This window comes from Simochromis diagramma, unplaced genomic scaffold, assembly GCF_900408965.1.
Source record: "Simochromis diagramma unplaced genomic scaffold, fSimDia1.1 OVJJ01000216.1, whole genome shotgun sequence".
NCBI classification, from domain to species: domain Eukaryota; kingdom Metazoa; phylum Chordata; class Actinopteri; order Cichliformes; family Cichlidae; genus Simochromis; species Simochromis diagramma.
The window spans coordinates 13,658,544-14,175,611 of NW_024386883.1; the positions used below are offsets into that span (position 1 = coordinate 13,658,544).

Sequence of the window (517,068 nt, forward strand, 5' to 3'; positions counted from 1 at the left end):
AATCGTAACAGAGAAAAACACCTTTTCATAGAATTTATCACAAAAAGAATCATAATCAAGCCACTGAAGCTGTAACGTGCCTTGCAAATGAACCCACAGATATTAGACAAACACACTCACACACAGTACAGTACGTGTCACATGTGATATGCAGTTTATAACAAAATAGACTTTTTAGCTTTTTTTTCTGCCTGCAGTCCACCACAGCTGCCAGAGGATGGCACCATGTACAATAACATCAGTTTCCCTCAATAGCAGTGAGTCACTGAAGGTCTGATGTGCATATTATCAGTGGCCCGCATGAATGCTTCTTATCAGTTTTAGTGCACCCAGAGAATTTTTAGAGTAATAGCAGAGGGGGAATACATTTGCGATATTCACTGCCATCTTTTTCTCTAGTATGATTAAATGATTGTGTAAGTTAGACTAAATGCATTTTGTGGATTTTTTCCCCCCACTTTCATGTTGCACAATTTGGACAATGTCACGTTAAAGGTTAATTAAATCAGTTTACACGACCTATCAGTCTGTTCAACTTGTAGCTCTTTGTGCAAAAACGCAATGCAAATGAGATGAATGACACTATATAAGGTCTCCTCCCTAGCCCCATCACAATTGCATGCTAAAAGAAGAATAATCATTTTAAAGTATAGCTCTTCCTTAGTTTTGTTTTTCTCTCATGGGAGAAAATGGGAAATAGGTACAGCAACATACAAACATACATGGAAATAAAGTACACAAAAAGAGTTTGTACAATTCCAATAACCTCGACTGTTAATATTGGTAATGACTACTTTTATTCTTCAGTACATGCCTGAACTTTCTGAGAAAAGCTTTCTCGCAATTTCCTTAAGTAGTCCTCAGGAATAGTTAACCGGGCTTCTTGAAGGACATTTAAAGCTCTGCTTCGGGTGTTGGCTGTCTTTTGTTCTGTTCGCTGTCAAGATGATCCCACACTGCTTCAGTAATGTTGACATCTAGTTACTGGGGAGGCCAATCTATGACTGGCAGTGTTCTGTTGTGTGTTTTTCTCTCCGGGTATGCTTTTTCTGCACTGGCAGTTTTAGGAACCTTTTTTTTTTAGGTCAGTGTTAAGTGGCTTAAAAAACAAACAAAGCATTGCTCTGGTCAGGTACAAGGACTGGACTGAAAGTGACTGAAAAAGCAATCAGAAAGCCTGAAGAACTATTGCTCATGACCACTTAAAAATGAAAAGGAAGTGTGTCTCTTTGGAAGCAAAATTTAAAGGAATAAGGGATCTCTTAAGTCTTAAGACTCGCTTAAGCTTCTGTTTTATCTCTGAGCAATAAGCTGTGCAACTTAAGGTATGTGCTATGTAAAATGCACTGTGATGATAACATCATATCTGAAAAGCTCTAACATATATCAACTTAGCTTCCTCTTAAATCATTGACCGATGACTGGGGTTATGTCTGAACTGTTTACGTCTTTGCTGACAAGATTTCAGATTCAGATTTCAATGGCGTAGTTCATGTGGTTGATTTAAAAACAGTCTGGTTGAGTAAGCGATTAATAGTTGGAATTAAACCATCATTAATCCTCCCTTCACCACCAAACAGGGAACCTTGGAGTCATCACTCTAATAATCCACTCTTTACATATGTGGGTCAAAGATCAGCACTCAAACCTGATTCTGTAAAACAAAGCCCCTACACTGTTCCTTCTACCATCCTGACAAACCATTCACTTACCACTGCCCTTTCCTTTCCCATGCCCCAAAATAACATGAAAGTCACATCAAAGTCCAACAAATCTGCTCACAGTTAGTTTTTGGCCTCATTTCCTGTTTTTGTTTTCTCCCAAAAAAACAAGAAAAGAAGAAAAAATCAAACGGGAAAAACTACACTAATCTGCAATGTGTTTTGGATGTAATACTTTGGAGTGTTCTGCATAAATGAAACAGGGAAACTGGAGAGCTGCCTCATTAGTTTCCAATACGCTGAAGTCAAGATCTGATCTCGTGTGCCAGAGAGAGGAAATGAGCAAATATAGGAGGATTATTGGGAAATATTGGAGACACTTTTGATGTGACACTGTATTTATTTGTTGGACACACACAGCCGGGCTTGCCTTCTCTAGTTTTATTGGGCATAAAATTCTGGGAACCACACAGAACTGACAATGGATGTTTATTACCCCAGATATGAGCGGCGATGACATTAACTACAAACACACAACACTGCAAGCATTTACAAAATATACTCCATATATATTATGCGCTGCGCAGTAATGCACACCCAGGCAGGATGATTATACTGATGTCAGAACACCTCATTGTTAGTACATTTAATTGCTGACTGTAGCAATGAAAGGACAGTTGGAGGGATGTCTTTTGTTTTTTCCTATCCTGCCTGTGTGATGTGAATGCAACATTTAAGCCTCACCAGCACTGAGGATGAAATTTCAAAGCTTGCTCTAAGTATCATGGTAACAGAAAAGACCCTCAAATCAGTGAAGTCAAAGGATTTTCTTCTCAGGAAACATACATTTTCTCAGCAAATGTTGTACAATCCACCTATTCAGTGCTGTCTTTTGTTTGGAAAGGGTAGCATGTGGAGATTTTAGCCTGATGATGGCACTGGGAAAAAAAAAATAAGGCCTTGTTAAAGCATTCATACAAAAAAACATGTCCAATGCACCAGAGGAGACAAATAAATCCTGCTCCCTCGCCAAATTATGAACATGATTATGTTCATAATACTATTTAATGTAAGCATAAGTAAGTAAAATGATGAATAATAATTACCATATTTGTTTTTTTTAAGTTTTCTCAATTGTTTTGATACAATTCAGCAATCAAAGCTTGTTTCACATGAGTTAGAATATGCAGTCGAGCACTTCACTTAAACACTGTGACCACTGAGTAAAAGCCTTTACTCACTGCTGTTTTAGGACTTTGACATCAAAATGTTTTTCTACTTTTTATCAAAAAATACCAACTATTTTTTTACTGGCCCTAAAAAATTAGTGTTCAGACCCAAAAATGAAATGTGGGATCCAAACCAGTACTAGACAGATCTATCTAAAGGTGTACCTAATAAATTGTCCAGTGATACTGCTATTGTTACACTACTAACAATAGTAGTGGGCAGGGATAGCTCAGTAAGTAGAGTGGTGGCCCCATGATCAGGAGGTCGGGGGTTCGATTCCCCTGAACAACTACCCTGAGGTACCCCTGAGCAAGGTATCGTCCCTACACACTGCTCCAATGGCTGCCCACTGCTTCACTGAGTGAATGGGTTAAATGCAGAGAGGAATTTCCCCACAGGGATCAATAAAGTACTTTCTTTCTTTCTAAAGATATTTGTTACTGTCTTGATGAACTTCAGAATCAGAATACTTTAATAATCCCTACGGAAATTATGTCATTTGAATATGAAAACACCCTTTTTCTACTAATACTGTCCAGCATTGCATTAATGTTTCCAGTCCAGTGACTTCAAGCTTGTACAGGGAGTGCAGAATTATTAGGCAAATGAGTATTTTGTCCACATCATCCTCTTCATGCATGTTGTCTTACTCCAAGCTGTATAGGCTCGAAAGCCTACTACCAATTAAGCATATTAGGTGATGTGCATCTCTGTAATGAGAAGGGGTGTGGTCTAATGACATCAACACCCTATATCAGGTGTGCATAATTATTAGGCAACGTCCTTTCCTTTGGCAAAATGGGTCAAAAGAAGGACTTGACAGGCTCAGAAAAGTCAAAAATAGTGAGATATCTTGCAGAGGGGTGCAGCAGTCTCAAAATTGCAAAGCTTCTGAAGCGTGATCATCGAACAATCAAGCGTTTCATTCAAAATAGTCAACAGGGTCGCAAGAAGCGTGTGGAAAAACCAAGGCGCAAAATAACTGCCCATGAACTGAGAAAAGTCAAGCGTGCAGCTGCCAAGATGCCACTTGCCACCAGTTTGGCCATATTTCAGAGCTGCAACATCACTGGAGTGCCCAAAAGCACAAGGTGTGCAATACTCAGAGACATGGCCAAGGTAAGAAAGGCTGAAAGACGACCACCACTGAACAAGACACACAAGCTGAAACGTCAAGACTGGGCCAAGAAATATCTCAAGACTGATTTTTCTAAGGTTCTATGGACTGATGAAATGAGAGTGAGTCTTGATGGGCCAGATGGATGGGCCCGTGGCTGGATTGGTAAAGGGCAGAGAGCTCCAGTCCGACTGGAGCTCTCTGCCCTTTACCAATCGCCAGCAAGGTGGAGGTGGAGTACTGGTTTGGGCTGGTATCATCAAAGATGAGCTTGTGGGGCCTTTTCGGGTTGAGGATGGAGTCAAGCTCAACTCCCAGTCCTACTGCCAGTTTCTGGAAGACACCTTCTTCAAGCAGTGGTACAGGAAGAAGTCTGCATCCTTCAAGAAAAACATGATTTTCATGCAGGACAATGCTCCATCACACGCGTCCAAGTACTCCACAGCGTGGCTGGCAAGAAAGTGTATAAAAGAAGAAAAACTAATGACATGGCCACCTTGTTCACCTGATCTGAACCCCATTGAGAACCTGTGGTCCATCATCAAATGTGAGATTTACAAGGAGGGAAAACAGTACACCTCTCTGAACAGTGTCTGGGAGGCTGTGGTTGCTGCTGCACGCAATGTTGATGGTGAACAGATCAAAACTCTGACAGAATCCATGGATGGCAGGCTTTTGAGTGTCCTTGCAAAGAAAGGTGGCTATATTGGTCGCTGATTTGTTTTTGTTTTGTTTTTGAATGTCAGAAATGTATATTTGTGAATGTGGAGATGTTATATTGGTTTCACTGGTAAAAATAAATAATTGAAATGGGTATATATTTGTTTTTTGTTAAGTTGCCTAATAATTATGCACAGTAATAGTCACCTGCACACACAGATATCCCCCTAAAATAGCTAAAACTAAAAACAAACTAAAAACTACTTCCAAAAACATTCAGCTTTGATATTAATGAGTTTTTTGGGTTCATTGAGAACATGGTTGTTGTTCAATAATAAAATTATTCCTCAAAAATACAACTTGTCTAATAATTCTGCACTCCCTGTATGAAAGAGCAAATACGGTAACGCCCATTCAGAGGTTTACTTGCAACAAATAGAAATGCATACTTTCAGTTTACTGTCAGCTGCTAATCCAAATTTCCCTTTTAAGCAGCCCCAAGGATGCTCTACTGGACTGAAATCTGTTGACTGAAGGCCATTGGAGTACAGTTTTTTCAGTCTTCTGTATTTTGGTGAGACTGTGTGACTCACCAATGTAGCCTTAGGTATTTCTGTTATTAGCTGATGGGTGTAGCCCCCAGTGTGGTCTTCTGTACCCATCTGATGTACAGATCTCCTTCAAGGCCAGACATGTTGTACTTTCAGGGATGCTCTTCTGCCTAGCCTGTTTCTAATGAGTGGTTATTTAAGTTAATCATGTCTACATGCCTAAATACTTTGAGTTGCTGCTGATGTTAAAGGCTGATTAGATATTTGGATTACTGTAACAAGCATTGGATCAAGCATATCTAATAAAGTGGTTGCTAAATGTATGTAGCGTGACTTTACTGGCCCACACAGTAGTTGGTGTTCAGGTCTCAGATTATATATATTTTACTTGTCCATTTTCTGATGCATAGAATTTAATGGGTATTATTTAGCTTTTCTCAATTTCAGCAATTTTGTAAAGTGTCAAAAAATCCTTCACATTTTTGCAGAAATCTCTCAAAGTCACTAAGGGTTTAACAAAAAGAAACAACTAAACATTTCAATGACTAATTCTTTAAAGAGTGGTGAAAGGGTTTGATTCTTTCATCACAGAGTTGAAGTGATTGACTCACTATTCGTGTTTTGATAAATGTGAAAAGGGTATTTTGAATCTTTCAGTGTCTTTTGCACAGCTGATTCTGCGTTATGAAAAATGTCTGAAGTGTTGTGAGAACTGCATTAAGAGAGACTTTTCTGCTGCATCAAACCAGTTGAGGAAAAACTGTGACTCAAATGTTACAGCCAATCACATGGCATTATCTCAAAAACACTTAGGCACACAGACATGATCAAGATGAGCTGCTGAAATTCAAGCCAAGTATCAGAATTAGGAAGAAAGGTGACTCAGTGTGGCATGGTTGTTGATGCCAGATGGGCTGGTCAGAACTGCTGATCTACTGGAATTTTCCTACACAATTATCTCTTACGTTTACAATGAACGGTCAGAAAAGAGAAAACAAAAAGCCTTGTTGATAGCGGAGGTTAAAGGAGAAGACTACTTTGAGCTGATAGGAAGGTCACAGCAACTCAAATAATGATTCATTACAACGAAGGTATGCAGAACACTCACAACACACTGGAACTTGATGCAGATGAGCTGCAGCACCAGAACACCATACAGGATGCCACTCCTGTCAGCGAAGGTCAGAAAACCGAGGCTACATTTCAAACTAGATATCAGAAGACTGGAAAAATGCTGTACTGGAAAAAAAGCATGAAGGGGTGAATGAAGCATGTTGTATAAAGCACTTTGAGTGCTCCAGTAAAATAGAAAGTGCTTTCTTTACTCTTTCATACATATTTGATTTGACTAAAAATAAAAACCAAAAACCAAAAAACGTCATGCTGGACAATATTAAGGAGAGAATCTGTAAGTCTGACTGACAAAAGTAGTAACTGTTTTAATTGGCTGTCGAATTCAGATGAGATATGCATCAGTGACGAAGTGACAAAATGTTATTAGTGAAGCATGTGTAGAAACAATAGCAGTGTAGGTTCTCAGTTATCCAGCTCATGGTAATCTAAGGAGATTCGAAGGAAAACTGATGGGACTTCTTTAAGTTTCTTGAAGTTGAAGGTTACAAATCCAATGAGCAATGCAAAGGTGATTTCTGGCTTGTTATATTTGGTCAAACTAGGGTTCACAAAATAACCAAAGCACAGATTTCTGTGTTCATTTTCCTCTATTTCTCCTGTCAGTGTCTGCAAATTGCTAAATAAGTAATGAGATACCTCATTTGTTTAATTACGGTGAACAGTTTCAGAAAACTTGGAATTAAAAAAAAGGAAAATTTCACTGTGTTATCTCTTAATAAAAACCTTTAATAGTGGACAGTTAAATATAGTTTATGACTACTAGAAATACTAAAATATGGCTCATGTGCAGAATCGAACTTCCAAATTTGTCTTAAAGTTGTCTTAAGTGATCAAAAGTTTCATTGTGATCCTTTTGTTAAAAGTTCTCCCAATTAAAGAAGACTTCGCTGCACTGAAACAGATATTGGACTCATAGACTGATCTTCTCTTTTTACTTTTAAAGACAGGGATTAAGCCTCTCTAAATACTGGCTGTTTCTTTAGCTTCACAATGATCTACTGCTCTATAACCATGGAACACTTATTCAATACCTGCTGTATAAATTTAAATGCTATATCAAAATATTTGATGTTTTGATGTGAGCTTGAGCAACGATGCAAAATGATAACAGGTGATAAACATCAGCTATAACTTGCCACAGAAAAAACCCCTGTTTGGGGTCGTCTATCTTTGTGCAAAATCGGAACATTTTTTGTCTTGCTTCGCTTCCTCTCTAATGACAATCATGCCTGTGTGAGAGCACAGGTGCGCAGATAAACATGCCCCTGCATATCTAATGATAGCATTTATGACCTCTATGGCATTAGCGACTGAACAGACAAAAGGCAGTCAGGCTTGAAGTGGTGCAACAGTTACCGTTAGTACATTATGAGTGAGAACTGGTGGCAAACAGCCAGATGCTGAGTGCAAAGCTAGACAACTGAATGCACTTCAGCTCTGAGCATTTGTTGAAAAATAAAGCAGATTCACAGAAAACTGATGGTGGCATCAGTCAGATACTTTGAAATGGTTATAAAACGTTGATTCCGGTTACTTAATGTGGATATTTATTTTTTGCTTTAAGTATGTCTTGCTGCTCGTAAACATGACCCTGCCCACATTACAATAAAGTAAAGCAAGAGTGGACGAAATCTTAGTTTTAAAAATGAGTAAAAATAATGTCTTTTCACCAGATTAGATGCTAGTTATACAATAATATTATTGATATAGTCATTCTGAAAATAAAAGTACAGCATATAGTGAGTTGTGTTGAAATAAAATGAGATAAAGATAAAATCTCTCATATTCACTGGTCCTTTAAATGTAACCGGTCGTCTTTGGCTTTTATTTATTTGGCATTTTCATATCTGCAGTATAATAGTTATTTTCTTTGAGATATATAATACCCTGCTCTTTTATTTAATGCCTTTAGGTTTTAGGATAATACTGAATGTGGAAGTACTGTCCATCTACCCTGATAGATGTCTGCAGCTATTCCACGCAGACTTTTTCCTACTTTTGCCAAAGTTTGTATGTAACTTTAACAACGATTCAAAAGTTGTGAGTCTTTGTCTCTTGTGAAACAGGGTTTCCACTACTGTAAATAAAATAGTGAGCCAGAAAGAGGGCTAACACAGACAACATGAAGTCCATTTTTTATTTTTTTTTCTAACTGCAGTTTGAAAGTATACAACTGAACATCATGATTTGATTTCTGTTATGAGACTCATAAATAAAATTACAAAAAAATTTCACTACAAAAAACCAATCTACTGTTAGTAGGATGTAAAAAAAAAACAAAACAAAAATTCGTTATATTTTCACTATCAAAGGCACAACATTGACTTTATCGACAACATGGAGAAGAAAACCTGCAGCATAATTCTTTTATTTTTCCTTTTTATTTTTTTCACACTCCATCAGAGAACACTGAAATGTTACAAAGAGATGTGTCTGATTCTACATGGAAAGAAACGAAAAAGAACAACTTCTATATCAACAGACAGTGGCTATAGATTGGTGGCACAGCTCAACAGGAAACGTACTGCCACAGAAAGAAATAGCACGTTGCCGCTGGAAAAGACAAAGGACCTTTGCAAAGCTCTAATGCCAATTTTAAAAAAAAAAAAAAAAAAAAAAAATTTATACACCTGACAACAATAAGAGAACAAAATAAAGAAAATAAAAAATAATAATTGGGCACCTTCTAAGATTAGGCTAAGATTAGGTGCTGAGGTAGACAAAAACTATAACCATTCAAATCATAATAAAAACACTATTTTCTTAATATAGAGCAACTTGACTGGCACTTGTGCTGTCACAACAATGGAGGAAAGAAGTAGCACAGACAAGCCAGGGAAAGACAGAGAGAGAAAAGCTTTGTTACATAAAAAGCTTTGTTATGCTTGGTCCGACAGGGCAATTGGTCCTCAGTGCTAATATAAAAAAATACAATGTCTTGGTGCTTTGTTACTCAAACAAGTTTAGTCTAGACCTCGATGACACATGCATTGCAACACTGCATGAAATGGCTACTTTGTTCTAGAAACACCACACCCAAACACAGAGTGCCAGCTCCAGGGATGCCATGATTCCTCTCTGACGAATTGAACATCCCCTCTTAAATGCTTTTTTGTAGCAAAGAAAAAGTACTTAAAAAACAAACAAAACTGAAGCAACAGAAGGGTAATACCCCGGTGCTAACCTACCCAAATGGAGGTTTCTTTATCATTTTTTTTTTTTTTACATTTTTTCCAGAACAATAAAATGTTCTGCTCAGCAAACCTGTTGCTGACAAAAAGAGAAAATTAGAATTAGAGAAGCAGACTCTGGGCCTCGTTTGCTCGCAAGAAAACAGAAAAATAAATCACAAAGCAGATCTCGTCCCCAAAAGTCTCTAATAGTTTCACGACTGCAGCACAAATTTCAGTAAATTTTCCCCATGTTTTGTTTTGTGTTGCTAAATAAATGCTTCTGGGAGCCAATCATAGAGCAGAGCCAAAGAACAGAAGCGAATGCACAATCCTAGTTGCTATTTCAATAGCATTAAGGGTTTATTGCAGTCCTTGAAAAAAAAAAAAACAAGAAAAGAAGAGGCACTGCTCTATTCAGGATTAAAAAGGAAAAAAAAGAAAGAAAATCAGGTCATTTTAGAGCGTCATGACATCCCTAGGGCGCTGGAGACACCATTTTTATTTTCTTCTGAAAATACAGAAACTAAGCAGATATAGATGGATATTTTTGTTGAACAATTTCCATTTTTAGGCACAAAGATAGTACAGAAACATCGGAGAAACACTGAGGGAAGAACTATATCAATGCCAATGTATATATATATTTTTCCCACAGAAAAAAAGTGGCATAGAATATCATTTATTTTGTATCTGATCTGTTTAGTGCATTTTTCCACTAATACACACCCACACGCACACACACAGTTACACACTCTTTCATGCACTCTTTCACCTGCACAAGAAAGTAGAAAACATTCAGAGGACGATGATAGGAATAATGTGACTGAACAGGTCTTGCATTGTGGTGTTCAGACTGAACCGTGACTGGGTATATTATAGTGGGTGGATATTATGCGAGGGTGAAAAAAAGCTCCCTCAAATCACAGTGTTAGAGAATAAAATGGCAAGACACCACGGGACATGCCATCCCTTCTTTTTTCTTTTTTTTCAAGTACAAAAACAAAACAAAAAAACATGTCGACAGTCAAGTTTGATTGAAAAATCGTGAATGACAAGTACTAATTGGTCGGTTTGGCAGCGTCCCCCTGCCGCCCCGCATATTATCATCTTTTTTTTTTTCTTCTTTTTTTTTTCTCTTAACTTTGTCACATACACACACACACACACACACTCGTAAAATTTGTGGCGGATAGATTTAGTCCTTCACCTACAATGCAATTGACATCCAGAAAGCAACACTTATTATTACAATATGTTCACACACATGTTTTTTTGTTCAACAATATCAAAGAGGAGCAAGGCAAATAAAATGATTCACACCCAAAAAGAGAAAAAAAAACAGGTTTAAAAAAAAAAAAAAAGAAATACAAATATTTGTGCCCTGCTATAACCCTCCACAAATGGAAAAAGGACTGACACTGAATACAAAAATATCACAATTTTTATATATCAAATTGCCTCTATTGGCTCTTGTTCAGGAATACACTCATTTCTCAAGAGAGCTTGTCTGCTGAGAGAATCTCTATTTTTAACCTTTTGTTTTATGTGTGGTTTTTTCTCCCTCCTTTTTTGATTACCATTTCCAGTTCCAATTGTCCAACGCACTCTGCATCACTGCAAAAATGACCTGTCCTGGGTGGTTCAGCGTTTTTTAGACGAACTTTCTGGGTTTTTTTTTGTTTTTTTCACATTACAAAACTACAATTCTATTCACATATGTTCAAGTTTAGATTCTTGTTTTTAAACCCTCTTAAAAGCAATAGTACTTCCTCTTATCTGCTGTATCCCTCATCACTTAAGGCTTCAAAATTGCTTTTTTTCCCCTCCATTCTCTCTGCTCTTCTGTGGTTGGAGGTGCAGGTTTGGGGGGACTATAAGAGAAGAATAAACATCCATTTGGCATTTCTCATCCTATCAGCCTCTACTTTGTTATCTCTCACCCTTTTATATACATTTTGCTTAAAAAAAAACAGACAATCATAAATCAACTTAAAAAAAAAAAAAAGCATGAGATGAAACAATGCAAAACACAAATGCAAAAAATGTGCTTTTACCAAGAAAAAAAAACAAGAAAAAGAAAAAAAACAACACGACAACTTAGAGGTAGCTTTTATAACAAATGACCAAACCTTCCAGCTCTTTAACAAGCAGGGTTAATAATACCAAGTTTGGTAACGAGTAATGCACAAAGAAATACGCAACATAAGAAAAAAACAAACAAATCTCTTCGCCGTGGCACTTATTTTTTTTTTCCGCGTACGCATTGCTTCAATCATGTTCGCAATGCACCTTTCCAACACACGCTAACTAACAAATAAAAACAAAAGAAAAACTCCCCAAAAAACAACAAAACAAAACGAATGAAACAAAAGGGAAAATTAAAATACACAAAAGGAACATGAGGTCACAAAAACGAGGTAATTCAAGTACAATGTGTTGAGATCAAACTCAAGGTAAATCATAAGAAAAAAAACAAAACCCACAACAACAAAACAAGACGAGAGAGAGAGAGAGAGACGAAGTGCAGGGACAAAAACCACAGAGAAAGAGTTGATTTATTCTGTCATCTTACTGGTCGCCCCCTAAGCTGCTGGGCTGTGTCTCGTCCAATCAGTGATCTCCCCCTTCTTGGATATGTGATCAACCAGATACAACGCTGTGACGTGCAGTGATATTCATCAAAACTCCCAAGGTTCAACCATAATACCTGACTGCGTATACCGTAAAGGTCTAATGCTGCATTTCAAAGGTGTAAGAAAAGACTTTGCCGACTTGTAGTCAGAGAAAATGTTGGAGCAGGAGTTTCTCAGGTTATGTGTTTTTTCCCCCCCCCAAGAGAACCAAGGTCAGTGTTACAGCTTAGCATGAAATATCACGCCTGCTTTACAGCTGTTACCCTTTTCCCTATGCTGTGTTGTAAACAGGTATCCAACACACATCCTTTTAGCTATATCTTTGCCAAAAGCCCCAGTGGTAATTCAAATCAGTGCAACTACATTTGGGAATATGCATCATCTGAATACAATATCTGTAACATAACGCAGGACCTGCCAGTACTCAAGTGGTGCACATTCCAAAATAAACCTCACTTCCACACAATGACCTGGGGCTCGTGGATGAAAAGGTGCGCAGCCCAGCAAGTCTTGCCTGCTGGAACGTAAGCATGCATGCTGTTAATGTTGGATGGAGAAAGTCTTCCAGTGTGACCCACTGGAAACTAATCATAACCTGGGAATTACTGACTGAAAGGCAGCATTAACCTGCTACAGTATGTATGCTTACATGGTAGTAGAAGCCGGGCTTACAAGCGTTCACATTCATGTCACTATGCCATATAACAGTCTTCAAACTGCCACACCACCTATGACAAACATTAAGGTGTGCAGCTAAGGCATCCTCAACATTTACAACTAGCAGGTAAAGTCACAGGACTCTCACAGACAGCAACCTTTTCCCAAGTCACTTTCCGCTGCTTGGATTTCAAATCACTCCGGTGAACTGACAGATCTCTTGCAGTTGAAGTGTTTGCGTGTCAGTCAGTTTATGTACTTTCTTGTTAGTGTGAGAAAAATGATAGTCATCTGGTTAAACGTACATGGATACAAGCAGTCCAGTTATCTATTGCTCAATAGGTGAATAGGCAGGGTTTAATGTGAAATATTGTAGCGAGTTATGAGCGGATGAAAAAAAAAAGTATATACCTTGCTGACGTCAAACAGAGACTGTTGTCGTAGTTTGTTTTACTTGTGCAATCAAGCCGTAATAAACTACGATGCAGAGCAAAAAAGATAAAAAATAAAAATATATATATATGTATGTATATATATGATGAAAAAGTAACACAAGTTAGCCTGTGGCTCTCTGGGGAGAACCGTGAGTGGCCAGTTGTGACTCAACCTTCTCCAGCCCTCATCTGAAAGAGATGCAGAACGAGGAAGACTACTGAGAACACTTTCGACACTTCCGACAAAGAGCAGCGCTAGCATTTTCCCCACTCACAATCAAATGGGTGCTTGGTTTGCAGCATTAAATTAATGCTTCCACTCGTCCAGTTCAACTGTTTTCATCTACTGCATAAGCCTACCGGCTCTGCTGCTGATTCTCAGGGGCTATCTCACTGCCACCATTGGGATCTGAAGGTTTTTCAGACATGGACAGGATAACAGGCAGATTTCTGTGAAAACTGCTCATGCATAAAACAAAAAAGGTGACAAAACCTATACATCCTCTACTGGAAAAGGAGAAGGTTGCGTGTATGTCCCCCCAAAGCTGTTCATTTACTCCACAGTATTAGTTTCTTCAGGATGCATGCATGTTAAAAAACATGTCTCAGTCTTCTTCTGAGATATTTTTTTATGTAGTTCGTAACCAGAAAGATGTAGGTTTGCAGTGATACTTTGAGCATGAAAGCACAATGTACCACTGCAGAACAAACCCCCCCCAAAAAGTTTTCCATTTTTTGGGCAAAACAAGACCTCAAAACGCAGCGAAGGCTCCCGACAGCATGGATGTAGAGGTTCAGATAGCCCTTGAGAATCTGCTTTCTCAACTCAGCAGCATCCAAGAAGTCACTTCCTTGCAGCTTGCTCACTTTATGGCGCTGCATGAAATGACCTGAAACAATAACACAGTTGCAGATGTAGTGAATGACCCGGTGAATCCGAACAATGGTGGAGAATTGATCTCCGTGTCCAAGACTTCCTCTTCTTAGCACGTTTGCCCCACCATCACCACCCTTTCCCCCCACCCCGCCCTCATCGCTTGCCTTTGCATGAAAACAAAAAACAGAAAACAAACCCTCTTGCTTTCCAGTCACTTCTCGTTGACATTCCTCGATCGTCAACACTCATGCCTCCTATCCGCTTTGTTACATTCCCCTTACCTCTCAACCCATCCCCTACCCTCTTCATTCACTTTCCTAGACTCAGACATAGCAGAGGTACAGGTAGGTCTTCTCTATACGCCAGTCTGGGGGGATGTCTTCGGGCTTGTGGCCTTTCATGTGCTTCTGCATGGCTGACAGGCTGGGGCAGTACTCCAGGCAGATGGTGCATTGGTAGGGCGAGGCGCCATTGTGGGTGCGCAGGTGCTTGATCATGGCCGAGTAGTCCCTGGATCGCTGGTGGCACAGCTTGCACTCGAATGGCTTCTCACCTAAAGATGATAGGGTGGGGTGGAAGACAACAGTGTTAGCCTAAGTGTGACGTTAAACAGCAAATAAAGGAATTCAGTACTGAAATCCATTAGAGGGATGGAAAAGCTGTACTAGTCTGTAAGATGTTACTGATAAGTGCATGAGCTTCTGCTTCTTTGCCTTAAAACTTATTAACTTTATTTAATGCAATGAGAAAAATCCTTGCTGTTCAAAATGCAGTAAAAAATGTGTGTATTTTTACAGCCAACGATTTTAAATTACATTTGAGTTATATTTTTTTCTAGTTTTGATGCTTGATTTATCAAGAAACAACATACGTCAGATAAACACACAAACAGCAAATGGACCAACAGGTTAGCAACTGTCTGAGCTGCTTCTGAGGATTCAGCTATTGTTCTGTGTCTTCAATCACCAAGGCCGCAGCAGTCAGAGGTATACTAGGTTATTTTGAATATCTGGATGTCAGTAAAATCTTACAGATTTTCAAGTTAAACATTGCCTCAAAAGAGGAGCTAAGGTGAAGGTGGGTTGCAAAGTGGTTTGTAGAGGGGTTCATCCCTGTCAGTTAGGTTTCACTACATGGCGGTCTGTTTTGACCTTGTGTTGCCATCTTTATGTCTTTGGACCCAAGATGTAATCGACCCAAATCTACCGACAGTTAAAACATGGTGTCTTTTGCACCAAAGAAGTAAAAGTTGTGGGAGAGAAAAAAAATCCCATCACCACTTAATAAGAGATTTTTTTCTCTGTGTGGCTCACAAGAAACATTGACGCTATTATGATAATTGAACGATGCATCTAAAAAGTGACAAGTCAAAACCCAGAGGTGAAATCCCAAATGTCTTCCAGACGACACTGTGTACCAGTAAAAGATAATGGTAACTCTTTAAAGTCATTCTCAACAGCCTTCGATAATTGATACAAATCAGAAGTGAGAGGAGAATAAAAAGCTCCAAGTACATTAGTGCAGTTTTCTCACCTCTGAGAAATAAATAGAATAGCCGTCAGGTCCAGTCAAAGTATCCCCTCACAGCAGCAGCGCACATGATGATTTGTTTACTAATTATTCTTACTTTAAAGAGATAGAACTGTTTGCATGTCATTATTTTATTAAAATACCCCTGTGTAAAGAGATTTTGGAAGGATCAAGGTTTTAGTTACATCAGGCTGTGCAACAGAAGAAAAAGGAGATGTTCTGCTATTAAAACTAATATACATGGAATATTATGCCAGCAGTTTTAAAGTACATGCAGAGGATAATTTAACATATACTTTATTTGTTATTACTTGTAAAAACTGTGAAATCCAAAATTCAGCTCTTAGTACTTATTAGAGTGAGTATAAATTTCTTTTAGCCGGTAGAAATATGCTCAAAATGACCCAAATTAGAGAATACGAGAGTTATAAGAGACTCTCTAAATCATATCGCCTGTTTACCTGTGATAAGAACCAGTCAGTACAATCAGAAGAAGAAAAAAATTCCAGGCGTATTTACTTTTATAGAATATGATCTAATCAACTAATCTACAGCACATTACAAGAAAATACAGCTGACGACACCGAGAACTCCTGCAAGTGTCATAAATCATAGTGCAACACTGCTTTCTTGCTGTGGGGGCTGCTATATTCCAGAGGCACATTTCAATTCAGCAACAGCGGCCAGCCTAAATGTGCTAATGATTTGAGTGATGGCACGGAATAATCCACCAGCGCTCAAGCCGGCAGACGCAAATTAGACATGTAAATGCTGACCTTTACCAATGGCATTTGAAATGAGCTGTCGGAAGTGATCTGGCCCAGCGCTCGCTGTCACCTTTCAGCTAGATCTTTGCGCATGTGTGCTGCGAAACGTCCGACTTTGTGCCTCTGCTGCCCAGCCCGTCTGCTCCTTTGAATCCCCGGTTAACCTTGACCTCCACAGGGGCCGGGTTACGCTTCCATTGAGCCAATAAGCATAAATACAGTGTTGCAGGCCCCGCGCTTCTTTGTAGCAGTGTGGACACCTGCATGATGTTGATATTGATAACCAGACTGTAAACAGGGTCGCTTCAAATAACCAGCTAATAATGAATTGCAAATAGGGCCCAGGTATTGATCCGCCATTGGCATTTGGAATGTGTGGAGAGGACGGGTCGGGGAGGGGTTGGGTTGCCAATGTCGATGATTCATCAAGCAGCTCCCTTTTGTGCGAGGTGGCCTTTGACTGTGAGCTTGTCACTTGCTCTTGTTATCTGCTGTTGCTCTCCAGCTTAACGCAAAGCCCCCCTCCCCAACACAAAAGGCGAAAGGGTGGATGGGGGGGGAAGCCAATTATTGGACAGGCTGCCTTGATAGTGTGGCTTAACAGCTGGTTTATTGAATGGGAGATGGGAGGGTGCTGCTATGTGTGTGTTTGAGAAAAAGGGATGGTGAGGAAGCATAAACCTTTGGCTGTGTGCCATCCTGGTGAGCACTTGTGGTATCCTCGCTCACTCTGCTACGTAGCACGCACTCATTCTCCAGGGCACCTAGCTTATCACTGTGTCAACATCTTTATGGGGCTCTAAATATACTAAGATCAATACAAAGTCTTCTGAGACATTCATCTACTGTATCTCAGCAACAAAGATATTCATCTGGTTTGGTCTGCGCCTTGCAACTTGGATTTTCTAGAAGAGAGTCCTTTAACAGGCTCCCCCATCATGCACCATATGTTTTAGAACATCTCATTACTGCAGTTTATGCTCTTTCTGCAAGTGAGGTGAGAAGAACTTAGTACAGTAAAAGACTCAAAAGCAAGTGTAAAACACTAGTCTGGCCTTTTTCACATAGCTGCTATCACCTGCAAAATTAATTTGTTAACATATTGTATCTGAAATGATGTGGCATTTTTGTCCTGCCCAAGTTTGGGGGTCACTGGGCCTCTACAGACACCAAAACATTTGTTAACTGAGTATATATGAAAAATGTTGAACAGGAAGTTCTACAGTTTTTTGCTCTGAAACAAAAAGCTAAAGTTGTTGTGATGCTACACTGCGTTGCGCACTATAGATTTTCATTTTCTACCGCAAACAAAACAGAATCAAGTGAGAATAAATAGTTCCGAATGCTTTGATTGTTATCCATTATCGCTAAAGCCTTTACTTATTTTGGTCACAGTACCTGTGTGCACACGGTAGTGGGTTTCCAGCTGGTGCTTGAGGCTGAACTTCTTCCCACACCCGTTACATTCATAGGGCTTCTCTCCGGTGTGGATGCGCTTGTGGCCCTTCAGCGTGCTCTCATCTCGGAAGCAGCTCCCGCAGAACTCACACTCAAATGGGTGGTCCCCGGCTAAAACGTGGAAAGAAAAAATAGGACACATTCACACAAACTGCTGATGACATTGTATCATAAAAAGGCTAAAGACTGCACTGGTTGAGCTCGTGAAAAGATAGCTCGAAGGGTTAATGACAACTGAGTGCAAATGACAGCACCAAGAAGCTTAGGTTTTGTCTTTATTTACATGTACAATTCAAGTGTTACTCCAGTAATTGTGACAAAGAAGAACGTCAAATGTCTGAAAATAGCTTCCACCTTCAAAAAAAATTAGAAAGCTACTGTGAAGGAAGCCGCATTGCAAAATGTTTTACTTTATCTGATTATTTTGTCGGGGTTGTGCACAATGTAAGAGCAGCATGCAGTATCTTCCAATGCGTAGCTACATAAAGGCTTTAATAACAGCAGACAAATATAACCCATCTTTTGTCTTTGTCTACAAATCACCTGCGCTGTTGTTTTGCTTTGTCCAAACCCTTAAATAATTGTAGCCTGTCATGGCTGCTCACCAGCCTCGAGATGTATTATTGACCATGCAGACCCAGTGTCACAATGCACTAATGGATCACCTAACTAATGTGCAAACCTAGGATAAAGAAGTGAGTTTGTCATCACAGAATCTATTATCCTTGGATATATATGTGTTTAAGCAGACCCAAATTCAGGCATTTGTCTTTAACTGGTCTAGTCGTAGAGTCCAAATTACTCTGCATCCTCGATCACTGCCATGTAGCCGGTCCTAAAACACAATATTTGTATTTTAGACAGTGTGTCATCATCACGGTTAAATGACAATGCCTAAAAATGTAAATGAAGATAAATGTACCATGTCTTGACATTCACTGGCAGCATGTTGACTGGCTTATATTAGCCTCCTTACGCCCCGTCTCCACCCTTCCTTAATTTTTCCTTAGATAGCATCATATTTCCTTCCTGAGACATCGCAGTTATTGTAGGCATCAGACTGCTGGCGGTTGTATAGCATGCATGCTTTCAGAAATGAAAATGATAACATTCTCCCCCTCATGCTGCCACTGCACAGGTCCCCACAGGGCTGCTGTAATGCATATTCAGATGTCAGTGATCAGGGATATTATGATTTGCAGGAGCCTCTCACCAGCAGTCCAAAGACTAATTGTATTTCCGTGTTTGATGAGGGGCTGCTTCTTGCGTCATTTGCTTCCCCCCAGTGTTACACTCTCCATCCAAGTAATGTTGTGGATATTTATTAATGTATTTCACTCTACCGCTGCAGGTTTAAGTCACCATCAGTGACCTATGCCTTTCATTATCTGCCTGTCCAAGTAGCAACGTGCCAGAGAATAAATTGCATTTCTCGTTATGTGCTGCTACCACTGCCCCGCTGTTAAGAGACTATTTCACTTCCATCCTGCATATTTTATTTGAGATTTTATGTATGCACATAGAGTATGCACACATGTAACTGGTTTATTTAGAAGGAGAGACAAAGAAAGGATGGGAAAGGAATGTAAACCGGATATTCTTTAAATGTTGATCACGTGTCGGCTATGTTATACTTTTGGGGAGGGAAATGTTTTCAAAGCCTTCTGATGCTGGATGCATTCCCATTAAAGGGAATGCTGGGGATTGGAGGGGGTAAAGGGGGAGGGATAAAACTGAGACAGGGATGGAGCAGGGGATGTGGGTGTATATGGTGGCAGTGGTGGGGGCTGGGCAAAAATCAATAAAAGTGACAGTCTTTATTTGTCTGCATGAAGTTATCAGTGGCTCCCGCTGTAAGACATTGTGCTCTTTCTAGCGTTTCAACCACAGCAGAGATCACAATCCATCACAGAGCTCGGTGGGCTTGCACGACGCTGCAAGAATAATAATTGAGCTCAGATTCACCTGCCTTTAATTAAGGCCTCCGATCAAACCAGCAAGTGGGATGCTAATACTCGAAGAATGTCTGTGGAGGGCTATTTACGTTTAGATGCGTGTTTCTGTGCTAAGGTCTGCTGTTGGCAAACATCAAAAATCTTCCATTAGTAGGAAAGAACTTGATTCATTTGATAATATAATAAAGGATTTCTGCACAATACAGATTTCTACACAATATGTATTCTGTATGTTTGTGATGGTGAGTTAGTGCTATTTAAATTAAATTGGAAAACACAATAAAGAGTTTTGGAGAGTGTCCATGATCTCTCTTATAGCTTTGTAAATGATCTGAAGCTTAGATTTGGTTTATAAATCACTTCAATTTAACCCATTTACACTGACTTTATCTCAAGTTACTGTAGACATTTATGCAAATCTTACAAGAAATAACAGCAATAAACAAAAAGCAAGAAGAAAACAACCTCAAAATCATATTTGACAACAATGCAAAACAAAAAAAATAGTTTTCCTATACCCAAACACACAAATCAATGCTACAGTTACTGCGCTAAAGTAAGGGTGCTTCTGTTAGTCTGTGCTGGCTACAACTGCTTTAGCTATATATAATGAATAGACAACAAATATATAATATTCAGGCTTAGAGACCCAGTGTAAATCTAATTAAGGAGCTTCTGGTATCAGCAGAAGCTAAAAAATAACCGTGGTATAACATACAGAGGGGGTTCGGTCTCACTCAAGCACCCTGTTGCTGGATGCTCATCACGCATGTTATCTCCCATTGCCACTCGGGGACGCCAAAGTGCAAAGTTGCACTGCAGAGTTTTATATAAGTCGGACACAATTCTGTAATCACATTGTGAGAATGTAAAGGAGCAGACAAGGCTTCATTTTGTCAGGATATATTCTCATGGGAGGCGGAGAATAATAGGAACACGTCCTCCGTCCATCCCAAATCTGCTACTATTACTTCCCCCATCTCTCCATCCTTCCATTCTTGCTTTCCTCTTTATTTTCTCTCCATTTCTCCATCCCTCTGTGGTGTGACCACATGGCAGGGACGCGACAGATGAGGACCCGGCAAAGTGAGGTGGAACCACAGCATGGTGACTGAACCCAAGGGTGCCCCCGAGCATCACCACCTGCGTCTCCTGACCCCTCCTCATCACCTCCTTTGACACCCCAAAGGACTGCTGAGGGTTCCTGTGCCCATGGGCACACGGTGCGTGTTCATTATATACGGTAAGAGGCTGTAAATCACCAGGCTCCATCACTGCCAGGACCAGAAACTGCCTCATTCTCTCTCTCTCTAAATTCAATTCAGCCCTCTCTCGCTCTCTCTCTCTTTCTGGCTGTAGCACTATCAAATACAGCTGCGAACACAAAACACCCCGCCACAGCAGACAGCAAATTGGCCCAGAGTTAAAAAAAAAAAAAAGGAAAAAAAAACAGACACTTACACACAGACAGTGCACAACAACAGAATATTAATGAAGGTCTGGTCTGTAAAGAGAGAGTGTGTATGTCTGTGTGCATGTGGTGCCGGGGAAGAAAAATAACACAGCTGCTATGACTGCCACTTTTTATGAGCCAACATTGTGCATTTGTGCGTGAGTGCTCGAACCTATACTGTACTACATGCGCGAAATAAAGACAAAAATAAATTAAACAGATAGGCAACATCGCAGTAAGAATGTGCAATAGGATGTTAAGGGGAGGTAATGAAACCGCAGGTGGAAGGAGGAAAATGAAAACACAGTGATGGAGGCGAAAGAGAGATGGCAAGATTAAGATGCTGAAATAAACACCATTAAATCAGGTTGTTTTTTTTTTTCCTGCTTCCTCGTCCTAAACGGTGATCCAGTGTCAAAGCCCGCACCAGCAAGGCTGCGTTCAAAAGATAAAGCTGCAGACAGGTAAAATGAAGCACGCGTAATGAATGTCCATAAAAGTGCTTTTGCTGCTTTCTGCTGTCAGCTGATACAACCGAATAGTGAGTCAACCAATAACCAAGCAATATCTAGAATGCTTTGTATGGAAGATGAGCTGCCATTGTCTGTCCATAAAAATTAAGGTTGAATACCAGGAATTGAGGTTTTGGTATTTACTGGGGATTTTTTGTCAAAACTGAGCCGTGCTTCTGGGAAAATACCTGCCAGGAACCAGTGCATCCATGATACATTTGTGTGCTGGAAACAACTGCGCGCACTGGAACAAAGACACCTCATCCAAACCTCATTTACCACACAACTGTCACACCTAAACGCCAAAGTCTGCCACTGAAAAGCCATTATTACGGTAATATAATATGGATCAGCGTTTCTCCTGCAGTGTTTTGTTTTCAATTACTTTCCATGTTTCAGTGTCTGCCTTAAGTCCAGATGAGAGGAAATACAATTTTTCCAGGTCTGAATGAAGCGGAAGGCTAAATCTGTAAGAACAGCACACCCTCCGAAAACAACAAAAACAGATCAACCATCACTAAATCAGAATAAGAGAACAGACAAGAAGAATGAATTAATTTTGTGATTTAACTTGGCATATAACTAACTGCTTTTCCCAAAATTAGAAAAACAAAGAGAAAAAAATGGCGGCATGTGAAAGGTTTTTCTCCTCCCTTTGCAAAGCAGGTTTTGTCAACAGGGACACTGTTGTGCTGCTTTAATATATAATGCAAGTGTAATATAATATAATATAATATAATACTTACATGAAAATATACAATGATGTCACAATTATTATAATATATGCTTTTTTAGATTTAAATTTTGGAGTTTACATTTTTATTTTAAAGCACAGGTTTTTAAGGAATCATTTTTAAATCGAGAGAAAACCTATAGAGCTGAACCTTCATTCAAAAAGTAATTTACACATATCTCAGATCTTAAATCCAAATGTGTTCAGTGATGAGTCTTTATTAATCCAGACAAAATATGACACCAAATGGAAACATCTCTTAGTCACTACTTCCATTTATCAAAGTAATTAGTTAGCAATTACTAAGCACTGTTAGCTTTTGCAATATGGATAAACTGTCTTTGATAGCGTATGCCATTAATCAGCATTAATGACAACGGTTTTGATGTTTTTAGGACCAGAACTAAAACTATAGAAGGAAGAGCCAGTGGTTCCCATTTTATCTGCTTTTTGGCGCTTGCATAAAGCTAACTTGAAGTAAATAAATAAAGCAAATGCACATTACTGCAGAAACTTTGGTTGGTTTAAAGATTTCCTTTCCAATACATGGCAGCTTTCTTTATGCAATTTGCTTTTAATCACTCAAATGTCTTGAGCTGAGCTGTCTTACAGAATCCAGACGAGAAAAGATCCTAGCTGATAAGAACATACAGATGGACATAATTTATTTACATTTACAGACTTACATTACTGCAGCTTTGCCTCTAGGGCTACATTCAGACAGGCTTAACGTCTAATTTATCTTTACAGATACACCCCTTTGCATGCTCACTTAATCTATATTTCTTTTTGAATGGAATATTCTCCTAGAAAATACATGCACAAAACAAGCGAGGATGGCACTTTAGTTAAGGTGTAGATCTAACGTTTGATACAAGTGAAAATAAGTTAATTAGGGCGTTATTAATTGAATCGTTTCCACATCTTAACCCAACCAACCCTTTTATGGGTTCTGCATGTTTGATGCATCCGATAAAACTTGAAAACACAACATTGATACATTAAGGAACAAATAACAAAACACAAAGAAAAGAATTAGACAAAAATCCGAACTTGAACTTTGCTAGGTGAGAGTGCACGTGTCTCTGCATCACATGAAGGTAAAGTTATAAGGCTGATTCTCTAAGGTGGATACGCTGTCTAGCTGTCTGTTTTTAAGCACTATTTTTGCCTCGTTACCAAGCAAAGTGTGAATGAGATTATTAACATCAAAGTGTAAATGCAGAGGAGCACCATGCCTCTACTTTTTTTTTTTTTTGGAGGGTAAATTAGACCTATTTCTGGCGCCTATGATGGCTGTGCGAGTTGCTGACTTTATAATCCCCTGACAAAAGGCTCTGCATCATATTTAAACGATTGCTTTCACGGCTGGCTCATTGTGATTTAACACACGCCCACAGTGGGATGAGGTTCAAAGTGGCAGGAGGCTGCAAAGTCTCATCTGCAGCTCCACTGACGAGCTGAGGTGACATTTGCGTCGCCCGGGTGGGCAGGTGGATCAGAGACGCTGCATGTGTCCCCTCCAATGTCTGGTAGATAGAACAGATGTGTGCACCGCTACTGTACAGGCGGCTCAAGCAGCCACGTCCGCCTCCCCCCCCCTCCCTCCTCCGCCACCTCAACCCCCCCCGGCTTCTGCCACCATCACACACTAATGGTGTATTCGCCTGACTTGTAAATAGGGCCGACTGCTCTCATCTCACTGCCTTTCGTTTCAAATATTTATCCGTGAGCCGGTGAGCTAAATCGGCTCTGACAGTGAGACTGTTATTTAAGGTCGCAGACAGGCGGCTGGCTAAGAGACAGAGAGAGAGAGGGGGAAGGAAAAAAGCGTCCATCCCCTTGCCAGTGAAATGGGATTCATTTCCATGTGTTCATATTCTGTCATGGCTACGGCTTTTTTCTCTTTACTCTGAATAGCCGCATCCGTCAGGCTACCTCTGCTCCCTCGCAAAAATGTATTAGTATCCTGGCCTCATCTCAGTAGAGAGCCAACACCGTGAGTATTACAAGATGACAAAAAAACCAAACAAACAAAAAAACCCAACAACAGCAACAACAAGAATAGTTGCTGTAAATACGCTTTTTGTGACTGCTGCAGAATTCATTTTGTGTTGACCTGAATTAATACTGTTTATTCAGATGAGCAAAAACAGCAGCGTAACAGGAAAGTGGTAACATAATTCACTCAAATTTTGCTAAAAACAAAACATGAATTCTTTATTTGTATACCTATATTTGTCGATGGCAACCCTACGCTGGCTGTGCTGTACTGGCCACCCTATCCCTACGTGTTGTTTGAGAATGAATTATATTTTATTTTATGCTACAAATGAACTCAGATGACCTGAATTATGGGACACTGCTGGACATTATACTAGCCTCCATTAAACACACACAAAAATTAAGACTATGTACCGTTTAAGTAGAGCATCAGCTGGAATAATAATAAATGTAGATTTTATGGAACCACAGGGACTGCACGTCTGTGTCTAGTAGGTGTGGGCATGCACGATAAATAAAACGGAAATCTGGCATCAGTATGAGCTGGGTGGAAAATGTATTCTGCCATTATTAATTCCTACTAATCATTTCTCCAATAGTCAATACTTTGGTGATTACTAAGGCTTCCACCTGAAAGTCCATTTATCTACATACACGTGCTCCGCTCCTGGCTAACTGATAAGAGAACTGGATATCTGATAGGGAGTGATACTGTCACTACCATTCATAGGGGTCTATGTACCTTTTCATTCAGGCATCCTATATGTGATGTAGGTCCTTTGTTGTATGACGAGCTTAAATATGTGTAAGTTGTATGAGAGTTCATGTATGTATCGTATTTGTTGCCCTAAAGAAAAGGAAATAAAGGCAGTGGCATCACTTCTTTTACTCTCTCTTATCACACCCAGTTGTCCTGGACAGTGAAAGTTAAAACTCCCATCCTAAAGTAAACACACAGCAGCTTTTGGACTTGGAGAAACCTTAAAAAGTAAAAATACAGACTCTGTGCACATGAGTTAGCATGTCATTCATGGAAACTACTTAGAAGTTAAAGATATCAACTACTTGTTAGTGCGCAATGCTATCCATTTTATTTGAAGGATTTGAGTTGTTTTTGTTAAATACGCTAAGGAAATGAATCAAAAGGCTAAGCTGTATAAGTGCACTGATTTAACAAAACAAATGGCTGCAGTTCTCAGGTCTTCATGTTTCATCTACTATATACTTAAAGTTTTGGAAGGTGACTGTTACTCAGCTAGGAATTACAGGGACTAGTTCTGGATGTGCTTCCTTAGCATTAGGAAGGAGGTGGTTCAGACATCTAATTATGATGAATCCTACTTTTGGAGGTATTTTGAATTAAAATCAGAGCAGACTCTAGGATACAGAAAAAAAGAGCAAAGGGATTACCTTTCCGACCTGGTGTGGGTACATGAGGGTCGCCCAAGATCAAACAGAGAATGTATTATGGACTACTGCACTTAATTTGTTACAGCATTCGCATATTCCAGACCAAGAGAAAAGGCTGGATATGAATAGACAGATAACGCCCCATGGAACACCTCGGTGAAATGATATCGCCGCCTTATCACCACAGGCGGCTTTCACTGACCTGTGTGTGAGCGTAGGTGACGCTTGAGTGCAGTATGGCTGGGGAAAGTCCGGTTGCATTCGCTGCAAATGTAGCTGCGAACTCCGGCGTGGACTTCCATGTGCTGCTGCAATGCTGTCTGGGTCTGGAAGCGCTTCCCACAAAGCAGGCAAAAGATGGCCATGTCCGAGCCTGCGGAGCAAAAAACACCGCAAGTTAATTCGAGGCAAACATTATTTATTAAAAGTCATCCGACCTCACGTTTCTTGACTTGTCGCATGTCTTTTTGTGTATCCATTCCTTTGCAATTAAAGGGATGAATATGACCTTATAGGTGCTTGTGTTAAAAAAAAACGTAGATCCAAGTTGTGCAGTGGTTATTTCAGGAAGAATAAAGCACTGTCACTATGGCGCTATTCAGTAGCACTTCAATGTAGATCCAGAGTGACAGCCAAAGCCAGCTTTTCTCAAACCAATCACACACGGCTGTGTATCCTTACAGTGATTAAAATACAGGATAACAACACAGGTATGATGTCGAGAACTTTAGCACATCAAATTTGAATGAAGAAAAAGAAAAGAACCCAGGAAAACAAAAAACTTTTTCACAAGTGCACGTAAAAAAATACTGTATTTATAGGATTAAAGTTGCATGCAGCATTCATGTTTTAGGGTGGGTGTGTAGAAAGATAAAGATCTCCTATGCAATACTTCAATCGAATCTTGACTCCAGCGAGCACTGTGCATTTTTCTCCAGCAGAGATAAAGAGCCCACAAACACAGCAGAACACACGCACACACACACAAACACGCACACACACACCCAACTGCACGCTCCTTTGAACACACTCCCTTCACACTTTTTCAATTACCAGGCTGGGGAAAACTCTGGGGAAGGACTGAGTGTTTGGAGCTCAGTTTCTATTTCATCAGTCAATAACACATCTTTGGGGCAAAGCTGACACTAATTTAAAAATCTATGAAGAGCAGCCCGCCTCATGTTCATAACCACTGGAGGAGGAGGCGGGCCCACGACAGCCTCCACACCAGATCAATCACTGTCTCTGCTGCTCTACACGCTAAAGAACCGGGATGAAGGGAGGGAGTATATTGCTGGAGAATGATGATAGGAGGAAGGATAGAAAAGAGTTGCTGGAAAGCAGGTAAAGAGAGGAGATTTCGGTTTGTAGCAGAAGAAAGTGATGCTGAAGAGCGAAACGAGGAAAAAAAATTCTCACTTTGTTGCAAGTAGTGGAGAAAAAATAAATATTGACAAACCTTTCCCTTCTGACTTTCGGACTGTCTCTATTTCTCATTTTTTCTTGTACATGAAAGGAATCACGCTTGTCTACAGGAGTGTAGAGTTTTCATTAACTCCGTGGTGAGCACTCATGACTGAAAGCCCGAGGTACTAATCTTCCAGCCCTACATGTGATGTCAGTTATATTCATGCTCCTTGGAGGATAACTCCAAATGTGCTGCTGACCAACTTATTCCCCCCCAAACACAGGGCAGCGTTTTTGCAACCTTTTGCTTTTTAATTTTTCTGAGCATATTCATGCCACCTTGAGGATCACCCTTTGGAAATTAGCCACTTCTTAGCTCAGAACATCTATTTCCTGAACAATGGTGAGGAGTAAGAGCTGCAGCATGCTAATTTGTGACAATGCAAACTAAAAAAATGCAACTACATCTAAACTTGCTTGCTCTTTTTTCAATTCTGTCTTCTTGTCCTCTCTGCGTTTATCATTGAAAAGGCCACTGAAGAGGCCAATAAATGCCTATTATTGCTTTTAGAATCCCTTCAGGACATTTCAGGTACGATAATAGCTTTGACTGACAATCCAGGTTTTAGTCACTTCTCACCTTTTTCTACCTCACTCCTCCTTCTTTAGCTTGTAATCCATCTAAGGTCTGGCTAACTCAGTGATCCTCCATAAGCACAATACTTCTTCCTTTAGGCTATATCAGATCAATCACAACATTCAGGGTTGGACTGAATATGTAAAAATAAAGTTCTATTATTGAAAGAAGAAACTAACAATGGTGTAAGTGCACAAGAGGTGAAATGGGCATCAGAGAAAATGAGAGAATAGTGGACTTGGGGGTAGGGTTGGGTGGAGACTTTGGCCAAAGATCAAAATTAGAGGGAAAAAAAAAAGGTTTTGGAATGTAAAAGGTCAGCAGACCTCTGACCTCAGGTTTAGGCCAAGGCATGGTGGAAATCTGAAACCCAGATACCAACACACACGCAGACAGACACACACAGAAAAACAAAGCAGTGGAACAAAAAAGTGGAAGCACCGCATGAAAAACACGACTTTGAAGTCAGGGCAGTTACAGTGGTGCGGCGCATTATGGTGAACAATATGCATCACCAAAGTGTGTATCAACTTTAAAAGAGCTCTGACAGTGACTGCTTTTTATCAAAAGCAATGCAATCTAGCTGAGAACACTGGAACAAAGATGGTTAGTACAAGCAAACCACCAGAAAGTGATGGACGTTTAAACATGCTGCTCTCTAAACACCACACAAGTAAATAATCAAAAATGACCGCATATTTATGCAGTTTTTGACTTTCTGAGCCTCGAAGAACTGCTATTAACTAATGTTTCAGGCATTTTGCCAACACTAAAGCATCTTATTACAACCCACATTTACATGTAATTGCCATCTCTATTCATTTTAAGATACAAAGCACTTTAGTGCCTGTTGTAGCTCCGACAGCAGCAAAGGAGGAAGTCCAATTATTTTTGCAGGGCGGATGTTGTGTTGGGTAGATGAACTGATAAGATTACATACACTTGTATTGCAGATCGATATTTGTTGCTTAGTTAATGCCGTTTCTTCTAACCACGACCATTCCTAGAATCCTGCATAACAACTGCATATTTACTACTGCGGGATCACACAAGGCCCCTAGACCTTAACAAACTAATTATTTTAAGCCAAACCATGTGGTGTTTTGTGCTTAAACCTAACCAAATGTTAGCAATGTTAGCAAACTAGCTAACGAGCACAGAAATGATTAATTTTCCTGTTAATATGTTTCTATGGATCTCATTGGAGTGTAGGAATACACCAACTACAGTAAGACTTTCTACATCCTATGTTTAATTAAATGTGGGAAAAAAATCCAACTAGTTCCAGAACTTTAATAACAGTACAAATAACATCATAGAAATAAATGGTTTGACTAACCAGCCAGTACAGAAAGTCCATCTGACACCAGTAAGTAAAAACAGTCTTTAAGACTTTTTCCACAAACTGCACGTTACATCCCAGATCTTTCACCTATGCTGCTGAGTCCATGTACTGTAGGAAATTGCTTCCTCCTTGCTATCGTTTGCCCTCCTTGTCTGCAAAGCACAGTTTGTAGCAAAGTGCTAACACTGATTACTGTTAGATAAAATTAAGCGGTCCAAACTTCAGTACAGGGAATAATTGTGTGTTGCAGTAAAGTGAGTAAAAGGCTTGTCAGCTGCTGATAGATGAAGAGAGCAGTGGAGAGATAAAAAAGGAAGGAAAGGTGGGAGAAAGGTAGTTGACCCAGGAGGTCCATTACAGTGTAAAATTGAGTCAGCCCAAAGTGACACCTGAAAGGAGGAGCTGTGGAGCCAGAGCGGTGGAGGGTTCTTAGTCTCAGTCCTGTTTGGCTGTTTTGGAATAATTTACCTCCTTTAACCAGCCTCTCTACACTTCTCGTGCCATCTATTTATAAAGGCTTGGGCAGTTTGTGGCTGTTTGTGTGCGGGGCCGCAGCAGTGCCGGTAGTATCTTAATGGGTCTGGAGTGGCAGGGCTGCTGTTATTTAAGTGGGGGATGGACACAGGCTGGTAATGGAGAGGAATACCCCGCGATGGGAGGTGACAGTGGCCGGATGGGCAAGGAGCAGAGAAATGGCCTGTAGCTAGATGCTTGCCATTGAGGCTGGCGCTTCCAGCAGCAGGGTAACCACCCACCACTCACACACCTATTCAGAAAAATTATCCATCTTGATTAATGGCTTCAAAAATTATCAGAAATTCTTACAGTTGTCACCTGCATAAATCAACAAGAGCCGTTATCACAGGTGAACTGAGCTGTAGTAATCTGAAGGTCGGAAGGTTGCTCGTTCTAACCCTGGCTGCTCCACTCTGTGTGGCAATGTATCCTTGGGCAAGACGCTGAACCCCTAGTTGCTCTCCAGTGCGTGTTATCTTAGTTTTAATTGTTTCAGTGTGTTGAAAACAGTGCTTGCATGAATGGGTGCAAATAGGCGAATGACACATGTTGTATAAAATACTTTCAGTGCTCGAGCAGTGAAACACTATATAAGAATCAGTCTATTTATAGGAGACTCTGGCTGGGACATTGTATGAAGTTGCCTTTTCTCCATACGTTTAGCAAACCACAGGAAATCCGCTTCAGACATGTGGCCTCTACTGGAAATACTCTGGATTAGGCAAGGGTGGTTTGAGTGTTTGATACTGGGCACATGGTGCTCATTCATTCTCTTCGGAGTTTGCTGCACTTGTCTCGCACGTGCAGACATCACACTGACTTTGCATCAGAGGATCTGGCAGGTTAAAGGCAGTTTTAATGTCTGATCCGGATAAAAGGGACATTTGCATTCTCACAGCTCTGCAGCTCCGTTGGGTAACGTCTAGAAAAGTTCAGATCTGAAGTGCATGTATGAAAACAGCTTAAGACTGTTCCTATAATTCTAGGTTATAGGTTCCACCACAGTGGCCATTTGAATTAAATGTGGAAGTGACAGAATGCAGCACGACTGAGGACCATCAGGATCTCAGTACATTTTGAGGACTCTAAAGCTTGAAGAAATGGATTTTGATGAGTGGTAAAATGTAACTACACACCTGAAAATCTCCACGTACACCTCAAGGTGCTGCCACTCACATACTCTACATAACAGCAGCCTATGCTCCTCGATTAGAAGCTTAACAGCTACCTGGGATATTTGCAACGACTCGCAGGCGTTTTTCGAGACGAAGCATTAAAAGTCCTTATGCTGGTTTAAATCCTTTCTGAATGCACGTTTCCAGGACTGTAGCTGAGAGAGTTAAATGCGTCCTGACTGTGGCCTGCAATGCAGCGTGCTGAACAGAGGAACTGCCAGAGTTAATGAGGCAGAGAGCAGCGGGACCTCAGCACAAGGTGTTCAATCACAGGCCATTACCGCAGCCCTCAACCTCTGTTACTGCTTGCTCTTGTCAATAGCAATCTATAGCAAGCTATACTTTATCTATACAGAGGGCAGAATAGTGACTAAATGTAGGTGTCTGCATCCTAGTGCGCTAGTATTAATTGGAGATGTCCCAGTTTGAGGCGTAATAACAGAAACATGATCCCAAAGTCACCGCATCATGTGAAATCTGAGTTCTTTTCTGAGCTGCTGCCTTGGTAAGTTACCTAAATGTGATTCATCTTGATAACGAGCGTTCATACCTGATGTGGAAATAGAAGTTTGAAAAATGAATGCACCCAGCTGTCAAACATGAGGCTTAAATCCTGAAAGGCCAGTGAATATACCCTTGCTTTATTTACTTCTTTTACCTTCAAGTGACTTCTTTTTTGTGGCCTGGTCAAAAGGAAACCACACTACTCTCAGAAGCATTTGCTGTCTTAGATTCAGAGTCACAGATTTTAACTTTACCCCCCTTTTAGCGCCTCTGCCACATGGACAAGCGCATTTGAATAGTGACGATCAAAAATCACCCTGCAAATGACTCAACCTGACTAAGCCATTGGCAGCAGTACAACCGATCGCTGACACTTCCCCGGGACGTGCTGGTTTGGTTTGTCGAACTAGACCTTTTCAGTCCGTTTCCTTACAGGAAATCAGCGGTAGGCGAATTATTCTCGGCATGTCCTGTTTAGTTGGAGTGACCATCGCAGCTGAATGTTTAGATTATTAGTACGCAAATCTCAGCGTCTTCTTTCATTTTCTTGCCTTGAACTATCGCTGCTCTACAGTACAACAGCATTCAGTCACAACAACATCCGTCCTACTGGCTGCTCTCCTATCTCCCACCATGTAACTGACAGTCTCCACAAACACCAGTCACAACATCCCCGCCTGTGCTGGCAGGACAAGGTGTGAGAAATCAAAGAAACAGCGATGTTCCTGCTGCTCTTTAGCTTTGTCAAGTGTTTGTTGTTCATCTGCAATCAGGCTTCATCGCATATCAAGCCAGAGTCTTTCTGAAAAGGTCGCAGAGCACCTTTTTACCGCCGCCTCCGTGGGGTGTCATCAGAGATATGCATCTCACAGTGAATGAATAAATAAATAAGTAAATAAACACCTTCTTTAATTTACTTTTTTTATGGACTGAAAGGGGTCTTTACATTGATTATAAGGGATATCCTTTCCACTGTGGGCAACAGTTGCCTGTCTGTAGCACCACCACACAAAGTTTCTTCCAAAACACGACAACAAAAAAGGATAAGCAGGGGAAAAAAGCATCAAGGAAAAAGATGTAAGAATGTGCAATACTAGAAGATCTTACTGCTAACGCCAGTGGATTTCTTTACAGTGTGCGGTCCTTTCCATTGTCTCAGGGATTTCCTCATTACCACGTAACATAATCAAAAGAGTGACAGACTCTTAGCCTCATTCAGTCGTAGCCACTGAAACAAACTGTTAGACATATGCTCCTCGGTATGATAACGATCGCTCCGACAGATGCTCAAGAAAACAAATTTGTTTTTAACACTGAAGAGAAAAATGGCTGGGGTTTCTTCTGCCAACTAAATCTTCAGAAAATGTTCAGGGGATCGATATTCATGTGGAAAACTGTTTGAGAGCTTTTCATTGCATCGTGGAGAACTGTACATTTAAAGTGATTGTGCAGTAAAGCTACCACACGGTGCTAAGTAGAAGCTGAAGAACTGCCAACGCAGATGCAGAAATGGGGAAATAAGCATTCTGTTCAAGTAGTTTACATATTGTGCATTGCATCCGAATTACATCACTCTGCACACCCTTAGCAAATGATCTGTTTGTTGCATGCAAACAGTTTCAATTTGGCAAGAAAACATTCCTGGTGTAAGTTAGGACTACTTTATGAGATTTTCATCCCCTGTGGTCTGTGCTACATCCTGAAATCTCCTCAGATTTCCCCTCAAAGAGCTGTTTATTCGACGTGTTAAGGATTTTAGCGTTGAACCTGTTGCTGCTGGAGACATCTCGTGTTTACCTCAACTTCAACAGACGCAGCTTTTCAGAATAATAACCTGTAGGTGAATGCCACGTTTGATATGCGCTTTTCAATCACAGTATCCTGTTATCCAACCAGGCGCAGCACTCCCATAAATCCTCTTTTCTTAACTCACATTATCAGTATAGTTCCTCCCATGTGCTTCAAAACGCAGATGCATAACATGAGAAAAATAAACACAGGGGTCTGGCATCTACTGAGGCACCCTGTGTTGTAGCGCGTTTGTGTATTCGGCACGAGAAAGAAAATAAGATGGAATGTTTGCGCTTCTGCTAATTCATTTAAAACACCTCCACAGAATTATTTATTGATCAAACTGGAGGAGGCTGGAATGACTGCTGAAATGAGGCTTCAGGGGTAACAGAGAAAGGGAGCTCTACATCTGAATAAAACCCCTGGATTGAGGCAACAGATTTTAAAGTGGTTACTTCTAACCAGGCAGAGATTTCATGTTTTTTGGGGGGCGGGTTATCAGAGGTCATGAACATGCTTTGAAAAAAAAACAAGATTTTCCCTCGTGTGTGGAAAAACAATCCTTTTATTAATTGAAATTAGCCTGTGGCAGTTAGTTCTGATGGACACTTCTGCTTCACCCAAGTGCAATGCCATAGCTGGACACACAAAATCAATTTATTTAAGCCTCTAAAAACATATGGGAGAAGCAGGCTGCTAAACTAAGATCTGTCTGGACAAACCTTATTTCAGTGACTCTTAACTCGGGATTAGGAAACTGAGAGGCTGTCGATCAGCAAAAGGGTGATTAATAAAAGAGGAGGCATCGAGGCAGTCCAAAAAAAATAATCACCTCCGTCTTGACACTAGACGCAAGATGGATGGCAAAATATTATATGACAACGTTGGAAGCCAATGCTTTACATCACACCAACATTTATAATCAGAATTATAGTATATATTGTTTTTATACCACGCTACCTCTAAAGAATATAAGGAAACTTGGAAAAATTACAATATAATAGCATGCAACTTAATAATTGGGAAAAATACAAAACTAGAGCTACAATAGTTTGGCACAATTGCAATTAAATACAACAAAACGACTCACTGAAGACATTATCGCACTCATACGAGCATTTCAGTAATGACACGGGACTGCCAAGGAGTCAGTTCAAAGAACCAATAACTCGCTCATATTATTCATGCAGATGAAATAAACAAGAAATCAAAGTAAAAAGGCAACCGCTATTATAAGAAGATGCAACGCCACGCAGTCAACAGACCCTGCCCCGCTGTGTTTTGTTTTGTTTCGTCCCTTCCTCCCTGTTCCATCGGGCAGTGATAATTCACGTCGGGCCCGCAGCAGCGCTGACATTGTAAGATGAACTGCTCCCAGCTAGATTAATGCCACCAGATGCCAGGCGAGATGCCATATTAATTACCCAGAGATAATGTCAGCACAACCATATGGCAGCTCAACTGCCCATTTAGTTGACAGGGAGAGGTCTTTATAGCGGTGCAAATTTCCTCATCTGCACAGCGTTCAGAGCCCCGCCATATTCTCTCTCTACTGTAGCAACTGGAGCACTTCATTACTGCTGCACATTATTGCTCAAATTTGTAGTGTTAGCTCGGTGTCTGCGGTGCGCTATGATGGACAATGCATTGAGAGGGAGGCTTAATAAGTGAATGTTTTCCAGCGATCCGTTGTTACTTCATTTTAGAAACGTAGCTGTGATTAAGGTTTGCTAAATTGATAAGGTTGGTAATAATATCCATATTTTCCTCATTATGAACAAATGAAAACAGCTAACTCAGTATTGAATTTACCCTACTTCCAAGTACAAAGTGCTAATAAAACCAGAAAGGACAAATAAATGTAAAACGTCTTATGCGTATATATTAAAAGATCTGTTTTGCCTTTTTTTAGACATAGACAGAGTTTATTTAATCCCACACTGGGGGAAATTCACTTGTTACTGCAGCACAAGAGACAGGAAGAAAAAGTGAATTAGAGATACGTTAGATAAATAGTTACTATACTATGTACAAATACACTGCCCCACTCTGTTGTTTACTTAATTTCACTGAGCTCTAATAATCTCATTCAAATGTACTATTTACTCTGGTTTGAGCCAAAATACTACAGTGACCCAATTAAAAAAAAAAGATTTACTTGTTCATTGGAAACAAATAAGCTTGTGGCTAAGAGCTGCTGAATCTACCCTCATATAACATGGCTCTTTAAAAGTTTTCAGATCTTAACTGCACATCTCACCCACATTCACGAAATCTCAAATCTCAAAGCCTGTTCCCTGCGTGACTGCGGTGGATATCAATTCCGAAATGTCATTAGAATACACTTGCCAGCGTGTGTTTGTTTTTTTCCTCACCACCATGCTGACTGTAAAGATCATCAACGGCACAAGCTGGGAATTAATGTCAATGTGAAGAACAGTGGCACAGCCCTTTAACATGATTTACAGTCGCACCAGCGGGCCCTTGGTGTTGTGGACGTGGGGATCATTTGCAAAGATGGACAACGGTTGCCATCCAATCCACCCGGCCCCAACCACCACCACCACCACCGGAGCACCCACCTACCCCACCCTCCAATCCCCACAAATCCGATTTAATCAGACAACTTGTGCAGTGTGGCTTGGAGTAAGAAAAAGGATAATTAGTAAACAGAGGAGCTACTCGCCAGGCTTCATTGGCATTCGCACCGGGTTACTGTGTCGCATTTAAAATGCAGTCTGATGAAGTCTACAGAATCAAACCATTTGTTACTCCTATTGAGGAGGCTTCAGGCTACTGGCAATTAAATTGGAATTAGCGCTGGGGAATGAGATACGGCAGATTCATACCAAGAAGAGGAGGGAGGGAGAGAAAAGGAAAGAGAGAATGCTCTGTCTGGACCTGGCTCTGCTCTACAGTGGGTCAGATCTGGAAGTGATTTGCTTTCCTTTATGTTTGTTTATTTCCTGCATGACTCCAGTTATCATTTTTTTTATAAGTAAAACAAATATACAACCCCGACTACTTGCAATTATTAGTATTATTTTTCTTTTTTACCTGAAGCAATGAAGTGATAAATATTCCTTCAAAATTCGAGGCTGAGAAAATGAACAAAAGAGTGAAACATAATTAAGGAAATAAACATAAACCTGTTAGTGTATTTAATATCGAAGGGTTTGGACATATATGAAGTACACTGTGTTATTTTAGCAAATAAAACTCTGAGGGAGACAGACAAGAAACAAAGAGATGCCATTTGCTCTGCCACAGTTGACTGGGCACAGTGGAGCTCAGCATGGAGAGAGTGTTGGTCCACTGGCAGAGGAAAAGAAGGAGGAATAGATGGATGGATGGAGGAAAGAGCAGGAGCAGATAAATGAAGTGGAAATGAGAGGGAACGGCTCCTGTGCTACAGCTGGCCCCAGCAACTTTCAGCCAGCCTGACCATGACAACTGGCTCTCCACTCCCCCCTCCTCCAGTCAAGCAAGGGCCCATTTTCAACAGCTTGGGGTGTAAAACTAGTAAACAGCCAGCAGGGGCCAGTGAGAAGGCTCTAACTCCATATTTTAATTTCATCATATTTGATGAAAATGTGACAAATAAACCAAACAGAGAATTTGAGTCTGGGCATGGGAGCTTGTCAAGTCTTAATATTAACATTTTGGACTTTAATGTAGGTGCATGTTATGTTGGGAAGCTTTTCCCAGAACAAAGAAAATATATTGTAAGACAATAATTAATGATCAGAACTCAAATATGATTAAAATAAATCAGCCAATTCTTTACTGTGTCATCTGGATCTGGATCATCACATCTGAGTAAATTGAGAAAATAACCTTTGTAAGTTTAAAACTGTTAATTTTGAATTTAAAAACAGACAGAAAAACAGAGTTTTATTTCTTTTACGCTATATAGCGGTATGCAATGTTTGCTCCAGCAGCAGAGACCTGTACATGTAACGCTGTTAGCCAGTAAAGCCTTATGGACTCTGCATTAAATAGAAACACTGAACTTCATTTTTACCGCAACTCCTCGGTAATTACAAAAGTGAAATGTGCCATTAGGAGGAAAAAATAGGGAGATGATCATTATCATAGTAAAGTGTGTGTCTCCGTGTGTTTGTGCCTCTACATAAATGCACATATGCACTCAAATGTTTCAGTCTCAAGGTTAAATACAAAGATGCTGTTCAAGCGAAGTCCATTACTGCATGAAACCAATGAAAATAAATGACAGCATTCAGTAGGAGGTTCGAGTATCCCAGAGAGAAATTTGCGCAGCTCGGTCATTTGTATACTCTGTTTTCTCCACATAGAATACTCAATTGTGTGTTTACAGATGAAGTACCGCATTTGAGTGCAGCTCTATTTTTCTCTTTAACAGGAAATGGAGACATTTTCACTCTAAATATATCAGTGAGTCTGTCGGCTGATGTAAATCCCTGTCACCAAGATTAATGATCTTGAATAAGAGGAGAAAAAACATGCCACCTTCCCCCCCTTTTTTTAAAAAAAAAAAAGCACCTTAACACAATTGTCAAACGAGTATATTAAAAGAGTTCACGTTTGTACTGTAAAATGATGAATAAAAACAAAATAACTACATTTAATAGCTGATAAGCAACAAAGGCTTTATTTAGAGCTGAAGACAGAAAACAGCAGCTGTGCAGCACAGTTTCAAGCAAGGAGGGAAAGGAGAGGAGGGTTAAGGAAATTCCCAGAATTATAAATTTATGAATGAACCTTATACAATGTAAAAACATTCAAATCAAATCCATATACATGGTACTCTTCAGTGTATGCTGCTGCTTTGTTTTGTTGTTGAGATCAGGGGTCTTTGGTGGTTATACTATCAGCTCCAGGACTCCTTCCACTTATCCCTGAAGATGTTTTCTTTTTAAGACTGTATGTTTGGGCTCATTGTCATGGACTACAGAAAAGATCTGAGATGGCTCGGATGTCTCCCTGATTGCGTGATGGATAAGAATACAAAAAGTCCTAAAACTTTACAGAACATGCAAACAAAGACAAAAACAGTTACCATAATACCGTCTCATTTCCATGTGTGCCCAGTTTCTGCAATGTTGTTTTCTGGAGGTCAACTATCCTTTCTCCTTGAACACCTTATAACCAGTACAAACAAGTCAGTATACCCAAGCAGTCTCCACAGCCAGACTCGTTGGTGTATACCAAAGCAGTGAATCCATTTACATGTATAATTAATTAAAAGAAAGCAGGAGCATTATCTGATTTTCATGAAAGATTATTTTTAGCCAGTTCTCCAGATATTAAATTAAATACAACATCACCCTCTACGCGCTAAATAGAAATACAGATATACACAGAAGATTTTTCAGCTAATAAATTAGGAATGGTGTTATTAGGTGTTCATTGTCAAGGCTGAAACATCAAAATGTAAAAATGTGAATGGAAGATGTAGCTACAGAGAGCGATCTTGGACTGAGCATCATATTTTTGGATCACATTGACATGATGTCATATAGCTTCAGTTTTTGTGTTTTTTTTCGTAGATATTTACTCAATTAGTGTTGGAAATATCCTGCTACAAGACTGGAAAAACTCCTTTTTGTCGCTGATTGGTGTTAAACACAATTATGTAGCACAGTGTAAATTAAACATAAGGCTTTAGAAGTTTTAGGTATTCAGTCTGTAGATGTTGCTTTTTTCCCTTTACATTAATTCAGTTAAAAAAATAACTACTCATATCTTTAATTTTCTTTTTTTTTTATAATTTTTTTTAAATTTTTTGCTATCAATTGGGTTCCATATGAACAACATGTGTATTATTTGTATTGCATATACTGTACAGTAATCCTGTTTCTCAGTTTATTTACAGCTCCACAGCAAACAATCAGGTAAATGCAAACAAAGCAAGTAGCTGCTCAGATCACTGCAGCCACACAGCATCAGGGGGCTCATAAAATTAAAGGTACAGTCCATTAGGGGTGGTCTGCTTTGCAATAAGTATTTTCATAATGGCTTTCAGAGGCCACCAAAGTCTCCTTAAGCCTCCGCCAAAAGCTCACGGTGGATATAGACCTGTGCTATTGCTGCTAATTTCTTATACCCTCTTGACCATCATCACTTCCATTCTGTGTGTCTCCTAACAAGTGCTGTTATAACACAGGCTTTGTGTGTGAGAGTTTTATTTCTTTTTTTCCCTTTAAACTAACTGTTTTGTCTCTTTATTATCTAAACTTAATTAAAGGTATGAAAAGCTTTTCAATTCACAGGACATGCTCCGCTCCCCTAGAGTATAAAAGGTTCATGGGAGAGATGGACTGGTAGCGACTTACCCAACTCCATCCAAACCCTGTCAAACTCCCATCACCCCCCCCCCACCTTTACCCCGTGTCCTGCAATGGAATCCCAAATCTCTCCTCGCCTTCCCAGGATTTATTCTTCTCACCGGCCATCTGGACAGTGGGGGCAGACAATGTAAAAGGAAAAGGGGGCTGGGTGACGGGGTTGCAAACCCACATTAGTCACAGGCTCTTAGGTTCTTCGACCCATACACACTTATACACACACACAAGAAGCTGAAGCCAAATGACCCCAGCTCCCCTTTACTTTTCCCCCCCGTCACTGTGGCTGCTGACACCGTCTTTCCTGCTGGACAAAAGGCTTTTAGCACCTCACTCTACTGTCCAAACCTTAGCGCGCATACACACACACACACACATCCTTTGCAACACATACATGCTGGACAGGATGGAGTGTTTGTTTTGTTTTCTCAGACGGCCTGGGAAGAGGGTAAAGGAAGGGAAGGGTGAAACAAAAAGAAGCAGGAATGAGAGGTATTGGAATTGGTAATAGGAGGCTATCTGATTAATGTAACACAGGGAAAACCATAGCCAAATCGCTACTGAATTATAAAGGTATTAACTACAATGGGGATGGCATGCTTCTACGGCAGCTTAATGTAGTTAACATAGGCCTTTTGTTGGGAATAGCAGAGGATGAGTCCAGGGGTGGAGGTTTGAGAGAAAAGTCACAGTGCACTACAAGCCTCCATTGTTGGGGAGGTTCACATTAAACATACATACTGAAAGTTTTTCCTTCCGAGGAAACACAAGGAGAAGAGAGAAGATGAAGGCTGTGCCCTTCTTGTGCTGCAAAGCAGTCATCGGCATGCCGCAAGGAAACGGCAGGGGCCGTGACATCTGAGCCATCACCAGGAATGAAAGGCACAACAATATAATGGGAAAAAATACTCGCCTGACACTCAAGTTCTTCTCAATGAGATCAAGACGCTGCAAAAAGGCCCGACAGAATCACCCAACGTGCCGTCATCGCAGCGAACTAAACAAGTCACAGAAAGTAAGCGAAAGACGGCAGCAAACACCTCAGCAGTGCACTGAAAGCTACAGATCACAAGAAATGCAACTGTGCGGCAAATTGCACACAACATGAGCAACGAGGGCACGGACAGACTGAGAAGCTGTGGAAAAACTTAAGTAATGACGAGGAAACGGTAAATAGGAAAGTAACAATACTGCACCACAAGCCAAAACATAGAACATGTAAGTAATTTGTTGAATGAGGTGGCAAAAAGAGTAATTTCATTAGATGTATTAAATGGTGTTGGGCAAGTGAATTATTCATTAGAAATTATTTAGTTCCCGGTGCGTTGTCTGTCTTAAAAACAAAAAAACCCAAAACAGTTTAAACACAAAAACTAATCGCTTCATTCATAAGACCCAATTCCTACGCAGCCTTTAGAAGATGATGCTCACTTATGGTGATGCATTCAAGGGAAAATTTGTGATTATAGGTATTAAAAAAGCATTCAGGTAAGCTTACAAGCATCGCATCAGAGGCTAAATTTAAAACTCTAAGCACTTTTAAATATGCATTCATTAGTTCTTTTTATGTGTCCATTTCCATCAAACAAGAGTTACATTAGCTCGAAGCGCATTTAAACTCGTTTCCCAAACAAGTGGGGAATGAACGCAATAAAGGGTAGTGGAGGCAGCTGTGACCTTGGAGCTGAACTGCAAGCGGCCGACGTGACTTTGTGGGTTGGAAGAAAAGCCTTTATTTATAGATCAGCTGTGTGTCGATCAAACTCCATCGAGGGGAAAGCGGCGGCCGTTAGAGCGAGCAGGAAAAGAGTGTGCGTGTGCGCGCCTGGGTTGCTCGGAGGGTTGCTTTTTGAAGAACTAATACAGTGGTGTGCCTCAATCTCACTTAATTCCATTTAAAGGAAATTGATTTTGAGGTTGTGGGGATGATTGGGGTGTGGGGGTGGAGGGGAAGTGCTCAGGGTACTTCTCTCTTTCTATTACAATTGTGATGAAGTCATGGGCTTGTTGCATTTATTTGCAATTCTTGTGGTGGTACTACATACAGTAGTGTGCTGTTGTTCTATGATATACAGTAATAAGGGGGTAAAAAAAAAGAGATGAAACTTTAATGATCCCTGTGGGGGGAAGTGGCTCACTGCAGCAACAAGTAGCAAGGGGGGGAAAGAAAAGGAATATAAATATTAAAACAGAATATAAATAAGGATTACAGCTGAATGGGGTTATGCAGCATGTGAATACACACCATTGTTATTATCAACACTGAAACATGCTTGAAGACCACGGGAGAAAGACTGAATATAAGATTTCTTGCTGCAGAACAACCACCACTCCAGCGGCATGGAAACATACATCTGCTAAAATTCTTCCTAGTTATGTTTCCAAGGTGTTTTTATATCTATTTTTTAGAGATTTGGAGTTTGGATCAGCCTCTATGATATTTTTTTAGATAATATTTTAACCTCCTAGGACCTGGCGTGCACATATGTGGACATCACATTTTGGGTTGTCTAGATCAAAATACTAAATTTTGCTCTACAAGGGCCTGATATCCACTTACGAGGACATTAAACTGCCACTGTTCTGTCAAAATTTAAAGCGAATGTCCTCTTATGTGGATCTCATTCTTCTCAGAAACAAAAATCAGATAAAAAAAAAAAAAAAATCACGTAATTCTTTGTTTTTACATTCATCAGGTCCAAATCAGCACAAATAGCAAAGAGAAATAAAAATGCATGCCATCAAAGAGTTCGGGACGAGAAGAGTTACAATAAACTGGAGGAATTCATCTTTAGGCAGCAAATTAAACGTATTTATAACTATTTTTATACATTTTGTTTTAAATCTAAAAGTTAATCAGATTCAATTAAAATTCCAACACTTGAACTTTTAGAAGCAGAACATTGGCAACCAGAGCATCAACACAGGGTTTTTAACACAGGACTTGACCAGTTTTTGTTTTCAGCAGTCCTAAATATTAACAAATGAACTCTAAGACGATTGGAAACTTATTATTTATTCACATTTAAGTGAATTGGATGATGATAAGAAAAGGAAAATTTTGAATAAATATTGATCAGTTTTTGCTTTAATGGTTTTAGAAAATTTTGTATCATTACGATGACCTATATTTTATTCATTAGAGTGAATTGCATTGAAAAAGAAGCAGGCTGTTAGCACACTGTGCATATTGAATAACATACCACTAAACCATATTTAAAAAATTTATAAAGTTACTGCCTAAACTCTATAATTCATCCAGTGTGAAATCTGAACTACTGAAAAAGCAGAGAAAAGAAAAAAACCCAGATATCCAAACATGCTCATCTGCTCTTCACACGAAGCCAATATTTAATTTTTGTATGACAGAGGAGGAGAGGGGGGGGAAAAAGATGACAGTCCAGCTACACATCTAAATTGTGGCTTTGATTTAATTCCTATCTTCATCTTTTTTTGCACCAGGGAACTTCACTTATCACAATATCAATGAGCAGCTTGTAGATTTAGTCACTTTGCAGCATGCATTGCTCAGGAAGATGAGAGCAGAGGAGGTTCATGTTTTGCACATTTGTATGGATGAATCAAAGGCAGACGAGGAACTCGGCGAGGCTCAAAAGCTTCGCAGACAGAAAGAGAGAGGAACGAAAACAAGTGTATTCAGTGCCAGGACTGTTAACAACCACCTGTATGAGCCCACCTGTGGTTTCTAAAATAGCTCGCACAAAGAGCCTGATACCCCGGAGGATTGAAAACTAATCCTAAAATGATCTTCCAAAGAAAGAAGAAAGAAAATACAACTTTGCAGTCACACAGATTTGTAATTCTCACAGTCATGTGCATTGATTGTATACCGCTGAAAATTCATACATTAATCCAAAACACTGCAAAATTCCGTGGAGCTACGCTGAATACACTCACTCATGATGATCGAATTGGGATTCACTGAAGGCAGAAATGAAATCATTACTAAAAGACCATCATCTTAAGCCCCCATCTCTGGAGAGAAGTGTGAAGCCTGCTGCCCCAGATTGCCTAAAAATGCAGATAAGAAACGATCCTGCTCCAGAAATTGGTCCTGCAGGACTATTACATTGGAGAGATTAGTGGAAGATAATCATATAATGGCGATGATAGCGCCGATCGCAACAAAACGGCCCCATAAAGTCACCTCTGAATAAAGAACAGGCGATACAGATGAGTGGGAATAAAACAGCAAAGTGCTCGTGCTGGGGTAGCATGTGCGAGACATCTGTCTGCAGGGCTCGGTGCTGCCTATGTCCAGCAGGGGGAGCTCCATCTTTCTACATATGCACACGCTGCTTCACAAGGCAGAGTCAGAGCAACAGGGAAGGGGAGAAGTCCTCACATGACCTTCTAGTTCACAGGAGTTTGCCTTCGGAGAAAAAGCCTCTTATATGGTATATGGTAAGACTTAACAGCCTCAGTGTCCACTGCTGAGACACTTAATGACTGAGAATGGAGATTAGAAGGTAGTTTAGAGGGTCAGGTGTTACTTACGCAGCACTTGGGAGGGCGGGGGGTTCACAGAGGGTATACCGTCTTTGATTCATATGGATACATTTATCTACAAATAGAAACCTTGATGACTTTGGGTTCTGCTACTTCTTACCACTTCAACTTCAACTCTGCTGAAGACTGCGTGAAATGTTTGCATGTTTGTGCCTAAAAAATGCTAGATTAACCGAAGTCACTGGAGTGTTATATAGATATTTTTCCTTTTCCACTGCATATATATATTGCCGAAATGGCCCTTTTGTGGTAGTTGATTTTAAAAAGTGAGACATACATCTACACTTTACAATGAAGTGCATAATAAAATAAAAATAATTTTTGTTTTTGTCTGATGATTCAAACATTTTAATGGATTTTGCAAGAATTCTAAGTACACAACTCGCTTTCAGAATGTTTTAAGAGTCACAGTTTAGCGTTTGGAGAGGATCCGTTATCACGTCTTCTGCTGGTGAAGTGTGTCACGACTAGATTACAGTCTGACTCACGAGAAAGTTGAATATATAGGAAATGTGGCCTTCATTAACTCTAAAGGGAGTTCATTTAGGAAATCCTGCACAAGGAAAGATCCTAAAGGTAAGAACAAGTAACAATACACCCTAACAGGATCATAAAAAAGAAGGGGGAAAAGGGCACTTGGGCATACCTGGAAACACCTGGAAGAAGAAAAATTTGTTTGCGTGTTTGTTTAAATTAGGCTAACACTACCCGCAGAACAAAACGACGTAAAAAAGTTGGAAATTCAGAAAGCACAACATGCAGCTTGTTGACATCTTCCTCCTCTCCCCACTTTGCATCTGCTCTGTCATCTCTATCTTTAGCTCTTCCTCTACCTCTATGTCTCTAGGCCATATTTCTCCGTTGTCGGAGAATAGGAAATTATAGTGCGGTGTGGGAAGGAGAGACCACTAGCTCTCTAACCCAGACTTGTTGCTATAAATCCACGCTTTTTAGTGTGTGTGTGTGTGTGTTGGGTAAAGGTGCGGGGGTCTCCCACCTTGACCCCACCATTTCCTCAGTGTATCTGGCCTGCGAACTAGCTGACAGACGCACTCAACAGCAACACACACCAGACGCAAACACAGCCTCCGCTCACACACTTGGGTGGGCAGGAGAGAAAACATGCAGTGGCTACAAACAGAGACGGCCTTTTTTGCCTGGATGCATGTGAAAGTGGAATACCAGCGCAGCCACAATGAGTTTTGCAACAAAGAGTTTGTCCGCGGAGCAAACACACGCTCAGATTTCTGATCATGCGTTGTTGACAGGAAAAGTTACGTTTTCAAACTGGTTCATGAGACCATTTCTCTGGCCGGGCATAATTTTTGTTATCTGGCTCCCCAGGACAATTTTAACATCAAACAGAGTAACTGGAGAACTTAAGAAAAACAGCTCGGCGTCCCTATTGTCCTGTTTTCATCACATTTTACCAGAATCTTCCAACATGTTGGAAGAAGTAAATAAAAAAGAATGTTAGATGCGTGCAAAGAGACCTTTGTTTGCAGCAAAACGGCAGAAAGAAGAAACTCAAAACTAACATATACAGTGGAAGAGCCTCTTTGGCCACCACACAAACTCCAGTTCCTCCTGATGGATGACGACCACGCTTAGTGAAGTAACACATTTCCTATATGTTCAACTTTCTCATCATGAGTCAGACTGTAATCTAATCAAGACATGCTTTGCCAGTAGAAGATGTGATCAACTCTAAATTTAGACACAGGGACTTTATTTCTATATATTGAATAGGCAAGGTTAGCAACGTTTGCGAATGGCTGTTGTGGACCAATTTAAGGGCTCCAACAAATTAAATTCCTCTCCGTTATAGTTCAATACTTGTACCTTACTTTGACAAAATATGTTGCAGCCATACCAATTTCTCAGTCTCATTTCTTTCGGCCCTCATAGTAAGAGATCAATATTATTTCTCTCAGAGTAAGATTGAAAGTGAGTTCTTTGAGATCAAATAAAAGGTTCCTAACATTTGCTTGAATGAAGATGTAAATATGTCTAGAAAAACATCCTGCATGTACTAATTGGACTCTAAGCACAAGCTTTGGTATTGAATTGTGGAATTCAAATGAAATGCAGGACTGAGTCAAAGAGCTGCACATTGGGACGGTAGAAAGACGGACTTTCTAGTCCCCGCCCCACCCTCTTTTTCCTTCTCTCCTACCCTGTTTAAGATTCCTGGCCTTTCACCTGACCTCAGGCCTTAGCTAGAGGGGTGGGGGAGCTGGTTGCTTGTGGTGGTGGAGGTTAAAGTGTAATCCTGGTCCTGTGACCACAAAGGCTTGGCCCCTGAGGGCCAAGGACCAGCCACATTTTCCGAATTGCAGCGTTATCCCTCAGCAAACCCTTCGGACTGACTGCATATCAAAGGATTATATATTGCAGCGGTCTTCTCTGCTCTGGTGTGTAAAGACTGCCGCACAGCCCAAACTTTTATTCCGCTTTCCCTCCCAATCAAGCACTCCAAATCAGTCAGTTATGCTTTTAGATTCTGGTTTGGCTCTTGATTGTGTGGGGGTGAAGATTGTACAATACAGCTTAAACTTTGAGTCTAGTTTGTGAGCTTGTCAAAAGCGCCAGAGACAGCAGGAAAAAAAAAAACAGGGGTTTTTTGTCATTGTATCAATGCCTCAGTCCAACCAATTTCACAACAATCTATTAACAAGAGTAATTGCCACATAGCATCATTACAACTAACACATATTTTAGACCATTCAGATGCTGATATCTAGCTGCTAGTGTACTGCTAATTGCTTGCTTAAGTAATCCATTAAAGAGTGTTCCAACAACAGCTTGTATGCGCCATTATCATTAGTTTTATTCTCAGGAAACCTTAACAAACCATTTTTAACAGCGCCGTGGCTTGGCCCTGAGCGCCTCTTTGCATTTAAACCTAAAGAATTTGCTTTTTTTTTTTAAAGAGCAACTTCAGAAGATAGAGAGAAGTGAAGCGAAAGAGAGAAAAGGTTTAATTGACGCTTCCCCCATTTTCCCAGGGTGAAGATGAGAGGGAGGAGGGATGGGGGAGAAAAGAGGAGGGGGTGATGTGACACTGCTCTCCCGGTATTGCGACTGTACAAAAGGAAGCAGATTTGCAGAAGAGATGACCTCTAACCTCTAAAGCTGCAGAAAGGGTCCTTGGTGGCCCCAGCACCACCCAATCAATCAACTCCTAGAGCCCGTTGGTCAGCTGGACTGTAAGAGGACACCGCAGTCGGACCAGCGGACCAACCCTTAAGCATTCCTAGGTGGAATTTTTTTTCCTTTTTTTTGTTAAGGGAGGGGGATTCAGAAATGAATGTTTAGCTGGTCAAGATATTTTCTTTAAAAAAAACCTCCAAAAGGGCTTATTTCAGCTTATCCAAGTTCTCAACGTTATCCTGCCAAATTTAATTTTACTGTGAGAAATGTGGTTATGAGTAATTATTTGTCTGCAGTAAACAAGTGCCAAAAGAAACTGAACCTCTTCACCGCAGTGGCCTACAAATAAAGCTCTTCATTTAGTCTTTACTGATTTTCATTTTTTTCAAATTATGAAAGCACTCAAAGCATCTGGAAACAGACTTCCACGAGATTTTATCCTTTCAGGGATCAGATAGTTCTCGAATTTTCCACTGCTGTTTACGCCGAAAACGTCTCCTATTGACAAACGCTCAGAATATGCTTTGCCAATGAAAAGGGATTTCAAAAATGAAGAGAATTTCAAATAAGTAAAAAAATAAATAAATTCAACCAACAACAAATAGCTGCAAAAAAGAAACACACACAATAAATGATGGAGAAATTACACCGATGTTTTAAAATAACATTTCTCTACACATTTTCTTATTCCTTCTAAATTCCACTCATTTTATTCTCGATAAATGCTGATACCTTTTGGTATTTGAACATGACTGCAAAGATTAGCTGAATATTTTCTTTAGCAAAACAAAAAAAGCCAAGGCGGACTTATGTCTTATTTATCAATTGGCTTTTTTTTTGTGTGTAATTAAAGCAAAAACTACAAAGTGAAATTTCATCAAACTTTGATGATTATGTGCAAAGCAAGACCTGCTTCAGTTCTGCTGTGACTGGATTTGAAATTTGAAATGGAGCACTGGCTTTGACTAAAGAAGCGTTCTTTAAGTGTCCCTCAAGACTACAGTAAATGCACTCAAGTCCAACAGGCTTTACAAAATAGACCTATAGTGTAAATATAATATTATGTGATAGCCTCTTTATCTCGTTTACCTCACATAAAATACTGGATTCAATTTTAAGTGTATTACTGTTAAACTTTTTTCATGCTGTGCTGAGCATTCTTTAAAGGTTTCGCTCGAGTTTTGAAAATACAGATTTTCATTATTATTATTAATCCATTCATAATGGAAACCAGGTAATGCATTTATTTAATGTTTACTGCAATTTTTAGAGGTTTCAGTATGAGACTGAATTTAAAAAAACAAACAGATTTGAACAAAACTAATTGCACTTTTACTATACATGTCATCAGTACACTATAAAACAAATGTTTCTCCAGTGAAATGACACTGTTGCTACAAACGTTAGTCAAGGTCAGGGAATATTATATTGAATTGAGCTTTTGTTTTCAATAAATACACAATTAAATCTTAAATTAAATTTCAATAGAACATTTAAATATTAGAAGCAAAAGAACAGGAATGAAGCAAATGAAATAAGGAAAGGGCCACATGGTGATCACAGACACCAGTTACTGGTAACAGGGTTAATTTGTTCTTAATACTTTTAAATAAGGCATACCTTTGTATTTCAATTTAACATGTATATTAATGGAAAACAGCTTCTTTGCCCACTGTTTTCATTAAATAAACTCATATTGTAATTCACGTGTTCAGCTCTCAGTCGCCTCCTGCAAGATTATGATAGTGTTGCTGGTAAGTAATGACATCGAGATTTACTGTTCACTCTGTGCTGATTGCATGTCAAGGCAAACATCATCATTCCATTCCAAAAACAAAAACAAGGAAGGCTAAAACCCTTTTTTTTTTTAAAGTGTACTAACACATAATACTATACTTAGCTGTATGTTAGCTGTCTCTCTTCGCTAGTCAGTATAAAGTGAGTGGGTGTGTATAAAAGGGTGTGAATGTTTCCAAGTCATGTGAATTTTTCTTGACAGGGATTGTTTAGCAGCTATTTGTATCATGTTATATTTGTAAATTAGTTGGAAATGACACGTTTAACAGCTGATCTACAGTGTTAACTTGTTTGGTTCATGCATTCACACGGCGGGAAACCCACTTCACAATAACTCATCATCCACTCTGTTGCTGGCAGTAAAGATTATAAGTCATAAAAAGCAGCAGAGATTATGGAGGTCAAATTACAGCTTTTGTTACTGAAAACAAGATGAACATACTGGCAGAACAGCAACTGATGCACATCCAATAATATGAATAAATAAAGTCTGTTTGTATAGCGCGTATCAAAACCTGCATTGCAAAGTGCCTCCCGGAAATTATAAAAATCAATTTACACATCAATTAAAATGGGCCGTATAAGACTCAACTGCATCATCAAACTACTAAGATCAAAGCATTCCAGGTGCAGGAGATGTGTAATGTGTAGCAAGAATGTTGTAAGGTGCAAGGTGAACTGCTGGTTCTCTTTTATCGTGGCAACTTTGCAAGGACTCATTGTTACTATGAGCAAAGAATCCAAGAAGTTAAACAATAAAGTTTACTCCACTTCTTCTCTGCATCGGTGTACAAATCAACTCTTATACGATGCCCTTTTTAATTTTTCACCCACTCAAAGAGCTTATCTAGCGTACTCTGTTAGGTTTTTCTTTTCTTTTTTTCTCTCTTTTGCAGCTGGTTGCAAAGGCCTGACTTGGTGCCATCTATCAAAACAATCTGCTCTCAGAGGGAAACCTGCTATTAAGTGATAAGAGTCTGCCCTCAGTGGGGTGTAATGGGTCCCACTTGAGTTCCTTTTTGGAGTATTGTCCTAGCTGGCCACCATCAAGACAATCCCAACCCAGTCACTGCTCTCCGTTTTACTACTAACTGTCTTAAAGTATGGTAGTTGCTCCATACTCACATATGGCCTGAACGTCACCCAGAACAGCTGAGATGAAGTTATCCTTCATTTCCTGCAGCCACCACACTGAAGTCTGTTTTTATACAGATTAATTCTCTTATTTACATATCCATATCAGCTTATGTTGGTGAAATATATTATCATGTGGGCACTGTTTTAGCCTACAGTGTGTGTGAGATTTTTTTCTTAAAGCAAAAACATAGTTTGTAATTTTGATGTGTTTTTTATATTAATAAAACCACACAGTAAAGAATGGTTTGAATTGATTTAAATAATTTAAAAAGTAAGATTTTAGTAATTTAATATACTTATAATGACAATAATACCTGCCTGTGAAAGTAAAACAAAAAGTACTACTTAAAAAGTATTAACAAAGACTTCCACCACAGGTCCTCAAAGCTGTTCTTGCAATGGTGAATAGGTTAGAAGTTTTTTCCTTACATGTATCACTTCACCACTTCATTACATTCTCTCAAAGAAATATTTTTTGTTTCATAAATTTTGAAAATTATTGTCTTCGGAGGTGCAAAGGAGGTATTATTTACTTATGTTGTGATTTGTGCCCAATACCAGAAATATTGCAAAAGGTTGGTTTCATCGTTTAATTTTCACTGCACATTAGTGTGAGGTAATGTGTGGGTTGCAGGTTTTTACAAATGGGGCTATTTCTTTTTTCACTTTGCAAGTCAGAAAATTCAGTCATCAACAGGAATTTAAAAAATAAAAATAATATATTTTCACTACATTTAAAAGAAAAAGTTGTAGTAAATTAGGCTCTGAATGATATATGAAATATTCCCTTTGAAAAAAAAAACATAAAAAGGAATAAAACTAGAAAGACTGTTGAGTTCAAGTCCAGGTTTTTGGAAGAAAAGACTAATTCCTGAAAAGAATGTAAAATGACATATTTTCTGGGAACACAATAGTTATTAATACAAATATTTAACTTGAAATATTACCAAAAATTCAGCTTTACAAGTTTTTTTTTTAAGCAAAATCTAATTAAATACATTTTAATTAGTGAAATGTATAAAAATAAAAAACAAATGTGCTTTCTTTCGACAGGTCGATGAAATCTAATGAAATCCTGGGGTTTACTCTGAGTAACAGCAAGAGTTTATGGGATACGTTGGGAAACTGTGTGTTTGTACATTAGTTCCCCTGAAAGATATCCCTGGAATATACAGAGACTACAGATAAGATAATTTAAAGGAATGAAATACGGTCAAAGTTAGCTTCTTTTTTTTAACTAAATATTCTCCTGACTCAAGTCACAGTCAGAGAAAGACACAAAGCCCATAGGTTACACATACATACTACCTGCTTCTGACAAACATGTATTTATGGCTATTGTTTGTGAGAGGTCACAATCATCGACTGAAGACGAGGGAACCCCTTTCTTCCTTTTGAGCCAGGCATATTCACTGAAGCTATGGGAAGACTGCCAAAATGACCCATCAGAGATTGACGGGGGTTAAGCTCCCATAATCAATATGACACCGCTAAGTGCCCTTTGATTGAGCTGCACGTAGTGTAAAAGGACATTTCTGTGTGCCTGGCTGCTCTTGCCACCAAGAAATGCAGCATTTGTCCAAAGCTAAACGGTCTTCTGAATGTCATTGTCACGGGTACATTAACTTTTATATGAGTCTGAGAGACAGACTTGGAGTGAGGATGAACGGCCATTTTCATTAGAGTGGCTGCTTCTTGCCATTAAGGGTGCTGTCAGATGGACAGGGACAGAAATGGTTTGCATGGGGTGCACAGGCAAAGTCTGGAGATTTCATTCCTTCTCATAAGATGTACCACAAGGAGCTGGAGTGATGAAGGCAGTGGCTAAATTTGCCGGTGTGAAACCCCGTGTCACTAGGCAACTGGATCTGATGGCTCCTTTGTTTGGGGTGAAAGGTTGGAAGCACTCGTACTAATCTCCTTGCTTCACAATTAACGAACACAGGAGAGCTGCTCAAACCTCTTCCCGCTCTCAAACAACAACAACAAAAAGAAAAGGCTTGAAAGACTCTTCTATTGTCCCTCCTTCTCAGTCCCTGCTCCCCCCCCCACCTCTCTCCACGCTAATCGAAAGGTATTTGCACTGTAAATTAAAATGGCCCTCGCGCGTTGCTGTTTTAACACTGACGCGCTCTCCTAAGATGTCCACAAACAGTTCCAATCTAATTACAAAGGGAGATTTACTTCAAATAACTCTGTGGACAAAAGAGGCCTGGCTATTGTTGACGTTGGGCCACTGTTCCACATCTCTTTCTCTCTTTCACTCTCTTGGGCGAATCCTTTTATATTCAAAGTCCTCGCCTTGCCAAGGTTAAAATGCGATGGGATATCTGAAAGTAGGGAACCTCCTAACAAAAGCGGCCTTTTAATTCTCTGGATGGCAAAGGCGTTCGTTGATTTCCACTGTTCTGTCTCTTTCCTTATCTATCCGTTTTTTCCCCTTAACCAAGCAGATCTTGAACAAAGCCGCAGCGGCTGACATGCAAATGTAACAGGGAGAATGGCGGCGTCCAAGGGAGTTAAGATTGTCCGACAACGGGACATGCTCACTGGGGTTGCATTGTGACGTACAGCTAAGACGCATCCTCGGGGTCGAACGAGCGAAGAAGGGGATGGTGGATATTGGCTGGCCAGATTTGCAGCGTGTCCTGCTGACTTCCATTTTATGGGCCGTGAATCGCAGAGCCCTCTGGGAGTCTATAATCCGCCCCCACTGCCCACCCTCCCCCTGCCCATACCACATCATTTTATTGGTCTCTCTGGATGTGTGGCTGCTGTCCGTGGTTTACAATGATCCATCCATGTGGGGATTCTCTCGCAGCTAGACTGTTGCACCACTATGGACATCCCAATTTGCTACTGGATCCCACCCACCTATATTCCCCTTATAAGCATACTACCTCCCTGTCTGACATGCTGTTGTCCCATGGTTTCCTGTGGTGATGCCTCAATGCGACTGTGCCCACCATGACATTAAGCCTCGGCACTGAAGCTCTGCAGTACAGGGGCCCAGTTGGGTATTTCTCAATGAATGAAGCTGGGTGCAGGGAAATGTAGCAGTGCCAACTCTCATTCACACATTTTATCTCATTTACACACAAGCCACACATGCTCTATTCACGTAAGTGTTATGCACAGCGCCCTATGATCGTGGCGGATGATTACTACCGGGTGCTGGTCACACTGCAGCCCTGCTCAGTATCCATCAGCCAAAGAGAGGATCTTCCTCCGCCTGGAAAAACTCATTTAGATCTTATCTGAGGAAAAATTTGTTTGCTGAGGGAGAGGGAGGAGGTTAGTAGCAGAAGTGACTGTAGTCTAGGCTAGTGCTGCTTGATTTAATTTAGCAACCGATAGTGTCTCTGACCACTTGTACTCTTCTTATTTTGGAAGGTGGGAGAGACTGAGTGCCAAGGAGGGGGAGATCGAGGAATGCAGCAAGAAAGAGGTATTTGTTTACGGGTGCACTGGTAAAGTGAACTGTGGGGCCTTAAATGATCAGCTTAGAGACGTTTTGATGGTAAATAGAGCTGGGCGAACAAAGAGTGAACACAGATCCAAAAGATGAGGACATCCTCAGTGAATATAGCTACACAGAAACTTAATTATCTGTTAATTATCTGAATAATTATCTGAAGAAAAAGCCAATAAACAAATATATCTGAGTAATATATATAAGTTTGTGTTTTTTTTATACTAAACTAGCAATATGGAAAAATATCTTTATACAGATCATAGACTAAAATAAATTAAAATAAATAAAAAATACCCTCCACTCATCTATATGACCCTCCATCAAACACCACAGCATTTTGTTGCAGTACAATCAACATGGTGTCCCTGGGAGTCACGCTGCTGGCCTGCCATGGTGAATATGGCACCTGATAGCCACTGTGACCCAAAATGCCTGAGCTGTCTCGCCAGCCGCGCACAGACAGACAGACGGATAATCTGCTGCAGACCATGGACAGCTTGCTCAATTATGAGTGGGATGCTAGAAAAAAAAAAACCCCAAGCATTAGCATGGTGCTAATCAGCATTTTGACTCACCAGATGACACAGACAGGAAGCTCAACATGCCAGCATTTTGTGATCAGAAGTCATAATGCTAATGCACATCTGCCCTTTGACGAAGAGCCGCACTAAACTGAAATGACTCATAAACACTCTTATTGGGTCTGCTTAGTGATCATTTCATTTAAATAGCAAACAATGGCTAAGAGAGATCAGAAGGTTGAGTGCAAAAGCATCCACGCTTGCAGCGTCCATGGAGGCTGCCTGCTTGTTTGCTGTATGCGCCTGTTTGTCAGCGGTAACAGCAGCACATGTGTAGCACTGCCTGCATCGGCTGGAAGAATATTTGCTTTGCTTATTGCCACCCTAATGCTCACTGACAACTTAATAACATCACAATTAACTAAATGCTAAACAGATGCCAGTGCTGGACTAATGTGATTGAGACAATCGGCACTTTTGACGTGACCCCTGTGTAGCGCTGCCATTGGCCTAATTTGCTTGAGTGACACGACTGGACTGTGTATGTGTGTCTGTGTGTTTGAGTGTGTCTTTCTGTATCTGGAGTAAATGATTGCAAGGCCACCAGTGTGAACAATTTACTAGGAAAAAAAAGATAAGAACGAAAAGAAATAATGTGGCTTAAAAGCGCTCCTTTCTGACCATCATATCCTTGTTATACTCCCCCCACTTCTCTCTCTCTCTCTCCTCCTATCCTCACTCCCTCCCTTTCCAGCAGACTCTATCCAGCCAAACTATTTCTGGCTTGAGAAAAGAAAGTGTTTACTCTGCGGCCGGGGCCTGCTGGAATCACGCTGTGTTCCCACTGGCTAAACCCACTATTGCCACTCCATGGTTTGCATATTTTCCCTGTATTACAAGACGTTAAAAAAGGACAGAGGGAGATAAAAAAGAAAAAGAGAAAGAAGGAAAGTGAAAAGAATAAGAGCCTCCCCCTCCTATTATGCGTGGATTTTCTCTGGTGCTGCCGTGTCTGTATGTGTGTTTGTGTTTGGGGACACATACAGATGATTCATGTATAAACAGGAACGCCAACAGTCGGACAACAAATTCTTCTGAGGCCTGTGGACTCCAAACTAATTTCTACACAAGTCACATGAGAGATCCAGTCCCTGTTGTTTCTGGTGCTACTCGCAGTTCACTCTGAATAACAGGCGACTGTTCATACTGAATGTAGCCCTAATTTGGCACTTGAATGTGCTGATTCCAGTGCAAATTACAAAGTGTGCATTTGTGAATATATGGCCCGAATGAGCTGCAGGGCTTGTAAAATGAATCCGCAGTAGTAAAATCGACTTTAATTTGAATTTATTGCTTGTTTTTTCTTGTTTGCGAGACACTTTCTGTGTGCGCATCTCATGACCTTTTGCTTTTCAGCAACAAGCCACAATTTAATCATGTGGAACGGGAGTGCGGTGGGGTTATCAATAGAATACGTATACAAGTTATGGGGGAGATCAAACAATCCCATGAAAAAAAAAAAGCGAGATAAAGATAGCTAAAGTAAAGACATCGAAACAGATCGAGTGAAAAGCAGCAGCTCAGAGCTGAGAATAATCTTGTACAGACCGAAAGGGAGCGGCTTTACTGGAAATGCAAACTGAAAATGACACGTTGGAAGCGGTCGTGTTTAAATGAGCACAACAGTTTCACCATGTGATATTATGGTGTGGAACAAAATCCAAATTAAAATAGCTTTGGAAAAAGCCTACAGCTGATCACAAAGAGGAAATGATACTGTATACAGCACTGATGGACCGCTACAGCTTTTCTGCCAGATACACTGGCTGATTGTAGCCAAATGTTTTTGGCACAGCCTGCGATATTCGAAAAACCACATTACCAGTGGAACAGCAAAATTTGAAGCTCATGCTGACATTGACATAATTGTTTTACATGAAATAAAATAAGCTGCCCTCTACGCCTGTATATGTTTCCAGTGGAAAAGAGGATTCACCTGCTTGTAATGTTAATTTGCATTGTGAAGAAAAAGAAGTCTCTGAAAGAAACAATACTGACTGAGTAGGCTACAGTCTGGCATAACACCAAGTGAAATCTCTATATGGTTTTCTTTTTAACATTTTGGAGGCTACCTACATGGTTTCAAATTTGCTTGCACAACAGCCCGACCACATTAAAAAAAAAAAGAATAAACATTTTGTAAGAAATATGAAAATGCCAGCTAGATATTATGAAATCTTTGCTTGACATTTTTCAAGGTTAAAATTAGCAGTGCAGCAACTGCTACTGCTGTAGCAGTCACTACTGATGTCTGAAACAGATTTACTGCTTATGTCTGAACCGTCTTAATATGTCAGTCAGTCACCCATGGAGCAATATGAATAACAAAGTTTATACAAAAAGTGTTATTTAGAAACTTTGATTAAATGAATGAGTCATTGAGATTTGTGGGTTTTTTAAAAATAATTCCTACCTGCCAAACACAGCTTAAAAATAGGAGTTTGTGATTGCGCCACATCATGTTGCTACCTGCTTCCTTTCAATCACCTGACAGCCACCTGATAAAAGTTTTCAACATAAAAAAGCGTGTCTATATGTTACGTTTGCTTGGAAGCTGGTTAACATCGCAACATTTTGACTCGTGAAAGATTTGCGTTTCCATATGCTGCATAACACCTGTCAGTGGATTACCAAAATAAATAGCAGCAGGGGTTTTTTGTTAAAGAAAGAGTTCCATGAAAGCCCGACAGATGATGTTCTTTGCCTACAAATGCCATGAAGCGAGTCCCAGTTTAGAAAGAGACCGACTTTGATGCAATAGCATCCAGTTTGGGGACAAAAATTAGCCATCAGTGGACGTAATACAACTCACAAGTGGATTCATCTCCTGAACACTGACATTCCTGGATTTGTGTGAATGTGCGTGTATTTCACAACACAGCCGAGCAGGCCATAGTTTGTGTTTTGTATCTGTACATGTGGATTTGTACAAGTTCAACTGATAAAAGCAGCCACATGATGTTTTGATGCTACATTCCCTGGCATCCAGCCCCCACACCCACTTACACACACATGCAAGAAAGCTTGCCAATGTTGACAACTTCAGGAATGCTTTAGCAGCCTCCAAACTGTCACATGGTTTTGGATGATGACTTGCCAAATTTAGGGTCACATAAGACTTGAGTAAGGATAGAGGTGTGCGCATGGGCAGCTGTTTAATAAGGCATGGACAGACAAAGTGAGAAAGAGACAGAGGTTGAGTCAGACTGCAGCTGATCAGGCCAGCAGAAGAGATGCCACAATGGTTCCCATTCAAAGCAGCAAGAAAAAGCCACAGTTTCAGAGGCCAAATATTGTCATCAGAGAACATTAGCCAAGGGCTGAAGCACTGCCAAGAGGCAGGCAGAGATCAAAACTAGCTTTGATGGCCCTCAGTAACCCCCTGCTTCCACCACATGCACTCTCTAATATTTTGTGTCTTGGCTACTGTACACGGATTTTTGTATAAATTTCTCCACATTGGCTTTCAAGTTCAAACTGATTTGCTTTTTCTTTTCTATTCTTCTCGTTTAAAATTAGCATTGAATTACAACAATCAGCATCTCAAACCATTGCAGCACAGCATTCAGAGAGTCAGAGCCTTTTTCACTTAATATAAAGCCTAACGCACCAAAATTCTAGGGCTGAAGGACGTTAACAGAACTAAATTAATAAAATAATACATTTTAAAAATGTCTGAAGAAAAGAAATCCTTTAGCATATTTTACAGGCAAGCCATAAAAGTATAGCATTCTGGTATGTATCCTGATTGATCATTTCCAAACAGTTAAAAGAAAAGCTTAAAGATGTTACTGACTTCTATCAGGTTGTAGCTGCTGCTTGTCTGATGAGTACCTTATGAATCTCATGTATTCTTGCCTATTCTAGGAACTTTTAAAACTGGATATATATATAGAGCTCTCCTGAATACAAGAAGAACTCTTGTAATACAAGTCAGAGAAAACACTTTTTTACGTCTCTCATTCTGTCACTGTGGACCAACTTGCTAAATGCTGTCAACCTGGACATGACTAATTAACCTTTGAATGTCATTATATGCATATGAAATCAGCAATCACACTAGAAACATACGAAAACAATGTACATATGTAGTAGAAATTACAACAGGGAACTACAATTAACCTTTTTGTGCCCAAATCCCATTTAGACCAAATTATTATTATTATTTTTTTCCATTTCTGAGTTAACTAATTTATTCTTGACTGAGTCTGATGTCAAATGCAGATATATGTCATTTGCATTGACAAGACTCATAGACATTCATGCTAAAAAAAAAGAAGGGGGGGGGGGTTGCTTTTAGAACAGGGATGTCAAAGGTCAGGTGTTCAAATTCAAGTGTATACTGGCTACCAGAGTATAAGGAAAGAGAAAGTGAAACTGAAAATCAGAGGGTGCAGTTAAACCGGCTCATCATTTCACCAGAGCCGATTTTCCACACTCTTATTCCGCGCAGAGGTCCAGCACATGGATGATTACTATACTATTACTGGTGCTGCTGCTCCAGTTGTCTGGCTGGAAGACACGTCTGGCTCGAGCTGCGGCTGCCCCCCCGCAACCCCTTCCATTCGTTCCAGACTGGAATGCCTATATTTAGAGTGCTCCTTTCCGCTGTTATGGCTGTTGAATCATTAGCCTCGTTTAACCCTTCTTTACTTCCAATGGGCTGATTGGCTGAGGGCATGCCCCTTAGGAGTAGTTCTCCCCACCGCCACCAATTCCTGACTACACTGCCCCACCTTCCCCTGTCAAATGTTGAGGAGGTCCCTGCATGTGTGTGTGTGGCAGAGCAAAGAAAAAGTAGAGCCACTCGAAGGGAGCTTCTACTGGGAGCTTGGGGGTCACGGCTTCAGATGAAGGACAAAACACAAGATGATAATGATAAAGTGTGGCTATTTTTGAGATCCGCTTCTGGTCTCAGTGTGCTAGCAGGTCTCTTGTCTCTCATTTCCTTTTGTTTGACAAATCTGAGAAAGGCTGACATGGTCAGGTTGATTGGTTTATTGGTAATCCCTTCCCCTTTCATTCAATGCACCCATTAGGCCAAAGTGTCTACATGTAGAAAAGACAGCAAAATCTGCTGAGCAGATTGCCATAAAATCCACTGAGCACATTCAGAGAGACTGCAGCCAATGGACATTTTTTCATTTTTGTACTTCATGAGTTTTCCTGTAACAATGCCCTTAGCATATAATGTCCTCTTACAACTCAATTATCACAGACAAATTCCTGCTTTGGCATAAAACCTGCTGTTGACATTTATGTGGACAACATGCCACAACACACAGCTACACCATATTTAACACAAAGTGCACACTTATTCACAGGGTTTAAATCTAATAAAGGCTGAGTGTAAAATAATCAGAAACAATTTAAGTACTGCTTTCTAAGTTATGAAGCATATACTGACAGACATGAGTCAAAGCTAACCTCTTTGCACCACCTTGCTTTTTTTTTTAGCTGCAAATTAGTCCTCCATATCCGTTGTGAGTAATATTATGCGCCAATATTTTCCAACAACCCTCAAATTAGCAGCTGTGAGGCACTCGAGGATGGGGTCTAATTATTATGGACCTGGAGTGGTTTTCTAAAATGTTTTGAATATCTGGACAAAAAAAACCATGAAATTTAAAAAAAAAAGGTATAAATAAACAAACAAAGACCTCACATTCATCCGAGCACGATGCACGCTGCATGATGCTCAAGGCGCATCATGTCCAAAACAAAGTGGAGGTAATTCGAGACAATCCAGCTTCCAGATTAAAGAGTTCATCACTAGCAGTAAAACCATCTTGGGCCATCACACATCTGCTGAAGGGGGATTTACTTCTTCCCATTTACATCTTGGCACCTACATCATCCCCGTCTTGCCATCTTCATAGCTGAGCACTGATAAACAACTTTGGCCTGCCAAGTTTTCGCGGTTTGTTGATTACTGTTGGGTCTGTCTTGATTTAGGGCAAGTAGGACTAATCCAAGATGATGTGAACTATCCTATCTCTCAATCCATGGCTCCAGTTAGCCAGAGATGGCTGGAAGAGGGTTCGTCCACACGAATGCTTTTTGGTTTGAAACAGTCGAAATAGTTTCTCAGAAACAATTCCACCTATTATGGCCTTTTTTCTTTTAACCACTGCTGTTCTACCTAGGCAGTATCTTCCAACAACCCTCTGCTTCATGTTTACACACACATGACAAATGTGTAAATGTGATGTTCCCTTACATGCGTCTTAGTATAGAAAGGGATTATTTCTGAGACTGTGCTAAAAAATGATCATCTAGAAAAAGACTGTTTTTACCTGTGAAGGTTGAATGAGCCTCTAAACACACCTCACCATGACATGCATGCAGATTTGTGAAAATACACAATAAATAGACTGGGAGTGTGAATCACGAGGATCAGAAAATTCAACGTGATCACAGTTTTTCTCATTTTTTAAAATTTGATCTGATTACTTGACTTCCTTCTTCCCTCGCCATTTAAAAAGAATTTCACTCCCTCCATGAATTACCATGGAGAACACAATCAGCTGGAGCTTTCAGGACAAAAATCAAGCAGAGAAGCTCATAATCTTTCTGTTTATGTGCACAGTCATGATGACATGTCTGCGTGTGTGCGTTCATACCGGTGTGGATCTGCCGGTGAGCCTCCAGGGATTCTTCTGTCTGGAACTGGGCGCCACACTGGTCACAAACTATGGCCTTCTCACCAGCTGGACAAGAGACAGAAAGTGGATGCTTATTACACACACTGAAAAAATATGTATATGAACTGGTGAGGGGAAAACAGGGTTAAAGCTCAGATGAGACAAATTAAAGAAACACATTTCACTCAAAACTCTGACTTGTTTATTTACTCTTATATTTTTTTGTTGCTTTACACTTAAACACATTAAGATATGTCAGCAATGTAAAAGCTTTGTTTTGTCCACCAGGGAGCACTTTATTCCAGTAATTAATTAAAAGATTTCCCAATTATGTTTGACCATATATTTGCTAATATACTAATAAAAGGTATTTCAACTAGTAAAACATTAATAACTGGCCTGAGAAAGCATTGGTAAGGCTCAAATAATCAGGTTTTAAGTTTACTGAGGAAGTGGAGAGGACTTGAATGAATATTGGTTTAAACTCATTTTAATTACATTCACCTTGATACATATCCTGTGAGAGAATTACCTTCAGGTTACAAATGATATCTATATGATTTGGCTATAGATGCTGAAAAATGACTGATAATGTTTTTTTCACATTATTCTATAAAGACATTATTTCAGCCTGTCTTTTTTTCAGAATTTAGATTCATATTTTTTCCACATCTGATTGATTAATGAGCGGATTGTACAATATAATTAAGCCTGCAGTACAATTAGCGCTATAACTTGATGAGTCAATCTATCCACTTTCACAATGGTCAGCTTCTGGTCCAAATTTAATGAATATGCAACAGAAGGTGTCATATCCTTTTCTGACTAATGTAGTCTAATTTCCCCCTAAAATTCAAACGCTAAAAGAAAAAAAAGAAAAGAAAGCGAGCCCAGCATCTGTGACCAACACATCCTCATTTCTAAGCAACAAATTAAGTCGATTGGCAGCGATTGTCGAAACTGCAACACTAGCGTCCTGTACCAAAGCAGCAAAAACACTGACAGAACCCATATTTGGAGGAGAGAGGTGAGGTGGTGTCTGGATCATACGGTTTGAGTAGGGTTAGAGAAACATAATGATTCTTGTGAAATAGAGCCTTTCACAGCCATATGTTCAAAAGGCAAACTCTCCCATCTGTAACAAGCTTACTCTAAATTTTCCTGGTTACAAATCCCACCCAGGGCCTTTCTGAAAAAGATGGACATTCCATGTGTGAGGTCACTGACAGAGATGACAATCATTTTAACCTTTTGAAAAATCAGCTACTATTGTTGTTTTTCTTTTGAGGTCAGTCTTTTTTTTTTTTTTTTTTAGCATATTTATGTATACTTTATTGATCCCCACGGGGAAATTTCTCTCTGCATTTAACCTCACTCAGTGAAGCAGTGGGCAGCCACAAATCTAGCACCCGGGGAGCAGTGTGGAGGGACGGTACCTTGCTCAGGGGTACCCCAGGGTAGCTGTTCAGGGGATTCAATCCCTGACATTCCAATCATGGGGCCACCACTCTACCTACTGAGCTATCCCTGCCATTACATTACACTAGAAACATGGCTAACAGTCCATGTTTAGGTTTAACACATTGATGAAACTGTCATTGTAACTTTCATACATCAATTATCGTATAAGCTAACTTACGTATCAACAGTGGTTGTGCACACACATACAAATCGCATTGGTTTAGTAGACACACCTGCCATTAACTTGAAGTAGGCTATTGACTCAAAATCATAAAGTTGTTGTCATGTGCTCTTGCACTTTTGTTGCTCCGCGCTGTTAATTCAAGCAGATCAAATAAGTAGCCCTTGAGCCGTAGTCTAAATTATCATGTTCACCTACACTTTGTGAATGTGTACAACCTTTTACAACAACTTTAAAAAAAAAGGAAAGAAAAAAAAAGCAGGAAGCTGGCATGTACACATCCAGTGTTTTGTTGAAGGGCAAATCAGATCAGGCTCCAGCAAATGAATTTTTATTGCTTGGCAATGAGCACCATACATGCAACACACTTTTCACCAGCACACACATGCACACACACGCAGTTTAACATCTGGATGTTGTGTGTACAAAATGACTCTACGTGTGTGTGGGTGTGTGCCTGTTTCCAGTGCAAGCACAGAGCAATCTCTACTGACTAGACCTTGGTTTGTTCTTGGCACAGCCTCCTGAGTTACGACACCTCCAGAGAGAGAGAGAGAGAGAGAGAGAAAGAGAACACAATGAAAACAGGAAGCCAATTCTTAGATGACAGAAAAAAAAAGTCAGGGAAAGATGGCTTATGTGGTTTTGCAACCACAGTGACATTAGGGAACGGCCTGTACTGTAATGAACCCTAAAAAAAAGGAGAAATAACACGGACCGTACACGACAGAGTGTGCCTGCCAGAACATGCTTATGCAACAAGTTATGCAAAAGATGGTACACCGAGCGTGACAAGATCATAAGCCACTGTAATGCGACCTATAAACGCTAGCATATCCTGCATTCATCTGCAGCATCACAAGATATATTTCCATTTAACCACTTGTGACTAAAGAGAGTGAGCCGCGGAGCAATGTCTTCTTTAATTGGCTGCATATTCAAGAGGCGTAATTTGCTGTTTGAGCGTATGGTGCGCTGGTGTCGAATGCACAGATGAGCATATGGCCGAATTAGCCGGCAAAAGCATCCACTTAACCTTTGAGGAATAAGACATGTAGTGGAGGTGTAGACAGAACACTCCCCACCCCCCAAACACCCCCACTGATGTCCCTGATTTGCATTAATCGGACAGTGCCTCTTTTGCTTCTTTAACTTCTGATTCATTATCATGGGAACTGTAATTATTATTTTTACAGGCTGCGGTTGCTCTGTTAACCTTCCTTGGACTTTTTCCTCTATTGATTTGAGCTCATCGATTGCCCTTGCAGCGAGCAACTGAGACAATTTTATGAAGGCAACTTCTGACTCCAATTCTATCATATGCTGTTGAGAGTCTAAACAGAGCTCAAAGTAAATACACATTCACGTTTTTACATTAGATATAGAAGCCTGTCCACCACATGCATACATTACATTAGTTATTGTCATTTCAATTGAGGTCTTAGGTTTTAAACGTGGATTTTCTTCCAGGTAGCAACGAGGCTAAATTAATTTCCCTCATCTAAGAAGTAAGATAAGTAAGTAAGCGACACAGTTTCAGTTTACAAACTCCCTACATTCATTACCAGGTGCCCCTCAACGGCCAATGGGCTTCTCAGATGCCATCAGACCAAAGTGTGATTGTGCGCTGCAGCTTCCAGATGTGAGTATGTGTAACTGTGCTGCTGCATGTTCCTGTAGATCTACTGTAAAACCTGTTATTTCATAGGAAATGTGAAATTTGGTGTTCACTGATGTCTGCAAGGTAGTCAGCTTTACACTTGCATAGTAACCAGTAAGTAACGATTTCGCCTGAGAGACAGTGGTGCAGCACTATAACCACTCTTCTGGGAGGCCAAGAGGCGTGTGCTAAATGGGCCAGGGATAGGATTTTAGTGCAGGGCATGCCCCTGCTTGTGGCACAAGGACATAAATTGTCAGGAAATGCCTGCATGGTGCCTTGCTTCAAGGAGAATGGACTTGTGCGAGGTCAATGTAGGGCAAAGGGGGTGGAAAAGTGGAAGCACAAGAATCCAGGGTACACACCGCCAGGCAGCCACCCAGCCAGATGACCGTCACTCTAGTTAGCCAGCTGAGTGCTAACGGGGGGCCCCTCCACTTGGTAACAGCCTCCATTAGCCATTTTTGGTGCCAAATTAAAGTGATAAATCTTGAGGCCCCCTTTGATCACAAGAGAGTGAACTTGTTAGTTAGAGGGAGAAGGGAGCTGGGATAGAGGAGACACACACTGTTACCCTTGTGATTTGTGTCCTAAAATAATAAACTACTGCCTTACCAGGGGGGCCCATTCAAATCCTCACTGTAGAGTCTAAAGGAAAATTCTTTTACCACCGAAATGATCTTGAGCTTTAATTTAAATGAGTCATATTTTAATTCTCACAAAACTAACAAAAATGATGGCATCGTGGAGAAGCTCAATGGGGAACATGTAAATGAATGAGCACTCACAAAGTAACATGATGTAAATACAAGTTATCTGTCAGAAAATCTAAAAGATGAAAAGAGGAAGAAAAAAAATAAAGGAATCTCCAAATGCCTAATCTGCTGTTAGCGGGGACTCCCATGTTACTTTTCCACAGATTCAGGCCTTTGCTGACATAATAAAAGTTGCACAACGCATGATGAGTTGGTGTGTGTGTGTACATGTGTGTTGGGAGATGGGGATAGAGTGGTGATCAGGTGCCACATGCCGCTGAAGCCACTTCCTTTTTCACTTCTCCTTTGTCAATATTGCACAACTGCTGTTGCAGAGCAGTTTGGCTCAGTTATTTCATAATAAAATACAGTAAAAGAGAACAAGAGAACAGAGCTCCGTGCCCAACAAGTAAGCATCCTACAGTGCCCAGCAGCAAATACTAAAGTAATGGTTCCACATACACTATACGCCTGATCCATCTTATCCCACAGATAAAGGAGACTTCCCTTCAGGTAGTGCTTTGGTGTTTTCCAATAACCTCTTGGTACACTGGGCACATTAAATTGGCTATTGTTTCTGTAAATGCATATTCTAGTTAGAGGAATGTACATTTGCAGGCTGAAAACCGTGCCATTTTATTTCAATGTATTCTTCCTTGCTGGTGCATTACTGGGTATTTAAGGTGTCTTTGTCCTTTGCTGAGGAGGTTAAGTTAGAGCCCACCTTCTATTAGATTGGTTTTTTAGATGGTCAAGAGCACTGGGTAAAAAATATATTTTTATTAAAAAAAACAAAAATAACAAAAAACAGAAAGTTGGGCCCAACATGAAAGTCAAGTCAAGGAAAATAAAAAATATATATATTTATATATATCAAAGAGTTTATCTGTATCTCAAAAACCTTTTTTCAAGCAAGCACGTGCAAAAACACACAAAAAAATAAACATCCTGAGTTGGCTTAATGTTCCCATAATGCTTGCAAAAACAATTTCACAAATCTTCTCATTCAAATTTTTCTTCACTGTTTCTCTGTTGTGTTCTACACTTTAAAATTGTGGTTACCGTTGTGCCTAGTTGACTGTAGGTACTTAAGGGTGTTTCACTTACAGTAAACTTAGTGGTTATGGGTTTCCGTAGCAGTGACACGGTCTTCATCACAAGTAGATGTGTTGAAGACCGTGGATAAGCCCACAGCCTTTCCAAGAAAGCGATGGTGCGTTCCCTTGCCTGTAATTTCCCCTGACATGCTAAGTGCTCATTCTCCAATTTCCCTAAATAATGTGGTGATGGTGTAATGTTTTATTTGCTATTACACTCATTCCATGTGAGCATGAAATCTGAGTCTAATATGAAAACTATCGTTCTCTTATGATGCTGAGGAGGAGGAAAGTAACCCCACTGCCCATCTGGGTATTTATGGGTGTGATTAACGTATTTGGGTACAGCAGCACACACACAACGCACATCGCCACGCTCGCATCATCTAGTTCAGCAATGTGATCTCATAATGCCACCATTCAGAAGCTCTTCTCATTCAAAAGAATTTGTCAGACACAGAAAGGCCTTGTTTGTTTGGGCTGATAGTTCTGTTTTTCCTGCAGCAGCAGAGGAGCTTTTTGTTTTTGTTTTTTAAAAAAAAAACTACATTCCCACACTTGACACTTACTTGGTGTCCCAACCCACTTTCACAGGTAGATCATATATGCTAAGATTGCAACAGATGGCCCCCCCTTTGGGGATCACAGTCTAAACAGAATCTTTCATCAAAGACAATCACAGAATTAAACATAAGAGTTAGAGAGTCTGTCTGTGCTCATAGCGATGTACGAAAAAAACAAAAAAACAAAAAACTAGGCCACAATGTTGATACCAAAGTTTAACATTTCATCCTGTATGGGAGATAAAGAAACAAATATTTTTCTTCTGTAACAACCACTGGCCATTTTGTAACATGATGAAGCCATCAATCTGCCCGTTGCAACACATGAAACAGTTTATCTATTTTTTTTCTTTCCTACCTAAATACAAAAACAGGATTAAACGAGCAAGTGTTTAAAAATCGGCAAAGTCATGCCAAGTCCATCTGTTTCCTGCAACACAGTCATGAGAATATCTTGTCAAAAGGCCTTACATGACCACTTGCATGAGTTGGCATGACACTATTTAGCATACACACAGACAGACGCACACAACACATACTTAACAGTTTAACAATGGAGCTGTGCACAGACAGTTCTGTACAATCCATTACATGTAGAAACAGACAACTAAAACAAAGCCACAATAAACAAACTGTTCAGCTATGAATAATTTACCAGATGTCTTTTTTAACTTAACTGCAGTAAAGACAGTAGTATCAGCAGTTGTATTAATAGTGCAGACTTGCAAAAAATAGCCTAACCTGTGGTAATTGTACACACGCTGGTCACCGCGTGCGCAAATTATATCAACACTTGTTAACGTCTCCTTTCAAATTAGAGGTGTCACTGAGCAGGAAAAGACATGGCTACATCCCTGGAAAACAATAGAAGAGATGATGCACACTAGGTCGAGTGTAAGAGGCTGCAGTCTGTTGCAATAACCTCCCTTTAAGAATTTTGAGCCAACTGGGAATCCCTATATTCCCGCACTGATGGATTGCATGGAAGCCTGTAGAGAGCGATCTGCACACAGAATCCAGCTCGTCCAATATGCATACGCGCCAGCCTCACTGTGCATGCCACGTTACAAAAATTTGGTGATGGGCGACCAGCTGAAGCACTACCAAAGTGCACTGTGTGCCAGCAGCTATGACTTCACTTTTGGCGTGCACTACCGTGTGCAAGGGTGACAACGGAGATAATATACCAAGCTTCGTGTTAGCTAGGCATGTAACAATTTTGGAGTTCTCTGACTTTACACCACATTTCTCTAAACTTTATCGTGGTTTTACTGACTTTAAAGGGCAACAGTTATGCTTAGACAATGGCCTGTTTGTCAGACTTTGTGAAACTACCTTCTAATTTGAGCATTTTTTTTTTCAGCTTACCACAACTATAATAGTTTATTGAAAATGTCAAAGGAACATGTTCAGGTTTTCTCAAGTTTTAATATGAAAATGATCTGCTGGATTCTAACGACAGAAGCTTAATCTGGAAATCTATTTTGTATGCTCTGTTAAGCAGGTATTGCCATCTGGCCTAAAAAGGTGTCTCAAGTAAAAAATCCCCATTGGAGCACACATAGAACGGACCACAGTGACCTGAAAAATTGTACTAATGTTTGACATAACAGAAGTTAGGTCAGACATTAAAAGCCCACTGAGACGTTGCAGTGCCCAGAAATTCTTCTAGGATGGATGACTCCCCCCCCACCCCACACACAAAAATAGCCGTAGGAAAGTTAACTTGACATGACATAATCTTGCACATGATTTTTCACCCACTTTAATCCCCCTGTGCAACATTTGTTTGCATGACATACTTTTCTGTATGCGCACATATTTCTGCTGGAAGTGTCTGAAGGATCTTTTCTCAAGAGTCAGAGAGGCTAAATGGGAAATTAAAAAGGCTAATTACAGTGTATATGTCGATGGCCGGCCAATATCACACTCAGTGGGTTTTTTTAGCAGTGTAAACAGGGCAGGCGAGAGAGCAGAGAGGCAGATTAGGGAGGCAGAATGTGTGTGTGTGTGACAGAGGGAGGGAGGCAGACAAGCACAGTCACCAACAAAAACATAGCCTGGCTGTTCACTGAGCCTACATAAATGGCTTACGTAAGAAAGTACTCTCAGTACCAAAAAACAGCAAAAATCCATAAACACACACAGACAGCCCCATTCGCCCCCTCCCCCCACTCCCGCACACACACATAAACACATTCATACACACATATTGGTCTCACCACACTTCTGAGGACTTACATTTATTATCACAACCACAAAAAAATATTTCTGCTTTGTATTTTTAGATTTACACTGTTAATCTTGACCTTTAAAAATAAACCGAAACGTTGGCCAAAATGACAAAATATCAACAAGGAAAAAAAAGGAGATTTATTTGCAGCATCTAAAACTCAATCTGGTTCTCACACACACGCACAAATAGCACAACAAGTATACACACATTCATGGGAACACACACAGACGCAGTATGCTGTCAGAACAATGAGTACAGACACCACACGCTCTCTCATCCCCCACTCCCTCCCTTGCACCCTCTACCTTCCGCGTTATAACGAGCTCTGCTGTACAGTTTTATTTACACCAACCTCTTATCAGCAGTACAGCAGCACAGAGGCTGCCAATTGGAGAGGACAGGCCACAGTACTGCCTGTACCCTGTAGTGGAGTAGGTGTATATCGCCATGCCCCCAGCACGTTTTTATCAAGGCTTGGAAAAAGTCTGGGCTTGCGCCAGGCTGCCTCTCAAAATAATAAAACACACTCACACGCAGGCACACAGAAACAGGATGAGTTGGCAATAACGCACCACGACTACAAGCACAACAGTACACAGGTCACACAGCACGAGTACAGCTAAAAGGGATTTAAGTCCTTTTAACAATCTTTTTCAGATGCAGGCATTATGCTACATAAATATTAAATATCTGCCTGAAGGCCTCGAGGTGAAAAAGATGTAAACACAAGAAATTGTAGAATTGTCATCACTTACAGTACAGTCAGAACTGAAACCCTGAGTTTTGCAGATGATGTGATTCTGTTTGCCTCATCAAACGTGATTAACAGCATGCACTGGGGCAGTTTGCAGGCATATGTGAAGCAGCATGGAGGAAGTTCTCCACCCTCTCCACCTTCACGTTTTGTTTTTTGAAAATAATGGATTGCTCCTTCTTGGTTGAGTTGCCTTAAATGCTGGAATTTGCAAATCTTTAATGTAGAGCGTGAGATCGACTGATGGACTGGTAGTCATGGCAGGTGATGTGCTCCACAGAGAGCCGAGTAGAAGAGCAAAACTTTGGTTTCACCTATGAGGAAGTGACAGCTCCCATAAAGGAACGCTAATCCAATTGCAGCAGAGTGGCAAAGTACTAAAGTTAGGACAGAAATGCCATTAGCTAGATAAACTTGCAGATTCATGGGCTATATGGCCTAAATTACCCTCAAGTCTTGAAGCCCTCTTGTTTGCTAATGGGGCAAATAAGAAGTGTGGAATCTGTAACAGGACATGAGGAGACAAATAGCTATAGTAGTAAAACGAACTGATATGGTGTAATTACAAAGTGTACCTAGCAAAAACAAAGTAGCTGTACACGGAAAAACTTAATGTCCTAGTAGATGATATTGCACTACCCATAAAACATGCACTGGTTCTCACAAGTATCAAACAGACTTACACAGGCAGAAATGACTTTATGGTGTGAGCAAACATGGCAATATAGATAAGACGAGATATTCTATGGGAGGTGGAGGGGTAGACAAGCCATCAAAAGCGCAAAAGCGAACATGTTTGCTCTCGATGATATTGTTATCGACGGAAAGGAAAAAGAAATCAAAGGGAAGCGAGAGAGCACGAGGAAGAGAGAGGGAGAGAAAAAGGAAGCAGATGAAGACAGAGAATATTCAGGTCGCATTTGACAGCTTTACGGTCTGTTGCGCCGAATGGGATGTCTAGGGACGTGGCAAAGCAGACAAATATTGACTTGCAGAGCGTTCGCATGCACACACGTACACAAGCGCACGCACACACAGACTGGGAAAATACACAATACACTTCCACACGAAGCCTCTAAATTCAGCCCCCCTCCAAAATGGATGAGCTCACATTGCAACATCAGTCACCCTTGTTTTGTTTTTTTTGCCAAGCTCAACCTCTTAATCCATTCTGCCTGCAAACCAATTTGTTTGTCCAGTAGGTCATAGACAGATTCCTGCCCTAACTGTTCCCTGTTCTCATGTACTGTTCATTTCTCCCTCGCCTTTGTGTTACTTTCTCTGAATGATGAAGTCTTTTCCAGAGCTTTCTGCTTCTTAGGAGATTCTGGACATGTTAGTTCGCCTTTCCCGTATTTGCTTCCTTCCTTGTATTTCTTTCTGACCAGTTCCCTCTACTTTCAAATTGTCTTGACAACAGAGAAACTTGGCTTGTGTGCACTGAAACAAGAGGAGATCAACGCAAGTATAACTTAAGAGCGTTTCTTTTTCATTTAGTACTATCAGATTTTTAGTCAACGTGTCAAAGGGTAGCTAGTATTAACATCCTGACAACTGATATCTTATTATTTTTTGTTTTTACAGAGACACCACCCTGATTTTGAAGTTTGTTTCTGTGTATGTTACTGGAAAACATATTACCTTATTCAAATTTTAAAGCCCATTATGTTCGCTTGATTCCTGTTGAGCGCACCTTGGCGAACGCCCAGAGGTGGCAAAAGTACACACATTGTTCACTTAAGTAGAAGTGCAGATACCTGTGTTAAGAAAATGCTCTGGTTAAAGTTGAAGTACTGATACAACTTCTTTACTGACATGGAAAAAGTGTAGACTCTGAAATGTGCTCCAAGTATAAAAGTAAAAAGTAGCTCTTCTACCACCTGTTTTGTGAAAAGCTAACTAATCCGCCACCTGCCATATTAATCTAAAAATGAAATAAAATTACTAGAGAAGGGAATAAAAACTTAATTTCAACTTAAATTCTAATTTTAATGACAATAACACTGTATTAGGAGATATTTCATGGCCCATCACGACGTAATTCCACCCCCTAGACAGTAGAAAGCTAGCTTATTGTTAAAATTCACCAAATGATTTTATTCAACTGCTGTCTGCATACCCTGGTGTAACCCAACACTGACCATCAACACAAAAGCTGCACTGCACCACTCTAACGTACTGCTTTAATGTAAACTTCACCACAGTACTGCTAATTAACCAGTGTAGCCTGCAAAAAACTCTGATATTTCCATACAAACTTTGAACAATAACAGTTAGTATTGTATTTTTGTATATAGTAATAGTACAGCATTTAAATTCGTTTTTAAAGATTTTCACAATATGAAAAATCATCAAGCAGAGAACCAATCTGAACAAATCTGAAATTAATTGTGATATTTTGTGTAAGATTTAAATTTCCACTTTATCAAATGTCATTGATTAGTTCTTACCTTTAAAACTACTTTAATGTCCTGTCTCACTTACATCTTTCTCCACCTCTGAGTGAAGTTAGCTCATTCTTTTCTCTCTCTGGGGTATAAAGCAAACGTAGCTAGCGGTTTTATCATAAACTTCACAGATACAGTTTGTGTGTGTGTTGATATTTGTTGAGGTGTTTAAAATGTTGCATTTGAAATTACCTGCCACTTAAAAAATGTTACTCTTTGAGCTCGCTCCTCTTCTCTGTCCTGAACGAGATACTGAAGTACCACAACCACAACTTATTGACACGTGCACCAAAATTACCATTCCGGATGCTCCAGCCCACTTTAACCCCTGAGTATAGCACTATAAACTCACTGTGTGCAATAAGCACTGGTGATGGAAATACCAACAGGACTGTCTTGTATGCATTATTGTTCCCACCACTAATGTAATATAATCAATTAATTCCCCTCAAATGTGTTAAACCTGAAGTAACCAGGCTGTTTTGAAAATGTAAGGAGTAGAAAGTGAAGATATTTGTGTGTAAGGAAGTGTAAGGAAAAGTAAAAAGTTATCAGGAAACTAAAGAAAATACGATTCAGGTTGATCCTAGAGGTGAAAGATGTTGAGGGTTTTCAATGTTGCTTTCAACCCCTGTACGTTTTCAAAATGAGAAAAGAAAATGAGGTTTTGACATGTACCCATGTTTCCTGAAATCCTTAGAAATGAGGCTATCTTCAGGGTCTTGGGTGGATGATGTGTGCTTGTGTCGGGATACGTGGAAGAGGATAAAAAAGTGCAGGACGGGAAGCAAGAGCTGGATGCACAGAGGAACCACTGGAGGCTATTTTGGTGTGAAGTGGCAGGAAGTGAATTAGGTTGCCACAAAAATGCCAAAGTAGGGCTTTTCTTACAAGTATCTGGATCCGGTTTTAATAGACACTGTTTGGACAGAAACAAAAGATCTGTCCGTGTTCATCCTGAAAAAGCGTACAAATGTATGAAGCAAAGAACATGACAAAGAAAAACACATGAAAATGAGCCTATGGCTCATTTATATACGTGTGTGTTTTCTAAGCAAGATTCTTTTAAAACAACCAAAGTGATCAGTTAATACAGCGGTCCCCAACCTTTTTTGCGCCACGGACCGGTTCGTGGCCGACAATATTTTCACGGACCGGCCTTTAAGGTATCGCGGATAAATACAACAAAATAAAACTAGTACTAGTACCGAAAAAAAAGCAGATTTATTCATAACACACGTGAAAAGACCCAGGAAAACCGAGTTAACGATAAAGACGATAACAAAATAACGCTGAAAACAGATAAAAACCCTGAAAACCATACATTTCACACCTGAGCCTCAACTCTCGCGGCCCGGTACCAAACGACTCACGGACCGGTACCGGTCCGAGGCCCGGGGGTTGGGGACCGCTGAGTTAATATGTGCTTATGTAAACAATCTTCTTCTGTAGCCTAAGAATGTATATTGATCTATAGAAAAAAAACCCCATCAGGATAAAATTAGCATTTTCAGCCTAAATAAAGAAGTTTAACACGCTACTCATTTTTCTTTTTTTCTTTTTTTTGGGTTAAAAACGCTCACAAAGATGCAGCTTGGATAAATAACCTAAGCCAGATATGAATTAAAATACATATGAGCAATTTCAGATGAGATACAGTGAATATTATGTTGAAAAAAAAAAACCATTATTTTTTTAATTTTTATTTTTGTTACATCCAAATAGCCTACATTGTTGAGCTGTTAGAGATTTCAAGACTGCCACTACTATGCGGCATTCAGCCTAAACAAAGTATATCAGTGCTGGATGTTAAAGCGTTAATTGCAGACAATTATATCATGACAATGTTAAAATGTTTGGATTTTACTACTGATTACTAACCATCAAATAGAAATTATCAGTCTTATCAGTAACCACACCTCATACCATAACTACATGTGAGGTCAGACTTCTAAATATAATCAATATGGCATTCAGTTCAAGGTCAGCCTATAGCAACTTGTAAGTACGATGCTGGATTAAGTTAATGTGTAACTCAAAATGACTCACAGAAGAGCAACTAAAAGATTTACCAAAGAACTCCAAGGCTACAGAAGCAGTCCACCCATCCACTGAGAATGAGTTACCATGCATTCTAAATTAGATTAACAGTAGTTTTATTAAAAATGATATTGTTAAGCAAGCATGTGGTCACAATAATTCACGAGCATTATGTGGTAAATGTAATGTAAAAGATGGCTGCAAAAGCAACGTTTTCTTTTTTCTTGCTCTTTTAATTCTTCTAAGGGAGCTCAATTCTAAGACTTATTTCATCTGCATCTGAGGCTAGAGACTGTTACTGTTAAATTTCCACTGCCTAAAAACTTCAAACTAGCTCCTTCACCCGTGACAAGTTTTCCAAATCAGTCCAACATAAAACAGAAGCTGGCAGAGTTTGTCAAATAGCCACCCAGGAGTCTGGATCTTTCCAGTGTGGCCACAGTGTAAGCGGTAAACACATTTATGGAAATGCAAAATTTGACAGGTTCTGTATATAAATTACAAGACTGCAACAATGTTAATGTCAACTTGGCATTGTAATAGGCTAAACAATATAGCTAAAGAATGTCTATATTTAACACTTGTCACAAGTCCAAGGAATCAAGGAAACTTCACTAGAATCAGCTGGTAGCAACAAGTCTGTCAAACTACTAGAAAATAAAGATTTTTCTTCTTAATTTTCCAACACAATCTTTGTCCATTTGCTTACAAAACCAGTAATTTAGTATTTCCCCATTGAACACCTCTGTGGTACGGGCTAGGAAAAGACCAGTCTGGCTTTAAAAAGATAACACCCAAGCACGCGCTCTCTCCTTGACTTCAGAGAAATAACCAGTGAGAACAGACTCAGTTTACTGGGCCTGCAGTGTTGAGGCACCTTGGTCTTGAAGAAAATGTTGGACAAGCTGACAGAGGGACATCACCTGGCTAAGGACATGCCACTGCCAGCTAGCTCATTTACATACTATATTAGCTTTAGTCCCTGTGTGCTGGGAAGAGAAAACAAGCACAGAGCAACAAACCTGCAACTTCGACCAGCAGTTGAACTCTTACCCCTGCGACCACCACACACTGTTGCTCAGCCAGCTGCTGGGAATCCAGCAATTGACATCCTTTTTACAGTGCTGTAAATGCATTTATAGTTTAAGAGAGGAAGAGATAAGAATGCTGCTGGACTGTAGCAGGAAAACTCATTCTAGCTGTAGTTTGCTGCCCGGGGGTGCGACTGGTAGACTGAGGTTTAAGGTAATTGCTAAACAAAAAATCTAGACATAGAATTGACACTTGATACCCTGCTTTTTTATTTCCTTCTTTTTTGGTAACAGGCAAAAAGTTTTTTTTTAAAGGGAAAAAAAAGAAGACCGGACTTTCCTGGAATTTTACTGGTGGAATAGGAGACAGAGCATTGCAGGGCTGATATATATATACAGTGGGGCAAAAAAGTATTTAGTCAGCCACCGATTGTGCAAGTTCCCCCACTTAAAATGATGACAGAGGTCAGTAATTTGCACCAGAGGTACACTTCAACTGTGAGAGACAGAATGTGAAAAAAATCCATGAATTCACATGGTAGGATTTGTAAAGAATTTATTCGTAAATTAGGGTGGAAAATAAGTATTTGGTCACCTCAAACAAGGAAAATCTCTGGCTCTCACAGACCTGTAACGTCTTCTGTAAGAAGCTTTTCTGTCCCCCACTCGTTACCTGTATGAATGGCACCTGTTTGAACTCATCATCTGTATAAAAGACACCTGTCCACAGCCTCAAACAGTCAGACTCCAAACTCCGCCATGGCCAAGACCAAAGAGCTTTCGAAGGACACCCGGAAAAGTATTGTAGACCTGCACCAGACTGGGAAGAGTGAATCTACAATAGGCAAGCAGCTTGGTGTGAAAAAATCAACTGTGGGAGCAATCATCAGAAAATGGAAGACATACAAGACCACTGATAATCTCCCTCGATCTGGGGCTCCACGCAAGATCTCATCCCGTGGGGTCAAAATGATCATGAGAACGGTGAGCAAAGATCCCAGAACCACACGGGGGGACCTGGTGAATGACCTGCAGAGAGCTGGGACCAAAGTAACAAAGGTCACCATCAGTAACACACTACAACGGCAGGGAATCAAATCCCGCAGTGCCAGACGTGTTCCGCTGCTGAAGCCAGTGCATGTCCAGGCCCGTCTGAAGTTTGCCAGAGAGCACATGGATGATACAGCAGAGGATTGGGAGAATGTCATGTGGTCAGATGAAACCAAAGTAGAACTTTTTGGTATAAACTCAACTCGTCGTGTTTGGAGGAAGAAGAATACTGAGTTGCATCCCAAGAACACCATACCTACTGTGAAGCATGGGGGTGGAAACATCATGCTATGGGACTGTTTTTCTGCCAAGGGGACAGGACGACTGATCCGTGTTAAGGACAGAATGAATGGGGCCATGTATCGTGAGATTTTGAGCCAAAACCTCCTTCCATCAGTGAGAACTTTGAAGATGAAACGAGGCTGGGTCTTCCAACATGACAATGATCCAAAACACACCGCCCGGGCAACAAAGGAGTGGCTCCGTAAGAAGCATTTGAAAGTCCTGGAGTGGCCTAGCCAGTCTCCAGACCTCAACCCCATAGAAAATCTGTGGCGGGAGTTGAAAGTCCGTGTTGCTCGGCGACAGCCCCAAAACATCACTGCTCTCGAGAAGATCTGCATGGAGGAATGGGCCAAAATACCAGCTACTGTGTGTGCAAACCTGGTAAAGACCTATAGTAAACGTTTGACCTCTGTTATTGCCAACAAAGGTTATGTTACAAAGTATTGAGTTGTATTTTTGTTATTGACCAAATACTTATTTTCCACCCTAATTTACGAATAAATTCTTTACAAATCCTACCATGTGAATTCATGGATTTTTTTCTTCACATTCTGTCTCTCACAGTTGAAGTGTACCTCTGGTGCAAATTACTGACCTCTGTCATCATTTTAAGTGGGGGAACTTGCACAATCGGTGGCTGACTAAATACTTTTTTGCCCCACTGTATGCATGTGTAACAAACAAACATTTTCATGTATCTGTACTTGAATACTTTTATACTTTTCCTCTCTACATTTTAAACCAAATATCTGTACTTTCTACTCCTTACATTTTCAAAATGAGCTCCTTGCTTTACGTATAATGGATTTGCTGAGTCTAAACAGTAACACATGAAAGGCAGTCCTCTTTGTGGATTAATCACCGGGTAAAAAGAGATGAAGGAAGCAAACCTGTGTGCCAAAGTCAGGGGTTAAAGTGGGCCGGTGTTTTTATTTATCGATATAAATAAACGACTGCAGGTGCCAATAAGTTGCTGTTGCAACTTGGGCAACTAGCTACCGCTACAAAAGAGGAGCAAAAAGCATGAAGACAGTATCATTTTTTTTTAAGTGGCAGGTAGGTTCAAATGCAACATTTCTATCAGCTCAACAAATATCAGCAGACACACAAACTGTTTGTGTGCATGTTGTCAAACAGTGTGTTGCTAGCTAAAGGTTCGGCTGCTGCATTTCACAGGGACAGAGAAGAAAAAGAGCTAACTTCACTCAGAGATGGAGAAAGATAAGGAGAGGAAGAAGAGAAGTTAGATGTAAAGGTAAGGACTGCTCAGTAGTATTTGATAAACTGCAAACTTAAAGCTTACATGTAAGTCCTTGTGTTTTTAAATCAGATATTGAGTCTGTACATGTGACATTATGCTTTTTTTTCATATTGTGAAACTGAGGTAGACTAACTGTGTTATTTAAAGGTTGCATGAAAATACTCAGCAGTTTAGTGCAGGATAAACAGGTTAGCTTGGCTACACTGTGATGCATTTAAAGGTTCTCCCGACTGCTGAATCCCATTGTAGCCTCTTCCCTATTAATTTTCCTGTTTAGAGCCAAAGTCACTCTACAGAGGAGGAAAGAAAAAACAGAGCTGTTGTTTCTATATTCAATCTTTTTCTATGTTCATGTTCTACTTAACTATTTAACACTGAGTGCCTTTATTATAATTAAAATTATAATATGTACTAATATTAATTTATCAACATAACATTAACATAACACAAGGTTCAGTTAATGTTGCACAAAAACTGCTCTTGAAAGAGTTACCTATTATTTTCTTTGAGTTTGAGCCCATACCGATACTTTTTCACTTTTACTTGAATAGAGCTGAATCAGTAGTTCAGCTGTTACTGGAGTATTTTTTAACACTACTATCTGCACTATGCCACCTCTGCATTTTGTACTTCAAAAACCTATCACTGTTATCCTGCTCGTTTGTCTCTGCTCTTTTATATGATAAATCAAAATGATACACGAGATGAGAACTTGCGGCAGAAGTTGGTTGGCGGCCATCCCAATGTCCCTCCCCGTCTCACAGTCAATACCCTGTAAAGATTTAGTGCTTAGGGCCCATTATTTTCTGCTTTCAAGTCAGACATTGTCAAAGGTAACACTGAGTTTATTAAGGTTGGAGACATGAGTGGAAATCAGGGAATACATAGTTCACTGGGTAGTAAAACTGTAAGAAAGAAGGGGAACTCTGATTTCTGTTGTGAAATTTTACAGGAAGTGTATACGCTCAGAGCAAAATGTAAAAAAAAAAAAAATGTGCACATGAAAAAAAAAGCATTTTGAAAAGATAATTTCAAATATTTCAACATTTTAGTTACGTTCTCCAGTCTTCTACCTGTTCCCATACCACAGTGTGAAGATTATTTAATTGCTACACATGTGTTATTGCTAAGAGGCCAAGCTGAGCCAAAGAAACAACTGGAGAAAGAAATGCAGAAGATAAGAATGGCTAAGCAACAGGAAATACTTGAAGCATGCAGTTTTTTTTTTACTGCACTCAGGTGCATTGATTTACATACTTGTTTAGTTTGTTTGATTCCAAAATCCTCTCTTCCACCCTGTTAAATCTTCCACATAAAACTTAATAAGTACTGACTTCAAACGGACAAATTGGATCAATTAGGGAAATCTCACAACAAGAGCTATTTAGGCGAATAAACTTACCTCAAAATACCACAGAACTTGAAGTCATCAAGCCTGCATTATCTGCCAAATGACACCATACAGAGGTTAGTAGCGCTTTTCCATTAGGTCATCTGTTTTTCCCTGAATGGGGTGTCAGAATGAGGATATTATTTGTTGAGTGAACTCAAGAAATGATTAAGAAAATCCCCATGCTAAGATCCTGTCCAGACGAACACCACAGATGACACCGATTTCCAATTAGTTATCATTTACGCAAGCCTGAGATTACTTTTCTCACTGCCTTCCTCAGCTGCTTTCATTTTGTGAGACAATAAAGTTAAAAGACAAGCAAGTTTAATTACGTATATGTTTTTTCAGAGATTAAAAAAAAAGAAGGAGAAACGTTCCGTTAATTGTAGTTTCTGACTGAAAGCAATTCTAGTTTTACTCTACATTTAATGTGGTCCAAGGTAATCTACCTCGGATCTTGCACTCATTACATAAAGTGCGAGAAGGCACTATGGTATGATTGAATGCTATATAAATAAATGCATGGATAAATTTGAAAATGAGCTCTTGTGCAAAAAGAAAAAGTAGTTAATCATTTTCCACTTTTTACTAAAGTTTTGAAGTTTTCATGTGAGGAGTTGCCAGCGCTTCTCCGTCTGCAGACCCACCACATTGTGCACGGGCAACCGCACAGCTCTGGATATAGATACAGCAGAACTGATACTGTAGAGGCAATGACAGCTCTTGGCAGGCAGCCAAAAGTAGGGAAGTGTGTGTATATATGTGTGGGTGGAGGTGGCGGTGGTGGTGGTGGGGGGATACAATCAGCTGAGGCAGAAATAGGCCAAATGGTGACTGTATGGTTCAAAAGGTTCGTCTGTCCTCTCTAGCTGCTCTCTGAGTAGGGCTTTTCCCCTCTTTTCCTGCTATTACTTAAAGCGCTATGAAATAAATTCCTTTCTGGGCATGCATTTAATTTTATTTTATTTATTTATAACATGCAACGAATTTGTGCACTGGGATGTGCCGTCCGAATCTAAAGAGGCCAAATGCCTCTTTAGACTTGCTAAACCACCCGAATAATGCTAAATGCATTATGATCTAATGACTAAAAACCTTATTTATTTATTTTTTTTAAATCAACACATTTTGACATTTTTTTCTGCAACCATGCAAAGTCAGTAAGGTTGTGACATTTCCATTAGTTGTAAAGTTTTTGAACAATAAAACGAAAGCTTTCTGCATCATTTAACAACCGGTTAAGATTTTGTCACCTTCTAGAGCGTGTAACATTAAAAAGATGAAACTTTAATGACTTGTGTTTAACTGTGCCGCAAAAGTGACAGAATATAGAAGGTTTTCTTTGTGCTTTTTGATCTTTCAGGAGCCGATTTCCTCACTTCAACCAAACGGATGGAAACATCCTCAGTTTACATACAGTAGAGTTTCTTTTCTTTTTTTAAAGGTTTGGTTTAAGTCTGAAAGTAGGTGACAGTTTGACAGAAACATCTGTGTTGGTGATGATGTGCTACTCTCATGCTGGGTGCGCTCATTATGTCTTTGTACTCTTTTGTCTTTCAGTTTAACCCACAGATATTTCTTTATTTATTTAACGCGCATTTGTAGTAAAGTTTCTGAGGAATTAGCGCTGTGGTCTCATTTCCAGCTCGGCACATGCTGAGGCTCGTGCGGAACCTCAGCACATTTTAGTCAATGGGTACTCATTTAAGGTAATTTTTCAATTTGGAGGGTAGCCCTGTAGACGAGTAGTCTACAGTAGAGAGCATGAGAGGTGCTGGGACTGTTGCGGGAGCTCACATGAATAAATTGTTATGTAATACTAACCAAGTAGTTTTGTCTCTTCCCCTAATATTGCCTGAAGTGAACTTTCGAGTGTGGCTCCCTTGTTCATCATTGTTTCTGAGTACAACGACTGTAAAACAGGTTGCTGGTGATAATGTCATGGCTGGGAACATTTCCACGCAATTCCTTTTTAAAACCATCGAGTAAGCCAAAGATGTTTTGGGCCAATGGATGCAGACATTACAAGGTAATCAGAAGCAGCAGCGCAATGTCATATCACACAGACTGCCACGGGCATAACTGGACAAACAGTGCTGTCAGGATAACGTTGTTTCTGTTGTGTTGTATTTATTTTGTTGTCTGTGGCATGCTCGCACAGATCATAGCAGCCTTTAGTTCTCCAAGAGTTTATTATTCTAAAGGTTCCAGTCCTGCCTGCTTTGGCGTCAGGCAGTTCAGGCAGCAGACGCTTCACTATTCTGTTTGAGCTAAGAAGAGAAAGATAACGGACAATAATGTTGTGAGCTCTGGATCGACTGGCATCTTTGTCTATTTGATATGTTGAAAACCTGAGGAGTTATATATTTAAATCAGAATTTAAAGCACAACTTGTATAAGACAGACATATAATATAGGCTGTTATAGATATGGCGGTGCCTAAAAGTCTGTGCAAATTGTTTCCGAATCGGTCTATAAGACACTGGACTGATAGTTCCAAATCAATATACTCTGTACCACCTAAGCCCCCCTGAAATCCTCGGGGGCATGGTGGTGGGGGGCATCCAACCAAAAGCCTGTTTACTCCCGGATTGAACTGCTTTTCCTTCTGACCAGTCGTATTAGTATTCCGTGACCACTCGCTTGTTTTCAACAGTTATAACACAATATCCATGCTTTGCTTTTATGTCGCACCTCCCAGTGGAATTAGTAGCATAAAAGCAATCCTTGTGTGTCCTGGCTACTTCCAGATGGCTTTGGGAGTGCTTTTATCTTTTCCCTCTGCCTCGCTCGCTCCGTCTCCTTTCACTTTCTCTTGCTTTCTTTCTTCCCCCCACATGAAAGTGCCGTCGGCAGATCTTTGCTTAGCCGGGTTCATTCTCTCTTCATCCGAAAATATAAAAGTTTCAAAGAGCATTTCATGAGGGAGCTCTTCCATAAATGGGATTCATAGCTTTCTAATCTGTGCTGCGAAATTGATCTAAAAAGTTTCCCAGAGCTATTGGCCAACTTACATAATGCAATAAAAGGTCGCGCCTGAGAGAATATTTACTTTTATTACCGTTTGTGTCACAAACAAACCCCTCACTCAGCTTTCTCAGTTGGGGCTGTAACAGAATTTTGATGCTTTGCAAAAGAAAAAAAGTCTTTAAAACATCTCATACAAACTTACAAACTCTTTTCCTTTTTTCTTTTTTGGGAATATAAAGCAAATTTGGAGCCAGCTGTCAAAAACTAAAACAGCACTGATGGATTTGATTTAATAATATAAAAGCGGGCAAAATTAAACGGCAAAATTTAAACGGTGCGCAGCCTGGATGCTGTGTGAAGTGGGCAAAGACAATGACACTTGCATAATTCATGAGACTGTCACATGGCGAGGTCAAGACACACGCACGCACACAGGCACACACACACAAAAAGCATTTGTCTGGCCCCAGAAACGCCAATCCCTTAAAAACCGCCTCGATATGAGGCACGGGCGTGATGATAATCTAAGAGAAGAACAACTGGGCAGGACATGCGAACAGAGAGTGTGACTGTCTACGCTGACGTGAAACCTGCCTAATTACACACACTGTCATGACACAATGAAGGAGCTGTCAAATTTGATTGGCTAACTTCCATTTCTGCCGATGTCAGTGCATACCAGGGGCTCATTAGAGAAAGTGCGACAAGTGCTAGTGAAAATCTAATAGCCAGCGTGAATGTATGACACACTGTTATATCATTACAGGAACAATGTTTTACTGTTGGACATAATGCTGAAGCAATCTGAGGCATTTTTTTTAAATGAGAACAACGATTTTACCCCCGTCCCCGGCAGGAATTGGTCACACGCCGTCTATCTCATGGATAACTCTCACTTCACTTCCAGGTGTGACTCCCTATCCAGCTTGTGAGAAGATGATGGCAACAATACACAGAGAGGGTTGTCAGAGCAAGCTCTGATTTGATACGACAGCAAGTGTTCAGCTGGCTGACAGCTACAGAGTCTCAGCAGCACTCACCACAGGCAGTTTACATGACATACCACCCTTAGACATAAAGCACATTTCATGCTTGGATATTAGCACACATGACTAAAAGACCGTGGTCATACAATAGACTATTAAAGTATAGGCCTGTTTTAACTACACACAACCCTTTGGTTTTAAATGAGTCCTACAGCAACTATAACATAGAAACTTTTTTGAAACTTGCATAGAAAAGTTACTACATATTATATAAATATATTTAAATTGATGGGCTCATGTTCTTCCTTTGAGCTTGTGTTTTCTGCTGAAAAAGGCATTTGTTTTTCCTCTTCCGCAGATTGTTTCCATCCTCACACTCAACACAATTTGACTATTAGGTGGAGAGAATTAGTTGGAACCGTAGAGTTAGTATGTGGCAAACAACGTCATGGCCACCGCATTACAAATGCATCGATCGTGTCGTTACAGTCTATCGACACACAAACAAACACCGCGTGAAAACGAGCTTGGCGCTGTCCTGTGAGCTGTCCTGTGTAAATGTCGCGCCGGTTACTTTCTGCACTGGGATGTGTACATACGTGTGTGTCTCTGTGTCTGTGTGCACAAGCGTGTGTACGTGCATGTTTGTAGGTTTTACAGTCGAGCTCAATACACCCATGCCCGCGCACACACTCGCACAAAGCAACACAAATCCATACTAGCCACAGGCTCCTCTCCAATCTATTTTCTGCTCAGCTGGTTTTAAATGAAGTTATTATGACTCATTAAAATGCCCACAAGCTTGTGGAAGTCGGCCAATTACGATTTAAATTTAGCCTCCTGCTCTCACAACCTTATCTCCCCCCCACCCCTCGTACAACCAACCTCTCATCACTGCCTCTGCTTTTTTTCCCCCCTCTTCTCTTGTGGGAGTGGGGTGTTTGTAATGCATTTGGGAATCCTTTAAGAGTCCCTTCACTTTCACTCACACACACACACACACACACATCTCAAAAGACCATTACATACATACATACAGGCCTACCACGAACGTGCAAGAAGTCAGGAACTTAACGATCCTTGTGAATAATTTGGCCAAGAATAATTACATATCAAAGACAAAGATAAAAACGAAAATAAAAATCTAACTGGGTTTATATCAACATGTGCAGGCCAGACACACATAGCAGAACCTCGTCCAAATGTGGCAAATACCACTAATTGCTATTCAGAAGTGCACAACTGGACCTTGCCAGTCCCACATATACACACTCTCAAAAACACACTTTTAAGTTTTTACATAACTGAAAGCTTTTCTTGGTCAATTTTGGTTTCACTTGGTCATCCTTTTGTTTTGATTCTACCCGACAAGAAGCTATTGCCACTGCATTTCTCGTTATGCACTGTTCGTAGTGTGGTATGTAGCATTTGTAGGACCAAATTCAAATCACAGAGTAAAAGAATCTGGTTTTTCAAAGAGGAGTTTTACTACTTCTCTACACATTTTATTCTTTTTTTTAATCCCAGTGGACTACATTTTGCATTACTGGGGATTTTAAGAGTATATATATATATATGTATTACTGCATTTTTTATGATGATGACGATGATGATAATGTTAGGCAAGAAGCTTAAAGTGAAGACTTATTGTGTCCAGACAAGTACCACTGAGGATTCAATCAGCTCCGCCACTCTGTCATCCAAATGCCCCAAGACAGTCTGAAGGACCCTTTGCCTAAAAAAAGACACTCTCAGAATACCTGGAAACTAGACTGAGAAATTCCACCTGATCCTGCTTTAGCCCCCTTGAGCAATGCTCACTATTCAGCCAGTAAGAGCTCACCAAACACACATACACACACACACAGACGACCTAATTTAACATCACACTCTGGAGCAAACAAATGTCTGCAGCCTCTGTATCTTCTCCCTCCTTTTGACTTAATGGTGAGCACTGTGCGTGTGTGTGTGCACACATGCATGTATGTGTCGCTCACCACATGTTTGTGTGCATGTGAGTGTGCGCGTGTGCTTGATTTGCATGTGTGTTTATGTGCATTCTACAGTATCATTTGAATTTCCAGGAGAGCAAATTAATTGGCAGCCTTTTGCAATAATTGACTTTTACCACACACACACACACACACACACACACACACACACACACACACACACACACACACACACACACACACACAGACAGACAGAGCACTCACATCTCTCTCTTAGACACATACACACATGCTGCTCGCTGACAACAAAGCTGCTGGGAGGAGGGAGGGATGATGAAGCGAATCCAAAATTCAATCGACTGTGTTCTTGTTTTGAGCAGAAGGCACACAGTGTACTGTACTGTGAGAGGCCATAAAACTCTCACTCTCAACCAAAAAAAAGAAAAGAAGAAAAAAAACAGCCTTTGGTAGACACAGACATTTCAGCAATCACTTACCATCAAAACACTTTGTCTCGCATACAAAAATAAGACTTGGCATCAGAGCGGAATACCAAATCAGGCCCATTAAGGGAGCACAGGGGCACTCGCTACTTAGCAACCAAAAGGATTTAAAGCTGCAATATCCCTGTAATAAAAGGAATAAGATCAAGTCCTCATGTTTTTTCTTCCTGTCTGAAAATAGAGAGGGCTGAAAAGTCAACTTTTAACTTTTTGTCCAACTTTTTTGAATGACGGGCTTTAGGAGTAACCTATACCAGAGCTCTCTGAAGCAACATAATCATTATATTACGGGCTAATACGCTGCAACTGCTTCTTCACTGGTGGTTATTTGTGAGGACACATGAAAACAAATCTGCACAGTACCACTTTACCTTAAGCGAGTATTGTAATTTCAACAACTGCACGTAATTGACTCAAAACCATCTTCTTGCTTTACTTAGAGTTATGAGTTTTTCAAACATTTGCATCACTGTATATAACTGTAAAATGATAGGCAGTTTGAAAAGATATTCATATTTAACTTGTTAGACAAATTACTATTGAGACTTCTTTGGCAGAAAAAACAGCTGTCAAAAGAAGACTGGCAGCCTTTTCCAGTTGCAAATCTGTTTTTACAGTTCTGCTATACAGTTCTGCCAGAATGACAAAATTGGAAGAGAGCTATTTTTTCTGTGGGAAGTTTTTTTTTTTTTTTTTTTTTTGAATGAGTGAAGAGTAAAATAGAAAAACTGAAAAAATATTTTGCAAGTCTAAATATCTAAAGTTGAAATAGCAGCGTAAAAGGTTTGGACTGAACAAACAACACAAGTTATTCTATGCAAAAAAACTAACTAGAGGATAAACATGAGGACAGAATTTCATATCATCAAGTCTGATGCAAAAATGCTCCACATGCCTACATACCACCTATGTTTATACCAGAGCATTAATTATATTGCTTTGCAATATAATTTCCAGCTCTGTTGGAAAACATATCATAATACAAAACATATTATTAGACAGTGAGACACTCATGGAAGTAAGCGATACGGGTAATACCCTGTCAATTGCTTCCAGGAAGACAGCTACAGGTGTCAGGTAAAGCCACGCTGACTAAAATTACATTTAAGGCACTGGCTATTGACTTTAAGGGAGGTTCCAGACACAGAGCTGCCAACCGGCCATGTTGTCAGAAAGGATCATCTCTTACTCTGTTCAGCCAGGCTATTTTTATGATTTATTTCTTTAAACCACTGCCTTTCCAAGAAGCCCAGAGCACAGGTACACCGAGTTCTCACTAAGGATCGCAGCTGCACAGACCAACACATTTTTAATGAAGCCACATTTGCTCGTGACAGTGGTCTAACAAGTTCTCCTTTCACATACTCCACTCCCCTCCCCTGCCCCTGGAAGGGAAATAAAAATACTGACAGCAGCGCCTGATGCTATAGTATTCCAAGTAGACCCCTGTGCTGTGTCACCTTCTGCTTGTCCCCCATGTGCCCTCTCATGTAATATAACCCAGCTGAGATTTCTCCAGCTGCATAATCCCAGTCGTGCTTGGAACAGTAAATCAACAGGTCGGGGGAAGTATTGCAAGAATTGCAGGGGAAGTTTTAAGTTGCACAGGAGTAATGTTATGGCACTACAAAATAAGCTACTGCTGTTTGCTTTGTCTGTCATCTTGTGTTAACCCACCCGAGAAAACAATGTGTGTGTGCATGCATTTGTGTGTGTGCATGCATTTGTGTGTGTGCATGCAGGACAGAACATCAGCTGTGGTAAAAGAAAAATGTACATGCAAAAAGCTCGACACTTTGGGTCATACTTTTGTTTTTTTCCTGAACTACTTCTTTTCCTGCTACTTGCTTTTAATAGCACTTCCCCCCCTGCCACCCCTCCCTCCCTTGTGTCTCCTGTCTCTCTTCTCACTCATGCATACACACACAGTCAGACACATACACATTTAGGAATTTTTGGCCTGGAAGGCAGTCAAGTTTCATTAATTTCTGGGTTTGGGTACAGTACAGTGTGTTCCTGGACTCACATCTGCGAGCGATCATAAATGCTGGAATGCTGGCAGAACATCCAGACCTGCCGGCACAAATATGTCGTCATCACTCTGAGGGAAGAACCGGCACAAAGCCAAAACAGCCGACCAGTTGACTGCCAAACAACCAAACGCCACGGAGATAGAAACACAGACAAAGAGCAATGGGAAAGCAGCCCTCCCGCCTCGCCACATTCATATCCAAATTCTTTGCATTTTTCCTCACCTAAATGTTCTAGACATTTACGTGGGCATCTTACTCCCACACTCAGATTGGGATCGGCTTGGAACAAAGCTTTCAATTTAAGGGAGCCAACTTAAACAGCTGGTCAAGCACAACAGGAAAACTAGTGTTTTGAATAACTCTGCCAGATTTTTCTGCAATGTTAATGCGTACTGTCCTAATCCAATGAGCTGCAGAGCAAGGTATTTAAAACAGACATTTACATGGTTATTCTTTCATCTATTACTTCTGTTTAAAAAAAAAAAAAGCAGTCAAGCATCTGAATAATGCAGTAAATATAGACTTTTTCCAGTTTCATGCAACATCATTCCATTACCACTTGGGCAGCTTCATCATGCGATATCGTCAATTTCCCCACACATTGGCTTTATGTGATAAACACAACACACTGGTTTTGTTTTTCTGCACGCAACCCTAAAAGATCAACCAACAAAAGATAAATTCCCTTCAGGCTGGTTAGAAACACATCTCTAAACAGTAAACCTCACACGGGAAATAACACTGTACTGGCTGTACAGACTGACTAATGCACAAGCCAAACACAAGCATACCAAACTGATGAGGCCAGTGTGAAACACCACACAATGAGAACACATGACCCCAAAATGCCAAGAGATTATCATGTAAAGTTATGTTTCCATCAATAATGCGATGCTCTGAGATAATATGTGTTTGTGGGTAAACTGTAATTAAGCTCGAGAGCGTGATGGGTAAACACCAGCTGTATCAGAACTAGTTTGCTCCATATAAAAAGTTCATTATTTCGTGCTCGTTATTTTGTAGTACTGCAAGAACTCTTACAATCTTGCACAAAGGGCAAACACCAAATACTGTGCTGGTTCATCTCCACAAAGTTTTTGACAGCATGTCAGAAACTAAGTGCATATTGAGCTATTGAATTCACACTAAAACAAAATACTTTCAAGTGTTTTTAATATCATCATTTTGTGCTTAGGTTTCAAAAGTTTCCACTGTTTAAGTAATAAACATCTGTTCCAGTTATAAGAACTAAAACAATATTTATTTTAGTAAGATTATTTTTGAATGTTCTAATGATTTTTATTTAAAAAATAAAAAAAATCACCAAACTTCTCAGCATATCACTTTTGAAGAAGATAGAGGAGTTTCCTGAATTCGTGCCACTTTCAGTTATGTTATAAAAAAAAAGTTATTTCCCCCGTCTTTATAATTAGTGAATGGAGACATTTAAGTGGTTGCTCAAACTGGATTCACCACAGCAACTGGTAAACAACTAAAATAACTGACTCAACTAAACTCCACTGGGAAATCGAGTTCTGCCTGTTCATCTAATGAGCTAACATGAAGAAACACTAGAAATGTTAGCCATGACTCAAACTCTATAGTTCCATTACACTTGCTATTTTCAGTAAATAAATGCTGTGTCCAGATGGTGTACTCATAACAGTCATAACTCATAACAGTCAAAAACAACTGAGTGGTGTCAAGAACAAGACTCAGTTGTTTTTATTTTGGCTACATAAGGGAAGATACTAATTCCAGATAGCTAGCTAACAGTGATACATGTTTTTTCAGGCATTGTGTGGCGCTACTGTTTGATGTTTGTTAGTATTAAATTGTCATCTTTAACACAGAAGCCTTTAAAATGTGTAGTCGGAGGCTGGACAAGTTGTAAATATTTATATAAAGCAGCAGCTGGCGTGTCAATCACAGCCAAATGCAATTATCCCATTTCCAATAAGTGCACAACATACTGTGTTTGATTGGAGACACTGCTCTGTTGGAAGATAACTAGTAAATACATAGTGTACGCTATGTAGTTCTCTTCTATGAAGTACCATAATAGATTCAAGTTGAGAAATGGCGAAAACAAATTTAACCTGAAAGACCTCCATTTTCTGTTAACAAAAAGACTACATACTGTATCGTAATCATGGATAAACATTGATTTAAAGGAAACAGACAGAGGTAACAGGCACTTACAAGAAGTAAACATGCAGCGTGGTTTTCCTGATTCTCTTACTAGCAAGAAACATATTACTGATACCATCTCTCCATTCATACATCTTCACATTGTGCCCTTTAGCAAAACACTTCACAGACAGCTACTGGTTAAATAAAGATGGATTTTTTTTTTACGATGTGCATCAAGTCTTTCTTCCCCTCTCATACACATACTCGGCCGGCTAATCCAGGAGCTCTCTACTATGTACACATAACATAAAGTGAAGATTAAGTCTCTTAAGCTATAAAGGCAGTGAGATGAAAAGTTGGTGGTAACAGAGATGACAATATGGGTGCTCAGGAAGAGTCTTTTTGGTAATCTTAATATACTGCAATCTCACTTGGAAAACAAACTGTGAATCATATCAGTCTGGTCTGGTCTTGGTTGGTGTGTGACAATACTCACACATGCACATGCGCACACAACTGGGTGCTGTCTGAAAGCCAGACTATTTTTGACATGGTTGAAACAATGCAATGCATTTTCACTGTCTTGTTTTTTTGTTTTTTTTGTTTTTTTGAGGGGTAATTAGTAGAAACGATACCATTTTTAAATGGGCTTACCTGTTTAAAGAAACTGCTGTGCATCACTGTATTGCATTTTCTCCACTACTACTGATGCTGATACTTTCTTTTAATGTAACATAATTTATAAGAAATACATAAATCAAATGTAAAAGCTAATTACTTTAACTGTGTAGTAAAATCAACCAGTTATCAATGAAAAAAAAAAGTAAACTGAATGTATTAAAAATAAAGAAAAATAATTTTAATCTTAAAAGTGGAACAATCACTGAAACCAGAAATGGGCAGCTGATGAATGAAATGATGAATCTGCTTTTGACTAATTGCACATTTTCGTTAATGGGACACAGTAGATTTGGATATATGTGAGTAAATGTAGGTTAAATAAGTAAACCTTTGTTCGGTATTTGGTTTTTTAAGAGACCACTGAGACTGAGTCCAAGAATCTCAGGCTCAATGGGGGGGGGGACTGGGGGCAGCATATGAGATGACAGATTTAATACATTGATGGTCTATTGATGAACTAATTTACTGCAAAAGTTCAGCAGTACTTTTAAGTTGAGGCATTGATACTATAAAAGGTGCTGCTACAATTTCATGAACAATAACATTATGGTCCTTTAAATGCGCCCAAAAGTGGCTGAGTCAGAGTTCCCCACCCTGTTCAAGCCTCCATCTGCAGGCCTTGGCTCAGCAAAGGCTGTCAAACAGTAAACGTCAGGCCGAGATTAGAAAAAAGGAAAAAAAGAAAAGAAAACAACAACGTGGAACGGACTGAGACAGAACAAGACGAGAAGAAAAAAATAAATAGCTGGCACAAGGTAGACTGTACATACTGTACCCTCAGTGGTGGCAGGCAGCCCAGAATGGCGAGCTGCCAAGTCCTCCGTACAACAAGCACAGAGAGACAGACAGACGGGCAGATAGACAGGCAGAGAGTGAGAGACAGAGTGGAAAGCAGAGGGGAGGGAGGAGGCGGCAGCAGCAGCAGCAATGTCTGAAATGCTCCACATCCACGACACGCTGTGCATCCCAAAAAGCCTCTCCACTCTCTTGCTTCATCTCCCTGATATTCTGCCTTTTATGAAGCGAGCTGAAGGATGATGGCGGCAGCGGTGGAGGAGGAGGAGGAAGGGTGGAGGGGCTGAGGTTAAGGGTTTTGGGACTTTGTAAAGTGTCATCATTACAGAGAAACACGACCAAAAAAAAATCCAGACGTGGTGTCAGACCGAGAAAAAGCCTTGAAAGTCAAACGGTGGAGGCGGAGGTGTAGGAGAAAAAAAAAAAACTGAAAAAGTGCAAAAAATAAAAAAAGACAACAAAAACTATCAAAGAAGCTTTGCCTCAGCGCTGTCTCTTCCCTAACCGTCGCCCGTCTCGACAGAAGCGCTCGTCTTGCCTTTTACGCCAGACCAAAGCGGCTATGAATCAACACTGATGTGTGTAACAGTACAGGTTGATGTCGTGCGTCAAGGCTGCCTCGCATGGAAAGAGGAAAAAAGAGAAAGAAAGAAGAAGAAAAAAAAGTTTGTGCACTTGCTGCCACAGTTGCTAAAAATACACTGCCCATATCTTCCGCTCAGTTGCCATTTTCAAGGTGGAGTGTGTGGTTCTTCCTAGAGTTTTCAGTCATCTCTCTCGCTCTTTTTTTCCATTTGATCTCCTATCAGCAGAGTTTTCACCTCATGATAATGGGTACAAATTGTGAGTTTTTATTAACCTGTTGATAAAACTGCTTTCTGTTGGAAATCTATTCAAATATTACTTCAGCGTCTACAAAACAACCCGTTAGAAGACTTTATTTATACTCTGCTACTTTCTTCTAATTAAGAAAAAGATTCCTTTTTAAACAAGAGGCCCTGCTTTATTCAAGAAGTAATTATGATCATAAAATCTCAAACACACATCTATCTCTCACTCTTTTTCTCCGTTTCTGTCAGCGTGGTTGTTAGTGATAAAGGTGGCGCTAAGTAGAAAATTCAGCGTGTCCCGTTATAAACGGAGTTCTGGACAAATGGCTCCATCCTTGGGCCAACATTAACACAAATTTGGGGTTTTGTGTATGTGTGCAGGAGGTGTTGCCTCATGAGGTTCCATGGCTTTTACAGTGTCTCAATAAACCATCTGCACTTAGGGCCTTAGCAGTGGGGAACTCTTTGCTGCCTATAAAAGACGGTTCATTCCATTAAAGCAGTAGGCTCAGAGCACCCAGACTGCTAGGGTGTGGGTGTGTGTGTGTATGTGTGCAAGTGGGTGGGTGTAATAGTGTCAGACTCCACCAATCAATGTGTCCACTGTTCTGACTTGTACTACCTTTCAGACCTCTAATGTCACAGAGGTGTAGGATGACAGGATGATGATGTGCAGGCACCTTTTGGGTTAAGTTTCCCAGAGCTGCTCAGCTTGAAGAGTCATTTAATCCACAAATCACTGCAACTAGGTTATGCTCCACATTCACATGTTCAATATAGAATATTTATAGTAGGACAAAGCAAATGTAAGTCAACTTTTCCCTCTATTCCAATTTCAGGCAGCAGCAACTTCAGTACTGGAGTCTATTGTAAATGCTTAAATGTAAAAATCAGCTTGCAACAAATATATTCTGCACAGTGCATTTATGGTCTATAGTGACAAATCAGTCTTTGTATCTGTTAACAGATGCTAGCATGATTATGAGAACTTAAGAGTATGAAGTTTAAAGCTAAAATGCATGTTTAGCCCATTAGGTCATATGTATTTTTGTATCACTGATCACACTGAAAGCCTGTTACAGTGTATTTGGATTCTATTAGTCCTAATTAACTATCACTAACTATAATAACTACAACACCACCTACTTTCAGGAACATAAAACAGTTTTATGAGTTAACTCCAAGGCTCTAACTACTATGTATGACAGTGAGGTGGTGTCACTGGGAGAAATACATAATAAAGGAAGTAAACGCAGAGGAGGGGGGGGGGAGCCAAACTAACTAACTACGTTTAGTCACATGTCAAGCTTGTGGTTCCTAAATATTTGTCCTCTAACCTTTCTTACAGTATTGTTCTGGTATTTTTTACTACTGATTTGGTGACGTCTGTAGCGGATGAAAGTACCTCAGGTCAAAAAATTATGGAGCAGCAAAACAAACTACTGTCATTTTATTAAAGAAGTCAGACACTAATTGGCCTTTTTCTATCACCCTGTGAGCAACTGAGATCTGATTTAATGCTGCACATGGCACGAGTCTGCAAACAGCAGGGCACAGTCAGAGGAGTTGGTTACCTCGTTGAGAAGTTGGTGGAGTACAGCCTGTCGCCTGCAGCTCCTTATCTAACGGCTCGCTGTGGCTGCTCATTCTTGTTCTATTACTTTGCAGCTTTTGATGCACCGAAAATGGTGAAAATGATCATTGTCTCGTTTTGTTTGTAGCGGTAAGTGCCAAGGTGACTGACAAGTTGCACTTTCTGTGCGTACTTAAAAACCCCCAACTCATTTCAGAGCTTTTAACCTGGAAATACTTCACATGAATTAACATGGCATGCTTCATCAGCAGGTGATACACTTTACCAACATTTTGCTACCTTACTCAGTCACAATGACTAAATAAGTTTGCCACTTGAGCAGCTTATCCAAAATTTATTTGACAGAGATTTTGACTCCTCATCTTAACACCATTGTATTGCCAAGTCAACTACTTTTTTTACACACATATTACATAATTACATTCATTATGCAAAATATATTTCAATGAATTAAAGAATACTCTGGTTTCTATGAAAGGCATCACCAGATATATTAAAAATGTATAATTTTCAATGCATGGATCCAAACATATGAAACATTTCAGGCCCAGGCTCCGTGGGTTATCAGTGGGGTTCCAAATGACTACTTTTCACTTAATTTGGAGTCATAGTTTGAATTTTCGGACAGCAGTAAAATCAGCCAGTAGCGCTTTTCTGTACAGAGTGGCAGCAATGAATGCTCTTTTCTTTAAAGACTGTTACTGCTAGCTCAACAGTGATCACAGCGAGGGGTTGTGGTTTTGGGGTTAGTTTGATTTCCTTACCTGAATGAGACAGCAAATGCATTCGTAGACGGAGGCTGTCCAGGAAGCTCTTCCCACACAGCTCACAGCTGTAGGTCTTCATTCCACTGTGCATCTTTCTGTTGACAAAGAGCAAAAAGAAATATTTTACTATCATTCAGTGAGACCAGCCAGCGCTTAATGTACCACCGATAGACGTTTGTGTCTCTAACAAAGCGGCTTTTTACAGCTCATAACTAAAGACTTCCAGAACAGAGAAAGTTTGGCCTTGTGCATTTTGAGAGAATATGTCACACTCCATCAGTCTTAACATCAGCACATAACAGTAACCATGAGTGTAACAAGTCATCCATCTACCACACATATTCTTCTGCAGGGACCAGTAGACCATGACTTGCCGCTGTAAATCACAAGGTGCTATTCAAGCAGAGGCGGCATTATCAGCTACCTACATCTAGAGCGCTGCAGAGGGATACGATGCTGTAAAGTGAAATAGACTAAAATAAATAGTGAAACAGAAACACGCAAAACCTCTACTTACTGTTACGAACCATTTATGGAACAGTTTTTGATGACTGCTCTCAGAGCTATGAGCTGTTGCGTAGCTTGAAGCCAAATCAGATTTGCAATAAATTGTCTATTTCCAAATGGACAGTCATTAAGCTGTAACGTAGTTTAAGCACACAAGGTCAGACAAGACTAAGGGTCAATATTTGATTATGAAGTAAAGGCCTTGAAGGTTAGCTAAGTAAATAACATCTGACAACAGAAAAGTCTAGTCTTACGGCTCTCTCTGTTCCTCAAATCCTCAAAGACCCCACGGCTCAGTACAAAGCATATTATTCTTGAGAGATATCTGAAAGTGCTCTAAAGCAATTAAAGTGACACGAATTGCCAAACAACTGCCACAGTGCCTTAAGCATCTTGAGAACTTCAAATACCTAGCCTTGAGAGAGGTACACAAAGCCACAGACACACCCATGATTGTAATGATTGTCAAGTTTGTGCTGTTTCTGATTTGGCACGTTTAGTCTTCTACAACTGTTGCTCTTTCATACAACACAGCTCCAAAAACGAAGCATTACTTTTTTGATGGTAATACTAGATTGTGGGGGAGAAAAAAAAAGTGACAGGTTGTGAAAAAGCCTTTAGCTGAAAAAAAAAAAAATCATACCAAAATAAAGTGCACAGGAAAAAGACATGATTCTATACTCAGGTGAGTGTATGCTTCAAGCAGGCAAAAAAAGACAACATCAAATACAGCTCACGCTCTCCACTGACTAGTCAGGTGGCAAAAAGTGATCAGCCAAGTGCATTCTTGGGGAAACAATGCCCTTGATGAGAGTTCTGCTCAACTTGGGTGAGATGACAGCCATCCATCTTAGCGGCTCAACAAAGCTACAGAGGAGGAGGTGGTGCCACTTTCCCAAAACATGACTGATTGATGTCAGATGTCGAATGCAAATTGATTTACAGCTCTCTTTTGTGCCTCGAGAGGGAAAGGAAGAGACAAAGCGAGGATTGAGACCAGGACAGACAGAAAGAGATTATAGCGTGTGCTATGGCAATGGCTTTGGGAGTTATTAAGCTATCAAGTCTAGTATGACTTCACTTACAATTAATTGCTGCAAAATATCCTCCAAACCTGACACGAGTAGGGTAAAAACCAGAGAAGTATGAAATTAAAGAGAGGTTAGAAGTTGTGAAGAGACCCTGGAAATCAAGGGCAGAATGACAGCCCTTTGGCATGCAGTCAGCAATTAAAAGGTCCTCTAAATGCTAACTGCCCCCAAAAGGGAAGAGGACACTTAAAAACAACAAAATAGGAGAAACAAAGTGTCATAGAGTGTTACATATCGTTAAAGGGCAATAATGCTCCAGATACCGATGTTATATTTAGCAGCTGCACATCATAAGAGTAGCATAAAACAAACATCTTAATCTAATTTGAAAAACTTGGCAAACAGGCATGACAACATGGCATCAAAATGACATCAGGATGTTGTTTTGTTGCACAAATATTTGAAAAACTCTAAAGCAATTGCTCAAACTCCAAATTGCTCAAGTGCAGTAGAGCTGCATTGTATTCAGTTCTATTGAGGAAACCGCCAATGGACAAACTGTCAACTCTTTTTCTCCGCTTCTATAATAGAGTTCCTCTGTGACTGGTTTCAAAACAGTAACCCTTAAAAATGACCTTTTCTTTTACTCGAGGGCATCAAAGACTAGCGTTTATTCCTATTGTTTTAGAAATATTAAAAACAAAATTTACAATTTTAAAAACTGAAAAAATATTTGACAAAAGACCAACTGGAAAAAGCTATGGAAAAGGGTTTTTCTTTCCTGTAAGAGTCATATGCGATGTACTCACACGCTCTCAATCAGATAAGGAGAAAACACACGTACGTGGTAAGCCACAACATACACAGAGGACAAAGCCTTTCAAAGGCCTTTTGTGTCCCTCCTCAATCTGGCCATTGTGCCCCCCAGACAGAGCACTGAAACGGTATGGATGGACTTATTAAGGGCACTCAAAGCGGAACCAATGCCATGTATTTTCACCGTAAATGTAGCATTGATGAGCAAAGGGTGGTGTGCACTGTAGCTGGGGCTGTGTTAACTTTAACTGCAATGGGTAGCACTACCTACTGAAAAAGCACATTACTTGATGTTCAACAGAATGGCAACAGCACCTGTTAAAGTGATTCTGTGTGTTAAAGGGAAGGGTTGGGAATTTTAGAAGACCGCCTTTTTAAAAACGCATTTGTTTTGGCAAAAACTGCAGATTCTCTACAGGCCACTTGAAGCTAACTGAAATGTTTAAAGGCCCAACTAGACAGCAGATAAAAGAATATTTACAGGCTCGAAAAATGAATTTGTCCTATTTCTCTCTTCATAACAGTTTGCATGGTGGATGATTTTTTTAGATGATTTTTTTTAGAACTCACTTTATTAAGGCTTAAGTGTAGAGACATGAACACTGACAGGTGAATGGCAACACAGGAAGCTGTAGCTGACAGCTGTCTGCTAGCCGTCTGCTTCTTGTTCTCTAAACTGTCTAACGGAACTGGACCTCTCAGCCATGTTTTGGTGTATTAGCAGTTATGTAAGACACAGTGTAGCTTAATCTGGTTGATTGTGCTAGCTGCTGGTCTGAATCTGTGCTCCAGTTTTGGTCAGTGAAATACTCGTATTTCAAGCCGACGGCTAGGTTTTCTTGTGGACATTCCAGGCTACAGTTGCCTAGGTGAAACCTCTAATATGTTTACTCCCAGGTCATATGTCAATAATTGGTATTCTTCACTCTCATTGGTAGGCACTTCAGTTGCTTGCCTGGAAGTTGAGAAAAGTTTACCTGAGGTCCTACCCACTTCCTGTTGCCAGCAGTTAGTGCTCACAGTTACTTGAAGTCACGGAAGGTCATTCACTTTCTATGTTCTCTATTTGCCACGTCACTACAAATTGCTTCCACCGTGGACGTAACTTTATTGTTCTACTCTCTGATCCAAATACGGTCACCTCGGGCTCCGGCAGCGGTAAAAATTCAAACTGCTGATGACTTCCACAAGCTAACCTGATGCAGTATAAGCAGCTTTATCTGTACAGCTGCCATAATTAAGCCAGCACATGACTCATTAATTGGTGTGTTAGTTTAGTTCATCTAGGAGTCCACTTGGATCCTAGTGGCAAAAACTCCGTCATCAGTGAGCGCAAGGCTCTCTGCTTTTTCTTGTCACTTGGTGGACTGGTCCATGGGGACACGGGGACTACAACGCACCTCAATGCATGCGCCCTTTGGGAGGATTTCAAAGACGTATAACGGGAACGACTACTCATCCATGTCGTCGGCAGATGTCTTTATCTGTATCAGAGTATAATCCATGTGTAACGTTGTTTCAGTCTATCCACCTTGACTGGATACCATGATTATAATAATAATAATAATAATAATAATAATGGATGGGATTTATATAGCGCTTTTCAAGGCACCCAAAGCGCTTTACAATGCCACTATTCATTCACTCTCGCATTCACACACTGGTGGAGGCAAGCTACGGTTGTAGCCACAGCTGCCCTGGGGCAGACTGACAGAAGCGAGGCTGCCATATTGCGCCATCGGCCAATACCAGTAGGCGGTAGGGTAAAGTGTCTTGCCCAAGGACACAACGACCAGGACAGAGAGCCCGGAGATCGAACCGGCGACCTTCCGGTTACAGATACGCTTCCCAACCCCCTGAGCCATGGTCGCCCGTGATGATGATCATAAAGAAAGGTTTACCCTTTATATACACGAGACAGGGTGAAAAAAAATACCTTTATGAAGATGAATGTTGTGATTAGCTTGTCTAATAACAGCAAGTATTTATGAACCCTACTTCTTTGGGGACAGTGCAGTACAGCAGAATAGTATGCATCATTAGAAAACAGTTAGTACTTAAGGCATACTTTATATGCCTTGAAATGCTCCGTGTGCTTAAGTAGAGCTGATAATGGCTATTCAGTAATTCTGTTTCACACACTTCAGTGCTTTAACAAGGTTTAATGGTATGCATAAGGATACTAAAATATTGTCTCAGCTTAGTGATTTACTTGAGATAGACCCCCTCTGTGCACACCCTTTCTCAAATCCCATCGTAACTGTCTGCTTTCATGTTGTGCTACTGAAATAGATGATGAGGTGTGTGCGTGTCTAAACGAGGGTGTGTGGTGGGTGGCAGTCCAGGGAGGGAGGGTGATTTGAAACAGACTGACTGTACCCATTAAGGAAGTTCACATAAAACTCTCTCAGGCCATTTACTCAGTTAATAATCGACTTTGTCCAACAGTCACTTTTGACAACGGCAATAAATTTTAAATTTATGTCAACAAAACATATGCTGATCACCTCGTGCAGAGTGCTTCCTCATAAAAAGCAGCCCAACCAAGGGCTGTTTCACTTCATGTGTGTATGTTTGAAACGTGAGTCGATTACAGGCCTGTGTTATTGAGCCGTAACAGCTTGCCTTATGTAGTTTCTGAGCTCTCCTTTCCTATTTTGCCGCCAGTCTTGGCTGGCCATATATCATAACTTGCGCTGTAAAGACCCAAGCTTTCCACCTGCTATCTGCTTGTAACAGATTTTAAAAGTCAAAATAAGGTGACACACTATTAATACACACAAGATACTAATACTATACTCCATGGTTCTTTGATGGCTTTGGGTCATCCAGATTTCATACAATTGAGCTTTGACAGAGGCAGCAGAACTACTGCCAAACCCTGTTAAATCAAATGACTCTGCTTGAAACTCATGCTGATATCCTCTCAAGCTCAGATAACCATTTTATATCACCACATTCAAACTATTCTACAAAAAAAAAAAAAGAAAAGAAGAGGAGAGAAGCAGAACCATGCTTGATGACTTGCACTTATTTATCATTGCTCGTCTGAAATCTATTTCTCCCTCGGCAGCCTTAAGTGTTGTTCTCGATCCTCGTACATCCTTTCATCTTTTATTTTTCCATTTTTTTCTTCCACCCTCCATTCCTAAAGGGAGCCATAAAACACCCGAAAATGATGTTTGTAAATAAAAGCTTTGCAGGAAAAAAAATGGGGGTGTTAAGATGGAAAGAAGAAAGCACTAAAAGATAAAGGGAGGCAACTGATAGGAGGTGGTAAATTGAGGAAGGGCTGTGCAGTGTGTCTGTGGCTGTTTGTTCATTAGTTCTGAGGGTCAGAAGAAAAAGAACTGATAATTGGGAAAAAGGAAGGCCAATGAATAGAGCTCGGACTTAAATACCAGAGGGATCTCATGTGGGCATCTGAGACATTTGTTGATGATTAAGGGAAAAAAAATAGAGTTGCGAATCCCATTTATCTCATGTGTTAGCTTAAAACACAAACAAAATGGAACCCATTCTTTTTGTAAAGTGTTTTCATTCCTTTCCACCTTCTGTTTTCTTTTTTCTTAAAGCAGCACTAATCAATATCATCATAAGTAAGAATGGATCAAAGCAGTGAAAAAGAATCACTCTTAACAATCCTGCAGACAATCATCGTCTGACTTTACAATCCTCTTCGCGTTATGCATGCTTGACGTCACCGTTTTATTATAGCAGGTGGTAAACGCCACTTAACCACACCAGGCAGCTGTTTTCAATGGAAATGCTTCAAAATACCAAATGTAAACTGCATGTCTGGCACCAAAATGACAAAGTTTGCCAATATGTGGAGGAAACAATTGTGGTAAACATTGAGCAAGAAAAGTCTTTTTCTCTGGGTTAAGCAGAGACAAAACAGATTAAAACGCAGGTTAGTTTGACGTCATCATGTATTTATAGTACTTTTTATTTATTGTAAACACAACCTGCTCATTTGCAGAACCTTCAAAGCCTAACAGGAGTCTACAGGTTGTAGTTTGGGAATCAGCGGGTCAGATAAAACTGAATGCTCTCCGCTACAGAAATCGGTTAGCAGATTGGAAGCATTTTTTTCCTACTATACTATTCAAAATACAGATACATCTGAAAAGCTACCATAACCTTAGCAACATAAAACAGCACTTCTCTTCTTTTCCAAATACATTCTCCAGAAATCTCACCATCATAATTAAAATAGCAACAACATTTCTTAGGTGGCAAATCATGTCATATTTGACAAAGCAACAAGAACTAGAAAACAAATCCCATCCCCCCGTTTCTGTGAAACAAAGACAATCAAGGGACGAGCAGAAAAAAAGAATGGAAAATTTGGAAAAAAACAAAGCAAAACATCCTCATCACAGGATGTTCTAGGATTACTATGAGAGACTCTATTACTCGCAAAAAGTACCAATTATCCTCAACATTCACAACTTCTTTGACATTCCTGAACTTTCAAAATTATCCAAAGCACAGCCTGACATACCAGACCAACCCAAACTTCAGAAGAAATTCCATCTCTTCATTGCCCAACAAGAAATCTCTCGGTTTGATGGCTATCCACTGGAATTCTTTAAACGCTTCTGGCAATTCATCTCTCCCTTATTCAACATAATGGTCAAAGGAATCAAATTATCAGGACTCACACCCGCGCACATAAACACACGGCTCTTATTACACTATTACCAATGACCGACAAAGACCTCACTTCCAGCTACAGACCATTAAGTCTTACCAACTATGACCTAAAAATAATCAGTAAAACACCAGCTAATAGATTAGAGACAGTTATATCTTCATTAACTCACTCAGACCAAACAGGCTTTATTAAACGTAGACCACCAACACGCGCCGCCTGTTAATCTCAGAGACCACTTCAAAACCATAACGGCACCGAATGCACAAAAAGCTTTTGATAAAGTTAAGACTTTCCTCTTTGCGATCCCAAGGACATTTTGGTTTGAGCGCTGGTTCCTTCATTGGATCAAACCTCTTTACCGCTCACACTCTGCACCAGTTGTAACTAATACCCGGACCTCTCGAAGAAGACGTTAGAGTGAGGTACAAGACAAGGTCGTCCACTTTGCTATTTTAACTGAGCCCTTCACAGCAGGTATTCAACAAAACACGCACAAATAGGGCACTTTCATCATGAAATCAGTTTATATGCAGATTATATTTATTCAAATTCTCCAATGGCCCTTCCACAAGTTTTTAACCTAGTATCCATAATGATAAAATTAATGAATCAGGCCAAATCTAAATGTCTACCACACTGTGACGAAGGGATAAACCACATGTTTCCTTCTAGCTGTCAGGATGATTGCCTCTAAACTATTCACCAGTTCTCAAAATCTTAGAATCCGATCTCAATAACTGGAAGAACTCATTATTTGGAAGGAAAACAGCAATAAAATTGTCCATATTCACTAAAATAATTTTAAAAATAATTCTCTTCTACTCATTATAACAAAATTTTACTGGAAACATAAGAAAGTAAAAAAAATTAAGGAATCTACTTTACAGAAACCAAAAGAGTGTGGAGACCTAGCTCTCAGACACAAATACCTAGCAAATGATCTCAAATACATACATGTTTGCAGGAGTCAATTAAACACAACAACTGCTTTAAAAACCATGTAGAACCATGATAGCTTAGTGAAAAACAAACCGCCGGGCTCACAATGTCTTGTAAAAAATAAAAAACAAATAAAATTACGCCATTTTGGCATAACCAAAAATAGACCCCTTATATTCCACTCATGGAAAAAAGCAAGAATCACTCACTTGGAACATTCATAAGGGTATGAAAACACTAAAACAGTCAGTGACATTGGTAATAGCAGGTTTTTTTTCCTATTATAATATTCAAATCTGAAAAAAACAGTTTAAAAGGAAAAATCAAAATTTCAGCCAACCCTTCAACAACCTCCACTGATTACTGAACTCAAACCCATATTCACTTGGAAAAGATAATTCTCAAAATTATATAAACTTCTACTAAAAGCTGAATATATTCCTCCACAAAAGCTTCAAGACTGGGAAAAAGACCTGCCAGTTTCAACAGCAATCAGTGGACACGACACATTCTTTCAAAAGTCATTCAATACAAAACTACACAACGCTCATATGACACTACACAAGCTACATTAAATAGGACTGCGTTTTGGACTCCTGTGCATATTGCACATTAACCACTACAGCTGATTCTACCTTCATGCCACCTGGCTCTGCCCACCCATTTTATTATTCTGGCTAAACATCTCACAAACATCTTGATGCATTCTCAATCATCCAGGGAAGTAAATCTCCAAAAAGTTGATTCTGTTCATCTGGACGTAGCGTTTGGTGGGAGAAACGTCCAGATGAACAGAATCAACTTTTTGGAGATCTCACAAACATCATTCTCAGCCTTCAGGTCGCAGCATTCCAGCCTCTCCATCCGTTTGTCCGCTTGGAAATCTTACATCATTTTAACCGTTGCAGAAATATGAGCAACCCATATGGGTCGGACTGACTCTAAGAAACAGAAAAAACATCTCAGCGGCACCACTTACTATCAGATTACACTGCAAGGAAAGACGAGTGGCACTTAAAAACAATAACAGAGATAGCTTTAATAAATACTGTAACAAAATACGTATTATAAACAAAGATATAACCATACATGCACCCCTACGTCAGTGGGCCCCTTCAGTTTTCTTTTATCATAAACAGATTTGATCATTCTGTATCCCGTAATCATCTTAATAGGCTTTCATATTACATCCTTTTGGTCAAAGTTTTTTTCTTAGTCGTTACGTTTGTGGTTGCTCTTCTGTTCGGTTCAGCGTTTCTCTGGATTTATCACCGTTTGGTTGCAGAAAAAAAAAATAAAAGACAGTGGCTTTATCTATTAACATGACATTTATTTAAAAGACAGGTCAATAAGCATTACACTGCAAACACAGGTCAATAAAAAGACTTTAAAAATTATCCGTGATATAAGTGGGATAATGCACTCCAGACGTAAAAGCCTAGCCAATGCTATATCCATTTGGGGATAAAAGCACAGGGTGGACAAGGACCACTGCCACACACACACAAGTTTCTGTCATGGTGAACAAAGCCAAAATGATGCACGAGGCAATTCAGTGACACTTTGGTGGCTGATCCTAATGCGGCCATAAGTGGCGCAGTGTGCTGCCGCCACCTCTTATTTTGGTTCCCTGACAGAGAGAGATAGAGGAGGAGGAACAAGAGACTTTTTTAAACATGAATTTCCAGTCCATTAAAGGGATGACCATGTCATGCAAACAAACATGGCTGGGAGATGTAAGAGTATAATCATGGTAGTGGTGTTCCGTGAAACAAAAGGACCATCAGAGAGGAAATAAAAGGAACTTGATAGTCAGATAAATTACAGCGCGTGTTTAAAAAAAAAAACACAGAAAAAAAAACAATGATAGGATATAACGCCTCATCCATTTGTTTGTTGTCCTCCAAAGCACAGTGGCAAACACATATCTGGTCTAGTGAGCTGTTCATGAGCAATGTGCAGTTCTTAACATTTACATACATCCATTTTGTTGCAGTCTGGAGAAGCAGGTAGAGAGAGAAAGAGAAAGGAAAAAAAGCTCTCTATCATTTTATCCCTGCTTTTAAGCTTCCCCAGTTCCATTGCCCTGCCATCCCCATCTCACACCTCTGTCTTTGCTCAATCAAAATGTATCAGGCAGGCTGGCGTAACATCGGTCGGCGTGGGCTGTTTATCCTGAGTCCTCCTGCACATATCAATGACTTGGCCCCCGTTGTCCCCCCGCGGGGGAGACGTTCATATAAATTCAAGCCACACACGCGAACGCCGAGGCACTCGTGTTGAGCATAGATGAGCAGCAGGGCAAGAGGAAAAGAGGCGAGACAGAAGGATGGGGAGGGAGAATGCCACTGCCTTTCATCCTCATTGTGTTATTTATAATATCTCAGACACTACCACCCCCAAATTTGCCCTGAGGGCGTCTCGAGAGAAAAATGCGATACCACATCGTCGGGTAAAAAGAAAAAACAATAACAGTAAAGATATTCCCTTCACCACACGGCCTACTTCTCGGCCTGTATGTGACCTGTAAATGTCTCGTCAACTTTTGCCTGGTTGTGAGATGTGACATTTTTCTTAACATCCATCAAATCTGATCAGTGCATTTTTCATTATGGGTGTGATTTTTTTACAGCTGGCTTTAAAGAGTTAGATTAATGATAGCCATATGTGTTATTAAAGTCCAATCAGTCATGTCTTAGTTAGCCTACAAGAAGTGGTCTAACCTGCAGCACTAATTTATGTACCGCACAAGCTATTAGTGGGGACAGACGTTGCTTTAAGGTTGTATGCTCATCATTTTCTGTCTGTAATGACCAAGCTTCCAATACAACCTGTTGCGTATTTTTTCAAAAACACCTCTCCCACTCTATTCTGGCCTTAGTAAGCTACTGCCAAGGTGAAATAGAATGTCTGATTTTAATTGCACTGAGTAAAGTCATGCATTATTTCACACAATGGCAGTAATAAGGTTCTCGTTAAAGCTGATACTAATGATGCAAACTAATGTAAACATGCTAAAGGACTTTAAACCACTTTGAGACATGGAGGATGTCGAACTGCTGGCTTCCAGTCATGTAGACATACATTAGGCGACCTTTGCCTTAATGCTCCTCATGGTTTAGTTTGGATATGACGGCACTGGCGGGTGAGGCAAATGCTTTGATAAATTAAATGATGTGAAAGAATACTGTCAGTTCAAATATAAATATATATATATATTTTTGATATTGAAGCCTTAATTAATGACTGTTTGGAGTGTGACAGACACTCATCCTGCCTCTCAGTGAGTCCCCTTAATAAATGCTGTCACCATTTCCATTATTTATTAGTAGAAAGATTCTAGTGCTTATTTTATAAAAGCCAGACAGAGCACAGGTGTAGAGGTACATTCAATGAGGAATCTCATTTGTTTTCCACTTCCCTAACTCTTCTGTGTGATACACAATTTACATTTTTGCCTCTTTTGCTCAAATATACTAATTTTGTGATTTCAAACATTATGAGTTAACCGTTTTGAAAATTTACAAGTGAATTGCATTACGACCACTAAGAATGACCCCTCAGACCCCAAAATGAAATTACTGCAGTGACGTTTCGTGTGAGATCAGTTTCAAAATGCAGTTGCAGAGCCTGCTAGAGTCTACCGAGAGCAGCAGCATGCAGTGCCGTTTCTCAGCTTGTGTGTTTCAACAGCTGTACGGGAGCACAAGTTAAAAAGAAAGAAAGACAAAACAAAAAAAAAATTAAAGCATCAGCTTAAATGCAAACTAATTATTACCACCCAGGCATGACTGCTATGCACGCACAGTTCAGAAAGCCTTGGTTTTAAGGTAAGAGGACAATAACAAGGAACTTCTAATTGTGCTTCCCGGGCAGTAAGACACTGTTCAACCTAATCCTAGTTAGATACCTGGATTCCCCCTAAGCGCAGAAAGTAGGATTCACTCTCTAATACCCTCAGTGTTACTCAGAATACCATTTCAACCTCTTTTCTACTGTTCCACTCAATTTAAAGTGCCCCCCACCCAACCCCTTCCGACGAAGCCCTTTTATTCAATAATGGGTGACAATGAAGAGAGAATATGACCTGGAGGTTGAAATTCAAATCCCCGGGCTGGGAGAAAGAAATTTCAGTGGAGACAGAAAAAAAAAATGATCAAAGACTGTTAAAGGCACACGTGACAAGACACCTCAAATGCACAGGATGTTATATTCAAACTTTGCAGCAGCCTACGAACACACAAAAAACCGTTCACAAGGCAAGTGCGCTGCTGCAGGAAGAGCACATGTGCGAGCGTTTAGCTAGTTATCAACCACCTAACTCGTAAAACGCGTTGGCTAAAGTGACAATAAACGAAATTTGTTCAGTTAAGAGAAAACCGAGAGACACGAGTAACACACAGCCTTTTTTCTTTGAATGCGCACACTGACCCAAAAACTCTGCCAAATAATTCAGAAGATGAATGGAGCCAAGTACAGAGGCTGTGACCTGTCACTGTCTGTAGGTACTGGGCAGCACACAGGTGTGAGTGTGTGTGTATATGTGCAACTCTCTGCAGTTTTCTTCCCCAGGTCATTACTATAAATGACAGTGTGCTCTTAGTCAACCAGCCTGGTTATATAAGGATTAGAGGGATAAGGAGAAAATAACTTCACACTTTTGAGGGCAGCAAATGGTGTTTGCAAAGTCTGCGAGCTGAAGTAGGAGCTTGGCTTTGCCTGCAAATAATTTCACACCCCCTTTCCCCCCCTTATTTTTCTCATTTTAACTAGACCCAAAGACACTTTCACTCAAGCGTTGAAACAGTGGGAACAAAGACGAGGGAGAGCATGTAAGATCACATGTATAAAGTATTTCTGTTAAAGCCCATCTCTGAGACAAACACCAGCCCCGCTGCTCCTCTTCCCCTCGCTTCTCTTTGGGTTTGCGCATCAAAAGACCCTGTCGTCTGAAAATAGCACGTCAACATTTTTGTTTCTTCTTATTTCTTTTCAGTTTTTTTTTTTTTTGTGACTCTCGACAATGTTGCCAGTTTGCTCGAATCCTGTTTTTCCTCTGCTCCTGCTTTCTTGATGTGTGAGAGGTTAGAGCGCATCGAGTGAGACGGTTGGCTCAGGCGTGTGCGTCTCTTTATGTGTGTGTGTGTGTGTGTGTGTGTGTGTGTGTGCAGTAGCAGAGCTTTGGTGGTCTATAAAAAGCAGCCAGACAAAGTCTTCCCTCTCTCCTCATGCATTATGCATTGGCATCACCTTCCATCAAGTGGCAGAAAAACCTCAAAGATGTCTAACTTTAGCTTCCACTCTGAAAGCCAAACAGAGGAGGAGATGTGTTATTTTGACTGCCACAGTCGAGCTAAGCACCTGTTACATCAATAAAAGCTGCATTTCGCAACAAGAACGACAACAACAACCTGTGTGATGGCACAGCACTCACAAAAAAAGAAAGAAAAAGAAAGAAAGAAAAAAAAAACAGTTAAATGCAGATAGCGAGGAGCATGTAATGCGGGAAAGGGTTGAAATAAATTATATGACACAGAATCAAACTTTGACCTTGTAGAGAAGGTTTGTCTGTTCTTTGGCAGTTTAAAACAAAAAGGGAGAAACTTGAGAGGCTTATGGCGGCTCACGAGCTAAAGAAACATTTTATTTAGGGAAAATAAGGCCACTTGGAAAGGAGAGAAAAGGAAAATGGAAAGGAATTGGGAAAGAAAATACAATCTTTAGAGCAAGACAAGACAGGATTGAAGTAAATGAAATCGAAAGATCATATCATGTCGTATTGAAATATTGACAAGACAATATACTGCATCTAAAATCAGTCTTTCACCTAGGTCAATTCAATAGTCTCTGCAGGTCAGCGTGACCGGTCTGTGTAAAAGGCAAATAAAATCAATTTTAACAGTTTTTTAAAATGGCTTTGTGTTTTTCCTTTGGCTTTGTTCCATTAACAAAAATTTACACCCATACTTTTTTGTACCAACAAAAACAAGTATAGAAGAGTGAAAAAATACTGTATTCTTTTACAAATAGATTTAGAAGGAAGGAACACACACCGACCTGCGGATTGTAAGAAAAAAAAAAAATACAGCAGTAAATTTAATATGTGTAGAATTCAGACCTGACAGTCTAAATCAGACAATCGCTACGTTGCAGTACACAAACTGTATTTCCAGATGTGCATTCGCATAGCTTCAGAATTATTACTGCTACCACTGAGCAGATGTTGCTTATCTCAGAAAATCCTGGCACACTGTCACAAAGCCTATTTCATCAAAAGCAGAGCTCCAACTTCATAATGCTGCCCAGTGTAAACACGCTTGTTTGTCTGGAAACAGGAAAGGGACCTTGTGATTTTATTATTTGTAGCCAGCGTGAGCCAGAGCAGACCAGTTGACAAGGTGATTATTTTGGTATTTGGATACCGCTCTCAAACTATTATGCAATACCTGGGGGATTGATTTACTGTATACCACGTTACGCAGGACGTTCTGGGAAAAAGATAGTGGGTTTACACAGAAGAAATAAAAGAGCTTTTTTTAAGAAGAAGAAAAAAGGGTTGGGAGAAAAATAAGATTGCAGGGTCTTATTTTGATACTCGAGAGGGGCGCAGGCAGGTTGTTTTGATGTGCCGGACCTTAGAAACTTAAGAGTATGTGCGGCAGCTTGGGGAGGTTCAGGTGGCAGCGGTGGCGCTGGGCCATCTGCACTGTCATTCGCCGCACGTCCGCCTTCCAAGAGTTGCACAGCACCCACGGGCGTCCCAAACAGCCCCAGCCGGAGCTCTGCGGGGCTGCAGTAAACAAGTCGCTCTCATCTCAGACAGTGTGTGTGTGCGTGTGTGGAGGGGGGGTTAGGCTCTGTGATACTCTGCTTTTTTCCTGCAGACAGAGTGCTTGTAATAGCAGAGTGTTTTTTCCCTTTTTGATGGGCACCCAGTACTTCCACCAACTTGAACATGTTACAGACACAATGTAGGCAACAGAAAGTCATCTATTTATAAAAACTGCACCCAATGCATCAATAAACTATGTGACGAACAACATAACACAGCTGCTTATTTAGACCTTTGCAGTAATTTGCTCTTTACCGATTAGCCTTTACTGATTAGTTTAATCAACTCCATGTTTGATTATCACTAAATGTCATTTAGGAGGAAATGCTGGCTGCTATATCTTAAATTTATATCTAATTATCCAGGGTTGTATCCCCCGCTTCTTGCCTGGTGACTGCTGGGATTGGCTTAAGCCGTCCCGTGGCCATGAATTGGACAAGCGGTTAAGAAAATCACAGCATAAATCACACAGTCCTAGCCTTTTTATATCTATCTATCTATCTATCTATCTATCTATATATATATATATATATATAGATAATTTTTGCATGCATTACTAAATCTGGGATCCAGATTTTACCCCTAACTTTCATTTAGTCAAATAAATAAAATGAAATCGCGTCATCCTTATGGGAAACGAACTGCATTAAATATGACTTACCACAGACTAAGCTAGCTCAAAGGAAGCAAAAAGATAATGAAGCATGACAATTGCTCCTATTTCTGGAAGCCCCGCTGATGTTCCCTGGAGGTTCCTTAACCTGACTTTGGGAATCATTGGTGTATATTATGTAAGCAGAGCTTGTTCTGCTCTTATTTATACCTGATGTCTCTTCTTCGCTGCTGTGACATAGCATTCCACTCAGGCCCATCATATCTGACCTATAACGTGCAGTTAACTATGGATAAACATATTGCTTATATTAGTACCTTCATCTCTCCACGGCACCCCCATTAAGGGGAGAAAACTTCGACGAGCGAGTATGACAGCTGAACAGCAGCCAGTGAATAGAGTGGGCGGTCTGTGCCAAGAATTTCTGTCAGCTTGAATCAGTGCCTTTGCCTGCACAGAGGAGGGTCATGTGTGAGTTTGGTTTGCGAGTGTGAAATATAGCTAATAACAAAGTGATCGGTGGCTTTTAACACACCCCACCACCACCCCTTTTTTTTTTTTTTTTTGCTGCCAGCGATTAAGTTGTATTGGGGCAGTTTGTGCTGTCTGTGGCAGTTCAATTAATAACATTGGAGTAATCCAGAAATCACAAAAGAGTAAGTGTCATCTATGCATCAGGTAAACTGTTAGATTTCAAAACAGCCTATGCTAGAAGCTTTTGAAGCCAGCAGGGTCAAAATTTAAGAGCCACTGACGAAAAATACAGCTAAGAAAACAAACTGTCATCTATTCAGATGTTATTAATAGAGTTAAACCACACTGAAGTATACAAAAAAAGGAGAGCAAAGTAATGCACTGCTAGCTCAACATACATATTACTGTCACAAGTACAAAAAAAAAATCTGCACAGAAACTGTGGAAGGCAACTTTAATAACAGGACTTAACAAAGTTGGGGCTTTAAGGACTCTGAACTCACATGGTTTTAATCAACACTTGCATTGAGCCTATGTACACAGAAAAGAGTCAGGAGCACGAGTCAAGAGCTCTAACAAGAAAATAAGGAGAGAGAGGAACTATATTGTATGAGCGAAAGGATAAAATATGTGCTGACAGCTTTTTGGCCGGAGGGCTAGAACACTGAAATAGTAGCGTCTGAGTGTCAGGCCGGGGTCGCTCCCTTCACTCGAGAGCAGACTTTCCCTGACCCCAGCTAGGAAAACATCACACAACACTACAGTCAACCGATAATGTAGTATCTGACAGATAATGTACTAACTCGTCCACACGTGACACGTGTAACTACAGAAAGAGCTGTCAGATCAACAAAACCATGTTATTCATTACAATAAGCAGGGGCTGCTTGTGCAACGTGGTGAAACATTAGGAGTGGGATGTATAAAAACACTCCGAATTAGTGCTTTGTCGCTTAATGGAATTGTTACATAATGAGATTTTACACTGTACTTTTGAAGGAATCGCGGATAATAAAAAAAAAAAAAAAAAAACAAAAAAAAAACACAATTTATTAGACAATTTATTATACTTCTGGCTTCTGCAGTGGCTCTGATGTGGTTTGGCTGGCAGAGAGAGGGGTGTGGGTGTACCTTTTCTTTACAACAGGTTAGAGAGAGCATAAAGGAAGAAATCGATATGACTGCTAATGCTGTGACTCACCAGACCCTTGTGTCTGCGTGTGGTTGTGTGCAGATGTGGTAGTGGGGGAAGACAGGGAGCAGGATGGTGATTTAAACAATAAACAAGACCTTTAAATGTCCTCCATAGCAAAAGCAGCACGCAAGTGTACATGTATACTACATAATATGGACAGTCCCTTATATTGCAGTATATGCAATCAGCATTGTCATAAATTAGATCCATGGATCCTAATTTTTTCCACAATGACCTCAACTCCACTTTAGTTCACTAAAAATCACTAAATTCCTAAAAAAGGGGGGAAAAAAAAAACATACTGAGAACATGATCTGTGTTCTTGAAAGGGGAAGAACATCACTTGCAAGCAAGGAAAGGCTGCAAACCTCAAAATAAGATTCATTTGTATTGTTTGCGAGGGACATCCAACTGAATGGCTCCTAATGAACAAAAGAAAATGCATCATTGTGAATATATAACAGGCTCACAGCTCACGACGCGATTACCTTGGACAGCGATTGCCAGACTTTTTGTGGCCAGGTCCAACTTAAAATGATTTTAAATGGCCCTCATCATAATCCCAACACCTAAAGTGTATATGCTTAATATCAGGCGTGTTTCATAAATCATTTTTAATTCATTTTTTTTCTCTGCTGGCTAATAAGCCATGCTGTGCAAACTGAGTGAAGTGACTAATTTCATGACAAATTGATGTGTCACAGTGATATCAGAGTTTGCATATGTACACAGATAATGTAGGTGTGAGTAATGGACACAATATGTTTGTTTTATGGCTGTAATAGTCCCCACGTTGATTATGAATCATTTTGCAGAGCCGGTGGGTCACAGACCTGTGGGAGTCATCGCACCCAACTTTCAGAAGCACCGGTTTAAGGCATGGGTCCTTTATAACGTGCTTACGGCACTTAAAGGCAACTTGGACCCCTTATATTCTAGAATAACCTGAGTATAGGGAAAGTTGAACAAGGATGAATTTGGCGGGAGCACTAACGGGAAAAGTATCTTTTGGTACACTGACGATTTCAATGTCCTTCTTCCCTTTAAATCAAAATTGTGAGAAATACCAGAAAACAAAACCAGGCACACTCAAACACAGACACACACAGACGCACATGTTTGACTCGTCTTTTAAAAGAAAAGAAAACCCATATCTTTTTTTCTCTTCCAGAACAGCAAATCCAACAGCTGCTCAGAAAATGTCCCAACCTACTTGAACAGAGCGGGCATCTTAGCGAGTCTCATGGTTGGTTAAATATTTGCCAGCTGGGGTGCTTTTCTCTGTAGAACGTGCGTGCGTGTGTGTGTGTCTGACTCTGTGTTTGTGTGCTTGGCCCGCTTGTCATGAAAAGCACAGTTCAGGTGTTGAATCAATCATACATGTAGATAGAATCCAATAAGCGCAGAGCAAGCCTGCAGCTGGGGTCCACTGAGACAAGAGACGGAGAGAGAGCAGCGATGTCCATGTTGGCAGTGCTCGCTCTATCGTTTTCTCTCAGCAGATGCCATGTTACAGAGAAGGTAATTAATAGCCCAGTGGGGCCTGGGTGTGATTGCCAAGACAGACACCCTTTTACACACACACACACGCACACACACAAAATAATGTCTCCATTTGCCCCCCAGAGCAGCTTTGTGCCAACTAGCCTTCACCTCATTATGCCAATCAAATCGACCAGAGGGGGGGTTGGGGTGGGGTGGGGTGGATGATTGGGAGTGGAAAAAGGAGGGAACGAGCTGTCCTCTCGCATTCTGCCTCTCTCCCGTTCAGTGTCCATGTGTTCGTGATAAAAGAACGATCTGATCCTAATGAGAGCAACAACGTCATCGCAATGAGCGCCCAAGAAATGGCCAAGCCTGGTATTTTTTTTTATTCTCAGATTTTATCCTAGTTTAGTCACTCTCACCACTCCTTCCCCTACAAAAAATTTAAAAAAAAAATAAAAATGTTGGATCTGCCAGCCGTGCCGCACACCCGGAGCCGAGTTTTGAGTTTTCACTTTTCCTTTTCCCTCTAAACTGTACAGAGTAAACTATTTACAGTCTGCGTGCCAGCAAAGTCCTTCAAAATAATAACTGTGATTTAGGCTGAAACTGAAACTTTGCTGTCAACATCTTCTCACTCTCTTAAAGCACATATCTGCCTCTTACAATTTCAGTGCTGGGAGTTCACACGAATTACTCCTTTTCATTTTTGACCTTTATGCCAATCGCTTCAGAATGAACTGAGAATGATGCCTGCAAAGCGCACTTCTGCTTGCACTTAGTGTTCAGTTTTAACAGGCATGTGATTTGGTTTGCTCCCAGAAAAGCTAAAACGATACCATGCGTATCATGTAAACTCTCATTCAAATACTTGATCTCGAAGGAAATTGGAACGGATATTAAAATTTTGTTGATGCTCTAGTAATAGTTTTCACAATGTTAAATGTAGGGAGGCAACATGACTGAAAAGTAAGAGATGGGGGTTTTGCATACAGAACTTGGCAAAGACTTCCATTTCTCACGTATTTTTTCCTCCTGAAATAACATGAAAGGTGCAGATTTTCCCCTCGCTATGTTCTCCATCGCCACTAGAAGAACTAAACACCCCGACCTGCCGTCCTCAGGCGACAGGGGATGTATAAAGAGATGTACTTAGTGGCAGCAAGCCCCTGCGGAGGGTCCAATGTGGTGTCACGACAGTGTTTAGACCGTTTTGGTAAAATGCATCGGTGCATTTCATCCCCTGTAGCCTCATTGAAATCAGCTTCTTAACAAACACATCTCCATCCTCTTATTTTGTCTCTGACCCACTCCTCCATCCGACCCCAACTTCCCCCTCACGCCAACTGCCACCGCCAGACTCCCCTTGTGTGTGTTACCTGAGACAAGCAATTTACCTTTTTTGTTGTTTGCCTGACCTAGAGAAAACAATTTCAGAGGGGTCTTCCTGCGCTCTTAACAGCCCTTCGTTTGAACAGGTAAAGGCGACTGGCGTGCCACAATAGCTTTTTTTTCCCCCTCACAGAAGATGAATTGGTGAGCTGTCAGCTTCAGACAGGCCGAGTAGCAGTGTTTCTGTAATGGGACACTGGAAGTGTCTTTGATTAATGGAAGAGCCATACTGAGCTGTTAGGGAACCCGCCGTGGCCCAGCGAGAGCGATTGAGCGGCGGATACATGCCGACAGATGTGCGAGAGAGTGCGGGCCTCGATACCTGCAGAGGAGGAAGAGACGGAGGAGGAGTAGAGGATAGAAAATGGTAGCCTGCCTGCCTTTAAGCCATCTTAAACCTGAGGACTGTTTGCGTATGCGCTTATTTTTTTTTTAAATACATAGATAGATTTAGACCTGACAGTTATTGGCATCCCTGCTGGCTTTCGTGAAACCCTGCAATCCAGTTATTTGATACTACAAGATAAGCAGTGCCAGCTAAATGATTTTTTTTAATAGTTTTAGGATAAAACCTTAACAAATTCTTATTGGGGGTTATAAATTTGTCTGCTATAAATATTGATTAGGGAGAAATTAACAAACCAAAAGACTTGCTCGGCCTGCCTTAATCCTTTTTGGCTACAGTCAGGGTACACCAGTCGTCCTCCAACTTTTGGAGAAACCCTTAAAGCAAAACTCAGAATAGAAGGAGTTTAAAGAAAAACAGCAGGGACACTCGCATCACATGTCATTCATCTACTGCTGCTGTTGTCTCCAAGTATACTCTGTTAGGATAAATCTATAACAGCCAAGAGCAGGAGGCTTCCTTTAATTCTGTGTCAATACATTTTGCTCAGTCTCTCATTTCTCTTCTGTACACAGCACGGGAACATTTTTACTAACCTGAAAAGCATCAGCGGTAGGAGAAGAGGCACAAAGAGCAGAGTAGTGCTCTAAACAGGCTGAGTGTCTAATTTCTCCCTATACAAATATGTCAGAATAAACACTTATCTCTGGGAACAGATGAGTAGACTTATGCTGAATTTTTCTCCTAGAGAAAGATAGGAAAATATAAATACTTGCTTTTTATATGTTCGCTGATAAAAATGGAACAAAATCATCCTGCCATGACAACCGCTGTTTACAAGACAGCTGGAACAGAGGGTTCCAGGCCACGCTCGCTCTGCTTTTTGTTTGGAATAATGCTTGTTTATTGGAATTGTGGCATTGCTGCGTTTTAAATGGAAGAAACGGCATTTTACAAGGTAATTAGTCAGGCAGTAATCTCACATTTATTCTCTCGGTTTCTTTCTTAGTCTCCCTCTCTCCCATTCTCACACACACTCGCGCTTTTTTAGAACACTGCATCCTAATACTATCATGTGACAAAATACTTTTGTCACTCTTAATTCTGCTCAGACTGTGTCATACACAAACCTCCAGGAGAATGATGGAAATACTTCTGAAGTAAAAATAAATAAATAAATTAAATAAAACTCTGAAAATAACAGCCAGCACTGGCATATATTTTTTTCTGTTTTTCCTGTTATCCTCTTCCTGCCGCAACCTTATTATCAGGGATTGAAGGGATTTTTAGGTGAGGGCCATAGTGGGGGTTGGGGATGGGTGTTTACGTTGGCCCTTGTTTCCAGGGTCGGGAACCGTCCCGAGGGAGTACATTCCTCACCCAGTGCACGACTAAAGGTATGTGAACCATCTGGACAAAGACACTGGCCACAATGGCTCTACACAGGCCCGTCCATGTGGTCCAATGGCCAGTCAGGACTCACACTGTTGGCTTTTTCATTCCTACTGGCGCTGGAGGCACAGGCTTACACATCCATCGGCTCCAGTAGGGGACAGCCATCACTTCCACTGAGTGTGTGTGTGTGTGTGTGTGTGTGTGTGTGTGTGTGTGTGTGTGTGTGTGTGTGTGTGTTTGCTTTCCCCATGGTTCCTTCCTCGTGGCTCGGCTAGGGTGAAAAGGGTCATTTGAGATGCCTGCTGCGATGCCCGCACAACTGTGTGGATGTAAAGAATGCTGCCTAAGGTCAACATATCATTAGCCAAAGGGTCAATGAGATGATTGTTTCCTTATTCACTTATTTTATCACCATTTCAAATCATCATATGACTCCAGCTTGCAAAAACACCATACATACCAGCTATGAATGGACAACAGACAAACCAAATGCCTGTTCACCATTTCGTTGTATGGCAAAATGCTGAGTTTAGCCAATTCCTTTAGTCCCTGACAAAAAAAAAAAAACTACATCCCTGACCAGGACCTGAATAAAATTCACTCTGATAGAAAAGGGTTTTCTAGAGGCTTATTTCCATTCCTACATTTCCACAAGCATATTCAATATACCGACCACCTTTCTGATCACTACAAGAGACTTGGAGTTATGTTTGAACAAACAGAAGTACTGCTAAAAAAACCCAAATCCAAATCCAAACATTTTGATACAATAAAACAGATTCAGTGTTTCTGCATGAGTTTATTTGATCAAATTCAGATCAGAAAATCTCCAAAACAGGACAGAGATGGAAAAACTTTCCATCATAGTCATACGACTTAAGTGGTACCAGGGCACATGACATGCAGATAAATTGCAAACATACGCTGCAAGACCTCACACCCACGTATTGATCTGACACCGCAAATACAAAAAGAACTGCTTTCGACAGACCATAAATTTACATTTACACTCTGGCAACGTTGCAGAGTCGGGTCTGATCATTAGTTCACAGAGGACAGCTTCAGACGGCAGGGTGAGTGCCGCTCTGGAGCTGAGTGGCCCGAGAGCAAAGATTGAGCATCAGGGCAGCGGCGCGCCAGCTGCGTCTAATAAAGAAACTGAATTTGATAATCAGCTGAGACAGTCAATTTGCTAATAAGGGATTCTAATTAATTAATCAATGCGAATTTGGTGGGAGCAAGCACTATTGTCAAGAGCGGTCAAGTGTAGTTTACTGGGCTTCTCTTTATTCCATGCTCATTGCTTAACATTTAAGTTGATTTCAATTTGGCACTCAGCAAATTTTCACAGTGCAAAGAGTGAGAGGAGAACAATTAAGTCTGAGTGAGCAGCGAAATCAGAATGTGTGCACGAGGATGCGCGCTGCCGCTAATCTTTGCTGAAAATAGCACGGCACCTTTCTGCAAAACTTTGCTCCACTGGATTCAGATAATTGAAATGCAGCGAAAGAAGAAACTTGAATCTGATCAATCGATCCAGTCAAACGACGGTTCAACAGTGTGTGTTCGAACAGCACAAGTTTGTAATGACTGACCCGCTCGCCAATGGGAGACTGCTTGTTGTAAGATTATCATCTTTTGTGCGTTGTATTTAGCGATACAAGCATATGTGCTCTGCACTGACACTGAAAAGAACACATGCATGAGTTGGAATGAGCTGCAAGTATGCATACTACAAGAGGACTATTATTCTGTCATTTTAACTGCAGCGTTTAAACAGGCTAGGTTTCAATATAAATGAGCGCAGCTTGAGGGTTTACAGAACACAGTCTTGCAGTGCATCTTGAAGCAATAATTGACAGCACACTCACCACCAGCACGAGCAATCACTAAAGCATGTGTTTGAAGCGGCGAATATGCCGCAATTAGTTTTAGTGAAACCGAGTAAAAGATATTTGCATAGAATTTTGAAGCTGCAGCGTATTCCCTTTATGCTCTGATACTATTTCACTTAACCTGTGGGATGTTCTTCCTGATCATTATCAATATCTTTTTGGGTAATATTACACTTTTACCTACATATAGGATATGAGTACACCTTACACAGCAGCAATGATTTCCTATGCACTGGTATGTAAAGGATGGATAAATTAAATTAAATAGAGCACCAATTCAGGTCAATATTGTCACTTTCAGAGGATATATAGAGCTTTACTTCACTGACAGCTGTGTTGTTACTTGATTAACATTTCACACTGAAAAGATGAGGTAATTTCTGCTAGGACTGCTTACAAAAGTTACTGTTGTAGTTGCAAAGTACTCAAAATGAGTATATGAAAGGAAAAAAAAACAAAAAAACACTGCCCTCAGTACAGTGACTCTTCTGGCTTAAATTACCCCTCTGACAGAATAAAGTACAATTTAATTGCTTTTCAATCCAAAATTCCAGTCTTAGCAAGTGTTGACTGGCACCTTTTAAGCTCTCAGAGAGTCCATCTGATCACTTTCTGAGTTAAAGAGCAGTTTGGGCTGTTCAGTCCAGCTCTCTTTCCCCGTACGTGTGTGTATGTGTGCATATATGTGTTCAGGTTGCCGTGGAAGCTCCTGTTAAACGCAGTAGTGCCCTCTAGGCGAAAACCAAAGCCGCACCCAACTCTTCAGAGAGCATATGGGTTTAATGTGGTCAGTGAGAGAGGGAGAGAGAGGCGCAATGCACAGATGAAAAGTAGAGACCCTCTGTTGTTATTTTTTTCAGGTGTATGCATGACCTTAACAGACCCTCTGCCCCTCACATATGTTTTCAGACACAGAGAGGAGGGGAGGAAAGGAATTTATGCAAGAAGTGAACGACCATGTAGATGCCAACTCCTTACACGTGGTGTGGTTAAAACAATGTGCACAAAGAGACAGTGAAGAAATATGGTTTAGACCTTAATTTCTTTCAATAATACAAATAACTGGGGGTGCGCATTTATGTCTTTAGTACAAAGGAATGTACTAAAGACAGGATGTTTCAAAACTCTTATTTGGACAAACACCAGACAGACAAAGTACTGCAGAGCTGGAAGGGGAAGGAATTTATAGAGGGTGGGGGTTGTCATGCTGGTTGTACCGGTGGTGAAGGGAGGGAAGGAGCCTAGTGGTGCTAGAGGTCAGAGGTCAGCTTCTTGCACTCAACAGCTGTCCTAAAAGCAGCAGAGATAAGGACCAAGAGCATCCTGTGTGTATATATATGTGCTGTGTGACTAATACCAGCCGCTGGGCAAATACATACAGTAAAGCCTGACCAACAGCAATCTTACAACTCCAACACTCCTCAAACTCTGCCTTGTGTCCTGAGAAAAAGAGATTACACCAGTGAGGGAGTGAAAGAGGAGGGAGGTCAAGGCTTGACCGGTAGGCCAGGTCATTCATCAACCACTAATGGCCAGGGCTTTATGCTGTCATGATGAATGACCTTTGTCCAAGAGGGAAATGACGCAAAGCTTAACCACAAGACAATGGCATCGGCAAAGGCGTCCATTCCGCACTTGTCAATCAAGGTCTGAAGGAAGTCTCCGTGTGTTGTGTGTTTGTGTGTGTTGAACGTAGCTGTAAAAGGTTTGTGTGTATGCTCAGGGTGATTGCTTATTTCCAGCTCTAAGACGACATGAAGAAGTGAGGCCGTGAGCCTCTACTGTGGCTCACAGGTGGTTACAAGGTCTTGTTTAGGCCTGCTTTGCCTAGTAGGCTTTTCATTCCTGTCCAGCCTCGTAATTGCACTGGAAAGCATTCGGGCTCAGACTCTGTGAAACCAGTTTAATGTTAGACCAGTCCTGGGGGAGAAGTAGATACTCAATTGTATTGGGTAGTGTTCCAGTAATGTTTCGCGACAGTGGCTCTCCCCCCAAAAAAATCAGGTGTGACGAGAAGACAAGAAAAGAAAAAGGATGGAAAAAAAACTTCAAAAATGTTTGAAATGTAGCTCCACCGCCCACACACGGAGGTGTACAGTAGAGGAAGATCGAGAGAGAAGTGCTCATTTAAATCTCTATACAAAGTTTTTTTTTATTATTATTATTACAGTTATAAAATCCAGGCAAGATTAAAAGAAAAGCTTTCCCATGCTTAACAAGACTACTAGCCAAAAAGAATTCTCCCTAGTCCAGAAGAAATATATTATGGTCCTGCATGGAGCAGAGCTGGGATAGAAATCAATAAATGAGCAAAGGATACGCTCAAAAACTGCATTCTGAATTTTAAATGACAGGATATTTAGACAATGAACGTTCTGTGACAGGATATTTAGACCTTTCGGTGAATTAATGTAACACATAACAGTGACATCCAAACAAACCATATCTCTCAACTCCCCACATTTCCCATGTCTTGCACATCCACTGCTACCATAACTAAATGCCAAACAATGTAGATATTTAACATTTGTATCGTTCTGCATCAGGCAATAACATTAAGGAGGGATCTGCTGAGTCTGAAACTGATTCTACAGTGCATGACAATGACTCCAAACATACTGCAGAGTCAAAACTTGAGGAACAAGATGAACAAGGCATTCCGCAAGAACTGATACGGCCCCCACACAGCCCTGAGTTAGTCTGGGCTTACGTGAAAAGACAGGAGACAGTGAAGCGGCTTAACTCTACAAAAATCTCACAGGGTAAAGTGCAGTCACAACAAAGTATTTAGTTAGAGTTTTTGGTTTTGCATTCACAAGGCAGTCTGCAGGCGATTTAGCTAGATTATCAGAAAGAACTTTGCAATTAGATAATATTGAAAGTGGCCACACAAAAAAAATCTTCTAACACAAAGTTGTTCTAAAATCGTTTGACCTGAATTAAAATAAAACAAAATACAAACAAACTTTCTTTAACTGGCGTCCCTCACGGCTGCCCAGTGCACTCTAGTAAACTCAGTGATGTCTGTGCTAAGAATAAAGCAGGACTCGTGAGCGATCCTAAACAGAGCTGGAAGCAGCTCCTCCATGTCACTATCACTTCCTCATTTTGAGGTCTGCACTTATTTTACCAAGTGCTGAATAAGTTCAAATATTGCATGCCTGTGTTTTTGTTGAGGGAAGTAGCTGCTTAAACGCACACTTGCACACACGTGCGCACGAGCACTCAAATATTTCTTTGTCATATGTTTCTTCTGCTTTGTTTGCAGCCCGGGCCGCTTTATTGTTGAAAGTGATGCAAAAAGGAATTGATTACAAAAAAGGATTAACTCTGAACAGTCCCCCGAAAGGCTGTAAAAACAAACAAACAAAAAAAAAAGCCCAGCACGGCCATGTGGATCCAGCCACCTTATCATTTTATTAAAATGACGCCGGATGCATTTTTCTCTCTGTGATCACAGAGCGGGTGTTGCATTTGGCTGAGCAGGGCTTTTGGCGGGGAGTCCACCTCTCTGATGTGTTTTAATAAACACGACCTTGATTGTTCCCTGGTGTTATTTTGAAGCGTGAAAATGAGCCTTCTTTTCAATAGTCTCTGCTGGAACCATTCCTGTTGGCAACATCCCGGTCCTCCAAACAAAGTCAACACTGTGACTGGCACTGGCCGTTCAGACAAAACACGCCATTTTTAATTAGCTTTGTTACAAAATAGGGGATGGTGGAGGAAGCACAATAAGAGAACACATCTGACCACCTTAATTGGTTCTTTTAGTGTGGCTATGTCAACTTGCAAAACAAATGTTGTTTCCCAAAACTCAATTATTGACTCCCATCACTGTATTGCAGTTGCTCATCATCTTTAGAAGCTCGCATCTGCCCATTCTTTCCAAGCCCATCTTGTGCGTTGTGTGCCATTTTGCAGTCTAAATGTGAGCTGCATTGCTATTATTCTCTCATGAAATGTTAAAAACCAAGTAACAGACAGCTGAAAATAACACAAGCTTAAAAGCAGCATCATATTGTGTTTATTACTACAATATGTATGCTTCTATTAAAGAGAGTAGCCAATTCTTTTTTAACTGATGATAATTTTAATCTCCATTGGAATTTCTAGCATTCTTCAGCCCCACAACTTTCAAGAGATATACAACATAAAAAGCTCCTGGTATATACATCCTGACAGGTACCGTGTCGCTGTACACTCCTCCTTTTACCTAAAGCCACTCACTGCTATCATTTGTAGGCGGACAGGGGATTCTGTTCTTGCACTACCAAGATGAATATCGAGACAGGTGCTGGCGACTGCACTGTACATTTCCCCCTTGCTAACGCTTCCCTCCCTCGCTCATCATTTCTCTGTCACTTCACAGAAAGGTTGGTGTCTTTCTCTCTGAGGGTGTTTGTTCAGATGTGGGCTGCCGGGACAGTGTGGCATGCCTGGGGCTTACCAATGAGATTAGACGGTGACAGTGACATGGTGGCATGGCCAAATGATCTCCAAAATCGCAAGCGGGGGGCTGGAAAAAAAAGAGTCACTGACTGAGGCCCTGTTTGCTCTCCTGAGCTGCTCTTCTGCACTCGTGTTTGTTTTTGGTGAAATCCACAGCCTGCTTGTTTTAAATAGATACAGTGAGATGTAAAGAGCTGATCTCATTAGTTCCATATTTTGGGAAAAACACCCGTCAACAAATTAGGAGGTGGTAGGAAAATAAACTGTTATGATATCACTACTGTTACTGACAAAACTGTCGTGATGCTGCTTATTTTACAAAATAAGATTGTTGTAGTAAAAAATAAATAAATAACGAGTTTTTTGGCAAAGATGTGGCTGACTCGCAGGGCAAAAACAAGCTAAGTGCAGGTTTGCTACCAAGTTCTGCTTACTCTTGTTAATAAAGTCATTTATGCTGGTGCTTGACATAATGAAAAGGTGCACTTCTGTAAACAGCCAGTAGCTTTTCTGAGACTAATTTTTGCTGAAAAGAAGATTTTTTTTTATGATTGACGTGAACTTCTGTAGCATTGATTATGAAAACCGTGAGGTACAAACAGGCTTGGAATTAACTCGTGAGATTAGTGGTGCTGTGGTATTTTATTTTGGAAAGCTTAAACCTAACACCAGTAATCTGTTTTAGAAAAAACACGTTATATAAAATAAAGGAGTTTATAAGGAGTTTATAACGAGTACATAAAGAAAGAATAAACCCAATAGAAATCACTAAATTCTGTATTGCCACATTTTGGAAGCTGCGGCTAAGAGTTAGACTGATTCTCAAATATGTATTTCGAGTATCTGGGGAGAGGAAAAACTAACCAAGCTCTAGTCAAATACATAATAATCAGCTAGCTGCCTGGAAAAAATGTTAACTAAGAGTTTGCAGCAAGGTCAGAAAAACTGGGTGAGAAAATAACACTATTGCTGCACTGATGATTTCCACAATACAGGCTGCCTTTTTTTGCTATGCAGCCTCACCAAACTCCATCAACAACTGCTCATCAAATTTAATGGATGGTAAAATAACCAAAGCTGCTAACTCTCTCCATCCGTTTCCTCATTTTGGAAAAGTAAAACTAGAGTAGAATCACAAACAAAATTTTCCATTTCCAAGATTTTTTTTTAAATTGCCATTTCATCACTTTTAACGTTATAATAAATAAGGCATTAAGTCATCTAATCTGAATGAGAATACGGTTAGGCAGTCTCCCGTGTTAAGTCAAATGTTTTGTTAACCCATTCATCCGCCCAAGTCTATCCTGCGCAAACACTGTGGCTCTATAACAACGTCACCCGCGCTCTCTACATTACTATGCCTACCAGAGGGCTTCGGTCCTTGAATGTAAACATGATTTAATTTGCTGAAACAACTGACGCCGTCTCACACCCGAGACACTGCTCGAGTTTGCTTAACAACGAACCATAATTATGATTTATAAGTTGCCTGAAATATTTATATTGAAGTAACAGGATTTTAAGTCCAACACATGAATAGAACATTGATATTTTTAATGGATTTTTGAATGAATTTACACAAAATCCACGGTTTGCCATGAACCTCGGTTTGGGAGCCAGATTTTCACGACAGCAGGGAAGACAAAAATCAAATTTATCCATGTTTCCTCTGCCATGTCAAGGTACATAATCCATCTAGATTGTTTTGGTGTGAGTTCTCAACATACAGGAGGAGAGATTTAAAGTGCATAGTAATTGGATTAGAGCGAGCTTGCTATGTCCAGGATATTTTCCATATAATAAGAGTGTAGAGCCATGTATGTTTCATTACTACAAGAGGATAAAGTTCAGTCTTTTCTTACGAAAGCTGTAATTCTTGATAGCAATGAGCACATCTGAAGTGGCAGTATTCCCATTGTGTAAGTGGCTCAGTTTTGAAATCTCGGCTAAACAAATGTGAATTCGTCACAGTTTCAGCATGTTGTGCCATTAAATCCTTACATCTCAGGAAGAAAGCAGAACTATGCCATTTCATTATGTAGCTTAATTTCTTTTTAGGAAAAGAAATAAATAAATATTTTGCCCCAAATGTCAGGGATACATCTCTGTGGTAATAAGAACTGTGTAGAGTATCAACATTTTTCAAGGTGTTATATTAAAGTTTCAAACTCCAGTATTGTACAGTAAAAAAAGAAAGAAAGAAAAAAAAGCTGTAAATATGCTGCATATTTCTGAGATACCTTGCTACTAATCAAAGCCTTGGTAATGAACTTTAATGTTGTCACATTCCAACAGATTCAGTGGGCCATCAAACCTATTAAGAATCTGCCTATTATGATTAAGTTATGCTGATAATTCAGTGGCAATCTAGCTGTTGCCGAGATACTTTACATTGGACAAAAATGTTGAGACAGACCGACTGACAGTCCAATAAATAAACACATACCTCAGCCTGAAGGGAGAGATAAGGTACTTGAGCTTTAGCACTTCACTTTGAATAGCAAACTGTAGCATTACAAAAAAAAGGAGAAAGCGTTCATTTGGTTGTGAAAAAGCAGTGCGGAGAAAAAACAAGTGTGGCATATTCAGCGTTAGCAGCAAAGTCTTTACTGTTTTTTCCTTTTTTCACAGTGATTGTGCACTCCCCTTCAGCAAGAATGACTCTCTACAAGGTCATAAGCTTGTCTCAAATACTTGAGAGCCCGAGTCACAATATTTAAAACAGCTTCTGACAGCTTCATTTGTATAATACTGAATGAAGGATGTTTCTTTTCTGATGCAATAAGTGGTGATCTTGATGTTATCCTTCCTCGAGTCTTCTATGTAACACAGCTCATGGATAGACATTAAACTAAACCTTATTTTCTGTGAGTATATTTCTTTTATTTTACTCAATCATCAAGAGTTTCAGAGCCTCAAACAATGTAATTCAATAAAGTGGCATTATTTCAAGTTTTTCATCACATCCCTGACACAAAATAAAGGATTTACTTTATCTACTCTTGCAGACAGTGGTGGAGTGGCAGAGCGGCTGCAGTAATTAGAAATACTGTAGATGCTGTGCAGATGCAATGTACAGGTTAGAACCTCTGAAAAATTAAAAGAAAACAGCCTCCAGAAGGTGGACCCCATCCAAACTGGTCATTACTAGCAAATCTACACCTGCTACTGTTACAGACATGAACAATATAATGCACGCATTTATGTTGTATGATTAGTGTCCCAGAACAGCACATGTGCAAACCTACGTTTTATAACAAAGCTCAAATATCATGTCATAAAGTCCAAGATATCGTTGTTTTGGGCCTTTTAGGAACCAACCTCCTCTTTCTCTCTTACTCATTGTGCAAATACTAGTAGAAGCTTTTTGCTGCTGATAAACTTCCATCATTCAAACTTCTTTCTGTTCAGACCTCACATAATCAAAGGCTGATTAACAGGTCAGCCAAAACTGAACACCTGTATATGCTCTTAACACAACACAGATTCACAACATACCCACATACACAGCAAAAAGAGATTTAAAGCGCATGGTCATTGGATTAGAGTGGGCATGGTATGTACAGGATATTTACCATATAATAACACTGTAGAGCTCCATCACTGTATCATTTCTACAAGAGGATAAAGTTCAATCTTTCTTATCACAGCTGTAATTCTTGATAGCAACACACACATCTGTCAGTGGCTACGTTTCCTTGGAGGATTATCATACTGGCCGGCAGACGCGCTGCTACTACTTCTGCTGCCGTAGTAGAGTTTATTTAAAGAAGGAAGAAGATATTTATGTGATGGATTATTTGGGAGCATGCAAACATGGAGACTGAAGTATGACATGCAATATTTCATAAAGAGCAGGGAGTGTTGGGCCTCAGTGGGCAGACGCTGTCCTAGAAAAGCCAAAAGGGTCTGAGTGTTTCAGGGAGAAATATGTGGTCTGCAATGCTTGTTTTTTTTTTTGATACAGCTGTATATAAATGTGTGTCACTGATGGAGGTTGGATATGAATACAACCTACATAAATGTGAATGAAATAACGCTGAAAAGCTGTGGCATTGAAGCAAAGTTGAAAGATTACGAAATGTAGCCATTTTAAAATATATATTCAGTCACAATGTGTCCATGGATATATATTTTTTAAATCTATGTAGATTGATGGTATGGGAACAGTTACCTTGGTTCAGTCAAAGTGTAGATTATGAAATACTAGCTCTGTAAAGCAAGGACATAACTTGAATACTTGTGAAAGGACCTGCTACTAGGTCTTTAAAGAGTTGCTAAGCCTCAAAGAATTCAATAACTTTTGGTTTCAGTGGAGAGTTTTATTTAACACTATGGTCTGAGACTTAAATCACACCTGAACTGGCATTATATCTGCAAAGTACAAACATTCTTTGTCTGCAATGCAATAATCTGTTGCCATTGCTCCTTTGTGTTCAATTTGCTATGTCAATCCATTGCTGCTCTAGCAGGTGAACAAAAGCTAGCTAGTGGCCGGCGACATGAAATCTCTTTGTGCCGTAGCTGGGATTTCTGGGATTTTTCCATATGGAAGCTTAAGTTGGAGAGCTAATGCCGATTCATTTTTTCTTGTTTTGTATTAAATCAAATACAGAGTATCGCTGTCGCAACATGTGCCAACAAACTGTATTTTCGACAGCAAGGAAATCCCAAAAAGTTAATTCTGTTCATATGGACGTAGCAGTTTCAGTGCGAGAAACGTTTTGTCACTCATCCATGTGACGTCCAGGTGAACAGAATCAACTTTTTCGGATTCACCGCTCTATATTTTGAGTCTTAAGGCTGTAAATGCATTAAAAATATTTTTCAAACTCACTTATTCTTAATACAGGCAATTCACACCATGTGATTTTGCTGAATCCATTGGCGTTTATGTTTTTTGCAAGTTCAATTTTTCGACACAGAACCAGATTCTGCTCTGGGTCAATCAACTCTTTGAAATTATTTCTCTGCCTCCTCAGATCTGGTCTCAACTCCACAAACAAGAGCTCAAAACAGCCCCGCTGACATCCTGAAATACGTACGAAAGCGGTCGTGATACAGCTTCAACTCATGGCTCAAAACCATGAAATTTCTCGCTGCTCCTGCCTTCTCGAGAGAACCCAGTATTTCTGTTTCTTTCTTTTCTTTGACCATAAGGACCAGCCCCTCATTGCTTCATGTCAGCTTTTTTCATACTGTGTTTTTAGGACAAATTTCCACAAAAACACAGCATGTTTGGTGTGTATATACACGTTACACGACAACCACAGCGAGGTTGCCAAACCAGTGCCTTATCGCACATGGACATTTGAAATTATGGTTAAAAATTCAATACAGCACTACTTTCCACCCGTGCACTTTCACTAGCTACATTAAAAACTCGATTAATTAAAAGAAAGGAAGTCTTTTATAGAGAAAATAAAGTTTCGCTATGACACCATCTCCCGCATTAAAAGGCTACTACTATTTTTATTGATGCTCATGACTTCCATGAAGTGCTATAAAGCCTTTTCTGTAAGATTCAATGCTTGAATCTGGTTTTGTTTAAAAATGTTCTACATCTAAAAAGCCCAGCCTTTACTGTTCCTGTCTGTGCTATGTAACTAACATCATAGCCAAAGGTCTAGATGGCTCCACCGATAAGGTTAAACAGGCTAAATAGTAGTTGATGAAATGTTGTGCTGTCTGAACTGCACCAGTCAACAAGGCACTCAAATTACACCTTACTTAGAAGCTGGATATTTCAGCAGAAAACACGCTGTCATTACCAACACTGCTAATATGTCCTGTATTAATTTATTTGTGACTTGACATTGCGTGATTAAAAGTATTTGTTTTTTCTGCTTTGGGACTTGGCAAACATCGTGATCCTTAAACTGGGATTAATAGACCATCAGAATATATAAAGTTGAAGTAAAGCTGTCAAACAATATCATTCATGTTTTTGCCAGTCACACCCTGACTGAAACCTATCCCTCAATGTGTTTGCACAGTACAAAGGTGACTCTTTGTGTAAGGCAGCTAGTATTTTTTGGAAAATCTAACAGTTTAAGCCCTTAACAGTGAGCATGTTTGCATTTTGTTTTGTTCCATGTGCACAAAACCAACAATAGCTGAAAGGTTTTTCTTTGCTTTATTACCAGAATCTATGTTTTTTCCTGTAGACACACTGAACATAACATGATAGAGTTAGAAAGCTTTATTATTTATTATTATTATTATTATTATTATCTACATATGGCCATGACACACGTTCTCTTGTGTGCAGTTAATCTGACCATCCATTAGAAATGATCCGCTTTGATGTTTCCATTTACCTGATAAAAAGGTACCATATTCCTTTGCCGTCTCTCTGCTGCAACTGACAAAGAGACATTAGATGAGCCAGAAACGCACATTTCCATGCCAGTAAAGCAGCACTTAATGCCGTGAGAACATGTCTTATAGGCAAATGCATCCAAAAACAAGCAGACCGCCACAGTCTGTAGACACATTACGAAAGATTGAGCACAGACAACGAACCAACACCTTCCCAACAATGCTTCCTCTGACCCAATAAAATCATAAAACGCCCATCAGACTGCTTCCCTCTCTTTCAGTGTCTCTTTGAACTCGGGTGAGGCTGACTGCAGCGGAGGAGACGGCAGACGTGACAGTGTGAACAGCAACAGTCTGGTGCTAGACACCACTTTACACCAGTACTGCAATTCATAGTTCAAAGCGCACGCCTGAAAGAAAATATTTTAGAATGATGGGATGGATTACCGATACGTGTGCCGAATACAAAAGGGTGATTTGGCGCTTTATCGTGCCTGACGGGGTTAGCAACAAAATGGCGGTGGATGGCATGTGTGGGAAGGTCTCGCCAAGGCGCGAGGTACATAGTGAGTACTTGTCAGTCCTCTCGCAGGAATAAAAGCAAAACCAAGCCATCAGTGAATGGCGAGACAAAAATCGAGAGCGCGGCGCAAAAAGGGAGGGCGATGTTTTCAAAACAAGCTTGAATGGATGCACATTTACAGTAACACAAAGAAATAAATGAAGCCCTTTGAGGAGAAGAGCTGTGTTTTACCAAAGGACTGGGCAGAGAAACCAGCAATTTTGCAATTCTTCTTTTGAAGGTTTTCTTCTGTTTGGGGTGGAGTGTTGGGGGGTTTGTGGCGCGCTGGCAGCTGAGGCAATCTGGGTCTCAAGCACATCTAAGGTTGGGCAATTAGTTCCAGTGCCACTATTAATGTGCTGAAGGGGCGCGCACTGCAGGGGGTTGAGGGCTTGGCTCAAAGGGCTTCGGTCCTTGCTGGGAAGAGGGGGGTAACTACGGCCAACAAAGGTGGGGGTCAGGACCTCAGGGCCATGTGAAAGCTGTACCATGTCCACTGACCTCTGAACGCCTGTACAGGCCCATTCGCCATATTGCAGGCTATTACAGCAAACTGACCAGCCTTTACAGCTTTGAGAGTTTAGGAGAAAGACGATGCCAGGCTTGACATCTCAAAAGAAAAGCCAGTCAAAAAATTATGTTTGTGAGCGAAGTGGTGTTTACTGTTGTATTCCATAAAGCCTTCATTAATGGACCATTTAATGAGGCTCCTTCCTGACAACAGTTACCTACCACCAGCCTGGAACGGTGAACGGAAATACTCTGGGCTTTTTTCCCCTGTTAAATCCCTGTTCCGGTATCGCAGGTATATACGTACAGAAAAAAATATATATTTATATATATATATATATATATATATATATATATATATATATATATATTTATATATATATATATATATATTTTGCTGCTTCCCTCACAATTGAATATGCAGCTATCAATCACAAAGAGCTGCGAATTCAATAGACCTATATTAGCATTAAGAGAAAAAAGATATTAGGTGCTTGAAATTCTTTAAAAAAATAAACAAAAAACAATTTTTGGGGATTTTTGGCAAAGGTTTAATTAAAATGACACCCTATCCAGATACTTCCAGTAAAAAAACAAACAAACCAAAAAACATCAATGACAACAACCAAAGCAAATCAAAAAAAGAGACTGTGAGAACTCAAACTCCACACCACATCCTCTGTTTGTAAGGCCTCGCTATGGCCTGCATTGTACCTTGACACACACATGCAACCCTCATCTCTCCCTTTCTTTTGATCTCCTCCATATGTCAAGGGTATTTAGAGGACAGAAAGCAAGACATAAGCAGAGAGAATGTAAGGCCAGAGAGCCCTTTTCACGCTGCAGTTCTGCTCTCTGATCCTATATATTTTTACTTTTTTGCATTCTTCCCCCTTTCTTTTGAGGTGGAAAAATGTCAGCAAGACTTTGGCATTTACAACGCAAGCTGCCACAGTCACTGTTACAGAAAAGTAGCTGTTGACATATAGCCTAGTTGCACCAGAGCTCTGTGTTAAAAATGTGGCTTTTTATGGCCAATCAGAACGCAACCAACTGCCTTTTATCACTCTGAAAGAAATATATGATTTTTTAACTTTTTTTTTGGACCTACTATTATTTCCCATATTTTCACAGCATTATTATTCCCCATTTTATTGTAAAACTCTTGATGAAAAATACACAATAGATATTATTGAAAACTGTAACTTTTCAGATGACTAAGACAATGATTTAAGCAAGACAATTATAAGACAATTTTTTTTTTTTTTTTACTTCATCTGATTATTATTTAGGCAGCTCTCAGTAAATTGCACTTTTAAATATCAGGAAAATTCACATTATTTAATTATGGAACACTGATGCATTTTCACAGGATGCTTTAATCATGTATTATAGCATTCTCATTTGTAATAACTCATTTTTATCACCCGTTACATTTCTATATGTAAAATAGGAATGTGAAACTATTAATTACCAATGTTTCAAAAAATGTTCCGGAGTAGTCGTACTGTAGTAAAACAAATATTAAACACTCACAAATGTTCCTTCTTACACGTAAGAAAAATACTTTTGAGAAGACAAATCTCTTCTTTATCTTTGTCTCCTGACTGGTCATCTGTAGCGTCCTTCAGCCATATTTAAAATCTCTGATTGCACTTCTGTGGCTCAGCAGGCTTGGCCGAAACGCTGACCGCTTGAGTTTGACAGAACCTATTGTGTTCTTACAGGACAATAGGGGTGAGAGGTGCAGGGTCAAATAAAACTTCTACACACCCCCACCACACCCCACTTCATCTGTAAAGTTCTCGCCTGCTGACCTTTAACCCCTCCTGTCTTTGTCCAAGAAAAAATAACTAAATCTGTTCCGCCAAATGAATGCCTGAGAGACGGCTGTCCTTATTGTATGTCTCCGCTTGGCTTTCCCTCCATCCTAGCCTCATAACGTGGAAGGTTGACACTAAGATTATGGTAAGATTACGCCCGAGTCTTCTGGCAGATGGTACCAGTTTACTTTCTCGTGCTATGTTGGACATTGGCAAGTTCTCATTTCTTAATGACAGACAGCAAACAGGAATTAGGTTGGTAATGGATCGGATCAGATTAAGGTTAATAAATGCACTTGACAGCAACTATTTTAAGTGTAGAGGAGACTTGCTTTGACCATTTGGACTTTGGATTTGTCACAAAAAAGGGATTATTACAGAGAATTGAATGTCACGGGACAATGAAGATGACCTAACTAAATCTGAAGCATCGGGTTACAGCAAGTAGCTAACACCTTTGTTTTCTTTTAAAGGCTATGTTTCTTTACCTTCTATGGCAGGACGTGTTTTTAGCTGCGCTTATGTAGGTCACCGAGTCACTGCAGGACAATTGAAACAGGCATGCGGTTATTTGTGACGGTGCTGAATTTTCAGGTTTTTTTCACCTGGCAAAAACGATAAAAAAAAATTAAAATAAAATATTTTGCTTTTATACTGCTGCCATTGCTCTTTGTGTTGGACAGTTCTGCAGAATTTCATCTTGTTTTCTAGCAAAGTGTTATTATTGTCCAGGAAAAAAAAAAGAAAATGGGCAAAAATAAACATGTCTTTAATAATCTGAGAAACTTCCAAACGTATTAATTGATTAGTTTTTGAAAGAATGACATCAAAAATAAAATATTCATTGCCTAAAATAAAGTAAAACTTGAAATATAAATGCCAGTTTGAGTTGGTACTAACAATATCTTCAGCCCAGACGACAAATGTTGAACCAAACTGCAATTTGAAATAATGAAGACTCTAAAACTGTTAGTTCTGGGGCAGAATTAATTGTTGTGATAAATAATTTGCTGTACAATGAGGTTAAATACTAACTTACATATTGTTGTGCAAAAATATCTACACTTTAATCCAATCGTCTTGAAATAATGTAAAATAAATAAAAATAATTCCTTGATTTTAGAATTATTAAGCTTCATGTACAGTGCTGGACTTTGTTGTATAAGAAATATAATGTATGAAAAAAAATGTACACACATTATTAACATACCTTTGACACACAGTTTTGCTCTTTTTTCCTTTAGATCTAAATCTAGTTATGTCACATTATAGAAAAGTGTTCATGGAAGTCATCTTGGCTGCCGTTTTTGGACGGACACAACCCTTCCCACCCCCAACACCTTTTCTTCTCCTCGATGAAGCAGCAACTCCCCCAACGCACAGACAAAAGTCAGGTCTGTAACCCCTGTGGCCCCACCCCCCCGTGCTCTTTGACCTATAGTGGAGGCCTGGCTGAGCACAAACAGTGATCGTCCCCTGAAGCCCCGCCGCCACCACCTCCACAGGCTCCTGTTTCAGGCGGCCAATGAAAGGGTCTACTGTAAATAACGGGGGCCTGGCTGACCCCAGCGTTTATCTGGGCCTTAGACCCCTGCATCCGTCCTACTGTAACAGAGCCTGCTACTCACAATAGAGTCTCTCATGGGTGTTAGAGTGCGGGTTCTCTCCCCTCTGTACCCACTCAGAATGGGGATTATGGAAAGAAAAAAAAAAAAAAAAGAAGGGCCCCTGTCAGGTCCTTGGATGGGGTCAACCCCCTCCAAACCACCATCACAACCCCATCCCACAGACACTTTAGCCTTTGTCCCTGTGTGGGGCTTGGGAGTAGGGAAGGATGGAGGGAATGTGGAGGCAGGGCTAAAGCCTGAGACCAATCACTCTGACAAAATGCTGCATCAAACTCACGGGTCTGAACAACATCAAAGCTGCCCCTGTGCCAAAGCCACTAAAATATTTACGCTGTAATTCAAGGTTTTTTTCTCCCTCTCTATAACAGCCTATGCCAGTTGGAGGATACCATTTGATTTTGGTGGGGCAACACAATTTTTTCGTAATTAACAAAACATGTAACTTGGAAAAACCGAAACTTTTTTAAGAACATCGCCTCGGCCAAAAGCTGGAATTCTTCACCATTTCTTGACGTCTCACATCCTTCACCGCTGATCAATTATTACAGAAAATAAACAAGAAGAGATGCTGATAACTAAAGTAATTGTTGCTGCACTCTTACTTATTCCCAAGAATCTTCAATTTAAGGAGCATACTGCGGGCTATGATTAATATGAAGAAAACGAAATGATCAAAGAAAGTCAAGTTGCGTTAAAATGATGAAATGTCTTCACAGTCTCGTTTCGTCTATCACACAGTGTGTGTGTGTGTGTGTGTGTGTGTGTGTGTGTGTGTGTGTGTGTGTGTGAGAGTGTGTGTGTGAGAGAGAGAGTGTGTTAGCAAGAGCAAGCGAGCGAAGGAGGAAGAGAGACCCAAAGAGATAGAGAGGAAGGTTTTGGGTCAGAGGCTAAGTGAAATATATCCCCACTCTGAGGCATGCAAGAGAGAGGATGCAGGAAGCTGAGGGCTAGAGATAAGGGCACAGACGTGTGTGATAAGCACCCAAACACCTGTTAGGGAAGCTTCAGCTCCTTGCCTCAGACCAACACTCACAGGAGGCAATAAAACACAAGCTGGGAATGGAAGAGGAGAAAAAAAAGTATATGGACAAAACTATGAGAGAGAAAAACACTCCTGTAATCTCCTTTTTGTTTTCCGAGAGGTGAGAACAGAGAGTGAAAGCTGCGGGGGGGTGCGCGCGCGCTGTTGCACGCTTGAAGGGGGATAAAACCCCATCCCATTTTACAGCATGCTTAATGGCATATGGCGGGAGCCTACAGCATCATTTGTAAGGTCAGCACCGAGACAGGAGTGGCAGAAATGATGCTGTTTGAGTCATGACATGTCAGAGCAATCCGCTTCAGCGATCAGTCCAGGAAATGGAATGGCTTTTTTTTTCTCCCTCCTTCTTTTTACTATCCCACTCTCGCCTTTCGGGGCCCAGGGACAAACAGACAAACACGAAACAATCTGGAAATGGTCAAGAAAGACCTTGGAGATGTCTGACAGTCGGGCAGTAAACAAGAAAGAGAGGATTCATAGGGTGTCAGAGAAATTCACGTGCTGGCTACACCAAAGTCGCCATCTGACCAATTAAATGAGTGTCAAGTAGCTCATCAGTGACAATCTGGAAATTATAATGCCAATTAATGTGAGATTGATGATGTCTTTTTACGAAGACATGTCTATGATCAGCACAGGAATGTAAATGCTACATAGAGTTACATACTATATATCCTTATTGTCATTTTTATAAATGTATAAAAATAAATCAACAGTGGGTAACAGCAGCTATCACACCAAGGTCATGTAATCAGTAAAAATACTGTTGGCTGTGAGGGGAATATTAAATTAGATTAACATTAAATGAAGAATAATTTGGCTGCCTTAAAGAAAGAAAAATTTAAATTTGATTTTAAATATAACACTTAAAGTAACAGAAAAATTAACATGAGAAATTTTCTCATTTCTCAAAAAAAAAAAAAAAAGAGAAAGAAATTGGATTCATGATATGATAATATTTCTACAGTGGCTATCATGTGTGTCAGCACTTATCAGGACAACATTAAAATATGTGAACGAATTGGAGGCTAATCAAATCTACTGATCACACCAAGCCTGTTTTGGCACAAGTTTAATTTAATCAGCTACTAAAGCTGACAACAACAAAAAAATACAGACACTTACATACAGATTGAAGTTTTAAATGCAACTCCAGTGCGACTATTCTCAGACTCTCACTCTGTTTTTAGACATTCTTCCTTTTCAAGCTGACAAATCTCCCTTCAATTGAATTCATCCCCCCACCTAGCACGCAGGCTGCACGAGGGGGTCGGCATATCCATCATCGGCTCTCTCCCTCCGTTAATCTCTCTGGGCGTCTTCGGTCAGCAAATACATAAATCAATTATGGTTTTAAGCTTTATGCCATGATTTACCCAACTGATCCCTCCTGGATTACAGCGGAGCTTAAAATGTGTCGGTCAGGGCTAAAGCTGCAAGTCGCCTTGACATTCATTGCACTCCTGCCACGGCGCTCGCCGAGCAGCATGTCAGTTGCCAGAAGTATGGATCGGAGAGCATTTTGAATAGTCTGACAGTCAGACAGGCTGCTTTGTTATAACATAATCACATTCATCTTCAGTAATACAACCTTTAAGAAAGTATTTAACTCTTGTAGCCTCTTATTTAAGGTTCAGGGTCAGGGCTGAGATTCCTGACAAACCCGTGAAGAAATACTCAATGTAAATTATTATAGTAATAATGTTTTTAGAGGTTAATCAATGATGTAATCTAAAAAACATAAAAAGCACCACCTCTAACATTATTTACTCAAATTCTTGTTCTTCCAATTAGTGTGTTGAAATAAATACTACAGCATAAATTAGGGAGTATGGAACTATTAACTTTTGTTTGGATAACTGTCTCAAGGAACACTAAGAAAACAAATAAATCTCATAACCCACAAAATCTGATAATGTTCTTGTAGCAAACAACTCTTTTGTGCAAAGTATTGATTTGGTGGTTCTTTATGCCATATTAGTTCTTGTTCAGGGTACTTAATTGTGAAACTCACCCACACTGTTTTTTCTTTTTTTTTTTACCTATAGAGAAAAGTGGTTGTGCGTTCACTTAAACAAGCCAATAACCTGGCTTACATCAGCAGCACTTCTAAAATAATCTGATTTTGCATATCGATTTGCTACTCGATGTTAACTCGACTTCTCACTCAGCAATTTAAAGAGGAGAACGCTGAGCTTATGCTATCAATAACATTAAAGCTGTTGCAATTATATGTGGCCTTGCCCTCCCAGCTTATGAGCAGATAGCTAGCACGAACCCAGAATCAACCTGTTGAGCAAACATCATCCGTCAGTCTCTAAAGAGAAGGATAAAAAGCTCACGTTGTGCTGTTCTGGCCTCATTTTCCTACCTGAGAGCTCCTTTGTGACAGGTGATGGTGGAGAGAATGGGGGGTAATTTTTATGACCAGCTTCTTAGTGTGCTGGTATCACTCCATTGGGGCCCCTTGCCAATCTCTGGCAAACCATTCAAGTGGCAACAAAGAGGCTAATTAGTAGCTCTCTCGCTTGAAGCTGCGAAGGGCTCCGGTTTGATACTTCCCAGGGAGGCTAGGGGGCCTCCGAGGTGGCGGTGGCAGCTATTTCACACACATACACACAGACGCTTACTCACAGGACATTTGTGAGCACACTTGGGTTGGCCCTTTGGCTTCAGCACATTTACTCATTGTGGCCGTCCTCCCTACGGTCCGCCAGAGTGATAGAATCAGAGAGAGGGAACCGGCACATCTTCTTTCATGTGGCGGGGACCCGGAGAGGGGATGCTAATGGGATATCGATGGGATTAGAACCCACAGCGTTCAGGTCCAGGAGAACAGAGGAAGGGCTCCATGAACCAGAACTAAAACCCACTGAGCTTTAAGGTCAGATCATTCTAATTCTATTGACTTTTTCTTATTTAATGGGAAAGCTGACAATGGATGCATGGACCTTAATACAGTAAGAAAAGTCTGCCAAAAGGCAGATTGTAAAATAGAGAAACTCTGCTTATGCATTTATCTGTGCGGTAATTTACACACAGCCTTTGTGCCACAGCCTCTCCTCCTGCCAACACTCGCACTGCAGCTTCTGGGACTAGAGATACACATCGGGAAGTTAGGGGTGATAATGCATTTGCATGTCACCTGATAACTAGCAGTAATTAGCACTCCCCTTGAGTCCCCACCCTGGCCTCTCAAAAAAATACAAGAGAAAAAAAATCCACATGCTTGCATGGGTACAAAGAAGGCCAACTTAGAGTACAGTATGTTATCATTAACCCTCTCTCCAAACCACAAGTTCCCCCACATAGACAAAAGATAGGGGCCTCAGTGTATTTGCTTCATAGCACTCCAAGCCAGACCGCATCAGCAAAGGCCACGTCTGCTGAGCGCTGTTAGCCACACAGAGGCAGCTGGTCACACCGAGTCAAGCTGCTAACTTTTATTGCACAAGCACACTCCCTCCACTCTTATCTCAGGGAGGAAGGCGATCTAATCTGCTGCTTGATTAGATCGCCACCCTCCATTGCCACAGCCACTGTCTGCATATTGGTATCCCCCAACCCCTATCTTGGTGCTGCCCTTCTCTTACTTATCTTATTTCTTACCACCGCCACACCGTTTCCAAAAGAAGCATCTTTTCCCCCCGCCCTCTCTAAAAAGACTGCTTTCCTGTGCCACCTGATGACATCACAGTGTAGGACAATAAGACGCTTGATCTGCACGCTTGTGTGCGTGTAGTATATTCCACAAGATGCAGCCCCCTGAGTTAAGTCTTTAATCGATACATCTCCCTATCCTGACAGTGAGGACAGAGCCCAGATCTGAGATCACAGCGATGGCGGTGTAAATCTTTACGGTTCAACCAGAGCCTTTTAAAGCCTGTCTATAATTGGGACTCAGCCAGCAGCTGCCTCGGCTCTGGCTATCACCACGGGCCTGGTCAAAGCGGCAGTTCCTTAGGGGCACAAACAAACACCGCACCTCCAATAGGGGCAAAAAAAAGAAAGCACCTGTGCGAGGATAAAAGGGAAATGATGTGGCAGCCAGACTTGAATAAGCCCTCTGCTGTTGTCTGTGGCTTAGGTGTTTCTTGGAGAGGTGTTTTTCGTTGAGTGAGGCTTTTTGTGCTATTGGATTATTACACCAACATGTACTGTACCTCTGAGTGCAAGCAGGGGAGACTTAACTCACTGAGTGATTTCAAATAGAGGGTAATCCACTGCCATGTAATGGATGCTTTGTTGCCCAGCTACTTTCAGGAAGCAGGAAAATGCTTGCACAGTTTTACAGGTTAGAATCAAAAGTCTGCTGCTCTCTTAGTCATTCTTATTTAAGATCAAAGGCGACATACTGTATTCAGTGAGTAAGACTGTGACAATGAAGCAAATATCTGACTACCCACTTCAAAGCACAGATATTTATCCTTTATTGTTAGCACATGTAGTTTTTTCCCCTACTTTTTACACTTAAGATGAGCAGGATACAGAAGGGCTGTTATTTTCAAGTCAACAAACACTCTGGACTGCTGTCTGGGGATTTTGCACAAACTATACCGGATGTCACCTCTCAAACAACAGCAACAGCCTGATTTTTTTATACGCACACACACACACACACTCTATTTGTGAGGTTATGCACTGTGATCGGCACAGACAGTTTTCTTACGGCATCAGAACCTTGTGGTTTTGTTGTATGTCGAAAGAACAACACTGCTCAGTGTTGTAGAGTCTTCAGTCTAGCTGCTAATAGAAATAAGAGCTATGGAACTTATGAGATAATATTAATATATCTAATCGTGAGAGTTAAAACGACATGGCCCGAGGTAGTTGGCTACCACATTAAGCTACAACTGCTGTGGTCGCAAAATAGGCGCAGTGCTGTGCTGGTTTGAAATTTTTGACAGGTCCTTTTGCAATTTTATGACAGGCACTATCAATCACCACGAGTGAAAAGACTGGTGACTTTTCACTGGTGACTATGACTGGATTGTCACAGAGGATGTTATTCCGCGTTTCTGAATTGTCAGTTTGACCACCAATCACAAAGATCCGAATAGTTAAAAAGATAAGTTAGTTTAATTTTAAATGCTTTTACAGTTTTTATTATATGTATTCAAATAACTTTATCTAACCATAACAACATAACAACACCATAAGGGACTTATATATACATACACATACATATATATGCATCTTATAAAGACATCGAAAGGTTTTGGGGGTTTATTTTGGTGCATCTCCACATTTGCATGCTGTTCGATTTATATTTTTGTCAGTGGTTGTCATTACTGGATGCCATCACACGTATTCTTGTAAATCCTAACCCAGACAGTTACAACTGGAAAAATTGGTGAAGTGCGGAAAAAAATATATCAAAGGAAGTATTTTTATACATACATATACATATATACATATATATATATATATATATATACATATATATATATATATATATGAGTATATAGACATACTGTATTTACAAAAAATGTGTGTTTTTGTTGTCATGAAACAGGTGTATTTATTTTTTGACATTTGGTACCATTGAGTCCCTTCGACTGTCTTGCAGGCATCCTTTATGCTTATTGGAGCTCACTGGGGATGGGGGTGGTGGTTAATTGTTGCTAGTGACCAAAGCAACCGAATGTCATTGTGTAAGGAAACAACATCTATACCTTCCAACAGCTTCCCCTTAGTGTGCAGGTTACATACGTGTGTGTATGTGCATACATTGTTATCACCTGCAACAAATGCATTGGACCGCTATCTGAACTCAATCTGCTCTTGGTTTACTAAGAAGGAGCGCCAAGGGTTATCTGTCCCACTCTGATATGCACAGATAAGGGCCTTGGGCCTGCTGTTTAAACACCTGCGGCCTGGGGTATTAGAGCGCCCTCCGTCCCCTTTGCCACAAAAGAGGAGGAAATGGAAGAGTGAGCGCTGCCTGCTACTGCTGAGGGGAGTGTATGTGAAAAGTAATGAACACAAGTGTGTGCGCGTGCGGAGGTTAATGCGAGGGTGATTATTTCCACCGCTGCCAGCCTCTGCCCCAAACACTGCCATCAATAATAAAAATAACAGGAGCGAAAACAGAGCAGACAAAAAGGAATTCATTGACTTATCCCGTTCATTCATCGCCCCTGTGCCCCTCCAAAAATAAACCCAGGCTGTACTATGAAAAGACACTGCTATAGCATTGATACTTATCAGTAATGTTTAACGGCTATATGCTGGAAAAGCTCCTTTCAAACAGGCTCTTTTTTTTCACTTATGTGATGTACATTACAGCGAGGGTCAATCATTTGCATGAGAATGGACGATTAAGTGAAAGAGATAAACCCAAGGCTAGTTCCCGTGAATTGGATGCTGTGTTTGGAATACCAAGCAGAGGAGCCCCCCCCCCACTGCCTCTGCAGAATTAGCCCCCTGCATCATGCATTTATTTTCTAAATAATCACTCAGGCCCTTCCTGTGTTGATTATTTTCTCAGTGCAAGGGTTACTAAAATATTGCTGTAATCCTGTCTGCCTAAAGCCCCAACAATGCACACCGTGGGCTAAATAAATCTAGGGCTTGTCAGTGGGGACGTGAGCTGGTGGCCTGATGGAGGGAAGGTGGAGGGGAAAAGTTGCCATGGTCAGATAGACTTAGATTAAATACAAGGAAACTCAGGCACTTATAAGTCAGAGTAAACCTTTCATTAAGCACATTTTTGTTTGCACAATAAGTTAAACTTTCAACATCAGTGCTTTTACAATACCCAAGGTAAAATACAGATAACACAACTACTTATAAAGTAGTTCAAAGAAGGCAAAATCCTCAAATATCTATAGTTATCTTAAGATAGTCAATCATTAAAGGAATTAGTCTAAAGTTAAGTTAATTGATCAGCTATCATATCAGAAAAAGCAGGCAAAAATCTACTTCTGACATAACATTCAATATAAGCTTTTTCCCTTCAATTATAATAATTTATTCTAAACTGATGTACATTATAAGGCTTTCATTAACCTAATATCAAGGTAGCATCTCTGCTGCTTAAAAAGAAGCAAACGTTTCCCCAGTCAATAAGCAACTCCTTACACTTGTTTTGCCAATACATAATGAATTCAGTGTTTTTATGAAAGGTTGCAGAAACTAGATTTATACAGGAAGTGGGCACTTTTCGGTGCATTCATTTAAACATAGAAGCCCACATTGACACCTCACACCACTGACCTGTGCCACATCTGGAAACAATTAGACTCATGTTTGGCTTGACCTGCCCGCACCTAAGTGAACTTTGCCAACTTTTTTATGCGTTTGTTGCAGAGGCAGTGCTGACCCTGACACAGTTGCTCCGGGGGAATGATGCGTAATTAGTCAGAGGGAACACGACTCCACTTGTCTGAAATAAAACATCTTGCATACCCATCAAGTGTGACAGGATAGCCATAAAAAATAAGCAATAAATAAATAAAGAAAAAAAAAAGAAGAAGCAGGGACTGGATATGATACCAAATGACCCACAGTGGAGTTTGTGAGGACACGAGAAGCGTCTGAATTATCAAGCATCTCAGGCGAAGCGGACCTTTCATGTCAAAATGGCAGAGCAGACAGCGGATGATGCAATGTTTGATTTCTACACTTCAGGAGGCTGTCAGGACAGCACATACAATATTAAACAGTGTCGTGTCGGTGTATCAACCGGTGTAAATTAACCCATTAGTATGCTATGGGGTGAGGCGGCGAGATCAATGCATGAAACGGTTTGGAAATCTCCTTTGATACAAGATTTCCCAGCTTGAGTGAATTGATGAAATTCCTCTTGAAACACAGGCAACCATTTCACACGCCACACTTTTTCTCAAGACAGAGACGAGCGTAGCCTGTCCGTTAATGCAGTTCGGCTACATTAATGCATCTAAAGAAGAGGCTATTGTGCTTCTTTTTTTTTAAAGTGGCTGTAAAAGCCTGCTTAGGATGAACTGATCATATGCGCAAAAGCCACTTCTTTTTCTCTCCTTATGATTTTTAGACGTGTAATATGAGTCAATGCAAAAATCCTCTTTAACTTAAATGAAAAATTAGCTCTGATCATGAAGGTCACACAAATATATACACTGTGACTTCCTGTATGTCAAACCTATTCGGTAATATTTCTTTAACTTGAAAGTCTGGACTGAATCACTTCAGTGCTTAGCCATGTATGCCAAGATACCAGCTCAAGAATGATGGGACGGGTGATAAGGTTCAAATCCTCCGGTGAACTTTAACCACTGTGCATTCCTTTGCATTGATTCAAGCAAACACTGCAGGGTGAGAAGGTGGCCTTCAAAGTAAAATTTCTTAAACATTACGACAGCACAAAAGAGAGGTCATGCAAGATTAATATTCAGTTTGCTTGCTCAACCAGGGTCAATCCAAATATGACAGAAATCCAGTGAAATATATCAAATTGAGCAGGGTATTATGTCAGAAAAAGGGATAGAGAGATTTGAAAAACTTTCAGTAATTCAAGTGAGGTTTCGGGGCAAAAACTCTTTTTTTCTGGTTTACTGTCACTCTCCTGTCCAAGAGCTACCTCCTTGTCTCAAAGCCCAGGTTCAGCACTCATTTCCTGGACTGACCGTCTACTCCAATTATCAAGCTAATAAAGGCCCCCCTTGTGCAGTTATGGGAAAGGGGAGGGGAATTGGTTCCAGGATGAGGGGGTTCCACTTTGGTAAGTGTGTGTGATAGCTGCCGCCCACATCTTGTAAGGTGTGACTAATGGTCTTGGACAATGTTAAGACAGCACTCCTTCGGCGGTCACCTGGACAGGCCTGGTAGTTACTGAAGGAGCAAATCTCCAAGTTTGAGCTGTCAGCCACACAAAACTAAGGTTTCTGTGATTATAAAAGGATGTTACTATTTGCTATTTCTCATAATTTCAAAGCAAAAAGCTGTCCACTTTAAATTATTAACAATAGGAATTATGTTACTATGTGGATCATGAATTAGTAAAATGAAGCCAAGTGACTTAAGACTTTTACATTCTGATGCACATCAAGAATCCATAAATAAACACTCAAAATTTCAGTCAGATTAAGGGTAGTTGAAATGCTAAAAAAGGGACACAAATTTCAAGAACAAAACAATTTAAAAAAAAAAAAAAAAATTTTAAGCGACTATATTCGGAAGAAAAGTTGTCTTACCTGTGCTGCTCCACAGCTTCATTATCTGGTAGCTCTGCACCGCAAACATTGCAACGTTCATGCTGGTTCCTGCCGTCTGGTTTCATGCCCACTGCCAGCTCCCCAAGCTTGCTGAAGAATTCTCTCTGGATGAAACTCTGAGGCAGGAGTCCCCCATAGGCACTGAAGTCCATAGACATAGCCAGGGCTGGGGACATGGGCAGAGCGGACGCCATGGATACTGGCATGGACATCATGGCATCTGATTTATGATTGACAGGTAAGGAGTAGAGAGAGGCCAGATGTTTCTCAGTCATTCCAGCCATTGCTTCCATCCCCATCTGACTGACTTCAGCTTGAGAGTCGCCCATGCCTTCGTCACGGACGTAATGCAGCTCACGGGCACTGGTGATCACGCTGCTCCTGGTTGGCGTTCCGGGACCATCTCTGTTCCTGTCCTCCCCACTTCGTTCTCCATTGCTGGAGGCACTGGACTCCATGTTCTGTGGGCTTTCGTGGCCATTGCCGCCCATATCCACTTGCATCATCTCAGTCTTGATCTCAGTCATCAGTTGGTTGGAGTTGCCGTGAACTAGTTGTTCACCACCAAAGCCCTGCTGGAGCAGAGACTGGCCGATGCTCATCAGACTGTCCACAGCAGCTTTGGTGGGACTCAGGGTGGAGACACCAAAGGAAGTGGAGACGGAGGGACTCTGGTCGACGACCCCGGGCATGTTAGAGACTTGCTGTGTACCTGACAGATAGGGGCTCCCCATGGAATGCTTTTTTGAGTTTTTGGCTCCATTGTGACCTTTGCGCTCATCGTCTTCCTCTGTGCTTCCATCGTTAGCGTTGACCTCAGCATCATTTTCATCTGAGGACTGGATGGTTTCCAGGATCTTCAGGCATTGCTCTTCTAAGTACTCAATCTCAAGTATCTCGGCTGCATACAGAAGGTCATCCAAGTCTTCCACCTTGGCCTGGAGCGTGGCAGTGTAAGCATACTCCAAAATCTGCTGAAAAGTCTTTGGTGATAGAAAGTCCAGGGTATAATGCTGGCTGCTGCGGTGAAAGAGGATTTCAAACATTTTGCTGGTGCAGGCTAGCACAGTCCTGTGAGCGTGAAACTCCTGGCTGTCTACCATGATGACCACGTCGCACAGAGTTCCAGCCAGACGCATCTGGTTGGCCTTCTGCAGCAGGGAATTGGGGTGGTTGGGGTTCTGAAGCTGGATCATACCCATTTTAGTTAAATCCATGATGTCGATGCAAACCACGAGGCCGACTCATGAGGCTCTCCTTCCCCGATCAACAATGTTTTTAGCTATCTTTGTAAACAAGATGAAACCTGTATGGAAGACAAGAGGGGAGAAAAAAATCAGCTCTGGTAGAGTATCATGAGTACAAAGTATCATGAGTTAAAAAGATATTAGTCTTTACACATTTAAATCCAACATGCTCAGTCTGCGTTTTTTTTTCTTCCCTTCAGAATCTGAATGAATGAAAGGGCTTTCTCTTTTGAAAAATTTTTGAAATTCCAGTTTATCATAAAATACAAGTGCCTTTCATTATTTCAATCACGCTGCAAATAAATGTGATGAATTTGTTACGCTTATTTAAAACATACCACCTCTTTCTCTCTCTAAATGGCAAGTGTGAGGCAATTGCAAATATCCTGCCAGTGTGGTAAACACTCCGCTCAGTGGCATTGTTCTTAAATTCAGCAGAGAGTATTGACTGTAGATTTCTGAAGGGAAACAATTTGTGAGCCAACATGCTCAACCTGCATATCAATCAGTCCAACATATGTTACGTTAAAAAGATGTCTTCATTTAGTTATCTAATCGGTATGTACACCAGTTAAACAAGTGTGAATTGTGGGTTTTCACTGCCGCTCGGTTCACAAAGACCATCAGCAGCCTTTCTGAAATTAAATAGCATCTTACTCAGTATTCTCATCACAGACGGGAGCAGAGAGCAGCGGCCAGAAATGGGTGGAAAGGAAAGCAGGATGAGGCAAAAGCACACAACACTGCTGTACCAAACACAGCTCTCAGTCGCTAATGGTGAAAATCGCAAATTTGTCCTCCTCCTACTCCTGTTAACCTGATTACTGAAGTTAACAACGCAACACGCTCCCACAACCCTATACTTTGACCTGCACCAAAAAAATTATTAAAGCTGGCTTAGATTGAATACACAGATTCACCACTACATTCAGTTTAACACTGAACTATGCTGCTTCTTCATTGTCCCAATTAACTAAACAGTTATTTGCCACTGCACCTACTCCAAGTGAAGCAGGAATGGTCACCAGATTAGTGTCGCCTTTGACCTACAAAAGCTCACTCAGGGCCAATTTTTAGGTTTTCGGAAGAGTGAATAAGTCAGGCTTATGACAAATGACAAAGTGTGTCAGATGAAGTCTGGTGAGAAGTGACATGCTGTCTAAATTTGTAATATTATTATTGCTTTTATTAATAATAATCTTCAAATTAATTTTTAAAGATTATGAAACAGACAACTTGGGCAGCTCTTTCCCTCCCTTCACACTTGTAAAAAAGAAAAGAAAAGGAAGAAAGAAAGAAAGAAAGAAAAGGAAGAAAGAAGAAAAGAAAAGAAAAGAAGAAAGGAAAAATAAACCTTGAAAAAATGATAAGGTTTCTTTTTCTTGCCAAACCTTCTATAATATATAAATAAGATCATCTAAACACACTGAATCTGAATATTCAGGGGGTAAATGATGCTGCACCTATTGTTAGTGCTGAGAGTAACGGAAAATAATTCTCCCGGCTTTTGGGGCACTGGGCGGTTTGTCTTTTCCGTACCTTGACAAAAATCGATGTAGAATGTAGGTAATGATAAAACCACAGGTTCTCCTCTAACTGAAATTAGCCTCTCGGTAAACAGAGATCATGCCTAAAACCCGACATTATCTTTATTGCAGGTATGCCAATAGCGCCGATTTATGGCCCCGTAAATGATCAATGCTTGTTGCGCTCTGTGGGTTATCAACTAAACTGTGGCTTCACTGGGATGTAAAGTTGCTGTCTGGGGACTTTGTCTGTTTTCTATTAATAAAGGAAAAAGGCTGCGTGGGTCTAGACGGCGTTAATTTTAGCCAGACGCACCAGACAAATTATACACAACATTATGCGTTACGCAAAACATCACGTACTACATTAAGTACATTAAGCCTGGAGAGATTTCCTCCCCGGAGGACGATATGGACCGCTGACAATAACCACATCACGCCGACTTCACAGAGAGGCAGCATAATCAATCTGATCACGAGTTGTCTGCCATAGCGCGCCTTGACGAGCCAGCCACAACAAGAATAAACAGCGTTCAATATTCCAGACCATGAGCCACACTGACAGACACAAACGCGGAGAGATCAAAATGGTACGGGGAGGGGGGGCAATCAGATACCGGTGCCTGCTAAAAAAGTACACGCGACACAGACGGCAGGCAAGGGTCTCCGATTTGAGCCAGCTCTCATTTGATCAACGCACAGGTGGACTTTGAGGCATGATGAACACTGTAGCGCTACCTTGTAACAGTGAAGGAGAAAGAAGGGGGGTTTGGTCTCGGGAAAGCTGCCTAAGGGGTAAAGAGGAAAAAAGAGTGAAAGGGGAAGAGAGAGATCAGACACACTCGATAACAAATCAATTTGCCATCGCATCTGTTACCAGTTCCCCCACCTCACAGTGTGCTGCGCGTGCTACGGCGAGCCGATTATTGGTAACCAATCAAACATTTAGCTGGCTGTCAATCAATGGCAGTGCGCCTGTACAGTGACTGGATTTACGGTTGTTTCGTGTGTAAAAACCAGTGTCTCTAGTCCCCCATCATGATGTCATCACGGCTAAATAAGCCACGCTGGTGCGTCTGGAGACACAAGGACAAGCATGAGTGTCGCCGTCCTTAAAAAAAAAAAAATATGGGCAAAATTTCCACCAAAACAAGCTAACGCGATTTCAAAGTCACACGCAGCGAGGCGTCATATGTTGTCTGGCTCCCCGTGAAACAGCCAGACCTCACGTCCTCTGACTGCGATCTCCAGAATACTAACGAGCCCGAGAAGAAGAAGGGGGGGGGTTACGTCAACCTTAACATCTCTACACTGAGCTACAGTGCGTTAATGCAAACTTCAACACCTTGCAGCGCAATCAGGTAAACACTTGTTTTCATCCAGAACTCCGGTGCGCAAGTCCAACTCGCATGCCAAAGTCGCGTTTGCAGTCAACTTCAGCGTGAGGTTGAATGGGGACACGCATAAAAAAGCCGATCCTCAGCACTATAAACACATCAAAACATCCATATGGTGAATGAAAGTACGCGAAGAAAACAGTACTAGATACATGCAGAGTAGCGGGTCTGGCACTTGTCGCCGGGAAACTGCAGCTGCATTTAGCCCGGATTGGTACTCACCTAAGTTGCACGTTTTGATTCCGGATAGTGCAGGGGGATTGGGGCTACAGCATAGTAAGGCAGTTCGCAGTACCCGCTCTCAGAACATGCTCTAACTCCTTTCTTCTCTCGCCTTAGCAAATCAACACGGCGCTGACGTCAACGCAGCCAGTCAGCCAGACGAGAAGCAGGCGGGCAGCCGGCGCTGCGCTCCAGTCCATACAAACACTGAGAAAGTGAGACACCTAGGGGGCTGTCTCATGTCAAACGCCTGTGTTACAGTATGGCAGTGAAAGGTGAGCGACACTGCCCTCTCTCCAGCTTCCTGAACGCACACACACAGCCTGCGGTTGTTCTTTAACTCGAGCCAGGAGCTGACTTATGGGTTCGGCGTTACAGGAGGGAAACTCAAGAAGAGGGGCTCATAAAAAAAAACCTTCTAATATTTTCACTCCATTCATATCGGTTCAAAAATTGGTGTAGCAGAGGGACAGGTATGACTTAGTGCAAAGGAGCGATGAAGCTGTGTAGCTGTGCTGTCTGGCACATAATTAGCGTACCCAAAAAACAAATGGAGAAATTATTCAATTAAAAAAAGGCTCTCTTTCTATCTTCTTAAAAAGTAACATCGTGTTCCATGACTTGATGTCCTACAATCAGAAAGCAAAACACATTATAATTTCATTATTTGTGTTCCTGGCAATGATGTAGTTTCACATCGATATTCTGTGATATTAGTGCTTCCAGCTTCCTATCCTATCCTCCCACTTCTATCATTTTACGAACTACGCATTAAATTATTTTTTTTTTTTAAATCCTAAATTCAAACCGCTACACCACTATTGCTGTCATTAACAGATTTTACAGTGGAATATTCAAGAAACTAGGGGGATTTTTAGGTCAGTGCAAAATTATAATACTCGCGATTTAACTGTGTAATGGCTAGAATAAAGTTTATAACCATCCAAAGTAAATGATCGACTGAAAAATGGGTATACCTAAATCAGAATCTAATACCTTTAACCACAACATGGTTCAAATGTTATGTTTAAAAAAAGGGTTAATAGACATGGAAGTGTCAGTCACTGCCAACAAAACTGAATGAGCTCACAATTCAGTGTGATTAAATATATCCAAGATCTGCATCTGATTTCACTGATTTCATAGAAGTAATTTTCATTGGCTTGAGTCTTAGGTCCCTCGTTTTAAAATACTGACAACAGGAAGGAAGGAAACTACTGGAGAAACAAAGCTACGCATGCAGCTGTGGGCCAACTAATTTCTTGTTTTATAAAAATCCATCCAAATGATCAGTGCAGTGAATGACTTTCAGCCAAATGGTTTTGTAGTGCATTACCAGCCCTGGATTGTTTTTATCCTCCTCTTTTTTTTCCATTGACCTATAACAAGCGATGCAATGGGCAGCTCACCTCATAATTGTTTGGCTTGATAAAACTCTCTATTGTAAAAGCATAATTTGGCTCTTTTCTGGATGTAAATTTGATAGATGGTTTTGCCCTAATGATGATCACTGTCTAGTGGCGATCCTTTACCCTCGGTTTTATGTCACTATATTTTCATTTTTGCTGTTACGTTGCCTTTAAGTGCTTCTTGAGAGCTCTTACTTTCCTAAAGTCACAAATAAAAATTGCCCGTAACTCAGAAGGAAGTTGAGAGAATGGACATGATGTGTACATAAATCCTTATCCAAGTTATCCATTTGTGCAAACATTTATGTTCCCCAGCTCCTGCTTTGTTTTCTCTTTTATTGTTAAGCAAACTTTTTATCTACTGCTTTAAGAGGGTTAAAGATTACAAGCAACAAATGAAATATTTCACCATCATGGCACATAAATCTATACAGACATATGTAATCTGTGTGATTCCAAAATAACTGTAATTGTTGTTTTGAATGGCAAACATTTATTATCAGCTATTCTGTTAACAAAGTGCATAAATATAATGCCTTGGGGGTTAAATGAGTTGACATTTATATATATCTGTTCAGTGGTTAAGGAATGCATATTGTTTGAGGTAGAATGGAATATTTTTACCAGTAAAAGTCAGGCAGTTTAAAATCCTACAAAACTGAACCTTTGCAAAGTGGTGCAGTTTAAAGAAGAACCATTTACAACACAACGGCTGTAAGGCCAAAAAAGCTGGGAGGGCCAAATCATCTAGCGTGATGAGTTCGAACACCTTCGCACCTCAGGCTCACATCAACACTCAACTGACTGAAGCTGATAAAATTGAAGCAATGGACGAGTCAGGTCAGAGTAGACTTTCTCAGGGAGACCGGGGTCGCTCAGTGTCTGCAACAGATCACTCGGCATGCTCTATCAGTCAGTGTCTGACAGCAGCCTTATGGTTTCCAGAGGAAAGAAAAAGATAATCATTAATATTTACAAAAATGACAAAAGATGCTTCATAGCCAAGGCATAAAAACTGATCAAGAGTGTTCTTTAGTTTTTTTTTAAATAGATGATAGATTTGACTAAAATGTCTTTGGACTGTCATTCAGAGCCACCAGCAACAGACAAGCATTTCAGTTCTGCATGACAGTCTTGGGTAACATAGAAACTTTATTCCTGTTCAAACTCCCAGACAGCTGATGACTTTTGCTTTGTATTGCTCAACCAGTTTTCGTTTTTGTTCTAATTTCTGTTTTTCTCTCATGAGTTTTGTTTCCTACTCACATAAATGACTCAGTACCTGTGACAGTCACCCTCACGGATCAGCCGCTGGACTGTAAAAACACCAGGATGCTTTAATAAACCGCCTGTCAGAAATCTTTTAGTAGCGACTGGCCAGGTGGTCAGTAAAGGTCACGGCAATCGTAGATTTAAATGTCAGACTGAAAAATAAGCGGGCTCAATTGGAATTAGTAATCGCTATCATTTTCTCAGGCAAAAGAAAGCAAACACTTCCTCGGCAGTATTTGTTACAATGTCAAACTTTCTCTTCGTGCTTATTGAAATGATTTTAAAAACAGCAACAAGTCGAGGTTCTTGCACCAGGTTGTAAGCAGGCCCGCGGTTTATAGCCATTTCAAAATGGGAAGCATAGGTTCGGAGGCTTTCAGGGAAATCTCATTTCCTTTAAAATACAGTGGTGCTCTGGGAATTTTTAGATTCATCCGGGCACGGATCACAGAGTGCTTCATTACCTCTGAGCTGCGTGCTGTGCAGGCTTACCCAGGGATAAAGAAAAAGGCACTCCCTTAATCTGGCAATAATCCACCATTTTACTGAGGGGAAGGAAGATGTGGGCTAAATTATAAAAACCAGATCATCACTACACTTTAAAAAAAAAAAAAATACCAAGAGTTGGAAAAAGATGGGCTGCCTGGAGGAAGTTTTGGTTCCGAATGGGATCATTAAATGTCACTGAGTTAATAGGAGCTCCGGTGTGATTCAGTGGCAGGTTATCTGGGCTGCACAGGTTTCCATTGCATTCCCACAGATATATACTGCAGCTCACTCTACTGTTGTTTTCTTTGCTAAAAGAAGGTGATCAGTAATAATGAAAATCCTTATGTAGTGCTTTTCAATAAAAATAAATGCATGTGCACAGCTAATATACAAATATGGTATGCTTTTTGGAAATCTCAAAGGATGGTGCACAGTTCTGTGCAACTTAACATCAGCAAATAAAGGAGGCGAGGAGATCCAGGATTAATATAATCATGAGTAAGAGTAATAGTTTTTGTATATATGCACATTTACAGAGAGATTTACAGAGCACAGTGAAATAAAATGAGAAAAGTAACCAGTTAAAACAACAAAAACAGACAAATGGAAATAAAATAACAAATACAAGCAGTATTACTCGTTTTTTCAGTACACTAAGGCTAAGATTGTTTTTCTGTGAAGGCTCCACACTTTCATTTTAAGTGGCACTATGCTGCAGCTCTCCTGTGAGTTTGTGGTGTCCGTTTCCTACACTGTAGTCTGCTTGGACAAAAGCCTGATGACGGACGAAACCAAAACATTTCAGGAAGGCTGGGTCAGTCGCTGGGGTGGAGCTGGACAATCTCCAGTCTGCACAGAGAAAGATGTCAGAAGTCCTCTCCATCATGGACAACCTCTCCCACACTTCACACGCTGTTCTGGCCAGCCAGAGAAGTGTGTTCACCCCCAGAGTTATAATGACTAAACACTTTGGCCATCCACACATTTCATCCTCTTGCTGCTGAATTAAATTGTCATTTTTTTTACATTCATTTTCAATTATTAAAACTTATTACTAAATTTTACAACTTCACAATCTTAAGCAACTGCAGTTTCCCCCTGGGGATGATTAAAGTTCTCCTGAATCCGATTGGCTAATTATCAGTTTTCTTGTTCAAAACCATACTCAGGAATGTGATCAGGCCCATAATATTGAAAATAATTAGAGCAATCCGATCCAAATTAAAAACATAATATGTCACAGATTCAGGGGAAACTCAGAAAACAAGTCAGACTGGGCACGTGCAGTTTATTAAGTAAAAGATGTCCTTACAAACCACAGGACGAGAGCTGAAGTCGGCGGTCAAAGTCTGATCTTTTTTAATTTGTCTGTTCCACAGAGCTTTGCAGTTCCCCCAAAATAAATTAAATATTATGTTTATATATTGAATATTAAAAAATAATGGAGCCATGTTGTTGCTGGGAAACATGGCATTATTTTGCCTCATTACCATGACCACAGATTGTGAAATTCATTTCAGGTCAATCACACTTAAACTGTTGTGCTCGTGTAAATACCCACCAAGACATCATATCCGTGCTATTAAACCACTGAAAGTAAACAGCATTTTTACTGCTATCTGGACAGCATCTCCTAAAACCTACAGCTTACTAAAGTCATATCAAAATTAAGCTGTGCGACCCATTTTTCAAGGCCTTCGTCTTCAGTATTAGTGTTTGGTTGGGTCTCACCAAATCAGCTTTTTAGACCCCCAGACAGATATAAGGTCAAAAGTTATTTTCAGGGTAAGTTGGTAGCCATTTGAACATTTTGGTATCATATTATAACGCAAGCTGACTGTTAGAATAACCTAATATAATAATGTTTGATGATCTTCGGCGTGTATTTGCTCAGCCAAAGTTTTTTATGACTGCATTATTTAAACTGTAGCTGTACTGTGTCAATCTTACAGTTTCTTAGTAGTTATTTACTCTCCTACCTTCTAACGAACACAAAGTTTTAGGCTTCGATTCAGACTAAATTGTCAAGCATAGACAGAGGTGACAGGAAAACCTGGTTAATGGTTCTGTCACGAAGGAAAATATTTCAGGTTAAGATCTTTGAGGCTCTGCTGACCAGAAACCCCCCATTGTCTGTATCCTGTGTAGCCACGGCGCTTGGAGGTGATGTGTGTGCGCGCCTGTGTATGAGTGTCTGTGGGTGGGGGGTGTGTGTATAGGCCCCACACAGTGGACCTTTGTGAAACTCTGCCCATGCAGCCAAACTGAATGGACTCTTTTTACACTTGTGTAAACCTGGGGGCGTCTCCGGCACTGAGGCCACACCTCTCTGACCCCTGACCCTCACCTCTGGCCTTGCTGGATTTGGTCAGGAGGTACTTTTTTTGGTTGCCATGTGCTTATGGGGAAAGCCAAAAATCTTTCAGTGTGGATTTTAGTTTGATCCCACAGACACACAATCTCCTGCAGACTGTAGTTCAAGCATTTTATACTAATATGACAACATTTGTGTAACCAAAATAACTTTTTTTCATAAAACACAAAATCCAAGGAAAGTAACTATTAGAACAGAAATAACAAATGTAAGCGAATTAGAGCAAAAGTGAAAAGCATGAATCTAAAGTAGTTCACTCGTCCAAAACGAGTGCACTTCATTTTTCTGACCCCTGAATGACCAGCTCTTCTCTGTTTACCAAGTTACAGGTTTGTCCACTTCCACAGACAGAATGCTCGAACCTGCAAAAGGTTAATGGGTGAAATGGCTATGTTGACCTAGGTGTTTTATTTACCAAGTGCCTGTTTACTTCTCCATTCCAAGCCTTCAGCTGCACCCTCAGAGGACAAACTACAGCGCTTAAGAGAATCCCCCGGATCAATACTTCTCTTTTCTTGAATGGCAAAAGAATGGCAGCCCCACAAACAGGACTTGTTTGGTCAGTTTCAGGTGAGGAGCCCCTTGATCTAAGACTCTGCAATCATTTCTTAACCAACCATTGACAGACCATTGGCTGTGTTGAAAGGATGGTTATTACAAAGGCGATAAGGTTGCTAGTGAAAAGGCAATAAATTATCATCTGTAGATAACATTTTTCCGTTGTAAAACAGAATGCACTTTTCACCTCAAAAAGCCGTTAAAAAATCAAATAATTCATACTGGTTCTGTGTTCACTGGCTAAACATCAAATCTGATAAAATATTAAATGTATTATCTCTCACATAGCTACGGGGGGGAAAACCCACCCAACTTTTTTTTTTTATCAAATTTACAAAATATTATTTATTTGTACTCCTTCATGTATTAGAACACTTCTGTAGCACTAGCTATCAAAAAAGAGCACTTAAGAAAACTGAAGAGTCTGCGTTTTGTCTCATGATTATTCACTGATATAACTTTTGTGCTTATAGTAAATGTATGGTGTCAGATTATTCCAATGTCCTGTGCGCATATTTGACGTATTGCCATGCGTTAGGGGGCAGAAAAAACAAACAGAAAATGAAAAACGAGCAGCACAAAATCCAAAATGCAAGCAATCAAAGCGAACAACGCTAACTTCGGTGGAACAAGTGGCTTTATCCTTGCAGTGAGACTTTGGGTCATATAGCATCTACACTAAAATAATGGATGTGCCCTTGTGATGTCGGTGTGTGATGTCTAGCTAAGTTATTGAAGAAATTTATGACCCGGCATCGCGAGCGGCCATACTGCTGAAGAAAACAAAAAACCGTTGGTATGTCTGTGTGTGACAAACTGTCACTGCGGCCCTGCTATTTTTCAGGGGAAGGCAGCATTACTGTGATGATTCATTGTATTTTCAAACACGAGTGCAAATTATTCAGAACAAAACAACAAAATTAGAACAACAAAAAGAACAAAAGCATTTTTTAAAGGAGAAGGAAAGGCAGACAGCAGAGAAAACCTCTTTTATCTTGAAGCTTTATGTATTTCTCCGACTCTGATATCTGCGAGCGCAGCGTCTACTCATCGCTTTTTCACCATATTATTTTTAAGCTAAATGAACACTGATAAGGCTAATTGTAAGCGAAATAAGGAGATCACCCCCAGGTATTGTTTAGAGATCCGTTTTATATAATCCTTCCTATTCAGTTTCTTTTTGAATTCTAGAATTTAAATTCTGTAACAAAGCTTTGAGATCTGGATCTATTTTGGTTTAGACAGGTGATACACAGGAAAAAAAAGAAAAGGTGGGCAGACAAACACAAAACCCCACATGGACTTTGGTGGGGTAATTTTCTCATTAATAATTAACATATTTGAACCCATTTAAACTCTTCGCCAATGTCAGCTGATCCCCGGTTGAAGAAATCACAGCAGAAAAGTGGTGATCTGAGAGGAGAGAGCCCGACTCACAGTCTGACAGGAGATCAATTCCCTCTCATGCCTTAGGTAGTCCTTATGCATTGTACAGTGAGAGAGGATGAGGCAGACATTGACCAAATAAATCAGAGGGATTTTCACTGTATGCCGAATGCATTCTTTCTTCAGGGAAATCCCATTCCGGAACCACATTTGTTCAAGCCTGTGGGAAGCACATGGACGTGTGGTCTTTGCACTTTTTATAAACCCTTAAAAATATAAGATTGATACATTAAATAAATAGGAAATAAGCACTTCTGGCTAATCAGGGATACTTTTTATGTTAATCTACTTCTTGGATTGAATCTGTACTTTGTGCACGATCTTTCTACTTGACTTGATGCCACTTGTTTCCCATAACTTCTGTCAAATAATACACATCATGTCACTGTCTAAAAGTAGCATAAACAGTCCAGTGTTCCATACAACTTCAATCTGTTGACTTTATATTCAAAACTAAAAAAAAGTTTAGTTTAGTTTTGTGTTTATTGAACATTTTTTTTGTTTACTGGGGCAGCGCTTATACTTTTTTTTTTTTTTAGGTAATTGCTGTTTCTACTGTCTGAGTACAATGTTGTGTATGTATGTGAGCTAACACACACTGTGTGCAGACGTGCTTTTGTGAATTTAAATAGATACATTTTTTTCCCATATTTTTTTATAAACTCGATGCCACTGAATATCATACAGTAGAATTCATACTCTTTTGTATTATGACATCCCTAAATAGCAAAGTAGGGGCTTCTTTTTTCATTTTTCCATTAAATGGAGTTTATTAAGCCCGATAACAGACGAGACCCTTGTGAGAGGTCTGGCAGAAAGCCTTTGGTTTACTTTCACCGTTTGTCTCAAATGGATCGGGCTTTGTGCCTCAGCTAGCTTGCTATTTCATATATTTTTGTTACCGGTTTGTCAAACCATGCCTGGTGAAATGCCTGCCTTGGAAATGAAACCTGAGCTAAGAGGTTTCAGACAACTTTCCATTTGTGCATTTTTCAAGCACTTGAGGAGATACAGCTGGGGAATGAGAAGAAAAAGAAGGGCGTATGATGCATTAAAGGCTTAGGCAGCCAGAAATTGAATGTTACAAGTTTGTGGGCTGTGCATTATTCATCAGGGCACTGAACAACCTGGACAATCTTGACAAACTAATTCAATAAATGTCTTTATGATCAATATGCTGCATACATAGACATCACTGGGCAAGAAGTCGCATTTAAAAACAATTTTAAAAAAAGTATTTCATGAATAAATCAAGCAAAGTAACGCTGCCCAGTAACCTGTACAGAACAGCCTCTTCTGTATTTTGTTAAGACACCCTGAACTGTGCTCTCTTCTGCACTTTCAGCTGCTCTGTTGGTAAAGTGGTGCTAATGTCGAATATTATAACGATCCCACTCAAAGTAATGCTGATGCATGGGATCTCCTTATTCTTCCTTTGCATAAGAAGGACTCATTTGTTGCTTTTTGATGGATCATTTGAGTTGAGGGAGAATGTGGAATTAGGCGATTGTTGGATTGAATGCATTTGGTGCATGTAAATTTGAAGCAGTAGTGAACATTTTCAGTGACTTCCCCGTCTTGTACTTACTGCACTCTTGTTTTTATGACTGTCTTTTGGATACTGTACATGCTATCAAAAACATCTTGACATCTAAACAGCCTTTCTTTGAGACTTTATACAGAGATGTAACCTACATAGGCTCAGTTTTCTTTTGAGCCTGAAACACCAACATATGTTTGCTGTATTCACAGACGCTGCAACCGTACACTCAGGGTATTTGTTAAATACTTGACAATAGAACTAAGACCTACAAACACACACGCACGCACGCACATGCACACCTCAATTTCTTCCCGGTGTCACTGTGTGAATTTGTTTGTCTACCTGTGTTCAATTGCCCTCGGTTTGATTCTCTCCATCCTTTTTTGATGCGCTGCTTAATAGCCCCTTTCCTTTCAGAGGAGATTGCATGGACATCTTGGAAGGGCCAAAAAGCCCACAGATAGACTAGTTTAGCGCCAAGTCCGTGTACTTAAATTAATCTCACATCACTGTAATGAGTAAGAGAAGAACTCAATGGTGAAATGGTGGGTGAAGAAATAAATGCAGAGGGACAGGCAATAACGAGAAAAGAGACAGGCTAAAGAGTGAGACAAAATGAAGGAGATTAAAGCACAGGTTCAGTGATTGGTAGATCCGGTGTAGTGCTTAATAGCATACAGTAAAGTTTCTACTTCATCCAGAAATGCGATGCACAGTAATCCGTGAGGTGCAGTTAGAGTAGTGGATATACACCTGCGCTGGTAAAAGAAGCAGCAGGGGAACAAAACAATTATACCTATCAGCAAACGAAATGAAACTCGGAAAAAGAATAAGGGAAACACAGAGTCAGCTTTCTCTGTTATTTCTTTTTTTTCTAGTTTTGGTTTTGGTTAGTGCCCTTGTCATTTCCTGGCAGCGTGAAGCAGCTCATTCAGGTTGCGCAGCCCATCCAGCTCTTCCAGCATGGTACATCCATATTTGCTGTTGCTGTGCCTCCCAACACAATCTCAAGAGTGTGGAAGAGATACCAGGAGATGGGATAGGGCCATTGTAGGGCATCGGCCCAACAGTGGGACTGACATTTGGCCCTATGTGTATGGAGGAACAGGAGGAGCACTGCAGGAGGAGCACTACAAAATGACCACCAGAGGGGTACTCATGTATATTTCTGATCAAACTGTCATAGTCAGGCTCTATGGGAGTGGCATGAGGGTGGTACCTGTGTTCACAGACCAGCATTATGCATCTAGATTGCCATTCGCCAGACACCATCAGAGCTGGCAGGCCCACCATTGGCATTCTGTTCTCTTCACAGATGAGAGCAGGTTCATTCCGAGCACATGTGACAGATGTGAAAGAGTCTGGAGACATCATGGTGACTGATATGCTGCCTGCAGTACCGTCCAGCATGACCAGTTTGGCAGTGGGGCAGTGGTGATCTGTGGGGGCAGATCCTGGGAGGGTCTCTACGTGCTCGCCAATAGTAACCCAACAGCTGTTGGGTACTGGGATAAAATCTTCAGGCCCATTGTCAGACCTTATGCTGGTGCCATGAGCCCTGGGTTCCTCCTGGTGCTGGACAATGCTTGGCCTCGTGTGGCTAAAGTGTCCTGGATGATGAGGGCATTGATACCACTGGCTGGCCCTCACATTCCTCAAAGACTTCAATCCAATTTACAGCCTCAGGGACTTTATGCATTGCTGCCAAATAACACCACAGACTGTCCAGGAACCCTGATCCAGCTCTGGAAGGAGATCCCCCAGGAAACCATCCACTGTCTCATCAGGAGAATGACCAGATGTTGGGAGTACATATGGGCAAATGGGGGCCATACATACTAATGAGCCAGATTATGAAGCAAGTTGGATTAGACTGTAACTTTTATCTTTGACTTTTAACATCATTTTGAATCCAACCCTCAAAACAGGGATTAGTTTAGTTTCCAGTCACTGTTACACAAAGCAATCAATGTTAACAAAGTTTTTCAACTTTAATGTTTTGTTCATGAATATCTGATGTGTGGTTGAAGTGTTTACATAAATATTACAATTACTATTTATGATTTAAATGTATTGTGTCATAAGACTCACACAAGCCACTGATAAATACTATGAGGCAACATGACTAAGGGAATTAAGTTTGAATCGAGTAAACATTATGATGCATGAAAAAACATGAACGGCAGCTGCTCTAATGAGTGAATCATATCATGAGATCTAGAAGTCTTACATAAATGTAAAACATTTATTATAATTTGGAAAATCTACATATCTGTTTTAAATTTAGGATAAAAGGAAAACGATAAAGCACCTTTTTGTTAGTCTGTTGTACCTCCTAAAGGAAAATAAGGTTCTTTTTCATTAGTTGGTGGGCAGCTAGGGGGGGAAAGGGGGGATTTTAGCCAAGGAGTGCAATACCCAGTGTAAGAGATTTTAGAAAATAATAAAAAATATATACAATTAAAACATGCAGAAGGCCTTAAAACAAACACACACACACACACACACACACACACACACACACACACACACACACACACACACACACAACTAAAACCAATTATATTAGCAGGCCGGTCTTAGATATAATGTGCATGCAACAGTCTCAACACAAATGCTCTGGCATTATTTTCACTGGATTTGTGTCTCACTGCAAACACCTTTTACTGGGTCCATCTCCTCCACATCAGACGCCAGTTCCACAAACACAACTTCATGGCCAATCCCAGGTCTTGTTTTGCATCCCATCTGTCTGCAATGTCCATCTTGTTACTTCCCTCTTGCTCTGCTGAAGCTCCGCTGCGTGTCTGCTGTGCGTCTCCTCTCTGTCTGTGCTGACTTCCTGTCGTTTCTACACAGTGACTGCGGAGGTGTTGATAACTTTTTTGATTAGGAAGATGTTGGTAGGAAATAATAAAAGCATGCATAAAATAGCCTCTGGTACTATACCTTCAAATAAAATCTGGGTTAAATAGCAAATAAAAACATTTGGGAAACGTTTGGATAATCTTTTTTTTTTTTTTTTTTTTAAATTCCTGTCATATTTGTCACTGGCATACTATTGCTGTTATTGGACATGTTGCAACTGCTTTTAGGGATTCAAGTTTCAAAAGTAAAGTCCCAGCACAACATTTTGCAGCGCAATACAAGATAATAGAAGATGGAGCTTTGATTAAGTGTTAAGCTGTTATCAGAGCAACAGCAAGAACTGCCTCAAAGTAACCTCTTTCTTTAAAATGACGTGCATGTATTCTGTTTGCTATTTGAAGGTTTTGCATCTCCAATAAAACAAGGTTCAGAAAAATTGAAAAAATAATATAACATGGGAAAAGGAGTGAATGGAGTAAAATAAATGTAGTTTTCAGAAATTCCAAATAAGAAAGTTACCGGTCTTACCTTTCTGTTTAACATCCAGTAGGACAGACACCTCTGCTGACAAACATTCCGAGCTGAACAGAGTCACAACTGCACAATAAAGTGAAGAGACACATGACACACTTGACATTTGTTATTATACTCCCAGAATACCTGCAGAGATAGCTACTTGTGATGTCATGCTACGTTAGAAGCAGAGCAGCATTTGCAGGTGAAAGGTGTGAGTTTCTGTTTTTTTGTTTTCTTTCTTTTTTTTTTTTAACCCAGCTGATACGTCCACACGTACACGGGTATTTTTGAAAACGGAGATTTTCCGTTTTCGTTTTAAAAAATAATCCCGTCCACACGTAAACGCAGAAATGAAGGAAAACGCTGCTAGGAACATGCCAAAGCAACAGGTGGCGATATATTCCTAAAAAACTGAGTTTTCAAAATTATCCACCCTGGCAGGCGTTTTTAGAAATCTCTGTTTTCAGTGACCGAAAACGCCGTTTACGTGTGGACGAAAGGTGCAAACGCATAGAAAAATCTGCGTTTTGAAAAATACCCGGGTATTTTTGAAATATTTTTACATGCAGCAGTACTCGGCGTGGATGCTTTGAAGAATATACATGAATTTGCCTCTTTCTGTGGAAATATTACAGGAAACAATCACCAGAAAAAGCGAGTCAAGAATATTTTTTGTTCCTCATTAAAGATTCTTCAGGAACTTGCAAAACCTCTTAGTGAACGTAGATTTTTTTTTAAAAAATATGTACGTCTGAAGGATCATCTTGGCAGAAGACATTCAATTGCAGGTGAATCTGAAGGCTTTAAAAGGCTGTGGGCTACGGAGGTGTTTTGAGAGTTGTTCTGTCAGAACTCTGGAATGATTTTTTTTGCAGTGCACCACGGAACATGATTTTGAGACGCTGTGCTCGTGTCATTATTTCACTAAACAAGAGCAGAATGGAGTAGACTAAAGCATGTGTCATAGTGATCTTTTTATTTCAGTCACAATGACTCTATTGATCAAAAGAAATTTGTGAAAGTCACACATGTTCACAGCTGCTGAGGTTCCTAACAGGTGATAATTCTGCAGATCTTGAGGCAGCCTGTCGACACAAACTGATCCAAAGGCCTACCTTTGTGACTGAACAGTTGAGCAGCGTCCTTGTATTACCGAAATCTGAGTTGCCCATTCAAAGAGTCGCCTCCCAGTTATCTTAGAAAGACTTAGACAATGCGATGCAGAAATTACTTTCTAAAAGTTACAGATTTCAGACTCACAGGCTCGACTGGCATCAAGGCTAAGCTTTGTAGTTGTCTTTTTTTATTGAGGTTGCACTTTTAAAGATACTATAGCCTAGGTTTTCAGCCTTTCTGACAGCCTCACCAATGCTTTCATTCTGTTTGTTTGCTCCTTGCAACTCACAGTTCATTAAGGCATATGGTGAATACCTCGATGAAGGCAATGAGTACAGCTACATTTTGCTGTATTAAAAAAGTATGAATTTTAATGTTTGCCTTGAATGTATGGTTAACTGAGTGTATGAGATGAAATGTACACAAAGTTTTTTCTTTCTATTAATAAATTTAAAAATGTGTAATTTACTGTGGCTTGAAAGCCTCTTTACTATCTCCACCGCTATCCCCCACACGACCTTTTTCAAACACACTGCTGTGACAAAGCATATCTGTCCATTGTACTGGGATTTCGCACAGGATCAGACTTGCTCAGATGAAAGGGCATCACTGGTGCACTGCAACTTTTACATCACTCGCATAACCTGTGTGTCTTGCGCTTGTGAAGAGGAGCTGAAAGCGGCACCGGTCCTTTAAATCCTGAAATTTTGTAAGAAATCTCTTTGAGTGAAGCCGTTCATTTCATGCTTCAACAACTCCTGGCTTCAACTTTGCATCATCACACAAACACACAATCATTCATATAAATTCGACTCATTTCACTGCACTGTAGTGGTCTCAACAACGGTGACATCATTGTTGTGGTCCTTTTGGCCATCCAGGTCATTTGAGCAGAGTAACTAGTTCATTCTGGAATCTGATATTGGCAACATTTAAAGAATAATGTGAGAAGCCCTATCTAGTTTCAGCTTTTAAATATGTAGTATAAGCTTACTGCTAGATGCGGAATATTTTTTATTATCTGCTTCTTTTATGTAAATGTTGTGTCTGTTTTTGAATGATAATTCAAGGATAACTTTGATTCCGCGTGAGCTGCATTGCTGGTGCATTCTGACTTCAAAGACACTATCATTTTTGACACATATCCCAAGTCAGCTCACAGTGGTTGAGCAGGTTAGACAAAGTAGTCCAGTTGTCCTAGCAACATTCTTCAGCCCTACCTGGGGGATTCCCAGAGCTTTCCTAAAAAAAAGAGTACATATACAGACAGAACTATTACGCCATTTATGCCATTTCAGTGGCTTAGCATTGAAACAAATGTCATAAAGCTTGTGATGCACAGTTTTTGTGCTGAGGTTAATGCCACAGGAGGTCTGGAAGTTAGCAGTCACTGATTTAGCAGAGTGTTGGCAACATTTACACACTGTGTGTCTCAGTACGCACAAGTTGCTGCGGTTCCTAAACTCTTCCACTTTGTAATGATGCCACTTACAGTTAATCGTGGAATATCTAGGAGGGAAGGAATTTCACAAACTGACTTGTTGCAGTGGTGGCATCCTTTTATGATATTTGAATTTAACGTGTGCTTTAGGACGACCCCTTTAATTCACAAATGTTTATAAAGCTAGACTATACAACTATGTGCAAACTCTTTGGTATTTCCAGGACTGGAAACACCAAAGAGTTTTACTTTTCCATATAGTGTATAATCTCACTGCCTGTGCTGGGGTCTCCCACCAGCTGGAAGCTCTTGGAAAATCCTGATCAGATGCATAAATCCACTAAACTGAAGAAGCAACAAGAATAAGCTGTAGCTCCGCTCTGAGCTCATTCTGGATGTCTGATAGCACTGGTGCCCCCAGGTACCCTTTGCATGAAACTCATTAATTCATTATCTTCCACAGTCTTGTTGTATGATTGCAACTAATCAGCAGCAGTCAGGTTCCATCGAGTTCATCAATAGTCCGTCAAGAAATAAATTGTTAATGTAAATATTTTTAATATGCATCCACCAGTGCAGTTTTAATTCTCTTCAAGTGTTTTCTCTATTTAAACATGATCTGCCCAACCATAATAACATAAGCTGTTATCATAACTGTGATACTCACACTACATATATGCACATACACAAAAATGATTACTGGTTTTATTAATATTCATATGGTGTGGGTGTTTGTAAAGCATAAAAATATACATTATTAATTACACTTTAAAGAGCCGTATGTGTTTAGGTGAGTGTATGTGAGCTGACTCCTTGTCTCCACCATTTACCACGTCTTGTCTACTTCCTGTGGAAAGACCACATCTGCCTTTCATTGAGAGGAAAGAAAAGAACCACCTCTCCTCATCACCCATTTTTTCATCCTATCGCCAACCTAACACACACACACACACACTTATACAAAGTGTAAAAACCAAGCTCTCTGCAGCAAAGCAGAATTACAAACATCTCTCCGATATATTTCCTGGCTCAATTTGCCAGATTTCCCTGCTCCTTTTTTTTAGTTGCCAGATTCTCAGTCGATAATATTTAATTTAAAGAGTAAACACACTTTTTTTTTTGTTTGCACATTGGTTGATGAAAGGCAGGTAAAAAAAAAAAGGGGGGGGGAAGGAAAAAGTCTTGCTCTGATTCCCATTGTGCTGAGTAGAGCCAGTCAAGCTCTTGTGTCCATAGTGCTTAACCACTGGACCGATGGCAAACGACACAGTAATCACCTTACAGTGTTCCTGGTGTTCCTGGAAAAAAGAAGGCCTACTCACCGCAGGGAAGCTTCTCACAGCTAATCCTTTAGCACATCTCTCTCTTTCTTTTCTCCCTATTCTCTCTTCCATCTAGATTCCAGTATCTGTAAATGAATCATTCAGGATAACCTTGATTTGTTTATCCTCTAACCAATACTGATGTTCAACACAGATTATCTGCTAATGTGTGGACTTTTCACTTTGCCTTCAAATAAACTATAAGTACAGTTTTAGCAAAGCAGACGGAGATGATGGACAAAATAAAAATGAAAAAAGGAGTTTCTTGCTGACAATTAGCATATGTAGATAGTGTTTCCTGTTAACTAAAGCTTAAAGATGAAACCACCTTAGTGCTTTGGTTCTAGTTTTTGGCTCCAGTTAGTTTACCCACCTTCGTGTATTTCAGTTAGTTCTTTTCCCCCCCGCCCCATCACCCATCACTTACCCCAGTATGTGTTGACCTACCAGGTACCGCATTGTCCTTAAGGGTCCTCCTTAAGGTCAGATCACTCCAAGAGCAGAGTATGATAGTCAGCAAGGTCAGGGCTTTCCTTCATCCAGATTTCTTGACCAATTCTACCTTTCTCAAAAGTTTGCATAGTTGTGGAAGAGGATGTAAAACAGGGTTCAGTTTTATACAATGGGTTAAGTAACGCAAATCTATTTCAGACTAAAAGGAAAAAAAGCTCTTGACTTTAGATTCATCTGAGTTAATATGCCCAGAGTGGAACAAATTGAGGTAGCATGGAAGATTAAGGTCAGAGGAAATACTGCACGTCTTCACGCACGAAGAATCGAAGAACAGATAAATCAGCGACTGAAGAACAGTTTACAGTTGTCAAACACATGGTTTAATTTGAGGCATTTGGATATGTTTTCATAAAAGAGCAGAGCAGGTCGATATCGTAGAAATTGCATGCTTGTGGTCATTACACACAAAACGATGCGGGTAGAGTTCTTTAGATTGTTGGTGAATGGAACAGATCTATGTAGGGCTTTTCTATTTTTGTTGAGCACTTTAAGCATTTTACTGTACAAGGCACACCCACACACACCCACGCATACACAGTGCTTTAGCTATTTTACACACATGAACTGATAACACACGAGGGGCATTTATTGCACTTCCCCATCATATCTTTTTCTCAGGACATCCATCCATCCATCCATCCATCCATCCATCCATCTCCAATCCAATGTAATCATTCTTTTGGAAATCTGTATTGTCCAGTTCCAGTTTTGTGTTAACAATATGTGGCCTGCAGTGCTTTTCAGATCTTCAGTGATCTTCATTAAACCAAACCAGAGAATCAAAGATTGTCTTGGTTACACTTTTCCTAGACATTCCAGACAACAAACACATCGGAGGAGAATAAAACGAAATAAAACAAATTAAAATAAATCGGCTTCGTCAAGCGAGATGGTGAGAAGAAGGGGGGGTGCAATAATTGCAGTTGTTTCATGTGTGTACCTGTTGTGTCAACCCCCTTCATCCTCTGTCTGTCTGTTCTGTGACCAGAGGACGAGAGTGGGCAACAATACTGCCAGCTGCGGCCACAAGCTGTGAGCAAAAGCCATTCATTTAAAAGGAGTTTTTGTTCAGCTTAAGAAGTGAAGTGGGAAGTTATTTCTTTGAAGAAGCCCCCTTCTGAAGATTTGCTGATAAAAAACCGAAGGTTCTGTAATTTGCCGGAACTCCTGGTGCATTCCTGTGAAAGGTCCAGTACACTAAGAGAATACCAAAACAGGAAAAGAAAATGGGCAGTCTGATTTTCTGTAAAAAGTATGTGAACACACTGAAAATTTTCTACATATATGTGTGAGTTTAAAAACAAATCAACAAACTACCCAAATTACATTATTTTCTACATACATATTTTTAAGTTTAGTTATCACTTATGGTTAGTGATAAGCCCCTTGATGACTGCACTTTCTGTATTTAAAAATGCTTATAAGGAGTCTTGAAATTGAGATAAAAAGCAGAAGTCTGTGAAGTTGAATTATTAATGTACTATAAGCTGGGTCAGTGCCAAATACCAAAGCACAATAACACTAATCCTCTTGTAATAATGGAATTCAGCCACAAAAGAAAAAGAAAAAAGTACAACACTGTGTAGGAATGGTGCTTTTCATTTATGTAGTATAAATCTTTCACATGGTACAAATATTAACTTAAACAACGATTTGCAAAATGTAGATTTTCTTTTAAAATCTAAACTTTTGTGTTATTATTGGCCTCATTTCACCTTTACACATAAAAAACCTATTTATTAATATATCAAAAACAGAATGGTTGTGTAACACAAAACTATTGTTATTATTATCATTATTATTATTAAATTTCAGCCCTGCTGCAAAAAAATGCAAAACCAAACATAATACTAGGAAAATAAGCTCATGTAGAGGAAAATATAAATGTCGTCTATACATAAAGAGTTCATAGCAAAAAGAGAAAGTTGCTGAAAGAGATCTGGAAAGCTCTTTGGGTCGTTTGTCATTTTTTCTTTTTAGCGTGTTATTTTCCCAGTGTCAGAGTATCAGTCACGCTTTATTCCCCAGTGCAAAAAAACTGATAAAAACTGATTATTTGTGCACAATGTATCCATGTCTGCATATCAAACATCTTTTGTGCCAGCTGTCTGTCTGCTGAATGCTACTAAAAAACAAAATAAAGAAATAAAGTTTACAAGATCTTACTGTAAAGAATGGCTTTTTTTCCCTTCCAGCATGCGTGCATACTGGAAGCGACTTACGGCAGTACAAATAGCATTAAATGATGAAATCTGTTCTCCATCTACTGTATATTCTGCTACTTTACTCAGCTCCTAGAATATTGTATTTTGATTTGGTTTGGCCAAATTCAAAGACTGAAATAAATAAAAATATAAAGATTACCTCACATCTAAACAAATAAAAAAAATACTTTTTCCTGCTTTTAAATGTTTTACGATTACTCAAGAATGAAATAAAAACTGAATTTTGGAGAACTCTTCTTTTTCTTTCCCCCCCCCAATTGTTGATTCCTATTTGTTACTATTTAACTCAAAAGATTAATTAAACAGATGCCTATTGCCCTGTACTGCCTTCTCAGAAGCACATCTAAACCAAAAGTACTCGATGTCCATCCAAAAATTATAGCACAATAAAAACAGGTTCTTCATGGTTAAAGATTGGCTTAAAAATGTAGATGACTCTTCACAAGGAAAGTTTGGGAGAGGGGAGGGGGAATTGTATGAGAAGAAAAGTTCTTGGCATGGTGGCCACAGTGTGTGAGTTTGTGTGCGTGTGTGTCTATGCGCGTGTGTCTGTGTGTGCTATGATGTAACACTGATGTGATTTAGAGGTTGGGAAGCAGAGATGAAGCAGAGTGTTCTGGATAGGAATTCATGGCTGGCTGACCCTGTGCTGAGGCAAAAGAAAAAGGAACAAGACAGGAACAGCCTGGAAATGAGAAGACCAAAACGTGGCTCTGCATGACAAAAAACAAATACGTCTCAAAAATCTGAAAGGAAAGCTATGAGAAAAGAGAGAGAGAATCTGCTGTGCAAACATCTGCTTCTGTATATTTCAAGAACAAACCGAGGCTCAGTGTCTGGTACATTCAGACTGCATTTAATCTGATCAACAAAGCTGACTATGATGAGAAGCGTGGCCTTCTGTTTCATCAAATCATTCCATCTCCAGTGAATACATTTGATTGTTTACAACAATTTACAGGCTTTTATTTTGGAAAATTATTCTATCGTTTGGCACAAAATATTACCGGCATTCTGTTTGGGAACATTATATTGATGCTTATGCCGAGGGTGGGCTCCAAGGCAGTTCAAAGACCCAGATCGTGCTCAAATCGCTACAGCAGACAGGCACTGTCAGAAGCAATCAGGGAAACATTTGAACACTTTCAGACGCTTCTCACATATATGCGCATATCTGAATGTGAAATTTCTTGTTTCTTGTGGTTAAATTCTGTTCGCACTTTAGAATAAATCGAAATTAGTCACACGCAGAAAAATGCCAGGAAATCTCACAAAGAGAGAAGAAGCTGATTGCTCTGACTCTGTGTGGCAAGTGAGTTCACTGTGAAATTGCGCCTTAAATCACAGAGACACCAGGTATCCTAACAATAAACTCTTCTAAAAAGAACCAGAAGGAAAAAGTTCCTAAGGTTTGTAAGGGAATTACCCCAAAAATGGGTTGTTGATGACCACTATTCAATTTCTCAAGCTTATATGGTAAGATGTTTATGTGCTCAGTCTTTAGTGTTAACTCATTGCTGTCCCACACAGGCCCGAGTATCTTGATGCACGCTCAATCATCCAGGTAGACCTTTTACAATGTGTGGTCATCTCCACAGTTGTATATTTTCTCACTTGTGCCATTCGGACAGCAATTAATGCTTAAAACATGCTGCAAATGGAAACTTTGACAATGACAAAAGGTAGACAAAAATCTACATAAATAACTCAACCACTTTACTAATTAACTCATTACCACACGTTGACTAATGTCCTCTCTAAACAAGAGATAGGTGTGGTGTGTACCAATCAGCTTAACACATGGCTTCACTATTATAAGGCTGTGTGTGCGCGACGGCAGAATTAAATGTGTGTTCAGACAGGTAGTAGCCACGAGGTTAGGCTATGTGCTTGTAGTTATCTGTGTATGGGATCAATCCCAGGCCAACGAAAACCACACTGGACCATTGTTATAGAAAGGGGGGAGGGACAGAGCCCTTGAAAAGCACCCTAATCTGGTGAGTGCAAAGTTGAGCAGATGAGTGGAATGATCTCTACAGAAAAGGAGAAATGGGATGATATGGAGCTTTGAAGAGTCATATTACTTATGTAGCTGATACTTGGTTCTGATAAACCGCATGAAAATGGGACCTGCATACTGCTGTGAATCACAGCTTCACAACTTTGTTTAAATGCTTTTTTTTTTACTAGGGTGTAACTAGCGCTTCCACAGAGCACAAATAATCTAGTACAAGTAAACTTGTACTAGACTTGTGTGTGTGTGTGTATGTATGTATGTATGTATATACACACACACACACACACACACACACACACACACACACACACACACACACACACACACACACACACACACACATTAGGGTAGTTAAACATACCTCAAGTGTAAAATACAAAAACAGCTCAACTTCACATCTTTTACCAGTCTAACATAAACCTCATTAGTGTTGGTGAACTGATTTTATTTACAGCGATTTGTATTCCTTCAACAGTGCTTCAACATTTCTGATTTAAAGACAATCTAATCATGTATTGATTGCTTTTGCTCAACATTTCTTGAGTTAGCCTGCCACCTTTTGGAAAACATAGGATCATTTAATATCCATAAGAACTACTGAGGAAAGTCTGATTATTTAGATGGCAAGGGTCTAATTAGTCCCACAAGCATTCATTAAAATGTGTCTGCTGTTAATTTAGTACTAAAATGGAACAGAGTTTAACATTAGATGTTCTATTGTTGTCAGAAATCGACAATATCTAGTTATTTAGTTTATAAAGACATTAACAGATAATAGAGTAATATTATGTTAATTACAGAAAATAATGTAGTGTCACTAATCTTGTAAACTAAATCATCCTGTGATTTAGTTGTTTAGCGTCAGGTCCATTTTCAAGCTTGGGAGCATACTGCTCTCTAATGGTCATTATAGAGAACTGCATAGGGTCTGATGCAGTGTATAAATGTATGTCAATGGGTATTTCTTCTTGTAACAAGAAGTTTATCAGCATGAGTGTTTCATACGTCAAAGAGGAGAAGAAAAAGAAAAAAAAATACTAATGTTTCTGTTTCATCCATGTAAAAACTCCCAGGTGTTAAGTAAAAATGCTGTTTTTATGTTCATAAATGAGTGGATATTTCTTTTTAGGTAAAAAAAAACAACCCAAAAAACAAACATTAGTAATGTAAGCAAATTAAAGACAAACTGAATTTTAAGGTCATACTCTGTAAATGTATTTTATTTACTCAACATTTATGTTCTGTTAATCCAGTATTTAACATGTTACTGCGACAAGTCTAGTATATAAACATACAGTATTTAAAAATATCAATACTTTCACACAAATATTCACTTTATATGTTATATATTAAATATAATTAATAATTAATATAATTATTTACAACAACAAAAAGCTTATTTTTCTTCTTTTTTTTTAAGTCTAGGTAAGTGTTTTGAAATCAGTTGCAGTAGCAGTGAATTTCTTGACCATGGACATGGCAGCTGGCTACAATAATGGTTTACATTTTTGCCTTACAAGTCAAATATCCCCAGTCTGATGCTTGGAGAAGACGCAGATCCCTCTGTGGCTGCGTCACGAAGGGCATCGTAAAAAAACATTCCCAGCGTAAACACGCGGAACCATCTGCTGTGGCGATCCCTTATATATCTAGTTATTTTTTTCCTGCTATGAAAATACTTTAATACAATTCTCAGAATGTTTAATAAGAATAAAATTCAAGGTACTGTCGCTGAGTAGCCACATTTTCCTCCTTTAAAAGATCAAAAGAAATTTTGCTCGATAAATTATTGCCTTAAAATACAGGCCACTGCTTTGAAGGTATTTACCTTCAAATCATGAACGTGATAACTAATCTTAACTGTAGCTTTCAGTCTTCTTTGACAAACATTTGACTAACAGATATCACCGGTGAACTTTTCTAGGTTACTTACATAAAGAACAATTTTTTCATTGCAAGTTTTCTGAAATGCATGTTTAAATATGCAAACGAGGTAGTAAGCATCCCATCATGCGTGTCTGCACAATTCTTGGTATGAAAGAAAAAACCTTAACAAGATGCATTTTTTCTTTAATTTTATTGAACACAAAATTTCCGGCAGAATGCAAGGTCAGAATGTTCTTTTTGCCTCAGTTAGTATTCAGTATTTACAATTGCGACAGTGGGCAGACAGACAGAAGAGTGGCAGCCTACAGCTTTTTTTACCTGCAGCATAGAGCTGATGTTTACACACACACGCACACAAAGCATAAGAAAAAAAAAAGAATAGGGAGCTCTGGATCAAAGAGAGTGACCAGTGTTGGCAGTGGAAGCTGAAGGCTCCTGTCTGACTGAATAGGAAGAAGTTTGGGGTTAGACATTTGTGTGCAGGGGATTTATTCTATTCTCTGTGAGATAGAGAACCTTGAAAGGATGCTTTTCATCTTTTTGAAAACCTGAAAAACTCCTCGAGTAGAACTAGATGTCTTTATTCTTACTGAATCAAGTGGTGGAGTCAAAGGAAAAATCCAAGGCTGCTTCTGTGTCGTTCTTGTATTTTTGAGGCTTTGAACAAAGGCCTCTGGCTCACCCGATGTGACTTCACAAATGAATTTTAGGAGGTGCGACTGGAGTGGAAAAAGTTTTCATGTACAATACTTTCACAGGGGAAACAGTGAGGTTTGGTCATGAGACCGCACCCTTTTAAAAAAAAATTACAATTCAAAGCTGTGCAAGGAAATCACGTTTCTTTTGAAGCAAAATTGCGCAAACAGGACAAAGTTACACAACACAGGGTCAATACAATTCATTAAGCCATAAATAGTTTTTACATAGCAAAAGTGATTACGTAGTAGTAGCCTTCTAATATATGTTGCATGCTTGCTTTAGACAAATGTGTTTCAAATATTATAGAGAATGTGAGACCTGAGCGTCAATGTGCCTTGTACTCCAATGTCAGTGTTTTCGAAACATCTTTGTAATATGGTGCAAGTTTTCAAGGATTGCAGCTCAGTTTGCCCCCCTAGTTCAGTTTATTAGTTATGACAAGAGGTTAATTATAAAGATCTACACCACGTGTGTATTTAGGCATTTGAAATTTCCATTTATTATGACAGAAGTGATGACCAAACATAAATACTGTATACAAGACCAAATTATAATAAACCAGAATTCTCCTTCAGCAAGGACACTGCAAGCACTCATAATAACACAATGATACAGCCATTTAAGACTTATATGAGACAACAAAGCTCGGCTTAATTAACAAATCAAATGCAGTAGATGAAAAAGCAAATCAGCAGGGAAATGGAGATGTGAAATGTTTAATGCAGACACTGAAAGAAACTGATTGCATGCCAACATTTTCATATTTAAAGGCACTGTGTCTTTCCAGTTTGCTGCTGTCAGACTTCTGTACATCGGTGTTGCTAATTCTGTCGCATACTATCAGCTACATGTTTCACAAGCTATTTCAACTCTATGACAAAGGACTCAATGGCTTCACACATTCAGTGTACTAGCTTGCAGCCTAAAGTAGGAGGAACACTGTACAAAAAAGGTCACACATAGTCTCGTTACCTTTCAAATCCTTAGCAGTGTGGAAAAAAATGTTTTCGGTGAACTTCTAAACATATGACGAGATCTTTCATTTCCAAGGATACGTTTAATTCCTGCTTAAAAGAGACCAAGTTCGTTAAGATTTGCTGAAAAGGTTAGAGTGTACATTCATTTCAAGTCACTAATCCAGGTTTTTAATCACATTTTTCTTTAGAAATCCTTATGGTCTGTGACAGATTGGATATTTTTATTGGTTTAAAAAAAATCTGTGAATTTAGGCGTTTTCAGACCCACTGCTGCAGATGTATAAAATCAAGCATCTTGGCCACACAGTCTGGTTTTAGAAACATTTGTGAAAAAATGGGTCGTTCTAAAGCGCTCGCTCAATTTGAACGTGGTACTGTAATAGGATGCCACCGTTGCAACAAGTCAGTTTGCGAAATTTCTTCCCTTTCCCCCAATGAGCTGTAAGTGGTATTACAAAGTGGAAAGGTTTAGCAACCACAGCCATTCAGCCATGACTTGGCAGACCCTATGAAGTTATAGAGCAGAGTGGCTGAGTGCTGAGACGCATAGAGTGTAAATGCTGCCAATGCTCTGCCGACTCAATAACTGCAGAATTTAAAACCTCCTCTGGCATTAACGCAAAATCTGTGCACCGGGAGCTTTGTGGTATGGGTTTCTATGCACAAGCAGCTTATGTCTTTGTACTGTACATGCTCACAAATTTCTGTAATGATCAGAGAATGGTTGATATTAGGTTTCCTAATAGAAAGAAGCAGTTACAATTATAGACTGGTTACACAAAAAGCTCAAGATGATCACTTAACCAACTCATCTACAAACTTTCGGACATTTTTAATAAAGTTTCCAGCAACTAGACTTTGTTGGTAAATGCAGTGGTAACACAAGCTCACACTGAGTGCAGCTGTGGTGCAAGTGTAAAAACAACAGCTGAGACGATTAGACGGTTAAATCACTGACAGGTAAGCGAATCTAAACAAGCTGAGCTTTTGAATCTCCCGGTGAGTGATGGAGGTTAGCCCAGTCAAGACAAATCGGTGTCAAATATTCAACAACCCTAAGCTAAAGTTCAAACAAACAAACTGAACTGAACACATCTGGCCTCTGATTCACATTTAAGCCCAAAGCTGTCATGTAAACAGCTGGTCAAGAATGCTTAAAGGAGACCTCTAGAAGGGGACTTTGAGGTGACAGCATGTGAGAGAAAAGGAGGCAAAGGTAAATTTCCTCCATTAATCTAAAAACGTTAATGGGTTTGTGTTGTTATATACTGCTTCCAAGGTAAACTCACAAGGACTAAAACTAATGGTTTGCTGTAGTCAAACAGTGAGACCAAAAATTATACACAGGAAGTTGCATTATTTTCAATGTAAGGTAGAGAGCAGACAGTGTCAAATATTAGTTGCAGATCTATCTATATAGCTTAATTTACCGAAGTACTACCCAGAAGAAATAGTGGCCATAAGTCAGATTTCCATTATTTACATCCTGTAGCATCCCATTTCATTGGTCCCATTTATTTAATATATAATCAATGATCAATCCGTCTATTACATTTGGTCACATGTTAACTTGCTTGAGCTGGTGAAGAGCGAAAACAGTATTAATAAATGACTAGTGGGTTTTAGGATACTGATGATATCGAGTATGCAACAGAAGTTTTCACCAAATTCAGACAAAAATAAGGTAGCAATTCTTCTTTGAAACAAGACTTCATCCAGCCTTGAAAGCTGGACTTTAAGAGATGTAATCACCGCAAAGAAACACATTTGTACTCTTCTGTATTCTTCACTGTCACCACTTAATTTAAACCCAACTTGTCTCCTGAAACTTAAGTTTATATACACTTAATAAGCAACTTAATAATAGGTTGCACAAATACATTCAGTCAAAATGTATGCATGATCACCTTCTCTGTGTTTTACCCCAAACGTGTTGATGCGTGTAATTCAAATAATGCACTGTTTATAGACTTGCCCTTAACTCGGAGCAAATCTATAAAATAATTTGTAAGCATGCATTAGCTACGTGTCTTGTAAAAAACCATTAGATTGCTGTATATAAATGTCATTTTTAGGACAACAGGGTTGAAACCAATTAATAGTAGTACTTATAGCATGATACATTTTTCACTGGTGTTTTCTTTCATTTATCATGGCTTAGGATACATCTGGACCAGAAACACACAGAGACAACAAAAAAAAAAGTCTGAATATGAACCAAATGACAGCAACACATACAGAAATACAGTAAACTTGCAAAATCAGGCATGCTAATGTTCTAATCTCTAGCACTGGAAATAACACATAAAAAAAAAAAAGCTAAATAGGCAGTTTATCTGCATATTATTCAAACACAAAAAATATCGACAGAAGAAAAAAAAAGACCCATTTTTTCATAATGCATTACCATGATGATGACCATACTGCATAAAGAATAGTAGTATCGGTAATGTACATGACTTACATGTGTGTACGTCATGAAGGCAGTAATCAGTGAAGTAAAGCTACAGTCCAACCATGTTTATCTACAGGAAAATGTCGATTCTTCTCCGCTGATCAATTTAATATTAAGTCAAAGAAAGAAGGTGAATTACAAGAGATCTATTTTTTTCTGTGACAAATAAACAGGTAAACTTATGTAAAGGAACTAAGGCAAGTGCATGAGGTCTTTACATATTCCTGGTCAGAAGACACTGCAGAAAGAGAAAGAGACCAATGGTTTTCTTTTTTCTAATTTTTTTTTTTCAGTTGCTTCTTGTTGGTTTTTCTAATGCAACGGGGTGGTGTGTGAAATTGCTTTGAGGTTTCAGTGACTGTGACCAACCCCTTTTAACCTTAAAACCCAACAACCCGAACCCTCCCAACCCTACGTGCCCTCTTCTTCCTGCTGCTCACGGCCAAGAAGATTACGCTTTACTTTCGTTGCCATTCATCTGAGGAGCCTCGTTGGGAACTGTCTTCACTTCGGCTGTGGCATTCTTCACCTCCGCCTCGCCTTTAGTGCTATCATCCTTCACAGTCTTACCACTACAGGCACAAATGTAAGAATGAGAGAGACACAGAAAGACAAAAAGAGAGGAGATTCTGTTAGCAGCAAATCACTAAGTCTCTCTTTCACAGCTAAACGGTCTGTTCTGAGCTGCCTTTTGTATCATTTTTCAAAGAAAGAAGGGAGGGGGAAATTGGGGGAAAACATGCAAGATGCTTTGAGGGAATTTGTTTTCCCTCCTGGAACTGAATGCATTTCACACATAATGGGATCAAGCTCACTATCCTAGCCAGACATCAAATAAGAGTACATGGATGTCACAGCTACTTTCAAGGAACAATGAATGCTGATGTGGAATGAGACAGGGCTGGTACAGTAGGCACAATGGATGAGGGAATGAAAGACTGAGGCATAACCTACAACACAAACTACAATTCACAAGAGGATTACATGCCATCTGGACTGAGCTGAGACACAATGGAAAGAGACTTTTGGGCCATACATCATTTAAGTTGAAAACTTTCTGGTGTTCTGGCTCGGATTTTTCTTTTTTAAGGGCATTGCTTTTATGTCTTCTGTACCGTGCTCCTACTGTGCCTTAGAAAAATAAGGCAGGGACAGTGCAATATATAAGATCTGTAAATATATCTAAACCTGACCTCCTTCTTAGATGTCATCTTATAAAATTTTTGGTGTCAACTCCTTTAAATATGGTGTAATTATTCATATAAACTGTAAAGCTCCACTAGCATCCCCCAGTGGCTGAACTGCTTATTACATTACACAATTAAGTTTTTGCTGAGCAGTCACTCAGAATGTACAAAAAGGTAAACATAGCCTGTATCCTCTTGGGCTAATAAATGCTGTCAGCAGGATGTGAGATTATGAAAAAAAAAATGTTTGCAGACTTGACACTTTTCTCCCCCCAGTGTTCCAAGAAGGAGAACTTTTTTAATGTAATAATATAAATGCACATTACAGGAATTTACATATTATTTGTGTCCTGGGGGGATGACCAAAAGCTTCAGGGAAATGTTCAGTTTAAATTCATGTTACTGTTAGTTTTCAAGAGTTATGGGGATGGGAAACTGTGAATGGTGCAGATGAGGCTGTTGGATGCTTTGAGTTCTTTTGGCTCAGGTTCAACAGTCTTAAACTGCACAGGGAATCTTTCTTTTAGCTATTTTTGCAATTCAATTTTTTAACTGAATTGCAACAGTTTATAAAAAATTTTTTCGGTCTGTTAGAAAAAAGTCAGCTGGACGTTGCTTTAAACCCTCTCTGGAGCTCTCTTCACTGAGTCAGTGTCCGATTGAAGTTCGGTCCTGTTTTCTGTCTCTTTTTATCCCTGGGCATCTTTTTTATGATTCATTCAGTTGTTTCATTTTTGTTACCAATGAAAATATACCGACAACTCCTGGAGAACAAAAAGCATCTTTTCTTGTTTGTGTTTGTGGAATCAAGACTTATTTTCCCCCAAAGAGATTTATTATGTTGTAGAAGCCAGAACTGCATTGTGAAATCAATTTATAAAGTATTTTCCCCTTCCCGAGTTTTCATTTTCTTGCACAGTTCTCGCACTTACATGCACATCAAAAACCTAAAACCAAAACATAATATTAGACAAAGACAACCTGAGTAAGTCCAGGATATAGTATTTTAATGATGCTTTCATGTATTACCTTGTTTTATGTGAAAAAGACAAATTTTGGCCCTTTGTTAAATCCTGAATTAACTTTGATTAAATACATTTTTTGGAAAGCTGAGTTCAATTTCACTAGCTACACCCAGGAAAGATTACTGCCAGACCTGTTGAATCCAGCGTGTCTGTGTGACTGTGTCTTAAAAAATAAGGTCGGCTAAAAAAAAATCTCAAAAGGCAACACCTCATGCCACAATCTAAAGAAAAACAACTGAGAAACAAAGTCATTGACATCTATCGGTTTGGAAAGGGTTAAAAAGCCATTTCTAAGGTTTTGGGACTCCAGAGAACCACAGTGAGAGCCATTGTCCACAATGGAGACTACATAACAGAATCCCAGGACTGGCTGGACAACCAAAATAGGGTCACAAAAGAACCCAGAATAACATCTTGAAGAGTTAAGTTCAGTCTTCACGATTAAACAAATAAAAAAATAAACTGGGCAAAAATGGCATCCATGGGAAAGTTCCAAAGTGAAAACCACTGCTGACCAAAAAGAACAAAAGAAGGAAAAACCCGCCAAACATCTTGATGATCCCTAAGGAATCAAAAGAACATCAGAGCAACAATCAAACATGGTGGTGGTAGTGTGACGATCTGGAGCTGCTTTGTTGCTTCAGGACCTGGACCACTTGCTGTAATTGATGCAACCATGAATTCTGCTCTCTACCATTAAATCCTGAAGGAGAATGTCTGGCCATCAAATGAGTTCGGGTTATTCAGCAGGACAATGATCCTAGACACACCAGCAAGCCTATAAAAAACTGCACTTTGTGTTTACTTGGGTTATCTTTGTCCATCCATTCACTAGCGCTTATCCTTTTCAGGGTACGCGTGGAGGGCGCTGGAGCCTATCCCAGGTGTCATAGTGCGAGAGGTAGGGTACACCCTGAATGGGTCGCCAGTCTGTCGCAGGGCTAATACATAGACAGAGACAACCAGTCGCACTCACATTCACCCCCCCATTCACACCTATGGGCAATTTAGTGTTTCCAAGTAACCTAACCCCACTGACTGCATGTCTTTGGACTGTGGGAGGAAGCCGGAGTACCCGGGGAGAACCCACGCAAACACGGGGAGAACATGCAAACTCTGGGTTATCTTTGTCAAATATCGAAATGTATTTGATTTTAAATATGTGACAAATATGCAAAAAAAGAAGAAATCAGGAAGGGGGAAATACTTTTTCACTGCACTATACAGGTTTGCGTTGTGCAATTAACTATATAAAAAGTTTAAACAACGATGTATTTTCTGCCATCTATTTCCACATTTTCACTATACTAATATTCCACACAGAGCTGCAGTCCATTGTATGACATTAGCACTGTACTGTTGCTCATTCAAAATTCTGCCTATCCTATTAGAATGACCAATTAACCTAACAAGTGTGTCTTTAGACTCTGGGAGGAAGCCGGAGTATCCAGAGAGAACCCACGTGGGGACGGGGACAACAGGCTTGACATGCCAGCTGGGGTAATTGAACCCAGGACCTTCCTGGTAACAGGCGACAATGCTAACCACTTAAACCCTCTCTTCTATAATCAACTTGCTTCAACTTTTGACCTTTACGCAGTAGAATTCACATCTGTGAGTCATTTATGCAGTTACTCCAGTTTCAAGTTACTCTCAACTTCACTGAGAACCAAATTACTGATCATTGTGAGTCTAACTGTATTTCAAGCACGTGCAAGCTTCTAAAGAGCTATGCAGGGTATTAGTCACTTTTTAAAATCATTCTTACATCATCAGAAACTATTCACAAGTGAACAATTGTATTGGCTGTTGAGTCAAGGTCACATTGGACACATCATTAGATCAATGTTAAAGATACATTTAAAATCTAGGAATAATAATGAGTGTAAAACATCTATTAATAATGAATTCTTAAAGGTACATATTCTATAGTCTGCTCTTATTTCGTCTCTTCTGTTAAAATAAGTCCAGAGGAGGGCTCTACCGCTCAGATATCCAATAAACCCACAAGAAGTCTGACAAGACATTTTAGTGTTGGGATGCTGAAGAAGGATCACCACATAGATCAGTGGGAGAGCTGTGCTTCAGTCCTGTCAGAGTTATGAAGAAAAATCCCCCTGACGACAAGTTTGGTTTTATCAAGGTGATGTTGAGCTGACAAGAGCCCTGCTTCCAACTACCTCTCAACTCCCCATACTTCATCACTGACATCTTCCTCTGGCCATCCAAGTGAGTAAAGTATGAGATGAAGAAGGCAGAGAAAGAGGAGTGGCTGTCAGTAAGCCTCTGTAATTTATCTTCTGCAGCTTCCTCGCCATACTCAGACTGTCAGAAAAATCAGGAGAATCTGCAAACTCGTAGGGCCAAAACTCCAAATAATAACCTGTCATACCGCCACTGAAACGACAGCTTCTACAAGAATTGAGACAGAAAACAGAAGTGTCTGGGAGAAATTTGAGGGACTGACAGTTTTCTTTTGGCCTTCACCATCTATTATCTTATCACAATGAAGAGGACAGAGCACAGTAAAGCTGCTGCTTGGTGAATATTTTTTAATTTACTTCAGCGATTTTCAACTGAAAATTCTTCTGCCGAGTTCACTGCACGAAAATTTCTTATGGCGCAGCAGGACTTGAACCCCAGCTATGGCAAACTAAGCACCATTAAGTGTATCACTTACAGTCTATTAATTGCACCTAGCTTAGGTTGTAGTCTCTGGCATTCACCTACTGCTGCTTGTTTTAAGAGGTCAATTAAAAACTACTTACAAAGACTGACATGTGATATATGATTTTAACACTGTAGGGATGAATTTAAAGCTTTTGATCATATTTTTCTGTTGCTTATGATAAAACAAGCACTCAGGGCTAGATTTAGAGTCCCGATATTTGCACAAAACTAAGGAAACAATTAAATCCTGTTTTAAACTGAGTCTAGCACTCGTAAGTTGGTACTTGTAAGTCTTTTTCACTCAAACTTGCATTTTGCTGTTTCACAAATGGCTTTAGAGCAAAGAAAACCTTTTAATTTAAAAATATAAACTTTTTAAAGCAATTTTAAATACTGTGATTTTACAGATTTTGCAATATGTTTGCATCATCAGCTAATTTAATTTAAGTTGTAATCTTCTGTACATGAAAAAGAATTAGATGTAAGTTCCAGCCTTGATCTTGTTTGATTCCGTTTCACCCACGTTGAGTGCACGGCTTCTCAGCTTTTAGGAAGAAGCCAAAAACCAGAACACTAAGGAGTGGGAAACTCATGTGCATGCAGCTTAAAGCAGGAAAGACGTGTGCCTACAATGTTCAAGTAAATTTAACCATCTAACCCATTTACCATCATCCAGCTATGAATGTTTCAAATACCTGCAGTCGGCACCAATAAAAATAAAAGCCCGGTTTAATGAACTGATTAAAATGACTGAATATATTTTTTGTATATTAGGACAGTGGGTATTGCTAGATGCCCCAGAAGGTGAACAAAATGCATCATTCTCCTACAATCTGCCCGTGATGATGAGGAATATGAGATGGCTTAGATGTATGGTAGGAGAAAATCTGTCTCTACTACGTGAATAAACAAACAGGTGGAGGAAGGTGGTGGGTCTTGATTGATGACAGGCATGCTGGTAGCATGCTACACTGGTAGCATCCCAGTAGATCATTATCCTTGCTACCATTAAAGGAAAATTCCACTCTTGCATACTCCTAAAATTCATAATATTCTTGAATAATGTGCAATATAGTGTTAAAAACAATGGGTACATGTTTTAAAAAAAGACTTAGGTTTACTACTCATGCAATGTTTGAAAATGTTTACAGCCAAAGCAGTTTTCTTTCTTTAAATTGCATAATTATTTTAACAGTTTTTGTCTTGAAATCTAGGTGTGCTGCAACTGTTGCTGCTGGAAATGTTTTTAACCTCAGCTGATACCAGGCAACAGCCCAGAATATTTTTAGGGAATAAAAAGACCCATCAAAACCTCCAGTAAGGGAGAACTACTTAAAAGCACTGATGAGTAATTTAGATTTACCTTTTTTTTAAAATAAATAAATAAATGTGGGATCTTTCACAATATAATAAAGAAAAAAAGAAGTTTTTAATATCCGAAACATGATGGTTTGAGGCTTTGAGAATAATGTTTATAAGATAAACACAAGTACAGTCATTTCCACTATGACTGCTATTTGGCTCCGTGCTTTGGCCTCTAACAGTTTATATTTATGACTGTGAATTATCATTAAATAAATAGCAATGGAAAGACTTTAGGAAAATATCGAGACCAGGAAATAAATTTAAACTAATTAACAAGTTTTAAGGAATCAAATCTTGATCTAAAGCTGCCTGCTATTTTCTGCCACATGCCTGATGAGTGCAAAACTGCTTGGGGAAGTCTGATAATACATAAGTGGAATTTTACCTTTGAAATGGAAGACTTATGAGCTAAAGGGATGCTATCAGGCTCAAAGAGATACTTGGAAAAATACAGATATGGAGGTGCTCATACTCATTTTGGGCTGGTGTGGTCGAGTCTGTGCACGGGGCATTAGGAACATCCTTGGTCGGGCCGTCTACTTGTGAGTCCTTATTCTGGGTGCTGTCAGGGGCTTTGACTGAGTCCCGCTGACTCTGTGGCCCATCAGCATTAGCAGAGGGTGGGCTGACTAGCTCTGATACAAGGGGTGTTGGGTCGGAAGATGCGGCAACTTTAGGGGTGTCGCTCAGGTCAACCAGAGGTCCAACATCAGGTTGGGGGTTAGATTTATGCGAATTGGCTGTAGGGCTGTTTTTAGGGTGAGACTTGGCATGGGCCACTTGGGTTGGGCTGGAGGTGTTGGTTGTTAGTGTGGTTCTCTCACTAGCAGGACTGCTTTGTGCCGTGCTAAAGCTCTCAGTAACTGAGTTAGCAGCTGTGGAGGACAGCAGATTTGCCACCATCGGCGTGGTGTCTGCAGCAGCAGGCCTGTTTTGTGGGGAGAAGTGGGAAAAACAAGGTAGGAGAGGGAAAGATAGGGAGTTGGCACAGGGGAGGAAGCAGAGGGCAGAAAAGTGAGGGAATCAAGGACAACAAGGAAAATAAAAGAGGTAAAAGGAGAGTGCACGTCGGGGGATAAACAAAGCAGATTAGGTTTCTATTGTGCTGCAGTAAAAAAAAAAGAGACTACACAATCTAAATGTTAGCAACAAAATATTTGTAAGGGGAAAACATAAAACAATCCAACAATAAACTATAAAGGGAATGGAGGGAGTTTCAGGATTAAGATGCTCGGATGTCTTTCACAAGCAGTTTTCCCAGCAGAAGGCGGTGTTTGTTCATGCTTTGAATGTGTCTGAATGATTTATGCACCTTGGCAAACTCACTCAGAAGGAGATTCGACAGCGCTCGGCTTTGAAATGAGACGACTGAAGTTTCAACGACAATGTACTGTGATAATTGTTAAGTTGGTTGCTGCGCTTGTTGCTTCTTGTTGCAAAAATAACATTTGAATGGTTTGAAATTGTGCCAAAAAAAGGAAGTCAAGCAAATGTATTACTTTCAATATAAAATGGCAAAATCTGGAAAGTCTTAGTTAAGAGATGACCCAAAAATGCAGCCTACAGCCTGCATCATGGTTCTGTGGCCGTGCATATAGACCAGCACTTGCAGAATCATTTCTATTGAGTGTTCACCGTAGGCAGTTAAGTGTGATGCGTCATACATGGTCATACATACTGTATAGACAGCGGGACATTTTAGCCTTGCATAAAAAATGCTTACAGTGTAAATTACCAGCACTGCTCTGTGGTATGTATAACAGTCCTTACAAGAGAACTGGGTCAATATTTGAATGAAAGCTGGGCCGGACCAACATTATATTTGTAAAATGTTTCTGCTCAGAGCAAACCAATGATTTGCTTAATCTCTCTGTACTCTTGACACTCACTCAGGTTCTGTCAATGGCGTGGTCTCGTTGGGCTCGGTGGCACCTCCTCCTTCTTGGTTTGGAGTGTTTTCTTCCTCTGTTCTCACTTCAACAATAGGCTCCTTACACTCATCTTTGCTGTTATCCAAAGGAAATATTGTTACCAGGGTAATGAATTAAGTGCACTTATCTAGGTGTGTTATTTTTCAACCCTACAAAGAGAAAAATCTGGCAGTAACAATGTCAAATGAACAGGTTAATTTTAGTCAACTAAAACATACAAAAACCCGTCAAACGCACTCACCCTATCATCCTCTTTGATCATCTTCCACCTGCACTGACCTGTAAGCTCTGATTGGTGGTTTTCCCTGAGGCCTTGTGTTATCATCACACTGCTCTCTGATTGTGCTGAGCTGTGTGCATTGCTGGGACTGACCTGTTTAAACGCAGGGTGCTAAATAACGCTGTAACTCTCACGATGCACTTTCACTAAATTTGTTTTGTGCGAGCTGTCAGAGCTGAAATATTTATTTGTTGCATTCGGAGCTGGCGAGATGACGGACAGTTCGACGCATAGAACAAAATGTTTGATCAAACACAGGCGAACATGCAGTAACTGCATTTCAGCGCCATTAAATATTTACAGTTGGTGCTGAATAATTGAGGGAATTTCCCTAAGGATAAAATATAAAGATTTGCCTGCTTTCACTTTAGCTCAGCACCTTGGGAATTTGCTCTTTTGTCTCGAACTCGTGGGCAAAGACTTAAGAACATGTTTTTAGTGTGTACTTACATACATCTACCCAGGAATCAATGGAGTCTAATAAGCCCTCATACAGGGAGTGCAGAATTATTAGGCAAATGAGTATTTTGTCCACATCATCCTCTTCATGCATGTTGTCTTACTCCAAGCTGTATAGGCTCAAAAGCCTACTACCAATTAAGCTCATTAGGTGATGTGCATCTCTGTAATGAGAAGGGGTGTGGTCTAATGACATCAACACCCTATATCAGGTGTGCATATTTATTAGGCAACGTCCTTTCCTTTGGCAAAATGGGTCAAAAGAAGGACTTGACAGGCTCAGAAAAGTCAAAAATAGTGAGATATCTTGCAGAGGGATGCAGCAGTCTCAAAATTGCAAAGCTTCTGAAGCGTGATCATCAAACAATCAAGCGTTTCATTCAAAATAGTCAACAGGGTCGCAAGAAGCGTGTGGAAAAACCAAGGCGCAAAATAACTGCCCATGAACTGAGAAAAGTCAAGCGTGCAGCTGCCAAGATGCCACTTGCCACCAGTTTGGCCATATTTCAGAGCTGCAACATCACTGGAGTGCCCAAAAGCACAAGGTGTGCAATACTCAGAGACATGGCCAAGGTAAGAAAGGCTGAAAGACGACCACCACTGAACAAGACACACAAGCTGAAACGTCAAGACTGGGCCAAGAAATATCTCAAGACTGATTTTTCTAAGGTTTTATGGACTGATGAAATGAGAGTGAGTCTTGATGGGCCCGATGGATGGGCCCGTGGCTGGATTGGTAAAGGGCAGAGAGCTCCAGTCCGACTCAGACGCCAGCAAGGTGGAGGTGGAGTACTGGTTTGGGCTGGTATCATCAAAGATGAGCTTGTGGGGCCTTTTCGGGTTGAGGATGGAGTCAAGCTCAACTCCCAGTCCTACTGCCAGTTTCTGGAAGACACCTTCTTCAAGCAGTGGTACAGGAAGAAGTCTGCATCCTTCAAGAAAAACATGATTTTCATGCAGGACAATGCTCCATCACACGCGTCCAAGTACTCCACAGCGTGGCTGGCAAGAAAGTGTATAAAAGAAGAAAAACTAATGACATGGCCTCCTTGTTCACCTGATCTGAACCCCATTGAGAACCTGTGGTCCATCATCAAATGTGAGATTTACAAGGAGGGAAAACAGTACACCTCTCTGAACAGTGTCTGGGAGGCTGTGGTTGCTGCTGCACGCAATGTTGATGGTGAACAGATCAAAACACTGACAGAATCCATGGATGGCAGGCTTTTGAGTGTCCTTGCAAAGAAAGGTGGCTATATTGGTCGCTGATTTGTTTTTGTTTTGTTTTTGAATGTCAGAAATGTATATTTGTGAATGTGGAGATGTTATATTGGTTTCACTGGTAAAATGTAAAATAAAATGTTTCACTTCCAGAAACATTCAGCTTTGATATTAATGAGTTTTTTGGGTTCATTGAGAACATGGTTGTTGTTCAATAATAAAATTATTCCTCAAAAATACAACTTGCCTAATAATTCTGCACTCCCTGTACTAACAGCTCTTTTAATAACCTGGTCGCAAAATAAAACTATTATTTCAGATTTGTATAAGTTAAAAAAAGAAATTTGGCAGACTTAAACAAGTAGTTTCAGTCTGCTTAGTTAGATTAAACCAATGTCTTTTCATCGTAGTACATCAGATACTGTTGTTCTGTCAGATACTGCTGGCCTCACAGAAATACACATTAGTGGTGCTTTAGGATGGGTGTTTAGTGCACTGGTTAACGATCCAGCTGTTAAAGAGTGATAAAATCTACAAGTTTCTCAGCTCTGAGACATGTCCTGCTTTGTTTTGCCTTGTTATCACTCCATTACTGGTTTCTTTTGTAACTCACATTTTATTGTGCTTTCACCCGCTGATTCCATTTCAGTTTAATACTTGCTGGGTAAGGTTTAGGACCCAAAACTACTAAAACATAGAGTTATTCTGCTCCTTAATAAAATGAATCCTTCACCCTGAAAAAACAATAGTCGAGGTTTTTTTTTTTAACAGGCATCCACGTGTGATTGGAACAGAGACTTTTCTTATCTTTGCTGTAACCAGCTGGACTTGGCACTGAAGCCAGTGGTTACCTTGTGAAGAGAAAATGCCAGTAATGCCGACCAAAGTAAAGTGAGCTGAATAAGCACATCTTTACTGGCTTTATTCTAAAGTTATATAAATAATAAGTATTGATTTGTATTTATGGTTCAAAAGATACCTTTAAGCCCTTTAAATATTTATTCTATTTTTTAGCTCTGCCTTCTTCTCAGTCAGCTCCTGAGAAATATGTTGATATTTGCTGCAAGTCCAACAGCTACACTCTAACTTAGGTTCTCTGATGATGGGTATTTTTGAAAATGTGCTAATTCTCTGTAGGCACACCACAAATAATCTGTGTTCCAGTCAAAAGATGACGCTTGCTTACGTGAATGCCGCCTTGCCCTCCTCGATGTCCTTGCTCTTTGCGCCTGGGCCAGCTTTCCCACAGAAGTTAACAGCAATGCACATGAGGAGCCCGCACTTGTTGAGGAAATAGCAGGTGACATCCACGCCCACCAGCAGCAGGAAAAAGACAACAATAAGGATGCCTACGATGGCCCCGGTGCCCATGCCTGAGCCACCATCCATGGCGTCTGAAGGGACAAAGACAGGTAGAGGGGATATACAAGCAAAACAGGCAGAAGAGGAGAAGAGGGTTCAAATATAGAGAAGAGGGGATGGGAAGGAAGTTAGAAAGAGAGAGGGAGAGAGAGATGATGAGGAATGCAATCAGGCTTTTAATACAGTGCTTCAGGTTTCAGTCAAAACCTCAGATGTGTGTCGCTCTTTTCAGAGGAAAGCTGAAATGGCGCAAGAGGGACCAACATAATTTCTAACAACTTTATATCTGTTCTTGACATCCCCGGTGGCCGAAACACTATGTTCAATTTCATACAGAATCACAGAAATTGCAAAGACAAAAACAAATCAAAACAAATGCAAACAAACAAAACTATCGGTAGCCTTTCGAGGGCTTCTAGGCATATTCTTGTTCTTGTCACTAGGCGTTTCATAATAGGCTTGTAACACATTTATAGACATTTGTGGACTGACTATTAATATTTGTGCCTGAGGTGTCAATATGGCACCATTAAATATAAACACTACATTGCATACATATTTTACAATAAGAAAAAATGTCTCGAAAACTGTATGAGGAGCAAATAAATTGCAATGACAGTCTACTAGGATATATTACAACACAGGAAAACAATGTTGTAGCAGAATATTCTATGTGTACTCATAGTTTTAGCAATTCACTTTTTTTTTTAAACACCCGCCCAATCATTTTACCAGTTTCAATCAAACTTTCTTTGGAAATGTGAAGGTTATGAAGGGTTACCTGAGCAGCATGTGTGAGCAGCCAACACATTTCTAATTCAGCTCTGAAGGCAGAGTACAAATACAAGTCATTTTCTCCTACAGATTATTTGAATAAACAAACGCACATGCAGATTATAGAGAGAATGGTATAAAGATGGATTTTGGAGGTCAAGGCCAGCTTAGACAGCTACATTTACTACCTTTTTTATCACTGTGTGCAACCTGCTGCAAAAAGCACGGAGCATGCATTGTTGTAGTGACCTCAGTCTGTGAATTAGCGCATCACACCTTTTATTAATGCTTAATTAATAATTAACAAATTGATTGACATTTTATGTAAATTGCAATTGTTTCAGAGATTCAACTTAGAGCCACAGAATTCATGCCAGTGCAACTTCACTGCGCACTATGACTTACTGGATTTCAACGTTCTTCTGGAAGAAACAATAGATCTGATTGATAACAGCAACAGAATACTGGAGAAACTGTATAATTGTTAAGAAAAGAATAAACTGTAATGCTTTGGATAAATAAAAGAATAAAGAATAAAAGGGATTCACTACTCCACTGAAAAAATGTGGATAAGTTAGACTAACAGAAAAAAACAGAAAAGACAAAATAATAATTTAAAAAACAACAACACATATTTCCTCGACTGAGGTAATCACAGTAAGCAGGATTCGTGGTAACCAGGTATAACAAGATTTCTTGTAATAGTCAGCGGACACTTAAAGACATAAAGACAGGCCTTCCTCAACTCGCATTTGGCTTCTTACTGAGACTGTGAGAAACAAAAAGCAATCTCCGCTTGTTCATCCAATGAACTTAATGTTGTTCAACGGAAACACAACATTCAGGTGTATCCGAGCTCAGACCTATTTCTACTTTATCATCAGAAAGGGGTGGCATTTATCATTTTTGCAGCCCACTTCTAGTCTTATGGGTCAGTCACACATTGGAGTGAGCTGTAAGGGAGCTTGGTGTTGCAAAACACTTGTAGTTGCCTGGTGATTCTGAGACAGGTCACCTGGCAACGTGTCTCCAAACAATCTTGGTCTGGCCTGGAGTGTCTGCAGCCACTCTCAGACAGACAAGGAAAAATTTGCAAATAACCGCAGTCTAATTTATAAATGCAGACAGATTACAAACATGTTGTACTTAATCTGAGTCAGTCTGCTCCAGTGAATGAACCTCGTCTCCCATGTGTCTGTTAGCAGTAGGAGATTCGACTCAGCTGGTTGTATTCTGGTTCTATTCCTAAAGCAAGGCTGCGAGCACCTACACAACTACATCACTATTTGTTCAGACGTTTCTGAACTTGCGTTTCAAATCTCTATCGTCTTAGCTTGACTTTGAATCTAAGTAGTTCGTTTGAAATGATGTTAAATTAAATTTCTGTTCACGCAGATCATTTTTGCTGACTTGTTAAAAATATAATTACTGTGTTATGACAGCTTGCATGTAATTGCCAACTTGACCCCACTGACAAACCTGATAACAGACTCACTCCATCTTATTGCCATTTTAAAGTTGTCACGATGCACTAAAGCTACTGTGAAGATGACAGCTGACTGTGAGCGGTCGCAGACCCCGTCCTCCGTCCTTGAAGCAACGATTTCAAAGGCAACAAAATCACAAATTCCTCGCACACAGTCTCCAGCCACGGTTTTCCCCAGGGTGACTGTAGCCTTACCGACCACTACAAGTGACATTCACCCATTCACACCGAAGTTTAGTGAAAGCCTCACAACCATACCTGAGGCAAATTTCAAATGAACAACCTCTGGACTGGAGAACCTGGAAAAAAATCTGATAACATCAGAACATCCTGTATTGGCTCCATGTATTAACACAATGTTTCCCAATCAAGGCTTGCATTTAATATGAAGATGATTTAAAATCAAAGCTGAAAAGATGTTTGTTTGTGTTCAGCGTGTAAAGTCAGAATTATAGTTCCAACCCTGTTATGTTTGTTATTATGGTGTCTACCGTGCCAGTAGGCAATCAAATTGGAAGACCTTCAGTTAAATTAAAGCCTCTCTTACATGTATCAATTTGGCTCTGCTTCAGGCAGTAAAGACTGCTGTAATGGCTCGCCAGGGTCTGATAAGGATCAAGGGCTCATCAAAGTGTCTGAGGAGAATGTGAGCGCTGTGCAATTTGAGGACCATCTTTATGTTAACTGTTTATACCCTCAGCCTTGGATATGGGAAAAAGGGAAAGGATCAGCCAGTGACAAATATGTTCTGCAGTCGTGATTCACTGGAACTACGGAACGAACCCCTATTTATAATGGCCTCTGCACAGCCTGCAGCGTATTCTAAAAGCTTAAAGTATAAATAAATGACAGCAGCGTTACCACTGTAAGGAAGCACTGTGAGCTGCGCTTTCAGTTTTCTGCCCATTTTGTGCTTTCACACATTCCCTACTCTTTAGATAAAAGGCCAAATATAGATAATGTACTGCCACATCAGTATACACTAGTTACTCCAGCAAAACAGACTTTGATCTGAAGTAACCACAACGAACGTGACGATTTAGTGTCACTTCCATTAAATCCATGTGCACTGGCGTCTAAAACTGTCATTTTGTACAGCTGAGTAATCACATGGGTGGGATATATATATATATATATATATATATATATATATATAAAGGGAAGCCAATGTCTTTTTCAAATGGAGCAAAGCAGTAACTGCCACACTGAAGTATCATACTTAAATGTGTGTGACAGGTAAAGAGCGAGCAGAACTGTTAACACGCTCTTTACAAAAATTCACTGGATCTTAAACCACATATAAGTCATTTGGGGTAACCAATTTACTCGTATGCAACCCTGCAACGAATAACTGCCATGCTAATCTTTGACTGTTAACATACAGCTTTACTTTATGAGATGTCATAGTATGACATCACACTTTCTGCCAGTGATTTAAATTGCCTACAGAGTGATGAACGCTCATAACGAAGATGAAACCTCATTGGGCCAGTTTATGCCACTAATATGTCAAATGTAAGTATTTTATAAAAGCACCGTGTAAATGTGCCATTAAAAGGAGACTGAAACACATAAATTAGACCAAATGAAAGCTCCAATTCTCTTGGCCTTTGAAGTAGAAACAATTGTTGACACACATAACACTCTTTAAATGCTGACGGGAGCACACCCCATGGACAGCTATGCTGCAGACTTTGCAGGAAAAAAACATTTTATGCCTCTTAAAGATGTTATGTTTGTGCTTACTGCACTCTGATGCATTCACAAGTGAATGCACTGCCCTGGGCCAACTGAGACGTTTAATTCAAATCCACTATCTTCCTCTTTCTGGCTGGCCCGGTATGTAAACCTTCAATTTCTTTGATGGTTGTGATGAAAATAGCAAGAATATGCCAGAGTTCTGCGTACTTATAGGTGACTACAGTGGTGCAGAAAACACTTGTTTTTTTCTCTGCCCATTGCTTCATTTGCATTTTAACAGGCACAATAAATCATGTGCCATGTATTCAGTGCTGAGGGGGGGTTTCTTACCGAGTGCTCTCACTGAGGGAGAAAGCACAAATCTACCTGTCAGGGTGGACTACACAAACATTTCTCTTTACGGGCTTGTCGGGTACAGTACTGAGACAGGTTTCCAGACGACTGCTGATAAACAGACCGCATGTGATAAAATATTTCACTACACACATTTCTGAGAAATCAATAAGACTGCCAGATATGTGCAGTTGTACCCTGATGAAACACCTTTATATCAGGAGTTAGATTTGAGTCCGACCGTGCAACTCTGCCCGTGGGTTGCAGTGTCTTTAAAAACTTGTGCTGTAAAACACGCAGAAATGCAATAAAAAAAAAACTTCCAGCACTTGCTTTACATTTGATGGATTGGTTCAGCCATAAGTAAAACAGCCAAGTCTAAATAAAAAAATATTAATTTTAGAGTAGAAATACAGTTTAAGACATTTTAACAACATTTATTTCACCAGAGGGCCCACATAATAGTCTCAGAACAGTTTGTGTTTGAGATTCAGTGGAATGCTGAACATTGCAGTGATTAAAATAACCATATGCATGCAACAGACTGTAGAGAAGCAAACACAGAGTCCCCCCTCATCTGTAAAGGAAGAAGCCCAGTTGAGGACAAATTTGTTTATACTGTAGACGGGGAATACAGACTGTCTGCCTGAGGTGTAAAAATGCGTAAGCTGTCACCGTTTTTCAACCAGCACTACAACTGTATGTAACAACTGTCGTTGCAATTGTTCATACAACACCATCACAGACTTCCCATGACTCTTATTTTCTTCTTTTCCTTTCCTTCGTTGGGTCTATTTTTCCACCTATGACACTTATTTCTGGATACTGCATTGACGTCATTTGGCTTTAGAAAAAGTTTCTTCAGTAATTCCCATGTCTGCGTCCTCCATCAAAGCTCTGCCACAGTGTGGCACTGCACCACCATTAAAAATAAAATCGGCTTCAGAATCAGTTTTCTTTTGGGGCACAAGGAGGCAGGGTGACGCTCAACCGGCGACCGACTCCCTCTCTGACTGATTTAAGATCCTTGGAAACTCTTCATGCAGAGAGCGGTGTGTGGCTAGATGGGATTTCAGCCCTTTTTAAATGAAGATGCTATGAAAACAAGTGCTACAAACTGATGTGCATGCTGGCTTGAAAGTTAGGAACTCTGGACTCATTTCCATAGAGTAAAGCTTATAGAGGAAAGAGGGGAATCATTCATTTAAAAAAAATGTATCTATTTTAACACAATAGATATTTTGACACAGCGATGATTACGATGACGCTTCTGTGGATTGTTTTAAGCTCCAACATTTGATTTGAAGTTTCTGCCATTAATCACACCAAGCTAACCAGCTGAAGAAACGTTTCAGGCTATACAAAAAAGGAAAAATCCAATAGAAAGAGAGATGGCAGCTTTCCCTTTAATCTGTATGCAGTGGGCGACCTGAACCATTTGCTTCAGGGAAGAGAAATATTCTGTTTATATGCAACACAAGTAAGTTTGATGCAGACATTTAGATGGAGATCCTGATTAGCAAAAATGAAAATCACTCAGCACTGATCAGCACTATCATTACTCGGTAGGCACTGATGAACAACTGGGGGGACAAAGTGACAAAGAACACCTCAAGGGTGTCGTAAGCTCTTATTTTCCTTGTGACAGAACTTAGTTGAGATTAAACCGCAGTGCCAGGGATAATAAATGGAGGGAATACAAATCTTATTTTAGACCCCAACTCATAAAAAAGCGGGGGTGCCACGTTTCCAAAGTGAAAACTGCTCAGAGAAAAAAAAGTCAATAACATTTGAAACTAACCTTGTTAACTTTTATTTTTTCTTTGCTAATAATTCTTCTGCTCTTCCTCACGTCTAATTCTCCTTCATTCCTGTTCAGAGAAATGGGGTGTTACAGATATTGATGTTATTCAGGTTTGATGATACTGCCTATTCTAAGGCTCTGGCAGAGAGCTTATGGGGATAGATTCACCTTAGCGTCCCATCAAAAGGCCATCAAAGATCGTACGTTCAGTGGAAAAGCCTGTGACATTTGATTACTTGGAACTCAAGTGCTCTTTTCTGCACTTTTTCTATGATTTCTTATGAGTTTTAGTTAGGTACGTGTTGTGCTGGATGTTAAAGCACTCACTAGCCACAAGAGCACGCTTGATGGGAAGATAAATTATTTCGTATTTCTAGTATTACTGAAACGTGCACTTACACAGTGCGTGTATATCTGTGAATCTGACTTTTAATACAGACATAATCAACTCCAATCCATCAGGACCATATGGCTCAAATTACCAGCAGCAGCACAAGTCTTAGTACCGCTTAGCTGGAATTTGTGATAAATCAGAGAAAAGTGGTTTTAAAACACACGCTAGCTGTATTCATTACAGTATGTCTGGCCTCTATGATGTTAAATGCTCATCAAGACAGAATAAAAACAATGACCATTCACATATGTGTGATTACTGAAAATGTATCAATGCTTTATTAATTCTCTCACACTAAAATGCTGTTGATCATGGCTGCAGGTGATTTTAATCTCTTAAGTTATGCATTGCAATCTGTCATCTCTCATGACTCTGCAAACTTTAATGAGTTGTACAGCAGAGTGACGAACAAATGTTGGAACAAATGGAAACTATATAGAGGACTTTAAGTAACCCAAACTCTGACAGCCTTTTTTAAAAATCTTTAGCTTGTCATTGCCACTGTTAAAGACGGACATTTAAATTGGCCTAAGGTTATTCCCTTGTTAAGTCTCAAGTAATTAGCAATTTCTTAGCCAAATGCTCCGTTAGTTAATAAGAGCTAATAAGCACTGAGGCATTACTGAGAGTTAAAGCATTTAAATTCTTTAACTCCAGTAGAGTTGCTAGTGTGGCTGTTCTCCATGGTGTTACAATCAGACCAGGCCTCCATGAAAAACAATAACAACAACAAAAAAAACAAACATACAGGAGCGTGGAAACAGAAGCTAGCAATAAGCTAGCTAGCCATTACACATGCTATCATGAAGTACCATATTTCAAGTGAAGTATTTAAAAAAAAAAATACTGCTACAGAATACATAACCTCCACCCTTGCAAAACATAACCACAGTGTTGTCAGATCACAAAACACAAGTAAGAATCCTTCTGTAACTGCGGATTTTCATAGCTTTGATAGCTTAAACTAGGTTGCCTGGCTACCAGGTCAACAAAAATTAAAGGTGGTCCGGAAAGACTTACAAACAATGTTGTCGGCCATTTAATAAGGAAATCAAATTTCGGTGTTTTTTGTTGTGTAAACACTGGATACATTATTTTGTTGCTTAGATCGTAGCAGCTAACAACAGCCAAAAGAATCTACTCGGCGCCATCAGGGTTGCATATTGGTTTCATTCTAATGTTTAGCTAATGTTTGCATATTAATATCCATATTTTTGTGCTGTTTTACACTGCTGCAAGGCCTCTATACAATATACAGTTTACCATTTGTTCCTTTTTTATGCAAAATGCATACTTTATCTTCTTCACTTAGGCTACAGCCAAGCCCCTGACCTCAAAACATCTGGGTTCAACAGTCATGTTTGATGTAAAGCAACACTGAATGCAGAATACAGACATTTTGTTAAAGCTCCAGAGAAAAAAAGGGCAAAAATCAGCTTAACAATCAGCTTCCCAGAAGAGTCAGACAAAGATATCTTAGTATGTTTAGTCGCCAAAGCCTCAAAGTCATTACTTTCATGAAAGAAAAAGAAACAATTTATTTCAACCCTACAATGGTTACATGGAAATACACTGATAAGCACTTACAAAAATGTCTCAGGAATAGAGAAGAAAATAATTCCACATTTTTTAAACAAAATTTTTTAGTGTTTAACAGCTGTTTCTTTATGGTTTTTTTTTTCTTTTTTAGACATTTCACTGCTTTCAGGTAAAAAGAGAGCATGAATCCTCCAAATAACAGCTGATTTCTCGAATATCAGTTTGAAAAGAGTATGTACACTTCTTCACAAAACATTAGTTTTTCTGCACATCCTTCTGTTCTCTCCTGACAAGGCGGTTACATAACAATGTATTTGAAAATGAGCATAATATAATGTTGAAAATTAAGAATGAGTCTGGAAAAAATGAGTTCTCTGACCATAACCGATATTAAATTTCTCTGCAAATGTTATCTTCCCCTCAATTTGTACAGCAGGACATTTCAAGCTTGTATAAAAGAAGAAGAAGAAAAAAAAAAAACAGCCAGAATTTAGGCACAGCATTTGTACTCATCTCCTGGTTAACACATTCATAATGCTTGACTGGGGAGCTTTGAAGCAGCTGCATAGCACATTCATGAATACTGGATCATGCCTTGTGTCAGCTTTCATGCAGTGTTCATGCTTTTATGTCATTTGTGACATAACAGTGGAATGGATGTGTTTGTTTAATAGGCAGTAAAGTCCAAAATAAAAGTCTCTTTACAATTTCCGTGTCTGATTAAACCACTGCAGACACAAAATTAAACAGTGTAATTATTCTATTTATCACCCCCTCTTCAGATCACATTAAGGCATTATGAATGTGTTACTAATCAAATCAAAAACAAAGCTACAATACTTTGTCTACATTGTATCCTGAAAGAGCACCCGACGTCCAACTTGCAACATTGACAAAACCCTAAAAATCTCTCTCCTTCGGAATCTATTCGTACACAAGATGACATTACAGTGAAAACAGACGAAAAAAATATTAACAGAATCTAAAAACCAGAAAACTGAAATTGATGCAAGTACTGAGCACCCTGTAATAACGTCATGAAACCAATGTCTTGACTCTTCAACTTTTTTTTTTCTTGTGTGTGGCTGCACAAGGGTCAAAAGGCATAGAAAGCAAAGGTCTGGAGCCAAAGATTTGAACGGCTCAGACTATCCTCTTTCTCCTTGAATGCAATCAGTTTATGGGAGCCAGAGCACAGTCAGCACGGACAGAAGAAGAGCTGCCAGACTGCATGTCACACATTGGCAACCGAGGGTAGCTGAGGTTATTGACCAACAATAAATAAATATCCACAACAGAGTATTTTGAGTGATAATCACAGCAATAAAGTGTGACAAGAAAAAAAAAACACACACACAGTAAAAACACAAACAGAGAAAGAAATTTGTGTGTATGGCAATGTCATGGTCCATAGGTGCCCAAGAAGATCACACATGGAGACAGGAAGGACACGGAGAAAAAAAAGAAGCAGGAGAGAAAGAGGGAAAAGAGGGAGAGAGATAGAAAAATAGGTCAGAAATACAGAAATACAAGTCTGGAAGGTTGTTTTTTCTTTTCAAGACTGACTTGAAGAATAAAAAAGGAAGTCTAAGTTAAAGGGTAAAAATAAAAAGAAGTTATAGCATGTTAGTATCACAGCAAATGACACATGGTTCATGGCAGGCATGGGTGGAGGGTCACACAAAGGAAGGTAATGGGGGATGACATCGATAAGGAAGACATTTCAAACACACTGCAGCACAGTCTCTGTTTTCACCTTAAGGTTCAGTATAAAGAAGGGGAGTTTTAAATCAGCCATGGTGCAGAGCAGCGGCCAAGTTTAGGGTAAGATAGATGACAGCCTGAATGCAAGAACACATCCACATGAGTCAGGCTAGTATCTCTCACTCCTAATGGCCAGTGGTGTAATATAAAGTAAATGCAAGCACAAGCTTGCTTGCCAGTGACGCATAAACTGAATGCCAAAGTCTCATTAATTCACAGATTCGCTAATAATGGAGTAATAAAAAAAACACAGCAACGCGTCTCTATATTTTATTGTGTGTGTCTTTGGAAAGTTTGAGCCAAAGGCCAGAAAACTGGCGCATGGGTTTCCAATCAGCAGCTCTCTGAGCCTGCAGAGGAAAGAAGCTGGGCTGCTTTGCTCACGTAGCCTTAGCTACTATTGTTGCTCTTGACTTATCAGTAAAGGCAGTGCAGATTGTAGATGGATTAATTAAAATGTTTTTTGTCTACATTACGTAAGACATTACCTTCAAATCCTATTGGATGTTGCAATTATAAATGGCTTCTGAATTCGGGTTCTAAAGGGACCCGATAATTACTTAAAAGAAATGTTAAAAACAATATGGCAGCTTTTTTGTCGGTAAATAAAAAGGAAATGATCTTGTTGACAGACCTCGTGGTTCAAAGTTCAAATATGTATGGACATCTTTTTTGTGTTGGTATGGACACATACGGAAAGAAAGCATAGGCAAATATTCACAATAGTACCACTTGTTCATCTAGCATTACACCACTGGTCATGGTTGGGGGAATGGCCCATGCAAAACCAAACATCCAAAGCAGACGCTGGTTATGAAGGTAAAGTCTGTGACATGGATGAATGGATGACCTCATGTTACAAAATGTTATTAGCTTTATAGTTTTAGTCCTAAGTCAACCTTAGCTGGGGAGATTTGGATGGATCAAGATGTGCCACTTTGTTTTTTATATTATCTCTTCACATTTGGGCAGCATTTGACTTTCCGTGAGACTGTGGCAAACAATTGCCGCTCAGCTGTACCTGTGTGCATTAAACCTAAAGCAAATTAGCTATACACAAACCCTTTCACACGTCCGATTCAAATAAATTCAAAGGACAACAAACTCCAATATGTTTTCAGAGATCTTTTATGCTGAAGTGCATTCACATTACTGGGCTGAATGAATTCTTGTGCGTATGGTTGTTTTTTTGAACATAAAACAGAAATTTAAACAGGCTGAAGCTCGACCTTGCGTCCGCACTGGACTCCCAATGTGAGATTCAGATAAAATTGAGCATGCAGAGTCCTGCATATAAAAAAGGAGCAGCTGTTGATCAAGCAGTACAAAGAACAGCTGTGAGACTGCAAGGGAATAGTGGAATTAAATGCAGATGTTGTAGCTAAAAATAAACCTCGGCAATAGCCCATGCTCCCTGAAGTGAAGAAAAACAACAGCAGCTTGGAAGTAATACCAAAATATCTCAAAACAAAACAAATAAAAATAAAAACTTAAACAAAAGTAATTAGAAGACTTGAAGGGGGGCTGACTCGGATGATACTAAGGTTAACTTGTAGTCTGGTAGATTTATATGTGATCCAAACCTCCCACTGCTATATGGCTGTTGCCCAGCAAGGACATGAAAAAAAACAAAAACAAAAAACAATTACAGCATACGAAAACTCCCAAAAACCAACCAAACTACCAAACAGGTTTTTTCATGTGCCATGCACTGGCAGCAGTTGCCTTTTAACAACTCCAGTAAAGAGCAGAAAAACATTAATCCAGCTGGAAAAGGCACCATGCAAAGACTGTATGGGCTGCATCCCCACCTAACTAGGCCACACATTTCAATTCAGGTCAGTCTTGGAGCCTGAACTGTGAGACCTACTAAACCTGGTAGCAGAAGGGAAGACAGATGCTGACAGAAAGAATGAAAATCAGAGAAAATGTGAAACGAAGATAGAGGCAATAGAGGCTCAGATATCGTAATACAAACAGAGAGAGACTGCAAACAAATCAAAAAACAATGAATGGTGTATAAAATGTGGCAGGATAGTAAATTATGGAGTATGGTCATTAATGATTTAGGAAAAAACTGAATCTGCAAGCTTCATTAAACTTCATTTTTTTTCATAAATAGTGACTTACTCAACTTCAAAAGCTGAAACTGTGATGAAATTTAGATTGCATGCATATAATAGTTTCTTCAACATTTGTATTTTGGATGTAAAACGTCAGTAATCTATCCCGATTAATAATAAAGCTCAACTCCAGTGACTATGACCCACAGAATTTTGAATGAGTAGCTATGTGTGTGATGATAGCTCAAAGTTAAGACGATCTGCTAAAGTTCAACTCAAGCGTCAGAATGTTGAAGCAAAGGTGATTTAAGTGACTTTGAATGTGAGAAGGTTGTTGGTGCCAGACAGGCTGGTCAGACTGTTCCAAAAAACTGCTGATCTGCTGGGATTTTTCCCACACAACCATCTCCAGAGTTTACAGAAAACAGTTTAAAAAAGAGAGAAAATCCAGTGAGCGGCAGTTCTCTGGGTGAAAATGCCTTCTTGATGCCAGAGGTCAGAGGAGAATGGCTACGCTCCTTCGAGCTGATACAGTAGCAACAGTATAACCTCTCGTTACAAGCAAGTTATTCAGAAAAACAACAGATCCCCCTACAATAGTAGAAGACTGCACTGGGTGCCAACTCCTGTCAGTTAAACAGGAGGTTGAGGTTATAATTTGCAAGGTCGTTTTTTAAAATTGGAAAAACGTTGCCTGGTCTGTGAGTTTTGATTGTGAGATTTGGATGGTAGGGTAACAATTTTGTCTGAACAACATAAAAACATGGATTCGTCCTTCCTTGTATCAAAAGCTGCTGATGGTGGGGGGATGTATTCTGAGAAAAGCCTTTAGTACCAACTGAGAATCATTGAAACACTACAGCGTACCTGAATATTGTTGCTCACTGTGTCTATCCCTTTATGAGCACAGTGCACCCATCTTATCATGGTTGCTTCCAGCAGGATGCCAATGCCACAAAACTAAAATCATGTCTCTATCTATCATGTCAATACGTACAAAATCTCTGAGGAAAGTTTACATAACTTTATGTGCCACAAAGAATTAAGATGCTCTTAGAGACAAAACAGGGTTCAGCTCAGCACAAAACTAGCCGATGAGTGTAGTTGTCTGCTTTGACTGGTGGGAAATGATTACAGCATTGTCCTACTACTTGATGGCTTAATTTTGTGTATTATTTTATAAAAATGTTCTGTCAGTACTTTTAAATCTATAGCAAGGCACAGATTTTAGTTTGTGTTTATGACTTGTGGGCTGTTTTCGGGCACATTAGTTTAAAGATTGGGCCATTTTATAAGTGATTTCGATTTTTCAGGTGAAATATTTTTCACAGTGTGCACTTGACAGTTAAAAGAAAATACGACTGAGGCAATCAACACTTCCTTTCATAAAGAAGAAAAGGGCAGGCGAATAGTGAAAGGGAGGGTGACAATGGAAGAAAAACAGGATGAAACAAAAAAAAGAAACACAGACAGAGTGTAAGATGTCAAAGAATTTTAAACTGTTAGCTAATTCAAGTGGGGAGGCAGCCCAAGTTAAAAAGTGCACTCTACACACAACACAGCAACAGAGCAAAGGCCGACCGTGACCACCTGTGTAGACGATGTATTTGGGAATAAATGGACAAAACTCTGTTTTCTCTGGGTCTGACTGAAGTCTGTTCTCACATCATTGGACATTAAGATTGAGGAGTTGAAGTCACCTCATAAGAAGTAATGAGACTTGGAAGAGCCGGATATCCAAGGAGAAATGCAGTGAGGATGCCTCTGCATGTCATATGGACTCATTAGCTACTTTTGATCTTGTGCTGCCTGGGCTTTAACATTTTTTGAAGCGAGTGCAGTGTTTTAAAAAGGTGCTCTGTGCATAGAAATTCATTCCTCCAGGAAACGAGGATTTAGTGGAGATGACATTATTAAAGAAAACAAAAGTGTGGCACTGACTGAGAACTAGAAACAAAGAGCGTAGGCTGGGGGTAAAATGAAAATAGATTTCAAATGACCCAGCTTGCAGTCACTTGTGTATTTCTACTGACATCAAACTTTTGGTGCACACATGCCATGTTCAGTCTTTGGTTTATCATTTAAAAACCCATTTTGGCCTACAAGGACAAAGCCTGTGCTTATTAACTATTGTAGAACAATGTTAGATTAGTTGCACTGGGCATTTTAAGGTCATCTACTATAGTAAACTTTGTGGGCAAGTTAGTTTAGTTCCTTAAATGTAAATCTCATTTTAAAAAATCCCCAACTCCCCAAAAGTAGCTATTCAAAATACACCATTGGATCAAGTCTTTGTGTGATATTATATATAATGCCTGGATTATAAACCTTACAGTTACAGTACTGTGCAAACGTTTAGCACCAGGTTCACTTTTTCTTTAAAATTTCCCCCCAAAATGAGAAATGGGTGATTTACTGAAACATATGCAAATATTTTCACAAGAGAAAATAACACATTTCCAATGGGAATGAAATTTAGAGTTTGTGCTCATTTCAAACACTCTGTATAGGCCACACCACTACGTGCCCCTCGGCTTATAATAGAGTCTTTGCTTTACGCATCAATGGGGTTTGCATCGTGCATTTCCTTTTGGTTACCAGATATGAAAACAGTAAAAACAATACACCTCTGCCATGCGACAGACAGAGATAGATTATTCATGACCGACCCTGCAGCCAGCAAGCTTTGAATAAGCACCTAGCAAAAGTCAGAGATCCAAATAATAGATTTTCTGGTCACGGTAGAAGCCTATGTGCACTGTGGCTGGTGTGTGTGGATGCTCGGGGTAGGTATGATGGGAACAGTACCTGGGACAGTTGTGGGCTCTGTATCTGTTTTGAAGGTGAGGATGCCAGGCTTAGATTTGCCCTGCTCATTCTCTGCCACCACATGAACCTCATACTCCGTGTTCCATTCCAGGCTGTTCAGGACGATATAGGTACTGTCACTGGGAAGGCGGAGCTCTGGTTTCCAGTCAGATACACGCTTCTGAGAAATGGATTTAGAAAGGAACAATTCAACACTCTCAAAGGAAAAGCTCATTTTAGATCATCTACAAATGTCTCGATTTCTCAAACTGTTCTTGAGCTGACATAAAAGCAGTACATGTTCTTTCTCAACATGTTTTTCAGTTCCAAAGAGATTAACCTGGTCCGAAACAGTTAATAATGAGGGAAAAACAAGAAAATAATGAAATGTATAAAGTACTCACCAATTATTATGCACAAATTGTACACAAGTAGATCTTATAAGAATAAATGAAAGTGGTGTTTAAGCATTTATCTTTTCCATCAGGTTAGTAATGAATCTTTTTGAATACATAGTTATAATTCAGTGGACAAGTGCTGCATGAGAACATAACTTTATATTACCGCCACTGCAGGAAAACTAGTCTGCTGTAAGGGTTGGTTGGTCTAATTACAGTCACCCTTTCTTCCTAGTGACAACTGTTAATTCCAAAGAGGTAGAAGATACAAATTGAAAGTGGGAAATGACTTGGATGATGAGGTGGCTTAAAATGCTTTGGAGTCATTAGCAGGCACATATTTTGACAGATTCCAGTAGATTTACCCCTGCTCAAAGCCGTAGCCAGATTTGACTACTTTGTCGTAACTGTTACTATTTTTTTTATGTTGTTTTTGTTTTTATATCAAATGCTTGAAGCATACAAAAAGTTACCCCCATTGCCAGAAATACTCACAGCCTTGTATCTGATCAGGTAATGTTTAATCTTGGAACCACCGTTATCTTGCGTGATCCAGTTGATCTTAAGAGAATTGCCCGGGCTGTGCACCTTGGCCTGCAGTTTGGGAGCACTGGGTTCCCCTAAACAGGAAACCAAGGAATGATGATTAGATGACAAACGGTGGTTACTGCATCAACACATGTTTACCTTTAAACACCAACTACATGTCTGAAATTTTTTATCTTAAAAGAAAAGAAAACTGCGCTGAAATAGACACATTTTTTTCACCAGTGTCTACCACGAGCAGATCAATAACATTAATAATTTTCAAGCCTTCACCTCAAATAATATCTTAGTTTTAAAATAATGCAATCAATGTTAAACTTGGTTAGTAAGTTTTAGTTAATGTTAATTTCTCAACAACCAAAATCGTTCATTACCCTTGAACTATTTGTTTAACCCAAGCCATTAGTTTTTGTGCCTAAACTTAAACTTTAACCACAGCAGTGCCAGATCAGGGGGCACACAATGAAGGTGTATGTGATGGTGTGTTGTAACAATTTTGGAACACCCATCAAAAGATTTCCAAAATAGTACATCTATGTGTTAAGTTTGGAGGACCCACTGAAAGAAATATAACCTCCATGAGAAGAGTATCTGATAATTAAAGACAGACTTTAGGTGGAATATTACTTCCAGGACGACTAGAAGCAACAGAGGTCAACGTGGCTGCCTCAGAACCACAGGCGGAGGTGTTGTTCTCCTTGAGGCCCTCATTATCTGCTCTGTCCTCCTGAGTAATGACTGCTGGGTCGCTGGATAATGAGCCTGTAGGCCTTGATTGGACATGTTCCTCTATTACTTTTAATAACATTTACATAGTCTTGTGGGAAAGGAGGTCAATGTGTTTTTTGCGTGTGTGTGTGTGTGTGTGCTGTAGCTCTTCGTGGCACTGTTAAGGCAATAAGGGTGGAGACTAACAACCCAAACTCATCAATTATGTGCATATTGGTTACACACAGTTAGCCTTGTTAATATGTTATTAAATCCCCTACCTTGTGATGCTATAATCTTTGCCCTGTGCTAACAATCTTAAAAGTAACAGCCACACCAGCAGGTAACAGAAAGGCTCAGTGGTGCTGCAATTTCTACATGCATGCTACTGATAGAAATTCAATAAGGAGTTAAACCAAAAAATCTCTCTCTCTCTCTCTCTCTCTCTACATATATATATATATATATATATACACTTATCCATTTTGTGATAATCACAAGAAAAAAAAAAGTCACGTATTCAGTATTTAACATTTCAAACATCAGTGTTAGTGGTTGTAGTTAATTAAATGAATATGCATGAAGGCACTTTTTCTTGAAGTAATCAAATAAGCACACTTTCTAAAAACTGCATCCCACCAGGCAGAAGTGAGCATGACACAGGCTGAAAGTGAATCAGACAGTATTAGTTACAGCAGTAGTAACTCTGTGACAGGCAGACATTGATACATTCAGCATTGCATCATTCTGGGTTAGGTGAATATTTCTGAAGGCTAAAACAGAGAAAGTGGAAGATTAGAATGAAAAAAACTACACATGCAAAGCTTGAAATTTGGCCCACTGCTGTAAATTCAGAAGGGTATCGTGTGAAACACCACCCATGGCCTCGCTCTAACATGCATGTGGATGGTGTGGTTCCACATGCAGCCCAAGCTAATCACAAAGACAGTATACAACAAAGTTATTAAAAACATTCTGTAGAATAAAGAAATTCATTTAAGTTTTACGAGTTCATAGATCATAACGGAAAATCATCTCATAAGTGCTGTATGTGAGCGATTAATAACAGTATGAATTATACAAAAGAAAGGTGAATTTTGAAAATAGTAAATGTCTCAAAGTTGGAGTCTTTGTTCAGGTCAAATGAAAAAAAAAAGATATATGTTTTTAACATTGCCCAATCGTCTCAATGACTTCCCAATACTAAAAAGATGTACCCAATGTTAGCACTTCTGCATATGCAAACTACTAGAAAGACATTACATCAAAGATACAGAGACATGCAGGTAGGACAGACATTTTCTTTAAGAACAGCTGAACAACAAGAAAGAGGATGCAACAAGAAAAAGGAAGTAAACTTGCATGCTGCAGTAATGCAAAGGATTGTTGTGAGTCCAACCGGTAAAACAGTGTGAGCTATGTAGCTCTCCAGGGGAAGAATATGAAACATTAGCCTTGTGGGTGACTATATTTAACAATGCATGCAATGCAAATTGTGGTTAGTGGCACTTTGTGGGGCTGCTCGTATGATGTTTAAAAAGAATTCATAATGAAATGGTTTGTTACAAAACCGGAAAAGTGGGGTTTAAAAAATGCTTTGCAATGCTATCTGTGAAGGCATTTGGCCATATTAAAGGCAAATCATGTTAACAACAACACATTTTACATGAAACATAATATGACACGATTATGTGTGACTTTGTTAAAGATTTCTCTAATTAGTCATAAGTATAGTCATAACTTCTATGTTAACCAGGGTGAGAACTCAAAAATTATGTTTAAAAAGAAAGATGAAATTAAGCATATGCATCCAGTAGCACTTTGCTCTGCAGCACATCCAATAGTGCCTAGGCGTCAGGCATAGCTGGAAAATTTGCACGATGGCTTTGCAAAGTTTAAAAATTGCACTAATATCTTGAATTTGTTGCTAAAATGCACTGGTATTACTGATGCAGTTGTACCAGGATTACTACACAGGAGCGAAACTGTCTGCAAAGTTTAAAAATGTGAGCACTTCTGCAGCTTGCTGTTTGAATGGAATAAGTAAAACGCTATTATAGTTTTATTTCCAGAATACTGGGTGTGGAATGATTTTGCGCCTGTAATGGCCCACCGTTATCTACAAATTTTAACATGCATTGTTGAAAACGCACTGACTTTTTTCAAAAGACATTTCAAGCTGTGACTGTTTTGTAAATGTGAATGTTTCACATTCAGAATGTAGTTATTTACACTTACAGAAAGAGAAAATATCAAAATCGTGTCATTATTTATTACGCAGTGGTCTACTTATTGATCCAAGTTAAGGATATAGGCTGTTTAAGTGCATTTAACAGATCTGAACCTGATCTTATGCATCAATTTAATGTGTGTATAAAATCTTTTGTCTATTTTCTCTGTTTTATTGTGCTTTAAGATGACTGTTGTGCTGTGATTTGGCACTACAGAGAAAAAAACTAAATTCTACATGTTAATTCTTCAAACTTACATCACTCTTGCATTGCTGGCTCTATGAAGATTAGTGTTGTTTGTGGTGTTAATTTTAGCTTAGTTGAAGCTCAGCTTCAGCTATACATATATATATATATGTGTATGTATATATATATATATATATATATATACATACATATACATATATATATATATATATATATATATATATGTGTGTATGTGTATGTATGTATATGTGTATGTATGTATATATGTATGTATGTATATATATATACACACACACACATATATATGTACACACACACATATATGTACGCACACACACACACACACATTCTACAAAGTTCTGTACACACACACCCACACACAAATAATAAGGCACCAAGAGTAAATTTGGTGTTACTCTATAAATGCAAGGGAAAATAATCATTGTGGTTATTATTATTAGTAATCGCTTTGATTATGAAAGTCATGGTTAGTGAATGTTTGTTACTTAATTACATAATGGCTCGTAGATGAAACAAATGGCTAAATGAATAAAACTGAAAATGTTTTAATGCCTCTTCTATGAGCCTAATTTAACAAAGGCCTTGCGCATGATTATTGCTGATGTAATGGTCTCGAACTAAACAAAGGAAATTTACCTTCTGTTGGTCAGCGAAGACGACATCATCAGCACCATGCAAGAGCCACATGACAAAGTCACATGATGCCACGGACATGAATGGTTGAAAGGATAACATAGAAGAAGAAAAAGAGGGAAAGTGTGGGGGTAGCAGGGACAGGTGGGGGGCATATGGGAAACATACAAAACATTTTGAAATGATGAAAACATGTCAAAATAATAATAAAAAAACAAAAACAAGAATGTTAAAGACATAATGACAAAACAGAATAACAAAAACAAATCGTAAATTGATAAACAGAAGTTTTTGAACATATAAAAAATATGTTATTGAATATATGAGGTACTGGATATTTAGTTATGGCTGTTAACAACACTGAGGATATCAGTAAATAACCAAACAAATAAACTAATTAAGATATTGAAGACTCAGCCAAAACTATACACCCAGAATTGCCTCATGCATCCAGTTGACAGCTTTTCCTCTGGCATTTTTTTTCCTCTGTTATATATTTTGGTAACAATTTGGCCAGATCTGAATTTTAACTTGTACCCATTCTAGTAGGGCTGATTGTCTTTGAAAATAAATGACATGTCGAACAGAAAATCAATTTTAAAATCAATACAAATCAATTTTAGTTGTTGTTGTGTTTTTCCGGTAACAATAGAGCTTAAATGAAAACAGAGGAAACTCTGCAGCTTTGGGAATAAAACCATGCCAACTAAGTATGATACACAACACAGCAGACAACAATAGGAACACATGAAAAATCTGAAGAAATAAGTTCTACGACAATCTAAAAAAGCACATGTGGCATTTGTTCTGAGGAATGCATTTGTAAAAGCACTGAGCAGATACACTGCCATCAGCTGCATCCTATTTCAAGCTAATGAATAGCCACAACTGCATTAGACAAATGTTATTAAAATGGTGTGTCAAAAAGGAAAGACTTGTTAAGAACAATATTGAGACATACAGATCTCACACAGCAGACACATCATACATCAGGAGCTTAAAAGGAGCAACTACACTTACAGCAATTACTCCAGTGACCAAACACACATGTTATGCTTCTTTACACACTGCACACTGTTAACCAAAATGACGTTTTAAGGTCTGTGAAAACCACAAATGACAGCAATAAGCAGTCAGACAGGTTAGTCACTTAGCAGTGCTACTGGTTAAAATTTTACTGCACACAATGACGTTAAAAACCTCAACCCGGGTCTGCTTGGGCTTTGTTGATCAGTGTCAGCGATCTCCCTTTTTCTTGTTTTTCAGAAAACGGGCTAAGTATTCACAAAAAGTATTTGTGGAAGATCAAGTTATTTTTGGTCCATTCCCTTAAAACATTCATTAGAAAATCCTGGTCTCTGCTTCCTACTTAGTCACAGCTTTCAGTCCCAGTCAGATAAAGAACAATTGGCAGTGGCTATCCATGCTCTGGCGTAGCCAGTCAATACATGAAGGATGATTTTGAGATGCTGTTAACACGCTGCTGTCTGGCTTTTCAGAGAGAAATGGAGTGAATGCACACTAAGGGGAGGATTCAACTCATGAGCGATCTGGGAGAAAACAAGTTGTGATTAAATTGAGTGGATGAAACAACTGAAAGATTCACCGAAAAGACAGATATCCTTCTGTCATTTTAAAGAATGGCTCCTCATGGTTCGTTCAGCTGTGAATGTAACAACACTGCGGGACCAACCAAACTGTACTTTAACAACTGTCAGATCAGCTTAACTATATGCTGTGTCTCACCTAAACAGATAACAGGGTAAGAACCAGAAATAGCTTTTAATATCTAGTGACAAATTTTAATAAGGTCTGCAATGCTGTATATTGAGGAAAGACTGAGGAAATGGGAATTGCAACAATGGCCATTGGAATGGCTACTTTCCATGAAGTGTTGTATTTAGGGATACTATACTAGGGAATACCAATATATATATATATTATATATATATATTTACTGCACCCTAGAAGCTGTGCTTGTTCAATTGCAACTCCTCATTATAAGATAAAAATACACATTATCTTAGTGTAAATTACAAGACAGGAGTTATATAATGAGGGACAGTCCATGTGACTTTAATAGCTCCTCAGTATGTGAGATCTTAATAGTAAATTGTTTGATCATTTTTTGGGCGGGTGCCTTCCCTTTTTTTGCACGCTTCTGATTTTTTTTTTTTTTTTTACAAATAAACAGATACATCTGAAAATTAGCTTTCATTTGTCATTAGCAGCCATGCCCGTTAGCATGAACAAATGGCACATTGAACATACGCTGATTTGATATTTAGCTTTGTTTTTAGGAGAAAAAATGGTGCAAAATAAATGTTCACTGAATCTACTTTAAGATCAACTAAATATGTAAGTACACTAGAATTTGCTTAAATTACGAATGTTTTTACTCAGTAAAAGTATAGAAATTGCAGCATTCTGTTATGACACAAACAGAATATGAGGTGTTAGCATGGACCCTACTACCTTAATGTTTATAGCAAATAATAGCATAAACAATTTGTATGATGTAGTGGTATGAGTTTTCTATAAACCACCTAACTTTATACTAAGGTGTTAGCATGATACCTCTACAAATAGCAATTAAACTACAGTAAGTATCCTCTACACCTGTCAAAGTAAGTGGCTCAGTAGATAAAGCAGGCCTGGTAAAACAAACTCATATATTCCAACTGCACAACAACGGTCTCAAGAATCTAATTTTGAATATTAATGAACAGGCAAGTTGTGTTAATTCTGCAAACACAACACTATGTCAGATGGTTAACCTTTAAGTGTTAGTAAAAATCTAAATTTTTAAGTATTTGAGACAATTAGCAAAGCTATTCGATTTCTTTGTCAATTTTCACTCTGTAGAGGGATTCTGAGCCCTCCTATGACCCACAACAAATATAAATGAAAACTAGATGCAATGCCAAGCAGGTAAGAGAGGTAAAGAGACACAGTGCACACTGCTGGACTGGCATACTCACTACGGGCCATACTGGTGGCAGCAATAGGGGGTGGTATCTCTGATGAAACTGAAAGATGGTGAAAACAAAATGAGAGGCGCTGGAGTCCTCAACAGAAAAAAAACCCCTCAAGGATGGGACTGTTTCTTTTTGTCTCTTAGTCATAAAGAATTTCCCTGGATCACTGACAAATCTTATATTTCTGCATCTATACTAACTAGTGAGTTTTGACATATTAATGTGTTAATATGGACATGAAATGATATGAATAAATGCAATTTTATATTTCCATTTGATATTTTCATACTGATTATATACTGGTTCTCTCAGGGTGCATTGTGCCACTTATAAGAACACAAAACTTACTGTGTAGTTTTGGCCCAACCAGTAGCATTTACATGCTCACTAAGCTCAGATCTTTGCTCTTTAACAGCAATGGAAATGTGAGCGCTTGCTAAGACATCATTTCTTCTTGCTGAGAACCACTGACAGCTATTCATCTAAGAGTTTAAAAAGCTCATAGTTCTTCAAGTGCTAGATATTGTAAACTAGTGGGCTGCAAATACACTAAGAATCATAACATTTAGGCAGTTTACAGGAATAGGTTTGTTCATGTCCTCCCACTGATCCAACTGAAGCCAAATGGTTCACAACTGTGGTTCCCTAGGTTCCTCCCACATTACATGCATACATGCATTTTAGATATTTGCAAACAGATTTAGAATTTGCTTGCCTGAAATACTGGGCTCAGGTCTTGACAGCCCACCTGGGTTTAAGACCGTGGCTGCTTATAGCGCCTCGATATTTAGAATGCATAAAAGGCTGAAATGAACAACTTATAAGTTGACAGAAATTATGCTCCTTTATCTTTTGAAAGCTCAGGCCTGTAGCATTAAATGAAGTTCTTATGAAAGTAAAATTATGGCCAGATTTACCAAAATTTTGCAGCGCTTGTAAGACTTTTGAGGATCCAAAGCTGCATTCTTGTTTGTACAGTAGTGACTGTAACATGTCATATTGATTTCTTACTATACCTATGGCAACTGCCTTTTGTTTTGTTTACAGCAACAACATACAATTACTCGCTTAACAAAATTATAAGCACAACAATCAGACACACACACACTCACCCAAACACTTAGGCGCTACAGCACTATTACACTCTTTACACCAAGTTAATTAAATTCTTCTCTTTAACTCTCTTTTAAAAAGACGCAACTTATTTGTCCCTAAAAGTATTATACGGCAGAAAACATACACACAATGTAAACAGCTGCACATTTCCCAGTCATGCTTCTGGAACTGAAGCTTTTGACAGTGGTACTATGAAGTCAGTGCACTGTGTTGAAGAAAATGTAATCAGAAAATCTATCCATCTTTCTTCTGATTATCTAATTTAGAATCACGATTAGCTGGGTACGTTGGGGCGAGAGGCAGGGTACACCCTGGACAGGTCGCCTATTTATCGCAGGGCGAACACAGAGAGACCGACAACCATTCACACAATCACATTCACAACTCCGGCCAACTTAGAATGTCCTTAGACCGTGGGAGGAAGCCAAAATACTCAAGAACCCAAACGGTGAACAAGCAAACTCCACACAAAAAAGTCCCAGCAGACTGGTGGATTCAAACCCTAGACCTTCTTAATATGAGGCACTGGTGGTTAGCACTATTGCCTCAGGACAGAAAGGTCCTAGGTTCAAATCCGATTTACATTTCAACACTATTGTGTTGAAATGTAATTGGCAAGCATGTCGAGCTGTTTTCACTACTTTTTAGTTCTGGCTGGAAACTTTTCTGCTGAAGTTTACTTGCACTGCAGTGTTTCAGTATTTGGTTGTATTTTTTCACTTTTCAACATTCTTCTAAAGGTTGTAGATAAAGTGAACTGGTGAAATGTTTTTCTGTGTGTGTATGTGTGTATTTTTCTATTAAGGAAGATACAACGCATTGAGCTTCTGGGTCTCTGTATTATACGAGATATTAAAACCTCTTCCTGTGTAACAGTAAGCACAGTCTTTTCTCAAAGAAAGCTACACCTCCCTCCTCCAGTAACCTACTGCAAACTAGTAGTTTTTTTATTTTCTTACTTTCCAGATATTAATCTCTGTGTCTGAAAACATCTAATATCAAAAGAATGGGAACCCAAAAGATCTGGGGCAGTTGAAGACTGGAATATACGTAAAATATATGCAAAGACACCTGGTTTTTAAAATAATTACCAGAAATGATTCCATACATCGTCGGATAATGCAACTATATATAGTCTTTAATTTAGGCGAAGTCATAGTCTGAAGAGAGTATATTCCTTATATAACATTCCCTGACTGAACTACTGCAATGCAGAAGTACATAATTTTTTTTTAAAGAAAAAAAACAAAACACACCTTTAAGGCGTCACGAGACAAAAAACACACAAAAAAAACAGGAATTACAAGCAGGACTGTTGCAGAAAACAACCTGCTCTTTAAGACCATCACACATATATCTCTAAAATGATACTGACACTGCATAAAAGTATTCCTTTTGCTATATTGGGGGAAAAAAAAGAAGAAGAAACTAATGCTGATTGGTTGGGGGGAAAAAAGAAAATTCATAGTTCTGGGGCACTGGATGATGATTCTGTGGAACACTGTGTGATCAGTTCTTACATCCAGTTGGCTGTAGCATCATTTAGTAACCACTCTTTTTTTTTTAACACAGAGAACGGTGAGGGTAAAATACAACGGGAGGATGGAGACAAAATGCAGACGAATATAAAGCAGCCAAGACATGGAGGACAGAAACTTACTTGTGACAGAATACCCTGAGAAGTCCAATGGAAGAGAGAACAGATGAAAAACCAGATGAGAAAACAATAAAACAAAGAGAAGAAAAAAACAATGAAATGAGAAATATGATCAATGAAAGAGGCCAGCTGCCCTGTCAAATCGTTAACCCATTGTCTATTGTGCCTTACTGAGTATTCTGTTCACACAAAGTTCTGCTTCTCTCTGTTTTACAGTTGATAATACTGGTACTGTATCAGCAACTACAGTAGAAAATACTTTTAATGACTTCAAGGTGTCGATCAAGGTAAGGAATCTGGATTTGCGGCTGATACCCCCCCACACACACACTCTGATGCAATATAACAAAGTGATTACAGCATCTAATATGATTCCTCCGTCAAATTTTAGTCAATTTTTGTAACGTCTGAGCTGAACTTCAAGTTAAAAGGGTTTCCAAAATAAGCATAATGAACACAGGGAAGAGATTTGTTTTTTTTTTTTACTGCAAGCAAAATAAGAGGATGCTGAGGAGCTATTTCTAAAGGGGGGGGGGGGGGGTGAAGAAGCACACAAATGGAAGTGTGACATGAAGGCAGGCACAAAATAAGACAAAGATTTATTCCTGACCTTGGTTTGAAGTGCTGACTGATAAAAAGCTCTGTTTCCTCTCCCGTGAATTTACATCCTTATTATTTTTTACTATGTTACAATGTGCATCACTTGTTATCATGTTAAACAGCAGTTACTGGATCATTTTTGCTATATGATTTGGATTTGAAAGAGAATCAAAATGCAGAATGTACGTGTATTTACACGTCTATCTGGCCCAATTTATACTTCAGTGAGAAGCATGTGACAAAAATACACTCAAAGTCACATTTCATGTCAGGCCGACACATCCTGGTGATGACAAGTGTCACATACCTGCTCTTTGATGTAAAGTTTGCCCCATATGTCTAACTAACTAAGCTGTGATATATAGGAAGCACCAAGGGCAATGACAAATATGTCCAGAATATCCACCAAACCCGCTTTAACGCCGTTAAATAGAAAATGTTCTTGACCTTCTAAAATATCCAGTAATTCATCATGCTCTGCCATCACTATCAGAAAATATAAACAATTCTCAGCAGGACTCGACGTGTGGCTGCTACATTAAAAATGCATGCTGTCACTGAACTATAAATACAGAGACAACACTCCTTCACACTGAAGTATAAATCAGCTTTAAGAATGTGCACGTACTTTGCAGAAAGCTTTCAGTAAATCACCTGAGCTGTGGGCTATGAAGACGAGGGTTCATTCAGACTTACACGCTGCAAACATTCACCAAAAAAAGAGGTACATAAAAGTGCTGGGTGATGAAGGAGAGGTAGGTTACACATTGCATCGTTAACCCTATTAACAAAGTTGGATCATGGAGTGACGGCGTCGTCGTGAGTTATCGTTTCTTCTGGCCTGGATGGAAAAGGATTGCGCTGGGGGCTTGGCATGAGAATAGAGGAACGTAAGGGTGAAAGCATCTGGGCACAGCTAGACACGGGGAGGCAGCGGAGTGAGCTACGGCATTAGGTTCAAAGCATTTGGGTCAGAGGAGCACTTAGAGCAGGAGCAAGAAGCGAGGGGAGTACTTACGGACTGGCTCAGTCTTGAAAGTGCTGGCCTGGCTGCTCTCGCCTTCACCTTTCCCATTGATGGCGGACATCCTGACCTCGTATGTAGTTTCTGGTTTCAAATTAGTGATGGTGATCCCGGTCATGTCTGTTGGAGGCAAGGTGGTGTTATTCCATAAAGGTGTACAGTGACCCGAGGAATTCAGAACTGAGACTCTGGGAACATTTCATATGTGACCCAATCATGTTGGCTTTTACCAATTTATGTGAGGTTGGTCAGTGTGGCTGCCTGCGTGCTACTTACCTTCTCATAGGCCGCAGTAGAGTAATGCACTAGTCCACCCGTTCAAGATTGTTTTCATTTTTTTGGATTTTGTTTTTTACACTCACACTTTGCTCCGCTTCCCAAAGTAGAGATCTCTGTCTCCTCCTTTCGCTTAAGCTCACCACAATATAATAAAAATGGGGTATTTCTCCTATAAGTTGCTCAGAATGATTCAGCGGGATGCCTGCTGTGGCCTGATCCATATTAGGAGAAGAATATTTCCTACATGAAACCTTGGAACTACAAAAAACCGAGGCAGTAATTCCATGCTGAAAGCTTTTTGTTGACACTTGATGCCAGGACCCCACAGGTGAACTACAATTTTAATGAGTTTATAACAATGACTCAGTTGCATACAAACAGCAACCACAATGACCAATAGAGGGGTTATTAATTTTAATTGTATATGTGAAAAACAAATCCCAAGAAGGGTATAAATTGTAATTGCAGGGGGGCTCTGTGATTTTATATTTCAGGTTCTATTGTTGGGGGGGAATCAAAGATCTATTGTTATACAAGAGGTCTCAGGTGTATTATTTTTTTAAAAAAAAAGGCCATTACAATGATCTTTAAATGCCATTTTTATGGGTAAATTCCATTGATATAACCAATAATCTCCCAACAACAACAACAACAATCTATATTCAATAATCTACATTCAAGTGTAATACATCTTATAAAATTATTACTTTCTAAAACTCAGTTTTAAAAAAAATTTTAAGTTTAAAATTTGCTTTTGACAGTCACGTTGTCCCGTCCAAGGAACAGTTGAGATTTCAGTCACGATACACATTCACGGTCTTGACATTTGTTATAAAACTGAGTTGGCTGATCTCTCAGTGTGCTATACAAAGAATAGTAATTTCATGGATGAGAACAAATTTAGGCTGTGAAAACCAACTGAGAAACATCTCTCCATTACTGTGACCATTTATGTCTCAAATTTATGTATCAGTGAGACGGACTTGCAGAAAGAGCTGAGCATAAGGCTGCTCGGGGAAACTGCATGAATACAGCTTTCAAGCATTAGAGCAGATGAATTGAGAACTGGGCTTTTAGCAGCAGCATAAAACTGATGTCTTTGGTGAGTCCATTAATGGTCAGATTAAATTTTTACAGCCAGCCCAAAGTAATATACCTGTGGGGGGGGGGTTCATGTTGGTTGCCTCTGCTTATGTAAAAGCTTTTCTCCACAAATAAAACGTTATTAAATCCGGTAAATATTAATCAGTGTCTTTCAACATTACTGCAGCACTAATATTGTAATTATGTGTACAATGTGAAAAATACACTTCATAAATTTACTGTTATTTCCATAAACAGTAAGGACTAAAATTCAATATTTGGTTAAAAACATATCAAAGGACATCCAGATACTGGGTATCTGAGAAAATGATTATTAGTATTAAGGATTTGTGACTAGATTTAATTATAAAAATGTATAATATCCAGGTACAGATTAGTATTAATAATTTTCAGTCAAAAGATAATGTGCAATATTACTTGATATGCTCACTGAATTTAGAAATATGTCCTAAAATGATGTATTTTTAATTAATGCTTATTTGAATTCACAGCAACATCAGCCTATAAATAGTGCGAGCTCGTATATTTTCAATAAATCCCAAACTAAAGCCAAAAACACTAAAACAAAAAGAGTATTTTCATGTATAGAACTGAATGCTCCATGGCCCCAAAACCACTGCGCGCCATCAAAAACACATCAGTGAGAAATACCAGTCAAGCACTGAGGTAGATTACCATTAAGATCTACTCTGCACTGTATACTTTATGCATTATGGGAAAGCAAATGTGAGTATTTTAAATTTACAAAGAAATTATTACAAACTATATGGATACACAATGCATGAAGCTACATATGATCTGTTAGTACATGCAGAAATATTTACACAGTGCAGAAGTAAGGCTGTTGTATGTGTGTGCACACAGCAGCATCAGTACCTATATAGCATGGACCCACAGTGATATGGGTGTGGTATCTATATCTGGCAGTACTGCTTTTAAACATGTGATGGCAGCTCTGGGTCACAGTACTGTGACAGACACAAAAGCCTTTTTATTGACACAGTTCAGCCACTTGATAATTCAGTATCAGTAACAATATACTGCCTCCCTTCATGGCATATTGTAGCTTCAGTAGCTAGACCTTTAAAAAATGATATTACAAGTATCTTAGGAAATACGATGTGTTTTGCAAGGTCCTTTCACAGCATGTGTGTTTCAAAATCGCTCAGATTTATTAGACACAGAGTGGTTTAACTAGCTGTGTGAAATATTTCTGACAACACTGACTGTTTGCGTGTGGGTCCATGCATTTCGTTTTGTGCACACGCTCACATGTCAGGCGGCTCATGGGCCTTGAGCTGACAGCACAGCCTGTCAGCCACTGACTGATACATCCCATGTGGCAGACAGGACGAAAACCATCCAGATTTGCAGGAGCCACAAACCCTCAGCGGGACGGGGATATTATCTAGGGCCTGTCAGTGTCGGAGCTGACTGTCATTTAGGCTATACTGTGTTCCACATCTCTTCTTGACATCAGCTACTGTCATGTTTGGATTAAATGTTGTCGCAGAACTGTTTTCGGCATGTAGGAACTAGACATAAACACATAACAGTCGCGGAGCTGAAACGCCTTGCTGCGTTTCTCTTTGCACCTCAAACTTTACAGTGGATTACCCTGGAATTTAATGTTTAAATATTATGATTAACAAGAAAATCTCAAGCCTTGAGCCTTTTTTACCTAACGGCAGAAATGAATAATTCCATAGATTTGCTGACAAAGATGGACTCTAGAGTCCTCCCCTTCAGGATGGCTCTTAAAGTATGATGCATCAGTTGGATGCTAAGAATTAAAGTGGCCTAAGTGGTACTAAGGTGTGGATGATGCAGCTGATGCCGACACGGAAAGTGGTAAATAACAACCCTTCCATCCACTGCGCTTCACTGAAAGTATGTTTTTCAGGGCTCTAAGGGGAAATGTACGGAAGAGATGACTACTCAGGAATCATAGCAAACCTAAATCATACAGAGAAATCTTTGTCCCAGCAGTCATTTTCAATCTCCTGCTAATGGCTAAATGAGGCTATACGAGCCCTAAACTTCCATAATGGCATTTTTTGTAAAGGCTACCACTTCTACATGTGCTTGTTATACACAAGGAGGGATAATCCAGCAAATTTAGTTTGCGTTATGACCGACTCACCATCCTCAACATCTTCCTCCTTGCCAGTCCAGTCCTGGCCAGGCAAACGCCATTCCACTCTATACTTGATAATTGGCACTCCACCCATTGAATCAGGCTCCTCAAACTTTACCACTGCTGTGCTTGAGAAAGGCTCCACTTGTTGAATTACAGGCGATGACGGCACCTCTGCAACGGCAAGCAGGGAAAATAATGTGTTAATACTTTTTTCAGTTTTCAAAAGCTTTTTAAAAAGCAAAAAAAAAATTACAGCTTTTCATAAACTGCTTTTAGCTTCCATTGTGCACACTATGTTCTTTGCTCTGCTGCAGTGTGGGGAAAAAGAAAAGCAACAAAAAAAGGACTAATATTTAATTTTAGGAATCGGTTTGATTCATTTAAAATAGGTTTCAGAGCTTCATAAACTCTTCTTCAATCGACTAATTTGAAATCTAGCAGCAGCAGCAGCAGCTCTTATCATAGCGGTTTTATATCTCTGGCTGTATTTGCATCTCTATCCTCTCTCTCTCCCTCTTTTCATGAAGCTCATTTCAGCTTACTACAAAAATGTTACCATGCTGGAAAAGTGCTCACGTTGTGGCTATATATAGGATGGCATTTACCACAGTGCAATTTCAGTCCTCACTTGAGATCACAATCACACCCACCTCTGTGAGTACTATGACAAAGGTCCTCACTGACATCATCAGCATTAACTGTTTTCATTTGCGAGGCTTTGTTATCGAACTTAAGAGAAAATGCTTCACATCCATTAATTAACAATTATGACACCAAGTTGCAGCCGTGCTAACTGTGTGCCCGGTACTGAAAGTTTGCAGGGACAGTACAACTTCAGCTCATCCCTGGGATAGATTTAATAACAAAATGAAACTTTCCTCTGTGGACGATGTCATTCTGTTTTTAATCTTCCAGTGGGAAGCCTTTACGATGCTAATCAGTATATTAGTTCTGTGGTACACTAGTCTATTATTTGTGTCCAATGTAAATCACTGGTTAAAAAGTGACAGTTTCTTTTATTCTAGCCTTTTTGTTGCATGTTCATGTCAAGGTAAAACATCTAGATACAGAAAAATGATCAGGTCAATGCACAGAGTATCGCCTTACTGGAAAAAACCCCCACATGGATCCAGGGGGATGAAGTCTTTTGACTTTGCTGACATTGTAATACCTTTTTTACCAGCAATACCACCGCCGCCACATACTAAAATCATGATTAAGATATGTGTTTAAACAATTATTCCACGTTATTATTAATTCATTTGTTTGGTGTAATTGAACATTGCAATGAAACAGGTTCACTAGCGAGGCTGAAGCACGTTAATCTTCTTTGATATCAATCTGCTGATAATTAAAAAAAAGCAAACTGGGATGACTATGTCACTGTCAAGAGGGATTAAACTAATTATAAGCTCATCTGCATATGTCTGCGCGCGTCCTGGATCTGCTTACCCAATGATTTCTTTAATGATGCCTTTTCTGGACTGAGTACCGTGGCTCAAATAGCTTCGTTTGGTCGAGCTCTTTGCCTCACATTACATGCAAAAATGTTCTCACGGACATAATTGCAGAGAAAAGGTGTGGAGACTTATTTACAGGGTTCTTTTTAGGATAACTCTGTTTGGAAGCAGTCACTTTAGGCATACAGACGAGTTATGCAGCAAATTACAAAAAATACCTCAAAAAGCCTACAGGATATTACACAATGTCAGCACAGGGTGTTACCATAATTAATTTGACCACCCTGCATTTAGACAAGGTCCTGAGCGACCTTCTACTTCTAATGGGTCCAAAGCAATTTGCATACCAAATGAAGCTAACGCGAGAAAATAAGACTTAAAGGGCAGTTCCGCTGTGATTTCAATTTTCTTCCATTGCCTGTCTAGCCTGTGCTCTGAGTGTCTCCAAATCCTGGTTTGTTTTTCTTCCCTATTTATATTGCAGGATGCCTTTGTGCTTCCTCATACACAAACACAATGCCACTTTTCATTTGTATCCAGGCAATGCACGCATATCTTTGCTAGAAGTCTTTTAATCATCTGAAGTCAATTCACACCATCCTGACTACACTTTCACAAGTAGATGCTTCAGATCTGCGCACTGTTGCTCTAAATACAGACAAAGCAGATAAATTAGTTCATCATAAATTCTAAATCTTTCATTCATACTTCTCATTCATTACCACTTGTCTTGCATACAGCAGTGGTTCCATTTGTTCCTGCTCTGCTAGAACTTCTGATGGAGATTTTTTTATACCTTTGCTTCCTAAAATAGCTTCTGATTGCATTCAGAAATTACTTTTACATTCTACTGATAAACTGATTGACCTTTCTCTTGGTTTTACTGGTGAGCTGTCAAAGCATTTGTTTTTAGGTGGTTAGATCCATATTGGGAATATGACTCTAAAATTCAGTCCATGGCAGTGGTTTGTGAAGTTCTTATTTCACTTCTGCATAAAAGACACTGGCCAGCCTGGAAACGTGAAGTCTCGTCATTTCATTATTTAGAGTGTTTCTTTTGTTTCCCCAAGACACTAAAAATTTCACCTAAATGGGAGTAATTTCTGGTTAACAAACCTGCTTGGATAAGAAGGAATTCCTTGGATTCAGAACCCATCACATTGGTCGCTGTGCAGTTGTAACTGCCAAAGTCGTTTTGAGAATCAGGGGTAATCTGAAAGACAAAAAGAGACAAAAACACCGAGAAATATCAGGTTATGTCTCAAGTTTTTGGATGTGAACACAAAAAAAAGAAAGAAAAAAAGACTCCGACTATATGCATGACGAACTTAAACACAGTGTAGATCATTAGGGTGTAGTCTCACTTAATGCTTTTCTGCTATTTAGCATTTGTGTTAGATCTGGAGCCTGGTTGTTATGCAGATGCACAGATTTCTTGATTTTAATCATTACCCATTGGTTCATTAACACAGTGTCTAGCAGTTGAGTGTGCTCAATACTAGGCCTATAATTATAGTCCATTTAAAGTTGGTCTGGAACTACTTGTTAGCTTTTAATGCAATCTTTCACGTTACTCTTTAATCTCACTGAAACAGTGGCTTATATTAGCCACAATTCATTCTTGTGTAACAAACAGAAAGCCTTTTGTGAGCTACGACTCTGTTTTTTTTGTGTGTGCGTTTTTGGATACTTCTCAAAAACAATAAAAAAAAACGGAGCTGCGTTCTAAGTAATCTGCCAAAATATGTCAAATATACAGAGCATGTTTGTGTGTTTTGTGCCTCTTTATGTCAGTAGAAATCAGCATTAAGAAGACAGATGCAGCACACCTCAAGGTAGCTGACGGATGGTGTGTTATAGATCTTCATATTAGTGCTGTTGGCAGTGGGCAGCTGGAAGCCGTCTCTGAACCAAACCACCGAGGCTCCGGGATGAGCCTCCACCTCACAACTGATGTTGGCCGGGTTTCCCTCCCATGTATATACTGTCACCGAACCCAGGATCTTTGGAGTATCTGAAGGAATAGACAGGGGAGTGAGGATGCTTGAAACAGATAAGCAGATTGTCAAAGGTTTACTGAAATTACTCAGTGGAAATAAACTGAATCTGACAAGTTAAAGAAAACAACTCTTATGGTTGGCCAAATTTATGCAGATTACTGACAAACCCGTGGAACGAACTCCTTTACTACACATGTGATGCATTATTAGGTAGTGCAGAAAGTAGTACTGGATACTCAATGGGGAGAAAAACAGACGTAACAAAAGAAGACATTCTGGGTGATGTAGGATTCATCAAACAGCACAATAATGACCCAAAATATCTGCAAGATGAAACAGCCAAGATGTAAATACTGCATATAATCAGCTGTATGTGAGTAAAACGTTCACTTTTACAACAGTCTAAATCGAATCCAACAGGAATCTGCTTGTAAAAAGCAGCACTGATTTTTAAGTATGTGCGGTATAATAAAAACTCCAAGCTCTGTTGAAAAGTCTAAAGGACAGAACGGTATCAGTCAGTTGGATATGGCCATTATATCTTGTCACGAATGGCAGTATTTCCTTTCATCCTTGAAGCTCTTCTCCACATTTCTAGCAGCTTTAATCAAGGCTACCAGTAAAAATATTCGATTTAGAATTCATGGCAGCAGAAAAAAGACATGTAAAACACACTCACTACGGAAAAGAAAGCACTCGTGGCAATGGTGACAAAAGCTACAGTTTTACAGAATGGTAAACAGATGCTAAATGAATTCTAATGCTTTACTTGTGATCTATAAATTTAATGCCTTTTATGGTATGCATTTATGTTTTACAGCCAACTTGTGCTGGTTTTATAAGACATGAAAATGCTTCAGAGAGTTTATGAATGTGTTACAAATAAAAAAAAATCATTATAACTAATAATTATAAATTAGCACAACCACTTAGTTTAAAGAAATAGCACTGCTCGGGGTTTGATGACCAGATTGTTTTTCTTTGATTTCTTTAATCTTATATGTGCCTGTAGCATACTTATGGATTATGCAGCAAAAATCAAATAAACGACTGAAACCAAGCAACAGTTTGACCAAGCTATTTTCACTTCCTACATGAAATGAGTTGATACCATATAGCCAAACCTGTTACACTGCACCCCAATTTTTGACAGGAAAACAGACAAGAGTAAAGGTAACGGTAAAGTTAATTAATTCTTCCCTTCATTGTTTCCTTTTAAAATCTCCTGCTCAAATCACTGAGCATTGATTTTAAATTCAGTGAAGTATGCTTTGCTTCACGAGTGTCGTAAAATGCAGTGGCCCCTGACACTGCCAGGGCTTTACTTCTGACCCTAGATCCTTTAAAAGTCTGCAGCATGCTGCGGCTGGGATTGATGGACAAGGCTGAGTCAATAGATGTTCCATCTCCTGCAGCTCTGATTAGATTCTCACTCTTTCTGTCAGTGCTGCTTTTGGTCTCATTGACTCTATAGGGCCTGCGACTTGCCTGTTTGATTTCTGCAGGCTGCTAGCCTGGTATAGGTGAACATAGGAGGAATGCATCTGCCACATAGGGTTCATACATATCAAGTAGGCTGCATAGAGCTCATGTATATTAAATAGACTGCACAGTGCCCATAATGATATCATATAACAAAGTGCATACAAATGCAATAGTTATACAAAAAAGATGACAGCGTCACATTTGCATGACTAGTACATTCATACAAAAGTGGCAGCAACAGCGATACTTACTACACATAATATAAAGACTGCATTACTATTAGAAGGAATTTAGTCTTTTTTAGTGGAACACTGAAATAATACTCCATAAAACTCCCAAACAAAAAACCCTGAACTGTTTTACATTCAAAGTGTTTCCTGTTCAGCTTCTTTGGGGAATTAATCTGTAGTATGAATTAGTTTTTCTTTCTCTCATTGATCTGTCAGTTTCATACAATATGTAATAAATATCAGTATCGCAGAAAGAAATGCTGTCTTATGCCCATACACCAAGTAGGTGAATTAGCTTGTCTTTGGCTATCAGGACATCCTAACTTGAATGAATAATTGGCTATTGCAGGGGTTATTCTTCAATAGAACTACAAGCACCTAACAATGGCTCTGTGCAGCCTCAATACTAAAATATCATCATGCTTGCTGATATTCAGCTCTTAACAACCGCAGGGGAGAAAAGCCATGCATAAGTCTGTAATAAAAAGCAAAATCTAGAGTTACAATTTCTAATTCTCCATCCAGCAGGACTAGGAGAATCAGAAAGAGTATGTAACAGGTGACCTGCTTGGAGCTCAAAAAGTGTTTTCATTAGACATTCATGTTAAACAAACTTCAACCTCTGACAAAATGGAAGTCAAACAGAAAGGACATTAACACTTTCCTATCAGTCCTTCAGGAACAAACCTAGACATGCTCAGCCTAGCTAATGGGATCATGCTGTGAGGCAGATAGGAACTTCCATGCTTCGATAACGTCTCCATTGTGTGAGTGGGTGAGCAATGATAGAGGGGACAGTGAGTGAGAGCTGTGCCCACGACAAAGCACCTTTTCTTATCGATAATTGCTTGGCAACAGTAAATCAGCTACCTGATAATTTGATGATTACTCTAGCAAGCCCTTAAACATCTCTATCAATGCTGAATTGTGATTATATCTCTAAGCAAATTACAAGCGCACTGAGCACAGGGGCATATTAATCCAATTAAGCATCCATTGGCCTTATTTCCCTCTCTCATTCTCTCTCTCTCTCTCTCTCTATCTTTTTTTTTGTTAATTAAGTAACATTTGATAGGCGTCAAAATGAGATCAAGTATAATTTTATACACATCAAAGCACTAGTTTATAGTTTGGTGCTGATGGAGCATTAAACCATCACCAGGGTACATACACTGTACTATTAGGGTCATTTTGTTTTTTCTTGGTGCTGTAGCACAGCGGTCCCCAACCCCCGGGCCCCTGGAACGGTACCGGTCCGTGAGTCGTTTGGTACCGGGCCGCGAGAGTTGAGGCTCAGATGTGAAATGTATGGTTTTCAGGGTTTTTATCGGTTTTCAGCGTTATTTTGTTATCGTTTTGATCGTTAACTCGGTTTTCCTGGGTCTTTTCACGTGTGTTATGAATAAATCTTCTTTTTTTCGGTACCGGTACTAGTTTTATTTTGTTGTATTTATCTGCGACACATTAAAGGCCGGTCCGTGAAAAATATTGTCGGGCATAAACTGGTCCGTGGCGCAAAAAAGGTTGGAGACCGCTGCTGTAGCACACTGGAGCTTTGTAGTGTCTATATAAAAAAATCAAACTTGTTGAAATTGTAATTCTCTTGGTACACCGCCCTAAAGATCAAAGGGGCCAACAGTCTCGCACTGTTGACCCTTACTTGTAGTGTCACAGACTCTCACGGTTGACCAGCTGCAGAAAGTACAATTTAGGCTTTACAGCATTTCTTGCAAGCTTCAAAGAACATGTCCAGTCCTGCAAAGACAGATGTGAAAAATGCCCACGATTAAGATCCAGAAACAGTTTTATCTAACTTATTTTTAGTCCTACGTGAAACAACGTCAGCTACACTATGGAGTATATTCAAATACTGTTGCTCAAAAATAAAGGGAAGTTTAAAATCTGCTGTGTACCCCTGAGTGTACCTTTTGACTGGTACCATGCCAAGATGGATGATGAATGTTAACTCTCCATCAAAGGTAATGTGACTGTCCCTGATGGGCTGAGACAAATGCAACCATATGACAGAAGGAAGATGCTGAAAAATGACCAAACTTCAGTCAAGAGAACATCTGAGATGATCCATCCACAACACGAGGTTAGTCATTGATATGCTGCTGTGCGCTCTGGATGATTCCGAACTGAAATCTTAGTTCGCCTCTGATTGATTCTTCGTGTGTGGCAAACTGTGAGCCAATGGGCTGTAGCTACATTGTAAGGTTTTAAAAACTGAGCTTAAAGGGACACTGCACATGGGTAGTGCTACTGGAAAGCCAGAGAGGCTGACAATGACCATAGATTGTTTTTAGAGGCTTCTTCATATCAAATAAAAGACGATAGATATTAAAAAGACATCAGTAAGAACTAGGATCCAAAAGCAGGGTTGATACCTGATTTCCTGAAGAGTTGTTCTTAATTACCTGTAACTGCTGTAGTATATTTAAAAACACTTACGACACAATGTTATAAGAATGTTATTTTAAATTTAGACATATGGAAGTTTGCTTTTGTTTCTTTTGTGCTGTTAAGTCATTTTTAATGCATCAGCTAATTTGAGAATGGGCTTGAAGATGATACCCTCACCCTTAAGGACTTTAACTGATCTTGTTACTATCTGCGATAACATTGGTCACCTTTCTCACTCACTATGTGCTAACAGACCTCTCCGCATTGAATCATACTTGTTATTAATCTCTGTCTCTCTTCCACAGCATGTCTTTTATCCTGTCTTCCTTCTCTCACCCCAACCGGTCGCAGCAGATGGCCCCGCCCCTCCCTGAGCCTGGTTCTGTTGGAGGTTCCTTCCTGCCAAAAGGGAGTTTTTCCTTCCCACTGTCGCCAAAGTGCTTGCTCATAGGGGGTCATATGATTGTTGGGTTTTTCTCTGTACGTATTATTGTAGGGTCTACCTTACAAAATAAAGTGCCTTGAGGCGACTGGTGTTGTGATTTGCCGCTGTATAAATAAAAGTGAATTGAATTGAAAATTGATACTGTCAACAGCTTGGTATAAATTAAATAATAATGAAGTAATGTTAGACAAACCAAGCACAGTTTATCTAATGTTTGCTACACCTGACAGCACACATTGCCTCTTTAATGTCTAAATGCTTTTCTATCCTCTCTTTGTGAAACCAGCTCAAGGTTTTGGTGTCACACTGAGACCTTCCATCTAGAGACACCTTTTTGAATAAGCATTAAACATGCATATGAGGAGAAATATCTGTGTGAGATGAGAAAAAGATTTCCACATGCAAGGCAGCCACAAGGCAGCAGTGGTTTAAATCGATGTCATGAGTATCAAGTTATTCTTGACTGGAGAGACATGCTCTCTTGCTCTTACTGTTAAATTGCTAGTGCTATAGATTTCCTTGCCTACAGCTAAAACCATCAGCTAAAGAACAAAACCCGAGAAAGTTCTCTAGGTGCTGTCAGAAACCATTTTTGGAGACAGAGAAAAAAAAAGATCCAGTGCCTGAGCACAGATAGAAGTCGAAAAAAACATCTGGGCTCCATATATGGAAAGAAATGAATTACTGCAGGAACAAACTGACCTTCACTGCCTGATAAATCAGTATATTGTATCACGGTTAACAGATTTTCATAATTTAACAATAGTAACTAACACTTTTAATGTGCTCTTTGAAGACTGTTTTTTGGCTGATGCAACAACTTATAAAAGATAAATGTAGCAACAGAGTTTCCATAAAAGAATTCTTTTAGACACTACTCCTACCCCGTTTCCAACAGACTAAAATGAAACGTTAAAACGATGACATTTTATTAAGCAGATGTCAGCAGCAACAGCAGCTCTTATCAGTTTCATATTTGTACATATACCAGTGCAAACTTATGGTTATCTGTGTTGACAGCAAAGATAAACCACTGGAGCATGCGGCCAGGCAGAGTTTTGTGACTTACAGCGGACTTCCAGGTACATGTGCCGGGCGTCCTGGCCGATGGAGTTGCTGGCGGTGCAGAGGTACTGTCCAGCATATGTGAACTGGACATTTTTCAAGGTGAGAGAGGACACCCGTGCATGACTGCGCACCACCACATTTCTATCAAGGCTCTATAAAGAAGAAGAGAAAGAAATTATTCTCACTTATAAAGCAGGTAGTTTTATATAAAACAGGGCTAAAGGGATCGGTCTCAGTATTTGTTGTTTTGCTAGCGCAAATGGGACAAATGAGTAGAAGATAAAGTGGGAACTATAAACTGAGAAAGCAAGAGTTAAAAAAAAGAAAAAAAAAATGTGACGACTGACTGACAGGTGAGCCATGTGAACTGCAGTGCAGAAATACCACAAAAACAGCGGGATGGAGACAACATAAAAGCTACAACTGCAATGAACTCTTCTGAGAGAGAATTTAGTATTCCCTGGATGCTATTAGCTGATAAGGCTAAATTTATTCTATGTTTTTTTTGTTTGTGTGAAGTGAGTGCCACAGGAGCAAACAAATCCTTCCTTTAAATCCTAAAAAAAATAACGTTAGTTATAAAAATCTTACAAATATGCTGCTAAAATTTATTCTTTTCTCATATATATATATATAAACAGCAACAGACTGGACATCCTGGCCTCTGAAAAACTATTGCTGGGATAACTATTAAACCAGCGTCAGAGCCCTGGCTAATAACCTGCAAACTCGATTGCTGTCCTTACCATTTAGCAGTCTGGTTGCAGGGTTACAGGCAGTCTAATTGCACTTGGAACAGTATAACTGCACTTTTAACAAACAGCTTGTTAAATCTGGTTTGTATTTGTATTAAGAGATCACATTTATTAGCCTGCCTACTGAGCTAATACTGCTATTCCAAGCATGTGTTATGCCTTACTTAGAGTGATCTCTTAACAGCTGTGCAGCTGACATCAAAAGTGGCCCAACGACCTCACTTGTTTTTTTTAACAAATGCAGTGGATCCTAGCTTCTCTCTGTTGTGCATGTAACCTGATGCAAATACAAGCCCAAAGCAGAGGGGGGGCTTCAAGTTCTGCACCGTTTTTGCGAAGACAAAAAGTATATTTGTTTTGAAATCGCATGGTGAAAGTCAGTAGGTGAAAAAAACAACATCGGTAATAAAGAGAAGCCCTATGAAATGATTAATAAAACTGCAAGCCTATAAAACCCATGGCTGTTAAAAAAACCTGTAACAGTTTATCTTCCCTTTGGGGGACACAGGCGACACAAAAAGGAGATATACATCTTCGTTCTAGGTGCCATAGTATTCGCTTTTTATTTTAGGCATTCTAGCCAGAGCTTCGGCGTGCAAAGCTCTGGCCGGTAAACTAGAATATAGATGTAGTATATAACCGAGTCGTATTTGTTGTGTAAGTACTACGTCAAAAACAGCTTTTCTTTGCAGAGCAGGGTGACGCAGATGTGGCAGAAATATTTCTGCTGTTTACGGAAGATCTGAGGGAGTGTCCTGGAACATTTTGAAAGGGCAGCATTAATCTTGTCTTACTGCAGTAACACAGGAAAGAGCTGTACTGGGTACACTGCTGGAATATAAACAGGAAAAAAGGTTAATAGAGAATAATGCTTTAATGATACAGCACAGGTAGAAGGGAGAGGGGAGACCTTTGAACAGGATTCATTCATTAACCAAATCATTTTAATTACAAAAATGAATTATGGTGGTAGACTTGTAAGGCGATGTATGGACAGGATTTTTTCAGTGTCTTGTATTTTGCAGTCACTGCTGATTTGATCTGCAGAGCAAATCTTTGTACACGTGTTTTGCTTGTCGTACATTCTGTCCAGCAAGTGTTACACGAAGAGGGAGACTGTCAGGCATAACATGCACAGGCTCTGTCTGTGTATTCATTAGATGTAGATCTGCTATTCTCAGCAATCACGGTGCAAGAGCCATTTATGCTTTATCTTCCCAAAACACTAGCTCAATAAAACGATGTTAGCGCTGTATTAATAACACGCTGAAATTTTATAACCACCTCCTTCTTTGAAAAAAATGAGGCAGTTTAGGCAGCTAAAAATAGAACTTTTTAACAAAGCAGAGGTCGGCGAGCTGAGCCAACAGTTTAAAAAAAATGAACTCTACTACATCAAGAATTCAGCTCATGAGTAACTGTCTCCCAATTTGGTATCAGGATCCTTTAACACAACGTGGCACATGAAGATATATATTTGTGGAGAACACCTGACGGACAGGACAAACCTGTGCCTCCTCCAAAAATTAAACTTTGAAACTACTGGGAGTGGTCCTTGTCAACTTTAATTTCTAGAATGTTGATTTATGGAGCGCCCTGATGGCCCAGGGGTTTAAGGAACAGAACATGAATATACAAAGGGGTAGGCTATTCATACTTTTAATCCAGCCTGGGACTTGTGTTGCTTGCTTATCATTCCCCATCTATTTCTGTCCTTAATTCTTTTAATTTCTCCACTGTCAAATCTTTCATCAAGGAGAAGTATACCAAGAAAAGTAAGTGCAATTTCTCTACTTGGCATTCTCAAGCCCTCCAAAGTGTCGAGGTGGGAAAAAGGTTACGATTTTAAGACAACGGTTAATTTAAGGAGACGGTTAACTAAAGGCAAGTGGTAAATAGAGTTCTATTAAACCATTTCCTTTATCTATAATTGTCTTTACTTAACATGCACTGAGTTGCTAAAAGAAAAACAAGCAGTCAACATGGTCATATGATCTTTTTATGAGTTGAAAATCAGTCAGTAGGCAGGTTATAATAATCACACTTTTATCTGGTTTAAGTGTCAAACTGTCTTCCAAAGTGCACTTCTTAATGAAATAAAGATAAAGTGAAAAGGGTTTTGCTGTTGTCCTTAGCATAATTTCACCTTTCATGTTCGATTGTCTTCTATGACTAATTGTTTAATGACTGCTTTTTAGGGTTGCTGATTAACACCTGTCAGCTCGGTTCACCTAACGTCCAATGAAAGCAAGGCCGACGCTATTACTGAAGATCTGTTCGATCCATTCTGTGCCGCAATAAGTACATTCGCTGACAGCTGACTTTCTGTGTGGGCCTACAAGAAAAATATTTAATGGGCTCGTTTGTTCACATCTAACTCTATGGCTTTATTCTTGGAATTTATTGAAGTAGTCTGCATGATTCACAGTTCAAAGTACCTGGGCCTAGGTGCAGCCCCTCAGTCTAAAACAGGCAAATGTAGATCCCTTACTCCTCCCTTTAGGATAGCTTTCTTCATATAGGTCTTTGAATAGGTCTGTGCTTAGGAATAGCTGCTCTCATTGACATCATACAAAGCCAAAAAAAAGCTTCTTTCAACTGAGATGCAGTCTTTAGCCTTACCTCTTTGCTCACATGTATTCCTACATAACACTGAACTCTTTAATTTAACTTAAGGCATCTTTCATATGATCGTCAAGTCCAGAAATAACAGTAAAATAGCTCAAAAGATCTTATGTACAACATGAAATTCAACATGTAAATACTGGAAGCAAGCAAAAGCATCAGTAAATCACTAGAACAAAGTAATAGCAACAATAAAAACACCAAAGAAGTAGTCTTTAAATGAACTTCTGTAATGAAGTGCACAGTCAAGGATGTCAAGTACTGAAAAATCTGTAGTGACCCTTGGATTAGACTGGGCTCAGAGAGGTAAGAAAAAATGTGAAAGTGCTCCCGCTAAAACATAAAAGCATAGGTCACAGCAGTAGATCCATAAAACGCAACTTAAAACCCAGTCAACAGCCCAACAAGGTGACGCGATTATTGTCACATGCTGGGATAAGGCTATGTTAAACAGGCGTGTGGAAAAAAACTTCGCAGCATTACATCAGCAGGAAATGAGTGCTATGACTGATTGAAGCACGTTATTGAAGCCAGTTAGGACAAACTTGTCAAAACTCTGAATCTGTGTGTTATGGATGCTGAATATGACAGTTAATTCTTAGCTTGGTTCCTTGTCACAGTGGTGAGTGAAGTGAGCTGATTGTACCGTGTCAGTTCTATCCAAAGGTAGTAATTGTTTTTGCAGCAGGCCAAGAGTTTGCATGTTTTTCTTTTGTGCCAAACAACAGAACAGGAAGCTCAAGTGCTTTAGGATTTTTTAAAAATGCAAACACACTTGGCATCCTTAAGCTTACCCTGTAAAAATGCTTGTTATTAATGCAATTCTAAGAGTTCTACCTAAACATGAGCCTTAAAAGTGGACAATGCAAACAGAATTCTGTCAAACTTCTTTGTATTAGAGGTTGAAAAAAAAAACCTCTCAAATCCTGGAGAAACAAAATCAAAACTCTCTACTTGGCTACATATGATCAGGGGCAAGGAAGACTTTTTTTTTCCATTTGGGTGAGCTGACCTAGTGAGACCACAGTATAAATGAGGCCCCAAGGTGACTGAATGAGGCAGCTACTTCAGTGTACAGTTGAAGCAAAAACATGCAGGCCCCTGGCCCATGACAGAAGGCTACACCATTAAAATCCATTCTGTTATTTGCTAGAGTTTGGTGAGTTAGAGTTAGTTTGCTCACAGCAGAGCAGACAGTGTGTTTTTTTGGTGTCCAGCTGCTGATCAATCAACAATACAGGATTTATCTTTTTTTTCATGCAAAGTCTGAGCATTCACCACACTGTGCAGCAGGAAACAAAGAATGGAGCTACTTTGTCTACACCGAGATGCCTGCGTCTCACATGGAAATTTGTTGACAAAAATAAACAGTGATAAACTAATGGAGCAAGTCTAAATGCATACTGGAACTAAATGTATTAAATGAACTGTACTACGTGGCTATTAGTCTACACATTAAGCGCAAAACTAAATATGGTGCATATTAAATGTGGGCTGAGTGATAACACTTCTGCTCTGCAAACAAAAACAAAAAAAGGTGGTGGGGGTAAAAGTGGTAGTCTATGATGCAAGTCTGGGCTAGTACATCTAGAATCAGGCTACGATATTTGGTAGCCATACCTCGTATGTGTCTGGTCGAGTCCAAGAGGCCTAGAGAGGACAGAAGCAAAGAGGCAAAGACAAACAGCGACACAGTGGAACAAAGTGAGCTTTTGGAAATGACCCACATAGAACGAATGCAGACTGGCTTCAATGTGCAATGACTGAATCTTTTAAATACCGTTCCATGGTTTTGTTTTAGATTGTTAAAGCAAACTCAAGCAAATACATTGTTGCCAATTAATTTCCAGAATATCTACAAGCGCGTTTTCTCCGTTCTTGGTAGTTTCTGGTTTTTATCTGTCTTTTAAATGCTATCAATCATAGTTTACTTTGTTTTTGCAACGCACAACATGTTAAAGATGGAAGTAGCCTTTAGGCATGAAGAGGTAAGCAGATTGCACATAATGACTTCAGTAAGCACTGTCCTTAATAAGAAACGCTCATAAAATATTCACATTTAGAGTAAAATAGGTAACAGAGGAATGAGGGATTAAAGGTGTAGCTACTTGTGGGAGAAAAGTTAAAAACTCATGGACGTGTATCCTCATTTTCTCAGATTACTTCTTGCTTAATCATATGTGATTCCAAAAATGCCAAATGGGAACAGCCAAATACTCAAAATGGGACTTAAGAAACCAGTGGCTGACATCAGAGTGGTAAAGACCTTAGGCGCTCTTTTATAAACCATCTAAGATTTCTGCATTTGTATTAAATCGGAGATGCCATCTTGCAGTAATGTAACTAGAATTTAAAAAAAGACAGAATACCAAATGCAAATATCAAGGGTAGTTACCGATTTGCCTTTCAGGCAAACAGCCGTGATTTTTTTTACAAGATTTCTAGAAGCGGGACTTGGCACTGTTCTGATGTTGTTTATGAAAACTACAGATTGGATTCAGCTGAATAATTTCATTCAAAGCTTTATTTATTATAATTAAACAATTAAGACCAATGATGTCATAAATAGATTATATCCCTCTGTTGACGTATTGAAGGCTAGTTGAACATTTGGCATTGTCTAGTTCAAGGTTTTCTTGATGTGAAAATGACTGTTATGATGAGGGCCAGGCTTTCCAACTTGGCAATCAAGGAAGTAACAGAAATGGTCAAAATGCCAAACTCGAGCACATTTTCCTAGAGCTGCATGGGGCCAGTTATTAATTAATGTACTCTAATAAGAGAGAATTTGGAGGCACACTAAGGAAAACAAGGCACTGCAACTAATTATACAAGAACCACTACCGGTACCTAGGGACTTTGTTTCCTAATCAGCACATTTTCTCATCATGGCTTATGTATCTTGATTAACTCATTCATGTAAGTACAGAACATTGACTTCCACCACTTATCCTCTATTAATATAAACTACGTACAGATTCCTATCATGTGGTATAAACGTTCAAACCACAAAGACCTTCAGCTGAACTGAGATGATGTCTTAATCATACATTACACAAAGACGCCATTAGCTGTGTTTTTCTCAAGCCAGTAATATTCAAAAGAAGAAGCCGAAGCCAGAAAAGTTCCTGTTCTGTCATTGCACATCATTATGAATATGTCTGTGCTCTCGTACCCTGGCTGGTATGAATGTAGAACTAGAATGTGAATGGAAGACAGAGCGTGGCAAACAGGAAAGTAATGATGAATGAAGATCCAATGAAAATTAGTGACAGCTATTACCAAATGATCAGCGGGATTTTCTGACTACAGCAACATTAAATCAAAATGTATCTGACAGTGATAGATAGGGAGGAGAGGGATGATGACAGCCTGTGAATAGAAGACATTCAGTGGCAACTGTGAATACGACATGCAAGTCCTGTCTTGCAGGTGGAAGATTACATTCAGAAAGTCGCAATACAGTCACGGCTGCCGCAGCTGATTGGCAGTGATAAATTGCACAGTTAATAGGAAAATATGAGAATATTTTAACTGACTCAAATGTACAGACTGATCATTTTCCAGCACAACCGGAGTGGTGAACGGATAATTTGCACAAGTTTGCCATTAAGTCTAAAATAAAATCCATCTCAGTTTAAGAACAACTTATCGAGATGTCTGCATTACAAGAACTGAATAAATAACACATTCTTCTTTAGTACAATGTTGTTCAGAAACAACAATATCCTACAGTTTTTCCATTCTTAAAGACCTCATAGTTCCATATCCCCCCCCCCCCATTATAACACTTTGCTCTTGGACTGAAGGCTTACTTCATAGGATATAAAAGTAGAGTGGGAGCTTCAGCTTCAGGCCCCTCGTCTGTCGAACCAGCTCCCAGCTTAAATTTTGGACACACACTGTGTAAACTTCTAAATTAAATTTAAAAAGTAAAGCTTAAAACTTTCCGTTTTTGATAAAGCTTAACTATTAGGACTCAAGTGTTTCTTGTTTGCATCTAATCATTAGTTATTATTAATCTCTGGCTCTCTTGCACAGTGTGTCTCTTGTCCCATGTCTCTCCCCAGTCGTAGCAGATGGCTGCCCCCTCCCTGAGCCTGGTTCTGGAGTTTTCTTTCTGCTAAAAATGAGTTTTTCCTTCCCACTGCCACTAAGTGCTCACTCATATGGGGTCATCTGAATGCTGGAGCTTTCACTCTATTACTGTGGGGTAATAGATAAATAATGATAAAAAGCACCTTGAAGTGACTGTCGGGATTTGGTGCATTATAAATAAAACTGAATTGATTTAAATCATCCTGCTGCTGTAAATATAACTGCCACATTTGGTGCACAGTCTCCCAATAATGTTATATTTTCTCCAATTAGCCGTCTGAATGCTTAAACAACTGTATCAACGATATTTACAATTATTAGTATAGAGAATGTTTACAATATGACTAGAAGAGAGTTTGTCAGACAGTCATTACCATGGTCTTTTTAGTTTTATATTATTCCACCAAAAATCAATAGTTCATTTCACAGAGATATATTTAATGTGAAAATGAGCTACATGGTAACTTTCAGACATAATTCATCACAATGCACCAGCTGACAGAGCATGTTAAATGAAGTAGGCCAGCATGGCCCAAAATACTGTGCAGCTGACTCTCTTATGCCCTGTGGGAAATAACAGGACAGGTGCTTTCATTGCATTTACAGTGTGTAGCTCCAAGAGTAGTTCCTCTATTGTTCTTACACACCTGTGTCATTTGAAACATTTGAAGAACAACTGTGTCTGCTATGGCAGGACAACAAACATTGTTGAACTATTTTTGTGTGGGAACATATTTCACAGGAGTTACAATACCTCTCAACAGTCAAACAAAAAATGGACTCAGGGTTTTCATGCTAAATGCTGCTTGTAGTGACAGGGTACAGCTTATCTTATGCCTAATTAAATGCCATCATATTGTTGGCAGGAACAAGAAAATGTGTGATATACAAGTTTTATGCCAAATTGTGCTTTTTTCCTGTTATTCCACAGCAAATGTCCCGAGGCCAGCAACCAGTCTGCAACCCAGCTGTTCTGTGTATCAGGGAAATATGCAGTGTCCAACTTTAGCGCTTTTAGAAGTAATAGAAACATGTGGCAGTATGTAACGCAAGCTGAATCACAAACCAGCGCATGAAATGTTTTTCCCGAATCCAAAAACCTGGTGGAGGCAGCGAGGTAATTATCTTAATACTGTTTACTGCATTCACAGAAAATTACCCCTCTGAAGTGACTAATCTGTTTGCTGCTAGCACCATGTGCATTGTCAGAATAGACCGTTAAGATGGATTTTTCAAAATTATACAATTTTAATGAGCTGATAAGAGCATAACAATAGACTTCGGATGAGACTCTCTCACTAGGCTGGCAACTGCCAGAATGCTGTGACCACTGCAATGGAGAAAATAAGGAAAGGAATGGTGTTCATAGCTTACACATCCTAAGAAGCCGTTTACCATATCCTATAAGCAAAGCTTTAATCCAGCGTTATCTCCAGTGCTCCTGAAGGACATGAAGAGGAAAAACTAGGATATACGCCAAAGCATGACAAAGATGCATAACCCTCATGTGGCTGCTTTACTCATATCGTGTTCATCCTGGGAAAAAAGTGCCCACTCGTTCCCAAAGTGGATTATCACAGTAGTTTGCCAGAGTGGCATAACTGGAATCACAACAATCTGATTCATAGCAATAATTAAGCTAATGCCAATTAAATCATTTTCACTTTGTTTTTTAAACTCTTGTTTGATTTCCTGTGAATTTTAAAAGAGCACTTTTTATAGTAAATTCACAAAAAAAGGAAAGAAATTTCCATTAAAAGCCAATGAATAAAAGATGTTGTAGCGTGTAAGATGCGCTGTTAAAAACATGTGGGGAGACATAGGAAGTCTGCACTCTCTCTCCTCTATCAGTCACAATGTAAATGTACAAAAGCATTAAAGCAACTCGGGCTGTATAAGACAAGGCTGTCAAAAGTTCAGAGAGATCGTGAAGCAACATCAAAACCTCATTGTGCAAAGTTCAAACTCATGTAACAATGAGAAATGTACGAAGCACTTTTAGCTGCATTCCCAGCACGTGGGTGGAGTTGAATAGCCAACTGATTAGTTATTAATGCCATGAGATGAAAAGTGACGGAAGTGAAAATAATTGGTGGGATTTCAAGGCTGAATTTAAAAAAAATGAAAGTCAGCGAATGGCTGACAAAATTCCTTAAAAATGTCCATGTGAGTTTTTGAAAATTGAAATTGAAGCCTTTTTCTGAAAATTGTATTTAATAACAGCTGCCAACAAATCTGGAGAGCATGTGCTGTATTGTATATTACAGTGCAGGTCATAATATGTAAGTGGTACAAATTATCTGGAGGCTCTGTTCTAGCTTTCATCCACTTTATCTTTACTGAATGACATTTTTTTTTAATTTGTTGTTTGCCATGTTGTTCCTTAAGAGCAGAAACGTTTTAGGCAAATTTCTCAAACGACTGTAGTTTTATTTTTTGGTACCTCTCTGTCATTAGCACCCCTTTTCCTAAAAACACTGGCTTTTTAAAACACTTCTATTAACTGGAAAAAAAATGGTTTCTGGTGCATGACCGCACAGCAACTCTACCTGTTCTCCTTCAGTGAAGACCTTGTTTCCAAAACTCCAGGAAATTGTAGGTGTTGGGTCACCGGAAGCCTGACATGTCAGGGTGACTTGATCATCAAACTCCGAAGCAGTTTGGTTACTCAAGTAGGTAATGTTGGGTTGGACTAGAAGCAAGACAGAAACTGTTATTAGAATTGGTTTTCTAGACACATAAATGTGGGTACCTTGGGTTTAAAGCTCCTTCTCCAACGAGAGGCAGCGGGGTAATTTCAAATATTTAATCTGTTTCTTTATTCTTTTTTAAACAGCTAATAGATGCTTGACATTTATCAACAGCTATTACCACTAACCCACCTGCCTTTTTTCTATTAACTGGGTTTGATAGTAGAGGCGGAAAAATTCTTAGGTTCAAATCACTACATAAACTCATCAGCTGCTGCCAGATGAATATATGCGATCAAATGAGCACGTCACTGTGAATGACACATTTGACATGGCCATTTGATCCATGGCTGATAGAGACGTTTCAGTATTACTGTGGCAAGGAATACAGAGTGGTTTCATACCCCACTGAGTTATAACAGAGCCACAGGACTACATAATTTCCTCATAAAGAGATACTGCACTTTATGTTTCACAGCTGCGTAAGGATACGCTGCGTAAGAGTGTGCAGCAAAGTGCACAAAGTACGACAAAGAAATGTCAGAGATGATACAAAAAAAACAGCCGCCGTGTTCTTTATGCTAAGCAAACCATCAGCAAATGGAGTCATTTTCTTACCAAACACGCTTAGGCTGACTTCCTCCGTTTTCTCTCCCGCCTTGTTCTTGGCGATGCACGTGTAATCTCCTTCATCCACTTTGGTGACATGTTTTATTAACAATTCTGAACCATCCTCATTGAGGCTGTACTTATCGCCGTCTTCAAGGACAACGCCGTTACTGTAGCAAGGGGGAAAAAAGAGGAAAAGAGAAGTGTCCGCGTCACATGTATTTACTTGCACAACTTGAGGAGCCTACGAATAATTTTCTAAACTCACTGACAAAGAACAGTTGGGGTTTTATCTACTGAAGCAAGCAGCTCGCAGACAACAAAGCCTCGCAGACCAAAAAACGCTGTCCTGTGCTCAGTGCTTCTAAGAACACCTCCAACATTGCCTCAGATTCTGTTTGCCTTTGGTCTCCTTCAGCCTTGTTTTTAAGAAGGTCATACACCGATTGTATGATGACGATGCTTCTTTTAGATTTCAGAAAACACTCCTACTCTCAGGAGCCAAACTTTTACTTGAGGTTAGAATCTCTCTCTTTTTCTTTTTTCTTTTGTAGTGAATTAAGTGTTCGTAGACCTGGAGTAGCAGCATTGCTCCAGCAGCCAGACAGTGAATGACAGGCCTGTCAGCGACTAGAACAAATAGAGCTTTACCCCTATGTTTTTTTCCACCGCCTCACACATCTATCCTCCCAACAACCTTCCTGTCCATCTTAACCCTCTTCTAGCCAGGGCCTGCTTCTTCCTCAGGATCACACATTAGATCTGCTGCATGAAAGACAGCTGCGAGCGGGATTTGAGTTCAGTCGTCTTATTTACTCATGCAGCAGCAATCATGCTTTGTCTAAAGGTTTCTCCTCACTGCTGCATTCAGACATGAATGATGCACCAAGAATATTAACGTGCACTGAGCAAACAGCTGCATGAAGAAAAATAACACGTTCGGGCTGACGTCCTCAATTTCGTCTCCTGAAAACATACATTTGCACAAGTCGGTGGTCGTCAAACAAAAATATCCTATTCCAGCACGCACATGCTCGGTGTATTGGTAAGTTAATGTTTAAAATCATTACTAACTCAGTAAACCTCCTCTTTAATCACCAGAACTTACTTAATTAAACACATTTCAGGTACCAATTTTTGAACTACTACCAATTAGCGGTTGCTAAGATGCATATGCACTTTGTTTTCACTTTGGTTTATTCTGCTTGTTGACCTATTCATAATCCCTATAAATATATATTAACAAGTGTCATGTAAAAATTAACTTTATCAAAAGCAAGCCTGCATGAAAGGAGTCAGGGACAGAAGAATAAAGGGGACTGACTGGTAAGCTATGAACAGCAAAGTCACAAATCTGGTCTGGTCACGCTACTGTATGCAGAGATGTATTATTTCCTTATTATTACTGTGTCCAGCAGCTGGAGAGCTGGAGAAAAAATAACAGAGATACCCCGACAGCTGCCTCGGGTAGCGCACATCCTGCTAAAGGGTAGCCTCGAACTTATAAAAATGTCCCGGTTAAATTGATGCTCCTTGCTGCACAAAAGATAAAAAACCCCGAGGTCCTTTTTGATTAGGAATGTTTGTAACTAATTGAACTGACCTGTAAATATAAATTGCAGCCATTAGCGTAGCATAACAAATTCCTAATTGCCATGGAATGAAGTTTCAGGAAGACTAATTTTATGCAGATGTAGCTCCGTCCTATCAACCCTTTATCTAGTAAGAGGCAAAAACACATGACTCATTTACCCTTTTACTGTGGATGTTATTACAAGGATTTTGATCATTGAGGTAAAAAGCCATCAAGAATATCTCTCCATATCATTGTGTCATAAAATGGACTGCTGAAGTGAAAAAGCAAAAGGTAACAGTATATAAATCTCCCGCTCGCTAATGAATACTAATGAGTGTGACTTATAATGAGTTTCCATTGAAAAGCTGGAATTAATAAAAGCCCTCTATGCGCTTTAAGTACTAGTACACTGTATAGTGCATAGTTTGTCTTCCATTGCTCTGCTGCAAATATCATTCATCTCAGCTTAATCTTATCAGGCTGCTTTTACCTGCTTGGCAGATTGCCACTTAGAGGTGGGGGGGGGGGTCATTTGTATTGACGTCAGTGTTTCTTTTTGGTTTGTCGTTGAAGTTTTGGACCTGAGAAGGATTACTGTGCACCAAGAATAACATTTTGTAATTCATAATTATTCATTTCATTGCTCTAACTAATATTGCTTGTTTCGAGGTCAAGAACAAGAGGATCTGAAGACGAAAAAAAGAATAAATAAAATGCTTCATTTTTTGTGGAAGCTCAAAATTTCTCCTGACGTGATCCGGGGTAAATCTGAACTCTGCTCGTCACAACAGCCAGATAACAAGATTGAATGACGTACTGTGCCCAAGTCACGGTGGGTTCCGGGAAGCCATCTGCATCACAAGCCAGTAAAGCTGATTTACCAACGTCTGCTGTAGCGTTGACTTCTGGGTGCCTGACACGGATGCTGGGAAGCACTGAAAAAGATACAAGATTAATTTGAATTTCAAGTAACTAATGTGTATTTATAAATTATATTTAAAGAGGTTTAATCTAGATATGTAGATTCAAAACCTATAAATGATTTTATTACTTCTTTTTGCACATTCCATATAAAATTAACCAAACACTGAAAAAACGTTCACAAAAAAAGACCCCTTTTTGGTTTGACTTGTTTTAAACAACTACCGAACCCACATGGTGATAATGTAATTGTAGTAAAGTTTATCCAAAATGCACTTCAAGTTTCCTCCATTGAGTCGTGATAAAACAGACTGGATGTTTCAACATAGCTGAAATGAACATATTTCACACACATATAACGATATTTCCCATAGTTACACGTCTATTTCTTAATTTAGTCAAAGGGTTCGAAAATAAAAATGCAATTATCCCTGAAAATCTACAGAGTAGCTTTTAAGAAGTGATATTTCCTCAAGAAAATTGCCCAAAATCATTTTTTTAAAATATATTTTTCAAAATTCTTCATCCTGATAGTTTAAGGACTTTGATATTTAAAAGCAATTTGGGGATAATGTTGCTACTAAAGGTCAGAGCATCTGCAACATTTTCTGAGAAATCCACAAATTTAAAACCAATTTCTCGTCATTCTGGTCTGTAGTTGTTTGAATGTGTTTCTCTAAACCAGAAACTTGAAAAAGATGGCTAGATGATCTGACTAACTATCTAACTATCATTGGAGCAACAAAAAGGTTTTAAGGGTTTTAGAGCCATCTGGCTCATTACTGAACCCTGCTCTGTTAACCCACACATTGATAAACAGCAGGGCAGGCAGAGCATAGAAGGTGGTGTATACACTGCTTACCGTTAACAATGACCTTCATAGTCTTGAAGTCAATTTCTCCCCTGGCCATGACACGAGCCTCACAAGTGTAGGTGCCCTCATCTGTCTTTTTAATGCTGCGGATCTGCAGGTGGCCATTATCCATGATCTTAAATCGAACTACAAAAAAAGGACAAAAAAGAACAAAGGTTCAAGATTGTGAAGATTACATTCTCAACAAAACAGTGGAACAAAAGAAACGTGATTTAATAAGTCCTCTATGAATTAAGAGATGATCATAAAATGAGAGCAGTGTGAACTGTATGGTTAAATGAAACCCTGAGACAGGAAGTTGGGGCAAGATTGAGAAAATCCTTCCTGGTAATCAAATTATTAGATGAGAGAGCTTCATGACTCTCTGGCTACAGTAAACATATTTTATCAATGTTTTAATCAAACCCAGATCCCTGACAAACAGTTGCAGCTCTAATTAAACAATGCACAGTAACACAGCGAGCTGTCTTAACAGAAACCTGGTGTTATTTTTCACACATTATTGAGAAAAACTATCCAGCACTTATTAAAATCCACAATTTACACAGGGGACTCATTAATTTTAATAATGACTGTTGCCTCAATCAAGTGACGTGTTCTTCCTATCAAGTTTAAGAGTTACACAGTTTACTGAACAAACAATTCCACCTCAGTGACTCCTACCACATCGCACCATCCATGGGAGTGAAACATTTACATAGTGTATAAAAAATAAATGACTGAAATGTTGAAAAGCTTTTAAAGTTTAATCCAGGAGTCTAAAAGTTAAGAAGAAACAACGCTTTTGTTAAACAGCTCTTATTCAGGTCACCGTGACACATTTTACAAGGAAGAGTTGCTGTTGGGATTTTTAACTCTGCAGCTTGCAGCACAGGGTTAGGTCAGCGACTGCACTGAAGAAAATTGCATAAGCAGTTTTTAGTTTTCGGTGTCGGTTACAATTAGTGGCTTTTCCAGTGAAAAACACATTCCTTGACAAGAATCCAAGAACAAAGGCAGGCTTAGCACAACAGTGTGGTGACTCCAGGCTCTCCAGCGGTCACCGAGGGAGGGGTTACTTTAAGGTTAAAATAGTCCCCGGTTCAAGTGTGAAACAAAACCCAGACTCCTGTTTTATGTCCAGCACACTAGATCCTAGTTTTTCACTGAACTTGCTAAGCCATGGCTGTTTTGGACCAATTTGGTCAATGCTCCTCCCAAGAAAGAAGCTATTGCCAGATTAAATGATTACCAAATATTGTACATGAATTTAGGCCCTCCTCATATTTTTGGGCAGAAGGGACCAAATGCTGAAAAGCTCATAATTTCATTTTACACAGAAGACAGCTTGGATTCACAGCAGCTACATTAGATTAGATTTTTTTGGCAAAGTGTTCAGCAACACTTACAGTTTTATATGTTCGGTATGTGCACGCTCACAGTTTCCTCCACAGCTGAGCTAAACACCTTTGTTCTGTGTGCTTACTGGCAAAGCAGAAATGGTTCAAAACACAGGACAAACAACAGATAAAGGGATTATAATACAAGAAGAGTTTGAAAAGTTTTTATAGAGTGTTTTTTGATATACTAATGTGACATATGGATAAAATAGATGTTCAATTACATCAAAGCTACATCTCTGATCACCCGTGCGCAGTGAGAACGAGACCCGATCGTGTACATCAAACACCTCTAACTCCCGAAACACAAAATTCCTTTATTAAGAAAGAGTTAGAGGTTAAAAATGTTGTTAAAATGTATGTGTGTATTTATAAAGATAAGAGGATCCTGATAGCTGGTTTTTCTATTGTTGTGGGTTTATGATTATTATTATTGTTCTTGCCTCCCCACTGTTCCTCTGTAATGTGTTTACTATCAGTTGTCTTTTCTGTGTGATTAGGGTTGTTTCCTGCTTTACTTTAACAGTTAATTTTCTCTGGTGTTTCAATTCGGTTTTGAGCCTCTGTTTGTTTGATTTTTCTGCATTACTTTCATCTACATTTCCTTCCTTTGCCGTGTGTGTGATCCGCAATCGCTGTGCAGTGTATAAAGAGCCCTTTCCTTCTCTTTGTTGCATTGCCTGTGTTTTTTATGCTTCTTTTTCTCCTCTCGTGCTGTCCGTTTTCTTCTTTGGATTCATTCTCTGGCTTTTTTGGATTCCATCATTTTTCTTTTAAATCGTCTTTCATTATCTGTTGTTGTTTATATGAAATCATAAGCGATTAAAGCTCGCTTTTTGTTTGAGATCTCTTTCTCGCGTGTCCTGGGTGTGGGTCCTTAAGTCTGCAATCCATACAAAATCAGAGTGAGACATGAGGAGCAATAGTAAGATCTCACCACCCTGAAAGACAGTGGTTCCTAAACTTTTTTTGCTAGGCCCCCCTTTGTTTTACAAGAAAAATGTATTTCACACCTCAAACATTTAGTAAACAATTAAGCAAATACAAGTAAACTGCAATAAATTACAGGTAGTAATAAACAACTCTTTTACGGTACGTCCACACCTACACGGGTATTTTTAAAAACGCAGCTGTTTCTATGCGTTTGGACCTTTCGTCCACACGTAAACGGCGTTTCGAATCACTGAAAACGGAGATGTTTTTTTAAAAACTCCTTTTTGCGTTTACCTGTGGACGAGGAATACAGAGTTCGTCACGAAACGTCAAAGGTATGTGCCTTTTTTCACATCATGCTGTGCGCACGTTATTGTTTACATGAGATGAATTGCAGAATGGCAGATAGAGACAAAATATTGTTACTGTTAATCTGACTATCTTCCGGTTTTACACGCTTACATACACACACGCAGTTACTGTCGCTCCATTTACAAAGGCAGATGCGTCACGGTGCAATTATTTTACATGTAGTTGTTTTTTTCCTCTGTAATAATATTCAACATTGCTATCAACACATTTTTCAAAAAAATGCCTCTCTGTGCAAAATGGGTTTAAAAACATAAACAACTGTGGGATACTGTTTGTCCGTGATTTAAACAGCCCAGCGCTGCTCCCGACGAAGGGAAAACCAATTCTGCAGGGGAGACCTACCTTGGCACTTGTGCAGGTGAAACCAAAGGGAAGATATGCTTCACCATATTTTCTAGTCTTTGGCTTAGAATGAGGTTGGTTTGGAAACCTATTCAGCTATGCTTCACCTCCTGCTTTGCGTTTGTGTGGGCGCCCCATGCTAGCAGTGTCCAGGCGTTTTTTTTTTTTTTTCCCTTTTCGTACCGCGCCCCCCCTGCAATGGCTCTGTGCCCCCCCTATGGGGCGGGCCCCACACTTTGGGAAGCTCTGCTGAAAGAGAAGGCATCAAATGTGTCAGGTATGACCTGAAGTCAGAACATGAGATGGAGGTGGTTTGCAAACTGTTTATGCACAGAGCACCAATGATGGTCAGACTTAAGCAACTTTTGCTTTTGTGGCTGAACTTTACTTCATCATTGCCAAAACAGATGCTATGATTACGATTTGCAAAGCAACAAAAAAAATCTGATTCTAAACTAGCAAATCTGGGTAGGTTTTATTACAGTTTTTTTGCTGTTATTGTTGTTAGTGACAGCAGAAGCTTTCTTAGATTACACTTTCCTTCCTTAAAAAAACCATGCTGAGTTTTTCAGATTTTTTTTTCTAACTATAGTTTTCCTTTATTTGGCAAAATTAAACTCAGGTGTGCCCTCAGACACATTTTCTAGTGACAATAACCACCTCTTGCTAGGCCTAAAAATACAATTTTCATGTTCACGCATCATCTATGAGGTCTAAAACTACTTTCCAATGGAAAACGGTTGGCTTTGTTCATAGATGATGGGCAGCAGGAGAGGGAGATGAGGAATAGTGTGGCAAATTGATTGGAAAGCATGAACTGGCAAACAGCATTGGCAGGGAGGTAAGGTGGCTGCTCACAGAGTTAAGAAGATGGAATGGAAAGGCAGGTTGGATGTGAGAAAGCAGCTAAGCAGTGGGGTGTTTTTTCCCCTCTTTTTCTTTTTCTTTTTTTTTGAACTGACTCACCATCTTTGGCAGGTTGGATCTTGGAGCCCTTGTGCTTCCAAATAATAGTGGGTGGTGGTGAACTGACAACATCACAGACTATGTCAGCATCATCACCCTCGATGAACTCCTGCGGGTTGGGAGTACTCTTGAACGTGATCTTTTCTGTGGGGGAATGGGCATATTACACATTTTTATATGTATTAACACAGAGAGTGACATTTGTAAAGGTGAAAACTTACACATTTTCAATTTCAGTGGTCCACTTTGGTGTTTATATTACACATACCAAAGTTTCCAATAATTAGGTCAGTATATTTGAAATAATCCCCATGAGCCAAAAACTTCAGAGTGAGCTAAATGCTCAGTTTCCAGTATGTCATAGTTCAGTTCTTATTATGGTCATTTCACACAGCCCTGGCTGGGAGAACAGCAACCCCTCACACCTGCTGTTTAAAATCTTCTGTTTATGAGAGGGGCAGCCAGTCGGAAGAAAGCTGGCTTAAAGGGACGGTGCTTATACGGCTGGTTTCATACAGTGGATAAACTCACCAAAGTCCAGCTTGCCAAGCTAGACTGAGGATAACAGTATGGAGCTGGAAATCAGGTTACCTTTAATAACATAAACACTGGCTCTCTCTCTTTGAAATGCATTACTCAAAGAGAGCGTTGATAGTGGCTGAGTTACTACAGTTTATGCAGTAATGTTGACTACCAACATGTGAAAAAATAACACTCTTCACTGGTAAAGTCTGTAAAGACTGCAAAACCAGGTCATACTTACGGAAGATCTTTACTTGGACAGTGGCCTGGGCTTCCTTGTCTCCATCCTTTGCCACACACTTGTAGATGCCAGCACTGTCCACGGTGGCGTGGTATATGGTGAGAGTCGACGTGGCTTCATCACTGCGGCTCACAAAAATGTCTGCCCTGTTGGGAAGGATCTTCTCACCGCTGGGGGCGTACCAGTCTATGTCTTTAGCATCTCCTACCACTGAAAATAACAAAGTAAATAATGAGATAGAAAAGCAAAACTTTTTTTTTTTTAAAGAATTTCACAAGTGGCCTGTAAATAATAGTCAGAACCTATAGGATTGCAACTGAAATCTGTTATCTTGTTTGGTGCTTTTGATGTTTTGCATTAGCTTAGATATGCCTCCCGCTTTGCAAGAAAAGATATGACTCTGAGCATGAACTTGTAGAGGATGCCATGGGCCTGTTACATCACATTACAAAGCTAGTGTGTGCATCTTAATTTAAAATTCAAACTTAATTTACTGCAACGATCACTGCACTGTGTGATGACCTGGGGAAGAACTGTCATCGCTGGCATTCATATTCTTCACATCTGTTCATGTTGGAATAAAGTAGTTGTAGTTCCTTATTTCCCTGATGAATGCATATGTGGAGCTGATTAAGGTTTGAGCTAGACTTTGTTCTCATTAGAGAATGTGAATTAAAATTGTTAAAAATGAATCGTAATTTGAACAGAATATATCAAAACGAAATTAAGAATTCTTGGTTTGAAGATGGTTTGGAAGCATTACTGTGAAATCACAATCTGTTTTCATCCAGTGTATGTTATGTAAACCCAAAGACTAAACAGACGCAGCAAAACATAAAAAGGGAGATATGAATTATTTCTGTTTCCTCAGTAGGATTATTCAGTAGGAGGAAACTTTGACTAAAAGAAAAATCAAACAACGTTTCAACATTATTCATCTTTTTATAAACAGTAGTACAAGCAGAGGCAGTTTTTTGTTTCCCTGAAAATTATTAATACTATCTCTTCTCTCAAGGAGCACAAACAGCTCTAAATGTATTTTGACACCCTTTTCAAACGGAGGAATTCGAGTTCAAACGAATGCAAAAATTTCTTCATAGAACAAAGAATGAAATCACTTAGTACTTAATGTCAAGGCTTCATATTCCACACACAGACACCCATCTTTGCTTTTAGGGCTTCATTTTTACAGAAACATTCTGCTAAAAGCAGTGAAACAACAGGTCATTAGTGGGAGAGAAGTGGTTATTTTTTTCAAAAAGAAAAAAAAAAAACCTTGATTGCATGTAGTATGCAAAAGAAAATTTTGACTGGACTTTGTAATTCCTGTGAAAAACAGTCCACCACTACTCCTTCCATAGTAATTAAGAGGGTATGTAGCTTCCAGGTGCTGAAAATCAAATAGACTTGTTGACTTGGATATGTGCAAGTGTGAGCACCTCTGTAAAAGGAGAAGTTTTGTCACTTTGCTGCTCTGGAGCATTCAGCTGTAAATTAACACATTGCCATGATATTCCCAGGAACAGACATCTCAGCAAATTCACCCCAAGATCAGACGGTGCAATGCTCAGAGAAGCTGCATCTCGGATTCAGCAGGTCTCAGCCAACATAAGAAATATTAAAGTTCATGACAGTACAAGTATGGGATGTTTGGAAGTGTTCTTTGGAGAACTGAGAAGTGGAGATGCTTTGACATAATGCACCGCAGTTTGCAAAAAGCAAATACAGCTTATCAGCGCAAACACCTCAGAACAACTGTCGAGAGACAAAGTCATGTAGGAAATGATTATTTCAAGTTAGTCCGACTACAGGTGGTTCAATAAACTATTTACTCATAAGTCCTATGAAGGTAGCTGTGCAGTGTTTTGAAGTTTCTATTTCAAATTCAAGAAAATGCAATGCATTCATTGTCCAGCATGATTGTAACTCACATCAACGGGATAACGAGAGAGATGCTTTGAATTTTCATACTGGACGACCCCTCGTAAGGGCTATGGGCATGCTGTTAATTCAGTCCCCATCAGCTTTGTTTTGTAGTGTAGAAGTAACCTGGGTTAATAAGACCAAATGAATGAATAATCTCTACTCAGAAAATTAGGACGTTATTTAAATGTAAGAAGATGTTCTATAATGGCAGACTGCAGATCTGTCTTTTGTAAGCAGCATCTGTATCACAGACAGGCTGACAAATGCACAGAGAGAATGTAAGACCTCTGTCTCATTATCTTCTCATACAGCACCTCTCTCCCACCTCTTCTATGTCTTATTTCTTACATGACTCAGATCTCATCATCCCACCACCTCCACAGAATAAACCCGTCAATTTATCCTTGTGATCTTTTTCTTTTTTCTCCTCCACCAGTACACCAATCTCATTATTTAACCTAACTTGTATTACTTTCATCAAATTACCTCAATAAATACTGCCAATATTGCTAGATGAGGTGACATTTGCATCAAGCCGTGTTAAATGAGGGATGTAGGAAGATCACTCTTACCTTCGCAGATGAAAAATTTGGAATCTCCTACGCTGATCTCCCCTTGTGGTGGAGTAATTTCCACCTGAATGGCAGCTGGGCGAAGAAAAAAAGACAGGACAAAATATAAATTAGTCTGGTTCAATCGAAAGGAACGGTGACACGGGGCTGAGACACAATAAGGCAAGACTCAAAGTGAAATGGCCATGCCTGCTCAAAGGAACAACCATGTTCAGGCAAACACTTGTATGTAATTTCTATGCTCACTAGAGTGCAACATCTGAATGTGCAAATGTGTTTGAGTTTAAAGTTGCACCCACAAAGCAAAAGAACTCACAGAAGAAATAATATGCGTCTTTTGTGGCGTATGTATTTATTTTGCACCATGTTGTGAACTGAAACCTGCACTGCTGAGCAAGGACACGTTGGTTCTGGAATTTGCTTTCCCTTATTTATAGTTTGCGATTTACCCCTAGGAAGCAAAACTGTACCTTTTGCTACCAACACTTCCATTTTTGTTGTTAGTGAATTGTGTATCTGATTTCCTCTCTGACACTTGACACTCAAAGCACAAAGCTGGCACCTGAAGGCAGCATAAAAGAAAAAGTAGCAGAGTGAAAGACAAACTGAACTCTTAAAGAAGGACAAATCCTAACTAAATTAGGCGAGACGCGGACTTAACATTTGTTTGCTCACCTTATAAAAACGACCTAACTAAGCCACTCCGAAGCATTCTTGCATCCCGACTTCTGTTTACAGACGCTTAAGAATACATAATACCATAAAGGCTCTAATGCACATCTTCTCTCAGCATCAGCTGAGATGAGATTTAAAAAGAGCAGAGAGAAACGCTTGCGTGCACCCTAACAAATTTGAATTGATTTTCAAAGGCTTGATCAGCTAATCCTAACTCGCCAGTGCTCCACTGTACTACAAGGGATCTCATGACTTTTTAGAGTGACATGGTTTAATATATGACTCCTATCTTCAATGATATGTGGCACAGGACTGAAGCAAAGCTTGTGAAGTAGAAATACCACAGAATCGTGATCGGAGCTTGACAGAGAAGTCCCGCGGAGCCTCCAGCATGTCGCCACTTCACACAAATGAGTGAGTCAGTCTCAGCTCAATTCTCACCAGGACATTCATGGGAATGGTTTGCGAGGACTTGCCATTCATAGACAGGTAGCCAACTATCATCACAGCACAATGTGGCATTGTTTCGTAATGCTACAGTTTCGCCATTGCAGAAAAACCTGCATGACTAAGAAGATAATGTCACATCAAAGACCTTTGCTGCTCTTTCTCTCCTATACACATTTTATGTGTAAAGGCATCATCATTATGGTGTGAAGCTTTACCTCAGCCATAATTCTGGAGTGAGGAGAGTGAACACCGCATCCAGACACACAATGTGCTTTTGTGTTTAGAAGCATTTTGAAACCAATATGGTTCTCAGTGTTTTGGCCAACAGTATTTTCTTCTTCTTCTTTTTTTATGCTTGACTAAAACATTTCAGGAATGCTGTTAAGGGTCCAAAATGTCCCTTGATTATATTTAAACACATTGTAAGACACTGTGAAATGCATGGTCCACATGAGCAGTGCAAAGCCACAAATAAGAACAACTAAATTATTAGGTACACCTGTTCGCAAATCAGCCAATCACATGGCAGCAACTCGATGCATTTAGGCAATGCTGTAGAGGAGATAGATCGGTAGAGAGGTACTGGCATAACTATGCTACTCGTCAACAAAATGTAAACACTGGTTCTTAAATTGAACCGGAAACAAATGCTGCAATCATCATGGTCAAGGACAGTCACAAGTATTGATTTCATACATGTGTTCAAAGTGTGAATAATATTCCCTTTATGCCTTGGTCAAGAAGTCACACAAATATTGATTTGCAGTAAAACACTGCATCTGCCACATGAATGAACCAGCCTTTGTTCCAAGCCAGCACGCAGGCTGCAGAGGCATGAAAAACCACTACCCCACAGTATGTTTGCTTTTAGAGGCTGGAGGTAGATACAAAGACAACAACATATCCATTTCCTTCTCTCATCTAGTACGATCCCAGATACCATGCTATACCCATGCCTCCTAAGACTAAAAACACTGGCCCAAAACCAACTGATCATATCTGCAACACTAAAGACAACAAAAAGGAGTTCAGGCAGTGTGGGAAAGATAGCTATTCCCAGATCCACTTTCTCAGTCTGTGTGTCTACATGGGCACTTGTGCAGTATCTCCAGGATGGAGTGGTGGCTGAAAGTGTCGAGTGCGACTGTTTCTTTGATGAGAGCCCATCATGGAAGTTAAAAATAAAGCTTTAGTAAAGGTAAGCCCTCAGGTTTAATCACTGCACAAATGTGAGTTGTGACATGAGATCGACTGAGAGGAAATTGCACTTTCAAAAGTGGGTACCAGTAAGTACACACCAAACACTGCGCTGCACACAACAGCACAAAGATTTGCTGATCATTTGTCTCACTTGTCATTTGCAGTATTGTAAAGAATCTCCCCAGGCCCACTATTGTTGTCAAAGACACAAACATAAAGCTGCTGATAAACTAACTACAAAGTGAATTATTTCTCTTTGTAGCAGTTCGTACCTAAGATTATTCATATTCATCTCAACAGCATCAAAATATAAGGCAGAAGCTGAATATTCCATGAGAGCCAGCTCTGAGAATCAATCAAATCAGAATCGAAATCAAAACTTGATTACCCCGGTGCCAGATGGGTAATGTTAAGCTTCTGTTCAGAGTAATAAAAAAGCAGAGCAGCCCTGCTTCAGTCACGAATCTACTGGCAAAGAAATTCAAGTGAGGGGGATGACTCCAGGTGTGATCTATAGTACACAAAACTAACTGTGAAAGAATTGAAATATGTTATTTAAACAAACAAAAATAAAAAGGTGTGATTTTGAAGAGCTGCTTTTTTAAAGATCTTGTTTTTGAAAGGTGTAATGAGTTTTCAGATAGGGATTTTGGTTGGATGCGGTTCCTAGATTAAACCGTTTTGCAAGGATCAAAAGATTACACAAGTAACTTAATGCTAAATCAATGCTGGGGTGAGACAAATGCAAAGCACACCCAGAACACTCAAAAGTATCTGATTGCTGCAATTTGGGCTCAAATGAAATGCTCCTGGGAATTTTAACTGCATTTGCAATTTGCATCTAATGATATGATCCAGATGCCCTAAGACTGTAAAAACATAAAAGATATTCTTCATAAAAAACTTTAATGTTAAAATAATCCAACATTAGCTTCCATTACATTTATGAGCACAATAGAAAAAGGGAACAATTATATATTTAGGCATGATTTAGTGGCATAAGATAGCAGGTAAAAAAACAAAGAAATCTGCCTCACGCATCTCACAGCTAAATATACAGCATGGAGCATAAAAGCAAAAGTGATGTGTTGTAGATTAAAAGCAAGGAAAGAAAGAAGTGCTTGGTTTTGTGAGGAGAGAGCTCAGATAAAGGATGAAGCTATCTTTGCCCTAACATGCTCTCTCATGACACCAATCTAATACCCATCCTCTAAGCCTGTCCCTCACTTCCAGTCCTCTAAAGACTCATAAACCTCTCTGTCTACTCTGAAGAGTCTCCCTTTAGTCTTCCTTCGACTCCTAACGCACATGCACAATAACCACATCACCTTGCTTTTTAAATAATAAACAGAATTTACTGTCACCGCAACCGCATGTTTTCACAGAGATAAAAGTATACTGAAGGTAAGCTGGGCCAGAAAAAAATTCTATAAATGAATGTAAATTTAAACTTCAGAGAAACACAGATGGCAGAAAGATGCTGTATAATTTTCACAGTTGCAATCAGATGCACTGCAGCATGCACACATGTCTTCCATTCTAGCAACAACTTTTATCTCGGAGCTAAATTAAGCATTGTGTCTCTTTTTAGAGAAGCATGTTGTAGCTAATGAGCAGACCAGAGAAGTCAGTCAGCCTTAAGTAACAAAAATGAGGACTTTTTCCAAAAGTCTAAAAACTTTAAGTTGCCCAGATGGACAACAAGTTTATAAAAGCTGCTATTTAGCTTTTAGTTACAGATGTATGGCTAGGCTGGACCTTTCTCATTGTGGAGAATCTGATTTGTTAGGCCAGTCATCCTGAACATGTGCTACTAAGTGAACTAGCTCACTTAAGTGCTGTAGAAACACCAGGTAAATGTTTTTATCTGTTTCTGATTCATGTCATGTATTTCTATTACAACTGTGACTGTCCTATTAACAAATCAGATTCTATGTATCGATTGCAACGGCTGTATTTTAGTTTACAGCGAGTCAAAAGACTTGAGTAACTTTTTCATATGTTCGATTTCTTTGTTTCTCTTGCACAAACAGGAAAATAACAACAAAAATACAACATTTCTTTAAGCACCGATGGCCAAATTGCTGTTTTAAATATTTGTAATGCGTTAGAACAGTTTGTGCACAGGTGGTGAATATCTCACTTTACATCACCCACAGCATAGCAGCTCAGCTTCGACCTCTGAGTTTGCATAAATAAAAATCACCCCATCTCTCTTTAGCATAGCCTTTCTATTCTACTGTATCCAACTGTTTAGCCACACATGGCAGCTTCCACACTCAAACCTCAGTGCTCATGTTGCAGGTTGCTCCCTTGTCATGGACCACACATGAGGGTTACAGTATTTATACACCTTTTCTTTAGCGACATACACTTCCACACATAGACAAATGCCCATTCACGCATGAACAGCTTGCCAACCGTGCTGACCACTTATGCTATTAATTTGACAAAGTAAGAAAAGAAGTTAGATGGAAGAGCCCATTTAAAGCTACTTATGGTAAGCTCAGAGGCGAGATTAGTAATAGTGTATTAATCTACTGCTAAGCTGTCCATACTTTGAAGCAAATATGCCTGTGAGGCTTTAGTAACAATGACCAAAACTAAAATGGCAGTGCTGACTGTTCTCTAGCAAGAGGATTATGGAGTTTACAGCCTGCTGCTGGTAAACATTCTTTCAGCATCTAAACCACAGAGTTCCTTAATGCCAAATTATGTAAGAGCACAAGTATCTATACACGGCCACATTGCTGTCATTACTTCATTTTAGGATGTGCAAATTTGAAAAGAGAACAAATAAGAAGTTGTCAGGTTGGCTGGGAAAAAACCTGAAGTTTGAAGCAGCTTCTGTCCCGTCTTGGATCAGGAGGTTTGCATGCCTAATTGCAGCCTGGCAGCCTGTGGTGACTGGCTCCATTACAAGGAGGCTACAACAGTCAGCTGTTGGTGCTTAACATGCAAGTCATGTCGGAGTAAGCACACACTATGGAGCAGACAGTGCTGTGTAGGGCTACACATCAATAGCACATATGCTTGAAAAGCCGTCGTCTGGGGACGTACAAGAACAGATGAAAATGTCGTGCGTCCAAGATTTACATTTCTCTTTTCTTCCTGTGGCTGGAAGAATGTCAAAATGTCAGCCATGAAGGTTCCAAGCACACGCCAACCACATAATGTTACCCTCTCAAAGCTTTCCAACTGGAAACACATTTCTCTGAGATTTTGTATTCCTTAATTTAATACTAAATTGGTTAGACAGGTTAATCCTTAATTCCCATCTGGCTGTATGGAGGAGGAAATAGCTGAATTCTTGAGATATTACGAGGCAATTCTGATCACAAATTAGAGCTCCATCATTTTATATGAATATTTTGGGACACTTTTTTCTTTCCATTTGAAAGAGAAAGAAGACAGGAAAGTGTCAAACTCTATTTTGAAACTGTTATTGGATATGCCCTATTAAACTAAGGCATAAGGATTTCTGGTTGCTTTTCAAACTGCAATTTGCAAAAAACATTTTGCAGCATCCTTCTTGATACACTGGAGGAAGATTATATTTGCTATATTATAGTATAGCTATATTATTTATATAGCGAGTTTAATTATTTAAGCCACTATTTTGTCAGTCAGAGATTAATATGATTATAATTTAATTTTTAATATTTCTAAAACAAACAAATTTATCTTTTTAAGTTACTTGTTTACGCTTAGCCTAAATCTGATTGGATCAGCTGGTTGTTGTTACCAACAGGGAAGTTGCATAGTGCCCTCTGGTGGATAAAGTATGGAACGTCAGCTTGGTTGAAGGGTGTTTCTCTTGCCCCTTATACACTTTTTAAATGCCTATAGTGATTGATCAGCAAATAGCTAATATCAGCTGATAACAGCATCATGCCATCATCATAAATCGGTCAATGATCTTAGCTCAAAATTCTACAAACCTAAAAACCACCAACCAGTACAGTGCTGTGGCCTTAAAAAAACTGCTCCATTAACTATTATTTCTAATACTTCTCATCCATCACACAATGTTTAGCAGCATCAGTGAATTTTGAAAATATTAAATGATGAAGCATAAATGTCAGATAAAATCTAGCCTGTCTAAAATCTTCTGCCACCTCAGAGCTTTATCAGTCAAGTCTGCTTGTATTGCCTGACGAGAGAATAAAATTTCTATACACCTCACAAACCCACACTTAAGCTCCCTTTTGAACCCCTTTGCAAACTTTAGGAAACTTCTCTACAAAATTCGAGAAGAGTTCTAGCAGCAATTGTCAAAACCTACATTCTTTCCATAAGTCCATCTAAGTCATCATTCCCACAATTACTTCTCAGTTTCAGTTCCTCAAACACTCTAAAACTTTTTCACTCTACTTCTCTGACTTTCTCTGACTTGCCAGTCAATCCACAGAAACAACTCACACTACTTCTAGCAGTTTTTCACCCTGATAACCTTTACAAGATGTCTACACAAAGGGGGTTGCGGCCTGTTATTAGTTTCCATCAATGTCGTTTTGTTTTTGTCCTTTCCTTGCCCTGAAAAACACAACCTCTCTGATCTTTCCTGCAGTGTATACTGATTGAAAGAAAGCCTAAGTGAGCTGCATTTCTATTGCAAGACTCCAGTCAGCTTGGCGTTTACAGTACGTAAATACTTTTACATTTTAGTAAAATGAAATTAATTCAATATATATGTAGAACTTAAAGCCAGATGTTGTACATGTTGTCTCTTATATTCTGATAAAATATAGTCCCTCTTTTGGTGTTTTGATTTGTTGACGTTTGAGGCTATAGCTTAAACTTCCTATTAGTAAAAGCATAACCCAGAAGTAATTCTAAACACTTACTGGAACTTGAAAAGGAAACGAGTTTTGCAAGTAAACAATGAATATACATAACAGTTGTTAAAGCCATTTTCCTACCTCAGCTAACTTTGAACATTACGCTTCTAATTTGTTTTTCAGTAGCAGATAAATTAGCCTTACAGACGCACATTCCAAAGTGTCTCAACCACTTATCATTAACCTGCTGCACTTTGAGGCACTGCACAAAATACTAAGCAGCTGTTTCCATGTGCTGCGTGTGGGTGTCAGGCCTTAATCAAATTGACATAGACGTGTTACCTTCTAAGCTCCTTCTCCTCACATCTTTCAGTCATTCACCGCATCAGCTTTGTCAGGATTATGGTTGTTACCAGCATCCCCTCCAACCCTTCAGCACTTGAGTTGCCTTCCAAGTGCATTTTAAGTGGAGAAAAGTCATTGTGGAAGAGCACAAACGTGTGCTGCAGAATTCACACGTTTCAGATTGTTTTTGCACTAAAGTTTGGAGCAAACTATGGTGTGAGCAAAGGCTACTTCCAACTTCAAACTTTATATTTGCCCTCAAGTTCTGATGAAAAATGCATAGTCTAATCTGTCCTCCTTAAAATACACAACACCGTGATACATTTCCAATAAAGGCTCTTCTTCCCTCATAAATATTTGGATATTAAACAGAGGCCAGTATGTCCTTCTTTGATCTGACTAATTTAAGCCTTCTCGTTTTGACAGGACCTAATTACAAATCGTGAGGAGAATGCTGTGCAAGAGGCTGAAAGGCTGGAGAGGGCAGTCGAAGGGAAAACGGCTACGGCAAGAGGTCTGGCTGTGAAGAGATTACATGTAAAGCCGACTGTGGTAATAAAAGGGGAAATGGCTAAAGATTACAAAACACAAGGCAAACATTTACAGTTCTGTATCAACGCTATAGGCTGCGGTATGCATTACACCACCGAGTAGCTGGCCTCGCCCGCAGTGGGAGTAAAAACGTGTAAAAAGTTTGTCTAAAGAGCTCTTGGGTGGTTCCTAAGGAAAGGAGATATGGTCATTTAAAACACTGAAAGGGGTCATTCACTGAGGAGCAAGACTGTGCTCAGCAGTTGCTTGGCATTGTGCCCCACCACTTTTATAAATATTGTGTGAACAAAGTTGGAATTTCAGCGTTATGCTGGCATACGAGTAGGAAAGTAAGATTTCAAGGATCGACAAAGGAAACTGATCATCTTCTGATAGCTGTGATTAAATATGTATTTATTGAGCGTTGACATTTTGCTATAGAAAAAGCAGCAGGTTTCTTTCATCTGGAGTCAATCTCTCAGGATGTTGAAGGGCAACATGAAAATTCACAGCACATCCGCCTCACCGGGTGAAGAGAAACTTATACAGGTTGACCAAAGTTGACAATGCCCCCCTAAAGAGCCATGAATATTTACACAAACCTATATGTGCATACAGAACAAACTTGGATCAGCATTAATAAAGCTCTGTAATGGTTAGGCACCCAAATATTGGACTTGTGCAATCAGGTATCGGTCCAATCGAAAGGCTGGATAGGAAACAACCGTGCATCATCAGCTGTGGGTTGCTACTGGGAGAGCTAACGTAGCATGGAGGAAGCTAATGGCAAAGTGACACCAGTTTGGAGTCACTTAGATACACGTGTGTGTCTGTGTGTGTGCGTGTGTGTGGCAGACTGAGAGGAGGAAAGGAGAAAGTAGCGTGACCGTAAATGACAGCAGTCTGTGACTCACAGTGAGCTGGATGACAGGTGGATAACACAAATACATTTTTAGTTTTATCCATTTAGTCCTGCTTACATTTATTTTCTAACTAATAAGTACAAATTCAGTCAATTTAAACCCCTTAGTTGTGATTATTTGCTACATATTATTATTTTATATTAAATTGGGTATGTTTGAGTTGAACCGGAAAGATTTCTGGTATTTTAGGAAAACAGCTTATAATAATATCAGATCAATAATTAGCATCAGTACATACTTTAAGCTAATATTTCTGTATCGGATCAGAAATAGGAAAAAGTTGAATGTGTCACATGGTAATAATTCCATTACACTATTAGCAGCTTGTTTATAATTGTTATAACACGCACAATATACCATACTAGTGGTCATCCCGATTATTACATGGAGACTGGCAGAATTCAAAGGTTAGCTCTCCAAAGCTTCAGATCATTGTCCTACATTTCACACACTCGACCAATTGCACTTCTCAGCTAAAGCAGATCATGAAAAGTATTTCCAAGTAATTTGAATCTGGCCTGACCTGAATATGCCACAGCTCCTACCAATTAACTTTCAGCAGGGTCTTTCTGTCACAAGGTCAAATCCCCTGGTGCAATATAATTAAAAGCAATACAAGTGAGGCCAAGCTTTAATTCGGAAGAAGAAAATGTAATATGTTTTAGGTGAAGGGAGGGCAGAAATTATAACAGATTTTCTCAACAAAACAATAATCACATTAGCATAAAAAATGGGTTCAAGTAACAAAAGAGCATTTTTGAAAAAGGAAAATACTCTGTCTGCACTAGCGCTGGTCTTTCTAGGCCATGCTGAAGTCTTACTGTGCTTTCTTTTGGCATCTTGCAATGTCTTCTTTCAAAGTTAAAATAAAAAAAATCCAAGCTTTATTAAAATGGAAAAAAAAAGAGCCATGGAGTGATGTGCACGCCTTTTCGTCCCGTCAGGTTTTAGTTCTCTGTATGAGGTACTTCTACAGGCTTTTATGCCTTTAAAGTAGTGGATATGTTGCTTTGATTTAAAGAAGAGTTCAGGCTCAGAATTCCTGAGCAGAGATCCTGCCAAGGTTTGAAAAAAATAAAGTGTTAATCACTGAGGAAGTACGAATGTCAGATAAAACCTCACCCGCATATCTCTGGTCTGTCTACAAAGCCTTCTTCTCCCAACTTAAAGCGTTGTCAGTCAAGCAAAGTTCACTTATATCGCTTGATAAGAGAATAACATTTCTATAGAGCTCACAGGATCACACCTATGCTCTCTATTGAGACCCTTGCAAAGTTGAAGAAACTTCTCTCCATGTTTCTAGCAAGAATTCTACCAGGTATTCTCAAACCGTATATCCTTTATTGAACACACCATCCCTACAATAACTTCTGTTCTACTGAGTCGCTGTAACTTTTTTAAACTAAACCTCTGGAAAAAAACAGATACATAAAATTCAATCAGCGCACAAGAACCCAAGAACAAATGCAATTTTGGTGACCTGTTTTTTTTCCTGACTCCTGGAAGCCATAAGTTCCCTCCAGTAATTAAAAAAGCCCTTACTATTTCAATTTGGCATTACCTGTAATTACAACTAGTAACTGTGACAACACCCCTTGGTTTGTACCTCTACGGCTGTGACCATTTTAAGAGCTAGAAATGACCCTATTTAGACTAGAGTGCTAAGCATTAAGCTATCACCAGCAAGCTCAGTTAGCATGGTGGATCCATAGTCTTTATGGGTGCATGGCGCACATGTAGATACTTAACAGATGTAGAAATTAACTTCCTTTTGGAGCCAGCGTTGAGTAAAAGTTTAAGAAACAGAAGAAGAAGAGCTACTGGTCTACAGGAAAGTACGGCAAACATAAAATGGACTCACAAATTCCTTCTAAAGGGCAAAATTTGAGTATTTGTTGCATTTTTATTTAGCATTATTGGCAGGTACCCAAGACAAAATGTGGAAAAGATTCAACTTTAAATTACGTATTTAAAATACAAAATATGAGTAACTGTATTCCGTTACAGTTACCGTTTAAAAAGGTGGTATTCAGAATACAGTTACTTTGTTGAAATGAATGGATTACACGGCGGTATTTTCCTGTTTCATAAGGCTATGCCCTCTCTATTTTATGTAATTCCACGCCGGTGGAAACCCAAACAAAACACGCATTAAGAGGCTCTAATGCCTGTGTCTCAATCAAAATGTGACCCGGACTTGTGGCCCGCATAATGACGTGAAGAAATATTTTAAAAAATTATTCACAAAAATTATTTAATATGAAGGCAATAGACAGAGTGTTACAGGCATCGAATTGTTACAGGCATCGAATTTTAGCCTCATGGGCAGTGTAGTCCGTGCTGCAGGGAGCATGGACTGCCATACCCGTTATGTGTCTGTGAGCGTGAGGAGGGAGATAAAGAGTCGAAAAGTAGAAGTTGTCACCGACCAGAAATGGGAGATGGAAGCATGTAAATATAATAATAACCACTGCAGCCAAGAAGAGTGCCTGACGAGCCCAGTTGTAAGTAAGCTATTAAGACTCGGCTGTACACTGTGTTCGTGTTTTCCTCCGAAACAACAAGTTCCGTTGGAGCAGCCTTTCAACGCCTCTCTCTGTCTCTCGCTAGCAAAGTTGACCCAGACAACAAAGTAAAGCTATTTTTCGGCTACGAGCCCGACACAATCCCGATGTATTAGCCAGAGGTCCCTTTACTACAGTTCGGAGCCACAAACCTGTTTTATATACGCGCAGAATAGTTTACTATACGAGATCGCTGCAAAAAGTGCAGCCTTACCTAATGTCCACCTACTGTTACTCATTTTATATTAAGATTTAAAAATCTAGTTGCTATTGGTATGGCGAGTAGCCTTCAGTAATAGTAATAAATCACACAGCAATGTTACATTCATGAAGTTGTAAAAAGCATGATAATATATTAAGTAATCCAAAGTATTCAGAATGAGTTACACTTATTGAGTAACGTAATGGAGAACATTAAAAAAATACATTTTGGGGCATGTATTCTGTAATCTGTCATGGAATACATTTTAAAAGTAACCTTCCCAACACTGGTTAACTGTACATGTAAAAATGCATTTAACTTAGACAGATAATAAGAGTCCGTCTAATATCTACATAAGCGCCTGTATGTCCAAAGGCCAGTATGAATGAAATTGCCAGTCTGCACCCTAATTAACTAATGAGGCCAAACGGGTTAAACCACTACCCCTGTCTTCTTTCGTTGTTTGACCCTGAAGTGGCCCTGCATCTCACCAAGTTGATAATCACTGCAGAGCTACAGAATACTCCCTCGCATACTAATGGCAAAAAGACCAACACACCAAGTACAGCAGCAGTTTGTGTAAACAATCTTTACAATGCCAAAGTGCTTCTTTTACAGAGATTTTTTCACGCTCATGTCCACATTCAAAAGGAAACACAATCAGCGCATCCCACTGAGATATTTTTTGCCCTCTCTGTTCACATTGAGTTTATCTTTCACTGAATCATGACCCCATTTTGTTTACAGTAGAGCTCCAGTTTGAAGCCATAAAGTGAGTTTGAATGCATCTCACATCAAACCTGTGCGAAAGGGAACATTACTAGCAAAAGTACTTGATTCTATAAGCTTCTTTTACTGCTTGTTTGTTCTAAGGTTGTGCTCCTCACAGTACATCAGGTTTTATTTTGCTATTACAAAGCCCAAGTAGCAAGTCTACACTGGCTGGATGCAGTTTATGTCAAATTATGCACACTGCAATTATTCACACTATTATTAACTGTCCTTCAGCCCGAGATAATGCAATAAAATGTTTCACCTAAAGCTCCCTATCATCACATCCAATCATATCGTCCTTTTACTTTCCATGCCATATTTACAAACAAATTTGCAATTAATCAAATGTGCACAAACTGATTGGAATACTGTGAGCTCCAAGCCTCTTCGGGTCCCAGTGTCTGGGGCAGCAGGAAAGTTAGCTGCTGTGCACAGGTTGTAATCCAGTATTGCTCACACTTCACTCAAAATCCTGGCTCTAGAGTAACAATTGTTTTCTCTACTCTGTGTTTTGATGTAAATTCCTTCATCTACAGTAACTCGCTTCTTGGCTAAAGAAAGAAATTGCTTTCCAAAGCAGAAAAGCAATTGCCTATTTACAAAGTTCTGAGAGTTGCAGGAAGGTTTCTCTATATCTGACGAATGGTAGTCCAACATTCACTCTTCTTTTTGCTCTGCACAGCCAATACAACAAGTGAAAAAGGCTGCAAAGTGTGTAGATGCTCAGGGGAATCTCAGAGATTGGAATGTGTGCTCATCTTTTCAATGACATGTAGTGATCATTTTTTTTAACACTAATGTGACATTGGTAGGTGGACTTGTAGCAATAAATTTTATATGATAACTTCAGTGTTCCAAAATGAAACATATTCAATTTTAAATGCTATTCTGGCTCTAAGCTCTAACAGGAGTTGTGTTATCCTTCATGGACCAGTAGCCTCCTCATCTGAATTGTTGACAGTGGTTTAATGATCCGAGAGGCTTTTTTGGCAGCGACTGGTTTAGATTAACTTGCAGAAATTGAGTCAGCCAGAACTTCGCCTCGAGGCACCTCAAAGCCCCTTGGCTCCAGGATTGAGTGGTTATCGCCATCCATACTTAGACTAAAATATTCTCCAGATATAAATCACACTTTAATGTCTGCACAACAAATGTGTAAATCGGGGCCAGTTTTGAGCAGAAATCCGAAAACTCGTTCAAATGGGTCTACTACAACAACAGTTTGGAGAATCCAACATTTCAGTTTCTGAGAAACAAAATCGGCATGTTTCAGAAGCTCATACACTCCAAGTAGTAAACACAGTTATCACAATGACAAAATAAATTCTGTCAGTCTGCCAGAGGAGGACAGTATATGCCACAAATGAAAGGTGCAAAGAATGGCAGAGAATGAACAAGGCCGATCTTTTCAGAGAGCTGGGAGCTGAGCTGACCCCTGTTTAAGACTTTATCCTTATCAGTCTAACCCACTCGTGCAGTGGATGGCCTTCCTTTATAAAGGACTGGCATTTTTGCTCACTTACTTCCTTTATGACTCTTTGCTGGCTGATTGTAGGCTATGCAGCGCAAGAGATATTTTGGCTAGGTGATCTTTAGGTCAACATAAATGGTAGTGTGTGATTTAATTGGTTCAAAAGCAGCTACAAAAGGTCTCAGGCACCTTACAGGAATGAGGGATGTATAAATTGTATAAATCAGAACCAACTGTGACACCATCTTCTTACAAGGTGAACTGCTATGCTTCAGAGATTATCATGACCAACACATCGATAGCTTCCTAGCACCTCTTACAAGCAGCTTCTTTGCTGACCAAAACTGATGTGAGCCACATATGTATATCACTCACTTTATTGGTTAAGAAAATAAGCAGGAGAACAAGAAAGACAGAAGAAATACAGCCTGCTTTACACAACGGGGATGATATCATTGAACCAAAAACAAAAAACAAAAAGAGCTGTTCATAAATTCTGTTTCCTACTCAGAATAGAATTCAGAAATATTGTGATATTTTCACTGTTATTCGCGTTCTTGAGCTTCACAGCAAAGCAGTGGGACGTTTTCTTTGAAATATGAAACAAGGTGGTTCGTGCAGTACGTGATCTTCATTTAGAGAAACGCGAGCATTAACAATGCCCCCGCCGGTGTGAGAAATTCTTTCAGACATGCTCTCATTTGTTACGGGTGATTTTACAGAGGTACTGCAATTATCTCGACAGTGATATATGGGTGTTTAAATCTGCTAAACATAGCACTTTCATAGCAAACTGTGGATGACTTCCATGTATACATGCAAAATAGCGTGTGGCGTGTAACCAAGACACAGAGACCTCAGCCTTATATAGTTCACTGAATGAAACTGAGCCTGTAGAGGGGATTGGATATGGCAGGATCCATGAACAGAGGCTAACCTTAAATCCAATTGAATCTTTTGCAATTGTTTTACAGCCCCTGGCCAGTTCTGTGCTTATTCCTCACACCATGCCTCAAAGGACCAGATACAATCCCTTCTCTCTGTAAGCACTCTCAATATCATCCCGACACAGACATAAAAGCAAACCAAAGAACCCCTCATTCATGTATCCATTGATGACATAAGGAGTCAGAGTAGATATTAAGAAACAGAGGCTGTAACCTCTGGGATGTGGTTCTGGATTTATAATGGATGGGGATTCCACACTGGCTGCTCGAGATAGAATAAAATTCTTTTACATAATTGAGAGTGGCCTGTTAATTCTTTCCACTAGGGCCTTTCCATTTGACCATGCACAACTTGCCATGATGAAAGCTTCTAACAAAAGGATATTTATCTCAAACATTCATACACATCGTAAGAGTACATGACTTTCTTGGCACCTTTGCAAAGTATCACTTGGGAGATGGACGATACTGGTCACAAAAAATAGAACTTGTTCTCGCAACTGAGACACTGTCTATCACTCATGCACAGCTGCAACTTCAATATCCTTTAGCTGCAATGGAGGGACCATAATCCAGCTCTATGTCTGGGCTGTGTTCCTGAAGCACATTTGTCATCTCAGATTAAACACTATAGCAACCATCAAATGTCTCCTCCATGTAAGATGATACAGATTGAGTGCTTTTTTGTATACACTTGTAACAACCCTAAATTTAATTAGAATACCATTAAAAATAATTTAAAAACCAATACGCTTTTGTTCATTTTTTATTGTTTTATTTTATTGGAGATACCGTATTTTTCAGACCATAAGGTGCACTGTCGATGAACGGGTCTGTTTTCATACATAAGGCATGGAAAGGTACATAAACTCACTCTTCTTGTTTCCTCCACTTCCGTACCATTGATTCATTAATTTTGAATTCTCTCGCAGCTGCTCTATTCCCATGTTGTTGCAGTATATTAATGACTAACCTTCTATTGTGGATGGATTATCTCAGTTGTTCTCCTGACTGAAGTTTGGTCCATTTACAGCATCCTGCCATGCGATTGCATTTGTCCCTAACCGCGCACGTTAACTTTTATCTAGTGGGAAAAAGTTAGCGTTGATCCTCCAGCTTCACTGTGTTTATGTTATGCTAACATAGCTGTGTAGCTAGCGATCACGTAGCACATCATTATATACCAGCTAGTCCAACTTCAGTGAGCCTACAAACGTCACTGCTGTTTAGTTTTCTGTCTTCATTTATGTTGGAAGTGATACATTTTAATTTTTTCAGAAATCCCTCAGTCAGAACATGCTACATCATGTTTAGGTGGAAACTAGCGAGCTAAGCTGATTACTCCGCGAGGCTCCTGACTACGGTAGCCGCACTACCGCACAAGCGGTGCGGCCATAGCTGGACTGGCCATCGGGCATACCGGGCATTTGCCCGGTGGGCCGCTGGCGATTTTTTGTTTTTATGGGCCGATCTATTTTTTTTTTTTTGGAAGGGTATAAATAATGAAAGGTGTTGGATTGGCCAATTGGTCATGATCGACTCTGGGCTGGACCAATTACAGCTGAGGAGGTCGGATGCACCCTCCCCCTTGTTTAGCAATCTTATAGACCAGGGGTGTCAAACTCAAATACACAGTGGGCCAAAATTCAAAACTGGAACAAGGTCGCGGGCTAACATTAATATTTATTGAAAAAAAATCTTCCTCCAGATTTAAGAATGAATCTCTTCTTATGGACTCAAACAAGTTTTGCTGAAAAACTGAATATGGAACAAGCAAAGCTTAATACTAAACAATATATATATTAGCTGTATAATACCAGTTGGCCAGCTCTAATAATAATTTGGTATGGCTTTGCGGGCCAAATTAAATTAGGCTGCGGGCCAAATTTGGCCCGCGGGCCAGAGTTTGACACCTATGTTATAGACGAACTAAAGAAAATGGAGAACAAAAAAAGGAAAAGAGGTGCAGAAAAAATTAGGGCCAAAAAGAAACAAGCCCTTCAGGCAGACGCTGCCAAATGTGTAAAAATAACTGAATTGTTTGGCGGTAGCTATGGCATAGCTTCCACAGATTTAGCAACATCAGCAAGTGGTGGAGGCCAGCAGGTGGATAAGGGAAAGGGGAGGCAAGAGGAGGAGGAGGAGGCGGCCGGCGGTCATAGTGGCAGAGGAACTGAACTTCAGGTAAGAAGTTATGACCTGCTGTCTATCTGTGTCAGATATAAACCAAGTTTAGTTGTAGTTTGTTTTCGTTGTGCTGACTTTTTACAGTTGCTTAGAATAACTTGTACTGCGTACTAGCTAGCATGACGGAGTTTATATACTGCTGGGCGGGTGCTATGAAGTTACTGATAGTAAATTTTATTTTATGCTTAAGGTTAGTTTCTCAAACTCCTCAAAATCTTAACAAATTGTGCCAATCCTTACATGTTGCACCAGGCTGATTTATCATCTAAAGTGGAGAAGTCTGTGACAGAGGAGACAGAAGAGCAGGAGAGAGATGGAGCAAGAGAGAGAAAGAAAAGAGCAGGAGAGAGAGATGGAGATGGAGAGATGACTTTATGTCATCCATGAGGGATGCATTTGACATATGTTTCACATATTATAGCCCAACAAGTTACTTATAGCAATTTAAATACGAGCAATCAGTTTTTGGCAAATACCGGAAATCAGTTTTTGGCACAACACCGGCTATTGCAGTTAATAATACAACAGCTTCTTGCCATTTTTTGTGTTTCTTTTTATTGCTGTGTAACTGAGTTCAAGTGAAAGCCTGCATGCACTAGTACCTCTTGCCACAAGTTCCCAGAATCCTTTGCGGTTTTACCCCTGAATGACGTCACATTTTTGGTGGGCCGGTCTCTAGTCAAAATGCCCGGGCCAATTTTTTGTCCCAGTCCAGCCCTGGGTGCGGCTTCGTAGCTTACCAAAGTCGTACTAGAACATTTTTAACAGATTTTTGAGCACCGTGTATCACATAAAATCACATAAAAAAGGAAGGTTTTCCTCCCTTTGTCACTCTTACTCATAGGGGGAGCAAGCATGTGGTTGCTCCTCCTGTACAGAAAACCAGATTGTTCAGGTTTTCTGCATTATTTTACAGTCTTTACCTTACAATATGAAACTTCTTAACATGACCTTTGTTTTGATTTGGTGCTATAAATAAAAATTATAAAATAATATGGTGTGTTCAATAAATAAAACTGGAGAAAAGGTACAATCCACATGCTCCCTTTGTTGTGTTTTTGGAAGATATACTCTCATTTTCTAATGTGAAGAATTTTATTGGCTGTGTTGTCAAATTATTTGTAAAAAATAAAGAATCATTTGTTTAAATCGGGCACATGGTTCTGAATATAATTTTTGAATTTAAGTATTTCTTTTGCCACTACTTCTCATGTAATAAAATAGATGGGTCTGTATGCAATGATGGGCGTAGCTGCGGGAAGTTTATTGTTTTCTTTTTTGATGAGTGAGTATAGGGGTGGGATTTAATAAGTTTTCTTCGTCCCACTCCTTTTTCAGGCAATTTTTGTTTTTTGTTTTGTGCATTTTATGTTCAATATAGGTAATTGTTGTGCCTGAAAATGAACAAATAAATGAATGAAAATGAAATGAATGAATCAAGAACTATCCAAGACTTTATGACTATATATATGATTAAATATAAATATACACTAGCACAATAATTTGTCCTCTTGTGTTTTCTCTATTCCATTTCTGTTTAACTTTAGCATAGCCCTCAGTTCTTGGAAACAGCATTTAATCAAGTGGCAGTATTCTCAGAGGTTATCTTCTGTAGCTGTACATTCATTATTTCCAGGCTGCTAAAAATGTTCAATTAATAATTGCTGCCTGAGCTAGTTTAGCATTTTGATCTTTCAAAGGCTTTATAAAGCAAAGTTTAGAGAACAGGGCTTTTTATTGAGGAGTGAATTTATGTTCACTTCAAATGGCACAGAAAATCAAGCAAGCAGTGGTAATAAGCACACTCGTCTACATGCGTCACTGTGTGAAACTCCTTCTACCATCCCACCTCAACAACGAGGTCAAAGCTTTGTCTTCTACACAGCTGCACTCACGGACCCGGTCATGCTCATATTGACTTTGCATTGAAGGGAGGTCTCCCTAATCACTTCGCCACCCCGATGCCTACGTGAACTTTGGAACTTAAAAGAAGACCACACCTATCTGAACTAACCTGGAAGTATACACAGAAATCTAGGAAATATTAGAAATACTTCAGCAGTCTGCAGGAATTCTACTAGTGAAAGATTAGCAGTTAAGCTTTGATAACTGTTCATTGTAACTAATAATCAGTTGAATATTCAAACATTTGACGTTATTAAATCAAATCGATCACATTTCTTCCTATATTTTACAAATGTGCACCACTATGCACGCCTATGCACCACTCTGACTACAATCAGCACAAAATTAATCCTGAAATATTCAGCTTTTGAGGTTTGTTTTTGAGAAGGGGGATGTTGTCCTACAACCTTGCTTCATGAATCTGGATGTTTTAAGGTCATCTAGATTATTGAAGTAATTAATGAGCAAACTTTCCCTCTATTGCTAATTTATATCTATCTAATCTATCTATCTAATTTCTTCATTAAAAAGTGCTACTCTTTGGTATTTGATCATTGTCATATCCGAATGGGAGATTTTAAAAAAATATGGCACTATATTAAAATGCAAATAATCAAGGGATATATGCTTAGATGAACCTAAACGTGCACTTATGTTTTACTTTCAGCATTGGGGGAAAAAATGTAAAAACTCTCTTAATTCACAAATTGCTTTTGCTTGTTCTTTAAGCATTGCAACTGGATGCTGTGATTTTATTGTCACTTTTTTTTTTAGATGCGCAACACAAGAGAGTGGGGGCTTAGAAATGAGAAATATTACATCTTTGTGGGGAAAAGTGTGACTTCACATAGTGGATTTGTTACAGGTTTGAGGGTGAAGTTGTTTTGTTTTTGTAAAGCATTGATTTACAGCCACAATGAAAATCTGCAATCAGCGTAGACAATCTGTCTTATTTCAGCTTTTTGTAATCAAACAGGCAAACAGACATTTCATTTCAGCAAGTTTAGGTGGGAAGACTAAGACACCGCAGATTAAACCTTTTTTTTTTTTTTTTTTTTTTTAAGAAAGAAACAAATTTAAGCTCAAAGGTAAACAGACTCCACTGAGGTATTATCATGTTATCCTTTATATACGACCACATGTAGCAACAAATTCTTAAAACAATCCATTCAGCACAGAAAAATAAACAGTTTTTTTATTGCTTCTGTAACACAATCACCACAGAACTCACTAAAAGCCAAATGAAGAAACATTCTTAAAACTGTCCTCAAGCGAAATTTTGTCACTGCTTTCAGGCAAACATCTAATTATCTATCAGTCCAATTTGTAAATCCTCAGAAGGAAATTGATGATTGTGGAAGAAAAGGCTAATGTAACTCGCAATGTCAAGAAATGTTAGAAACAACTTTAAAAACCTCACAGTTGCACATTTAATTGTTAATTTAGAGTCTGGTAAGCACAAAATATTACATTCAGTATACAAAAAGAAGAACATTTTGTATTAAATCAAAAGCATGCCTTCATTACACGATCATAATGGCTCAGTATAGCGTCCACACTGACCCTTCACAACACATGTAAACACTGCTTTGCAGATCCCTCATTTGGGTTTGAATTAGACTGTTGAATACAGTAGCACAATGAACTTAAGCTTGTTATGACATTGACAGCTGAAGTGAATGGAACTGTATCAAGAGCATTAGCACCATGTCAACTTCATTAGGCATGCAGCTGTACTTAACTTTTGTGCAATCAGTGTGGTCACATCATTTTTACCCCATCATCATTCTGAGAGACTCTCCCAGAAAGAATCTGCCTTAAAATAAACTCTGCTCCCACTGACAACATAGGAGGGGAAGTTAAATATGTATCAACCATGAAATGTATGCTAACTAATTTATGGCAGTGCTTAAAGTGCATTAGGTGCATATTTCTGACTTCTCATCCCACCCTCTCTGTCACCCAATAAATTTGTCTGGTTTACATGATTATGAACATTAGAAATGCATAACTCCTACAAGTTTTTTTAGAGACTCTGGTGTTTGAACTTCTGTGGATGGCCGCCGGCCATTAGACGCGACTTATAAATGGAATGGAAGGGAGGACACACAGAATGGATGGTTCGCCTGCGTGTCTTGTGAGGAAATTGTGTGATCTGCAAGTTATCTGGGATGTCTGAGATATGGAGGGAGTCTGCATCCCTATATTCAATCTAAAGAGATTGTGGTCCTGACAGATTCCATTTTAATTGGATTTTTCTGTCCAATTCTTTTGGAATAAGGAATAAATCTTCCTCAAAAGGACACCTGATGTGACACTTGTCGTTGTCAACAAAGGCCAGAGAACCATCGATTAAAGAGCTTATTGCTCTCGCTCTGCTAGAATTGCTGAGTTTCCTGAGGCTCGTTTGGATTCTGAAACATAAGGGAACACATGAAGAGTTCTTTATTACTGCTCCTTTTTTGCTCATCGTTGTTTATATTCTGTTGGGTTTAAGATTTATAGTGCTTCAAAACACACTAATAAAGTCTATTACTTATTCTATTTAAATAGAGTATTATTTTCATTATCATTTTCAGTTTTTGCCCAAAGTGTCATAACAGTTGGATCCGGGTAAATTGTGATAAGGACACTATGTGCAAAATGCCCCAAATAGCCTTTCAAAGAACCTCAGTGTTGGACAGACTGAAGTTTTAGTACACAAACAACTGTTCAAGATGTGCATTTCGCTTCAAAGGGGAACACAGCTTTTCAAAATAAAAATACAAATCAAATTATATTGTATCTAAGAATATTTGTCAGAGAGTGACACGTATAATAATAAGAATAGATTGATCAGTGGTATTAATAAAAAACTGACAGCCTACTCTGTATATACTGCAGTGTCATGAGTGGGCTCGTCTGTGTTTTAAATACCTTTAATTAATATTTGGAGGGCTATGACACTATGAATAGCTGGGTTAGGACAATCCACATGTTAGTACAAATTATTGTGTTCATTGTGATGCTCTGCACGCTGTTTAAACAAGAGCTTTGGAAGCTACCCAAAACAGAGAGTGGTTTTCTCCAAAGCATACCTCATGGGTGCAAATGCCATGACCAGTGACTGACCCATTCAATTCCAGGCAAGCTGAACCTTTACTGCAAGTAATACCCCTGTTTTTGTTTTTGCCCCACATTTCCCGTTTTTCATTGTCCAATAACAGCAAAGTGACCTAAACAAAAATAGTAAATGGACTTGCTGTTATATAGTGCTTTTCTACTCGAGCACTCGAAACATGTCTCATTCACCCGAGAATGTTTTTCCTTTTTCTAAGTGCTTCCTATCTAACATTCACAGTCCGTTGAACACATCGAGAGCAACTCGCATCGAGAGAGTTTAGTAGCTCGCCCGAGGATACTTTGGCACGCAGACTGGAGCAGGCAGGGATCGAAAAACCAAACTTCCGATTAGTAGACGACCTGCTCTCCTGAGCCACAACTACCCCTAAAAAAGGTTTATGATTGGAAAGTCAAGACATCTCTCTCGAGTCTTATTGTAGATTTATTAAACAAAATTACTTCTAGGGACAATGCATTTAATTATGTATTTAAAAGGGCGTGATATATAATAGGTATATAATACTGTAGGAAGATTATTAGACTGAATGTGATTCATTTAATTAAATGAAATAAAAATTATCCATCCATTCGCTTCCGCTTATCCTTTTCAGGGTCGCGGGGGCGCTGGAGCCTATCCCAGCTGTCATAGGGTGAGAGGCGGGGTACACCCTGGACAGGTCGCCAGTCTGTCGCAGGGTTAACACACAGAGACAGACAACCATTTGTGCTCACATTCACACCTATGGGCAATTTGAATTAATCAATTAACAAATCCCCAAATAAAAATAAAAATGTAAGGCAACAAAAATCAATTAACATAAACATTTACAGGACATTTCTTTACTTTTAATGCTTTTCTCTTCAGTCAAATTTTGTAAATCCCACAAGCCTGGGGTGCATATTTTTGAAAATCAATGTCTTTGTTAGCATATGCCAGATTATATTGTGTTATTGCACTGTTGTGGATTTTTTTGAAATCTTACAGCGCCATTGGTCTGACAGGGTTATAAAACAATATTTTTGCATTTAATATTTTTTTTTACCCCCTCAAAAAAAAACAACAACCCCCATCTAATATGAAATTACAAATCTATGATACATACAATCCCTATAAAATTATACGCCAGTCATCTGCTTGTGGATTTGGTTTAATTGGCGCTAAGATTTTTTCCAATTGTATTCATTTTCATTTAATATTCTGAAATGCTTTATACTGTGGTATTGTAGCATTATGTCGTAAAGTAAGGAAAAAATAGAAAGTTGTATAAGCTTCAAATGTTTTAGCTTGACTGAAGCCCAAATAAAAATAGAGGTCTAGATTTCCTAAACAGGACAAAACAGCATGTGAGCGCAATCCACAAATAGCTCTCATAGCTATGGTTAGTTTTACGGGTCATTTTGTAAAGACAGGCACAGTTTCTCCCTATATTTTGTAAGTTGATGAAAGAACACCCTGGAATACATATGCAACAGGGTCGATTCCAAAGAGCTGAACTTCCACCTCATTTTAAATATTGATAGTACTTTTGTTATGCCAAATCCCACTTTGGAGCACGGTGGTGGGGTGGTTAGCACTGTCGCCTTACATCAAGGTGGTCCTGGGTTTGAATCCACCATCTGCCTGGAGTTTTTCTTTGTGGAGTGTGCATGTTCTCCCCGTGGTTTTCAGGGTACTCTGGCTTCCTCCCACATTACAAACACAGTGCTGTTAGGTGTGAGTGTGAGTGGTTTTCTGTCTGTGTGCTGGCCTTGCAACAGGTTGGCGACTTGTCCAGGTGTACCCCTGCCTCGTGCCCTATGCTAGCTGGGATAGGCTCCAGCCCCTCTGTGACCCTGAATTAGACAAGAGGATGGATGGATGGACTCAGTTTGCACTGGCGTAATGGTTCTATATGTGTTATTATTATAGCATATAGGGTTTCAAGATATCTGCTGGGTCAAGGGGCATTTCATAAAAACAAACAAACAAGCTCTCTCTCTCTCTGAAATGAGGAGCCATGCATAGAGCAAAGTACTTGAAATTGCTAAATTGATTTTTTTTTAAAAGGTTAGATTTTTTCTACTGTGTTAATCACACTGTTTAGTATTAATGGTACCATTCCACAACTATGTCAGCAAATGCTTCACACCTGTTTCAGGAAATAATAATTGGCGACAAAGACAAATAATTATAGTGATTAAAATGTGAATTTTCAATTAGTATGCACACTGCATGCACACACTGACAGACTGATGTCACTGGCAAATAAATGCTGAAGTAAGGTGGGAAACAGTTTTGACTATTTCAGCAAACATTTTAATGAGACAATACAAACAAACCCAGAGAGCACAAGATCAGGAAGCGTTGTCCTTTAAGGGAGACTCATAGGAAGGACATCAAACGACCACAACAACACAAGCAGTTTGTCTTTCTTACATCAAATATGTTGGAAAACTCATATTACAGTTTACTGGGGACTCATAGTATATTAGAAAATTATACCTTTGGACTGTATGTTATAGTAAACACAATGATAAAAACACAAGTAAAACATGTTTATCATTGAGAATAGCCAAGTTTAGCATTACTATTCATTTATTCTTTATATTGCAGGGTAATAAGCGTGACATGCTTTATATTGCAAACATTTCTCATTTAAATGTAGCATAATGCAGGTGTTTTGGAGCAAGGGACAGGGAGAAAATTCAGCCAATTTTATGGAAGGTGCAGAGATAAAATCATTTTGAGTCTGGATAACAGTGGGTGGTGACAGTGATAGCGAACGTTATTGCTGTAAAATGGGGTGAAGCAGAGAAGCATGACATTCCTCTATATTGATGTTGAAGAATCTTATTGTTTAAAGGGAACAATTCCTGAGTGAGAAGCAACCTCAACCCTGACAGTATTCAATAAAAATTTTTTAAAAAGCACAGGGCGATGACTACAAGCTCCGGAGACAAAATAAATATACAGTTAGGGAGGGGGGTTAGAAGAAAGGGAATGAAATCAGATACTTGCACCAACTCCCTATCCCACCCTATCTCATTTTCTCTGCAAGCATTCCATGGTGAAATTTGTCTGAAATCCGCAATCTGCCACTGGATGGTGTCATCCTAATGACACACTTGGCATACTGATGATTCCCATCTGCATCCCCCTACATCCAGCAGAGTGGATGTGCTGCTAACACATACATTATTTAACCATCTGAATGGGGCGAAGGAGATTGGTAAAAATAACATGTCTCTGTGGTCCAGCTGGATGCTGAGACACTCTATTATAGCATTTTCACTCCTTAGATTGTTTAATAATGTATGTACATAAGGCGGCAGGGAGGAAAGACAGACCCAGTGCCGAGACAGAAGAACAGAGCGAAGTGTAGGATAGGAACAGACAGGAAGAAAGAGCAAGAGACTAGGTGCAGCCCACTGCTGATGGCATGAAAAAAAAATACCTTGCCCTTGAAAATGAGGACAAGCACCTAAAACTAGGCTGACACTAGTTCCCCTGTGAAAAAGCAGACAAGGTGGTTCTGACTTACATTTAGGGATGGCTCATCATCTGGACTTTTCTAGCCATATTATGCGAAGTGTAGAAGACACAGTATTCTGTATTCTTTTATTTTCTTTATCCCCCACCCTCCCCCAAAGTGTTTTCAATGTCTCTGAAGATCTTCAGCAATTCCAGTTTGATTAAAGCATAGTTGTATTTCTTTAGGACTAAAAGCGTGCTTAACGTTCTCTGCTGAATCTTTCTGAGAACTGAAGGGGAACTCTATTACTGATCAGGCTCTCCTGTGCTGCTTGTATTCTAGGAATGACTGTTATATTTCATGAAATAGACTCCAAAGGTGTGGAGTTGGGGTGGTGAATTGGACAGATATATCTGCCAATTCTCCTTGAGAACTGAAAAACAAAACCCTTCTATGTTGCTTGTATAGTGTGAATGCTGAGAAGTGCCACCCATCTGGTACCTTTTGCTTTTTGTTGTGTTGACGTATAATGGTATATTGACACTGATAGAAATTTGTCAGCATGTGAGATTGATGAGACATTGTACGGTTGATGCTAAGTGTAGTTAAAAACACCAACACAGACGCCTGTGACACCACCACCACACATTATATGCTGGTTTATCATCTAAATAATGTTTTCTCTAAAATATTGCATAAAACAATGTATTTTATCAGTAAAGACAATGAATGATGCTCATACAAAAATCACTGAGTATAGTGTTAGTATGAGGTCACCCCTTTTCTCACTTTATGAATGCTGTGTCTTTTTTTTTTCACGAGATTTTGGCATTTTCACTTCAAAAAACAAGACTAAATAAGAAAACTGCTAATTAAAAAAAAGAGAAGCACATTCATTATTAACTATTGAACCCATTAGTAGGACTTTGTTTGCATTGAGCGTTTGCATTGTGACTGAATGACTGACCTCTAGAGTGAAACCAGAAGAGAAATTTATGGATATGTGGGGTCGCTGATTTCTACTCAAAGTTAACACACTGTAAAAGGTTAATGATAATCCCACAGGGTGGCCTGGTTTTAACGGCTAAGCCTACACGAGTGCTATAGCTGACAGCAATAATTCTGTTTAATATTATTATTTTTAATTATTAACAAATTACAAATTATTAAAATTATTTGTCCTTTATGCCTTGTGTTCAGTTTTACTTCCCCTCATCTTGTTTTCCCCAGTCGTCTATTCCTGTGTCCTGTGTATTTCCCACAGCCGCTTCCAATTCCCATTATCCCTCAGTGTATAGATAAGCCCCGTCAGTCCTTTTGTCCTTTGTCAGTGCATTTGTTATCCCTTCCTATGCTGTTTCCTGGTCGATTGGTTTTCCTGTTTTTTTTTTGTGGTTTTCCCTAGATTCCTGGATTTAGTTCCCTCTCTGAACTTTGTTTTCCGTGGACTGCTCTTCTCATACCCATTAAAAGGTAAACTTTAAGTTTTCATTCTGCCTGCCTGTGTTCTGTTCTGCATCCACACTCAACTGTGACAGATTAGGCTAACTAAATGTCTTGGACCTCAGCCCGTCACTCCTGCCCAACAATATATATACAATAATATTGTTGGGCAGGAGCAATAATCCAGAAATACGTGACCTTGATCTGTTATACAACCTCACAGAGTTGGTACAACAGACACCTAGGGAGACCAAGTTTGGAGTGTCTGGATCAAAATATTTATGCATTATAATCATCTTAAAATACACCCAATGAATCCTTGAAGCAATATTTTAAACAGGAGCGCCTTCCTTTAAGCTCCAAAGCCAACTGTTCTGCTGCCTGCCGCATCACCTCAATCTGTTGTTTGCTGCCTAGAGTGCCAACCCTGGCTTTCTCCCCTGACCAATGCTATCAACACAGCAGCAAGCAATACACTATCTGGCTGCTAATCCTCATGGGGAAACTGCGATAAATGTAACAGTCGGCAGACTTTCCTGGCTAAACTTCTTGGAATGACGTTATCAATTCTCAATCATTATAATTTCTACAACTCTATCACAAAGAAACCCCCTAAAACAAATACAAATGCAATGCTTAAGTGTAGAGCATGGAAATGTGACCAAAAGACTAAATCTACACATTCATTCAAGTAATATAGATCTCAGTGCAAGAAAATAAAATGTACAAGGTCATAAGCTCCCATAACTATTTAATACCCTTCCATCTGTCAGCCAGAGCACTTCCATTGCCTAGAACTATTCCTTCTTCCTGATTTGTTAATGTTATTTTTCACCGTTGATCATTTCTAAAGGGGTAAACAGTTTGGCTTTCATTTCAGCTTGCTTGAAAATCATCATGTGCTGCACTATATGTGAGAAACAACTGATCTTACCCTGTCCTATGTAACAATGTAAATGTGTCTAAACAAACAATTGACCACTTGGTGAACACAGATTCATTTTTGGTCACAATGCCTTGCAGTTGCCTCTTTGCACTCCAGTAATTTCTTAGCCCTAGGTCCCTTTTAGCTGAAATGGATGAGTCGATTGCAATATCTTGGAAACTGAAACATTCCCCTTGTAAGCCTTTCTCATTAACACCAGTACATGTCTACAGCAGTGATGTGGAAGCCTTGACCTTCAGAAAAAAGATTTATTAGGAGAAGTCCACGACTCATGTGGGATTGTTTTCATGATTATACAGCAAACAGCCAGAGAGATTTTTTATTTGCTGTCGGCATACAGTGATGGATAATTCAGACCTTAGTGCTCAGTGTTGAACACTGACAGAAATTTGAAGTGTGTAGTTCAAAGAGTATTTCATTTATCATCCTCTAATATCACAGTAATTAGAAAATAATGAAACTTTTTATGGTTGGGATTAAGCTACACTAGTTATGTTTAGACACTTACAGAACATCTTTATGGTTAGGAATAAATTACAGGTTAAGTTTATTAAAAAGAATCTAAATCATGTTGGTTTTCCTTCAAACTTGGGTATTTGATAGGCAGTTATAGAAAATAGGAATTTATTGTCCTGACTTCTTCCACACTGGCTTTTGCAAAACATTTCCATTAGCTTGCAATATGTGCTACATTAACTGTCCCAATGCATTTGGACTGGTTAGAGTTTGGTATTAGTTTATTTTTATACAGCCACAAACCACAGGACTGCTTTACCAAGGCGAGTGAGACGAATAATTTAAGAGGATAATTTTAGAGAAAGCCCTTGATTAAAATCCATTGGCACAATTTTCAACCAATGGCAAAAAGGATGCTGATGTGTATAATGTGAGAGCAGAAAATGACAATGGGAGTAAATGCACTGACGATGGTATCATTAGCCTGCATCAGAAATGAGCTCCCAAAGTGATGAAAAAGGTCTCGAGCAGCAAGAGATAAGCGAATACTTTGTTGACTTTAGTTCTGCACTGCTTGCAAAAAGACTTGCTAAAACTGTCTGGTGAAGAAAAACAGGCAGAAACAAAGGAAACATTGGAACTCCCCAAATGCTTCCAGTTTCCCATCCTGTGTGCTGCATATCTGTGGTCAGCTGTGGGTGGTGTGTTTCGGAACGGGGTGTGTGTATGTTTTTAAAATTCTGTCGGGCTTATTTTTGTGTATACGTGCACGTTTGTAGACACTGCAAACAGTTTATGTGACTACGCGTGTGTAGCTGACAGATTTATATGTCAGCGTTGTGCCGCTTTCTCTGCGACAGCGGTGACCATTTCATGGCCCTCAGCTTTGTCATGGTAAATAGAGGCTTTTACTAGTGGTTCTTTACACAGAGTATCTATTGTTTTCTTCTGGCCACAGAAACAAAGAGAGAATCCCAAGAGTCCAGATGTACACAATAAAAGCAGCCAAGACTTGAGAGAGGGGTCAACATAGGCGTAACCTGGAGCTCAATTTAGGAAAAGAGCATTTCATCCACATCTTGTGTCCTTCTGCTCCTTCTGTCTTTGTTCTGACTGAAGGTTACTACTCAGGAACAACAATTTTCCATCAAACAAAACTAGAACGCCATGGGGCATAGACGTGCAGGAGCTTTCAGACACACCAGCTTATTGGAGATCGTCTATAAGTGTTTCCTCAAGCACGCTTGAAGCAAAGTCTTGTAAGACATATGACAACAACACTTCTACAGTGAAAGTAAGACTAATTATTTTTAAATGGGTTAACAACCACTGTTTTATTGGGGAAAAAGAAATTGCGATCTGCAAAAGAATGACTTGGGAAAAACCGGTAGGAAGCACAGTCTTTGTATCCCAAATTGTAGACTGTGTCCAACTGGGTGAAGCCACCGCACTGCCTGTAACTGTACGTTTGAACAAAGCAACACAGCACCCACAACATTCTCATAAATGTCTGTAAATAACAAAATGCACTCACCAGGCACCATTAGGTGTGTCTTGGTAATACTGCATTTTGCCATCAGAACTGCCTTAACTCTTCTTGGCATAGATTCAACAAGGTGCTCCTCAGAGATTTTGCTCCATGTTGGCATAGTAGCATTACAAAGTTGGTGCAGTCAAAGTCACATTTGTGATTTAAAAATAAAGGACATTTACCATAATTTGATACACAAGTGTTCTGATTCTTAAGGTGCTCTGTTGGATTGAGATCTGGTGACCATCAAGGCAATCTGAGTACAATGAAAAATTAAGTGTGGTACTTACTTTACTTTATATATCCAGTGGAGTCTCACTTATTAGATAATATGCAGTTTTATTCTGACGCTACATTTGAGTCATTATAACAGAATTAGATTAGAAAAACTACAGTAATTTAAAGTATCTTAAAAATGGGTAGTGTCAGTGAAACTTTGGCTTTTATGTTAATAAGAAGAAAATTAAGCAAATGTATTGCTAGTGAAGACTATGTGACAAGATCAGAACACTTTCAAATTGGCCCTGTTAGGAGTCTGTTTAGTGAAATCAAGATTAATCTAACGCTTTTGTTTTTCTGGTGGAGACAGTTAGTGAGGCCACTTAGATAATGACTTTTTTCCTCGAGCAAAGTAAAATCTGAAGAGCTCTCTGGGGAGGACAAGCTCGCTGTATCCCTCACTGGGTTAACAAAAGTTGCTAAGCAATACTTTTTGTATCCAGCAAAGAAACTACTGCTTTACTTAGGTTAAGTTTTAAATGTTAGCAGCAGCTTCTTCTTCTCTGAGGGAAGCTAATTTTACCCCAGTTCTCTGCTTTATGTGGAGCGCGCCCCAATTCCCAAAGCCATTTATTTTGACTGCGACCGCTGTCAGGAATTAATCTGACTTATAGTGGTTTCCATGGCAACCACCTACACCAATGATGTATGTGTGCATGTAAAGCAAAACAAAAAAAAAAAGAGAGATGATTTTTCTTTTTGTGCTCCAAAAATGTTTAGTCCCTCCAGATATGAACATGGCCTGCCACATACACTCACTTTTGAAAAGGTTTATATTTCAAAGCGAAGAAATTGGGGAAAAAAAAAAAAAATGAAAACCACCAAAACAGACTTTGATAGACTTAAGCACTTTGGTTTGTTATTTAGGAGGCTGACTTCTTTGTTGCGTGGTTTTCTTTGGTCTTGTCCCCAAAAAACCTTGATGCCTGGGCCAAAGTTTCCTCTTTGATCCGAAGTGGGGAGAAAAAGCATAGCTACTGTTCATTTGCTTTAAGCTATTCTGGCATGCAATAGCTGGAAGAGAAACATCATGAAGATGGACACAGAATGCATAAACCATGGTCTTTCTAGCTTGTGGCTCTTATAATAATATAGCTAATCCTTTTAAGGGGTCATAAATTCTCATAAGCTCAAATTGAAGAGTACGTGCTAATATACAATAAAGCAGTCACAACATCTTGTGCATTTCTATGAGACTGAAATAGACTTTCCAAAGTGGGAAGGGAGAAACACAAATATAGTTATAAGCTATTATTCTATAAAAGTAACCTATTCTAGACTGAGTCAACTGTACAACATATTGACTTTTTTCAGCAAGTCAGCTTCTACAACCAGGAAATTAATTCCATTCTGAGTATGTGGTCAGAGAAGTATTGCAGCACTCCAATCCCATTTCCACTAAGATTCCACTGACTCACCGTTAGAGCCCTTAAATTTCTCAAAAGAACAGAGGTCGTCTTCTTAAATGACTGGTAGAAAATGGGATGAGTAAAGCATGCAAGCGGTGAGGCAACCTAATCTGTTCCCAAATCACGCCACATTCTTTGTGCCATGAATACAGTGTAATGGGGAAATTATGGTTCAACAGTGGTAGCGTGTTGGCAGTCTGTTGGCAGCTGTAAACTATTTCTGTTGTCAAATGGGAGCTGTATCAAAAACATGTGGCAGAATCAGCCTGTGGGCTACTCTTGCTTGTGCTGTTGATGGTCCATCAGCCAGCCGTGGAGAAGAAGTTATAACACACAAACAGCTCAAGTGAAACCAAGTGCTAAAAACAGTGAAAAGTCTCCACTGCAGTTTTCTGTTCCTCCCATTCCTGTCGCTCTCTTCCCTGTTCTTGCTCACTTGTAAACCAATCACCATTCGACCGATGCACAGCACCATCATCCTCAAGGAATGTGCAGTTGCACGGGAGCATGTTTGCATTGCCTGAAAACCCATCTCTGTAGGTTCTCAGTTAGAAAATAAATTGGCACAATTACAGTACCATAAATTAAGAATGAGAATGCAAAAGAAGTAAAGTTCTTTTTTTTTTCTTCATTTTGTGTAGGTGGTAGTACTGTAATGAGGTGAAAAATATGAAACTCAAAAAGGATTATTAAAATTATTGATTACTGCCACAAATATGCATCCTGTATAATGTCTTATATAATGGCTTTTTTTCACTTTGCTTTTATGTACTATATGTTACCTAGTTATATGTTCTAAAGTATCGCGACCTTGTGGTTTTGGCATACCTACACTGAAACCTTTCCTTACGTTTAGAGAAGAGAAACTGTTTCCTTGGAGAAATCCTGAACACGCCTGCTATGTTTGGGGGGGAAAAAAGCTTCCACTTTCCTGCTGTGAACATCTAAACAGAGCATCACAGACATTTTCTCCAGGCAACATGAAAAACTAAATAGATTAAAATGTAGATCAAATGTGGAAAATACAATAAATGAATAATTTGATATAAAAGTAACAGTATCTTGGTGGAAGGTCTTTCTTCAGTATGAGGAATTATTAATACTTTTCTCAGAAAGGAATTCAAAATTGTTTCTGAGAAAAATGAGTAAACCTCTGCAAAAGACGACTCGCGCTATTGAGAGAACACACTTTGTACAGTTTCTGGGTAATCAAGATCCCATTCACACTTTAACACTGATCATTAACATTTAAAATGTGCAGCTCTTCTGCAAACAACCAGGAGATGACATCTTTGTGAAGCAGTCTTAATGGACAGTAATCAACAATCATGTCTCTTATATACTCCAACAATCCACCTACGACTTACAATTACCAAGTCTTTTGAGGGCTCATGTTATGTTACATTATGTTATACCCGTTTGGTTCACAAATTCATTATCTTGACAAATCATATGGGCACCAGGAGAGCACAAATGTACATGGAAATATACTTAGTGTGAGGTATATGTTTCCAGCACCTTGTTGACTCTATGCTACAAAAAAGGCAAAAGGGCTTCCAAACCCCGTACTTCATCCGGCAAGGTGTATTTTGCCAGATCAAGTGTGCAAAGAGGTATTTCCATAACTTACAAAAGTCTTAGGATGTAACAGTCCTAAGCCATTAGCACTTCTCATTTAGATTTACATCTACCTATAACACCAAATCCCCTAGTTCCATAAATCGCTACTAAGAAGAAAAACTTAAAATGTTAGATGAAAGAAGTGGTGCAGTTTTTACAACGCAGCCAACCAGATGTTAAGCACACTATTTCTGGAAGGAATCTAGCACATTGTGTCGGCACACCCATCACAGCTGCAGTTAAACAGGTTGCAAATTTTGAATGAAGTGAAATTATAGTCACCTTTACTTCGGTGTAGATCTACAGTCCATGTTTACATTTTTCGAGCAAATGCTATTGAGCAACAGGCCTTTTTTTATTATCTTCTAAAGTGAGCGTAGAATATTTACTGAAGATTTTAGGTTGAGTGCTGCTGCTCACATAAGTGAGATCTCAGTTCAGTTAGACTCATGGATTTGAGGATGAATCTTGAATCTTTGATTTATAGTGATCAAAAGTATCTAGTTTGACATAAAGAGCACTTGCTACAGTCAATGCTATCACAATGCTGCTGCTATACACACGATGCTACTGACTGGACAGACCCAATATGACCTCGAGAAACCAAGCACATAGACAGGTAGGGGTGACTGTAGAGCAGTTCATCTACTAATTGGAAGGTTGGTGGTTCAATGAACATGTCCCTTGCTGCTACAGTCAGCATGCCAATGCATCTTTGGGCCAGGTACTGAACCCCAAGTTGCTCTCTGATACATCCATGAGAGTCTGAATGTTAGATAGAAAGCACTTATGTAGAAAAAGCATAGAAAAAAAGTGCTTGTATGAATGGGTGAATGAAGCATGCTGTATAAAGCGCTTTGATTGTAGAGTAGAAAAGTGCAGAATTCCAAGTCCAGTCCATTTACGTCAAGGACAGAGGAGAAGAAAACGTGCAGGCTTTCAAATGCTGTAGAGCTAAATTTTCATTTGTTTCTGCACCTTCAGACTCAAGGTATGAAGAACCATGCCTATGTTTTATCATCTTTGAAGGGGTCCCCTTCACCTAAGACATGAAAACGTGAGGGAAAGAAAGAATGTGACCAGCATGCCTTAGCTAGAATTATGTACTTGAATTAGAAGTGGCAAGAAAACTGAATTCATTTGACTGCAATCTGCAATCTACTGACATCTACAGTAGCAGTGAGATTTCCCACATCGTACATTTAAGACATGGGTACCATTGAAGTCTTTTTCAGCACTCTAGGCATTCATAGAAAATAAATGACATTTTGAAGATTTACAAAAACATAATCCCAAATCAAACCAACCCTTTGACAGAAAAAGAAATCTAGCTGGTAAGCCTACTTTTTCATCAGCAAGATATCCCACAGTGCTGAGACACCATAAAGAGTTCAGGGATTTGACAAGTTCAGATCAGAGGAGCTTTTCGGGGGCTTCAGAAATGCACATAGTCACTAAATTCCTAAGGCATGCTGCGTGTGTTGCGATAATTGTGCTCATCATTATTCACTTTAGCATTGCCCCCTTCACCTACATGCATTAGACAAGCTACAGAAGCAGTAACGGAGGTTAATGTAGATGAGGACCACTGAGGGAGAAATCGTCAGCTTCAAATGCATTACAACAACAACAAAAATGCACTGGGAATGCACTGAATATCATAAACTGTGGATTTGAGGAACTTTTGAATTTTCCTTTTAGTCCGTTTTACAGCCACTCAAATCAATAAAAAGGTGCTCAGTGGACACCTAATGAATAGATACCAAATAAGTCTCCTCGCTAAGAGGCTCTGGCCTTCAGTCTTCGCCTCTTATGTAGCAAGCCAGCCAGTTAACCCTGCTGCCTTGTTTGGACTGGCCTCTTCACACTGATTTATTGCTCAAACGTACCCAGAATGTCAACAGGAACCACACTCTTTAGGAATTTGCATATTTAAACAGTTTTGGTCGGAACTTTTTCCTTAATTCAAACTTAGCAGACACAAAAAACAACCCATAATAATAAGAATGATAAGTGTATATTAGTACCAGAGAGAAAGTGGAAGGAGGAGTCCACGTACTATAAAATGATTGCTCTATTCATCACACTTTATCTCCTCCTAATATTCTTTTATTTTTTTTATTATTTTTTAACACTGCCTTCATATTCTTCTCTCAGTGCTTTGTGGAGCTATTAAGGCTTGAGTGATTTTTTTGATTGCCATTTATGCTGAGGTAATTAAAAAAAAAGAAAGAAAAAAGGCTCAGGGGTATCAATATACAAAACAGCGTATCACTGTGTTACAGAAAACTGAATTTGAGATTTTCTCAAGGCATTTCATTGAATTAAAAAGATAAAATGGCAAAATAAGCAAATTAAAACAACAATACCTCATTTTCCTCTTAACAAACATAATTAGTTCTGGGAAAAATATGTCTTCAACAATTCATTTTCTCATAGGACAAAATGAATTGTTGAAGGAACGATGTGAAATCAGTTTTCTCCAGCAATCGCATTTAGCACAAAAATCCCTATTGGGGTTGTCAGAAATGTCAAAAAAAGAACACCGCCAAATCAAACATGCGGAGCTACCTGCAGTGGCGATCCTTTGTGAATAAGGCAGCGGCCGAAAGTAGGTTTAATTGCATTTAGTACGCCCTCATATGTTATGTTACATTTCCACAGCCTTGAATTGTACCTTGTAATTTCTTTGATATATTCACGGCCCTTTGCTGCACTGCTGATGCAAGTGATCAGAGACGAGAGGTATAACAAGATGAAAGTTACCAAGATAACAAGTCAAGCAGAGGAAATTGTACAGAAAAATGTAGCTCTTTCACTGTGCAGAAACAGCCATTCAATGGTGTGTCAGAATGATGAGCAAAAGTGCTTTTTCTTTGGTTGGCTGTTCTAATTTAAAAATTGATATTGATTGTTACTCTTATTTAGTCAATTCCACACCCATAATACACAGACAGTGTAGACACTGCATATAACTCCACAATCTATACACTAAGCAGGAACTGAGCAGGCTCAGGCAGAAGCAATGCGTATGTACAGCATGTCTGGCCAGTATATAATCATTAAAGGTACCCTACATTCCAGAAAAAAAATATATCTCTGATTCATTTTTTCTTGTTTATATGCCAATTAGGTTTGGGAACAGGGCATACATACAACAAATAACACTTGCTAATGTAATGGAACAGATTAACTGTTGTCACCATCCTTCCCCTGGTGAGCCAGCACTTTTTTTAGCCCGTGCAGGTGGTGCTAGGGAAGCACTGCTAAGAGCAATTTCCTAGCAGGAGAGTATTTTTGCGTGTGAATGCGATGCTGTGCCTCTGTCACACAATAATTGTGTGTTTTGAATGTAACTTCCAGACTAATCCCAACGCTTGCATGTGCAAAGTGATATGAAGCGCTGTCAGTTTCTATCCAGCCATGCATTCAGCATCAATTGAAAACTACAGCTTTACTTTACTTATCGCTTCTTCTTATCAGCTGGTGGGCTTTCTAATCTCTCTGCCTCTCTGAGAGCGTCCCAGCTGTAAATCCACTGGTGGGGAGCAGATAGCATCTCATGTCAAGAAGAATCCACTGTATTCATCTCACTAGGGGAGACAATGTGGCTCAATCATATCTGCTTACTGCTTCCAAATACAATTCACATAAACGCCCTACTTTTTTTTTTTTTTTTTTGATAGTGTAGCCTCAGGAAATAAATACAAAATATGCACACACACAAAAAAAAGAAGTCATTTGTTATGAGTGTTACATTTTGTTTTGGACTGCTCTGAGATGTGTCATACCAACTGCCTCTTTTGTGCTAACATGTCCGTTCCTGACAGCTGTGTCTATTCTGGGAGCCTTTGTGAGTTATTTTAAACAGATGGTGCACAGGAGGATCTTAGTCATTATGATACAGGATGACATTAAATGACAAGACCCCCCCCAAAAAAGAAGAAGAAGGATCACACAGTGCAGCAGGTTTGGCTGTTTTAGCTGGTTTCAGTAATATTAGACGATGGGAAAACACATTTTTGTGTACCTGGATACCCCGTCTTTAACATTCGTTTAATCACATTTTATATTTTGCAATGAAGTAAAAGCCTATAACAGCTCGTCTTATCTGGCGCATTTCTAGTCCTCACATAAACACGGCATAAAAGGTCATTTATAAATGAGAACAACTGTGGTGCTGCTGCTGCCATCGCCTGTGTTGAGGTCACGTTTTCTGCATTTATGAATGACCTCACACGGTTTTGGCAGTGGATTTACAACTAGAACGCTACATCTATAGGTGGCTTTTCTGCTTTCACAGAGAGCACATAGAAGCAACTAACAAGGCTGCTTGTTAATATTTGTATAGCTACAAAGATGAGGGGCAACAGAAGATACAACCAAAACGAACAGATGCTATGGTGAGACACCAGGAGCATCCAGAATAGCTTGCTCCTTGATACGCACTCCACACACCTTTGATGGTTTAGTGAGGGGATAAACACTGTTCTTCCAAAAGAAATTCTCTTTGAAATGGTGCTTTGAGTGCCATTTCAGATGTTATTATGTACAAAATAGGTGTGCACTTAGGTCAAGATCTGGTGACTGTAAAAGGCTGTAGCATATGATTCACACCGCTTTCACCTTTGTCCTGAATGAAAGCATCTATATTTGCTACACTTCCCCAGCTTTACACATGTAAACCGTAAAAGGCGTTGCTTGATAGGATGCTAAAAGAGGAGAAGAAAAACACGTAAACAAGGAAAATCAACTAAGAAAGAGAATAATGGCCGCAGCTCATTTATAGCCAAGCTGGTATTTACCAGCTGCATCATATAAAGATGCTATCCATAATGATGATGTCACCCTCTGCTAATTCTTTGTGTGCTTTCACAGCATTTTGGGGAATGAGACTGTCTCCGAGTACACCTCTTCCCAGACATGCTGCCTGTTTGCTAAGGTGATTAACGCCACATGTTCTTCGGGATAATCCTCGCAAGTAATAATGTCCTCTATGGTCATATGGCAAATAGCAACAATGGGTTGTAGCAACAAAAGAAAAGCTTTAAACAAAAAGTTAACAATGCAACAATGCCAAAGCTTAGCCCACCATTTCGATACGGGCAAGTCGTAATTGGGCGGGAGCTTATGCGTACGCATTGCATGCACAATCTTAATATTAAGGGCAATTACAGCGTTCTTCCTTGTAAAAGCGAACAAAAAGTTTATGGTGCGTTTTTCTCTTTTTTCTTTGTACTTCTGTGATAAAAAACCAAAAACAAAAACACTCACGCATGTACTCATGCACACACATTACAGCCACCATGCCCCATCGTAGCCCAGTTGCCACTGCCTGCACTGCAGTTGCTATGGAAACACCTGCATCTCTGGTAATCCTATGAATAGGATGCAATGAGCAGGGCTTCAGGGGGGAAAACAGCTTAACGTGGTGGCAGGTGGAGACAGTAAACTGAAGCACATTGCTCAAAAAGACACTTGACTCTGATTTTCTTAGGTTGTCTGAACACCTGGTCTAGAAATAAATGGAAAATAAATATTCATTATTTTACTAGTATTTGCTGCACACAGGTGATTTTGGTTGCATTTTGCCTCTGGCGAGTATAATGTTTAAGTCGAATGTATTTTGTTCTTATGTAATGGTGTCCGTTTTACGCAAAAGCATTTATGTGGGCTGGAAAAAGTGCACTGCTATAAGTTAGTGTGGGAGGACCTTGTTGCAAACGTAAAATATTATCTACTGAAGCACAGACATTACATTTCAGTGTTCAATTTAATCACAACGAATAGCAAAATAACTACTGCCCTGTGCTCTGCCCTATTTATCATAGAATGTTTTTCCTCATGGAGTAATTCCCCATCGAGTTTACTTTATAAAACTTTGAAAAACACAACCAACCATAATACAAACTTTAGTAAGACAATGATGATGTCTACCTCTAATAAAAATATATTGCACGTATTGTTTTTGTAGATCAAATGCATTAAAAATGATTATTTCCAGTGAAAACCAAAAAACAAATGACCTCACATAAACAATGATTTCTTTTTTTCTCAACCTTTGTACCAAACTGCACAAAACAAGCAAGATACAAGGTATTGATTTTTGAGCTTTAGAGGTTCAGGTAGGTGGACTTTGCCACCTTTGAAGAGACAGAGAGCCAGACTCCCTGTTTCCTCTCAAAATAATTGTCTGGCCCTAAACTTGAACACCTACATGATACGTGCGGTATCATTTTGTTGATAGTAAACACACGATAAGGGTAGGAAGAGAAGTAGTTTTTGTTGTTGTACAAAAACCAATCTGTTCATTTATATAAATACTGCATTTGTATGTAGCGCACCATATCTGATTTGCATTTCTTTCATTTTGATTAACTGCATCGCGCATGTGTTGTACCACATGAAACATAAAAGTGCCACACTCCCTCAATTCACTGTTAAAAATGCAACAACCAGAAAAGCATGCATGATTCTAACTTGGCCAGCTGTGACAGCTCAGATAGGCTCTATCCACTGTGCTGCCCACTCGCTCACTTTGTGTAACTTTTTAATTTTTGCATAGCTTCCAAACCTCAGCACCAGCATTATTACCACCAATGGATTCTGAAAACTTTTTCTCACCAACCCTAAGCGAGAAGGACCTGGAGTATTTGCCAAAGACATGAATTGTAAGCATGTTTTATAAAGCCAACTTTATATTCTTGAATTATTTAAATTATTTTCCTTCTGATTGACAATTCCATTTAAACTGAAGAATCTGACGTTTTAATATAAAAAAGAGAGAATTCAGAGGTTATTTTTCTCTTTCCACACACTAACAGTGTAACTAAAGACTTTATGATGTATTTCAAAAAAAAAGTTGCCGCCACATATTTAGCTTTAAAAACACAACATTTAAAGTACCCGAGTGATTTAAACATTTTTAATCAAAGAATTCAAGTACAAAAGCTGTGCTCTCAGGTCAGAATCACCACAAAAAGTTTAATATCCAAAGATTATTTAATCAGTCGTTCTTTTAATCTTGAAACGGGCTCAGATGACACCAAAATCCTTGGCTCAATGCTAACAGAGCATAGCCATGTAATCTTTTGACAGAATAGTTGGGGAAACACTTGCAAATTAAAAGCCTTGCACTGTAATTTAGTGCAGTCATTTTGCCTCCATCTGCCTTTGGAGCAGGTCAATGGGTTTGCCAAAGAGAGGTTTGCTGCTGTTAATGCACTTCTGCAGCTGTACTGTATCTCTGCTTGTCTCTTTTTTGCACTGACGTTGTTTGGCTCGGTTTGCTAGCCTCAGCGCACCGCCTTTGTCTGTTATCTGCTTAGTTTATGTTAATAATCCGTGTGAACATGAAACCAACCAGAATTAAAAGGCAAAAACTTGTAATGTCTTTCTTAATCTGTATACTGTATACTATATATGGAGATCAAATGCACTGCAACTTCAGAAAAAAAACAGCAAATAGAAAAATGCTGCAAAAGCCCTCAAAACACAAGGTGAATAAAACACAGCACGGTGGCTACGGTTGAGAACATTTGCAGTATTTTTGTATTAAATTGAAGAGTGTTTGACCTCTCAGGGACACCGTAGCATGCATAAGCTGAACTGACAGAGCCACTGTGAAATCACTCATTGGTCTTGAAACCTCAAGGTTAAAAAACTTATGGCTTTTACTGTGTTGATGTTTTCAAAATGGAAGTGACAAATGACATATATATTTCACAAAGAAACCAAGCAACAGTGCACTTTCAAAGGGTTGCACCATTTGCTTTATCGCCCTTTCTGATTTAAACAGGGTCCATCATTTAAAAAAATTTATAAAACAAAAGCTACAATTAGTGATCAAGGACTTAAACCAATTGGCAAGGTGTTTCAGGTGAACCCTGGGGTCATTTGAACTTTTGCAATGAGTTTAAAACAGCTTTGCAATCTTTGTTGGCCACAAAATTAAAGCATTTTTAATATTCAGCCTAAAATCTAAATCTGAGTACGAGAGACCTTGGATTGAGAAGCGAAAGGTACTCATAGGAGACAAAATAAGTACAAAGAAAAGTACAGATGATGCACAACAATAAAGATCCCAGTAAAGAAATGCAGACACAGGATGTTCTTAATTGGCCTCTGTAGTTTGGATTGCTCTGAGAAGACTCATCAGGTGTCAGCTGCTGATGAAAGCCACTTATCTGTTTCAGGCCTGTAGATGATACAGTGTTTACCATTGCTGGCGCTTCTTAATTCCCACCATTGTCTGCGCTCACTGCTTGCTACCATTAAACCAATCAACAGCCCCGCTGAGCCTCGGCTGATAATCGGTCAAGAAGAAATGACTCCAGGAGTCACAGAAGGAAAGCAAACACGTCTCCGTGTTGCATCGTGCTGATTGAATTGACAGTGACCATTCTGGCCTGTCAGTTTTAAATTGAGATTGTTATCAAACTCGGCTGTCAGAATGATGCAGTGTTTTAGCTGCTAACAAGAGCGATTTATATGGAAAAATGCAAGAAACAAAACAAAACATCTGAGCCATATCCATCAATGTATTTTTAGCCAAGACCTTCAACATGAGTCACTCTGTCAGCTGGTCGGTAAGCTACAAAAAGCTTCAGTAATATCTTGGCGGACTATTTAATTTTTTACAAAAGCCCCTGGATATATATAAAAGGGACTGTCCATCGGGGAGGAAAAAATGAAGACAGACACTGGATCCACTTTTCTTTTCCTTTTACAAGAGCTCGCTGACCAAAAGCATAAAAGCATATAACAATCTCTTGCAATTGCAGGACTGCAGAGTCCGTCACTTTTCTAATGCAAACATAAACTGCATCCAAGGCTTGTACACTATTGCCTGTGTGGTCAGAAGGTAGGATTTTTTTTTCCCTTTAAGTGTGTAATAGAAAAACATCTGCGAGCAATAACTGGACTGATTCCCTGGACATTTCAGAGCAACACAATGTAGCAGTCAGGCAGCTTTTGATCAGTTTCCGAGAAATGATTGCCTTCATGTCTTATGTCTCATGGTGGTTATGGAGCTTGCAGGTTACGAAGATTAACTTCTCAACAATTCTTTCCAGGAAGTAGATTCTCTGGGGTTTGTCCCGAGCTGGTGTCTAATCTGGAGTTCAGCACTGATGTGAAGAAGGAGCTTCTGACTGGAGGCAGCTGCCTTCACTGATATCACGCCAGTGTAGCCTAAAATCTGACATGCACTTAGTTTTTATTGTGCGAAGGAAGATTGTGACGTCTAGCACCACATATGCTTTAATCAGCCTGAGGTGTTTTTGTGTACATTTCACTGAACTTGATATAAACGGCTAGAGCAGAAAAGAGTGATGGACAAAAGGGAAACAATGGCGGCAAAAACAAAGAGGAGATTATATGCAGGATTGCAATACCGGTGCTCTGAGCATATAATAGAGGAGGAAAAGAGAGAAGTCACATTACCGTCCTGTTTTTTGTCTTTTGGTTTTTGCTCCTGGTTCCTATTCTTGAAACTGTCTAATTGAGTCTGCTTTGTTTTTACAATAACCTCTGATCCAACAGCAGCGGAAATAGGGTTGAATGGGGAGTGAAAAACAGGCCTGAACGCTGTGTGGTTACATCGTGTTGTTTCCAAGTGTTTGGTTAGAGTCGAGAGAGGACTGTTGTACTTGGCATAGATATAGGTTCTTCACTTATTTTGTTTATGTCTTCCTGTCATCGTCCACCATTAATTACACAGTTATGCAGGAGATGTGGTTGGTCTGCACAAACGATGCAGTGTGCGTTATTTTAAAAGCTTATTAGGCTGACCTGTAATTCACATATGTTAGTTCTGCTTTACTATTTCAGTTTTTGTTCTCTTGTCAAGCTTACCCTTGCACCATCTAGTTCCATTCATAGCTTAAAAAAGTAAAGGAGGGGGCATTTTTGGGTGGACTTCATGATGTGTGACAGATGTAGGGCTCTATGTAGAATGAATAAAGAAAGGAGCTGTGACAGAGCAGAGAATGAGTCCCTGGGCACCACAATCACACTCAGTCTGATATGACTCAGTGTAACGTACTCTGATTTTTTTTTTTTTTTTAATTGAATGGTGTCCATATTAAGTAAGTTGTTATCTTCAAAAAGAGCTAATATCATAAGCCTCTGATGAGGAACACCGTTCACACATGCATTTAATTTCACCCAAACAGCCGCATCAGAAGGATAATTGGTTCTTATAAATTAATCTCTGCAGTTTTGGAGCTTAAAAATGCCAATGCAACAGCAACACAAGCAGAAGAGCAGCTTTGATTGTTTTGAAAGGCAGCAGGGCTGAAGGCTGATTCCTAATGGCTGAGGAGAAGCTTGTGGGTTAGGGAGATTAACTTCAAACCTTCCCAGAATTAATTTAAGGATATTTTGCGTCTTAATAAGGGGGATGCATGAAAAAAGAAAACAAGTGTTATTTTTCAACCTACATCTTGTGGTTTCATGTAAAAGGCACGTTGCCCAGGATTACTGCCTGGGAGTAATAACTTTACGGAGGGAAAATTAATCGCGTTGCATTACATTTAATGTAACTGTAGTTTTAGAAATTCATAAACCTATCTCAAATGCAGTAAAACGCTTTAAGTGAGAAGTTTTCTTTTAGAAAAACAGTGGATATTACTCACATATCCAGCTAGAATAACACCATCAAAATGCCCACAGAAGGTACGATTCTTACCTTTACGTAGATATGGAGTGGAGTTGCAGGATACAGGGAGAAGCAGACATAGGGAGAAAGACCAAAACAAAAGGAAAACTGTTAATTTATCAAAAAGATGTTTCACTGTTAAGTTAAACTCGCTTATTGTCTCTCAGTTGTTTTCAGAGATTTAAGGCTATAACTTTAAGCACAAATCAGAACAAACCAATAAAGTTCTATAAAATGAAACAGCATTAAAGAAACAACAAATGATTTAATGTGATGGACATTTTTATCCAAATACAGCAGAACACACATCCAGTGCTGATGCATGAATTCTGTTACTTTAAGGTTGTTAAAAACTTTCAATACACACACAAAAAAGCAGCCATTGATTCAGCTGTATCTTCCTGAATGTGGGCAAACTGGTTTCTATAATTACAGGCTAACTGCTTAGATGGAAAAGTGTGAATGAGAAGAAAAAGTACTGCTAAGGAAAGGTTCTGTAGGGACATGTAGGGAATTACACACATGAATAAAAAGTACAGAAAAAATACAGATATAGATACAGGGGAAAAAAATGGTTGTACATCGCTGGTTGAGGTCAGCACCTTATCTCGTTTTGCCTTCACACACTGTCACATACCGTTCACATCTCTGAAAGTGGTCCTTCCAAGTATTTTTCAGTTCAGTGAGTTTTAATTTGACTAAAAAAGAAGCTACAATTTTAATTTCTCTGTGTATTCTGAGTCAGTTTGCTTCTGAATAGCATTACCCTAACCAATTGCCGCTACCACAAACAAAAATTAAAAATTAAAACACAAAACAGTGGGAGGACATTCTTGCTGGTGATAAACAGCATTTCTAAGATTATCATATCGCAAAGAAAATAATAAATGAAGAGAAAAGGTTACTCAAGCACGCATCGCTCAGAGGAACAACCAACTCTTTTTTTTTTTCGTACGAATGTATGATGTAGGATCCTAATTTGTTTCTTTAAAAGCAGAGCTATTTGTTTGCAGAGTAGCACCTGATTATGAGTATGTGCAGTGGCCTAAGACACTGTGCAGACCTTTGCGGCCTTTTCCAGATGAGCAACGCGTAATGAAGGTGAGATGAGCTGTGTTTGGAAACAACACAGTGTGTCTCACAGTGCAGAAAGCAGAAAACAGAAAACCAGAGGAAAGTTTGGACAAAAGAAGCTCCTCTGTTTTAGACGAATGCTGGGAGGTCAGAGAGGAAAGCAGATGGTTTGAATCCCTGATTGCCCCGGGAGGAAGTGGGTGGAAAAAGGGAATGAGTAACACTTTTTCCTCCTTAAAATAGTCATAATAAATAAGAAGGGCAGTGAATTCTCAGTCAGTCTGTCTTGGAAATTTATCCAAGTTAGTGCCAAAATCTCACAGATGCATCCTTGAGCCACCTCAGCACTGTTTCATGAGGTAGGTTCTTCTTTTATTTATTTATTTTTGCATAAACTTGCTGACAGACAACCTTCACTGACAACATGCCTCCAGGGGGAAAAGAGGTTTATGAAAAACGTTTCCTAAAGGATGAATTAAGTTCATTGCAGTTCCTGGGTCTTTATCTCACAGTTTGGCATTTGTTCATATAACCTCCTGAGACCCGAGCTCGTGTTTATGATGCACTTTTCATATCTTTTATCTATCTAGGATTAGTTGGACATAATTAGTATGAAACCTGAGCTTCATTGTTGAACAGGGAGTCTTCCATAGTTGTTACATACTTTTATTTTTTTCATTTTTCATTTTTTAAGAGGATAATTTTCATAAGCTTGGAAACTCTGACATGTGGAAAGTGTGATATAGCAAGAAACATGCAGATATGACTTCATCTTATTTGGAGATTAAATTAAGCCAAATGAAAACTAAGTCAACATTTGAAAATCAATTTATGTTTAGTCAACCTACTCTTATCAGGTCTTTGTATTTTCATCACACTCACTGCATAGCACTGATTACTTGAAATTAATCTCCATATTATAATGTGGGTTAAGGTTAAGGTTAGAAAGACAAAAACCATCAAACATCTGTTTCTGGAGTTTCACAAAGAAATTCTGATAATGTCAAATTCATCAACTTTTTCTTCATATCAACTTGGATTTTTGTGCAATCCCCCAAACGCTATAAGCCATTATTGACAAAGCTCTCTTTGCAGAAAGAGAATGCATATAGAGATGCTTTAATAGCTACTCGTACTAAATGAGATGTCTGCGTCAGCCAGGCATGTCTAAACAATATGTGAGGAGCAGAATAAGCAGTGGGAAAGATAAGTGGATATGAAGAGAGGAAGCCAAAAAGAAAATGAGGAAAAGAGCAGTAGGTATGGAAAGAATAAGGAAATGAATCAACCACCACGGGCAATCGTTCTCACTAATACAGCAAATTAGCGCTGATAAATTAGGCATTGTCAGCAGCTCCTTTGCATCCTCTGGGCTAGAGTTATTATGAATACTGAAATTTAAATACTACTTAGGCAACATCCTGAAAGATTACATTCTGAATTCAGGGTTGATGCTATAGGAGCTGCAAGCAGAGGTTTAATTTCACCTTCAGATGGTGTGCACCTGCTAAGTGGAGCTATGATGAAGAAAGGAGTTCAAATTAGCCCATGTCATAGGATCTCAAGTCCTATTCAACACGTCAGACTATTAAAACGTAACCCAATCTCATTGGTGATCCACTGTGCTGGCCTGAAAACTTTCTGGCTTTGATGCTGTGTATGTCAATGTTTTATTATATGGATACAGCAGCTGTGCCAAATGTGCACATTTATAAAAATATATACACATATATACTCAGAATATTAGTTGTATGGCAGTAAAGGCTCAGAGTCAGATTTCTCAGCTTTTATCATCCAATAGTCTTTGAACTGCTAAATAGCAACATTACCAGCCTCCTGTTTCAAAGTAATGGAATACTGCCATTTAAGTCTGTGGGTACTGCTGTAGTTACATCTCTACATGAGTGCCTATCCACAGTTAGCTAACCTAGAACTGAAAATGCAGGTCTACAAGGTGCAAAATAACAGACTTTATCAATGATTCTAAACAGCGAGGGGGTGACGGCTAAAATCAAGGGAAATAATAGCCAGCACTATCAAGCAGCATCACTGAGTCAACTGAACCTTCATTTTCCTGTTATTTCTATTCTCTTTTGCTCTACACACAACCACTAAAAGCAAGCAAGGCTGATTCATCTCTTTCTCTCTGTCTGCTGCTGCATTCGGTGCCTGTGCTGGCATCATACGGCTGTTTTCAAATAATCTAAACAAATCTGCATTAGGAAAAGAGAAGGAACACGAATCTTCATTTCGCAGTTTTATCGGTGAAAGCTGACAATGTTTCAACGCTGTGGGTGGTTTGTATACTGGTCACTGTTATTGTTGCTCTTACTTATGATGTTGTGTTATGTTTTGGTTCTGCCTAAAACATAGAGTAAACACATATGGGAAAACTGTCAAAATGAATACATCAGTGATTTTGGCTTTAGGACCACTTCCAGAAAATCTTTAAAAATCTTATCTTAAGTATTTATGCAATATTCCACTTTATATTCTATTTTACCACAAAACTCAATCCATAATAGTTAAAATAGAGTTGCTACTTATACTACAAAATAAAAGTTGCTGTGCTTGTTAGACTATTTCCCCTTTTTCTGCACTCTGAAGGTCAGGTGTGCTAGAAATCCTTATCGCCATGGACACACATTGATCAAATTTAGTCCTGCATTACTGTGATTTAAATAAATACCAACCGTCCAAAGCGTGCTCAAAAGACACTGAAGAGAAAAACCTTGCAAGACATCTCAATAATCCTGATGTTTGAATGAAAAGTGAAATGTGATGGCTTTTCAACAAAGAGATAAGAATGTTCACCATAACTGAACTCAATTTACACAGAAAGAGAAGTCTTTTTCCAGACTTCTTTTCAAATCCCAAAAAGCCAGGTTTTAAACCAAACTTAAGGATGTGGGTCTTTCTCTGGATATGCAGAAAAGATTACTTTTGAACTTTTCACACAAATATCAGCACTGTAATTGTTATGGTTCTTTGCTGGATGGGAGGCGATCACGTGTTCGCAGTTCATCAATGGCTATATGCTGTCCAAAAAAAAAAGAGGGGGGGGTGTTATTTGGACCAAACCAATGTGACTGAACATAAAACAATTTTAATTACTTTCAAAATTATCCCAAAAGCGCCTCATCAGATTTAGCCCTGAACATCCATGGATGACAGGTCGTTAGTGGGAATTGATCTGTTTTGGTACCCAAAAAGAAAGACAAAAAGTCAGCTTATATCATATCACAGTTGCTCCATTAATACAAAAAGGGTCATTTTAAAATGCCACAATATTAAAAAACTTTAAGTTCAAACATCTCTGTCCTTTTGCTGCTGCATATTTAGAGGAGGTTTCACAAATAAGAGAGCAGAGCTCTGTCCTTTGGGAATCTGCTTCAAACCAAAGTGTCAGACTGAATCTGTCAATTTTCAACCGCACAGTGAGAAAATGGAACAAGAGAAACCAGTCAGTGGTCAGTTAGCTCAAGCTGACCTACATGTGAAAGAGAGGGAAGGAAGCCTCATTATAGAAGGCATTCAGTGTAAAAAAACACTTGAAACTTAAAAAAAAGTGCAAAACGATTATAGTTTTAAGCATGACATGAGAAACACAGCATCCAGTAGTTCCAAGAAATCTGTCATCATACTTTCTTGTGACATTTAAATGAGGATACCAACTAAAAATTGACATGCAGAGTAGACAGAAAAAATAAAGGCTGTGTCTAATGAGATCTTGCATTAATTGCTATTGTAAAGATTTTTTTTACTCACTACCATGTTCATTTCCATTCATACCATCACAAACCCATATGAGTCATAGAGCTCTGAGTCATAAAACATTCAGTGTGAATCACTGTATTTTGTTTAGGATCATCTCTATATTTCAATCACATACACGGAAACAAATGTATATGCACACAGATCACAACCTTGCTCTCTGTGCTAATACACAGACAGTCACAGATGGCGGCTAGTGCAGTGACCTTGGAAACAAGCAGGTAATCCATTTCAAAAAGTGGGAAAGTGCTTTATCACTGGTTGAGCGCTGGACGTGACAAACTCGCCGTCTGCCAGGAGAGTGAGGAGGGCAATTGATTTTTAAAGAGAGTAAACAAAATTTGACAAATGAATTTCTGCACATTTTTGCACCCCTTATGCTCACTCACATCCTGAAATATCAATAAATGGAGCTGAGCCAAACATGTTGCACAAGGAGAAAAAAAACAGGCAAAGTCAAAATATCTTATTCAGTCCAAACATTTTTTGTTTTTTGCTGTTTTTCTTAAACAACTGATTTTTAGACACAAAAACAGCCGAAATCTCAAAAGAAAACCTACATGGTTTCACACGATGCCCAGCAGTTTCCCCAAGCTTCCCACAGTTCAACAGAATGCAATTCAATCCAGTTTCTACCATGTTAGGCTAGCTGTGAGCTCTGGTAATGAGCTCACAGCTAGCCAAATAATAGACAAATAACAATAAAATCAACACATTAAGGACAGATTAAAATACAAAGCAGACCAAAGAAATCCGCTCTGAATGTGTGCTGAAACACATTGATGGTTATTATTTGGTTATAGTCCATCTATAAACCCTAAAAGAACTCAAGAATTTAACATTTTTACAGGTTTCAAGTTCCATAAGAGAAATTTCCCATTCATTTTCTCGATCGATGCTTCTGAAAATCCTAACATAAAGACTTTGAACCAAGCCAACAAGTTACTAAGTGAACTGTCAGTGCACATAATTACATTTAATTGTGAAGGATCTGCTCATCCCACAATGTGCTGCAAACCCTAGATTCCAGAGCAAATAATTTGCACCCTTCTCAAATTTAATACTTTTTCATTATTGTAATGTTGTAAAACAAAAAAAATTGTTTTATATATATTTTGTCATTTGGGCGTAGTGACATATAGCCCAGTTATTTATATTGTGCAGCATTTCCTGATTCCAATCACCAATCAGAGATAGGATTCAGTTTCTGATTCACTTTAACACTGTGGGCGCAGTATTTTTTTTCCTGTTTAAACAGGGTGGATACCACACAGGACTTCTGTGTGATTTCTTTCTGATAACATTGTTTCGTAATGTTGCAGCTCTTAGTAAGGCTGATTTGGATGGTTACAAAATGATGGCTCATAATAAAAATCCTAACGGAGAATATGACAGGAGTATCCAGAACGTCACTCTATAGGTCTTTGAAATATGAGAAACACTGATACTGCAAACAGCGTCCTGGTGAGGCAGAGTGGAGACCCAAATGTAGACATGTGAAAACATTACAAATGAGCTTATATTGGCTGATGCAAACTATACAAAACAAAAGTCTAGAAAGGTGCAGAAACGGAAAGTTAACACCAAAAAAGACTAACAGACATGACTACTGACACTGAACGAGACGCTAAAGATAGGTGAACACAGAGGAACTGAGGCATAACCACAGGCCAAAGGGAGGACAAACAGACTGCTACTTCTAATAGTACTTTACTTTTGCTTCATTTGTTGTTTGTTTAATTTAAGACTAAAAGAAAATTAAATGAATGAGAGGTAAAACTTGAGGGGAGTATATACTTCTGCCTACTCCATTTCAAACAAAAAGAGGAATGATATTTTGTAATGATTGTGAAGGCATATGTTTGAAATAAAAATGAACTGAACTGAACTCAACCTTCATGTAAAAGTAGGAAATAAAAACTCAAGATGACCAGAATAATAAAAGGAATCAAAGAGCAACACAAAAATACACAAAAAACACAAAAAATCAAATCTTTGTTTAAATGAATAACAAAACACAAACCGAGACTCAAAGAAAAAAAAGAATAAACCAAGCAAGCATCAAAACTGCACACCGTGACAACTGACACCAATGCAGGTGATAAGCATGTATTTATAAATGGAAAGCTGATTCTTAACTATGCAGTTAGAGTTTTACTTTTGATTCATAAAGTAAAACTGCATAGTTAAGAATCAGCTTTACTCGGCTAGATGATGCAGAAAAAAATCATTGAAAAACAAGGTCCGGCTATTATATGAAAAAAGAAAGAGGTAAACACAGCAGGGCATCCTTGAGCTGTATCAGCTGAAGTTCCAATTTGGTTTTCATCTCACAAAAGTTTCACTGTCACAGTAACTTCATCCTGGACTCGGTATCTTTACAGTCTTTTGAGGGTTATACTGATGTTTCTAAGCAAATAAAGCACATTGCTTTCTTCATTTGTGAAAATGCTAATTATAGGACTATTATAATAGTATTTGATATTGTGACCTAACTGTTGGCTTAAAATGAGCAAATTCTCAATGAATTATAACTCTTTCTGCATTCTGTCATTATTCTACGCATCAAACACATAAAACTCTTACTTGACACCACGAGCATGTCACCGAATTATTTGAATGATTATAATTGTATATCTTTGTATTACTAAAAATGTAAATACCTTTAATTACCCTCCAGCTACAGTACAAGCTTAGCCACTTCACTAGTACAGCTGAGTGTTCAAAGCCTTGCTCAAGTGCACTTGAATCAGTCAGAAAGGAGCAGACAGTATGTGATAACTGAGGGCTGATTGGACTATTTGACGTCTGGCCACAATTTGGTCTCTTTATCCTGTAGATTAAGCTCCTGATCCTATACACATTTTCTCCACATAACCGCTTTAGTGCTTCTTCATATGTACCCTCATGACTTTCACGCCGAGCCAGCTGCGATGACTATCAAGTGATTACGAACAGCGCACAGGACACGTCTCCTCCAATTATCCCGACTACTTAACAGCAGACTGACCTCGCCGCGTTGTGCCGTCACCCGCAAATGTAAAAAACTCGTAGACTTGGAGCTCACCGGATTGTTTTCTTCTTGTACTGGCACACATCGCCAGCTGAAAATTCATCAAAGGGACACAGCTGACAATAATCCTTTTCTTTTCACCATTCTTTTAAAGTGGGTAAAGTGGACAGCCCGTCCTGCTGATGTAAACTGACGCTCCAACTGAAACACCATTAATCCAGCTGTGAATTAATCATAAATCCACTCCATTCTGAATCCAGCTGATAGTTCTTTAAGTCATAATACCCTGAATTATTCACATCTCCCTTCTGAAGAGTAATTTCTCCCTGAATTATTGAATTTTACAATTCTACCACAGTCTGCCTGATTGGCCTGTTAATACAGCAACTGTGCCTTCAGCATTTCACACTCCACAATTTCATTTTTTAATAATTGGAGCACTGCATTCAATTCTCTTTGAATTTCTGTTGCCATTTTGAATCGTTGGATGAGTCAATCGTTAATCTTAGGATTAAGGAAATATTTCACTTCATCGTTCCCTTGTCCCCCGCTCAATATGCTCACCCAATGTGACTCACTACCCTAACCACAGACTTTCTCATTCTGTAATAGTAAAGGCAGAAAGTGCATATCCAGACTGTTAGTTGCTCAAAAATATACCAGCACTCAAAGGGAATAAGAAACTTAAGAAACTAGGGAGCAGGCTGCTAATGGATGTACCACTACTGAAAGATTTCTGGTTGTTACAGAAGAACTCATGTGATGCATTTAAAGGTTTAAGCATACTTTTTCTCAGGCTAATGTTTATGGATAATATTTTCCCACACATCTTCCTTAGGATAAAAGCTTTTCACACAAAATATCTGAAGTTTTCTATGAAATTTAACATAAGTCAAATTATGTACAAAGAATATAATGGCCAATTGCTACTTGGTATCCACCATCTGTTTAAAAAAAGGAATACTTAATATGAAATACAAGGAAATTATATATATTTTTCAGAAATCGCAGGTTATGAACAATGTAAAGTGTCATTGTGTCTATTGTGGGGGGTGAACTTTGAAAAAAACTGTATAGAACAAACATAATTATTCAAATGTTTAAATGTGAAAATGCTCTTAGATACAAGGAGTTCATTTATTGTTGGATTTAACACGAACAGTGTCTTCTTTTCCATCTTTTGTCACGATTCCATACTTTAATCAGAGGTTAAAGAGATAGCTGTAACAACCTACACCTTTGTTTTTTGTCATTTGATTTCTATTTTTCTCATTTAATTTCTTGTAACATGAATGAATTAATAAAAGATCCATTTTAATTATTGTATGGCAAGCATATGTCAGAGGAAAGATTTATTGCTATAAAAACAAGTGTAAATTGTCTATATTTAGAGTGTTAAAATGTTTTTTCACACAGTATTTGGTTAACTATACCATCCTTAGCGTTTCACTCTATAAGTGCACAAACTTGATTAAGGCTGACTTGGAACAGGATGTGTTTGTTAGACAAATCAACCAACTGACCTCCAGTGCTCTTTATGTCTGACTTCATATGCACATATAGCACATGGGGACATAATTAGAGCAAAGTGGAACATTGCCAAAACTGAGCCAACCTCAGAAAATTACTGTTAATGATCTTTGCGTCAGAATCTAATTCTCCTTTCGCCATATTAGGCCAAATAACCTTGATTGGAATACACAGGATTTGTTTACACACCTCTGCTGTGAATACTTCATTATACCGAATTTTTCAAGTGCCACGCCCCCCACAGAGGCCTGGATGGTGTCCCACACAAGCTGCTGCTTAGCCTTAGCTGATGTGTGCTCATTGACTACAAAATATATACTGCAAGGATTTACAGAAAGTGTGCGCAGGAGCTGCAAGAGATATTAAAACCATTATGCTCTGATGATTTTCAAGCTGTACGTAAAAAGTTTAACACATTGAACTCTCTTTATACGTGTGCAATGCCAGCCTGACATGGTATGAAGTGCTTATTTCATGAGTAAGTAATATCTAACGAACACGTACATGAGCCAACCCAACAAGCACTCAGCAATGGCTCAAAATGTGTTCAAAGACTAAACAAAGGCTTAACAAAGCTGACCACAGTGTCTGACTGACAAATAGGGATGGGTACCGGTATCTGGTGCCATTATGGCACCTGGTTCTGACATAAACGGTAGTAACCAGACCGAAAAGCAGCGCACATTTCGGTGCTTTATTTCGGTGCGTTATTTCGGTGCTGTTTTTTCCTGAGATGTCATACACTTTAGATTCTAGCCAATCATTTTACCTTTCCAAGGATAGTAGGCAGGCCCAGGTATGTACGTTCTTTTAGAGCAGAACTACAGATTAAAAATGCCCAAGGCGAAGCGGTCAAAACTCTGGCTGTACTTCACAGCAAAAGATGCAAACTCAGCCGCCTGCAACAAGTGCTTTAAGGTGATACTGTGCAAAGGAGGTAACTCCTCGAATCTGATGAAACACCTGGCGACGTATAGCATTTTGTTAAAAGCCGAGAAATGCGTCGTATTTGATAGCTTGCTGCGAGACCTCACACCGTGCACATCTACTGCGGGTGGGTTGCCTGTTATCGGACCCGGAGTTAGCAACATCCCCCAAAACCCGAAGAGGAGAGTCCTGGCCCCTAGCCCTGCCAGTGTAGCAGAAATGATGATGGATGATGATGGCAGCAACAGCTGTTCTTCTCTGCGTGAGCAGCTTAATGTTGTTTGTGTGTAATTTACGTTGAGTACACTAACCGCGTTATTACATGAATGCATGTAAGGTCAACTAGCAAACACCGTTGTAGTTACATGCAGCTGTCTTCTTGTTTGATGGCAGATACTCCCTTCACCCTGGCCAAAAAGGCTAAAATGACCAAAGAAAAAGTGGAAAACAGTTGAACATGAGAGGTTTATGGACAAAGTTTGTGTTTTTTCCATTGATTAAGCACTGCTTCCAGCCAAGAGTGATACCATATATGCCCTATAGCTGCAGAAAAGGCTAACATTGTTATCTTTTTACAAAAAACCAGCTGAACATGAGAGGTTTTTGGACCAATTTTGTGTTCTCCATTCTTTAAGCACCGGTTCGAGCACCGTTTAAGCACCGGCACCGTTTCAAAAGTACCGGTTTGGTACTGGTATCGGATAAAACCTAAACGATACCCATCCCTACTGACAAATGGTCGCTGGGAAATGTAGCACAGACACAACAGATCGACAGTAAATTGATGAAAAAGGGAAGTAGTTAACATAGCATGAAGCATGAAACAGAAACATCAGAAAAGTGAGATTCAGGCAGATCTGAAGTATTGATTTGGCCTTTCTAAATTCAGTTGTTTAGCTGGTGATTATTTTGACAAAACTCAACAAGGAATACATGCGTTTGTATTGGCTGGATATCAGTGGGGAAAATAGACATGACATTCTACCGAAATGCTGAGCAGGAAGGGACTGGGGCTAAAAAGCCTCACAGTTGTTTTACAGAGCGTTCAGCTCCCAGCAGCTCTCAAACACCGTTCTCATGAATATGAATGATGCTTAACCCCTGGGAGGAAGGCTGTCATGTCAAACACAACTGCAACACTGGCAGATTTCTCCAGACAGATCCCAGAGCCAGCCTTGACAACACAGCGTCCAGCACAGGTGATTCAGTCAGTCTGCACTTAGCACCACATTTCTTTGCTTCATTTTCCCACTTTTGTGACTGACTCATTACAAATTGTGGGAGAGTACCAAACGCAGAGTCCAGTCTGTTTCTACTGAAACTCCAGAGCTTTATTCGGCACAGCCCTAATTGTTTCCCATGACAGACAGTTTATTTTTCTAAATCCAGGTCACAAACATAACAGGGGAAAAAAGAGAGGCAGGTAAATTACAAATGTACACAGCTGGACTACACACTGTGTGCCAGTTGTGCAGGAATTGAGTCCATATTCCATTCATGCTTTACAGATCCAATTGTTTGAAACTTGACCATTGAGGTCACTTACTGTAAATACAGCACTCTTAGGTTTCAAGCCCAGTCACATGTCCAGCTGTCATACATTCTTCATTCTTAACACTGAGTCACTGTTGATTGGAATAATAAAGAATAAATATAAAAGATACAAGGTTATCCAGTCTCTACAGTCTCCTGCAAGCACAACTAAGCTGAATCCCACGATGCCCAGCTGGAGGTTTACTTGCACTGTGGGTAATACAAGTACTCAGTTATGAGAAGGACAAAGAATATATGAATTAAAAGATCTTTGGGTGACTGATATATCTGATATGAGAGTATCTACTCACCAGCCACTATACTAGACTTTATTAGGTACACCGCTGACAACAGTACACACAATTGCCTTCATTCTTATTGGCATATATTCAACAAGAATTTAGTTCATGTTGACATGATAGCATCACACAGTTGTTGCAGATTTATCGGTTGCAGAAAAGGATTCCAATCTCCCAGTTTGAGATGATTTGAGCTTTGTGATATGGCACATTATCCTGCTGGAAGCAGCCATCGGGAAAAGGTTACGCTGTGGTCATACATGGATGGACATGATCACCATTTAAATGACGCTCAGTTGTTTCTGAAGGTTGCAAAGTGTGCCAAGACAATATCCTCCAGACCATTATACCACCACAACCACCACCAATCTGAACTATTGATACACGGCAGAAAGATTAGAGATGCTCTTCTGCATACCTGTTTGTATGAAGTGGCTATTTGAGTTACTGTAGCCTTGATATCACCCTTATGCACTCTGGCCATTCTCCTCTAACCTCTAACCTCTGACCTCAACAAAGCCCAGTGCATTTTTTTCTGTTTTGGACCATTCTCCTTTAATCCTAAAGACAGTTACGGAGGAAAATCACAGTAAATTAACAGTTTTGAAATAGTCAGTCTAGCCCGGGTGGCAACAACAACCACACCATGTTCAAAATCACTCAAATCACCTTCCTTTCCCATTCTGATGCTCAGTTTGAACTTCAGCAGGTCGTCTTGGTCATGTCTATATGGCCCAAGTTGCTGCCATGTACTTGGCTGATTAGATACTTGTGCTAACGAGTAGTTGATCAGGTGAACCTATTAATGTGGCCATCAAACGTTTGCATGTATTTCGTCCATTGTGAAATTGAAAATGTTATAGGAGGACAATGGTAAATGGGTAGAATCCTCAAGGCTGCGCAATGCTGTTTTTTCTAAATTCCTTCAGATACCGTTTTATTTTCAAATAAGGGTTCCACTGGTGGCCTTGTGGGCTTATAGCCTGCTCTGTGTGCTGAGTGATGATATAAGATGGTACAAGAAGGCTAACACAGGAACAGGTGTAGCTGCATGCACTGTACCTGTAGAGCTGGACGCTTCCCCTTTGTTTCTGAGCCATCCTGCTACAAACCATTCTTTAAACAAAGTCTGAAGAGCAGACCCTATTCCCATTCCACTGTAACAAAATGTCAACAAGCAGAGTTACACCTCTGAGCACACCTCTGATACACCTGCCACAATGTTAGTGCCCACTGAGACCACAGTGAGAAGTCTAAACCAGCAGCTTCCATCATACTCGAGGCCTACTAGCAGAGTGTGGCTCTCAGACAACAGAGGGATTCCACAGTGTGAACAAATTCATTCAGCTGGCAGACCCTCTGGAACATTTTGCTCTGTCAGGGTAATCATCGATGATTATAATAAAAAACGGGGGAGGGGTTGGGGGGGCTGCATGAAATCGACATTCTTCAGGAACAAAAGATGCATTAACAGTGTTAAAGCAGATGCAGTAAAGAGCTGAATGCATATGCATGCATCATGCACATACTGAGAGTCTTAAACCCATAGGAAATGTTGGAAAACGTAAACACGTCTACGATTATAATCACTGCTATTTAGTAGGATTACCAATATTACGTACACCTAAAAATATTGCCAACTTTTTCTCTATTGCTTCTACTTGTTACATTTTTTTTTTCAATTTCAGAAAATTCCAGGATGGACTGATATTTACTTCCCATGAACTCCATGATTTTTCTGATTTTTGTTTCCTGTTATTGCAGCATCGAGCTGAATGATACATATATTCAAGGGAATTTGAGCTGAATGCAACGGCAACAAGCCTTTGACAGTATTTGACAGTATCTTATGTGGGGAAGCCAAACAGTAGGCCTGTGTGGATACTGTAACTAACATCATGGAGTTTCAGTAATTTGTTACAAAAACAGAAGTGCTTTGGGCAGCAAAACCACAAATTTCATGCGTCTCGGTGTGTCTTTGCCCCCGTCTGCAGCCACTTTTCATCACACTCACATCGTAAAAAGTACAACTCAATGTTCCTGAGATCAGCTGCAGATTCAGAGAAAGTATCAGTGTTCTACTCGATAAAGTTTATAGCACACCAGTGCTATTTGGAGGCCAAAAGAAGAAGAAGAAAAAAAAATCAATCAGCATCAATCACAGCGCAGTGTGTGTGTAATGGGTTAAAAACAGACACACAAAGTACTTCTTGAGCAGTAACATATCAATGCACTAATGATCAGCTTTGTTCTGACATTCTGTGCTTTGCAGTTTCCTAATCCTGCCACATGTTGTTGTAGCTCAATTCACGTCTTGTCTCTCCCCTCACCATTAGCAGAAAAGGCTTAGGATGACTTCTGTCTCAATAGGCAGGAGGCAGGTGGAATTTGCTGAGGGATGGAGGGAAGGAAGGATATGAAGTGGAGGGGTGTTTGTGCAAGTGAGGGATAAGCAGGGTTGGATACGTGACAAGAAATGGGATCAATGGAAGGAAAGAAAGAGATAGGAAGGAAGAAAATCCCAAACCTAAGAAGAGACAGATGCTTCACAGCCAGTAGTGCTCCACCTCCAACACAAACACGGATGAAGGATGATGGTAAGAAGGGAGGGAGGAGCTGCGGTTGGTAAAAAGACTGCACAGTGCGAGTCCTGCCCTGACTGAGTTGTTGTCCATTATCAGAAAAGCTCCAGCTCTCTCTCTTTTCGGTTCTCCGTTCTAACGAGCCATCCTGTTGCAAAGCACACTGGCCATTTTACGCCATTATAAAAGCTGCAACAATAACACCAATTTCTTTAGTGAAATAATTTTTGGGGGGTGTCAGCTAGAGAGGCAGCACAGAGATAAAAGACAGAACGCAGTATATTAATGCCCTGAGCCATCACTGTTTCATGAAACACTTTTTTTCCGTACTAATGGTTTGTTTATTTTCACTTTTCCTGCAGCGTGATTGTATCAGAGATACGAATGTATTAAAATGATTAAATTAGTTTAGTCGTTTTGCTGCCTAAACATGACCCTAAAGTGCAGCTCAAAACTACAAATATAAAAAAGCCCTAAAGGCAAATTTTCAGTGTCAGTAAAAAGTGAAGAGTGACAACAATGCAGAAAAAAGGCTTGCATGTGACTGAGGTGTGAAAAAGCTTCAGTGCTATGAGACTGACTTCCTTGCTCTGTAATTTGCAACTGTCAGGAAAACAAAATGCTAGCAGTAGTCTCAATATATATGGATAGATAGATTCCACATATTATATCACTGATATACTGATACCTTATACATATTACCGATAGTGAGTTTTAGAGATAAAGTTAACATACTTTTACATTGCATTCATTTTTTTAATGATTAAGTCACAGCACCAACTTTTAAATAAAGCTCACTACTCCATTCATGAATGCTACATTGTTTACTATATTTGATAAGAATTAATTGAGAAAAAAAGAATACGAGCAAATAAAAATGTCAGAACAGTTTATTCCTCTGTACACGATACCTCGGTTGCAGAATATTACCTTTTTTAAAAACAAATCCTAACACATTTACCATTTTCCAGTTTTATAAGTAAAGGATAGAGCCATTCTGCAATCTACAATTAAAAAAAATTTAAACAAACCAGTGAGTTAGGGCACTCATTCTTCTCTTGCATTTCTGAACCTTACTACTTTGTCACGATGAACATGTGCACAGCATTTTTCAGTCGTTTCCACATACAATCCATATTCTGCTGCAGTCCACGGCTAGTCCTCATCGAATGCATCACTTACTTCTGTTTGAGTAGCATCTGCTAAAAGCTTTAATTCCCATGTTTTAGGAAAGTAATGATAGACATTAACATCACTTCCCTAAAACTAGACAATGTCTACTATATTATTATATTTGTCAGTTATTCTTAGCCACTTCCACACACCGTTTTTCTGATACGTAGTGTTTTTCATTCTATAGAACCTCTAGTTTCTAAAAACAAGTCATCCTGAACTACTTTGTCAACCTATAAGAGCTGGGATAGGGTCCAGCCGCTGTGTTGGATAAGCTGTCGAGAAGAGGATTGGACGGACAGACAGATGGACTACATTGTCTGAAACTTTCATGTGGAATTTCACATCCTCATCCATATTTTCCTTCTTTAGTCATTTTTAATATTTGTTCCGTCTTTGCTCAAAAATAAACGTCTGTTTTGCTGCTCTCTGTTGACTTCTCATACACATATAGCTCGATCATCAAAGCTTTGAGATGTTAGGGTAATTCCTCTGGTGAAGCACACTTTAGTGCACTGGAAGGCATGTTAAATGTCTTTGGCATCTGGAGCTTTGTTCTGTTTGGGCTGAAAACAATAAAAGAAAATGAAGCACTCAGCATGAGCAACTAGTCACCCCGGCAGGACGGATGCAGAGCGAGACAGAGACGCGTAAGGGATGGAAGACAGAAAAAACTAAAATAATGTTTTAAAGAGCAGCATCTTTGTTCTTTGATGCTTGGCAACAACAAGCCTTCAGGATACGCACAATACTTCGACTACTGCCGGTGGTAAATAAAGCTGCTGTTCCATTATCAGAACACTGCTTTTTAATCTGGTGAAATATCATCGCTTAGAGGAAGCAGCCGTCATCACCCTCTGTTTCTGCTGCATGACCACTTCCTTTGCAATTTTACAGATAGCTCTATCTGAGAAAAAAAAGGCAGAGAGTGCAAATCAGGAGATGACAAACTGCTTCAGGCTTCATGATCCCATCTCTCAGATTGAAAATCTCATTTGTATGACTATGAGATGTTCTGCTGGTGTATTTCAGTAGACCATGTTTTGTACCGCAAACCCAGCACTTTCTCCACTCTTTTGTGAATTGCCAGTGTAATTAGATTTCCATCAGTCGAATGTGTGCACCTCTTATAGGAAGCACACGGCAGCGACAGACTCCGTATTTTAATGCCAATACTGTCAGGAGATATTAAACTCTAACAGTAACTTCCATGGCACTCTCGGCTCTGATCCACTAATTGAGGTCATTTGTTTGACAAGCTGTAATCGGTGGGCAGAAAATAAAAGACACCTGTTCAAAAAATGAAGTAAACAGAGCTTCTGATGTACTGGTCACAGATGATGAGTTATTGATAAAGTCATTATGCGGGCTCGCATTAGTCAGGCTGCGTATGTTCATGATAAATGACAAGATGTCAAATCGGCACAGTCTGTCTTTGGTTAAATGATGAATGGCAAGAGCCATGTCCTGTCCAACGTGTCCGATTATCTGCCGAATCGATTCGCTCACCTGTTGGGTAGCTCTCGTATGTTTGAGGTCATAATTTGAGGAGCCCAACCAAGCACCAAGAGTTCAGGTTCAACCACTTCACCAGTGTATTAAAGTATTTTCTTTTATATTATTTACAGTAGACTATAACTACTATATGTGGTGGAGGCGTGGTCCCTGGCTCAGATGCAGGGGTGGTGCAGTGAGCTCAAAGGGGCGGAGCCGGGAGGCAGGTGGCGACTGGACTGATGACGGTCTCTGCTTCTTTTTAGAGTGAAGAAAGGGGGAGAAGAGAGACTGAGGTCTGGACTGAGAGGAGACTGTCTCTGTGTGTGCAACTGATAAATAAATTGAAAACCAGTGAGCACTTGTGAGCCTTGTACACTATATTACTTTAATGATCATATGTATACATATATATGTATGTAGTCCATCTTTTCCTTAATGGGGGGGGGGCAATCTGAATGAAAGTCACGCATGACATATGAAAATTGTTAACATCTATGTGTTTCTAAGAAAGATGTACTATTAATCCCATTCGTATATATTATGTTCATTTAATCATCCCCCGGCTAATGCAATGATATATTCCCTTATTTGCACGTGTCAGAGTTAATGTACGTCACCCATCTGCAACGTAACTCTCATCAAAACTGCTATTCGCAATGAAATTTTGTTTAATTTGGAATGAAGTGTTTGGAAGAGTGCCCCAGGCCTGGGTTTTTGCTTGTATGACTAACAAATTATCATTAAATTTGCTGTAATGCTACAGTAATTGTGACAGTGGTAGAAAATTCGGAAATAAAACCTATGGTTCGTTCAGCTTTACTTTCCTCTGCATAAAGCTTGGATTTTGCAAATTCTGTCTCAGGGAGCATAGAGGACTTAACTCACAGCATTTGCTCTTTAGACTCTGAGCTTCAAAATAAAACGTGATTTACGATGGGAATGGTTTATGATTACAATGTCACTTATAAGTTCGAATCTAAACCCTGTTTCCTGCCTAATATCATAGTCAGCTGAGTTGAACCTCATCCAAAGTGACCTATTGGAATTTGGGTCAGCAGAAAGCAACCCCTGTGCTTTCACCAGCCCATGTCATGCAAGTCAGGAAAAAACTCTAATATAATTGTGTGCAGAGGGATGTGCACTAATTCCGAGCATCCACGGATCTGGATTACTAAAGCCAGTAAAATTATCACAAGTAATTCAATTGTAAAAATTCGCTAAAATGCAACTTTCTAAATGACCCTTTTAAGCTGATTAATAGGTACACAGTAGATTAAATAAAGTAAAAGCAAATTACCACATCTATTATTAGATTTCCTCAGCACTTATTCTTTGAAATTCTCCCCTAATTAAACCTAGTAAAACTTTTGAGGATATTTTTGCTTACTTTGTTTAATAACTCAAAAAAATAAAGTGAAATCTCTGGTAAGTACTGTATCTTTAAATGTAGCAGTACCCACATTTCGGGCAATGAACCAGTCTTCCATCTCATTTTGATATACAACAAACGTCCTCTGAGTCCTGTTAAAGTGGGATGTATTGGCATTCTAATAAAGAGAATATTTCTCCGAGTGTGAAATATGATGTAGGGCACCCCGCCTAATAGTGCATTACTGCTACTCCCTTATTCTCATGGTCCTCCTGAGGAAGGCAGTAAGTGTTCTTAGTTAGCATTTTTTGCAAGTAAAATATGAAACTTTGTTAAAAAAAAAGAAAGAAAGAAAAACCATAATGTGAAATGCTGTGTCTGGTAACAAGAAGACTCTTGGTTTTTCCAGTACAGATATGACACCTGTTTTAACGCACCAGGGCCCAGTGACTGCCACTATAATCCCTGGAAATTCACTGAAGTCTGCCCGGTTCAGCTGATCACTTACCGCTTATTAAAAATATCATATTGTGTCTGTGTGTGCTTTTGTCAAGCATGTATACATAGATACACGCACATGGAAAACTGCTATGGAAAAAGGTATTTAAAATAGCCCGGTGGGATAATTAGCGAGTGATTTGCGAGCTGCTGAGGATGTGATATAGAGCCACGCTGTAGGCTGTATTGATGTCCTTACAGACTATTTATGATGGTTGACAGGACCAGCAAATGGCTGCATTGCGACAGGGTGACGACACAAGCATATGTTCTCACCCTGCTAGACATTTCTGAGAAACGGCTTTATGACATTGGAGAGAGCAAGTGTATGTTCAAGAGTAGCTTCAATGACTGCTGAATCCCCATTTATTACAGCGGTGCTGAGGAAAGAATCATGTTCATACCAGAAGTCTCTCTCTGTCTGAGTCCCCACTGCAGCAGCAGCAGGCTGGTCAGAGCAGCTGAGCAGTACCCACTGCACTAATAAAAGCACTGATAAGAGTCTTTCACTTCACGTCAGGTTTCTCCTTCCCCCCCTCTTACTTCCAAGGGACACTGGGCTTTATATAATGGGGCACTATTCAGGAATCTTGAAGCCCAATGGCTAAACAGAGATCACTTTTCACCCGCGCAGAGAAAACCGTTTTTAATTTTCTTTGAATTTCTCAATGTTATAAACTGTTTAAGAGGAAACAAATTATTCTACTGTTATGGTAATAGTAACGTAAATCGCTTATTATCAAGCGCTGAGATTAGATTTCCTGTGTTTTTAACCTGATGCATAAAGAAAACAGTATTTCTGTGGGTATATTTCTATTTGCCAATGCTGAGAAGATAATTACTTGTCAGGTGGGGAAGCCTGACAGGGCAATAAAAGTGAGCAGTCAAAACAGTCGCACACGTGTTTAGAAACTCTCAGACAAAACTAATTTATGTAGGAGAGAAAAATGAAGGCTAAAACTGTCAAACTTGCTCGAATTTTTGATATCACAGAGTCATAGTCTGCACAATAAAATGTCAGTTACAGATAAACAACATACAATACTGACCAACGTGTCCAACCCGCAGCCTGCAATAAGAGAGCGCATAAACGTGGTGCAATTCTAATGCACCGCATCTCTATTTGATGTATTTCTGGTTACAAATACATACGACTATTTCGATGCTGATCACATCCTAGATGCGACTAGTGCTGCTTAAGTATTGAAGTATTCCCCTTCAACTTTCTGTTTTCGACAGAAGTATTCTGACATTTCAACTCTGTGTTTAAAACAGAAAGTTAAAACAGCAGAAATTATTTCACTTCAAGAACATTTGTCTCTGCCTTTGCTCTTCTTCATTGTAAAAGAACCTTTACTGTTAGTGTCAATTACAGATGATTACATTAAAGGACAGTCAGTCTTCCCACAGGCCATGTAGATGTCAACGCGTTCTTAGTCTAAGTCTGATTAGGATCTGCATGAATAATAACAAGTCCCATTTGTTCTGCAGTATACAGTAATAGCTATGGTTATTAAAGATTACAACTGACAAATGGGCTTTCCCAAGGCATCAGGCTGGCTGTGGAGGGTGGGCGTGATCTGGGTGTCAACTCTACATTCCTAAGGCGAACACAAGCATCGCCTGGGTGAATTTACAGTACGTCTCTGCTCTCGCCCTGCTGGGCCTCTCTTCCGTAAAAATCAGACAAGTGCTTTCATGACAAACTGGGAAGCAGCAGAAGTAGCTGCCTGATGTGATGAGGACATGTTATTCACCCTTGGATGCTGTCAAACAACAGCCAAGTTTATCACTTCCTCTCAGGGTCCTCTTGGGCCATCTCACTCAGTTATACTCATGAATGGATTTGCAAGGCGAATCCTAAAACAAAAATCCATCAAAATGAAAGACTATGTAGCACATATTGAAGACACAAGGGAAGCGACAAAGGATTAGCACGTTGTGAGAATTAACACACAGAATAATAGTCAAGAAAGTCTCTCAGTCTTTCTGCTTTTGCTCCCACCTCGAGAACACATTCATGCGACCAACTTCAAACATGGCATAAGGCAACTCAGAGGTGAGTAGTGTGAATGAGCGATTTTGGTCAGACAGCATTGCAGGCTCTTATGACTGAGTTGTGCATGATGTCATTATACTAGCTATTTTCTGATATATTGGTATCTGTAATCATACTGAAAATTTAGAGAGTAAGGAAGAGACGGGAGAAACGCCCTTCAAGCAGCTGACCCGAGGACAGCGTAAATGAGCAACCCAAGTAGTCAAGTCGACTGTATATTGTTGGGTTGACAAGAAAAACTCAAGTATACAGTGGGATGAAATATCGTCCTCCTAGATCAAAGGTGCTAACTGTAAAAATAAAAATTCAAATATACAACTATACAGAAATAAGATACATTAAGAATAAGTACAACAGTACTGTAGTTGAATAGAAATAGAATGAGATATAGAGAAGAATAAGAATACATAAATACAATAGTACACAGACAGAGTGGAACAGTGCAATCAAGTATAGTGCTGGAAGTCCAACTTATTGTAACAGTAAAAGATTACTTTTAAACTACACCATCATATTATCTTAGTAAGGGCTCATAACTACACATGACACACGTTAGGTAAATCTGTTTCTTTTTTCTTTTTTAAACATTGTCCAATATATTATATTATTAAAATCACCAAGTATTAGCGATGTGCTGGTCTTAAAAATTCTTTATTGGTGGGGCTCTAGAAGGTACCTTTGCTGTTGCTAACATGGCTGCTACCACACACACTGCATTAGTACATCTAATTTGATTACCACAGACTAGAAACACAAACCCGGAGGAAAACCTATAGCATACTGTATCCTCTATTAGATTGCCTGTAGTATAATAGATCAGAATTAGGTGGAAGAAACCTAAATGTCAAGTACAAATTGGAATTAAAAGTGACCAGTCGATTCCTGTGCAAGCTATTTTATTTGAAATCATGATCTAATAGCCCACCTGTGAAAAGCACAAAGCACTAAGCACTTTTATTTTCTATTTAATTTTGCTTCACTAATTGAAACATTTTTTCTTTTATTTTTATTTCAGCTCGCAGGTTCTCATTTTTGGAATGACAGAGTGACTTAAATCAATCTGGTCTTTTACTGCTTTAACGTCAGATTCATGATTAATTGCGGATGGCTCTTCAAGGTTCAGTATACCTACAGACTCTAAATGACATATGTTATTTACCTACACAGTGGTTATATGTAACCTTCAGTTCCTGAATGCAGGCACTAGAAATTCATGTCCATTAACATATAAATGACCTAATAAAGCAGGATGATGTAAGTGAATGAATCACTACACTAATGTTTATTCTGGGCACTCCAAGAGTCTCTTTTTGCCTTAAAAATGTAAACTTTGCACATAAATTGTGTCATAGTCTTCTTACAATCTAGTAGCACATTCATGTTTCTAAGAGTGTACATTGTTAATGTGTTTGTTTAAGAAAAGAAGGGCTAGTTAGGGGGGTTTTCTCCACTGCAAAAGAAATGTTCACTTATGATACAAATTTAAAGTGTGGCTAAGACAACAGACAAATTCTTTTCTATTCTGCCGTCAAACTATAAACAGGGTGTTTTATGAAAGCTATAGCTACCTAGAAAATGCTTAAAATCTGGATGTGGAGTTATTGATTAAATTGCTGCAATAAAAATTCAAATGTAACTGACATGAAAATATAAGTTGGGAAACCTGTAAGCAGAAACGGGGCATTCGAAAACCTCTGTAGTGTCTTTGTTGTTCCTCGTGAACAGCCTCCCTCACTCCCTTCTGTTGAAAGCACGGTTTAATCTATTTTATATCATCCATATTTATCAGCACAATAGCCCCTATTTTTCTGAAAACCATTTCATCCTGTGCATGAAGGGATTACTCTCCCCAGCTAACATCTTTCTTACTTAAGTAATGCTAAATGGATGAGCTATTGCTCGAGGTAAAATGCATTGTTGATGACAAACAAAAGTGACAAGTGAACAACAAATAAATTACAGCTTAAGGAAGGGTAGTGCCATCAAGGACATGGTGGGGCCAGGGGTAACACACTCAGTCAATGACTGTGTAATATATCTCTGGTATGATGTTGTCAAGGCAATATGTTGGAATTTAAACACAGCAATATCAGCCAGCAACACAAGGACCAGACAAATGATGTACTACACACATCTCAAATTGCATTGCAAATGTAAGCTGGTCATTCCTGGGAAAGAAAATATGGAACATGACGAAAGATCACACGACCGCTTAAGCTGATTTAAATGATAGGTTGACTATTTTCCACCTCAGTCCTTATTGAAATGGTGATACACATCATTTATCACTGCGCATCACCCAGTTTTCAATGCAACGACCGGCCTTCTCTGAAGGAAAGTGAGCACTTTATCACTTTTAGCAACAGAAACAATAGTGTTCTTCTGGGCGCAGCCTTAAAAATGATCATTTGAATAGGCAGAAAAGCAGCAAACCTATCCTCTGAGAAGTTTTCTAATTATCAGCATGGAATGTGGCTGTGCGATTGTACGCTGGTCTCATTTCAGTTATAGCTCTGCTTTGTAAATACATGTAAATACAACCTAATTACGGAGCATCTCGCAATAAAGCTGGTGCCAGCCCAGCCGTCTTGTCAAGGTAAAATAAATATGCTCTGAATAGGATGCTAAATTCAGAGCCTGCTTGAGCCGATGATAAGAAAACAGGAGATGGCAAAAGTTTTAGTAGCTATTTCTGTTATGGCAGTCTTCCAGACTTTCCTCTCATTTGCAAGCCATTAGGTTGTTGCATATTCATTGTGTATGACTAGAAGCACATAATTCAGATTCAGATAGGCTACTGGGAATTCTGCTCTAAAGATACTCTGCAAGGATTGTAAGACCCATGCAGTTTAGCAGACAGGTGGTGACCAAGATTCAAGGTCCATATCTCAGAAGAATTTTGATCTGCCTCAGGGAGAATCACTGTTTTTCTTCAGGTGGCTGAATTTATAGTGTTGATGTTTAATGGACAAAATTAAATGGTCTATGATATCAGTGCAAATTTTGCATACACTTATTCTATAGTGGCTAACTTCCTTGAGTATGATAGTCTCTTTATTTATACACAGCGCCAGGCAGGACAAACATGCTGGTATCATGGCTGATACCAGGAGTGTGATTTAAAGCCTTAGATGGAAACTTTAATACCCTCTGAGACAAAGCAAGGGAGCAAGGTCTCAGCTTTAGGCTGGTAGCTGGTTCAACACCCACTGAAATACTACCCAACATCCCTTGTGACAAAACACCTGACTGTTTTGTCCAGTTGACCTTGCGTTATTCATAGACGATATATAAAAGATAAACATAGCTTCTGAGTGTGAAGAGGGACTGAACCTGAGTTCTATGTAAGAGCCAACAGTGGTTACGTCCTGTGGTGGTTGCTAAAAAGGAAGTCTGCTTGTATGGAAGTATAAGAGCAAATGGATCACAGCTTTTTTTGTGCTGTGGCTAGCAATTGATTAAACTAACTTAATTGGTAGTTAAAGTTAATTTTGTAAATACGTCTTTATTAGAGTCAGAAAGGAAAGAAATGAAGCCATTGGTTTCTGAGTCAGTGGCACGTTGGCTTCTTCCCATTTTACAATTATGTTATTGTCCACTTTGACTTGCTTTTCTTTTCTGTGTTACTTGGCAAAGCTTTTTAATATTTGACATAAAGCAAACTCAAGTTCAACCTTTTTTTGGTAATTGCTGCTGTCCCACTCCAGCGCATGAGACTTCAACATAACACACTAAGAATCTGCCTTCGTGAGCAAACGTCACAATCAATCGGCCAGATCAGTCCAGCTGTCTTCGAGAGTCTTGCGTGTCTGGATGGTTACAGAACCAGAAGCAAAACCCAACTTTTGGTCCAAGTGGACGCGATCCAGCTGATCACTCCACTGCAAAGGTGACATTCTGGACCTTATTATTATTATTCTTGTGAAATTCAAGTGAGCTTTTGTTTTGAAGACACGTCATATCTACTACCACTTTAAGAGTCCAGGAATGCCTTAGCTATTGGGAAGGTATCGTTAATGCTGACTGATGGTTCTTCATATGGGTTTTGGCTATGCAAATGTACATAGCATGGCGATGAGAGCGCTGTCTCTGGCTGAAACCTTTGACCACTTGCGGTAACCACGTGGAACCCTCAGACTTCCAGATTGCACTCTTTTTTCCTCCATGACTGGAAAAGTCAACACAGCAGAAGGCAGGCAAAAGGGAAAATTCTATGTAAGCTGAAGTATTCCAGATGTAATTTCTCTTCTACCTCTTCTGCTGCTTTAAGGATTACTGGTTCCTTCAACTTGGGAGGGTAAATTCAAGTTTTCACCCTTCATTCAAAGCACTGGTTCAGAACAGCTTCTAAATTCAACATCTGTCTGTATGTAAAAGCAAAGCTAAGAAAGCTGTTAGGAATCACAATACTATCCTAGCTTTGGTGCTGCAGAGCTCTTCAAAGTCTCCTCATGCGTGTTCTTAAAATGCCTTGGGTGAGAGCATATGGACAAGAAAATACAGCCGTCTTTCTCTGAGTGTGTTCCTAATTTCCGGGAGAACTCTGTCCAAACGTAGTCTGACAATATTATGACTGGAGCGCTGAGTTATTTTGAGGCACACAAGATTTATTTTTCTTTGAAACAGGAAAGTGGAGATAAAGTTCTTGTAAAAATTAACACTGAAAATTCATGAACTAGGAGAAGGAAGTGTTGGGAGTTTAGTTACAACTGAAGTACAAAATGAGAATAATTATATTTAAATATATGAAGTAGATTATAATGTCTAAAAGAGCTTAACATCTTAGACTGGACTCTGATAGCCTTAATGTTGAAGAAATGACTGACTGAGGCAGTGAGTTACATTTTCTATGTAGGTATAAGAAACTCCAATAAGGGAAAAACTAAAAACCAAACAAAGTCAAGTTTACATTCTACTTGAAAGATGCCTCTCATGGTCAAATCATACTAGCAGTCAGCAAATGACCTCTTTTAACCTCAAGCCTGACCCTTTTCCAAAACTTATTAAAGAAATTAATTGTATGAAAACTACTCAGCCATTTAACTTTCAGTATGAAGAGTTGTTAAACAATACTGTCACACGGTGGATACGCACCAGACAACTGTGTGACAAGTCCTTGTGTCAGCATGGTTGCTTCCCCGCACATGATGAATTGAATCTTCATAGTGAGTTCTTCCTAATCAACAGTGACTAAGCACTTTGCCCAGAGAAAGTTGGACTAGTCCATAGTCTGCCCCCCTCTTTTGGCATCCTTTGATATCTGCATGACTAACTGCCTGTGTGAGCATGCAGTTACAGTAACTGACAACTTGCAGGATTTTTGGCCGTTTGAGTCAGAAATTCTTCTGTTCTGTCTCACTGCTGTGTGGGGCCACAAGCGTGCAAAGCTGGCGAAAGCAGCTGTTGGTTTCCATCCTGAAAACTGCTTAGAAGAGCAGCAATGGAGGGAAAATCAGTAATGTGAGACCTTCTAAAGTCATACCCCATCACCCCTAAATACCTCTGTGTAATTCTGCAGATGTCCCAACTGAACAAACTGTATTTTTTCCTGATCCAGTTTTGGTAGTTTCAGAACTTTCTCTGGGGTCCAAAGTTTTTGTTCATTTCCAACAAACATATTTCCAAGTATTTAGATTATGTGGGTTGACTGGCTCATAATGTGACTTAATCATGGTCAAACTAGTGGTCGTATGGAGAGAGACTTAAAACCTGTCCTCTACTCAGAGGTGGTCTTTTAATCATTCTGTAGCTGCATTTTGGACTATTTCATCAAATACTGTAACCAGTTCAAGCAAACACATACTTGTTTTTCAAAGGATGAACGTGTAACTGAATCTTTCACTTTTCCCTCAAATTTGACCCCCAAAATTTTTGAAGGGCTCTAGTATTTGAAGTTTTCAGCCAGATGTGTCTGTTTCTAACTATAACAGAGGAGTCTTTCTCAATAGTATGTATAGTGTATAGAATAAAGGCTGAGCTGAACCCCTAAACTAAGATAAACATTGGACAAGGCAAAGTGAGACTTTGGGATCTTGAGGGGCACCAGAGATGGCAAATAAACACACCACACATGGACTAAATGTGTTCTTAGCAGCAGGAATCAAAGACCATCCAACCCACTTTTTAAAATAAATGTTGCTGGGAAGTATGCACACACACAATACATGGAGATGCACACACCTACATACATTTCCTGACCAATAACAGCCGATCTCTGTCTCAGAGATTAGGATCTGATCATTGGAGGTTAAATTTAAGAAGGCTGCAATCCAGTTTCCATGAACTGTTTCTAATTAAGGGGATCTGTTTTTATAATATGAGGGCATTAAAGGAACAGACGTCTGTCGTGAAAAAAAAAAAGAGTCTCCCAGAAATGTATTTTAACAGATGGTCGTATTAACCTGGTATTTTCATCTCCTGTAGTGGCTGCCAAAGCCGAGCCTAGGGAACACTCTAATTTAGTTTAAAAATTAATATATTAGACCATGTCTGCATTTATACGCTGATTATATGGTGCTCTCAATGACTTCTTTGATGCATCAAAGATATAGGTACTGTGCAAAAGTCTTATGCCACCAATCACTTCTTTAAATTTGTCCAAGAATCTGATGTGGTAGCAAAGTTTGACACAGCTGTTCAACTGTCTGTCTACACTCAGTGTATAGCTGAAAAAGGGGCATCAGAGAGAAATGTTTGGGCAGGGAGCTGGTAAAGAGGGTCAGTGACCCTAATTATCTGCGTAAATCCAACATTTTCATTTGTGCTCACTAAAATCATGTCTTGTCATAGTATTACCTGCCTTACCTGCCTTTGTGGAAACATGGTTTATGCAGTATGCATTCTGCTCTATTTCTCTGTCAGACTTTAAATAGTAAAAATATCTCCACATTACAGAATTCCTCGAAGCCTTCTTTTTAACCGTGACTCATCTTTTGAGCTTTGGGCCCTCCCCATTGGGGTGTCTTGTTTGGTAATGCTGCCACTCACATTTTAAACATTTTCAGTGTTTAAAATGCCTCATTTCTGTCTGCTGTCATCTGGTCTTTTAGCTTGCTCACGTATTGGTGAATACAGCTGCTGCCAAGTGCTTCTTTTACAGCCTGCTCTGTGTCTACAATTTGGCATATCTAAGTATAGTGTGAAGTGTGACCTCAAAGAATTTGAGAAAAGTGGACAAGTGTAGGACAAAAAGAAAAAGAAGTAGCAAGGTCTAAAACAACTATCTACAGAAGATGAATGGTATCTGAAAGTCGTGTCTAGCAATGACCTTGCACAGGACCTGAGAGATGCATCTGTCCCTTCCATTTTTGCTATAAACTCTTCAACATGTACAGAGGAGGTCAGGAGAGGAGAAGCATATAGCCTACAGTGTAAAACAGTAAAAGCATATCTGGGTAGATTGGCCTCCCCAATGTTGGACCATCTTGACAGAGAATGGAACAAAAGGCAGCCAGAATCCGAAGAAGAGCTTCCATTGTCCTTCAAGAAGCCTGACAAATACTTCCTGAAGACTACCTGAAGAAATGGCAAGATAGCTTACCTAAGAGTGTTCAGGCTATGTTGAAGAATAAATTTGATCATACCAAATATTGACTTTAAAGCCTGTTAGAACTGTTTTTTGCCTTATATTCTGGTTCCATTTACTATTGCAGATGTTTGAATAAATGAATAAATCACAGCACCTGTTTCCCATTTTCCAAGAAAAATATAGGTTGGCTTAAGAGTTTTGCACAGAAATATAATTTTCAGATTTTACACCAAGGATTTAGCACAACTGACGAGAGGACCACCAATTAAACATGGTACTATTGACACTATCGGCTATATCTCCAAAGGCTTTTAATGTTTAGATGTAATTTCAACAAACCCTCATCAGGAAGAGAACAGAGAACATGACATTTATTTTCACACCAGATCGCTGAAATGCAGTTTTCTAAAACTGGCAGATGCCCATTTGCGCTCATTTCAGTGACAAACTTTAATTGAGACCTGGGGGGTGCGGGAGGGGGTTGAGTAAGAGGAAGATAATCATGCTTTCCCGGGGTGATGAACAGAGAGTGTGCAGCCACAGCTTGCATTGGTGAATCCACTTTGCGAGCTCTCCCCCATTTTTTTTTTTTTCCCAGGGCGGCTCATCAAGCCAACATTAGAGCCTTATTTTTCCATTGTCAGCAAATGCCAGCATGTATTTGCATCAACACACTGCATCTGAAAAGATGCTCAGACTTCTTCACTGCCACCATGTACCAGTATCCGGGGACTGGAAAATCAAGTGTTGTCCCTATTAAAAGATTCTCACTCCTTCTGTACCAAAAGCCTTAATTAAGAAAAGCCTTGAAAATCTTATAATTGTTGTAGACAGCAGAGCATTGTCACTCGATGCACATTTGTAAATTATCATTTTCACTGAGTTATGGCACTAAATCAGGAAATTATCTGTTAAGCAGCTGATCAATCCCAATAATTTCACAAACTACAGCTGAAAATAGTTCACAGATCTCAACAAGAATAAAAACAGCGTGTTGGGTGAACCTAAATGGCTTTGATAACATGTCAGATCTCTAGACCTATACATTGTAAAGAAATGTTTTCATCAGGTCAATTAGTGACAAGTAACAAAATCTTCTGGTTTATTTCCTGCATGTTACCAATTCTATCTTTCTAGAATGTTTGAGCCTTCATAAGGTTAAAGGACATTAACTGTCAGACATGAACATTCCATTCAATTCATACAGCACCTAATCACAACAACAATCGCCTCAAGGCGCTTTATATTGCAAGGTAGAACCTACAATAATACATACAGAGAAAAACCCAACAATCATATTTGGAAGGAAAATCTCCCTTTTAACAGGAAGAAACCTCCAGCAGAACCAGGCTCAGGGAGGGGCGGGGCCATCTGCTGCGACCGGTTGGGGTGAGAGACGGAAGACAGGATAAAAGATGTGCTGTGGAAGAGATTAATAACAAGTATGATTCAATGCAGAGAGGTCTGTTAACACAAAGTGAGTGAGAAAGGTGACTGAAGAAGAAATACTCAATGCATCATGGGAATCCCCCGGCAGCCTACGCCTATTGCAGCATAACTAAGAAAGGATTCAGGGTCACCTGGTCCAGCCTTAACTATATGCTTTAGCAAAAAGGAAAGTTTTGAGCCTAATCATAAAAGTAGGGATACTGTCTGTCTCCCGAATCCAAACTGGAAGCTGCTTCCATAGAAGAGGGGCCTGAAAGCTGAAGGCTCTGCCTCACATTCTACCTTTAAATAATAAGTAAGCCTGCAGGTGTGAGAGCGAAGTGCTCTAATGGGGTGATACGGTACTACAAGATCATTAAGATAAGATGGGGCCTGATTATTTAAGACCTTGTATGTGAGGAGCAGGATTCAGAATTCAATTCTGGATTTAACGGGGAGCCAATGAAGGGAAGCCAATATAGGAGAAATATGCTCTCAACAACACACTGAGCTCTGTTATCTACCCCACGAAGTAACGATCTAAAGCCAAAACCTCATTTTTATTCAGCACATTTTATTTCTATAATCAACTTTGAGGATCATTATCATGTGACAGATATTGTTAATAGCAAAACTTCACCAACAAACATTTATAACAGAAGCAAGCAGTAGTACTTTGGATGTTTTATCTGTTTTCAGAAGAGAAAAGTGCATTCTGGGTAAACTTTCAAATGTGAAAACATTGTTGAGGGTTTATTTATTCTGTGTCAGAATAGTTAGTATATTCATGTTTTAACACTGTCCAGTGGAGGCTATGGTTTTGAAATAGGAAAACAACACTGGTCTTCACATGTTATATATAATAGTTTGGACGTATCACATTACTCAAACAGCTCCGGGTCCTAAAGAATTTTTCCCATGTGGCAGGGCCTGCACCGCAGAAGCATTTCTGCCATTTTCAGACAATAATACTGTCACAATCAATGTCAGTCAGTTTCTAACAGAAACCACAAAGTGCATATACAGACAAAAACAATAAAATGTTTCTATTACTGTAAAAGAAAACACAATATTTCATAAATGACCCCGACAATGCATCTCATATTTGATTTAAATATCATATTTGGAATACAAGTTCAAAAGTTTTGCTTTCCTTTACTACACACTATATACCTCCAAAGATATATGAATATGGATGAATATGAAAATGGTACACTTTTAGCAACATCTCATTGTGGTAACCTGCTACACACATGGCTGGAAACATGCATTTTAGACCTTTGCTGTAAGAAGCTGTGGGACGACACTGCTCCCCTTGTCTTGCATAAATCTGAAAAATATTCACTTTGCCCAATTATACTTTCATTTGAATATTTTGGGGATTTCCGATTCAAAAGGAGACAATATCCAAAGGCAAACGTTTTATACAAGCCAAGTGTGTCCTGGGGTTTGGGTTTACTGTACCTTGTCACTGTTCTCAGCAAATGGAGGTAGGCAATTTAAATTTTTTAGACAAGGTTGCTGAGGTTGGAGCAATCAGCATAAATCACAGGTGATTTGTCCTTTACAGTAGGCACACACTGCACAGTACCTTTTCTTCCAGCCACACCAACTTCTGACTTGAACATTTATTCACTGAAATACGTTTATGCTTTCAGAGTATTCACTAAGCTGTTAGTCTACATGAAATGACAGAACTCACAAAGACATGTCAAAGAATAGAATCTGGAGATGCTGTTGAATGTATAAAGTCTGGCACGCATACAGTCATTACTGCAGTCTAATGCTAACACTGTGAGATGCATCAGAAAGACTCTTTGTGTGATTTAGTGGCCTTCAAACATAAAAGGCAGTTTAAACCAACCAGCCTAGAGCACAAGCTCAACTGAAAATACCAAACGGGTTTAAAACTTCAACTACTCTATAAATGCAGTTGTTTCTGTGCAGTAAAACCTTTTTATTGTAGCGGAATATTGTCAATCTTCTTGAATGATCTGTGAAACATTTTCAAAAAACAAAAACACATCCAGTGCGCTTTAACCATTAGGAAGGACTTTAGCTATTAGAATCATACTGATTCTGAGACTCTTCATAATTTAACAGATGAATGCGTTTTCCTGGAAGACTACGCTCAAATAAGAACTGGCCTCTGGAAAAGAACTGTTGGTTGTTGTTTTGTTTTTTTTACAGACTAGGACAATATTTCTAAAGTAAGTCCCTGTGCTTAATATTAACATTAAAACAACAAAGAAAAACTTTTTAGCTTTAGCTAGACACTTGGAAAAGACGTGCTTCTACAAAGCCTGCAGCACAGGAGCCTGAACCTGTATTCAGGTCTCTTTTGCTCGAGGCAAAGTCTAGGGTGATAACAGACTGCAGGCAAATCCTGCAATTCTACAAAGCACTGCTGACCTTTATTACCTGGTTGAAGCCTTCTAAACATGTTGATCTGCACAGAGAGGCTGTGAGGGTCGATTATGGTACAGGGCCATGACTCATCACACAAAACAATAATGTCAGGTGTGAGCGTTCAACAACAATTACTTCTTCAAAAAGATTTGAATCCACACATACATGTATTTTTGCAATTTCACTTGAGGTAAGGGAAGTAAAATGAATGAAATATTGCCAGTTGGTTCTAGATTAGACTTCTGAAAAAAGCATGACAAAATGTTCTTTGCAGGTCAAAATTATTTAATTATTGCCACAAAGAATCCTCCAGTAATCTGCAACTGATAAGAGCCAAGCACTGAATATTTATTTCTTTTACAAAAAAATATGTACATATCCCGAATACTCCTTAACAGCACAAGAATGCTTTGATGCCACTATGTGGTAACATAATTTGGACTGCCCCACTTTATACCTGAAACCAGACCACCTTCATTAAAAAAATACAGCCGAAAAAGCTGGCTTGTGTGCAGAGCTGATAAGATCCATCACAGGGATGGTTCATACACTGGAGGTCAGAGCTACAACTTATTAGCCCCCACTGGGTAGGATTAAACTGCTGTTGTCCTGTCAGCTTCCTCTGTCACTGAGCAAAGCTGATTAAAAATTATGAGCCAAAAAATAAAATATTCAATATGCTCAGCTCAACAAACACCTGACAAAGAGTCCCTGTTGTTTAAAATGATCAAACACCAACTGTCACTCTCTCTTGGGAAAAATCAAATCAAACCAGAACTCTTACTGGGCATTGATCACATACCCACATATTCACTTATTGATGCAAGTGCAAGTCTTGATAGGGTTTTACATGGCAGGGAAGAAAAAAATTGAAATGTGATGTAAACTATGCTTTTGTAATTTTACCAGTCTGATGATGTACCTCATAAATATTCATATAAAGATAAACAGCTGAAGTGCCTGCCTGTCCAGTGGAGAATCACAGAAATAGAAATGACAAAACCCTCTTCAGAGCCCATTGTCCATCATTCCCATAATACGCCACTTAAATGACTTGTCCTCAATTTTCTATCCTCAAAAGGCCACACTGGTCCCTCCCTCCCCCTCAGCAGTGTATCACATTACTAATCAGATTATCTTCACTCTTCAAGAAACTCGTCACGCTCCGGTTTCCAAACTCCTCATTGAACATGCTGGTTAAGGCTTTTTGGCATTTCCTTGTGTGCCAAAAACAAATGCCTCGTAAATACATAAAGTTGTTAGAGGATAGTGAAGGATGAATCTCTGTTATCCACATTACATTTTAAATTTAAAGTCCAGGTGGTTAATTCAGACCAAACTAAAGTTAAAAAAAAAAAAAGGTAGTGAATATTTTGTGTCACAATGTATTAATCATCTTTAACTAATTCTATAATATACTATCAGTAGTGATTTTTGAAATGCTAGTACTGTCACAGAAATGGATTTATTACACCTTGAGAGAATACACACAATATAAACTAGCATCTTCTATCATTTCTAAGCAACGCTGCATCTGCCAGAATTATTTTAAGACATTACTTACTGTACCGGATGCTCCAGATTGTAAATAAAGAGGTTGATGTGACAATGAAAGTCATTCTATTATTGCTTAGCGGATTAAAATATGATCAGGATGTTGCTACGGATGCCTCTTTGGACTGAAACCAACACACAGGCCTGCTCTTACATATTTGCTTTCTTGAGGAAAACACAATAGACTATTTTGCTGCCACGCATCATTCCATTCCAAAATCCAATACCCCTTTAAAAACAAAGGCAATAAACCTGCACACCGATCTGAATGATGACTCACTTGTGCAGCCCATAAAGGTCACATTATCAACAACAACACTCATTTGAGGGAAAAAAACAAAACAAAAATAAAGCCTTACATTGAGTGAAAACTCAAACAAGTATGCCTCTCCAATTTCTGGTAGTGCTCTGACTAACAGCATGCAAACACTTCTGAAGTGCACTCAAACGTACGCCATCAAAAAATATTTTGTAACTCTTGTAATTATGCTGATACGCAAACTAGAATAGTAGATCATGGTGGGGAATAAAGTTGACAGCTAAGAACTATAGCTGGCAGCTAAAATGCACAACAGAAATTATGGTTGACTTGTAGTATGGTTGCAGTATCCTGCATACACGTTTTCCTTTTATTCAGGGTTGCTCCACTGAGAAGCAAGGTGTTAACGTGGAAGATTATCTGGAGTGTATTATATTCCTGTTGTTTGTTTTGGGGGGGGGGGCTTCCATGTTTCTTCCAGCTTTTAATGAATTCCAATATTAATGGCTTCCTGTCCTGTCTCACCCGATTACAAATATAAAAGTGCACTGAATGACTACACTCCAATACAATCCCCTTATTGATAAAATGTTAAAAAGGCTTTCCACGCAGGTAGCATTTCCATTCTGTATTCTTTATTTACTCAGAATGAGGTCATCCCATTCCTCAACTTTTGGTCCTACGGGAAAGAATTAAACCTAATATCTTAAAATTAATTAAGTGACTGCAGCCACTGCCCATTGTTTGGCAGCTCGGCCATCTGTGGCCATGCAACCATACAATCCCCATGCTGCTGCTAATGGAAAAATATTGATCCTGGTTGTTCCATATTCAGAGAGGGGAAAAACACACAGGAGAATGAGAGGTAGAACCGAGTCAATATTGCCTGCATTTGCAGCCCTGCTTATGTTTGCGTTGATAGATGGAGATATTGATGTGATGCACTGCATTAGCACATGTGATGGAGCGCCAGTTAAGATTTGAAGCGAAAAATGTGTACAGGAAGTCCACGTGGCAGATGTCATTAAGAGATGAAACACAGCAGAATACACTTATTCAGTTACCGAACCAAACAGCCACCGAGGCGACTCCATGAAAAACATGGCAAACCTCATGTGCTTGCATAGACTTAATGTGATTGCAAGATTAGGGAAAAGCTGGTAAGTGGATACTGAGTTAAGGTTATTATGTCACTACTTTCCTTATTGTCTAAATTCGGGGCATTGGTCAACACCTTCCACTCCCAGCTCATCACATACAAATTCATGCACAGGACTCTTCCCTTTTTCCCTAACAAACTAGATTCAGCATGTAGGTCTCGTTCTGATGTGGAGAAAAGCATGTTGCCAAATGAGGAAGAATAACAGCTGACAGACGTGCACATGGCCATCGCATGACATCTAACCAGAAGACGGTAGTCCAGTCAGGAACTGCTGGTTAGGTTTAGGAAAAGATTATACTTTGGATTTAAATACACCCTTTCACAAAGTTAAACACACGTTTCAAGGGGCGCTTGCCTGATCTGCAACAAGATTCTCCACCGTGACCTCGGTCACCACCATTACACATCCCGTAACAGAGCTGACACCAGCAGAGCGCGTTTGTCTGCGGTCTCGCAGAATCTATTTCAGATAGTTAAGTGACTTCCATTTAAATCCTGTTGGGGGGAAAATGATGCTAAAACGGGGCCAGTGTGTTAAAATGGTAAGCCTACATGTTGCAACTAAGCCTCGGTATGTAAGGCAGGAAGTAGCAGCACTGTCTTGGTTAAAGGTGTTTCAGAATCTAATCTAATCTAACTAGATAAATTTCTCTGCTGCTGGCATTACTTACTGTGCGCAAGGATCTATCTGATGTGTGGTGCACTCTTCATATCAGTGTTGACGGATGTGTGCACGCCATAAATAACTGGATCAAAGGCATCTTTTGAAGATGTGATTTTGACATTTACATCTTGGTAAAATCCTTGAGATCACTGTAGATATGACTTTAAAAATTCACCGATGTCTTTTTAAGAGTGGAAAACATTAAGCATGCAGAGATTTTACTCAGTGGAAGAGAATCTGTTTAACCTTGAGTGTTCTTCTTGGATAAGTTACCGTCAAACCACCGCCTACAGACTTTGGCACAAATGTGACCACTGCATGTTTTTATCCATGTCTTAGCATTCTCATTTTTCTCAAAGTCACTTTGTCATAGAAATGTAACCTTTTCAAAGAGCAGCACAGCAAAGAAGAAGGGGAGTGCTGATCGATGGAGCAGCTGAGCCTTCAGAAAATGCAGTGCTAACTTGAAGTCTGTGTGACCAAACTGCCACTCTGGGATAAGACATCCTATTGGATGGGGATGAATTGCACACAAAAATGTTTTTAAAATCGGAATTTGTGCAAAAATGACAAAACTAAGACTAAAGAAAGTAAAAGTTTCTGGAAAAAAAAACAGTAAATTCATGTGACATATGCAATAAATAAATGAATAAATAAAATGCTACAGAGTCTAACTTGAAAAGTAAATTCTCTTGTGCTGTAAATAGGAGAAGAGGCTTTCAAATGGTTTTTGAGAGAAGCGGCAGAGCAAAGGTGAATTTAACGCATTTAATGGCTTTGACATGTCAACTGAAGTGTAAGTACTGGAAGGAGTAGATGTGGGTTTAAGAGGGTGATAAATGATAAAAAGCAAATGTGACCGTAAACACTAAAATAAGCTTCAGTTACAACTAAGGATAAAAGGCTAGACACACTTGACATAAGCTGAAGTGTGCAAACACTGTTGGGAGCTGAGAGCATTGTGCTAATAATGTAAGCAGTTGAAAAATCAATTCTTCACTTAAAGCAGCCAAACTGTCACCTGAAAAGCAATAAATTGCAAATAAATTCCAAAGCAGAAAATACACAAACATCATATTACACAGGTTTACACAATTTTCTGTCAAAAAATATCGCTCCGAACTTGTCACACATTGAAGCTTGGTCAGCAATCCTTTCTAATCATATTGTAATCTAAGAGTTACTACATTTTTCATTGAGAGGATGACCTACAAAAGTCCATATTAGGAGGCAGGAAGTTAACAGACGTCTATAATTACACAACCGACAACAAGAAGAGTTCAGGTCCGGTCTGAGACCACTGTTTACACCTACAGTCTTCATCACTGACAACCCACAACCGTAGCCCCAACTCTAATCCTGTTTTGTGGAGAAAAGCAAAAGAGTGTCCTTTGGGAAAGCATATAACAAGTTTTTTGATGTGTGTTGAATTATTTTTTGTCCCCAAATTGCCAAGACTTGAGAGAACAAATTTCAAAACTGAAAAAAAAAGGACGGGACATGGGACGGAGTCATCATCGATGAGGATAACTTGCAACACGTTCTCACTCCCAAAGCGTAACATATTACACTATGTGACAAATGGTCTGTATGTTACGCCTTCGGCCACCCAACAGGTTCCTATGTTAGGTGTTCGGAAAAAGGAGGACACATGAGATCCGTTTGGCCTCTATCCACACATATGCGTTTGTTTTACTTTAATCGCTTTGGAAAACACTAACTAAGGTTGTCGTTACGGTTAGGGATACGTTTAGGGTTTGGATTAAGGTTAGGGCTGGAATACATGGCTGGAACGTCTGTTACCACCGGGAGTGTCATTCTATTGGATTTCATCCACAACTCAGGACCCCTCAGGATGTGACAAATCCTCGGTATGTTACGCATCGGCAATGAGAACGGCCTGCAACTTAGACCACACACGGTTAACTTCTCAGTCAGCTTTCACTTAGGGCGCCAAAACAATGTGGTTGGGTTTAAAACCTGACCTCAGTGTTTGCAGTTGTCAGTGACCAGAGGTGGCTTTACATTTCTTAAGATAACTGAAAATCATTCGAGTTTTGCAGGCTGCTGACCGACCAACAAGCACTGTTGTGGTGGATTTTCCTGCTCAAACTCTTTTCCAATTTTATGCTAGACTGAGGGAGCATGCTGAACATGATGCATCGCCAAGGTGAACCATTGGTCTCGCACACACAATGATGCAATCACGAACAATCAAACTCATCGTGAGCTCATCCTCTGTTTTAATATCCACCATACAGCACCTAGTTATCCACTTTTTATTGCCAGACTCTGTCCAATAGAACCTTTTTGTCTGCAACTCATGAATGACCGTGACCCACTGTGGGGGCCAGATCCATAGAACTGTGTAGATTACAAATGGTGTCTGTGCACATATTTAAATATGAATGGATGTAGAACCAGTCAACTGATCACTTGACTTTAAGAACACTGTTCACACCACTTTCATTTCAATGAAATTAAAAACGAGCAAAGAAGACTCATAATTACAATCCATGTGGATATGGAAATGCCAAACATTATTTTTTATTCTTAATTTCATATTATTTTATATTTTGAAGGCACTAGTGTTGGTATCCAAAAAAGACCTAAAGTCAACAGCTCTGTAAGTTCAGAGTAAAAGATCACTGGCAGAGGTAATAAATAAATACATACAAAGGTCAGATTACAAAAACATCAGCAAGTTCCTGCACAGCCCCAAAGCAGCCAGAACCATGAAGCACAGCTGCAGCTATTTAGTATACATGCAAATAAATAAAATACACAAATAAACGGCAGATCTGCTAAAAAAATAAAATTAAGCACACAGTCTATTATTAACAAGACAGTTGGTGAATGCAACATTCAGCAGATGTGTGAGCAGAAAGCACATTTGCAAGTTCTGTTTTACTGGCTTTTTATCTTGAAATGTCCTGCCTTGTTTTTCCATCTCCACTTAACAACATCAGGCTAAATTAGTTTACGTGTTGGACGAGGCGTACAAATCATTTCTGTAGCTACACATTGTTTAAACATCCAGCTTCTGGGCTACTCAACAAGCCAATACAGAGCTCATGGGATAAACAGCTCATTTCAATGTATTCGTCCAGCAAATAAAAGAATGCACAGGGAAACAGGGGCATAAATTCAATACCATTCACTTAAGATTGCACACACACAAGCACTAACCCCAATTTAACACAACTTTACATCTGTCTTATCAAACAATCCAAGGATATAATCATGCACTCCAGGTTTACTCTAACAGAGTAACAAGAAATAAACAGTTTATTATATCTAAAGCACAACTAGAGACAAATACATTTTGTTGATAGCACGAAATTCAACAAGTGGACAGAAAACTTTCAGGCGTTATTATATGACCAACAATGGCTCATTTGGCTGTCTTTTAAAAAGAGATGGGAACGCAGTTAAAACTCTTTTGAAGGTGATCGTGCAAATTACATATGTTTTGTACTGATGTTGCAAATGTCCGTGCATCAGATTCACATCTGCGAATGAGCAGACTTGCGAAGGTTATGCAGGTTAAGGCCTTTCAGTGGGTTGTAATGAAGATCTCGTAGCACGCAGATGACAAAGCAGACAATCAAGCACAAGAGCTCTTCATGTAATAGAGTAGTATTTATAATTCCTGTTCAGTTTTTTTTCCCACAGCCATTGCACAAAGAAGAAAAAACAGAAAGCAAAAAAAAAGAAAGAAAAAATTACCCTGCTGTTTCCCTAAAATGATTTATTAGCTTTTGCTACTGATCCTCACAGAATGCACCAAAATTCATAATGTCAAGGTTTCCCTTCAAGCTGTGATCAGACAAGCTTTTGAAAAGGTGCAGAATAGTTCACTGCAGAATTCAGAAAAAAACCCATAAACCACTGCTCATTTGAATGGCTTCACACATGCTGTTCTCCTGGGTGATGACAAAAGTGAAGGAATCGAATGTATGTGTGGGCGTGTCTCTGTGCTAGTGCGGATGGATGATTATCAGTGTAGTTTTGCTATCAAATCAGCAGCTATTGATTGATCTGACAGTGCAGATAAATAAAGCTAGCCATTTGCGAGATGTGAGTGTGAGTGTGTGCGCGCATGAAGGAGGGAGGGAGAGAGACACTGGAAAGTGTTTCACAGTAGCTTGAAATTGCACTGATCCACTAATGGGCTCGTGTTGCCTTGTTCCTCATTGATCTAGGCATTGGAGGGCTTGCCGATGGCTTATGGGCCATATCCTGCAATCCAGACGTCGGCATTTATGCTAGTCCATTAAACCTTGTAACACCCCCAAAATGACCCCATATGGGACATCTCAATTATTAGATCATCAGGGTATTGGTTCTGCTTTATGTCATTTCCTTTTTAGCCACTAGTCCCACTGCAAAAGCCTTTACAATTCTCCCAATCCCTCTCGTGCAGTTATGAAAACAACATAGTGTAGGGTTTAATTTGCTGGCATAATTAATCAGAAAACAAAATTAAACCCAACCAGACCAGATGTCCTTCTGCTCTGCAGAGCACCTTCTTGTAGATTAAGTCAAAGTTGTATTTCAGTCACAAACCACTTAGCAATATCTAGCTGAAGCGGAAAACCTTTCTGGTGAATGATTTAATACATAGAGGGTCACGAGTGTATCAACAACCATATTGTATCTGCACTACATTTGTGCGAGCAGGTTGCGGGCTTGATTTACCACCTCACCTCTAAAAATGTCATTACCTGGTGCATTTTGTCATCTTGTAAGAGTGTGAAATGAAGCAAATACAAAGTTGCTCTACAATCCCCTTCCAGAAAGGTTAGAGACTGCCTTCACAAGAACAATGACAACAAGATTTACTTGCTCAATTTATAACAATCCATGTTTACGTTTACCCTGACAATGACCTAACGTGGTCACAGCAATGATCACCAGTGTCCGTCTCGAAGGGAGTTTGGGATTTATGTGGTAGGATATTTTTACAGCATTTGACTGGGTCAACTTTCACACAACAGACCATTGTCTCCATCCAGTCTCTTAACAGCAGTCAACATGGATTTCTTTTAACCGTGACCACAATCTTTCACTAACTCGAAACCCACTGGAAACAAAGCTAGCAGTGTCAGTTTGGAAAACAGCAAAATAAATCACGGCCGTTACAATCAATTGCAAAGGACAGGAGTCCCTGCCAAAGCATTGCCCCCGTCATTGCTCTATGCTTCGCGATGCTTGTGTTGATGGAGTCTCAACACGGGTGAGCTTCGCTTGCTCAACTGGATTAACAAATCACAATATTATTCTAACCTCAAATGGGGCGACAGCATTCAATCAAATTCGATTCGCCATATTCTCTCAGGAAAAAAATATGAGGTCTGTGATTAAATTCAGACAGAGTTATGTGGATTTCATAGCTCTCATGTCAATGGTTTAAAAAAAGACAATAAAAATCACAAGTAGGAATTAAAGGGTTTAAAAGAAAAGTGTTGAAGAAAGACCCATTGATCAAATTCACTTTGTTTCTTTTTGTAAGGCCGTTGAAGAGCTAAGAATGCATTAGAGGCATTGTTCATGGAATAATAACAATCAAGGAAGTTTTATGCTGTAGCTCAATGTATCCTTTGATCTAAAATATATCCAGAAAACTTGCAGTGTATGAACATTTTAAGTATTTGGTCTAAGTTAAAGGAAAAGTCGAGACTATAATCAAAACCATAGTACTGAACACAGGAACATGTTTTGAAACTGGCTGTCAGGACTCGCACTAACAACAGCATACGAAAACACGAATAAATCTGACAGTTTAGTAGTTGTCTAAAGTGTTGCTGACAACACAAAGGCTATGAAACTGTGTTGAAGCAAATGTTTCGACAAATAAAAGTAATGTCTAACACCTTGTTTTTATTCTGCAGCATTTCTTCATAAGCTGAGCTGATTTTGTATTGTGTTCGAGGAGGATGGAACAAATATAATATGGCTTTAGCATACACCTTTCTCCAGCGCGGCAGTAAGCCGCCTTGACGTTGATGCATTATTTTGTCGCTCTGTGAGCACTCGGGCAAACACACAAGACTTACACTTCTAATAAACTGGATGAATTACATATATGATAATATTTTAGTGTTGAAAAGCACAAAATATGCAGTGTTTGCCTGTTTGTGCGTGTGTGTGTCTCTTGAATAATATCCTCGTAACCGGGCACATTTTTACATCATGCAGATGAGATGAAATCTATTAAGCATTGCAGCAAACTACGTATGCTCTCTTTTATGAGTGGCGTGGCTGCCCACCATCATTTCTCTACATTATTAATACCCATAATTGTGAAATTCCAACAATATCAAATGCCTTATGATCAGCTGAGCCCTATAGAGATATTCACTGTGTCTTAAATGTCCCAAACCCTCCCTCCTTTGACTCCATGCTTTCAAGGCTGGAGGAGCAGTAAATGTAAACTGCTGTTGCTATTATAGTTTCAGAAAACAATCTGGCACAAGTGGGCTGTGTCACACAGCCATCAGTCTCAAACCCACACTGTGTCACGAGGGAAGCCAGGTGAAGAATTACATCTGGAGTGCAGCAGAATTTCACACCTGTTGTTAACCCTGAGGTAGGAATGAATCAACTAAAGTGCTGTATGCATTTCCTTAACCATCATCCAAAAGGCATGCTCGCCGCCCCATAATTCTGTGATTTTGGGATGTTTTCACTATGCTATATATTACAAAAAGTTGGGGAACTAATAGAAATATGATGCTTTATCAGAGTTTCCCCAGAAAGTTAAGACTAAATTGTGGCTAATATAAAAGTTACTCAAAGAGCATCTTAGGCCTTACGGGAACCCCTAAGGTGAAACACTGTCAGGAGCAGTGATAAGAACATTTAAGAGGCTTAAGAGCTTCTTAAGCAGAGGAGAAAATGGTGAAAGGACAAATAGGAAAAGAAAATATTCACCAAATGCTGAATGACGCAGAGTTAATGGAACGCCACCGATTAGATTGTGAAGGTATAATGGCATTTCTCATTAGAGATGTGCTCGCATTTCCCACTCAATGCAATAATGCCAGAAATTAAAAGTGGTCATAACGCTAACATTATCTGAAAACCGTCTCAATGCAACACTGAAATGATGCCTTGGGTGTGCCGCACTCTTCTTTCAGCACAAACAATCTCAGAGCTTTTACGGTTTCATATTGTGCAGCAATTAATTTAATCATGTAAACAGATAAAAGCAGAATCATATTACCTCTAATATGAAATACTGAAGATTTAGCACTAAAATTACCTGCGTTACAAACTAAACAACATCAATAAAATATATAAGAACCATCAGAATGTGAAAGGGCGATTGCACAAACAGGCCACCCAGTCGCACCTTTCAATAAAATGCATCATAACAAAAGGGGTCTATCGCACTTTCACACAGAGTTAAGATTATTGCTCCGGGACATTTTCCTAAATCACTGCACTAGAATTGCCAGGTAAAGGAAGCATGCAGCTAGCTAACATTACAGCTTACAGAGCAGGCGCTGTTGGACAGGGTCACTGAAGTTTTTTCTCCTGTTTGCTTTGGGCAGTGCAAGGCAAGCGATATCTGGTTCTATTATATTCAAGAGGCACATATGCAAAGCTTGTGGTTACCTTTTGGTGGGTGAAATTCTAGTATTTTATTAGCCTATTACATAGCAATAATTAGCAGACATGTGTGTTTGTGTGTCACAGAAGTACAGCTTAAAGCCTGCTAGCCAAGCTTTCTAGTGTTTGCTGATGACTTTGCACTCCACCCTCCTATCCCAGCAGCTACAGGCTGAAAAGTGGGGTATACCATGGGCAGTTTGCCAGTTTGTCACAGGGCTGATACAGAGAGTAAGACCAGTCACAATTTAATTTAGAATCTAACCTAAGGAGAGTGGGAAGAAGCCAGATTACACAGGGAGAACCCAGACTGGTGTAGGCAGAACATGCAGACTCCACACAGAAAGGCTTCAGTCGGTCAGGAGATTCAAACCTTGATGCTTCCATTTGATGGAGCAACTCTGGTTAATCGATCTTTGGTTGAGTCCTGATTATCCAGACTTTGTTTTTATATATGTATATTTTAGTGCTGTCAGCGTTAATCTCGTTAACACGGCGGCCTGTGCGAGGGCTGCACGGCGCTTATGCACTAACGAGCTAACCGCACTAATGCAGTGACACCATGCAGCCCTCGCACGGGCCGATCCGCGATAACTTGCTAACGGGGATTTGCCACGTTAATGCTGTTATGGCGTTAACGTCGTATTAACGAGATTAACGCTGACAGCACTAGTATATTTTATTGAGTGGGGAACTATCCCTTTAAATTTAAAATCTAAAAAACACGGAGAAGAGCACAGACTTAAGCCAAAATGCTTATTTTCCAGACACACATTTCACTTCTTTACTACTAAAACTTTTCAAGAACACACAGACTGGAGGTTTAATATTGCATTTGGCTGTTTTTCCTTTTTTTTTGACCTTGTGTCAAAGAAGCTGCTAAAAAGTTTCCCTCTTAGACATTTGATAAATATGACGTGTGCCTCGATGTGTTGGTTGAATGCTGCTGTCTCGCTATCAGTGCTCAAGTGTTACTCTCAACAATGAGCCAAAGCAAACAGGCTTTTACATTAAAAATGCATTTCTGCAGTTAACTGCTAATTGCTGCAGACACAACAATTTAAAATGTATACAGAAGAGATCTATTTGGCAATGCTTTCTAGATTAGTGGCTCACTTAAAGATTATGAACCAAACAAACATTTTGAAATGCTAATTTATGCAAGACATCAAACTGTCCCCTGATGTACTTTTTAGCAATTCAGTTTTTAGATCACAGACACATTTCTGCTCCAGGCAGAAGACAATAGGCCTCTGTTCTGCTTCCATGACATCTTCCTTTTCAAGAATTAATGATCCCAATCGAGTCGCTGGGATTTTAAACGATATGGGAAGCCTGAAAACAAAGGAGAAGTTTCGCCGCTGTGATTCACTCTGTCATCGGTGGTGTGGATGAGAAGCCCCTTAGGTCAGCAGCTCTATCAATTAGACATCAGACTCACCTTGCACGCACACACACACACACGCAGATTGGTTTCAATAAACGTCAGCAAAACAGATCCACTGGTTGCTATGACAACGTCTTCAGCAGCTGAACACACTATGTGAATAACAATATGGCCTGGTGCTGCTGCTGACTTCAGACAATGACCAAGACCTGCAGGCTTTTTCTCAATATTTTAAGAAAAGACCGTGGGATGTTTTATCATGCACAGAAAGACAGTTAACAGTGGAAAAAATTGATTTTCATTCTCAGCTTCTGGACTGCATAATGTGACTTATATCAGTTCTAACAATCTTCAACAAAAAAAAGAAGAAGAAAAAAAAAATCATACAGCTTCACGTCTTTTTTTGCTTGCCAAAGAAACTTCAGCGGCTCTATGCACTGCTGTGTGTTTGATGAAAACAATATTTTAACATAATCAATGCATTTTAAATTTATTGAGCAACGGTTCATGCTTTGGGCTGTGTTTGTTGGCCGTTGTCTTTGTCAGAAAAAAAATGATAATTTTGGCAAAAAGGAAAGCAAGTGGCAACTGTCATAGGCTGAAGGTCTCTGGGAAGTTACTGTCTAGATCAATATGCCATCTGCTCCCCAGCCTTACCCTCGCTGTCCACAACCACTGATGTGTTCATACTGCTGCTATGAAAAGAGTTGTCACTGTACTTCACCACTGTTTGTGCTGCAAACAAATTTACAGCAAACACAGCAAAGCCAAACCAAAAGTCAGTGTTGACAGACTATATTGTTTGGGTCTGCTTAAAATAACACACACAGTTTAAACTATATCTCATGCTCTATTTTGACAGTGGCACAGATGGAACAATTTTACCCACTTACCACACTTCAAATGGCTTAGATGGTGTCCTACGCACTTTTTTTATAGAGGACATAATAATTTCAATTATGTCAAGTGTGAATCTTCACTTCAGAGTATCATACCCATCACAGCAAAATAAAAGCTTTAGCAGTCTAAATGCAATTTGTTTCACTACCTCTTTGATCAAAACGCTCAAGCCTCTGATTTAAAAATTAGGATTTGTGCTTTTGCTAGAAAATTCACAAACGTTTATCTGAGAGAATATGAGTCCTCTCACAGAAAACATCTCTTTGTCGAAGTCTTAAAATGTTCAAAAACAGCTCTTGCCAACGTGAAGCGATAGAGGATAAATTTAGGGTTTGTCGGAATGAGAGGTGAGCAATTTTGCTAACCAGCATGTCAGCATAGCGTCAATCAGTCAAGCAGTGTAACCGAGACTCTGTTTCACATGCTGTAATTTTGACTCAAATACACAGTGAAACGCAAACAGTCTACAGACGCTGAAATTGCTTGGCAATGAATAGCACTTAAAATTAGGACCGTTAAAGTTACTTCCAGATTTAAAGTGGCACTGGGCAGTCAGATCCTCCTATCATCACCCTGCCAATAACTGATACCACTGGCGCTGCAAGGTGGAGGAAAGCATTAATGTGCACGAGCCTTTTTATATTCAAGTCAGTCTTATAAATACACAACCAATTTACAACAGCAGCCACCTAGCAGGACTTTATACTGTACTGTAATAGGCAATATTAAAGAGAACCCCCAACAATCAGATGACTCCCCCTCAGTGAGTAAGCACTTAGCAAAGGTAGGAAGAAAAATCTCCTTTTTATAACAGGAAGAAACCTCTGGCAGAACCAGGCTCAAGTGATCTGCCGTGACCCGTTGGGGGTGAGTGGAAAGAGAAGAGAGCAGAGGGACAAGACAAAAGACACACAGGAGTAAGCCAGAGTTTAATAACTGCTAATGATTAAATACAGCAGTGGTGTATAAACAGACAATGAAATGAGGTGAGTGAAAAAGAAATGCTCAGTGCATTTCAAAGCACCCCAAGCCTATTGCAGCATAACTAAGGGATGACAGAGGGTGACCCACCTCAAGCTTGCATCTGCAAAAGAAGGAAAGGCTTCAGGTTTCCATACATTTTAGCCTACTGTAATAAGTGAACATAGCAAGAAAATTATTAGTTGAAAGAATATAAAACTTTTATATATCTGTAAAATGTCTAACCTTTAAGTGTCCTCTCCACAAACAGCCACGTTTGTCTTGAAAAACACACACCCACCAAGTGGGAAAAACTACAGGAGAGCAGATACAGTAGCATCTGTGTAAACTGAACTACATTAGACTAATTTAAAATCAAATTAGTCAGTATTACACTTCTTCTGTTTCTGACATTTTGAAATGATAATGGATCAGAGTAGCTGATTCCCACCAGTATGTCTGTGTTGGTAGTTCACTTCATTAATATAATTATAAATGATTAGAATTTGAAATTGTGCTTTGTGTTTTTGGTGGTGTAAAAATCAAGAAGATACTCAATTTTAACCAAAACCACAATATGTACTAACACGGTGTTTCTCCACACATCTAATTAAATACAGATCACATATTTTGGAGATATATTTCGTGATCATATTCAGATGGTACAGACAGCCAAGCTGCATGGTTACTCAGTGTGAAAGACTCGTCTTATAACAAGTGTGTGGGTTATGTTTGCATGTGCGAGCTGGTCTTCTTGATAGCATTCAGCGCTTGGGTAAATAAGAAGTCACTTACATTTTAAAGGCAGAACCGTGGTTTACCAGACTGGAAGATTGCATCCACATGTTTTCACATCACTTTAAACTAACTCAATAATGGGGGGCAATTTTGCAGGTTGTTGCCCATTACCTCTGCAAATGCTGCTGAAGGCCAATTTAGTGGATTTGCTTACCTCTGTTTCCAATTTCAAATCTACAACATTTTCATTATAATCGTGTAACTACCAGGTCATTCTCCAGTTCATAAATAAATACACAGCAGATAAAATATTAGTATGAGAGGAACCACAAATTGTTGCCTCTGATGATGATGATGGAACGGTGCTGTAAAAGATATGGACTCTTTCCTACCACAACAAAACGAGGCATGGCAAACTAGCTGGAAAAATGTTTCCGTGCAGCTCTCACTGTGCTTCCAACCATCCTTTTTATTAACATGAAGTATTGTCGCAGCCTGGCACCAAAACGACTCTCTGATCCAAAACTCCCCCAGAGAGAGGAAATGAGGGCCAGGGAAACGAAGAGGGAGAGAGGGGAAAAAAAACAGCAGAAGAAAGAAAAAGAACATAGTCAGAGTTAAAGTATTGAGGAAGAAGGTAAGAACAAAGCCACGAAGCGAAAACTAAGCAACACAAGGGAGGAATGAGGGAATGCAAGGCGAGGCGATATAATGTAACAGAAAAGGCAATGACGATAAAAGAAAGAGAAAGCGGCTCAGGCTCTCAGATATGGGCTCCCTGAAGAAGAAGGATTTCAGAGTATTTAAATTGGCAGTTTTTGCTTCTTGCTTGTCATAGGTAACAGGGGCACATTGCTGAGGCTGTGCAATAAACCCACTGCATGCGGCATTTACATAAGCAATTCATTTACAAAGGAAGTCTGTCAAAGGAAAAGAAAGAAGACTGCAAATTAGAGAATAGCTAACGGCCACTAGGTTTAAAGAAAACTTGACCAGCCGAAATCTCTGCGGCTCTGCATTTGTATGTATTAAACACTCCTGGATTCGTGCACAAACATGCAAATCAGGAGGAAAAGAGTAAAATATGCATCATCAACTATCAAGTTAATGTCAAGTGTTTCATGAAGACATTTGCATGGTGGTGTGCGCTAACCTCTGGTTCCTCTGGTTTAACCCAACACCTACCTTTCCAGAAGTCTGCCAAGAAGTACATGAATTTCAGCAGACGGATAACTCCAGCAAAATGTCACTATTCCATCAATAGGTTGTTAGACCGGTGTGAAAAAAGAAACTAAAGCACTCCTACAATAGAGGAAGAGAAAGAAAAACAACAGCGTGGAAAATTTATGTGGACAATTGAGGACGAATAATAATCGATTGTTCTGGAAAATCCCAAAACACCATTAGGATTTGAATGCACAGAATCTGTTACAGCTACAGTCCACAGGTTCTCATTAAAGCAGTGCTGATCACAGGTGTGCCATCCTTTCACAGGTTTTCCTCCTTTGAAAAAATTTGGATTCTTCTTCTTTTTTTTTTCTTTACCCGAGTAAATGAGAAGGTACATTTTTGCTGGTGCTGTGCTCCCACAACACCAGCAAAAAGTGCGGAAAGTTAGTGCCAGCACAAAGCTAACCACCATTATTTGTCTAACTCTGCTGAAAGCTCATTATCTTCAGCTGAACAAGGACAGCCACTAAATTCCAAACTTTTAAAACCACTCTTTTCTGAAGAGAAACCACTTATCATCCAACACGTTTCTTAAAAAGTTTAAGAAGAAACTCTAGGTAAGGTTAGCGGTTTCCTGTTTGAATGGTTGTGCTGTGATTGAGTTCATGACTCTGCGTGGGATAATGATGTGACACTTCAAGGTAAACGGTTTCCCTAATACCAGGCAGGTATTATCTTTAAAGTTTCTGGGTGGCGTTTTTTTAAGTCAAAGTTTTGTGTGTTTGGTAATTTTTTGCAAAACAACCAAATCTCAGAGAAAAAGCAATTATAATAACCCAATACAAGTACAAGTATAAGCAACGCAAGTATGGATAACTGCGTCTTAAACTGCATCTTCCAGTATCACCGGCTGCGCTGCCGTATCGTTCCTTCGACACACCCTTTCATTGTCAAACATTCACCCAGGGAATGATATGCTCATGTATATTACTTTCCTAGACAATCCATCACTATTGCTTGAGGAAAATGTCAGGAGTGCTGCTTTGGACAGGTAGGGGTTATTTGTGCATGCTGCTGTCAAAAAACCAGCAAGGCACTCAGTGACCTTTGTGGAGCTCAAGAAGGATTTTATCTGCATGCAAAATTCAACCTTGGAAGAAAAAAAAAAAAATTGAATCCACAGAGTGCTTTCCAGTGCACTGTCTGTGTACACAAAGGCTCCAGAAACAAAGCCTAAATATGAGATAAGCACATAAACAAAATGGTAATCAATTTTTGCTGTTTATGTTATGTTTATGAGAAGAAAATGCTTATCCACTGGGAGCGATTAGCTACGATACTTCACATGGGAAGCAATGATAAATAATATTACTTTTCCTGTTACATACCCCTACTCCACATAGAGCTCTATTTATTTTGGTTCTCGGCCAAACTTCATTTACCACAGACGTAATAAATCCGCTCATAGCATGAATAGATTTCCTTTACGGTGCCAGCAATTTTTCAAGGACACAAAGCTGCTTTATATACAAAAGTCTAATACTTTCTTGTTTAAAAAAACAAAACAAAGGAAAGACCACTGGAGTTTATCTTCATATTCATTTAACTTTTTACACGCGGCATACTCCATATATGCGAGGCAGTGGTTTTAGTTATGTCATGGCCATAATCTGCTTGACAATACTTAGCTTATACCCCCCAAAAAGGTAATTTCAACACCAGATGTAATCAAACTGACCAAGTAAAAGTTAAGCTGAAGTGAAATGACACAGCAAATTGCCCAGGATTTGGTCTGGTACATTTTAACCTCACTCGGTAAGAGTTTTCAGCACAGCTCTCTCAGAAAATACAGCATGACAATAGCTTAATAAATTAGAAAACTTTATTGCTCTAGTACTGCATTACCATTTGACCTCACAGAATGTCACGCAATAGAAGTTCATGAGTCAAAATACGCAGCTGAGAGGCCAATTAATGCTGTGTGTATTGTGCACATTCACCACGTTTACACTTGAGGATAATCTGTGACAGAATGATTCATACAGCTTCCCCTCTGGTGTGGAACAAGGCAAAGATGGCTGATCCTCAATCCAATCCAGTTGAACACTAGCCATGCCCCGCAGCCACACCACCAAAATGAAACGCTTCATTCCTCTGTGAGCACTAAAGATGGATTCAAAAAACCTGTTGCATGTGAGGTAAATGCACCAATTCCTTTCTGCAGTACAGGTGAAAGTCTACAAAAAGATGCCGTGCTCTATGGACTTGAATAAATGTGACAAACAACTATCTCACAGCAGCTTTGAAAAACAAAATAACTTGGTCATCTTTCTCTAAAGGTTTAGTCATTAGCAAGTAATTGCCTAGAAAACATTTTATTATGGACTCAGCAGGAGTTTAAAATAGTGGCAATGCCCATAATTGCCTTGATGTTTCAAAGAAATCTGTGTAAACGCACAATCATAAGATTAAAATTAATAAAATGGAAAGCGCTTTCAGTGCTTAATAAGACAAGAAACGTGTCATAAAGATACCAATCCATTACATTCAAAACAGAAAAAGCTCTCAACTGTTTTTACATGACACAAGAAAGGAAAATAAATATAACATCATTAGTAAGTGCTGTAGTCTATACTCATTAAACCACTGGGACCAAACAAGAAGATTTAATATACTAGACGCTTTTTACAAATAGATGTATGAATTCATCAGCTGTGGGTATTGAATTTAAGATTTAAACTTTCAGTATGCCGACATAGCTATATAATGGGTAGGGCTGTCACGATATTAAAAATGTATTAGTTGGTTCCAACACCTGTAGAAGTGCATAAATCTCAATACCAAAATAAATCATGTACTTGACCTTAAATATACCAAAACATAATTTGAAATCACTGACGTGGTGGTGGCAGGCTTTTTATTTAAAATGTTGACGTCACATATTGCTGACGATTCACACACAAAAAAAGTGTTGACTAAAATTTTAGGGTGGTTGCCAAGTACCCGAACATTTTACCTTGTTGCTACAAAGCATGATGTTACTTCCATTATGTTAGTTTAAACATTTATATCACATTATCATTTGTGGACATTTTAGCCTGTGGAACACAGTTGATTTTACAACCACAAGCCAGCTGTATGAGGATATCACTTAATATGAACTGAACCTCACTCTGCAGAGTTTAACCTGCTGGTCTTTTAGGTGGTTCACTACACCAGCGCTCCCCAACCCCCGGGCCTCGGACCGGTACCGGTCTGTGAGTCGTTTGGTACCGGGCCGCGAGAGTTGAGGCTCAGGTGTGAAATGTAAGGTTTTCAGTGTTTTTATCGGTTTTTAGCGTTATTTTGTTATCATTTTTATCGTTAACTCAGTTTTCCTGGGTCTTTTCACGTGTGTTGTGAATAAATCTTCTTTTTTTCGGTACCGGTACTAGTTTTGTTTTGTTGTATTTATCCGCGACACCTTAAAGGCCGGTCCGTGAAAATATTGTCGGCCATAAACCGGTCCGTGGCGCAAAAAAGGTTGGGGACCGCTGCACTACACTACACTAAGTATTTCCACCGTTGGTCTGATAAGCTCCATATTGTCATTTGCTTATTGCCTTTTCCAATCAGTTATCATCCCTTGGTCATCTGGTTAAAAAAAAAAAAAGTACCAATACTTGACTCTTACTGCCTTATTTCCTAGAATTGCAGGCTTAAGTGGTAAAATGGTAAATGGCCTGTATTTGTATAGTGCTTTTACTAGTCCCCCCTAGGGACCCCAAAGCGCTTTACACACCCAGTCACACACACATTCACATACTGGTGGAGGTAAGCTACAGTTGTAGCCACAGCTGCCCTGGGACAGACTGACAGAAGCGAGAATGCCATATCGCGCCATCGGCCCTTCTGACCAACACCAGTAGGCGGTAGGTGAAGTGTCTTGCCCAAGGACACAACGACCGAGACTGTCCGAGCCGAGGCTCGAACCGGCAACCTTCCGATTACAAGGCGAACTCCCAACTCTTGAGCCACGATCGCCCGGCTTAGTGCATACACCCCCTGTTACTAGAAAATGAAACAAGTACTGTAGCATTTTCACTATTTTGCTATCTTAAATGACAAACCAGACTACATTCATATCCAGCAAAACATATTAGTGAATACAGTCCATACAAGAGAAGTGGCAGAGAGTCTCCAGTCCTCCAAGTTCAAATTCTTCTTGAAAACTAATTATGCTTTCTAATGTACTTTGATGTGTAAATAACTTTTGCTTCATTTTAAAATCAGCAAATTTAAAGCATCCCCTGGAAAAATAGAGCATATCTTCCTGTCCGAGGTAAAATGCATACATAAACCTATATGGTAAATAGTGGCTACAGCGAGGGGTGTGCAGTGAAGAATGACCATTACATGATGTAAACTATAAAAATGTCCTTTTGAGCACATGATTTGATTGTGCTTTGACCCTGTTAACCTGCGTCTCCAGTAAACCCAGCTTGGAGGCCCAGCTGCTCTTACTTCCCACTCAGAATAATGAAACAATTGGACTGGCAGGGGAAGCGTCAGAGGAGGAGAGGCCTCCTCATTAAAAACCCCTTTATTCATTCTTATTGCATTACAAACATCTTTTGTGCTGCTCTAATTCTCCATTCCTTCTTCTAATGTATTCACCTCAGCCTCTAACTGGTTGGAGTCCCCATTGGCATGGACTACACGTGTTTCTGTATGTGTTTTAGAAACTGGGAAGGACTTCATAATTCAGAGATCATGGGGTTTTCTTGCCAACATTGAAAGGCACACTACAGCTGAGCTTTTTAGATGTTAGTTTTCTAAATATATTGATTTAAAGGGTAAAAGTTTGAGGAAACTGAAATTATATTAAAGTGTTTTAAACGCTGGGGTGCAATGTTTTCTCTCTTTGTTTCTTTTTTTTTTTAAATTTAACCTAATCAACATCCAAAATATCAGGATAAAATTTATCAATTTATCAAATGAAGCAACACTGGTGATATAACCTCTGCCCTACCTGAAGTCTACCTTTCTAACATCTGTAAAAATAGGTTTCCTTCAACAAGGATAAATATTCCACAGGTGGCCACGTCCAATATAGAGTTATTCTTAATGCCCTATATGTCCTGATACTTTTCTTCATGTATGACTTCCATGTCCATGTATGACTGGTCAAGAGGGACATTTGTTTTCAACTTCAGTTAATCTCAGTCTCGTACAGAAGACCTTAAGTGCTCTTGGGTCTTGTATTTTACATTACACTTTTTATTACTGGCTATAAGACATGGAAAGAAAAAAATCTACTAAAATTACAACTAAAGTCTTAGACTAAAGAACCTGAGTGAACCTGAGATGAAGCAGAAAAAGAAACATCAGAGCCACAATGGAACATTTATTAAAATCACAGTAAATAATGTACATCACAAGTGAAACTAGCATAAACCCATCTTTGAAGATGGGTTCAAGCTATGAAGGGTGGATTTTTCTTAAAAGATAAAAAGGGGTTTTGTCATTTAACATATTTTACAACTGCACTACTATCTACTGACATTGCACAGGGTGTAGCAAAGAAATGTCAGCATCTGAAATGTCTATTAATACAAGCTATGTAAATCCTGGGCCATGTCAGTTGTAAACAGAAGAAGTCTGGCACCTGGATGAATCCCAACAATAAAACACTTGGAATACTTCCAAATGATAGCCATGAAATGCCAGCCTGTTCCACTCTTTCCACTGTGACGTGAATATGGCATCGATTCAAACCTCTTCAAGCTCCTCCTATTACCAAATGAGTATTAGTTAGCATTAGGACTGCATTTCTATCTTGTCCTTTAGCCCTACGAGGCTTTAGAAACATTTGCCATACACTACACACTTGCAGACTACTAAAATTTGCTATGAGTTCCTCTCAGGCCTCTTGGACAGCTGTGAAAAATATTCAGAGTACAGAAGACAGGGGCTGAGACAGAAACAGAGCATACTGCTCATCCATGTCAAACAGAATCCAGCCTATTGTCTCTGCAAGAGTGTAGGAGACAGGAGAAGAGTACATTTGCATTTAACATGTCCTCTAACCTGCTCCCTCTGTCCTTACCATCTCCCAGAAGAACTAAAGCCCTGTAATTCACCAGCAAGTCTCTCTGTTACATAAAGCAAACAGCAACGGTTGTGCGCTCAAATATTACAATTTTATAAAAAGCCTGTTGTTTGCCTACTGGGGAGATTCATTAAGGCAGAACATTATGTGATTATGGTTATGATAATTCTGAAACAGTGAAGATTGCAAAATAACAGACGTGAAAGAAACATGTGGGATTCATATTTCTGAGAATGTGGGGAAAATGGAGGTTGATATTGTAATGCAATACATTCCAGCTCGGCTGCCCAATCTGTTGCAATATTATTAAACCAACAGCAGGCTTGCCCTGCGTGAACCATGAGTTGTTAGACTGTAGACAATGAATTCTCACTTGCCTTTAGCCAAAAGAAAACCTAACCTGAATTTCAATCTAACCTTCTGAGAACTGGAAAGGAGGACAAACAACTGGGTCATGCGAGGCCATATGTGCACAGACACGTGCGCCCCTTTCAGTTCAGCACTCTTTTCCCATGTCTACGCTCAGCTATTTTTTAGACTTATCTTAAAAACAATCAAATAAATACTGATTCCAGTTTCTTCAACATCATTTAACACAGGTCAACAATTTTAAGACCCAACTTCAGATGCTCCAATTGGCAATGACAACTCCTAAGACCCCAGGCTCTTTTCAGTTCAGCTATACTTTACTTGCAGGCTATTGGTAAAAGTGCAGCTCCTAGTTCATAAGGCATGCCATATTTTTATTATGTTGTTGGGTTTTTAGAACATTTAGCATATCGCTTTCTGAGAAATGCACATGTCCCTGGGCAGTTCTAAAAATGTCAGACCAAGGGGTTTCACCACATTATAACGGCACTGTAACACCATTCTGGATGTTCAGATATTTATTAATGCCAAAGATGCTCATTCTAGTACAATGTAGCATTTTTATTAGATTAGATTACTATTAGCGGAATAAGATAAGATAAGATAAGATTTATTTTCTTTTTACATTTTTGTCAAAATATACCATGAAAAGTCCTGTAAGTCATTAGCAAATGAATTGATTCAGTTTCAGTCAACAGTCTTTGAAATGACTTCAAAGAATTATTTCTAGAACTTCACAGCCTATGTTCTGATCATCAGGACATAGCGTTCCCATGTCCTGATGATCAGAATCAACTTTTTGGGGTTTATCTACAGTTATTTACTTAACCTTCAAAACCATCAATGGTGTCTCCAAAATCTACATGGTAATGTGATTTGGAAATGATTATTTCAATGAATTCATTGGAAGGAACAACTGGAAGGAGTACATACTGCCTCAGTTTGAGCTACACCGAGCTTCGTTCAGTATAAGTGTTGCAACATTTTCAAACTTGTCTAAAGAAATAGATCCAATATGCAAATCCAACATTGGCACATTCTATCTGCTGTTCTTAAATGATTTTAAACAATGATTTTTAAATGAAGGTTCAGTCAGATCCACTTATAACCATAAATTGGTGTTGTGGGAGAAAACAATAGGGATCTCTCTAGAATTAGGCTTAAAGTAGCTACAGTTGTTAAAGTTGTTACCTGGAGAAACTTAGACTTACTGTGACATCTGACGAAGCAGACGGCGTGGAGTAGAGACAATGAGGACCCGAACGCAAACACAAGGGGATGAGGTGGGTATTAACAAAAGGCAAAAACACTTCAAAGTAACAAATAAAGGGATGAACTGAAAACACACTGGGGGCAGCTAAACTAAAGGACACGAGAAAAATGGAAAACGTTACAAAAACCTTACAACCAGGAACGAGGAGCCTGAAGGAGGGAACACAGATGAAACACCAGGGACGACATGCAGAGGTAACGCAGACGAACCAACAAGAAAAAGAGGAAAACACACTATGAATACACACAGAGGGAAATGAGGAAATGGTAAACAGGAACACAGCTGAACATAATCAGACAGGGAGGAAGTAAAACAGAACACACTGATGCAGGGCATGGGACTGTCAAAGTAAAACAGGAAATACCACCAACATCGAACAAGAAACAAGAGACACAACACAAGGAACACAAGGGAGGCACAGAGACAAAAGCTAAAGGCTGGAAAATTACAGAGGTGCTAAATAATAACTAAGGAACAAGGAATACAAAAGACAAAACCATGAAAACCCCACAAAATCCCAGAAAATAGAATAAACAAAACCTAAACACGGAGTCGCTCTATGTAGCTTTTCCGATTCACTTGAAAATAATCTAGAAAGCCTTTGTTGACTATATTAAAACACACCTTCCCCTTATTTATATTTGTGTTCATTTACATTCATACATGTCTCATGTTTCATACATATCTATGTATTGCTATCAAAAAAATGATTCAGTAATAATTATTTCTTTTAAGTTGATAGCAAAGTTTCACATCTGCTGGTTTGTTTTGTTGTTAATGTTACTTTTGGTTTTTTGAGTAGAATAAAAAAAATTAAAAAAGGGAAAAGAAAAAACTTTAAGCTTTAAAAGTATTTGCTTTGTAACCTTTCAGGTAATTACAGCTTTTAAAATGATGTTACCATAAAACTAGCCACTTATAACTAATCTGTAAAGTATTACCAGTGTTCATGAATTCTAAAACTCATTTAGCTTTCGTTTCAATCTCAGTACATCATACAAATACATCACGAGACTTCTCCTGTGAACCAAGGAAGCAAGCAAGCGAAGCTTATCACTACATGTGACAAGATGAGCACCATGCAATCAATGCAAATGATTCGGGGGGAGGGGGGAGGGGTACAGAAAACACCTGCTGTCTACTTTCTCTACCCAACAGTGGAATTTCACTGAGGATGAGACATAGCTGATAGATTTCTCTTTTCAGCTTAAAATGACACGGGGAAAGCTAAACTAGAACTCTTTTGAACATCATAAATTCCCACAGAGCCAGCAGCATGAAGACACTCCAGGTACAGTGTCTTGTAAGGATGAGCCCAGCAATAAGTCCACAGTGAAACACACCTGTCTGAAGTTGTGTGAAGAGGTTTAGAGACAGATTTGGTGCAGAGACAATAACATTTTTTTCTCAGTTGAATTCCTGATATTCACTTAAATCAGCAGTGACTCTATGGTATTTAAACCTTTCAGGGTTTCAAGGACACGTCAGCCCAGTGAATGAATTCAGCAGTATATTTAGTATTCTCTCTTTTTTTCTTGAATGTCTTGATGTCAGAGATGCTCATCATAAACACTCTTGGTAATTACTTTTAAATTCTTCCATGAAGGGTATAATGGCAAATGTCTCTTACCTTGATATGACAGATGAAACAGGGTAATTGAGTTCATCACATATAAGAAGAAGAGAAAGAGAGAAAAAGCATCTGTTAGTAAAATTACAATAGCCTGAGATGAGACACCCACACCAGGTTTTACACAATCTGTCAGGTTAAAGTCACCCTTGTTGTGTCTGCACATGGGAACCTTGACAGATTGATAACTCCAAACAGAGCCAGAGAGTAATACACAGGAACATAAAAATATGCCTAATTTTAATGGTGAATGTGGAATGGATTGGGGGGATTTTAGCAAGAAAGAAAACCCAAAGTTGAGAACAGAACTTTTAAAAGAAGTGTCAAGAGTATGATGTAAATTTTCCTTGCAGGAGCTAATTAGGGCATGTTGTGTTTGCATTTTACCAAGACATGCAGAACCTTCTGGTATGAATCCTTCCAAACTAGCATCGACCCAATAACAGTCTGATCCCACGTGGTTTGTGGGAAAGAACAACAATTCTGGCAAACGTCTTTGTGTCTATAGGGTATCTCGCTAGGCTAAAGAGAAAAGACTTGGATGTCTGAGACTTATGGAGTGTGGGGGCTTCAATGCTTTTGATTGCCTAGTTTGTTGGTGATGACATGCTCAGTGAAAGCCCCAGAAGCCATTGTTTTTGCATATACTTAATTTAAAAGCCCATCTCTAATCCAGTCCTGCCAAAGTCTACAAGAAAAGGAAAAGAAAATACAAAACACAAATGAGGTCTATGGCTACAACAGAACCTAGATGCAGAGCTCTTGGTCTCATAGTGCAGTGCTGCTTCACTGCATGTTCTGGATGCTGATTTTCTTTAGCCTTTGGATGCCACTCTGGCATGAATCATTCATCACAATTACACAAGACATAAGACCATTCTATCATCATACAACACCACAAACTCACACAGAGACAAACGGCATGCAGAAGGAATTTCTTCACTTTACCAAGCAGATTTTAAAACTTGAAGTACTATACGAAGTGAAAAGATTTTCCATGGTTTAAGCCATTGACTTCAATCATTTATAATATGCTTTGCATTTCTACAGGGAATTTTTCAAGTTGCACCTTGAGAGTTTCTCCCCGATTTTTATTTGATTTCTTCCCTTTGAGTCTAACAGGCAGTTTTCAAGAGTTGGCTTGTAATAAAATGTGAAACTCAAAGGAGAACACTCAACTGGTAGTACATGTAGTAGTACATGATATCCCAGCCCATATCCAAGATAAGTAGTCACTCTTGCTTTTGTAACATCTCACAAATACAGAAAGCCGTGACACTGTGACAAAATAATGATTGAATAATAATTGCATTTGGATTTTTTACACTTGTGAAATTAACCAATTTCTTCCCCTGAGAAACATATCTAAAAATTGATGATGTAGAAAATAATTGCAGAAATGTAAGGAGATTACCTTTTGCAAAATTGAACCTGGTGCATTCAAACAGCTTCAATTTGCTGGCAACAAAACGCTCTAAAGCCAAGTTCGTCATAAATCCAAAAATCAATTTGCATCTGTCAATCCCGCTTTTATCCATGACAGTGGTGGTTTTTATTGGGTCATCATAAATCAGAGAGCTCTGGTTACTGAAAAAGGACGGACACAGTATGCAAATCAGTCCTTTAGACATTCTAATGCACAATGGTAGCACCTGAAAACTGAATCACCCACTGAATGGGTGATATACTTGGTGCAAATGACAAAAGGTAAAGCATGCTTGAATATCATCAACTTAGAGATAAGACTTAAGACTAGCTAATTTATGGCACTTACATTGATATATGATCACAGCAATTAAGGGGAACCGTTCTTCTTTGTGTAATGAGAGGTTTCGAATTTTACAAAGTTATGCCATTTTTATCTTGTTTGCATTCTCAAAATACAAATAAACTTCCATTTACTCTACAATGAAGAACTAATTTTATCAGACTTAGGAGAAACTGCACTGATTGTACAGGACAACTCTAAGACGCTATAAGCTGCAAAGAAAATAGAAAGCATATGCAGCAGGGATAACAGCTGAAGAAGTATAGTGCTTTAAAAAACAAGGACACAAAGTGTTGAGTAAGAAAAAGCAGAAATTCACAAGTAAAACTCACCTACAATAAAGAGATAAAGGTGTATGAAGGCTGCTGAGCAAAAGTGAATTAAAATTACTGGGCGGCATTCTCAAAATATTGAAAATATTGAAAGAAATGATGACGTGCTAAGTTGTAAAGTCTTTTCAACAGTCCAGTGACCAAGTATGCAAGCAATCTGACACAGAGGCACAGCTAATGCTCTGGTTTCATTAAGAACACATCATGAAAATTCAGAGATTATACAAAATTCACAGTAAACCAATTAGCTTTAGAAAGAAGGGAAAGTTACGCAGCCAATATCAAAACTAACATAGGAAGACAGCGGGTTGCTGTTTTAGCCGCTGGACAAAAGCATGTGCACAAGAGGGCAATCATGGACACAATAAAACACTCAAAGCAGGCTTATTTCTTCAAAGGGAGGCACAGGAATGAAAACAACTGACAGTGTAATAGCAAAGAAAGGGCTGGAGCTCGGCGTTTCACACAGCTCACGTGCAAAGGAACGTTGTCTTTGTTCAGGTTGGATGAGGTTATCTGCTTCATCTGTTGTTTCTGCTCTGTGGAATGCACGGACTGAAACCGTTTAATATCCTCTGAATATACCCGGTGTTGCAAATATTATGCTGATGCTTACTTTGAAGTCAGCTTCTGACTTTGCCCAACATCTCCCAGCGAATGTCAGAAGGGTTATGGGGATTGTGGTGTGTATGAAGCCTTCAGTGGCACTTGGCAGAAAAACACACACATATTGTTTATAAGTCTCGCTGGCTGGCTCTCCTCCATGGCTTTGGTTTTGGAGGGAAACACTCCCCTGTGGATATTTGGAATTACATTAGGAATGTGGTCAAAGGTAGCGAGGTTCAAGGGTTCAATTGCTGCCTTTTAAGATCAAAGCTATTCTGGGTGTTCAGACTTAAATAATTAAGATCAAACCTGCAGCACACTGGCTGAGTTTGGAACAGACTTGAGGGCATGCTGAGCGTGCAGTTTATGTAGAAGATACAACATTGCATGAAGATTTAAGGAAGGTAGAAAATACAATTAAGGCTTACATAGATATGCAATTCCTCACTGTAACTCCACAAGAAATACAGCACCATTTACATAAAGCATAGCACTAAAGCATTTTTCTTTTTTGTAATTTAATGTGTTTTTTTAAGCTACTTTTGTGGGAAAACATAAATTATCCGCATGATTCGGAGAACTATGCAAAAACTGTGTACATGGAGACTTATATGCTGTAATTTTGTGAGATTATTCCAATAGATTATAGGTTTTTCAGTCATATAAAACAATGCAACTTTTGACTTACACTGGCTCCTGCTTTTTCTGATCATTTAGCATTATGAGAAGATCAAATCCAACACAGCATGTTGTAAGTGAACAAGTTAACACAGACAAATCCACATGTTGATTCCATACATGTAACGGCATCAACAAAAGGTATCAGCAGTGAATTTATACCTGCATTTAATTACACTACATCATTTTGTTTACTTGCTCAGAAATGCAGAATGTGGTTTGTAAACCTAAGATTTAATTCCTTGAAGGGTTTATATCATGTGTGACGAGATGCTTTTTTTTTTTCAACCTTACTAATTATTTTTTATTTTTCACCATTTTCCATTAGTGAGCCAAGGCAGCAGTACCTATGCAGAAATAGCTCTGAAATATAAAAACAGCCTGTTCCCACTGTAGTTGGCAATTCAGTCATGCAACCTCATCAGTCATGTGGTCTCCCGTGCCAACTTAATCACCCATTTACCAGGGAGAAGTGAACTGTGGACAAACAGCATCAATTCCAAAGTGTGGGCAGGATGAATCCCAACATCATGACTTGCCCATCCAGAACCACCTTATCAAAGGAGATGGATCAACTGCGTCTCAGAGACAAGTCAACATTTTGATGGCTGGTGATAAACTGCTGTTGCTTGTGACATTGAAATATTGTGACTGGTGTGAAATGCAAATTTATCGCTTGCCGGTGTCCTTTCCAGTACTGCTAAATCCTCGTGAAAGCCAGGCTAATTCGGAGGCAGAGTCTTGTTAAACGTGTTAACGGGAGTTTTGTGGTTAGCCGAAAACAGGTATTGTGACGGATGCATGGCTCGTCCTAAGTGCTAATGCTGTTTCATCAGCCCACAAAAACACTGCAGTGCACAAATCTGCAGCAGTACTCCTAATTGAAATGCTGTGGACCTACCTATTTACACAAATGAACATCTGTTATTTATATAGGCACTGCTGGTAAGCCTCTTCCCACAGGAGTGACAAATCGAAACTTATAGGTTGCTAAACAGATCTGTTTTGTGTAATAAGGTGGAACTTGTCGTACACACCACCACGCTGTCAGGTTTTTTGTTTTTGTCTTTTTTTGTTGTTTTTTTACTAAACTAGCTGAAACACTTGACCTTTTAGCTGGGTTAGTATTCACGCAGTATTTCTGTCAGGTAAACTCTGGATTTAAATACATTTCAACAGAATTTGTGTAACCTTAGTGTACAGAATTTATTTAAGCATTGTGTCAGGCAGCATTGGCAATGTGTTTTTGTGATGGCAATACAACAGCCAGACAACTAAAAATCCCTACATTGTAATCAAATATGGGTCTTGGCTAATGTTATATTCTTTCCCTCTGAGATACCTACCTACTGCTCAAGTGCTTTCTTGTTGGACGAAAGAGATGGCTAAAGCCTGAAGCCTGTTGAAATGCAATGCTCTGACAAAAGGTCCAGGCTATTAGCTGTGACATTATGGGGAGCAATGGTGTACCTTTGTCATTTTCCCTTTTGTATTTCTTTCCCATTTAGTTAGGCCAGGTTGTTAACTTAAGAGCTTGGTTTTCTTAAGCAGTATTTTTGACTACTGTTTTGTTTTCAGGGTTTAGTTATTTGTTAAAATTGCCCTTATTTCATTCCTTTGTATTCTGGGCAAAGCTTCATTGTCTTTTTGGTAAAATAACAACACTGCTTTGAATAGTAAGCCGGTACCTTCCTGTCCTTTGACTGCTCTTCCCCTGACATTTCTTCTTTGGTTTGCCACGAACAGCCAACCGTTGCCACTGCATGTTGGAAAATTGTTACTCTCACCCTTTTATGCAAAGATGATCAAATAAACAAGCGGCTGCCTTTTGGCTGAACTGCAACTTTTAGACAACAGAGTTCACTTCTAATTTACCAAGTATTAGAGGTCCAAAGAACTTGTATATGTATTTCAGTACATGCTGCTGTTGCAAAACAATAGAAGAACACGGGGCCTTACTGTAGTTCTTATGTCACTCTATTTGTGTATGTCACAGCAGACCTTTTCTTCAGCACGCATACGTGATGGAAAGGTCACCATACACCCAATTAACTGTGACATTTCCAATTATGATTCCTGATGACAGGTAACAACAGTTTCACTAGGCCAGGGGATCACTTAATCCAGAGTTTGGCAAAAGTATTTGGGAACAGGTCATCCATCAGGGGACTACATTTATCTAGTAGCTGGGGATAACTGAAGAATAGTTAAGCTCTTAATCATGCGTGTCAAATGTACAATAGACTAAGGGTAAATGCAGCAGAAAGAGGCCGCTCTCACTGTAAGCTTTCTTTTTTAACCTCTTGGGAGTAACACAAAAGCAGAAACAAAAACAACAAGATGTGATTGCCATTTTAAACATTGCTGTGGAAAAAAAAAAGCTGGTATAGGCTCTGCCATTCTTGTGTGGATTCCCTTCACCACCTGCTAAAGCAAGATAAATTTCACAACCAATGAGCAGCCACTTAGGTTCACAATGCAGTAAGGGATGAAAGCAATGATGTATGTGTACTAAGCTGCAGAGAATGAAACTCACCACTGGCAAGCACAGTTCACCCCTGAAGAAACGAATTTGAGGATCACTGACAAAAAAGGGAAAGATATTCTTTGCAGCAAAATTATTTTATGTGGTCTAAGTGCTGGCACAAACACGCTAGTGTAACAGCTGGATGTTTGGGATATTCACTGTTGGCTGTTTCTCTGGATTTCCGACATGCCCTGCTGATTTGGGACCGGTGCCCAATAGCTTCGAGTTCATCCCTCCTTAAAGGTCTCTGAAGTGAAGCATGTTCACATCCTGGTTGCACTCTGGACTTCACAGTGTGAGGCATAAGAAATCGCATAAGGAAACTTGTTTTTCGGCTGTGTTTTGCCTCTTCATCCACCCTGCACAGCCGTTCAAGTGGACAAGTCCTCACAGAGAGAAGTACTGACCAATACAAATCAATCAACTCAAGCCTTAAAAAGTCTCAGGAAAAATGAGCATTTCCCACCTTGCTGACAGGCTTACTAGAGCTTTGCATAGTCAGAGCTGAAGAACATCTTTCAGTGTCTTTCTGTATTCATTTCCAGCATTCCAGCTGCAGCGGTGGCCCAAATGTCACTGCTTCCCAAGTGAAACATTAAAGAGAGAACAAACACACAGATTCTCATGGCAAACATATTTGTCATGGGAACAAATTTATCTTGTGTGGCATTTGGTGTGTAAATCGTGACACTTTGGAGACCTACAAAAGGGCTAAATTATCGTACGACCAACCCCAGACTACAGTTGCTCCACCCCAGTGGAGTGAGTTTCACTGAAAGGTGCTGAGGAGTCATAGGAAAAACAAACTAAACTGTGGCACAAGCCATCGTATCAAAGTGTTTTCGCCACGCCAACATAATTGCCACTTAATTTGAGTTGGAGATTCGCTGTTTTGATAAAGTGGAGGAGATGCCATGCACATTGCAGATGGTACTTTAGGCTATTTCATATCGGGACATCCAAGGAGCATTCCAAGCATGAAGGGGTTCCACACTATGGGCGAGAGCACTGTGAAACATGTATCACTGCAAAATTCGCCTGACTACCTTAGAGGGGTTTAAGGCTCAATTTTAACTGGGTATAATTTTCTCCTTACATAGAGTCACAGTTGATTTTGATTGCACCTAATACTATAAAGGATTTCAGTATCTTTTAAGTTTAACAATCTATTACCCAACAGAGTAATTTTCCTCATGGCATGAAAATAGAAAATAGATAGAAATTACGGTTTATAATTAGACTATAATTTATTAAATAATCGATCACTTCTTATTATATGGACAGATCATATTTCACTACGCTTTGAAGTGGAGTGAAGCTTTCTGCAGTTTCACTCCTGCTCTGTTCTCTGTCTGAGACTTTGAGTCTAACACTGGGCACCTGTGAAGCCAAATACCAGAGTTTAAGCTTACGACACACTAAACTGTACACCAACTTAAACAGGCTTGTGAATCTGACTCTTGGGTCACTGGGAAAAAGGAGACACTATCTATGTGATTAATCTGTAGCTTCTAATGGGAGGTGCTAAACGTGCCATAGGTCAAAGGACAGATGACAAGTGGGGCCATTGTCTTGCCCCTGAAATGACCAAGGCTTCTTTTGTACCGCTTTCCCAAAGATTGTTGGCGCCCTTCTGCACTGCAGGTTTCCATACTGACCTCCAGACAACCTCTCATCCTCCAGGCTCATAGGGAGTCTTTTACATGGCTGCCTCTTAATTCAATGCCAGCTGAACAAGAGTGAATGAAGGGGGTTTCATGCCATGAGAAGCTTTCGCATGCTGTTTGACAATGCTCTGTCAGGAAAATTTGTCAGGACAATGAGGTTAAGTGTGGCGAGTGCTATCGGCCATGGGAACTTTGTTCTCTTCTCGGGTGTCTTGATTTGTTATTGTTTCATAATGCCTTCAAGAAGGGGAAGACTTTGAAAGTATGCCTCAGGGAGTCTTTTCTAACACAATACTCACTCTTCAGAAGTCGACATGGAGATTATGGTTACATTGCTGCGACTTGGTCCTAAAATCTATTTCTTAACTAAACACTTTAAGATAACACACAGAATAAGGCACCGATTTTCGACATGAATAATTCAAGGGGAACACTCCCCTGTGTATGAGTGCTAAAAATATTACAGCTTTCCTAAAAGATTTCCAGACAGAAACCAAGGATCCAGTTCATTAGAAATGAGTCACTGTGAAAGGGCTTTCATTTTATCCAGTGAGGAAATCTTTAAATGTAATCACCAATATACTAAAATCCCATTTATGTCCCATATTTTACACAGGGCAATCCAGTTTGACTCTGTCAAGGTGCTTCCAAAGGAATAAGCATTTCAATCTTTTTTTGTGAGTAATACCTTTGCAATTCATTCACCTCCCAAATTTCATAAAGCCTACACTATATACTTTCCCTTGTTGGTCATTCAAATGGACAAGTAAAGAAATCTAATATTGTCTCGCAAATCCAATGTGATCCTACTATAATAATGAAGCATCTGCTTCCAAACATCAAAGGAGGTCAAAATGGCAAGGCTGCATATGGAAGAATGCTTAGGCTGCCCTGAGATGAACCATCACAACAATGGGCCAAAAATATAAAAGCCAGACTCATGTTGTAATAAATCTGAATCTTAACTTTGGATTTTTGCATCGACTACAAAGAAAGCTCCTGCAGACGCACGAATGTGGAATTTTCTACCTATTTCAATATTTAGGATAAAATGCCGTCTGTGCTTGAGTGGCCAAATAACATTCAGTTGACATTTGGATAGCAAATAGGATTTATGGTAGTGCATTTGTGTCTGTTCGCGTAGGCATTTGTCAGCCCAGAGTGCAGGATTATGGATGTGGAACCAACGTAGATGTGCTTGAGTGAAATACTCCAAAAATCAACAGCACTTACTGTGGCTCAACTTGAATAATGCTGTCCATAGGCTGAATGCTAACTAGTTTTAAAGTGAGCTGGGATAGGAAAGCGGAGTTTGACACACAGACAACATCTAAGATCCCAAAAACAGCATGAAAAGCATGGACGGTAGCTGCTTTTCATTGTGACATCTTTGTATGAGTTAACCTCACTCTTTTCCATAGCTGGCAGAAGAAGCAACAACAAGCAAGAGTAGCCAGTGGACCAGTTGTTTGTGACACTGCCCCCTGGTGACAGTAAATGGCCCCAACATACAGACAACTATCTGCAAACAGTGACCAAAGGCACTTGAAAGGGCCGATGTCTTTGTGTAATAACTCATCCGCCAAACTCACCTCTCCTTACCAAGCCAGCCTCAGCCAAGTCTACAGGTCAAGTCAAGCAGACATTCATTTTATTTCAACAGGCTCATATGTTAAACTATTCACACCATAAATTCTCCCAGCCATTTAATCTCCAAGGAGTCTGTCATGCACAGCATCAAAACCACGACTTTTGGGATCTGGTGCAAGAATTACATTTTTCAGACCCTCTTAAGTATACACAGCTGTAAAGCTTTAGAGGAGGGTGAAGAAAATGTAAAATATCTTAGCAAACAATACCCCGTAGCTGGAAAATAGGAGTATCTGTATTTTATCTGAACCGTGGCTCGAGAACAGTGGTTTCAGTGAGAGCAGACGGTGACTACAGTATGGGAGTGTGTACATCAAAGCCAAGGGTGCATAATCTTTTCATCAAGTCGAGCTGGTACCAAGAGTGGTCACAGCTGGTTTCTATATCAGAGAGCTGTTGAAGCCACAATACAGAAGCGAAGGCATTTTTATTAAACAGCTTTGTGCTTCTCGGTGAATTTTATATTCAAGCTGGTGCGCCTCTTTCAATATACATGTAAATCATTACAATGTGCATAATCATGCTCCTGACAACAACAAAAGCCTTTGGATGATATATAAATAGATATCTGTTCATTTGCTCTGTTAAGGTTGGTGTGACAGTATTTGTTAAGCTTTTATGCACTCTGATCAAAGTGTGACAACTCAGCACACAGAGGACACACACACACTCTCAGCCCAGTTGCTGAGGAATAGTCATATCTCTTGATGCTTATGCAAAATATGAATGCCCAGAGTGCAAAACTTCCTGTAGTGCAATGTCACACTGGATGCAAAGAGCTGGATGCTTGAAATGTAATGCGTCTAGTTGTTCGGTAAAGAGAAAATAGTTCAATTCTTAACAGATGTTGGTCTGCTGTTTGATATTTCAGGAACAACTAATCTCCATCTTTGCACCAACACCATATGCGCACAAAAAAAAAAAATCTATACAGCTGGCTGGCAATAACTTTGTTTTTAATGTCAGCTTGTGGCTCGTGATATTAAAAACAAATGGAGTGGGATTTTCATTTTCATTTTCTTAATGAGCGCATCATGGATGAGTTATTAATAAAAGCTTCTCTCTGTCGGGGTCGTGATGCCTGTCATTGTAAAACATTATTGGTTTTAGTTTATTCATTAAAAATGCAGGAGACAGCAGGGGAAACGCACCATGTGCAGGGTTTGAAACCTTTTTATCCCCTGTGCAACCCTTTGATTTTATTGTGGAACAAACAGATCCAAGTGGAAATCCCATGAGATCTACAAGATAAATATAAACTTGGTCTCTCAGTGGCTACCAAAAATATAAAAATAACCTAAAATCATATGGTACATAGGTGAAACCTATTTTTGCATTTTGGGGCATCGAGTAGCTGCATGATCAGACGGGATGCTTTTTTGATACAGCCATGTCAAATTAATATTGAGTGTCTTTGCATGAAAAACATAGGGTTGTAAAGGTAGGCAGAGACATTATAGTTCATGTGCATGAGTAACTCTCAAATTGGGAGAATTCTGTGGTAGCCCAAAAGGTGGTTGCACCACCCGTGATCTGGCAACATGATATTTTTACTGTCTACATAGTATCGAGTTTCCAGCAGATCAACGGTGTGTTAGCAAGCATACCTACTCATTATCGTAGTAAAGCTGAGTTAAGTGTGTGTAACTTTTTTTGTTTGACTTACTGTGGCCATAACTCAAACTGCCATTTGTTCAGTGCTTTGTTGGGAAAAACCTGGGATGACATCATGTGGTCACCTTTGACCGATCCCAAAATAAATGACGCAATGTTGTGTGTTCTGGCAGAGGTATAATTTGAAGGGAGAAAAAGCTTTTTAAATCTTATTTGGGCCAAAGTTACCAAACCAGTTTTTCTTGTGATTCTATACATGCCATTTTTATATCACTATGACCACTGAAATTACAGATACGGGTAACCACCAGATCATTTAGATAGGGACCCACATAACTACTTAGTAGCATTCCCATGATGGCTGCTAAATGATGAGACCAAACAAAATAGTTGTTGTTAATTCAACATCATTATCGTAATCTTCCTCCTACACACACACACCAAACAGATTAGGAAATATTAACAGGAATCTTTTTGTCCCTATGCTATGTAAAACATTTGGAAAGGGACTGTTCCTGCTTCTTATAAATCCAGCTTTAAAGCAAATGAAAAACATTTTGTTTTTGAGTTTTAATCCTAAAATCACATTGGAATAAATAGAAATCCAGTGTTATTTTTAGACTAAATCCTGGAGTATGGCCTTGCTCATAAGAAAATAAGAATTTCCTTCATAAGAAATGTGATGGATTTGTAAGGAAAAAAATATGAAACTACATGGATATAACTTGTTTTGGCCCTAGGGGATGTAGGGAGGGCCTTATTCACACAATGTGCCTCAGGTTCATATTCTCCCTCGGGGGCCCACGTGGGGATATAAATTAGAGGGATGTCAACCATAAAGCACCCTCTTAAAAGGGAGTGTGGCTGATGCAGCTGGCCCTTTTTGTTACAAACAGGCAAATGCAGCCATATATGGAGCCTTGCTCCTTGGGCAAACAATATATAACTAAGCCTTAAGGCTAAATTTCCTTCTTGGTAAAGGGTCAAAGCAACGTTCAAGACAAAATATGAATCACTGTAAAACAAATTTGCACTGATTCTCGCAATTTTGTTCCATTTAATGTTTGTCTTATATATATTGCCTATACCGCCAAATGGCAGGAAGCGTTTTAGAACATCGTATAACCTATAAGGCAATTGCTCGGATGGGCCTTTAATTCTGTTATGGCAGCAGCTCAGGTTTTCCCTACTCTGGATTCAGTTACTAGCAGTAAGAGCAAATGTGTCTAGCAGCTGGTAGCATATGGGATCTCTCTCCTTCGCCGCTTGCATAGGATAAGAGCACAAAGACGCCAGCAGTGCACAGCTGTCTAGACAAAGGCAGGCAAAAGTTGGAGGGAAAAGGAGAAGAACGTAAATGTACTTCACCCAGACACCCTAAAAATTTGATATATTATGGTCCTTGTTGAGGATATTTGCATATGTGACTCTCATTCAGTCTGAGAGGCTTTGAGCTATAGCAAGTTCAGTAAGCTCTAAAGAGATTTCTCTGAACCTATATGCAAGCATAAGACCAAAAAATGTAACCTTACTCCGCAACACATGTTTCTAGGCTTCCTTCTGTACAGGGGGGCTGATGGATTGGATGAGGATGGGGGAGTAAAGCTAGACTGTGTGAACAACAACATCACACTTAAAAGAGAATAGCAAAACACTGGCCTGGCTACTAAGTATGTAATCCAAAAACAGCAACCCCCCAGCAGTAACTATAGAACAGCATGTTCTCTACTGACAGAAAAAAAATAATGAGATGGGGGGGGGAAAGGTGCAGATCTATTTTTTGCAAAGTGTTGCTGAGTACAAAGGCAGAATATGTTGAGTGGAGGCCTACTGCATATTCAAAAGGTCAATATTTAAGATTTATATTGGTCTTAATGCACAGTGTGATCAGGGATGTTGATCAATAGCTGTGAAATAAATAGTGAAATTACTGGATTACAAACCTCATATCAAGCCCTGTGAGTACATTCTGCTTTAGTGTTCAAACTCAATTACCCGAGGCTCTTATCCACATGTAGTCTGCACCACCATTTTGATCCTATTAGTTATGGACTTTGAGTGCTTTTCATTTTGATCTTCACAAGCCAGAGAGAAAAGTAAACAACAGTAAAGAGTATATGAAAGATCAATGGCCACAACAACGATTAAAAATAAAAATAAAAGTGATTTTTACTTTTACTCAATACCTTCACAAAGTGACTCAACAGTCCAGACAGTGAAGTGGATAATGCATCCAGCCAGTTTATCTCATTAGCACAGAAATGCTAAAGACAACAAAACATCCACCTGTGTGTCTGCGTGTGCATGTGTGTGTGTGTATATGTATACATGTCTGTATAAGCATTAAAAGAATAGCCCATATGCAGGCCTATTTTAAGCTCCTACAGTTTCATCTATCAGATTTAATTACTTTCCCACAGCTGAGGGAAATCATAACAATCTAAATTTGGGATGGCGAAAATGAGTATTGTCAGCTCATTTTGTTTTAGCTGTCCTCTGGGCTCAGAGTCATTTTCACTGCTTATCGTGTGCTCTATCAGCCCCCAGTCATTGGGAAACGGCACGCTAGGAGCCAGCTAGGGTTGCTTCGCTTTGTTCTCGGAGCCAAGTGGTGGAAAGGAAACACTTGAATCATCTGCTTGTCTTCATTAGTGTAGAAGAGGAACGATCTTGTTTCCCTTTAAAGTGTGAAAAGCAGTCATGCAGTCTCGCTGACATGTACTATAGATGACCGGTGTGGAGAGATCATACGGACCTAAAAAAAAAAAAAGAATATTTGCAAATCAAGAGAAAATAATCAAAAAGTCCTGCAGTTCCCTGGTGCAGACAGAGATTGAAGACTGAGGTGCTGCAGTTAAGGGTCGTTTGTAATACTACACAGTGAAAGATGATCTTATTTTTGGTAAAGCTGTAAGTCCAGCTTATTGATTTATGAAACAACCCTTCACACTATGGTTTCTGACATTACTTTTCTCAAACTTATGAGCTTTTTGCCTTCTAAGTTTAGGACTCTGAAGAATCACTTGGCTAAACTGTAAATACTTCTCAATTCGTGCTAATGCATTCGCAATTCGCAATGGAGGTGATGAGCGAGAGGCAAATGATGGTTGATGGACGAAACTTCCCACAGCATGGCATGGTTCATTGAATTTCGTTCAGTGGTTTTTTTACTATACGAGACTCACATTAAGGTGAACATATTTAATATAGCACAAAATCTTTGGCTTAACTGCGTATCCACATGTCACTATCTAGAGACGTTCTCTGATGACTCTACCATTGTTGGCTTCGTCACAGATGAGGATGAGGATAGCACAGACAGCTGATCCCGGCGTTTGTGGACTGGTGTCCGCGTAGCCGCCTCCAGATCAGTTTTGGATAAAGCAAAGAACCGGTGGTGGACTTCCCCAAGTGCAAACATTCACTTACTATGCGAACATTTGAAGCATTCATCTGAAAACTGAAATGAATAAACTCATATGGTCAGACAATTCAAGCGCACTTTATAAGAAAGGACAGGGCAGACTGTATCTGCTCAGGAGACTCAGGTTCTGCAGAACAGAGATAAAGGTAAAGAAGGGCAACTCTGTACTGAGATGCCCTTTCAATGCAATGGAGGTGATGAGCGAGAGGCAAATGATGGTTGATGGACGAAACTTCCCACAGCATGGCATGGCACAGTGACATCACTGAGTATTTCCTTCATAGGCTGCTTCTACCACAGAGGAGGCACAACAAATCATTCCTTTCTGCTGTAGCCAGACACTGCCCTGCACACGACTCTCAGTCCCCATCATTCACATGTTTTCCAAAATCACAAACTTAGTCAACAATGCTACCTGCAAAAATAGCTATGCATTTATCTATATTTCATCATATCTCATTTCACAGTGCATCTTAAATTTGTGCATGCATCCTGAGTCACATTCTAAACATCAGTTTATGTGCCATAAAAGTTTTCTATGGAAATGAGCTGGACAGATTTATGCAGAAAGTATATTTTGCGCTGTCCAACTTCAAGTATAGTTCAGGACAGATAACTTTTGCACTTAAAAACAAACAGACCTTTGCAGGAATTCAGGTGTACTCAGTGCCAGGCATAAGCCGCCCTGGGGAACTACTGTCACTGCTGACATCCAGCATTTATTTCTTATCTGTCAAGATCAATATCTGTAAAGATTTTTGAAAGTATGCACCTGAGACATAAACAGAATTCTCTATTGTTTGCAGTATATCCGGCAGAAGGTTTTTAGAAATGTCTCACTTGTGTGTGTGTGTGTGTGTGTGTGTGTGTGTGTGTGTGTGTGTGTGTGTGTGTGTGTGTGTGTGTGTGAGAGAGAGAGAGAGAGAGAGAGAGAGAGAGAGAGAGAGAGAGAGAGAGAGAGGTATTTTCATTTTAAAATTCCGGAAGGTTCCCCTACAATACAATGGAGGGTACCAAAAAAAATTATACAAAAAGAAAAACCTTGTGGAAGATAACAAAAGTAAGAACGTCCATACAGAGCAAGTGGAGCTGCATGAATGAACATTTTGGAGATGTTTAACAATGGTCTGCATCAGCAAGTCCTTCAGTCATTTTAACCCAGAATAATGAGATTTCAGAAAAAATGCACACAACTCTCATTCATCAATAAAAAATAAATAAATAAATAATTGGTTTTAAAAAAAAAATGTAATCATTTTTTTAAATTGTATTTTTCTCCTATAGAAGGTTGCTTCCACCAAGAAAAAATGAGTAAGTCCCCAGGCAGAGGTAAGTCAAAATTTTAAGTCATTATCTCAGAGTCTTTGTCTATTATGTCAAATTTAGAGTTCGGTGTTTATTTACTTTCTTCTTTTCCCCCTCTTCCTCAACCAGCTGCAGTGAAAGGCTGCCACTCCCTGAGCTCGGTTCTGCTGAAGGTTTCTGTGAATTGGTGCGAGATTAACGAAACTGAATAGAAATTAATTAGGGATCTCGAAATTTTGAGTTGTTGCAGCGTAACTCAAAATTTTGAGATAGACAAGTCAACGTTTCAGGTTATTGTCGGAAATTCTAGATAGCAACCCCAAATTTTGACTTAAGGAAAGAACTTTTTTCAGTGATGAAAACAAGCATTCATACAATCCAGTACTACAATTAAAATGTAGAGATTTTATCTGGGCTTCCCACAAAGATACAAAGTGTCCTACCAGTGGGAAATAGTACCCTAAAGAATGCCCCTTTTAGAAGAATTTTTGTCTATAAGAAAAATGCATTTTGCATTTGATATTTTTCCAGTTGTTTCTGGTAAACAGGTGCTACCTTTTATGATCTTAGCTAATAGTAGGTTTGTTGAAATACAATATTAGTTAAATACTAATCTTCATATCTCATTTTTGTAAAGAGAAAAAGGCTTCATGTGCTGCTTACGGTGTATTTTGAAAACTTCTATTAACATGTATTCCTGAAGCAAAGTCTAGTGGTGATAAAACATGCATGCATAGCAGATTAAGCCCTGTTAATCAAAACTGCAATAGTCTAATCAAAAATTAATATGATAAATATTGGCTTAAACTACAGGTTGGCGGGTTATGGGATGCTCTGCTTTTTTGCTGATCTGCAAGCTTAAATGGAATGATTGTGGCCATCACTACCTCCATAAGCCGGGTAAGAATGATGCCGTTTTCAAAGTCATCTTTTTCTCAGATCTCCTTGTGCAAAGCACAGCTTTCTGTAAATGAAGTCTGTAAGTCACTACAGCAATATAGAAAAAGCACCGGGGAAGCAAATATTGATGGTTTGTTGTCCCCTCACTCTGAAAATTCAAATACAGCACAAACATTAGGACGCCCAGCAGACAGTTTTCTGTGCATAGACATACTGTTTCTGAAAGCGAAATACAGCCACTCTTAAAGCTCATTTTGAAAAGAGCCGCCAATTTCTGTCCCTCAAAAGACATTTCCTGCTCCTACAGATATAGCGGCAGATAAATTAAATTTCAGCATGAGGGCAATTGTCTCTTTCTTCCTGTTTCTATTTGACTACACTGTATGAGCGGCTGATTACCTGCCATCTGTTCTTATGGCAGCACCGACTCAGACTGAACATTATCATCATAATTATTTTTACCTGAATCCATGGCATTATCTGCAATAAGCCGAAATGTCTCGCCACTGGCCTTCTCTTGACAGCTAATTAATAGGACTACATATATTTCTCTGAAATTCACCTCATTCAAAAACTCCGCTGTGCTTTCTAGACTGTTGAGTACTCATGCCGAAATGCCCAAACCCTGCTGACAGTCACTTGCAAAATAGAACACAATTTGTAAGTGGTAAAGTAAAGTTGGCTCCCTTCAATTATTTAAAAGACCCGGGGGAATGTTCGAAAACTTTCACAGAGCGCTTGCAGAGATCTTTGTGACTGAAACTTTCAAGCCACTAGTTTCAGTTCAGGAATAGTTCAGCAGTGTTGTCACATTGTGACACACTCAGGGAGCCGTACGTAGGATTTTCAGTTTGGAGACGACACTAGCTGTAGTGTGCAGGATGCTTCTGTTCTGCTAAACAGTTGCATTGGCCGAGCAATAGACACTCTGGTGCAGTTCAGTGCAATAAAAACAATACACTACTTATGAAAATAAACGAAAACCTGATCGGCATGGGATTTTTGGAAGAAAACGACTATGCAGCTGCCTCCTCCGAGCTCTCTTCGGTTTCACAGGTCATGGCCATTTATGGGATAGAAATTGTCTGGTGGTGCAAAGGCTGAGTGAGAGAGAGGAAGACGTAGTGCTTCCTTAATAGCTCCCAGCCAATAAACACATAAATAAACATTATAGCAGCAGATAGTTTTACAGGCACAGGTGGTGAAAGGTTGGTTAAGTGGCACAGAAAGCTAGTAAAACGCCAAGAGTCTGGCCTTTAATCAAGTTTTTGTTGGGCTCTCAGCAGAGATCTGATTAGATGCAGACACAAGGCTCCCAATAACGATTGTGGGTGGGACTGGGCGCTTCAAGTTTCAAGCTCACCCCCAACCCCCAACCACTAACTCTCCCACCCCATAACTCTTCGAGGTGCAGACACAAGATGGTAGCTGAGCAGATTCACAAACACATTGATTTCCAACCGTTTGCCTGGATGCACCATATGGTGCAGGCTATCAGCGTGGCTTCTGCCAACCTCACAGTACACACTCATAAGTAAACAGAGCAAGCTGATTGGCTCATTTCCCCTGCTGTCATCAAGATATTCAGCACCGTCTTTCCACAGAACCCACAGAAATCCAATAATTGCAAGGTCAAGAGTTGCACGATGGAGCACAAACTGGCCGTTCTGTCTATTAAATCTATTAAACAAGGAGATAAGGAGAATTCCCTCACTCATCTCTCTCTGACTGACAAATTTAGATTAGCTTACTGAGATGACTAGATTGTCTAAAAACACCACAAACAAACAGAAAAGTAAAAAATGTAACAACAGCTTGTTTAAATAGTTTTCTTCACAGTTCGCAGTTACTGGGAAGAAACAAAAAAGAAGAGATGGAAATATAGTTATTAATCTCTGCTGGCCTGATGAATGCTGATTATATTCACAAGGATGCTGTCTGACAAAGAAGCATTAGGTGCTTCATGTTTGTCCAGCAGGATTGAAGCTTAATACAAGGTGCTCCTCTTCACTTAAAGTAAATCCTTATTCATTTGTCAAAATAATCGAAGATTAAGACGGGGAATTGTAAGATACCAAACTTTTCAATCCGATGGGAGATTTCTGACAGTTCTAAGTACCATTCAAATTGAATAGCATCAACCCAAGAGGACATGACTTGTAGACTGCTTGAATAAGGCTTTCTGTGTGCTTTCTCATTTCATTTGTCACATCTAAATTTCAATAAATATGTTGAAACAGAAGAAGCTCCCGGGGCACACGGGGCGAAATGAGCACAGTGGTATGACAGTAAGCGAGTAATTTCTCACCACCACCAAGTTTCTTTGTTTTGTCACAGATAATGAGAAAAATCAAACAACAAGAACGAAGCATATTTTCTTTAGCCTTCCTCTTGTTTTTCTTCTTTATCAGCAGGTTCAGGTTAATACTGCACATTATGCTAATCTTTTGTGTAGTGCCAAATTATCACTGTGTAACACACAATATCTGTGAGATGTTTTGCCCTCAGATTCAACGGACTGTGTAAAAAAGAGAGAGAGACAAAAAGAGTACCACCTGTAGGTTTTTTTCTCTTTTTCACATTTAGCATTTTATTTAGCAACTTCTACAGAAACACTGAACGAGGTCTCGATTTGTATCCCATCTATTCTTCTCTGGTATCTTCTAACATTAGTTTGAATCAATTCTGATTAAGCAGCTGTATACAAGCTTCTGTTAGGTCCCCCTGGCATCTTTTTTTCTCATTAGCCTGGTATTATCCTCTATGCAATTAAAGCCTTCAGCCATCCTCAGATCTGCAAAACTGCTTCATAATGACAGCCTTCCCTGCTCAATTCACTCTGGCCGGTGTCTGGTCATATGGGGGCAAATGCCTTGCTGTGCAACAACTTCACCATAGTTGCACTGGGCCCTATTTGAAAACCCCAATACCATTAACTCACTTATAGAGAAAAGATTTTGAATTGCATATTGTATCTAAAATGTGACAGTTTATTTACAATCTGAAGACACTATGACTGTTTATTTTATGCCAGGTAAAAATCAATCCCTGGTCAGGAGTGTGTAAACACACTGATGGATGTCTTGGGCACAGACTGGGGTACAATATCTTGCTAAAGGACACCTCAGTATACAGATTGGAGGAGCCGTAGCTCTTACCACCGTTGGATTAAGGGATGACCTTCTCTAACTTATGAGGCACGGCTACTGGTTTAGCTGTGTAAAGGTGCACATACTTGTGGTGCACATAGTACATGTGCAAATGTTTCACAATAATTCAATTCAATTCAATTGTATTTATATAGCGCCAAATAACAACAACAGTCGCCTCAAGGTGCTTTATATTGTAACATTGACCCTACAATAATACATACAGAGAAAAACCCAACAATCATATGACCCCCTATGAGCAAGCACGTTGGCGACAGTTTGGGAAATTTCAACACTTGATAATGAACACGGACTTTAGTCTTAAAGATGACTGGAATTATCTAATAATGGCCCACACTTACATCAGCTGAGCTGTAATTTATTGAGAAGAAAGGGACTTTCTTCTCAATAAATTTAACAGATTTCTGTGTGTCACAGTATAAAAGCCCAGATGGGCAACTTTGTGACAACGCAGCCTCAGTGGCGGTCAGACAGAATTTAAGTTTCAGCACATTAGAAGTGCCAGGGGATTATAATCATAGTAAAACAATTTAACTCACAACATAAGCTCACACACAAAAAAGCAGAATGTTGTTTACAGTATGCAATTTGACATTACATGTTCACCATCTGTGAGTTAAAACTATGTTGGCTGAGATTTTTGCTATTACAAATCTTATGATGGCATGCTCCATATTTATTTGCAAAACTGTGTTTGCTGTTCTTCCCACTGATGCTGTTAACATTTTCTGGTGTCTAGGTACAACAACATGACCCACCTACATTTCATTTCTGCAAACTACAGAACCCATCCTCTTAACGTTGTAATTGTAGCTATACTGGGATAGATTTGAGAAGGACAGACCATACGGGGGAGTACATGCAGTGTGGTCACCTTTGAAAAATGGAGCTCAGCCATGAATAATCTAAGGCTTTTCAGAATGTTGACAACATTTTGGAATGTTGTTTTGACCGACAGCTGGGGATGGGTGTGCCAGATGTATGGGAGTGCCTTGGAAATGATCCTGATCTCTTTCGGGTAGGGGAGTCATTATCTAGCCATGGCAGATAAGAGGTAAGTCTGGCTACTTGGTGGGCAGTGCGGTAAGTGTGTGTTTCAGGGGGGTTGTTAGACTTGACCTGCTTTGCAACTACCTCAGTACGTGGGCGACAGATGGAAGGGAATGCCATGTGCCACAAGCAATGGACACAATCCTTCACAGCTGTCCAATAGGGCGAGGGCGTGCAAAAATAGCAGGCCGGGCCCATAACTGCTCACTGTGGGGATGTGGGATGAGGAGTAAACATTGTCATCGCTCACTTTCCGCCAGGGTTTGCTCAGTGCTGTGCCGCAGCTGATTAGACAGGCCTCTGAACACTTCCACACAGGCAGGAGGTGGGACTGGAGACCCCCTACCTGAGCACCTCAGGTTGTCTGCCTTTTAAAAGCACTATTTCTTCCTTCTATTTTCTCCCCAGAAGCACAGCCCCAACAACCACGCCTCCTCATCACCCACTGTGAACTATTCACCAATATAAAAAAATATGTAACTTGAACACAGGCTGTAGAGGATAATACCATCTCTTCAGCTGAACACTCAACAAAACAGAGGAACCAGCAGACGAAAGGTCTAATATAATTGAATGAAAATCTGAAGGAGAATTTCGTGAACAAGATTGTGAATTTAAGTCATTCAGGTTTCATCTAATCAAAATATAAAGTGAATAATCAGTGTAGCAATGTACAAACTGCTCGGTTTTATATTCAAAAACAGTCAATATGTGACTGAAGTGCAGACATTCACCTTTATTTAACTGGATTTTACAAAAATGCTGCAGCTGCTGTTTAGCCATCTTCAATGGCTGAAAATTAATTGTCAGTCAGATGACTGACAAGCAGTTTCATTGCCAGATGAGGCCTGTTACCTTGTTATTTCATGACGAATGAGGCAGACATTGTATTGGAAGCTGATCCAAGCTGTTTAATAGCCTTCCACTATAACTTTAAAGAGATATCAACACAAGCCAGGGAGGCCATGGTTCCGCACAAAAAGTCCTGAAACACCACAGAAGCACAAACGTGCATGATGACAGAATCGTTTCCATGGTTATGAATAACCCCTTCACAACATCTAGTTATAAACAGTCTCAAGGAGGTAGGTGTAGTGTCAAGGGATGACTTCACGAATGGAAATACTGATAGTTTATAACAAAGTGCAAACTGCTGATAACACTGAAGCAAAAGACAGATTAGACTTTGCCAAAAAAAACACATCTTACATGTCCTGCACAGTTCTGATAAAGAATTCTTTAGATGGATAAACATAATATTAACTTGTACTAGTTAATATTACTAGAAAGGAAAAGTTTATGATTAGAAGCATACCGCATCATCTGTCAAACAGGGTAAAGAGCATGTGACATCAGCAGGGGCATGTATGGTTGCTGATGTTCAGTGGTGATGTGATGTGACTGCTGATAGAAGTCCCAGAATGAATTGTAAACTGTACAGGGCTATTCTCTCTCTGCTCAGATTCAGGCAAATGCTGCAAATCTGATCAGACATTGCTATTTGCAATGACCCAAAGCAGTGTACTTTGGGTCATTGCAAATAGATAATGACCCAAAGCACACTGCAAAAGCAACCCAAGAGTTTCTCAAAGCAACGGAATGGGATATTCTTCAATGGGCAGCTCAATGGAGCATGCTTTTCACTTACTGAGAACAAAACTGAAAACAGAGCAAACCACAAACAAGCAATAACTGAAGATGGCTGCAGTGAAAGCCTCAAGGGAGGACACAGCATTTGTGATGTCCATGAGTTCTAGACTTTGTTTGTTAGTTTAATCCAATTAATTTTGGATTAATCCAATTGAATTATCCTGTCTGCCAGCACCCCAAATACTCAACTGCATGTCAGTAAACTCTCTTGAATCGAAGCTGAAAGTCTGCTTTTCAATCACACATGGGCCTAACTGTATACTACAGTAAACCAGCACAAACTATTCATCCATATCTCTGAATTCTTTTTGCTTCTTGCGCGATACAAAGGAATGTGTACAGAAGTTCAGAAAAATAACATTTTGAAAAATTCTACCAAAGCATATCTTCCTGGACACAGTGTTTGTGTTCCTCTAGATTAGCCACATATCACACTGTCAACAGTGTTCATGGGGACTATTTCATTGGAAGAAAAAAGAAGGTAAGGTGAGTAATGGTGGCATTGATTCTGGAAAAGATTGCTGCTGTTTGTTGAACAGCAATTGCTTTCTGTTCATTTGTCCCTTTCTGAGAGGATTTTGTGCTTGTTTGTTTGTGTGCGTGTTTTTGGATTGCTCAGTATTATAATTTGATCAATGTAACATTCATATTAGCTACACAGGTAGGAATAGTGGTAGTTTGTTTGGGTTTTTTTTTACTTCTCTTATTGATAAGGGGCGCTCCACTAACCGATGTCAGCCATCACCACATTTAAACAATACATTTGTCAACCTTCCCAAAACATGAATGGAAAAATGCCAAGCAGTTTTGGTGCAGCAAAGTGTTTTTCATTCCTTTCTTAGTTTTTACACACATTCTTTGCCTGTACAGTCTGTGCAATTATCCTGTCTGCCAACGTAGCCCAAATACTCAACCGCATGTCAGCGTGATGTGCCGATGATACAGCCCTGAAAAGAACCTGTCAATCCTGGCCCCCGATGACAGCAGAGATGGCACTGGCATTTGCTCAGTATTCAATTAGAACTGCATTTGTTCGCTTCTCCGTGTGCATCACTCAGCAGAGAGGTCATTAACCCATGACATAAAATTACTGTGTAAAGAAAAATGATGAGCTCTAATTAAATCTTCTAGAAAAAATTTGTTACGCAGGTAATGGATGTTATAGCCGAGGCTCAAATTATCTTTCATTTAAGGAAAAGTCTAATCGCTCGTCACGTGGTCGACAGTTACCTATGCCCTTTAAAACAAATACAGTATGTAAGAAAGTAATTCATGTCTGACTTAAAGAAATTCTTATGAGCAAGCTGGAAAAATTTTGATTAGATACATTAATTAATTACCAAATGATCAGTTTTTCCCGACTTAGGGAAAACTAGGATTCCACTTGCATGTAACTCTGTAGCTTCAGTTTTGATTTTTTTGTATCCAAATTTTTATTTATCTGTTTATTTAATGGGCAGATATGCACTATATGGGCGAAAGCACTAGGCCACAGCACTTAGTCTTTGAATTCAGGTGTTTTACATCCCATTGCCACAGGTGTATATAATTAAGTACCTAGCCATGCAGTCTACCTTTACATATATTTTTTGAAGAATGTGCTGTTCTAAGGAGCTCAGTGCATTAGAGGATGGTAATGTGATAGGATGCCACCATGGCAACAAGTGAGTTTGTGAAATTTCTTACCTCCTAAATATCCACAAAGTGGTTTTTTCAGCTCTGAGTAAAAGTGTTTAGGAACCACAGCAACTAAGCCACAAAGTTATAAAATCACAGAGTGCTGAGGCACATAGTGAGTTACTGAGTCACCAATGCTCTGCTGACTCAATAACTTCAGCAGTCCAAACTTGCCCTACCATTAACATCAGCACAAAAACGGTGCGGTGGGAGCTTCACGCCGTGTGTTTCCTTGGCTGCAAAGCTTCTGTAGCAGTAATAAATAGGTGGCCCAGCACTCTTGTCCATATAGTGTTCATCCTATCAGCTCATAACATAACTCTCATTGACAGCAGTTATAACACATCTCAGTTCACCTCATTAACTAAGTTAGCATTAATCAAGTTTTAGGGGCTTTTCATAGCTAAAACATCTCTCGCCAGCGCTGCTTTGCAAACAGAGCTTTTGCTCTCCAGCTGCTCTGTCAGTCTGCTCTGTTCAGCGACTGAGGGAGCAACAAAGGCTTTCAGCTCGTGACAGTGAGCAAGCTGTGCGCTGCGCTAGACACAAGAGTAAAAGATATTCTACTGTTTCCAGTTTTCTCTCTATGATCATTTTACATGTAAATATAGCCCATATCAAAGCCTAGGCATTATCTTTAACTTTAACTTTATCTGCCACAGTTGAAAAATCTCACATCGCCGCTGGCTTCAAATGTTCACAATACCACTGAAGCTCTGGAGCCCAAAATCTGCTGTAAACGGTTGATGTTAGTTTAGATAGCCCCAGTGAAACCACATTAAAATAAGAAAAAGAGAAAAAACATTAAAGCAAACTCTGAAAAATGGTCAGCAATAATACATTCTTGATCTGTATTGTATAACAACTGATTCACCTATATTACAGGGAAAAGGCCTTTTGTAATAATATGTTCTGCTTTTAATGACACATACATCTAAATAAAATTATATTTGGGTGGAGACAGATATTCCAAAACCTGAAAAGGTGAAAAACAACCTGCACAGGAAGCCACCAGCAATGAAAAATTTAGAAAATATGTAATTTTGTCATTTTGGTAAACCAGCCTTAATGGACTAAAGCATTATCCTTACAAAAAAGGCAATTTTTCATATTTTAAAACTCTAGGGAGTGTTCCTGATGGGAAGCTAAGTTTAAAATAACTTTCATGTGGTTCTGTAAGAACTACACGCGATCCCATCAGTGAGTAAACCATGATAAATTCTGAGCTGAAACCTTATATCACCATGAGCAAAACCCCATCACCGATCACCTCACGGAGCAGGAGGCTGACACTTGATATTCCCCGTGGAGAGGACCCTAAGACACTAAAACAGTGGTTTTAGCGGGCTGACACGGCCCCTCTCTTTTGAATAAATGCACAGAGGCTGACGGCCAGCAGCAGACGGGAGCATTTAAGGAGGGACCCGTGCGGCGAGGGCCTTGGACAGCATCCAGGGGCTCTCACTGAGCAGCTTAATCACAACCAGATTTGGAAATTTAAGATGAAAACAAAACTGCGGAAGCCTGTAAAATTTATGGGGTCTTTGAAAGGTGAGACTGCAACTGTGTGAGGGGCTGTATGTGTTCGTCCTTTATCATCTGCAACATCATCGCGAGAAAGTCATTATAGTCATGCCCTATATCCTGTACTAGCTGTCATCTTCACAACATGCTGACACTTTCATTTTAACACTACTGACTCCTGTGCATTGATGTGATTATTGGCATGTTAGCTAGACGCTGCTTGTTGGTGGTACAAAATAACGCCCGCAATCACATCTTTACACACACCAGAAAAAGCACTACCACAGCCATATAGTCGTATAAATAATGTCTTTTTTTATTATTTTTACCCTGTTTTTAAACAAACTTCCCCCCCAAAAGCCAAAGTGAAAACATTTAAATGTCTTACCTATTGAAGATAACATGACAAGGTATCAGCAAGTGATCCAAAGGAGCAGCAGTGGGAGAAAGGGAGAGAAGAGAAGAATTAGTTACCTTGTACGCAATTTTCAAACGGTGCAAACACACCAGTCAAATATGAAAAGCATTCGAATGCAAGGTGAGTGAAGCCAAGACGCCTTTGAGCAGTGCAGCTTTACAAATAACTAAATCATTTCCCAAGGAGTGAAAAAAGTATTTAGCTATTTTCGGCTGCCCTTTAAACAAAGTCATAGTTTCAGGGGGAATTGCAGTCCTGACTCTTTCCCATTGTTACCCTCTGCAAGCTTGACTGTGTTCCCGCACTAATGATAATGGCACACGACAAGGGCAAGGTAGCACATGGCATTATCAAAATGATCAAGGTGTACTTTATTAAAAATAACACTGAATGCTGTGATGTCAGATCTGTAGTGATTTTTCAACTATTAAATCCCTGCTGCTCAACATTGTTTGCTTGTTTAATTTAAGTCAGCTTAAAGGATTAATACTGTCTCAGGTTACATCACAACCTTTTACCACTGAGATCACACTATAATAAGGGCCTTATACACGGCTTTAAACACCCATGTTTGCTTTTTCTCTTCTGTCTTGGTGCGGGGTCAGGATTTTACTAGGTCTTTTTTTTTTTTTGAGGAAATTATCATACTGGGTTTCACCTCTCACACCATTTCCTCAAGTCAAAATCACTTCTTCATTTATGTCAGCAAATCATGTCAATTTTGCAAAAGTGAAAAGGCTGTGGGAAGCTAGCACCAAGGTCAGCTTATTAATCTACCTGAAGAAAAGCCCTGCTGTTCTTTTTCTTTGGTAAAAGGACCACTTTCTAAAGTAGCAATCATCTCGGCCCTCTTGAGTGCTAAAGAAAAGGGGGTTGGCAAAGGGCAAAGAAGAGAGTGAAAAAGTAACTTTGAGGTAATAGGAGTGTAAGAAAAGGGCTGGAGAGGTCACTGATATTCAAAGTAAAATGCCTTAATAAGAGTCTGCCTGCAGATTGCACATCGGAAGCAACACTTAGCAGCATCCTGAAAGTGGAATTTAGAGAGGGCATTTATCAGCTGTTTGATCCGCAAGTGCTCTTAAACCTCTTAAATGATATTCCTGTGAGAAGTCAAGGAACAGTGCAAGGGGAGGGTACCACTAATTTTTGCCATTAAAGAGCATGCTAACAGAGACTTGTGACATCAGTCAGCTGAAGTTTACCCAAATGACACAAGGTCTTTGTTATTCATTCAGATTAAATGTAATAAATGATTCAGCATAATAAAAGTAGGTAGGCAGCTCACTTTCTCAAATGGAAATCCTTTGCACGCACCTTTCATGAGTGAAATGTGCTAATGTTAAAATTCTTTATACGCATGTGTCAGAAGCATTGTTATGGATGTCAAAAGGTTGGGCTGTTTCATGTTTTTGTACCGGTGAAAGGTGCAATATAACAATGCTTTTTTGGTCAAGAATAAGATCCATCAGTTTGCTGTTTTTCTATTAAATGGTATACAAGACAAATCTAAAATATTACTAGACCTGACTTATTGTTTTCTTGTTTTTCTTTGTTAAATAAGCACATCTCCTTTGTTAAACACCAGGGACCTCGAGACTATTCCAGCTAGGTGAGAGGTGGTGACCAATCTAAACTGAATATGATGGACTGAGACGACTCCAGGACATCACAGAGCTAACACAACAGACAGACAACCTTTCACATGTGCCTTTGGATTGTAGGTGGGCACCAGTGCACACAGACATAACCCTGCAGGCTCAGAACTTACAAATAACAAATAGTTCAGTAGATGGTTTGCCTGCAGTTTAAAAGCAAACTAATATATCTTTGATAATCTAATATTGATGAAATACGCAACATCAGAGAGGAGAGGGATCTGTGCTGTTCGAGCGATCTGAACAACTGTTGGCTCTATCAGTTTCTGCTTTCACTGCTGGCAAAGTATTGTGTGGACTCCTGAAAGTGATTAAACTGTCAGCTTAAAGATCCACGGGCAAATGTCTTATTACTGACACTAATAACACATTAGAAACTTCAATGCTACTAGATTGCCTGACCTGACAATATTCCTAATCTTGTGCTCCGTGAAGAAAGAACTAAGAGTAATATCCATGATTCCGCGGAAAAAAGAAACTAGACACGTGAGAAGATTACTCAGACTTGTTATCACAAGTTCAGTCGAAGTCAGCTGGTGTCAAATGATCTTAGTGCTGCCAACATGGACTCTTCCCACCGTTTCTCATCTGCTGTTGGTGAGTCTTACTCTGCAAGATAAACGTACAGAACATCAGGGAGGAGAGTGTTCTGTGCTGTTTGAGCCACCTGAACTGATATACAGAAAAACTGTATATCAGTTTCTGCTTTCTACGCTGGCAAAGTAATGTGTTGACTCTTCTGAAATTGAGAGCTGAAACGATTTCCTGCCCGTGCAAATAAATAAATCAGTAAATATTTCTGGAGTGCGCCCAGCCTCTTTGAAAAAAGCACGGGTAGCAACGTAGAGTAGCTTAAATAACTGCGGTCAGTTTAAACCTTGCACATCGCAGCAGCCAAAAATCAACAGGTGAGGCAAAATCAGGAAAATCATGACATTTAACTAAGTATTATATTTTAAAGTGAACGGTACTCCTTCTGCCAACAACAACAACCAATGAAAGTGTGCTACACGTGTATCTCTTTATGGTGCAGGATAAAAGATAGTAAACAACGTCATCTGACACTGTTATCCTCATGATCAAATGCCATCTGTATCATATGAGATGGAACATAATTCCCTAGCATATGGCCACTTTTGGAATCCTGATACCTCTGACTCCACAGAGGTAATTACAGCAGATAGATGAGCATGCTGGTAAAAAAAATCCATAAAACTAACAAATCAGACAATGAACTAATAACAGAGGAGGGTTAAAGGGGGACACTGATGTTACTGCAATTTCCCAAAGGAAATAAAACACATGTCACATGCATTTCTTTTGCTGAAAATATGTTTAAATGATGTACACCTTGCCACGGGCAAGCTCAACAGTCCTCTGCTCGCATGAGCTAAAACTTATCAAAAGATACGAATAAATGAACGAGGCGGGTTGGGCTCTCTTGTCGGGTGTTTCGGCACTACATGACCTCTGTATCAGCAGGTGATTTCACAAAATGAAGGCTGTGAGGCTATAAGCATCGACTCTGTTTTTACAGCAGCTGGCCGTGAGTGAGATCTGCCTGTCTGAGTTGGAAATCTCAAGAAAATAAATCAAAAGAGATGGAACCGATTCTTCATTTAAACTGCTGCTGCTTTGACAATGGAAAAAGCCTTTGGCTTTTCCTCCTTGTAATTTAAAGGAGTCAACACCATGTCTGCTCCATACAGCTCCAACTAAATCTGTGGCGTTGTCCAAGCTGACAGCAGAAAACAAGCACAACGGAGCAGAGAGTGTGCCAGTGGCAGAGCACACAGGCACAGATAACAGGCTTAAGCACTGGCTGAGCTGTATTAGGACCACAAACTTTTTTTCAGACTCCTCCAACAAAGCCGCTGACTTTGTACCCGACTATTTCCAGACAAGGTCTTACTATATACCATCGCCGCATAACCTGACTTACCTTTAGATGTGCCTTAACTGTCTGTCTAACTCTTAACAAATATGCAAGCATACACCAAAATCATGAATGCACACACAGGATCAAAGAGGAAGACGGTTAAACTGACGGTGCTCCAGCCGTGGCCCCCCCCAAAGCCTTTTCAGTTTTAGAGTACCAGGCAGTCAATCTAACAGTAAACAAAGCAACACTAAAAAGCTTTCTGTTTGCCTCTCACACTGTGCCTAAAGACTGTTCTCACTCCTACGTGTATGACTCGTGAATGCATATGTGCAAAGATAGCAAGTCATAATTTAGCCCGCACACACTATACTGAGGCGTAGGAGAGGTTCAAACAACAAACACTTTTATGTACAGCTAGTAGAGGCTTGGAAGTCAATACGAAAAGTCACATAAATTTCTGTCCTAATAACAGGCTATGCTAACGTGGAAGCAAGTAAGCAGCAGTGAGAGCTTTGTGTCTTGATAGCACCGTAAGAATACAGCCTGAAAATGAGCTCACAAGTCCAACATCTGAGAGCTGTGTGCTGGGAGGGCGAGTTAAGAAAGATCGTATGAAAGATGTGCTAAGCAGGCAGCATATTGCCTGTCATTAAATATTGATATGTCTCAGTGGTAAGCTGACATATTTTTCATGCCGTTTATTAAGTTCTTTCCGTTGTAGAAATTTGCCAGTGCTTCACACACTGTTGCAATCCATTAACTTTTTAGTGTTTCGGTACCTTCACACTCCCGCTTACAGTATGCAAAATGCTCTTCAGGTATTTGGAATTTATTGCAAGCATTGTGTAGATACAAAATTATTAGTCTTTTATCCTTTTGCCAGTAATTCCGAAGTAACTGGCGACACATTACATTTCCTAACACTATGCTGCCATTAATGCCAGTTCAGTCAGCCGCACTGTGTGGAAGTGGGAAGACTAAAAAACTCGCAGTTGTGCAGTTGCAGTGCGCGGTTTGAAACTATAAAGGAATACATTATGTTAATTTGCGCAGCATTTCTCTTTCATTAATGCTTCACATTCAATCAAAGCTAATGATGAGTTTTTAGACAGAGAGGACAATTTCCAATGCTTGAATTATACTTGTAATTATCAAAACAGTTGTGCGCACAGCCAATCGACTTTTTCTCTAATGAGCTTGCCGCGATAGCTCAGGAGGGGACAGTGCAGTCTGTCAAACACCCATGCTGAGTGTTGTTCAAACAAAACCAAGTCTGATGTTTTGGGGGAATTAGAGCTTTTTAATAAACAAAGCACAAGTACTGAGGCAATCGACTCAAGCGCAGCCTGGTTATAATTTTAATTGTCCAAATTGATAAGTTTATGACACCTGAAACAAGTAGATAGCCTCATATAAAAAACGATGTGAAAATTGGATCTTGAAAACAGCTACTAGTTGTAAAAACAGATCAGATTGCATAGAAGTCTATAAGAAAACTACCCTGCTGCTCACATGTGTGGATTTTTAGATCGATAAACATTTTTCTAAAGTAGTTGGACAACACTAGCTAGCTACGGCTTTCAACAGATATTAACTAAGCATGTGTTTTGCTAACAGGACCTGGCCTCGCTAGGATAGCTATCTATGCTAACCATGTCTTTGTGTAAATTTTTTCCTGTTTGAAATGCACGGAATACGGCATTCGGTGCATTGAAATGTGATGAGCAGAGTCCTGACCAAGCGTCAGTGAGAGTGGGAGTGTAAATGCGTTGAATAACTATTTGTATCACAGTGACCCATCTTTCGCTGTTTCTCCCTTGGAAGCTATTAACGTGGACACAAACTGGTAAGTGCTTTTCATCTGCCTTGTGAAACTAACAATCATAGTTTCCACTCTAATTTGACAGGACAAATGTAATTTACACAACGTCTCCTGAGTGATTTGTGTTTTTTTTTTCCATTTTCTAGGCGAGACTTCAGAGGATATCAGAAATAATGAAGTGTTGTAAGTGGGGAAAGGCTCCATTGGAAAAGTGGTTAAGAAAACAGATGAATGAATATAATTCAACATCTGTACAACAAAAAAAACCCAGAATTTTCAAGCTCACACAAAGTATACTACAACAAGGTGGGAGTTAAGTATTCAGGAACGTGTGGATTCAATCTCTTGAGGTTTCAGTTTTTGATGTGGGTTGGTGGTAGCTGATTTAGTTATAAACCTTTTTTTAACACTACAGAGAGTCAACAGTGTTCACAGCCAGAATGAATCATTATCACACATTTTAATAGCTCATCACACAAAGGTACAGTACTTTTAAACTACCTAATTTGCGTGTCTCGGATGCCACTTAGACTTTGATCTAACAGCCCCGGTACCTGCAGCTCTTTGGAAAACAGAAGATATCACTCCAATGTGCATGTGTTGATATTATGAAATCGTTTTCAAAACTCCCAACTTCAACCCCCCCAGGGGATTTTGGATTTTTTTTTTTTTTAAATCAATAAACTCATACTTAGGCAATCTCATTACATCCCAGACGGCCAGATGTGTAATCGGAGCCTCTATTATCTCTACTTCTGTCGTTTGCCCTGTATGGCAGTGAATTCAATTGTAACATAATTAGTGTCTTTTATAAGGGCAACGACCCCTAAGTCTTCCGATAAATGCTCTGAAGATTGCAGGGGCGTGACTTATCTATAACATTAGAACATGCACCACTAAAGGTCTAGATCCAGATCCAGATAGGACGGTTCTCAGAAATGTACTCATTCATCAAGCTGTTGAGAAACAGCAGTGAGCCTATAGTCGATGTAGTTAGAAATATATTGCTGCGTCCCCCAGATGAAATACTTTTAGTCACCCCCGTACCCCCCTGTACTAAATCAGGGTTAGAATTTTATTATTTTTCCAACACAGCAGTAATAATAACACTTCTGAAATGTAATTATAAAAGTGGGAAGTCTGAATAGATTTTGAGCAGATTCTAAAGGACGTTTAAAATGATTTATATTTCTTTATAATTACACATCACATTTACATTTATATTATTGCATAACTGCTCCTCTAGAAACTAAATATTTCTGTTGTAAGACTGACAATCTCCACCTCCTTCCTGCAATCAAATCTCATGACTGTGCACCAAGCACTGCAGGAGCATCACTTCTGCGGGAGGCCTTACAGTCTTGATATTACTAGATCAGCTTACTGTAAGAAATGAACAATAATGGAATACACAATAAAGAATCAGAACTGTAAAAAAAGAAGAAGAAAAAAAAGAAAGATCAATTATTCACTGAATTAATTAAATGTGTTTGTCATTTTTCTTACAGACTTCAATAGAAAACTGCTATAAAAAGTCATAATGAAATATTTTAAGTACGGGCAACTCACGCTGCTGTACGAATATTTTACTCTATAATACAAGTTATCCTCAAGGTTATTGTTTTCTGACTTAAATAACAAACAAGAGTTTTTGTCTTACATAACAGGTTTTTATGAAAAGTCAAATTCTAAATAAATAACACTCCAGCTGTGTTCACAAACACTGAGGTAGCAGATGCTTTTCAGCGTAAGCTCATGCATTTAAAAAAAAAATGAAGTGTTTTCCTGCTCTCTCATTTATTTTTGTTAGCGAAGTTACAGGATGTTCAGGAAATGAATAGCACTGGAAAATAAACTAGCACGCTTGTTTCTGATGCTACTGGTATTTAGAAGTCCGCAATGAGACAACAGTGTGTTTCCTGTTTAATAAATGTGGTCACAAACTAGACTTTCACTACACAGCTAAAGGCAACACAGGCCCAAATAACAAAGGAGATGTCTTACATGCCCTCTTACTACTTGTTTTCAAGAGCAGAAACAAATGCTCTTTGTCAATGCCACTTTCACAATCACTCTGCGTTACCCCTAGGGTAGGACAGGAAATAGTTGTGATTCTCATCAGTAATCTGTCAGAGACTACTGAGTGATGGCTCCAAATCCCTGATTTAATATAATTTCCAATACACCTGTCAAATGTAATGACATGTTGCTCTAAAGGTACAAAGTCACTGGCTGTGTTACAGCTGGTTTCACAGTGACAAGCCACCTGCTATCCTTACAGGGGCTACAAATATAAACTATAAAAATAATTTCTGGATTGGTGTAAAAACACAGTGAGACAGGACACTGAATTTCCCTGTTGCAGATAAATCCCAGTGGGAACTCAGAATGTGATTCCTAAGACTCCTCTGTGCCATCCACTATATTTCTCAAATAAAATAGTTCCATGGAAACTTTGTAACTGTTTCTGGAAGATGTGCTATAAAGAAGGTATTATAAATAAGCCTTTGCAAGGTTAGTGTGAATTTGGTCATTTAATCTCTTGCATGTGGAAAATCTTGCTTTCCATTTGCTGATAGCAGGAACTCAAGTAACCGATCCCCAAGTAATCTATATAATTATACAGGATCACACGTAGGGGGGAGCAAAAAGCGAAAAGAGTTGAAAGATGCGTGTTGTGCTTTTGTGATTTTACCCTTTTAATGTTTGGGAATTTAAATCTTCTTTCCGAGTCATGGCAGGTGTGAAAAACTGCTTACTTTGCACTGTATTCATCTTGTAAATGCTCTGCTTATCGTTTGAGGTCACAGAAAGGTAAACAGTGCCAGTGAACGATACTTTTAGACAATGCGATACAAACTGAAACAGGAACTCGTTCAACAGATCCCCTCAAACTGGAAATTAAATTGTTGTGTATGCTTCTGCCTCTTGGAAGCAGTGCTGCAGGTACATTTTTGTAGCCTCCCAATCACTTATTGACAGAAAGATTGGCTGGTATAATCCTTTCATCTTTCTATGCTGCCTCTCGCAATATCTGTATCCATCTGGTACACCACAACGCTTGGGTCCCTTGGCTTATCATGTCTAAACTATCTCATGCCTTCTACCTCATAGACAGACTTAATCACAACCTTGCTTTCTTCATTTCCAGCTGGCTGGTAAACAGATAGAGGCTCCCACCAGTCTGCAAAGCTTTGACAGCTAATGCACCTCTCTAAAATTCTTCCAAATCTCAGCAATGCATGTTGGGTGTGATCCAAGAGGGATACCAAACAATGCACCTGGGTGTGACGGGGTTTTGTCTGGATACCTGAAACTTGTATTAAAGATGTAAAGATCTTGATTTTTCATAATTCTCTTTTTAGCTTCCTCTCTTTTAAGCCTAAAAAGTTTTTGTCATTGTAGAATAATTTTAATCAACATTAAAAAAAAACACTTTTTGAAAATCGCTATGGGCGTTAAACAGTTTTTATTGTCACACTATAGAAAAGATTATTAAAAAACGAAGTGGCAGAGTACGAGAAGCAGTGATTCGACAAATATGTCTATGTCACAAGCCCTCTCAATATACATCTGCGTCCAGTGCTTTTAATTAGAACATGTATAATTAAATGCTGCTACTATCAAGAGTGTAAGCTGTACTTTCCCATTGTATTAACATTGTGACGGCTCTTAAAGACATAAGGATGACAAATCAACACTATTCAGTACTAGTGCAGCATGTTATTTTGTATTTGGGAAGAGTAAAAACCCAATAATTATTGCTTAGCACACTCCTTGTCACAAAACATAACTAAATAAAATGGGCTAATGTCAGCAGCACTTGCTTTCAGCTCCCGTTCTTTTGTCTCAATAGCTTACAGATGTCGCTTGCTTCAGTTCCCGCAATCTAAAATACTGTAAACAAAAGGGCTGGCTGGACATGAACCACTAAATTTGAAACATACTACTAGACTGTCGATAGAGCTACAGCCTTGAGGTGGATGACGCCAAAGAAAACATGTACCGTTTGATTTAACATTTGCAATGAGCTGTCACAGCCCACAGCTCATTTCAAGCCACGTGCCGCTGAAATGTATTCACAGATGTATGGGAGGGGCTTTGTACTCCACAAGCGGCCAATTAATGCTCACCAATTAAAAAAAATGATGTAAATAAATCTATCTATGACTAGATTGTGCTAGATTATTTCACATCTTGTTGATGCTATCAATATATTTAAACATGAAATGAGCTCACCTTGATGTCACTGTTAGGCACTGTATGAAAATGAGGCTAACACTCACTTTTGTTTCATTGCATTTCAGGCTTCCTTGGACAAAGACCCATTAACCAAATTAGCTAGTGGCTGGATACATTTCCATTTCCAATTGTCATTAGTAGTCCCCAATTGAAGTCTATGCTGACCAAACCTCTTCTGGGGCTGTCTAATAAAAGCAAAATTGCCACTACAGAGAAAAAAAATATTCAAATCAAAGCACAGATCTTGAAGTATCAAGCATGAAAACGTGTCAGCTTTTTGGAAGTTGAAGCACGGCGTATCATTAGCACTAATTCATAACAATGCATTTCCATAAAAATGTTAATCTTTGAGCTTTGATAACTTGTTCAACCGACTGCTCCTCTCTGCGGTCCATCGGCGGTGCCAATATCCATTGACTTGGGGTGGACTTTAGGCTTACTACACTTAGCATTAACAAGTGTGCATTTTGACTTGACTCAGCTCAACAGCACTGTTCTCTAACTGATAATAGAAATAGGGCATGGCTGACAGTTCTTTGGCTCTAGCTTGAAGCCCTACTAAAAAGAAACAATTAATGGACTATTAATGAGCTAAATGGAGCCTTTTAAGTGGCAAAAGTAATGAGGCTTTTCATAAGGCCTGGCAAATGTCCACAGAGAAAAGTGAACCACAGTAAGTGAGAATAAGTGGCTATAAATATTTAATAACTTTGAGAGACTGTTTTTACTTACACTGATGATGGCAGGAACAAAAACTATAATGCCCATGATTTTTTATAAAAAACAAATACATTAAATAATGCATGGTCAGGTGTGATATTGCTATTTTGGATTTGGTCAATTTACAACTCTTCTAGTTCATTTTGGTTTTATAAATATACCTGAAATATTGAGATCTTGCTCGAGATAATTTTTTTATATTTTAAACACCAAGTTATAAATACGAACTCAGATTTAGAATGTCTTTCCAAAACCATTTAGCGGTTTTAAGTAGCTATAGCAGAGATTGTGTAAATTTACAAGATATAATGTGTGAATTTACCGGGACTGGAGTTTTCTTGACTCAAGTCCCTAGAAAATGCTCTCACAATTATGATATATAAGAGCCAACTGTGTAATTATAGCTATCACTGAATCCACTTGAAGGCAAAAATGGCTATTTTCCCTTTGCAACCACAATTCTTTATCAGTTGTGTTTTATTTGCTCAGCATCTCATCAGCTTATAGAAGCTTTTCCTATTAAAGGTTGCTATCTGCTGTTGATGGTAACTCAGTGGGTGCTGTTGAGGCCTGTGTAAGCAAGATGATAGCTGCAAATTGACAAGAGGCCAGCTAAGCCCCTTGGTAGAACCTTGCCCTGATTAATTAGAGCCATGGAAGATGGGAAAAAAAATCTGGAGCTTAGTCCTCCTGTAATCCCTCTCTCTAGAGATCATGTGGTCAGAGCTTGACCAAGCAAAAATAGAGTGAAGTTGACTTTGTAAGGCAGATGGCGGTCCTCTCTGTGTTTATTCGTTTTTCATTGATCTCCACTCCACTATCACCAGCAGAATTAACTGCAAGCAACCCAAGAGAATTCGTTTTTTAATTTCTTAAATATTTTATATATGAGAATCGACACAGAGACAAAATAAACTGCGTTCTTTGGATGGAGATGAAAAGGAAGGAAAAGGTTACTGCAAAGCTATTAGATAAACTGAACCTTCACTGCAATATTTTTGGGCAAACCCCATGGGAATCTGCAATCTCTGGTAAGTATTCATATTTTATCTGCCTTTAATAAAGTCATTATGAATTATGTTTGCACTCTGCTTTTCTGTGTACTCTGTCACTTCGCAAGAAGAAACACAGCATATAATCAAACTAACAGGCCATAAAAATGACTATGACAGGCATAAAATTAAGAAAACAAAACAGAACAGGCTCTTCAACAAACAGATAAAAAAAAAACAACAAAGGAGACGAATTCAAATTTAGTCTTTTTTTAATGGGAGATGAATTCTAATTACATGTCGGGTCATATCGATGTAGTTTTGGTCATTATTTTTTATCAGTGACAGCAACATTTTTCTTACCAGTTAATCACAGAAGATAATGCCGAGGGTTGGTAAAGGACCACAAGTAGTAAGGAAGACACAAGCTATCCAAATGCATTATAAAATACAAAACAAAAGCACACTGCTGGGCTACGATCTAAACTGACCCTTCTAAGGACCATCACAGTTTACACAGGGACTTCCTGCATGTAGATCTGCCCAGGAAAGCCTCTCTCTATAAGTCACTGGCTCAACTGTGTTACTTTTTTAAGTTATTCGTCTTGGTCTGTTATTGGTGCCATTATTTCTAGTTATTTGGTATTCTTCTGGATTAGAATGATAATTAAGTTTTAGTAAGCCTGTTTTATCTTTTGTTTTAGCTGTAAACACAATTAGAATTGCTGAAAACTTTTTTGGAGAACTTTGTATATCTTGGACCCTATAAGGATTTAGCTGATTAAAGGAAAAGTGAAAAGAGGTTTCAAGAAGAACAACCAAATATTTTCCACATTTGCTGTTGTGGACACTGTTCAGCTCCCGCTCATAAATTACCCCCAGTTCTTTTCCAAGTCAGAGCAGCAGGTGATGAGTTAAGAGTTGGATGTCTCCTTGGGTGCCCTGCTTTGTCATTCGCCTCCTTTCTGATCTTCAGCAATGAACTCCCCACTAGGGGGGCAACAACACCCATTGACTTCTGTTTCTGTCATCTTGGCTGGCTAGAATTACTCCTTAGATCTATATGGAGCATGACCTCAGAAAGTGTTTTCAATTACTTGCTGCTGGTGTCAAACTCTTGTGCTGAGCTTATTGAAATTGAACACCCCAAACTTTAACCAAGGCCAACAAGTTACACTGTGCTACAACCATTACAAACATGCAATTACATATTTTACAAATGCTTCTCAGCAACAATTATGTTCATTATTGAGTTCAGGGAAATCACTTGGGGCTGCATTGGGTTCAGCGTAATATTAAAATATCAACATTCAATTGCTGCTTTTAAATTGGAAAGGTATTTATGCCAGTTCTCAGGTGACGTTGTCCACAGAGGTCAGGAAACACACAGGCTGAGCACTGTTTCCACTCAAAATGTAAATGCCATGATGGTGCCAGTCACAGCGGAATAAACTGTCTAGGAAGGGAACTGAATAATAGGATGTATACAAACTACACATACAGGCACATGGGACTGAGATTACAATAGTTCTGCAACCGTTTTACATTCCAAATGCAAAGTATCATTATTGAATTATTGTTATTATTGATGGTTTGAAAGGAAAACTTTTTTTTTTAATTATGCAGTTGCTAAAATTTTTTCCTTTGCCATCTGACACTACGTACAAAAAAAATTACAAAGGTCATCTTGTCCAAACACTTGCATCAATGTTAATAGCATAATAAGAAGATGATAACAAGCAGCCTCTGGGGCTTAAAAAATAATGCAGAAGCTCAGTTCCAAAAACAATTTGTTATTGGAACGGCCAATTAAGGTCCAAAAAATAAGTCAGTCCTGTTAAAATTCCTAATTTTACAGCAGATTATTCATATCTTAACAACTCGGTAATAATAATAATGGGGTCCTCAAATTTATAAGCCTCCAACATAAATCGTTTTATGTTGGAGGCTTATAAATATGTTTATGATTTTATGATTGATTCTATGACAGTTTATGATTATCCCTTTTAGCATTTGCAATGCACTTTTCTCAAAAAGAACTGCACCTTGTTTAACTGTTTAGGAGTTCAGTGCTTTAGTCTGTGGTCCAGTAAGTTCTTTTGTATATTATTTAGCGCTAACTTGAAGGTCTGTGTGTTGCAGCCACATAGACTATAGATGCACATTGCTTACACACCTTGCTAGCAGAAACTTCTGCCCTCAATTAGGTACAAGGCAATAGCCAAAATGCTAAAATGAGCATGACCCAAAGCAATGTACGATGTCAAAGTGACAACATCCATCAGTCTAAATGGACAAAATTGTGTGTCTTTTGTCCCATCTCGCGTCCATCAACTCTGACTCTGCTAGAAGTGTCTTCCTGTTACAGAGGACTTCTTCCTTTCCACTGTTGCCAAAAGCTTGCTGGTAAAGCTTGCTGATTGTTGGGTTTTTCCCATATTGTTTTATGGTCTTTATCTTACTATATAAAGTGCATTGAGGCAGCTGTTGTGATTTGGCACTATATAAATAAAACTGAATTGAACTGAATTGAAAATAAGTGATGGCTCCCTGGGTGAACCAGGCTGGGGCTGGAAGTGGTAGTAACAGTTGTTAAATATACAGGAAAAACATGAATATATTCATGCAAGTATAAAATCAAACACCGTTATCTTAAACCAGTACATCAAACAGTGGATATTGTCCTGTCTTGGAGCAAATACCCACAAAAATTTAAAATAAAATTATTAAGGTAACCTGTGCAACTCCACAATGTAATTTCCACCATTTGAAATATAAAATTTGTACCATGTTTTTACTCTATTTGACAACTATATTTCTTTTAATATATCCATTTACTTGCCAGAGGTGTGCCACTCCTTTCCCTGTATCCCTGAGCTATTATAGCCTTGGCTGGCACAGCGTCATGTTGTCAAGGGTGACAACTTTGCACTCATGTATTGTGTCAGGTGTAAACTCTGCTCACACTGATTTGCGGTGGCAACTATAAAGTTCAAATCCTCTGCCCCCTTCCTCTCATCTGTCTCTCTCTCTGGAGTCCTTGCCCCTGGCTGTATGCCATAACACGATGCTAGGCCAGGCAGGACTTTCCCATCAATCACACTTAAGGGAATGAAGTGTGGATCAAGGTAGTGATGCGGTAGTGGTCTTGATAATGGCCTTGAAAAGTTGGATACTGCCAGCTTTCACCACCACATTCTCTAGGGAGAAGAAGATCCCTGCCCAGAGAAGGTGAGTCATGGAATATTCCAGAGATAGGTTTCTGTTTCGCTGTGATTCTTCCTTACCTTAGATAACCCCCAGATTTCATAAAGGCGTGATTCAGCCAAGACAAATTCTCAACTGTTTTACTCATGAGATTTTTTTCTACTACTGCCAAATGTTCTAAAATGAATCACATCTGTATCTTATTACTTTACCACGTTGTGTCTTTGCTTCTTAATAATGGTGCAACTTTTAATATAAACGAACTAAAGATAGCTGTGTTACAATTATCTTTGCACCCAGAGGTTAAATAGTTCAAAGAATTGAGAAAGGATATTTTAATACTACAGCCTGAGTGTCTGACAAATTTGATTCCAGGCCTCTAAACCGTCATCAGGCTGCTACGATATAAAACTGCATGATTATCATCAATGAAGATAATAATAACACTTATAGACAGACCTGTGAATCAACGTTAATGGCACAGTAGCTCAGTTTAACAGCACAGTTAGTATTAACTTGGAGTTATGAATGAAAGTAGAGAGGGGAAAATGGGAGAGGATGGGAGCGGCAAAAGTAAACACAACAAATATATCCATAATTAAATTACGAATTAAGTCCTCATAATCTGCCTGTCTCCAGTGCTTCGCTCAACAATATTTGCTCTGTGGAGTGTGAGAGAAGTAGCTGCAGTGACAAAAGTGAACGCCGTTACAGGCAATCACCTTAATTCGGTCAGTCAGAGCGTGTAGATAAGCTGAGGGTGTCGCGTAATAGTAACTGAAAGGAAACATAGCTGTGGTGAACTGGATAGTGAACCTACAACAACTGCCCTGGTGCACGATTCTTTACAATATCATAATGTTCGCAAAATTGTTTACCAATTTTTAATTCTTGATAAACATGGCGATCGCTAACACTACTAAGTCCCTCAAGGCATAATTTTGATAATAGATATTACTGACTGAGCTTTAGAGGATACTTTAAGTTAACGTGCATGAATAAAATTATCAAGCTTCAACTCCTTTTTTATTTTGAAAGCACAACAAAGGTACAATAATGTCACTCTCATGTGGTGTGTAACCTTCTTTCAGAGTAAAATGAGACATGTCTTAGCCTCACAATAAATAGCTAAATGTTAGGTCAGGTATTTAAAGCAACAACACTCGAATGTAATGCTGGATTGGGAACATTGTGCCAAAAAGGTTCATGTGACATGAATACAACTGGAAAATGAGGTGAAAATGTCATGGCAATTCATGCTCTTTCAGCATCATCGCTCATTTTGGCAGGACAAACACACCAATCAATGCCAATTCCAGGCTTCATCCCACTCCGATTCAGTCCAACAGCCCAGGAGCAACTCCCCTGGATCTCTGACAATTTAAATGTCAAGACTGGTATCAGCAATCTTTAAAATGCGAGTCGAATTTGGTAACCTAGATAGACAATTTCAGTTTAGTGTTCAATAGATGGAATAAAACACCAGAAGAGTCTTTTATAAATATCTTACTAAAGTTATACACATTTGCTGCTTCTACCTACACAATCTAATAATGGATTAAGTCACAGAAAGGACAAGGCTAGTGGCAAATTTTCAGAGTTTTTAAGTCAGAGGATTTGAGAGGAGATCTTATTGTAGTCTGGATAAGTGCTGTAATGATGTCCTTTTATATGTACCTATGTCATATATAACTTTTTATTTTCTGCAGTTATCTGTGGTTTGTATATTCTTTGATATATATATATATATATAACTTATATCCTATGACCTAATATGAAATGGAAAAGCCTATCTAACAACAGAAGAACATTAACGGCACTCACAATCCTCCATTTCTCAAAATGCGCCTGACAAGTGAATCCAAGTCATAATTAAAACAGAACTGCCAGCGCCTTTTCACATGAAATCACTCAAGCAGTTACCATGTTCCCTGAAAAATGAACAAGTCTGAAAATAGATGTGTTGAACGTGCTGATGAGCAGATGAGAAAAACATCTATTCATCACTGAAGAATTTGCTGCTGTACAAGCTTCTCCAGCCCTGTCAGCTAGCAAGTGCAAGAACAATGACCCTCATTCTTCCATCTATTTGCACTGTTTTAAGATTTCAATTTTACAGTAAATGTTACAATGTGTTATCTGTTATATCACAAATACGCGAAATATGTCACTTATATATTACAGTAGTTGTAGAGTAAATGAACATGTGGAAAATCAATAGTGTTTATTTACTGCTAAGTAAAATAGGAAAATCATTCAGAGATTTTCATTGCTAAATCTGTGTAATATGGCTTAAGTACAGTCATTACACAAGTATATACTCAGCTAAGAATGTCTGTACAGCTATAGGAAAAAAAAGCCATACGAGTCTGATTTTGAATCACTTGCTTTCCAACAGAAATGATGAAAGCTTGTCGCTAGTCTCTTAAAGTCGTTTTAAGACGACTAAATGTATGAAAAGAAATGTGAAATAGTTCATTTCTCATGAAAGAGGATAATGTTTAACGTTTCCTGTTGTATAAAAGTGACATTGAAATAAGAGAAGTTTCATAGCTCAGGTATCGTACACAATAATTCAATTCAGTTCCACATTTTAACCTGCGTGCATGTGCCAATACCAACACGCATGTATTCTTTCTTTCACACTTGTGACTTACTTGTGATTTAAGAGTAAACAATCAGTAACCTAATGCATTTTAAGACCATGAAAAAAGTCAATCAAAATTTGTAATAATCTTCATTCTCATGATTATTAATTCTCCTATTTTTCTCACATTGTTAGCACTAATTTGGCACTTTGACTTTACATAGCAACCCACTTTTGATTCATTTTTGAGACTGAACTCAAATAATGTAAGTATACAGTTTGTATGTAACGTCACATGTGATGTCAGGCACGTGCGCACATTCTCGTTCTTCACCAAACCCATGGAGACATCTGCCATGTTTGTTCTGCTCGCTTTGGATCAGATATGTAGAGAACAGTTTGCTGCTTTGCTCGGCATTTTGAAGTTATGGAAAAACTGAGAAATTTATTTTCAAGTAAATTCCCTATGGTATTGCCTCAACTTTACATCAGCATTCGTGTTTATGGCTTACTGAGGTTTGACAATAATTTGATGCAATGACACCATCTCATGTCTTAGAACTGATTTGCTGTGTAGAAAATAAAGGCTCGAAATTTCTGTGAAAAAGTGCAACGTCACAGTTAGGGAGAATTTTGCCAGAAAGTGTAGCTCCCACAGCCTATAGCAAGGGAAGGGGGTAAGTAAGGCTATCCAGCAACATTACTGCAAACAATGCAGTATATGTCTCAGAAAGCAGCAGGCTACAACAGCAGGACACGTCCTTCATTTACAAAATAAATGAAACTGTATTTGCCCCCTTCCTGATTTTTTATTTGCATATTTGTTACACTGAAATGCTTCAAAGCATCAAATGCGGCAAATACAGCAATGAATTACAGCCCAATATAGTACCTGAAAATATGGATATGGATGGATATCAGATTCACAGGTAAAACAGTATTAAGTCATAAAAACTGCTTGTTTTTTTTAAACATATTTATGCTTTTATTGATGTGTGCTAAAGAAGAAAAAAAAAAGAAGAAGACAGTGGGTGAATAAGACATATTAGCTAAGGTGACTGATTACAGCTTAGTGTTTCTTACCTTTAAGTGGTAACCTTTCAAAGTTTGAGTGTTAATAAGCTACAGAGTCAAAACACCAACAAGCAGTAATTATCTGTTTTAGTTTGCTCAAGTCCATTAGGAAAAGCTTGTGGTAATACTGTGTTACTTATAACCTTTTATTTTTCAAAAAGTAAACTGTACTTTACAAAGAACTAAAATTATACATTTTTCAAACCATCTGCATGTCAAAAGCATTTGGTGGCAGTACAGAGACCTTCTTTTTTTTAACTGTGATGCTTTATGCTTTAGTTGAATAGAGTCAAATCCTTGTTTTTTGCTCATAAACTGTAAAAGAAACAGTTAACTTAGGAAATGTGGAGTAACAAGATGTTACAGTCTTGTTTTTTAATGGTACCAATTATCAGCCAATACCCAGAGCCTTGCTTATTGGTACTGAAAATACAGTACCAATAAAATACATGCTGAATACAGCAAACAAAATCACAGTAATGCTTAACAAAGGGCAAATAAACATATACAAAGCAAGTGAGCAGTGCTCCGGAGAAGCATCTCCAGAATAAAGGACATATCATCAGGGTTGGAATTCCACCCCCATCTAGTCAGACAACAGACGGCACCTGCAGAGAGGCAAGTCCATTTTCCTGAACTTGAAACAGACTGCTCAGTAGAGCTTTTATTTCAGAGCAGATGAAACCTAAAACATTTGTTCTCAACACCACAACTATTTTACAGTGTGATGTACTTGTCTACTAAATGGAGGCCAGAAGTAAGGGCAGTGAGAGGCAAAACAAATGCTTACTCACGAGCCCTTTATAATGTGTCTCTTGCTGCAATCTTATATTTGTCTTTAGATCAAAAGCCATCAGGGCATTATCTTTTGTACGTACCACGAAAGTTGTTCCTATAGTTATATTATCTACGACTGCCATAACAAGCATTTACTTTAAGGCAAATCTTGGTTAATGGGTCCATCATTGGCTTACTACACTTGTTATGACAGTAATAGACCCAATATGTCAGGGCAGTCTGGTTTAGGGCTCAAATACAACCTTGAAAACAAAAAATCAGGACGGTTTATATCAAAGCATCAGCTAGGGACAGCATTTGGAATTGCAAAGGGGCTCGTGGCTAGCTTTGTTAGCCTCACTACCAACAATACATTCCTGAGTGATACTGTACTCCTACTACCATACCCGACATATTCTCCATCCTTTTCATGTCCACCCTGACTCCACACTCCCACAGTATACTTCTCATTCCCGTATTTCTCAGTTAAGAAACACCAAATGAAACTCTCATCTCCCGTTACAACTCCTGACATTTACGTAAACGGAGCAGGCATTTTTCAATATCAGCTCTGTGTGCTTTTGGAGGTAAACACATTTTTAAGGCCGCTGACAAGGTACAAGGGTAATTTTGGCTGTTCTTCTTGAAAGAAGCTTCTGCATTTCCTTCGAGTCCTATTTCAATTAGTGAGCAAGAAGACACAGAAGTTGTAGACTGAAACATAAACATTTTTAAACATCTGCAATCGTGAAAAAGTAGCAGTTAGCACAACTCAGCTCTAAAATCTGTGTTTTCAGAAAGATAGACTTTGTTGGTTTGCGGTCGCCAGCAATTCCAGTCTGTCAATTCAGTCTTTGAAAGTGGTGGGCACATCTGGTTTCTTCTGTTTCTTCTTGCAGACTGGGGGCTTTTCTTTTAATGAGTTTTTAATAGAAAAGAGGTGCAACTGTTATCCCCTTTAGGTTCATTGGACTGTGTCACAAGCTCAGGCAGTATATTCCTATGGTCTGCTTGTGAACAAAAAAGAAAGCCGAAAGAGCAATCCCCGTGAGCGCGCATGAGGTGCTGTCTGAGGGATTGAAATAGTTAACATCACACAGGAAGAAGGAAACACGGACGTTTCAGTGGGTTTGTTCAACCCAGTGGAAAAGTAAATAAGTGCTACTGTGCACTGTTAATGCGAGGTTCATAAGAGGTTAAATGATGCATTCTTTTTAACCGTAGAGAACTACTGCACAAGCACATCTGCCAGGGGACTCCAAAAACCCAGCAACGCCACAGACATCTGGTCATAAAAAAAAAAAAAAACGAGATAGAAATAGTCACAGGGATACAGAGGTACCAAGAGACACAAAGCAATGCGACTCCAGTGGAGCAAAAGTACCAATTTCACTGTCAGAGCTGCAAGCAACATGAGAGTTGTAATATGCAGAGAGGAGGTGAGAGGAACTTTTTCACTGTGTGGTTGTATAAATCTGAGTGTATATATCCAAAAACAGCAATACCTTATCTAATCCTGTAAAACCCTCAGGTGGTATAACATTAAGGTCAAATTGATCTTTTCCTCCTACAACTGTAAATGTATTTCTCTCCTTCTCTTCTTTATGTAGTTCATCTCTAAAGAAACACAAACAGTACAACAAAGGTCATATTTGGTTGCCTTTTGCAGGTAAGTAAGAGGTTAAATATGAACTTGTGATTTAAAAATACAGATATATATATATATATATATATATATATATATATATATTAGGGGTGCAACGATACTCGTATCGATATTGAACCGTTCGATACAGTGCTTTCGGTTCGGTACGCATATGTATCAAACAATACAAAATTTGTAATTTATTTTATCAACTTTCCTTCTGACGATGCTGTCTGTGTTGAGCGCTCAGTGAATCTGCGTTCGACTACTCCACCTAGGCTGCACTGTCGAGCGCAGATCCATTGAGCGTTCAACACAGACAGCATTGTCAGAAGGAAGAGCGCAGGGCAAGCTAGCGAGACAGAAGTTAAGCTCTCCTTGCAACATGGCAAATTGAACCTCCCCCACCCTCATTCAGATCTGGCGTTTGGAATTATTTTGGTTTTCATGTGACGTATGACCCTGAAGGTAAGCGAGTCATGGACTAAAGTAAAACAGTATGTTGGATGTGCCACGCAATGCTCAATTACATGGGTGGGAAGTAGTGTGTTAGCGCAGTTAGCTCATTAACGTGTTGGCCGTCTAGCCCCACGCAGGGGTAGCTCGTTAACAGAGATTTGCCGTGTTGTGGCGTTAACGTCATTTCAACGAGATTAACGCTGACAGCACTAGTGGGAACACAACGAATATGACTGCACATTTACGCCGACATCATCCTAGTGCAAAGACAAGTGGAAGCAGACAAAAACAACAAGCATGCATGCTACAAACTTTACCCGAGTCATTTAGACAGCCGTTAGCACATGATTCTCCTTATGGGGACCTGATATGTTTAATATTGTGGCGAGCTCAGACAAGGTGGAGACGGAGGTGTCGTTTGGTCTTGCTTCCCGTGAGCTAGCCAGGGAGCACAGCCGTTTATTGACATCTGCAGAAGAACACTGCCGCTAGCTAACTGCTCAGCACGGCAACCGCACAGCAACAACAACAACAACAACACACAGGGCGCCCTCTGACCCCGGAAGGACACTCCGTCGCAGTGAGAGGGCGTCACCCGTCACTATGGCAACATAAACAAAACATAACTGTACAAACAGAACCCCGAACAGCCCTGACCCGCTACAATATGCTGCTGAGAATATAGCCCAGAAGAAGCGGATAGTATAGCTTTTATTTTGGAAAGAGACATTTCTCTGTAATAAACTCTCTTTTACAAAGATGAGTGATTCCTCAATCAGATACAGGGCTTGCAAAATCGCTAGCCCGACGTCCCGGGGCTAGCGATTTTTCCAGTCGGGCTACCAAAATCTATCTCTGCCCTGCCCGTCGGGCTATTGTAGGAAGGAAAAATATATGTCAATGCTTTTGGATTCTTTCGGAAATGTAGCTGGGTAATTATGTCATTGGCATCGGTGAGCCACTGTCAATATGTGACATATTGAAATCGCGTTTGAATTTGCGCTTGTTTTTTGCTTTCACTTTGCAATCGCGCAAACTATGTATAGAGAGCGACAGTACTGATTGGTGAGTGATGATAATTTGCGCACCAATTCCTCTGACATCGTCTTATCAATCGTTAGCTTACTATGCAAACATGACAAGTGAAATCTCCCGCAGCAAGCTTAAACATATGAGAGGTTGATCGCGCAGAGAATCGCTGACCGTTATGTATGGGTGTGTAAAAGCAGCAGGATATATATTTTAGTTCTGCTGAGCCAAATAAGACAGGTCAGGGTGAAGAAGTGACAGCCAAAGAAAAGCTTACCACAAAACGGAAAAGTTATGACAAATCAGACTATAAGGCAAAAAGAAAGTGCAGCTTTATGGTTTCATGGACAAAATAATTTCTGTGGCTGCAATATGACGAGCTATATAACCGGGGCTGCACATAAGTGGTCCGCAGGTGCGCATTCGCTGTCAAAAAAAAAAAAAAAAAAAAAAACGCGCACAAGATATGAAGTTGCAACGCGTGTTTGCATACATACGATTTTCTGGAGGAGGACAGACATTTGTTTAGAACTCTTAAAGATGTCGAAGAAGCTCCTTTAAGCAATTACTTTGGTGTTCCTCCACCTCCAAACAAATGTCAGAAGGAGTCTGAACCACAAAAGAAGCGCGTATTCTCGGGAAAGTGGTTGCAGGAGGTGAGCTGGCTTCAAACAAATGATGAATGCACAGAGATGTGGTGCAGAATGTGCCGTGAAAATCCCACTCTAGCGGACAAAAACAGTGCTTTTTATATGGACGCAAACGCACGTTGCAACTTCTTATCTGGTGCGCGTCTTTTATTTTGACAGCGAATGCGCACATGCGGACCACTTATGTGCACCCGTGTAAATAACATAATGTTCTGCCGGGTGTGTTGTTGGTTTTCTCTCGATTTCTGAGTCGACAAGCGCCTTTGTTACTGGGACCAGTCATTTTAAGAAAGGCCCCCATTAGAACCCATGAGAAATGCAAGAAATGCATTATTGCTCAGTCTGCAATATCTTTCCCAGAACAAACACCAATTGCAAATAACATACTAAAAATAAACCTGAAAAATCTGTTTAGAACAGCGTACTATGTTGCAAAGAGTGAACTACCACTGGCAAAATTTAGCAGTCTTTGCAAACTTCAACAAGCAAATGGCCTAGATCTTGGTTCCACTTGTCTCTTACCCGTGACTTCAGTGGAAATTTCAAATTCAGGATCTGACACAGACTGATTCATGTCCTACACAGTTCTTACAAGTTCATAGAAATTTCTGTTCAATTAGAACCAAGTATTTGAGTTGATGATTGTAATTTTTATACAATGTTGTAATTTGTTTTTCAACAATTTTTTGATTAATGTTTTGTTTCCTTTACAATATTATACATTAAAGTATAATATTGTAAAGGAAACAAAACAGGAAACAAAACATCAATCAAAAAATTGCTCTCTTTTTTTATTTGGGCTACTTACATTTATTTTGGGCTACCGAAAACTGAAGAGTCCCTGCCCGAAGGGCTACCAGGGATTTTGAAATTTTGAGAGCCCTGAGATATATTTATTTTTTTAATTACTTTTGTTTCAGCAACATTAAATTTAAAAACTGTACTTTTGAGTTAAAATATATATTTATAATTTTAATAAATGACAAATTAAAAAGGCATGAACATTTTTTTGTATCGAAAAAATATCGAACCGTGACACCAAAGTATCGAACCGAACCGTGAATTTTGTGTATCGTTGCACCCCTAATATATATATATATATATATATATATATATATATATATATATATATATATAGACGGCCGTAGTGATCGATGTAGCGGTTCCGAATGACAGCAATATCAGGAAGAAGGAACACGAGAAGCTGGAGAAATACCAAGGGCTCAGAGAAGAGCTCGAGAGGATGTGGAGGGTGAAGGTAACGGTGGTCCCCGTGGTAATCGGAGCACTAGGTGCGGTGACTCCCAAGCTAGGCGAGTGGCTCCAGCAGATCCCGGGAACAACATCAGAGATCTCTGTCCAGAAGAGCGCAGTCCTGGGAACAGCTAAGATACTGCGCAGGACCCTCAAGCTCCCAGGCCTCTGGTAGAGGACCCGAGCTTGAAGGATAAACCGCCCGCAGGGGCGTGCTGGGTGTTTTTTTTTTTTTTTATATATATATATATCTGAGTTAGAATTGGCCTCCTCTTTTCAATAGGATCTTTTTTGTTTGTTTCACGAAATGTATTGACATTTTTACCTCACACACCAGTGTGAATTGTGAAGTACAAATAAGAAATATCAAATCTTTTTTGAAATAGTAAAATTAAGCGTGGGCATAGCCTTAAAATTGTAAGAAAATTTTCAATAAAAAAGAGAAACAATATGGATTTTTTTTATGATTGTAGCAGTCTAAATAAATGAAGCTGTATCCTTCTTTCCCAATGAGCTACTGTCATTATTGACACACTAACTTTAAAGTGTGAATCTAATCTATTGAAACAAGGCTCCAGTAGCACCACTACAGTACAATAGTAGTGACAAAGCATTTTATCCATTGACACAGCATAAATTAAATGCACGCACAACAGAAGTCCATCTATTGATTTCTCTGGAAATATGAAGTAAAACTATAAAATAACTGCCTGACAACGTAACAGTAATAAAGAAAGTATAAATATTTTGTTTTCCATTGGTGAAGCTTTTTAGCCAGGTGCTTACGGCCCTGCTCTTTTCACATTGTCACCATATCAGCAATTCCCATTAACTGCTTGCTCTTCCTGTCACATGAAGTGCAACTACAAAGTGCAACTTGCTTGATGTGAAACATTTGGGTTGCACATCACCAGCTGTTAGTGTCTCTTCCTTTGTCCTCTGGTTGTACTCGATGGTGTGTATTTGCCTCAAAAGGTGAGAAAAAGTGTGTTGTGCTTGTAGGAAGTTGTTAAAGTCCCATCCATTGTGTCAGCCTGTGTGTCATCAGAAGCTGACATATGGCCCTTGCTTTCAGACATGCCTGGGTTTGTCCCTTTGTTGTGCACACTTAGGGAATGTAAACACATGGCTTTGCTATGGAAATGACATTGCCATGTCACTGTGGCATATTTATATCATCTAACATTTTATACTGGTATTATCATTACAGTATGATAAGGCACAACTCTAAACAAAAGGTAATCGTGTTTTATTTAATGTCTCAGTCCTCTAAGTTAAAATTAGCAATGCTAACATCATTCTAAATGACTTAATTTCTCCTGAAATGGGAAAAAAACTCCTCAATGTCAGAAGTGGCTGACTGATATCTGACAGAGATGGATGCCTCATCACTTCATTGGGCACACAGCTACATTTTCACCCATTGTTCTACCTTTGCAACCAATACTCTTAACCTCACAGTGGCAACAGTCCACAGTGTGAAGGTGAATTGTGAGAATTTTTCCAAACTGTCTAGACTTTCCATCCTTCCAGACCAGCATGGGATCCCTGATAGTGGAAATCTATTTTGCGAAATGCTCAGAACCTCTAATGAAGAAATGAAGCGTGGCAGAACCATGACAGACCACGGCCAGAGGGTACCATACAGAGGGGAAAAAGAGCTACTGACAGAGAGCTGGTTAGAAAAGACTGTTGGATATGACAGGAAAGAAGGAAAAACATTAGCGGATACAAATAAAGTAGAAAAAGTATGTAAATATAGAAAAAGAGGCTTTAAATTAATAACATATCAGACTGTAAAAAGCCTGCATTATGTATTAAATTAGATCCATGTTAGACTATTGTGAGTTTACACAATGCTGCTGATGAGAGAAAGAGAAGCGCCCAAAGAGTAGCTGTGTGTCTTTCACTTTTCTTCTTCGTGTGTCTACTAATTCTTTCAATTGGCTTTTGTATATGTGGAAAAAAAACGTCAACACTGGCCGTCGGCTAATATGTTTACATCAGCAATTTTGTGGTTAATTCTGATATTTTAGTCAACTTATAGATCCCATATATATAAACACTGAGATAAAGAGAGTACTATGTAATATGGGGAATGTAGGCATTGTGGGCTTTGGTGTGCGCTATTTTGTTGGCAGTGTTTTCAGTCCCCACAGGTCGCTGTCACTCTTATTCACCTTCGGCACAAATCTAGCAGGCTGACGTATTGTTTCAGGTGAAGTCAAGCGGAAAACATGGCTGCCCCAAAACCCCTCAGAACCACGCCTTCCAACACACACACACACACACACACACAAACAGCACCCCTCCTCCTCACCACTGCTACCTCCAGAGCCCCACTCCAGGGATTCCCGTTATTTTTTTATGTCTGCCGGGGGACCTCTGGGATCACATCTCATATTGGCTTGGCGCCTTGCCTACTGCTACCAGCAGTCATAAGGGGGCCACACCCATGCTCAGCTCGGCTCCACTTTCAACATAAAAACGTCTTTGGTACTCATTATTTATGACATTTTCAACATGATTATTAATTCATTGCAATTATATTATATTTCAGGCACAGTCCAGACACTGCCACATCTGTGATGTCTCAGGAGCCTCGCAGGTCCAATAGGAGTCACCTCCGCCCTCTCCATTACTGTTTTTCCATTTCACTAATTGGGTTTTTGTTTATGGGTACTGTGATCACCGGTGATAGTATGATCAGTATTGTTAACTCCCTGAAGTCTAATCGGGGAAAACTTGTCTATTTATCTGCTGTGTGTTTCACTCACAGTAATCAAATGAACTCTCAAACTTTTTTTTAATCTTAAACATGCTATCATCTGCTAATTTTACAACAGCGTATACATGTTTATTATACTGATGCAATATTCAAGTCACTTGATACATTTCACTGTTCAAGAAATGCATCCTTCCTGGGTCAATGGGGGGTTCGGAGGGTCAACAAGTCATGGGTTAGGGTTACACTCTTTAGTATGGCCTTTTTAACTCTTCACTAATCAATATTTACTATGGATCAAATGACTAAAGAGGTTGGCTGCTAATGGTGATAAACCCAGTCCCCTTTTCAGGCAGCGACAGAAAAAAACACAGAAAATCTTGCCCAAACAAGAGTATAGAAAGATAAAAATAACAACCGCCTGGTGAAACATCTTGATGCTAAGTAATTAGCAATTCGTCCAAATGGAAAATCCTGTAGACTATATGGTCAAATGTACTGGGCTACAATTCTTATTGTTTGGATTCCGGTGTTTACAGTCCCTTTATCACAGATGCCTCAAATTCAGTACCTAACCATTCAGTCTTTAAACTGGCTATTCTTTCACGAACAACTGTGAAAGAATGGGTCGTTCTAAAAAACTTCCTGAATTCAAACGTGGTACTGTAATAGGGTGTCACATTTTTGATAGCTCTTCCTTCTAGATATTCCAAGATCCACTATGCATGCCATTATTCCAAATGAACCACCGTTTAGGGACCACACAAACTTAGCCAAATAGTGGCAAACTTCCTCTGGCATTAACGTCAAAACAAAAAGTGTTTGCCAGGAGCTTCTGGCATGGGTTTTCATGCCCATATGTGGCCTCTCTCCATCATTAAAATGCACACATCCTCTCCAGGGCCCGATTATAAGAAGCACGCTCGACAAACTCTGACTTTAAAAGAAAACTCAGAGTTGATTAATGCTGAGATTGGCAACTTTGAGTTTCCAGTTTCTGAAATGCTGCTCAGAGTAGGTTCGATCAACACGAGTTAAGCATATGAGTGAGTAAAGAAAGACAGCAATCGTCAACGGAGCTCCAATAACAAGATTCACCGTGGCAACAGGTAAATAATGAGCAGCCAATGTGGACTACGATGCTTAGGGAGAAAAGTATCGTTTTTATTGGCTTTGTCATCTCTGTTATCATCATAGACAGCATTTAAGTTTGACATAAAATATTTAATATATAATTTTTTTCCACTGTCTGAGGTCTTCAATTACCCATCTTGAATTTCCATTAGATGAAGCTCAAAAGGTCATTTTAAATTAGATTTTTAAATCTACTTATTCAGTTGTAACCTGACAGGAACAAACTGAAAACCTGAAGATAAAAATATCAAAATAGAGAAAACCATATCTGACACAGCTTCTCTGTGGGCTTGTGATGATAGTTACACAGATAGCGACAGACTTCAGGGTGGGTCAGCCCCTTAATACAGTCTATGACAATTTTATTTATTTAACAATTCTTCAGTAAACATTTAATATACTGATGGGATGTAACAATCTCAGTTTTACAAAATAATTCATTATTTTTTCTATTACTCTGTGAGAAATGCTTCACGAGATTTACAGAAAACCTATCCTTTAATGTTCCCCACTCTACCCATTTATGAGCTTATCTAATATCAGCCTTCACTGAGAGATGATGGCTCTCTTACCATCATAGCGCAGGCGTTTTATCAAGTAGCTCTTATTAAGAGAAAGAGTTCAGTAATAGTAACTGTTTCACTTTAAACTCTCCACTTAAGTATAAAATTCTATCAGTAAAATATCAGTAGCTTTTATCTAGCTGTCTACCTGTTTCTCTGTAAGATTTTAGATATTTCGGCATAAAGTTGGAAGCATCAACCAGTTTGAATAAGATCATGTTGGGATCATGTTGGGACAAAATAAGCCCTATTAGTGGTTCCCAAATGGATCTGGGATGATCTGGGAAACTCCCAGATCCAAACTGGATGCGGGTCTGAATCAGTCTGAATCCAGTGGAAGTGGACTCTAAAAACTACATCGAAATACAGACTTTGAATTTCAGATAGGTGTTACTTTCAGAAAGTAATTAGATTACAATCAGACTGTCTGAAGTCTGCATTTAAAACGAAACTTCGTTCAGTTTTAGAATTGTAAAGCAATTTCAGCCTGATCTTCACTCATATATTCATATCATCTCTAAGATCTCAACGGTGACAGACATTTTTCTATCAGTGTGACTGATTACAACACGACAAATGATACAATAAATGTTCCCAGTGCAAAGAGACCGGCTGACAGTCTGACAGCTGCCTGAATGTCTGCAGTGTCACACAGTTAGAAAGATATTCTGATAATGAATCTGTGATGTAATTGCTTTCTCCGTGTTCATGTTAAGTGGTCAAGTACAAAAAATAACAAACCTGTTCATAAAAAATTTGTTTTTTCAAATTAACGCACTCCACCACGAGCTTTGATAGCAACTTTATGAATGTTGAAATGAAATGGAGTTTATTACGTTGCAGCAGGAGAGGTGGAGTCAGCGAGAAACTCGGAGTTAGATAAAGAAAACCTGCCAGTGAGCAGGTTCACAGAGCCTGACACAATTATTATGGTAACTCTCTTTTGGGAACAAAAACCTGCAAAACTCTACATTTTAGCTTTTCCATTGCTCTTGACTTGGTTGCAACAGAAGTGAGAACAGCTTTACTAATGCTCTTTGCCTATCAGGAGTTTCCAGTCTTAGATTCAAACCTCTAAGCAATCGCTCTGACACAAAAAAGCGACAGTGCTCTAAGCAAACACAAGACCAGTGTCAAAAATAGCACAAGTGCTGGATCCTTTTTTGTTGTTAATGCGATGTATATCTCTGTGGACAAGACTGCCAACAAACTGCTGGCTTGTCTCAACACTGCAGTGAAATCCAGGACATGGTCTCAAATCAAAAGAACAGTGGTCCAGTAGCAACTTGCTCCTTCTAGACAGCTGCACTTTTGAAAATGCAACTGAAAATTGAAAAGAAAAGGACAGTCTGTGTGTAGCAGAATAACTTATAGTCAAAATTTCATGAGTGCTATTGCAGTGCAAGCAATAATGCGGTCGAAGCTTTTCTCTAATCCCGGCCATAAATTGATCAGCACATACCTGCCAGGGTGTAAAAGGATTGTCGATCAATACTATATTTTACCTTTAAGCGCAAACACAATGTACATTACAAATGCACGGGCTGAAAATTCAGCATGAATAATAATATTTAAGAAGTTATTGTTCTTATAATAACACAGCAGTGTGTTAATTACAATGTTTCCAACATATTTAAGGATACAGCTTTGTCAACTTGCTTGACAGACTTTACTTTCCATAATGCAGGCTCATCATGACTGACCGCTTTGATAAGCAGGTTAAGCTGCCTATAAATCAGCAGTGACATGTGCCCTTTAAGACACCAAAGCCTTGCCACGACTTCGTATCTATCCCAAATACCCTGTGAAAAAACAAAAAATCAAAGCTAAGACGCCAAGCTTTGAGAATTTTTCTATGAATTTGTTTTCTTTTATGAAGTCTGAACAGAACACGTTTCATTTGGTAATAAAAATGACACGCCGGCTTCAGTTTCTTTATCTCTTCTTAAATTATTCTCTCTCAAAAAAGACACTTTAGCCTCATCAAATGTTACGATGTTCTCATGGGAATCCGTTTTTCCTTTTACTCCCTCATTATGAAATTCTGTGCTTGGGGAAAAAAATGGCTGAGAAAGTTGTCAGAAATCCGGAAGACGGAACAACAGAAAACAAAGCTCTGATCAGACAATAGTGAAACGTTGAAAGACAGAAGCAGAGCGGTCCTCGGAAAATGGCTTTTAGGAAACTCATAGCTGATGCGGCATAAATTCCATGTAGGTTAATGAAGTCTTAATTTAGACTTTGATGAGACTTCATATGGTAAAAACAGAAAAAGCACAAATGTCAGCACACTGTCGTATTCAGCCCTCTTTCCTGGGCACCAACGGGGACGCAGGCAACGGGATCCGAGTGCTGCATCAAATCCAACACACAATGTTCCAAACATAGACAAAGGACCTCCTCCACCCATAGTGAGCGACAGGACAGTGATTAATGAGGCCACACTAGTGGAGAGTGGCTCTGTTATACTGCACCTCCACTCCTGTCTCCGCTTCAGCAATAAGCGTGTCAACAAGTAACTAATGACTGCCAAGATGTCCTCTGTTATACATTTCCTCATAACATCGCACTCCTTATCACCTCTAATGCTGCATTCACATTGTAGTCAAACATGGCTGGGAGCAAGCTAGGTGGTAATTATTTTCAAGAACAGATTAGCATTAAAGTCAGCCATTGCTGCCACAAAGTGTCAGCAAGTCTTTTACTGTGAAAACAATTTTGTGACCAAGTATACATGAAATGAAGTATTGATTGCTCAAATTTACTTTTATTTAATTGATTCATTGATTTAGCCATCCATCGGCCTACCCCTAACATTAACACCGACGCGTGACAATCATGGTGACAACGTAGGATCGAGTGAATTAGGTACGAGTCATAAAGGTCTAGAGACTGGTCTGCAATCATCTGGCAACCAGTAGTTGTAAGTATTGTTAAGTGGTTGCTGGAGGTTGATGATTGCTCCAAAGACACACTTTTTTGCAATGATTGTTTAAAGCCCCAATCACCTGGGCCTACAAACCAATCAGTGACCCCCTCTTGCTAGAAAAAATTGTATATTTGATTTGGTGATATATAAATAAAATGGAATTGAATTGAATATGAAAAACTACATGTACAATAGGTGTTTCGTGCCGCACCTTCTTCGCAGCCGAGTTCACCTGGCAACAGCCAGCAGACTCCAGGAACCACTGCCAGCAGCGACTGGAGTTTGTATTGCCTCCAACATGGCAGACAACTCAAGCAACGTGTGCACGATAAACCTCATCACTCTATTCTCCATTGCTTTCTTTTATAATACCCAAAAAAAAAAAAACTGCACTCTGCAGGAATCTTATAAAATCCATTCCCTCAATTCTGATGGTCAGAGAGTCCCTCCAGCCACTGATCAAACTGCAATGTCCCTGTTCAAACACAGCTGCATCAATGGGCTTTTATCACACCACATCCCCCCACCCCTCCCATCACCCCGGGTACAAAGATATGCACAGCTGCTGCCCTGTTGCCCAGAAACTGAATGTCACTTAAGGAATACCCCCATTCCACAAACAAGATAGTGTTACAGGAAGCACTGCGAACAGCCTAAGCCTCCAAACTTGATTTTCTTTTCCGACCGAGCACCCTATACTGCTCACATGCATCAATTTTCTGGGGCCCCTCCATCTAATGCGAGTTCAGATGTCATTGAAACTGTGAAGATGGGATGAAAAGTATTACATAATTGCACCTTTTCTAAAGCAGGCCTTCTCTGTTATTGAGTTTTCAGTATCATTTTCCCATCACCGGGGACTGACCTAAACCTCTGTTCAATCAATGCATACTGAGTTATGAGTTCTGTAATTTAAAAATCACATTATTGGATATAGCTCATTTAGTCGGAGCGTCTTACCAAGAAACCTTTTATGTCAGTCTGTTATGTCCAAAAGCACAAAGGAAGTGCATTAGCAGGTTATTTGTTTAGCAAATTACTTTCAGCCCTCAATTTAGGCGAAAAGTCCTTTTGAAGGCTCTTAGATGACTGTTAACATCAATTTTACACTTTTTTATGTATGTATTTATTCAGTATCAGGAAAAAATATGAACATTTTATATTATAAAACAATGTGAACTATATAAGATTTTTATGATGTTAAAAAGTTAGGAAATGGGGAACTGCGTCAGAAAAAAAAGATTTAGTACTTCAGTGATTTATTTAAAAGACATTCATTAGACCAAACAACCTTCCTAAGCACTGAATCCCCTTTTTCACCAATCTATGCTCCGTTAGTTCTGCCTTTATGCAATTTGGCCTTGTTTTGAACAGAGCAAGCCAAGACTGGAAGACAGCAGCGATTTAAAAAAAAAAATGCATGCTCTTTCTTCATTCGGCTACGGCAGTGCTAAGAGACTGCCACTCCGGATCCTCCAAAGAAGCCACAAACACACATATGAATAAACTGAGGAGTTTTGCTGGGGTACCTCCTTATTAACCTGACAGGTATTTTATATTCTGTACAGTTCGAGGCTGTTCTGCAAGGGAGAGATGGCATTTAAGGCCCTCCAGAGGCATTAAAGCCACTAGGCTAGTAAGAAGAGCCATATCCCTGAATGAACTAATTAAGCTCCACAATGTCCTCTGCAAAATGGTGCCCTGAGATTGGTCTCTGCAATAGCAGTAATGAGAAAGACAGAGACGGGAGGGTAAAAACATGGGAGGGAAAAAAATCAGAGGGGGAGGGGGGGCGCAAACCTCAACCTCAAATGCATAAGGAGTGTGCACTATTCAGATAAGACAGATTAGCGGGTTGTCAGGTTCTTTCTGCCCCTCTCGTGGACGCGTTACATTTTTGAATCCAAGGTCTGGATTTTCTTGTCTTTGTTTTTCTACCCTTGGTTGCAGCAAGGCTCATTAAAGTCCATAAACAATGAGAGATGTGCTCTCTAATGAGCAAATGTTTCTGTAAAAGGGATCTGTCCTTGGGAAGCTGGCCATGTCATCTAACACTGTATCCAAACCCAGTCTCATGCATCTCAGGACAAACAACCAGGCCATTCTCACTAGGCTCGATTGTCTCTTCAATCTCATTTTCGTTGTCCCCTGGTTTTTTTGTAGTCTACTTCACATGAAAATTATCGGCCGCTATGCCTCCTGACATGGAGGGCAGTGTCGCAAAATCTGGCAAAGTGACTCATAATGAAGAGCTGAGACTTCTATGCTCCCTTCCTTAATGGCTGCATAGAGTGAATGGAGAGTCCCAGGAGGTTTCTATGACACAGGGTGGCTAACTAAGCCATCTCCTCTGCTGGCTATGGTGTGCAGTGAAGCTGAATAGAGCAGAAGTCAAAAACAGTGAGCTTTCACTGCATTAGCAGTCCATAACAGATGCTGCTCTGGAGATCGAGAGAAAGAAAAAAAGCATTTAGTGAAACAAACAGTGGAAAACAGATGTATGACGTCACATTCTGATTTGATCTTTTACACCGACAGCGGGTCAGACGCTGATAAGTGATCTATCTATGGCTCACTAATCGCAGCAATACTGTATAATGATAGCAGGGATTGAGAGAAATCACTGCAAGTCCTCAAACACAAAATCAGTTAGTAAAATATTCCACAAATGAGAGAAAATACAGAGGCAAGACACATGCTACAATTGTGTTTTATTGGAGAAAAGACACAGTCCTGAAGGCCTAAAGCGCTTCATTATAACCACAGTGGGCCGAGTTGTATTAATCTTCAGGTTATCAACAGAGGAAAAGTTTGTAGGATGATTGAAGTCAAGAGTTTTCTCTTTGTGAAATACTGGATGTAGAGCAGGGCGATATGACCAAAAATATTTATCGCGATATACATTTGAAAATTTGCGATACCGATATAACTGACGATATAATTGACACTAGACAAAATACTTTACAACTCCACAACTTTATTAGTGCAAAAAACCCCATCAATGTATTTTCATTTAAACAAGCAGCTGTTTTTTATGTGCATTAAAGTTATATAAAAACGTAACAGCGCAAATTCCTTGCTGACAGTTTCACCAAAAGGGATTTCCAGTGGAAATTGGCCGACATAACCATTTAAAATATCCACAAAGCTTAAAAAGAGGTTATACACACACAATACGGTAATATTATGTTGAAGCACAGTACGTATCACTCCGCGAGGCTCCTGCCTACAATAGCCATAATGCTCCAACAATCCATCAAGCGGTGCGGCTTCGTAGCTTAGCAAAGTCGTACTAAAACATTTGACAGATTTTCGAGCGCCGTGTACGACATAAAATCGTTTCGAGGTCAGGAAACACAACCAGAATTCATACATAAGGCACACGGGATTATAAGGGGCACTGTCGATTTTCAGAAAAATCAAAGGATTGATTTTAAGTGTGCTGTATTTTCCAACCAACACTGGTAATAACGACGGCCCGCTAGCATGCTCTACCAAAAATAGTGCTTTGTTGTGTATCTGACGGACGAAAGCTAAACCAGTTCCACACCACTGAAGTTGCAGCATTTTTACAAACCAATTCTGGTTCATCCGTTTCATTCAACGATCCGCTTTCGCCCTTCTCATTCTCCGCCATGCTTTTTCCGCCATGTGCATATGAAAACAAAGGCACTGCGCATGTGCGCTTTACCCATATTCTATCGCGATATTTCATTTTCTTATTGTTGCCCAACATTATACCGGTATTACCATGAACGGTATGATATGGCCCAGCCCTAACTGGATGTTTGTCTGTTAGATCTTAAATTACCTTTAGTGCCAAGAAATGTAGTGTAAAAATCTTGAGACAACTCACAGTAAAAGAAAAAAAAGAAAACTAGAGTTATAACGTCACCTTATGGAGAGGATTAATATGATATACACACACATATATATATAGTTATTCCCATTTATAAAAGTGGGAATTTTGTTCCAAATGTAGGTGAAAATAGATCAGTCTAAATCTAAATGGCACAATGTCATCAAATGTCATGTCATCAAATGTTGAAAAGACATAATAAATTTACAATTCTAAAAAAAATGATGACATTAAAAATGCAGTGAGTATTGATTGATGTCTACCAGCCTGGCCAACCTGCATGTGCTCCAAATCTATTACAACTCCAGCAAGGCAACATCTGGTAACAGCTCCCCTTCATATCAGTATTATTGAAACAAGAACATAAGGCAAGAACATTTTCTCACAACTGCAGCTGACTCGAAAGTAGGAAAAACAGTGATTATTCAGATGTATCACAATGGAAACATTTGAAGTGTTGACTTCTTTTGCGTTGCTGTTTGTTGGAAAATTGAGGGAAATAATAAAGCATACTTAACATACATAAAGAATAAAGAATGTAAGTAAATACACCCAAAAATACTGAGATAAAACTGAGTTTTCTCCTGCAGAGGATATGACATTGTATTAAAAACACACATGGTAGCTACCTGACAAGACCCTAACTCTTACTTATGAAGTATTCATTTTGCTTTTGCTCTAAAAGTTTGATCATAATAATAATAAACATGCAATTTTGATACACCTGTATAATCAAACACCTGTTCACTGCTTGGTAATGCTTAATATCTTATCAGCCACTAACCTAGAAGCAAGTCAATGAAATTGGGCAAGACGACCTGCTAAAGCTCAAATCGAGCATCACAATGGGAAAGACGTGACTGAAGTGAGTTTGAGTGTGGCATGGTTGTTGGTACCAGATGGGCTGGTCTGAGTATTTCAGAAACAGCTGACCTTTTATATCAGCAAAATACAAATTTCCCACACAACCATCTCTGGGGTTTACAGAGAATAGTCGCAAAAAACAAAACACATTTTTGAATGATCAGCAGTTCTCTTAGCAAAAATTGCCGATTCCAGAAATGAGAAGGAACATTTCCAGACTGTTCTGAGCTGATAGGAAGGAAAGAAAAACTCAAATACCCACCTATTAAAATAAAGGGATGCAGAGGAGCATCTATGAATGCACTATACGTAAACTTTGACGCAGATGAGCTACGGTAGCAGAAGACCATACTGTGTGCCACTCCTGTTAGCTAAGAACAGGGAACAGAGACTACAGTTTATATTTTGGCATAAACAACATGGAAGCATGGGTCCATCCTGCCTTGTATCAATGGTTCAGGCTGGTGTAATGGTTGTAATGGTGTGGAAGATGTTTTGTTGGCCTACCTTGTGGCCATTACTACCAACCGACTGTTGTATAAACACCATAGACTATCTGGGTATTGTTGCTAACCGTGTCCGTCCCTTTATGACCACAGTGTATCCATCTTCACATGGCTGCTCCCCCCAGGATAACACACCATGTCTCAAAGCTCAAATCATCTCAAACTGGTTTTCTCGACCATAACACTGAGGCATGCCAAGCACACTGCAAGTCTCTGAGCTGCAGTCTTTGGGCAGCACAGTCTCTAATGGCTCTGTTGGATGAGCTAAAAAGGCCAAGCCCTCAACTCCTGATGCTTCTGAGTTTGGCCCATCTGGCTTCCTGCACTGTGAGCCAGTATCAATCACTTGCAGCATGACACACTCCCTTTGTTCCTGCAACGCAAACATATTTCATCCTTCTGGTGTTCAGAAAGAGCGCAAGTCTTCAACTGACATTTACCCCCCCTAGTCTCTCATAAAGGCAAGATCAAAATTAAGTAAAATGTAAAATATCAAGATGAAAGTGTCGGCATCTGTATGTATGTATGCATTAAAGCATCAAACATTTCAGGTGAGATTTTGACCTAAATGTATTTGGTCAGAATATTTTGACCTTGAGACTTCATCAAAGTGTATGAAGCTTTGAAAGCACAAAAACACTTTTTATACCTTCTGTAGCCTGTCCTGCCCATTTCAACCGTGAGATGAAAGTCAAAAGTGTTAATACCATCCTCAGCACTTGGTAAAAGCATATGCTTCTGGCATTAAATTAAAAATTCAAAAGAATTTCAGAGAGGGCTTAATTTGGAGTTCACTGACTGGTTCAAGGTTTTAGAGAAAGTGCATTATTGCCCAAAATGCATCAATACCAAAAGGCAACCACCGAAGGCTGCAGATATTTCTTCTTCATGTATTCATATGGCAGGGATTTACATTAAAATTTTGAGCATTTACAGTAAATCGTGCAGCACAAATACTGCAAGCTGCTAAAATACTATAGAAGCGGAAGTGCAACACAAGAGTGCCAAGAAAACCGAGAGCATTTCTTTATCACCTGTCAACATTCATGTATCAAGTTCTGTTCTCCAACTAAAGCAAAAAAAAAAGTCTTTTAGCATCCATTTCTATGTGCAGGCATAATTTGCGACCGTCAATAGTGCAATATAATTACACAGCTACAGAACTTTGTGGTAACGATGGCTTATTAAAGCAGCAGAGCAGCAAATTATGAAAAAGAGCTTTTCTAGATAAAATGAGACAGCTGTCAGTCAGGAGAGCGGCTATTCATTTCACAGACATAATCAGGCCACGATACATAAGCAAAAATTTAGCTCCTTTTACAGCTTAGTTTATCAGCAGGGTTTGTCTTATTTTTAGATATTATTTCCTGGAATTGAAAAAAAAAGGATGAACCTGCATCATATCATCATCATCATCATTCACGGCAAAGATGTTTCTTTTCATGGCATCTCAGATCGTGTGAATGCACTCATTTAGTAACTAGAACGGTGAAGAAAAGACCGTCGTTCTGCACGCTGAAGAACGCCAGTCAACTAACAAGTAAGAAGGAAAATCGAATAAAGTAGAGAACATACTGAGCATCACGCTCCTCTTTAAATTCGAGCCAGAAGGAAGGCCTAAACGCAACGTGCCCATGTCTCATGCTACTACTGGTCTCTGCAAGCTTCAGTGCACAAAACAAGGGTCTGCAACAGAACGGGAAACAATGAATCCAGAGGTTGGAGTACCCTGCCGGCACAGTGGCTCCTCCTTGACAACACTTTGCATTGTGTCCCGCCTATTTTTCAACCTCCACCCCTCCTCCTCCTGCCCGTCACCCTGCACCTTTGTCTGCAACCCCACCTCACAGTGAGCCACTACAGAGTCTTTTCTTCACAAGCAGCTCTTCAACAGAGCTGTTAGTGTAAAAGCATAATAAATCACAGACCTCTCCTGATTTTATTAATTGCAGCAGCTTGAACATAAATGCTAAACAGATTTTCTTTAATCTTATTAGAAGTGTTTATGTTTGGTTAAATAATCCCATCCTTTTTTAGCTCCTTACACTTTATTTGATAAATGTGAGATAGGACAAAATGAGCACATTAATAGTTGGCCTTTTAATAAATTTGATTTGCTCTTCAATCTTCATCCATATTTTACTACATCAGTGCTTTGTTCCATATAACTCCACAGAAGCTCAGTTGAATACACAGGTATTGATTACTGCAAATTAGCTTTTTGTTTTCAAGTAGAACTCGGACTAATCTCATGCTCGCTTGGCCTCAATTTCATCAGGAAAGTAAAAATTTATATTTTTAAGATACAATTAAGAAAAAGATGGCAATAACATGCATTCTAAAATCTAAATATTTCCTCATTTAGACATGGAAACATCTCATTAAAGCATAAGTACATACACGTTTCACCGAGCATTTGCAGCCAATTTCAATATGCATCACATTTTGAGAGTTTTTGATAGATATTTTGGTTTGAGGTTTATTACACAGCATCACGGGCATTAAAAGTGTTAATGGAAGGCCACCCAGTTATAACAACAGCCACTCCCTCTCAGCACTGAGCTGGTGTTACCCTGCAACCACCTGCTACACAAAAACACCATTTGTTTTGATCAGTCTAACCTCATCAGCGCCCGCATGTGAAAGCCGTATGGGTACAAGCGACGGGGCTCGGGTTGTGTGTGACTCCCATATTAGATTGGTGGCAGGATGTAACGAGTTAATTTGATGATTTTTGACACACCGGTTTGATCAAACGGTCCACAGAGTCTGAGCTGCATCCACCGTCAAATCACAGCTTCAAGATGTGTCTGTGTTTCATGCTGTTTCCATACCACACAGAGGATTTCACAGAAACCTCTCCAAAACAGCTCTGAATACTGTTTAAATGCAACAGGAAAGCAACATCTATCACCTCTGACAAGCTGTTTTGTTTTGGGGGTTTTTTTTTTCCCTCATCAAGAGACCATAAACCCAATATTTTATATTTAACAAACTCTTATTATGTTTTATTATGTATTTAATATGCTTTTCCATCTATGTGAATTCACTATTTTCCCATGAAGCGTTGTTTCTCCACACATTTGAATGCATAGCAGCAAGGCTGAAGAACTCCCCAAGTCCGGAACAAGTTCTGTGAACTGAGCTTTCACAAAACTTAAAGAGAGCACATTAAGTTAAAAGCCACCAATAGGTTTTATCCTATTTTAATATCTGAGAACTTCCAACAGTCTGTGATTGTGCCACCTGAGTGTGTGAACAGCACTCGGTGAAAGAAGTCATTCTCGTTTTTTGCTGGCATGGTCTGAAAAACACTACAGAGCCACAGCGGATGCCTCAAGAATGTGCTCGCTGACAATTGTGCCAATTTAGGAAGTAAACAAGTCTACAAAAAAACTGCGCATGGTGCACATCTCGCCTTGTTCCTTTCTCCCAGAAGACATGCTTGGGTGTTTTTTTTCCCTTTCCTTTCTTTACACACACACGCTGAGGCAACTTGGCACCTGAGGAAGCCAGCCAATCACAGAGTCCCTGGGATGAGCCAGCTGTCATTGCTAGGCATTACATCATGATGGTGAGTCACTCCCTGGGATTTAGAGACAGTAGAACAAATGCCCAAATACACTATGGCCTTAACTCTCTATGACAGCTCAGCCAAGGTAAGCCATGTGAGAAGGTAGATTTCTGACTGTGGGAAAAACATAAGAAACCCGGAGTGCCTGTGTGCACATAAGGTGCATCAGATATATGCCGTTTATCGCTAAAGAAGAGAATAATCCTCAGGTTGGTCTCAGAGCTGGAACGGTGAAATCACGTAGAGCAACTTTTGCTGTGCCAAGACACCGCAGAAAGTGATACGGAGTTTATAAGGTGCGACATCAAACTTACAGTCTGCATGCGCCAGCACAAAACACCCACACAGCCCGAGGGCGTAGACGCATCTCTTAATATCAGTGGTGATCACAGGAAACAGAGTACATCCCCTGAAGCTAAATTACAGGTCAGCAAGTTGTGTGTAAGATTTCAAATCAACACATCAAAGTGCTTTTTATAATAATTATAATAATAAGCCAAGTGGAGCCTTAGTGGTATCAAAAATATACCCCTATGTTTACTCTTCATATTGTTCTTAATTTAGTCACTTGGTTTCTTGTTTGCTGTCGCTGTTGCTATTCATTATTTTGTACATAAGCAGAAGTGTTAAGTGCCGGCATCCACACTCAGGTAAATAACTGCCAGCTGCCATTGTTATGTGAATGACTGGTCACTCCTAAGAAACCTATTATGCAAGCTGCAATCTGAAACCTGGGGTTAAGATGGCTAATGCTGCACCTTCGTAGTAGGAGGAATAAAAATATCTCCAAACAGGACTCATAGGGGAGTAATAACGATTCTCAAAGAAAAAAGACACGTAATAAGAAAAGGAGGAATGTTTCAAAATGGGAGACACACTCGAAATGAACTGTGTGGAAAAACATCGCTGCATGCATCTTAAATGAGCAGCGATTATCCCTGCAGACACCAGGTGTACAGGAAAATGAGTTGACTCTTCAGGTGGTTTGAAAAGCAGGATTTCTGATCAGAAAATCCTCCCCCATCTACAAATGAATGCAGCAGGTGTGGTATCAGCTAGGCTGTGGAAATCCTGGAACAAAGCACTTTAAACTGTTTTACACTCTTACTTCAGTGAGTGCCTTAGCTGCAGTCCTAGAAACTAGCCACTGAAAAATACAAGTGTGAAAGTCAGCGTCACTGATACACAGGGCTTCCCTGATTACAGTTTTGTGACCTACAGAAAGGTTTTTCAATCTAATGACAAATTTGCTAAGATGACGACAAAAATTAGGTGAACTCAAGTATAGTGTGCACTACTAAAAACTCAATCAGAGAGCGTATTTTTCCACTAATAAGTATTTTGAATCCCAAAAGTGACAAATGAATTAGCAGCCTAACACAACCATATGCCGGTTCAGTCAAATGCACAGTATATTTCTCATACTTGGGCTGTTCGATATATATCGGATGACGATATGAAAACGTCTATCGTTGCATGTTAAGCTATCGTTTGTTTCGTGGTGTCACAAAATAAACTGTTTACGGCAATATTTTTTCAGCGTTTTGATGGTCACTGTAGAATTTCTTAAAGTTCTCTCTTTCTCTTATATTTAATATAACCACACTACGGACGGACAAGCGACTGTTTTTATGCGTTGACGTTAGCAACAACGACGGTAAAAACCATCGCGCGGCTCCGCCGTCCGCTTGTTTATTTACCACGTAAACCTTTCACAATAAAGCTGAAGATCCTGTTGAGATTTTTCAAAATAAACAGAATCAAGTGAAAGAGTATGCAGAGTGTTTACAGATGAGAAGCAAAAAAGAGCCATTAGGTGCTAAAAAATAAACCTCAGAATCAAACGTTAGAACGAGTTTTTCCCCGCAACACGCTGTGTAATAAATACTCACAAAGAAAATGTCTAAAAATGTATAGTTTCATCCATCTGTCAAAACACTTGACTCCAGGTACACGACCAGCAAAAACAAAACAAAACACGCAAATCGAGTTGCCCTAGATTCACAGAATTTACAGAAAATGTAAAATGTTTGTGATATATTCCTTTGTCTGGACGATAAATGTCTTATATCGGGATATGAGATTTTGGTCATATTGCACAGCCCTATCTCATACTATGTCATTATTTACATTTTAATACTATGATGATATATAATAAACACATCGCAAGAGTGATTACCACTTCTGGCCCAGAGTCCCCCTGGCAGATGCCTACAGATGGGGGCAATGAGATGCTCGGGCAGCAGCGCCTCGGGACAGAGAGAACGATGGAGAGCTAACAGCCAATCCCTGTTTGTGCACCGTCGACAAAGGCAGCTTCAACTATTAATGACTCTTTCACACGCTCACCTATTGAAACCTTTTAAAACTTTGACTTCTTACAGATAAATGTTGACCGAAGGCTCTTTGTCCATCATCTCGACTCCAGGAGAACTAGACAGGATGTGAGACTGAGCTTTTAGGGAGGGGTAAAAGCGATCACTGTAAAGGGAAAAGCAGGGTGCTTGATTTATAACACAAGATGAAACAATATCTAGGTGATGACTCATGATTGTTATATCAGGATTGCTTTTTATAGTCGTTGGAAGTCAGAAAGATATGGTAAAAACCTGATTAATCAGCAAGCTCAAGGGGGACCCGTGTCACTTTTGCCACAGATTTCTGCATAACGGCACCACCATCAGCCAGTCTCTTTGACAAAACTGCAGTATTTGATCAGGCATCAGTAAAGTAATATATCCGGGATCTGAACTTTTAGAAGAACTCATAATAGCATCAGAGTTGGTCAAAGCTTTAAAAAGAAATACCTTTCTTTTTAAAGCAAACTAACATGGCTGACAAGAGAAACATGGGGACTTGGGGGCAGGAGTATAGCTAAAAGTCAGGCAATCACTAGAGCCCCATACTTTTCGCTTTTCCAGAAAGTACCAAACCGGCTTTCCTGGAGAGATAATGTTGGGGAGGAAGGTAGAAGACAACACTGTGCATAGGGTTGAATAAAAAACAGCAGGTGTTTTAATGCAAGCAATGACATGCAGCTTATTCGTGTATGCCCTTCAGTATTTCTATAGGTTATTGCATTTCAAAAGCTTTTCCTATAAAACTGCAAGACTTGTAACTTACTATTTTTACATTGCTAAGCATATAGCTTTGCAGGAGATCACACCCAAAGCCAGCCATCGCATACAGTAGGTGTTTGTTTAAGTGATGAAGCATAAGCATTAAAAGTCTGCCAAGTACACTTGGATGATATTGCCGCCGTTTTTCTGCACTTGAAGGCTCAGTTGAACAAAGAGAAAATAAAGCAAAACCTGCTCTCTGCACTTTTAGCTCAAAGATTGTCGGTAATCCAACATTAAGAAAATTACTCAGGGCTGACAAGCGTTTGTGTCATCCCTGATGAAGGTTACCGCAGCTAAGCCAAGGCATTTTATATGGAGGTGCTGTCACTCCAATCATATTTTACATTTTATGCCTTTGGTTGAAACAGGTGGGGGGGGGGGAGTTATGCAAAGTAAAAAATACTGGGGTTTTTTTCTTCTCCACCTGAAAATTAACACAACATAAGTATGAAGTGACTTTCAGAGACAAAATACCATCTGTTAATCAGTGCAAGTCCTGAGGGAAGTAAGTTATAACGGTGACAGGCTATAAATAACACGGAGTCCCATGCTGACGATAAAGAAAACTGGAACATCAATAAACACAGTATCTATTCCAAATAAAAATCGGTGCTTGTAGCTCTCCAGGCATTTCAAGGAGGACAGGGACATCATGCTGGGATTCTGTTGCGCAGCAATGTAGTCCATCGTCACCTTGGGCAACCTCACCAGACTTGGCAGCCTCACTTAAAGAGCTCAGTAAAAGGGAAAAAAAAACATAGGGAGTCCACTGCCAAAGGAGCACAGATCATTAGTTCTTATGTAGAAAATCTGGTGAGGTTGGGGCTAAGCAAGTATGCTGAGGAGTGCCACAACAAACACCTGAATATTCTCTATCACCTTGCAAAACTCACACGAGCAGCATCCCGGTTAGCCTTAGAGCAACAGCAGCTTGTTTGAAATCACAGCCACTCCCACAGATATTTCACCTTCTTGGATGGGATCTTAGGGAACATCAAGCATTGTTTATCTGAATTCATTAGAAGCTGATGCTGCTTCACTCTGCCAAAATGCCAGAGTTTAGCCTAAGGAAACTGGAGAAGTATTTTGTTTCAGACCCCGTTTCTTTAACCAGAACAGAAGAAAAGACCACAACAAAAAGGATCAGAAACAAGATTTTACTGAGCTGAAATGGATGGCTAAGCAGAAAGTGTGTCAACAAGCTCAGTGAAGGCATATTTTCATTTTGACAAGAAAAGTCCCGCCACAAAAATGTGGCTTTCATGAATAACTTCATTTTGGAAAAAAAATACATATATATATATACACACACACACACACACACATACATACATACATACATACATACATACATACATACATACATATATACAAAAAGATATATATATATATATATATGCATAGTATATAATCATAATGCTTATGGTTTTGTTATAAAGACATGTTGTTTTAACCATGGATGACTGTGCTGGGTTGCCTTGCGTCTGAATTAACTACATATTGTATTGATTTTTCTGCTGCCTTTAGGCGTCGCCACAACAGATCGTCTACCTCCGTCTCACCCTATCTCTAGCATCCTCCTCTGTCACATTGACCCTCTGCATGTCCTCCTCCGCTACATCCATGAATCTTCTCTATGCACTTCCTCTTTTCCTCAGCTCCATATTGCCCGTGCCTCTGATGTACTCATTTCTAATCCTGCCCATCCCGGTCAGCTCTGCCACCTCCAGCTCCACTTCCTTTTTTGTCAGTGTCACCCTTTCCACTCATACATCATAGCAGGTTTCACTGCCATCTTGTAAACCTTCTCTTTCACTCTTGCTGCTATCTTTTGTCACAAATGACCCCCTGACACTCGTCTCCACCCACTGCACCCTGGCTGACCCCGTCTTCACTACCACTGCTCCTTCCATCTTCACTGTTACACCTGTCTACTTCCCATTACATATTCTGTCTTGCTTCTAGTGCCTTTTCATTCCTCTTCTCTCCAGAGCATAGCTCCACAGCTCCAGCTCTACAGATTATCCTCCACCTGCTCCCTGTCTGCAAGTATCACAGTGTATGGAGACTCATGGCTGACCTCTTCCATCATCCTGCAGCTTATCGCACCCCCACCCTGAATCCATTTCCCACTCCTTCCATACACCATGCTACAAGTTGTGGTAAGTAATGTAATATTAAATTTGTTTGTACTGACTCATCAAACTTTAAGTTACCATTAGATGAGTCATTGTGCATTAACTCATCTAATGGTAACTTAAAAATTCATGTTACATTAGTTAGTATTACTCGTGGCATTCCATTAGAACATAATGACATAATGTGAATATACATGACTAAAGGCTACCTTCCTCTGTGAATATTATATCTGCTTGAGAATTTTGGGAGACATTACTTCATTGACATCAGTTGTCCATTTAGTTACACACTCTGAAGACAGCATTAAGATCTGAAAATCATGTTCAATGTTGCGCTCAATGGCAAAGGAAGGGGCTGCTGATTGGGTTGCATAACAAGTCCGTCTCTTTTTTTCTGGGGTTTTTTCCCCCACATTCAATTCTCTATAGGACGCCTTCAGAGCTCACACAATAAAAATCACTCATGGGTTCTATTCATGTCCTGATTAATATGCAAAGACAGCCTATCCTCATCTAACAGTCAGAAGAAATATTATAGCCAGTCAAGTCATTTTGAGCTCATCTGGATGGAATTATCAGCACTTTCAGAAGCTCTGTGATATGACATGAATTTATGGATTATGTAAAACTTGTATCATCTGCATTTCAAAGTTTTTAGACCTTACGTGCCTCTTTATCATCCACGGACGAAGAACTTCTAATGGCATAGTGACTGGAATCAAATTAAAACTGTCTTCGTGTTCCTGTGTTAAAACCCCCCAGAAATTATTGGGTTTTTTTGTAATTAAGCTTAAAAGTGTTTGTAAAGTGTTGTTCAAATTTGTGGATTTCAGCTCGATTTAACGGCCACACAGTGAAGCTGAACAGCACAGTTCCATTAAATATTAACAGTTTGGTGGAGCAATAACAGATTTTGCACAGATAAGCAAACCCATATGTGCAGGTACGTATTGTATATCTGTGGTACAGAGAGCAGTGTTTACAGCGGGAAATGCACTACATACACTTAATAACATCACACTGAAAAGAAATGTTGAGTGTCAGTAAACTAAATAATATTACTGACAAAAGACTGAGTGGAGTCTGGAAAGAATGAAGAACTGACATTAGTCACCATCACTCATCTCCTCAGTCCGGCTTTTTCCCTTGCTGCTGATGTGGAACCAGCAACTGCAGATAACACTGAGGGGGTGGCTGCTGTCTCAGACTGTAGATAAGTCTAAAAGAATCTGCCAAATTCAAATATACTTGGCAACTCAAGCTAGCACTTAGGCTACAGACAGGCAGCTCTCATTTTATTAACTTGATTGTACTAGCCTAACAAATGCTCTGTGTTTGTGTAAAAGCCTACCAACAGTGGATGTAAATAAGTGTTAACATCCTTTTCTATTAGTGAGATTAGGGACTTATAGTGGGTTCTGGCTGCAACGGCACTTAACGAGCATTGTTGTTGTCACATCTAAATGGACTGGTACTTGTTCAGTGCTTTTCTACTCAATTTGAGCCCCCAAAGCGTTTTCTTACCACAAGCCTCATTCACCCATTCATACACACATTAACCTAAGTGGGGTTTTTTTCGTAATGTCCAAACACTCAGACTCCAATGGATGCATCGAGGGCAACTCGGGGTCCAGTATCTTGCCCAAGGATACTTCAACATGCAGAATGGAGGAGGCACGGATAAGGCCACCGACCTTCTGATTAGTACGTGATCTACTCTACCTCCTGAACACACCCATCTAGAAAAATTATATCCAAGTGGCTGTACACAGGTCTTTGATAGTTGAGTGTCACTGTGTTTCATGTGACATGTTTGAATCGTGATCATGATGAAGTAAAGTTTATCACCAGTACTGTCTGGGGCGAACAGCAGCCTCCAGGTCTGGAGAACGAAGCCAAGGCATAAGTGCCAAAAACTGCATTTCCTCTAATGCCCACTCAAAAAGCGAGCGAATCCACATAGAGTCCTGTGTTTAAAACAGCCAATTTCACAGGATTAAAAAGCATGTTTACAGCCTTGTACACAAAGCAGTTAGGGCCTCCATAGTTCCCCCCTTCGTGGCAAGTGTACAGGGGTGCATTTTCTAAAACCCATCCATCTGCATATTGGAGCTGGTGTGCAGATGGATGCTGTGACTGACAGGGGTTCCAACACAGACTGCTGGACTACTCAAAGTCAATTAATGCACCTCTCCACCATGTCTGTGCTGTTGTTGCCTGTTGGAGCATTTTAAAAGGAATTATCTAACAGACTGTGCTGTGTGTTACAAACGATCCAAGGAGTTTCTGCTTCAGTTTTAGTGAGTTAAATTTTTAGTATTTTAATAGTCTGCACTAATTAGCAGATAATGTAACTCAAGACACACAGGGCTCTGTGTCTGTGCTGCTGTGTGGGCTGTTTTGAGTGGAACTCTCAGGGGAGAAATGATGATATGACATATAATAAAAGCTGCAAAAGATGGAGATCAATAAACAAATCAAGGGGGGAGCACAGCAAGAAGGGAAAAAAAGAAAGCTATAGGGCGAAAATGTAGACGCAGTAATGACTGAACTTTATGTAAATGTAGGCAGCAGCAAAGAACTCACATCTTGAGAATCAACTTGCAATTATGATGACAAGTCACTTGATCTGTTGCTCTCTTACATAAACTGTACGGCGACACAGGCATGCAGTATTTAGCTAAACAGAAGCTGAATCCAAGTAGGAGTACTGCTATAATCTGAACAGTCCATGTACTGACGAGAATTTGATCATAACAAGCCGTAATAGTACATTAGTACAAAATGTCTCCAAGCCAAATGGTGCATGGACCAGAGTGCAACTACGGAGCAAAGCTTGAAAGAGCCAGAATCTAGTTTTATTTAAAGAGCGGACTAAAAATGCCTTATAATTTTCCTGTGTTTGGCTGCTTTTTCCAGTTCCCCTAAGTCAAAAATAGCCTGTATTATTTTCATAGTGGCTTTGAACCCACCACAGCAGTTAAAGTCCCATATGTTAGCCATTTAGGATTTGTGTATTTTCTCCCTCAAAATGTTAAGCTAAAGTTTTTCTTCCCTTCTGTAGTTCAGCTGACTGATTAAAGTACACACATGCTGCTTTACAGCCAGAACAGTACATGGATTTGCACTGCTTGCAGTTTCATATAACTGTATGAACTGAATGGCAAGTGCACATCAGCATCTAGCCTGCCTTCAGCCTGCAAACTTGTTGTTTCAGGAACAAAAGGAATAAAGAAATCCAACAGAGGCAATCCACTTTCAGCAAGAGAGAGAACACTCTGCCATTCTGTCAGATGCTAAAACACTGCACAGCGGTTTGCAATATCATGAGAAAAGGCGATTCAACTCAATAACATCCATTCGCTTCTCCTTTTTTTTTTCAGGGTCGCGGGGGGCGCTGGAGCCTATCCCAGCTGTCATAGGGCGAGAGGCGGGGTACACCCTGGACCGGTCGCCAGTCTGTCGCAGGGCCAACACACAGGGACAGACAACCATTCGCGCTCACATTCACTCGCATATTTACACCTAACGGCAATTTGGATTTTCCAATTAACCTATCCCCACAAGCTGCATGTCTTTGGACGGTGGGAGGAAGCCGGAGTACCCGGAGGGAACCCACGCAAACATGGGGAGGACATGCAAACTCCACACAGAAAGACCCCGGCCTGATGTTGGAATTGAACTCAGGACCTTCTTGCTGTGCGGCAACAGTACTAACCACCGTGCCACCGTGCTGCCTAATTATGTAATTTGATCATAAATATATTTTATCCTCAAGTCAGACTAATCGATCAGGAATGCCCAGTAGTACATATTTTACATATTTGGTCACATATTTGGTCAGTGCAGGGAGCTGCTGGACGATGCTGAGCTGCAGTGCAATAAAAGCCAGTTTAAACTTTTACTGGAAGGCAACCCTGCGTTGGTTTCTCTATAGCCAACAGCACAGAGCATGAAAGGGTTAAAAAAAAGAATAGAAATGCCTCAGATCTGTAACTTCACATTCTTGAAGTCATAAATCTGAGGCGGTGTCATTTTGACTTTAATAAACGGGGCTTCTTTTCCCCTCAGATTACCCTGCATCACCTTCTACTTTTCCCAGTTTCAAACTGATCACCATGGATGCGGTGGCTTAATTCAGTAACACAGTCAGAACGGGCACTGCACACTCGACTTGAATTTAAGTCGAGAAAGATCACTACCTGTGTCGACTCCTAAAACTGCATTATAATGCAGTTACATCTTGGAAGGTGGTGTAGCTCTGCATTCTAATGTTTGGCGCGAGCCTCAAAAATGTAATTATCATCGAACTGGAACAGAAACTGGAAATCAATAAATGTAATTAAATTGCTCAGCCCTCAAAGTGTGTGATACTGTCATTACCCCTTCAATATACCCCGGGTCCATCACATAATGCGATCAATTTATTTGAATTTCTCCTTGTTGCAAGAGGGTACAGCTAAGGCACAGTTGTCTAATTATCTCCCTCTTGGTTCCTTTCTCTTTCCCTCCCCTGCGGAGGCGCGGTAAATTGTGGGGGTGTCAGAATATTTCGGCAGGGTCGTGAATCATATAGAAGAAATGAAAACATCCCAGCACCACTCTCTAAACCCACAGTGACAGGGTGCCCAACTGTTTGGGTGCTGATTTGGAAATACCTCCAAAAATATTCTGGAAAACTTTCAAAAGCCAGCGCCAAGTGATGCAGTTTAAGGTTCATAGAAACCACAAACATCAGCCGGCGCACGCATTATCCCAACACAGCCCATTAGATCCTCGCGCAGCTTGTTGAAAGTATTTTAAGTAGTTTTTTTTTTCCCAACAGAAATCACAGCATTTTTTTTCCCAGCGATAAAAATGTAAAGTGCATTTTTTGGTTGCTGTTTGTGAAGTGCAAAATGTCAAATCCTGTGTTTTAAACGTTTGGACAGTAATCAATACATCAATGTTTTCCTAAACTTCAAGTATCAACATCACTATCACACTCAAAAACCACCAGATCATACAAACAAGAAAAACAAAAGCGGAGCCCCTTTGGGGGCACGCCCAGCACCACATGGAGGCCAGCTTAGGTTTTATGTACCAAAACAAGAAAAATACCATCCAACATACACAGTAATGATCCACCTTCTTCAAATTCTGTCGTCTTATCCACTCAATTTCCCCAGTCCACATTATTTTAGGCTATATACATTATTTTCCTGTGCGTAGACCCACATTCTTCATGCTCGATTTCCCTAAATTCTGCAAAGACAGGGCTGTTGGCTTCAGCACAACTGTGAAATAAATGTATTATTTAGCCAGACCGAGACTACTGCATGGATAATTCAATACAGTCTCACAGTGCTACATCTATGAACTTTAACCTAATGATGCGTGCTCGGGGAAAAGTGACTTAACAGTCTACCCCAAATAATGTGTCATGGCCGTGTGGCACAAACACAAGGCAAGGAAAGGAAAGGAAGAAAGGAAAGGAGTCAAATGTCAATAAATCGAAACAGGCATAGCCAGATGATAGGCTACTTTTTTAGCACATGAAAAGATTTGCCTTCTGGTTATTTTAACTGCACCTTCAGTCATTTCATCCAGACTCAGTGCCTGTATTGGCTGCAGTTAATCTCAGTAGGGGAGAAGAAAATGCTTGTTTTTTTTATTTTGTTTTTTGCCATAGACAAGAAAAGCATAGACCTGTAGAGCACTGAGAAACAACAGTGCAACTGAGGCCCCGGGTTAGAATAATCATTTTACACCATAATGTACACTAAATTGAATCAAATTATAACATCAAACTATTCTTCCGCTCTCCAAGGACCCCTGGGGGTCCTCAAACTCCTCTTTGAGCACTCAGTTGCAGTGTATGGAATGGGGAGGTGAATGCAGGGAGGAGAGAAGGATGTGGGTGGTGGGAGAGGTGGGGGCTTTGGGGGGAGAAAATGGGTCCCCCTCCCGCCCTATATAACCATGGGAGCTCTGGGATTGGATGCTATTGTATACATTGAAAGACTATTCAGTCTACCTCACTGGATGACGAATTTCCCCTCAACCAACGAAATTAAAAAGTACGATCAAATCAGTCTGGGTCTGTGCCGAAGTCGACATCATTTTGCGCATGGAGGTTAGAAAAAAACAAGCACCTCGCTACTAAGTTAGAAACTACAGAGTCCTTTTTGGCCAGAAAAACAACAAAAACAGAGGCAATGCCTCAGTGTCGACCTATATGATCAGAGCAGGGATGCAAAAACTAAACTCGCGCACGGACACATCAGCACAGCTACTGGTTATGTGCCAAATCCGATCGTGGCACAAGTGGAAATTTGTGCGTGCATCGTATCGATCTATTCGATAGTTTTAAGCGCATGCGTACGGAAAACAAATTGAATATTAAGGTAATAAAGAGAAAAAAGGGCAGTAAATCTGTTTCCAGTGGACTAAAACAAAGCGTTCCCGCTAATAGCGATCGGCTCTCCGGACACCCCATCCTCGGTGCGTCACGTCTGACCCAGCAGAACTGAGAAAGCCGAGGTGGACTTTTGAATGACAGTATATTCGTTTGCCGTTGACGTTTGCAGCGACTTAAGAGGCTATAAGCAATAAGCTGGCTGCTGACATAAAGGGGACCACAAAAAGCGCCCCACTGCAACACCACCGGTCTCTGGAAGCATCCTTCTCCTCTATTTACCCACAGGGACGAACTCAGGAGCTTAACTTCCACAGCACGCAGCACGAGTGGGGATTTTTATTATTATTATTAAAAATATGTTGCATAACTTAACTTAGGGAGAACAGTCACCCCGAATGAAAGAGACTGGCCGTCTGCACTTCTCTGTGTTGTGCAGGGATATTCAAAATGCACCGAGATACGCGCCTCTATCAAACTGTATAACCCCAAAACTGAATAAAATGCGCCCTGTTAAGTAATTCATGTCGCTTTCCCTCAGAGAGGGGGAGATGCCTCACTTTTTAGAGAACTTTTGGGATAACTGTGAATTTTGCAGCGCTCGAGCTCCAAACCCAGCGCCACTGTCCGGAGTCAGTGACAAGGATGCCGCCGGTGGGACCAGAGGATGCTGCTCTAGAATCAACACGTCTCGGCCTGCGCTTTCACACAGATTTGCTTTGCCTACAGCTGGATATTAATCCCCACACAACCTAATATTAGACTAGAACAAGAAATAACTCATATTACCTGCACAGCCGATGAATAACAATCCCCAGATGAGGTCCCTTATTTGAAGCATTGTAATGTGTCACAGCTATTCTCCTTGAAGAGCAGACGCACTTTAAAACAAGAGAGGTGTCTCTAGTGATGGGGGGGAAACAGTCTTTCCAGGGACAACAACTGATACCAGGCGGATTTTTGGTCCTTCTTGCTACCCGTGTTCGCGCCGCGGCACAACGAGAGTGACAGGCTGAAACCGTAGCACGCACTCGCGCACGCATGCACTCAATAGATACCAGCACGAATTACTCCGCCCGGTAGGCTATAACCCCCCACACACAGAGAGACACACACGGAGGGGGCGGGCTGAGGTGAATTCAGTAACAAAGTAGTGCGCGGAGCTGTCTGTGCAGACGGCAGATGGTCACCAGAGGCTGTAATTCGGATTACTGAGCGTGCAAACCGGCTAACTATGGTTTAAAACACATAGAGTGACATATTGGTTCTAATTAAAAGTGTTATCCAGACTGCTAGAATAGCTTAATACTAAACGAATGACTGAATTTCCAAATGGTGACAGATAGTTCACAATGACAATATTTTATTCCATTTTATTTTAAAAAAATTAATAATTCTGAGGTGATATTGTTCATATTAATATATTAATATGGTTCGTATACGTAGTGAGTACTGTTGTGAAGCATCTCAATAGCTACTGTTGGACAGTAATAAGCAGACACCCAGGGTGTTTTCTTTTTGTTTGTGGTCAGAAGTTTACATCCACTCATCATGTGCATGACTGTCATGGTAATTTGGGCCTTTCATTTCTTTGAACTGTTCTTTCACCAGGGTGGAATGACTGTACTTTTTCACTCACTGTGGGTGTATACACCACTCTGCATTTAATCATTAGTTACTATTAATCTCTGTCTCTCTTCCACAGCGTCTTTTGTCCTGTCTTCCTCCCATCACCCGCAACCAGTAGCGGCAGATGGCTGCCCCTCCCTTTGCCTGGCTCTGCCGGAGGTTTCTTCCTGTTAAATGGGAGTTTTTCCTTCCTGTTGTTGCCGACTGCTTGCTCAAAAGAAGTTGTTTGATTGTTTGGGTTTTGTCTCTACTATTATAAGTTCTGTCTTCTTGTAAGTGCTTTAAATTGTTCTTACAATATAAAGCACCTTGAGGTGACTGTTGTTGTGATCTGGAGCTATATAAATAAAATTGAGTTGCACAAGTTAGAATTTATTTTGGCTTTCCTCTAATCCACACAGGGTCAAAAGTATTCATACAGGCTCAAATGTCTACATAGCCTCCCACTAAAAGTTAACAAGTTGCACCTCAAACAGATGGTTTTGAGGGCCATCAACAAGCTTTTTTCACAATTCTAACTGGATATTTGACGACTCTTCTCGGCAGAATGTGTAGAGTTCATTTAAATTGGCTGGCTTCCTTGCTCGCAAGTGCTTTCCTCAAATTTTCAGTAGGATTGAGGTTGGGGGCTTTGTGAAGGCCATCCCAGAAGCCTAATGTTAGCCCAGTTTATCCATTCCAAAACCAGTTGCAAAGTCTGTTTGGGATAAGTGTCCTGTCAAAACATCCAGCTGTGTTCAACTTTCAACCCTCCACCTGTGAGATGAAGAATAATTTGAATGTAGTCCTTTTTCATTATTCCATCCCCTTGGTGTAATGCACCAGTGCCAGTGGCATCAAAACAGCCAGTGTAAAGCTACCATGACCATGCTTGACAGTTGTTACAGTGTTCTCAGGCTTGAAACATGCACCTTAGTCCTCCACCTGTTACCTCTTATCATTGTGGCCAAATAGCTCAATTTTTGTGTTCAAAGACCACAAAGACTGACCGTGAAAACCTTTCTCCAGAAGGCATTCGGTTTCTCCATGCGAGCAGCTGCAAATTTCATTCGAGCTGGAAGGTGTCAATTCTGGATCAGGGTTTTTTTCTTGATTGGGAACTTCTCAGTCCATGGCAATGTAAAAAAACTTGCTTCACTGTGGACACCAGTGTTGGTCAAGTTACTTGAAAAAAGTAATCAGTAACTAATTACTGATTACTTCCCCAAAAAAGTAATCCCGTTACTTTACTGATTACTTATTTTCAAAAGTAATTATTACTTAGTTACTTAGTTACTTTTTAAAAACACGATTTACAACCTGAATAGGTGATAAAGCGATAGATCTTTCAGCCCAATTCTACTTTTTCTGCATAATCCATCATACAAAATGTAATCAAATGAAAAACTCTCTTTTTAAAACTTGTTTTATTAGTTTTAATCTTTTAACTTTATGCATCAAGCGAAAAATAAATTATATGCAACATTCTCTGACTGGAAGAAATTTGTTTAACATTTAAACCTATTTTCTGCACATTCCAGCACATAAAATAAAATAGTTTTTTGTGTTTACACTCACTCTTTCAAATAAATGCAAGTGAAACACAGCAGAAAATAAATAAAATCAAAGACTAGCGGTCCTGTTGCTCTATTTTCACCTATAAAGCAGGAGTGGCGTAGGCGGAGGTTTGCACTGGTGCAGGTGTGCCGCAGCGGTCAGTTGAAGAATCCGCGAGTTTCTCTGTGAATTTCCCATTACGTGGTAGCACACTCGGTGCTTGCTCGGAAGTTAAGGGGTTTTTTTTCGGTGTAAAAAGAAATGTTTTCTTCCCACGCAGTGAACAGCGGACGCTAATATTTTTGTCACTTTTTATGGTATCAAACTCTAAGTAAGGTCAGTACTTCCACGCTTTAAACGCTGCACGCTCATACTCTCTCCCACACTCGATATATGATCCATTGTTGATCTGCACACAGCTGTTGTCACGAACGTCGCACTCGCTTACGTCACTGTCATGACACACTCTCGCAAGAAAATCACAGTTTTAGTAACACAGTAACGCAGCGTGCTTACGGGAAAGTAACAGTAATCTAATTACCGTTTTTGCAATAGTAATCCCTTACTTTACTCGTTACTCGAAAAAAGTATTACAGTAACGCGCCCATCTCTGGTGGACACAGACACTGATACTTCAATTTCCAATTTCCAAGCATCCTTGATGGTTCTTCGGTTGTTACACACACTAACCATTTTCCTCTCATCTCAGGGTGATAGTTTGGATCTTCTTCCAGACCTTGGCGAAGTGGCGACTCATTTGAATTACTTGTATTTGCATACAGTTTTTTGAACTGATGCTCTTGGAATCTGCAGTTGTTTAGAAATGGCTCCAAGAGATCTTCCCAGTTTGTGTAAATCTACAATTCTTATTTTTAGATATTTACTGAGTTCCCCATTGTTCTAAATGACTCATTGCCCCATCAAACCCCTTTGATGCTGGCAAAGAGAAACTACCAATTGCGCATTTTTTAGTGCCACTTATTAAAAGATTTTAAGTGAAGGTATGCATGCTTTTGCTGTGTGTATCAGAAAAATTCAAACTAAATTCAAGACTGTTTTTCAGACATTAAAGATGTATATTGTAGAATCATCCCACAATGAAAAAAACAAAACAAAAACAGTTCAAATAAACCATTAAAAGCCCCATATTGCCATGTCATTCATACCCATGATGAGTGCATGTAAACATCTGACCACAGCTCCATATGCTACTGTGCATTTCCAGAGAAAAAAAAAGCTGATAACACAACACTGGCAAAAAGTCGCCCTATGTCAAACTTGTTAACACACAACTGCCACATCCAGCAGATAGAAGAAAAGTTAGCACTGATCTGAAACTGTGTTGGTGCCCACCTGCTGTATGCCAAATTCAATTGTCGCTCTATTGTCAGATCACAAACTCGGGAGTACGACTCCAAATGCTCTACTATGTTAATTTGTCTGCCTGCCATTTGGTGCCGGGCAGATAAGCTACAGCTGTGATCAGAGCTCCTTTGCTCAAAGCAACTTCCTGCTTCTGCTGCTGGAAACAATGCTGATGAGACTGCACACCGTGAAAGCATCACCACATTAACTACCTTTTTTTTGGATCCTGTTCTTCTGAATCCCTCCATCTACTTGCCTCATCCGTGCAGTCCATGCATCCCCATCCTATGACCAGCAGGGATATTAAGATAAAGCACAAGCCTTATCTTTAAAAAACAAAAAAGCACTGTAGTCTGGGACACAATTTGATGACACAATATCAAAAATCAATTCTAATGTGATGTGTAATTTGTCAGAACTTGATGAACCTGTCAACGCTACAAAATTTTTTCAAAAATGTGTTTAATGTTTTACTCTGTCTTGCGTCAGTGTGTGCTTTAAAGACCATAGTAATAATAAAACTAGAAGAAACTAAAACCTGGTATGTAAAACTTTTTTTTTTCATGTCTTTGCTAATATGGTTACATTTGTCAAGCAGGAGTAGCAAAGGTGCGACTACAGTACTGCTGCTGTGAGCTTTTAACAGCCTGATATGTGAGGGAGCCACTCAATATGACTAATTCAAACTGATCAAGCTTCTGCTGAACCTGATACAGTGCAGTAACTCTACAAAGGTGCCGCTTCACAGCCAGTCTGATGAGGTGGAATGATTACACAGACACAACCCATTCAACCTACTTTCTGTGAGAGATAGAATTAATTTAAACCTGTCCTTTGAAATCTTCAGGAGATTGGACTATAGAGTACCGATAGCTAGCTCCACCTCCATGCAGATTAACATTCTCTATTTAGCTTTTTTTTCTACAGCAAAAAGATAATTGCATTTCCCAACCTGGGTCGCTGCTTTGTTGTTTTCTGTCCACTGTCTGTCGTCTGCAATTTGGTTCAGAGAATATTGTGAAAAAGCTTTTGTTGGGAGAATTGCAAGGTATGACGAATAACTTTGCTTTTATGTTTTGGGGACCATGAGCTCCATATTTAACTACCAGGGTAGGTTGTACATTACTCCTCTGCTGTTGTGGCTACTCTGAATCCACTTCAACTAATGGATTTCAGTCATCTGGAAACCTACCATGGGAATTTCTCAAATCCATCTTGCGGCATAATCCACATTTCCTCAACTCATCATCATCATTATCCAACCTCCACTTCAGCTCTGTCCCAATTTAGTGCCTGCTTAGACATAGCACCTGCGGTTTCATTTCGCTAACACCCTCATGTGCTGGGACACGGATATAGTTAATTATTGACACCTCCTTCTCCATTATGTGTGAATAAACCAGGAGAGCTTCATAAAATATATCTGGTGTGTTGCTTTCCTTTTTCCATCTGAGTGTTTACTACCTTATTACTACCTTATTCTGCAAACACGGTTTTTGGTAGCTAGCTGGCTAACAAGACTAAAAGAGAATTCATGGTACAGTATTTGTCTGCAATTCTTTGGTTACATAGAGTGAACGATTCTGGGTATGCAATGAGCAAACAAACAAAAATCACTTAGCCCGATGGTGATGGTAGGTAAAATGCAGATTGAAAAGCTAGCTTAAACAGGGATGTCAGTTCAACATAAAAAAGGAAAGCAAAAAGATAATTCAAGATTATCTTTAATAGATTAAAGTTTTCCTTCATTCACAGAACTTCTTTGTAACTTTCATCTTCTCTGCAGCAAAAGTGTAGACTAAATAAAAGATTAACTTTGGCGACAGCGGGAAGGAAAAACTCCCTTTTAACAGGAAGAAATCTCCAGCAGAACCAGGCTCAGGGAGGGGCGGGGCCATCTGCCGCGACTGGTTGGGGTGAGAGAAGGAAGACAGGACAAATACATGCGGTGCCATGTCTTTGAACTTCAGTGTTTTGGCTATAGCCTTACGTTCCATGTTAGCATGAAAGGGTGAACTGCTGAGTAATTAGCTACTGTTCGCAAGCTTGGTTACCAAGCTTCATCCGTAACTGTACATGTGCATCACGCAGACATAGATATTTACCAGTTCTTCTTGGATGCTGTGTACAACACAGAAAGCACTGATGTTTGACAAATGAGTCTATTAAATAGTTCTGAAGGCACCAATGGTAGAAAAGCAATGGAACGCTCAAGCTCAGATACTCCAAACAGTGGAGATGAGGCTCAGTAGATACCCACTGGCTGCCTACTTTGGCACATCTGTCAATTAAAATAGCTATGTCCATAACTCAAATATCCAGGCAGATGAGTAATGATCAACATTAGCACAGTCACAATGGAAAAAGAATGGTATTTATATAAGGCATTTCAACTCTAACTGAGCACTCAGTGTACTGTCACACACATTTATACGTCCATCACTCTCCATCAGGGGAAACTGATGGTTCAGTATCTTGTCCAAGGATTCTTCAGCATATAGGAGGAGCCGGGGATCTTCTAAATGGTGAACAACCTGCTGGATCTCCTGAACCACAGCTACCTCTAAACAAGAGTAACACAGCAGCAGTATGGTGTAGTATGCAGGTCTTTATCAGCAGACAAAACATAAGAAAAAAAGCTGTCCAGTAGGCCAGCTTTGAGTCTTTGCAGGGATAATTCTGGCCGCCGGGCCTTATGTTTGATGTAGATGATGGTATGCAAAGCTCTGCTTAGGCTCTGTGTAGGATGAGCGCACAACCATGAAAACTCACAGTCAAGCTTCTTTCAGCTGCTGCCTTATTATCTCTACCCGGGTAGTAGTAGTAGTAGTAATGAACACAGGAAGCGAACTTTAAAGGAGCATTGAAGTGGCTAATTTCATGTGAAGAAAACTGTTTTCTTGTTTTCTTGTTTTGATTCTAACCGTTCTAGTGGCATTTTATATAGTTAACATTTAAATGCAGGGTAAAATGCTTCATCGCAGCCATGTTGCTAGCCACAGACTGAATACAAGGCCAATATTCTCTCTATTTTAGATCTGTTTCGCATTTTTATTAGCTTACTTCACAATGTATAGAAGCAGGTAGTAGCTAAAATGTCTGCAGTGTGAGCTTGCCAGAGCTAGTGTGTTTATCAGAACTTTGTAAGATGCATCTGTGTGTATCTATGTTTGTGTATGTGTGTGGTTTCATCTGAAGAAAAAAAAATAGGAGCAGTTTTATAAACAGCATGTGTGTAAGGTCGTTTTAACTGATAAGGGCTGTTTTATGCATTCTCAGGCATAAGGCTGAGCAGAAGCCTGGAGGAAATCAGTCTCATCATGCGGCCACAAAGATATGCTTAAATTCACACACACTATAGCCTAATTAGCGCACTTCCTCTGAAAATAGGACACCCTCTGCAGTGTGAAACCAAAGTCTTCTTGAAGTGAAAAGTGTGCAATTTATCTCAGCATTAAAGCAAAAAAAGTTGCAGGTTCTTTATATCCTTGTTTGCATAAGATCAGTTCTCAAAGATAACAACAGCACAGATCAAATGTTAAAATACACGTCGTTCTATGCTGTAAAAGGACAATATACTCAACAAGGCTGTAAACAAGATCGTTTTTGTACAATCCAACCTTTTGCACATTGTACGCTTACTTCAAATTCTGATACTGTGCCACTTATTTTGTCACACATTTACAGTTTTGAGTTTCCTTGAGCTGAAAGGACATTTAGAAAAAAACATTTTATCCCACGCTATCTCAGCTCTGTTTAGGCAATGTGTTTTCATCTCAGGGCAACAAATACTGCTGTTCTGTTCGATGCCATCTTGTCTATCAGGCATACTCACAATGTGTCCTATGCCGGTGGTGCCTTGATACACTGGCTATACGAGTATTGGACTCCAGGAGACAAAATTACCAATTTAAAGACCTACAATGTCCTCATTAGGAGGCTAAAGTAGATAGATGGAGTAAATCCCCCTTGTGTGAATCAGAAGACGGATATTTGTGTTCCATTAGGAAACTTTGTGATTTACAGTTTGTTTTTTTCTTTCTTGTTCATCTTGCTTCCTTTACAACTTTGTATTTCAACTTCTTCTACTTCCTCACTTGTTAGATTTAGGAACTGGAAACTACTTGGTTATATTTGGAAAAAAAACAGGCCCCCCTTGCAACATTAAATGCTACACAGTGAAAAATGATTCCTTTAAATTTAAATGTGACACGGGTTCTACTGCAATCATATATCTGGGAGTGAGACCTGTTTTTTCATTGCCTAAAAGGAGAGCTTTTGCACACCTGTGCCTTTGACCAAATGGCAGTATGGGAATGGTTTGGCGTAGGCAATTGTGGAGGCCAGGTCAGCTGATGTAGCACTTTGCAAGTGTGTTTTGGGCGTCTGTCCTGCATATTAAAAAGGATAATAAGTAAAAACCACATGGGATTGTGTGTTTTTACAAAATACCTTGGTCACAATGGAATTGTTGGTGAATTGTTGGAAAGGCAGTTGAGAACAGATTTTACACTGAAACACAATCCCTGACGGCTACATAAATGCCCACAATTTTGTCATAATCTGGCTTCCCAGTATCTAATTTAAATATACCGTATCCTGAGATTTGCCGCTTGATGATCTCTACGGACCTCATCGCTACACATGAGATTGGAGGATTTTGCTATCAATTCAAGAAAGACTCCTGACCTTCCTTTTTGTTTGAACAATCGGTTCTAAATTAAATCCTAATTTGCAAAAATTTCTAATCCATAATGAAAAATAGCTTCACTGCCCATCCAAGCTATGCAAAAGTGAAAAGTAAAAAATAAATAAACATAAAAAATGAAGTGTTTGTTGTTTTCGAAAATATTTTTTAAGAGAAATATGATTATCTGAAGAAAAAAAAAACTATAATAAAAATCAATATTAGACTATTGCATAAATCATTGTGTGCTGTCTGCAATGACAGGTGAGGCTCTGATGATTTCTTGTCTTTGCTACTCAGGAAGCGAAGGCTTAAATGTGGCAGCAGAATCGGGTTACCTGTGTGATTTATTGTCACTTCTTAGAAGCGTTCAGTCAGACATTTGGTGGATGTGCTTGGCTGCGGAGCCAATGGTGCGAAACCTCCATCTGTAGGATTATGGCCTGAAATTAATTGTAATAACACATATTATAGTGGACTGGCATGCAAATGTTTGCGAGTTTATTTCCCATAGCATGGCATATTAGCAGAACACACACACACACACACACATATATATCCATGCTTTCACACATGCTAGAGGTGTAGATGAGCGCAGATGAAAAGATGTAGATGAGTTTCTTTGCGAGGCGTGATACTTAACTGGTTAAATCTATTTTTTTTTAAAAATGTGTCCTCCGTTGTGTTCTTTGATCCAGACTGTGTCATGTCAGATTTTATAATAAAAAGTAGAGCTCTTCAGAAACACTCTGTTGTCAGCCCCCGGAGCTGTGTGACAAAAGCCAACATTTTGCCACCTGTAACACATTTAACTGCTAACAGATTCTATGCTACAAAAGGAGCAATTGTCCTATTCTTTTCAGACTCTACAGACATAACCCCCTCGCCTTTTAAACATCTGAAATTTATGCAGAATGATTTTTTTCTTTTTTGTAAATTGTACGTTTACAAACTATGTCACGGAAAATGTTAGAGCAGTTTTTTTTTAGAAAGGAGGCTTGAAACGTACCATCTGTCTATATTTTTGTTGCATTCAGAGTAAATTCACTCGTCTAATTGTTTCTATTTTGGCAAGTAGCAAGTTATCTTAGCTTGGCAAAAAGACTACAAACCCACATAATTGTAATTATTTTATATTTTGCATGGTATGGATGGGAAGAAGGATCCAAACGTAGATCAAATCAGACAGTTTACTGCTTTATTAAAGCGAAAATAGAGGGTTAAAGGCATGTAGGTAGAAAGAAAATGGGAAACTGGCAGGCATGTGACTGTGGAATGAGAAACCAGTTAGGTGGTTGTGGAGGTCAGGCGACTGGAAAAAACGAGGAAAGTCTAATGACTTCTGGGGTGCTTTTCATTAGGCTTGCTTATACTTAACCGTGTCGTTTCGCCTCCCCAGAAGTGGGGCAACAGTTTTCCCTTTGACATTACGAAGACATCTCAATTTCATAATTGCACCTCAAGGAGGCGAGGTGCAGAAGAGAAAGAAGGCTTCTGAAGTAGCACAGAGCAAGGAAACCCAGGAATGTGGTGGATGGCATTTTTTATAAAGTGTCCCAGTGTATAAATAATGCAACTCCACACATGACCATACTGCATGCAAATGACCCAGGCTTAACTCATAAATGATCATTTCAGTGTTGTAGCATCACACAAAGCTGCTGTTTGTTTTTTTCTTTTATTATTTCACATCAACATGCAGGCATTCTTATGGAGCTATGCCGTGTTTCACTCTGCAGTAGGTAAATAAATCAGAACATTTGACACATGAATAAGTCAGAAGAGTAAAAATCAATATTAAATGATGGTTAAAATTAACAACATCAATGAATGCATTCATTGTTATGCCAAACTAAATAAGGCTTTCATATATTTTGGAAGCCTGTAAGACACGAACTTCTGTGGACAGCTATTTGATGGCTGATCCAGCTGTGCAGAACGGCATCACTAAGTCATGAGCTGGCTCTGAGAGCAAGGAGTTCTCATTTTTGTGGCTCCAGCTTCAGAGTCCTTGCATGTCTGCCTCACACCTCTCACTCACATCCTCACTGGGAGGAGCTAAGGAAGAGATGCAAGTGAGGGAAGTAAGGGGAGACATGCTGGCAAAATGAAAAGCACCCCTGGTGGGTGAATAGAGAGTGACAGGAGGCAAAGGAGGGGGGGGGGTGAAAACAACAAAGAGGTGAGACAGGAACTTTGACAGGGCTCGGCAGCTACTTCTACACAGACAACGCTGATCCAAGCCATACTGTATTCTTACAGCATATCTCTTCCTATCTTTTTTTGCACCTAACTCATCTTTGCATGAATTTAAAGATACATTGGTGGCTTTAAAGTTTCTTCCCATTCTTGCACACACTGGCTGCTCCGAGACAGCCTTTTGTATTTTAGATTCAAAAAGGCAGACTATGATTCTTGTGTGACAAGGTTTATGAAGCCATTTATATTTACTGAGCACATTCATACTTCACAGAGGATAAACAATGCGTTCTAATCCCACTGGGTTGAGCACTGCCATTCTGACACTGGTTTCACAGATATGCACAAGGTGCCCTTTGGCAAATGTGCTCCCGACACACCACACGCAGACTCAAGCTTGCCATCGCTGAAACAATTCACCTCCTGTTTGGAACTTTAATTTCTTTTCACATATTCATTTGGACTCACTTTTCATTGAAAAGATGGGTGATTAGGGAAGAATATGCCCGTACATACCATTAAGCCTATGTGTAGAAAGGATAATTATTAACCAAGTATGTTTAAATGTGAAGCCGAGGGATTCTTTACAAGCGTCTGTATGTGACGACCTTGTGCGTATCTCTGAAATTCCAATGGCTTTGACAAAAAAGCAGTTTTTGACCCTGTGGGAATGAATATGGGCCAGAATAAATAGATACCATGCGCTCTCTGCAGTGCCACCCTTAGGTAACGATGTCAGCTCTGCACACAAATATTAAGCCATTGTTAAAATTTAGTCAGTTCAGGCGTACTGTGATACATCCCCAATGACCCAATTTCCTTTGCTTTAACTTAGAACAAAGACATTCTGCTGTTTTGTTGTTCAGTCTCCATCCTTCTTAACAAATGAAACTACTCTACAGATTCTTTTCCTCCTATCAAAACTAGACTCACTTTGTATACGGGTTGAGGAGAGTACAAAAGTGCATGAACATTGTTTTCTTAGGCTGGAAAAGGTTATGCATTGTACAAAGCCCACTGGTGGATTTTAAAACGCTTCTGTCTGCGGGTGTTTTTTCTCTTCCACCACCCCTTCTTTAGTATTTCAAGAGAAGGAGGGCAGTTTTATTTTATGAAACAGTTCACAGCGAAAAGGAAGACAACATTGGAAACAGGGGGTGTAACAAGCATCAAATGTTCCAGGCACATGACCTATGACCTATTCCAATCCTGCAAATAAAAAATGATACTTTTGATGTGTGGATTGCTTGAGATGACCTTTAAACAGATGTCTCATACACTCTAAAAGACCGTACTGACCTAAGGAGAAGAGAAAATGTTCTGCAACTGATCTGGCAAGAAAATGTATTTCCCCTGAGTCATATAAGGTATAAGGTCAAGTGAGATATATATATATATATATATATATATATATATATATATATATATATATGCGTGTGTGTTTATTTACTGTTACTTCCCTGACTGCAGTACATGTAGAGTATAATGAAATCAAAAACTACTCTGGTGTTAGAACCATAACCCTAACAGCTAGAGACAAGTGTATCACTGATTGACACAGAGAAAAGAGGCTAATCCACAGGAGGTGAGAGGAAAGCTTTTCTTCCAGCGACCGGATTCTGTTTGAGGTGATTAATACATGCGTAAAATAAGATGGATTAAGAGAGCTGTCAAGAAAAGTAACAGGCAAGCCGGGGAGAGAGACAGGAACAAATCAAAATGCGACACGCAAGAACTGCTTCATTGCAGTGGGGCGAAAGGGCATAATTTAGATAGTATATTAATTGACACTTTCCTGCAAACTTTCATGATTCAAGTAAAGCGGAAAATACAGTGAGCTCACTGTGAGAAACATTTGAAAGATTCCTGGCATATTCTTTTACTGAAGTTGGAGAAATGGTTTTATTTACTATGTGCCGCACAATCTATAGAAAGTTGTGGCTCACTAATCCCTTTTGATCGATGTAAATCCCAAGCAAATTTGCATGGTGTGCTTTCTAATATATGGCTTTTGCTGTACTTGCCTTTATTGTTTTTAATAGATTTAGGTTGATATGTTTTTATAGTAAAGTTTTTATGTAAGGGCTTCAATTATGTTATTTATTTTTGTAGTCCTGACGATATCCTGTTAATTATATTACTAATAATACTATTACTGCTAAATATCTATGTTTCAAGGCAGGTGACAATCAGTTGAGTTCGTTTTCACCCGTGTCTTAAAAAAAAGGTTGAGCACTGAGACTTTTAGCTTTTTGCACCTGGAACATTACGACACCCGGATGACTTTCACCGAGTTGTGAAGTTTCACTTGAATGCAAAATACAAAGCACCAGCTCTTCCTGCTGTCAAGATGTCATCATTGTTATTCCTAGTGCAGATGTAAGAAGCTCATCCATATATACAAACACTCACTGTAGCATGTACAGAACTGCATATGCAGCCGCTGTGTGCACAGTGCTGTCCATGCCTATTATTATACAGTACACCCAGGTTCTGTCTTTGCAGTTCCACTCCTGAGTGTGTTTGTGTTTCTGACCTGCCATGCTTAACCTGTCCACTGGTTACACTAAGTGTGTTTCCCTGATCTGTACACCTGCCAAGGCTGTTTTCCTGGTCGGCTCTTATTATCTAATTAGTGTTATGCACATTACATTAAAAAGAAGGTTACGCTGAGTGATTATTATGTGGTCTCGTTTTTTTTTCTTTCTTTTTTTTATATGCTTGTTTTTCTCCTGTTTTCCCAAGTGGTTTCTGGTTCTGTAGTATAAAAGCAGTGAAGCCTTTAGCATGTCAAAAACATGCTGAAGGTACGTGCTGTTCAGAGCTCTGTAAGTGACAAGTAAAATGTAACTCCAGATCACTGCCTGAATGAATGATGGATGTATTGTCAACAAAGAATGGTTTTCAAACCCTTTTTATTTTTGCATCAATCTTAATCCTGTTAAAGTTTTACAAATATAAAATTGATTTGGAGAAAAAAAAAGCAAATTTTAATAGGGTTCACTGACAGTTATTCCCACATATTCTCAATTAATGTTAGGTCCCCTTTTTTCTTTATATTTTATATTTTCAGGAATGCAAACTTACCACTGCCTTTGAACATGGCACTACAATTTCACCTCTATAGCATTTGAAGACTTCATCGAATTCATCAAATATCAAACTTCAAACATCCTTTTGAATGAATTATTTAATTTATTTACAGGGAGTGCAGAATTATTAGGCAAGTTGTATTTTTGAGGAATAATTTTATTATTGAACAACAACCATGTTCTCAATGAACCCAAAAAACTCATTAATATCAAAGCTGAATGTTTTTGGAAGTAGTTTTTAGTTTGTTTTTAGTTTTAGCTATTTTAGGGGGATATCTGTGTGTGCAGGTGACTATTACTGTGCATAATTATTAGGCAACTTAACAAAAAACAAATATATACCCATTTCAATTATTTATTCTTACCAGTGAAACCAATATAACATCTCCACATTCACAAATATACATTTCTGACATTCAAAAACAAAACAAAAACAAATCAGCGACCAATATAGCCACCTTTCTTTGCAAGGACACTCAAAAGCCTGCCATCCATGGATTCTGTCAGTGTTTTGATCTGTTCACCATCAACATTGCGTGCAGCAGCAACCACAGCCTCCCAGACACTGTTCAGAGAGGTGTACTGTTTTCCCTCCTTGTAAATCTCACATTTGATGATGGACCACAGGTTCTCAATGGGGTTCAGATCAGGTGAACAAGGTGGCCATGTCATTAGTTTTTCTTCTTTTATACCCTTTCTTGCCAGCCACGCTGTGGAGTACTTGGACGCGTGTGATGGAGCATTGTCCTGCATGAAAATCATGTTTTTCTTGAAGGATGCAGACTTCTTCCTGTACCACTGCTTGAAGAAGGTGTCTTCCAGAAACTGGCAGTAGGACTGGGAGTTGAGCTTGACTCCATCCTCAACCCGAAAAGGCCCCACAAGCTCATCTTTGATGATACCAGCCCAAACCAGTACTCCACCTCCACCTTGCTGGCGTCTGAGTTGGACTGGAGCTCTCTGCCCTTTACCAATCCAGCCACAGGCCCATCCATCTGGCCCATCAAGACTCACTCTCATTTCATCAGTCCATAAAACCTTAGGAAAATCAGTCTTGAGATATTTCTTGGCCCAGTCTTGACGTTTCAGCTTGTGTGTCTTGTTCAGTGGTGGTCGTCTTTCAGCCTTTCTTACCTTGGCCATGTCTCTGAGTATTGCACACCTTGTGCTTTTGGGCACTCCAGTGATGTTGCAGCTCTGAAATATGGCCAAACTGGTGGCAAGTGGCATCTTGGCAGCTGCACGCTTGACTTTTCTCAGTTCATGGGCAGTTATTTTGCGCCTTGGTTTTTCCACACGCTTCTTGCGACCCTGTTGACTATTTTGAATGAAACGCTTGATTGTTCGATGATCACGTTTCAGAAGCTTTGCAATTTTGAGACTGCTGCATCCCTCTGCAAGATATCTCACTATTTTTGATTTTTCTGAGCCTGTCAAGTCCTTCTTTTGACCCATTTTGCCAAAGGAAAGGACGTTGCCTAATAATTATGCACACCTGATATAGGGTGTTGATGTCATTAGACCACACCCCTTCTCATTACAGAGATGCACATCACCTAATATGCTTAATTGGTAGTAGGCTTTCGAGCCTATACAGCTTGGAGTAAGACAACATGCATGGAGAGGATGATGTGGACAAAATACTCATTTGCCTAATAATTCTGCACTCCCTGTATGCATTTTTGTCTGTTTCTTTTTCTGGAAATGTAATCATGACCTGCTTGATGACTGTGGTTTATACAATGAGTAGAGTACTCTGAGAATACAAATGAATCAATATTATGTTACACACAAAGGAGTGGCATTGGGAGACTTTCACAGAGAGGCAAGCAGAGACATTAGAAGTATTTCAGTTTGAGCTTGTTTTTAATATGTTATTTTCTGTTTAATCTCCATCTAATGCATCATATCCTATAAAACGTAGCGTGACTGTCCCATGAGTACCACATCTTGTATGCATTTAACTAGAAAAAGCCAAATTATTTCAAAAAACAGTTCAATCGGCGCCTTCCTGGAATGATGCTACAATTGTCGTAATCCATAAAGAGGGCAAGGACCCCACAAATTGTCAATCATACAGGCCAATCTCATTACTTAATACTGATTTGCGCATTCTCACCACGATTTTAGCCAAAAGAGTTAATAAAATTATTACACAGGTTATAAATCCAGATCAAACGGGGTTCATTGCAGGAAGGCACTATGGGGACAATGTTCGTAGATTGTTGAACTTAATGTCCTTGTACAAGACCAAACAAGAAGAAACAATGATTCTGTCTCTTGATGCGCAAAAAGCATTCGGGTTTCCTGGCAGTACTTGGGCCATACACTTGAAAGATTCAAATTTGGGCCAAACTTAATTAAGTGGATACAGATTCTTTATTCCAACCCAATGGCGGCTGTACGGGTAAATGGAACAATATCAGCCAGATTTCCACTGGAACGTGGGCGTAGACAAGGATGCCCACTGTTGCCCCTGCTGTTCGTTCGATATAAGTATTGAGCCTCTGGCGCAGTTGATTAGAGATGAACATGAAATTCAGGGCCTTTCAATTAATGGAGAACAGCATAAATTGTCCATCTATGCAGACGATGTACTTTTATACATTTCAAATCCTGCAGTCAGTGTACCTCATTTAGAAATTATTAGTACATACGGTCACCTCTCTGGTTACAAAGTTAATATTGACAAAACATTGGCAATGGATATAGGAGGAAACATTTCACAAACATTTAAGGAGCGATGTGGCTTTAAATGGCCAAACGAAGGTATCAAGTATTTAGGAATTCAGATTCCTCACTCATTATCAGACTTGTTTAAAGTGAATTATGAAGTTATAGTTGCAAAAATAAAAAAAGATATGAAGAGATGGACAGTCCTGCCTCTGTCTGTCTTAGGTCGGATCGAGAGTATACGTATGAATGTATTGCCAAGACTTCTATACCTTTTCCAAATGCTGCCTATTAACATTCCCAACTCTACATTTGATAATTTAGATAAACTTTTTTCCAAATTTATATGGCAAAGCAAACGCCCAAGGATCAAGTTCCAAACATTAAAACTGTCAAAACTGCAGGGGGGATTGGCTGTTCCAAATCTGAAATATTATTTCTGGGCAGCTCAGATGAGACCCCTGACTGTATGGGTGCGGGATTTATCTGAAACTCAGTGGCTAAACATCGAGAAGACAATGTGCGAAAGATCATTGGAATCCCTGCTTTTTTCTAACATTTCAATTAAAAATTTGCATATGGGGGAATGGACGAGGGTCACACTAAAGATTTGGCGTAGAATCAAACAATCATTTGGTCTTCCAAAAGAAATTTCAATTTTATCAAGCCTCTCCTCCCTGCAGGGTTTTTCCTCCTATTGTGGAAGACCCTGGCTTCAGAGCATGGTCAAATAGCGGGCTTTATAAACTATGTCATGTTGTGAGGAATGGGCACCTGAGCTCATTTGAACAGTTGAGAGGTCAGTTTCGGCTTCCTTCTTCTGACTTTTTTAGGTTTCTGCAGCTAAGAAGCTTTTTGACAAAACATAAAGAATGGAGGCAAGTTTTGGAGCCCTCACCCATTGAGGAAATATTTCTAAAAATATTTCAAAGTAATTCCTCCCCAAAATTAATCAGTAATTTTTATAACACATTTATGAGTTTCAATACAAATGCAACTTTGGATATTAAGGCAAGGTGGGAAGCTGAGACTGGCACTCAAATTTCAGAGGACACCTGGGAAGAGGTGTTCGGCGAAGCCCATCTCGTGACTAATTCTGGGCTGTGAAGAGAATTTAAATGGAAGGTGGTCATGAGATATTTTAGAACCCCAGAGATAATGGCCAAAATGAAGCCTACAAATCCTGACACCTGTTGGCGAAATTGTGGTACTTATTTAGGAACCCATATATTCTGGTCATGCCCAAAACTCTGCTCATTTTGGAATGACATATTTAAAGTTCTCAACACAGTTTTCCAACAACCATTAACAAAAGACCAACAGCTAGCCATTTTAGGAGTATTACCAATTGGTTTTGCGGGAAACAATAAAAAGTATCTCTTAAGAATCTTGCTTACAGCAGCACTAAAGTGTATCACTATTAAATGGCTGAATCTTGACCCACCTTCATATAATATGTGGCTTGATAAAGTGAGAGAAATTTACCAGATGGAGGAAATAACATACGCTCTGCCGATTCAGAGAGAGTTGTTTACTGAGCGTTGGCGACCCATACATGCTTTACTGTTTCAATAATTTAGCATAGGTCTGTTTCGTTTTGTTCATTTATGGCTAGATTTGTCACGTTATTTAATATTACATAAAGTTTTTGTTTTTGTTTTTCTTTTCTTTTTGTTTTTGTTGTTGTCTGTTTGTTTGCTTGCTTGGGTTTTGTTTTGCTTTCCAGTTTTGTTTTGTGCTTCCTAATTGCAGTTCTTATTTTGATCTACATTTCTGCATTGCGGTTTCTGTAACTGTCCTACTTGTGAACATTGACAAGTACAAGTTGCAATGTTGTAAATTATAATAAAAATTGAGTTTAAAAAACAAACCAAAACAGTTCAATAAGCGATTTCTCAGATCCGGTGCAACCTGCACATGTTCAACCTGTTCAACTTTGTTAAACTCCACATTACAGGAGTTAATGTCCCCTCTCCGTTTTATAGGCTTATCCATGATGTAACCAGCAATCAAAAGAAGTTGTCTGTCAGCGTGAAAAGCCCAAGCACTAGTTAGTGGGACATGTACTCACAATTGAAAATGACTGGAACTAAAGATTCCAGTGGTTAAGAGTCAACAGTATATGGGACAGAATTTTGTCTGTGATATAAGGAGAGAGATTACTCTCACCTTGAATTAATTAGCATTTTAGGATTTAACAGGGCAAGCACTGCCTACCTTACTTGCCCTGACACTACTGACTCATGGTCTTATGGTAACACCAGAAAGTGTTATTGTAGCATATTATCAGCATAAAACAGATATATTTTTACATTATATAAAAAATGTCATAATGCCATATCATTGCTATACCAAGGTCATGCATTTAGATTCCCTAGAGCAGAAAACATCGAGAGAGGTCTGTCTCATTGTTTAAGTGCAAGAGCAGAGTGTCACTGGATTTACAAAATCCAAAAAAAGCATAGTACTTTCCAAATTAGGCAAGAAAACTGCTAAAGGTGGAAAAATCATTCTTGCTTCGCCACTCGAGCAAAAACAAGCCAGATACAAAGGAGGAGATGCTATCAGTTGGTGATGTGTGACCCATATGTAAACAAATGACTCCACTGAGCATTGCTGCCTGGAGCATGGCTGATGGTTGGAAATGACTGATGTGGTTACACGGTGGAAAAACAGACCCAAGAAGCTCTCTACAGTCTGAATCTACCGAAACGAGGCACTAGCAGCAGCAACTACTTTCACTACTATTACTACTATTTAGGCTACTTTTGTGCTTGCATTTGATTTACTCTGTCACTGGATATTATGCTGTGTCATTGCTATTACACTATAATGCTGCTGCTGCTGGTACCCTGTTTCAATAGATTAAGACTTAAAATGAGGAAGAGTGTCATTAATGGCAGTAGCTCATTGGGGAAAAAAACCCTTCAGTTATAAATGCTGCTGGCTGCAAGCTCAAGTATCAACAGATGTGGTTCTCAGTTTTATTTCCTTTATCATCAGAAATGTTCTTATAACTTCAAAATGATATAACAATATATCGCCCTACTCTACCAGGAAGTATAGCAGTACAATTTTAATTTCTGTCTTACTTTCCTAGACTAGATCTGATAAATACATCAGGGTATAGCAGTGACACTCGTTGTGAATTTTGTTGTCCATATGGGCAATGGATTGCAATCCATTTAAAAAGGGAACTGGAAATTTTGTGACACACAGCTAACATGAGAGCTTCCTCATTTTCAGTGTTTGTCCTCCTGCTAAGATAAGACTTTGTGTTTACTTTGTGGTGGAAAAGTCGCTGAATTCTACTTTGTCTTTGTTAAAAAAAAAAAATGCATGAAATACAGGGCTTTAAATACATCAGACATTACATCACTCGAAAAATTCAGGGTTTTGAAGACAGATCGTTATTTTGTTTAATTGTTTTTTCCTTTTCACTTAGCATTGTTATTAATGTGTGTAGCTGTGCACATTTACTGTATACACACACGGTAATTTAAATAGGTTTAAAGGTTTAAAAAAAAGTCACGAGACAAAGTCGTGTAAAAAAAAAACAAAAAAAAAAAAACAGCTCAAAGACAAAGAAAGAAAATGACAACATTTGAAAGCCTGAGAAGCAGAACCTGAAGAAGCATCAAACAAGCTACGCATCAGGGAAGTCAAAGAAATTATTAATTTCAGAGTGCTGTTGATTCCAGCCATGCCCCTGTGTCTTCCTCAGGAACAACAGGGATATCTCGGTCTACAGCTGCAGGCTGTCAACAGGCTGTCATGGAGACTGAATGTCAGTCAGTAATTCAGTCGGCCCACACTTCAAAATAACCCCTCTCCTCCAGTCCATCTCTACCACCTCCTCTTTTAGTTCCACTTCACTGAATGTCTGGCATTTCTCTGGTCTGATGTGCCCTCTATTATGTAGTCACCGGGCCAAGATGTAGACACTATTGTGAGACGTCTCTCAAGATACTGATCTGAGTCAGGCTGACAAGGGCGTCCAGGTTATTTACAAGAAAAGATATTGCTATTCAGTTTCCTGGTGTCAGTCTCTATGGGATATTGATGGGTTTTCATGGCTGTGTTTACTTTCTCACCAGGAGTCAATGGCAACCCTTAGACAAGGTTAAAGTATTTGCTTCTGTCTGCATGTCACCATTTTTTAAGTGGCTAACTTGTCACCATACAGCCAGAAAGTCACAGATTTGATTCCCAAGTTTCTTGCTCTCTGACATCTTGAATTGTCACCTTTGGCTTCTTCCTCACAGCCAGACTTGGCAGTTTGACTTGAGGCACTTACTTTGCAATACAGTAGGTAAAAACGACTGACATGGATTTACTGGACAGCTTCCCAGTTGGTCTTTGTGTCTTTAAATGCATTTCCTGGATTAGGTGGGTACTGGGTCATTATAATTTTAGGGAGATCTATTAGATTCCTTTCCAGCTCCATATTTATATCCCTGGGCTTCACTAAAGTAGCCATCCGGCCACTTTCCAACCACTCATCCAATTCAGGGTTGTGGGAGTGTGTAAGGTGGGAGGCAGGCCATCAGACTATCACTGAGGTAATACACATTCACACTTACAGCCAATCACTAATTATTTGCATGTCAGGAGTCTGGGCAGACGCAGTAGTAGAGAAAGAACCCTTGTAGGCACAGGGAGAGAATACAAACTCAGCTCACTGAGCCTTGAAGCAGCCCTGCGGTTCATCCAGTGCATGAAACAAGCCATTTTAGCTTCTTAGCCTTTACCACCTTTACTCTCGAACAGGGTGAGGGTGGGGCTGATGTGCTTTCGGCAAAGATACGCAGGTACTTCATTTATACCCTCTCTTTGACATTATGCACATCCAGCAGGATCGAATAGCCGGATTAGAGCAGTCTGAAGCCCGAGCTTTTGACATACACTGATCTCATTATTTAAAATTGTGAGTATTCACCATTGTACAGTATAGGTATGGCAGAAAATAGTTTTATAGTAATCTTATTTATGTTGGTTTTTGCAGTTTGGATTGTAGATTTCTGCAGCCCGTCAACACTCTGATTTTTGCATTACAGGACTTTGATGCTTCACTGTTTGTTACATAGAAAATATAAAGGATATTTCTCAAATCAGGTCTTAATGGCAGCATTCCGCCAGGGAGTTTTCTGTAGCGCCCTGTGGATGGAAGCGGTCAAAGTCATCATTAAAGCATTTAATGACAGTCCTCAGGAAGCCATTATCATTTGGTAAGTGATTCATTAAAACCTAATCTCTTCCTTCAGCCCCTTATTATCACGACTAAAGTTCATTATGTCATTGGGTAGCACTCTCCCAAACCTCAGCCCTTATTAAAAGAAAAGGGGCTGACCTGATGCCACATAAAATGAGCCTTAGATGTTTAAGAGAGGCTTGGATCAGGTGAAAGACAGTGTCCTTAATGCATTACCAGGAGAAAGCCTAATTTGGGTGCAGTAAGTCCAGTAACCACAGAACAACCTCTTGTCTCTTATCAGGAGGAACATGTTGATTTATTTGCTTTAAACAAAATGATTTGGTTCATGCTCTCTAACTGAGAATCACTAAAACTGGAAGAATGACAAAAATCTAAATTCCCAGTAAAAGAAAACTGAAGAATTCAGGCATGGGGCTGAATTACTGCAAGTTGGTCTATTACAGTCACAGGCTAGCATGAACTGATGAACCAAAACACAACCTCTTCAGGAACATGCATGAACGTAGAGCTTAGTTTAAAGGTTTTTTAAAGAGTTAAACATCTTAAATAAAGGATTCTATTAAATTTCAATTCTTTTAAAACAAAATACAGTTACCAGTTACCTGTAGATACATTTATATATTTTATTTCTGTATATAATGTGTGCATTATCTCTTAAACTTCTTTTAATCTTTATTTCTCTCATTCTCTCTCATTAAAAATCCACAGTATCATGCTGAATTTGAGAATAAATCAGGATTTGGAAAATACAAATTTCCTAAAACATTAATGTGCAAAAAATGAGCAAACCCCAAAACAAAACAAAACAACAAAAAAACAACAAAAAAACTAAACAAAATAAGCTCCACGTCACACGTGGTTCCTATATGTATTGTTTAAATAGTCTTCTTGTCTGATTTCATTGAGAGGGACAACTTTATTAATAAGTAATATCTGTAAACTTGATATAAACCACTCCCATTCAAATGTGTATTTATTGTTGCTATTAATTTTACCATAACATTGCATCTAATTCTAAACTAGTGGCTGCTATTTTGGAAAAACTCCTCTAGGTGGTGCTGCAGGATAAGCTTCGGGCAGTCTGCTTCTGTGGATGGAGGGTACGTTTGATCAGATTGTAAGGCTGACCCTTTGGCGTGTGCATAGTAACACAATTTAAGAGGCGACCAGATCCTATTTAGAGAAGAAGAGATTTGTTCACACATATCCATGACAAGTGTGTAAAATTTGTCTGTTACAGCATAGCATAAGAACAGATAGAACTCCTATCCTGCTATTTAAGTTATTCCTGGTTTCCTTTATTGCTAAGTCATCACAAAAATGGGACTAGTTCTGATTAAATCTCCATCCAGCCATTTTCTTCTGCTTATCCAGTTAAATGTGTCATTTCAAAAGCATCCCGTATCACAGCAGAGACCTAGGCATAGAGCAATTCTTTTCAGTCACAAGATCATTAAAAAAAAATGCAGTTACTGCAATATAAAGCAATTGGATAGGGATGATGTCAGGTTTCTGTCCAGATCAGCAAAGGCCTTCCATTTCTTCTTCTTTCAGCTCTCCCCTTTGGGGGTCACAACAGCAGTTCACCTGTCTGATCCACTTATTTAATTTAGCAAAGGATTTTAATGCTGGGGACCCTTCCTGATGCAACCTTCCCCATTTATCCATGCTTAGGACTGACACAAGAAGTATACTGACTTGTGACCCCCCAGTGGCTGCGTTAGTCCAGTTCTTCCATGGCAGACTTAATTTATTTAATACACCAAGCCATCCACCCTGTCAAATTCAGGCTTGAGGGTGAGCTGGAGCCTATCCCAGCTGTCATGGGGTGAGAGGCGGGGTACATTTATACCGCTTCTTATTAGCCATTTTAACACATTGTTTGGATGCATTAACCCCCCCCCCCCCACACACACACACAAAAGTGAAGTCAAAAATGGAAGTGGATTATTGACACTATAAATTTGTAGAAACATAGAAAACTAGCTTTGTGTAAAATTTGCTCAGTTTTGACAGCCTCGTTTTCCACAGTAGTTATTCATTTTCCAATTAAACCTTAGCGTAAAGTCTTTTTTAATGCATTTGCATTGATGTCACACTAGGGGGGGCTAAAGTATAAGCTTTATCTTGTGCCTCTGTGCTTCTGTTTATAAAAAAAAGAAAAAAAGAAAAAGAAGTAATCTGTGTAAGACGTGGTCTTAAAACATAAAAATAATACACAAGTGTTATGTGTTCACAAACCAGAGGACCAATTGTCCATTTAATGAGCCTGTTATGTGTACAGTTAATAATAACTGTCGCAGACTTGCCTCAAACTACACAAGTGTCTGTATAATGATTATGCAGAATGTGAGGAGCAAAAAGTGATGGTTATATAAACTAAAAATACCTAATAAATTTGTCTGAGTTCACACATTACACACTCCATACATCATAAGTGGAATACAAAAATATAGCCACTAATTAGAGAGTGCAATCACCCAAATGAGAGATCCAGAACTAGATGACAGGAACTTACTTCCTCAGGATATTGACTCACAGCGGTGCCATTCTACCTGGAGCAAAGATCACCCGTCTACAGAAGCAGACTGCAGTTTTTAGAGCCGCATGTCACACATGCTTTACATCAAGTGCACAAATTCAAGCAAGCAAAACATATTAATATATTGCTTTCAAAAAGAGGGTCACAAAAGTGCTTTGCAAGGCAATGCACAGCACCCAATAATGGAAGTAAAAGTGACAAGACAGAAAAGAAAGATGAGAAGGAGCCATTTACATGTCAAACAAACAAAAGGGGAATTAAAAGGAATAAAAAATGAGAAAAGTTCTTTCTGGTTAATAAGTACAGTAATTCATGCAACTTTGTAAAACTTTTTTATTTACTTCTTTTAATAAACAGGATGTTTGGAGACCTGATATATGAATGTGTCTGTCTGGAAATCACTTTGGATTAACTCCTGTTGTTTCAAATGTGCTATGGAAATACAGTGGGGGAAATACTTATTTGATGCCCTGCTCCATTTGTCAATTAGTTCACTCACAAAGGAATGAACAGTGTCTATTTTTTTAATAGTTGTTTTGGTTTTATATAACAGAATATGATCCTCAATTAAAACTTCATATTTGGTGGAGAAACCTTTGTTGGTAAGCAGAGCAGTAAGATGTTTCTTGTCGTTGGTCACCAGGTTTGCACACATCTCAGGGGGGATTTTGTACCCTTTTGTACAGAAGCGCTCTAAATCCTTTAGGTTTCTCGGTTGCAATTCAGAGGTTGCATGGAGCTCCAGACAGAGAGCGTCTGATGGTAATTTTCTATTTCTTAAATTTCTGAATAATAATTTGCCACATGGGCACACAGCCGATCTTTGGGGAGCATGAATTCTGGTTATATTGTAGGCGATCAAATACTTATTCCACTTAATGGCATGCAAATCAATTTATAACTTATGTAATGTGTGTTTTTTTCTATATTTTTTGATATGATATTGATATTCTGTCTCTCTCTCCATTCAAATGAAACTTCCATAAAAATTAGAGACCGCTCATATCTTCATAAGTGAGCAAACTTCAAAATTCAGCAGGGGATGAAATAATTATTTTATTTCCCCCACTGTAAAACTGACTTGCATTAAAGTTTAGGCACGGACTTTTAGGTGTTCTTCTCCACTTTTACAGTTCCTCAGTATGGTTTGGTGTACGGGGTTCTCGAAAATGGAGCAAAATATGGCGTGAAGACCCCCCAGTGATAGATTACCTCTGCAGTGTGGAACTGTGGAATTTCTTTCAGTAGGTGAGACACTTTTGAAACGCGCTACCAGGGTGGCCCACACAGATCTGGCAGAAGTACTCACTATAGTATATATCACACCATGTAAGTGTAACTGAACAGAAGTGCTCCTGTTTCACTTCATCCTATTCATGATTCTCAAAGTGTTTCTTCACTGATAGTGAAGAAAGGATAGAAAGTCCAGCTGTTTAAAATCCCAACAGAAATACACAAGACTTGCCTTCTGGGCAGGAACACGTGATGTGACTGATGGATGTTTGTAAGAGAACAGAAACCATATAAATATGCTGGGAGTGAAAATTTAGCGATTTTCTTTCTACCACCTTCAGATAGGCTGCGACACTGTTGTCCAGGGACAACATTTTTTAGGAATGCAGATGTGATGTGTGTAGATGTGCAATCCTGCTACAATATTTAGAAAGACTGCACAGCACACATGCTGATAAAATGCGTTCTTTTCAACTTTTGCATCATCGCAAGCTGAACGCGCTCCTGCAGAACAGAGAGATTGTTTTATGGAATAATTTATAGAATGATTTTCAGATTTTCTTACTCATCATGTACAATGTTTTAGTAAAGCTGCAGCTTAGCCAAGACTTGACTCAAGTGCTCTGTATAAATGTGTAAACAAATGGTCCTTCATATTTGAAAGGTCATGCTCCTCCAGTTCTCCTGTGTGCCTCTGCTTTTCCTTCTTTCTCGCTCTATCAGTACGAGAGTGTGCTTGTTTGTGTGCCGTTAACCGTGCCTGATCCCTTTGGGTTTCCCCATCCTCCATTCCTGCACACCTCAAGCCATCAAGCTCATCCACTCGTCATTTGCAGATCAACCTGCCACTATTTATGCTTGGAGAGAGCTTTCAGTCTTGGTAAAGCGTTGAACTGTGTTAATGAGACCATCTCCAGTCTGCAAATCTTGTTCCCGTTCTCCTTACCAACAACTTACCTGTTCCTTTCTTCTGTGCAGAAGCCCCCGCATTTCCCTCGGTGACTGATATATGTGAGAGAGAGGGAGTCGTGGAGGAGATTCTGTTTCTGTTCCATGTGCATCACTGACAGACTGTCCCTGCCTCATGATTTTGTAAATAGTTTCCTTTCACATGCACTACAAATACGCACTTAATCTGTTTTCTCAATTCCCACACCTTAAGCCCCGCCTGCTCCACTGGTTATGACATGAAAGGTCAAGTCTTGAAAAGGATCAACACGTTGTTTGTATCCTACCCTAACAGTTTTTGGGTTTGTTTTTTTGCATCAATTAAAACCATATAAAAAGGTCCTTGTTGCACGTAAGCATTGAGTCAACATTGTTGACTAACAGTGTTGGTTTCCTGGACAGAAACCTGAAAAACAGACTTGATAGAACAAAATGAAAAAACCAAAAGCATTAAATACCCCACTTTCAAAACACTGTTTGCATTGTAAAATACTGCTAACGACTAGAAGTATCAAATAAAAGCTGCAAAAATCTTTTTAAAATCTAGTAGAAAAAAAAAATATTAAATTGAAAATCCAAAAGATTTCACACATTAGGAAACTGAATTCAAACACTTCACACAAGGCGCCATCTTCAAACCATCCACTCTGAGCCCTCCTCACACCATTATCCTACAGTAACATGCCGCTGTGCTGTGTTTCGACTTAGGATGCGAGATGCGAGAAAGAGACATAAGGAGCGATAGAGGCTTAGTTGTCAAATGACGAACCATTGCTTCCATATGATCAGCCTTAAGCAATATGAGTTACTTATGAAATCCTAGAGGAGCAGCGTTTTTGCATTACGCCACTCGATGAAAGCCTTCCACATGTGACGCAGCCGAGTTTCCTCACTCTGAGCTCTTCCAGAAGCCTCTTCTCTTCTCCTTGGCTTCCTGAGGGACTGTGAGTGGAACAGGTTGACTCATTTGGTATTTTTCTGTAACTTTTAAGATGTTTTTGTTCCCTTTAAGGTAATCTATTTTGTACAAAAAAAACAAAAACAAAACCCCCAGAAGTTTAGAGCATTTTTGTGGAAAAGAAAGGAGAAGGACTTTCTTTTTATTCTTTTGTAAATGTTGTTACATTTGGGTTATTTCATAGGTCAACAATGGGAAGAAAAAAAAAAAAAAAAAAACGTAATGTGTTTACAGTGTCTAACATACAGATTTTGAGGAAGCAAAGTTTCCTCAACTTGTAAAATGTAAAGAATTTTAGAAAGGAGAGAAGAAAGCAAGTATTTCAAAAGTGTATATGTCAGGCTGACCGGTACCATTTAGAGTTCCCCTCTATTTCAGCTGAACATCTTTTTCATCACATGAACTTCATGTGACTGCACAGTTATTTATCTCACTGCTTTACAAAGCATATTGTAGTTTTGCCTTTTATTCCTATGCATTTATGCTCACGAAACAGTGATTGCAGTTAGTTGTTATTCAAGATGCGTGCCTACCTTCAGGAGCAACTTGGGGTTCACCGTCTCGCTCAAGAACACACAGTGACAGACAGCTGGAAAATGTAATCTTTTTCTACATGTGCGAAGAGGATTGTCCTTTCTTATTCCTGACAGTCAGCAAGACTTTGAAAATATTGTATTTCGACTGTAAGGATGTTTTGTGCCTGCCACATTTGTTTTTGAGGATCTTCCGAGGGGATGTGTCACCCAGGCAAACAAGAAAATTGAGGGGAAAAAAAGACAACCCATATATGAAAACAAAAGTAATACCAGAGAAAATGAACTGACCACTCAGGGTGTTTAATGGTAAAATGGCCTTATTTGCCCATTTATTTGCAAGACACAGAATTTTGGGATTTTGTCACAGTACTGGTTTAGTTCATGTAGTTAATTTCTAGGTTGCGGTTTAGTCCTTTGTTTCTTAGTTCTTTTTGTCATCTCCCCCTGTACTAAGTCTCCCCGGTCCATGCGTGTTCATGTCCATGTTTCCTGTTTTATTTTGAAAGAGTCTGGTATTCTTTGTTCATTGTATTTAGTTTCACTTCCCCTGTCCTGTCATTAGGTTCATGTGTGTCAGCTGTTCTCCCTCATGTGTTTCCACTTCCCCTGATAATCGCTGTGGGTATTTAGTCTGTTTCATTCAGTGTGTGTAGTGTCGTCTGTGAATCTTCCCCCCATGTTACGTCAGGTTTCAGGACTCTGTGCTGGTCATGTTGCTTATTCATGTTTCATAGTTCTTTAATGTCCGGCACAGAGTCCTGTTCATAGTTGTTTCAGTCACAGTCACCTAGTCATAGCCTTCCTAGTTGTCTTAGTTAAGTCTCAGTTTCTAGTTTTCTGTTTTCCCAGTTCAGCTTCTAGTTTAGTTTTGCCTCTGTGCTTTCTACTTTGTTTGCCACCTTTAATCCAGCCAAAATAAAGGCTCGCTTTTTGTTTCAAGTTCAGTGTCTCCTCGTCTCTGTCCGCACCTGGGTCCTCCACACACTCTCCACACAGTCTGCCACTGCTGACCGTGACAGTTTTAAACTTTGGCTTAATGTGTAACTAATGAGTGTCCACACAATACCTCCCTACAGGGTAAATGCTTCACAGAGCACTTGGTTAATATTAAGAATTTTGGAGTAACACAGAAAAGCCTCCGCAGTGACTTGAAAAAGTATCATGTACATTTACAGTTTAGCCACCTGTCCAGCAAACAGTGGTATAGCAAAAACAAACCTAAACTGCTTAACTATTAAACTACACATATGGGTGATGTGACTTGAACACTTCTGTGGGTGATCTACTAACAATGTACTAATTTATATGCAAAGAATAATGACCGACAGCAGTGAAAATTAGCAGTTTAAAAACAAACAGAACTGATGTAGGAGTGAGTGATCGCCTAAACTAAATAATACAGGATAGAAATTATTTTTAATTTAATTAGTTTAAAACAGGGGCAGCACAGTGGTGTGGTGATTTGCATTTTTACCTCACAGCAAGAAGGTCCTGAGTTCAATTCCACCATCAGGCCATGTTCTCTTATGTGGGTACAGTTTAAAGACATGCAGTTACTGGGGTTGGGTTACCTGGTAATTCTAAGTTGCCATTTGGTTTGAATGTGAGTAAGAATGGTTGTCTGTCTCTGTGTTAGAGACAGACAACCAGACAACCATGCGTTAGACTGGCGACCTGTCCAGGGTGCACCCTGTCTCTTGCCCTGTGGTAGCTGGGATAGGCTCCAGTCCCCCTGTGACCCTAACAAGGATAAGTGGAAAAGATTGGAGGGATGGAGACATGTCAGGTCTGTGTTAGACTGTGTAGGGTGTGCAGAAGAAACCAAAACCATGATGGTCTAATTTGAGAGACATTTCAGTTTGGTATGTAGCAGATCCGATCCTACAGAGAAGTTCAAAAAAAATTGCTCCATGTATGCACTCTTGAGAAAAGACACAGGCACAGTCTCTATGTGGAAATCTGACTGAAACACTGGAAAACCCATTCCTTGCCCAATACAAGACGCATCCTGTTCTGTAATTCAGAGTTTCTCCTACTCTCTCACTCCCAGCTTCCATGTTAAGTTTAGCTCAGTTAAATTTGGCTCCTGTTACAAAACAGCCATATTATTCAGATTCAGAAATGTGTGGGGCTTGGCCCTAAGCGTGCAGTGTGAGGACTCACAAGAATTACATGACAGGACAAAAGCTTTGGTATGACACTCACACCTTTTAGCCATCCACCTTCTCCAAATAAAGGAACACTCCTAGGGGCAGCTGTCACAACCACATCGAGCCTAAATAAGATATGCTTTTGTTCTGCGTTAAATTCAAAGCAATCGGCAGTAATATTGCATGAAGCAAACCTCAGTAAATCACATTTATATTTAAATATTCTCCTCCCCAGATTTCGTGCTTTCAAAGCGAAACTTGTACAAATACATATGCAATAATGTCAACTGCAAAAATGCCCTTTCAGTCACAAAAATGTGGGATACTGCACACCTTCAGTAAATACCAACAGTAACTTTTTTAATGGCAAAGTGGTTTTTGTATTGTTAGCAAATCTGGCTCAAATTAAAGTGTTGGGCCACCACATGCTGCCAGAAAAGCTCCAGTGTGTCTTGGCATTTATTCTAGTAGGATGTTGAGCTGACAAAAATCACCAAGATTAAATCCAGTTACTTTTGAATATAAAAGTTACTTTTAACCTTAATTAGGCTCTATAGAACACATTACAGTGAGACTGACTCACTAGTTTGCACTAGCAAACTATCTCTAATATCAGCACAGTCATGTAAGGTGCTGCCTTCTATTCAGAGCAACTTGGGGTTGCGTGTCTGGGCCAGTGACACTTGGAACAGGGGTCATACCTCCAAGCCAGCAATTAGAGGACAACCTGAGCAATGGCCGAGCCCAAAGCTGAAGGTACTTTGTTTGTAAGGAATAAAAATCCCTCTTTAAATGTCCAGAGATCATTATTTTTCCCGTAAAAATGTATTTTGTTCACCTCAATCCATACATTACCTTTCATTTATTGGCTTTAACTGTATTTGTGTTTTTCTATCTTAACACAGACCAAACTAGAAGCTCTTTCAGGGTGTTTTATTTAGATGTGACCGCATATATACACTGTACATACACAAACAGAAAGTCTTTACTGATTCCTTCACCCTACAGGCTGCCTAGTCTGAGATCAGGGGCTGAGGCTATTGCCTCCCGTCCTGCTCCCTTGAGGTTAATTATGTTCACTTTACCAGCCGTGACTCACTTTCTATCTGCCTCAAAAGCTCACAGTCTACTACAAGCCCTGGCATGGCTGCTGTTATCACTAACAACTGGCTCTTCCAAGCAGACTCTGTTCACACATGATACATCGCTGCCATGTCAAGGATGACTAATTAAAATGACTGACTGCACAATCCGAGATGTGAAGCAGGTAGCCTAGTGGATGTTCTTTTGGTATCCAGTGAGTGTCTGAAAATGCCCACTTTCCACCAAGATCTATTCCCTAAGTTACTAAGTGAAGTTAAACTGTCTTTCAGTTTTCTTTCCATTAGATACCTTATTCCTGTTAGTCTTCACTCACCATTAGAAGCATTACATGAGTATAAAATGTAGTTTAATGGGAGCAAAACAGAAAAAAATGGTTTTTCTACCTGAACATGCGTCACTGTTTTTAAAACTATCGATTGTGTTCAAAATGTCAACATGCCTTAATTGTAAGCCTACATGTAATGTCAGTTGCGTGAAGGCTTGTCTTCCAATGCAGTCATAAATCACTACACTGTGCAAACAATGGTCATGAAAACACGTCCTTACAGCACTTACAATGAAGCATGTCATGAATTCTAAATCACCTTTAAACCACATGAACCTGGTATTTGAGAGGACTCTCATTTACCCTGAGAGCTTAAGGCACTGCATCCAAAGAGAACCCAACACAGGCAGCCAAAAAACAGGATCACTGAACAACCAAGAAGGTTTAATTTATTAACAGCAATTTCACTGCTTTCAGTGAAATTGGACACAGTAATTGTCTGAATATCAGTTCCACTCTTGAGTGACTGATTAATGAGCATAACCATGAGATAGACAGTTGAATTCTGAGAATGCTAGACCCTTGTTGTGTTCCATAGCCTTTGATTTATTACTGGAACTAAACACTTGTCTCAAACAGCATCCATTCACTTGAATAAAGATACTGGCCTAGTTCATGAGACCAATATATTCTCCAGTTTGACCACTGTATGCTTAGTTTTCCCAGGGAATGTTTAGTATTTACACCTGACAAGGGAACTGTCATAAACTGGCTGTGTGCAGGCAGGTGAGGACCCAAATCCAAAACTCACGGGAGCGGGATGTGAACTGAAAAAACAAACAAAAAAAAGGCGGGCGTGATTGCTGATGCCATGCAGGTGCGTCCGCACGGCACCGCCAACCATGCTTAACCACAATAACGCTAGGTCAAAATGACAGGAACGGCAAAAGACTTGAACTGGGGGGGGGACTTTTAACAAGTTATGTTGAAATTGCTGCTAGCATCAGTAGGTGTTGGTACACTAGCTGGCTTTGTAATATACTAATCTTCACATCTCTTCACACACATTTCCTGTGTTTCATGATCAAAAAAAACTCATTAATCTAACATGTTTCCTCTATCCAAAGCAGTTTTTACTGAACAGTGTTTGGTTTTGATTTCACTTTGGTCCATATCCTCTTACAGGTCTTCACCACTGCCCCCATGTAAGTCCCTTTTGTGACCACTTGCACTTACACATCTGTGATCTGTGCTCAACTATGGAAAAGAGAGCAGAAGAACAAAAGCAGCCCGTTCTGGTCAGCAGGATGTGTGGTGAGCTTGTGTTGGCTCGGCCAAGAGAAAACCGCCAGCATATGTTGTGTGCCAGCACAAAATGAAGGCACGCACTACAGTGCGAGTCTTTTCCCTCAGACACCTTAGGATGTTGCAATAAAAGGTCAGATAAACAGTCTAACCCTAGGGGATAATCCCACGGTCCACAACACTGTGAATGTTGTAAAAATCAAAAGCATTTCTGTTTGCACTCTTGGCTTCAACGCTGTGAGCTCGTCCACTGAAGACTGTTGTTTGGTCCCTGGGTCATAGCCAGAGACCCAGCCTTCACCAAACATGAGGCTCCACGACATGCTCTCCCAAATTTACATCTGGGATAACTTAGGATTTTTAATGATTTTCAAACTTAAATGTAAAAAGTTATATATTCATCTTAAAGAATCTTTACATTTTACAACAGTATGATTTTAAGTGATTCTCTTTTTTTTTGATTTCATACATTCCCGAGTCTCAGTAAGTAAGAGAGTAAGTTTGAGAATTTTGTATTTGTTGAATTCTTTGTCTTTTTTTTTTTTTTTTTTTTTTTGTGCTTGTATTTATCAAACTTTTATTGAAGTATCCTCGTGGTTCAACCTCATATCTGATTTATTGCATCAGTGCAGCTCATAAAATTCACTGCATGTGAAACCCACACCACTATTTCTCATTTCACTCCACTGTGTATGAGCAGACATTCTGATTGATCTTCCTATTGGAGTAAATAAAAAGAAAACCAACAAACACAAGGGGGAAAAAAACGTAAACTAATGTAGAAGTAAAGAGCAAAATTCAGCCTGGTGTTTACTCTTTCAGACTCTGGGCCAAATTCCTGGTGGTCTGGTTATGTGACTGCCCCGAAAGGGCCAGTGCTAAAATGTAAAATTAAGTAGTTGACTGGAAACTGCTATTCCCTCGCCTGCTTTTAACCTAATGTCATCTGTGTCATCCTATGCGGTTGTTATTCCCCACACACCTTTGCTTTACCATCATGCTCCCCGTGGTCTCTAAGGAGACAAGTCTGCATAATGTAGCTATTTTTTTTTTTTTTTAAAGTTGTTGATTTGTGGTACTGTAAAAACAACAACCATTCATGGAATCCATAGAAAAATCATGGATTCAACCCAAGAAAGCGGCATATGAAACTGCAGGAAAATAAATAATGATGGCTGCACCCCACTTGGGATTTTCTACAGATTCAGACTCTCTTATAATAAGGTATAATACGGAGCATTTACCCGGCATTAAGATGAAAACAAGACAAAGAAAATCTGAAATCATGTTAGGACCAGTGTCCACCGTAGAAGTGATAAATAATTTAATGAAATGTGAAATCTTGCATGCAATTTGGTCTTTTTGTGTAGCAGAGCAAGAATTCTTGTCCTTAGAGTGATGCCAAGCGGAATGATGAGAGGTCAGGAGTAGTAGACTTTATCAACAAGGGACCGGCAAGGATTCGGCACAATTTAAAAATACAGTTGCTATTTTTCAAAATCCTTTCACTAATATGTTGGTCGGGACCGGGTAGCAGCACTGGACAAAGGGTCAATGGTTTGCTTAAAACCATTAGGAAACCAACCCAACATCTGGGGATTCGGAATATTCACAGATATGTTCAGATAAGTTGCTCTCAAGCAAAGCGTGTAGGAGGAATCTCTCTTTTTTTTCTGCTTATGAAAGTTCTCAACTTTTCATAAGAATGAAAGTTCTCAACTTTTCATAAGCTAAAGTTTCATCAGTGGCAAAACGGAAAAAGTTGGAGCAGAATAACCTGACAGCACACTGAAGGATGCTTTAAGTTCAGTTGTGTAACAACCAGGACAACAAGCACATGAACAGCAGATTCTTTAACGTAGAATCTTCAAACTGTACTCAGTATAAAGAAATCTGCAGCCGTTTGCCTTCAACCTCCCTCAGCACTCATTTAATCTCAACTAAGCACAAAATTTAAGTTTTCGGTTTAAATTTTACTAAAAGATGGAAAAGCAACAGAAATAATAAGGATCTGCTAAATCTGCTTGAGGTTTCTGAGCTGTTAACCTTGTAAAAGAGGCCTCATAGATAATAGGATTACCACAAAATGCAAGTGAAGACTTTGCTTTTATTTTATCTGAGGAAACTGGAACAGTTTTATTTCAGTGTATCCTAGTGGTGATTTAAAGAGTAATATTCTGTAAGGTGTCTAATATTGCTTTGGGGCATGCATATAGATCAGTGTCAAAACAAGTGTTTGCTGCTTGTTTCTCTCTCTACTTCTACCGAGGCTCACATTTCTCTGCACTGCACATTTGAAACATGTAAAGTAGACTAACATCCCGGGACACATCAGTGACAGTCAACTCTTCTGGGATCATTTAAACAACCGAGTCAACAGCTAAACCAAGCACACGTGACACACGGGCTGTGATAAAACTGAAACTGCTCAAATCCACCAGGAAAAATATGGCCTAGAGGAAGTAATTTTAAATCATGCTCATGATGCCTTTGATTGTCAGATCATAATATAATTTTATGACTTCAACCGTGAAGACCAACTCTGGCGGGACTATAAATTACCGGCCTATGTCTGCTCGCATTTGTTATTCCCCAGAATGCAATAACAGCTTTTTCTTGTGCCTACTCACTAATAAATCTTTTTGACTCGTTAACCATTGCACAGGGAGCCAATTGGATACACAGAGCTCTCATGTGCTGCTAAGTGGATTGTACTTGAGCAGGACTACCTTTGACAGGACCAGTACTTTGCATATGTGGACCCTGGAAATTTTGGCATGGCACTGCATCAGTAGCTTAAATTAAATGATAATAGGCCGCACTTGCTGGTTGGAATTTGATTTTTTCGCTTGCTATTTTTCAAACATTCCTCTTTTTTGATGCTATTTCAAATCATTGCTGGTTCCCAGTCTACCAGTATAGCCTAAAGCCATGCCACTCTGGGTTTCTGCCTACAGACTTTTTCCTTTGCCCTTCAGACTGTGTTTGTCAGAACTATTGTCTTTCTTTTCAGTAAGAGGTATTCTTACATGGAACAAGTTGTGGTTTGCTTCCTTCTTGCTGGAGTGCATCCAAATAACCTAAATGACATCTCAAGAAGTATTGATACTTTCTCAGTCCTTGTGTCCTTCTATATATAAAACTTTTGTGTTTTGGATTAGATGACGCAATATAACCAGCGGCAAGGTCAAGCACTGGTCTGGAGGTGGAGAGAGGTCAAGACATGCCTGCATTATTAATCGGTATGATGGGATATCTAAGGGCAGAGAGACCAGTGAAAAAGAAAAAACAAATAGAGCTGTACAAAAGTGTGGAGCCACCCTTCACTTCTTCATATTTTGCTGGGAAAATGAGAAACAGCTAGTTATTAATTAAAAACATGTACAAACATACATGAAAACAGAGTATATAAGGCAAAAACACAGCATCTACAATCCAGATGAACCAGAAAATGAATATTTGGTAATACCACCTTAATTCTTCAACACAAATTGAATTCTCTTGGATTAGCTTTCTTGAAGCAGTCTTCAGAATTACTTCTCCAGGCTTCCTGAAGGACACTTTGGCTTTTCTTTTCTTTTTTTTTTTTTTTTAAATGTTGGTTCTCGTTGTCAATCACGCACTTTACAGATGTTATTGCAGGGTGGTTCAAAATCTGATTTTACTTTGAGTTCATTATTGCATCAATTTTCACAAGATCTCTAACACCACTGGTTGAAGTCCAGATCCAGTCGTAAACCATGACCACCGTGTTTTACAGATGGCTGTAAACACACCCTGTTGTATATTGCGTCTCCTTATCATATATTAACAATGATTTAAACCAAAATTTATATTTGGATTCATCGCTTAAGAAATGTTTTCACTGATTCAGCCCAGTTCTCGTGTATGTTGGAGTACCTCAGCCTTTTATCCTGGTTCCTTTCCTTAAGAATTGCTTCATGACAGCTAACCTTCCAATTCTGTTGACATTTTTTAAGAACACACTGAGATACGCCACATTTCCAGCTAATAGCTATAGGAGTGCAAACAGCTATTAATTTTGTGATTCTGCGAGAGGCCCCAGTAACAAAGTGCTTGTAGATACAATTTAAAATCCCTTGATTTAGGTGCCTTTTTGTGATTGAAGGTGATTTGCGGTGCAACGAACAAAGATTTGTCACAAAAAAAGGCCACGTGTAAGGAGTGGACTGAAAATGATTGAGAAAGTTCCAAAAGAAAAAAAAAACAAAAAAAACATTGAAAGACCATCAGAAAGTCGGGAGAACTATTGCTCAAGACCACTCTTTAAAAATTACAAGAAAGTCTGGCTGAGTGGAAACAAAATATAAAGAAATGATGGGTGGCTCTTCTGTCAGAGCTGACTGCAGGTAATATTGCTTATACATACACAATATACTGTAGATGAGTTTGTATGCCAGGAAACCCATGTGGCACAGCAACTGGTTATTGGTCAGATCCAGATTTCAGAGGCCTCCAAAGATGCGGTATATGAGAAAAAGATGGATATGGGCTTACTTGACCAACAGGATTCTGTTTTGCTTCATTTCTCTGCAAATTATTATATTTCATAGCCTACACTAAAAAATGATTTGAATACATGTAAATTTTCCATGTAATCTTGTTATAGAGACACAATGTTAATTCTGTAAGGAGGGACCGCTTGGAAAAATTGGACATGATTGAACATGGCAGAACAGAATCCCAGCACTGGTAGGATTTAGGAAAAGACCCCCCAGGGCCTAGACACTGGTGGTGGTGAAGATGAAGACTTAGACTTGAATAGAGCTCTGTCGAGGCGTCTGAGGTGGAGAGGTCAGTTGCATCACTCAGTTGAAAGAGAGTCTCAAAGACTGGCACAGGGCACAGATTTAAACCATGCGAAGCGGAGGTTGATTGGATCAAAAAGGGCGGGCAAGAAGATGATTGGACGAGAGTAATGATGTCAGTATTGAGAATGACAGCAAGAGAAAAACAGTCGAACACCCAGGAAAGCAGGCAGATGAGTGATTACAGATCTTCCCTATTGAACTTATCCACAAGCTTAATTTGTTAATTTTAATGGAATTTGGTCAAAATTGACAGTTTATTTTTTTGTTTATTTACTAAAGTTTTATATTTCATACATTTGAGTTGCATTTTATTCAAAATTATTGCTTCATGTTTATTGAGGATGAAATTTTATTTCATTTTTTTGTTGAGTGGCGCTGTTGGCTTGACTTACTTTAAACCTCACTTTTGTCAAAAATAAAGGATGCATTTTGCAACTGTTCAGTTGCAAATGTTCAAGTCAAAGTAAACCTCACACACCTGTGACTCATTCATCAGTTCCCCCTGCTGCATTTCTTTCCCCCAGGTGTGCCTTATTAACTATTTTGTGCTTGTGTATATTTAGTCTACACACTCTTTTAGCTTTATACAAGGCTATCTGCCATGCAAATGACAGTTAGTCTTGTATAAAGCTGATTAAAGCAATCAAACAAACAGCAAACTGAAAACAAACAACTGAAAATGTAAGTCTAAGAATTGATGCTTCATTAAATATAAAACAGCGATGATCTAGACCCAAAAGTACCTGAAAATGAAGAAGAGAGTGGTCACTTGGTGATGTTAAGATGTTCTTTTATACTTTTAAAGTCCTCTTTATAGGCCTTGTATACTTTGTCTGGTAAGACGGGATTTATAATTATATCATATTGAGCCTTTATGACCCCTTAATTTGGTATTGTTCAAAGTAATTACAGCACTGAGCTGTGTGTTAGGGATGCTTGACCACACAAAAGAAAGAGCCATCAGTACCAGATTAAAAAAAGATATGACTTCCATAAACAATCAGTGATTTTTGCTTTTGTGAGGCCACATTCATTTCTAGCTTGCTTTTAGCTTTCTAAAAGCAAGTATCGTGGGTCAATGACCCGTCTCCTCTTATGAGAAATACTGAGAAACACGTCCTTTTCCTCTCAGAAATACATTATTGTAGAAAGTCTGTTCTAAATCTATATTTAAAGATTATTCCACATTTATTTGTCAGCTTGTATGTATATAGACACAGAATGAAAATGTGTGTTTGACTGGCTTGTCTTAAGCTGCCCTACACGTCCTGGTTCTACAAAGATTATTCTGCAGACAGACTCCACAAATTGAGCTCCAAAAGCCTGAAGGCTGAAAGGGCCTACAGGGAGGCCCATTCAGGGATTCCAGTTCATGCTTTTATACATATTCTGTACAGCATACAGGTATATGCGTTTACTATTTCACCACTTTAGATGAGTTGCTATGGATGCTGTTCTTTGCCATCCTCTCTCTTTCTAGTCCCTGCCGGTAACCTCCCTGCAGCATTTTGGATCAACTGTAGGGTTTTCAAGGAGCTTTGAGTACAACTTGATAATAAATTCTAGGCTGGACAATAGTCCAGGACAATCGTCCAGCCTAGAAGTAACAAAAGCATGAACTAATTTTTCTGCATCACTCAGGAGATAGGATGTTTCTACTTTTAGAGATATTGCACACACAAAAAAGCAGTCTGACATATTTCTTTAAAATGCACATTGAACGACATATCCTGGTCAAAAATGACTCCAAGATTCCTCATTGTGTTGGATGGATAACAGGTTGGACACCATGTTTCTAGTAAGATTGTTAAGGCAGAGTACAATAACTTTGGTTTTATTTAAATTTTGAACCAGGGAATTTAAGATCATCCGATTCTTTACGTCTGTGAGACATTCCTGAAGTTTAACTAATTTGTATATTGTTTGGCTTCATGGATAGATAAAGCTGGGTATCATCTGCATAGCAATGAAAATGTATCCTCTGTCTTTTAATAATAGTGCCATTTCTGTGCTTGTCCTGCAAGACCCCATCTTGCAGGACAAGCACAGAAATTAGTGCACTGTCAGAAGAAAACCAAAACATTATTTGAAGTCCGTACTGTAATGAATTGTGAAACCTAATGGAAGCTCTTCAAATAAACGTTCCTCTGCAGATTAATCAGTTTTACAACCACTCTGAATTTGTGCGATGAAAGGAAGGTTGGAGACTGGCCTATGATGTGATGGCTTTTAAAGTAGTTGTTAAATTATTGGCACCTTAAAGGCCTATGGCACACAGCCCATTAATGAAGATATACTGGCTATATTTAAGTTTGATGTTCAAAGGTCAAATCACAAAGTTGTTTTCTCGAAGACTTCTGCAGGAGTTCTTTTTGGACCAAGAAAAATAATTGCCATCTGATGCCATCCCTTAGATACAACAGAAGTTTAAGGCACTGCACTGACTTTAACTTTTCCAATCCAAATGTAATTATGCCCAAATATCTAACTTTGAGTAATTGAATTACATGTAAATTTTCCATGTAATTTTGTTACACAATTAAAATTAGCTTTATAGCAAAGATGTTTTCCTTAATGATTAAAAGAAAAAAAAAAATTATTGCATTTTACTCAAAATTATTGACTCATTTTTATGAAAGCAAAGAACAATTTTTCAGTGCCCTGTCATGTTGAGTCTTTTATTTCATTTATCTACAAGTTTAGTCAGTTATTGTAACGTAATAATCACATAATTGACACTCAAAGCTACCAGTTTGCTTTTTAAATATTTGCTGCATTTCTAATTTGCGTTCCCAAAGCAAAATGCTCTGAGATCCAAATGTGAAACCACATTCATTTCCATCAAACAGGAGAAACAGAAGAAAAATTGTTTCTTATGAACTAATTTTGGAAATCCCCAGTGTATCAACTATAGAAAACATTTCTATCAGTGTAGAAGCCTCTACATGAACGAGAGAGTAAAGAAGGTATCATGGAAGACAGGGAGGGATTTATCATGGGAGGGAGGAAGGCAGGCAGCCAGGCTGTTAAACAGCCTGAAAAAAAATCTTTTTCAGAAACATCCTAAAATAAAAAAAACAAAAAAAAAACCCTGCTATTTCCTCTTATTTGCAATGCCCTGTCTTTTCTGTAATAACATGGCAGGAACTTACAACCAGTAAGGAATGCAAACACAAAATGAGGGTACGCATATGGCATACAAACTGAGATCTGATTATACACACAGCAATAAGGGCATAGTCTGGATTGTTGGCAGTTTGACATGAAAAATAATTGAACTAAATACTAAATATAGGACACTGGAATGTCTAACAAGGGTCTGACAGTTAAATATGTTTGCACAGCTTCAAGCACAGCATGGCACTGGCAAGTCGATTGTGTATGCATTACACCAACGTATAAATGAAAGTGTATATCCAGCTTCCACACATGCAGACCACGGTGTGGTTATCAGTAGGGATTTTCATGAACATGGAAGAAATAGATGCCTTTGTGTTTGGTTGGTTTATTCCAGCTAGAGATTGATGTTTCTAAAGACGGAGAATGAAGTAACAATTCCAACTTTATTATTTCTGGCTCAGCTTGCACTTTGCAGAGAGAAAAACAGAGTGGAGTCTGTCGTCAGAGACCCTCTGCCTTCTCACAGCAAGGACTGTACGGTATCCAATATTATGAAAATGATATCTGATTGACTGCCCATGTGCTAATCATGGAGAAAGGGGGGAGAAAAAAAGAAAAACTTGCAGCTTTGTCCATCAGTACATCAGTAAAATCACATTATCATCCTCCCACAGATTAGCACACATTTATAGTGGATGGCATAAAATATATAAATATAAAATTTAAAAAAAAAAAAACATGCGTAATTAATGAATAAAGAAGATTTTTTTAATCTATTTATTTAGTTCACAGGGAGAGAGTGTTGTTGAGATTATATGCTTAAAAAATAATGGTTACTATTACTTAAAAACATGAATCTCATTTAATTTGCACATCTGTGATGGCAAAAAATTAAAACAAAAGACAAAAAACAAACAACAAAAAACAGTCCTGGATGAACCACTGTTGTCCCATTTACAACATTAACCTTCAAAAGAGCATGCATATGGATATATGTGCAGTCACTATACTTGATGGATAGAGTATTACTGACATCAAGCAAGAAGATCATCCACCTAATGTGCCATAAAAACAAAATTGCATATAACTTCGGTTGTTTTTATGAGCAGTATACATTTATGACATGACGTCTATCTTCATATAAATAAAAAACAGTCTAAAAGACAAACTGACTCCTCCTCTGCTAACTATTACAATTTACATATTTGTATTCAATCCTCAATTATTACAGATATTATTTGAACAGCTCTTTTATTGGGCTCATTAATCTAATAATTAAAATCTTTAAAAACAATTATTATGTCATTATCCTTAGCCGTATCTGTAGCCTGGTCATGACTTTACATGATCCCAACGCTGCATGCCGGTGGAAACAAAGATATGATGCTGTCCCCTGACCTAGTTCAGTATTGAGAAAATCAAAAGCCCTATTAACATTTGTAAACTCTATTTGTGAATACACGGCTTGGTGTTGCAAACAGAAAGACCAGCAGCTTGCAAATCAATAACTATTGATTCATTCCTGGCCTCGGGATTGGTGAGCGTAACAGAATCTAAATTTACTAACTCTCGCAGCAAATGCATCAAATGATGATTGCTAGTCACATAATACTACAAGGTCATACATGGGAAGAAGATTATGCACATTGTCCTAACACAAGCATCCCGCCTGACACACAGCAGGTAATGAGAAAAAAGCTGAAAAACTCATAAAGAGACTCAATGAAAATGGACAAAATGGGGGTGGACACTGGAAATGTAACGATTTAGAGAGTAGAGAGATGTCTTACTAAATTTGTATGGACGGTTGGATTGTTTGGATTATGTAACAAGGATTCAAAGTCATAGTGCCATATGAAAGAAGAAGCAGTTTTACTGTAGGCTTGAGTTCATCTTTTAGTCATTTCATTTGTTAAGGGGAAAAAAAGCTATCCATGCCTACCTGGCCCTATGTGAAAAAGTAAAGTCCTCCTATTGTTAAATAATTAACTGTGATTAAACAATTTTTTGGAATAAAATTACAGCAGCCACACCCAGGCCTGACTTCACTTAAACAGAACGTGTCTGACAAAGCGAAGGAGCCTAAAAGATCTCAAAAAGCAACACATCATACTACGATCTAAAGACAATGCTGAGAAACAAAGTCACTGACCTCTATCAGTCTGGAAAGTGTTAGGCTTTGGGACTTCAGTGAAACATATTTTGACACTTTATCCACAAATGGAGAAAACCTGGAATAGCAGTGACCATTCCCAGGATTGGCTGACCTACCAAAATTACTTCAAGAGCACACAAAAGAACCCAGAACAACATCTCAAAAACTGCAGGCCTCACTTGCCCAAGTTCTTTAGACATCTTAATTACCCCCAAGACTTTTGGGAAAATATTCTGTGGACAGATGAGACAAAAGCTGGACTTTTTGGAAGGTTTGCTTCCCATTACATCTGGAAAAAACTAACACAGCATGTCATAAACAGAGCATCATACCAAAAGTGGTCTTTCGCTTCTTTGTTGCCTCAGAACCTGGACAACATACCATAACTGAGGGAACCACGAATTCTGCTCTTTACTTGATAATCCCAAAGGAGAACGTCCAGCCATCAGTTCAAGCTCCGAAGCTCAAGCGCACTTAAAATGTGATGATCTAAAACATTTAAGTGTGACAAACATGCAAAAACTAAGAAATAAGGAAGTGAACCAAACACGTTTTCACAGAACAGTATGTATATTATCACTGCATAAGTGAAAGAGTGTGTTTAGCTTCATTTTTCATTCTCTTGCGATATAATAAATAACAAAACAGGTTGTGCAACCTGTTTATGTTATAAAGAACAGATCTCTAGATAATACACATTTCCTCTATAACTAGGCCAAGTTTAGAATTATGATCAGCTCCCCAAGCTGCTGATGAAGTGTGTTTGCATGTGCCGAAAAATCCAACCTGTTCCCAAATATGCAAAGAACTTTTCAAGCAACAGCATCTATAATCTGTTGGGGTGATTAATAGATAAGAATAGAAATGTCACGAAGAACGTATCCAATCCGAGCTATACTTAAAGCCATGCGGCGCTTACCATCTTCAGTGCTTCGGAGGTGAACGTAGGTTTAAGAGCTCCTTGTGAGATGTGTGTATTATGCAGAGTGAGTGATCCCGCTTCTGTGGATTGAGAGGGTATAAACAATTTCCAAAGACAGGTGTATGTCTGGGAGAAAAAAAACAACAACACGGTTTCTCTATGCAAAAATACATTGCAAACCCTGATAGTAAGTGTTTTTCAAAAGCAATGCTGTACTGCTAATTATGCAGGGAGTTATTCGGCTTTAAGTGGGGAACAAAAAACAATTTTTCACTGGGAATAGTTTTATTAAATTAAACATGCACTATGAGTTCATGGCAGAAAGGATGGATTTCTGTGGAGATGACAAAAAATCTGACAACTCAAAAGTATATTATACAAAAGTATATGATTTATATAAAAATGACACTTGCCATGGTATAACTGCACTTATACCCTTGCATGCATAATACTGGCAATTACTGTACAAAACATCTATTCCTTGTACAACACTAAGTAAGAAAGAAACTTTTTGATCATGCTAAAAGATGTGCCCGGCCAGCAAAAGTGCTCCTGCGCCAACCACCTTTCTACTTCACTTTAAATAATTGATGCTGATTCTGTATGTGTGAGAATAAAAGTTAACAACTGCCGGAGAGCAGGAGCAAGCTGGAGCGTCTTTCTTACAGGTAGGAGGGAAATAATGAAGGAAACAGCAGCGTGCTGGTTTGAAAACACTGCAGTGCTTCCTGAAGAAAGTGCCTCAATGAGATAATGAACTCTGGATGTGCGCGAGACATTTTGACGAAGAACTTCTCATCATTTCTTGGGCCTAGCCATGCTGAACATCTTTAATCCCCCGCCACCATACGCTAAATCTGTTATAGCGCACATGAACATCGCAACGTCCTTTTTTTTCTGGAATACTTCAGAGCATCAGTGAACAGGGATGGATATAAACAGCTTGGACTAATCCCAATACCCAGGACTACAAAAAAAAATTAATTGTGCCTAATTTGCTGCTGTCTAAACAGAGATTGGATTTCGTTTAATGCTAAACAGCCCAGTCCTGGAAATAAACACATTCCTAATTTAAAATACTCCCCGAAGTGTTTCTCACTTTTCTCTCTGCTCTCCATAAGAAATATATGCAAATGACAGCATTTAGGTTTCACTCTCTGCACTGAGAGTAAATGGTGGAAGATCCCCAAGAGGGTTTCGAGTCTTAAACGAGCGCGTTTCATTCTTTCTTCAAAGTCCCATCCCTGAGCTACGACACCCTCTGCTCTATGCTGAACTTGCTTTAGAGAGGAGAGATGCTTAAGCGACTTATGAGCCCTGTCACAGATCACAGGCTGGACCATGGCTGAAACCCCGCGTTATGTTTTCTCATATTCAAGTGAGAAATTTGGCGGTGGAAAGCTGAGCAGATGCTGCGAGACTCAACAACTGATGCTGCTGTTGCTGCTTGTCTGAAAGCGGAAAAGGGAGGGAAAAAAATCAAGAGCTTATCGTGAAAGCTTCTGATCAGTGTGAAGCAAAGGGAGACAGATGACTGACAGAAATAGAACGTGGACGTTGTTTATTTGCATCATCTCATGCAGCTTCACAAAGGTATGTGTGATGTAATTTGATTGGCACTTTAAATGGACTTTTCGGTGACTCATTATGATGAAACGTCGCACCTAGAAAGGTTTGAACATATGCCAGTATCAAAATTTATGGGTGCTATTTAAAGGGTCACACAGCTCCAAAAAAAATGTAGTTCAGCTTTTGAATTGCGAGTAGTACACAACTCGAATGTTTTCTGTGTCTTTTTCAAAGTAAAATATCTGTGGTGAAGTGTTTCTCCTTCATGGATGACTTTTATTTGTCTGCAGAAGAAAGTCAAGAACCGCTACACAACCTACTGCGTTTATATTTCAGATGTATTCGGCAGACTAATGGACTTGAAAGTGGCTCTATAAATGTACTTAAATGTACAGAATCCCCAGGAGGACGTCTGTGAGGAAAGTCATCTCATCAGAACAGCTCGAATACTCAGTAAGACCAGTGCAATTTAAAAAAAAAAAAAAACAGGGAAAAAAAGAAATCATGGTTCATTTCATTTAAATTGAAAAAGAATTGTTTGAATAAAGTGTTGCCTACAGACACGCTCACCTCATGTTCTGGTGCCTGAACTGCCGTCTGTTGTGTTCAGCATTTAGGTCTGCACACAGCTAACCACAGAACTGATCATGACACTGCAATGTGGAACCGTAAAGTCTGTTACAGAATAAAATTAACACAATTTTAAATTCAGAACTCCCAGACACACAAACCGGCTACCTTAACAACATCTGCGAGGGAAGCACTGATTACACAGACATCTGTTCAACTGCTCTTTTATGCAAATATGTAATCAGCCAATCACATGCTGGCAACCAAGCACCAGAATTGGAAAGAAAGGTGATTTGAGGGACTTTAAATGCAGCATGGTTGTTAGTAGCAGATGAACTGGTCGAAGAAAGTGCCGATGTACTGGAATTTTCCCACACAACCATCTCTAGGGTTTACAAAGATTGGTTTTAAAAAGAGAATATATCCAGTGTGCGGCAGTTCTCTGGGTAAAGATGCTTTGCCAGAGGTCAGATGTGAATCCCCAGACTGCTTCGAGCCGATAGCATGGCAACAGCAACTCAACCACGGTAAGAAAAAGAGCATCTCTGTAGGCACAACATGTCAAATGATGAAGCAGATGACCTACAGCTGAAGAACACAATGGGTGCCGCTCCCGTCGGCTAAGAACAGAAAACTGAGGCTTACCAAAACAAAAAAAGAATAGAAGATTAGTAAAACTCTGCCTGTGCTGAATCTAGATTTTTGCCCTGACATTCAGATAGCAGGATCAGAATTTAGTGTAAACAATGTGAAAAGTATGAATCCATCCTACCGTGTATCATCTGTAATGTAAGAGTGCAGGACTACCTGAGTATTGCTGTTGATCATGTCCATCTCTTAATGACCATCATCTACAATTGCTGCTACAGAGTCGATGAATCTGCAGCATCTTTGCGATGACATCGTGTCAAGATGGACTAAAATCTCTATAGGATGTTTCTAGCACCTTGCTGAGTCTATGCCAAGGAAAATTGAGATAAGAGAGGGTCTGTTCCAGTGCTGAGAAGGTGTAACTAATGAAGTTGTTTCAGGAAAGAGGCAAGTATGTAGTTTCACAGTGGAGCCACAGAGCTCGCAGAAGGAGATGATCAGCTTGATTGTGTCAAAAAAAATGTGACATTCAGAATACATTAAACCATAGTTTATTTCAGCTAAGATTATTCCTAAAACTGTGTGTACCTTACTGTGTAAAGTGCCCTGAAATAACTGACATTGTTTGTGGATACAATGTATACATGCATTTTATTCAATTGCCAAAAAGTTGGCAAACTTTAAAAGAAATATGTTTGTTTTTTTTCCAGATAGTTGCCTTTGCTGGACCCTGATTTGTCATTTGATTCTTGGAGCTTTATTGTTGCCATCAACAGTTTGAGAAATGTTTTCACCACTTATCATATCCAAAGTGCTGTTTGGAGTTTTATAGAGGCTTTTTGACTTATGGTCTCTGAATAAAGAGGAAGATGCGAAAACACTACAGTCTGTGTGATCCCCTTCAAGCTTTGTAGGTAGCGGTTGACTAGGATCGAGGTGCTCCTTTATTTGAAAAGAAAATATGGCAAATAATCTCATTGTTGGATAAGAAAGATGGAAGGATACCTCTTCCACAAGGGGAAAGGATTTGAAAGAGGGGAAAGGATTTGAGAAACTTTTAATGATTAGGAGTGATGAAACACCGAGAGCGCTTGGGGGAAGAAGTTAAGGGTGGCTAACAAAACAGTGTTGAGAGAAAATGAAGCTATGTTCCTTGGGGATTAAGCTGACAGATAGCAAAGGTAAAGACTGCCTTTTCTTTCAATCTCCTTGGATATCGGGTTTGATCAGGAATAAGGCAGCAGAAGCAGAGTGCAAAAAACAGGACAGAGTCAAATACTGGTGTGCCACTCAAGATCGAAGAGATTTCTAGTCTGTGTTTTAAAAATAAAAATAAATACAAGGAACTGGAAGCCGTCTACCTTACAGGTGACCTGTAAAAGAAGCTTCAGTGGACTACCATCATTGATATACAACTCATTTGATATTTGTCACTTTTGTTTGCATATACATGCACACTGATGTATAAGCAACATGGACAGAAGTGGTAACGTGGGATCAGTGGGCTGCACTCTTACTCAGCTAATAAGTGGTGAACCTGAGAAAAATGACAGTAGCAGTAATTAGGGGAGTTAGTCATGCAAAGGCTGCTAATGCTGGATATGGAATAAAATTAGGCACAAAGATCAGGTAAGTGGATAAAGGTGGACCCGTATGAGAGTTTTTATACTAAGCCATAGGTTTTAAGGTTTTAATTTTAAAGGATGAAAAAGTAGGAAGCTGTGTATTGCATTTAGGATCAAAATGACTGTCCTGCCCTACATATCAAGACCGTTCCTTAATGTCTGACAGTTTCTTTTTATGAAGTGACGGTGCAAAGTTACATCTGACTGAGTTCGGTTTAATTATTGACTGACCATTTTCTGCAGTGTCCAACTGGTGGCAGTAATGTCATGCTCTCAATTTGACTGCAGTGAAACACTGAACCCTGTTACTGCTCTGCTTTGGAAGCATCTGTGCATTAAGTGTCTATAGTGGGTATAGTCAGTGACATCACCACATTATTCACACAATGGCTGCTGAAATGTCACTATTTGGCAGGATGAAGCATTTGGTATATTTTGTACTGCCTTTTGTTTTTTGACGGCAGTAGGAAACATGGGCTACTTTTTATTTCACAGTCAACACACAAATGGCCAAGCTATGGGAGGAAACGCTAGAGGGCGGAAAGAAAGTAGCTTTAGATTCCCTTAAAAATAAATGTATTAAAACAATTATTTTTTTTTCTTTTAAGAGTAAACAACAGCACTGTGTCAAATTAAAAAAATCATACAGTTCAAGATTCTACACCGCATTCATTACTCCAAGGCAAGACTGGCCAAAATATTTCCAAACATAGATGCAAGCTGTGAGACATGTAGAAATCCCTCTGCAGATTTAACACACACGTTTTGGTCATGTCCAACTTTAAAAGCCTACTGGTCAACAATTTTCAAAACATTGTCCAAAGCATTAAATGTTGAGCTTCAACCCAATGCAGCTATGGGTATATTTGGTGTCACAGATAGAGGACATAGAACATTAAGGAAGAGTCATAAAAACATAATCGCTTTCACTACACTGCTTGCACGCAGAAGGATATTGTTGCATTGGAAGTCAAAAAAGCCATCCAAAGCGGCTTTATGGTTTAGTGACCTGACACAATTTATAGAGTTGGAAAAGATAAAGTACGCTGTCAAGGGGTCGAAGGAGAGATTCTTTGCTGTTTGGGATACATTGCTAAAACATTTAGAGAAAATTAAAACCATACCCACCTGAAAGATGCTTGACAGCTGCCGTAAATCCTTTTTTGTGTGATTGGGATTAATTTTGTGCAAACTATTCCCCTTTAAGTGCACATCTTCAAATATGGAGAATTTCCTTGTACCTCATTTAAATTCACTTTATTCATTTATTTAAATTCCCCCCCCCCCTCTGGATCGGTGTCCAATATGTTCTTGGGGTGGGGTAAATATATAAAAAGGAGCATTGTGGCCTTGCTATATGTATGTCTTTGTACTACATTGTTGATGCTCAATATAATAATAAAAAAAAAAAACCCACAATTATTTTACATATATCAATTTAATTAATGGCATTACATTTAGTGTTATTTTCTATCAAAACATGCCAGGATTTTATTTGTCATCAAGTTAAAATTAATCAATTTTAAATGAACTAATAATGCAAAACACTGAACCACGGGCTTTTGGTGCTTTCACTGCTCTCTGTCTATGTCCTGACTCTATTTGCTGAGAGAATAAGAAAAACAGACCCCTTTGCTCCCTAGAAAAGCTCATTCTTTTGCAAAATTGCGTCACAGCAGTTATGCACATGCACTTAAGATTAAATGAAGCTTACAGTACATTCCAGCTTGAGAAACAAATAGTGAATCTGCGATTACTGAGGTAGAGATAATGGTGAAGTTTACCTTCCATCCTAGGCCCCAGTCGCACAGACTCGTCAACTGCTTGCCAAGTGGTAGTGAAACATGGAAAAAGTAAAGGTTGATGCTTACTGCTTCAACCAACATGTTTCAAGAGTTGCAAGGTTTGTTTCGAAGGCAAACACTGCACACAGTTTGAATTCTGGTGACATTTATCATCAAGAACTTATTCACAAAAGGTGACCCATTAACGGTTGATATCATCATGCTTCTATGGGCTTCCTGTGTCTCTGTATTTATTTATGTATGCATGGCTTATAACCTAAAAAGACTTACATAAAACAAACCAAATAAACCAACCTATAAAAAAACAAAAAACAAAACATTGTCTTACTGAAATAAGCAAAGCCTTTCCACCAAAACTCATTCAACAGTAATCATGTCTTCACAGATGCCCAAGTTAGTCATGCCATGTTCACTTATGTGCCAACATGGCATGACAGATACTGGGTTTTGTCAAACACTGATGTCCAGTGTCGCTGTAATATTACCAATTTGTTGTTCAATAGAGGAGCACAGTTAAAAACATGTCATATTGCTGGCAGCGTATTCAAAAATAACAGAAAACTAAAGTCAGTCTTCATGGCAGAAGCCAATATTAAAATTCTGATTTGTCATTTTTAATCACTGTAAGGTACTGCAGCTATCCGTGCAGTTATAAATCAGATTTCATTTGACTAACAGCGAGTTTAATGACGTCTGTCTCACTGAGTGTGTATTGCATTGATTCCAAAGGATTTGGACTTGAAATAAAAAGCAGACACATGCTCAAGCAAGAGGGCCAGACAGAAACTCTTGTTTGGAGAAGCTCTGTGATGGAGAGATTACCTGATAGACCAGTGCAGTTCTCTATGGCAAAGCAAGCGAAGCTGCTCTTCAGACATGCTCTGCCTGACTGGATGTGTTAAAATCACTGTGCTGTAGTTATGTGGTCTGACAGATTGCTTTCTTTTTCACAGTGCAATTGATTTTCCTAAGTCTCTATCTCGTCTTCATTCTTGATCCGCTTGAACTGAACATCGAACTAGAGAGTATTCACTCCTTCTGCAAGTTTGGGAACTGCTGTGTTGATGAGTGCAGCTAAAATATGTTGGACTAAGACTGTTTAGAGGGGACTATCATTGGGAAATAAGTAAAAATAAGCAATATAAGAGGTAGTAATTTTGTCCTGGGAACACCGCTGCTAAAAGCTTATAAACACAACTTTACAAGTTGTCTGAAGTTAGTAAATTCTTTGAATACATTTTGAGTGTGCAGATTTTTATAGAATGAAATATAACATCGCACATAAGTCCTGAGTTTGCATCACGAGTGGATGAAATAAAACACAGTGCTTGGAATTCTCAATTAATTAGAAAATTGGGTAATAGTAAGCATTATTTCAATTATTTTGAAATAATGCTTACAGAGCTTTCTTCTGAATCTCAAGCGTAGTTGCATTACACACAGACCATCTTTCTCCACAGACACTCAGCTTGTTAGTCCTTCATTCAAGTCATTTTTCTATGCACACTTTAAAAAATGTTTTGTATTACCTTATCCATGGATTGATGGTAGGTAAGTACCCAGCATTAGCTAATTAGCACTCATCCTTGCTTGATGAGTGCTTTTTGCTTTTTCATTCACCTCAGCTTGTCATGTAAAGGTTGTGTGCAGGAAGAAGTGGAGGAATGATGGACCTAAAAGCGCAGACTCTCGGAGGCAACGTAAACTCAAAAACTAACTAAACTGGAAAACATAAACTAAGCATAATGGGAGAAAGGAGGGAAACACAGCTGGGGCAAATCAGGGCTGATGAGACAAAGAAAGCAAAACCAGACACATTAACATGAGACACGGACCTTCAAAGTAAAACAGGAAACACAGACTGAACTTCCAGACACAGACTCACAAGCAACAGAGGGAACAGAGACGTAGGATCAGGGCAGACCCAGACACTGACTGGACACAGAACAGAGTATGGAAACTGTCATGGTCCTGGGTCTTTTGACCCAGCGTTTTAAGTTTGAGTTTATTTTGTTCATTAGGTTATTAGACTCCTTGTGTTTTCTTCCCCTGTATTTAAGCTTCCCCTCACCCTTCGTGTTTCATGCTGCATGTCTTATGTTATCAAGTTTGTATTATCATGCCTAAGTGTTTCTAGTTCTTATTATTTCCCCTTCGTGTTTCCAACCATGTTAAATCTCCCCTGCTCTTCCTGAGTTTCATGTCTGTGTCTTACGCTGTCAAGTTCTGGTTGTTGTTTCTAAGTCTGCATGTTTCCTGTTTTATTTTGAAAAGGGGTCTTGTGTTCTGTGCTCATGTGGTTAGTTTTACTCTTGCCTGTGCATCATTATGTTTATCCTAGTCAGCTGTTTCCTCATGTGTCTCCACTTCCCCTAATCACCTCCTGTGTATTTAAGTCCTCTGTTTTCTGTGTGTGATTGTCAGGTCGTCTGTTGTCCACGCCATGTTTCCGATGCCATGCCATGCCATGCCATGCTTCCAAGTTTCTTGTCTAGGTTTTCCTTATTGTTTGTTTAGATTCCCCAGTTTAGGTTTGTGTTAATTTTGCTTCAGTTTGCCTTGCCCTTTGTTTGTACCTTTTCTACCAGCCTTATTAAACGGCTCACCCTTTGTTAACATTCAAGTTTTGTTCCCTGTTCCTTGGAGTCTGCATTTTGGGTCCTTTTTCAATTCATACAGTCTGCCCTCGCCAGACTGTGACAGAACGACCTGACCAGTCATGGACCCAGCAGATTCAGCTCTCACCGAGTGTCTGGAGGAGATGGCTCGCATCCAAGCGATCCTCGACTGCGTCCTTACAGCACCCGATTTGAAGAGCAAGCTTGTGATGGTCAACGTTGCGGAAGCTATTATGGAGAGGGATCCCCGCCTCCTTCAGCTCCCGGGCTCACCTGCTATAGTGGATGCTTTTACAAGGGTAAAAGAGATGCTGCAGGCCCAGGAACTGTCGAGTCAGGAAATGGCTTCCAGCACCCACCAGTCACAACAACCCCACGATCAGTCATCTTCATTGCTGCCTCCGGAACCTGAGTGTGTTCGTGTCGGTTCGCTGAGATTCACCGCAGCGTCACCACCTCTCAGCTCACCAGTTTCCACGCCCTCATCACAGTCTCGCCATACTCTTGCCACGGTCCAGTGCGAGGAAGCACTGGACGCCATAGATTTGGACTACGACGAACGTCAGTCAATATTCAGCGCTGTATTGGAGGAGGAGCTCCGGTGGAAGCCATGGCTCATCCCAGAGCACGAGCACTCTTTCCGTGGAACTCGACTGGCTCTCGGGGGTCCCCAGAGTTACCAGGGACTTCCACCCATTGCTCCGCCGTCTTCCACTCTCAAGAAAAAGCGGCGTGCGCGCCACCGACGCTCCGCACCACAAACGAAAGTGAGTGACTATATTTTGGCTCCTCATGTTTTTTCTCAGGAGAATATTAAAACTAACACTGCCTTACCAGTTCATGAGCCTGGCTATAATGAGACTGTTTATGATTTTGATGTCGCTAAGACTGAGAATATTTCGGCCGAGTCTTCCACGTACCATCCTATCCCTTTGCAAACTTATCCCGCTTCTCTGTGCGTTGATCATGCCACGAACTATGCTTCTAAGAAGCCTAATTATGGGACTGTTTGCACTGGAAATGCTAGCCATCAGGCTCAGCTAAGCTGCTGTGGGACTGTAATCCAGGCCGGGTTGGAGCCAGGGGCGGAGGTGCAGTTTGTGCAGCCTTTTCCAGTGTCAGCTGGAGGGCCCGAGGAGCCCGTCCAGCCTCACGCCTCGTCTGCTGGGGGTTCGGGAGAACCCAGCCAGCCTCAGGTTTCGTCCGCTGGAGGGCCCGAGGAGCCCGTCCAGCCTCACGCCACGTCAGCTGGGGGGCCCGAGGAGCCCGTCCAGCCTCACGCCACGTCAGCTGGAGGGCCCGAGGAGCCCGTTCAGCCTCATGTCACGTCAGCTGGAGGGCCCGAGGAGCCCGTTCAGCCTCACGCCACGTCAGCTGGAGGGCCCGAGGAGCCCGTCTGGCCACCTTCTGCTTCACCACCTGTGGCTGCAGCGCCACCTCCTGTGGCTTCCGTGCCGCCGCCTGCAGGACCACCACCTGCTGCGCTACTGCTTGCTGCTTCTACGCCTCAGCCTGAGGACGACGCCTCACCTGGTTCTGCTACACCTCAGTCTGAGAACTCATACAAACTCATTTCACCTACTATAGACCATGTGTTGCTGCAACTTGAAAAGCAACCTGCCTCGTCAGCTGGAGGGCCCGAGGAGCCTGTCCAGCCTCATGCCTCGTCAGCTGGAGGGTCCGAGGGGACCGTTCAGCCGCCATCTGCGGCCGCCTCGTCATCGGCTGGTCCAGCTTCTACTTCTCCTGGTCCAGCTTCGGCTTCTGCTTCTGCTACGCCTGGTCCAGCCTCTGCCTCTGCTTCTGCCTCGCTTGGTCCTGTTGCGCCAGCTGGAGGTTCAGCCAAGCCCGTCCAGCATCCTTCCACGCCATCGCCTGCAGCGCCGCCACCTGCGGCTTCCACGCCTTCGCCTGCAGCGCCATTATCTGGTCCTGCCTCGCCTGGTCCTGCCACGGCCCAGCCAGTGGTCGACGCCACGCCTCTGCTCGTCTCGCCTGCCACGACCCAGCCAGTGGTCGACGCCACGCCTCTGCTCGTCTCGCCTGCCAAGCCACGTCCGGCATGGCTGTTTCCGGGGCCTGTCAAAACAGCCTGTTCACGGAAACCCACCAAACCACCCGAGGGGTCACGTCCACATCCACACTACCGCCGGCCGCCAGCCAAGCCACCCGACAGGTCTCGTCCTCGTCGCCGCCGGCCGCCAGCCAAGCCACCCGACAGGTCTCGTCCACGTCGCCGCCGGCCGCGAGCCAAACCGCCCGAGTGTGGCCAGCCATACCTGCTTCGCCACTGCCACCTTCCACATGGTCGGCCCCCTGAACCTTTGAACTATGAACTGCTATGCTGTCGACCTCCAGGACGGCCCGCTGATCTGCATGACTTTAGATTCTTGTGCCATCGGCCTCCAGGTCGGCCACCTGAATTACTTCGCCATGGACTCCTTTTCTGCCGAGATCATGGTCGCCCTCCTGAAACAGGGTCTCGGACTCTTAAGCCCTTGTGTTTGGACTGAGTGCTTCGGATTCTTTGTTTTTGTGGTTTTGTTTCAGGCCCTCCGTCCTGGACCCCCGCCCTGGGTGGGTTGTTTTGGTTTTGTTTCATGTTTGTTTTCTTGTTGCTCCGTTTCTTTGTTCGTGGTTTTGGGCGTCTGGAATCCGCCCTTGAAGGGGGGGCTCTGTCATGGTCCTGGGTCTTTTGACCCAGCGTTTTAAGTTTGAGTTTATTTTGTTCATTAGGTTATTAGACTCCTTGTGTTTTCTTCCCCTGTATTTAAGCTTCCCCTCACCCTTCGTGTTTCATGCTGCATGTCTTATGTTATCAAGTTTGTATTATCATGCCTAAGTGTTTCTAGTTCTTATTATTTCCCCTTCGTGTTTCCAACCATGTTAAATCTCCCCTGCTCTTCCTGAGTTTCATGTCTGTGTCTTACGCTGTTAAGTTCTGGTTGTCGTTTCTAAGTCTGCATGTTTCCTGTTTTATTTTGAAAAGGGGTCTTGTGTTCTGTGCTCATGTGGTTAGTTTTACTCTTGCCTGTGCATCATTATGTTTATCCTAGTCAGCTGTTTCCTCATGTGTCTCCACTTCCCCTAATCACCTCCTGTGTATTTAAGTCCTCTGTTTTCTGTGTGTGATTGTCAGGTCGTCTGTTGTCCACGCCATGTTTCCGATGCCATGCCATGCTTCCAAGTTTCTTGTCTAGGTTTTCCTTATTGTTTGTTTAGATTCCCCAGTTTAGGTTTGTGTTAATTTTGCTTCAGTTTGCCTTGCCCTTTGTTTGTACCTTTTCTACCAGCCTTATTAAACGGCTCACCCTTTGTTAACATTCAAGTTTTGTTCCCTGTTCCTTGGAGTCTGCATTTTGGGTCCTTTTTCAATTCATACAGTCTGCCCTCGCCAGACTGTGACAGAAACCCAAACTTAAGAAATACAAAATCACAAACCAAGAAGAAACAGGGAAAAATAGAAATGCAAAAGAGAAACCAAAACCGTCACAGCAATAAACCAAGATGAGAACACAAATAAAGGTACAAAACTGAAAACACTGGGTCAACGACCCAGGTACCCTAACACAGCTTTACTCATCCATTCAGGTTAACCCCATCGATCTCAGACGTCAACAACACAGATGTAAAGAAAATGTGTAGGCAAGTGCTGCTTATGTTCCTGCTGACACACGTTGAAAATCGGTTACTGGTTTCTTTGTTTCTGGATTTTATTTCACAGCTGCTCGCCGAGTACTTGGCAAAAGTTTGCAGGCAAGTTGGTGACCAAAGTGACCAATGCAATTGCAAGATGGCTTTAGTGAAACATCAGATATTTGTTTGTAACCAATTTCACTCAGCGACTGCTAGCAAATATTCACCAACCGATTAAAGAATCTCCGTCTGTTGCGTAGATCCATGCATGTTAAGCTGCTTTGCATTCACATGATTCTTTAAGCATTTTAAAAGTTGATGATTATGATCTTTAAGTTAACAGGTATCAGTCTGTAAGTTTGGCCTGTATTTGTATAGCGCTTTACTTAGTCCCTAAGGACCCCAAAGCGCTTTACACTACATTCAGTCATACACCCATTCACACACTGGTGATGGCAAGCTACATTGTAGCCACAGCTGCCCTGGGGCGCACAGACAGAGGCGAGGCTGCCGGACACCCTCTGACCACCACTAGTAGGCAACGGGTGAAGTGTCTTGCCCAAGGACACAACAACCGAGACTGTCGGAGCCGGGGCTCGAACCGGCAACCTTCTGATTACAATACAAACTCCCAACTCTTGAGCCACGATCACCCAAAAACAAGTGCAGCTTATGTGTAGGTGTAGTCAGAATTTAAAGTGCAAGTAGTTGCAACACTGTCACAGTGTAATATATGCAGAGTATGCAATTTTAAAATGTTTATATTGTATGAAGTTGTGTTATGTTGTATATAAATGTACAATCGCCCATATTTGTAGTTTATTACATGGTTGTACTTGTATTTCAGATGATGAAGAGTCAATCCAGTTAGTTTTTATTCACGCTAAATTTTATTAAGCTCTTGAAAAGATAAAAACTTATCATTAACCATTGTTTTGAGTAAACGCACCAATACTCAGATATTGTTTCTTTAGAGACAAACAGCTAGAGTTACTCTGAGCACCACAAATGAAACTCCATTTGCCTGTTTTAGGCTGACAAATGGATATGACCCTCCAAGTCCAGATTAGGAAAAGTGGCTGGAGGGCAGAAAACCCGATACATTTATTACCTTAAGCAGAATGACTGTGCTGGGCCTCTATTGCCTTTTTGTGTTTCAATATGTTTCAGCCTTTGCTGAGAATAGCATAGCAATACACCACAACTGTTCACAGCAAAACTGTGCTAGTTTTAATGAAAGGTAATTCATTAGATTTGTTTTTGCATTTCATAGTTGTTTTAAATTAAATGTATCCCTTCAACTAGCAAATAATTAAGTAATCTTATTCCCATACAGTATAAGTAAACTGACAAGCAGATTTTCACCTTTAATTGAAGGAATTGAAAGAGGGATAAGAAAAAAAATAAGAAGAGGTTAAATAAACAATCTGAATCTAAAAAGAAATGAATGGAGTGATCAGTTGAGCAACACTTAGGCCTGAAAGAAGTACTTTACAGAAGACAGATAAAGTGGATGATGGCTGAATTTATATATAAAAAATGAGGCACAAACCACCTCAAGAACACGAAGGTCAGATTAGAATTTGTAAGTAAACATGTATAAAGAGTCCCCACAGTTCTGGGGGAAAAAAATCTTTAAAACCAAGATTAACTTGTACTAAGGTGATGGAAAGAGAAAAGCATGGAGAATGAAAGGAACAGCTCACGATCTGAAGCCCACCACATCATCTGTCAAACGCAGAGGAAGAAATATTATGGCATGGGCATGTATAACTGCCAGTGGAACTGGGTCACTAGTGTTTATTGATGATGTGACTGCTGATAGAAGTAGCAGGAGTAAATCTAAAGTGTACAGGGCTATATCTCTGCTTAGATTCAGCCAAATGCTGCAAAACTTGTTGGATAGCACTTCACAGTACAAATGGATAATGACCCAAAGCACAGTGAAAAACAGTCCAAGCCAAAGAAATGGGATATTCTTCAATGGCCAAGTCAGTCACCTGATCTCAGTCCAACAGAGCAGCTTTTCAGTCACTGAAGACAAAACTAGAGGCAGAGAGACCCACAAACAAGCAGCAACTCAAGGTGGCTGCAGTAGAGGCCTGGCAGCAGTTGCTGATGTCATTGACTGAAGGTTTTGCATCCAAATATTAAAAAAACAACTCTTATATTTAAATATAAGAGTCAGTTTTGTTTTTGATGATTTGTTTGTCAAACAAAAGTAATTTATTAAAAATGGGGCAATAAATGTTTACATCAGTCTCTAACTTACATTTTTTGTTAAATTTGAACTAAAACTAAAGTTTGGACTTCGATCAGATCTTAATTATTTTTATTTAAATTCCACTGAGGTGGTGTATGGCAGCAAAACTAAAAAACTTTGACTGAAAAAAAATCTATGGACTTCATTGTATATGGCATACAATATATTAATTTAGTTTTGACCTGGAAGTTATATCAATAATTCAACCTAATTTTATGTAACTCTTTCTTTTTTTCCACGTGACTGTAGACTGGCTCAGCTCTAGCATCCCAACACACTGAATAACAGGCTTGCAACCATGGAGTGCTTTGCTATTTGCAGGCAGAAGATAAACCAACGGCCATAAATCAAACAGAGGTTTGTATAAATGGAAATGAAAAGCCTTTGCCATGAATGACAATCGTTTCTCAGTCAAAGAAAATTAAAGAAAGCTAAATCAGACTGGGATTCCACACCCAGTTTGCTTTGTGAATCATTTCTCTGCAGCACTTTTTCCTTTTCGTATGTTTGTGCATATTTTCGCCTCAGGGTAATATTTTCATGAATTAGCATTTGCCAGTTTAGTGGTGAAGGCATTAAGCAGGCTGGAGCATAAGGGCATTAATTAAACATTAAAGCCTTGACTTGAACAGTAACAAGAATTTCCTGGTTGTGCGGAGCCATTCTTTTGCACGTTGTACCAGTATCATGGGCAGCTGCACACAGCACACTGACACTCTTGCCGCACCACACCTATTTTGCTAATTAACTTAATTGGTCAAGTAATTATCATCCCCCTCATAAACACTTTTGTTAATGGAATGATGGGTGTTTTAGCAGTGGCACATGACTGTGAATTATCTTCTGTTAGTTCTTCCTTTGATTTTTAGACTTTCTTATTAATTAGAGCCCTGCGCATAATTAGCATATCAATCCTATCATTGAGAAAGTGGTGACATCCCAGGTTAATGGACAATGGTTGCAAATGCAAACAAGCATTGTCCACGTGTTCACATTTACCCGTATTTATGCTATAAAACCTAAAAAAAGAGATAATGGGTTTTAGAGTGATGAAAAAAAGCCTGATGATACTTTTTGTGAAACATTTTTTTTACAGACATCAACTCAAATGTTCATATTTCTATGAGGAAAACTAAATTCAACTACAGCCGTGTTTATGTCACAAGATTCCTAAATGAATGCCTTATCACGAGTGTCTGTGTGATCACAAACACTCCTTTGTGTTTCTCTGCAGTTGTATAGCTATAGGTCATGTGGGGATTAAAACATTGTGCGCTGCTAGTCTCATTAAATCTGAGTTAATTACACAAAGAGCAGTCTTTAGCTCGTGTCATCCATAGGCATGCATATTTGTGTATTTTCAAAGTTTTCAAGCACTAGAAATTGTGCTGTTTTAAGAGGCTTTTTATGTGAAAATACAATAACTCTGACATGGTGTCAACTTGGCATGGCTCTCTTCAGTTTAGTCTCACATACATTTAATTGAAACAACTCTTTTGACTATACATTTGTTCATTTTAAGCAAGTCTAGAAATTTAATGTCGCTTAGTTACACGGTTTGGTTTGGAAACAAAAACAACTTTATCGAGCCTGCTGGAACACCATGAATCTTTTCCATAATTGTTAGAAGAATGAATCACTTGGTAAAGGTTACAGAGCAGTGGCGATCAAAAGAAATTCTGACCTTTGAAACTATTTGAAACAGAAGACAGCAACAGTTAAAACAGCCAACAGATTCCTGTGTTAAAATCCACCGAATTGTTGACCTACCCATCAACCCAGACCTTGCACAAACTCTGTGGGTCGTCAGACGGGGTTCTCAAAGTGCAGCCATAGCCTGCTGGCTGTACTCTGTGTGCCATGTGCAGGTGACATTGATAGACTGATCTATTGTACCTGTGTACACAGTTCATTTCATACTACTCTTTTAACTCCAGGCAGACTAAACTTCTTCCTCTCCTGTTCCCTGTAGGGACCGCCACAACAGATCATCTGCCTCCACCTCACCTCTAGGACTGATAAATTTCAAGGGTATGAAAAAGTGAAATGTCTAATCAAGTTTAACGATTCCTTAAATCAGAACAAAAATCATCTCATATATGCTAAAGATGTACTATACCATCCCCTGAATCGAGACATTACACACACTAACTAAACGTTTGTGTTGTGCCATCAATCACACTCTGACTTTTGAAAGCAGCACTCAGTCATCAAAACTTTTAGAACCCCTCCTCTTACAGCTAGGTGAACTCTGTTATTGCTCCATTTCTCTGGTCATAATAGCTTTGGCCACTAGAGGACACTGCCACAGTCTTTTTTAAAATCTTTTGAAGTCTCTTGTAATTAATGTCTACTGTGCAGTCATGACGGCACGCTTGCACTTGCACACACATTTCCATACAGCACATTTTCTCCCATATCATGCCTTTAACTCAGCAGACGGTGTGTTGATGTTTCTGTAAAATGCCAGAATAGCATAACATTAATCAGAACAGTCATAAAAATGCATGCCATGTGCTTGCAAATACTACATAAGCAAGCACTGAGTGATAAATATAAACCATAGACAGCACCTATACTATGCACTGCTATATAGCAACCTTTCCACTGCAGGCGAAATCTGCAAGATGGATTGCTGATGGTCAGATCTGATTGTCTATCGCTGATGTTCAGTTTGACTTTCAAGTATTAAAACACATTCTTCAGTTCTCTGCAGGGCTGTTTTATCCCTCTTTCTCTCTTACCCATCTTCCCTGGGGAGAGGACATAGATGCTTTATAGCCTATACCTTTGTTTACCAGATCACATTACCCCTAAGCAACAATGGAGACTCCCTATAGGCTCCTAATGAGTAAGCAGCGATGGCACAAGGCCTCGCTTCTTTTCTTTGAGGGCATTACTGTATGTTAGAGCATGCCACTGTATAGCTGTGGCTTCTTTGGCATCTGACAGACTTGTAATTCCAACCTCTTTAACTCTACTCCACTTCATTGTGGCAGTATGTCTCTACTTTCTCTTTAGCCGAACCATGTTCAAGATCAGCATCTGTAGCCTACTTCCTGAAACAAATGAAATTCTGATATGACTTTTTATCATCTGACGGATTTTTCCACAGAATCAATTAAGCATTTGAAAATAATACAAAAAGCATATATAAGTCCATCTGATGAAACTCTGTCCAAACATTCAAACCTTGGAATATCGTAGCTCTCCCCGCATGGTGTAAAACAAAATCAAAAGCATAGCCTTGCAGAAATATTGACTTCCACCCTGCGGTGCTTGTGCAGCATTCGTATCTCACAGCAACAGTTCACATATGGACTCCTGTGATGTTACACTATTCAATCAAAATGTGTTAACATCAATAGATCTCCCAATGTAGACAAGGAATGGCATCTGAAATCCTGAATAAAATTGAGATATAAAAGCCTGAAGGACATCACCTACCAAACACTGTGAGTCTTTGAACGTACCGTAAATATCTGTAAATATCACTGCATTTGCCTTTCTAAAAGCAGAACACATGAGTACACAGAGTAGATGCAGGTGAATATGAGATGGATCCATAGCAGGGCCAGTTTTAGGATGTTAAGCTTGTGCAGGATGAAGACAGGTAAAGAGTAGCTGCCACCAAAAAAAACTCTCTCTCTCTCTTTAGTTTAGTTTAAAAATCTATACATACGTATGTCCTCACAGGTAAAATAAAAGTGCCCATTAGATAAGGAGTTTATTTTCATGGTTAGTCTCCTCATTCAAGGCAAGAATATCACAAGCACCGTGTATGCCCCCGCACACCTAGTGGCAGGCTCTCTCTCAGTTTCCCCGCAGCCACTTAGAAAAGATGCAAAAAGGAAAAGAAAATTCAGAAGCAATTCAAAGTAATGGCTGTTTTCCCCAACCATAACCGTGGCAAAACACATCAGTTTATGACGTTACGTTAAATGTGTGGGAGAGAGGGAGCATCACGATGCATTTTACCAGCATAAAAGCTGCTGCAACAGGTAACCTGGAACTACACAGAAAGCCTGACTCTATGTTAGGGATAAAAATAACACAAACAACATTATGAGTCATCTACACATTTTAAAGAAGACTCTGTTTTTCTTTTTCTTTGTTTTTCCAAACACGCTGGAGCCACCTGTGTGCGTATGTGGTTTACTTGTTGCCTTGCTCAGAGTGCATGGTTGTGAACGCCCCCTCACCTCCGCACGCTCTGAGAGCCACAGCGGTCAGCTTTGCACCTCTGTGTGTTTGTACCTCTGATCATGTTAAGAAAGAAGCGTGTGCTGTGGGCAACATTAGGGGCAGGCTGTAGGCTGCCAACCCCATCAGAGGATGACAACAGTACTGCTATTTTCTGGGCTAACTTTTTCATTGGGTGAGCAAAAACTAAATGATTTTTCTTAACTCCTGCCCGTAGCTGAAACCAGCCTAGATCTATAGAGAAGGAGCAATCAGGGAATGGAGCAGCATGCCTTGCAGAGCTTGTAGCCACATACCCGGTGGCTGATGGCTGCGGCAGACAGTGAGAGTCGGCAAGCATTTGAATGAAGCTGTGGTTAAGCAGAGGAGTGGAAACTTGGGAGTGGGCAGCCAGGCAAATGGAGAGAAGGTGAAACGTGGCTGGGCAGCAAAGTGGCATGTAAAGTAATCTGAACACTGAAGAACAAAAATTGTTAATAAAAAATTAGTAAAATAAAACAAAATGAGGTGCTAATGTAAGTGAACTAGGGAAAATAGGCCGAACATAACTACCAACAGCAAGAAAGCCAGAATGATGTAGTAGCTAGTGATAGCTATACTGCTCGTGATGAGATGATGATGGATGCAGGGGAGGTGAAGGGAATGCCATATCTATGACTCACACAGAGAAACAACAAGACAGGCAGGGAAACATAAGAAGAGACAAAAGGAAAACAGAGGAAACAGAGGGAGACCAAAAAGCCACAAGACTAACATTTTGCAGTTAAAGTCTCTCTCTTGAGATCATCTCTCATTTCTTATGTAATTAGCTTGTGTGAGGGTTCTTAATATAGGATAATGATTGTCCTATGTTCAATAGAACAACCATTCTTTTCTCACTAGAGACAGATACTCGCAGGCTATGTGCATGGCTCTGACTATATTAGAAAATTAAAACTGCATCCCTGTTTGTTTTTTGTTGTTGTTTTGTTTTTTTGTTAGCATGAGTCATTTGGGTTTTCTAACTCTGAGAAATCTTCAAATACTAACATATAGTTAGAGTAGTTGCTTTGTACTTGCACTTAAGATGTTTTATGTCCACAGATTGCTGGTGGTAAGTGAACCAGCTCTGAGTTCCAGTTCTCTTTGAAATGCAGCTGAAGCTTTGGAAGAAGAAGATTGCACTTAAAGTATCTCAGTGGGGCAACAAACGGAGTGGTCTAAAACAAACAAATGTTGACATCTTTGCCATTAATAGTAATGTCTAATAATAACACTGTTTATTGGTGCTGGACAGTGATTAGCTGAGAAAGCGCACTGAAATACAGCAGGTGTAATTAAAATGTGCCTATATTTTAGAAAAATGTTCACTTAGTTATCATTAATTTGGTGGGCTCTTTGTTAAGGATAGAGAAACACTGCTTTTTTTTTCCTCAAAAAAAGGAAAATATTATCAGTCATTTTGAGAATAAAATTGAAATTTTGATATTAAAATCAAAATTATGTTTTGAGAATAAAGTCGACATCTGGAGATTAAATCCCTCTGAAACATGTCTTGTAAGTGTGAGTATTATTAAAACTGTACTTCAGAATTGGTTTTATGTACAAGGAAATTATTTCTGTTTTAGCACCTAAACCAGGGGTGGGCAACTCCAGGCCTCGAGAGCCGGTGTCCTGCAGGTTTTAGATGTGTCCTTGATCCAGCACAGCTGATTTAAATGGCTAAAATTGCCTCCTCAACATGTCTTGAAATTCTCCAGAGGCCTGGTAATGAACTAATCATATGATTCAGGTGTGTTGACCCAGGGTGACATCTAAAACCTGCAAGACACCGGCCCTCGAAGCCCGGAGTTGCCCACCCCTGACCTAAAAAGTTTGGTTATGAGTATAAGAATCTTGAAAAGATGGTGCAAAAAACTGCATCTGGTCAGAAGAAACACAAACTTGGAAACAGATTTGTGCACAAAAGAGGATGTATGTTGCACAGTTAGACAGCTGCTCATGGTGTTTCACTAACTCATCTACATAAGGCATTTTGTAGAAGGTATAGAAAATAAATTTTTTTATTATTTTTGCTTAATTATTTTTCCAACTTCTCAGAAAAGCCCAGTGTGTCTGCTCTGATTTGGATATAAAAATGGAAATTTGGTCATTTTTATGTTTGTTTGGGTTTTTTTTTTTGAGTTTTTTGACAGATGTCTAAAATGTTTTTGTTCACTCTCTTAGGTTGTTTTAGCACCGCATATCCTGTTACCTGCCAAGTGGTCTTAATCTTAACATCAGATATTTACCCAGTATGTATATAACATGATTACTGTAGCTATTGTGGAATTTCTTACATGATGAATTGCATTACTTAAACAACCTCTAAATCCTCAGGGTAGGGACATTAGTGCTGATGCTTTTGTGAGGCACCCCACACCCAACTGCCCTACAATTTACTGCCAGCCTATTTCTGGCTCTCCTTCTTATGTCATTAAATCTCTCACCACATTGGGCTGCTGTTAGATTGGGGCCAGAGCAACAATTAACCAAATTTAGCTAATCTGACATCAGCTGAACTCTGTGAGTTCATTTGCAGGGCCCGAGTTTTGCTCTTGGCAATTTGGTGCTTCTTGCACATGGACACTGGTTTCCTCTCGCTCCACATCTTTAATCCTCCTCGCCTGAGAGGTTGTGTCCGAGGCATCCAGAAAAAACGCCCACAGTTGTTGTGTGGATTTACTTTGTCTCTGTTGTTTTAACCTGAGCCAAGACGGACCCAGATCAGGGCTCTGTGAGGGACATGGCACCAGTCCTTAGAATTATTCATTTTCTTTTTGTCATTGAAGAGTTTTTATCACTCTTGTTCAATGCTTATCATGTATTATAATTGCTAGTTTGCTCATTACATGTCATGAAAATTTTAAATACCAATTCAGTATGCTAAATTTGCTTCAAAATTACTTTTTTAAAATTTTTGATGTTTAAAAGACTGCAGCACGGCAGCACAGTGGAGCGGTGGTTTGCAGTGTTGCCTCACAGCAAGAAGCTCCTGGGTTTGAATCCGCCATCTGGCTGTTCAGTGTGGAGTTTGCATGTTCTCCCCATGTTTGCATGGGTTGTCGGGCTTACTCCCACAGTCCAAAGACATATACAATCATATATGTTAAATAATGAATTTGATCATTTCTGTTCCCCAAGTGATTTCTACATCTTTGAAAGGAAAGCTTTGAAAAACTAAAAAAAAATTACAACAATAACGATCAATAAGGCAAACAGAGGCTCCTGAATCCACGCTTTATTTTCATATTTGTTTTCTTTGGAATTACTGAATTCCAAAGAAAACGCTGAATTGGTTCTCTTCAGTATATGGAGCCTTTTTGGGATGAAGTCCTTTGGGAGGCACAAGTCAGAGCAGTATGACTGAGAACTTTGTCCTTCTTTGGGGGGAAAAAAAGCACACTTACTGCCTCACTTCAGTGATGTGGCAGTCAAACGCCAAAAGACACACCACCTGTCCCAGGCTACAAGCAATCTAACTGGCTGCCTAGCTGTTTGGAACCAGCACAGCTGTCTGCAGGAGGAATGAAGAATTCCTAACGTTTTGCCTGCATCTATTATCTTCCTTGTGGGAAAACAGCATGGGTCCTTTAGGGGAAATTGTTCCCTCAGTTCTAATCCTTGCGGAGGCATCAACAGAAGACTGATGTAGTTCTCTCTGAAGTAGCAAATGGAGCTGTGCTGTCGTTTCTCTGCTACGACACAATACAGCACAGAGAATTTGAAAAGACTGAGGAGAGACTTAAATGATGCTTTGAGAAATCACTGTGGCAGATGGCTTGCACTGTAAAGAAAAACATGTCCTTAAACTGTCTCAGTGCTTATCTGCACAGAAATCACAAGGTGTATGCAATTTCTATAATTTCCTATATTTATTTTTAGCAGCTGGTAATGATATGACTTTAGAACCAAAGCACAACGTGGTGAAACATGAAAAAAATGTATGAATACACAGATTCGCCACAGCATTAAAACCACTGACAAAGTGAATGATCCAATGTTTTGCTGGAAAACCTTGGTTTCTCTCAGGTTTCTGCATTTTACTTAGACATGTATCACTTTCCTCAATATTATTACAGACTAACCAGACCGCCCGTGAGAGCTTCACTCGTCAGTGGCGATGGAAACGTCTGAGGCCCTGATCCAGACTCTAAACCTCCCAGTTCAATTTGGCATCTCCTGGATGCAAGCCAGATCAATGGCGGCGCCATTCTTGAAACTGACAGGTACTTTAGAAGCCATCGCCTGTGCCACCGTGCCGAACACCACACAACAGGTCAGAGCTGTTTCAGTGCCACAAAGGTGATCTAAACAATATCAGATTGAATGCACTGGCTGGGACTTGGGACTGATGCTTGTCTAGAAAAAGTGAGGAAATACAGCATTTGTTTTGATACTTAAGCTAAGTAGAAACATTCATGTACAGCTTAATATTTGTTTTGGAAAGCTTACCAGAGGGCAGTAAAGACCGCCAAAAACTCCTATTTTTCACAACTTATTGCTGTTAATTCACATAACCCTCGTGTTCTGTATAATACCATTAATTCTGTACTGAATGCAGAGGATCATGTTCTTTTGCAATCTTCTGAGGTCATGTGTAATAGGTTTCTTTATTTCTTTGTGGATAAGGTTGCCAGTTTGAGACCCTCCACTTTATCTTCTGTTGGCCCAGCTGTGCATGTTCCCTGTTTAAATTTGCTTATTGCTTTCCAACCAATTGTTCTACCTGAACTAGAGAAGCTTGTGTTAACTGCTAAACCGTGTGGTTCTCCGAATGATGTCGTTCATCTCCGTTTTCTGAAAGAGGTGTTTCCTACTGTTGGACCACATATTCTGAACATAATCAATACCAGCCTCTTGTCAGGTCAAGTACCAAGTGAGTTTAAGCATGCAGTTATTCATCCCTTACTTAAGAAGCCAGGCTCAGATATTTCAGTAATGTCAAATTTTAGACCCATCTCTAAACTTCCTTTTCTGAGTAAGATCTTGGAAAAGGTTGTTCACACTCAGCTGATGGATTATCTAAACAACTCTCCAATGTTTGAAGTTTTTCAGTCCGGCTTTAGGCCGTTTCATAGCACAGAGACAGCTCTCAAAGGTTATGAAACGATATTCTGGTAGCGACGGACTGTGGTAAACACGTAGTGCTTATACTACTAGATATGACTGCTGCATTTGACACAGTGGATCACGACCTGCTGATCTCTCGATTACAGCATTGTGTGGGCATTTCTGGCTTGGCACTCCTGTGGATAAAATCATATCTCTCAAACAGGAGCTTCTGTGTTAAGTTGGGCTCGTCATCGTCCTCTGTGGCCTCTCTGTCATGGGGTGTACCACAGGGATCTATTTTTGGGCCATTACTGTTTTCGTTGAATCTCCTGCCACTGGGTGCGATCTTTCGTAAACATAAAGTTTCATTTCATCTATATGCTGATGATTGCCAGCTTTATTTTCCTTTCAGTCATTCTGATAGCTCCCCAATTAGACTCCTGCTTGATTGCCTTAGTGATGTTAAGTTATGGATGGCTCAAAACTTTTTAGATTTTAATGAACGTAAAACGGAAGCAATTCTGTTCGGCCCGAATCGTTCCTCTGATATCCCTGATGTTGACCTTGCTGCTCTGACCCCTCACCTGAAGAGCTCGATTACCAATCTTGGGTTAAAAATCGACTCTTCACTTACCTTTGATGGTCACGTGAATGGGGTGGTGAAATCGTCATTCTATCAACTCAGGCGTCTGTCGAAGGTTAAACCTTTTCTTTCAAGGCGTGACTTGGAGACTGTTATCCACGCTTTTATAACCTCACGCTTGGATTATTGTAACTCCCTTTTAATAGGGGTTGGACCGGGCACTCGGACACGCCTGCAACTAGTACAGAATGCTGCGGCACGGTTTTTATCTGGTAAAAGGAAATTTGAGCACATTACTCCGGTCCTGGCCTCCCTGCACTGGCTTCCAATTGAATTTAGGATTCATTTTAAAGTTCTTTTATTGGTTTTTAAATCTTTAAATGGTCTGGCACCTGCTTATCTGTCTGATTTGCTGAAGCCCTATGTCCCCACTCGTTCGCTCCGGTCAGCTGAGCAGCTGTTGCTCTCAGTCTCCAAATCACGGCTGAAATTGAGAGGAGACCGAGCATTCTCTATTGTGGCTCCTAAGCTTTGGAATAATCTTCCTCTTCACATTAGACAATCGACATCAGTGCTGGTTTTTAAATCCAGATTGAAAACGCATTTTTATTCACTGGCTTTTGACTCAGTGGTTGACTGACTTGTATTTTATTGTTTTCGCTATGTTTATTATTTTATCGTATTTATTATTCTTATGGTATCTATTATGTTTCTGTTGTTCAGCACTTCGGTCAGCCTTGTGTGTTTTTAAAGTGCTATATAAATAAACCATGATGATTTTTAGCTAAGAACACTGCTGCGGCACACTCATGGATAGAGCCTGGTCAGAGCTCTGGCTTATTTAGTGAGTCAGAAATAGACAACAGTGACAGAAAAGATTAAAAGTTTTACAGTTTTACTACTGTTTACATTCACATTCACATCTTAGATTGTTAACACAGGGTTGCCGAGGCTGCTCCGACTTCCTGAGTGGAAAATCCGAGTTGAGGAGGCGTTCTAGAATCAAATTTCGACCGACAACTTGGCAACATTTCTGCCTCTCTAGCCTTCATACTGTGGTCAGTTAAGAACACACAGTCCATAACTCGTGAACAGCGTTTGTAGCTTGTAGAGTGAAGAATAAATAAATAAACAGTTTCTACTGGATGTGATAATTATCAGTTTATGTCAAGGCTGGAAATTAACATTATACATTTTTGCTCATTGTCCACTTTGTTAAGTACACCTGTTACACTGCCCATTTCTGATCAGCCAATCACATGACAACAACTACATTTTGATATGTAGACTTGGTTAAGTTGACCTGCTGAAGTTCAAACCGAGCATCAGAATGGGAGAGAACTGAAGTAACTTTGAATGTAGCATGAATGTGCCAGAAAGGCTGGACTGAATATTTCATACACTGATGATCTGATGGGATTTTCCCCACACAGTTATCTCCAGGGTTTACAGAAAATGATCCAAAAAAGAGAAAATACCCAGTGAATGGCAGTTCTCTGAGAAAAAATGCCTTGGTAATGCCAGAGGCCAGATGAGAATGGCCAGATGGCCAGAATGGATTTGAGCTGGTATGAAGGCAACATTAAATCAAATAGCTACTCATTACCACCAAGGTATATACAGAAGAGCATGTCCGGAGGCACACCATGTTGATTCTTGATGCAGATGGAGTACAGCAGCAGATCACACCAGGTGCCACAGTATGGACTGGAAAACTATGTTACCATGCCATTTCTGATGACTCTCGATTTCTGCTGCAACATTCAGATGGTGTGGTCGAAATCATCTCTTTGTGACCGCTGCGTACCCATCTCCTAATAGCTGCTTCCAGCAGGATAATGCACCAGATCATCTCAAACTGGTTTCTTAAATGTGATAATGAGTTCACTTTATCCGTCTCAGTCGTCTCCAGGAATGGAATATTTGCATCATGGGGTCAAAACTGACATCTGCAGCAACTGCATGATGGTATCTTGTCAATATGGACCAAATTCTCTGAGGAATGTTTGCAGGACCTTGCTGAATCGCTGCCATAAAGGACGTTCTAGATACACAAGTCTCTGGTGAGTATACACAGTTTGGAGAGGGTGTGTGTCAGGGACAGGGGGTTAACAACAGACAGAGTGACCAGGTGTCAGACTTTTTGTGTGACTGCAAAGCATATTTCTTCTTTTTCCTGCATATTGAAGTAGTTTTCTATATTTATATTGGGTCTAGTTAGCAAATAATACATAAATAATTTAACTATAAAACATCTCACAAAATAACTGTGGCTTAAAAGAAGGATGTTGGATCTACAGCTCTGCTGATACCCAGGGATGATTATCAAAACATTAGTTGAAGTTAACAGTTTAACCTGAATTTGCAATAAAAGGGAAAATACAGGAGTGTACAGAGACTATTACATAAGAATATTACATAAGACCATTAAAACAAAATTAAACTTTTATGTATGCTGAAGGAAAACTGAAGAAATTCTAAAAGAAAACAAACATTGTGAACTTGTGACCTCCATAGTTTCTGTTTGTGTATCTCTTGAGGTGGACATGTTAAAGTTCAAGTGTAAATGTCAGCATTAGAAACATGTTCTGCATTGAATCTGGTCACCCTAACTACAGTACAGGTCCCATTCTTACCTACGATTTTTTGTTTCTTCTCTTTCAACTACAGCAGGGGTGGGCAACTCCAGGCCTTGAGGGCCAGCATCCTGCAGGTTTTAGATCTCACCCTGGGTCAACACACCTGAATCACATGATTAGTTCATTACCAGGCCTCTGGAGAACTTCAGGACATGTTGAGGAGGTCATTTAGCTATTTAAATCAGCTGTGTTGGTTCAAGGACACATCTAAAACCTGCAGGATGCCTGGAGTTGCCCACCCCTGAACTACAGCATTGCTATATTGTCTCTTTCCTTTCTCATTTTTTCCTCTTTGAGTTCTTGTTGAGCTGCATCATCCGTGTCTTTGCTTTTGTGACTTACTTTTCTCATGCTCTGTTCTTTCCTTTGCTTCTGTCGCATCTCCTCAGAGCTGCTTCCAAAGTGAGCTGTTCATTCCACTGTTATAAGTACAAGTGGACTGAAATTTGTCTTTGGATTGTTGCATGTGTTCCTGAGGAGTCATATTTTTCAACTTCACAGGGTTTGCCATTTGCACTCATGCTTTTGGAGTTTGTATATTTTCATAAAAGGATTAATGAACTACTTTATGTAGACTTAGTGATTCATGTTTGCATCCGTTTATGTTTCTGTTCTTGAAACCTATCCATGTATGCTAGCAAGTGTTTCTGACAAAGCAGATGTTGGTCAGCTGTTGTGTTGTTTCCAATCCTGTACTTGTCAAAATGTTAAGTTGAGCAATATTAGAACCACGTTAAAAGTTTTAGATCTGATCTAAAACTTTATACTGATTATTATGTCCATGTTATGTCAAATATTGCAATCACAATGTCAGGCCCTGTACAAACAACTTGAGTTTATGATTTATATACTTTGATTTATATTTGGCAATGCACACCTGTGCGATATTTTTTAATGGAAATAGGGGTCAGAGAAGAGCGATATTTTATATTCAGCAAGGGCAGTAAAGTTTTGATTTAACTATATAAGGTTTAACTATTCATCAACAATATATCCACTTGCCATTTCATTTTGTGTGTGTGTTCAATTGATGTTTTAACTTTTTTACTGTTCTTGTTTCCCGTTACGGCTGCTTTTACAGCTGCCAGTGTATTCCCTTAGGTTTGTTCAGTAAACTTTTTAATTTGGACTTTTACATTGATTCCTCCATTGCTGGTATATTTGGAGGATTGGAGTACTGAATGAAAAAAGAATGATTATCTGACTGACTGACTGACTGAGCTACATTACCGTCTCAGTTTTCTCAGATTAGTTAGGTCACCCTAACTACAAGTCCCAATTGAATTGTCCCATTCTTACCTCTGATTTTTGTTTTTTCTCTTTCAAATACAGCACCCCTGCCCACCCGCCCACAAATCTGAGCCATGGTTTGAGTAACACTTGTCCTTCAGGTTATTTACACACAAACTCTATGCTCAGAGTTAGTCCTTTGCACTACATTCAAGCACTTTTCAACCTGTCCTTTTAATGCGTGCCCTCCTCTTGTTGTGTGTATATATTCCTCTCGTTTGATATTTATTCCTGTTGTATTACTATCTTACTTATTTATTACTTATTTCCTTTGCAGTTGGTGTAGAGCACCCACAATTTCATTGTACATGACGGTAAAGAGCTATTCTATTCTATTCTATTCTATTCTATTCTATTCAGTGTGCCATAAAGTGGAAATAGAAATGGTTCCCTTTCAAAGTAAAAATTGTACCTCAGCGCTGCAGCTAACATGTTTCAGAATGCGTAACTTTTACTTTGAAAGAAAACAGTTTCCGTTTCCTGTTTGCAGTAGACTTTTCACAGTTTCACCACAGGTCAGAAATTAGCTGGACAGTGTTTGTAGAAAAGTCTATCATTCTATACAAACTGTAGCAATATGCTAGTATCCAAAGCAATCACAAGGAGGTTTTCATCAACTGGCGGGGGAATATACAGTTTTTCTTTTTTTTTTGGGGGGGGGGCTGATAGCAATCTAGCAGCTATTTTTCAAATGGTCAACCGGTGGTTGCCATATGATGGCAGATGGGTCTCTACGTCCACGTCACTGTGGCCTTATTCACTTAATCTTGTGTTATCACTATTATTGTCAGATGTAATAGTGATAACACATAGCTTATGACAATATGTATTAATGTTGCTTGTTAAAGTACATGTCTAGTAACTGCCTGCTTAGTGTTAGTATTGGCGAAGCACGACAGAAAACTATTTTCTGGTGTTTTACTCCAATGCCAGACTCATCTAAATAAAAACTGAATGTTATAGGTGCACCATAAAATGTAGCCTTCACAGAAGTATTTTTCATTAGACTTTTACTGCTGCTGGGAGTGGTTTGTAAAGAGACACATGGATATCTGCTGCAAAGATATTTTTAATTTCAGCTGTTGAACTGAGCGCCCATAAAATGAATCAAAAATGTCAGTGCACTTTGTTATGAGCACAGTAGGATGCAACACAGGATTGATATGCATTAGTTTGATAAAATAAGCATTTATATTTACAAATGCTTCTATTTCTGTAGCCCCATACATATATATAAGGAAATTGTTTCAAAGCACCAGTGAAAATACAGACCATGTCCATGTCCATGCTATTTTCAGACACTGTTCATATTTTTTTTCCATGGCCTCTGTAATAAATCATGAGGTCATGTAGAGCAGAGATCTAGGAGTAACAATAAGGCAGCTCTAACCCACAGCGGACATGGGATAGCTTCAATAAGATGAAGAACTGCTGGTAAATGTAGGGTTCCTCCCTTTATTACGTGGATGCCTGATCCACAATCAGCAACGAATCACAGAAAGATTACATGAAAATGCTGTTGTGGGTTATTGCAGATTCATTATTGGGGTGTAGAAAATTATTAAAAGGCTTATTATTATTATTATTATATTGCCAGGTTACTTTAGAAACTGAAAACAGCTGGCATGTTACAGATTTCTAAAACTGTAATTGTGAGGAATCACATCCACTTGCATGGGTGGATAAACCTGCTAGGGACACTTCACAATTAGTGTGCTTCTCATCCTATCCTTTACTCAGTTTAACTCCCCATTCCTCCCACTCTGCGAACTTTGTGTAGGAAGATTAGCTATCTAGTTTGTTAATTAACAAAACTTAATTGAGGCATAGTTTCATTTTTTAAAACAACATTGTTTTGCAGGCATAGAGAAACAATTAATTCATTTTTGAATAGTCTCAATAGCATAGAGCATATGCTATATTTTAAATATTTAAATATAAGTACTCAGCCTCCTACACATCACACCTAAAGGAGCTGGAAACACATACCATGAAACTCCCGGAGCAGTTTTTATTCTAATCTCACTGTCAGAGGAGGTTTGGACCTCTGTAGTTCTTGAGTACAATGTGTATTGGGTTTCCTTGAACATGTTTGCAGCTGTGTTGATTTAGATTGCAATAATTGTAATAATTGCTTGTACTTCTTTTATTTTTCAGGGCTCTGTGAGGGTTGTGCCATCTGTCCTTGAACTTCCTCCTGTTGTTTTTGAAGAGTACTTTGCTCTTTCTGTCTGGCCAGGTTTATGGTTATGGGTTTCATCCATCATTAATGTTTGGTCACTCATTTCATTGTCATTTCTCTGTCTTTGTTATTTCATTTCACGTTATATCTATCATACAAATACAGTACATTACAAGTCATAGTACTGATTGAACATGGCACCTTCACAATGGAAGGTATACTATGTAAAGCATTGATAGTGTGTCCCCAGCTGCCAAACTCATGTCTGTTCAAATCTTTTCAGGGCATTTCAATGTGAATAACAAATTTGTTTCCACAATTTGTTTCCACCTTCTCTTTTCTAAATCTTAAGAAACATCCAGAAGCTTTGAAAGGATAACGTTAGTGCTTAACAACTTTGCATTCAGCCTTTCAGTGATCAATAAGTTAAACAAAAGTAAAATGAGCCTTTTTACTTCTTTTGTTTGCTTAGACTGTAGGAAAAAGTGTAAGGACGACATAATTGGTTCCCTTCAGTATATGGAGGCTCTTTGCAAAGGATTATTTTCTGCCGCATGAAACAATGTTGCAGTCTGAGGAAAATGGAGAATAAGTCTACTGGGATCTGTCCTGTTACACATAGAATTGCGATTAATTATTATTTTAAAATATTGATGTATACCTCTGTTCTAATATTCATGCCCCATATGCTTTGTATTTTTTGTTTTTGTGCGTTCTAAGAACTCAGATAGAAATTGCATGTTAAAAAAAAAAAAATGGGGAAGAAACTTTCATTAAAGCAGGAATTCTATCCTTTCATTTCATAGCTCTCACTTTCTAACCAGTCTTTGATGTATATTTTTCTGAAATGTCATCTTTCAATAACAACTACGCTTTAGGCCTTGTATCTTTGATGAGCAGCCAGTGCCTGCAGGCTACATAACAGACTTTTACCAGGTACTTGAAGTGAAGTTTGCAACTCGTGTGCACATTGAGTTATGTGTTTACGTTTATGGACAGTTTCTTGATGAAGTTAAATGCTTTAAGTCAAACAAGATATCTGTGCTGAGCAAACCTTGTATGAACTTGTCTCTCAAAGTTTGACATGTCTTTCTGACGTTAGCGGTGAGGCAGTGTTGTCTGCACAGATTTGTGATATGGAATAACGGCGAAGATGAAACTCTTTGTTCTGAAAATAATTGTGCCATCCCTTTGAGGCTCTCGGTCCTTGTAGTGATTGGTTCATTGTTTACAATAATTACACTATCAAAATTCATTTAACAATATGATGCCTCTGTGAAAATGGTGCTTTCAACAAATTTGATTTTTGAGAAATTAGTTTTAGTGACATGAAAAAGCTAATAAAATAAACATTATTGTTGTAGTTGCAGACAAGGGGCCCATTCTCCTAATCTTTTCATTATGAGTGCACTGGGTAATCTTCCATTTCCTTGCAACATTTGACTTAAGCTCACAGCTACAAATTGATTATCTTAATTCATTTGACAATATATATTTATCCCTCGGAGTCTTTAAAATGCATTAAATTCCCTTGGCTACTTTTACATTAATTTACACAAACCTTTATATTTTGATGTTTAAATTAGATTTAGTTTATGGTGCTATTTTTTACTGTCGTCTCAGCGTGCAGTACGACTGCAGCCTCAGTAACTCTTTTACAGTCTTCTTGATCAGTGAGGAAGTCTTTACCATCCTTAAAGTCTCATTTTCTTGGTAAAGCTTAGACACCTCTCAGTAATCCCATTACTGAACTGCAACTACTAACTATTCTCTTGCAAAATGGGACCACAGTCCCATGTGCTGACTCTGTAAAGACCTTCTGCTTTAACTCAGGCACTAATTACACGCAGACTGTGAGCACAAATTCAAGGAAGGCACGGTGCAAATCTGCCCTGCACTTTCACATGCAAATCCTGCCTCATGTGTTATGGAGCAAGAACGGCACCTCATACTACCCATATGTTTGATTCTCCCTCGTTAGTCAGCAGAGCTGCAGCATTGAGAAAAGGACATATCAATCTGAAAAACCTGAAAAACATACACACACACACACACACACACACACACACACACGGTTTTGGCCGAGTCTTTTAAACAGGTTCTGAACAGATCTCAAGTAATGACATCTCAGAAGATGTTTCATGATTGACAGCACAGACCTCCTTTGAACCCATTTTTTATACTCTGAAAGAAAATTTGGAAATTTGTGGTGTTTTACTGGGTTGTGATTGTTTTCACTGGTGAGGAGAGTGATTGCTATCTTCTTTGCTTACTTTTGAAATTCCATTCAGTCTGCGAGGCCCTCCATATCACTGACAATGCCAACCTCAAGTGCAAATATGTCAGCTTCCCAAACATCTAAAATAAAATGCGTGATGCAATATGAACGGGGCATTCGGAGTCCAAGTGCCTGGAATAGGGAAAATACTTGGGCCATGACATATGACATTTCATATGAATGGTATGCAGCTGACGTGAAGGGCTGTCTTCTATAACAATAGTAAAATCTTGTCCCAACTGTACTGTTACTGTATATAAAGCCATTTTATCTGTCTGCTTTGCAGATGCAGTCACAAGGAATTTGTTTCCACATGGACTTGTACTTTTTATTAATAACTGCGAGGGAATGTGATGCTCTGCTTGTTAACCACTAAATTATTAACAAGCATGGGACAGCCACAGCCACAGTCTAACTTAATAAAGCCGGCAGCACAAAGCAGCATGCACGCACACACACGCATTCACAAAGACCCACAGCAGGTGTTGATGCAATGTGATTTCTGCCCAGTGTTCTGAATATCGAAGTGAAGAAATGAAGCTTGGATAAACAGCAGGAGTAACTACGACTCTGTTAAGGTAGCCAAATGTCTAGTCATCAACTTAGTGACATGCATGAATGGATGAATGAGATTTCCACTGTTCCTAGCTGCTGTCTTGAGAAACCACAGCCAAGGGAACGGGCTTTGCAGAATCAGTGGGGAAAGAAGACCCTATTGGGTTTGATTCTAGTTTGGCACTGTGAAAAGACATGAGAGGTGTAGAATAAGTGGGGAAGGGGGTGGCTCCAGCCACTGGTGAAATACCACTGTTATCCATTTTTCACTTAACAGGTGAGGCGAGCCCTGAGTGGGCTCTTGCTTCTGGTGTCAAGTGCCCAGCACCTGCCACGTGGCACCTGCCAACATGGCATTGGGACACCGGTCAAACTGTAACGCAGGTGTCCTAAGGCTGAAAGACAAGACCATACTGACACTGGAAACCTGGACCCTCTGTAGCCACAAGAAGCTGTGCCCTCCTCTAGAACGAGACTAGAGGCTCCGATGATAGTGCGATGAAGAAAGGGGTGTCAAAGAAGTACAGCAAGCTGCCCAAACCTGCCCATGGCCAGTCACTTGAAGAGGTACACCAGAGAGATAGAAGGTAGGAGAATAAACCAGCTGTACTCTACTGAACCATCCAAGATCTACTCTCAGTGGAAGGGGAACAACATGAGAACAGCAGCCCCACCGAGGCTGGAGACAGAGCAACACTGGAAAAGACTCTGGGGGAAGGACACAACACAAAAGGAATGCTCTGTGGCTAGTGAAGCTAATAACAGACCACAGCAACCTCCCTGAACAGGGACCAGTAACCATCACAGTGGCAGACATCCAAAAAAGGGTTTCCAGTATGAAAAATTGAACACCACCAGACCTCAACATGATTCATGCCTACTAGCTGGAGAAGCTGACTACACTCCATGAGTGTCTGGAAGCACAAATGAACCTAATCAGTGAAAGACACATAATAATAGTTAGCTGAAGACCTGACAGTCCTGATCCCCAAGGATTCCCATAAGAGACCAGTCCCATCCACCTGCTGGCCAGTAACCTGCCTCAGTACCACATAGAAGCTCCTGTTAGGCATCATAGCCGCTAAGATTGATTTTTTTTTTTTTTTTTTGATTTTTTATTGATTAGCATTCAAGTATCTCAGTGAAAACAGAACAAAGATCTACCACAAAGCAAGAAAGCATGAGGCTAATCAAAAGGTATTGGCTGAAGCATTTGCTTATTACGCCAACCCTTTTCACAAAATATCTTTTTGCATGCAGCTCCTGTACACAGGGCTCGAAGCAAATAATAAAACAAAGCAAAAACCAAACAAACAAACAAACAAACAAGAAAAAAAAAAAAACTTTCCACCTTAGATAAGTAACTACATCAAAGCAAAAGAATCAAGAGGTTTTTTTTTTTTTTTGGTTTGTTTTTTTTTTTTTTTGTTTTTTTGCTCTTTTCATTCTTGATTTATATATTTTTTCTAATACTCTATTTTTAAACATATTTTTAAACAAGTAAAATGAACTACACCTTTTTAAATCACTGTCATAACTATTCCACAGGTTAACTCCTCTAATAGAAACACATCTCTGCTTTATATTTGTCCTTATCTTGTTTTTTTTTTTTAAAGAAATCTGTTCCCCTTAAGTCACATTGACTCTCTCTGACTTTGAACAGCTTCTGAGTACTGGGGCAAAGCAAGTTATTTTGTGCTTTATACATTATCTGTGCCATTTTATATTCAACTAAATCATAAAATTTCAGGGTATTCAGATTAATAAACAAAATGTTAGTTGGTTCTATATAGTTTGATTGGTTTATAATTCTTATAGCTCTTTTTTGTAACTTGAAAATAGGAAGAGTGTTCGTTTTATATGCATTACCCCATATCTCCAGACAGTAAGTCATATATGGAAGCAACAGAGAACAATAAAGTGTGTATAATGATTTTTTGTTCAGGACATGCTTTGTTTTATAGAGAATAGCAATGGTTTTCGACATTTTTGTTTTCACATGGTTTATATGAGACTTCCAACTCAGCTTATCATCAATTATCACTCCAAGAAATTTATTTTCGTACACTCTTTCAATTTCAATTCCATTAACCCTGATTTTAGATACATTTTTCATTTGTCTAGTGCCAAAAATAATCAATTTTGTTTTCTTTATATTTAACGATAACTTATTTACATCAAACCAGTTTTTTTTAATATATTTAACTCCTTTTCCGCTGTAGTCAGAAGCTGTTCTAAGTTTTTACCTGAGCAGTACAGAGTGGTATCATCAGCAAACAATACACATTTTAACAGTTTGGAAACATTACATATGTCATTTATATATAATATAAATAATTTAGGGCCCAGCACAGAGCCCTGAGGAACACCACAAGTTACCTTCAACTGCTTAGATTTTACATTATTGAATTCGACATATTGATATCTTTCATCCAGGTAACTTTTCATTCACTTGTATGCTATCCCTCTTATGCCATATCTCTCTAGTTTATTCATTAATATAGAATGATCAATTGTATCAAACGCCTTTTTTAAGTCTATAAAAACACCAACAGTATATTCCTTATTATCTATAGCATTAGATATCCCTTCAACAAGTTCCATCACTGCCATCGAAGTGGACCTTTTCACTCTAAAGTCATATTGGTTATCACTTAGGAGATTATGCTTCTCAATATATTTATCAAGTCTATTAACAAATAACTTCTCTAAGATTTTTGAGAACTGTGGGAGTAGTGATATTGGCCTATAATTGGTAAACTGACATCTCTCTCCGTTTTTATGGATTGGAATAACTTTTGCTATTTTCATTTGTGAGGGAAACACACCAGTTTGAAAGGACAGATTACAAATGTATGCGAAAGGTTGCACTATATATTCTATAATACTTTTAACTAATATCATGTCAATACCAAAACAGTCAGTGGACTTTTTATTTTTAAATGTCTTCACAATGTTAATTATTTCTCTATGAGTTACAGCACCAATAAACATGGAGGACACATTCTGAGTAATATGTTTATTTAGGTCGTTATTATTTCTTGACTCTGGAATTTCTTTTGCTAAATTAAAGCCAACATTTACAAAGAAATCATTAAATTCATTTGCAATGTCTTTAGTTTTATGATGATGAACAGGCAATGGCTCACTACATGAGTACGGCACAGAAAGGAATCAGGACGAATACCAGAGGGGCAAAACACCAGCTACTGGTAGACAGAACAGTTGCAAGACCAGGGTCACCAACCTGTGGACCACCTGGATTGACAAGAAAGCCTATGACTCAGTGCCCCAGACATGCATCCTGGAATGCCTAGAACTATACAAGATCAACAGCACCCTAAGAGCCTTCATCAGGAACTTAATGAGGATGTGACAAAAAAACAAAAACAAAAACTGGAGGCCAACATCAAGCCAATAGAACAAGTCACCATCAAGTGTGCAATCTACCAAGGAGACTGCTCTTCTGCATAGACCTGAACTGTCATGGTACTGGGTCTGTGACACAGTGTTTATGTGTTTTCAGGTTTAATTAGTATTCTTTGATTTAGTGTAATTTGTGGTTCTAGTTCTCTTAGTTGTTTTCAGCTTATGTTATATTTATAGATTCTATTCTTTAGTTTTCTATCACTGTGCTCCACATTTCATGTCTAGTCACACTTGTCTTCATGTTTTGTGTGTCCATTTTCTGCATTTCCTTTGTGTCTCCTCAGTCAGCTATGTTCCCATGTGTTTTTTCCCAAGTCCCAGTGTCAAGTCCGTGCCTTAGTGTGGGTCCTGCTTCCTGTTTTATTTTGACAGTTCCTTGGCCTTTGTTCAGTGTGTTCGCTTTTGCTTCCTCCCTGCCTCATTATGTTGGACAAACTTGGATGACAAGGATTCAGCCTATTGATATTGCTATAGAGAGGAATATGTTTGATGTTACACATTATATATCAGTGTGCTTTGGGGTAGTAAGGCACGACCAGGAAGAAGCAAAAAACTTGCAAAATCCACCGAAAAAAGTCAATTTAGTCTGAGTGGAGTTTAAACCCAGGACCTTTTTCCTGTGATGTAACATTACTCTCCCCACCCACCATGCCATAAAACCAAAGTACTAAATATCTATTTGATCCAGAGGTGATTTACACTGAGATACTTCCATAAAGTGAGATGACTTCTAAGAAATATTCAATAATATGCTCTCACCTTGTCACTGCACTGCCAATTTCCATTTCACCTTAGAGTACTCCACACTTTAGCCACACACTCTAGCTTTAAAGCTTCACATTGCTCTCTGAGGGTCGAAAAACCTTGTGCTCTACCCCTGCCAACCACTGTTACTTATTAATATTTATACACCACAATTGTTATTCAGAAACTGTACAATGAATGTGCGAAGAGGAGTGAAAATGAGGGACCCTGGTGCAAAAAAATACCTCCATTACAAGCACTCAAATTACTTTACTTGTTACTGCCTGTACCACTAATAACCAATTTTCTTGTTGAAAGTCTTTCAGACCACAATTGCATTGAATGTAGTAATTAGTCATTTAAAAAAATCATTTTTATATAAATTAGAACACGAACAGTCAAATTTCCCAACTATAAAATGATCAGATATGTAAAGTGAGAGTAAATTGAGAGATTGTCTGAACTTCAGGCACTCCACTAGCTCAGTAAATCTAATATCAAACCTCTATTATTCTAATTTAATACCCTATTTAAATGGGACCTCGGGACATCCCATGATTTTTAATAAGTATAGAGATTGAGAGTGATTTTAATGCTCTTTGAATTTTCTATAACTCAGTGGTACAAAGTCAAATTTAAATGAACTCTTTGTAGATGTTCAACCTGAATGCAATTGTTCTAATAGTGAAAGGACTGAAGAATCTAAATTGCAGTAAATTTTCCACTGTGGTGCACACCGAATGCTTCCAACCATTGCTCTATTCACCTAGCCTGGCTTTTATACCACACAGCTGAAATCTATCTTAGAGAATGGGCTAATTTTTAGAAAAATTATTGGACTTGCTGTCTTTTGACTGCTTTACTATTAAGGGGATAGTGCTAATTCAGCTGCAATTACAGCGTCTTTTTGGTGTAAGCAAGAGGAGAGGTAAAAAAGTTAGATTTACCTTCTCGTCCCCAAAAAAAAAAAAAAAAATCACACTAGAGAAAGTGCTGACATCTAAGCCTGGCCTACATTTTTCATATGTTTTAGAAATATGAGTAATTGTAATAGTGCAAAATCTTGAGGGCATTCTCAGTTGAATTCTTGCTTTTCTTACTTACAAACTGACAGTACAGTCCTGCCCTTATGGAGTTGGAAAAGTTATGCACGGTATTTGAGGTCAACACATTTTCCCATGGGAAATGCATATATGTCTGTCCCTACACTAAACTGGAAGACTATTATTCATCCTGAAACATTTCTTAGACTTTTTGGTAGATATTCTCTAAATTCAAAGCTTTGGAGAAGCATGGTAATAACTCATTTGTCCAAGGTAAGGTTACTTAGGAAGATAGTAAACACTGTGACAATCTTATCCTGAAAGGAAAGGCTCAAGAGAGATGATTAAATAAGGTGCAAACCCAGAAAACTAGCTGTGGCAACAGGTTCTGGAAGTGCAGAGCAACTTGTATTCACAGACCCCCTTTTCCCCAGTGTGTCTGTGTCATGTTGAATGAAGAGCTAAAGCACAATAATCTGCTTTGTTCTGGGTCCCTTCCGGCCTGGAAAAAGTAAGACTGACAGAAGATGAAAACTTTAGTTTTGTTGAAAGAGACTGTCTCCTGGAACTCATAACTGCCACTCTTAAAGACTCATTCCCAAAATGACTTTCCAGACTCTTTTCTTTTTTTCTGCGTTTTAGTTCATTGAAATAAGAGCCTACCTACATGTAGCTGAATTTAGAAATTTGTACAATTTAGGTTACTTTACTAGCACATGAATTGTCTGTTATAAGCTCACAGTCACACTTAATTGGGTACTCAGGTTCAACTGTTTGTGCATTAAATCAGCCAATCACCTCACTGCATGCTTAAATGCAGCAACTCACTGCATTTAAGCATGTATATTTGAACTTGGCATGGTTGTTGTTGCCAGAAGTCCTGGTCTTTGTGATCTTAGTGATCTGCTCGGGTTTTCACACAGAACCATCTCCAGGGTTTACAAATAATGATCCAAAAAAAAAAAAAAGAGAAAATATCCAGTGAGCAGCAGTTGTTTAGGGAAAAATCCCTTGTTGATGCCAGACAATAGAGAAGAATGCCCAGACTGCTTATAGCTGACGGAAAATCAATACTAACTCAAATAACCATTGGTTACGATAAAACTATGCAGATGAGCATCTGTGAACATACAACACGCTATGCAGAAGAACACGCCGAGTACCACCCCTGTCATCTAAAAACAGGAAACTAAAAGTCACACAGGCTCGCCAAAATTGGACATCAAGTGTCAGTTTCTGCTGCAACGTTTAAACTGTAGGTGTAAAAAACATGAAACCGTAGATCGACACAGCCTCGTGTCAACGGTTGAGGCTGCTGTTGGTGGCAGTTTATTGATGTGGAGGATATTGTCTTGGCAAGCTTTGGACACTTAGCCTACAATTTGATCTGGTAATAGTTTGATAAAAAAAAATAAACACAGCCTCATTGCCTTCTGCACCTTCCATGATTAAAACATCCGTTTTGTCAGGGTCCGTGGTCCTGTGTCTATGTGTGATGCTCGGGTAGCCACACCCCCGGGCTGGGCCATCACCAGCACACCTGCTGGGGTTCACTTTGGACTGTGGCAGGCAAGTGACTGGCTAGTAGGCAGTTGGCTGAATGACCAGAGCTAAATGACTGACTAGGATGAAGCGTGGCAAGCTGAAAGAGCTGGAGAGTGGAGCGGTAAGGTGCTGGGCAAGCAACAGGCATGCGTAGGATTAGACAGGGATGCAAACGACACAAGTACCGACTGAACTTGAATTTAGGTTGGCAGACTAAACAATCTGCCGGTGAAGGGAGTGCAGAGCAAGTACAGCGCTCCAGGTGATGGGGGAATTACAGACACACTCATGAATAGGTAACAGGAGTAAAAGCAGTGCCACGCCCAGGCTAGAAACAAACAGAGTGGGAGAAGACTCACGATATCTGAGATTACAGCCTCTGCATATTAGATAATCATGATTGGCCTGGCAGGGGGAAGACAGAGTGGAAATTTGTTTGAACAGGAGGGTGCTACACACATTCAGTCAGGGCAAATGAAACATAAGCTCTGAGATTCATCTGGATTCTAGTCTAGGCAAACAGAGGACCAACAAGAAACGCAAAGATTCAGAGAAACAGGACAAACATAGGGAACGAGGGAGAGGCACAGCCAGAGCTATGACAGATCAGGTAACAACAAACAAAGCCATGAATAACAGCGTGTTTCCAGCTTTTGCTTTGACATTGACTGTAAGCAGTCCAACATTCTCTTTGCGTAACATGGCAAAGATGTGTTGGGGAATCCTTATACATTAAAAAAAACATTCTGAAATGCACACAATGTGAGACTAACGTAATACTCTTAATCAGATAAAACAGTTGTGGTAGCAGCTAGCATCCAACCCTCCTCACCATCGCTGGAATCAAAGCTTCGTAATCCTCTTGACTAATGACAGTGAAGAGGATTAATAATACTTATAACCAGGCTTTACTTCACTATGCAACACAGTCTGCGATTTTTATTATTTAGTTACTGCTCTCTGTGCTTATTACACGACTGAAATCTTGTTTTTTGGCTGTTTTTTTATGTAGAAAATGAAGTCATGTCACTATGGCTGATAACCAGACAGCTCACAAGTAATATTGTACCAAGGCCAGGTCAGTCTAGAAGTTTTGCTGTTTGAAAATGGAAAGTGTGTCCTCCTGAGGTAAAGTTGCGGCCTTAAAAAGTCCCAGTCCCGACTGTACAGTATAATGACCTCAGATATGTTAGCCAGTAGAGCAAGCAGGGTCTAGCAAGCATGATGAAACCGGAGCAATGCCCTGCTTCTAGCATATGATCAATGAAAAGAAAGTATCACTATGTCAGCGAAGGACTGCACTGCATGCCAAAGGAGGACACACACTCCCGGAGGACCTTGAACAGGCAATGGGATTCAGTTGAGGCAGAAGAGGTTAACATGCTCCGTTCCACATAAGGAGACAACTTCTGGTGTCATTTGTCAAATCCGTGTTCTCTTTCACTCTTCATGGGGTTAGACCCCCGTAGTAATCTAACAATCTCAATGTTATAGGGCTACATTTCCATAGTGTATCTGAGGGTGACACACTCAGACAGATATTTATTATCAAGTAAAAATATTTCATTGTTTTTTTTTGATAGTGACAATGCAATTAGGAGGATTACTTTCCACCTTTTAAAACAAAAGATCTGTTACACATTGACTTTATTGCTGCGGCTCATTTTCAACTCCGTTTTATTATTGGGATTTTAAACTGATTACACAATCTCAAATTAAATTACACATGAAATACCACCTGAGGATAGACAAAATACTAGAAGTATTTGAAAATTGACTACTCTCACGATGGCAATGAAATGCCACTGATGCTGTGACAAATCTAGAATTTACGATATTTCTCTTCTCTCTTTTATTTCACTTAGAAGAAAGCATTCGTTTCATGATATTTAATCTTTTTACAAATTTCCTGAATCAATATATAAGCACCAAAGAGGGTATAAGAAGTGTAATCCTTGCCTCCTGAGGATCTCAAGTTATATGAAAATGCTGATACTTGGGGATAAAAAAAAAAAAAAACAATAACAAAAATAAGAAAAACAAAACAAAAGACTCAACTTTACAAGTGTGTGGCCAGGCTGTTTGGATTCCCAGGAGACTGAATACTTGTGTTTTGTCAAAGCTACTGGCATATCACAGATATGCACAATGCTCCCTTGGCACTGGTGCCAAGACAGCTCTAAGCAAACATGGTGAAAACATTGTTATCTCCCCAGTCTAAACTGGTCCAGTCAGTTTTTAGAAGTAAATAATGATTGTCTTTTTTTTTTTCTTTCAGTGCATTTGAATGACAGCTTATTTGATTCTGCAATGACCGTTCTCACACGGTGACATAAGGTCGACTCCACGTGAGACTAGTATTAAAGGACAAATCTTCTTTTCTTTTTTTAACTTTAAATAAAAACAACAAAAATAAACGCAACAAGAATTCTGTCTCATTGTGGCTGCAGGGTGAACGTGTCTAGAGCAGGTGCAGCCTGCACGCTCTTTTGATCAGTGAGCTCAGTGGGACGCAGAGCCCCAAGTTAGTAAGAAAAATCTCACTTGTGGCATCTTAGGCTTTCTTACTCTTCCCAAAATATATTTTTTAAATTTTCTTATAACTGATTGGATATTATAAAAGAACTGCTGTTCACAAACCTTTTCCTTACGAAGAACATCCAGGAATTGGCACAACTTTCTTTTTTGAGCTACTTTTCAATCAAACCTAGATACTGAGAAAAGACAGTTGGCTAACAGTTATTCAACACCAGTATGTTTGCTCAGTTTTTTTCAATGCTGGCTTGTAAAGAAACCCCTTGTTATCACATTTAAATGCATTAGGTGAGTTCAATTTTTCAGCAGGAGGCATACTTTGACCAAAATCGTGGTATTTTTTTTAAATCTAACCAAGTACTAACCAGTAGTAACCAGTTAGTGTCAGCAGAAGTAGAAAGCAGTTGCAAGAAAAACAAAATAAAGTTCCATAGAGGACACAAACATAACCCCTGTGGTGTCAAATGTATTACTTACCCCACTGCCTCCTCTGCCACCTTCAAATGTCAACTTTGGATGAATAACAGCGTTTGGCTTTGTCCGGAATATCCCCATAACACCTCAGAGTATGTGTGTGCTTCCCTTATTGGTTGGTGTGTTCATAAGACCACAGAAAACTATTTTTTAATTATACATCTTTCAAATCCAACCCAAATACCTCCAACTTCAAATAAATAAATATTGTAGAATTTATAAGTTCAGTTTAGTTATAGGGGTTGGTCTCCACTCCTTAAAACTAATTGGAAAAAGGTCAAGCTAAATGAGAAAGCAACCCTTTTCCCAAGAGTAAATCTAGAAATTATTCTAGGGTAAACAAATGAGCTAACGAGCCGTAATTCCGAGCACCGTGCTCCTAACAGCGTCACCAGGAGAGGCCAGAGCGAGCCCGGCTAATTGGCATCAGTGTTCAAAGTTGCACAATAAAGGCTGTGCATGGTAACATATGCAGCAGTTAATAGGTTTTAGCATGTGAAATAAAAGCAGTGGTGAGCTCATGAGGGGGGCAATTATGACAAAGCTGTGCACATCCTAGATAACCGTTCGCTCGACTCAATCTAGCTAAACCCCCGGGGAGGCAGCTTGCAGCAGCTCCAGAGACTGCAGAAACCAACAAGAAGGGGAAGGTGGAGAGGGGAGAAATGAATTCACATAAACAATTGTCTAACGAGTTTTGCAAACACGAAAAATGAGCGTATGTAATATAAAGCCATCTGGATTATGGTGGAAATACACATCACACAGAGGCCTCTCCATGTGTTAGATTCACATGCAAAAAAAAAACAAAACAACCATATTCCATCTGATTAATGCTAAAATCAAAATTAATTATAATAAAAAACAAACAAGAATGCATTACAACTACAGACAAGGACTGTTAGCAACTAGCAAACTTGCCATTTTGTATAAAATCTGTTTGTACATTATTATAAACAGCATTTAAAAACAATATTTACCCACCTTCCAGAACCTAATTGGTTCGGGATCATTTCTGTACAGTGCGCTATCAAAATTCAATTGCATTTGATTTGGCTTAATTTACCTAACATTCAAAAGTAACATGTGTTACTAAAATATAGACCGTAGGCTTTATGTACTTTCTATTCACTTATGTAAATAGAGAAAATAAGAACACAGAAACAACAATCAATACTACATAAAAAGCAGGTTAATCGGGCCACAAATCAGATCCACAGACAGAAAGGTAAAAAGAGGGAACAGCACAAAATCATCTCCCTTGAAACTTCCTTGCAATTTTCTCAGCATGCCCAACTTTCTTAATTTTGCAGTTTTAGTGTTAAAATTACTTGGTAATTAATTGGGATGGGAACTGAGAACCGTATCTTGGAAAGAACCGGTTCCCAGTAGGTCAGTAGCCTACCTATCGATCCTGCTTATTGTTTCCACTTGTGCTATAATCAGCTGATTTCAGTTTGTGTGCCGCAGGAAGAAAATAGTGGTGCAGTCTACAGCTAGGATATAGACATTGCTTTTATTTTTATTGCAATAAAGGACAAGAGTACAATAGTAAAGTGCAAACTGCATCCTGGACAGAAACAACGGCATTATGCTGCAGACCAGGGGCGATTCTAGGATCAAACTTTTAGGGGGGGCTCAGCTCCCAGTCATGTCATGCATGTAACGCCTTGTAATTAATATTAATGGAATATGCTGTTTGCAAATGTAATCAGCCCTTTTCACATTTCCAAACCTCATTTCAATTAGAAAACATTACAATGTTACCTTTAAAAGCAACACAATAAGATGGATGGCCGATGTCTAAGAACAATTCAGAGTGAAAAATCGGAGATTTCAATCTAATCCACCCGTTTTAAGGTGCAGCCATTAAAGAATTTAAAGAACTGTGGCAAAGAAGATAAAAT

General features: G+C 39.5%; 2 protein-coding genes and 2 long non-coding RNA genes across 16 annotated transcripts; 2 read left to right on the plus strand and 2 right to left on the minus strand.

The window, feature by feature from the left end:
- Nucleotides 1-9,563: 9,563 nt before the first annotated feature.
- Nucleotides 9,564-148,058, minus strand: zbtb16a (zinc finger and BTB domain containing 16a). Its single transcript, XM_040032648.1, has 7 exons — nucleotides 147,930-148,058; nucleotides 143,517-144,843; nucleotides 94,423-94,520; nucleotides 60,947-61,033; nucleotides 26,152-26,322; nucleotides 17,823-17,993; nucleotides 9,564-14,680 (listed from the first exon to the last, which is right to left on the minus strand). The coding sequence occupies exons 2-7, from the start codon at nucleotides 144,752-144,754 to the stop codon at nucleotides 14,451-14,453; spliced, it is 1,995 nt and encodes a 664-aa protein (XP_039888582.1). The 5' UTR covers nucleotides 144,755-144,843; nucleotides 147,930-148,058; the 3' UTR covers nucleotides 9,564-14,450.
- Nucleotides 119,702-126,059, plus strand: LOC120734074. Its single transcript, XR_005695968.1, has 3 exons — nucleotides 119,702-120,124; nucleotides 124,345-124,354; nucleotides 126,050-126,059. It is a non-coding gene; the product is annotated as an uncharacterized LOC120734074 (long non-coding RNA).
- Nucleotides 148,059-148,095: 37 nt separating the features above from the next.
- Nucleotides 148,096-159,210, plus strand: LOC120734073. Its single transcript, XR_005695967.1, has 2 exons — nucleotides 148,096-148,204; nucleotides 153,918-159,210. It is a non-coding gene; the product is annotated as an uncharacterized LOC120734073 (long non-coding RNA).
- Nucleotides 159,211-171,096: 11,886 nt separating this feature from the next.
- Nucleotides 171,097-428,518, minus strand: ncam1a (neural cell adhesion molecule 1a). Of its 13 annotated transcripts, XM_040032633.1 has the most exons (23): nucleotides 428,235-428,518; nucleotides 247,360-247,434; nucleotides 244,862-245,071; nucleotides 244,099-244,242; nucleotides 240,095-240,232; nucleotides 239,129-239,246; nucleotides 236,745-236,905; nucleotides 235,986-236,128; nucleotides 230,959-230,988; nucleotides 225,960-226,110; nucleotides 220,154-220,338; nucleotides 219,441-219,537; nucleotides 216,868-217,035; nucleotides 213,336-213,461; nucleotides 211,721-211,735; nucleotides 208,948-208,995; nucleotides 205,970-205,972; nucleotides 202,116-202,240; nucleotides 201,223-201,403; nucleotides 186,381-186,588; nucleotides 183,193-183,309; nucleotides 181,776-182,231; nucleotides 171,097-175,628 (listed from the first exon to the last, which is right to left on the minus strand). In XM_040032633.1, exons 1-23 carry the CDS (start codon nucleotides 428,284-428,286, stop codon nucleotides 175,508-175,510), a joined length of 3,072 nt encoding a protein of 1,023 aa, XP_039888567.1. In that variant the 5' UTR covers nucleotides 428,287-428,518; the 3' UTR covers nucleotides 171,097-175,507. The 13 variants fall into 13 exon arrangements, with proteins under 13 accessions (XP_039888567.1, XP_039888568.1, XP_039888570.1 ...); XM_040032634.1 differs by lacking the exon at nucleotides 211,721-211,735; XM_040032636.1 differs by lacking the exon at nucleotides 230,959-230,988 and having other exon boundaries at nucleotides 428,235-428,517.
- Between the last annotated feature and the right edge of the window lie 88,550 nt (nucleotides 428,519-517,068).

Coding starts and splice junctions, on each gene's coding strand:
- zbtb16a (XM_040032648.1), bottom strand. CDS start 144,754: ATGGATTTAACTAAAATGGGTATGATCCAGCTTCAGAACCCCAACCAC. Junction 94,521..143,516: donor GAAGCTGTGGAGCAGCACAG/GTAAGACAACTT, acceptor CTTTGTCAACAG/AAAGATGCACAGTGGAATGA. Junction 14,681..17,822: donor CCACTACCGTGTGCACACAG/GTACTGTGACCA, acceptor TATCATCTTTAG/GTGAGAAGCCATTCGAGTGC.
- ncam1a (XM_040032633.1), bottom strand. CDS start 428,286: ATGCTTCAAATAAGGGACCTCATCTGGGGATTGTTATTCATCGGCTGT. Junction 220,339..225,959: donor CATGTACCTGGAAGTCCGCT/GTAAGTCACAAA, acceptor CTATTCCTTCAG/ATACTCCAAAGATCCTGGGT. Junction 175,629..181,775: donor ACCACACCAGCCCAAAATGA/GTATGAGCACCT, acceptor TTGTGCCTGTAG/TGGTAAGACTGTGAAGGATG.